Here is a 576,716-nt window from a genome sequence, read left to right as displayed (position 1 = left end):
AGTAGAACTGATTAAAAGTTTATGATGTGGAATTTCATCCCATGGCCATGTTGGTTAAGGGAGGTAATACGTTCAGAGTAAGCTGTATTTGTCCATACAGAGCAATACCATGACATAGACCTAGTCGGTCTATAGACCTAGTCGAAGGTCTATATTAAATCGAAGGTAGACACAAAATGCTGGAGAAACTCAGCAGGGTAGGCAGCATCTCTGAAGAACATGGATAGACAACGTTTTGGTTCGGGACCCTTCCTCAGACTGATTGTGGGGGAGTGGACCCTCTTCTCTTCCAGCTTTCTTCCCGCCCTCCCCTACAATCAGTCCGACGAAGGGTCCCGACCCGAAGCAACACCCATCTGTGTTCTCCAGAGATGCTGCCTGACCCGCTGAGTTACTCCAAAGGATTTTATTTAGGTAATAATAAAATAGCACATAATAATAAATAAACAGTCTGGGGAACAGTCCTGACCTGAGGTGTCACCTGTCCATGTTCTCCAGAGGTGCTGCCTGGTTGCTGGACTATACCAGCACTTTGTGTCCTCAACAGTCATCTATCTCCAGTCTGGGATGACGTAAGACTTGCCGCAAAATCCTGAGGTGATGATTTTCGTCTACATCTCCTGCCTTGTTCTTTCAGACGTAAATGGTGTTAGCTTGTATTAGGTTTAGAAAATGCGAATGAAGTAACCTTGGTGCCGTGTACTTTGTAAGAAGTTCAGAGTGGAGTTTTTGCTTTTGTGTGCTTGGCTGAAGTATTTTGGTATCTACTTTCTGTCACCCTCTGTGCCAATAAACCTGACGTCTTGCACGTTAACGAAGAATTAAAGAAGAATGATTAATTGGCTTTCTGATTATGCGGACAAACAATCACTTTTTCTGCGTTCAATGGGAAAAGCAATTTGTGATGAAGAGTTAAGCATCATTAATTGAAGTACCTGCTCTTAAACTTCCACAAAGTCAGAATGTTTTAAAAGCAACAGAGTTGCACAGTGTAGAAGCAGGCCCTTTGGCCCAAATTGCCCACACCGACCAATATGCCCCATCTACACTAGTCCCAGCTGCCTGCATTTAGCCCATATCCCTATTAACCTATCCTATCCATATACCTTAGAAATTTAAAAAACATTGTGATAGTACCTCGACTACCTCCTCCGGCAGCTCGTTCCATATACCTATCACCCTTTGTGTAAAAAAATAATTGCCCCTCAGGTTTTTATTAAATCTTTCTCCCCCCCCCCCCCCCATCCTCATTGTAAACCTATGTCCTCTGGTTCCTCCACTCTGGGTCAAAAACTCTGTGCATTTACCCTATCTATTCCTCTCATGATCTTATACACGTCTATAAGATCACCCCTTATCTCATTGGGCTCCAAGGAATAAAACTCTAGCCTGCTCAACCTCTACCTCTCACTCAGGCCCTTGAGTCTTGGCAACATCCTCATAAAAAAAAAATAGAATGAAAATGAACATTTTTTACTTCCATGAAAACTGGTTTTAAAAACATGTGAACTGGGGAATTGGGGCATTTCATTTAGCAATTTTGCCTTCTACTCCACCAAATCCTACAGAATTTTATAGGTGCTAGTTTATCTTCCTCTTCTGTACGTATGTCTCAAAGGCAACCTAGTGAAGAACTCTCGTGCTCCAGTGAATAGCCATGGTCCCCAAGCAGCCACCTAGATGCTTCATCAATTCCTTACAGTGTCACAATTGTAAAGAAGCCTTGAGGACAATGGGCAAATAAATGTCAGTCTAATTGGAGATACAATCCCTTTGTGTTCAAAGGTCGGGTTGCATTGGTCATGGATGCCAATTAGACCACATCATTCCATTGGTAATCCTCCACTGGATTCCTGTCTATGGAATAGCTGGCTTGAACTTATAAAGGGTCTTCGCACAGTGTCTCAGGCAGGTGAATGCATGTTGCAATATATTGGAAAAGACCAGAGGTGCAAAAAAGCAGAAGTATTGCTCACCTGGACAATGGCGCATCTGAAAGAGCCACTGCCTCACAGCGCCAGAGACGCAGGTTCGATCCTCACCTCGGGTTCTGTCTGTACGGAGAAACAAAGAACTGCAGGTGCTGGTTCATACACCAAAGGACACAAATAACTCAGCAGATCAGGCAGCATCTCTGGAGAACATGTTGTTGTTGTTGTTGGTCCTTCGGGTTCGAAGATGACCATGACTTCACTTTCAGTTGGAGGATTGGTGACTGTGGGTCCAGAAGTGACTGGGGAGGCCAATCCGGGCCCGGAAGGCATGCCCACAAGTGGATGGCTGCTGCAGTGGAAGTGGAGGTAGCCTAGGCCTTGCGCGCGTTGCGTTTCCTCTGGGCCTCCGCAGTGGAGAACATAGATAGGTAACGTCTCAGGTCGAGACCCTTCTGCAGTCTGTATGGAATTTGTACATTCTCTCTGTGACTGCCTGTGTTTCCTCTGGGTTTCCAGTTTCCTCCCACATCCCAAAGATGTGTGGGTTTGTTGGTTAATTGGCTACTGTAAATTGGCCCTGGTGTGCAGGGAGTGGATGAAATGTGGGATAACATAGAAATAGTGTGAATGGGTAATGGTTAGTCAGCATTGACGCAGTGGATTGGAGAGTCTATTTCCATGCCTTTTCTCTGAACTAAACTAGGATAACGGCCAGTCTTATGATAATATTGGACACTGCAAAATCCTTGCAGACATGACCAGGCATGATTGCATTTGGTGCATTCACAATTACAGGCATAGTTTTGACCCAAAAAATCTAAAGACTGGCTTTACATGGATGCATGCCTGCTCATATCCTTCTGTTCCTTCTGCAGAGTCTTTATGTAGAGGGGCATCACTAGACAGATCTATCACTCTTGGGTCTGCAGCACCACATATCAGACTGACTCTTCCATGTTGAACTAGCAGAGCTGAAGGTGCCATGCTTTGTATGCTGTGTGCTCTCGGGTGAACTTAAAGTCTATATTGGAGAAGGGAAGGGGAGTTTCTCCAACATTCTGGCCTATAGTTATCTTTCACTCAACTTTACTAAAAATGACCAACCTGGTTATTATTATGGTGCTGTTTGTGAGAGCTGGTTGTGTACAATTATACCTGTTACACCGCATCTCTGGCTACACTTAGTTTTATTGATACAGCAGGCCTTTTTGGCCCACCCAGTCCACACCAGCCATTGATCACCCTATATTATCCCGCGTTCACATCCCTACACACTAGGGACAATTTGCAGCAGCCGATTAGCTAACAAAGCTGCACGTCTTTGAAACCAGAGCACCCGGAGAAAAAAAAACACGTGGTCACAGGAACGTACAAACTCCACACAGACAGCACTTGTAGTGAGGATTGAACTTGGGTCTCTGGTGCTGTGAGGAAGCAGCTCTACTACTGCGCCATTGCGCCACTCAGCCGCCCAGGACATTAAAAGGACTTGAATGGCCATAGAGCATTTTGAGGCTTCCTGAACCACAGAAGCACAGAGTGTTCACTGCATTGGAAGGAGTTTCATTTGTTATGTAACATTTGCCATATGTTTGCTAGTAGAGTTTAAATTTGAGTTTAGTTCATTGCCACATGTACCGAGGTACTGTGCAAAGCTTTTGTTGCATGCTAAGCAGCCAGCGGAAAGACAATGCATGATTACAATTGAGCCACCCACAGTGAAGAGAGACATGATTAAGGGAATAGTGTGAATAACGTTTATTGCATGATTCTCCAATCTCCCTATATTTTCACCACTGTTTCCTATTCTTCCAGGTATTGCGTTACATGACAATTAGGAACTTGTGCCTTGGATGCTCAAGTTCAAATCATCAACGTGAATGTTTTGTTTAGAAAAGCAAGAGTCATACTGACCCCTGGGAATATCAGTCCATGTTTTCTGTTTCCTGTCCTTAACCAATTTTCTGTATATTTTATTCTGTGGACCAATTTTGCTGGCGAGTTTATTAAGGTCATAAGGTCATAAGGGAAAGGAGTAGAATTAGGCCATTCGGCCCATCAAGTCTACTCCGCCATTCAGTCATGGCTGATCTATCTCTCCCTCCTAACCCCATTCTCCTGCCTTCTTCCCAAAACCTCTGACACCTGTACTAATCACGAATCTATCTATCTCTGCCTTAAAAATATCCACTGACGGCCTCCACAGCCTTCTGTGACAAAGACTTCCACAGATTCTCCACCCTCTGACTAATACCATTTCTTCTCATCTCCTTCCTAAAAGAACCTCCTTTAATTCTGAGGCTATGACCACTAGTCCTCGACCCACTAGTGGAAACATCCTCTCCACATCCACTCTATCCAAGTCTTTCACTGATCTGTACAATGAGGTCCCCCCTCATTCTTCTAAACTCCAGCGAGTACAGGCCCAGTGCCGAGAAATGTATTTGGCACTTCATGTAAAACCTTTTGGAAGTCATTGTATACTACATCAAATGAATTTCTCTCATCTATATTATCTCATGAAAGGTTCCATTGTTTATTAAATATGATTTACTTTAAGAAACTGATATGGCTTTTTCCACAAATGTCGAAACCATTGCTAATTCTATCCCTGATTTTTTGAAATATCTGGAAATGTTCCAACCACTGAGATTAAGCTGACTGCCCTTTGATTGTTCAGTGTATTATTGCATCAGTTGGAACCAAGGTTTAACATTTGTAATTCTCCAGGTTTGCAAGCAACACTCATTACTCAGATAATTGGAGGAAAATGGCCAACATCTCCACTGTTTTTACCCTCCACTGTCAAGGCCTGATTAATTATCTACTTTAATACCTTTCTAGAACTTTATAGTTTTTAAACCGGCTGGTATTTTCAGCTGCTTTTTCTTTTGCTGAGATTCCAACAGCAACTTCTTCCTTGGCGATGCCTTGCTTCATATCTTTGCCAAATCCCTCAGCCTCCATCAATAGATTGCTGTCCTAATCAACACCATATTTTTTCTTTCATCCTGCTTACACGCTTATGGAATCCGCTCTATGTTTACCGCCCCTCTTTGCTCGCAGAACGTAGAACAGCACAGCTAGTTCCATCTGCATCAGGTTGGTTTTGTTTTGTGCATTTGCAAGCATGGACAGTACACCGATTCGAAACATTTTATTTTTAATCTGCTTGAAACAAAACGTATTAACTCTACCTCTGGTGCTAGCTATCTTTCCCAATTACTTGTGATTTTTATCACCTTTTTGATGCTACATTCTGGCGCCTAAACCCCTGACCAACCTGTCTCAACCTCCCCAACTCTATCTCAAATATCATGGAGCTGTACAGAAGAGCACTGGACCCGTACAGTCCACCGAATTCATGTTGACCATGATGCCTATCCTTGTTAATCCTATTTGCCTGCATTAGACCCAAACCCCTCTAGTCCTTTCCTATCCAAGTACTAGTCCAATGCCTTTCAAATGGTCCCTTCACCACACCTTCTGACAGCAAATTTCATCATCCTCTACGTGCAAAATTCACCCCTCAGATCTCCTTTAAATTTCTTCCCGCTCAGCTTAAACCTGTGTCTTCCAGTTTAAGACTCCCCTGTCCTGGAAAATGATTCTAGCTCTCTATCCTATCTATGCTGCTCGTGATTTTGTAAATTTTCTGTATGATCATCCTTCAGCTTCCTACATTCTAGTGGAATTAAAACTCAGCATATCCCATCTATCGTTATAACTACTGCCTCCATTTCAGGCAAAATCCTGGTGAATCTCTTCTGCCGCCCTTTCTCTATCGCTACCACACCCTTCCTGTAGTGTTGTGATCAGAACCATATGATACGATACGATACGATAGAACTTTATTTATCCCAGGAGCGAAATTGGTCTGCCAACAATCATAAAACACAAGATACATGAAACATGAAATTAAAGTGACGAAGGGTGGGGGGGGGGGGGGGGAGGGGGGTGGGGGAGGGGTTGTGTGGGGAGAAGGGGGTGGGGAGGGGGGGGGTGGGAGAGGAGTCAGTCTATCCCATGACAGAAGGGGGAGGAGTTGTACAGTTTGATAGCCACGGGGAAAAAGGATCTCCTGTGGCGTTCTGTGCTGCATCTTGGTGGAACCAGTCTGTCTCTGAAGGTACTCCTCAGGTTGACTGGTGTGTCATGGAGGGGATGAGCTGTATTGTCCAAGGTGGTCCGCAGTTTGAGAAGCATCCTCCCCTCCAAGATCACCTCCCGTGAATCCAACTCCACCCCCAGGACAGAGCCAGCCTTGTTGATGAGTTTGTTAATCCTGTTGGCGTCCGCGGCCTTCGCCCTGCTGCCCCAGCACACGGCAGCAAAGAAGCTGGCACTGGCTACCACGGATTGGTCGAAGATCTGCAGAATCATACTGTGTCATGCGCAATACTCTGTCTGCACTCTAGCCACTGTTTCGTACAACTGCAACATGACACCCTCTTATCGGTGGTTGTGCTTTATCAAGTGTTTCCTTAACACAAATTGGACATAAGGTGATTGATGAATCGGGGAACACTATCTGTATTACGCGGGCTAAATTGTTTATAGTGCAATTTCCATCGGGAACTAGAAAACCACTTTGAAAAGTTACTTTGGAAATTGACACTCAGAGAAAAAGCTGTCTTGGGGGAAAAAAAATTGTTTCCATGTAACTTACCCACAGCAATCAGTCACCATTGTCTCTTAAGAATACAGCTGCCACTTTAACTACGGGTGGGCATTGCAAAATGGCGGCACTGCCCTAGCAGCTGCCGCTCACCTGCGGTCCATTTGTCTTTGTGTTTTTGTTGTTTTTTTTTGTCTTAATTGTAGTTGTGATGTGGTGTTTTTGTGTTTGTGTACTGTGTGTGTATGTGGGGGGGGAGGGGGAAACTAACATTGTAAATATGTGTCCCTTCCGAACGGAGACCCGACCTTTGTTTTCTGGGCCGTGTCTCCGTTCCTGCTGCGGCCTACCATCGGCCCAACTCCTGGAGCTGTCAGCCTCCATCGGACTTACCATCCAAGTCCGTGGATCGGACTTACCATCACCGGAGCCGGCCGTCTTCGGAGGCTGCGGGAGCGGCTGCGACTCGCCTTAGGTTCGGGCCGCGTGGATTCCGACATCGGGAGCTCCGGCAGCGGCAGCGTGTTCGCCCACCCCGGATCGCGGGGCTTGGGGCGCGGACATTTCACCGTCCGGCGCGGCCTAAGATGGCCGCGGGATATTTCTCTGCTGGGCGGGGGTTTCAATGTCGGGAGCCACGACCGCCCCGACGTGCAGCAACAGCGGCAGCGACAGCGTGTTCGCCCGCCCCGGATCGGACTTATCATCGGCGGAGCCGGCCGTCTTCGGAGGCTGCGGGAGCGGCTGCGACGCGACGCGCCTTGGGCTCGGCCCGCTGTGGACCGTCCGGTGCGGCCTGCAACCACAACAACCTGGCTGCGGGCGAGGACAGCGGGTGAAGGGAAAGACATTGTGGCCTTCCATCACAGTGAGGAGAGGACTGGAGGAGACTCACTGTGATGGATGTTTCTTTGATGGATGTTTCTTTTTTTTTGTTGTGTGTTTTTGGGGTTGGGTGGTTTGAGTGCCTGTTTGATGCTTTTATTGTTGGACTGTGTTCTTGGGGGTTTTGGGGAGTGTGATTTGAATGCCTATTTAATGCTTCTATTGTTGGACTGTGTTTTGGGGGGTTTTTTGGGGTTGGGTAATTTGGGTGCCTGTTTAGTGCTTTTATTGTTGGACTGTGGGTGATTGAATTAACATTTTGTTCAAGATGGCCGCGCCGTTGTGTTTGGCTGCCTGCCACTGTATGTTTCTTTTTTTCCTAGTCAGATGTGCAGCACTTTGGTCAACGTGGGTTGTTTTTAAATGTGCTATACAAATAAATTGACTTGACTTGACTTGACATTGAAATTGACAAGCAATTGCTTCTATTGCCACTTGTGCAATGATACGCTGTTATATAAACAAGTTAACCCACAGCCTTTCATATTTTTAGCTTGCAGCAACAAAAATAAACTTATAGGTATTGAGAAGAACATTATTTTTGAAAATCCTGTGGGGAAAGATAACTTTGTTATTGTGAGTGTGAAACTCTCTAGTCCCAAGCCCTCTTTTCCCTATTTTTCTGACGTAATTTTCCATAAGGTGAAGTTTCTTGAGGACGCAACAATCGTATCTGAGCTACCTGTACGCAATGCCTCAGCTTGTGAAAGCGAGCATCTTTTCCACTACCCTATCCACCTGTGTCACCACTTTCAGGGAGTTATGAACTTCACCATCGTACCAGCAAATCTTGTCAGTAGGTCGAAAAACAGCATACTGCTGGAGAAACTCAGCGGGTCAGGCAGCATCTGTTGAGGGAAATGGCCAGACGATGTGTCGAGTCGGGACCCTCCTTCAAGCTCATCAGTCCGTAGGTCTTTTGTTCAAGCTCCATAAAGGGATAACCTATCTCACCTCCCCCAAAGTTTGCCCAATGCCCCAAGAATCCAAAGTCTTCCCTCCTGCACCATTTCTTCAGCCACGCATTCACATCTCGCACCAGAAGTATCCAATTCCTACCTTTTCAAGACTTGTTCAACTCTTTTCGAGCCCCTTAAAAAATATTCCCTGTTCAGCTGGTATGGTGTCAAATTTGTGTTTGCGATACCGCCCCAGAGTTCCAGCGAGTTTGGTTTACTGACCGTGTGGAGCTTACACGTTCTCCCTGTGACGACCTGTGCCTCACTTGGTAGAGTGAATCTGGAGAGGAGGTTTACATTAGTGGGAGAGTCGAGGACCGGAGGCCATAGAATAAAAGGACATATCTTTAGAAAGGGGATGAGGAGGAATATCTTTGTTGAGAGGGTGGTGAATCTGTGGAATTCATTGTCACAGAGGGCTGTGGAGGCCAAGTCAATGAATATTTTTAAGGTGGACATTGGCAGATTCTTGATTGGTAAGGGCGTCAGGGTTTATAGGGAGAAGGCAGGAGAATGGGGTTGAGAGGGAAAGGCAAATCTGCCATGATTGAATGGTGGAGTAGACTCGATGGGCCGAATGGCCTAATTCTACTCCTAGAACATATGAACTCCTGTTTCCACCCACGACCCGTAATGCAGGTTCATGGCAAGAAATAATCAAAGGTGGAGAAGGGAAAATAAGTTGTAGGCGTGCACACAAATAAGGAGAGGACATGGGGTTAATGAAATGGCTACCCTGGGAGCTGGTAGGAACCCAATGAGCTGAATGATCTCCTTTTGTGTTGTAACAGGCATATCCATTTCTTTATGAAGATAACTGCAGATGCTGGTACAAATCGAAGGTTTTTATTCACAAAATGCTGGAGTAACTCAGCAGGTCAGGCAGCATCTCGGGAGAGAAGGAATGGGTGACATTTCGGGTCGAGACCCTTCTTCAGACTGAAGATGTATCCATTTCTTTACCTGTCTGAAGAAGTGTCTCAACCAGAAACATCACCCATTGCTTCTCTCCAGAGATGCTGCCTGCCCCGCTGAGTTACTCCGGCATTTTGTGTCTCTACCTACCTTATCGGTGTCAATAGGGGCCACAGCCTCTAGCTGCTCATCCAATTCCTCCGGAAGACACCACAAATACTCGATGATTTCATTATCTTGGTAGCAAAGGACAGCGCACCTTTCTGGACTGATACCTGCACGTATAAAGCAGCCGGTAGTTCTCCTGATTATAAAATTCCCCACAACTATTTCCCCATAATTATAACTATTTCCCTTTTAAAATTTTCCCCTCCACAATGATGTAGCTAGGCTATCCATTGGCTCCGGTTGCTTTTCCCAATGTCTTCAGGTGTCTTCTGAAATACTTGCTTGCTGCTTGTTTGTCTGACCAGCAGTCATCCAACTCTCCTTTCTCTGCACTATTGTGATCTGGAGAATGACCAATAGACAATAGACAATAGACAATAGGTGCAGGAGTAGGCCATTCAGCCCTTCGAGCCAGCACCGCCATTCAATGCGATCATGGCTGATCACTCTCAATCAGTACCCCGTTCCTGCCTTCTCCCCATACCCCCTCACTCCGCTATCCTTAAGAGCTCTATCCAGCTCTCTCTTGAAAGCATCCAACGAACTGGCCTCCACTGCCTTCTGAGGCAGAGAATTCCACACCTTCACCACTCTCTGACTGAAAAAGTTCTTCCTCATCTCCGTTCTAAATGGCCTACCCCTTATTCTTAAACTGTGGCCCCTTGTTCTGGACTCCCCCAACATTGGGAACATGTTTCCTGCCTCTAATGTGTCCAATCCCCTAATTATCTTCCAGCACTCCAGGACCACTTCCAGCACTCTCCACCAAACCCTGTGCCTGGTGTTAAACGAGTTATGCTCAAGCTCCAAAAGATGGTGCTCACCCAGCTGTCTACACATAGAGTCATGCAGCGTGGAATTCAGGCCCTTCGGCCCAACCTCCGGCACCTAGGGTTACCTCAGATATAGGAAGCATCCGAATGTTCCTGCAGAGAAAGGGGTATGTGCTCCACAGGTCTAATATAACCTTCCATTGTCCTTAACCTAAAGTAAAGGAATGAGTCTTTGAAGAAAAAGGCATCATTGTCGGCGTGAGAGGTGAACGTGAGCCAATGTACGAACGCGAGTCGTATGTTGAAAGACTGGAGCGACTAGGCTGTATACACTGGAATTTAGAAGGATGAGAGGGGATCTTATCGAAACATATAAGATTATTTAAGGGGTTGGACACGTTAGAGGCAGGAAACATGTTCCCAATGTTGGGGGAGTCCAGAACCAGGGGCCACAGTTTAAGAATAAGGGGTAGGCCATTTAGAACGGAGATGAGGAAAAACTTTTTCAGTCAGAGAGTTGTAAATCTGTGGAATTCTCTGCCTCAGAAGGCAGTGGAGGCCAATTCTCTGAGTGCATTCAAGAGAGAGCTAGATAGAGCTCTTAAGGATAGCGGAGTCAGGGGGTATGGGGAGAAGGCAGGAATGGGGTACTGATTGAGAATGATCAACCATGATCACATTGAATGGTGGTGCTGGCTCGAAGGGCCGAATGGCCTACTCCTGCACCTACTGTCTATTGTCTATTGTCTAACCTACCAACTAGCTTCCTAACTGCATCTGCAGATGCTTCCTGCACAACCAGCTCCCTTTACTGGCGTAGATATCATCCAGTCCATCAGCTAGCTACCTCTTTGCAGTGTCGGGCAGCACTTTTGCATGTCCACCGAAAACTGCCACTGGAGGGCCCCGGCCACTTCCCAGCAGTGTCAATTCTTGGCGGGTTTCCAAGTGCCCCCCCCCCCCCCCTCCCCATCCAACCTGCAAGTTGAAAGCTGAAAGAGGTGGAAAAGGGGCAGCCTATCTAGGTGTGGTGCCCATCCTGGGCATCTGTAGTGCTGCTGCTCAGCCATCTGGTGGTCTGATTAATTACACAGACGTTAATGAGCCTCACTGTCGCAGAATGCCCTGGGTCTCACAGGCTGTGGGCCTCTCCATCTTGTGATCTGGGTCACCTCTGTCACATTTGCAGCAGCACTGTTAACGTGGTACATTTAGTCCCTTTAGGTTAGGACACAATGATTATATTATCAAACCTCAGTAATCAATGAGGTTTTGGACCAGGGACCATCTCTCTGCAACATGCCTAATGGGGGTTGCCTTCTGTGAGGTGCTATTATCTGCCACGCGCGTGGATACATTGGGCTGTTTTGCACTGGGCGTAGCTCACACCTCACCTTCACCTCTCACAAGATGTCTACAATTGCACTTAACCTTTACGGCTGCCCAATCTCCTGATCCCGCCACTGTTTAAAAAAAAATTATTATCAAAAAATGTATTCAATGTATTTAAAAACAATATTTACAATACGATAAAACAAACAGAACCCATCACCAGAATACAATACAAACAAATATACCAAATGAAACTATTATACAACTATAACGTGCGGCACGGTGGCGCAGCGGTAGAGTTGCTGCCTTACAGCGAATGCAGTGCCGGAGATTCAGGTTCGATCTTGACTACGGGCGCAGTCTGTATGGAGTTTGTACGTTCTCCCCGTGACCTGCGTGGGTTTTCTCCGAGATCTTCGGTTTCCTCCCACACTCCAAAGACGTGCAGGTTTGTAGGTTAATTGACTGGGTAAAATGTAAAAATTGTCCCTGGTGTGTGTAGGATAGTGTTAATGTGCGGGGATCGCTGGGCGGCGCGGACTTGGTGGGCCGAAAGGGCCTTTTTCCGCGCTGTAGAATCTAAATCTAAAAAATCTAAATATTGCAGGAACTATCCAGGATGCACCCAATCCCCTGTGGTGCCCAGCGGTCTCAGAAATACCCCCCAGGGTGCCCGTGGACAGCGTCAAGTCCCTCTCCAATACCACCCGGGCGCGGGCGATCCCGCCACTGGAGGGGGTTACACGAGATATTACCAATTACTGGGCTGTACGCAGTGGAAACTAAGCACTGCCCATTGACTGCCCTGGTGGCCTTTTGACTGCACATGCAGTCCAGGGGATTTTCCAACAGTTGAAAAAAATATTAGTTCATTCAAAATCACATTTGACTTGTGTAAATCAATGAAAATGTTATTTATAAATAAAACATTAAATGGCTGAATGAAGAAACAAGGAACTGCAAGTGGTGATATCTTGAGCAAAATACAAAGTGCTGAAGTAACTCAGTGGGTCAGGCAGCATCTCCGGAGAACATGGATGGGCAATGTTTTGGATAGGGACAGTGATGTACTTTTTTGGTGGAGTTTTTGGACAAATTTGTCTCATTTGTACAAATGGTGCCTTGCAAAGGAACATGTAAATGAAACCTCTTGTATGAAATTGGATCTTGAAAATGCGATTAATTTTTTTGTAAGCCGCACTAGGAAAGTAATCCTCCCACAATTAGAGAGCAGTCCGTAACCAATAACTAACTCATTGGAGACCCTCAGACTATCTTTGATCAGACTTTATAGACAATAGACCTTATAGACAATAGGTGCAGGAGGAGGCCATTCGGCCCTTCGAGCCAGCACCGCCATTCAATGTGATCATGGCTGATCATTCTCAATCAGTACCCCGTTCCTGCCTTCTCCCCATACCCCCTGACTCCTCTATCCTTAAGAGCTCTCTCCAGCTCTCTCTTGAATGCATTCAGAGAATTGGCCTCCACTGCCTTCTGAGGCAGAGAATTCCACAGATTCACAACTTTCTGACTGCAAAAGTCTTTCCTCATCTCAGTTCTAAATGGCCTACCCCTTATTCTTAAACTGTGGCCCCTTGTTCTGGACTCCCCCAACATTGGGAACATGTTTCCTGCCTCTAACGTGTCCAACCCCTTTACTGGCTTTATCTTGCACAAAACATTATTCACATTACACCCTTTATAATGTATCTGTACACTGTGAATGGCTCGATTGCAATCATGTATTGTCTTTCGGCAGGCTGGTTAGCACGCATCAAAAAGCTTTTTCACTGTACCTCGGTACACGTGACAATAAACTAAATTAAGTTTGAAGAGTAGGGGCAAGCCCTATGTTTGGACTATTTACAGGAATCACCATTTTGCTTGAAGATTAGATGGGAAGGGAATGGTAGCAGAGCAAGAAGGCTCGATTCCATTTCTGGGCATAGAGGGAGATGCTGTCCAAATGTTAGAAAACCTTGTGACTGTTTGGACTTGAAATGATAAATATCAATATGGCGTAGACATTCTGGAAATCGCAGCATTTGGACTTCACATTCAATGCCACCTGACACAGCTCACCCACTCCACACAGCTCACCCGCTCCAGGGCACACTGGTCAACCTGAGGAGCACCTTCAGCAACAGACTGGCTCCACCAAGATACAGCACAGAACGCCACAGGAGATCCTTCTTCCCTGTGGCTATCAAACTTTACAACTTCTCCCCCTTTGGTCGTGCGGTAGACTGAGACTGAGACTGCCTCCCCTTCCCCCCACCCCTCCCCAAACTTTGCCCATCCCCCAAGCCTTTCCACTCACCACTTTAATTTCATGTTCCATGTATTTTGTGTTTTTTATGACTGTTGGCAGACCAATTTTCCTCCTGAGATAAATAAAGTTCTATCGTTATCATATCACATCGTATCGTATCATTATCAATATTGCCCATTCACCCACCATCATTTCTGAGAAATACATTGATTGGCAAATGGCACTTAATTACTGTTGGTGCAGGAGAAAGTGCAGGAAGGACTCTACAAACGACTTTGACTTTACAAAAACATTCCTTCAAAACTCTAAAGACACTGACGACTACTCCCTGCTGATCCCCACAAGTGCAGATGAACAGAGAATGCCCCATCTCACTCAGACAAAGCAGCATTGCTGCCTCTACTAACAGGCCTGAATTTTCACCGCAGTCATTTAAATGCTTGCAGCATGAGCAACGTGGCAGCTGGGTGGCAGCTAAGTTACCTCCTCTAGAAGGACAAGGGCAGACTTTTATTTGCTGCCTCTAATGCCTGAAAGGTGGACTCCAAATCACATTACATCCTTGCCTGGAATATAATTCTCCTTTTGTGTGTGCTGACTGCAGACGCCAGATTACAAAAAAAAGACACAAAGTGCTGAAGTAACTCAGCGGGTCAGACGGCACCTCTGGAGAACACGGAGAGGTGTCGTTTTGGGTCGGGACCCTTTCTCGGACTGATGTTTTGGGTCAGAACCCTTCTGTAGGTCGGGACCAGTCAGAAAAAGGGTCCTGATCTGAAGCGTCACCTATTCATGATCTCCAGAAGTGCCGCCTGACCCGCTGAGATACTCCAGCATTTTGTGTCTTTTCTTGGCAACATTGGAGTCCCTTAACTGCGAGAATATTGTGAACAGCTCCTCACTGCTGTTAATGGCAGTAAGGGATACCAACAAAGGCAATGCCCTCGAGCGGTAGAGAGAAATGAAGCATCTCTCCGCCTGTCATTTGCCAGCTCTTGCCCCCCTCCTTCCCCATAACGCTTTCTTCCAGCTATCACCTCTCTACTCCAACAGCCTGAAGTAAAGTCCCAACCGAAATGGTGTCCGTCCATTCCCTCCACAGACACTGTCTGACCCGCTGAGCTCCTCCAGCAGTTTACATTTCACCCACAGTCATGCAGTGTCCATGTTCCCATCCTTCAGTTATTGATCTGCATAAGTCCTCATCTGCACAAAAGCATGAAAGCAACCACCTCTACTGGGCAAGTGGTTTATTGAACCAATGGAGACTGTAATCATGCACTAATCATCCTTTTGCTTTTATTTAGTTCCTGTATTATGTGTGCAGCCTGCGATCCGCCCACTGCTATTCCCCCTCAACCCCACCCTCAAGCAGCTCACCGAAGTAGCTATGGTCTATCGAGTTGATAATCTCAGCATCTAGTCTTCCGTTAGGCTTTAGACTTTAGGGATGCAGCGTGGAAACAGGCCATTCAGCCCACGGGTCCGCGCCGACCAGTGATCCCGTACACTAACACTATCCTCCAAACACTAGGGACAATTTACAATCCACAGAATCCAATTAACCTACAAACCTGCACGCCTTTGGAGTGTGGAAGGAAGCCGGAGCACCCGGAGAAAACCCACGCGGTCACAGGGAGAACGTACAAACTCCGTTACAGACAGCACCCGTAGTCAGGATCGAACCCAGGTGTCTGGCACTGTAAAACAGCAACTCTACCACTGTGCCACTGTGCCACCCAACTGTCCTCTTCAACTTGAAAATGGCTCTTAGATCATTACACCCAAAAATACATAACACCCCAATCCATTCACCTCCACCCCCACTCCCACAAAAAACAGGGGAACTAACTTCCCAGCAATTAAACTGTTCAAGCCAATATTTTTGTTCATTCCTTTAAACTTCGGAGAATGTAGTCCTATTATTTTCAATTTTAAAGGACTTTCTTCTTGTCCCAGGAGGAGATTGATAATCCTTTAATAATACGCCTATTTTTTCACTGAACCGAATCTATCCAGGTGAGCAATGGAATCTGTGAAGTTTTTTTTGCTATAAAAATTAGATATTTTTGATCAACTTCTTATAGCCACATCTCCTAAAATCTGATTTCTTGGACCAAGCCTTTGGTTTTTGTCTACAGATCAATCCCTTGATGTGATTGTACGTGAAATGTTGTTAGACGATGCTCCTGTAAATTACTGTGTGTAGGAATGAACAGCAGATGCTGGTTTACACCAAAGATAGACACAAAATGCTGGAGAAACCCAACGGGTCAAGCAACATCTCTGGAGAAAAGGAATAGGTGATGTTTCAGGTTGAGACCCTTCTTCAGACTCTGAAGTACGGTTTCGACCCGAAACATCAAATATTATGTCTCTCCATTTTGTGTCTATTCCCCTGTAAATTAACTTGGGAACATTTTGCTTTGTTAATATGTGCTTTATATTTACCAACTGTTACACTCTGATATTACAGTTAGGGATTTACTGTAAAGACAGGTGGATTTAAACAGAGCTGAGTTTTGTGATCATTAATTCATGTACATTCATGTAAAAGTGAGACACAAACCCACACATCACTGAAAAAAATAATTCTATATTTTAGGTGCTTTGTAGCATCTGTAGCTAAATTAATGTGTAATATTGACCATTCACAGGCAAGAGTCAAACAAAATTTGCATGTAAATTTAGATTTGTTTTAATTGAAGAGAAGTCCTTATTAATTTTGTTATCTTTTAATTAATCTGCAAAGATATTTGACTATGTTTAATTTAAGGATAACTACAATTTTACAAGGATATTAATAATTAAAACGTGTCATACATTTCTGTTTTTTTTAATGGGATGATCCCCCAGGATTTTCTTTCTTTTGTTTCAGTATCAAGCACATTTGCACTAACAGTCTATCAAGCAAGCATCTGCGTATATATCTTTGATTACCATCAATCTCTATAACTGGCAGTCAGCATCTCTTCACGAATATCTAATTAGAATAGAAACCTTACGGGTAATAACTTTCTCAAAACTTCTGATGCGTTTGCCTTTATTATGAGTAATATCATTCTGGTTTTCATCCTCTTAGGAAGCAAATCCTGAGAAAACATTCAAAAGGTTTTCGCAAGTTCTCAAGTTATAGGAGTAGAATTAGGCCATTCGGCCCATCGGGTCTACTCCACCGTTCAATCATGGTTGATCTCTGCCTCCTAGTCCCATTTTCCCCATCTAGTCTGCACCGACCAGCAATCCCCACACATTAACATGACCCTACACACACTAGGGACAATTTTACATTTAATTTTACCAAGCCAATTAACCTACAACCCTTAGTATAAGAAAATAACTGCAGATGCTGGTAAAAATCGAAGGTATTTATTCACAAAATGCTGGAGTAACTCAGCAGGTCAGGCAACATCTCGGGAGAGAAGGAATGGGTGACGTTTCGGGTCGAGACCCTTCTTCAGACCTACAACCTACAACCCTGTAAGTCTTTGGAATGTGGGAGAAAACCGAAGAGCTCAGAGAAAACCCACGCAGGTCACGGGGAGAACGTACAAACTCCATATAGACAAGCACCCCTAGTCAGGATTGAACCCGGGTCTCTGGTTCTGTAAAGCAGTAGCTCTACCTCTATGCCACTGTGCCGCTGTGTTTTCTAATTGTATTTTGCGCTAAAGTCTTGTGTTAGGTATTTGTCTTTTTCTTCACTGTCTTGTATAATTTGTGTGATTCATGTTGTGGTGTGCAGCCGCAGTCTATATGCGTGTGAAGCTGCTGCAACAAGATTTTCATTGTATCTGGACCTGTCACATAAACTTGACTTAACCTGACTCTTCTTTTCACATTTCTGTTCAGCCCATCGAGCCTCTGCCAGCTCTCAGAATTTCCTACAGTCACATTCCCCCATTTATTTCCACGGTAACCTAATCTCCCATCAATTCCCCTCTGTATCCTGTCCACCGCCATGCTGGGTGCACTTTATAGCAGACAGTTAATCTGCCAGCTAGTCTTTAGTTTAGTTTAGTTTAGTTTAGAGATAGAGTGCAGAAGCAGGCCCTTTGGCCCACCGGGTCCATGCCGACCAGCGATCCCCGCACACGAATACTATCCTATACACTACGGACAATTTACAATTTTTACCAAAGCCAGTTAACCTACAAACATGTACGCCTTTGGAGTGTGGGAGGAAACCGGAGCACCCAGAGAAAACCCACGTGGTCACAGGGAGAACGTACAAATTCCATACAGACAGCGCCCATAGTCAGGATCGAACCCGGGTCTTTGGCGCTGTGAAGCAGCAACTCTGCCGCTGCGACACCGTGCAGCTCCTTGAAATTCCAAGTCCTTTGTATACATTCGGAAGTAGGAGCACATGGGCAAATGCATGCAGTCTCAGGTAGAACATGGACTCCACATGGACAACATCCAAGATCAGGAATCAACCCAGCTCCCAGTACTAACTGCTGTGACACCGTGCCAGCCATTGCCAATTATTGCCTTTGTCTTGACAAGGCGCCAGTCATAACAGCCAGAATTAGGGTAGCCATAAGCAGTAGAGAGGGACTATAGGGAACACAACAAGGCGGTTCATAGACTGAGATCACGAAGGTATGAATGAACCATGGTGGGAATGTCCCAGGTGGAGATTGGTGATTCAGCTTACTGGAGATCCTGCAAACCACTCAAAGAAAAGTTACAGACAGTGCCATCATGCCAGAATGGTCAGGCTAACAATGCTGTCAAAGCAAGGGTAGGCACAATCAGAGGAGGTAATTGGAACGGCAAACATAATGGAGTTCCCATCTGTGTCATCCTTGTATTTCACAGGCCGAGGAAATCTGTTTTCCTACTCTGAGTTGGCAATACCTGGCAACTGATCCCAGTTAACAGCACCTTTATCTACTCATATTGTGCTTAGTAATTTTAGTTATTTCCAGATTGAAGGACAGTTTATGTTGACAATTTATCAGATGACCACCTGTTGCAGGTAAATGCGCACAGAAAGAACTCAAAGAACCTGCCGTCACCAAAACGGTCGCAATGCAAACACATTTCGCTTGCATTTTTGCACCATCTTTTAACATCTTCCCGATCTGCTCCTAATATTGTTCCTGTCGTGAAGTGGAGTGGACAATTACCGAGTTGCCCTGACACTGACGCAAGGGCAGGTGTCTGGAGAAAACTCGAATAAATGACTGAATGCAACTTACTGACGGTAAAATGAGCGCTGGTGAAATATGAGCCTCGGCAAGAATAATTGTCCATTTCTTTGTGTGTCGTAGGTGATGGACAAGTGGATTTTGACGAATTTATGACAATACTCGGCCCCAAGCTTTTGTCATCTGAAGCGCGAGAAGGTTATCATGGCAGCACAATAGACTCGATATTTTGGCAGGTAAGAAATGTATTTGGTTTGATGCCTTGTGGTAAAAGGCCAGACTTTGTGGCATATTAAAAATCTTGTGCATTGTTACATATCAATGAGTTCTGGCTGACAGTCTAATCAAATGCAGAAGGAGTAAGTCCGCAGTGATTTACAACATAGTGTTATGGAGTAATGGAGTAATTGATCGACGCTTAATGAAGTAAAATTAGATGTGTATTTGCATTAAAAACTACGCTGTCTTGTGTAGCTGGTCATATATTTGTGAAGACAAGGCAATATGAAAAGTTTCTCTGTGGCAAATTAATCCATTTGCTGTAAACTATTAACTTTAATTTTGCCCAGTTAATCATTCTACACATTCATATCAGTAAGTTATATTTTAAGCTGAAACTCTGGGCAGGATTTGATGTGTATACTGTTTATAACATTTCAAATAGATTTATGAAAATATTATTTATTGTTCCAGTAATAACCCCAAATAACATGCAGGTTACAAGTTACTGGGGCAGTATATTGAAAGAATACAAAGTGGAAGATTAGTGGTATGAGAACTGTGCTATTATTTCCTGTTTGGTCGATGACATTTTATAATTTTTGATTTTAGAATAATGGCCATCATTTTTTTAAAAAATCTCACCGAGACTAGTGAAAATTTACCTGCATTCTTTGAAGCGCTGTATTGATTTTTTGTTGTTTGAAATTAAGCTTTGACACTTGGTGCTGTTAGTAAAAACCACATCGTTGCTCCTTTTGTATGTTCTGCCACGCACCTCAGTGGAAACTATACCTTCTGTGGTATGCCGGAAGGTATAGTTCCTGTATAAATTCCGGAAGCTGCCGGAATTTGCTGCGGCTTGAGAAAAAGTGGTGATGAATTTTGCGCACATAGAAGCAAAGTAGATTGTAAAGAGAAGTTACTCACTCCCTGCTGGTCTCCAGGGATGACACGCACAAATTATGCAGTAGGTCTCTGGCAACCTTAGTAAGGACGATTGGTATTAGTTGTGAGAGGAGTGGTGAACTTCAGGGTCACTGTGTTGCAGAACCATTCGCGAATGTTCAAACATAACATCGGAGAACCTTACAACACCAAATGAGGCCAGTCAATACGTCTTGTACATGTTAGGTTTTTAAAAGAGATGTCCAGTTTAATTGCATATCTCTTCTCTTCTCCCCGTATACATGGACAATTGCACTTTTGAAGTCCCTGTGAAGTCTACTTAAGCCACTCGGACAGTTAAGGAGGCCCAGTGCAAAGAAGTATCGTTAGTTTAGTTTAGAAAAACAGCGTGGAAACAGGCCCTTTGGCCCACCGAGTCTGGGCTGACCAACAATCATCCGTACACTAGTCCTATGTTATTCCAGTTGCCATCCCTAAACGCTAGAGGCAATTTACAGAAGTCAATTAACCTGCAAACCTGCACATCCTTGGAATGTGGGAGGGAACCAGAGCACCCAGAGCAAACTTACGCCTTCACAGGGAGAATGTACAAACCCCATACTGACAGCACCTATAGTCAGGATTAAACCTCAGTTTGTGGCGCTATGAGGCACCAACTCTACCTCTGCTCCACTGTGCTGCCCTTCTTCAAATATCTTTTCTAGTTCTTTTCGCTAATTAAAATAAAAATGTAACTTACTGGAGAAAAGATCTTTTCCTCGGCGCTTTTTCACACTATCACATTACTTAGAATATTTTTCTTGGATTTCACAATGTTGGCTGCTCTAAGAAAGCTTGTTCTGCCAAGCTGCTGAATTTTAAAGATGTCTCTTCTTTGCTGGAGGCCCTGTTAAAGATGGTGCCGCGAGTCCTTGCCATTGTGGTGGAGATCGTGTCTTGTGTATTATGCATGTTGAATTTACTCTGATGAGAAAATGGGGATACTGTTCCAGACCGGAAACCTGCTATTGTGATTTGCTTGAAGCCTGCTATTGTCCAAGAGTTTGTCAGGCCCTGCTGACGAGTGTTAAATTGTCTTTGACTTTCCTGGATGGAACAACAAGCAAAGATTCAAGGCATGAAAATCAGGAGGTTATCCTCTAACAGGCATGTCTGATTCTTACTCCATTTCAACAAGTGGCATGGTGGTGCAACGGTAGAGTTGCTGCCTTACAGCGTCAGAGACCTGGGTTCGACCCTGACTCTGGGTGCTTGTCTGTATGGAGTTTGTACTTTCTCCCCGTGACCTGTGTGGGTTTTCTCTGGGATCTCTGGCTTCCTCCCGCACTCCAAAGACGTACAGGTTTGTAGGTTAATTGGCTTGGTATAATTGTACATTGTTCCTAGTGTGTGTAGGATAGTGTGAATGTGCAGGGATCACTGGTCGGCGCGGACCCAGTGGGCCAAAGGGCCTGTTTCCGCGCTGCGTCTATAAACCAAACTAAAGTAAACTAAGCCCACTTTCAAACTGGAATGCTGCTCTTCCTCCTGTCTTCCTATCACCATGGCAACACTTCCACCCTTCCCATTGCCACGAGCCCATGGACAGCATCTCAGCATTTGCTGCCTTGGCTGCAGACGTCCCATCTAATATCTCTGTTATGTTATCAAGGAAGCACACTGATGCTTCCATACAATTGAGCCGTTCTGTAAGACTCATGACCCCCCCTCCCGTGAAGATTCTACACAAGGCTGTACTTCTACAATAAAGTTGCACTTGCCCTCAGGATGTTGCTACCCACATGCTCCATTAGCTACCCACAATACTCTACCAGCTGTGCTAATGCACCACCAGTTATTTCCAATATTCATTGATTTTAAATAAAACAGGCTTCTTCTCCACTAATTTCTTTTGACGCTATTACACAAAGTCAAAATCTACCCCATGGTACGAACGATATAGTTCCTGTCAAGGTGTGAGACTTACTTTCTATCTTGGAGTTTTATTGGAGAGGTTGATACTCAAATCTCTGACTGTGGTAATACGCCACAAATAACCTGAAAGAAAGTATTAGGCACTCCTGCATGTATTATGAATAAGAGCTCCTTAATGCACAGACACTCGTGGAAGTGTGCTGTTTCCATGTGCATAATAGCACTCATGTATTTACAATCATCAGTTCAGTCAGGGAGGGCAGGTAGAGTATTGTTAACAAGTCAACCATTAGTCACCATGTCTTGCATCGAACAAGACAAGATAATATCAGGGAAAATTGATTTCCTTTGGTAGAGATGCTCAGGATGTCATTGAAAGCCTATGACTGTCTCTTGCAACTTAAGAATAAATTATTCAACTTCAGCAATTCTGAAAACAGGCCAATTTTTATTTTCCAAATGTCATCGTGTCCCTTAACAAATGAGCTATGAAGACTTTTTTGAGCAGTGTTGTTTTAACACTGGCAGTAATTCACTGAAAATAACACCAATTAGCAGAAGAGTTGGTAACCAGAGGACACACAGATTTAATATAATTGGCAAAAGATCCAGAGAGACGATTTTTAAAAACCCAGCGAGTTATGATCTGGTATGCACTGCCTAAAACAACAGTCTAAACAGATTCAACAGTAACCTCCAGAAGGAAATTGAAATCTTTCAAACAGAAACATTGCAAAAGGCCATGGGAAATTGTAGGAGACTTTGAGACTAATTAGGTGGCTCTTTCAAGGAATGACAATGGGCAGTTTATTGTGCTGTATGATGTTGAGAATTGGAAAATATATTTCCAAGGCCATCAAATTGACCTTATCGTAGTTTTATTTTCAACAGCGACTGACAGAACCACATACTTTTGAATAGTTTATCTTGTCAACATACTGTGTTCTAATGAGAGTTTCAAAGAAATATTAACCTGCAAAAGTGTTTGGGTCAAGCTTGTGTGGGAGTTTTAAAAAATTAATAATTTTAAACTTGCCACAAACTGAGTCTCATCCACTTTCAGGGGCAGTGCGAGGCGGGGCTATTCAGGTCCAACTAATCTTGTTATTTAAATATTTTGGTGAGGCTATGTGTCGCTATTTTTGTCGTAATGCTATTTTTAACCAGTGGTAGCTGGATCTTCCACGCTTGGGGAAAGTTGACAGGTAAGAGAAGAGAAGGGTTGAAGTCGCAGGTAAATAACTTTAAGCTGGCCGATGCCCAGGAGGAGTCAGCAACATTTCTCTGAAGCTCATCTGATCCTGATCCTTTGCAAGTGGACAGCCCAGGGATCTTGTGTTCTTGTGTAGGAAGGAACTGCAGATGCCGGTTTAAATCGAAGATAGACACAAAATGCTGGAATAACTCGGCGGGACAGGCAGCATCTCTGGAGAGAAGGAATGGGTGAAGTTTCGGGTCGAGACTGAAGAAGGGTCTTGACCCGAAACGTCACCCATTCCTTTTCTCCAGAGAGGCTGCCCGTCCCGCTGAGTTACTCCAGCATTTTGTGTCGATCTTGAGTTCTTGTTCTCTCAGAGTTGGGTCTCCAAACATCAATCAGGTTGGGTTGTGGGCAAGGAATCTGCAGAAGACTAAAGCTTGTGGCTCAGGACTTGCATGTTTCCAAACTTCCTTGGCCAGCTATCCAGTTTGTAATAGAGTCACAGATATACAGCATGGAAACAGGCCCTTTGGCCCTACTTGCCCATGCCAACCAAGATACCCCATCAACACTAGTCCCACCTGCCTGTGTTTGGCCCATATCACTAAATCTTTTCTACCTGTGTACCTGTCCAAATGCCTTTTAAATGCTGTTATAGTACCTGCCTCAACTACCTCCTCCGGCAGCTCATTCCATGTACTCACCACCCTTTGTGTGAAAAAGTTGCCCCTCAGATTCCTATTACGATTAAGGACAGCTTGATTGTAATCATGTATTGTCTTTCCACTGACCGATTAGCACGCAACAAAAGCTTTAGTACCTTGGTACACGTGACAATAAACTAAATTAAATTATTAAATCTTTCTCCTATCCCCTTAAACCAATGTCCTCTGGTCCTTGATTCCCCTATCCTGAGTGAAAGATTCCGTGCTTTCAATTTTTATGCCATCAATGTTACAATCTTTGTGTCAGTGTGAAAGTGTTATCCTAATTGGTATTGGAGGCTATCACTAATATCTAATCAAATCAATTCAAATGTAGTATTGGCAATGGACAGGTGGATCTGGGTGAGAAGTTTGGAAATTGAGAGTTAAAGTCAGTATGATGTCAATTCCTCCCAATAATGAATTGTGTAAATCTGCAGATGAATATAAGTTGACGGCTTTGGGGAGTCAGGTTTAGGGAAATGTTCATCTCATGTTTGAGTTTGAGAAATAATATTGGCACAAATTAGTTGTTAAAATAAGTAGCTCATAAAAAACATATTTTAGCAGCCAGCTGTTGACTTATCTAAAGGTCTATTTTCTTCGGGATAAACAGTGCTCACATTTTTGAAGCATGATGATAGGAGCATGTTAACTGATTTCATTTCAGAATTTCTCTGCCATCACTTGCAGATTCGCCATAGATTGGCAATAAATCAGATGGTGGGGTTGTAATATGCGTATCTGAAATCAGTCAGTGGTGAAATATCATTGTGTAGGAAGGAACTGCAGATGCTGGTTTAAAATCGAAGAGAGACACAAAAAGCTGGAGTAACTCAGCGGGACCGGCAGCATCTCTGGAGAGAAGGAATGGGCGACGTTTCGGGTCGAGACCCTCCTTCAGACTAATATCGAGAGTGGGCGGTACTGAGATTAAATGTAGTCGGAGACAGTAAGACTGGTAGGAGAACTGGGAAGGGGGAGGGGACGGAGAGAGGGAAAGCAAGGGCTATTGAAAGTTAGAGAAGTCAATGTTCAAACCGCTGGGGTGTAAGCTACCAAAGCGAAATATGAGGTGCTGTTCCTCCAATTTGCGCTGGGCCTCACTCTGACAATGGAGGAGGCCCAGGTCAAGAAAGGTCAGTGTGGGAATGGGAGGGGGAGTTGAAGTGCTGAGCCACCAGGGAGATCAGGTAGGTTTAGGCGACCTGAACGGAGGTGTTCAGTGAAACGATCGTCGAGCCTGCACTTGGTCTCGCCGATATACAGGAGTCCACACTGGAACAGCGGATACAGTAATTGTTTTTCTTGTGTTGTGGAAGTCTGGTTGTAAGTGTGAGAGTGAGGCGCTCAATGTATGCTGTGATTTTGACCGATCGGTTTCAATTTCTTTACTTACCTGGTGGAATTTCCTACGTCACTGCGTAACTTCAGGGATCTTCATTTTTGCAATCAACGGCCACAGTACAATATGAGGAATGGCGATTATTATTAATAAATGTAAAATGGATTCCAGTGCCAGGAAATAAAAGCAGTGGAGGTTTGTCTGGCAGCACAACAGTCCTCAACTATTGTAAATGTAACTTCTTGTAAATCTCATTATTTTGCAGTTCATTGTGATCAGCCTCCCGTCTCCAACTCATGTACCAATTGCAAAAAAAATATCACTGCAAACCACCAGGGAGAATGCAATAGACTACAGAGATTATAAAGAGCTGCTGAGCATCAGTCCACAGCCAACAATGGGCCATTGGCCATCAGTGCCAGCTCAGAATTGTTCTGTACCTTTTCAAAGCTCTAGCTTCCCTCTCCCCTGACTCAGGGCCGTTTTTACAGCATTATGGCCCCCCGGGCAAAGCAGTGTACTGGGGCCCCTACCGTTACTCTCCCCCACCCCCCTTTCCCTACCAGCCCCCCCCTGTCATGCCGGCGAAAAGCACTTACCGAAAAGCACTTAGCGATGGACTTAGGGTGCTACATTGTTGCGAAAAGCACTTAGATTGCTGTGAGAAGCACTTAGTGACCGAAAATGTTGCGAAAAAAGCACTTATTGAACCTACATTTTTAAAGTAGTATTTATTTATTGCAAGTCACTTAACATACACAGATGCTCGTGGGGCCCCGGGCAAGTGCCCATCAGGCCCATGCGTTAAGACGGCCCTGCCCTGACTCTCAGTCTGAAGAAGGGTCTCGACCCGAAACGCCACCCATTCTCTCTCTCCAGAGATGTTGCCTGGCCCGCTGAGTTACTCCAGCGTTTTGTATCTATCTTCAGTAGTGCAATGTGTAGAGCTCCTACCTCACAGTGCCAGAGATCCGGGTTCGATCCTGATCCTGACCTCAGCTGCCTGTGCGGAGCGTTTGGGTTTCCCCCAGTGACCAAGTGCATAGAGTCTGAAGAAGGATCCCACCCCGAAACGTCATCTATCCATGCCCTCCAGAGATGATGCCTAGCCCGCTGAGTTACTCTAACAGTTTGTGTTGTACTCAGGATTCCAGCATCAACTGTCCTTGTGTCTCTATCCATGGATACTGCCTGACTGCTGAGTATTTCCAGCTTTTTGTTTTTACTTCTTAACAGTGGTTGGGCAAGCATAATATAAAGGAATTAGGAAAGCAGTTGAGATTTTTACATTTATGTCACGAGAGCTGAGCTACAAAAGCCGAAGGCTTATCACAAAACCGATATTCTGTTTTTATCTAGAACATAGTGTGTCATTTTGGGCTTTTAACAGCAGAAACAATGCAACAGCCCAGGAGAAAGTGTAGGATTATCAGGGTGGTACTTAAAGGAAAGACCAAAGGCTAGAACAACCCATTGTGAAAGAAAGGGTGGAGATTTGATCGATGTGTTCAGAATAATTAAGAGGGATAAGCAAAGTAAATATGGATAGATTGCTTCGTTGGAATGCAAGCAAATCGAAGTAAAAAGAAAAGTGGAAACAAGGAATTGCAGATGCTGGTTTACCAAAAAAAGTCACAAAGTGCAGGAGTAACTCAGCAGGTCAGGCCACATCCCTGGAAAACATGGATAGGTGACGTTTGGGATCGGGACACTTCTCCAAGGAAAAAAAGTCTTCAAAGTAGGCATACATTGAGGCGATTTTGCAGTGGAGCAGTCAAAATGTAGAAACAAGGAACTGGTGCTTTACTACGGAAAAACACAAAGGGTGGCACAGTGTCGTAGTGGCAGAGTTGCTGCCTTACAGTGCCGGAGACACGGGTTCCATCCTGTCTATGGGTGCTGTCCATATGGAGTTTGTATGTTCTCCCCGTGACCGTGTGGGTTTCCTCCGGCAGCTCAGGTTTCCTCCCACATCCCAAAGATGTACAGGTTTGTAGGTTAATTAGCTTTGGTAAGATTGTAAATTGTCCCTGGCGTGTAGGATAGTGCTAATGTACGGTGTACTGGTTGGCGTGGACTCAGTGGGCTGAAGGGCTTGTTTCCAAACTAAACTCGAAAATGCCGGAGTACCCCAGGGGGGGGTCAGGCAGCATCCTTGAAGAAGGGCCCAGACCTAAAACGTCACCTATTCGTGTTCTCCAGGAATGCTACCTGACCCGCTGAGTTACTCCAGTACTTTGTGCCTTTTTGCAAAAGTAACAAAAAAACAATGATTTTAATGAGTTGGCATTAATTACGCAGAAGTCATTGTTCAAATAACACAATACAATACAATACAATACAATATATCTTTATTGTCATTGTACCTAGGGGTACAACGAGATTGGGAATGCGCCTCCCATACGATGCAATAATTTAATTAATTTAGACAACAACAACCCAACGAAACAATTGTAACAGTTTTGGACAGAATAAAGTGCAAGTAGATCTGTGCCGGATCACTGTGCGATGTGACCATCCGGCTCAGCAGGACCGGTTCATAAAAGTTATTTGATATTAAGCCTGGATAATTAGTTAAGAAAGAAGACATTGTGTAAGGATATCAAGTAAGGGAATGAAGTAAGAACAAAAATTTGAAATATTAGTGATGTTCACATGTGGCTGAGCAGTCCTGTCACATTCACTCTGCAGAGACCGAATACTAATTTCCTCTTACCCATTTTGACAGTGGCCAGTTTAACAGCTGATCACTACAGTCAGTCTCTCTCCTTTCAGGCATTATATTTGCCGCGAGTACGACATATTAAAGTGCCAAAGAGAGACAGAACATATCATTATGGTTCCATAAGGCACTTATTAAACAATCAGCGGGTCCTGAGGATCGCACAATATTTTCTTTTGTATTCAGTTTTTACCCGAGGTACTTTCCTTGTGTCCTCGAGGCACCTCGAGAGTCAAGAAATTTGATGAGATTAATCCAAACATATTCGCCCACTCTTACCTCCTGTTTGTTTTTGGCAACTCAAAGAAGTCCTTTAAATAACTGGGTCGGAAGGAACTGCAGATGCTGGTTTAAACCAAAGATTGACACGAAAAGCTGGAGTAACTCAGCGGGACAGGCAGCATCTCTGCAGAGAAGGAATGGGTGACGTTTCGGGTCGAGACCCTTCTTCAGACTGGGCTAACTGGATTATACTCCTCCTTTCCTCCAAAAGCTTTTCCTCAGTTTTAATTTCAGATTTCCAACACCTGCACATTTAAAAAAAAAGTTTAAGTATGCGCAATATGCAGACAATATATCTATATAATCTATAAGCACATATATAATTGATATATTTTTAAAAATCCAATAAATTGATGACCGCAATACAAGTGCTAAAATCGAACTCATTGCATCCAAAGACATGCCATAGCCATAGTTTATTGTTGCTGAGGGTAGTGTTGTGCAATGTTCAAGAGCCTGATAATTGCTGGGAAGAAGCTGTTCTTGAACCCGGTGGTCCTGGTTTGTCAGACTCCAGGGCTTTCTTCCTGATGGGAGGAATGAAATTAATTCAGTTATCTTTGCAATTCGAATGAATTTTCTAAAAAAACCTCTGTACACGTTAGTTGGTATGGATCGTTAGATTTCAATGGGTAACTACTCTTCAATTAATCCAAATAATGTGAAGTGAGTATTGTAGGAATGTGATCAATTTTAATGTCGCCCTCTAATATTTTTTCTGGCCACAGTGGGTATTATTCTCACCTAGACGCTTCAGCGAAAAATGTCCACAGAGTAGATTTATCGGATTGGGTTGAGAGATGATAGATTTAAATTACATGTAAGGAATGGCAAATCTGGGATGATTCCAAGCGGAAGAGTAGATTTAAATAGAGATGTTCAAAATCATGAAGGTTACTGATAGAATAGGCAAGGGTTCCACTCGATAAAGGGTCAAAGATAAACAGAGAGATATTTAAGGTACCTAGCAAAAAATCCTATTAAGGGAGTGCAAATTTTATATCAGTGGACTATTATTACGTGTATTTCATTGCTTGAAATGTTGGTGGAAACAGATGGAATGGTAACTTTCACAAAGGAAATGGACGTGTTATTGGAGGAGAGAACAGAAGAGATGGACTAGAAAAGTGAGAGGGACTTGATTGAAACACTCAGGTATCTGGACCAGTGAATGTGGAGATTATGTTTCCAATTGACATAGAATCTAGAATCGGGGTCACTGTTTCAAAATTAGTGGTCCCTCATTTAAGTCATAAGTGTCATACGGTCATAAGAGATAGGAGTAGAATTGGGCCATTCGGCCCATCAAGTCTACTCCGCCATTCAATCATGGCTGTTCTATCCCTCCCTCCTAACCCCATTCTCCTGCCTTCTCCCCATAACCTCTGACACCTGTACTAATCAAGAATCTATCTTTCTCTGCCTTAAAAATATCCACTGACTTGGCCTCCACAGCCTTCGTGGCAGAATTCCACAGAATCGTCACCCTCTGACTAAATATGGGATATGGGATTTTTTTTCCTCTGAGGTTAATGAGTTTATGAAACCCTCTTAAAAATCAGTGGAAGTAGGATCTTTGACCATTTTGCAAGCAGAGGTTGATACATGTTTGATGAAGAAGACGTGAAAGGTTACCAGTGGTAGGTAAGGATGCAGACCTGAGGGAGAGATTAGATCAGCCAAGATCTTATAGCTTAGCAGGCTTGGTGGGGCCAGGTGGCCTAATTCTACTCACAATTCATGCACTCGCGTGTTTGTGTGTAAAATGACAGCTCTGTAGAAGAGAGAGCGGAAGAGAAACATAGAAACATAGAAAATAGGTGCAGGAGGAGGCCATTTGGTCCTTCGAGCCAGCACCGCCATTCATTGTGATCATGGCTGATCATCCACAATAGAGCCCTTAAGGATAGCGGAGTCAGGAGGTATGGGGAGAAGGCAGGAACGGGGTACTGATTGAGAATGATTAGCCATGATCATATTGAATGGCGGTGCTGGCTCGAAGGGCCGAATGGCCTACTCCTGCACCTATTGTCTATTGTCTAATCAGTAACCCGTGCCTGCCTTCTCCCCATATCCCTTGAACCGCTAGCCCCTAGAGCTCCATCTAACTCTCTTTTAAATTCATCCAATGAATTGGCCTCCACTGTTTTCCGTGGCAGAGAATTCCACAAATTCACAACTCTCTGGGTGAAAACGGTTTTTTCTCGCCTCAGTTTTAAATGGCCTCCCCTTTATTCTTAGACTGTGGCCCTCTAATTGTGGAGCAAGGTTCATTAATCTTGGAATGGATAGAGTAAGAAGGCTAATTCACCACACACTAATCCTAATTTATATACTGTATGTGGTCCAAGGAACTGTCGAACCTTGTTGAACATACTGTGAATTATGAATCCTTTCATGAGATTACCACTTGCAATGTTTTTAACCCTGTTAGTGTTTTGTCTGTTTCCACTTTATGTTACCAGTGGAATTCCCTATGCCTAGAAATTGGACCATGCAGGAAAAAACATTTTTGTTCAGCATTTGGTTCCAGTTTCAAAGAAATGGCATAGGGTTTCATCTGAGAGGCACGGTCTCCATCATTCATCCCTGATCCTCTCTACATCTGACACGGATGCAAGGAGGTCCTTGGACACATGCAGTGATGTCTATGTAGGAAACACCTCAAAGTCCCAGAGCCCACTCGTGAAGAATGAAATGCAATGGAATACTTTATTATTACACGTAACAAGGCACAGTGTAATTATTTGCTTGCAAACCCAATGTATACAAATAGCAGCCACCTAAAGTGCAGACAAAGTTACAAAGCACGCTGGCTCCTCCTTTTGTTCTCACCCCCACACCCCCATTGTCCCTTGTTCTCTCCCTCCCTCCCCATTGTCCATTGTTCACCCCCCCCCCACCTCATGACAGTCCCCCCACAGTGGGTCCTCCATTGTTCTTCCCCCTCCCTCACGGCAGTCCCCCACGCTCTCATCGACCATGGATCGACCCCGCGAGGCTTCGCCGCTGCCGTGAGGCTTGACCACCGCCGAGGCCCCGTTTGTTGCGAGGCTTAAAGCAGTCCTTCATGGTGGCTGCTTCAAGAAGGTGTCCTCGCTGAGCATGTGAGCTGGAACCACATTGGCAATGAACCCTCGACTCAGGGGGGCCTTCCTTAAGGCGCCAAATGACCTGGCTTTTTCAAGCCAACCACACTCTCAACCATCCTTTGAGAACCCCACCCAACATTCACCAGGTTTGCAACCTTCACCAGCCCACTCTCCGGGGATCCAACATATCTTTCAGGTGAGGGGGGCAAACTTATGTGTAATTCATTGCATGAAATGTTGGTGGAAGCAGATGCGATAGTAACTTTCACAAAGGAATTGGATGTTTTACTGGAGTAGAGAACAGTAGAGATGGACTAGAAGAGTGAGAGGCACATGATTAAAACATTGAGGTATCTGGACAGTTGACAAAGAATCTAGAATTTGGGGTCGCTGTTTAAAACTTAGTGGCCACCCATTTAAGTCAGATATGGGATTTTGTTTTCTTTGAGTATAATGAGTTTGTGTGGGCCATGGTTTTTACACAGAGGGTGATGGGTGCCAGTGCCACTCTGCCAGGGGTGGTGATGGAGGCAGATACAGTGGTAGCATTTAAGATGCTTTTAGATAGGCACCTGGATATGCAGAGAATTGAGGGATACGACTCACTTGCAGGCAGACGAGATTAGTTTACCTTCGCATGATGTTCGGACACAGACATTGTGGGCTGAAGGGCCTGTTCCAGTGGTGTTCTATGTTCCACAATACGCCCACCAACCACCTGCTTGTGTGGATCCGTGTTCTCCCCATCCCATCTCGTGAACATCCATGCGCCTTTCATCATTTCCATCAAAGCCTCCATCACCAATCACGCACTACATCCATCAACAATCTTGCATCAAGACCACTAGTCACATCCCCAATCATCTTTCGCATCATTGATTGTACCCCACAAACTGTCCCCAATACTAATCTTACTATACCATCAGTCAAGCTTCTCCCCACTAACCACACACATCCTCCCAACTACCAAACCCATTCCCTGATGATCAAACTCAACCCTTGACAACCATGCTCAAACCCTGTCTTCCAATGGTTACCCGTGACTACCATGTTTAGGTCTCTTTACCAACCCTCCTCCTCATCCACATCACCCCCTCTCCTCCACCCATTCTTTGGCCCTGCTCGTTCTTATCATCCCTGACCTCTCTAAGCCCCCCCCCCCACCCCCCCCACTCAACTTCTCTTCCAAGTGAAGACCATATTGACTCTCCCATCAGATCCAGCCCTGGATGTAATTGGATTCATTTGAGTGCTCTGCAATAGTAGAGTGAGCGACAGAAATGCCTTGTATGCACAAGGCCTGTTCAGTAGTAATCAAAGCCCTCGACCGACTGCACTTCCCAGGGGAAAGCACTAAGTTAAAGCAGCTGGTGACTGTTTAACTAATATGCCTTTTGGAGGCACCAAACAGTCTTTCGGTATTTGTACCTTTCTCCAGTAGCCCTGTCTGTGCCTGGCATTAAGGATTGGCAGACTGACTGACTGCTGGGAGGGCACTATAGATGAGGTCCAACCACATGGGCGCAGCGGTAGAGCTGCTGCCTTACAGCGCCGGAGACCCAGGTTCGATCCTGACCACGGGTGCTGTCTGTACGGAGTTTGTACGTTCTCCCCGTGACCTGGGTGGGGTTTTCTCCGACATCTTCGGTTTCCTCCCACACTCCAAAGACGTACAGGTTTGTAGGTTAATTGGCTTAATCGGTAAAAATTGTCAATTGTCCCTAGTGTGTGTAGGAAAGGGTTAGTGTATACGGGGGGTGATCGATGGTCGGTGTGGACTCAGTGGGCCGAAGGGCCTGTTTCCGTGCTGTAAATTAAACTAAAACTAGGTATTTCTCCTCTCAGCCTGCAACACCATTACTGGAAAGGTTTTCCTCACACGATTGTGTTTGCTTAACAAAGATCAGCACATCATTCGCTAAGAATGAGATTTTAATCTAAAAAGCTGAGGCAGACAGCAAACAGATAAATAAAGATGTGTGCTCTGTTAGAAATGACGTGCATCAAAATAGGAAAAAACCTGCAGATGTCAGTTTAAATCGAATGTAGACACAAAGTCGAGACCCGAAACGTCACCCATTCCTTCTCTCCCGAGATGCTGCCTGACCCGCTGAGTTACTCCAGCATTTTGTGTCTACATTGCATCAAAATAGGTTGTGTATTCAAATAAATTATTAGCGAGTGTCAAAGCAACGCTTAACAGATTTGTTCCCATTTCTCTCCAGATATTTTCAGTTCGCTTTTTAAAATAACTAGACCAAGTGGACCCGTTGGGCCCAAACCTCTCCTGCATTGGTGCAGCACCCTGTCCTCCCCCCCCTCCCCTCTCTCTTCAACCCCCCCTTCCCTCTCCCTTCTCCCCCACTCCCCTCCTCCCCTCTCTCCTCAACCCCCCCTCCCCTCTCCCTTTTCCCCCACTCCCCTCCTTCCCCACTCCCCCCCCTCTCTCCTCAACCCCCCCTCCCCTCTCCCTTCTCTCCACTCCCTCCCTCCCTCCTCCCCTCTCTCCTCAACCCCCCCTCCCCTCTCCCTTCTCCCCCACTCCCTCCCTCCCCCTCCCCCTCCCCCTCCCCCTCCCTCTCCCCTCCCCTCCCACTCCCTCCCTCCCCCTCCCCCTCCCCTCCCCTCCCCTCCCCCTCAACTTAAAAATGTGAATAATTAAAAAAATATAACACCGATTTCAATAAAACTTGCATTATCACTAAAGTGACAATGGTGAGTAAGGTGGGCCTAAAATTGTTGCGCTATCGTGTACCGTTTTGGCTGAAGTTCAGTCACAAACAAGATAACAAACGAGAGTTTTAGATGTCATGATACATGGATAGGAAAGATCTAGTGGGATAGGTGCCAAATGCGGGCAGGTGGGCCGAGTGTAGATGGGGCATCTTAATCGGCATGGGAAAGTTGGGCCAAAGGGCCGATTGCCATGCTGTGTGACTGACTCTATGATACCTTTTCACTGAAATGTCCACCCAGTTTCGGGGATCCTGAACTCGGGGGGCTCAGCTTTAGACAGTTGTCGTCTATGATCGCTGTTCAGTGGGTGTTGCTGGGTAAAAAGGGCCAGATGCCGTACTTCAGTGACTTCCACGGCCAATGTTCCACCTACACCCATAGTCGAGGGGGTTGCGCGAGGATAATACAACTGGAGCGAAGAACATAACACAGTACAGCGCAGGAGCAGACCTCTGTGCTGAACACGATGCCAGATTGAAGTAATCTCCTCTGCCTGCACGTGATCCATATTCCTCCATTCCCTGCATATCCACGTGCCTATCTAAAAGCCTCTTAAATGCTGCTATCATATCTGCCTCCACCATCACCCCTGGCAGCACATTCCAGGTTCTCACCACCCAAACACTTGCCCTGCACATCTCATTGAAATTTTACCCCTCTCATTATAACGCTGCACCCACTATCCTTTGACATTTCCACATTAGGAAATAGGTTCTGACTGTCTGCTCTCTCTATGCCTCTCATATTTTGTATTCTTCTCTCAGGTCTCTCCTCAGTCTCCAGCACTCCAAAGAAAATAATCCTAGTTTGTCCAATCTCTCTTTGTAGCTAATACCTTTAATCCCTGCAGGCACCAAGCTAGGTTTAGGTGGGCTGATGTTGCTTGCTTCTTGAGGCAAATTTGTCATGTGGCATTCAGGGGAAGAGCGAATTGGAGACCTAAAGAATAAAGTCTGGCAGCTGTGGCCCTTGTCTTTGGGGATAGGCTTTTATTGGCTTTGGTGTGATTAAGAATGATCTAATTAAGGCAATATTCAGTGCAAGTAATGAGTCCCCACAAATGCTGCTTCGTGCAGTAATAGGTGACAGATTGGTTATGAGGTTCTGGAAGTGGTATTGTTCAGTCAGCATAACAAATATCTAAAGTAAATATTGACATAGATTTCAAACAGAATGATGTGATGGTCAGAGATACAAAATGCTAACCGTCTGCTTAATGAGTTAGCAGGTGTCAGATATAATAGGCTGGCTTGTCTCGGTCAGTAGAATTCTCACTCTTGAGTCAGAAGGATTTAAGTTGGACTGGTGATCTCCTCTGATAGTTTATTGTTAAATGGAAGAAGTGTTGAATTGTCAGAGCCACTCTCCTTTAAATGATGGTGACAGGTGGGAGTTAAAGATCCTATGTATCATTAACTAAAATCTAATGGAATTGAGCAATATTTTTCACTCATTAAAAACAGATTAAATCCTCGTTTATTTTATTACTGTGTGCAAAATTTCTGCCAGTTGTCTGCAAAGTGATAGTTATTGCTTTTGAAAATTATTAATTGTACAATCTACTTTGAAATGATCACAATTAAGGTGATAAATGGCCTTTTCTGATTTTTACTTTAGTTCACTTTGCTGGTTAACAATTATTTACAAGTTAAAGAGAAATTGCCATTTATTGATTTTGTTAAACTCTGTGGAAAGTTAAATTGGTTTATGCATTTCATTCCTGTGATTGCATCAGTAAGCCATGCTTTCAAAATTCTAGAGTTAAAGCCATAAATAGATGAAGCTGGAACAAATTGCTATCTATTTACCACTCTATTCGGTAGGTTTTGCCGCTGGGCTCTTTGTCAGGTTTGCTTTATTTTGGTCCGATTTGGATTGTTCATAAGTTCATCATTGATAGGAGCAGAATTAGTCCATTCGGCCCATCACGTCTACTCCGCCATTCAATCATGGCTGATCTATCTCTTCCACCCCCCCTAACCCTATTCTCCTGCCTTCTCCCCATAACCCCATACACCCTTTGTTTGTCAATCTCTTTCACTGTAGTTCATTTTCCTCTCATTTTAGGTGTATTTTGCTTTACGTCTCTCTGCCCAATGTAGGAGATGCAGTATGCAGCCAATCCCTCTTGCAATCAGCTGTGATGACCACTTTCAGTTCCACGGGGCAAGTTAAAAGATAGTTGGAGAGGTGCGCACCAGAGATGGACTCCAGGAGTAGCCACAAGGCAACCGAACTAACGGAGAGTCACGGATTGTTCTTGCATTGAAAATATCCCTGCATTAATCTTCAGAGGTGGTGATTTTTTTTAGGTGCAATAATTTGATTTGTTTGCCCGAATACAAGGCGTGCAACTCGGTTAAAATAGTGGGAATGATGTGGGGGGGGAGACACGCAATGGAGTAGATGCAACATCAGACAGCTCCACATATAACCGATTTAAAACATCGGTTTTTTTCACTTTCCGACCTAAATTCTTTACACAATGGCTCTTAAATCTACAACCAAAAAGACTGAGAAAACTGCACCGAAAGGGACAACAGCAGACTCCTGTTCGAATGAAGAAAAGTTTGGCGAGCTAGTTACAACCCACGAGGCTAATCCAGCAACTGTGGAGACGGGCTCTACAGCACCATCAAACAAACCCTCGCCAGCAGACCTGCATTCACACATTTGAATAACAACCTGGAGGTCAAATTTGTCAATTTATCAACTCAAATTCAAAGGCTCCAGTCAGATGTCATGGAGACCAGAGAACGACTGCAGTCACTTGAAACTGGCGTAAACAATCACCAACTGGAGTCACTTTGCAGCTCCCTCAAGACGGACAACAAATGTATGAAGGCAAAGCTGGAGGAGCTGGAATCCAGGTCCAGACGTCAAAACATCAGAATGGTCGGGATTCCCGAGGGTGCCGAGAGAGGACGACCTACCGAGTTGATCGTGGAGCTGATACCCACTGTTCTGGGAAAGGAATACTTCAGAGCGGATTTCAAAGTCGACCACGCTCACCGTTCCCTCTCTACCAGGCCCAGTGATGGTGCCATTCATCACCAGGCTACACGACCCACCAGGTTTCTTTTTCTTTTTCTTTGGCAACCTGTTTTTTTCTACACAACATGCTTTGTGATGCCACATAAGATGCCAGTAAGTCAAACACATTGGGAGGGGTATAGAATGGTGAGCTGGAACATGAGAGGTCTCGGCCATATAATGAAACATGCCAACGTTTTTTCACATTTAAAAACATTGTCAGCAGACATACTGTTTCTACAAGAAACACACGTGAAACATAAATGTAAGGATAAATTAAAGGTCAACTGGACAGGGCAGTTATATCAGTCTACCTTTAGTGCCAAACCAAGGTGAGTGGCAATATTGTTTAGGAAAAATGTCCCTTTTATTCATTCGTCCATGATTTCTGACACTGGCTCTTTAAACTCTGTACCAATTACACTTGTGGATGTATATGGCCCTAACTTTGACAACCCAATCTTTTTTCAAAAGGTTTTCAATGCCATACCAAACTTTTCTGATAATATTGTGATTGGTGGAGATTTTAATTGTACAATGGGTCCTCTCTTGGATAAACAAGTTTCAAAAACGCTTCAACAATCAAACTCTAGAATTCGCCTAAATACACTGATAGAAAGTTTAAACTTAGTAGACAGATGGAGGCTCTTACATCCGCCTGACAGAGATTATTCATTTTTCTCTCCAGTCCACAAAACATATTCCCCTATAGATTACTTTCTGCTAGATTCCAAACCGATTTCAATAGCTGATAAAGTAGTGTACCACCCCATTCTAATATCAGACCATGCCCCACCATCCATGATGCTAACGTTAGGTGAACAGAGGCGTAAGAATAGTCAAAGGCGGTTTGATGCAATGCTGTTAAAAGACATGGAGTTTAAAACTTATCGAGCCAAACACATTTCCCACTTCTTTTCTGAGAATGACACGGGAGATATTAATGATTCAATCCTATAGGAATCACTGGAGGTCGTTACTAGGGGTCATATAATATCATACACAGCTAATAAAAAGAAAGAAGAGAACAATCGCCTTAAAGAAATAAACCTGGATCTAACAAATCTCGAAAATTCATATGAAGCAAACCCTGCTGATGCCATTTTCGAGGCAATTACCAAATTGAAATTTGAACACAATACCATCTCGACAAAACATGTTGGCTCTGTGCTCCACAAGACACAACAATAGTATTTTGAGTTTGGAAATAAGCCACATAACCTATTAGCAAGACAACTAAGACATACACAAGCCTCCCACGCCACCCACACAATTAGAGATAAGAACGGCAAGTCTACAACGTCCCCAGGTGAGATTAATGAATGCTTTGCTAAATTCTACCAAGAATTATATCAATTGAAATGTAGTGTCGACTCAGAAACTATCATTGAATTTCTAGCGAAAGGTAAGCTTCCTACGCTGGATGCTGAGGCAGTACAGGCTCTAGACGCTGAGATAACCCCAGAAGAGATCAAGACTGCTATTATGCAATTCCCAAATAATAAAGCCCCAGGCCCAGACGGGTTTAGCATTGAATTTTATAAATCATATCTGTCTAATATTGCCCCACTATTCCTATGGATACTAAAACATTCGAAAGAAACCTTGGTATTGCCATACTTGCTCTGCCAAGCAAATATAGCCATTGTGCTGAAAAAAGACAGGGACTCTTTAAAGATGCCTTCTTACCGCCCCATATCCTTGCTCCAGATGAAGATCCTGAGCAAAGTGCTGTCCAACATGTTGTGTGATCACATTCATAAATGAATACACCCTGACCAATCAGGGTTTGTACCTGGCCGCCATATTTACTCTAATCGACGCCGTCTTTTCAATATAATGTAGCACGATCACAAAGAGGAATGTGTGGTCATCGCCTTGGATGCTGAGAAGGTGTTTGACCATATAGAATGGAAGTTCATGCCAGCCACCTTAAACCACTTCGGGTTTGGTAATACGTTTATAAATTGGATTATATATATATCATTTACACTTAGCCCCAAGCCTCCATTATTACCAATGGGGAGATATCACAGCCATTCTATCTCCATAGAGGCATTCGACAAGGCTGCTCTTGTTCGCTACATTTATTTAATTTATGTATCGAAGTGCCTGCCAGTCAAATTAGAGTAAACCCAGACTATAAGCCTATTCAAATACATGAAACACCACCTGTCACTTTTTGCGGATGATATAACATTGTATTTATCGCACCCTAAAATGTCTCTTCCCCCTTTTTTGCGTTTAATTGAATATTTTAGTAGCCTTTCGGGATACACTATTAATTGGGAAAAGAGCGAATTGCTTCCAATATCGGATTAGGTAGAGTTTCTACGCACTGCGGCACGGTGGCGCAGCGGTAGAGTTGCTGCCTTACAGCGAATGCAGCGCCGGAGACTCAGGTTCGATTCTGACTACGGGCGCCGTCTGTACGGAGTTTGTACGTTCTCCCCGTGACCTGCGTGGGTTTTCTCCGAGATCTTCGGTTTCCTCCCACACTCCAAAGACATACAGGTATGTAGGTTAATTGGCTGGGTAAATGTAAAAATTGTCCCTAGGGTGTAGGATAGTGTTAATGTGCAGGGATCGCTGGGCGGCACGGACCCGGTGGGCCGAAGGGCCTGTTTCCGCGCTGTATCTCTAAAAAAACCCCATGCCCTTTAAGATTGTAGATAAGCAAATTAAGAGTTTAGGTATTATTGCTACACGTAAATATGGTGATCTCTTAAAGTCTAACTGGGAAAGCAAGACCCAACAGTTGCGCCATAATATTGAATTTTGGAATACGTTACCAATCTCTCTAGTCGGCCGCATTAATGCCATAAAAATGGTTACACTCCCTAGATTCCTGTACATGTTTCAGTGCCTACTGGTCTATATACCATTATACTACTTCAGTCTGAAGAAGGGTCTCGACCCGAAATGTCACCCATTCCCTCTCTCCAGAGATGCTGCCTGACCTGCTGGGTTACTCCAGCATTTTGTGATACCTTCGATTTGTACCAGCATCTGCAGTTATTTTCCTACATACCTTACTACCCAGACCATCTCATTCTGCACTCTACTCGCGAAATGTCTCATTTTACAACAATGGAAATCTGAGTTTAGCCCCACATTGCACCAATGGCTGAGGGAGCTGGGAAATGTGATTCACATGGAAGGCCTCCGATATAAACTTGCCAACAAGGAAAATGTCCTCCTGAAAATCTGGAAACCGCTCCTCGACAAATGGTCAATAACTCAGCAGAAATGAACTGACTCATACACCTTGTGTGCTTGACAGGATGAGATAAGGTCCTATTCGTGGTGTATTGCATCCACATATCTTTGGGCCCACACTTGTTGCCAATGTTAGTTTTTGTTTTGTTTCATCTTCTGTTTTTTGTTTCTTTCCTTCATTTCCTGAATAATATTCAGTATTTTTTTTAAAAAGGTAACTTTTATTTTTTTTCTTGGTTGTTTGCTGTGTGTTCTACTATACTTTGTTTCAATCCTTATGCTTTGTTTTAACTGGACATTACTTTATCTTGCCTCTATGTTTAACACTGAGTGCTACCATTGCAATACACGCACTACCTGTCCTTAAAAAAATAAATTAACAAAAGAATAGTGGGAATAATGGAAAAAGATGGAAAGTGGGAACGTGAATGCAAGCTGGGTTAACACGGTGAATACAGTGAAGGTCTTTGTCAGATTGATAGAGCTATCTAAAAGGCTATAGATTCAAGATCTGCTCTCAATATTTGGGCATCTTGTCACATTGCTGTTGATATCCAGAAACCACCCAAAAATGATTAGCTAAAGACCCATTCAAAGATGAGTCTGATGAAAGAATGGTGAAACGGTAGGCTGGCTTAAATTGGCACCAGACAATTACTTTAAATTATTTACAGGAGTGATATGATGTTGCAGGTCCCAAACAAACGAAACAATGATACAGCAAAACACAAAGTGCTGGAGGAACTCGGCGAATCAGGCGCCATCTGGGGAGAGAATGGACAGGTGACATTTTTAGTTGGGACCCTTCTTCAGACCGAAGAAGGGTCCCAGATCTAAATGTTGCCGATGGGGTCCGAAGAAGAGCCCCTACCCAAAACGTCGCCTGTCCACTCCCTCTCCAGATGCTGCCTGACCCGCTGGGTTACTCCAGCACTTTGTGTTTTGCTCAAGATTCCAGCATCTGCATGTCTCCATTGGATAACCACAGAGTTTTGTGGAGCACAAAAACAGGTCACTTAGTCCTTTGTGACCATGCCTGTTTTTTCCAAAAGAGCTGTTCAAATGATCTCACACTCTGGGTCTTTTCTCATAGCCTTCAAAATTATATATCAAATCATGTCAACACCCTTCTAAAAATCTTTCCCTCTCTCTCCCTTCCAGTTATTTTGCCGATTATCTAAAAAACAAAATAGTAGAATCCTTTGCAATTTTGTATTTGTTGTGACTGATCTGGGCAGCACATAGACACACAGTGGTCTAATCACTGGAGAATTCAATCACTATGTAAAGTTAGACAGATAGATTCCCTTAGGAAGTTACTGCCCTGGATACCTTTAACAGGCAATGTAGCTATTAATTTTCTTATGTACCTGCGTGTAGTCTTTTGGTTAACACCATGGGTCAACATGAGGTACTTATGTTATTAGCCAGTAAACCTCAGTCTTTGACATAATCTGGCGATAAGTTCACATCCTACCACTGGGAAATTCGCACCCAGTTAACCAAATAAAGAAATCATACAAAATAAAATTATGAGAGTCATACATAGGGTTGACAGTCAGAACCTTGGAGTGTGGGAAAAACCGGAGATCCTGGAGAAAATCCGCACAGAGCACGGGGAGAACGCATAGACTCTAAGGCTAACGGAATCGAGGGACATGGGGAGGCTAATGGAATTAAGGGATATGGGGAGAAAGCAGGAACAGAGCGCTGATTTTGGATGATCAGCCATGATCATACTGAAGGGCCAAATGCACCAATTTTCCATGTTTCTATGTAACTCCATACAGACAAGCACCTGCAACCAGGATTGAACCCGGGTCTCTGGCGCTGCAAGGCAGCAATTCTACCATTGCACCTGGTTTTGCCAGTCATGTTCACATCCAGTGGATGAATTAAACAAAACTGAAGCAACCATTGCCTCAAAATCCAGGTCAATTGTCACCCTCACAGCATTTACTTTCTCAAGGCGTGTACAACGTGTTAACGCAGATGAGTTCACATGGGAGCAAGTAACCTTGCTGTACATGCAGTATGACACAGAATGTAGAGTTATGTATTAGAAGAGATCACCTCTTCACATATTAATGTGAGTGGGTACTTTTAATCCCAATTAATGGAGGTCATCAGAATTCTACACACTCAGGCAATGTATTTACATGCGCTGAGAAGCACTGGGAGGAATCCTGCAAAGAAAGTCCATATTGTATACAACCAATATCATGGGCAGTTCTAAATGTACACATATTTTCTAATGCAGCGCAAATTACCACCGATAATATTGTTACATGAATGTATCATTGGAGGTGTACTTAAAAATCTTGCTGGCCTTTAAAATGTAATTACAATGTAAATGTACAAATGTAGAGTTGCTGCCTTACAGCGCTTACAGACCCAGGTTTGATCCCGGCTACAGGCGCCGTCTGTACGGAGTTTGCACGTTCTCCCCGTGACCGTGTGGGCTTTCTCCGAGATCTTCGGTTTCCTCCCACACTCCAAAGGCGTACAGGTTTGTAGGTTAATTGACTTGGTGTAGGTGTAAATTGCCCCTGGTGTGTGTAGGATAGTGTTAATGTGCGGGGATCGCTGGTCGGTGTGGACTCTGTGGGCCGAAGGGCCTGTTTCCGCGCTGCATCTCTAAACTAAACTAAAAGAAGGTCAACAAAGGAGCAGGGTGACTGGAGTGGCGGGAGAAATCGGTGTGCTGCAAGCTGGGGGGACAAGGGAACGAGAGGGGGGAATTTTCTTCATTTAGAGAATTCAAAGTTCATACCTCTAATCCCCAAGGCCATATTTCTTTTTAGCCCCCATTTCCCTCTCCCTTGTTCCCTTCACACATATAATCCTCTCTCCGGTTTTACATTTCATCCCTTCTCTCCTTTACTTATCTGACACTCTTTTGTCAACTTTTCACCTCTATCCTTTATCACAATGTCCACCCCCCCTCCCCCTCACCTGTATCCACCTATCACTCGGCAGGCTTAGCCCCATCCCACTTCACTTTTCCAGATTTTTCCCCGCTACTCCATCAGTCAGAAGAAGGGTTCCAGCCCTCAAACATCGTCTGTCCACTCCCTCCACAGATGCTGCCTGACCAGCACTGTTCCTCCAGCACTTTGGGTCTTGTTCAAGATTCCAGCATCTGCGGTTTCTTGCTTGTAAAAGCAGGCACTTTGGTGACAGTTTGTCTTATGGGTAAAATGAAAATATAAAAACATTTCTTAATACTCACTGTAAAGACACAAATTTCCGTTGACTCGCAAACTTGCTGTCTGTTTTGCATTTTTCGGGCTGAGTTGGGTACAAAGACGCCTGAGCAAAACCTTTCATTGAGGGGGGACCTCATTGAAACTTACCGTCTTGTGAAAGGCCTGGATAGAGTGGATGTGGAGAGGATGTTTCCACTAGTGGAAGAGTCTAGGACCAGAGGCCATAGCCTCAGAAGAAAAGGATGTACCTTCGGAAATGAATTGCTTTAGTCATAGACGGAGATTGGCAGGTTCTTGATTTGTACAGGTGTCAGGGGTTATGGGGCGAAGGCAGGAGAGTGGGGTTGAGAGGGAAAGACAGATCAGCCATGATTGTATGGTAGTAACTCAGCAGGTCAGGCAGCATCTCAGGAGAGAAGGAATGGGTGACGTTTCGGGTCGAGACCCTTCTTCAGACTGATGTCAGGGGGGCGGGACAAAGGAAGGATATAGGTGGAGACAGGAAGACAGTGGGAGAACTTGGAAGGGGAGGGGAAGAGAGGGACAGAGAACTATCTATTGGAGAAGTCAATGTTCACACCGCTGGGCTGCAAGCTGCCCAAGCGAAATATCAGGTGCTGTTCCTCCAATTTGCGGTGGGCCTCACTATGGCACTGGAGGAGGCCCATGACAGAAAGGTCAGACTGGGAGTGGGAGGGGGAGTTTAAGTGCTCAGCCACCGGGAGATCAGATTGGTTAAGGCGGACTGAGCGAAGGTGTTGAGCGAAACGATCGCCGAGCCTGCGTTTGGTCACGTCGATATAGAGAAGTTGACATCTAGAGCAGCGGATACAATAGATGAGGTTGGAGGAGGTGCAGGTGAACCTCTGTCTCACCTGGAAAGACTGTTTGGATCCTTGGATGGAGTTGAGGGGGGAGGTAACGTAGAGTAGGAGGGCAGGAGAAATCACAGAGGGGGAGCAGCGAGAGAGCATGTTGCTAAACTCTCGTCGAAGAGAGTCGTCGAACTCTCGTCGATTTGAACCAGCATCTGCAGTTATTTTCCTACGTGATTGTATGGTACAGTAGGCTTGATGGGCTGAATGGCCTAATTCTGCTCCGAGCACTTATAAACCTTCATTTGTGTGGGGTGCAGTGAGGGATGTCTTGTCCTTTCAACTTCCTCATGGCTGATCCCTGGGAAAACACTGACCCACATTACCCCACTTTAAATTTACATGTCCGGGATGTGGCTGGATTTATCATAAGGTCGTGAGACATAGGAGCAGAATTAGGCCATTCGGCCTATCCAGTCTGCCCTGCCTTTCGATCATGGCTGATCTATGTTTCCCTCTGAACTCTATTCTCTTGCCTTCTCCCCTTAATTCCTGTTTGCCTCACAGACGACTCCCCTGTCTGACAACTCTATGCAGCCTTTGAACTACTGGATGAAACTGGTAAATTAAAAATAAAATTCACTGCGGTGAGGCCTCTGCGGCGGTCAAGCCTCGCGACGTTGGGGCCTCGGCGGTGGTGAAGCCCTGCGGTGGCGCGATGTCTCGTGGTTCGACCCACGGTCGATGATAGCGTGGTGGACCACCGTGAAGGGGGAGGGGAAGAACTATGGAGGACGTGGTGTGCGGGGACCACCGTGAGGGGGGGAGGGGAAGAACAATGGACAATAGGTGGGGGGCACAAAGGACAATGGGGACCCGGCGTGGACGAACTGTTGGGGGGGGGGGGGGGAGAACAAAAGGAGGAGCCAGCGTGCTTTGTAACTTTGTCAACGCCATAGGCGGCTGCTATTTGTCTAGATTGTGTATGCAAGCAAAGAATCTCACTGTGCCTAGTCACATGTGACAATAAAGTATTCCTATTCCTATTCCTATATCATTTGAGGAAAGACATTCTTGCCATAGAGGGAGTACAGAGAAGGTTCACCAGATTGATTCCTGGGATTGCAGGACTTTCATATGAAGAAAGACTGGATAGACTCGGCTTGTACTCACTGGAATTTAGAAGATTGAGGGGGGATCTTATGGAAACTTACAAAATTCTTAAGGGGTTGGACAGGCTAGATGCAGGAAGATTGTTCCCGATGTTGGGGAAGTCCAGAACAAGGGGTCACAGTTTAAGGCTAAGGGGGAAGTCTTTTAGGACCGAGATGAGAAAGTTTTTTTTCACACAGAGAGTGGTGAATCTGTGGAATTCTCTCCCACAGAAGGTAGTTGAGGCCAGTTCATTGGCTATATTTAAGAAGGAGTTAGATGTGGCCCTTGTGGCTAAAGGGATCAGGGGGTATGGAGAGAAGGCAGGTACGGGATACTGAGTTGGATGATCAGCCATGATCATATTGAATGGCGGTGCAGGCTCGAATGGCTGAATGGCCTACTCCTGCACCTATTTTCTATGTTTCTATGTTTCTATTCCCTCCACCATGTTGCAAAACCTGACTCCAGTGTAGTGTGGCCAGTAGCGGTTATGGAAAATCCGATGGATGAAACATTTGCATAATATTTCAATATCTAGTTCTCAAGAGAGTGTGCTTATTGAATGTCATTAGGAAATCAGATTGGCCTGGTAATGGGCAGGAATGTAGCACAGCTTCTGTCCCAGTTTTTGCCTCGTTTGGACCACCCAAGGGGTAAGATTTTCATTTCAACGGATTTAGAAAAATAAGGAGAATATAAAACCAATTGTCGGTTCTCTATGTATGGCTCATTTTACACTGTCATGCAAAGCCAAAATGACCTTCAGTGTGTGTGCTTTTAGTACACCTGGCATTACATTTGTTCATAGATCGAGGACATTTGGTTAATTTATCAGCTCGTGTCATTGCATGACTCTCCTTTTAAAATCAGGAATGATTCAAAGCACTATTAAGTCAGTTCCCTCTTATTTATTTGCTCTGTAAATGCATCATTTTCCAACTTTTTTAAACGCATTCTGAGGACTGCTTTTCAGAAGTAAGAATTTATAGCAGTACGAAGTAGCTCAAACAGCAAGTAATTCTCATTTACCTTGATCTCAAATAAACTTGGGGGCACTTTCAGAATTGTGGGGAGTTTGGATTGACCCATTAGACTCATCCCAAATGTCAGGTGAAATAAATGACAGTCGGAAGATGTGAAAGTGTATTTCAACGTAGAGAAGATTGCCTTCTTGTGGGCAGAGAGGTATCGTCAATCCCTGTTAGCCATTTACATTTTCGCACTGATAGTACCTCGTTCTACATCACCACCATGTCTCTCGATTCCTCTTCTGCCTTGTGTTTGTCATGCAGCTTGTTCAATGCTGCATAAACATTCCTTTATGCAGCCCAACGGGTATGAACATTGAATTCTCCAAGTTAGTTAAACTTCTACAAACACCATTCCTCCCCCCACCCCCTCTTCCCCGCCTCCCCCCCCTCCCCCCCTCCCCCCTCCCCCCCCTCCCCCCCCCCCCCCCCCCTCCACTAAAGCTTCATTAACCAGCTCTACAGTTTGCAGCTGTGTATCCCTTTTGGGCTCCATCCGACATTTGGACCTCCTTGCCTGAGGTCATCTGTTGCCGGCCCTGATTTGTCATGTATTTCTTTCTCGCTTGAAGTTCTTTCCTCAATCTCCTTACCAAAGATACTAGAGGAACAAGATAGAGACCACTCGACCCTAAAAACCGTAGTACGTCATGGCGCCATTATTAATAGGCAGAAACTTCCAGAAACATTTAAAAAGAAAAATAACAAAAATCTGTGAATTGATAGATGATATATATTCTGCATTTTTATGGTATCATCACGCATACTGTTCCCCCAAAACACTGATTACACTGCGAGAGGCATAGCGAACGGCGGGTTTTGCCTACTAAAATGGCGGACGTTGCGTTCCTTTGCGTACTACACTTCAGTATGGGCGAGTGGTTCATCTTGTTCCTCTGGTATCTTTGCTCCTTACTACAATCAGGGTTTGCCCTGGGTGCTCTGCTTTCTTCCCACACTTGAAACACCTACTGTTTGTTACGTTAATTGGTTCCTGTAAATTACTGTCTGTGTTGATGTATGGTAAGAGAATTGGGGTGGAATTGATTTTCACGTCAGAGAGTAGGTTGTAGCATATAAGTGATGGAATGGGATCGACTCCACTGCTATGAGAGCTGGCATGGACTGGATGGGCCAAATGGTGGACCTCTATGTTGTGAGACATTAATGACTTGGATGAAGGGATTAAAAGTACCATTAGCAAATTTGCAGATGATACAAAGCTGGGTGGTAGTGTGAACTGTGAGGAAGATGCTATGAGGTTGCAGGGTGACTTGGACAGGTTGTGTGAGTGGGCGGATGCATGGCAGATGCAGTTTAATGTGGATAAGTGTGAGGTTATCCACTTTGGTGGAAAGAATAGGAAGGCAGAATATTATCTGAATGGTGTCAAGTTAGGAACAGGGGACGTACAACGAGATCTGGGTGTCCTAGTGCATCAGTCACTGAAAGGAAGCATGCAGGTACAGCAGGCAGTGAAGAAAGCCAATGGAATGTTGCATAACAAGAGGAGTTGAGTATAGGAGCAAAGAGGTCCTTCTGCAGTTGTACAGGGCCCTAGTGAGACTGCACCTGGAGTACTGTGTGCAGTTTTGGTCTCCAAATTTGAGGAAGGATATTCTTGCTATTGAGGGCCTGCAGCGTAGGTTTACTAGGTTAATTCCCGGAATGGCAGGAGTATCATATGTTGAAAGACTGGAGCGACTAGGCTTGTATACACTGGAATTTAGAAGGATGAGAGGAGATCTTATCGAAACGTATAAGATTATTAAGGGGTTGGACACGTTAGAGGCAGGAAACATGTTCCCAATGTTGGGGGAGTCCAGAACAAGGGGCCACAGTTTAAGAATAAGGGGTAGGCCATTTAGAACTGAGATGAGGAAAAACTTTTTCAGTCAGAGAGTTGTGAATCTGTGGAATTCTCTGCCTCAGAAGGCAGTGGAGGCCAATTCTCTGAATGCATTCAAGAGAGAGCTGGATAGAGCTCTTAAGGATAGCGGAGTCAGGGGGTATGGGGAAAAGGCAGGAACGAGGTACTGATTGAGAATGATCAGCCATGATCACATTGAATGGCGGTGCTGGCTCGAAGGGCCGAATGGCCTCTTCCTGCACCTATTGTCTATTGTCTATTGAGACACACAAGAGGCTGCCACAATATGTGAGGTGTAGGTACACAGAACTGCGGATGCTGGTTTATATAAAAGACTCAATGTGATGGAATAACTCAGTGAATCATGCAGTATTTCTTGAAGACATGGATAGGTGATGTTTCGGGTTGGGAGCCTTCTTCAGACAGTCAAGGATAAGTGATGTTCGGGTTGGCACCATTCCTCAGACAGAAGAAGAATTCTGACCCGAAATGTCACTTATTCATGCGTTCCAGAAATGTTGCCTGACCTGCTGAGTTACTCCAGTACTTGTGTCTTTTTTCTACAATGTGTGAGGTGCTGCCTTTGAGCTGTGCTCTATCTGCATTATTGCTGAGTATGCTATTGTATTATTAGGGGGAAAGTAGAGGTGTTCTCCTGGTGTCAATTATTCTCAGGCAAATTAAACTCAGCTAACTGATCATCTGGGCACAATTCTCTTTATGTGAAGTTCATGACCAGTGTGCATTAGCTAAATCCCACAAACAGTACAGAGATAAATGACCAGTTAAATTGTTACGTCGAAAACATCGGCCCTGATACAATGGGAATCTGTATCATGGCACTGTGGCACAGCGGTAGAGTTGCTGCCTTATAGCGCCAGAGACCCAGGGTTCGATGCTGACTACGGGTGCTTGTCGGTACGGAGTTTGTACGTTCTCCCCGTGACCTGCGTCGGTTTTCTTCAGGATCTCTGGTTTCCTCCCACACTCCAAAGGTGTACAGGTTTGTAGGCGAATTGTCTTGGCTTAATTGTGAATCGTCCCTAGCGTGTCAAGTGTGTGGGGATCACTGGTCGGCAGGGACTCGGTGGGCCGAAGGGCCAGCTTCCGCGCTGTATCTCTACACTGAGCTAAACTAAACTTATCTGATTTTCTTCAAACAGTACAGTGTAAATTCCCTGAGAAGCTGCCAAGCATCAAGATTCAAGGTTCAATCCAGTAAAGTTGAGATAAGGATCTTCAATGTTATGGATGAAATATATGGGTGATAGATTTTTTTCCCCAATGTCAGCGAGACATTGGAAACGAACACAAATTAAAGATACTATCAAAGATTTAAAGATTGGAAATAAAGTCTTCATTCGGTGTGTGGAATTAATTCTGAGGTATAAAATCTCAAAATGGTTCGCAACAAAATATCTGTTAGCTGAAATGAAGAGAGATTAAAGAGATTGGTGATTCCTGATTCAGGAAGTATTCCTGGATCTAAATCCTCCCAGAATTTCTACCCTCGGCATCTCCCAGTAAATGGATTTGGAAAAAGAAAATCTGCGAACATGAAGGACTGAACGATGAGTGATTGAATGAACAAATCAAGGGTGCAGCATAGAAAGAAGCCCTTCGGCCTACCGTCCACGCTTACTATCGATCACCGTTCACACTAGTTTTATGCTATCTCAGTTTCGCCTTCCATCACAGTGAGGAGAGAGAGGACTGGAGGAGACTCACTGTGATGGATGTTTCTTTGATGGATGTTTCTTTTTTTGTGTGTTTTTGGGGTTGGGTAATTTGAATGCCTATTTAATGCTTTTATTGTTGGACTGTGTTTTTGGGGGTTTTTGGGGTTGTGTAATTTGAATGCCTATTTAATGCTTTTATTGTTGGGCTGTGTTTTGGGGGTTTTTGGGGTTGTGTAATTTGAATGCCTATTTAATGCTTTTATTGTTGGACTGTGTTTTGGGAGTTTTTTGGGGTTGTGTAATTTTAATGCTTATTTAATGCTTTTATTGTTGGACTGTGGGTGACTGAATTTCGTCCAATATTGGATGACAAATAAAGCTATCTTGAATCTTGAATCTTGAATCTCTCTTTCGCATCCACTCCCTACAAACTAGGAGCAATTTTCCGGAGGGCAGTTAACTTACAAACCCGCACATCCTTTGGGATGTGGGCAGCATGGTGGTGCAGTGGTAGAGATGTTGCCTCACAGCGCCATAGATCCCGATTCGATCCTGACTACGGTGCTGTCCTTACAGAGTCTTTACGTTCTCCCCGTGACCACGTGGGGTTTCCCCGGGTGCTCTGGTTTCCTCCCACATTCCGAAGACGTAGAGGTTTGTAGGTTAATTGGCTTTGGTTGTAAATTGTCCCAAGTGTGCAGGATAGTGCTAGTGTACGGGGATCCCTGGTCAGCGCGGACCCGGTGGGCCGAAGGGCCTGTTTTTGTGCTGTATCTCTAAACTAAAAACTAAACTAAACGGAAGTGGAGTACCCGAAGGAACCCACGCGGTTACAGGGAGATCATGCAAACTCCACACAGACAGCACCAGAGCTCAGGATTGAATTGGGGCCTCTGGTGCTGTGAGGCAGCAGCAATACCAGCTGCACCACTATGATGCAGAAACAAGTGCTCATTTTGGGCTTTCAACAAATGTTGATGCTTTCCCTTCCCCTCATTGTTGTTTGCATGACCTTAACATACTTCAGCTGTCAATACCCTTGTTTAACATCACATTCCAACCTGATTTAATTGTTTTTATGTATTGCCAGTATATTGTCTCACCTAAATTGATAAATGTTTGAAAATTGCCGATCACTGATATATCATTAAATCGAGTTATCCTCGCAAATGATTATATTGATGCTGTGCAGCAGTTTCGGAGTTTTCGACTGTAGTGCTGATCACATCTTGATACTAGAAATGTATTTTAAATCTCAGAAGCCTGACAAAGCATTTAATCTTCTAAGGTTCGGAAGAGTATTCGTGTGCTCTGCTTCATAAATTCATGACAGTGCGAATGTGTGTGGTTTCTTTCAGTTCGTTTGCAAAACATTGTTACAATCAAACTTTTGAGATCATTATATTTTCTAGCCGGGGATGGTGGCATTTCCATTTGTTGACAAGATCTTCTGCTATCTTACCTGAGGGCACATCTGTCTGTGGGTGTAGAGTGCAGTGCACACAATGCCTTGAGGTATTGTAGTTAAGTAGAATTTCGTATTAGCGTCTGAAGGAATAATGATAAATTTAATTTTGGTGCTTTTTTTCATTTGGCGGAGGTTGCATACTAGAGTTGGCATTTGTTGAAGAGCTAGTCGACGGATTTTGATCTATCATTAACACATCCTCCAATAAGCCTTTAAATTGCGAATGATTGCTGCCTGGGTGTGTTCTGTGTAGGAAAATTGGTTTTCCTAGTAACCGTTTCTCTGTCAGTCTAGCTGTTTCCACCGCTATCAACTTGAAAGATCTTTGGTTTTCAAAATGGCTGGAGTTACCTCTGAAGCCAGCAGCATGCCAGAACTATTTTAGTTTAGTTTATTTACTTGTCTACCGAGGTACAATGAAATGCTTTTTTTGTTGCGTGCTATCCAGTCTGCCGAGAGACTACGCATGATTATAATCAAGCCGTCCATGGTGTACAGATCCCATCAGCATTATGTTGGAGATATCAATGTAAATCATTTTCTGCATTATATTATATGTGCAGGGAATTGAGGGATATAAATCACATGTAGGCAGAGGAGATTAGTTTAACTTGGTATCTTGTTCGGATTTGGGCATTGTGGGCGGAAGGGCCTGTTCTTGTACTGTACTGTTCTATTTTCCAACTTGAATACTTGTCAGGTCAGGTAGCGTCAATGGAAGGTGAAAAACTGAGTTTTGAGTTAACATTACGTTTAGAAGCTTTCCTCGGAATTGGCCTGGTTTGTTACAGTGTGAAAACACCGGTTATCCGAGAATTTCCAATTCACCATTTGATTCATAAGAGTAGTAATGTTCCCAGTTGGAAGATGAATTTATCTTAGTCTTTATTGCAACAGTGTAAGAATCCAAATATAGAGAGGTTGGAATGAGTGCATGATGGAGAATGAAATTCAGAAGGAACTGGAAGTTTGCTGATTGAATTAAGATGTCCTGAGAAACAGTTGCCCAGACTTCATTAGACAATAGACAATAGACAATAGGTGCAGGAGTAGGCCATTCAGCCCTTCGAGCCAGCACCGCCATTCAATGCGATCATGGCTGATCACTCTCAATCAGTACCCCGTTCCTGCCTTCTCCCCATACCCCCTCACTCCGCTATCCTTAAGAGCTCTATCCAGCTCTCTCTTGAAAGCATCCAACGAACTGGCCTCCACTGCCTTCTGAGGCAGAGAATGCCACACCTTCACCACCCTCTGACTGAAAAAGTTCTTCCTCATCTCGGTTCTAAATGGCCTACCCCTTATTCTTAAACTGTGGCCCCTTGTTCTGGACTCCCCCAACATTGGGAACATGTTATCTGCCTCTAATGTGTCCAATCCCCTAATTATCTTATATGTTTCAATAAGATCCCCCCTCATCCTTCTAAATTCCAGTGTATACAAGCCCAATCGCTCCAGCCTTTCAACATACGACAGTCCCGCCATTCCGGGAATTAACCTAGTGAACCTACGCTGCACGCCCTCCATAGCAAGAATATCCTTCCTCAAATTTGGAGACCAAAACTGCACACAGTACTCCAGGTGCGGTCTCACCAGGGCCCGGTACAACTGTAGAAGGACCTCTTTACTCCTATACTCAACTCCTCTTGTTACGAAGGCCAACATTCCATTGGCTTTCTTCACTGCCTGCTGTACCTGCATGCTTCCTTTCATTGACTGATGCACTAGGACACCCAGATCTCATTGAACTCCCCCTCCTCCTAACTTGACACCATTCAGATAATAATCTGCCTTTCTATTCTTACTTCCAAAGTGAATAACCTCACACTTATCTACATTAAACTGCATCTGCCATGTATCCGCCCACTCACACAACCTGTCCAAGTCACCCTGCAGCCTTATTGCATCTTCCTCACAATTCACACTACCCCCCAACTTAGTATCATCTGCAAATTTGCTAATGGTACTTTTAATCCCTTCGTCTAAGTCATTAATGTATATCGTAAATAGCTGGGGTCCCAGCACCGAACCTTGCGGTACCCCACTGGTCACTGCCTGCCATTCCGAAAGGGACCCATTTATCCCCACTCTTTGCTTTCTGTCTGTCAACCAATTTTCTATCCATGTCAGTACCCTACCCCCAATACCATGTGCCCTAATTTTGCCCACTAATCTCCTATGTGGGACCTTGTCGAAGGCTTTCTGAAAGTCGAGGTACACCACATCCACTGACTCTCCCTTGTCAATTTTCCTAGTTACATCCTCAAAAAATTCCAGTAGATTTGTCAAGCATGATTTCCCCTTCGTAAATCCATGCTGACTCGGAATGATCCCGTTACTGCTATCCAAATGCTCAGCAATTTCGTCTTTTATAATTGACTCCAGCATCTTCCCCACCACTGATGTCAGACTAACTGGTCTATAATTACCCGTTTTCTCTCTCCCTCCTTTCTTAAAAAGTGGGATAACATTTGCTATCCTCCAATCCACAGGAACTGATCCTGAATCTATAGAACATTGAAAAATGATCTCCAATGCTTCCACTATTTCTAGAGCCACCTCCTTAAGTACCCTGGGATGCAGACCATCAGGCCCTGGGGATTTATCAGCCTTCAGTCCCATCAGTCTACCCAAAACCATTTCCTGCCTAATGTCGATTTCCTTCAGTTCCTCCATCACCCTAGGTTCTCCGGCCCCTAGAACATTTGGGAGATTGTGTGTATCTTCCTCAGTGAAGACAGATCCAAAGTAACGGTTTAACTTGTCTGCCATTTCTTTGTTCCCCATAATAAATTCCCCTGCTTCTGTCTTCAAGGGACCCACATTTGCCTTGACTATTTTTTTCCTCTTCACGTACCTAAAAAAACTTTTGCTATCCTCCTTTATATTATTGGCTAGTTTACCCTCGTACCTCATCTTTTCTCCCCGTATTGCCTTTTTAGTTAACTTTTGTTGCTCTTTAAAAGAGTCCCAATCCTCTGTCTTCCCACTCTTCTTTGCTATGTTATACTTCCTCTCCTTAATTTTTATGCTGTCCCTGACTTCCCTTGTCAGCCACAGGTGTCTCTTACTCCCCTTAGAGTCTTTCCACCTCTTTGGAATAAATTGATCCTGCAACCTCTGCATTATTCCCAGGAATACCTGCCATTGCTGTTCTACCGTCTTCCCTGCTAGGGCCTCCTTCCAGTCAATTTTGGCCAGCTCCTGCCTCATGCCTCTGTAATCCCCTTTGCTATACTGTAATACCGACACTTCCGATTTTCCCTTCTGCCTTTCCATTTGCAGAGTAAAACTTATCATGTAGCTTTCTCCAAAATTGCGCAGACCGCTTCACGAGCAGAAGATTACGTTGCAAGGAGTGAAAATTAATTTCTGCTTCACCTGGAAGGAGTGTGTGTGTCCTTGGATGGGGGGGGGTGGGGGGGGGGGGAGTGAAAAGAATAGATGCAGATATCTCCAGCAGTTACATGGAAAGGTACCTGGAGAAGATGTAGGTGGAGATGGAACAGCGGACCAAGGCATGGCAGAAGAAATGTTCCTTTGGAATTTGGGAAGGGAAGTGGATGGAGAGAGGCACTTTAGGGTGCTGACTCACATTGAAGTGTATGGACATTATGGAAAATTAAATATTAAATGTGGAGGTGGAAGATGAGGACAAGGGGAATCTTATCCTTGCTCTGGCTGGGAGGTCAGAGGATGAGAGCAGAAGTGTGGGAAATGGAAGAGATTTGTCTCAGAGCCCTGCCAACTATGGCAGAGGGAAAAGAAAATATCTCAAAGGCACTGATATGGAACAGTGTATCCTCAGAATAGATGCAACAGAACTGGACGATCCAGCAGGTTTGAGTGGTCCTTACAGAAAACAAGACGTGAGTTGGTGTACATTTACAGTTTAGTTTATTGTCACATGTGCTGAGGTACGGAGAAAAGCTTTTTGTAGCGTGCTATCCAGTCAGCTGAAAGACAATATATGATTACAATTGAGCCATTTTCAGTGAAAGTAAGAAATATTGCTGTAGGAATAGAGATTTAAGAGTGTGCAGCGATTGTAATATGTGATTGTAGATCTGCCTCTGTGGTTAGCACACAAATAGTCATCTGGGTTGGGCGCCATCTTGGAAGCAATGTTGAATAGTGGACAGGCTTGAAGGCCAAAGAGCCGATTCCCTGCTCCAATTTCCTTGTGTTCTTGTGTATGAGAGTCTGTTGGATATTGGTTGCTCAATGATCTCTTGAAACGCAGATAGAGAGATTGTGAAAGTGAGTGCAGGATGATAAATGGTGGCAAAACGTGACAAAATGAGTGTGGAAACTTGTCAACACAATCAACAATGTACCAGAAAAAGATGTGAAAGGGGAGTCCTGAGTAGCACTGAGGCAAGAATCATTTTATCTATCCCACAGCAAAGACAGACAATGCAAATGATCGCATTGAATGGCGGTGCTGGCTCGAAGGGCTGAATGGCCTACTCCTGCACCTATTGTCTATTGTCTATTGTCAAACACTGGTGGTGTTCACACAGCAAAGCTTTCACAAAAGGCTACGTGATAATAACTCATAGTGGCATAGCTGGTGGAGCTGCTGCCTCACAACACCAGAGACCCCGGTTCGATCCTGCCTCCGGGAGCTGTCTGTGTGGAGTTTGCATGTTCTCCCTGTGACCATGTGGGTTTCCTCCAGGTGCTCCAGTTTCCTCCCACATCTCAAGGACATTTGGGTTTGTAGGTTAATTGGCCTCTTTAAATTGCCCGTGATGTGGAGGGAGTGGATGAGAGAGTTGGGTAACATAGAACTAGTGTGAATGGGCTCAGCGTGTACTCGGGTGGGTGAAAGGGCTTGTGTTCATGCTTTTTCTCTAAACTACACTAAGCAATCATCTGTTAATTGAGAATGGCTGCACTCAGCAAAGGATGTTCAGTTTGAAGCTCTACCTCTGCTTATTTTAGGCTGGAACTAGCACAAAGGAACCCGCAGACATTAAAACTCTTTAACACTAAAACAGATTATCTGATTATTATCACTTGGCTTTTTGTGGAAACTTGCCGTGTGAAAAGATAAAGTTACATTTCCTGCATTTGAAATGTTTTCATAGGCTTGGATCATCTTGAGTTGGAGAAGGTGCTATATAAATGTAAATTCTCTTTGTAAGGCAAGATATTATCTAGACATTGAAGAAAATTCTCAGTTTAACATCAACATAGAAACATAGAAAATAGGTGCAGGAGGAGGCCATTCGGCCCTTCTTGCCATTCATTGTGATCATGGCTGATCGTCCCCAATCAATAACCCGTGCCTGCCTTCTCCCCATATCCCTTGATTCCACTAGCCCCTAGAGCTCTATCTAACTCTCTCTTAAATCCATCCAGTGATTTGGTTCCCACTGCCCTCTGTGGCAGAGAATTCCACAAATTCCCAACTCTCTGGGTGAAAAAGTTTTTTCTCACCTCAGTTTTAAATGGCCTCCCCTTTATTCTAAGACTGTGGCCCCTGGTTCTGGACTCGTCCAACATTGGGAATATTTTTCCTGCATCTAGCTTGTCCAGTCCTTTTATAATTTTATATGTTTCTATAAGATCCCCTCTCATCCTTCTAAACTCCAGTGAATACAAGCCTAGTCTTTTCAACCTTTCCTCATATGTTAGTCCCGCCATCCGAGGGATTAATCTCGTGAACCTATGCTGCACTGCCTCAATTACAAGGATGTCCTTCCTCAAATTAGGAGACCAAAACTGCACACAATACTCCAGATGTGGTCTTACAAGAGATATGAAAAGAGGTAATTTTCTTCCTTGCCACATGGATTTGAATCTAATTGCTTGCCACTATTAGTCTACTTTTCCAAGGTTTGTAGCTCTACAGTAGTGTAAATACAGTACATTAGTTCTTACTGTTTGCTAACTTGAAGTGATGGATGGCTGGAAGTGAGATATTTATTGAAAACTAGACCGTGGACCCGTTGGGCCCAAACCTTTCCTGCATTGTTGCAGCACCTTCTCCTCCCCTCCTCCCCCTCCCCCTCCCCTCTCCCCCTCCCCCCTCCCCCTGTCCCCTGTCCCTCAACACCTCTTATCCTCCCTCCTCCCCCGCTCCCTCCATCCCCCCTCCCTTCCTAGGCTATAGATTTTAACTTTAAAATGTGAATAACTTTTAAAATATAACACCGATTTGAATGAAACTTCCTCCATTAGCACCAAAGGGACGACGGTGAGTAAAGTGGGCCTAAAATTGTCACGCTATCGTGTACAGGAACAAACAAACAAACAAGAGTTTTAGTATATAGATGCTCAAATTTCCACCTGGAAGAAACAACGCCCACTTCAGGGACATGTTCTGAAACATACAACAGGAAAATAATGGCTGAAGAAGGGTCTCGACCCGAAACATCACCCATTCCTCTCGCGTTACTCCAGCATTTTGTGTCTATTTTCGGTGTGAACCAGCATCTCCAGTTCCTTCCTACACAACAGGAAAGTAATGTCAGATTTACCTGAAACTATAATAACTATCACTCTAGTGCAGGGGTGGCCAAACCACGGCTCGCGAGCTACATGCGGCTCTTTGACCTTTAATATGCGGCTCGTGGAAATATGTTGGCTGAGCTCCTTTTTTCATCACAGTTAATATAAAAGGTAAATAAGAAAAAAATTCAAGCTTTATAATTATTTCTTAGAAGTTCCCGTAGTTCATTACCGTATTAAATATCCTCAATATAGTTAAAACAATCATCAGTCAAGATTTTGAAAACATTTGGTATATATGTGTACTTTGTGATTACTGGAACTAATACAAATTAACAGTTTAAAAAACTGCATACATGAATAAATATTATTGCATACATGCATTTCTTAATATTTATATACATTTTTTGTAACAAAATGTGTATGTAACAATAAAAACGTATGTGTAAATTTTGTTCATGTCTTGCGGCTCTCAGACATCTGAACTTTATCGTATGTGGCTCTTACATTAAGCAAGTTTGGCCACCCCTGCTCTAGTGGATACTTTCTATCATGTAAATGTTTTGTTAGTTGCGAGATTTTGTTGAAGCTTTTGCAAGGCTTTTCAGAAGATTGTATCGCAGAACAGAGTTATGGCATCTCTAAAGCTTTATGGGCTAATTTATTTTCTCATTTATGTTCAATCTCAATGCTTCCAAGTTTTCCCAAGGGGAATTGATGGTAGTATCATTCTGAGTGAATTAAGATCAATCTATGACTGTACAGACACCAGTGACTCATGGGATAATGCAAGAAGATTCATAAACTCTTCATAAAGCAGGATCCTAACAACAACATGTGTTTATATTGCATCTTTAACACAAAAACATTCCCCAAAGTACCTCAAGGGAACAGCAGCTAATAAAAAAAAAGATTGATACAAAGCCTCAAATGGAAACAGAAGGATAGCTGACACAAGTTCAGAGAAGTTTTAAGGAATGCCACGAAGTAGGACAGAAAGGTAGAGAGGACATTTGAGATGAAATCCCAAAGGTGATAATGTGAGGAAGTGGAGACACAGCTGAAGTGATGAGGTGAGTTCATTCAGAGACGCTCAAAGGAACCACCATTGTAACAAGGTAGATACAAAATGCTGGAGTAACTCAACGGGTCAGGCAGCATCTCTGGAGAGAAGGAGCGGGTTGAGTTATTCCAGCATTTTGTGTCTGCCTTCGATTTAAACCAGCATCTGCAGTTTTCTTTCCCACACCATTGTAACAATATAGGTTATAATCATGGAAATGGTTGTAGAGAAATGGAGAAGTGTGGCAATAAATGGGCTCGATACTTCATTTCAGTGAAGGACATGCATCATTCATGCATCAGCCAACAGCACGCTCAACTTAAATGAATCACTTCAAAAGGAACATATTAAATACTGTGTCCAGATCCATTACTTTAGGAAGATTACACAGGTCGTAGAGAGGTCTCAGAAGAGACACACAGATATGGACTAATATGGAGGAATGATATGAGAAAATGAATTCTTCTCACCAGAAAAAGGCAAAAAGGAGTCAGTGTGTAATTGTGAAGAAATTTGATAGTTTTTTTTTGCAAGAACCTATTCCCACTGGGATTCGTGAAATAAAAGCTCCAAGTGGCACTAATTTATGGTCATCATCAAAAAAAAACCCAGAAGGGAACCTTAGGAGGATTTGTTTCTTACATTGGCTGTTCTTGAACCATGGAATACTACATTTGGAAAGTTGGTGACAATTTTTTTAAAGGGAAAATGGGTAAAATCCAGCTGCTTCAGGGATGGCTGGGCGAGGAGAGGGACATTGTTTGCAGAGATATCTGGTCGAAGGCGATGGAGAAAGGCCCTGAAGGAAAGTGTTTCATTAATTTTGTAGGCCCCAAAGGAGCAAGAATACACTCTGGGTCACTTTTCTTCGGAGTTGCATACTCCACCAACACATCCTCCCTGCAAACTATCAGTAGGCAACACTGACCTGTCATCTTTGTCTGCCTCATGCCCCCTGCCCATTGAGTCCTGCGTGGAACTGGAGCCTTGTAATTCCTGCAGCTTCTTTGACGGACAAACAGGATGTTTCCACTGGTGGAGAGTCTAGTACCAGAGGCCATGTTGTTGTTGTTCGTCCTTCGGGTTCGAAGATGACCATGACTTCGCTTTCAGTTGGAGGATTGGTGACTGTGGGTCCGGAAGTGACTGGTGAGGCCAATCCGGGCCCGGAAGGCACGCCCACACGTAGGACACAAATGGATGGGTGCTGCAGTGGATGTGGAGGTAGCCCGGGCCTTGCGCGCGGTGCGTTTCCTCTGGGCCTCTGCAGTGCGTCTGTTCTCCGCTGAACGGGCTCGTGTGGTGAGCTTGCTACGCCAGGTTGGACGGTCCAGAGCAAGAGACACTGAATAGCCATAGCCTCAGAATAAAAGGATGTTCCTTTAGGAAGGAGACGAGGAGGAATTTCTTCAGTCAGAGGGTAATGAATCTGTGGAATTCATTGCCACAGAAGGCTGTGGAGGCCAAGTCAAGGGATATCTTTAAGATAGAGATTGTTAGATTCTTGAGTAGTACGGTTGTCAGGGGTTAAGGAGAGAGGGCAGGAGAATGGGGTTGAGAGGGAAAGATAGATCAGCCACGATTGAATGATGGAGTAGACTTGATGGGCCGAATGGCCTAATTCTTCTCCTATCACTTATGAGCTTAAACACTTATGAACGAATGAGATGGCTGTCCAGCTTCTAGCCACAGGGGCAGTCGACCCAAAGGCTAAAATTAACTCTGATGCCTGTGTAGATTCGTAGAGAAGAAATTGACAAAACCCAGGTGGAAATGTAAAAGAAAATCAATAGTCGAAACCACTTCTGCAATTACTTGACAAAAGAGTAAATCTTCCACCGTTTCTTGACCGTTGTTGAGTGCGGCCTTTTGATGTGATGGGTTGCTCTCGGAGAGCCCGGATTGTGCACTCACAGCAAGCTGAAGTTTCATCTCCATGGCAACTTTCAAAGTTGAATCGCAGATTGTTGGTGTGTGAGGGAGGAGAGGCTTGTCATAAAATGTGGCCTCACACAACCAGCTGATGTTGAGTGCAGCCATGGTTAACTCTCGGCTAAAATTGCTTGGCCTACTGCTCCACCAGTCCAGTCCAGTTCGGTTCAGGTTAGTTTATTGTCAGGTGTACCGAGGTACAGTGAAAAGCTTGTGTTGCGTGCTAACCAGTCAGCGGAAAGACAATACAGAGTAGGGGAATCGAGGACCAGAGGACATAGGTTCAAGGTGAAGGGGAAAAGATTTAACAGGAATCTGAGGGGTAACATTTTCACACAAAGGGTGGTGGGTGTATGGAACGAGCTGCCAGAGGAGGTAGTTGAGGCTGGGACTATCCCAACATTTAAGAAACAGTTAGACAGGTACATGGATAGGACAAGTTTGGGGGGATATGGACCAAATGCAGGCAGGTGGGACTAGTGTAGCTGGGATATGTTGGCAAGTTGGACCGAAGGGCCTGTTTCCACACTGTATCACTCTATGACTCTATAATACATGATTACAATCGAGCCATTCACAGTGTACAGATACATGATAGAGGGATAACTTTTAATGCAAGGTAAAGCCAGCAGAGTCTGGACAGTTGTCGGATGGGTACTGAAGATAGTGGCAAGGGCCTTGTGCTTATTGTTACTGCAGTTCTTTCAGTACCTAAAGATACTGTAAATAAAGCCAGTGCTTTTAAATAAAAATGATAATTTAAAGCAAATTATCTGCTCAGTGCTAAAAACACTTAAGGCACCTGCCTGCCAACTGATAAGTCAGATACCTCACCACATGAAGGTGGAACCTTGCTGTTTTCAGAGTTACTTATAGACAGGTTCTTCGGTGTAAGTAATCCCAAGTGGAACAAAAACACATCACTTGAAGTTAGTGACTGTCATGTGCTTTATTAACCCAGTACAGATAATTTACAGCTGGTTTAGTCTTTAGGTATAATATATAGGCAAATGTACCACACTTCCTTCTCACGGACAAAAACTCACAGTTGCAAAGTGAAATTATTTTGCAAGTGGTCTCTCTGGCCTCCGTTGTTTCTCTCCATCATTATAGACACTGCTCAACAATTGTTCAGTTCTGTTAGAATAATGATTACAGTTAGAATCAGAGATAGACTTGAGAAATCTACACCTAAGAAAGAGGCATTATGGTCCATTGTGCACCTGCCGGTCACAAATGGAATTCATGTTAATTATTCCTGCCAGCTCTTGCCCGGAGAAGGCACAACGTGCTGGAGTAGCTCAGCGGGTAAGGCAACATCACTGGAGAAAATCGATAGGTGATGTTTTGTGCCGGGACGCATTCAGTCTGAAGAAGGGTCCCAACCTGAAACATGACCTATCCATGTTCTTCAGCGATGCTGCCTGACCCGCTGAACTGCTCCAGCACTTTGTGTGTCTTGTCTTTTGTCAACCAGCATCAGCAGTTCCTTGGTTCCGCAGCTCTTGCCAGTATCCTTGTAGATTATGGATCTTTAAGCGCTCCTCCACATACCAGCGTTTCTGCCCCAGCCAACCTTCCAGGCAATGAGATCCAGATATTCACAATTTGTTGAATGAAGTCTTTTTTTTCTCATTGCACCTCATATCCTCCCACAAATTAACTTATATGTGTGCACCCCATCTCCTAATTATTGATGTCTGCTGAGGAAAATAGGACTGCTCTGTTCACTCCGTCCACATCGTGCAACTTTCTTCACAATAGACAATAGACAATAGACAATAGGTGCAGGAGGAGGCCATTCGGCCCTTCGAGCCAGCACCGCCATTCAATGTGATCATGGCTGATCATTCTCAATCAGTACCCCATTCCTGCCTTCTCCCCATACCACCTGACTCCGCTATCCTTAAGAGCTCTATCTAGCTCTCTCTTGAATGCATTCAGAGAATTGGCCTCCACTGCCTTCTGAGGCAGAGAATTCCACAGATTCACAACTCTCTGACTGAAAAGGTTTTTCCTCATCTCAGTTCTAAATGGCCCACCCCTTATTCTTAAACTCTGGCCCCTTGTTCTGGACTCCCCCAACATTGGGAACATGTTTCCTGCATCTAATGTGTCCAACCCCTTAATAATCGTATATGTTTCGATAAGATCTCCTCTCATCCTTCTAAATTCCAGTGTATACAAGCTTAGTCGCTCCAGTCTTTCAACATATGACAGTCCCGCCATTCCGGGAATTAACCTAGTAAACCTACGCTGCACGCCCTCAATAGCAAGAATATCCTTCCTCAAATTTGGAGACCAAAACTGCACACAGTACTCCAGAACCTCAGTAAAATTGCTGTCGGTCTCCTTTATTTCAAAGGAAAGATCCCTACGCAAGGCATTCTTTATTCGTGATGTTATCCTGTCATTTAAAAAAGGTGAAAGGAAGCAACCAATTAATCACAACCCAGTTATTGCAACATGGGTGGTGTATAATTGTGGACGCAGCCCAGACCATCACACAAAACTAACTTCCCTTCCACTGACTCCATTCATACCTCATGCTGCCTCGGCAAGGCCACCAGCATCATCGAGGATGAGTCGCACCTTGGCCATTCCCTCTTCTCCCCTCTTCTCCCGTCCCATCGGGCAAAAGGTATAGACGTGTGAAAACGCACACCTCCAGATTCAGGGACAGTATCTTTGCAGCTGTTATCAGGCAACTGAACCATCCTACTCCAACTAGAGAGCAGTTCTGAATTACTATATACCTTATTGGAGACCCTCGGACTATCTTTGATTGGACTTTACTGGCTCAATCTTGCACTAAACGTTCTTCACATTATTCTCCTCATCACGTAGCTGTATACTGTGGATGGCTGGATAATAATCATTCATTGCCTTTCCGTTGAATGGTCAGCACGCAACAAAAGCTTTTCACTTCACCTCGGTGGACGTGACAATAAACCAAACTAAACTAAATAATTCAACTCTATGCTTCTTCCTTCCAGGATGTATCCAGTTGTTTGAATATCCTTAAGTCGCATTTTGTGGTCAGCATGACAATGCATCCCATCGTTCATCAAAGTCTCAGTGCCTTGTGGAATGCACTGTGCAATTATCACCGCACTTGCCAGTAATTTGCCGTGCTCTGAATTGTACAAAGGAAGCAGAGCTCGCTGCAAGAACAAATTCTAGGCTATCTTTTACTTTTAAACTTCACTCGAGAGAGACATCAATCTGAATCTGTCACAAGTGATAATAACGTTGAAGGATAAATGCCATTTCTTTAAGTTTCACGGTGAGACCGTGACCCGCCGTTTATCGGGAATGCTCCGCCATCTTCATTTCAGTGTCCTTTCAAACTATTTTACCGTAGGCTTGGCGAACAAGAGAGCAAGCAGCTCTATTTGAGTAAAGATTATTGCATTTGCAAGCTTCCCCTTTACCAAGAAAGAAAGCTTTTTATTATTGCTGGTGCGGTAGACCGAGATGAGTAAAGGTTTTCAGTAGCAGCTGACTCATTGTAAACAGAATCAATCAAAATTGACTTTGAAGTGTTATTATATTGTAGTGGAGTATATCATGTAAACCAAGGCTGCCTGTGCCTGAGCCTCCAGGCCTGCACTCTATTTTAATGGTCATTCTGATAGCCTGAGATATCTTTTCAATTTATTCTCTTTCCTTCACTATCTCTCATTCACAGGGTGGTTAGAGCAGTGAAATAAGTTCTTTACTTCACTGATAAACAATTCCTCCAGGTTTATAAATCTTAGGATAATAGAAAACGGATTGTTTGGAGAGCCGGTTTGTTATTTCCCCCCCCCCCCCCCCCCGACACCTTGATTTTGGAGATTTGTACAAAGGAAGTCCTAACTGCGGGAAAACAAATTCACATCTTGTTTTTCTAATTGGATCACCTCTCCCCAAGGCACCTTGTGATCAGCACATGACAAGTGTTGTCATCTCTGGTGAGACAGGCAGAGTGTATAATCAATCAGTGGGCAGCGTGCTTCGTGGTACTTTGGATGGTTTGGCCCCTGAAATCTATGACGTTTTATTAACCACCAGCGAATTGGTTTTCTTATTGGGTTTGGGATGGGGAGGGGGGGGGGTGTGGTTGGAGAATTTCGGCCTCCTTGCCCAATCACCCTACATTCCCACTGCCTGCTGCCCTTCATTTTCTCTCACCTCAACTCCTGCAACCTTTGAGTTAATCTGAACTCTGTATTCGAAATTTGGTTCAGCTCAGCCTAGTGTAGTTTATTGTCATGTGTACCGAGGCACAGTGAAAAGCTTTTGTTGTGTGCTAACCAGTCAGCAGAAAGACAAAACGTGATTACAATCGATCCACTTACAATGATTAGATACATGATAAGTGAATAACATTTAGTGCAAGGTAAAGCCAGCAAAAGTCCGATCAAGGATAGTCCGAGGGTCAGTGGTTCAGTGCTGTTCTCTGGTTGTGGTAGGATGATTCAGTTGGCTGATAACAGCTGGGAAGAAAGAGCTATTGATGTTTTCATTGCCTGCCTAATGTTCATCATAATGCCTTGGAGAAGGCGATGTCAAAGACAGATGCTTTTGCAAAGGTGAACTGCACTGTTGTTATTTCAAATCACAAGGCTCCCACAAAGCAAGACTTAACACCGAGTGCATCGGTTCTCTTTCCAATGTTCTAATCGGTCATGCCTGCATGGTGCTCCAATGTTACCGGGCGCTGAGCATATTCTTGATACCATTCATGCAGAAACAATCAACTGCAGATGCTGGTTTAGAACAACGATAGCTACAAAGTGCCAGATGAACTCAGCGGGTCAGGCAGCATCCCTGGAGAAAAGAGATGGGCGCCGTTTTGGGGCCGGGACCCTTCTTCAGACATGAGACTATGGTGAGAACATAGCTAGAGATTAATTATGTCCTTACCCGAAATCCATGCACAGCACGGATCACTGAGAGTCAATAGGTAATGATCAGGGTCAGGACCTTGTTTTTGGCTTCTTTAATGTCGTAGTTTTGATGTAATAACAGTTCCCAATGCCCCCATGCCTGAGACATGCAAACTCAACAAAGGGAGGGGGGGGGGTCCCTTGCTTTGTAGCTCAGTACTAAATGGATGGCAATTCCATCGTGAAGAGCTGGAACTCCAGCATCAATCCTTGCTGCACCCTAATGGTCAGCATTTGAATGATGCTCTGTTTTCTGTCTGTATTTCAATCCTCAATATGTGCCAGCATATTACCCCCAATCCAAGGTGCTCTAATTTTGTTTGGTAACCTGTTCTATCGTACCTTATCTGATGTCTTTCTAAAGTACAAATGCACCACATGTATCCATTTCCTCCTTTTCTATTTGGCAAGTTAAAACTCAAAACATTTCAACAGTGTTGTCAATATGATTTCCCTGTCATAAATCCACACGCCACTCCTCAATTATTATTTTCTGTGTCCATCGTACCATTTAATAATAGACTCCAGAATTTTCCATATTGTTGATGTTGGGCTAACTGATACGTTGTTCCTGTCTTTTTTCCTCTCTCCTGTTTTAAATGGTGGGGGGTCACATTTGCCACCTTCCAACTCATGGGATTCATTGGAGAATCTATTGAATTTTGAAGATGACTGCTACCTCCACAGCCACCTCTTTCAGACCCTCAAGTCCTGGGGAATTATCAACTTGCAGCCCCATTAATTTCCCTAATATATTTTTGCCAACCCAATTCTTTCACATCCTCATTTGTTCTAGATTTCCTCTCCAACGTTATTTCCCATGACCTCCGTGCATACAAGAAGCAAAATATTTATTTAATTTCTTTCTCATTCCCTTATTTCCCCAGAATAGTTTTGCCTCCCTCTTTCTGCAAGTGTCACATTAACTTCATTAACTTCGTTAATCTTTTCCGTTCCTTTCTGCAAATCTACGGAAGCTTTTTTAAAGCCTGTTTTTATTTATTTTTTGTTGGATTTTTGTAAATCTCTGCATCCTCTCCAGAGCAATCACCTCTTTGCTGTAATGTAGTGAGCAGGATTGCAATATTCAAGCTGTGAAATGCAGACTTTTATACCATTTCAGCGTAACCTCGCCTTTCCTAATTGACATCATGAGTCTCCTTTGCGGCAGTCTGAAAATTGCCCAATCCTCAAGCCCTTTTAGGCAACATTATAAGCCATGTTTTGATTTAATACTAATTGTAGTACGATTTTTAGCTATTCTTATTTGCTATGGTTTCTTGTTTCAATGGTTTAAAAAAGGGTGTATATTACTTGTAAACTATGCACTAATTCTTTAAATGTTAGGTTTTGCTTGGTTGCTGTCAATCCTTTTAATGCCACTTCCCAATCTACACATTGTCAATTCAAAGCTCATATTTTAATAAGTATCTTTTTTTTGGTCCTTCGTTCTTAGCATTTCGCGCATGCAAACATTTATTCTGTCTCAGTCACTCACAAATTCGTGCACCTCAATGCTACTCAGGGCCTCTACTTGACCAAAACACACGTCGTTTACCCAGTCTTTCCTCAGAGCTACAATGTTCTTCTCCAGGCAGCGTTCGGATAAATCTCTTCTGCGCCTGCATCCTGTGCAATCACATCCCTCCTGTAAACTGGTGACCATAACAGTGTGGGAAGGAACTGCAGAGGCTGGTTTCCACTGAAGATAGGCACAAAAAGCTGGAGTAACTCAGCGGGGCGGGCAGCATCTCTGGAGGGTAGAAATGGGCGACGTTTCAGGTCGAGACCCTTCTTCAGATTAGTCACGGGAAAGGGAAACGAGAGATATAGATGATGATGTAGAGAGATAATGAATATTGAATGAAATATATGCAAAAAAGTAATGATGATAAAGGACACAGGCCATTGTTAGCTGTTTGTTGAGTGGAAACAAGAAGCTGGTGCGACTTGGGTGGGGGAGGGATAGGGAGAGGGAGTGCCAGGGTTACTTGAAGTTAGAGAAGTCAATATTCATACCACTGGGCTGTGAGATGCTGTTCCTCCAATTTGCGTTTAGCCTCACTCTGACATTGGAGGAGACCTAGGACAGAAAGGTCAGTGTGGGAATGGGAAGGAGAATTAAAGTGTTTAGCAACCAGGAGATCAGGTAGGTCCAGAACTGTGTGCAGTACTTAAGCTGTGGTGTGCAGTTTTGTACATAGTCCTCTCTGCCCTTTTATTCCATTCTTTGGCTATTAGAGAAAAGCATCCCTTATGCCATTTTAACTACCTTGTTGATCTGTCCCATTGACTTAGAAGATATGTGAAGGTACCGATGTTCCTCTCTTTCATTTAACCCTTCTTTGTCCAACTGTCTGGAGCCTCACTATTTTCCTACAGTTCCTCTTCATCTACAACTACATAGCCAGTTTTACTATTATTTGCAAACTTCTATATCATGCCCCTTACATTTAAGTCTAAGTCATTAATACATGTGATAAAAACCAAGGAATTGTGTTAAGCTCCTTGGAACTGGTTCATAACTTCGGAACGGCACAGTGGTGCAATGCTAGATCTGCTGCCTCACAGCGCCAGAGAACGGGGTTCGACTCTGACCAAGGGGGCTGTTAGTATGGAGGTTGTACGTTCTCCCTGTGACTGCGTGGGTTTTCTCCGGGTGCTCCGGTTTCCTCCCACATTCCAAAGTCTGTAATTTGGCTTCTGTAAATTAGATGCAAAAGAGGGATAACGTAGAACTAGCGTAAAGGTGATCAATGGTCGGTGTGGACTCGGTAGGTCAAAAGGCCACACTGTATCTCTAAACTCTAAAAGTCGCAAAAACATGAAACACAGACCTTTGCTTCTTGTAACAAAGCCAGTTCTGGATTCAACTGACCCCTCGCCTTGGATCTCACAGGATTTAAAAGTCTGGCATGTGAGACCTTGTTGCATGTCTGGCTAAAATCCATGTTGACTACTTCAAACCACACAGTGCTATTATCGACCTTTCCCATGTTTGCCTCAAAAACATCTCTTTGTAGTCAGGAAGTACCCTCCATGAACAAATCCATTCTGATCATCCTTGATTAATCTGTGGCTTTCTAAATGAACGCTTACACTGTCCCTGAGATTAGATTCCAATAGTTCTCCCTGAAACAACGTGCCAACAACTTTGCCTGTAATTATGTGGTTTATCCCTTCCGTCCTGTTTAAACAATAGCACAGTGTTCGGTACCATCCAATCTCCTGGTGCCTGTCCTGGAGCTAGGGAAGATTAAAAAGTTGAAGTCAATTTCCTTCCTTGCTTCTTTGTATGGTCTGGGATATATTTCATCACCACTTGATGGCCCATTCACTTTATAAGATGCCAAACCCATTAATTTGCGATATTTATCCTATCTGATATTTCACACTCCACCCTCTTAAAAACATTGACCTTTGCAATGACAACTGAAGAATATTGATTAAGGACCTTAGCCATGTCCTGTGTCTGTATTTCTATTTAACACACCTCTACGTTTTCTCACAAAATTCAACATGTGTTGTTTTTAGTGATCTTTTCCAAAACCGTAGATGAGTATTCTTTACAATATTACACCTTTACGATATGAATACTAATCCTTCGAGGGTGCCCCCTAAAATATTTGGGGCTGTTCCTCGCTTGCTGGATGATAGTTTCTTAATGGATCAGTCTAGTTCTTCACAATTTAAATCAAAGAACCCAGAAGCAGGCCTTTGTCGCTGTTTGTTCCTGATTTTGTAAGATCTTGGCTGCATCTATTGAATCTCACGTTATGTTTATCTACGAAGTTAACCAGACTGCATTCAAACTATTTCAAGGACATTTAAAACCAGGAAAGGAAGGAGCTTCAGCAGAGACCCTGGGGCACTCCATCACATATTTCATTACAGTCCAGATCCATCTTGACCAACCTCACTTTTGTTTATCTCGAGGCATTCATTATATTGTTATCTATGTTACTGATGATTCTAATTTCTTGTGCTGTAGTCAGCCACCAGGCTCCAAGTCAGATAACTTGCCAAATCATTGGGGATGTTAGCTCCTCTGGTAAGTTAATTAGGTTCTCCGGGCAAACGTACCCTATTTTGACACCAAACCAGCATTTATTTTCGGAGTTATTTTCACAAAGATATTTGCTCGCTTCGATTCCAAGTAGTTTCCTGAAACATTATAGCAAAGGCAGATGAAGCTACAGGGAGGAAAATTAAAACAGGAGTAAATTAAATCAACTTAAGCCAATTCCATCAGTCTTACGGGTGATTTGTTTCAACGTCATCGACCATCTTGATTCTGGAAACTTGCCTAAAATTTATATTTTGGTGACTCTAAGTGATGGAGTAGCTCAGCGGTTCAGGCAGCATCTCTGGTGAACATGGATAGGTGACGTTTCGGGTCGGGACCATTCTTCAGACTGAAAAATGGACCCGACATGGAAACGTCACCCATCCATGTTCACCAGAGATGCTGCCTAACCCGCTGAGTCACTCCAGCACTTTGTGTCTTTTCTTTTGCAAACCAGCATCGGCAGTTCCCTGTTTCTACCTATATATTGGCGTTTTTTAAAAGTTGATCTGGATTCAAAATTTTGGGGCGAGAGTTCCAGATTTTTTACTTGGCGGGAAAATGCCCCTGAATGACGATGTGGAAAAATGAAAACTACTCCAATCAAACCAAAATACTGCAGAAACTGGAAATGCAGATTAAAATTTGAAAATGCTTGAAATATTCTGCAGATAAGATGCATCTGTCCGCTTTTGGCCCATATCCCTCTAAACCTTCCCTGTCCATGCACCTGTCCAAATATCTTTTAAATGTTATTATTGTACCTGCCTCAACTACCTCCTCTGGCAGTGAGACTTTAGTATCATCCACAGACACACAAACACATCTTTCCCATTAATCTTTATTTTCTGAGACAATGTTTTGCCTCAGTTCTGACGAAGGGTCTGTATGACCTGAAACGTTAGCTCTGTTTATTTTCCCTCAGATATGTGCTGACGTGCTGAATAAAGCATTTCCCGCTTTTATCTTAGATATCCAGCATCTGCAGGTTTTAATAAAAAAGTTTATCAACTAGAATTATGCAGAAGCCTATTCCCACATCCGTGGAAAGAGAGAATTTGACAGCGATAATTTTTCACTGCCATTTCCATTGTGGGTGTAATTTTTCAAGCCAGGTCGAAGCATGAGTGTGCATGCTTAACAATTTGAACGGAGTCCAATCAGAAGCAAAGTCACACATAAATCTACTCCGCAGCATACTGTTGATGAATTCGGCAAAGTTGTAATGTCTAGATCAATCCTTTATTCCTTCGACAGAACAACATTGCACCCGACTGTTTACCCTGCAGTTTGATTCTTCACGCCAAACTTGCGACATCTTGCTGTCTCAAGCAGCCGAGGATTGTAGTAATCCTTCAATTTCCGCTCCACCAAAATGAAGACAACACCCTTGGCTTTCTCCAGCTATCAGGCCAATAAGGATCTCCATCATAGGGTCATAGAGTGATACAGTGTGGATCCAGGCCTTTCGGCCCAACTCGCCCACACCAGCCAACAATGTAGTATAAGAAGTTATCTGCAGATGCTGGTACAAATCGAAGGTATTTATTCACAAAATGCTGGAGTAACTCAGCAGGTCAGGCAGTATCTTCACAAAATGCTGCAAAATGTCCCAGCTACACTAGTCCTATTTGCCTGCGCTTGGTCCATATCCCTCCAAACCTGTCCTATCCATGTATCTGTCTAACTGTTTCTTAAATGATGGGATAGTCCGAGCCTCAACTACCTCTTCTGGCAGCTTGTTCATTACACCCACCACCCTTTGTGTGAAAAAGTTACCCCTCGGATTCCTATTAAATCTTTTCCCCTTCACCTTGAACCCATGTCCTCTGGTCTTTGATTCTCTTACTCTGGGCAAGGGACTCTGTGCATCTACCCGATCTATTCCTCTCATGATTTTGTACACCTCTATAAGATCACCCCTCATCCTCCTGTGCTCCATGCAATGGAGACCCAGCCTTCTCAACCTCTCCCTATAGTTCACACCCTCTAGTCCTGGCAATATCCTCGTGAATCTTTTCTGAACCCTTTCAAGCTTGGCAATATCTTTCCTATAACTTACTACCAGAGCCTTCTACTCCCTTATGGCAGCTCTCAGTGCTGATGTATTTTTAAAGCGAGTCTCTACTTTGAAAATGTTATTAGCCGTAAAGAACATTTCTATCCTCTCTGCGCGTCTTGTGAATGTCGAGGCTGCCTTGATATCCAACCAGTGCTAGTGTTGCAATGGTATGCTGTTTCCTACTGGCACAATGATGTTGGCTCACTCACTTCTCTGCCCTCTGCTTGGTTCTCCTATGTGTTTAATTCTCTGTTGTTGAAAATTCTCTCAGTTCCTCTGTGTCTTTGTCATTGCGTTGCTTGCACGGGGCTTTCCAGCTCCGTATGCGCAGAAACACTCCGATTTCCAAAACTTTTGCCTGCCCCGACTGCAGGAGTTTGAGTCCTAGTCAGTGGTATTGATCAGCTGTGCTTTGTGGGGCGATTAGAACTTCGTCAGAATGATTCTTTTCAGACTCATTACGTATCTATTCTCGATCGCCCGTAAAGTGGGGAAGGTCTCATGGATAATTAAATTGAATTGAATACATTTTAGTAGCCAAGTATGTGTAGATTAGTGTAATGGTATCACTCATGCCTGCACGCCTGCACGTTCCACTTACAGTATGTATACATACAAGGAATTTGCCTTGGTGCTTTGTTCTCAAATAACAACACGACATACACAACACACGACAGAATGCTTCTAACTAGCACTTACTCAAATCACCTGCTCTCTGATGTCCTGTTTGGATATTGAAAGACCACTTGGCTAATGACCTTATCCCAATTTTGGTTGGAAAACCAAAGGAATCCCTGAGGCGAGATGAGGTGAGTGTGACCACCTTTTACATCCAAAGGCAGAAAGTCAATGGAGTTGTACAGGGCCCTAGTGAGACCGCACCTGGAGTACTGTGTGCAGTTTTGGTATCCAAAATAACTGCAGATGCTGGTTCAAATTGAAGGTAGACACAAAATGCTGGAGTAACTCAGCGGGTCAGGCAGCATCTCAGGAGAGAAGGAATGGGCGGCGTTTCGGGTCGAGACCCTTCTTCAGACTGACCCGAAACGTCACCCATTCCTTCTCTCCTGAGATGCTGCCTGACCCGCTGAGTTACTCCAGCATTTTGTGTCTACCTTCAATTTGAACCAGCATCTGCAGTTATTTTCCTACATACCCGGATATGTCAATGGACATCAAAGGAAAAATCTTCCAGAGGCTGGAGTCACTTGAAAGTTGTGTTCATCGGTTGTTAATCATCACATCCCCATGCGACACTGCACGATGGCATCCCAGGCTCAACCATTCATCAATTACCTCCCTTCCATTATAACGTGAGAAGTGGGAATACTCGCTGATGATTGCACAATGTTCAGTTCCATTTACAACTCTTCAGCAGCCGAAGCCCACTCACTGCATGTTCCAGCGGGCATTCAGATGTAGGTTAATATGTGGAAAATGATATTTGCAAAAGTGTCAGGCAATGACTATCACCAAAAGAGAGGGCTTAAACCCCAACCCTTTACAATCAATGGTATGATCATTGCCCGGCCTCCTACCATCAATAATTTGGAGGCCATCACCATAGACTAGAAACTCCGCTGCAACCATCCATGTAAATACAGATCAGCAAGTGCAGGTTAGATGTTGAGTATCCTGCAATGAGTGGCTCGCTTTCCAACACCTCAAAGCTACATCTACCAGGCACAAGTCAGGATTCGACGGAGCATTCTCCACAATGATTCTTAAGAAGCTCAATACCATCTGGATCAAATGAGCCTAGTTTATTAAGTCAAGTCAAGTCAAGTCAATTTTATTTGTATAGCACATTTAAAAACAACCCATGTTGACCAAAGTGCTGTACATCTGATTAGGTACTAAGGAAAAAATGAAACATACAGTAGTACGCAAACATAACAGCACATACAAAACAGTTCACAGCGCCTCCTCAATGAGCCTCAAACGCTAGGGAGTAGAAATAGGTTTTGAGCCTGGACTTAAAGGAGTCGATGGAGGGGGCAGTTCTGATGGGGAGAGGGATGCTGTTCCACAGTCTAGGAGCTGCAACCGCAAAAGCGCGGTCACCCCTGAGCTTAAGCCTAGACCGCGGGATAGTGAGTAGCCCCAAGTCGGCCGACCTGAGGGACCTGGAGTTAGAGAGGTGGGTTAGAAGATTTTTGATGTAGGGGGGGGATGTCCATTTAGGGCTTTATATGTGAATAGGAGGAGCTTGAAGTTGATTCTGTACCGTACAGGGAGCCAGTGGAGAGAGCACACCATCAGCCACATTTACTCTCTCCTGTGCCAGTGCACAGAATGCACCAGTGTGTGTGCCATCTGTAAAATGCACTGTAGTTATTTACCCGGGCTTCTCCCAAAGCATTCTCTCAGCCCGCAACCTCTCCCGGAACAATGGACCAAGGCAGCAATTCCATTTAATACTTGCAGGCTCCCCTCTAACTTGCTCAACTATGTAATTTAAAAAAAACTCTTTCACTGTTGCTGGATCGATTTCTTAGAATTCACTGCAGACAGCAGCAGAATAACCGCAGTGATTCAAAAAGACACTTTCCACCTGTTTCCCAAGGCCAGTTCGGACGGGCTTTAACGACTTGCCTCCTCGTGATTTATTCATTTATTAAAAAAATAATAAATAATTGATTTGGAGTGTTCCTTCTATCACCGATAATGCATTTTGAATTAGCTATCACTCAATTTCCACTTTTATTTCTTACGACATGGTGGCGCATTGATATAGTTGCTGCCTTACAGCGCACGAGGCAGCGGGTTCGATCCTGACTACGGGTGCTTGTCTGTATGGAGTTTCTATGTTCTCCCCGTGAGTTTTCTCCGGGATCTCCCACGTTCTGCCACACTTGCAAAAACGTACAAGTTTGTAAGCTAATTGGCTTGGTATAATTGTAAATGATCCCTAGTGTGTGTAGGATAGTGTTAGTGTGTGGGGAGCGCTGGTTGGCACAGACTCGTTGGGCCAAAGGGTCTGTTTCTGCGCTGTATCTCCAAACTAAACTAAACTAAGACACAAAGAAGGCCATTCCACCCAGAGTCTATGCCAGCTCACAGAGCAATCCCACCCCCCTGTGATTTAATTGTAATCTATTATCTCTCACATGCTCTTTAACAGCGATCCCCCTCCCCCCACCCTTTACAACTCTCCCACAAGTTACCAACACACTCGGGGTACTTTTCAGTAAGCTTTTAACCTATCAAGCTGTGTAAGAAGGAACGGCAGATGCTGGTTTAAACCGAAGATAGACAGACAATGCTCAGCGGGACATGCAACATCTACCAAGCAATTAACCTACCAAGCTGCACATCTTGTTAATGTGGGAGGAAACTGGAACTCCAGGAGGAAATCTTGATTAGTACGGGTGACAGGGGTTATGGAGAGGAGGCAGGAGAATGGGGTTAGGAGGGAGAGATAGATCAGCCATGATTGAATGGCGGAGTGGACGTGATGGGTCAAATAACCTAATTCTACTCCTATTCTTTATGACCTGATGAAAGCCCACGTCACAGGGAGAGTGAACAAACTTCACACAGACGGATGCTCAAATGCAGTGATAAGATGCAGCCCATGTTGGCCTTCATTGCGAGAGGATTGGAGTTTAGGGGCAAGGAGGTCCTACTGCAGGTGTACAGGGTCCCGGTGAGACCGCACCTGGAGTTTTGTGTGTAGGTTTGGTCTCCTGATTTGAGGAAGGACATTCTTGCTATTGAGGGAGCAGCATAGGTTCACCAGGTTAATTCCCAGGATGGTGGGACTGACATATGAGGAAAGAATGGGTCGACTGGGCTTGTATTCACTGGAATTTAGAAGGAGAGTAGGGATCTTATAGAAGCATATAAAATTCTTAATGGATTGGACAGGCTAGATGCAGGAAAAAAGTACAGAACCAGGGGTCACAGTTTAAGAATAAGGGGTAGGCCATTTGGGACTGAGATGAGGAAAAACGTTTTGACCCAGAGAGTTGTGAATCTGTGGAATTCTCTGCCACAGAAGGCAGTGGAGATCAATTCACTGGATGTTTTCAAGAGAAAGTTAGATTTAGCTCTTAGGGCCAACGGAATCAAGGGATATGGGGAAAAAGCAGGAACGGGGTACTGATTTTGGATGATCAGCCCTGATCATATTGATGGTGGTGCTGGCTCAAAGGGCTGAATGGCCTGTGCCTGCACCTATTTCCTATGTTTCTATGTGTCTATGAGTTACTCACTGCAGGGTTTCTAGCCTCTGACCTGCTCTTGGCGCCACATTATGTATATAATTACTTTGTTTCATAGATTCATAACCAGGCCATTCATAAACAGGCCATTCGGTCCTACTTGCTCATGCCAACCAACATGTCCCATCTACACCCACCTGCCGGCATTAGGCCCATATCCCTTTAAACCTATCCTATCCATGTACCTGTCTAAATGTTTCTTAAACGTTGCAATGGTATCTGCACCAACTACCTCCTCCAGCAGCAGCTCGTTCTTTCTATAAAAACCCACTGACCCTTTCTATAATAAATTGGTTGCCCCTCATGTTCCTATTAAATCTTCTCCCCACCCTCATCTTAAACCTATGTCCTCCGGTTCTCGATTCCCCGACTTTGGTGAAGAGACTCTGTGCGTTTACTCAATCTATTGCTCTCATGATTTTGTACACCTCCATAAGATCATCCTTATATTCCTGTGCTCCAAGGAATAGAGTCCCAGCCTACTCAACCTCCCCCTACAGCTCAGACTCTTGAGTCCTGGCAACATCCTCGTAAATCTTCTCTGCACTCTTTCTAGCTGGACAACATCGTTCCTATAACATGGTTTCAGCTTCTGGTCATTGATGTAGATGGTGTGGAATTCAATGGTGGCAAGGCTATTGAATGTCTGGGAGTGATAGATGGATTTTCTCTTGTTGGATATCACCATTACTTGACAGTGCAGCACAAATGTTTCTTGCCACAAATCATCCCAGGCCTGGATATTGTCCAGGTCCTGCCACATTTGGTTTTGGCATGCTCCATTGACTGAGCAGATGTGGGTGGTGTTGCACTTGTGCGACGGTCAGCAAACATCCCTACTTCTGACCTCATGGTTGAACGAAGGACATTGATGATGCAGCTGAAAAATGGTTGGGTCTAGGACACCAACCTGAGGAACTCCTGCAGAGGTGTCCTACGGCTGAGATGATTGACCTCCAGCCCATCATATCTGTCTTTCTTTGAGATAAGTCTGATTGCAACCAGCGGCGGTTTCCCCCCTGATCCCCATTGACTCCAGTTTATCCAGGGCTTCTTCAGGCCATACTCCACCAAATATCGCCTCAACATCAAGGGAAGTTACCCTCACTTCACCTCTGAATTTTTCAACTCTTGTGTCTACATTTCGACTAAGACAGCGATGGGTTCAGGAGTTCAGTGTATTTGGCACAACCCGAACTGAGCTTCTGCAAGAAGTTTGTTGCTAAGCTGGTGTCACTTGACAGCGATGTCGATTATACCATCCATCACTTTACTGATGATCGAGTGTGGGTGCTTTTATACCATCTATAATAATCTCTCTGCAATCTTGGTTGATAGCAACAACAAACACGTGCTTGTGTGGCGCACACAGTGGCTTCATCACTTCACATGCACATGATTCCTTTACGTATTCATCGACATGTATAAGCACCATCCTATCACCAACTTTCCCTTTTATTTCTCCTCTTCTTTCTCCCTTCACATCTTAAAACTCCTTATCACTAATACCTCCCATACGTCCAGAGCATGGAGCAGTATTGCAGGGGAACAGGTCCTTCGGCCTACAATATCTGACCGAACGTGATGCCAAGACCATCTCTTAACTGCCCGCACATAATCCATATCTCTCCCTTTCCTGCATAACCATGTGACTATCCAAAAGCCTCTTAAATGCCACTATTGCACTTGCCTTCAGCCCCCACCCCAGCAGCATGTTCCAGCACCCACCACCCACTGTGTAAAGAACTTGCCCCACACATTTGCTTTAAACTTTGCCCATCTCACCTTAAAGCTCTGGCCTCTAGTGTTTGATATTTCCATCATGGGATAAAGAACTTCTTTTATCTTTTGTAACATGTAAGCCAACAATATCTAATATTGTATATTGATAGCTGAAGAAGGGCCTCGATCTGAAACACCCCCCATTCCTTCTCTCCAGAGATGCTGCCTGTCCCACTGAGTTACTGCAGTATTTTGTCTCTATCTTCGGTGTAAACCAGCATCTGCAGTTCCTTCCTACATAGAAACATAGAAACATAGAAAATAGGTGCAGGAGTAGGCCATTCGGCCCTTCGAGCCTGCACCGCCATTCAATATGATTATGGCTGATCATCCAGCTCAGTAACCTGTACCTGCCTTCTCTCCATACCCCCTGATCCCTTTAGCAAAAAGGGCCACATCTAACTCCCTCTTAAATATAGCCAATGAACTGGCCTCAACTACCTTCTGTGGCAGAGAATTCCACAGACTCACCACTCTCTGTGTGAAGAAATGATTTCTCATCTCGGTCCTAAAAGACTTCCCCCTTATCCTTAAGCTGTGACCCCTGGTTCTGGACTCCCCCAACATCGGGAACAATCTTCCCGCATCTAGCCTCTCCAACCCCTTAAGAATTTTATATGTTTCTATTAGATCCCCCCTCAGTCTTCTAAATTCCAGCGAGTACAAGCCTAGTCTATCCAGTCTCTCTTCATATGAAAGTCCCGCCATCCCAGGGATCAATCTAGTGAACAATATCTAATATCCCTTCTCAGGTGTAATCATTGGTGGCACCTAGTTGTTTATTAATTAATTTCAGCAATTATTTTCTCCACTCCAACCATTTTCTTCACACTTTGCTGGTGGGAGAATAGTACTAAGGACAACCTTTTTTTTTTAACAGATTTTGAAGCAATATCGAATTCTTCTCGGTTTTGGTTTTCTTTCCTAGTTAGTTTCAGCAAAGATATTATTGGCTTGTCTGCTTCAGTTTTCCTGAGCTCAGTTCCTTATGCCACAAGGAGTGATTCATTTGCTCTGTAGATTTCATATTGAATTTAAGGGAGAATAAACAAAGAATGTCCAGATAATATTCAGCTTCTCTGGTTGACTTGTCACCAAAGAGACCTTATCTGTGGAAGAGAGTAAAATAAAATTAAGCTCAAACAATTTTAGTAAAAATGCTGCAAGTAATAGACTCACCACTCTCTGTGTGATTTACTAGAATGTTGCCTGGGTTTCAGCACTTAGGCTACAGAGAGAGGTTGAACAGGTTGGGTCTTTATTCTTTGGAGCGTAGAAGGTTGAGGGGGGACTTGATAGAGGTTTTTTAAATTTTGAGAGGGACGGACAGAGTTGACGTGGGTAGGCTTTTCCCTTTGAGAGTGGGGAAGATTCCAACAAGGGGACATAGCTTCAGAATTGAGGGACAAAGGTTTAGGGGTAACATGAGGGGGAACTTCTTTACTCAGAGGGTTGTGGCTGTATGGAATGGGCTTCCGGTGGAAGTGGTGGAGGCAGGCTCGATTTTATTATTTAAGAGTAAATTGGATAGGTATATGGATAGGAGGGGATTGGAGGGTTATGGTCTGAGTGCAGGTAGATGAGACTAGGTCAGGGAGAATGGTCGGCGTCGACTGGTAGGGCCGGATAGGCCTGTTTCCATGCTGTAGTTGTTATATGTTATATGTTAATAGCTCAATGTATATTTAATGATTCTTATCTGGGTTAACTTGCTTTTCCAAAAACAATAGAATAATACATACTTGACAACTTTAATCACTCACTTTAGAGGCTTGAGCATAAATACACAATACATTATTGATTGAATGTCCCATTTTTTTGAGAGAAAGTATTAAGATGAAGCAGAGGAATAGGCGCAGGCAGATAGTGCAGGAAACATAGAAAAATAGAAAATAGCTGCAAGAATAGGCCATTCAGCCCTTCGAGCCAACACCGCCACTCAATATGATCATGACTGATCATCCAAAATCAGTTCCCCATTCCTGCTTTCTCCCCATATCCCTTGCTTTCGTTAGCCCTAAGAGCTCTATCTAACTCTCTCTTGGAATTTTACCTGTGAAACAAATTGAGGGGTTTAGATCTGCTTCAGATATTTAAGCACATAATCTTGGGTGAATCTTAAGGCCTGCATTAAGGGCACTTTCACTGTTGTAGATCTTGTCTTTGCCATGAGTTGTTATTGCAAGGCCCAGTCTGCTCTCCGATGATGTTCAAGATTCTGTAGCATGAATTGCAAAAGACCAATAAGTTCTTTTTTCACAAAATGCTGGAGTAACTCGGCAGGTCAGGCAGCATCTCTGGAGAGAAGGAATGGGTGACGTTTCGGGTCGAGACCCTTCTTCAGACTGAAGAAGGGTCTCGACCCGAAACGTCACCCATTCCTTCTCTCCTGAGATGCTGCCTGACCTGCCGAGTTACCCCAGCATTTTGTGAATAAATACCTTCGATTTGTACCAGCATCTGCAGTTATTTTCTTATACAATAAGTTCTTTTTGATGGCTTGGCAGATTCATCCCTCACTCAACAGAGCCAATGCTGTTGGTTGAAGCATGCATGCAAGTTTACTTCTGAACTGTATTTACTTATGTCTATACCTCAAAAGTAACTTATGAGGTGTTCTGACGAAAAATCAAACTGCTGGAGGAAGTCAACAGGTCATGTAGCAACAATGGAGGGAAATGAACAGTCAATGTTTTGGGTTTGGAATCTTCTTCAGACTAATCTATCGCATCTGCAATCTCATGTCTCCATTTTTTTGGGCTGTTCTATCTTATTCATTTACTTCAAAAGTGGACATATGGTCCCTGATAATCTGCAGTCATAAAGCTTGAATTGAACTGAGCCACATCTCTGAAATCCTTTAAGAAAACAGTCGAATGCTTCAATGTAGACACTCCGAGCTTTCTTTCTGAATGGGTGGGTTCAGATGGACCACTATCTTTTGTTCCCTCTCTATCTGTCTTGTACCAAAAACAGTTTTTAAGAGTCAATGTTACCCTCTGGCATAAATAGGAAGTATAGAAATACTCTTGTACAATATATTAATGAGAACCATCTGAACTGGAAGAGATCAAATGAAACCTGCTGCTTTTGGCTGTGATTTAATTGATAATTTATTTGCAATTCCACTGCAGGGCCCTGGATTAGTGTTCACACGTTGACACACAGCTGAATCTATGCTCATGGTTACTACTTCTGTTTGAACTACAGGATATATGTGGGAGAAGAGAGTCTTTTTGAGGAATAGATTAAACTACTTAGTATTTTTTCCAGGGTGGTAATTAGAATTTACAGTCTCAGTTGTTCACTGTGTGTGGCAAACGAAAAATAGAAAGTGAGGGTTTGATTGCTGTTCAGTGTTTGTTTCCAAGAAGGGCATGAGGTGTGGGGAGAAAAGGTATGTTTGGGGGATGGGTCAACATTAAGTAAAGACCCAACAGGTTTTCACTTCTCAAGCTTCACAGAAGCAAAATGGCCACTGACACAATCTGATCTGCTGCTCGCCATGGAAATCAATCTTACAAGAGTTAGACCTGAAGAAAAGATAGGAAGAACGAAGAAGAACATAAAAGAGGGATGGGAACCTGAAATTCATTTTGATCTTTCAATTGAATTAGATGTTAGGAGCGAATGATAAGACTTCCACCAGCACTGGAGGAATAGATCGAGTAGATACACAGACTCTCTTGCCCAGTGTAGGGGAATCAAGAAACAGAGGACATAGGTTTGAGGTGAGGGGGGAAAGATTTGATAGGAACCTGAAGGGTGACTTTTTCATGCAAAAGGTGATAGGTGTATGAAATGAGCAGCCAGAGGAGGTAGTTGAGACAGGTATTATAGCAAAGTTTCAGAAACATTTAGACAGGTAATGGATCATAGGACAGGTTTAGAGGGATATGTGCCAAATGCAGGCAAAAGGGACGAGTGTAGATGGGACATGTTGGCCGGCGTGGGCAAGTTGGGCCGAAGAACCTGTTTCCACGCCGTAAGACTCTATGACTTTGATTTTTGCTCAGAACAGCCAATAGTTATTTTTGAAGCAAAAATTGAAGTGAATTTTCCACAATGACTGTGCAAGGAGCTCACATGATAAAAATGCACATTCCCAGTTTGAGCCTTTCCATCAATAGAACCTGAAATCCATGGCTGGAGTTTGCTACATCCCAATCTATGCTGCCATAGAGTCATAGTCATAGAGTGATACAGTGTGGAAACAGGCTCTTCGGCCCAATTTGCCCACACCGGCCAACATGTCCCAGCTACACTAGTCCCACCTGCCTGTGCTTGGTCCATATCCCTCCAAACCTGTCCTATCCATGTACCTGTCTAACTGTTTCTTAAACGTTGGGTTAGTCCCAACCTCAACTACCTCCTCTGGCAGCTTGTTCCATACACCCACCACCCTTTGTGTGAAAAAGTTACCCCTCAGATTCCTATGAAATCTTTTCCCCTTCAACTTGAACCTATTTCCTGTGGTCCTCGATTCCCCTACTCTGGGCAAGAGATTCTGTGCATCTACCTGATCTATTCCTCTCATGATTTTAAATGTGGTCTCACCAACGTCTTATACAACTGCAACATGACCTCCCAACCTCTATACTCAATACTCTGACTGATGAAGGCCAATGTGCCAAAGGCTTTTTTGACCAACTTATCTGCCTGCGACTCGACCTTCAAGGAACCATGCACCTGCACTCCTAGATCCCTCTGCTCTACCACACTCCCCAGAAGCCTACCATTCACTGTGTAGAACCTTCACAGGCTGAGATCCACGAAGAGCTTTCTCGTACAATACTCAAATCACTAGGGATGTTGCAATACATTTCTCTTCCTTGATCAATATTCTCAACCATAACATGTTTTGTCATATATCAAAAATGATTTATCCAAAGGCACTTTGATCAGGAAACCTGACATTGGCAGTGACTTCCCTGATGTTTGTCAAAGTGAATTCCTCTGATATAGTTTGGTATAGAACACTGTTAACCCTCTTGAGTACTTCTCAAGAATATTTCCAAATATTTCATGTTGTAAGCTTGTTTTATCCACATTAAAATCTTCCCATGCGAGCCTTATTTTTCCAAATCTTTTAAATGCAAAAGCATTCATCGTCACATATTGCATGCACTTTGATTGTCTGTTGTACACGGAACAGATAGGGAACTAGCATATCAATGCCCGAGAGTCCAGGAAGGAACTGCAGATGCTGGTTTAAATCGAAGATCGACACATAATGCTGGAGTAACGCAACGGGATGCTGCCTGTCCCGCTGCGTTGCTCCAGCCTTTTGTGTCGATGTCAACGCTAGATTTTTGTTTTGTTGGCTAAGTCATTAAATTGATACTCTTTCTTCCACTCTGTGTAGTCATACAGGATTCCATAGCACTCCTTTGAAGATGAACGGTTGTTGTCCCACTGAGGAAGTATTCAAACGTACGACCAAAGGCTTAAATTCCAGAGCTGAGGTGAGAGTGGCAAAGGCTGTGGAAAGTCACCTATCTGTGTTCTCCAGGGATGCAGCCTTACTTGCTGAGTAACTCCAGCATCTTAGACAATAGACAATAAGTGCAGGAGTAGGCCATTCGGCCCTTCGAGCCAGCACCACCATTCAATGTGATCATGGCTGATCATTCTCAATCAGTACCCCGTTCCTGCCTTCTCCCCATACCCCCTGACTCCGCTATCCTTAAGAGCTCTATCTAGCTCTCTCTTGAATGCATTCAGAGAATTGGCCTCCACTGCCTTCTGAGGCAGTGAATTTCACAGATTTACAACTCTCTGACTGAAAAGGTTTTTCCCCAAATCTCCGTTCTAAATGGCCTACCCCTTATTCTTAAACTGTAGCCCCTGGTTCTGGACTCCCCCAACATTGGGAACATGTTTCCTGCCTCTAACGTGTCCAACCCCTTAATAATCTTATATGTTTCGATAAGATCACCTCTTTCCTTAATTGGTTTCCTTCTACCTTTCTCCCTTTACCTTTCCCTTTGTTTAATTTTGCAAAGTGGTGGCACCAACGAATGTTACCAGCACCCTCCCAAATGAATGTTTATTGGAACATTGCAGACAATGGCCTCACAATCTGTCACTAAGCACTGCCACTGGATAAGGCTCCTTGACACTAGTCTGTAAATGACCCCAGCACATAGAACTTGAACAGCCTCATCAATCTCTTTCAGCCCGTTTCTCTGCTCAGGGAATAGGTTTTAAAGGCAATTACAGAAAGGCCCGTTGAGTGAACTTTAACACCGAGAGATAACAGAGCCTCTGCTCTGCATCCTAATGGTACTATATTTTCTCTTTCTCTCGGTGTGCCTCAGACGTATGGCACAAGTCAGGATTCTATCTGCAATGAATTAATTTTCCAGCTGCTCAAGCACCATGAAAAGTCGTGGGAGGAAAGATTTTACCTGTAAAGAGAAAAGATCAAGGCCCAAAATGCCAGACGCAACAGTGAGCTGGTCCATGAGTTAACCTGTTTGACAATGCCAGCTGAAGGACAACAGTTGGCCACTCCAGCAGGTGAACTCCCAGCTTTTCTATCTCTCTCAATAGTGCTGTTGGAAACAGTGGACAAGGTGGATGGTTGCAATCTCTTTAATAGGATTTGAACCACTTTTTCAGTCATAAATCCCTGCAAAACATTGCTACCAAGAGAAGGACTCCCAACTTCATAGTAAATGAACATTCAGTTTCTTAAATCTCAGTGGTACTTACATGGGGTAATGTCACTCAGTGCGGGATGCATTACATTCTGCATGTAAAGAGGATTATTACATTTAGTCCCGTTACAAAAATATACAAGAGTTTTATCGATGAACTTTATTTTTGTTTTTTAACTATAATTTTCAGTAACATTATTTAAATTGATTTCAGTGGTTTTTAAATGTCTCTGATTGCCAGAGATACACTGTTAGTGTTTTGAACACTGTTAGTGTTTTGCCGCCTTAGTGAGAGGCAAAATTGCACCCTACCTGTGCTTTGCCTTCTGTCAAAGCCTTTCAGGGCGTACCTAAGATGGAACCTGGGGTCTTCTCCACTTGGGGCAAACCCATTGTCTGCCCCTTGCTGCCCAACCCTGGTTGTGGAAGCAGCCAGTGATTTCAGGCAATAGGGTAAGTCAAGGACGATCTGATCAGTTTAATTTAGTTTAGGGATACAGCACAGAAACAAGGCCCTTTGGCTCACAGAGTCCGTGCCGCCCAGCGTTCCTCGCACACTAACGCTATCCTGCACACACTAGGGACAATTTTACATTTATACCAAGCCAATTAACCTACAAACTTGTACGTCTTTGGAGTGTGGGAGAAAACCGGAGCAAACCCACACAGGTAACGGGAGAACGTACAAGCTCCGTACAGTAGCCACCCGTAGTCAGGATCGAACCCGGGTGTCTGGGATTGTAAGGCAGCAACTCTACCACTGCGCCACCGTGCCGCCCTGATCTGCTAAAGTCCACAGTCTTGGATTTGCTATTTGGTTCCTAATGGAGACAATCCACCTTGTCCATTTTATAAACTGCTTCAAACACATTGCATTATATTTTGCAATCCAAGTGAAGAACAGGCCTGGTTAATATCTTTACCCAGGTATTATTCAGCAAGTCCATATTGCACTCTTCTGTCCTGGGACTAAGAGTTCATAAATGGAAAGGTTGATATAAGACCCGACTGAAATTTTCTGACCTCTTGGATTTTGCGTTCAAACCCTCTTGGGGAAGATACAACACCTTGAAGCACAGTCCCCCCACCCCCCAAAAAAAGTCATAGCATTAAAAAGAAAAGTCAAAGAAACAAGCAAGTTTCCGGACGACATCAGCTCTCCAACAAACTTCATTAAATACATTGATGAGTCATTTACCTCATTGATGAGCCAGTTGGCCGCACTTAAATTGACTGTATTTGCTTACAGGCCAAATGTCACTACTTCAAAATCTATCCCCCACTTAAATAGTTCTTCCTAACATGTTTGCTCTCTTACTACTCCCCTGTGAATTTTAGTTTGTTCACAAGTAATGAAAAGTACTTCAAATGTTTGAGGTGCTGAACAAAAACAGAGAACCTTAAAGCAGATCATAAGATCATAAGTGATAGGAGCAGAATTAGGCAATTCAGCACATCTAGTCTACTCTGCCATTCATCATGGCTGATCTATCTCTCCCTCCTAACCCCATTCTCCTGCCTTCTCCCCATAACCTCAGACGCCGTACTAATCAAGAATCTATCTATCTCTGCCCTTAAAAATATCCACTGACTTGGCCTCCACAGTCTTCTGTGGCAAAGAATTCCACAGATTCACCACCCTCTGACTAAAGAAATTCCTCCTCATCTTCTTAAAAGAACGTCTGTTAATTCTGAGGCTATGACCTCTTAGACTCTCCCACCAATGGAACCATCCTCTCCACATCCACTCTATCCAAGCCTTTCACTATTCTGTACACTTCAATGAGGTCCCCCCTCATTCTTCTAAACTCCAGCGAGTACAGGCCAAGTGCTGTCAAACGCTCATCATATGTTAACCTACTCACTCCTGGGATCATTCTTGTAAGCCTCCTCTGGACCCTCTCCAGAGCCAGCACATCCTTCCTCAGATATGGGGCCCAAAAATGCTCACAATATTCAAAATTCACAATATTAGGCCAGTCAGCATCCTTGGGAGAGTGAATGACTAATCAGCTGTCTCTGCCTTGGCTAACTGGCCTTTGCATTTCTGGCAGAAACTGTTCATGTTTCATAATCATTATTAGCTCCACAGTAATGGGAAATTGACATTAGCTGTAGTTCCAATCTTTATGCGAACAGTGAAATGCCTGGATAGTGGATGTGGAGAAGATGTTTCCATTCGTGGGAGAGTCTAGGACCAGAGGTCATAGCCTCAGAATTAAAGGACGTTCCTTTAGGCAAGAGACGAGGAGGAATTTCTTTGGCCAGAGAGTGGTGAATCTGTGGAATGAATTTGTTGCCACAGAAGGTTGTGGAGGCCAAGCCAATGGATATTTTTAAGGCAGAGATTGATAGATTCTTGATTAGTCAGGGTGTCAGAGGTTGTGGGGAGAAGATAGGAGAATGGGGTTTGGAGGGAGAGACAGAGCAGCCCTGATTGAATGGCGGAGTATTGATGGGCCGAATGGACTAATTCTGCTCCTATCACTTATGAACTTATTATTCTCAAAATGTATGATGTTAATTTTTCTGTTTGAGACAACATCTGCCATATATCTGCCTATTGTTTGGCCTGTTCCTGTACTAGCCTCATCCTTAGTGGCTTATTACTCCTTACTGTGTGCTAGATCAGTAAATGTTGATATGCATCTCCTCACACAGTGGGAAGGAGAACACTCATGGTGCCAACATCAAGCCCCAAATCTACCCACAGATACAATCCAAAGCATTGAGAAGTGTGTATTTACAGCAAACTTTAGATATCTGTCTTTATCCTCACAGTTGCATTTAACTTTATGCCATGGGCTCTAAGATTCTCAGTTAATTTGTCCTATAATACCTTTGTCATGTTTTTTCCAAAAATCTGTCTAAATTGACTCTAGTGCATTGCTTCTGTGTATAATTTCCATTAGATCATTTGTTCCTGTCTATCACTGCATTGTAGTGTCTTTAAACGTGGCCTGTAATGACCACCATGACATATATAAGCCTACTCAATTAGTCATTACCTTGTTTGTCCCTCACCTCTTATTGAACAGAGATGCATCACCTACAGGCACTGCTTCTCATTCTAATACAGTTTGAAAAATGTCACAGCATTGTTCAGCGACTAAACGAATCAAAGAGTTCAAATGGAATCCAAGGCAATGTCTGTCCTTCGGCTAACAATAATAAACGGGTTGAGTAAGAAGTAACTGCAGATGCTGGTTTAAACCGAAGATAGACTCGACAAGCTGGAGTAACTCAGCGGGACAGGCAGCATCTCCGGAGAGAAGGAATGGGTGACATTTCGGGTCGAGACTCTTCTTAACTAGTTGTCAATCTCACTGAAGCCTGCCGCACCTTGCTGTGCTCAGATTGACTGCCCCACCGATCCGCAGACTAATGGTGACTATACTCTAAACACAATCTATCTCGGGGACTCTCTGATAGTGTGGAAGATTTTGTATCACTGCAAGTTTTCCTTTGATGCACTAGTTGTCCTACTTCAGAATGCTGAGCAATCAAAATTGATCGTGATGGCAAAAAAACTTTATCATGTTTGAAAGAATGTTTGGTATCTATGTGGGTAATTAGGCACACACCCTGCAGAATAACAGATAGGTTTTTCATTTTTCCTAATAGGCCGAAATCTAGCCTTCACTTGGAGAAGTTGATGTACCATGTAATAACTTAAAATGCCTGGGGAGGAATGACTCAGTTGTGCTCTGGGTGAGGCAATTGTTTTTTTATTATACCTATCCTATCAACATTGGGGGTAAAATTTCTATCACAGAGTAGATTCAGTTCCAGCTACGTGCTTAGGTAAAACAGAAGGGGATGGGAGTACTCTGTAGTTGCGTTGGTATCTGGAGAGAGAGCAACAAGGGTAGGCCTAGACATTTATCCACACTGCCTTTTTGGCTTCAGAACAAACCTGTAGGTCTTTGGAGTGTGGGAGGAAACACTCGGAGAAAACCCAAGCAGGTCATTAATGCCAGTCCCAAACATGTGCTGGTGAGCTGCTTCCAGGTCACATCAATTCGTTTGGAAACAGCAGGTAATAGGGGCTGCATTTCCAGCATTTTTCCCCACAGCTCTGACCTCTGGAAGTAGCCCTGAAAGCTTCAGGTCATTGGACAAACAACACTCTTCTAAGTACTTGGACATGTTAGAGGCAGGAAACATGTTCCCAATGTTGGGGGAGTCCAGAACAAGGGGCCACAGTTTAAGAATAAGGGGTAGGCCATTTAGAACTGAGATGAGGAAAAACTTTTTCAGTCAGAGAGTTGTAAATCTGTGGAATTCTCTGCCTCAGAAGGCAGTGGAGGCCAATTCTCTGAATGCATTCAAGAGAGAGCTAAATAGAGCTCTTAAGGATAGCGGAGTCAGGGGGTATGGGGAGAAGGCAGGAACGGGGTACTGATTGAGAATGATCAGCCATGATCACTTTGAATGGCGGTGCTGGCTCAAAGGGCCGAATGGCCTCCTCCTGCACCTATTGTCTATTGTCTATTGTCTATTGTCTACTATCGATAGATGGCGGAGAATGAGTGCATGCTATCGTGGTCGGTGGGAGCAACAGAGGATAGAGGAACCTACACAGGGTTCTAAAACACCAGCGTACATGAGCACAGGATGCAAAGTTCTCAAGGAAGTGGTTGGAAGAGCTGGATTGCCCTTGGTCAGCACCCTCTCTAATCACCTGCGCTTCTGGTAAGCTAACGATGCGCGAATGGCCGTTCCAGATGAGAATGTAAGCATCACAATGGTCAAAAATCGTTGACGGCACGGTGGCGCAGCAGTAGAGTTGCTGCCTTACAGCGAATGCAGCGAGACTCAGGTTTGATCCTGACTACGGGCGCCGTCTGTATGGAGTTTGTACGTTCTCCCCGTGACCTGGGTGGGTTTTCTCCGAGATAAGACAATAGACAATAGAAAATAGGTGCAGGAGAAGGCCATTCGGCCCTCCGAGCCAGCACCGCCATTCAATGTGATCATGGCTGATCATTCTCAATCAGTACCCCGATCTTCGGTTTCCTCCCATACTCCAAAGACATACAGGTATGTAGGTTAATTGGCTTGGCAAATGTAAAAAAACAATTGTCCCTAGTATGTGTAGGATAGTGTTAATGTGCGGGGAACGCTGGGCGGCGCGGACCCGGTGGGCCGAAGGGCCTGTTTCCGCGATGTATCCCTAAATCTCTAAATCTAAATCTAAAATCATAGGTTCTCTGTTTTGCATGCAAGATCCACTCCTGACGTCTGCGCTGATCAGCAGCAAAACTGCACATTTCGACGGAGAGAGCTTGCAAGGGTCCTGAGACGTAGTTTCTGAGAATGGGGTTGACCTTGACTTTGACTTTGAGAGCAACGGAGTCACTCGTGTTTGATTGCCGGAGGTTTGTCCAGCAAAACTAACACAAGTGTCTGTATTGCTCTCAAAGTCAGCCAGGGTGACCCTCGCTGTCAGAAACCTTGCCTCGGGAACCTTACAGGCTGTCACTGTTGACGTATTTCACATACGACACTACACTCACGTCAGCCTTGCAAATGTCAAGAATAGCTCTACTGGCGTCGTGGGGAACTGCCCATATTGACGTGGTCTGCAGTTGAGTATTATTGTCTCCCACACATGAACAGTGAGTGACCTTTTAGATGAGACTTCAGGAAGCCTGTGGTGTTCAACTCCAGAGAAGGAATTGATACCCTAGAGTCATAGAACCATGAAGACATAGAGCATAGAAATTGGCCACTCGGCCCACACTCGCATGCCAGCCAGTGGGCACCCATTCACATTAGTACCGTCTTTCAACACTTGGCCCTTAGCCTTCCATGCAGAGGCAATTTGAGTGCTTGTTTTAAACATAGAAACATAGAAAATAGGTGCAGAAGTAGGCAATTTGGCTCTTCGAGCCAGCACCGCCGTTCAATATGATCATGGTTGATCATCCAAAATCAGTACCCCGTTCCTGCTTTCTCCCCATATCCCTTGATTCCATTGGCCCTAAGAGCTATATCTAACTCTCTCTTGAATACATCAATTGAATTTGAACACATTCCTTAATGCAGTCATTCCTTAAATGCAGTCGACGTCTTTGCCTTCCCCACTCATTCAGACAGTTATTCCAGGTACTCACCACTCTGGCTGAAAAATGTCCTTGTTGCCTTAAGAAGCAAGTTGGATGGAGATGAGGGTGGGGGTGGGGGGGGGGGGGGAGTGGGGGTGGGGGAGGTGGGAAGCAGTAGGGAGAATGCTTCTGATTTCTTAAATAAAAACAGAACATGGGAAAGGCTAAACACTTGAACTCCCCCTCCCATTCCCACACTGACTTTCCTGTCCTGGGCCTCCTCCATTGTCAGAGTGAGGCTTAACACAAATTGGAGGAACAGCACCTCATATTTCGTTTGGGCAGCTTACACCCCACCTGTATGATCATTGACTTCTCTAACTTCAAGTAACCCTTGCTTTCCCTCTCTCTCCATCCCTCCCCCTTCCCAGTTCTCCAACCAGTCTGACTGTCCCCCTGGTTACATTGTAGATCGGTTTGCGTTGCTGTCACCTTCTCCTAGCTAACAATGGCCCATTCTACATTTTCCTCGAACTTCACCTCGTTTGATCTCTTACACTTCTTTATCTCTGTAACTCCCTCCTCCCTGACGCTTAGTCTGAAGCGCCACCCCTTCCTTCTATCCAGAGATGCTGCCTGTCCCACTGAGTTACTCCAGCATGTTGTGCCTTTCTATGGGAAAGGCTGAGTATGGTTGACTGTTTCAATGGAGAGAGAAAAAAGAGCAAATGTTTCAGGTCCACATTTTTTGACCTAAGTGTTGGCATTCAGATGCATTCCCAGAAAAACTGAAAGGTCACAAGGCTAACCATAGATTTTTGTTTTATGAGGGAATAAATACAAAGAGAAAGTCTAATGGGAAACTAACATCAGAGTACTTACATCTATATGACACAATAGTGTGTCACATCAATGGAACTGAACACAAATGCACCTTCTTGAACTGTGCAAAAACTGTTGCTTTGACTAAAAAACATATTTAGGCCTGGTCAAGTTTCTGAACCTGGATTTGAACCAGCATCTAAATGGCAAAATATTTTGTTGTAATGATTCCAAAGTACCTCTGTATTTTTCCCCTTTACTCTCTGCTCAATTCTGGAAATGCATAGTTTTTGTTCGTGCTAGTAGGTTAACTGAGCTGGACTAAGATTGTTCTCACATTGTGGTGGTTGAAGCATTTTCTGGTAATTACAGATGTAGTGTTAATATTAAGGAATGTAACTCGCTTATCGTCGAAGAGCTCTTTTAAGAACTAAAACAAGCATTCACAGCTCTGTGAATATCTGACTTTGTTTGGAGTATTATCTTCAATTAAATTTAGATTTCACAATGTGTTTACGAACTTGCCGTTTATATCAGTCTGATATAATTTCGTGAATATTTTTTGATTAAACAGACTTGGAATGGAAATTGAGACAATCCTTTTATGCACCACCTCTTGGTATAACAAAGTATTTTGCTGAATGAATTAAGACACAAATATACTTTCAGGGCGGCACGATGGAGCTGCTGCCTTACAGCGCTTACAGCGCCAGAGACCCGGGTTCGATCCCGACTATGGGTGCTGTCTGTAGGGAGTTTGTACGTTCTCCCCATGGCCGCTTGGGTTTTCTCCAAGATCTTCGGTTTCCTCCCACACTCAAAAGACGTACAGGTTTGTAGGTTAATTGGCTTGGTATAAATGTAACTCATTCCGGGGGTGATTAGGATAGTGTTAATATGTGGGGATCGCAGGTCGGTGCGGACTCGGTGGGCTGAAGGGCCTGTTTCCGCGCTGCATCTCTAAACTGAATTAAACTAAATTAGCAGAGGGCCGGCCGGGGTTGGATTGTTCAGCTGTACATGCAGTATTCTGCTGATGTTCAGGATGTGTGTACATGGTAGGCCAGCACTAATCCTCCTGAAGAGAGCAGCATGCTGTTTTCTTGTGCCCCTCGGCTGTGCAAGATGATACATTTTTTCTTTGCATTGGTGGCCATGAGAACAAGTGACACAATAACCTGGCCTGCTTCCCGATGATGCAATTGCTTCCCGATGACGGCAGCAATTTTACTTCACAAAATTAAAGTTGCATTCTAAAAACAGAACCTGTGACATTGACCTGTCATGGTATTGGAGTGACTGTGGCACAGTTTGGATGCAAGCCCATTGGCCTTCAAGGCCAGGTGTCAAAAGTGTATCACCCTTTCTGAAGAGCTGATACGATATTGCTGGAAACAGTGTTTTGCCAAGAGAAATTTATATGCACTTAGAATCAGCAAGTTAGTGTTACTGTTCCAGACTCAGGAACAGCTTCATCCCCAGGGCCATAGCTGCTATGAACCGGTCCTGCTGAGCCGGATGGCCACAACGCATAGATCAACTTGCACTTTACCCTGTCAAAAACTGTTACAATTGTTTCATTTCGTTGGGTTGCTGTTGTCTAAATTACTTAAATTATTGCATCGTATGGGAGGCGCATTCCCAATCTCGTTGTACCCCTGGGTACAATGACAATAAAGATATATTGTATTGTATTGTATTGTATTGTAAATTGTGTTCCCTTGTTATTTTAATGGATGAATACTTCAAGATCAGCACTGAGTCTACAGACCTTAAAGAGACTAAAACAAAAAGAGGAGAAAAGACAATTAGACACATTTGTATTAGGGGAGTTAAATTCGAAAGCAACATGTTTTGTGAAAACAAGGCACCTAAACAGGTACCTGGACTAACAGTGGAGAGGAGTCCTGTTGCAACTATACGACGTTCAGTATGTTTAAGAAACATTTCAACAGGTACATGGATAGGATAGGTTTAGAGAGATATGGGCCAAACGCAGGCAGGTGGGACTAGGGTAGATGGGGAATGTTTGTCGGTGTGAGCAAAGTTGGGCCAAAGGGCCTGTTTCCATGATCTTTGACTCTATACGTGCCTTTGATTGGATCCCATCTGGAGTACAGGGAAATGACGAGCTTGTCTTGGAAGCAGGGGAGTATAGATCACTCAGTCCTCTTCTGGGGTGGAGAGGTTGCCTTGTGAGGTCAGTTCAAGTAAGACTCGACCTTACTCAGTTACGTTTATGAGAATGCCAAGTTATCCCATTGAAGCACACGGACCTAGAAATTCTTCCAAGTGATGCATTTTTTAATACACTCTGCAGAAGAATCGTTTAAAAAATCTCAACGCTCTCAGGACTCCTCTTTCTGGTCTTCATGGCATATACATGTATGACATGGAGGGCATCAGAATCAAAAAAGAGGCAGGCAACTCAGATCTTGACATCACTTATCTAAAATTATTCTATATATCCAATATAGATATATATATTTCCAATCTGGATTCCGCTCCAACCACTGTACTGAAACTGCGCTCCTCAAAATCACAAACGACCTTTTCCTCTCCTCCGACGCTGGCAACCTCAACATCCTCATCCTACTTGACCTCAGCGCTGCCTTTGACACCATAAATCACTCCATTCTCCTCACCCGACTTGAAACCTCCTTTAACATCACCGGCACAGCCCTATCCTGGTTCAAATCTTACCTCTCTGACAAGCACCAGTTCATCTCCATTAACAACTGTAAATCCCCCACCGCTCCCCTCCCCCAAGGTGTCCCCCAAGGCTCAGTCCTTGGCCCCCTCCTCTTCATCCTCTACCTGTTCCCCCTTGGTCAATTAATCCGCCGTCATGGTCTCAACTTCCACTGCTTCGCCGATGATATCCAGCTCCTCATCTCCACCAAGTCAATCTCCACCACCACACACTCTACACTGACAAACTGCATCACTGAAATAAAATCTTGGCTTCAATCAAATTTCCTCAAACTCAACTGCAACAAATCTGAAATCATCATCATTGGTCCAAAAACGCTCACCAAATCCACCCAAAACCATCCTCAATATTGATGGTCTCCCAGTATCCACCTCCCCTCACATCCGGAATCTTGGAATCATCTTTGATCAAACCCTCTCCTTCGACAAACACATCAAACACATCACAAAGACAGCTTTCTTCCACCTCAAAAACATTGCCCGTCTCCGTCCATCCCTCTCCTCCACAGCTGCAGAAACCCTCATCCACGCCTTCATCACCTCCCGTCTGGACTACTGCAACAGCTTCCTCTATGGCGCACCCTCAAAAATCATCAGTAAACTTCAATACATTCAAAACTCCGCTGCCCGTCTACTCACCCACACCCCGATCCGTGACCATATCACCCCCGTCCTTTACAAACTCCACTGGCTCCCCATCCCCCAGAGAATCCAGTACAAAATCCTCCTCATGACCTACAAAGCCCTCCATAACCTGGCCCCATCCTACCTGACTGACCTCCTCCACAGGCACACTCCCACCTGCACCCTCCGCTCTGCTGCTGACAATCTCCTATCCCCCCCCATCCGGACCAAACTCAGATGCTGGGGGGGACAGGGCTTTCTCCATCGCTGCTCCCACCCCATGGAACTCACTACCCCAAACCGTCAGAGACTCCTCCTCACTCACCACATTCAAAACATCACTGAAGTCTCACCTGTTCAGTACTGCCTTCAACCACTGAAGGTCACCTCACCTTCTGTCTCCTTTCTCTGTTCGTTTACTTATTTATCTATTTATTCACTTCCCTATGTTCTTTAAATCCCTGTAAAGCGTCTTTGAGTGTATGAAAAGCGCTATATAAATGTAATACATTATTATTATTATTATTATTATTATTATATTATGCCTGCAAACAACTCCGGCTGCTCATGTTGAGATATTGCATTCAAAAAGATCAGGGCATGGTTGAAAGATAAAGTTGTGAGGGCCATGAACTTGGGACTGGGTGGAGGGTGGTGGGAATGGGTGGTCAAGAATTCAAGACATGGAGCCAGGAGATTGAGGCTTGGGATGGGGTTTGGGTGTGTTGGGTAGGAGATCAGGGCAGGAGTAGACTATTTTGCCCTTCAACCTTGCTCTGCCATCTAGTCAGATCATGGCTGACACAAATATAACTTAAACTCTGTTGTCCTATCTCCCATGCTGACTTTCACTGCCTAGCTCATCGTGAGCGTTTGACGGCACTGGGCCTGTACTCGTTGGAGTATAGAAGAATGAGGGAGGACCTCATTGAAAAGTACAGAATCGTGAAAGGCTTGGATATAGTGGAAGTGGAGAGGATGTTTCCACTAGTGGGAGAGTCTAGGACTAGAGGTCATAGCCTCAGAATTAAAGGACGTTCTTTTAGGAAGGAGATGAGGAGGAATTTCTTTAGTCAGAGGGTGGTGAAGCTGTGGAATTCATTGCCACAAAAGGCTGTGGAGGCCAAGTCAATGGACATTTTTAAGGCATAGGCAGATAGATTTTTGATTAGTACGGGTGTCAGATGTTATGGGGAGAAGGCAGGAGAATGGGATTAGTTGGGAGAGATGGATCAGCCATGATTGAATGGTGGAGTAGACTTGATGGGCCAAATGGCCTAATTCAGCACCTATCACTTATGACCTGAGATCCTATCTCTCTCTATATATTCAAAGACTCTTTCCAATATACTCTGAGGAAGGGAGTTCCAAAGACTCATGATTCTCTGAGAGAATAAATGTAATTACACCTCTGTCTTAAATGGGCAATCACTATGTTTGGATTCTCTCATGTGGAAACGTCCTCTCCAAACCCACACCGGCGTGGAACTGTGCTGTTTCCTCCCCGTGCCAGTGACCCAGTCCCAGTTCTATCCTGACCTCCAGTGGTATCTGCGTGCATATTCTCCCCAGGAAGACATATATTTGCCATGTGTGCTTCGGTTTCCTCCCATATCCCAAAGATGTGATGGTTAGCAGATCGCCTGGCTATTGTAGATTAGCCCTACTGTACATGGACTCTAGTGAAAGTAGGGTGGAGTTGATGGACACGTGAGTGAGAACACAAGTTTCTACATTACCCTATTCACTTGTCGTACTAGCAATTTTGCATATCACACCAAAAGACATCCAGCTCTCTCTGTGTTCCAAAGCTCTGCAATAGATCAACAATTCGGTGGCGCAGTGGTAGAGCTGCTGCCTTACAGCGAATGCAGCTCCGGAGACTCAGGTTCGATCCTGACTACGGGCGCCGTCTGTACGGAGTTTGTACGTTCTCCCCGTGACCTGCGTGGGTTTTCTCCGAGATCTTCGGTTTCCTCCCACTCTCCAAAGACGTACAGGTATGTAGGTTAATTGGCTGGGCAAATGTAAAAATTGTGTCCCTAGTGTGTATAGGATAGTGTTAATGAGTGGGGATCGCTGGGCGGCGCGGACCCGGTGGGCCGAAGGGCCTGTTTCCGCGCTGTATCTCTAAATCGATAATTTGCTTATCTCTTTTTTTTTCATGCCCAAGGGAACAATTTCTTGTTATCAAACTTCATATTCAATTTGCCAGAACTTTCTCAGTCATGTAACCTACCTATATCTACTTTTAACCTCTTTATTTTCCTGTCTATCTTCATGTCATCGACAAATTTAGCAATCTTTCAGTATCTTCTTCCAAGTCATTTATATAAATCCTAAAAGGTTTGCTTCCAGCATAGATCCCTGTGGCAATACATGTGATACATCTTGTCCACCAGAAAAAGACATTCATATCAACTCTCACTTTCCTGTTAACTGACTAAAATGCTATCGATGTTACTTCCTACATCATATCTGCAATAACCTTTGATGCTACTGTATATCTTATTAAATGCCTTCTGGAAATCTAAACATAGAGCCCCAACTTGTTCCCCTTTCTCCTCAGCACATTTTGCCTTTAATTACAGCTTGTCACATTTTCTCTGTCTCCTGTCTCTAAATCTCCTGTCCTTTCCTGATTTCTATTTCTCCTCCCTATTTGAACAATGGAACTATATTAACTACTTTCCAATCCTATGAAACTTCCCCCTGACTCTCAGCAATTTTGGCAAAGGAAAGCCAATGCATCCACTATATCACGAGCCACTTGCTTTAAGAGCCTGGGTGAAGAGTTGGAGACATGACAGTCTAGAGCTCCAATAATTTGCTCAATCTACTCTTGTGCCATCCACACAAGCATGACTTGCGACTGAAATCACATGTTTAAATTTCCAGGGTGACGTGGAAATAAAGTCATTGAGTCATGCAACACGGAAACAGGCTCTTCGGCCCAACTTGCCCATGCAGACCAAGATGCCCCATCGACACTAGTCCTACTTACCCGCATTTGGCCCAAATCCCTCTCAACCTTTCCTATCCATGTACCTGTCCAAATGTCTTTATAATCATGAACCATTCAAGGGAAAACATTAAACATTAGTGATTTTAAAAGAAGCAGTTTTCGATGATTGAATTTCTAGTCTATTGACTCCAAACTACTGTATAATTATACCTCTTTATAAATAATTCACCATACTGCCACAACCGTGTGCTCCATCCTCTCTAACTCTTAATAGCTCTCAAAATGATGATTCCTACAAATGGAGGACAAAATGTCCCAAACGATTCAATCAGCAGCCTTTAAAATGGGCAATAACATTTCCATTTCCTAATTAGCTCTGTGCGCATGTTAACCAACCTCTTAGTGATTTCTAAGTTACATCTTACAATGCATGCACGATTGTTCCAGAATCTAACCATCGTAGAACAGATTCATTTGCTGACTCACTGGGTGTTTGGCATGTTACTGTGATCAGTTTAGTTTAGAGATACAGTGCGGAAACAGGCCCTGCGGCCCACCGAGTCTGCACCGACCAGCGATCCCCGCATTTTAACACTATCCTACACACACTAGGGACAATTTACACTTATACCAAGCCATTTAACCTACAAACCTGTACGTATTTGGAGTGTGGGGAGGAAACTGAAGATCTCGGATAAAACCCACGCGGGTCACGGGCAGAACGTACAAACTCCATACAGACAGCACCCGTGGGAGGGATCGAATCCGTGTCTCTGGCGCTGCAAGCGCTGTAAGGCAGCAACTGTACCGCAGTGCCACCGTGCCCCGTGTGATCATGCTAATAATTATTATGAGTATTCACCAATTCTTTTCCAACTAATTCCACTTGCTCTCTTTCTGGACATTGTCTTCCGACATCCTACTTAATATTCCATTTGGCCCTTTGTAGATTTAAATACTTCAATAAATCCTTCCCCAAGTTGCTTTCTGCTTAATGCAACCACTTCGAGCAAGTGCAGTGCCAATTCCATATGGTACAGTTTGAGTTATAGCTCATCGCTGAAGCAGCTGTAATGAATAGAGGCAGGGAAATGGGGCTCGCTGCATTTAATGTTGACTTCACGTTTCCTAAGGAGAAAAAGATGATAAATTATGTAAATTATCTGTGTTCTCACAAGAAGATTGAAAGATGATCGGAGAGCTGTCCTCAGGATAAGAGAGACGAAAACTAATTAATTGGCTGAAAAGGGCTTTGGGACATTGAAGGTGAACTAGCATGCACAATCTACATCCTTCCTCTCAAGGAAAGAATAGATAATAAAATAAAGATACAGTAGTCGCCGTGGCTCTTATAATATATATCACCGCTCATGTGCGACTAACATAAGTACAGGTAAACTGATATTGACAAAGGCAGTCCAAACGTAGCCCGTTGAATGTCACTCAAAGTTCAAGTGTTAGGCCTGGTACTTCACGGTGGACCTGCACGTGTACGGTACAGTCCCGCTGGAGACGAGACCGATGGAACCGGCCCCAGAGAGTGCGGTGACATTGCTGGCGATGGGATGGGAGACAATGGCGGGAGGTGAGGTGGCGAGGCCACAGGCGAGGCCGGAAGGGCTGACAGACCGGGCAGCGGAGGCATAGACAGGCCGGTGTCCCCAGAGGGGTGCGGGTGCGGGTGGGTTAAACTTGAGTGGTCGGGGAGGAACAGGTGTGGTGTTATGGAAGTCTTTTTGCATGCAGTGCAGTGATGGTTCCCATCAACGTTGAAGACAATTTGGGGCTGTTAATACTTTTGATCACCCTGGCATTCTGGACGTTTGTAACTGGCATTCAGTCTAGGAACTACTTTTTGCTATAAGGAGGAGAAATCTTCTGCCAACTACGCAACTACGGAAGGAAATGGACAGGCGAGTAAAAGGCCAGAGAGAGTGGAGGTCAACTGAATCTTCAGGAAAGCTCCATTTTGAGGCCATTAGTGGAGGGGGAGCTGCAGTTGTGGGTTGGTACAACTGCATCCCAACGTTTCCCTGACTCATTTGATTGCAACCTCTCTTGGCCAGTCTCGTAGTTAATGAGGAAATTGTTAACACTTAGAAATGTAGAAAAAAGGGAGTGCAGGTGCTGGTTTACAAATAAAGACACACAATACTGGAGTAACTCAGCCATGATTACATTTCAAAGGAACCTCATTGGCTGTAAATCACTTTGGGATATCTTGAGAGGGATATGCAGTATAAATTCACCTCGTTATCCTTCAACTATGTCCCCTGCACTTTTCCCTGCTCTTGCCCAATAGTCTGCAATGCTTTCAAGTATTTAGATTTAGATTTAGAGATACAGTGCGGAAACAGGCCCTTCGGCCCAACGAGTCCGCGCTGCCCAGCGATCCCTGCACATTAACACTACCCTACACACTAGGGACATTTTTTTACATTTTACCCAGTCAATTAACCTACAGACCTAACATCTTTGGTGTGTGGAAGGAAACCGAAGAGCTCAGAGAAAACCCACGCAGGTCACGGGGAGAACGTACAAACTCTGTACAGACGGCGCCCGTAGTCAGGATCGAACCTGAGTCTCCGGCACTTCATTCGCTATACGGCAGCAACTCTACCGCTGCGCCACCGTGCCAATTCCCTTTCGAAAATTACCATTGGCCTTGCTTTTTACCTTACCCTTTAAAGTAATTCATTCCATTATAACTTGTACAAAAAAAAAGCACCCCTTTACCTGGATTTTTTAAGCAAATTATTTTATGTAATCAACTTTCATTGGAATGGTCAGTAGAAAGGTAAATGGTATCCGGTGGATGTAGCATGTATCAGGTGTTTAGTGGCATAGAAAATACCCATCATTGGGGAAAGTTTGCAACAGCCCTCAGATTATTAGTCTTTTAATTACCAGATCTCACATTTGTGAAAAAGTTGAAGAAGATTTTAAGCCCAAATAGAAAGAGCAGATACAGAACATTGTCTTTTGAAGAGTCTTATGGCCGTCCTCGTTATAAGCCTGAAAGTTTTCTCCATTGCTGAATGCTGATCTTTAGGGATGAGTCCCTGGGCGAGTCCTTATTATTAATGACCAATTCAGCAGGTCAGGAATCACCAACTTACCAAGGAACTTGATCACCTCAATAAATAACTTGATTAGAGCAAAAAATAACCTACTGAATGAACTCAGCAGGTCAGGCAGCATCAGTGGCAGGAAATGGACAGACAAAGGTTTCTTGGTTTTGTACACAAAAATTGCATGAGTGACTCAGGTCAAGTGAGGAAAGGCAGATTTCATTGCTATAACGTCATCATAGACATTTCAGGATATTCCTAAAAGCTTTTTAATCAAACACTTTACAAGTGTAGTCACTGCTATATGAAGTATAACGTGATCTAGACGAGCACCTAAGGCAGAGAAGTCTATAGACCTAGTGCCCCATTTAATTTATTTAAGTGATCAAAGAATCAAAAAAAAAGTTGATAGCCATGAGAAAGAAACTTGATTTCATTCCTTAGATTCTTTGGCCCCTAGTCCTTTTTCCATATTGATACAATTGTTCTTATAAAGCGATATTCAATAACTTACGGTCTCTTAGGAACGCACCTATTGAATTATAGCGGTCCTGCCTGTATTTAAATCCCTCAGGTGACCCTATCCTGGTATTTACAACAATGGCTGAGAGAGATGGGTATCTAACTTCCCAATGGATTCCTGAAACTAGGGTCAGAAGATTTCTTTTGGATGCTAACTCGTCTTATGCAGATACATCTCCTCCAATGTCTAACACTGGGTAGCTTAGGAAAAAGTTTCAAGAAGATGCCTCTGCCATGAATGCAACTTTACTTAATTATATAAGCAATGTGCTGCAGGGACAAAATTGTATTGCGCCTTCTTCCCCACTGTCTACCTGTGTTGCCACTTGCAGGGAACTATGTAATTGTACTTCAAGGTTTTGGTGTTCAGTACCACACCCCAGGGACCTCCCCTTCACTGTGTATGGCCTGGCTTGGTTGAACTATGTATCTCTTCGCATTTGCCTGAGTTCAATTCCATCAGCCGTCCCTATATTTATCGGTCCCTGAAATATTAATATTCAGCTCATGTTCACTCTTGAGCCCAACTGGTGCTCTTGGTGCCAAACATGGATAAGAAAGCTGAATATTAAGGTAAGGTGAGACTGCAAGACTTAGACATTAATTAGTTTAGTTTACTTTATTGTTACATGTACTGAGGTTCAGTGAAAAGCTGACCAGTCAGTGGAAGGCCTATACGTGATTACGATCAAGCCATCCACACTGCACAGATACATGATAAAGGGAATAATGTTTAGTGCAAGATAAAGTTCAGCAAAGTCCAATTATGCATAGTCCGAAGGTCTCTAGTGAGGTAGGTAGTAGCTCAGGACCGTTCTCTCGTTGTTGATAGGATGATCAGGCCACATTTGACAGAACATGACATCAAGATGCCTAGACAAAATAAAGCAGATGGGACAGAATGGGTAATCTCCACTGACTGGAGTTGTAAGATGTACAGAGGAAGATGGTTGTTAATATCCGATTGTCATATTTCCAGTTAATTTTGGATCGTCTTATTTCCTCAGGGAATGTCCTGACCCCAATAGTCTTTCATCAGTGATGTAACATGAAGACATGAGACATGAACGTTTTAAGAACGCTGTGATGATGGCAACAAATGCCGATTTGCAACGTTTAAGAAACATTTGGACAGGTACATGGATAGGACAGGTGTAGAGGGATATGGGCCCAATGCAGGCAGGTGAGACTAGTTTAGATGGGACATGTTGGTCAGCTGGGGCAAGTTGCCAAAGACTTTTTTTCCCCACTGTATGACTCTATGACTCGCTATGACTCCCTATGACTCTCTATGACTTTGTGACTCACTCTACCAGTGATGTATATATCACATAAAATGAATTTAAAAAGTGTCTCCTCTGTGCTTTTCCTATCAAACCAATTAATTTCTTTAGATGTCTCTGGAGCATTGCCCTTCTATCCTTGTGAGACAAGACATTGCCGTATCCCTCCCTGAATCTTTTTTCTCCTGGTGAATGTCGGGACCTTGAGAATATCTAATGCAAAGCCCTCTAACGATTCTCATTATTAATTAGCAACCCCAAAACCCCTTTTTCTAAAAGCTGACAAAATAAAGTTGACGCAGTCTAAATAAGCTGAGGGCTTAAACACTGCCTGTTGTGTGGGCCTCACCTAACAAATAAGCAGAGCGTGAGATTGCAAATTGAGCAGGGCAGGAGCTCATAGTTCAATGTGCTTGTAAGAACTGATCATTCTTGTTGTTGGTTGAGGGAACATTAAGTACATAACAAGTACAGTAGTGCGGCAGTCTACAAAAGTATTGAATTTAGAACAAATTAACATGAGAATTACATTCACTGAGGTGGGTAGGTTACTGTCCTGAACAAAATCTGCTTTTTTACCCTTGGTTTCATTGTCCAGCATCATAGACCAGGAAGTCTGTTTTTAAAGTCAAAAGTAATCATGCAGGAAAGGTTTATGGTATTTCTAATTTGCTTCAGTGCCACATTATATAAAGTCTTTCAGCTCGAAAGTAATCCGAGCTGCCTCGCGTAGTGAACCAAAACTTATCCAAGAGAGCTACAATGATCTCAAGCTGAGAATGAAGAATGAAGATAATAAGCTGCACAAGGCTCTCTAGGTTGACTGCCTGAGTATCTTCAGAGGGAAGAGAAAGGGACAAGTGGGGGTCCAGTTTATCTGGCACCGAGATCCCTTTCTCTAGCTTCACAATTTGCAACTCGTCAATCCTTCTGTCTTACTAGGTTAATTCCCGGAATGGCGGGACTGTCATATGTTGAAAGACTGGAGCGACTAGGTTTGTATACACTGGAATTTAGAAGGATGAGAGGGGATCTTATCGAAACGTATAAGATTATTAAGGGGTTGGACATGTTAGAGGCAGGAAACATGTTCCCAATGTTGGGGGAGTCCAGAACCAGGGGCCACAGTTTAAGAATAAGGAGTAGGCCATTTAGAACAGAGATGAGGAAAAACTTTTTTAGTCAGAGAGTTGTGAATCTGTGGAATTCTCTGCCTCAGAGGGCAGTGGAGGCCAATTCTCTGAATACATTCAAGAGAGAGCTAGATAGAGCTCTTAAGGATAGCGGAGTCAGGGGGTATGGGGAGAAGGCAGGAACGGGGTACTGATTGAGAATGATCAGCCATGATCACATTGAATGGCGGTGCTGGCTCGAAGGGCCGAATGGCCTACTCCTGCACCTATTGTCTATTGTCTATTGTCTATTGCACCTTCTGCTTTAATATCTGGCTTTTTCTTACAAAGATCTGCCTATCAAAGACCCTCCTTGCCTATGACCACCTATTACCTGCTATATTTTACCCAGCCTCCTCTCTCACAACTTTCTTCCACCCCCCCCCCCCACCCTACAATCCGAAGAAGGGTCCCAACCCGAAACGTCACCTATCCATATTCTCCAGCGATGCTGCTTGACTGAGTTACTCCAGCACGTTATCCTTTTATCTGAGCTAGGCTATATCTTTGTTTATCAACACAAAGCAAGATGAAATGTGCATGCAATGACGAAAAGTATATATTTTTCACTGGGAGGTATTGATTTCTAATATTTAGGTTTCTTGCTTGTAAGTGATTTGGACATACGAGCAAAGAATAATTGGTTTTGTTTAATCAAAATATGAAACACAGTAAACTGAAAAGACCAAAACAGCACAACTGTGGATTATAGGGCTAGAAAATAAATGGCAGGTGCAATAAATGTGTTAATTTAGGGGAAAAGAATAGGGATTAAAGCCACACCATAATTTTTTGTTTTCATAACAGGGAGTTGCAGTAAAATTAAAGTGGGAGGAAAGATTTGAAAAATCAGTTCATTAAAAGTGGATGTTGTGCCTGTAAAAGACCTATAATGAGGTGTATGATGGAATAACTGTGGCAACAATTCCATGGCTGTTTCTAATGGAACCGAAGCTAATATACTTTGCACTATTTAACATAAACAACCGTGATCTTCAAGATAGCACAGGCTGGGTAATAGCTTGTAGCACCATCCTTCTCACAAGGCACAATTGTAATTAAATGCATTAAATCTTCTTTAAAGTGTAGTGTTTTTAAACAAAAGCTGGATTGTACTTTGTCTTTAGTTTAGTTTACAGATACAGTGTCGAAACAGGCCCTTCGACCCACGAGCCCGCGCTGACCGATGATCACCTAAACACTACTTCTATGTTGTCCCAGTTACGCATCGTACACACTTGGAGCAATTACGCATATTACGCATGTCCCAGTTACGCATATTACACACTTGGAGCAATTTACAGAAGGCTTTTAACCTATAAACCTGCATGTCTTTAGGATGTGGGTGGAAACCGGAGAAAACCTACGCGGTCACATGGAGAATGTGCAAGGCAGCAACTCTACCGATGTGCCACTGTGCCACCCCATGGCATCTATGGAAAGTCAATAGCGCGTTTGGCGTCATACAGAATCTCCTCAGTCTCCCAAGGAAGTAGAAGCAATGATGGGCTTTCTTATTGATTGCATCAACGACCTTGGGCCCAGGACAGACCTTCAGAGCTATGCAAGCCTAGGAACTTGAAGCTGTTGACTCTCTCCACCACCAACCCATCGACGAAGACTTGGCTTTACCCTTCTGTAGCCAACAATCTGCCGTTTCAATTGTAACCGACAAAGTGAACCCTGACAAACGAATGCACCTTTTCTTTAGTGGATACGATCGACTCGTTCCCAGCATTAGTGACTGGGAACATTGCGGATGAGGAATGGGAGTTCCATGCATCTTAATCTCATGCTGGTGACATTTGGAATGAATTCCTGCAAAACCGATGTCTAATTTGAAGGGCATAAGTATTTGAAAACAGAGAATAGAAAAGGTTACAGGGAAGTGAAATTATAGTAGTTCGTCACAGTTGAAGACATAGTTTTCGCAGAGACAAGATGAATTGAATGCCTTTAGTGCTGTGAGGTTTCTGATAAGCACAGTGGCGCAGCGGTAGAGTTGCTGCCTTACAGCGCCAGAGACCCAGGTTCAATCCTGACTACGGGCGCTGTCTGTACGTTCTCCCCTTGACAGTGTGGGTTCCCTCCGGGTGCTCCGGTTTCATTCCACACTCCAAACTCGTACAGGTTTATCGGTTAATTGGCCTTGGTAAAAAATTATAAATTGTCCCTAGTGTGTAGGGTAGTGTTCGGGTGCGGGGATCGCTGGTTAGCACGGACCCGGTGGGCCGAAGGGACTGTACCTCTAAACTAAGCTAAACAACAAATCTCAATGAAATAATGTTGTTGTGGCGGCGCCCCGGGGGCTAGGCCACTCCCTTGGTCATTCCACTCGGCACTCAGTGGACGGGAGGGATTAGGTCACTTCCTGGGTCAGTACCCTTGGGTCAGGTGGTCTGGGACTATAAAAGGTTTTGGGTGTGTCGACTCACGAGTTCTTGAGTGCGGTGTTTGTGTGCCAAACTGCAAAAGTACAGCGGCATGTGCGTGCGCCGCTCCGGGAGTTCCCCGTCCCTCGCCACCATTTTGACCACATCCATGTGGACATCGTGGGGCCGCTGCCGCCTTCTCGGGGTTTCACCTACCTCCTGACAATGGTGGACCGTTTCACGCGGTGGCCGGAGGCAGTTCCACAGCCGGACACGTGTGCCTCTACTTGTGCCCGTGCCTTGGCGGCAAATTGGATTGCCAGGTTTGGGGTTCTGCTCGACATTACGTCCGACAGGGGGCCGCAATTCACCTCCGAGCTGTGGTCATCCATGGCCCAACTGCTGGGGGTTAACCTGCACCGCACCACAGCGTACCATCCGCAGGCGAACGGCCTGGTGGAGCGTTTCCACCGCCAGCTCAAGGCCGCTCTGAAGGCCCGGCTCGTTGGCCCAGACTGGGTGACGCGTTGCCGTGGGTTTTACTGGGTGTCCGCACCGCCCCCAAGGAGGACTTGGCCACCTCCTCGGCGGAACTGGTGTACGGGGCTCCGCTGACGGTGCCCGGGGAGTTCGTACCCTCCGCCCAGGGTCAGGCAGAACAGCCCTCGGCCGCCCTGCAACGCTTTCGGGAGACGGTGGGCTCGCTGGCGCCAGTGTCGACGTCTCGCCATGGTTCGGTGCGGTCACATGTCCCTTCTGCCCTGTCCTTTTGTTTTCCTGCGTCGGGATGCCCACCGGACACCTCTTCAGCGGCCTTATGAGGGACCGTTCAAAGTGCTTGAGCGGGGCTCTGCCACCTTCGTGTTGGACATGGGGGGTCGTCCTGAGACGGTCTCTCTTTCGCGGCTGAAGCCGGCGCACGTGGACGTTAGCCAGCCGGTTCTACTGGCGCAGCCTCGCCCTCAGGGTCGTCCCGCGTCCCGGCCCTTACCCCTGGAGTTCCCGCGGGTGCCTTCCCCTGGCGGGGTGTTTCCGGTTCCTGCGCCTGCCGTGGCGCGCACGCGGGCTGGCCGTTTCGTCCGTCCCCCTGTCCGTTTCGTGCCTTCGGTTCTTGGGGGGGTCCTGAGGCGGCGCCCGGGGGCTAGGCCACTCCCTTGGTCATTCCACTCGGCACTAGGTCACTAGGTCACTTCCTGGGTCAGTTCCCTTGGGTCAGGTGGTCTGGGACTATAAAAGGTTTTGGGTGTGTCGACTCACGAGTTCTTGAGTGCGGTGTTTGTGTGCCTTGCGAAATAAAGTATAGCTACTACTCACCTGGCATCTGGCCTGATTTCCGCGGTGACCGCACCCACTACATTGTGGTTTATTTGGCGAGATTGCTTACATGACTTCTTGAAGAGCCGATTAACTTGTTAACCAACTTGATTTGCTGGTTAGTTCTTAGGTTTTACACGTCATTGTTAACTTTTCTTCTGTGTGTTCAGTACTTTCCATACCACTGACCGCACATCATGTTCTCAGCAATGCTTGCTTCAAATAAAATTATACAAAGCTGTTGAAAGGCAGTGGTTTAAAAAAATGACATTTGCTTTAAACTGATTTTTCCCCAGAGGTAGCCATGGTAATGATAATCCACAGTTCAGACACCCGTGATGTTCTTACTTATGTTGCAAAATAATGCCACTAATTGCCATAAATGCTAATCACTCATTGGGCACTGATCACATCAGTTTGCTGCCTTATTATTCACTAAGTGTCAGATTCCAGTCAGCGTAAAGGTTATATTTAAACAGCAGAGCAATATAATTCTGAAAGATTTAAGCACACTTCTCCCCAGCACCTTATTTATAAAGCTCCGAGTGCGTTTAAAACAAAATGATTTTTCTCGGTGAAATGATGTGGACTCCGGCTGGAGAGTTGACTCGTTTTGGACCAGGCATTGGGACTGATGTTGTAGCGTCCTCTCGCCCTTCCTGTTATGTGGGGGATGAGGCGTGTGACTGAACTACAGGATGCCAGGAGGCTGCCGCTGAAGTGTTCTCTCACTGATTTTCTAAACAGTAAGGGGTTGCTTGTGCTGCTAGTTATGTGCTGTGCATAATATTGCTGGGTCCAGAGGGAGATTTAGGTCTGTCATGGGTTGTAATCGTTCTCTACATTTTAATTTCAAGAGGTTGGGGCTGGGCAGGACAAGAATATATATATGGAGTTTGCATTTGCTGCTGGCTCTACTGTTTTGTCAAGTTGAATTTTTAAGTTTGCATGGCGTGAGGAATGAGCAACAAAGGAATATGAGCCGATTCTTTCTCCTAATATTATCAGTGGCATCATGGAGACTGTTCCCATTAACTTCCAGTGCTGCATGAAAGCAGATGGCTTTGAAGGAAGTCACAGTTAGTCTCCGGCATTGCTCTTTCTTTGCAGCCCTGCAAAAAAAAAAAACATAGCAGCGAAGACAGAGAGAGGACCTGACAATGGTATAAAAAAATCATGTAGGACAGAGATAGGGCAGATAATCCACAGGCTTCGCCACATTGCAGCAGTGTCTAAACTCAGAGAGCAAGGATTTAATGTAAGGGGGCTGGAGGATGAATGAAGACTAGTGGAAGAATCATTTCACCCAGGGGGTGGCTGGGATCAGGTATGCATTGCCTGAGGGAATGGTGGAGGCAAAGACTTGCACAATACTTAGCGGTAGAGCTACTGCCTTACAGCGCCAGGGACTGGGCTTCGATCCTGACTATGGGTGCTTGTCTGTACAGAGTTTGTACATTCTCCCCGTGACCTGTGTGGGTTTTCTCCGAGATCTCGGTTTCCTCCCATGCTCCAAAGACGTACGGGTTTGTAGGTTAATTGGCTTAGTATAAATGTACATTGTCCCTTGTGCGTAGGATTAGTGTTGGTGTGCGGGGATGGCTGGTCAGTGCAGATTCGATGGGCCGAAGGGCCTGTTTCCATGCTCTATCTCTAAACTAAACTAAATGTCTAGCAGAGCACTTGAATTGTCCAGGCAGAGCTAATAAGATCAGATTTAGACATTGAAGGATTTAAAGTTAATCAGGAAAATCACAAAATTACTTTATTTGCAGATGATGTTTTAATTTGTCTTACTAGACCATTGGAATCCTTAAGAAAATTATATTTCAGACTGGAAGAATATGGGAAAGTATCAGGATACAAAATTAATAAAGATAAAACTGAAATAATGCATCTTTTTGAAGGTAATTATGATCAATGTAAAAGAGAAAGTCAGTTTAAATGGCAAAAAGAAGGCATGAAGTATCTAGGGGTTAAAGTAGATAATAAGTTAAATAATCTGTATAAACTAAATTATAAACCACTAATTAAAAAAATAGATGAGGACTTGAAGAAATGGATGAATCTTCCAATTACATTGCTAGGGAGAGTGAACTGTATTAAGATGAATATTTTTCCGAGGATACAGTATTTATTCCAAACACTGCCTATACCTTTACCAAATATTTTTTTTCAAGAATTGAATAAAATTGTGAGAAATTTTCTTTGGAAAGGTAAAATGCCAAGAGTGTCTATGGAAAAATTAACATGGAAATTTGAATTAGGTGGACTGCAATTACCCAATTTTAAAAATTACTATGTGGCAGCACAAATGAGTTTTATTTCATCCTTTTATCAAGAGGGTGGAAAAACAGCATGGGTTAAAATTGAAATGGATAAAATAAAAGAACTATGCCCAGAAGAATTTATCTATAAATGGGAAGCGAAGCTATTAGTTAAGGATCAAGAGTCATCTTTGCTAAAACATTTAATTAATATATTGTTGAAAACAGTTAAAGCTAATGATAAAAGATTTTTTTCTAACAGCTAAAACTCCATTAGTAAAAAATAGATTACTGCCGTTTGCTTGGAATAATCAAATATTACAAGTCTGGGAACAGAAGGGTATTAAACATATAGGAGATTGCTATGAAGGAAATAATTTTTTGACATTTTCTCAATTGAGAAATAAATATCAAATTCCAGGGAATAGTATTTTTTTCTATTATCAACTACAATCTTTTTTAAGGGAAAAGTTAGGTAATTCAATGTTTTTATTTCAAATTAAAGGAATTGAATCCCTGATTCAGGGCAAGGGAACTAAAAAAATTATATCTTCAATGTATAAATTATTACAAAAATCTAGTCCAAAGACAGGAATTCAAAAATCAAGACAAAGATGGGAAACAGATCTGAATATTAGCATTGATGAACCAAGTTGGGAAAGATTGTGTTTAGAAAGTATGAAAAATACTATTAATGTGAGATATAGTTTAGTACAATATAATTTTTTACATCAATTATATTTAACTCCGAAAAAAATAAACAATTTAAATCCAAATTTACCTGAAATTTGTTTTAGATGCAACCAGGATGTGGGTACTTTTTTACACTCCACATGGGCATGTCCGAAGGTAACTCCTTTTTGGAAAGACCTAAAAAACTTTTTGGAACAATTGATGAATAAGACCATACCATTGGATTCAAGGTTGTTTTTATTGGGAGATACTAAAGGAATATAACCAAGATTAATTTTAGATAAATATCAGGAAAGATTTCTCAAAATAGCAATAGCAATAGCAAAAAAATGTGTAGCGGTCACTTGGAAAGATCACAATGAAATAAGAATTGCAAGATAGTATGCAGAAATGCGTAGTTGTATCCCATTAGAAAAAGCTACTTATAATCTGAGAAATAGATATGATTTCTTTTTGAAACTTTGGAACCCATTCACTTTAAAACTAGGATTAAGAATTGGAAATATTTAATTTCAGGATTGTTTTGATACCCTTAAAAAGAATTTAATAAGAAATTAGCCGGAAGTGTTTCCTTCTTGTCTCCAGGTTTCCTTCATTCTTTCCTTCTTTCTTTCTTTCTTTTTTTTTTCTTTCTTTCTTCTCCTTTTTCCTCTTTTTTCTAACTGGGGGGTGGGGGAGAGGGGGGTTGTGGGTGGGGAGATAATACAGAACAATACATGTATAATCGAATTTAGAATGTATAATCGAATTTAGAATGTAGGTATCATTGGATACTATGAGTGGTAATATGTATGTGTTTTGTTAAAATTTAAATAAAATTAATTAAAAAAAAGAATTGTCCAGGCAGGGGAGAGTGCAGGCTGGTGCTAGAAATGGGAGCAGGGCAAATAGATCGATGCTTGATTGATTGGCATGGATGTGATGGGCAAAGGGCCTGTTTCTGTGTTGCATGACCCTAGGAATCAGTTTCTCTGATCAAGTTTGTTTAACTGGTTTTTGTTGCTGGTTGATTGACCAAGGTGGTGGACAATTCCATTTGCACACAATTTCCCCACACATGTGGCACTTATTTTCAATCACTTGGTTTGCTTTAGTTTATTGGTTTGGTTTTGCGTTGCCGTCTGCAAACTGATCTTAGGTGCAATCCCTCTGTCACAACTGTAACCTTTCTTAGATATGATGACCAGACTAGGAAACAATATTGTTCAACCTATATTCCGCTTGGGTAACTTACAACCCAAAGGTTTGAACTTTGAATTCTCCAATTTTAGATAAATCTTCACACACACCTCCTTCCTTTTCTTCCCGCCCCCCCCCCCCCCCCTTTCTTCAACCTCCCCTGTGCACCACCTGGACTCACACTTATTTCACCCCCAACCCTTTCCCTCCACCTACATTCCTTGGCCTGGCTTCACAACTCCTCAATTATGTTCTCTCACATCTACTGGATATCGGAAGCTTGCAGGCCCCTGGGTGGGGGCCGACATCGGGAGCTCTGGCAGCGGCAGCGTCTTCGCCCGCCCCGAATCGCGGGGCTTGGGTCGGCCCGCCTTTCAACGTCCGGCGCGGCCTGAAATAGGCTGCGGGATTTTCTCTGCCCGGCGGGGGCTTCATTGTCGGAAGCCCCGACGTGGCAACTTCAACAGCCTGACCGCGGGAGAAGACGGCAGGGGAAGAGAAAAGACATTCTGGCCTTCCATCACAGTGAGGAGGTGACTGGAGGAGACTCACTGTGATGGATGTTTCTTTTTTTTTTGTTTTATGTTGGTTGTGATTGTGTGTGAAATTGCTTATTTTTATTGCTCTATTGCTGGACTGTGGGTGAACTTTCATTTCACTGCACATCTTGTATGTGTATGTGACAAGTAAACTAGACTTGACTTGACTTGAACGATCAGCCTCTCCTCCCTCACCTGTGTTCACCTATTATCTGTCATGCTTTGTCCTGCCTCTCCTCTTCCTGCATCCTTTCACCCCCTATCAGACTGAACAATGGTCTCAATCCAAAACATCACCTATCTACGTCCTCCAGAGATGCTGCCTGACCTGCTGAGTTACTCCAGCATTTTTTATCTTTCTCCCCCCAGAACCTTTAGTTGGGCATCCATCCATGCAATGTGAATACTTTTCTTTCTACACTATTTTGCTCAATTTGGTTTTGATAACAGTTTTAACCTACTGTCATATTCCCTTCAAAGTTTTATGACAATCACCATGCTTTTATTCATGTACTGCCTTTAACATGGTACCTATTAATTATGTAGCTTCCAGAATGCATCACTTCCCACATTTTTTGTGTTAGTTCTGTGTCACTCTGTGATAGAGTGGATGAGGAGAGGATGTTTCCACTAGTGGGAGAGTCTAGGACCAGAGGCCATAACCTCAGAATTAAAGGACATTCCTTTAGGAAAGAGATGAGGGGGAGTTTCTTTAGTCAGAGGGTGGTGAATCTGTGGAATTATTTCCCACAGAAAGCTGTGGAGGCCAAGTCAATGGATTTAATTTTTATTTTTATTTTTTAAACAAAGTTTATTTCTGATTTTTATTAATGCAGCTTTGATAATTCAATGCATGAACACATTAATGCTGATAAGTATCCCCCCACCCACCACCCCCCACCCGCAATACCATTCAATATACTAAACATTTAAAAAAATCACAAAAAAAAACAACAACAAAAAAAACCCAGAGGAGGGAAGCAGAAAAATCGGAATGTTAAGACATATCGGGGACCATTCTAATATTTCAATTCCACTCTTAATTACATACACACATATCAAAGACGCTACCCAACCATAAAATTATCAGAGCCTAAAGCATCAATACAACTAAGAAAAGGTTGCCATATCAATGTAAACTTGTCAGCTGATTCCCTAACAGTATACTTAACCTTCTCCAATTTAATAAAATACAACATATCCCTAATCCACTGTGCAAATGTTCCATCTGATCAAGATTTGTCGTCTGGCCACCATCGTGGCAAAAGACAAAAGATTTTGTTTATTATTATTTAATGCAAGATTTTGTGTTACCACACCGAATAAAGCAAGGGGGGCTGATGGTTCAAAGATTCATTGGTAGTTTGGGAGAGCATATCAAATATTAATTGCCAAAAATTAGATAACTTAGGACAATCCCAAAACATGTGAATTAAAGTGGCTTGGTTCTGCCTGCAACGGTCACACGTGGAGTCTATATTGGGTGTAAATTGGGCTAGCTTAGCTTTGGTCCAGTGCAATCGGTGGAAAATCGTAAACTGCATAACAGTATGCTTCATGCATATCGAAGATGTGTATATACCCCCAATCATCTTTGACCAGATAAAGTCTGAAATTGTCATGCCCAGATCCCTTTCCCACTGCTCTTTTAGGGAGTTAAGACTTGTCATGTTTTCTTTTATTAGTAAAGAATAGATGTCACCTATCTTTCCCTTTCTGATTGATGTAATGTTATTAATTGAGTCTAGGAGTGTGTCTGAGGGCTGTGAAGGGAATTGAGTGATATTAGAAGATATGAAGCTGCGAATTTGCATATACCTAAAGAAGTGTGACCGAGAGATATTGCATTTCTGAACAATCTGCGCAAAAGATGCAAACAAACCATTTATAAACATGTCTTTAAATGAACAGACCCCATGATTGAGCCAAGCACTGAATGAAGCATCTGTCGAAGGTGGCAGAAATGCATGGTTCGTTACAATAGGAGCGAGTATTGAGAATTTTCAGATATCAAAGGATTGTCTGAATTGCTTCCATATTTTTAAAGAATTAATAACAACTGGATTAGAAGTGTATTTGGTAATAGGCTCTGGATATGGCAGACCTGAACATAATAAGGCGGCTAATGAAGTGTTCTTACAAGAGTCTCTCTCTCTAGAATTAGCCAGTCAGGTACAGTGGTTAGTACATTTCTTTCCATCCAATAAGAAATACTTTTAATATTTGCTGCCCAATAGTAGAACTGAAAGTTTGGCAGTCCAAGCCCTCCCTGCCGATGAGGTCTCTGTAGTATAGCTTTGCGTATACGTGGATTCTTTTTATTCCAAATAAAGGAAGAGAGCTTTCTATCCAGAGAAATGAAGAACGTTTTAGTTAAAAAAACTGGTATACACTGAAACATATAAAGAAGCTTGGGCAATATGTTCATTTTTATAGTGTTAATCCTACCTGCAAAGATAGAAGTAACAGATCCCAACGGTCAATATCCTCTTTAATAGAGGACAGGAGAGGGGGAAAGTTTGCTGAAAAAAGGTCTTTAAATTTATGTGTGACCCAGATACCGAGATATTTTATTTTGTCCATGCACACTTTAAACGGGACCGTACGTATAAACAGGGATTCTCTTGCTGCCAGATTTAAGGGCATCAACTCACTTTTTTGTGTGTTAATTTTGTAGCCAGAGATTTTGCCAAATTTACTTAAGAGATTAAGAACTGCAGGAAAAGATAAGGATGGATATTTTTAAGGCAGAGATAGATAGATTCTTGATTAGTACAAGTGTCAAGGGTTATGGGTAGAAGGCAGGAGAATGGGGTTAGGAGGGAGAAATAGATCAGCCATGACTGAATGGCGGAGTAGACTTGATGTGCCGAATGGCCTCATTCTACTCCTCGATTTATTCACAAAATGCTGGAGTAACTCAGCAGGTCAGGCAGCATCTCGGGAGAGAAGGAATGGGTGATGTTTCGGGTCGAGACTGAAGAAGGGTCTCGACCCGAAACATCACCCATTCCTTCTCTCCCGAGATGCTGCCTGACCTGCTGAGTTACTCCGGCATTTTGTGAATAAATCGATTTGTACCAGCATCTGCAGTTATTTTCTTATACTACTCATTCTACTCCTGTCAGTTATGACCTTATAGTTTCCTGCCTATTCCCTTCCATATGTGTGTCTGCACCCCTGAAGTCTATTGCTATTCATGTTATTGCTTACTTACTGTATTTCCAAGGTTTGTACAGAATATAAAGTTATGTGCTGCATTATGTCTCAAAAAGAGCAGAGGGTATTTTATCTATCGCCAGATCAACAGGGATTACTGAATTCCTTTCCACAGTTTAATAAAATAACTTTTCAACCCCACACTTTGATTTACTAGCGGTGTCAAATTTGATGCTTCCTTCATCCTTTTTGGGAGAAGGCTGCAGTTCTATTCTTTTCAAAATACTTACATTGTTACATTTGAGGTCCCTGCCGAATTTTCAGTAGTTATTGATCATTTATTTGGATGTCTTCATGAAATGCCTTACAAATACACATTCAAAGTAAGAAGACCAGTTCAGTTCCTGGGTGTGTGCTCAATATTCCCGGACTGTGCTCGCATCGGTAACTACTTCATGCTGGGACTGTTAGATCAGTAAATCACCGTTTTGATTTCACATATTTTGAAATGTAAAACTCACAAGACACTGTGGAAAGTAAAAACTGACGGTGTAGAATTTAGCCTGTTGGTATTTCTAGAACATTGGCTGGCTGACAGGAAACAGAAAGACGGGCAGGTTTGTAGGTTAATTGGCCTCTGTAAATTGACCCGAGAATGGAAGGAGTAAATGCGAAAGTGGGATAACATAGAACTAGTGGGATCTCGTGGGTAATCGATGGTCAGCGTGGACTCGGTGGGCCGAAGGGCCTGTTTCCATGCTGTTTCTTTCAATCAATCAATCAGAAAGTAACTATAAATGAGTGGCAGCACGGTGGCGCATAGGTAGAGTTGCTGTCTTACAGCGCGAGAGACCCGGTTCGATTCTGACTACAGGTGCTGTTTGTAAGAAACCTGTACTTTCTCCCTGTGACTCCTTGGGTTTTCTCCAGGCACTCTGGTTTCCACCCACACTCCAAAAATCTATGGGTTTGTAGGTTAATTGGCTTCTGCAAATTGAGAGTTGTCCCTAGTGTATCGGACAGCGCTAGTGTTGGGGGTGATCGCTGGTCGACGTGGACTTTGCGGTCCAAAAGGCCTGTTTCCACGCTGTATCTCTAAAGTCTTATGAGTCATATTCTGGTCGGGATGATGTAACAATGTGGTGCTGGGCTCAACTTTTTACAATTTATATAACTGATTTGGATGAAGACGCCACGCATGATTGTTGAAAACACAAAGAGCGATAGGAAAGTAAGGAGGTTATAAAAGAGTACAAGATAGGTCATCAGAGTGGGCAAATATCCTGCAAATGTTGAGATTTCAGAGCTTTGGGACTAAGTGGGAATGTGGAGCTGAGGTTATGAGATCAACCATGATTTATATTAAAGTATAGGGTGGGCACAATAAGCTTTGGCTTCTGCCTACACCTTTTTGTTTGGTCAGAAAATATCATGTGTATATATCATATTGTTTTATTTTTGATACAATGATTTCGCACTATTTAACTTTCACAACTGTATGGCCAATCTGTTTTATTGTATTGACCGGAAAAATAAATAAATTAAAATAGAAAGTTTAAAAAAAATGATGAGTTGACCTTGTTGGACCAGTTAGCCTGAAACTGCTCAGAATTTGTGAAGAGGTGCAACCAAACATGGATAACTTTTATTCGATGTTCATAATTAGAGTGCAGAATGGGGATGTATTAGGATTTTTAGATTTAGATTTAGATTTAGATTTAGAGATACAGCGCGGAAACAGGCCCTTCGGCCCACCGAGTCCGCGCCGCCCACCGATCCCCACACACTAACACTATCCTACACACACTAGGGACAATTTTTACATATTACCCAGTCAATTAACCTACATACCTGTACGTCTTTGGAGTGTGGGAGGAAACCGAAGATCTCGGAGAAAACCCACGCAGGTCACGGGGAGAACGTACAAACTCCGTACAGACGGCGCCCGTAGTCAGGATCGAACCTGAGTCTCCGGCGCTGCATTCGCTGTAAGGCAGCAACTCTACCGCTGCGCCACCGTGCCGCCCTAGGGTGTGGGACAGGAAAATAAAACATAAAATCATCCCCTTCTGTAATAGAGAAATAGAAGGAGGAGAAATTTGAGAGATCTATAGACGGACTGCTGATAACATATATAACATATAACAACTACAGCATGGAAACAGGCCTGTCCGGCCCTACCAGTCCACGCCGACCATTCTCCCTGACCTAGTCTCATCTACCTGCACTCAGACCATAACCCTCCAATCCCCTCCTATCCATATACCTATCCAATTTACTCTTAAATAATAAAATCGAGCCAGCCTCCACCACTTCCACCGGAAGTCCATTCCATACAGCCACAACCCTCTGAGTAAAGAAGTTCCCCCTCATGTTACCCCTAAACCTTTGTCCCTCAATTCTGAAGCTATGTCCCCTTGTTGGAATCTTCCCCACTCTCAAAGGGAAAAGCCTACCCACGTCAACTCTGTCCGTCCCTCTCAAAATTTTAAAAACCTCTATCAAGTCCCCCCTCAACCTTCTACGCTCCAAAGAATAAAGACCCAACCTGTTCAACCTCTCTCTATAGCCTAAGTGCTGAAACCCAGGCAACATTCTAGTAAATCTCCTCTGTACCCTCAAAAAACACATTTTTACTTCAGGAATAGTTTGGGCTACATGGGTTTAGGGTATAATATTTGGTTGGTCTCAGCAGGCATACCTCATCCAGATGTGTAGGAAAGAACTACAGATGCTGGTTTAAATCGAAAATGGACACATAATACTGGGGTAACTCAACGGGACAGGCAGCATCTCTGGAGAGAAGGAATGGGTGACGTTCAGACTGAAGAAGGGTCTCGACGCGAAACGTCACCCATTCCTTCTCTCCAGAGATGCTGCCTGTCTCGTTGAGTTATTCCAGCATTTTGTGTCTATCTTCATCCAGACGTATTGCATTTACCTATTTTTACATCCAATTGTTATTTACTTATTATTAATATCAAACTTTCTCACCCTATCGGAAGTGTCAATCAGCTGGAGAATATAGCCCTCCCAGTCCATCTTAGTACTAAGGAGAGAGGCCTTGCAGCTACGAACCTACAAAGATGTCTTATGTTTCATACTCTGAGATCCATTGGGAGCTTTGAGTGAGATAGTCAAGTGAAGCCAATTAGTATCCAAATTGTGCTGTTTTGGGATGTAAAATCACACTTAGTAGGAACTGAAGGAAAGACAGCCAAAGGCGACTGTATATAAATACCATGCTTATGTTAATGCTAAAAATCTAACAGTGAAACAGAAAATACTGGAAATACTGAGCAGATCTAGCAGCATCCATGCAGAGGGGGAGCAGATTGGGTCAATAACCTTTCATCTGATGTAGACACATGGAACTGCAAATGCTGAATTACAAAAGAAGACACAAAGTGCTGGACCTTTCATCAGAGATGGCCAAAGTGAGGGATGTCTTCTGTCTATTTATCATTAAACAACTGATCTCATTTAGGTTAGCAAAGCACCCAAGGAGTGATATTCATGGCACCTTTGCGAATCGACTGTGCTAACTGTTCTAGTTTATTCTCACACACACACTGTGTGAACAGGTATATATATATACCTGTATATAAATACATATATAATATATATATATATATTAAAAAATTTAAAAATAATATATATATATGCATATGTGTGTGTATGTATATATATATATATATATACATATGTATATATATATATATACATATGCATATGAATATATTCGGCTATAAATATAAATATATACATACACACTCACATGTATATGTATATGTATATATGTGCATGTATATGTGCATGTATATGTGTATGTATATATATATTTTTTTATATTTATAGCTGAATATATTAAAAGGTATAAATATATACCTGTTTATATATATATATATACCTGTTTTCATATATATATATATATATATATACCTGATATATATATACCTGTTGCATATAAACAGGTAAATTTATTCCATTCTTCATTCTATAAAGCTACATTTTCAAGAAGATTTTGACCTCAAAGTTGATGAGAGCAGAGCTCTGTGTTTATGCGCCACACTGTTCAATTATAATATTAAACGAATCACAAAGTACAACTGTGGACTGATTACGAGTTCACAAAGTCCGCAATTTTTCTCCCAGCTCAGAGGAGCACTGACATGTGAAGTGGTGCCCAACGGCCTGCAGTGTATGTCTGCGCCTCACTTCTAGGATTTTGGATCACTTGAGTGTTCTTATAGATGGGTGCTTTTGTAGTGCTAATGGAATCTGCTCTTTAAAATTCATTTTTCAGATGCTGGCATTTTTTCACGTCTTCGATTGATTTAGTTTAGTTTAGAGATACCACGTGGAAACAGGCCCTTTGGCCCACCGAGTTTGCACCAACCAATGATCCCTGCACACTAGCACTATCCTACACACTAGGGACAATTTACAATTCTTTTTTAACAAAGCCAATCAACATGTATGTCTTTGGAATGTGTGAGGACACCCAAACTCCCGGAGAAAACCCACGCGGGTCACGGGGAGAACGTACAAACTCCGTACAGACAGCACCCATAGTTAGGTTCGAACCCGAGAATCTGGCACTGTAAGGCAGCAACTCTACCGCTGCGCCAATGTGTCACACCCAAATCTTGAGACAGTGGAGGCGAACTGCTGCATTCATTCGTTTGAGGTTATTTCCAGCGTATTGTTGGAGATCCAGGATCTAGACCCAGCGATGATGATGACGTAATTATAGTTCCAAGTCAGCGACATGTGCAACCTGGAAGACAGTCTGTTTCTCTGTCCTTCGTGGTGGTGGAGGTCATGGGCTTGGATAATGCTGTTGGAATAACTTTGTCGTAACTTACAGAGTGCAAGTCCCAGGCCATGGAGCCCAGCATTGGAATCCTGCCTCTGATATTGCAGTATGACAAAGGTTAGGATAGCTGGACAGCACAACAACCTTTAGGCATTCACTGACGACGCACATCATTGTTCCTGATAGGTATTCATTGACGAACCCCAATGTTTTGGGATGGGTATTCCTTGACGCACACTACAAGGTTATTGATATTGAAAATTAAATAAAGGAATAAATAGCATGTAGGTTTACTTGTCTGGGTGTTATTGCATTTGTATATATATATATATATATATATATGTTTTGCGAACGTATTATTATTGATGATAAGAAATTAGAAAGTGCTCACAATTTCAAGGGTCGAAATCTGTATGAAAAGTTGACCGTTCCGATAGGAATTTCAAAGTCGTGCAGTAACTGGGACTGTGTTGCTCTCATTGTGCACAAGTAAATAAAGTGTGTCTGGAAAATGAATGGAAGTTGTCAGAGTCCAGTTGATCGGCGACGACAATGTGCTGCTTTAAGTTAAATATCAACGTGCTGAGGATGAGCCGTCCTCCACCTGAATGACCATTCACCTCTCTAATTTGCAACCCTTGTCTAACCCTCCCTCCATGCTTCCAGTACTGTATCTGAACACCCCCTTCCAAACCAATGGATTACCTTGCTTAATCGAGGGAACCAAGCTTGATAGCAAAATCGCCAACACCCTCCAGAGAGCTGGACCCCATTGTGACATCAGTTTTCCCCATACCTTGACCTCTGATGCCACCATGGTGGATCACATGAAGGAAGGAACTACGAGTGTGTGTGGACAGCTCAAAACCACATGACGATCACTGCATCATACCTCATTGAACGCTACAGCCATGGGCCTTGAAGCAAAGTAGTTGTCACCCTGCCATACTCCTGGTTTCAGTTTTATAACATAAAACCTTTTACAGCATTGACATATCTTTAAAAAGTGGCAGCATGGTGGCGCAGTGTTGGAGTTGCTGCCTTACAGCACTAGAGACTCGGGTTCGATCGTGACTACGGTCTGAAGAAGGGACTCGACCAGGAACGTCATCCATTCCTTCTCTCCTGAGATGCTGCCTGACCCGCTGAGTTACTCCAGCATTTTGGGTCTACCTATGACTACAGGTGCTGTCGGTACGGAGTTTTAACATTCTCCCTGTGCCTGCATGGGTTTTCCCCGGGTGCTCCCGTTTCCTCCCACGCTCCAAAGTTGTACAGGCTTCTAGGTTAATTGGCTTTGGTTAAATTGTCCCTGCTGTGTAGGATAGTGTTGGTATATGGGGTTATAGGTGGTCGGTGCGAACCCGGTTGGCCAAAGGGCCGTGTATCCACACTGTATCTCTAAAGTCTAAAGTCTCTGTCGCCAATTTTATAGTTTAATAGTGTAGTTTGATGTCATGTATGAAATGAGGCTTTCACAAGCAACAATGTGATAATAACCAGATATTTTTATTAGTCAGGTTGCTTGATTTATGGATCTTTAAAGGTGGGGAAAAGGAGAAACTAAATACTGACCATTCTGCCTAGTGTCAAACCAGAACCTTTGTTACAAAAGCAGTTATATACACAGCACGGCAAAATACAAAGTCTGGAGTCTTATGATTAATGGTCTTCAGTGTAAAGAGTAAATGCAACGAGATACTGGTCTTTGAAACTGGAAGTAATGAAAGGCCAAGTATACGAATTAACTCAATATTTATCTAATTTGAGCATTTCATGCTAACTTCTAGAAGGTAGATCTTGTATTGTATAACTATCTATCCATATTTTAGCAATGAGCCAATCGATCTGTAAGGTATCAGAAATAAAATATGCTGCTTTAAATAAAGAATAGTGTTGCCTTTTAAAAAGAATGTATTAAGATTTTATACTGAATTTTGTAGTGTTTAGAGGGTATGAATTTATCATTCAATCAAGGAAAACAGAGCCCCAGTAAAATTCTATTTACATTACATTACATTACATTATTTTTACAGCTTCTTGAATATAAATTATTTTAGTTTCCAAATTGTGAACAATCTGATGCTTGTGTAATGTGGAAAATGATGGACATTTTGGGTATTGTAGACAATAGTCAAAATGTAGGGAGGGAGTAGATGGGAGAGGTAATGTGACTGCAGCCAAGCTAAGCTTTGGTCAAACTATGAAACACAGGGAACTACAGATGGGGGATTCTTGCATAAAAGTGCTGGAGTAACTCAGCAGGACAGGTAGCATCTCCGGTGGACATGGATAGGTGACATTTCAGGTGACCTGGCCTGAAGAAGGGTCTCGACCCAAAACGTCACCCATTCCTTCTCTCCAGAGATGCTGCTTGTCCCGCTGAGTTACTCCAACTTTTTGTGTCTGTCCCCTGGTGTATTTACAGTTTTCTTCTCCTTACTTGAGGAAGGATATTCTTGCCTTGGTGCAGGGAAGGTTGGCTAGATTGATTAGGTAGATGGGGGAACCTTATGGTGAAAGATTGAATGGATTAGGTTGATGTTCCCTGGTGTTTGGACGAATAAGTGATGGTTGCATTGAAAAGCATCAGATTTTCAAGGGGGCTTGGCAGGCTTTATACTGTAGAGATGTTTTACCTAATGGAGGAGTCTCGGTGTTCATACTGCATCCTAATAGTACAATCACACTGGTTTGAATCCCCCTCTCCACGTGCCCCTGTAACTCTGCAACTTCTTAGTTTAACAAGGCATTATGTTTGGCATGGACATTGAGATCAGGACTGTTCCTGCAATGTACTGTGTTCTGTGTTCCTCTTTATCACATCGTCATCAGCTCTCCTTTGATACTTTTGTTGTCTACCTACACCAAGGGGTTATTTTCAGTCGCAAAAATAGTCACCAGCATATTTAGTTTAGTTTAGAGATACAGCGCAGATACAGGCCCTTCGGCCCACCGAGTCCGCGCCGACCAGCGATCCCCACGCATTAGCACTATCCTACACACACTGAGGACAATTTACACATTCACCAAGCCAATTAACCTACAAACCTGTACGTCTTTGGAGTGTGGGAGGAAACCCGAAGATCTCGCAGAAAACACATGTGGTCACGGGGAGAACATACAAACTCCGTCTAGACAGAACCCATAGTCGGGATCGAACCCGGGTCTCCGGCGCTGTAAGCGCTGTAAGGCAGCAACTCTACCGCGGCACCACCCTGCCGCATATTTTTATTTTTTGTCTGGAACATTGGAGGAAACACATGACAGAAACCCACATAGTCTTGGGGAGAAAGTGCAAACTCCACACGGACAGCACTTGAGGTCAAGATTTAACCTTTGAGGCAGTAATGCAGACTGCCTTGCTTCTATGCAGTCCCTACACCTCCTCCCTTTATGTCCTTCAGGGACAGAAACAACCTTATGAGGCAGTGGTTTATATGCACCACCTCCAGCCTTGTCTACTGCATCCGGTGTTCTCAATGTGGCCTCCTTTACATTGGTGAGACCAAGCATAGACTTCGTTGGTGAGACCAAGCATAGACTTTGCCGACACTTGCGCTCTGGGCCGTCAGGGCCTGCTGGAGCTCCCGGTTACAAGCCACTTCAATTTCCCTTCCCATTCCCATTCTGACCTGCCTGTCCTCGGCCTCCTCCAATGCCTGGAAGAACAGCAATTCATATTCCACTTGGTAGCCTACAACCCAAGGGCTGGAAATTGAATTTTAGGTAAATACGCCCCTCACTCCCCCTCCTAATTTACCCTGGTTCACTCATGCAGTTTACTTTCCACCCCACTGCCCCATGTCACCCAGTTCCTTTCCTCTCCTCCTTCTGCTCAACTCCCATCCCTACTTCTCCAGGTCCCCCCATTACCCTCCCCCCCATTTCCATCTACTCACCATCCCACCCATAGGTTCAACATCTCATTCCTCATCTTGTGATCAGACCGCACCATGTGCAGCCTTTCTCCTCTTATCACCTCAAGCCCCTGCGGCATCTACCTGTCCATCTGCCCTTACCTGGATCCACCTGGTGTTTGCAAGCTCTTGCCCCCCACCCCTTCCCCTCAGGGCAGTCACGGTGTTGCAGCGGTAGAGTTGCTGCCTTACAGCGAATGCAGCGCCGGAGACCTGGGTTCAATCCCGACTACAGGTGCTGTTTGTACGTTCTCCCCGTGACCTGCTTGGGTTTTCTCCGAGATCTTCGGTTTCCTCCCACACTCCAAAGACGCACAGGTTTGTAGGTTAATTGGCTTTAAAAATTGTCCGTAGTGGGTGTAGCATCCTGTTAATGTGCGGAGATTGTTGGCCGGCGTGAACCCGTTGGGCCGAAGGGCTTGTTTCCGCGCTGTATCTCAAAACTAAACTAAACTCACCTATTTCTACCAGCTACCTCCCCTCTACTCCAATCTTGAAAAAAAAGGGGCCTGACCATTTCCCTCCACAGACGCTGCCTGAGTTCCTCCAGCAGTTAGTTATTGCCTCAAGATTCTGGCATCCAAAGTGCCTTGGGTTTCTAATTTTGAAATTCCTGAGCTTCACGAAACCCCATGGCTACATTGGAACAGGGACAGCTGGAATCAATTTTCTTCGCCCATTAGCTACTTTAACCTCCTCTTCTTTCTGAGCTCCTTCCCAGCTGGTCCAGTTTCCCCACTTGCTGAGTCCCTGTGCAAGGCATCCGACCTCCCCCCTCTGGCTCTTAGCCCTCCCCATCGTCCAGCTTCCAGTCCGCCAGCTTGCCTCTAATCTTTCCTCTTCTGAGACCACCATCGTCTCTTCAGCATCATCTTGCTATTGAGGGCGTGCAGCGTAGGTTCACTAGGTTGATTCCCGGAATGGCGGGACTGTCGTATGTTGAAAGGCTGGAGCAATTAGGCTTGTATACACTGGAATTTAGAAGGATGAGGGGGGATCTTATTGAAACATATAAGATAATTAGGGGATTGGACACATTAGAGGCAGGAAACATGTTCCCAATGTTGGGGGAGTTCAGAACAAGGGGCCACAGTTTAAGAATAAGGGGTAGGCCATTTAGAATGGAGATGAGGAAGAACTTTTTCAGTCAGAGAGTGGTGAAGGTGTGGAATTCTCTGCCTCAGAAGGCATTGGAGGCCAGTTCGTTGGATGCTTTCAAGAGAGAGCTGGATAGAGCTCTTAAGGATATCGGAGTGAGGGGGTATGGGGAGAAGGCAGGAACGGGGTACTGATTGAGAGTGATCAGCCATGATCGCATTGAATGGCGGTGCTGGCACGAAGGGCTGAATGGCCTACTCCTGCACCTATTGTCTATTGTCTATTGTCTATCTTTCCAAACTGTGATCTGACACCAATGGCCTCCCCACTCAATTGGTTTGGCTGCGTGCAGGAAAAAGATGAACAAATCTAATTGGATCGTGGTTGCGATGTCGAAGGTAGACACAAAATGCTGTAGCAACTCAGCGGGACGGGCAGCATCTCTGGAGAGAAGGAATGGGCGACGTTTCGGGCCGAGACCCTCCTACAAACCCTTTTGATTTCAGCGGGACCTGTGGGAGATGCATTGCGATTCAGAGCAGCTCCATATTTCTGAGTTAATATCCAGCTCACTGTCTTCTCAGTTCTTCCCTTGCCGCCCTATTTTTCAGAAATGGTTTTCAATCATCTTTTGCTGCAGGTGTGAATCCTTCAAGGAGGCAGTGCGATACGGCCTGTAATCCTTTTAATACTTCACTCACCAGAAATTCAGACAGACAGTGTCAAGGGAACATTCTGAGAAAGAAAAAAAAAACCCTGGCATGATTTAGATCGAGTCCGACTGCCCTCAGGGCAGTTGTGATGTCCAGTGGATAAATCCATGTTTTAAGAACCTTTTGCAAACTCGTGTTATGTCTGACCTGGAACAGGGTTTCCACATCACTGGCGGCTGGCTACTGCAATTTCCACTGGCAGGTGCCACATTATGACATCATTCAGTTCAGTTTCATTTGGAGGTACAGCATGGAAACAGGCCTTTCAGCCCTGCCAACCATCCTTCACCGATTCACACTCGTTCTATGTTATCTCACATTCGCATCCATTCCCTGCACACTCGGGGCAATTTGCAGTGGTGGCAAATGGGCAGCACGGTGGCGCAGCGGCAGAATTGCTGCCTTTCAGTGCCAGAGACCCAGAGAAAACACATGCGCTCACGGGTTGAACGTACAGACTCCATACATTTTTGTCCTAAAGGAAGAGAGCAATGAAGAGGTAGAGGGATGTACAGTGAAAATTCTGGAATGGGACAAGGTCATTGAAAGCACATTTATAGAGTCTGTAATCCAATCTATGTACCTGCCCTAATATCTTTTAATTGCTGTTTTAATAAGACCTCTGGCAACTCGTTCTATACACCGACCACCCTCTGAGTGAAAAGGTTGCCCCTCAGGTTCCCATTAAATCTTTCCCCTCTCACCTGTGTCCTCTGTTTCTTGATTCCCCAACGTTTGGTAAAACACTCTGCATTCACCCTGTCTATCCTCGTGTTGCCAATGACACATCACAGGAAGGGAAGGTCAAGAAGGAAATGAATTTGTTGGAATGGACTTAGAGGATAAATTGGCGTGGATAAATTATGGGGATAAAGAGATGGGAAAATTATGATTATGGAAGGAATTAAAGAAAAAGGGTGAACATTTTTGACTTGAGACAAAAGTGCACACATAACTGAATAGGTAGACACAAAATGCTGGAGTAACTCAGTGGGTCAGGCAGCATCTCAGGAGAGAAGGAATGGGTGACGTTTCGGGTCTCAACCAGAAACGTCACCCATTCCTTCAATCCCGAGATGCTGCCTGACCCGCTGAGTTACTCCAGCATTTTGTGTCTACATTGCATCAAAATAGATTGTGTATTTAAACAAATTATTAGCGCAACGTTTAACAGATTTGTTCCTATTTCTCTCCAAATATTTTCAGATCTCTTTTTAAAATAATGTCGTGATACATGGATAGGAAAGATTTAAAAGGATAGGTGCCAAAAGCAGGCAGGTGGGATGAGTGTTTAGGGGGCATCTTAATCGGCATGGGAAAGTTACTCCAGCATTTTGTGTCTACCTTCGATTTGAACCAGCATCTGCAGTTATTTTCCTACATAACTGAATAGAGTCAGTTTATGTAGGATAGGGCATAACACAAGAAATATAAGCAGGAGAAGTCCCTTCAGCCCTGTAAGCCTCTTCTGTAATTCAACAGGATCGTAGCCAACCCTGCGATCCAGTCATTGTTTAGGCTAAGCCCCACGCCACTTTTGATTCCATTCCTAACTAGACTCAATAACTGGATGTACACGGGCCTTTCGAGAGCAAATTCCGAGAATTTATAACCCTCTAAGTTCATAAATATCAACTCTTCCCTGGGCTAAATGGCTAAACAGTTACGCTGAGACTAGCTGCGGCCTCTTCAGTCTGCCTCGGATCAAGGAGTTATTTCTTGTTGAAAACAATGAAGTGGTTCTGTAAACGTTTCTGATGTTTAACTACTGGCAAGCCTTTCAATCCAATTTCCTGATCCACTTTAATCAATTCACTCCAACGCCTCTGTAATTGACCACTTCTTCACTGAACGCCTTTCTCCCGAACGCGACACAAAATTGGATCATATTGTGCTTATTTTTCCCAAGAGGATCCCTGAAGAAGAAATGTACAATCTTGTTTTGTTATACAGGGTAAGATCCAAGGTAGCAAGTTCCCTATTTGTTTCCAAAATGTATCACATAAAACAGTCCAGCACAGGAACAGGCCCTTCAGCCCACAATGTCCAAGCTGAATTTGATGCTAAATTAAACTAATCTCCTCTGCCTGCATGTGATCCATATACCACCATTCCTTGCGAATCCATGTGCATATCGAAAGGCCTCTTAAATGCTACTATCGTATCTGTTTCCTGTTTGATGGCTCATTCCAGTCACCCACCTCTCTCAGTGTAAAACCAAAACTTGCTTCCCCGGTGGCGCAGCGGTAGAGTTACTGCCTTCAGCGCCAGAGACCCGCGTTCGATCCTGACTACAGGTGCGTGTCTGTATGGAGTTTGTACGTTCTCCCCGTGACCTGCGTGCATTTTCTCCCAGATCTTCGGTTTCCTAGAAACATGGAAACATAGAAACATAGAAAATAGGTGCAGGAGGAAGCCATTCGGCCCTTCGAGCCAGCACCGCCATTCATTGTGATCATGGCTGATCGTCCCCAATTAATAACCCGTGCCTGCCTTCTCCCCATATCCCTTGATTCCACTAGCCCGCACTCCAAGAACATACAGGTTTGTAGGTTAACTGGCTTGGTATAAAATGTAAAAATGTCCTTAGTGTGTGTAGGGTGGTGTTAATGTGTGGGGATCGCTGGTGGTTGCAGACTCGGTGGGCCTGTTTCCACGCTGCATCTCTAAACTAAACTAAACTAAACATCTCCTTTAAACGTTGCCCCTCTCACCTTAAAGCTCTGGACTCTTGTCTTGGACGTTTGCACACTGGGAAAAAGATTCCGACTGCCTACTCCATGTGTACCTCTCATGTGGTCACGTAGACGCATTCACAATTCACATCAGCCAAATCTCACTTGTCCATCTAAAGAACGATGAAATTGCCTCAAGATTATTGTATTCCTTTGCTATAAGATCATTTTTTAAATCTCTTGATTAGTTCCTCTCCACGCGTTAGACAGAAATGAAGGGCAGGCAACATCAGTCTGGAGAGCAATGGAGCAGTCCGGTTGATAACTGAGCGAGTGTAAGCATTTCATTATCTACCTGACTATGTGTGTCATTATTCCAGTGCTGACATTAATGCTGTTAGCAAAGAAAAAACGGAGAATTTAATGGAAGCTATAACATCAATTATTTGCAAAAAGAAGATTGAACTCCAGGCATTTTGCACAAATTGCAACCAAAATACCATATAGTAATTATTTCCTGCATATCATTTATCTTGAAATCAGCGTCATGCTGTTTTTAAGTTTACAGGCTGGGAATAAAAATAAACAAATTATTTATTGGTCTCATTTATTCAAATGCGATAAAGCAGACAAATTTCCTACTCTTAAAGTTATCTAATTTCATACTTTGAAGTTGTATGTGTCCCTGAATAATAATCTGCTGGGGAGATTGAGAACGGGGAGACAGTTTTAGAATAAGGCGCATAGCTTAAGTCCGAGATAGTTAATGCCTCAGTTGGTTGTGAATCTTTGGAATTTTTTGCTCCCAAGAATCATGGAACAGATAATTCCAGTGTATTCAGTAAGTGCATTCAAGGTTAAGATACACTCTTGGACTTTGGGAGAATCAAAGGTTACAGGTGATTCGATCAGCCCCGATTTTATTGAATTTAGAAGTGCGATCAGGAGCATTATCTTCACACGATGGTGATTCTCCATCATAAAAGAAGGAGGCCATTATGAAAATTGATCAGAAGAGAGATAGATGTATTCTTAATACCAAAGATATCATGGGATTTTGTGTTTAGAAGGATGAAGGGGGATCTCATTGAAACTTATCAAATAATGAAAGACCTAGATAGAAATGTTTCCAGTAATGCGAGAGTCTAAAACCAGAGGGCACTGCCCCACAATAAAAGGAAGTACCTTTAGAATGGAGATGAGGAGGAATTTCTTTAGCCAGAGAGTGATGAATCTGTGGAATTTATTGTCACAGACTGCAGTGGAGGTCAACACATTGGGTATTTTGAAAGCGGAGATCGATAGGTTCGTGATTAGTAAGGGCATCAAAGATTACAGGGAGAAGGCAGGAGAATGGGGTTGGGCGGGAAAAATAGTTCAGCCATGATCGAATGGCAGAGTAGACTTGATTGGTTGAATGGCCTAATTCTGCTCCTATGTCCTATGATCTAATGGGATTTGACAGAGATGATAGCAACATACTACTGTAAGGGATGACCTTAATGTCTAGCCAAAAAGCCTATTCCTGACCCTTTGCTTCTGCTCAGGAACAGAGAAGTTTTTTTTCATTCCATTAACCTGTGGATCGCCAAGGTCTCTTTTAATATTTGGTACTCGTCATTTAAACTGATACTTTTTTCCGTTCGTTCATGGGCTGTGGTTGACACTGACAATGCAAGCCCATTCCTAACTGCTCCTGAATTGAGGAGGCAGTTGAAAGTCAACCACATTGGAGAGCCTGGTGTCACACGTTAGTCAGACTGACTAACAATGGTAAATTTCCTTCTCTTTACTTCAGTGAACCAGATGTGTTTTGTAATGACAATTTAGTAAGTTCATGGTCAAGTGTCGGAAACTTACTTTATTAAAAATATATATTTTAGAGTCATAGAGTCTTACAGCTTGGAAACAGGCCCTTAGGCCCAACTTGCCCATGCCAACCAACCTGTCCCATCTACACTAGTTCTACCTGCCTGCATTTGGCCCATATCCCTCTAAACCTGTCCTATCCATGTACCTGTCTAAATGTTTCTTAAACGTTGCGATAGTAGCTGCATCAACTATCTCCTCCGGCAGCTCGTTCCACACACCTACCATCCTTTGCATGAAAAAGTTAGCCCTCAGGTTCCTATGAAAATTTCCCCCCCCTTACCTTAAACCTAGATCCTCTAGTTCTCGATTCACCTACTCTGGGCAAGAGACTGCGCGTCTACCCAGTTTATTCCTCTCATTATTTTGTTACTTGAATTTAAATTCTCAGCTATTTTGTTGGGATTTGAACATGTCTTTGGATGGCACTTTGGTATATGTGGTGGAATAATCCCTATGACTGGCAATGAAGTGGTTAAATTACTCGACTAGTAGCTAAAGTTTAGGGCCATTGATTCAGAGATGCATAACTGGGAAGTTAAAATGCTAAAAAAAACTTCAGGTTCATCAGTTATTCTTCAGAAAAGCAAATCTATCACCTTTACTAGTCTGCTGACACCAGTTGCCCATTGTGTTTAGAGATACTTTAGTTTAGTTTAGAGATACAGCGCGGAAACAGGCCCTTCGGCCCACTAATCCTCATACACTAGCACCAGTCTACACAATAGGGACAATTTACAATTTTACCGAAGCCAATTAACTGGCAAACCCGTACATCTTTAGAGTCTTTCTGGTTGCCTTTTACCTGCCTTTGTTGTACAAAGGTAATGGATAAAATGCATGGTCAATGTTTTCCCCACCTGTTGAATGGCTTACAATTGGAGGTCATTTCACTGTCCACAATAACATGAACTTACTGCGGCAGCTCTAACTCTAGGTTTCTATTCTTCACTGTTAATCACCTGCTTAAACCCCTCTCGATTACCTTCTCCAAATCCTCTACGCCGAGAAGGAGGAAAAAAATAGTTTGTACAAAGATCTGTTGAACATGGAATGATTTGTCAATAGTGGTTGAATCAGTAGCATTACTTTTTAAGGAACGATGGTTGAGCAATTTGGAGTGCGCTTCAGATCCAGTGTTATAGCTGCATTACTTGTGGACAATTTTTTTGTGAGATTCTGGCCACAACACAGAGTAGCTCAAATGCCTTCATTCTGTGCTGTAAATTCCTATCATTCCATGAGTACATGAGTCCTATCATTCCATGTACGAGGATCGGTGGGCCGAAGGGCCTGTTTCCGTGCTGTATCTCTAAACTAAACTAAAGTATCTCTAATCCTTCATATCATTCCATTCACCTGGGAATTAGAAAAAAAGTAATGGAGTTGAATTCAGGAGCCTGAATGGGGAGTGTAGATTAACAGCGGGAAATGGGTTGAACCGGAAGAGCAATGTCATCAGGGAAATGTTTCTTTATCCCTTCATTCGGCAGTGAGCTCAGTGTTAACAAAAAGTCTTGTCAACATTTTTGCTCAGCAATTTGTTCAAAGATGTTTTCGTTACCAGTTACATGGAGGACAAATGGCATTCTGCTTGTGATAAAGGGCTGGAGCTCATCAATGGTCTTCAGAAGATAAAGCTTCTTCAGTTTTTGTATCACGGCAATTGTGTGTCAATTATGCAGCTACCACCATTTGGGTGTGAATACAGGAAGGAAAATTGATAGACACAAAGTGCTGGATTAAGACAGCAGGTCAGGCAGCAACTGTATAAACTGGCATCTGCCATTCCTTTTTATTAAAGAAAATTGATGTGTTGATTGTAAAATCTCCCCATCAAATGGTGTTTCTCAAATGGTCTCAAAAAGTCAAACGGTTGAGATTCAACCCTTTTCTACACTGCTGCTTTGGGTGGTGGTCCCTCCAATTAGAAACATGGAAACATAGAAAATAGGTGCAGTAGTAGGCCATTCGGCCCTTCGAGCCAGCACCACCATTCAATATGATCATGGCTTATTATCCAAAATCAGTGCACCGTTCCTGCTTTCTAACCCATATCCCTTGATTCCATTAGCCCTAAGAGCCATATCTAACTCTCTCTTGAATACGTCCAGTCAATTGGCCTCCACTGCCTTCTGCGGCAGATAATTCCACAGATTCACAACTCTCTGGGTGAAAAGGTTTTTCCTCATCTCAGTCCTAAATGGCCCACTTCCCATTCTCTGCTCCATTTAGTGCTTGTCCCATGAGCTCATGCAACCCATGACGATATTCCAATGGATTTACAATAGAACTAGTCTCAGTGAAGGCCAATGAAGGTCAAACAAGGCTGTGGCATTGCCCCAACACTTTTCTTTACTGCTGAATACCTGTTTAAACCCCTTATTCCATCTTCTGCCATCCCCTCTCGTGAAGGGGGCCTCACCCCAGGGCCGTCTTAACGCATGGGCCTGATGGGCACTTGCCCGGGGGCCCACGAGCATAGGGGCCCCATGCTGATCTGTGTATGTTAAGTGACTTGCAATAAATAAATACTACTTTAAAAATGTAGGTTCAATAAGTGCTTTTTTCGCAACATTTTCGGTCACTAAGTGCTTCTCACAGCGATCTGTAAGTGCTTTTCGAAACAATGTAGCACCCTAAGCCCATCGCTAAGTGCTTTTCGGTAAGTGCTTTTCGCTGGCACGACAGGGGGGGGGGCTGGTAGGGAAAGGGGGGTGGGGGAGAGTAACGGTAGGGGCCCCAGTACACTGCTTTGCCCGGGGGCCCATAATGTTGTAAAAACGGCCCTGCCTCACCCTCTGAATCTTCATTACTATTCATTGTATAACTTATCAGCACCATTAATAACGTGGTGATTTAAAATTATAATTACATTTTCACAAAAAACAAATGGGGTAGGTTTAATAGAGAAACCTCCTTTCTCTGCGTTGGCCATGTGCCTTATTGATGTTTTCGCTGACAACCCAGTATCGCCCAAATGGATTTGTTAGAACAGATAATGGAAGTGTTTAGTCCTCTGCTACCTGCAAGGTGAATGCATCACCAGGCAAGTTGACACATGAAAAGTTATACTTGTACCAGCAGACTGTCCAAATCTGCAGGATGCCATGGTCAAGTTGACTTTGCTCTGACGGTGGTCCAAGCAGCGGCAATTTTTTAGCGACATCTGATAACAATCAGGTGAACTGCAGCCATGATTTTCCTTTGGCTGATATTTATGGCTTTTATATAATGTATGCTCTTGAGATAATATCCACATAGAAAGATGCTGAACTGTGGTAACAGTGAACTGCATTGGGTGATGAAATCTTCCTCAGCTCCAAGCTAATTCTGACCCAAGGCTTTCTGTAATTCTGCAATTTCCTGTTCTTCCCAATGTTCCTTTGATCCTAAAACCTTTTTCAAAGAAAGAGCTTGCATTTAGATGATGCCTTTGATAGCCGAATGATATCCTCAATTGCTTGCAAAAAACACAATACGTTTTAAAGACGGCCAGCTTTAATCACTTGCAAGGCTTCCTCATGTGCTGTTTTCTAATCTGTCACTGGATAGTCCAATATCGGACCATGTTCTCTGACATTGAGAGTCTCAGTCAGGGAGTTAAAGGCTGGTGGTTATTAACCCTGCAATATCTGTGGCGTGTGACCTGCAGGTGGCTGAACAAATCCATCCATCTTGAGGTTTTGTCAGCCTGCTAAATATATGTTCATTTTAAATAACTGCTGGGCCTGACTTGGTCTGATTTCCTCTGCACTGAGCCAACTGTTGATCAAAAGTGCTCATTTTGAACACTCCCTCCAGTTAAGCATTTGATTGACGCAGGCTTTCTTGTTGGAGGGTATATGTGATGTTTGATGGACTGTGTGGGGTGGGAGGACTCGTTGCTCCTCCCGTGCAGCAGGTGGCGCTGCACAGGACAAAGGGAGATGTTTTGTACATAGTGTGTGTGTGATGTCAGATCGTGGGGTTGCAGCCATTTTAGTTGTCTTGCTACCAGCATTGAGTTAATGTAATAAAGACTTCTGTTGTACCTTGAAGACTCTCAAGTTTTATACAGACATAGAACAAGAACACGAAAGTATACAGCTTGATATCCGTCTCCCACTTCTGCTTCTCCTGTTCACTGATTATGCCATTAAGAAGGAATCAGCCTAGTCCACTGTCTATTATCAGTGTTTCAAAAATTCCAGCTTTTCCTTGGATAAAGAACTCAGTTCAGTTCAGTTTAGTTTATTGTCACGTGTACCGAGGTACAGTGAAAAGCTTTTTGTTGCGTGCTAACCAGTCAGCAGAAAGACAATCAAACTAATCGCGCTCCCAATTTTGGGCAACCATCCATCCATCCATTCAAGTTGCAACATGTCGTTATATTGTATCTCTGGCCTAGTAAATTGTCTTAAAGTTCCTCACCAGAGAATTATTGAACAAAAAAATTGTCTCTGGTTCTCAAAAGGTAATATTTTGATAGCTGATCAAGTACTTGGTTGGAAGTTTTAATCTAGTTTAGTTTAGTTTATTGTCGCAGGTATCGAGGTACAGTGAAAAGTTTCTGTTTCGAGCCAACCCGTCAGCGGAAAGACAATACATGATTACAATCGGGCCATTCACAGTGTACAGATACATGATAAAGGGAATATCGTGGATAACGTTTAGTGCAGGATAAAGTTCAGTGAAGTCTGATCAAAGATAGTCCCAGGGTCTCCAATGAGGTAGATAGTAGCTCAGGGCTGCTGGTGAGTTGTTGGTAGGATGGTTCAGCTAGAAGAGGTAGATTTTAAAAGATGAAAGAGCTTTAGGGTTGGAAAGAATCTTTAGAGGAAGCTTTAGAGAAAAGAGGAAAGAGAGCTTTAGGATTGGAAAGAAACCTGATCAAGAACTCGAGCATCTTACCAACTATAGACCTCACAGATGTATCTACAGTAAGTTGCTGATAGTGGAGTGCTTAAAATTGGAGATATACACCGATCAGCCATAACATTATGACCACTAACAGGTGAAGTGAATAACATTGATTATTTTGTCACAATGGCACCTGTCAAGGGGTGGGATATATTAGGCAGCAAATGAACAGTCAGTTCTTGAAGTTGATGTGTTGGATGCAGGAGAAATGGGCAGGAGTAAAGACCTGAGCGACTTTGACAAGGGCCAAATTGTTATGGCCAGACGACTGGGTCAGAGGATCTCTGAAATGGCAAGGCTTGTAGGGTGCTCCCGGTCAGCAGTGGCGAGGACCTACCGACAGTGGTCCGAGGAGAGACAAACCACAAACCGGCGACAGGGTGTTGGGCGCCCAAGGCTCATCAATGCGCGAGGACAACAAAGGCTATCCCGTCTGGTCCGAAACGACAGAAGGTCGACTGTGGCACAAGTCAGAAATTTTTAATGGTGGCCACAGGAAGAATGTGTCACAATACACAGTGCATCGCACCCTGCTGCATATGGAGCTGCACACGGAAGACCAACAGCATATTAGGCAGGTGGTCATAATATTTTGGTTCATCAGGTCATAATGTTTGGTACAAGAGGCCAGAACTGTGAGGAGCAGCGATCTCAATGAGCGGTGGGACTTGAAGAGTTTATTGGGATAAAAATAAATTCTTATCATTTTAGATTGCATCTAATGAGTATTAAAAATGTCTCCAGGGATTTTTTTCAGATTCGATATAACACAACATGAGCTACAGTGTACAGCTGTTACACAGAAACCAGCTCAACTCAGCAGAGCTCCATTCTTTAGGAATAGCGTTTAAAAATGTGATTGATAAGATGTTATCAATAAAATATTACTTTTGCATTCAAATGTGCAAATGTAATGATCTTGAGAGGACAAACATGCAGAGGGGTAGTCAGAAAATCTATAGTAATTTTATCCTGAATGCATTATAAATGATGAAAAGGGATTTAGATTTGGAAAATTGTTTAGTTAGTTAATGGGAAGAATAAATTTCTCGTTCTCATTCTTGAACTTTTAACCACAGATTGGAATTAATTTTACTTGAGTTTTATGGGACAACTGAAGAAGCTCAATATGTTATTGGTCGTCTCCCAGCTAATTGGTATTAATTTAGTTTAGTTTAGTTTAGAGTTACAGTGTGGAAAAAAACTCTTCGGCCCACTGAGTCCACACTGACCAGTGGTCACTCGTACACTGGTTCTATATCCTACACACTAACGACAATTTACAAAAGCAAATCAACCTAGAAACCTGTGCACCTTTGGAATGAGGGAGGAAACTGGATCACTCAGGAATCCAAATGTGAATGAATTCCCTCCATGTCAGTTCTGGTATTTATTTAAGAAGGGCTGCAAGGACAAGCCAGGGATTCATCGGATGCTGAGCGTAACATCAGTGGTGGGAAAGTTACAGGAAGGGATTCTGAGAAACAGGATCTATCTGTGTCAGGAAAGGTAAGTGTTAGGAATAGTCTACATGCCTTTGTGTATGTGAAATTACTAAGTATTAGAGCTTTTTGAAGAGGTGGCCAAGAGGATAGCATAGAATTAGTGTAGAGTTGTTGGTCAGTGTGGACTCGGTGGGCCAAAGGGCGTGCGCTGCCACGCTGTATCTCTAAACTAAACATGCGGGTTTGCAGGTTACTTGGCCTCTGCAAATTGTCCTAGTGTGTAGGGAGTGGATGCGAGAGTGAGATAACATGGAACTAGTGTGAAAGAGTGATAGATAGTTGGCGTGGAATCAGTGGGCCAAAGTCAAGTCAAGTCAAGTCAATTTTATTTTGTATAGCACATTTAAAAACAACCCACGTTGACCAAAGTGCTGCACATCTGATTAGGAAAAAAAAAAAAAAAAGAAACAACATACGGGCTTGTTTCCATGTTGTCTGTAAACTAAACTAAAACTACTGGAGGGCTTTAGCTGCAAGGAGAGACTGGATAGGCTGGAACTGTTTTCCCTGGTGTGTAGGAGATTGAGCAGTGACCTTGAAGAAATTGAGGAGCATAGATACGATGAATGGTCACAGTATTTTTCCCAGGGTAGGTAAGTTGAAACTAGAGAGCATAGATTTGTGATGAGGGGAATAATTTAAAGGGGACCTAAGGGGCATGTTTTTCCACACTGGATGGTACATATGTGGAATGAGCTGCCAGAGAACGAGGTAGAAGCAGATAGTTATGTAATTTAAACAGGTACATGGATAGGAATATAGAGGGATATGCGCCAGCAGCAGGAATATGGGTCGAGTTCAGGAAAGCATGACGATTTGGGTGGAAGAATGTCTTTCTGTGATGTATTATTCTGGTTCTAATGCATACTTCATGTAGCCAAACTTTGAAATAAATTGAGTTTATTAAGGTCAATCACATTGTTTAAAGCCAGCTTCCACTGTTGTACAGATCACAGTGCCTCAGATGTCCTCACCATTTTAAATCCCCTCGTTATTTCTGTTTTTACTGCCACTGTAATCTTTTTGTCATATACCAGCTTTCTTTTTACTAACGTCCATTTGGTTTGCTGTTGCTGATGCTTCTTCTGTTATACAGTCCCAGTGATCCAAATGCCCCTTCTGAATTTCTTCCAACTTCCATCATTCTAAGTTCAATTTTTAAAAACCAGCATGTGGTCTGGCTTTTGGATACTATTTGGCATTCCTTTGATGCGTGCCAAATTTTCCCTATAGGAATAGAATATCGTCAATGTATATATGTTTGTTGTCAATTTGGCAATAAACTGAAATATTTCACATTTATGCGTATTACAAATTATTAGGCTGGTTTTTGGCATAAGAGTTTTTAAATTCCCTTGTAACTGAATGCATTTGCTGTTACTTTGTTGCAAATGTATTTGAAGTAGTTTCATAGTTTCTGCCTCGTGACACTGTCACAGATTCAGTTAATTAAACAATGCAAATTCCAGTGTTTTTTTTTTAAATTGGAGAACCATATGTCCTTGTGGCTGAATTGCATCCATAATTGTTGCTACTTTGCCTAAGGTTTTGGAATCTATACTAAAATTCTCGTTTGTTATCTTGTTTGTGACTGAACTTCAGCCAAAACGGTACCCGATAGCGTGACAATTTTAGGCCCACCTTACTCACCATTGTCACTTTAGTGATAATGCAAGTAGTTTTATTGAAATCGGTCTTATATTTTTAAAGTTATTCACATTTTTAAGTTTAAGAGGAGGGAAGGGTGGAGAAGGGAGCGGGGAGGAGGGGTTGAGGAGAGGGGGGAGGACAGGGTGCGGCACCAATGCAGGAGAGGTTTGGGCCCAACGGGTCCACTTGGTCTAGTAAATGTTAAAAGTGCAATTTCACTAATAGAAAGATGGTTCTATTCCCACCTGAAGTAAAAGATATCATTTGCACAAGCAAGATTGAATGTATAATTGGATTCCTTGCTTTCATTTCTTAGCTCATTTGTAAACAGAAGGCATTTTTGAGATGCAGCGCCGGAGTCTCAGGTTCGATCCTGACTACGGGTGCTGCACTGTAAGGAGTTTGTACGTTCTCCCCGTGACCTGCGTGGGTTTTCTCCGAGATCTTTGGTTTCCTCCCACACTCCAAAGACGTACAGGTATGTAGGTTAATTGGCTGGGTAAATGTTAAAAAAAATTAAAATTGTCCCTAGTGGGTGTAGGATTGTGTTAATGTACGGGGATCGCTGGGCGGCACGGAGGGCCGAAAAGGCCTGTTTCCGGCTGTATATATATATGATATGATAAAAAAAAACACGCGGTCACAGGGAGAACGTACGGACTCCACAGAGACAGCAGCCGTAGTCAGGATTGAACCCGGGTGAGGATTGAACCCCAGGCGCTGTGAGATATCAGCACCACAGAGTCACCTAAAACCACCAACTATTACTACTAACTGGATCTTCCATCATAAGAAAAGCAAATTCAGCTTACTCTTACTCCCCTTACTGTTCTGTCTATAGTAAATGAAATCTCATGGACTGAGTGGTATGAAGCTTGATTGATACATGCCAGGCAGTGGATCTTCCATCATAAGGAAAGCAAATTCAGCCACAAGCAACAACATTACCACAGTGGGTCTTATTTGGTCAACTTCCCAAGCTTCTGTTGGTATACATGTTTAGAGCTATTGCAATTGATAGATTGTTTCCTACTGCCCCAGTACCAGCCTCAAATGACATACTCATAGTAAGCTCTTAAGGTCATAAGTGATAGGAGTAGCATTAGGCCATTTGGCTCATCAATTCTACTCTGCCATTCAATTATAGCTCCCTTGTAACCCCATTCTCCTGCCTTCTCCCTATAACCCCTCACACCCGTACTAATGAAGAAACTATCTATCTCTGCCTTAACAATATCCATTGACTTGCCTTCCACAGCTTTCCGTGGCAAGCGAGCTGCCGCATAAAAAACAATCTTGATTCATGCCTCCTGTATTTTCCAGAGTCATTGTTACAGAAATCATTTTGGAATGTAATTGGTTCTGAACTCAACCCTCTTAATCATTTACATGGGACCGTAATTTCAGCTCTATCAAATCAATTCTCTTCTCCAAGTGCTGGAGTAACTCAGGGGGCCAGGCAGAATCTCTGGAGGACATGGACAGGTGATGTTTTAGGTCGGGACCCTTCTTTACACCATCCTTTTATTTTGTGTGCCAGAATCTGTAGTTCCTTGTTTCTCTCTTCCTAATTATCCACTCCTTTCTCTCTCCTATGCTTATCTCGCTCCCCATTAACTCTCTGCGCCTCTCTCTCCCTTCACAAGTTCACATCGCTTCATTGCAGCTATGGAATTTAAATTTAATTAATAATCTAGAATTTTTAAAACAGTCATCTCATGACGACCACAAATCTGCAGCTTTGTTGTAAAAACATGCCTGGTTCTCTAATGTCCTTTGGGAGATGAAATCCACCAACATGGTTTGCTCTTAAAATGCCCCCTCAAGTGGCCTAACAAGCCACGCAGTATTCAATTCTTTTCCCAAAAGCATTTGCAAACTACAATGCAGAGTACAATGGGCAGCACAGTGGCGCAGTGGTAGAGTTGCTGCCTTACAGTGCCAGAGACCCTGGTTTGCTCCTGACTGCAGGTGCGGTCTGTATGGAGTTTGTACGTTCTCCCCAGTGACCTGCGTGGGTTTTCCTCGGGTGCTCCGGTTTTCTCCCACATTCCAAAGATGTACAGGCTTGTAGGCTAATTGGCGTGATTGGCCTGTTTCCGTGCTGTATATCTAAACTAAACTAAACTAAAATGTCCTTTCTCCCCCCTCTGTTTAAACACACTATAAATCAAAGCAATTAATTATGGCAGTGACAAAACTAAATTGTCAGTTTTCTTTACTGTGGACACTTTGAGCCTTTTCTCAATATTTCAGTGTATATATTCTAGGTAATAGGTGAATTATGGACTATTCTTTGGCATCTTCTGATTCAAATGCTATCCATTCTAATCATAGCAATTTCAATTTTCAATTTTGCTTTGCAGTGCAAAATTGTTGAAAATCATGTTTTCCAGAACTCTGAGAAATTTGACAAAAATTTGACTGGATGAATGTTAAAATAAATTGATTTATTAAGATCATAACAGAACCAATTTATTTATAATGTAATTCTTTTGACATGAGAATGGAATATACTGGAACAATCAAGTTTTGATGCTTCATAAATTGATTTCATTTAGTGTTTACCTAACAACAAGTAGATTCTGTGCCCTCATGAGGCACATCCCAATCTTAACCAGCACACAAAAACAGAAACAAAATGTAGGTTTAAGTACTGTGCATCAGGGTACTCTCAACATTCTGCATGGTGTTGTGGGCAGTGATATTAAGCAGCACGTATCCATCAATAACCTACTAATTGATGCCTAATTTTAATGCCTCTTGGCCCCCAACCTTGGCAAAGCCTTGAACCAAATGTGGACCAGTTTAGTTTAGTTTAGTTCATTTCATTGTCGCGCGTACTAAGGTACAGTGAAAAGCTTTTGTCGCGAGCTAACCAGTCAGAAGAAAGACGAAACATGATTACAATCGAGCCATTTACAGTGCATAGATACATGATAAGGGAATAACGTTTAGTGCAAGGTAAAGCCGGCAAAACCCGATCAAGGATAGTCCAAGGGTCAGCAATGAGGTAGATGGTAGTTCTGCACTGCGCTCTGGCTGCGGTAGGATGATTCAGTTGCCCGATAACAGCTGGGAGGAAACTGTCCCTGAATCTGGAGGTGTGCGTTTTCACACTTCTATACCTTTTGCCTGATAGGAGAGGAGAGAAGAGGGAGTGACCAGGTGCAACTCATCCCTGATTATGCTGCTGGCCTTGCCGAGGCAGCGTGAGGTATAAATGGAGTCAATAGAAGGTAGGTTGATTTGTGTGATGGTCTGGGCTGCGTTCACAATTCACTGCAATTTCTTGGGGTCGTTGCCTAACCAAGCTGTGAAGCATCCTGATCAAATAGCTGCATTCCAGACACAAAGTGCTGGAGTAACTCAGCAGGTTAGGCAGCATCTCTGGAGATCATAGATAGGTGATGCTTTGGGTTTGCGACCCATCGTCTGAAGAAGGGGCCCGATCTGAAACACCATCTGTCCGTATTCTCTAGAGATGCACCCAACCCGCTGAGTTACTCTCGCACATGGTGCCTTTTTGTTGTAAAATCAGCACCTTGTTTCTTGTTCCTTGTTTCTCCAACTGATTTCCAGGGATCAGCTGAGAGTGAAAATCAAGCAGCATTTAGATTTAGATGTAGATTTAGAGATACAGCGCGGAAACAGGCCCTTCGGCCCACCGGGTCCGTGCCGCCCAGCGGTCCCCGCACATTAACACACACTACACACACTAGGGACAATTTTTTTTTTTTAACATTTGCCCAGCCAATTAACTTACATACCTGTACGTCTTTGGAGTGTGGGAGGAAACCGTAGATCTCGGAGAAAACCCACGCAGGTCACGGGGAGAACGTACAAACTCCGTACAGACGGCGCCCGTAGTCAGGATCGAACCTGAGTCTCCGGCGCTGCATTCGCTGTAAGGCAGCAACTCTACCGCTGTGCCACCGGCAGCACTGTGGTGCAGCGGCAGACACTCTGGCTCAGTCCTGACTACGGGTGCTGTCTGTGCGGAGTTTGTACGTTTTCTCCAGTTTTCCCCCATGTTCCAAAGATGTGCGGATTTGTCAGTTAATTGGCTTCTGTAAATTGCCCCTCGTGTCTCGGATGCGAAAGTGGGATAACATAGAACTGGTGTGATTGATGGCTGGCTTGAACTCGGTGGGTCGAGTGATGCATTTTGGAAGTGCTAATGAAGCTAGGGGGTACATCATGAACGGGAGGGTCTTAGGCAGTATTAAGGGACAGAAGGACCTTGGGATTCAAGTCTATAGATCCTTGAAGGTGGCAGTGCAGGTAGGTAGACAAAAGAAGAATTTAGTAAGATGCTGGCCTTCATTGGTTGGGGTATTAGATACTCAAGTGGGGATAGGCACAAAAAGCTGGAGTAACTCGGGGGGACAGGCAGCATCTCTGGAGAGAAGGAATGGGTGACGTTTCGGGTCGAGGCCCTTCTTCAGACTGAAGGTTTGTAGGGAGGCTAAGGAGGGCTAGGGAGGTCAGACCACTGCTGCAGTGCTGTGTAGTCAGTACTGCACTGGTCACTCAGGTACAGGAAGCGTGATCGTACTGGAGAGGGTGCAGAGGAGATTCACCGGGATGTTGTCTTGGATTATTGGATGGTTCAATTGTGAGGAGAGGCAGGATAAGCTGGGTCTGCTCCCCCTTAAGTGGAGGAGGTTCAGAGGAAACACAATGAAGGAACATAAAATTACAAGGTGTACAGAGTACAAAGGACACTAGTGTAGGAGGGAACTGAAGGTGCAGGTTTACACCGAAGATAGACACAAAATGCTGGAGTTACTCAACGGGACAGGCAGCATGTCTGGAGAGAAGGAATTGGTGATGTTTTGGGTCTAGATCCTTCTTCTGACTGGCCCTGAACTCTCAGTCTGAAAAAGGGCCTCAACCTGAAACGTCTCCCATTCCTTCTCTCCAGAGATGCTGCCTGTCCCGCTGTTACTCCAGCATTTTGTGTCTATAAGGGACACTTTATTGAATCTGTTGTAATCTCAAATGCTCTCATTGAGTAAGAACTAAAGTAGTTTCAATACAGCTTTCAGAAGAGTAATGGTTTTCTGCGAACAAATTGGAGAGCTGAGATTAGAAGTAGCGGAGGGCTGGTATTAGGTTAGAGGCATAGGAGCGTACAACATAGAAACAGATCAGTGGGCAACCTTCCATATTTATCCCATTGCCCAGCACTTGGTCCATAGCCCTCGGTGCCTAAACACTTCAAGTACTTGTCTAAACAATTCTAAATGGTGTCAGTGACTTAGCTTTACCCACTCTCTCGGGTTGTGCATTCCTAGTACTAACCACTCTCTGGCTGAAAATGGTCCCCCTCATTTCCCTTCAGAATATATTCCCCCCGTACACTAAATCTGTGTTCTCTGGTTATATTTACCTTTTATATTAGGAAAGGTTTCATTAAAAGTTCAGTCAAATAGAAACTTAGAAACATAGGTGCACGAGTAGACCATTCGGCCCCTCGAGCCAGCTGCGCCATTCAATATGATCATGGCTGATCACCCAAAATCTGTACCCCTATCTTGCATTTTCCCCCAGATCCCTTGATTCCCTCATCCCTAAGAGCTCTATTTAACTCTCTCTTGAAAACATCCAATGAATTGGCCTCCACTGCCTTCTGTGGTAGAGAACTCCACAGATTCACAACTCTCTGGGTGAAAAAGTTTTTCCTCATCTCAGTCCTAAATGGACTACACCTTATTCTTAAACTGTGAAATATCCAGATTAGCATGTTTTGTCATGGAAATGGATACACTCACGCTCCATTCTGGTAGTACGAGATTTTCCGATGCCCATTTCTTGGCTGAATTTCTTGGTCTCTGTGGACTCTGTATCTAAAGGCAGAGGTTCAGCTAAAGATATATACATTTTGGTGACAGAAGAATTCTTGGGATAATTTTCCTCTCTATCAAACAGCGCATTGTCTGATTACCATAAGCAATATCACCAGTTATGTGGACTACATGCTGGCTGCTTTCTGCGGTCGTCAGGTGATGAATGCGAACATAAATGATGTGACGGGCCTGCTATTAATAAAATAAAATGAAATGCATTAGTAATGCTACGGCCTGCTTTACAAAGAATATCAGCAACATGTCCGCATGAAGATAATAACAGGACTGTAGACGTCACAAGCCACTAGATTGTTTTTTTTAAGGGAATAACTTTGGACAGTACAATCTCGACATTGTGTGATACAATACAGCACCACAGCTGTTTCCATTTATACAACACCTGCAAGGAAACAGATAATCCCAAGGCACTTCACAGGACATTTACCAAACAAAATTTAATGGCAAAATATGTTAGAATAGATGACAAAAACTTTGCCAAAGTGGTAGAGGTTTGGTGCAATTTAAAGGTGGTGAGTTAGCCAGGGTGGCAGAGAAGGATTTCTAGAACTTAGAGTTCTGGCAGACAAATACTCTGCTACCAATGTGATTTAATTTGGGAATGATCAGGAAACCAGAATTAGTGGTGTGTGGGGATCTTTGAATTGTTGAGCTGGAAGTGATTACAGGGAGATGGAGAGGGAAGGGCATGGAGGGATTTTGGAAACAGGAAACAAGAGTTTGTATGTTCTCCCCGTGACCTGTGTGAGTTTTCTCCGGGTGTTCCGGTTTCCTCCCACACTCCAAAGACGAAGGGGTTTGTAGGTTATTTGGCTTCGGAAAAATAGTAAATTGTCCCTAGTGTGCGTAGGATAGTGCTAGTGTACAGGGATCGCCGGTCGGTGCGGACCTGTTTCCATGCTGTATTTCTCAACTCAACTCAACTCAACTCAACTAAACTAAACTAAACTAAACTAAACTAAACTAAACTAAACTAAACTAAACTAAACTAAACTAAATTAAACTAAACTAAACTAAACTAAACTAAACTAAACTAAATTAAACTAAACTAAACTAAACTAAACTAAACTAAACTAAACTAAACTAAACTAATCTAATCTAATCTAATCTAAACTAACCAAAACTAAACTAAACTAACCAAACCTAAACTAAACTAAACTAAACTAAACTAAACTAAACTAACCAAAACTAAATAAACTAAACTAACCTAAACTAAACTAAACTAAACTAAACTAAACTAAACTAAACTAAACTAAACTAAACTAAACTAAACTAAACTAAACTAAACTAAACTAAACTAAACTAAACTAAACTAAACTAACCAAAACTAAATAAACTAAACTAAACTAACCAAAACAAACTAAACTAAACTAAACTAAACTAAACTAACCAAACCTAAACTAAACTAAACTAAACTAAACTAAACTAAACTAAACTAAACTAAACTAAACTAAACTAAACTAAACTAAACTAAACTAAACTAAACTAACCAAAACTAAATAAACTAAACTAAACTAACCAAAACTAAACTAAACTAAACTAACCAAAACTAAATAAACTAAACTAAACTAAACTAAACTAACCAAAACTAAATAAACTAAACTAAACTGAACTAAACTAAACTAAACTAAACTAACCAAAACTAAATAAACTAAACTAAACTAACCAAAACAAAACTAAACTAAACTAACCAAAACTAAATAAACTAAACTAAACTAAACTAAACTAAACTAACCAAAACTAAATAAACTAAACTAAACTAAACTAAACTAAACTAAACTAAACTAAACTAAACTAAACTAAACTAAACTAAACTAAACTAACCAAAACTAAATAAACTAAACTAAACTAAACTAAACTAAACTAAACTAAACTAAACTAAACTAAACTAAACTAACCAAAACTAAACGAAACTAAACTAAAAGGATAACAAAATCTAGCACTACACCAATCAGGGCAGAACTGGAAGGACCAAGCAGACTCACTCAGTGTGTCGGTAAGGCTGGTTGGCCCCTGTTCTTCCCATGCCTTCCCATGCCTGCTCGGTCTCCTGTCACGGCTGTTCCTGTGATCCTCTCCCACACACTGTTTTTTTGTTCATTTCCCATGTAAGAATGGTTGGGGGTTTACGAACAGAGAACCATGTCACCACTTGAGGACTGCCTTTATTGGACTTGAAAGGAGTGCAGCAGCTCTTGTTCACTGGAATATTACCAGGTCCTAAATGTTGGATTATAAACACAAAAAATAACATGAAGCCAGTTGTCTTCCCTTGAATGTAAAAGGACAAGGACATTTTGATTGATTTTAAGATTTTGAAAGATGTTATTTGAATAAACAGTAAAGCTATTTCCCTGGATAGGGAAATTTGTTTCACACTGTCGTGATCGTAGGGAGGCGCAACGGGTAGAGCTGCTGCCTCACAACATCAGAGAGCCCGATTTAATCCTGACCTCGGGTGCTGTCTGTGTGGTGTTTCCATGTTCTCCCTGTGATTGCGTGGGTTTCCACCCACTGCTTTTTGTGGACATTTTGTGGGCTAATTTGCCTCCGTGAATTGCCCCAAGAATGAAAAAGTGGGATGACATATAATTAGTGTGAATGGGCGATGGACACTCAGCGTGGAGTTGGTGGCCGAAGGGCCTGTTTCCATGCTGTATTTCTAAAACCAAAACTAAAACTAAAAATTCAGGAAACAGATCATTCAAGAAAGTTTCTCGGTGCAAAGAGGGGCAGTCTTCCTCTCACAACAAGACAGAGATATCAACTCAATTAATAATTCTAAACACAGTATCAACAGGGTTGTTTGACTAAGGTATAAAGATATTGATGTGGCTGGATAGAATGACCCAAAATGCTGGTTTAAATCAGTGGGTCAGGCAGCATCTCTGGAGGCAATGGAAAGCTAACGTTTCTGGTCGGGACCCTTCTTCAGACTGATTGTAGGGAGGGGGAACTGGAAGCAAGAAAAGACCAGGACACAGAGTTAAGACAAGTCTTTCCCACTCTTGGTTCTTGATAGTTAGCATGGACAGCATACGCCAAAGGATCTGTTTCTGTGCTCTATGGCTCCGTGACTCTAAATTCACCTCCTCCAGGTTCTCTCTAATGTATTAAACAAAGTAAGTTATCAATAGAGTCACAGAAGGTTATGAAGGGATATACTGTAGATAGATTAACTGAATCACCCAAGTTATGGCAAATGGAGTATAATATTGGAAAACATTCAATTGGTCAATTTGAAGGGGGAAAAATAAGAATGAGAATATTATTTGAAAGGCTGAGGGGCTTTTGATAAACACGAGCCTGGAAGAGTACTGAGATGCAAAGGGATCTTGGTGTCCCAGTGGATGTCTCATGAAACGTTAGCACGCAAGTAAAAGAAGTAATTAGGAAAGGTTGCACAATGTTAACATTCATTGTTAGGGGAATTGAAAATAAAAATAAGGAGGTTATGTCTCAGTTATGGAGAACATTGTAAAGAGATAATCTGGAGTTTTGAGTGCACGAACATTTAAAGAGTGTTATTTAAAGAGTAGTGTTAATGCACCAGAAGTATTTTAGACTGTAAGATGATTACCTTATGAATAAAGATGGAACAGGCTTGAGTTATATTCACTGGAGTTTAGAATGGTGAGGACAAACTTGTTTGAAGCATGTGAGGTCCTGCGGAGAATTTGTGGAGACAATGTTTCCTCTTGTGGGAGAGTCTAAAATAAGGGACAATTTAAAAAATATTTAAGACTGGGATGCGATGACCTTTTGTTTCTCAGAGAGTTATGAGTAGTTGGAACACTCTTCCCCAATAGCACTTGGAACCAGTCTTTGAATCATTTTAATGCCGAGATAGACTTTTGATAAACAAGGAGACTGAAAGATTACCAGGAGTAAAAAGGAATATGGAGCTGAGGTTATGACTAGATCAACCAATATCTGATGATACCACATTTAGAGATACAGCGCAGAGACAGGGCCATTCGGCCCACCGTGTCCGCGCCGACCAGCGATCCCCGCACGCTAACACTATCCCACACACACACTAGGGACAATATACAATTTTACCGAAGCCAATTACCCTACAAACCTGTACATCTTTGGAGTGTGAGAGGTAACTGGAGCACCCGGAAAAACCCATACAGGTCATGGGGAGAACGTACAAACTCCGTACAGATGGCACCCGTGATCAGGATGGAAGCTGGGTTGCTGGTGCTGTTAGTGAGCAGCCTTACCGCTGTACCAACATGCCGCCCCAAATAATTGAACGTAGTTCAGGGTTCAACTTTTTAGATTTAGATTTAGATTTAGAGATACAGCGCAGAAACAGGCCCTTCGGCCCACCGGGTCCGCGCCGCCCAGCGATCCCCGCACATTAACACTATCCTACACCCACTAGGGATAATTTTTACATTTGCCCAGCCAATTAACCTACATACCTGTACGTCTTTGGATTCTTTTATGCAATTCTATCAGGGCACCTCTAAGGCTATTTTGCAACTTCTTGTACCCATTTGTAATGTTCTGTACTGCTGTTAAATTTGACACTGAATTAAATTATAAACCTTGGGTGGACAATTCACGTGGAGAGCAGTATCATGTGCGTTTGGGTACAAGTTACAATTGTGAGCAGGAAAGACGTGCCAGGCTTCTGCATGTACACTTGGGGCATTCTCTTGGGAAAGAGTGGTCGGGAACATTTTGGAGTTTGAGGAAGGAAAGAGGGAAACAGAGATGTATACAATCCATAGATAGACACAAAATACTGGCGTAACTCAGCGGGCCAGGCAGTATCCCTGGAGAAAAGTAATAGGTGCGGTCTCGGGCCGAGACCCTTCTTCAGGCTGAGAGTCAGGGGAAAGAGAAACGAGAGATAGAGATGATGATATAGAGAGATGTAGAACAAATGAATGAAAGATGTGCACAAATTAATGATGATGAAGGAAAGTTGGCTCCCACAATGGTCCATTGTTGGCTGTGGACTCGCTGATAACGAGTTATCCATTCCTTAGAGCTCCAAGTCTCGGTACAACACATTGTTGTGATGATGCCGACTCATTCAACACATCTGGTGGGGAATGGCTGTAGATTGGATTTTGGAGTCAAGCAAGTGTTTCTGCTCCAGTGACTCTGGTGCTGTCATATTGAAATAGACTGGAAACTGTCCCCCCGCTCCGCTCCTCCCCGGATTGATGCTGTCAGAAGCTGCTGACTAAATTCATCGTTATTCTGGATGACAGCCATAATGAAAGATAGTCTGCAGATGGATACAGCTCTCAATGTCGGTCAAAGAAAAACTGTTTTTGGCAATCCTTTCTGCCTCTTTCTCAATAAGGTGAGGCAGAGGTGCAACAGAACTGTTTGTGTTGAAATTGAAAAACTGTGTGTGTGTGTGCTGGAAATATGAAATAAAAACAGAAAATACTGGGAAAAACAGGTCAGTCGGCTGTATCTGTGCAAGAATTTAATTTTTCAAGGTGGAAGATCCTTTGTCTGTCATTCTCTTTCCTACCCTGCTGAGCATTTGCAGCTTTTTTTCTGTTTACATCCCTGTTGAATTTGCTGTGACCAACTGGTTTATCTTGCTTAAGTGTGTCAACGCCTTGTTTAAAATGGCAATTTAAAAGGATAAGGGTCATAAACAGATTGGAAAACCAGCTGTTTTTGAAGAGCATGAAATACAAGAGCAGACACTAAGACCTTACATTAAGAATGTAACTGAAGAGCAATTGTCCCCGTATTTTATCCCCCAATATTCAGTTCCCTCTCCCCTGACTCTCAGTCTGAAGAAGAGTCTTGATCTGAAACGTCACTATTCCTTTTCTCCAGAGATGCTGCCAGACCCGTTGAGTTTACCCCAACCTTTTGTGTCTATTCCAGTTTACTCGTCTGGAGATCAGCAGGGTCTTGAATTTATTTCAACATCCTCGATCTTTTCTGAGATATCAGCGAAGTCTTTTATGATCCTTTTTGTTGATATCAAGGCAATGTTTCTGCACCTATGGGTGTCTGCAATTAAAATGTGCTTTAGATGCAAGCAACCAGATTAGCAGATTACCAGAGACGCTGTAGACAATAGACAATAGACAATAGACAATAGGTGCAGGAGTAGGCCATTCAGCCCTTCGAGCCAGCACCGCCATTCAATGCGATCATGGCTGATCACTCTCAATCAGTACCCCGTTCCTGCCTTCTCCCCATACCCCCTCACTCCGCTATCCTTAAGAGCTCTATCCAGCTCTCTCTTGAAAGCATCCAACGAACTGGCCTCCACTGCCTTCTGAGGCAGAGAATTCCACACCTTCACCACTCTCTGACTGAAAAAGTTCTTCCTCATCTCCGTTCTAAATGGCCTACCCCTTATTCTTAAACTGTGGCCCCTTGTTCTGGACTCCCCCAACATTGGGAACATGTTTCCTGCCTCTAATGTGTCCAATCCCCTAATTTTCTTATATGTTTCAATAAGATCCCCCCTCATCCTTCTAAATTCCAGTGTATACAAGCCTAATCGCTCCAGCCTTTCAACATACGACAGTCCTGCCATTCCGGGAATTAACCTAGTGAACCTACGCTGCATGAAGACCAAAGAAAGTGGTCTGAAGAAGTCCCCCTGTTCCTTCTCTCCAGAGATGCTACCTGTCCCTTGAATGCTCAGTTACTCCAGCATTTTGTGTCTATCTTCAGTTTAAACCAGCATCTGCAGTTCCTTCCTACACCCAAGATGTGCTTCAGTCTCAGGATTGGTATAAAATGGTTTCAACTGGTAGGCCTATTCATCTATAAATCGTTCATTCACAAGATTAAGGTGTTGCCTTCTTGTCGCCGACATTAACTGGGTGTCTGTGGGTTCGAAGTAGGGTTGGTAACCTGAAATCAACTGATGAGATTGCTGCTGATAGCCTCAATAGATATTGTCACAGTGGGCGTGCGATCCCTCCTTCAGTTTGACAGGGTCCACCATTAATTCTGATTTGAGGGTGTGTTCTGGAAGCTTCCCAGCTGCGACAAAGTCAGAGACATATTCCTGGAGAAACACCAGATGCAAGCTGAAAACTTAATCTCCCTTATTTCGATTCCCCCTCCTGTTCACTTGGCTTTGGTTATCTACCTTTGTTTTTTTTAATGGCTTATCACAAACAATTATTGCCGTCTTAAAACATCAATGCAGAAAAAAAAAAACAATGGAGGTAGCAGCCCCCGAAAATATATGTAGGAATGGGAAGGAGAATTAAAGTGCCCAGCAACCGGGAGATCAGGTTGGTTCAGGCGGGCTGAGCGAAGGTGTTCCGCGAAACGATCAGCCCGCCTGAACCAGCCTGCAAACGCAAACTGGGCGATCGTTTTGTAGAACACCTTCGCTTCCATGAAACGCTTTAAAAATTGTGCCTGGAGATTCTTTAGTGCAATACATTATTTACATGCATGATGCAATTCCTTTTAGAGATACAGCGCTGAAGCAGGCCCTTCGGCCCGTCGAGCCATGCTGACCCGCGCCGACCAACGATCCCCGTACACTAACAATATCCCTCGCACACTAGGTACGATTTACAATTCTACTGAGCCAATTCACCTACAAACCTGTACGTCTTTGGGGCGTGGGAGGAAACTGGAGCTTCTCGGAGAAAACCCACGCAGGTCACGAGGAGAATGTACAAACTACATACAGACAGCACCCGTAGTCAGGGTCGAACCCGGGTCTCTGGCGCTGTAAGGCCGCAGCTCTACCGTGCCGCCCTTTTTATACATTGATCTACACCGCTCGCCTGAATTATTCATTGTTCAGTTTAGTTTGGTTCTTCAGTATTATTTCTATTTCCATGGGAAGTGTCTGATTTGATTCATCGCCTCCTCTGTGCTTTACCTGAATGGCTTCTCAGTCTAAGGTGACGTCTGTGACTGCTGGCTATTGGACCATATGTGCCAGACGGGAAAGCTGGAAAGCATGTTCCAACAGTCTCACCGCAACTGATGCTGCCTGAAGAATCTGACAGCTCAAGTCATCCCTGAATATGGGCCTTGCCATGCATGAAGGCAAATAATTAGTCTGAAGTACAACTGGATGGAGCATGGCTTGTAATAATCCTTTATTGTTGCACACCTGAATTATAAACTAAACAAGTGCAGTTTGCACCTGCGTTTCTTAGGGATGGGGTTTATCCTAAGGAAGATATTAAGGCTGCAGTCTATGAAATCCCAAATTTCGACGCTTTCAGTGAACATTTTGCTACCCCTGTGTTCACGCTCAAAGTAGAGGCCAATGGCAGAGCCAAGATCGAGCAACTGCTGGAGTGATTCACTTCACACTGCTGGTTTTTCAGCTGCTGTGGGCCTGCGAGACCAAAGATATCTGTTCAAACCAGATTGAAGCCTCCTGGATGTGTGTAAGTGGTTCACGGGCTGGAAACCTAGCTGGTTACTGTATCTGCTCAGTAGCCTTTGATTGCACATTTTAGCAGACTATCAACAGGAGCTTGGTTGCATGGAACTCTCAACTCTTTTCAGATTAATGGTGGGCCCTTCAGCCCATCCCTATCGTTTTGCCCATCTACACTAACACCATTTGACCACACATAGCTGTCAATGCCTTGACTATTTAAATGCCTGTCTAATTGTATCTTAAACATAGTGATTGTATTTGATCTCCCCACCTTCTCTTGCAGTGAATTCCAAACATCAATCAATCTTTGTGTAAATAAAAACCTTCCCCTCAAATCCCTGTTAAACATTCTTTCCCTCACCTCAAACCTATGTCCTCTTGATTTTGATATTCCTCCCATCAGCAAAAGGTACCGACTATCTATTTGGTCCATGCCTCATAATTTCTGACACTTCTTTCACCCCCTCTGCCTCCTTCACGACAGGGAAAACAAGCATAGCTGTCCCAATATCTCCCAGATATCCTGGTGAATCTCCTCCATATCCTGGTGAATCTCCACTGCACTCTCCACAGCTCAACAAGGTCCATCCGGTAGTACGGTGACCAGAAATGCACACAATGCTTCAAGTGCAGCCTAACCAGTGTTTTGTAACGTTGCAATGTAACATCCCAACTTTGATGCTTCATGCCTTGACCTCTGAAGGCAAGCATGCCATATGCTCTTTGCCGCTCTATTTATCTCTGTTTCTATTTTCAGAGTAGAATAGACATCAACCCCAAGCTCTTTCTGCTCATTAACATTCTTTGGTGTCTGACCTTTTATACTCCAAAGACGTACAGGTATGTAGGTTAATTGGCTGGGTAAATGTAAAAATTGTCCCTAGTGGGTGTAGGATAGTGTTAATGTACGGGGATCGCTGGGCGGTACGGACTTGGAGGGCCGAAAAGGCCTGTTTCCGGCTGTATATATATGATATGATATGATATATATGTCTTACCCCCATTTAACTTCTCAAAGTCCATTACATCACACTTCTTGGCATTATGTTCCACCTCACATTCCGTCTGATTTATATTCTTCTGTAGCATTAGACAATCTTCCTCGCTATCCACAATACTATCAATCTGCATGTCATTGCAAACTTACTAATCACACCTCTGATATTTACCTCCAAGCGCTTAATATAGTAGATCACAGATAAGTAGAGTCCTAGCAACAGTCCATATGGTTCTCCACTGGTCCCAGACTTCCAATCAGAAAAAGATCCTTCCACCATGATCCTCAGCCTCCTATCACTGAGCCAGTTTGCATTGTGCCTTAATCTTCTGGACCATCCACCATACAGAACCTTGTCAAATGCCTTACTAAAGTCCATGTAGACTACATTGTTATCTTGCCCTCATCAAGCTTCATTGTTACCTCCTCAAAAAAACTCAGTCAAGATGTTGAAGCAGGATTTCCCCCTCACAAAGCCGTGCTGACTATTCCTGTTCAGCCCCTTCCTTTATAAATATATATAAAAATCTTATTCTTTAAGGATTTTCTCCTATAAATCCTCCCCCTTACTGGTTCATTTTGTTTAGTTTAGAGGTACAACGTGGAAGCAGGCCCATCGAGTTAGCGATCGCCCCTACACTAGTTCTATCCTACAACCACTAGGGACAATTTAGAAAAGCCACTTACACTTGGGGGTAAACCAGAGCACCAAGAGAAAACTTACGTGGTTACAGGGAGAACGTACAAACTCCGTACAGGTAGCACCTGTAGTCAGCATCGAACCTGGGTCTCTGGAGCAGCGGCTCTACTGCTGAGCCTCTGTGCTGCCCTGATGTAAAGTTACCTGGCTTACCCCTGCTGCCCTTCCTAAATAACAATACACCACTACCTGTCCTTCAGGCTTCTGGTATCTCACCTGTGGCTAACAAAGAAGCCACAGCAATTGTTGTTTTCTGGCTGTTTCTGGTGCGTTGTTGCTCTGCGCCATTAACTCCTGGTGCCTTTGAGTCCTTCAAAACTGTTTCCCTTGTTCACACAGAAAAATCCACACTCCCTTAACCTTAACTGCAATCCAGGTGTGAAGCTAGTTGGTCAGCTGCCATATGTCCTACCCTCAAGTACAGGGGCAGCCAAGGGAACATTTGGCACTGCTTTAGTACTATAATTCTAGGAGGCTGCAAAGGTATCAGAAGGTGTGCATGCATAGTAAAAAGAAAGGGGGGCTGCTGAGGAGAAATAGCTGGGCAATGATGGTGAGAGAGAGGGGCAGTGGGGGGATGGAGAGAGGGTGGAAGCAGAGAAGAGAGGTTAAACGGGAAGGTGACACAGGAAGAGAGAGAAAGATAGGGTAAGTAAGAGGATGGGAGTGAGTGTCTGATAGGAGGAATGAGAGAGTGGGTGTGAGGTGGGACTGACGACAGGAATTGGCAGTGGCTTGGGACTGGTGTGTGACTTTTGAGGCAACCTACTGTCCCTTGTTGGACCGGTGAAAAATCCTGTGAACCAGTTTGTTTAGAACCCCAGTACACAATTCTTTTTTTCCCATTAGTGCGAGAAATTAATGTGTTAAATTTTGCATTATGTTAGTGGCAATTAATTGACAGTCCCTCTGATCTATGGTGTTGAATTGAGTAGACACTGAGCTTGAGATGTGTGCTAATCCTGGACAAATATACTGATCTTGATCTTGAAATCTTGAATGGTAGTTATTTAAAGACACTTGAGAGAGGTACCCAGAATAATATTAGTATTGGCCCTGCCTTGAACTGACATCATAATGCACTTAAAATGAACAAGTTACTTCCTCAGTTAATGGCAAATAATTCCAAAGAGGTTGTTCACTACTAGGTTCAACACTAGGGGTGATCTTATGGACGTGTCTAAAATCGTGAGAGGAATAGATCGGGTAGACGCACAGAATCTCTCGCCCAGAGTAGAGGAATCGAGAACCAGAGGATATTGGTTTAAAGTGAAGGGGGAAAGATTTAATAGGAACCTGAGGGGTAACTTTTTCACACGAAGGGTGGTGGGTGTATGGAACAAGCTGCCAGAGGAGGCAGTTGAGGCATGGACCATTGTAATGTTTAAGAAACAATTAGACAGGTACATGGATAGGACATGTTCAGAGGGATATGGACCAAACACAGGCAGGTGGGACTAGTGTAGCTGGGACATGTTGGTCGATGTGGGCACGTTGGGCCGAAGGGCCTGTTTCCACGCTGAATGACTCTATGACACTATTCAGTTCTTACATCAATGATCCCTTTTCTTGTTAGGAAGCTTTATTTTCTTTATCCTTTATTCACCAAAATAAATACAGATAAATGCAAACATTTGATTGGTGGGTGTTGGTATTTTTGTCTTCACCGAATTTAACTTCCTCTAATCTAGGACGAGGAATCTATTATTCCTTTATTGACTTTCAATTCTTATATTTCTCTGGGGATTTTATCAACTCTAATGGAGATGGTGCGGACTAAGTCTGCTCACAAATACACTTCCACCACTCGTGTCTAAACTGGAAACAGCTTTCAAGGTCACAGAAAGTAATTACCTGTAACATACCATCAAACCAGTTAATGTTCTCCATCACTCATCAAAATAATGTATTGTAAAAAAATCCCCCAACAATGGAGAATGTTGTTTTGAAACTGAATGCAACACCTCATTACTCAAACTGAAAAATTCAGCCTGAAGAAGGGTCTCGACCCGAAACGTCACCCATTCCTTCTCTCCAGAGATGCTGCCTGTCCTGCTGAGTTACTCCAGCATTTTTTGACCACCTTCGATTTAAACCAGAGTCTGCAGTTCTTTCATACACATTACTCAAACTCCTTCCTTCATTTCATATCTGTGGTGATTCTGCAGTCGTTGTAACTGGAATGTTGTCTTGGTCTCCTAATTTGAGGAAGGACATTATTGCTATTGAGGGAGTGCAGCGTAGGTTCACCAGGTTAATTCCCGGGATGGTGGGACTGACATATGATGAAAGAATGGGTCGACTGGGCTTTAGTATTCACTGGAATTTAGAAGGATCAGAGGGGATCTTATTGAAAAATATTAAATTCTTAAAGGATTGGACAGGCTAGATGCAGGAAAAATGGTCCCGATGTTGGGGGAGTCCAGAACCAGGGGTCACAGTTTAAGAATAAGGGGTAGGTCATTTAGGACTGAGATGAGTAAAAAAAAATTCACCCAGAGTGTTGTGAATCTGTGGAATTCTCTGCCAGAAAAGGCAGTGGAGGGCAGTTCACTGGATGTATTCAAAAGAGAGTTAGATATAGGTCTTAGGGCTAATGGAATCAAGGGATATGGGGAGAAAGCAGGAATGGTGTACTGATTATGGATGATCAGCCATGATCATATTGAATGGTGGTGCTGGCTCGAAGGGCCGAATGGCCTACTCCTGCACCTATTTTCTATGTTTCCATGTTGCTAATTGGAGGGACCACCATCCGAAGCAGCGGTGTAGAAAAGGGTTGGATCTCAACCACTTGACTTTTTGAGACAATAGACAATAGGTGCAGGAGTAGGCCATTCGACCCTTCGAGCCAGCACCGCCATTCAATGCGATCATGGCTGATCATTCTCAATCAGTACCCCGTTCCTGCTTTCTCCCCATACCCCCTGACTCCGCTATCCTTAAGAGCTCTATCTAGCTCTCTCTTGAATGTATTCAGAGACCATTTGAGAAACCACGTTTGATTTTGATACTGATTTTGATGGTCTGCCATGATCACATTGAATGGCGGTGCTGGCTCATAGGATGGCCTACTCCTGCACCTGTTTTCTATGTCTATGTTTTCGATGATAATGCTGCATTTTCATATCTTCCTATATTCCAGAAACAACACAGTCTAAACCAGTGGCCTTTCACATAAAGCAACAGCTGGCCATTACAATCCAGACTCTTGCCCAATGCTCCATCTGTGTTTCCGACAGAGCGCCTTCTCCATTGATCCGTAATGTACACACTGATGCTGTCTACAGTCCCACAAAATAGGAAAAACTCCACGCTCATAGATAGACACAGAGTGCTGGTGTTTTCTCTGGAGAAAAAAGATGGGTGGCGTTTTGGGTCGGAACCCTTCTTCAGACTCTCATCTCATAGAGATATATAGCAGGGAAAAAGGCCCTGTGACCCATTGAGTCCATACCTGACAATCAAGAACCTATTTGCACTAACCCAACACTAATCTTGTATTCATTCTCTCCACATTCATGTTAATTCCTCCCAGTTTCTACCATTCCCTTGAGATGTATAAGACTATGAGGAGAATAGATCGGGTAGATGCACAGAGTCTCTTGCCCAGAGTAGGTGAATCGAGGACCAGAGGACATAGGTTTAAGGTGAAGGGGAAAAGATTTAATAGGAATCTGAGGGGTGACTTTTTAACACAACGGGTGGTGGGTGTATGGAACAAGCTGCCAGAGGAGATAGTTGAGGCTGGGTCTATCCCAACATTTAACAAGCAGTTAGACAGGGACATGGATAGGACAGGTTTGAAGGGATATAGACCAAATGCTGGCATTTGGTGGTGGGACTAGTGCAGCTGGGACATGTTGGCCAGTGTGGGCTGAAGGGCCTGTTTTCACACTGTTTCACTCTATGACTGTATGACACACAATGAGCAATGCAGAGTGAACAGTTAATTTACCAATCTGCACAACCTTGGGATATTGGAGAGAACCGGAGCACTAGAGGAGACCCAAGCAGTCACAAGGAGAAGGTGCAAATTCCACACAGACAGCACCGGAGGTCACGGTCAAATGTGGGTGGCTGGAGTTGTGAGTAATCATCATGACCCCTTGTATAGCACTGACAGTCTTCACCTCTGCTCGAGGGATCAGCTCGGCTGCGATCTCCTCCAAGTCTTTAGAAGTCCCCCAATCTCAGGCATTACCACTCTTGATTTGGTCCAAAGCCTTGTGTAGACTTGGCAACGTCAGTGATTCATTCCACCTCTTGCGACGCTGTACTGGGAATGTCACCCTTTGATGATAGAAATCTAACCAGAAGACTATTTTTAAGGGGCCGAAGGAGAGGGGGTCAAGAATGTGGGACTGGGGTCAGGACTGTGAGACTGGGGCTGGGGCTAATCAACGACAACGAGAGGGCCTCTTTGACACTCCGAGACAGCTTCAGGACATTCCAGGCGATGACATCAAAGTTTGGTGCCTTTTTGTAGGGTTTTTTAAAAACGCAAAGACTGTGAAGAATCCAACGGGCGCAATTGCTCGGTCTGCGGGTTTGTAAACAAAGAGTTAAAGTGGTGATCTGGAGAATAAAGAGCTGCAGGGACTATACTGTTACACACAGGCTTTCATCAACCTCCCCTTGGAGCTGTCCTCCTGCACTTGGCAGATAAAACACTTGATTAATCAATTTTACCTTTCAGGCAGAGGGAATGTGACCTTGCAGATTTTCTATAGTTGATGGGATTCGATTGCTTTTGACACCTGACTTACATGTCACATCGCATGGCCGTCCTCAGGCAGAGAGCCTGGTATTGATATGATGTTTTCATCTCTTAAGACATGGTGATCAGACCGAACAGAAGTAAGCAGGATGCCAATGACCTTGTGCGTGGAGATTCAACCCTCAAGGAGAGACCCGGAGAGGGTGCGACATGTAGACTATAAAACACAAACTCCACCCGAAATCCCACCAAACCATCATTTTGTTTAGGTTTAGAGATACAGTGTGGAAACAGGCCCCTTGCCCATCAAGTCCGCGCTGACCAACGTACACTAATTCTATGTTATCCCAGTTTTGCATCCCACAAACTGGGGGCAATTTACAGAAGTCAATTGACCCACAAACCTGCACTTCTTCGGAAATTGGGAGGAAACCAGAGCACCTGGTGACAGGGTCACAGGGAGACAGACAGCAGTGGTCAGGATCAAACTTGGCTCCTTGGCACTGTAAGGCAGCAACTCTACCGCTGCACCACTGCTTTTAATGCTTTAAAAAAACTGCACACAATACTCCAGGTGTGGTCTCACTAGGGCCCTGTACAACCGCAGAAGGACCCCTTTGCTCCCATATTCAAGTCCTCTTGTTATGAAGTCCAACATGCCATTAGCTTTCTTCACTGCCTGCTGTACCTGCATGTTTACTTACGGGATCAAACCTGTAGTCAGGATTGAACCCGGCTCTCTGGCACTGCAATGAATGCATGCATGAATGAATGAATTAATGAATGACAGCAACTTTACTGCTGCGCCACTGTGCAACCCTTTCTGAGCGGAATCACACCAATCCGGGAATTAGGTCAGGCATTCCTGCTGAGATCCATGTTAGTGTGTCTAAAGTTTTCCACGTGTCTGGGGGCATTCTCCCTCACTGCCACTGCCTCTGTCTGTTCCAGGGCAGCAATAACATGTCGTGCTGCTGCTCGATGCCATTCTCTGATTGTTGTTCAACCAAGTGTTAGGAGCTGGGCTAAACTGAATGAGGTCTCACCAGGAGTTACGAGAGCCATTTTAGGGCTTACCTTTGGTCGTAATCAAGCCTAAAGCAGATTTGCACTGGATTTTGGGCAATTTGACGTTTATTTTTAATAAGGTCCTGATTTAGCACTGCCACCTATAACCACAATGTTTTTAGAGTCTCAGAGTCACAGAGTCTTACAGCGTGGAAATAGGCACTTTGGTCCAACTTACCCACACCGGTCCCATCTACACTCGTCCCACCTGCCTATATTTGGTCCATATCCCTCTAAACCTATCCTATCCACGTACCTGTCTAAACGTTTCTTAAACGTTGCGATAGTTCCTGCCTCAACTACCTCCTCCAGCAGCTCGTTCCATACACCCGCAACCCTTTGCGTGAAAACGTTACCCCTCAGGTTCCTGTTAAATCTTTCCCTCTCACCTTAAGCCTATGTCCTCTGGTTCTTGGTTCCCCTACTCTGGGCAAGCACATTTGTGGGTCTAACTCACCATCTCTGGGCACGAGGCGGTGAGCATCTAAGTTTAATGCAATATAAGTGAAATAAGATTTCTAGGCAACAGAAAGTGACAAATGCATTCACACAACTCTTGTCAAAAATCAAGTTAACCTGGAATCGACACAGTTGCGGACATTGCTGGCGGTTCTTTTGCGCCTGTCAAGAAAATTGCCTCAGCATTTTTATGGAAGTAACATCATTATCTCTGGCACAGTTTTACTGCCGTAAAGTTCCCTCAAATGACGTCAATAAAGGTGCAATGTAATATTCATCTGCAATGAGATCGTTAACCTTGCAAGTCTGCGAGAAAAATTCTCTTCTTTAGTGACAGAATAATCAGCTTTTGCCAACCCTGTTCTCCTTGAAACCACACTGCTTACAGAACCAACATCCAATCTGCATTCAGTCTGCAGAAGGGTCTCGACCCAAAACGTCACCCATTTCCTTCTCTCCAGAGATGCTGCCTGACTCGCTGAGTTACTCCAGCATTCTGTGTCTACCTTCGATTTAAACCAGCATCTGTCGTTCTTTCCTGCACATTCAAACTGCATTGTAATGCACAAGAGACTCAAGGAATCTGAAGCAACTAATAATCTGCTGGAAGAAGTCTATGGGTTGAGCAGCATCTGTTGGGGGGAAAGGATTAGTTTATTTTAGTTTATTTTATTGTCACGTGTACCGAGGTGCAGTGAAAAGCTTTTGTTTCGTGTTAACCGGTCAGTGGAAAGACAATACATGATTGCAATCGAGCCAACCACAGTGTACAGATTCAGGATAAAGGGAATAACGTGAATAACCTTTATCATATCATATATATACAGCCGGAAACAGGCCTTTTCGGCCCTCCAAGTCCGTGCCGCCCAGTGATCCCCGCACATTAACACTATCCTACACCCACTAGGGACAATTTTTACATTTACCCAGCCAATTAACCTACATACCTACATTAGTAATAATAATAATAATAATAATAATGCATTACATTTGTATAGCGCTTTTCTAAACACTCAAAGACGCTTTACAGGGTTTACTAAAACATAGAAAAGAAAAGAAATAGATAAATAAGTAAACGAACAGAAAAAGGAAAAAGAAGGTGAGGTGACGGTCAGTGGTTGAAGGCAGTGCTGAACAGGTGAGACTTCAGTGATGTTTTGAATGAGGTGAGTGAGGAGGAGTCTCTGACGGTTTGGGGTAGTGAGTTCCAAAGTGTGGGAGCAGCGATGGAGAAAGCCCTGTCCCCCCAGGATCTGAGTTTGGTCCGGATGGGGGGGGACAGGAGGTTAGCAGTAGCAGAGTGGAGGGTACGGGTTGGAGTGTGTCTGTGGAGGAGGTCAGTCAGGTAGGATGGGGCCAGGTTATGGAGGGCAAGATAACGTCCAGTAAAGTCCGATCAAAGATAGTCGGAGGGTCTCCAATGAGGTAGATAGTAGCTCAGGACTTCTCTCTTGTTGTTGGTAGGACGGTTCAGTTGCCTGGTAACAGCAGGGAAGAATTGTTGACATTTTGGGTCCTGCATCAGGACAGAGATGGGAGAGGGAGGATAGGCCACAAAATTAAGAGAGGGGGTGGGATGGACAGGGGCTAGTAGGCGATTGGTAGACCGATAAGTGGTGGAGGATAATATGCAGAGGGAGACAAGGAGAGGATGGGAAGTGGTGGAGTTGCAGGCAGGGACAGGTGGGTGATAGGTAGAAGCAGACAAGAAAAAAATAAGGCAGTTATAGTAAGATGGAGCGAGCGGAGGGTGAAGAGGGAGACAGCGGTCTTCATAAGTTTGTACCTTCTTGGAGCAGTATTAGGCCATTCGGCCCATCAAGCCCTCTCCACCATTCAATCATGGCTGATCTAGCTTTCCCTCTCAACCCCATTCTCTTGCCTACTCACCATAACCTTTTCCTTAGTAATTTCTGTGACCTCCTTTGGCATGTGTTCCTATGTCACACTTGTTCATGGACTGTTCTGACCATGAAGATCAGGGTCACCATCATTGGCAGATTCCCAGCCTCGGGACCATTTCACCCATATCTCACAGTTTATTTCTCACTCCTGCATTAGAGAGTTCACCCAAACTCCACGCACGGAGAAGGACAACAGGGTCGGGCAGCGCAGGCATGCCAAATGCCCATATTGCACGCTTCCTCTCAGTGCATTGAAGAACAGCGGTCCGTGTCACTATTCGTGACTCTTGCAACTCTCTATCAGCAGTGCCTGTTGATAACCATGAACGATTTCCATGGCTGCCTCAGCTCAAAGAACGTAGTTGAGAATTTGTCAGTGCAGCACCCAAAATTCAGGCATTGAGCAGGCAAAAACCGCACTAACCAATTCTGTGCACGTTCCTGAATTTTGAGACTTTTTCTGGGGTTTGAAACAGCATCGGTAAAACAAGGCCTGGGGAGAGTGGATGTGGAGAGGATTTTTCCACTAGCGGGGATAAGAGGCCATAGCCTCTGAATATAACAACGTACCTTTCAAAGGAGATGAGGAGGAATTTCTTTAGTCAGAGGGTGGTGAATGTGTGCAATTCATTGCTACAGATGGCTGTGGGTGCCAGGTCAATGGATATTTTAAGGTGGGAAATGATAGATTCTTGATTAGTACGGGTGTCAGGGGTTATGGGGAGAATGCAGGAGAATGGGGTTGAGAGGGAAAGATAGATCAGCCATGATTGAATGGCGTAGGCTTGATGGTTCGAATGGCCAGGTTCTACTCCAACAACTTATGAACTTATGAACAATGTAGGCAAATGTCTAATGCCTTGCCTCCCATGGCACTATATCAGCCTGCCCATGCCCCATGTAACTGCTGGAGACACTCTTCCACTGCCTTTCATACATTCAGTAGCGTCATTCTCCAGTAGTTGCAAGAGTGCTGCTTGTATCACGGGATGCCCCAAACAGAGTTGGCCTCACAAATCAAGATCGTTGTGCTAAATACAGACAGTTGTCAGAACTTGAAATATATTAATGAACAACATCACACTAAATCCAAAAATGATTTCGGGACTTTAGGACTGAATGCTCTACGCCTGCTGCTACATTTTATGTTTGCAAATAGTTGAGAGGGATTAAAAATAGTGACGAGGAAAGATGGTAACGTCTATAACAGTGTGCAACAGTCGACAAATGGAGTGTATGGGGCTGGGGTGGTACCAGCAGTGATTGGGATGGGGCAGTTCATAGTAAATCATTATTAACTTCAGTTTTTTAATCTCACTCGGCTGGCACTTCTGACAGATTCAAAGCTTGTACTCCAACTATCCTGATGGGGTTGAGAATGATTGCCTTCGGTAAAGGGTAAAGAAGTAGTCACAGTAATAATGCTGTTGGCATAAATCGGTGGTGATTGAAGTACATGTGTGTGATCACATTAGGTTAATTCCCGGAATGGCGGGACTGTCATATGTTGAAAGATTGGAGCGACTAGGCTTGTATACACTGGAATTTAGAAGGATGAGAGGGGATCTTATCGAAACGTATAACATTATTAAGGGGATGGACACATTAGAGTCAGGAAACATGTTCCCAATGTTGGGGGAGTCCAGAACCAGGGGCCAGAGTTTAAGAATAAGGGGTAGGCCATTTAGAACAGAGATGAGGAAAAACTTTTTCAGTCAGAGAGTTGTGAATCTGTGGAATTCTCTGCCTCAGAGGGCAGTGGAGGCCAATTCTCTGAATACATTCAAGAGAGAGCTAGATAAAGCTCTTAAGGATAGCGGAGTCAGGGGGTATGGGGAGAAAGCAGGAACGGGGTACTGATTGAGAATGATCAGCCATGATCACATTGAATGGCGGTGCTGGCTCGAAGGGCCGAATGGCCTACTCCTGCACCTATTGTCTATTATCTATTGTCTATCATTCCAGCACAGCTTAATCTTACATCTCTGAAGATATGTGAGATTGAGATATTCGGCTAAAATTTTTGTTCCTTTACCAACAGCCGAACCAAATCTTTTCTTTCACAAGTATCATCGGGGAATTAGTAGTTGGCCCTTAGTACTTTGTAGGAAGGAACTGCAGATGCTGGTTTAAACCGAAGATAGACACAAAAAGCTGCAGTAACTCAACGGGTCAGGCAGCACCTCTGGAGAGTCTCGACCCGAAACGTCACCTATTCCTTTTCTCCAGAGATGCTGCCTGACCCGCTGAGTTACTCCAGCTTTTGTGTCTTTCGTACTATGGCTGATGCCTACGAATATGACACAAATTGTTTAGCAACAAGGAACTTAGTGGTCAAGCTGAGCTTTGAGCAATCAGTTTCTGGGTGACTTCCAGGGGCATTGGGTGTAGTTCATGGTCCATTCTACGTTTCCTAGCTCAGAGAGACGGTGCATGCTCGTGACCCTGCAGATGAAAGTACCTCTCACGCAATGGACATTTTCCTACACCACTGTCTCCTGCCAGCTAACTGCCCTGGACCACTTACTTGAGTTTGTCTCATTTACAAAACCTAGAGCAGAACATGGAATTTAAAACTCTTTAAATCATGCCAAAATGAGAAAGCTAGTTATATCCACTGAAAGTTTATAAGGGGATCATTAGAAATCGCTCATACACTTTTTTTTTATGAGTCCTTTGTTTAGATTTAGCCGGGGGCTTGTGCAGGGATATTAAATTCTGACTGCTTTTGGAGCGCATATTAAAGATAAATATATTGTAAAATAAAAACGGAATAAGCTGATACACACTAACGAAGGGTCTTTGACCTGAAACATTAAATTGTTTTCTCTTCTCACAGATACGGTCTGCCCTGCTGAGTTTTTACAGCAACTTTTGTTTTTATTGTAGATTATTTTTGAGTTTACATAAACGAATCAAACACATAACCACGAACATGGACATCATTAATGATTATAGAGAGGTTGCGGAGGAATTGCGGAGTGCCGGTATACTTACCTACACTTACCCTTGGCTCCAACATGTAAAATATCTGTGGACTCCTTGCCTCACCTCTCCATGAGAGGTGTGTAGTCTCTCAACTTTCCCTCCTGACATTCAACAAGACTCCATTTGACTCATTTATACCTCGGCAAGGTCAGCAGCATAATCAAGGATGAGTCGCACCCTGGCCACTCCCTCTTCACCCCTCTCCCATCAGGCAAAAGGTATAGAAGTGTGAAAACGCACACCTCCAGATTCAGGGAGAGTTTCCTTCCAGCTATTTTCAGGCAACAGAATCATCCTACCACAACCAGGGAGCAGTCCTGAACTTCTACCTACCTCTTTGATAGGCCTCGGACTATCCTTGATTGGACTTTGCTGGCTTTACCTTGCACTAAACGTTATTCCCTTATCACGTATCTATACACTCTAAAGGGATGGATTGTAAGCATGTGTTGTCATTCTGCTGACTGGTCAGCATGCAACAAAAAGCTTTTCACTGTACCTCGTTACATGTGACAATAAACTACACTGAACTGAACTGAGATGGGTCTATTTGGATCCTCCTAAAAAATGGTAAATATCCCTAAAGTTGTCATTGGTTTTTGAAAGTTTACAGTACGATGGACATTCAAACCAAAGGATTCTCTGAGTGACTCCCTTTAAATTGATGCATAGTTCTTCCCAATGCTCCTTGACAAAGCCATCACCAAGTATCTTTGCTAACTCTCAAGAACAGCAATGACATTTCAGAAGTAATTGAGATGTACAACATCTCAAGTCATCCCAAGGGTACATTAAGATTCTCTTTCAATTTTTTAAAATCCGTTCTTGGATGTACTCTTTGTTGTCAAGGCCAGAATTTACTTTCCATGCTAATTATTTTTGAATAAAATGGCTGGCTTGGCTATTTTAGAATGGTCAATTGCAATGCCGTTTAACTCAAAACAAATCTAGACGAGAGCTTGTTGATGTGGGAGTGTTCCTTCCCTAATGGGTTTTGCAATAATCTGATCGATTGCTGATGCGATTTTATTTCCATCTAGACAAAGATGACCCGTTGGGCCCAAACCTCTCCTGCATTGGTCAAGTACCCTCTCCTCCTCTCCTCCCCCCCTCCCCCTCTCCCTCCCCCCCAGACCCCTTCCCCCTCCTTCCCTCCACCCTCCCTTCCCCCTTCCCTCCTCCTCTCCCTCCACCTCCTCCTCTCCCCTCCCCCTCCCCTTCCCTTCCCCTCCCCTCAACTCCATCCCCCTCAACCCCCCTTATCCTCCCTTCTCCCCCCTTCTTCCCTCCCCCCTCCCCTCTCTCTCTCGCTCCCCCCCTCCCTCCTTAGGAGATAGATTTAAACTTTAAAATTTGAATAACTTAAAAAATATAACACCAATTTCAATGAAAACCTCTTCCATTAGCACCAAAGGGACGACGGTGAGTAAGGTGGGCCTAAAATTGTCGCACTATTGTGTACCGTTTTGGCTGTAGTTCAGGAACAAACAAACGAGAGTTTTAGTATATAGATTCTAGATTTATTTTCTTACACAGCTGAGGTTAAATTCCCTACCTGTCATCATTTGTGTAAATCGTTAGATTAGTTTAGTTTTAGTCTTGGAGATACAGCATGGAAACAGGCCCCTTGGCCCTACCAGTCCACGCCAGCCAGCATTCACCCATACACTAGTTCTATTCTGCTTACTAGGGACAGTTTACAGAAGCCAATTAACCTACAAACCTGCACATCTTTATAAGATGTGGGAGAAAATGGGAACATCTGGGGAAAACCCAAATGGTCACAGTATGGCGAGTCCGAAACTTGTTGGTTGTAGACGAAGTTTATTGCAGCCGCAATACACGAATACAGAGTTAAACAACAAGGTACAGGACAACCAATACAAACTTACTGTCTTCCTTGAAGACTTCGCCGAACTGACTAAATCGGGCTCCAAACGCGCACATGACATCGCTGGCCAATCAGCGATGTCGTTCCCTGGACCAATCCCCATGGTCGCGTTCCCACGTGACCTCGCTGGCCAATCCGAGGGTTCGACGACCTGGACCATTCTCTATGGTCGCTACATGACCCCCCCCAGAACCCGAGGTGCGGAACCTAGCTGGGAGCCGGATTTCGCGACCATAACGAGTACGGAGAGGGACAGCCTGAACCACAGGAGCCGGAGGTTCCGGACTTGGTGGAACAACCGGAACGAGAGGTTCTGGAGGAACTACCGGCACGGGGGGTCCTGGAGGAACTGCCGAAACGGGGGGTCCTGGAGGAACTGTCGGAACGGGGGTTTCTGGACTGGGCGGAACTAACGGAGGTCGGCCTCTCCTAGGGGTTTGACCGACCAGGACTGGTTGATCCGGGTCCAAATGGGCAGGTTTGAGCCGGGACACCGAGACGAGTTCACTCTTGCCGCCCATGTCTAAGGTGAAAGTAGCCGTTCCCTTACGTAAAACCCGGAACGGCCCTTGATAGACCCTCTGCAACGGGGCGCGATGGGCATCTTTACGCAGAAAAACAAACTCACAGTCCTTCAGGGAAGACGGTTCATGTACCATGGGACACCCATGACGTGAAGTCGGCACTGGAGCCAGGGAGCCCACCCGTTCCCGGAGAGATGCTAACGCTGATGGGACTGTAGGGAGCAGGGCTGAAGGGTCCGGAAACAGATCTCCGGGTACTCGAAGTGTCGAGCCATATACTAGCTCTGCGGACGACGCACCGAGATCTGGCTTAGGAGCAGTCCGGATGCCCAAAAGAACCCAAGGGAGTTGGTCTACCCAGTCCGGGCCTTCAAGCCTTGCACTGAGGGACGCCTTAAGTTGGCGGTGGAACCTTTCTACGAGTCCATTTGCCTGGGGGTGATATGCAGTTGTGGGTTGTAACTTGGACCCGTACAGTTCCGCCAGCGCGGCCCAGAGGGACGAAGTGAACTGTGGCCCTCTGTCAGTTGTAATAACTGCCGGGACCCCGAAACGAGCTACCCAATGAAGGGCCAAAGTCCTAGCACAAGACGCTGACGAGATATCAAACAATGGGAAAGCCTCTGGCCACCGGGTGAACCGATCCACCACCGTGAGGAGGTGGGTGTAGCCCCGGGAGGAAGGCAAAGGCCCGACCAAATCCACGTGGATGTGGAAAAAACGACAAGCCGGGACCTCGAAATCCTGTACGGGGGGCTGGACGTGGCGCTGGACTTTAGCGGTCTGACAGGGCACGCAGGAACGTGCCCACCCCGCTACCTGTTTCCGCAGGCCATGCCAGCCAAACCTCGCTGCTACCAAGGCAGAGGTGGAGCGGATGGACGGGTGCGCCAGCCCATGAATGGCATCGAAAACCCGGCGCTGAAGGGAGGGCGGTACTACCGGCCTGGGACGAGGAAGAGAAACATCGCACCAGACTTTCGTGCCCTCCGACCCACAAGCTACCTGGGCCAACTTCAATCCCGAAGTGGTGGACTGGTAAGCCGAAACGGTATCCGCTAGGAGCTGTGCCTCCGCGAGCTCCTGGGGATCCACTTCGCAGTCCACCGCCGAAATAGGGGGAAAAGCAGGTCTAGACAGGGCGTCAGCAACGGCATTAAGCTTACCCGCGATATGACGGACATCTGTGGTAAATTCGGAGATAGCAGTCAGGTGCCGCTGCTGGCGGGCCGACCATGGGTCAGACAATTTCAAAAAAGCAAATGTTAATGGCTTGTGGTCCGTAAATGCCACAAATGGGCGGCCCTCGAGGAAATACCTGAAACGACGGACAGCTAAATAGAGAGCTAGAAGCTCTCGGTCAAATGCGCTATATTTCAGCTCGGCCGAATTTAGTTGCCGGCTGAAAAACGCTAAAGGCTGCCAACGGCCACCGACCTGCTGCTCCAGAACCCCACCCACCGCCACGTCAGAGGCGTCAACCGTCAGGGCCATGGGGGCGGAGGGGCTCGGATGGACCAACATGGTGGCGTCTGCCAAGGCTGCCTTAGCTGCCGTAAAAGCCGACTCTGCGGTTGGGGACCACAATAACTCTACCGGGTTCCCTGCAAGGCATTGGAAAAGCGGGCGCAGGACTCGCGCCGCTGCCGGAACGAATCTATGGTAGAAATTAACCATGCCTACGAACTCCTGCAGCCCTTTTACTGTGGTGGGCCTGGGAAAAGCCCGGATAGCCTCCACCTTCTCGGGCAAAGGGGCGGCGCCGGCAGGAGTAATTCTGTGCCCTAGAAAATCGAGGGCAGGCAGGCCGAATTGACATTTGGAGGGTTGGATAATGAGCCCGTGGTCTTGGAGCCGCTGGAACACGGTCCGCAAATGGGCCTGGTGTTCCTGCACTGAGGGGCTGGCTACGAGGATGTCGTCTAAATAAATAAACAAAAAGGGTAAACCCCGGCCCACGCGGTCCATCAGTCGCTGGAAAGCCTGTGCCGCGTTCTTTAAACCGAAAGGCATACGCAACCATTCAAACAACCCGAACGGAGTAATAGTTGCAGTTTTTTGTATGTCCTCCGGTCGCACCGGAATCTGATGGTATCCTCGCACCAAATCGATTTTGGAAAACACCACCGCTCCTTCCAGCCCAGATGAAAAGTCCTGTAGGTGCGGTATGGGGTAGCGATCAGCCGTGGTGACAGCATTGAGACGCCGATAATCGCCACATGGCCTCCACCCCCCAGATGCCTTGGAGACCATGTGTAACGGCGAGGCCCACGGGCTGTCAGACTGACGGACAATTCCCATTTCCTCCATCTTCCTGAACTCCGCCCTTGCCACCACCAGTTTGTCTGGCGGTAGTCTCCTGGCCCGAGCGAAAACGGGAGGGCCTTCGGTGCGGATGTGATGGACCACACCGTGCTTAGCCGAAGGTGCGTCAAAACGTTGGACGAGCAGCTCTGGGAACTCTGCCAGAATCGCAGCATACGAGTCGGGGGCCGCGACGACGGCCTGGACAGTAGGGCTGGGCGAGGAGGCGATTGCCGGAGCGACGTGCTCCTCTTCGGCAGAGGGTCGGAGGTCGTTACCGCGGACATCAGGAACCAGTGAAAAAGCCCAGAGAAAATCTGCGCCCAGGATCGCTTGTTTGACGTCGGCTATGATGAATGGCCATTCGTACGTGCGGAGGCCTAACACAAGGGACATCTTCCGTGTACCGAAAGTGCGAATTGGGCTGCCATTAACCGCGATGAGGGTGGGACCTGTCTTACCCGATCTGGTTTCGAGGTCGGTCGGCGGCACTATGCTGACGATGGCTCCCGTGTCTACCAAAAATTCTGTGTCCGTGAATCGATCATGGACATAGAGGCGCCGGTTCTGGCCAATCGTAACTGCCCCTATGTACGATCGGCCGAGGCATTTCCCGCGAAGGTACAAGGCAAACGACAGTTGCGGGATTCGTTACCCCATCGTAGGTGATAATAGCACCAGCCGCGCTTGTGCGGATCTTTTTGGCGGGCTTTCGGAGAATTGGCGGGAGACGTGGCGCCATCTTGCCATCGCTGTGGCGTGGTCACCGATGTCGAGACTTTGTTGATTGAACCACTTGCCTTGTTTTTTGCCGCTATGAGCGCGTCCGCTTTCGCTGCATATGCTTCGGGGTCCTTAAAAGAACAATCCGTAAGCAGCAGTCGGACATCCTCGGGAAGTTTCTCGCGGAATGCCTGTTCAAACATCGGGCAATCCGTATGCTCACCGGCTAGCATCATCATTTCGGCCATGAGGACGGAAGGCAGTTGGTCTCCAAGATCCGGTAGGTGCAGAAGTTTTGCCGCACCACCATGCTTATTAAACCCGAAGGTTCGCAGTAATACCTTCTTCATGGCCTCGTACTTGTCTTCCGCAGGTGAATTTACGATGAACCGCATCACGCACTTGGTTGTGTCCGGCGATAGAGCGCTGACGAGGTAGAAGTACTTCGTGGATTCGTCCGACACCTTCTTTATATGGAATTGAGCCTCGGCGTGGATAAACCAAGCTTGCGGTGCGTACGTCCAAAATAACGGAAGATGAACGCCTGCCGCGCTTGACTCCGGTGTGCCCTGCTCGGTCATCGTCAACGAGGCGTCGGGTTCCTGCTCAGTCGGTGATCGTCCAGATCACGTCGGGGTCACCAATATGGCGAGTCCGAAACTTGTTGGTTGTAGACGAAGTTTATTGCAGCCGCAATACACGAATACAGAGTTAAACAACAAGGTACAGGACAACCAATACAAACTTACTGTCTTCCTTGAAGACTTCGCCGAACTGACTAAATCGGGCGCCAAACGCGCACATGACATCGCTGGCCAATCAGCGATGTCGTTCCCTGGACCAATCCCCATGGTCGCGTTCCCACGTGACCTCGCTGGCCAATCCGAGGGTTCGACGACCTGGACCATTCTCTATGGTCGCTACAACAGGGAGAATGTGTGAACTCCATGCAGACAGCACACGTAGTCAGGATTGAACCCAGGTCTCTGGCGCTGTAAAACAGCAACTCTACCGCTCCGCCACCATGCCACTCCCATGTTATGAACCATTCCTATAGGGCTCAGCACTCAATCCTTTGTTTTTTATCACACGTATTAATGACTTGACTACTAATGAATTAATCCCCGATGCAGTGATGTGCATTGTGCTGCTGAACCCCTAATACTAACTACAATCTAATTGGGGGCAACCTCACTGAGGTGACACAGTGGTGCTGTTTTCCAGCTCCAGAGACCATGGCTTGATCCAGATCTAAGGTGCTCCCTCTACATACTTGCCACGTGTTCCCTTGTTAATGCCTGGGTTTGCACTGCGTACTCCAGTTTCTGCCTACACCATAAGCATGCGCTGGTTAGTAGGTTAATTGGCCACAATAAATTTACCCTGATATAGGTAGTGACTGGAGAACTGGGTGGGGAGGGAGTTGATGGGGATGCGAGGGGAAAGATAGGATTAGTGTAGAGGGGTGATTAATGGTCGGCATGGACATGGTGGGCTGTGCTGAATGACTCCAAGACTCTCATCTGTATCTATTGGGTAGCATTGAAATTCAACTTGAAAGTGTTGTGAGCACTATCTGAAAATGGTGCACAAAAAATAACAGTGTGTCGGACTCTGGTGATCAATAAAACAGAGTGATGATCTCCTTAACCATTGAAAACTGATGAAAACGTAGAAGCGATAATTGTGAGAATGAATTCTGTGTAAACCAGGTATCAAAACAGAACTACTGAGAGGCCAGGAAAAGGTGTCATTAAGAGGGAAAGAAGGGAACATTCAACATTTTTTAAATCTCTTAAATTAATTTGCGATTTGAAGGAATGAAACTCATAATTGTTTAATTTCTGTGGAAGAGGCTGATTGGCAGTATTTAACAATTATTCTGTCGTTAAAAGGGTGCTTGTGCTGATAATTACTAAATAAATTTCTGCAGGGAGTTTAGTGTACAATTAATGGCTGGATGGTAGTGCAGTTTGTGACTAATCGTTGAGTGGGGCATTTCCACCACCTGCCCTTCAAAATTGTTATTATTTAAAGGATACGATGATAGTATGCTTGCCTTTTCAGCCAGGCCTTTGTGTGTAAGAGTCAGGATGCCGTGATGCAGCTTCATAAAGCTTTGGTGTATGAAGGAACTGCAGATGTTGGTCTAAAACCTCGGCTAGGCCACATTTGGAATATTGTGTGCAGTTCTGGTCACCCCATTCCAATACAATACAATATCTTTATTGCCATTGTACAAGTACAACGAGATTAAGAATGCCACTTCCATATCGATGCTATAAACTAAATAAATCACGGCGAAAACAAAAACAACAAAGGGAGGGGGAAAAAAAGGAAACAAGGTAAAGTGCAAAAAAGGTTCGAGCAGGGTCATTTGTGCCAGGTGACCCTGGGGGCAGGGACAGATCATCATAGGGGGGCTCTCAGCAAGTAAGATGTGGAGGATTTGGAAAGGGTGCAGAGGAGGTTCACCAGGATGTTGCCTGCATTAGGAGGTATTAGCTACAGGAAGAGTTTGGATCGTTTGCTCTGGAAGGCCAGAGTTGGCGGGGAGATCTGATAAAGGATATAAAGTTATGAGATGGGAAAAATTAAATAATAGAGGGACAAAGTTTAACGGAGATATATGGGGCAACATTTTTGGAATTGTGGGTGGTGAATGCCTGGAACGTGCTGCCAGGTTTGGCAGATACGATAGAGGCATTTAAGAGGCTTTTACATAGGCACATGGATATGCAGGGTTCATAAGTTATAGGAGCAGAATTGGTCAATTCGGCCCATCAAATCCCTACTCCGCCATTCGATCATGGCTGATTTATCTTTCCCCCTCAACCCCATTCTCCTGCCTTCTCCCCATAACCCCTGACACTCGTACTAATCAAGAATCTGTCAATCTCCGCCTTTAAAATATCCATTGTCTTGGAGATTCGTAGACACAAACAGCTGGAGTAACTCAGCGGGACAGGCAGCGTCTCTGGAGAGAAGAAATGGGTGACGTTTCCGGTCGAGACCCTTCTTCAGACTGGTTAGGGATAAGGGAAACGAGAGATATAGACGGTGAAGTGGAGAGATAAAGAACAATGAATGAAAGATAAGCAAAAAAGTAACGATGATAAAGGAGGGCTAGTGCGACTTGGGTGGGGGAGGGATAGAGAGAGAGAGAGAGGGAATGCCGGGGCTACCCGAAGTGATAGAAACCAATATTCATACCACTGGGCTGTAAGCTGCCCAAGCGAAATATGAGATGCTGTTCCTCCAATTTGCATTTAGCCTCTCTCTGACAATGGAGGAGACCGAGGACAGAAAGGTCAGTGAAGGAATGGTGAGGAGAATTAAAATGTCCGGCAACTGGGAGATCAGGTAAGTTCAGGTGGGCTGAGTGAAGGTGTTCCGCTAGGTCCTTCAGTCTCTGGAGTAAGTGGGCAAGCAGGTAGCATTTAAATGAGGCTCTCAGCTGAATTTAGCCGAGATGTGACACATGGGGTAGTCAACGTGCCCATCTTAGCTTCGCAGTGAGATTCTTCTCCATTGGCTGTTATTCCCTCACTGTACATGTGCAAGAATGTTCGATGGTTTACCCGGAGGGCAGCAGAGAGCAGATTGCTAACGAACGAAACGACACAAAGCGCTGGAGTAACTCAGCAGGTCAGGCAGCATCCCTGGAGATCATGGATTGGTGACTTTTAGGGTTGAGACGTGTTCTTTAGAGATGCTGCCTGGCCTGCTGAAATACTCCAGCACTTTGTGTCTTTTTATGTATTAAACCAGCATCTGCAGTTCTTTGTTTCTACGTGATTACTGCGAAGTGAGGGGGCTGTGGTTTTAAGGCCTAATATACAGCAAATAATTGTGAACGGATTTCTGAGCACATGAACTACAGTGTGTCAAGTACGGTGAATTTTCAGCTTCTGAGAAGTCAATGAGTTGCATTTCAGCAAATGTGAAAACATGAAAAGAAACATAAAGCACTCTTCACAGTGTAGTCACTTAATGTGGGAAATTGAAAACCAAATTTGCACACAAGTTCCTGAACACCAATGGAGTAACAATCAAATTTTTTGTACTTTGATGGATACGTATTGGACGGGAAACCAGGAATAACCTTACTCTTTGAAATCATGTCATGAGATCATTCACGTGTGTCTGAATGAAAAAGCAGTGCTTCTGACAACGTAGAGCTTCTTCAGTGTGCAGTGGGTTGTCAATCAAGAATTTTGTGCTCAAATCTCTGAACAGGACTGCGAAACCTTCCAGGTAGCTTCCAGGTTCCAGAGTAGCTGCCTTACAGCACTTGCAGCGCCGGAGACCCGGGTTCAATCCCGACTACAGATGCTGTCTGTACGGAGTTTGTACGTTCTCCCCGTGACCGCGTGGGTTTTCTCCGAGAACTTTGGTTTCCCCCCTTAGTCCAAATAACTTACAAGTTTGTAGGCAAATTGGCTTGGTATAGGTGTAAATTGTCCCTAGTGGGTGTAGGACGGTGTTAATGTGCGGGGGATTGCTGGTCGGTGCGAACTCGTTGGGCCGAAGGGTCTGTTTCTGCGCTGTATCTCTAAACTAAACTAAAAACTATATAAGTGGGTGTGTTTTTTTGATTGATTGAAACATACAGAATGGAAATAGGGCCTTTGGCCCACTGAGTCCACACTGACCATTGACTACACTAAATCTATGTTATCGCCTTTCGCATCCACTGGAGGCAATTATCCTACAACCCGCACGTCTTTGGGATGTGGGGGGGGAACCGGATCACCTGGAGGAAACCCGCGCAGTCACAGGGAGAATGTGCAAACTCCATATTGACAGCACTCGAGGTTGGGGTTGAACACAAGTAACTGCACGGGTTTTCTCCCGGATCTCCGGTTTCTTCCCACACTCCAAAGACATACAGGTTTGTAGGTTTATTGGTTTGGTATAATTATAAATGATCCCTAGTGTGTTGGATAGTGTTAGTGTGCGGGGATTGCTGGTCGACATGGACTTGGTGGGCCGAAGGGCCTGTTGCCGCGCCGTATCTCTAAACTAAACTAATCTAAACTACAAGGTAATCTTTTTCTTTGGTGAACTTTGTTAAGAGATTATGGAGGGATCTGTGGCTGAGCTCTCTTGTTGATTATGTGTTACTAGGGGGCCTCTTGCATCGTCCTGAGAAGGGCAGAGTGGGTTTTGGTTTATTGTTGTACCTTAACCACAGCTCCTCCAACATTGCAGCACTTTCCCCGAAACTATACTGAAGTGGCATCTCAGCTTCGAAGCAAGACTTGAACTGATTACGCCCTAACCCAAAGATGAGGGAACTGAACTAAGAAGGCCACCTCCCAGCTCAAAGAAAGGAAAAAAGATCAGCCAATATGTACACTGTCAATGTATGTTCAGTGGTCCATGGTGGAAAATCATTGAGGCATTTAGCATGAGATCAGAGTGGTATTGGTATGTGATGCATTCCACAATCAAATAATTTGTTGTTATGTACACTTATTTTGTTAATATTGAGGAAATAGACACGTAACATGCCTTAAAATTGAAAATGGAAATATTAATTGCCATTCACAATATTTCGCTTATTAGCCAAGAATTTCACCAAATGAGGTAAGAAATGGAGGCTGACAAAAGATTGAGAATGTGCTTCACTGCTGCATATTTCTCCATTCTTGGTGCAAGAGCTGACAATAGACACAAAATGGTGGAGTAACTCAGCGGGACAGGCAGCATCTCTGGAGAGAAGGGACGGGTGACGTTTTGGGTCGAGACCCTTCTTCAGACTGAGATAAGGAAGTGTAAGAGATCAAAAGAGATGAGGCTCAAGGAAAATGTAGAATGGGCCATTGTTAGCTAGGAGGTGACAACAAAGTAAACAGAGATAAAATGTAACCAGGGGGACAGCCAGACTGGTCGGAGAACTGAGAAGGGGGAGGGATGGAGAGAGACGGAAAACAAAGGTTACTTGAAGTTAGAGAAGTCAATATTCATACCGCTGGGCTGTAAACTGCCCAAGCGAAATATGAGGTGCTGTTCCTCCAATTTGCGCTGGGCCTCACTCTGACAATGGAGGAGGCCCAGGACAGAAAGGTCAGTGTGGGGAATGGGAGGGGCAGTTAAAGTGTTTAACAAGTGTGCTTGTTTTATGTCTCAAAGTCAGATTATAATTTCATGTAATCTTCAATTTGAATTCTCACCTCCTGGGTTTCACAAAAAACGTTATTTTGTTGATAGCGTAAAGCATTTCTGAAGGTCAATTCTTTTGAAATATCAGGCCGGATCAAGCTCTGATCTAGCTAATGGTTCTGCAGGGAATTACTACCCATCTGTCTTCTGCGGTTCAGTGCATCTTAGTCTTCCAGGTCCGTGCACTGTAGCTCTGAAGTCAGGAACGTGTTGGAGGTTTGTGGACAGCATATCTGATCTCCTCCTCTTCCACTGCGATCAATATTGAATTCCAGACTGGTTGTAAATCACACTTGAGCAAGAGACAGGATGCACTTCACCTATTACTCCAGCTTTATCACGGCCATTTATTTGAATAAGATCAGTGAACTTCATTTGAGGTTCATGTTTAGTATTTGGTTTATTTTTCTTTATATATATATATATTTATTTTTTTTAATTTATATTTTTATTAAGAAATATGACACATGAAAATGAAAAACAATGTCAGTTCAAGATGAGAATCACAGTCAAAGGATAGAAACAAAAATGGCAATACTATAATCAAAGTACTACGTATCTCAATAGATTGAAATAAAAACTAGTCATACCAGGGTTGGTGGTGGAGGCCGATAAGATAGTGGCGTTTAAGAAGCTTTTAGATAGTCACATGGATATGCAGGGAATGGATGAATATGGATCATGGATCATGTGCAGGAAGATGAGATTAGTTTCTCTTGGCATGGTGTTTGGCATTGACATCATGGGCTGAAATGCCTGCTCGTGTGCTGCAACTTTCTCCACTCTGTTCTAATTGCAGCTCCCTCTGCCTTTAGTATAATTGATCCCACAAGGATGAATTCCATGGGTGAATTGGGTTGAGCACCTTCGAACGCAAAATATGCAATCAAGTGTTGAATCTTCTCGCACTGCTAAGGAAAATTATATTGCTAATTATTATATTCCCTGTGCTAAAGTGCCTTCCATAGGCGATTTTCGGTTAGTAAATTGTAGTATTATTTTCTGGGTAATTGAACGAGATATGCAAATATAATCATTTTTTTTTTAACATTCATTAAAATTGAACATCATTAAAACATCTTTTAAAAAAAACAATTTGTTCAGAGCCATTTCGACCAAGGTGATTTGAGGAGCAATTAATTAATTGATCTGGATTGAGTTGTTTAGTTGGGGTGGGTCAGGGCACGCCACAACAATTAGCCCCAGTGTTTTGTAGATAAGGGGGAGGGACGTTGGGCACTGTTAACTCTGGTAGAAAATGCACTGGTTGCATTGTACCCCTGTACAATGACAATAAAGATATATTGTATTGTAAGATGCATGAAACTTCAAATGGTGCCCCCAAAGCATTGCAGCCACATCTATCACTGCTTATTTAATCTTGCTGTAAATAAAACTAGGGCGGCTTGGTGGAGCAACGGTAGAGTAGCTGCCTTCCATTGCCAGAGACACATGTCCGATCCTGACTACGGGTGCCGTCTGATCAAAGTTTGTACGTTCTCCCTGTGACCAGTTGGGTTTTCTCCTGGTGCTCCGGTTTTCTCCCACACTCCAAAGACGTACAGGTTTGTAGGCTAATTGGCTTCAGTAAAGATTGTAAATTGTCCCTCCTGTGTTGGATAGTGTTGGTATACAGGGATCACTGTCAGCACCGATTCGGCCCAACTTGCTTACCCCGGCCAACATGTCCCGTCTACACTAGTCCCACCTGCCTGGGTCAGAGGTCTTGTTTCCACGCTGCATTGCTAAACTAAACTAAACTAAACTAAACTATCAAGACTATTGAATTGGTTAGACAGATGGCAATTATACGACTTATGGAAAGTAATATGAATAAATACAAAATCACAATGCAGCCAATGCTTACGTCTGTGGAGTGAGGAACGACCTGAAGTTCTAATTCCACTTCACCTTCCACTCGGTTGCTGAGCATTTCCAAAAGTAGAAGGACCAGAGAAACCACCATTATCACACGGGAGAAATAAATGCTGCGTTCAAAATCATGAATAGTTTTGGCAATAATTAAGGAAAAAAATGAATCCAATGGCAGAGATGTAAATATTCATAGAATACAGACAAGCAAATTAGCAAAGAACCAAGGTGTCCTGCATAGATTAAGTTGGCTTGATTTGGAAAGCATTGTCTGAAAGAATGATAGAAATAGATAGAATAATTTTCAAGAAGAAAATGAATGCATTTTGACCCAGATGCTGAGAATACTCCCAGAATCCTCAAATAGCAGAATGGTATGTTATGTCCATCGGGTAAGTTGGATGGGGCTTTGATTTAACATATCATTCAAAATAAACCAACTCTGAGTTTTTAGCAGGCCCTCACTAATGGATGGGAGTGTCAACCTGGGTCAGGTATCTGATGACATCCTGTCCACAAGGCAAGAGAGCTTGGATTGAGTTAAGACTTTCAGAAATGAGAGGCAGATCCAAATTAGAGTCATAGAGTGATAAGGTGTGGAAACAGGCCCTTCGGCCCAACTTGCCTACTCCGGCCAACATGTCCCGTCTACACTAGTCCCACCTGCCTGCGTTTGGCCCATATCCCTCTCAACCTGTCCTATCCATGTACCTGTTTAAATGTTTCTTAAACATGGTAGTTTCTTAACCGTTGTGATAGTAAATTATTTCACCTCACCACCTATTCATGGGCCCAGTCAATAGGATTCTGCTGTACTTCTTTCCCACAAGAGTAAAGACATCTTTAAAAACAATGTTTAATTCACCCAGAGTCTGTATCATAGCACTTCTGTGCTGGTGGAGGTCACCTTCAGAATGTAATATAACAAATTATTCATTATATTGCTCTCAGAAGTCAGAACTGCACGCAGAACTCTATATTTTTTATATCTCAGCATCGATCTTAGATATTTTCTTTTTAGCGTTCGAAAGGTCAATGGAAGCATAATCTGTATCATCAACCTCAAATGGGATAAATCAGTACTGGCGTAATAGAGTAAATGCCTGAGGCTAGAAGGGGTGGATTTTCACTAACAATGTAAGATACTTCTAAATCAAAAACAACCCTTAAATTCAGTTCATTTGTGGATTCATTGAGATTTATCTAAGTTAATATTTCTGCCTTGCTCAGTCGAACGGAACGAAGCAGATTAATTTTTCCTATTAGATCAAAGTCATACAGCACGGTAGCGCAGCGGTAGAGTTGCTGCTTTACAGCGAATGCAGCGCCGGAGACTCAGGTTCGATCCTGACTACGGGTGCTGCACTGTAAGGAGTTTGTACGTTCTCCCCGTGACCTGCGTGGGTTTACTCCGAGATCTTCGGTTTCCTCCCACACTCCAAAGACGTACAGGTATGTAGGTTAATTGGCTGGGTAAATGTAAAAATTGTCCCTAGTGGGTGTAGGATAGTGTTAATGTACGGGGATCACTGGGCGGCACGGACTTGGAGGGCCGAAAAGGCCTGTTTCCGGCTGTATGTATATGATATATGATATGATATGAAACAGACCACAACATCTACGCCAATCCATGGGTACCCATCTATATTAATTAGAACAGCTTGTACTGGAGCCTACCAGGGAGAAGGCAATTCTGGATTTAGTGTTGTGTAATGATCCTGATCTGATAAGGGGACTAGAGGTAAAAGAGCCATTAGGAGGCAGTGATCACAACATGATAAGTTTTACTCTGCAAATGGAAAGGCAGAAGGGAAAATCGGAAGTGTCGGTATTACAGTATAGCAAAGGGGATTACAGAGGCACGAGGCAGGAGCTGGCCAAAATTGATTGGAAGGAGGCCCTAGCAGGGAAGACGGTAGAACAGCAATGGCAGGTATTCCTGGGAATAATGCAGAGGTTGCAGGATCAATTTATTCCAAAGAGGTGGAAAGACTCTAAGGGGAGTAAGAGACACCTGTGGCTGACAAGGGAAGTCAGGGACAGCATAAAAATTAAGGAGAGGAAGTATAACATAGCAAAGAAGAGTGGGAAGACAGAGGATTGGGACTCTTTTAAAGAGCAACAAAAGTTAACTAAAAAGGCAATACGGGGAGAAAAGATGAGGTACGAGGGTAAACTAGCCAATAATATAAAGGAGGATAGCAAAAGTTTTTTTAGGTACGTGAAGAGGAAAAAAATAGTCAAGGCAAATGTGGGTCCCTTGAAGACAGAAGCAGGGGAATTTATTATGGGGAACATGGAAATGGCAGACGAGTTAAACCGTTACTTTGGATCTGTCTTCACTGAGGAAGATACACACAATCTCCCAAATGTTCTAGGGGCCGGAGAACCTAGGGTGATGGAGGAACTGAAGGAAATCCACATTAGGCAGGAAATGGTTTTGGGTAGACTGATGGGACTGAAGGCTGATAAATCCCCAGGGCCTGATGGTCTGCATCCCAGAGTACTTAAGGAGGTGGCTCTAGAAATAGTGGAAGCATTGGAGATCATTTTTCAATGTTCTATAGATTCAGGATCAGTTCCTGTGGATTGGAGGATAGCAAATGTTATCCCACTTTTTAAGAAAGGAGGGAGAGAGAAAACGGGTAATTATAGACCAGTTAGTCTGACATCAGTGGTGGGGAAGATGCTGGAGTCAATTATAAAAGACGAAATTGCTGAGCATTTGGATAGCAGTAACAAGATCGTTCCGAGTCAGCATGGATTTACGAAGGGGAAATCATGCTTGACAAATCTACTGGAATTTTTTGAGGATGTAACTAGGAAAATTGACAAGGGAGAGTCAGTGGATGTGGTGTACCTCGACTTTCAGAAAGCCTTCGACAAGGTCCCACATAGGAGATTAGTGGGCAAAATTAGGGCACATGGTATTGGGGGTAGGGTACTGACATGGATAGAAAATTGGTTGACAGACAGAAAGCAAAGAGTGGGGATAAATGGGTCCCTTTCGGAATGGCAGGCAGTGACCAGTGGGGTACCGCAAGGTTCGGTGCTGGGACCCCAGCTATTTACCATATACATTAATGACTTAGACGAAGGGGTTAAAAGTACCATTAGCAAATTTGCAGATGATACTAAGTTGGGGGGTAGTGTGAATTGTGAGGAAGATGCAATAAGGCTGCAGGGTGACTTGGACAGGTTGTGTGAGTGGGCGGATACATGGCAGATGCAGTTTAATGTAGATAAGTGTGAGGTTATTCACTTTGGAAGTAAGAATAGAAAGGCAGATTATTATCTGAATGGTGTCAAGTTAGGAGGAGGGGGAGTTCAACGAGATCTGGGTGTCCTAGTGCATCAGTCAATGAAAGGAAGCATGCAGGTTCAGCAGGCAGTGAAGAAAGCCAATGGAATGTTGGCCTTCGTAACAAGAGGAGTTGAGTATAGGAGCAAAGAGGTCCTTCTACAGTTGTACCGGGCCCTGGTGAGACCGCACCTGGAGTACTGTGTGCAGTTTTGGTCTCCAAATTTGAGGAAGGATATTCTTGCTATGGAGGGCGTGCAGCGTAGGTTCACTAGGTTAATTCCCAGAATGGCGGGACTGTCGTATGTTGAAAGGCTGGAGCGATTGGGCTTGTATACACTGGAATTTAGAAGGATGAGGGGGGATCTTATTGAAACATATAAGATAATTAGGGGATTGGACACATTAGAGGCAGATAACATGTTCCCAATGTTGGGGGAGTCCAGAACAAGGGGCCACAGTTTAAGAATAAGGAGTAGGCCATTTAGAACAGAGATGAGGAAGAACTTTTTCAGTCAGAGGGTGGTGAAGGTGTGGAATTCTCTGCCTCAGAAGGCAGTGGAGGCCAGTTCGTTGGATGCTTTCAAGAGAGAGCTGGATAGAGCTCTTAAGGATAGCGGAGTGAGGGGGTATGGGGAGAAGGCAGGAACGGGGTACTGATTGAGAGTGATCAGCCATGATCGCATTGAATGGCGGTGCTGGCTCGAAGGGCTGAATGGCCTACTCCTGCACCTATTGTCTATTGTCTATTGTCTATCCCATTTTCCAGCACGGCTCATAGCCTTCAATGTCTGCACAAATCAAATATTCATCTAGAAACTTCTTAAATGCTGTTGACAACTCTTCTTCCACCACTCTCCCTGGCAGCATATTCCAGGTACTCACCACTCTCTGGGTGAAGAGGGGTCCTTTTAACTTCCCTTATGATTCTCTTACTCATTACTCTAAATCCATGTCCTCTGGTTTCTGATAAGGTAAAAAGATTCCTGCAGCCCATCCAATCTTAATGACAGCGGAATCAGGGGGTATGGAGAGAGGGCAGGAACGGGGTATTGATTGTGGATGATCAGCCATGATCACATTGAATGGCGGTGCTGGCTCAAAGGGCCGAATGGCCATCTCCTGCACCTATTGCCTATTGTCTATTGTCTATTGTCTATACTCCTCATGATTTTATAGACATCAATCATGTCGTCTCTTGACCTGCTCTGCTCCGGAGAACATTGATCTCGCCTCTCCAGTCTCTCCTCACCACTGAAACAGTCCATCCCTGGCCTGCTTGGATGGACTGAAACAGTCAATCCAAACATGCCAGGGATGGCCAGACGACTGGGTCAGAGCATCTCTGAAATGGCAAGGATTGTGGGGTGCTCCCGGTCAGCAGTGGTGAGTACCAACCGACAGTGGTCCGAGGAGGACCAACACTTATTCCTGGTGAACCACCACTGCAATTTCTCCGGTGCCATAACATCTTTTCCACAGTGTGCTAACCAGAATTGCCCTCAGTATTCCAACTGAGATCTGACTAATGTTTAGTTTAGAGATACAGTGCGGAAACGGACCCTTCAGCTCACCGAGTCTGCACTGACCAGAGATGCCCCTACACTAGTTCTATCTTACACATCAGGGACAATTTACATTCGCCACTTAACCTAAACCTGTACTTCTTTTCAACGTGGGAAGAAACCGGAGCACCCGGACAATACCCATGGGGCCACAGGGGGAACGTACAAACTCGGTAGAGACAGCACCCGTAGTCAGGATCCAACCTGGGTCTCTGGCGCAGTAAGGCAGCAACTCTACCGCTGCGCCACTGTGCTGCCCCAGTAAAGTCAGGGCACAGGCTCCTTGCTCTGTATTTCAGAATACAGAGATTCTGAATCCACTCCCTCTGAGGCTTTTACACAAAGGCAATTCCAGATAATATTTGGTAAATTGAAATCCCCTGGTATAAAAACACTATTTTTACCACATCTCTCTACTATTTACCAATTGATGGTTGGTATTGAAATACTCATTGATACCTTAAGACATAGGAGCAGAAGTAGGCCATTCGGCCTGTCGAGTCTGCTCTACCATTCTATCATGGCTGAGCTATTTTTTCTCTCTCAACCCCATTCTCCTGCCTTCTCCCCGTAACCTTTGCCACCCTAACTAACCAAGAACCTTTCAATCTCTGCTTTAAAAATACCCAATGACTTGGTTTCCACAGCTGTCCGTGGCAATAAGTTCCACAGGTTCACCACCCTCTGGTTTAAGATAGTCAGTTCAACATTGAGATTAGCAACAGTTCAACTGTCGAGACCATAGTCGAATTGTTGTAATCCTTATCCACTACTTAATCCCTTAACTACTTAAGCCGAGCGTCCATGTCACATTCCTTATCTGCTGTTCAAACTCCATCAGAAAACAATAGAAAATGGAGATCAACCATTAGTCCTTCATTTTAGTATGTCTATCTTGTTTTATCCTTAACCTCACCGAAACTTTTACCAAATAGTGAAAGGCCTGTATAGAGTGGATGTGGAGAGGATGCTTCCACTAGTGGGAGAGTCAAAGATCAGAGGGCATAGTCACAGATGGCTGTGGAGGCTAAGTCATTAGGTATTTTCGTGATTAGTGAGGGTGTCAAGGGTTATTGGGAGAAGGCAAGAGAATGGGTTTGAGAGGGAAGGATGGATCAACCATGATTGAATGGCAGAGTAGTCTCAACGGGCTACCTCTGCTCCTATGACTTAAGAATTTATGAACTTAACGCAGTGTAGGTTTACCAACCGGTGGGACAAAATCAGAACTTGTTGCAAAACACTCTTGGTGAAAAAAGCTTCAGTACAAGTGAAAATAATAAACTCAACTAAATAAACTAAACTAAAACTAAACATTGGCTCACTTTATCTGCATTGACAGTACCAAGTAATTTGGCAGCTAATGCAGAGCAGATGCAGTTCCCATCAGGAGAAAGCAGGGTGGATGGTTTGAAGGAAGGAGAATCAATCCAATTCTGGGTCAGTTTCAGCCTCAGTTCAGGAGTCTTTCACTTCACAATGTTACAGTGGGTGGAAAGCCATTTCTACTTTAGAGAAACATTATATTTGTACCATGAACCCATCGATCAATGTTTAAGAAACAGTTAGACAGGTACATGGATAGGACAGGTTAGGAGGGATTTAGATTTTTAGATTTTTAGATTTAGAGATACAGCGCGGAAACAGGCCCTACCGCGCACCGAGTCCGTGCCGCCCAGTGATCCCCGCACATTAACACTATCCTACACCCACTAGGGACAATTTTTACATTTATCCAGTCAATTAACCTACATACCTGTACGTCTTTGGAGTGTGGGAGGAAACCGAAGATCTTGGAGAAAACCCACGCAGGTCATGGGGAGAATGTACCAACTCCATACAGACGGCGCCCGTAGTCGGGGTCGAACCTGAGTCTCCGGCGCTGCATTCGCTGTAAGGCAGCAACTCTACCGCTGCGCCACCATGCCGATCTGGGCCAAACACAGGCAGGTGGGACTAGTGTAGCTGGGACATGTTGGTCGGTGTGGGTAAGTTGGGCTGAAGGGCCTGCTTCCACGTTGTATGACTCCATGACTCTATGACTCTAAAATCTATTCCACCACAAGAAGCTCTCTGTTTACATGGCTCTGAAAATGATGTTTGTGGAAGAGTTGACAGCCGACTCCATTATCCATGTTGGTTTCACAGTTCTTGCAAGTCTACTGTCTCCTCTAAGTGAAACATTCAACAGTGAGTATTTTCATCATAAATATTATGTTTCAAATATTATTTCATTTCCTGTTATTTTTCTCAAGATGTAATATCCTTTTATCAAACTGCAAAAGAAGTTCATTCTTGGTAAACAGAAATAGAAGTGTCGGTATGGCACAGTGGTGCAGCGGTAGAGTTGCTGCCTTACAGCGCTTACAACGCCAGAGACCTGGGTTCGAACCTGGCTACGGGTGCTTGTCTGTACGGAGTTTGTACGTTCTCCCCGTGACCGCGTGTGCGGGGTTGGCTGGTCGGTGCGGACACGGTGGGCCGAAGGGCCTGTTTCTGCACTGTATCTCTAAACTAGTGGAAACACTCAGTGAGTCAGGCTGTCAAAAAGCTTTTCACTGTACCTCGGTACACGTGACAAAAATAATAAATTAAACTAAACTAAACTAAACTAAACTAAACTAAACTAAACTAAATATTCTGTGGTGAAAACCAGACTTAATGATAAGGAAGGTCATTTTTCGGAAACATTAATCTGATTCTCTGTCTACAGAAGCTGCCTCGCCTGCTAAATATCTAAATTTTTTGCTATTTAATGTATCAGATTTCCAGTATCTGAAGATTTTAGTTTTTCAATGTAAGAAATGTGATTAGTCTGCGAAAATGAACTGAGGTTCAAATGGATGCAAATCCAGCACATTGTCCTGAGTCTTATTTCTCAGCCTTGTTAGGGCATTGAGAGGAAAGGTGGGTTTCAGGGGATTCTGCTGTTAATGCTGAGTTACATGTAAATGAATGAATGAATGAATGAATGAATGAATGAATAAGTTTATTGGCCAAGTATGTGCATATACAAGGAATGTGCCTTGGTGCTCCGCTCACAAATGACAACCAAACATACAGTTAACAATTAAGAATAAAGCATAAACACATCAAAACAATTAAGAATAAGGGGTAGGCCATTTAGAACGGAGATGAGGAAGAACTTTTTCAGTCAGAGAGTGGTGAAGGTGTGGAATTCTCTGCCTCAGAAGGCAGTGGAGGCCAGTTCGTTGGATGCTTTCAAGAGAGAGCTGGATAGAGCTCTTAAGGATAGCGGAGTGAGGGGGTATGGGGAGAAGGCAGGAAGGGGGTACTGATTGAGAGTGATCAGCCATGATCGCATTGAATGGCGGTGCTGGCTCGAAGGGCTGAATGGCCTACTCCTGCACCTATTGTCTATTGTCTATTGTCTATAATAAGGATACAACATTACAGTCTAAACATGTGGGTGAAAATAAACCAGAGCAAAAAAGAGACTACAGACTTTGGTTATTGAGTAGAACTACTTCTCGTGGGGAAAATGCTGTTTTTTATGTCTGGCTGTCTGCCATTATCTATATGCCATTACAATCTAGATATATTCAAGAAAAATGTGCTCTCGATACTGGCGGGAGGTTCACAAGTGTAATCTGACAGATAACCCTACATGTGGAATAGCTAATCAATCTTGTTTAAGGCCATTTGAGAAGAACTCATTGTTCCTCCTTTTTATTTGTCTGTTCTGGTAAACTGGTCAGGGCAATGTCAAAGACTTCACTTCTCAGCAGCTGCTGTGTGCAAATACTCCCTGGAATCAAGGGCAGAAAATTAACAAAGAAGGACTGAGCTCTACCCACTTCATTACATGCCGCATCTTGGAATCCTGAAGAGAATCATACCAACAAAAGCAACGTAATGTAGACACAAGGAACTGCAGGTGCTGGTTTACAAAATAATTCCTAAAGTGTGATGATAACTCAGTGGGTCAGGCGACATCTCTGGAGAACACGAATAGGCGACGAACATGAACAGACTGAAGAAGGGTCCCAATCCATAATGTTCCCTATCCATGTCCTCCAGAAATGCCACCTGCCTCGCTAAGTTACTCCAGCACTTTGTGCCTTTTGTTTTAAAAGAACATAATGTTCATTTGGTCAAGATGGCATTTTATTAACTCATTGGAGGAGATGTTTCCCATTGTTCAGGGGAAAACAATGAACATACAATGCATCATGCCACCATGTTTATGCCAATTATGATGCCAATCTAACTACCTGTCTGCAAGTGGTCTGTATCCATCCCAAGACCCAGTCAAAAGACTTCATCAGTTGTTGGAGCTGTTATGTCACAATATGTCCTGGAGTCAATCTACAAACCATCAACTGATCTAAAACTCCAATCTCTAGTCTTTCACGTGAGCCTGGGGTGTGAAAATTCGATGTGCTTCTTTGTAATCTCTTTGTTTTGCGCCAAGTTCCAAATCGAAAGGAGAAGCTGCCTACCTGTCAATTTTGATTTATTGTGGGTTGAAAACGCACAAACAACTTTACACATTCATACAAAATGAAAGGTAATTGTTGGCCTTGATTAGTGAATACTTAGAGGTGAATGGTACCATTTCCTGTGGCCATTGTTTACAACTGCATTGTGGGTTGGCTTGCTGCACTGCTTTCTCCTATCATTATTCATAGCACTTGACTACGATTCGATACGATAGAATTTTATTTATCCCAGGAAGGAAAGTGGTCTGCCAACTGTCATAAAACACAAGACACATGAAACATGAAACCAAAGTGACGTGTGGAAAGGATTGGGGATGTGCTGGATGCAATTTTAATCAAGCAATGATCAGCGATTCAGAATTCCTCTGCACAGTTCTCCTGATTAAGTGCGATATAAACACAGAATACGCTGGAAGCTGATTCTGACAAAGGGACTCGGTTTCTCTCTCTTCACGTGCTGCCCGACCTGCTGGGCTTTTCCCAGGTTTTCCCAGGCTTTCCAATTTTTACTTCTGAATTCCTGTACCTACAGGCTTAATGGCCCTGACCTTGTATTCAGGCTTGAAGATCTAAGCAGTAATCCCTGTGGTCAGAAGAGGTGCATTTTGATAGAGGAGCCATTAACAAGCTGACTGTCTCTTCATGGTAGGATCTTCAGCAAATATTATTTATAAGAAATGCCTTTGGCCGCATCGGCTGATCCTTCAAATCAGCACCAGTGCTTTCTGCCAAGTCTATGATGCACTGAGGCATGAGCAGGCTGAGAGAACTATTCTGCACCAAGCTCTCTCACTTCATTACCCGGAGAAAGCCAGCGGCATGTTGTAGATGGGAGACACACGACCGTCCGAGCCGCTGTTCATGAACACAAAATTTGTGCACGGGGTTAACATGCAGGCAGGATGGAAGGGCCTTCAGGTAGTTTAGTCTAGAGATAGAGCAGTCAGTGGACTGAGGAGAGATGAACGGTAATGGGCAGAAGGAGGTGAGGAATGTGGGGGGTGGTGTTTGACTGATAGATTGAAAGATACAGCATGGAAAAGGGCCCTTTGGCCCATCGAGTCCACGTCGACCATTGGTCACCCCTTCACACTTGTTCTATGATATTTTCCACCTTCTCATCCACTCCCGACACACTGGAGAGAATTCTACACTGGGCCAATTAACCTACAAATCCGCATGTATTTGTGATGCGAGAGGAAACCGGGGCACCTGGAGGAAGAATCTGTGGAATTCTTTGCCACAGAAGGCTGTGGAGGCCAAGTCAATAGATATTTTAAAGGCAGAGATAGATAGATTCTTGATTAGTACGGGTGTCAAGGGTTATGGGGAGAAGGCAGGAGAAAGGGGTTAGGATGGAGAGATGGATCAGTCATGATTCAATAGCGGAGTAGACTTGATAGGTCGAATGGCCTAATTCTGCTCCTATCATATATGACCTTATGACCTTATGACAAAATGGGGGCTTCATGGCCATAGAGAAATGAATGCAAGGTGCCTATATTCTCATCTCTACATCTTATATTTTGCTTAGGCATTGTACAGCCCAGTGGTGTGAATATTAAGTATAGGAAGGAAGGAAGGAAGTCAGATGCTGGATTCCACCGAAGATAGACACAAAATGCTGGAGTAACTCAATGGGACAGACAGTATCTCTGGACAGAAGGAAAGGGTGAATGGGTCTCGGGTCACTGAGGTCACTGTGGTGGTGGGCCTGATCTCCGATAACGATGAGAAGGCCTACCGGGAGGAGGTGGCTGATCTGGCACTCTGGTGTCAGGACACCAGCCTCCTCTTGAATGTCACAAAAACTAAGGAGCTGATTGTGGACTTTAGAAGGGCTCAACATCCGAGGATGTACACGCCACTGGAGTTAAATGGGACCACTGTGGATAGGGTGAGCAGCTGTAAATACCTGGGAGTCCACATCACAGAGGATCTGGCATGGACAACACACATTGCCGCACTGGTGAGTAAGGCAAGGCAGCGCCTTTACCACTTCAGACAGATGAGGAAATTTAGAGTCTCTCTGAGGATCCTTCAGTGCTTCTACTCTGGGGCTGTAAAAGCATCTTGTCTGGGAACATCACAATCTGGTTTGGGAACAGCTCTGCCCAGGACAGGAAGGCTCTGCGGAGTGTAGTGTGTTCAGCTGAACGCACCATGGGAACTATACTCGCCCCCTGCAGGACCTATACATCAGGAGGTGCAGATCCAGAGCCAGCAACATTATGGGGGACCCCTACCACCCCAGCAACGGACTGTTCCAGCTGCTATGGTCAGGCAAACGCCTCCGCTGTCACGCTGTGAAAACGGAGAGGATGAGACGGAGTTTCTTCCCACAGGTCATCAGGACTGTTAACTCTCATATTACCAGGGACTAATTTAATTTACTGTATTAATTTATTTTTTGTGTAACATTTTTTTTTTTCTATTCTGTTTTGTAGTTTTTGCACAATCCGCAGGCGTTGCCACTTTCATTTCACTGCACATCTTATGTGACAAATAAACTTGACTTGACTCCCAAAGTGTTCTATAAGTATATCAAGGGTAAGAGGATAACGAGGGAAAGAGTGGGGCCCATCAGGGACCATAGTGGAAAGCTGTGTGTGGAGCCAGAGGATGTAGGAGATGTTTTAAATGAATTTTTTGCATCTGTTTTTACGAGGGAGGAGGGCGATGCGGACCTAGAAATGGAGCAGGAGGGTTGTGATGTTCTTGAGCATATTGCTATTGACAGGGAGGCGGTGCTGGAGGCTCTGGCAGGCTTAAAAGTGGATAAGTCTCCGGGCCCTGACGAGATGTATCCCAGGATGCTGAGAGAGGCAAGGGAGGAGATTGCGGGGGCTCTGGAACAAATTTTCAGAGCCTCTCTTGCAACAGGGGATGTACCGGAGGACTGGAGGATAGCTAATGTGGTGCCATTATTTAAAAAGGGCAGTAGGGATAAACCTGGGAACTACAGGCCGGTGAGTCTGACATCGGTGGTGGGGAAGCTGCTAGAAAAGATTCTGAGGGACAGAATCAGTCTTCACTTGGAGGATCGAGGGTTAATTAAGGATAGTCAACATGGCTTTGTTAATGGAAGGTCGTGTCTGACTAACTTGATTGAATTTTTTGAAGGGGTGACCAAGGAGGTAGATGGGGTTAGTGCAGTGGATGTGGTATACATGGATTTCAGTAAGGCTTTTGACAAGGTCCCACACAGGAGACTAGTCAAGAAGGTAAGAGCCCATGGGATCCAGGGCACCTTGGCAAAATGGATAAAAAACTGGCTTAGTGATAGAAGGCAGAGGGTGATGGTAGAAGGTTGCTTCTGTAACTGGAGGCCGGTGTCCAGTGGGGTGCCGCAGGGATCGGTGTTGGGTCCCTTACTGTTTATAATCTACATTAATGATCTGGATGTCAACGTACAGGGCATGATCAGCAAGTTTGCAGATGACACAAAGGTAGGGGGGGTGGTGAATAGCGAGGAAGGGATCTGCAAGCTGCAGGAAGATATAGATGAGATGGTCTGATGGGCGGAGCAGTGGCAGATGGAATTTAATCCTGAAAAGTGCGAGGTGATGCATTTTGGCAGGAATAACTTGGAGAGGGAGTACACCATGAATCGAAGGACCCTAGGGAAGACAGGGGTACAGAGGGACCTTGGAGTGCAGGTACACAAGTCCTTGAAGGCTGCAGGACAGGTGGACAGGGTGGTCAAAAAGGCATATGGGGTACTGGCCTTCATTAGCTGGGGCATCGAATATAAAAGTAGGGGGGTAATGATGGAATTGTACAGGGGGTGGCACGGTGGCGCAGCGGTAGAGTTGCTGCCCTACAGCGCCGGATATCCAGGTTCGATCCTGACTCACCATGACCATCTTCTCTATGTGACCGCGTGGGTTTTCTCCGGGTGCTCCGGTTTCCTCCCACACTCCATAGGACGTACAGGTTCGTAGGTTAATTGGCTTCAGTAAAGATTGTAAATTGTGTGTAGGATAGTGTTAGTGTATGGTGATCACTGGTCGGCACGGGCTCAGTGGGCCGGAGGGCCTGTTTACGCGCTGTATCTCTAACCTAAACTAAAAAAAAAGAGACCCTGATCTCCCCGAGTGTGCTGTGCTGCAGCAGTTCAGGCACTTGAACAGGCAAAGCATGGAAGGATTCGGCCCTCGAGTGGGCATGTGGGGTTGAGCGGGCAAGTGAGATTGTTGTAGGTGGGCAAATAAGTTGGCATGGACATAGGGGTCTGAAGGGTTCTGTGCTGTCCAACTCTACGACTCTCTGACTGGCATCCTGAGAGCACTTGTCTCAGAGCCGGGAGAATAGCCAGCCTTCAGCAACCGCAGGGAAAGAACCACAAAGTGGTGAACATTGCCACAGGTCTAGAGCTCAAGGCACTAGTGCCAAGGGGATTTTAATTCATTCTTTCACTGAATTTCCGTCACAACTAAATATCATACTCTATTATCATCGTTGTTGTTGTTGATCCATTTGTGCAGCTCAGACTGAATGAATACATTAAATGTTGCTAACTTGATTTTTTTTCTTCATGTTTTCCATCCCTTAGTTCCTTACCCTCGGAGTGTTTTGCGTGGCTGTCAATTCGGAGCACAAGATGAATTCGTGTGCAGATGGATGTGTGTGCTGCGAGCATTTAAACTCCCACTGTGCTGTGATGTTTGTCCACTCCCTGGACAAGCGATCATTCAAAGGAGAGGACAGTTCAGACAGGTTGCTTGAGCTCAATCTGTGGTACCATGACATTGAGACCACGTGGAGTTTCTCCGGCCAATTGTTACCCACGTCTAGCCTCGGGAAGCAATCAATGCCGTCAGCTCCAGTGTGCTACTGCTAGGTTCAATAACAGGATAATGCCTCTTGCAATAACAGTGGACACTTGCCGATAGCTTGAAGGCTTGCAAAGTTGACATTCTGCAGAGGCAGGATTTTCTCAGATGTTGTGCAGCAGTACAATAACATCATGAAGAGCTGTGTTAGGCCAAGACAAAGGCCCAGTTTTGCCTGCAACAAAGAGTTAGAAGATGCAAGGAAGGCTCGATCTTCAGTGTAGACCGTGTTCAGAGTCACCTGTAAGCTTACAGTAAGTAGACAGGCTATGAATGCAAGTTCCTTGGGATTGGCCCTTTAAATGGCATTGTTCCTGAGCGTTTAATTTAGTGTAGTTTTCAGCACGGAAACAGACCCTTCGGCCCGCCGAGACCTCACTGACCAGCGATCCCCGCACACTAATACTATCCTCCATACACCTAGGGACAATTTACACTTATACCAAGCCAATTAACCTACAAGCCTGCACGTCTTTGGAGTGTGGGAGGAAACCGGAGCTCCCGGAGAAAACCCACGCAGGTCACGGGGAGAACGTACAAACTCCGTACTAGACAAGCACCCGTAGTCAGGATCGAACCCGTGTCTCTGGCACTGTAAGGCAGCAATCCTACCGCTGCGCTACCGGGCACCGATATTAGTAAACACTGATTCTTCTGCAAGTGAACACTTTCTGCTGTTTTCTACAGACCAGTGGGGTTGAAAGTGTCATTAACGATGCAATATGGACATTGAACCATTGCTGATGTCATTTGGATGTTTATGCTGCTGGAAAAACAGTGCCAGGGGACATGACATTCTTGCCCAAAAAGGAGCACATCGTGTTAGTAAGTAATATCAAGGCAGCCCGAAACCCACACTCTTTTAAAGTTTAGAGAGTTTTAAAGTTTAAAAATTACCTTATTCAACTGATTGCTTGCCATGTTCAGCGTGTGACGTCACAATGGGACCCGCTGGAGTGCCCGTCCCAGCATGCCCCGCACCTGACCTTCCTCCCATGGTGCAGTGCGGCGCTAGAGGCGGCGGCAGAGGGTCCAACAAGATGGCCTTCACCACCGTTTCCCGCCGCTCGCCGCCGATCAGCAATGGACGCGTGGGGCCCAGGAAAATGGCTTTTCCCTGCCCCAGCCCCCCCTTACCCGCCCACGGCCCCGGGGGACGCTCCCTACCCGCCACCGGGTGCACAGGTTGCCGGGCCCACAGGACCATCAGTTGCAGGAGTTTTCCCGGCACGCAGGAGAAACGGAGCTGAGGTAGGACCGCTCGCGGCAGAGATTTGCCACGGGCCTACGGGAGACGCTCCCCGCCCGCTAACGGGTGCGTAGATCGGTAGTCTTGCTGGGCCCGGCACGGCCCTGGGGGACACTCCCCGCCCGCTAATGGGTGCGCGGATCGGTAGTCTTGCTGGGCCCAGCACGGCCCCGGGGGACGCTCCACGCCCGTCACTGGCACCCGCCCACCGCCCTGGGGGACACTCCCCGCCCGCCAACGGGTCCACAGATTGGTAGGGTTGCTAGGCCCAGCATGGCCCTGGGGGACGCTCCGTGCCCGCCACCAGCTCCCGCCCACCGCCCTGGGGGACACTGCCCGCCTGCCAACGGGTCCACGGATCGGTAGGGTTGCTAGGCCTGGCACGGCCCCGGGGGAGGCTCCGTGCCCGGCAGTGGGGCCATGAGTTGCCAGACCCACAGGATTGTCAGTTGGGGGAGGGTGGCCGGGCCCGCAGGAGATGTTTCCACCCAACGGGGTTTGTCGCGCCCGCAGCAGAGATTTGGACCCAGCCCTGAGTGTGGTCATCACTAAAGCAGCATGGCGTCGGCAATAGACATGGTACTAAACATTGGATATGGTACTAAACAACCTTCAAGGCCGATATTAGGATTTTCCCTGTCGAAGTGCCCATTTCCCAGCTCCAACTCAGCTATATTCTCCTCCATAGCAACTCTGCCGCTCCGCTACAATGTCGACAATGCCTATTGAATCTGCTGACAAAAGACAAATGACGTTTATCAAAATGTTGCCAGATATCGTCATCTGGGTCTATGGATGAGGATTGCTGTGGTCACTTACGTCCGGCAGAAACAGACCTGCTGCCCCTCGTACCAACATCTCCCACCCTCAAGAAACTTGAACACAGGACCGTGCTCACCCCAGCTTTCATTGTTTCAAGTTGGGGTTGAAGTATCCAAAATATAACTGTTTACATTTAAGCAAGCAGGTCTTCAAAGGTGATAACAGGAGTGGTCTTTGAAGATTTATAAATGTGGACAGACTTTACAATCCCTGCATAGAAATGGATTATTAGAAGGCAATTTGCATAAAATTGTGTATCTAATTGCAGTGCTCACACATCCTGCGTCAGTGAGATTAATATTAATGGTCAGTCAGGTGTTGAACGTAGCATGCTGTGTTCTCATCAGGGAGCTGCTGAATTTCATTAATGCACCATTTCCCAGGCTCAGATCTGATTATTTCGGAGGTTCTGTTTATATATGAAAACATGGGAATATGAACCTGTGCTTCAGTTTCTGTTATTAGTTCTCTTTCATCCTGATATGCCTTTCAACTTTGTTTCTTCATGTGTCCTTTTCTTCTTTTTTCCATTCCAAGGACTTTATTCAACAAATGCATATTACAGTGTACCAATTGAACATAAACGCTCAATGGTCACAATACATCAAGCAATCATTATAGTACAATGGTGTCATCTTTATTTACAATGTCCTCGATCCCCCCCCCCCGCGGCAACCAGCGTTCACGGAAGGCCTCCAGAGTCCCCGTGTTCCCGCTCCAGGGACACGTGAGCGCGGACGTAGGCCCGGAAGAGGGGTGGGCAACCGACTCTGGTGTGACCATCGGCCGCCCGCTGCCTGGACCCGCGAACGGCCATCTTGGCCAGGCCCAGGTGCAGACCGACAGGGTGATCCCGCCCTCCCGATCGCCCCCCCCCCCCCCCCACCGCCCCACTCCCTGCCCCATGCCCACACACCAGGATCGTGGGACTAAAATGCAACCAAAACTTGAGGAGCTGCCCCTCCAGATATTCGTACGGGGGCAGCAACCTCACACACTCCGTATACACGTGGAACACGGTCTCTTCCTCGCCGCGGAAATTACAGGCGGCCGGCGAGCACGAGAACCGACTCAAAAGTTTATTACACGCCACGACTCTCCACCCCAGGTCCCCGATGTAAAGAGGGAGGACTCCCTTATAGAGAGACCTTAACTGGGGACCACCCCCGCCATCAGATGGTAACATGGATCGCCAAGGCGTATCCGGACGAAAGACAAAGGCGAGGAGGCATGGGGTGTGCAGGAGCATCCTGTACAGTACGCGTCTCTCCGCGTCACGGAATGGCACGCTGGGCATCTCGGAAAGGCGGCTCATGTTGTGTGGGGCCGGCTCCCGGGAAATAATCCTGAGCCTGGACCTGATGAGCAGTTCCGGCGGAGCGCGGGTAAGCTCGGTCGGAATCGTTCCAAGCGCACGCCTCTCCTCCGTGACAGGGTGAGGACCGCCCCCCCCATCGCAGCCACAACACCCCCCTCCCCCTGAGGAGCAACGCGCTGACTGAAGTTTACCAGATTCCTCACTCTTAACGCATCGCGGTAAAAGCTTGGCAGGTCCCGTGTGGCGGGTCGATTGACGCCCGCCACCGGGAGCCCCGAAACCCCACTTAGGCAACGACCCTGGCGGAAAAAGTACGTGGCCATAGCGTGCCACCTGGGAGGGTGCACCGCGTACACGTACCTCCGCAGAGTCCTGAGACGGAGAGCCGCCACCTGGGTACGCACGCATACCACGGACTGGCCACCCTCCTCTATCGGGAGACTCGGGACTGCTGCAGAGACCCAGTGCTTCCTATCTCCCCAAAAGAAATCCACTAGCCTCTCCTGTATTGTGGTTACAAAGGTTGATGGCGGGACAAGAGTTGCCAGCCGGTACCAAAACATGGAGGCCACCAGCTGCTTTATGACCAACACCCTACCTTGGAAAGAAATAACCCTAAGCAAGCCTGAACAGCGTCCCAGCTGGGCGACGACTTTCGTCTCCAGCTCCTGCCAGTTCGCCGGCCAAGCATCCTCAGTGGGACTCAGGTAGACCCCCAGGTAGAGGAGGTGCGTGGTGCTCCACGCATAATCTTTCATCTCCTCCGGCAGGGAGTCCACCTGCCACTGGCCCACCAGGAGTCCGGAACACTTACTCCAGTTGATCCTGGCAGACGATGCAGCCGAGAAAACCTACTGGCATTCGCGCATCTTCCGCAGGTCAACAGGGTCAGTGAACGTAAGAAGAATGTCGTCGGCATAGGCTGAGAGAAGGACCTCCACCCCCAGTCCTGGTAGAACCAGGCCCACCAACCGCCTCTGAAGAAGACACAGGAACAGCTCCACACAGACCGAGTACAACTGACCAGACATGGGGCACCCCTGGCGAACCCCCCTCCCAAAGTGAATGGGAGCCAACAATGCACCGTTAATCTTCACGAGACACTCTGCTGCAGCGTACAAAAGCCAGACCCGGGCCACAAAGTGCGGTCCAAATCCAAACGCTTGCAGCATCCCGAAGAGGTAATCATGATCCACCCTGTCAAAAGCCTTCTCCTGATGGAGGGACAGAAAAGCAGCTGACTGACCAGTGCCCTGGGGCAGATGGATCAGGTCCCTAACCAAGTGGATGTTATCTTGGATGGACCGGCCAGGGACTGTATTGGACAGCACAGAGCCCAGGCGATTTGCCATTGCCCGTGCAAAGACTTTGTACTCTGTACAGAGGAGAGAGACCGGGCGCCAGTTCAACAGGCAGAGTTCGCCCTTCTTGGGCAGCAGGACAACGACTGCCCTGCACCACGAGAGGGGCATTTCCCCGGTCGCCAGGCTCTCCCTCAGGACCTTCATGTAATCACCCCCCAGGACATCCCAGAATGCTCTAACAAACTCAACTGTCAGCCCATCCAGCCCAGGGGACTTGCCCTTTTTGAGCTGGTGCAGGGCAGGTGTCAACTCCACCAATGATAAGGGGTCATCAAGCTGTTCAAACGCCTCTCTATCTATAGTCGGTAGACCCTCCCACAGAACCCGCTGAGCCTCCCCGCTGAAACCATCTGCGGAGAACAGGGTCCAATAAAAGGACCGAACTAAAGCACTGATCTTCTCTGGACCTGTGACAGATGAACCATCGTCCGCGAGCAGCTCGACGAGCTGTTTGCGGGCTTCCCGCCCTTTCTCCAGAGAGAGAAAGAAAGGTGAAGCTCGGTCCAGATCGTGCAGCATCTGGACTCGCGACCTCACGTAAGCACCTCGGGACCGCTCAAGCTGCAGGTCCCTCGGTGCTTCCTTGCTCTCCTGAAACTCTCCCCACTCACAGGAATCCTCACCGACCCGACCCAAGCGAGACTCTGCGTCGAGTGACTCCCTCTCGAGTCGTTCCACCGCCACGTCCCGCCTTCTGGTCGACCCCCCACGTGCACTCCTGACAAAAAAGATGGATGTAAGCCTTCCCCACATCCCACCACTGCCTGAGGGAAGGGAAGCCCCTCTGCCTCTCTCTCCACTTCACACAAAACCGACTGAAAGTCTCCTGGAATCGGCGATCCTCCAGCAGCTGGTTATTAAAGTGCCAGTACGCGGACCCAGCCCGTGTGCGCGCTGGGATAAAGTCCACTCGCACCAGGCAGTGGTCCGAACACGGCACCGGCAGCATAGAGGCTGCCGAGACCCGGGAGACATACGCTCTGGAGATGTACACACGATCGATACGGGAACCACCCCCCTCAGACCTCCGCGAAAACGCGTTGGAGTCAGGGTGGAGATTCCGCCACGCATCAACCAGCTCGAAAGATTCCATCACACCTCTCAACTTCTTCGCCACTGCAGGGGCACACTGAGTACCGGAGCGATCTCGCGCCTCAAGGGTGCAATTGAAATCCCCCCCAAGGAAGACGCACTCCCCGCAATCAATAGTGCTCAGCAGAGCAGTCACCTCCTGAAGTAAACGCACCTGCATCGTGCCGCTGCTGGGGGCATACACGTTAATGAAATGTAACAGCACGCCATCCAGGATCACGGCCAGATAGAGCAAACGGCCTGGCACAACTTCCTGCACCTTCACAATCTCTGGCTCGAAAGTCGGGGCCAACAGGAAGGCCACCCCACTCGAATTTGTGCTGAAGTGGCTCATGTAGACCCCCCCCTCCCCCCCCCCCCCCCACTCCAGGACCCAGGTGGGCTCGTCACTAACAACAGTATGCGTCTCTTGCAGAAATCTCACTGCATACTTCCCCTCTCTGAGGACCAATAGATGGTGAAATCTACGAAGGTCCCCCCCTTCCGCCATTTATGTTTACTACTGTGAACTTCATGTTGAAGGCACGCTAGGGTTTTTACTCACACTCCTTGTGGGAGTGGAGCCCCTCTCACTTAGGAGCTTCACAAAGTCCCCAAACTGATGCCTCTCAGGCTCGGGAAGACCACTATCCTTACTGTGAAGGATAGCACTAAGTCCGGCCAACGTACGGCAGCTTTCCGGACTTTGCTCCTACTGCACTGGTGTTGTTTCAGAAACTCCCGTATCCCCAAGATACTGGCCGCTCGAGACACAGCACTGGAATCAGGAGGGCATTCTGCCAACCCACTGACACCTGAAGCAACATCTTCCTCCCCACTGCATTCAAGGTCATGGTCTGAGTTGGGAGGACTGCCGCTGGCTGCCAGCTCGCCCGCCTCACTGCGTAAGCTGGCTACATCACGTTCCCCCTCCTCCGGCATGATCCCACCCCCGGGATCAGTGTCGAGGGAGGGTCCCGACGCCTCTGTCAGCAACAATGAGCCGGCCAGTGAATGGCCAGGCTCCTGCACTCTCTCACCGCCCCCTACAACTGGGTCTGGGGAAGAACAAACACGAGGCACCCCAAGGGCCCGCGACGCACAGGCACCCCCGGAATCCGATTGAGGGACACGAGCCGAGACAGCCCCGTCCCCCTCTGCACCCAGGGAACCCACTCCCCCAGCATCACCCAGAGAGTCTCCAGCCTCCACCACCAGGGGAGTAACCTCACTGTGGCCCACTGAAGGAACAGATGATTCTGGAGTCTCCCCTAGAATCAGAATTGCCTTTATTGTCAACCAAAAAAACAAGTCTTTTGGACGAAATTCCATTACCCACAGTGCAACAATAAGAGCAATAAAAAAAAGCAATAACACACACACAATCACAAACCAACACAAAACAAAAAAAAGAAACATCCATCACAGTGAGTCTCCTCCAGTCACCTCCTCACTGTGATGGAAGGCTGGAATGTCTTTTCTCTTCCCTGCCATCTTCTCCCGCGGTCAGGCTGTTGAAGTTGCCACGTCAGGACTGGTCGTGGCCCCGACATTGAAGCCCCCGCCGGGCAGAGAAAATCCCGCAGCCTGTTCCAGGCCGCGCCGGACGGTGAAAGGTTCGCAGCGGGCCGACCCAAGCCCCGTGATTTGGGGCAGGCGAAGATGCTGCCGCTGCCGGAGCTCCCGATTGCGGCCCCCACCCAGGGGCCTGCGAGCTTCCGATATCCACGCGGCCCGCGGCCAGAGCCTCCGAAGGCGAGTCGCAGCCGCACTCAAGTCAAGTTTATTTGTCACATACACATACACGATGTGCAGTGAAATGAAAGTGGCAATGCCTGCGGATTGTGCACAAAAAAAGAATTACAGTTACAGCATATAAATAAAGTTAATAAAGTTAATATAGAGCAGACAAAATTTAGTCCCTGGAGTTATAAAAGTTAACAGTCCTGATGGCCTGTGGGAAGAAACTCCGTCTCATCCTCTCCGTTTTCACAGCCTGACAGCAGAGGCGTTTGCCTGACCGTAGCATCTGGAACAGTCCATTGCTGGGGTGGCAGGGGTCCCTCATAATCTTGCTTGCTCTGGATCTGCACCTCCTGATGTAGAGGTCCTGCAGGGGGACGAGTGTAGTTCCCAAGGTGCGTTCTGCCAAACGCACTACTTTCTGCAGGGCCATCCTGACCTGGGCAGAGCTGTTCCCAAACCACAGTCGCAGCGCCACCACAGCCTCCGAAGGCAGCCAGCTCCGCAGATGGTAAGTCCGGTCCGCGGGCTCTGTGAATCAGAGCCCAGGTGCTCCCAGCAGGAGGCCGCCCGCTCCAGGTGTTTGGCCGATGGTAGGCCGCAGCAGGAACGGGGAGACACGACCCAGAAACAAAGGTCAGGTCTCCGTTCGGAAGAGACAATTTTACAGTCCCCCCCCCACACACACACATAGTACACAATCACAAAAAACACTACATCACATCTAAACACTACAATTAAGACAAAAAAACAACAAAAAACACAAAAGACAAACGGACCCCACTTCCTCAGCCGGAGGGGCAGCACACCCCTCAGCCACTCTCGTAGCTCTAATGAGGAGCACAGACTGGGAAACCACCCCTACAACCGAGATTCCCCCTTCGGGTTGCCTCTGCTCGTCCTCCATCCCAGGGGACACATTTCCAGGGGGGCCGACCCCAACAACTGGTGAGATAACACCCTCGGAAGGCCCCCGAAACGAAGGGACAACCTCCGGCCCAGTGGACTCTCGTCCTGGGCCGCCAGCCTTGTCTCGAGGTAGGCTGCCCCCTGACTTTGGGCCTAGGGCCATGCTCTCCCTCGAGAGGCCCACGTCCTCTTTTCGTCCCACTGATGTGCGGAGGTACGGTGACCTCCATAAAGGAGGAGTCCTCCGCCTCCACACTACCAGCTTCGTCTCTTCCATCCCCTTGTTCAGTCACCGCGGCTCCCATCTGAACCTCCCCTGCCCCCTTCAGAACCTCCTCAGCTCCTTGCTGAGCCCCGCCAGGTGCCTCTTGGATCTCTCCGGGGCCAACAGGCACCCTTTGGGTGGGTTCAGGTGTGGGTGTGGGCCCATCCGCTTGGGTGACTCGCTTTGTGGGGTTTGTTCTTCCCCTTGGACTTCTTCCCCCCTGCTTCAGCCATCCCTCGCCCTTCCCCTGCGCTTCGCCATCAACCGCTGCCACAGGTACAGGATGTAGGGGGGGGTGGGGGGCAGTGCTGCCCTGGGCCGCCAATGTGGAGCTTGCAGCCCCGGATGGGCCAGCAGTGCTTTCCTGGGCTGCTGCCTTGGAATTTCTCACCGCAGCCCGGCCATTGGGACAATCCCTGCGGAAGTGCCTGACCTCTTTGCAGGCGTGACACCGTGCGTACCCCCAACTCCAAAACACGCGGTAGGGGATCCCCTCATGCTCGACGAAGAAGCTCCCCTCCGTGCCCGTCCCCGTTCCCACATTCATGAACCCCCGCCTCTTAAAGCTATAGATCCCTCTAAGACAAGGGTCGTGCCAGGGCTGCATAAGTCATCCTAGTCATCCTGGACCGCACCTGCCCAATCTTTGCCAGGTGTGGAAGATGGAGCGCATCCTGGATGAAAGTGGGAACGCAGCGCAGGAGACCCGGTCTCACGATGGACACCCACGGTTCCACCGGTACAAAGGTCCCCCCCCCACCACTGTGAGCCACTTCTCCAAGGGCCACATCCTGCTGTGGCTTTAGTATAAACTGACATTTCCCCCCTCCAACCTCAGAAGAGGCAATCTCGTTCTTCTGGAAAAGATCACGCAGACCCGGTTTGGACCATCGGTACCCGGTTTGGACCGTGATCCCGTACTTGAGCCCCCCCAAGTCATCATAAGGCTCCTCCTCGAGTGACCCCGAAGCCGCTGCCGAAACCACAGCGGCGTGGCTCCGAGCCACCGCCATCCTGACAGGGGTACAGACCAACACCAGAGACAACACCAGTCGCAGCAGAAGCAGTTCTCTCCAGCTGAGCAAGGAAATACGCCCACGCTTAACTTCACTGCCTAGAGCAGCTTTTGGGGGGCTTTTCTCAGGCCTTACGAGCCCCCGGAAACTGCCGGATTTGAAAAGTACCTTCTCTTCGCTAAAGCTCAGGGCAAAACGGTTTGGGAGCAGGGTTACGGTGCTAGAAACGACATAAACACCGCCTCTTTCCAAATCCCGATCTCCAGGTACGAATGGCAATCCGCCAGCTACTGCCGCTCCCACAGCACCCCAGAAAAGCGCTGGAATCCCTCACTAAGTGGAGAAATCCTTTAACAAAGGAAAGTTTCCACAGTCTGACGTTAAGTCAAACCGAACTCTTACTGCCTCTGCCCCTCTTCCTTCGACAAAAACCTTTAAAAGGTTGCTTCAGATTAACTTGATTTTTCAAGATCACAATGCTGCCTTTTCGGAGTTATTGAATGAATTTCCAACCCTTGATTAAAAAAGGGCAGCACAGCGATGGAGCTGGTAGAGCAGCTGCCTCATAGCACCAATGACTTTGGGTACTGTGAATGTCGAGATTGCAGGTTAACCTTGTGACTGCATGGGTTTCCTCCAGGTGCTCCGGTTTCCTCCCATGCCCCAAAGATGTGTGGGTTTGGGCTAAGGATGGGGAAATAAGGATGGGGAAATAGTTGTTTAATAGTATATTTGGTATTTAAGAATATTTGTTCGACTTGCACCATGGTGGTGGGTTTTGTTTTGAATTATTTAGTATTGTAAATAGTATTGCAAATACTTGAATAAATCTAATTTTGTAAAGGAAAACAAAAAAACAAGATGGCCACCTGCGAGTGGCGGCGCCAGGCAGAAGAGGGCTCTGCTCGAGCCGGCTGCCTGCCCCCTTTTCCGTGGTTAAGTCCGCGCCCGGTTAGTTTTAGGGCGGGGCTACGTGCTGTCCACGGGCACCCTGAGGGATTTACCGGGATCGCTGGGCGGCGGAGGGGTGGAATGCATCCTTAATAAGGATGAAGAAATAGTTATTTAAGAATATTTATTTTGCTTGTACTTTGGTGGTGGGTTTGTTTGAATTGTTTAGCATTGTAAATAGTATTGTAAATACTTGAATAAATCTATTTTTGGTAAAAAAATATATAAAAATGGTGTGGGCTTTTAAGTAAAGAATTGGCCTTCGGAGAAATTGCCCCGAATGTGTAGGGAGTTGGTGCGAAAGTGGGGTAATATAGAACTAGGAGGAAGGATTGATCAATGGTCTACGTGTTCTTGCTGGGCCGAAGGGCCTGTTTCCATGCTGTATCTCTAAACTAAAACCCAACCAAAGCTGCAGTTTTCCTGCAACAATGGGAAGGAAGCAGGGGGATTTTGTTTTAATCATCTGAAGGTCCTTCAACATGCTGCGTTTCACAAGATCGTTAGTTTTTGTCAGTCCATCATAATATTGCTGCTACCTTTTCGCCTGCTTGTTGATTCATTGACCTTACCCCTTTCACTGAGTTTTCTGGAATGTTGTTGACATTTTCCTTCAGCTCCTTCCATGTCTTTGAGAAATTAAGGCAGAGCTTTAGCCAAGTCAAGTCAAGTCAATTTTATTTGTCACATACACATATACGATGTGCAGTGAAATGAAAGTGGCAATGCCTGCGGATTGTGCACACATACCAGTTTAAAACGCAATGTGAAAAACCTTCCACAATGTTCCACAATGTTTACAGAGTTGTTAAAGGGAATCATGTCAGTTCTTATGAATTGGGTCAATGCACACGGACCAAGTGTTAATATTCCTGTAATTTATACCCAAAAGGCATTTATTTCAGGAGCAAAGGAAATGGTACATTTGGTGGGAGAGGCGGGTGTTGGGGGGAGAGGATATGGTACCAGAATTACTGGGGTTCTTTGGTAAAATGTTCAGGGCAAATTATTGCATCTGCACTCAGCACAAACTGAGGACAATCCTGGGATTGATAGTAACAAACTTTTCCCCATAGCAGAAATGTCCAAAACTTGAGGGAATATATTGCAGGCAAGGAGTTAATGGTTTAGCAGTGATCTATAGAAGACTTTTTTTTCACCCGAAGGGTGGTTTGAATCTGGAACATGCGACCAACATGGGTGATAGAGAGGCAGGTACACAGTGTACGCTGTGGAAGGTTTGATTGTAATCATGTTTAGTCATGTATTTCGCTGACTGGATGGCATGCAACAAAAGGTTTTCCACCGCCCCTCAGTACACGTGACAATAATCAGCTAAACTAAACTAAATTAAAATAAACTAAACTAATACTCTCATAACTATTAAGAACTTTCCAGATGAGCACCCGAATAGCCAAGATGTGGAAGTCTGTGGATCATGATGCTGGTCAATAGGATTAGTATCGATGGGCACTTGTTGGTCAACATGGGCATGTTGAGCCAAAAGGCTCTATAAGAATCATTCAACTAATAGAAGATGGCACTCGCCAGGCCCGTTGGTTTGACCATCAATGTTGGCACCAATTCTGAGGGACACCCCAAAGACATGACTTTTGTAATGTTAGATAGTTCAGAAGTTCTAGGAGCAGAATTAGGCCATTCGACCCATCAAGTCATGGCTGATCTATCTTTCCCCATTCTCCAGCCTTCCCCCCATAACCCGTGCCACCCTTGCATGCAGTGCCAAGAAGAGTCCATTTATAATTCTGAGTTTGAATCTGATGCAGAGGCAGATCACAGGGGGTGAGACCAGCAACCTATAAACCTTGAATCCTCTGTGAGCAGGAAAATATGGTTCCATGGAAATTAGAGATGGGGGTTGGGGGTGTGGTGGGGGGGGGGGGGGGGGGGGGGGGGAATCAGGTATGGCATTGGTGTTTTTTTTCATCCATTGGCACTGGAGGGCATTATCTTCCTTCTGAGTGCTTCAGTTCCGCTGCATCTGCAGAAATGGATCAAGGGGACTGAGTTCCAACATGCATGTTAATGCTTCTTATTCTCACACCGCACCAATAAGCAGAGGATGAGGAAGGAAAGCAGCGAGCTTGAAATATGTCCATGAGGAAGTAAGAGAAGCCGTCAATCGTGCAAACAAGGGTGGAGTGAGTCACTGACCTTCAGATGGCTATTGTAGGCTCTTTCTCCATTGGTTTGGTATATTATCAGTATCTCAAGTGCCACACTTTCAGCGATCCCCTTCGTTCTCACCTTCCACCCCACCAGCCAGCGTGTCCAACAAATCATCCACCAACATTTCCGTCACCTACAACGGGACCCCTCCACTGGCCACATCTTCCCATCCCCTCCCCTTTCTGCGTTCCGCAGAGACTGCTCCCTCCGTAACTCCCTGGTCCACTCGTCCCTTCCCACCCAAACCACCCCATCCCCGGGCACTTTCCCCAGCAACCGCAGGAGATGCAACACCTGTCCATTTACCTCCCCCCTCAACTCCATCCAAGGACCCAAACAGTCTATCCAGGTGAGACAGAGGTTCACCTGCACCTCCTCCAACCTCATCTATTGCATCCGCTGCTCTAGATGTCAACTTATTTGCATCGGCTAAACCAAACACAGGCTCGGCGATCGTTTCGCTCAACACCTTCGCTCAGTCCGTCTTAACCATCCTGATCTCCCGGTGGCTGAGCACTTCAACTCCCCCTCCCACTCCCTTTCTGTCATGAGCCTCCTCCAGTGCCATAGTGAGACCCACCGGAAATTGGAGGAACAGCACCTCATATTTCGCTTGGGCAGCTTGCAGCCCAGCGGTATGAACATTGACTTCTCCAACTTTAGATAGTTCCTCTGTCCCTCTTCCCCTCCCCCTTCCCAGTTCTCCCTCTATCTTCCTGTCTCCACCTATATCCTCCCTTTGTCCCGCCCCCCCTGACATCAGTCTGAAGAAGGGTCTCGACCCGAAACGTCACCCATTCCTTCTCTCCTAAGATGCTGCCTGACCTGCTGAGTTACTCCAGCATTTTGTGAATAAATACCTTTGATTTGTACCAGCATCTGCAGTTATTTTCTTACACTTTCAGCGATTGTCTGTCCCATCAGTCTGCCCTGCCACAGATAGTAATTAGAATGTGGAGTGTTTACTGGGTGTGTGTCTATATGTGTGCGTGGATATGATTGTGTGTGGGTGAGAGTCGGGGTTAGATGAAGGGTATTGTGTATAAATGGTGTATAGTTGAAGATTTAGTTTAGTTTCATGTCAGGTGTGCCATAGACAATAGACAATAGACAATAGGTGCAGGAGTAAGCCATTCAGCCCTTCGAGCCAGCACCGCCATTCAATGCGATCATGGCTGATCACTCTCAATCAGTACCCCGTTCCTGCCTTCTCCCCATACCCCCTCACTCCGCTATCCTTAAGAGCTCTATCCAGCTCTCTCTTGAAAGCATCCAAACGAATTGGCCTCCACTGCCTTCTGAGGCAGAGAATTCCACACCTTCACCACTCTCTGACTGAAAAAGTTCTTCCTCATCTCCGTTCTAAATGGCCTACCCCTTATTCTTAAACTGTGGCCCCTTGTTCTGGACTCCCCCAACATTGGGAACATGTTTCCTGCCTCTAATGTGTCCAATCCCCTAATTGTCTTATATGTTTCAATAAGATCCCCCTCATCCTACCGAGGTACAGTGAAAAGCTTTTGTTGCGTGCTAACCAGTCAGCGGAAAGACAATACATGATTCCAATCGAGCCATTCACAGTGTACAGATAGATACATGATAGAGGGAAAAAACCCTGAATATCGTTTAGTGTAAGATAAAGCCAGTAAACTCTGATCCCAGAGATCTAAGGACATTGGGATTTCTGCTCTTTAATCAGTCATTCAAACACATGGTCACTCAAATGAGCGTCTACCAAGGGCAACTTGGTCCAAATCTTGTTGCTGGATACCAACCCCTCCCTCCCAGCACCCACTCCCCCTGACCCCAAACTTGCACATACAGTACATTGTGTGGAAGGGAAGGGCTTATCCTGCTGACATGGGACTTAATTGCACTGTGCCGATGCTGTTGATTCAGTTCTGATTGTAACCACTGGAAGAAGTCAACAAGATCCCATCACTTATGTTTATCTTTAATTAAATGAGAAATTACCTAAAAAAAAAAATCATAAATAGACTGCATTGCAAAAAAAATGTTTTGCTAAGTGCTTTTTTTCCCCCCAAAAAAATAATGGAAAGAATTGGATGGTCTGCCATTTACACTAACGGCCATTGTCGTCAGTGATTAATGACCTATGAGCAATAAGAGATCACGATTTGCAGATGTGAAAACTGGGATCATTAACTATCTCTTCAATATTCATCAGTACGTTATAAAAACATGAAGGTAGAGAAAAATCACTATTAATATTGCATGCAAAATGGAACAGACTGCCTCTGTCTTTCCTGAAGCGAGGAATACGCTCGGAAATTCTCCATCTTAATTAAAGGAACAACAACTGATAGACTTGATCAGAATCAACTTGAGTGCATTTTCCAAAAATATTTATTATTCTAATGAAATATTGAAAAATAAATAGCAAATTCTTTTGACAATTTTCTGGCAGATTTGGGCTTATACCTGAAAGGGAAACAAATTGCAAACTTATGAGGGAAAGTCAGGTCATAGAGTCATAAACATACAGTAGGGAAACAGGCCCTTCGGCCCAGCTTGTCCATGCTGACCGGGTGCGAGAATCAAATTGACAACGGGATGTAATGTAGATGTGCAGAAGATTACACAGAGGATAGACCCAAAATGCTGGAGTAACTCAGCAGTCAAGCAACATCTCTGGAGATGACATTTTGGGTCGAGACCCATCATCAGACTGAGAGTCAGGGAGGGGGAAATCTCTACCCGAAACATCACCTACTCCTTTTCTCGAGAGATGCTGCCTGACCCACTGAATCACTCCAGCATTTTGTGTCTTATCAACGTGGTGAAGATATGGTTAGTAGCTGTTTGGAATTGCAGCATGTGATGGGGCTGGACAAGAAGTAAAGGCTCAGCCTCCTGCTTTGACTGGGTGACTGTTTCCCAACATAACTTCATCCTGACGGCTTCCTTTGTGAGTGGCTGCATCAAGCTGTATGTAGAGCCTTAGTACACAAACCCCAGCGTCACTCTGTGCTGAGGTTCTATCTGTGACTGATATTATGAAGAACGGGCCGAACCTCGTTACTATACAATGTTCCGCTCAGTTGGACTTTATATCACACTAACTGCCCTTTGCAGAAATAGGTCTGCGGTAGACCGCAGGTCCATCTACCGTGGTCAGCTTGGAATGTCCTGAAGGCTCTGCTAGAAAAGGACACAATGGATCCTGCAGGATGGTTTTCTAAACAGAATATCAGTCATGTGGCAGAATGCGAATCTGCACTTAAACCTCACTTGGCCCTGCAGTGAGGGAAGCCCTAGATAGACACAAAATGCTGTCGGGTTGAGACACTTCTTTAGACTCAAAGAGGCTGCAGTGGGATGGACTCCAGGGTGCTTGCATCAAGGTCAGTTTCACGGGCTAAGGACCGCATGGCGTAGAAAACAGATAGTGGGTGGAGAAAGCGCAGGGGGTTCTCTGTCAACTATGACACCTGTGGCTTACATAGTGATTATCTCTACAGTAAAAACACCTAGGACCATGATTAAAGGGCAGCTTCACTGTCCTTGTTAACTTGACCCCTGTTGCTGGCTCTCAGTAGTTTGAGGCCCTGGATGTGAGAACCTGCATAACAAAAAAATGTTTGGAATGCACCAAGGCTAATTCCAGCAGATCAAGTTCATTCCATGAGGATTGAGTTTCAAGTCAAGATTTTGGTCTTTTCAGGCAATGGTCCTAGCTCTGATAATAATCCTGAGGCAAAGGGCCTCTATTGATCACTTGGTTCTGGCCACGTTTTATGAAGTAAAAACTGCTGGCCTCATCGCTTTCTGTTGAACTGCTAATTTAACAAGGAAATTTGCCTAATGGAAGCAGTAATCAATAGGAGTACTAGTCAGATAGATACTGCAGAGTCAATTGCCTGTATAATGCTTATGTTGAGAGCTGTGTATGTCATGGGTCTCGATAATTGGCAGGAGATTTGGTGATGACGTGTTTTCAGCAGATTTAATAATTTTTGTTTAATTTCATTGTCATTGTCATACTTGAAAAATGGCAGGAAATTGTGGATAATTTATTTCCTGCATATACAAAAATGAAGGTAAGTAATTCTACCCGTAACAGACTAAAAGAAAAGCTGTGTTTAGTTTAGTTTAGTTTAGAGATGCAGCACAGAAACAAGCCCTTCGGCCCACCGAGTCCGTGCCGACCAGCCATCCCTGCACACTAACACTATCTTGCACACATCAGGGACAATTTACAATTATACCGAACCGATTAACCTACAAACCTGTAGAAAGATTAACCGATTAACCTACAAACCTGGGAAGAAACCGGAGATCTCCGAGAAAACCCACTCAGGTCAAGGGAAGAATGTATAAACTCTGTCCCGACAGCACCCGTGATCAGGATCGAACCCGGGTCTCTGGTGCTGTAAGGCAGCAACTCTACCGCTGTGCCCGAGCGGCGTTTAAACACTGAAATAAAACAAAAAGAGATCATCGTACATAATATTTCATCCGCCATCAGTCGCACTTACTAAGGTTTTGCAGCATAGCCTGCTTCGATACGGTGAAGGATTCCGGTCACATACCTCTACCTGTGTTCACTGGTAGATGTTGCTTAGAGCTGTTAATCTATGTCAGCCAAACACAGGACACAAACCCCTTGGCTGAAAATTTAACAAACCAAGAAAAATGAAATAAAAGCTTTTGAAGAAAGTTAGTAGCAAAGGTACTTCATCTTCCTGAATTAATCATGGGTGGTATTGTAAAGACATTTGGTGTTATTTTGGTCTGAGGATGAATGCATGAACTAAATGAGTGCCATAGACTTATCTGCCTGAAAACTCACCTCCTGCCAATGGCACTAACATTTTAGTTTAGAGATACAGCGCGGAAACAGGCCCTGTGGCCCACCGGGTCAGGGCCGACCAGCGATTCCTGCACATTAACACTATCCTACACACACTAGGGACAAGTTACATTTATAGAAAACCAATTAACCTACAAACCTGTACGTCTTTCGAGTGTGGGAGGAAACCGAAGATCTGGGAGAAAACCCGCGCGGTCAGGGGGAGAACGTACAAACTCCGTACAGACAGCACCCGTAGTCGGGATCGACCCCGGGTCTCTGGCGCTGAAAGCACTGTAAGGCAGCCACTCTACCATTGCGCCACCGTGCCGCACGGAGTGCAATGCAATGGCAAACATATTCTATTGTGCCTCTGAAATTCATTCTATTGAAGTCATTGATTTCACTGGAATGAATCGGACGGTGGGGCCTAACGCATGGGCTCCATAATGTAGTCCATCAGGAGCTATCTTCTGTTGAAGCACATGGATGCCAACTGAAAAGGATACTGTGTTCGCTTCCGTTGGAGGGCATTTCTTTTTTCTGTACTGTGGTACATAAAGTGCAGCGGAAAGTGTAGATGCCTGGCCTGTTTTAAGAATAAGGGGTAGGCCATTTAGAATGGAGATGAGGAAAAACTTTTTCAGTCGGAGAGTTGTAAATCTGGAATTCACTGCCTCAGAAGGCAGTGGAGGCCAATTCTCTGAATGCATTCAAGAGAGAGCTAGATAGAGCTCTTAAGGATAGCGGAGTCAGGGGGTATGGGGAGAAGGCAGGAATGGGGTACTGATTGAGAATGATCAGCCATGATCACATTGAATGGTGGTGGTGGCTCGAAGGGCCGAATGGCCTCCTCCTGCACCTATTGTCTATAATCATGTTCTTGGGCATGGCACTGGAGGTGCTGGTGGAGGATACAAGGTGAATGCATCACACCCGTAGGAGGTGGCAGGATGTCAGGCTAATCTCCTCACCCGTCCCTCTCCCCAGTACCAACCAATGGATCTCCACCCAACCTCACATCAAGCCCAAGGGGGACCCCTACAAGGTTTTCCATGCTTGGGCATTAGTTCTTCGAGTGACTCTTCTGAAGGCTCCCGCTGGGTGAAATAACACTCTTTTTAGATGGAGTTCCGAGAAAGGGTTTTCCGAATAACCTGCTGAATAATCCTTTGGTCAAATTTTCATGGGTCTCGATCAGGTGCTCCAGAAGGTTTCTCAATATCTTGTAAACAAACCTCTTCAAGCATCCTGCAGTCTGAGCCAAACATAGAGCTGATAGCTTTCTTGTGCCTAGATTGCTTGAAAACATCTTCAGCTGCCTATCCATTTATGTTCTGATGCCGTCTTGATGCAGGGTCTCGACCTGAGATGTCGACAATTCCTTTCCCTCCACAGATGCTGCTTGACCCACTGAGCTCTTCAATAAACAATAGACAATAGGTGCAGGAGTAGGCCATTCAGCCCTTCGAGCCAGCACCGCCATTCAATGCGATCATGGCTGATCACTCTCAATCAGTACCCCGTTCCTGCCTTCTCCCCATACCCCCTCACTCCGCTATCCTTAAGAGCTCTATCCAGCTCTCTCTTGAAAGCATCCAAACGAATTGGCCTCCACTGCCTTCTGAGGCAGAGAATTCCATACCTTCACCACTCTCTGACTGAAAAAGTTCTTCCTCATCTCCGTTCTAAATGGCCTACCCCTTATTCTTAAACTGTGGCCCCTTGTTCCAGGGGTTTATTTTCTGTTGCAGATGCCAGCATTTGCAGACTCTTGTGCCTCCACTTATTTATGTTGAGTCAGTTAGTTGCTGTTTTTCGTGTCACCTCATCTACTACCTGAGCTTTACCAAATATATACGCCCGTACGTCAGTGCAATAGAATTGCGTCTCCGAGGGTGGCCATCTTGTCGTGATGGAAATGCTTGTGTGTACCCAAGATCCCGAGAGATAAACCATCTGGCAAGGTCAACCATGGTGGGCAGGTCAGGGGGAAGGTTCCTGACAACGCAAGGCCCAAGGAGAAGAGCTCGTTGGTGAAACAGGTGAAGGATGGTGGCTGGCTAATGGGTGGAGGACCACAATGGCTGAGAAGGAGGAAGAAGGCTGCAGCAGGTAGAGACTCCCAACCGTGGTGGAGCCCCCGCCATTGGATCAGGTCTGTCTTTGTCAAGGACAATGTGCTCAGTTTAGTTTAGATTAGTTTTGTTTAGTTTAGTTTAGTTTTAGAGATCCAGCATGGCCCTTCGGCCCACTGAGTCCGCCATCCCCGTCTTTGGAGTGTGGGAAGAAACTGGAGCACCCGGAAAAAACCCACGCAGTCACGGGGAGAACCTCCAAAGTCCGTAGAGACAACACCTGTAGTCAGGATCGAAACTGGGTCTCTGGCGCAGTAAGGCAGCAACTCTACCGCTGCGCCACCGTGGAATGGCCATCCATGCACCTGTGTCCCCCCCATTAAAAGATGTCATCTGCAGATGTCCACCTGAAGGATAAGGTCTGTGGCTAGAGGATCAGCCTTCTCAAGACCCACGGAAATTACCGATGATGAAGGCAATCGTACTCGACTTTGTGTGATTGCCGACGACGGTGAATTGTATCGCAGTGAATTCCAGTCAATCTGCACATTGTACCTGGGTTTGTTAAGCATTTTGACCCTTGGATTTATCATGTAAAAATTAAAATCCTGTGCAGGCTAATTAACAAGTAGTGTAGTGGCAGGCAATTTAAATGGGCTTCATGAGCTTCTTGGTAGCTGATCTTATTGCAAGTATCAAGTTATTTATCAAAATGGTGTCTTGTTTTAAATGAATTTATGAAAGGAAAATTATGTTTATCTAATCAACTGGAGTTCTTTGAGGATGTTACAAGAGGTAGATAAGAAGCAATCAGTGGATGTGGTGTATTTAGATTTTCAGAGGATTTTCTAAAAGGTGTCTCTCAGGATGTGGTCAACATGTGTAAAAGCACATGGATTTTGAGGTAATGGGCACTGGCCTGGAATGAGAACTTGATTATGTACAGTGAAGAAAAGAGTGAACCCACCAACCCACATGCCTCTGTTGAGTTTAGTTTAGTTTAGAGTTACAGTGCGGGAACAGGCCCTTCGGCCCACTGAGTCTGGCAGTGATCCTCGCACATTAACACTACCCTACATACACTAGGGGGAATTTTACATTTGCACAAAGCCAATTAACCTACAAACCTGTACGTCTTCGGAGTGTGGGGCAAAACGGAAGATCGCGGAGAATGCAGGTCACGGGGAGAACGTATAAACTCTGGATAGACAAGCACCCATAGTCAGGATTGACCCCGGGTCTCTGGCTCTGTAAGGCAGCAGCTCTACCGCTATACCACTGTGTCGTCCAACTCTTTGTGAGGAAACCAGAGAACCCTAGAGAAACCTAGGGTTTCCACAGGAAGAAAAAGGTCAGGAACGCACCTAGGAGCTCCACTGGCCATGCCACTACTGATTGAATGGCAAAATCGACTTAATGGGGGCCGAATGGCCTAATTCCGCTTGTATGACTTAAGAACATGAACTATTTGTGTTGCCTTTTTGAACTATTGTGCTGTGTTAGGGTCCAGAGAAACAAGCTTCTTTATTTCACTCAATATCATAACTGCGTAAATTTGTCCGATCAATTTTTGAAGGAGTACATGTTACTGTCGTAGCAAATTGAAACTTGCAGTTGAAACTCTGTGCCGTCAAACTCCATGTAAAAATGACAAGGATTATTTTCTTCTCTTGCTGTTAAATGCATGGATTTGGATTCAACAGCAACAATAGTCATAACAACAGAATATTATAGTAGCTGATGAATTATTGAGTGTGGAATAAAGAGCCCGGTGACTGGGTTGTGTTGCATGAAACATTCTATTTTTGGGTTTCATTCTCGGCCAGCACCCCTAATGATGGGACTGTTAGTAGGTGGGAAATATTTGGAGTGAATAGTGAGTGTCAAATATTTAGGGGAATTGTAAGCACTTCATGAAAAAGTTTATGTGACGGTCCTTGGATCTCAACTCCAAAGGATTTGGCCGACTTCCAAACTTGGAAAGTGAGCGTAACAAATAGAAATTATAGGAAGAAACCTGCCCTGTATTTGGAACGGTTTGTCACAAAGCTTGTTTAAGTTTCTCATTTTACAACTTCTTTGGCGTTGTAAATATTATAGATGTGCAGCAGGTTGTAAGCTTCATCCACGGTGTTTCATCTTCTCCATAACGTATTCAATGGAAACTGACAGGGAAGTACTTCATGTTACCAATGAGACTTTTACTTCAGAAAAAAAAATCTTGCATTTCTAAAATTCTGGCTTCCTACTCTTTCTTCCTATTTCTCTCTTGGCTGGAGCACAGTTCCATAGCCGCTGGGGTGGGGTGGACTGTTAACTGTGGGCATGTTCACGGACAGTTTCTTCCCTGCTGTTATCAGGCCATTGAACCATCCTACCAGCAACTAGAGATCAGTCCTGAACTACTAGGTACCTCATTGGTAGGGTTGCCAACTTCCTCATACCCAAATACGGGACAAGGTGATGTCAGCGCCCCGCGCCCCACGTGACCTCACCCAGCCAGCGGCCACGTGCTCCCGCTTCACCAATGGCGGCCGCCATTGGTGGAGCGGGAGCACGTGGCCGCTGGCTGGGTGAGGTCACGTGGGGCGCGGGGCGGTGACGTCATCCTTTGTCCCTTCTTTGGGAGTGAGGAAGTTGACAACCCTACTAATACGGGGCAAGGGCAGTCCCGTACGGGACAAACTAATTTAACCCAAAATACAGGATGTTCCGGCTAATCCGGGACAGTCGGTAACCCTACTCGTTGGAGACCCTTGGGCTAGCTTTGATCGGACTTTACTGGACTTTATCATGCACTAAACGTTATTCATGTTACTCCCTTTATCATGTATCTGTACACAGTGGACGGCTCGATTGTCATCATGTATTATCTTTCCGCTAATAGGCAACAAAATGCTGGAGTAACAGTGGGGCAGGCAGCATCTCTGGAGAGACTGGTTGGAGACTGACTGGTTAGCAAGCAACAAAAGCTTTTCACTGCACCTCGGTACACGTGACACTAAACTAAAGAGTTTCATAATTTCTGTGATTGATGCTTGACTGGAGTTTTGATTCACATTACGCCTCTCGTGTGGGAGTTTACATTTACTTTTTTGAGTGTAGAAGGGCATCGGACATATCTGGAAATTGAAACAGCAACTGCTGGAAACACTAGGCAAGTTATGCAGCTTGGACAAGTAAACTTTGTCTTGGGCTAGACTCCATGCAGTCTTCCAATACAGAGTTCAGCAATTCAGGACTTGAATGCTTTTCTTTATACCCTAACAACCTATCCTCACCTCCATTCAGAGACCCAAAAAGCACTTCCAGGTGAGACATGCACCTCCTCCAACCTCATCTGTTGCTTTTGGTGGTCCTGATGTGGCTTCCTCCAAGTGTAGACTAGACATGACACGTGAAAATAATTAATCTTTGAAGAGCAGGCAAGAGAATCAACCAGCAGGGGCTAGTGGAATCAAGGGATATGGGGAGAAGGCAGGCACAGGTTACTGATTGTGGGTGATCAGGCATGATCACAATGAATGGCCACCTCCTGCACCTATTTTCTATGTTTCTATGTTTCTCTGCAAATAATGAAATCTGTCCAACTGAAACTATGTTTTAAAAACGTGTTAATTTGTAATTGTTTCGGCACCATAAAACATCATAATATGTTTGAACAGAATGCTTGAAAAATGAATGCAAAAATGAATGATATGATAATATGATCAATCCATCCAAACTCACCAACCAATCCATCTACATTGATGAAATAGAACCAGAAAATGCTCAAAACACTCATCGGGTAAGAAAGCATCTTTGGCAGGAGAAACTGAATTAATGTTTCAGGGCAAAGTCACTTGGTCAGAACTCAGCCTTTCATCTATTTTTGAATCTCTCCATTATACCCCAGCTTCTGCATCTTTTCTGTAGTCAAGAGTCGAGAGTGCTTTTTTTTTTGTCATAAGTCCTGAAACGGATCAATGAAATTCTTATATGTGGCAGCAGCACAACAGGCTTTGTAAACACAGTACTCGATGGAGACTGGAACAAAATGGAACGAAATGGAACAAAAAAAGAAGTTCAATAAATAAAAAAACAATATAGTGCAAACACAACACAAAGGCCAAAGTTCCTAGCTCAACCCAAGCAGCTCTTAGTTCGGAGTTTAGTTGGCGTTTGTAGTGTTTAATAGCCTGAAGCTCATAGAAAGAAGGTGCTCCTGAACCTGGACATTACAGTTTTCAGATTTCATGATAAAGTAGTCATGATAAAGGCCCAGTTTTTTTAAATTCCTTGTGACTGAGAGCTTCTTTTCCTCAAAGCATTCTACTTCCCCATATGCAGCATTTGTTTTGTTTATGATAGCTTTCCTGACATGAGTATTTAATATAATATAATAGAATCAATTCACTTGCATGGTCATCGCTCCTTTGCTTTTATATTAATTTTCCTCAGTGCAATGTCTCGGTTCCCTGTTATGTATTCTTCAAATTGCACCAGATGCATCCAGAGAACAAATAATGTAGGTTGAGGCACCTGTGACATTCTGTCAGAGTGCTGCATTGTCGATAATACCATCTTCCGGATGCAACCTCAAAGGAGGACTGTCAGCTTTTACAGGTGGGTGTAAAACGACCCCACAACACTTTGAGTTAGTGCAAATATGTTCTGTAAGTGTCATAGAGTCAGAGAGTCACACAGCGTGGAAACAGGCCCATCGGCCCAACTTGCCCACACCGACCAACATGTCTCATCTACACTAGTCCCACTTGCCTGCATTTGACCCAGATCCCTCTAAACCTACGAACCTGTCTAAATGTTTCTGTGAGGTTATTCACTTTGGAAGTAAGAATAGAAAGGCAGATTATTATCTGAATGGTGTCAAGTTAGGAGGAGGGGGAGTTCAACGAGATCTGGGTGTCCTAGTGCATCAGTCAATGAAAGGAAGCATGCAGGTACAGCAGTCAGTGAAGAAAGCCAATGGAATGTTGGCCTTCGTAACAAGAGGAGTTGAGTATAGGAGCAAAGAGGTCCTTCTACAGTTGTACCGGGCCCTGGTGAGACCGCATCTGGAGTACTGTGTGCAGTTTTGGTCTCCAAATTTGAGGAAGGATATTCTTGCTATGGAGGGCGTGCAGCGTAGGTTCACTAGGTTAATTCCCGGAATGGCGGGACTGTCTTATGTTGAAAGGCTGGAGCGATTGGGCTTGTATACACTGGAATTTAGAAGGATGAGGGGGGATCTTATTGAAACATATAAGATAATTAGGGGATTGGACACATTAGAGGCAGGAAACATGTTCCCAATGTTGGGGGAGTCCAGAACAAGGGGCCACAGTTTAAGAATAAGGGGTAGGCCATTTAGAACGGAGATGAGGAAGAACTTTTTCAGTCAGAGAGTGGTGAAGGTGTGGAATTCTCTGCCTCAGAAGGCAGTGGAGGCCAGTTCGTTGGATGCTTTCAAGAGAGAGCTGGATAGAGCTCTTAAGGATAGCGGAGTGAGGGGGTATGGGGAGAAGGCAGGAACGGGGTACTGATTGAGAGTGATCAGCCATGATCGCATTGAATGGCGGTGCTGGCTCGAAGGGCTGAATGGCCTACTCCTGCACCTATTGTCTATTGTCTATTGTCTATAAACGTTGTGATAGTACCTGCCTCAACTACCTCCTCCGGCAGCTCGTTCCATACACCCATCACCCTTTGTGTAAAAAAGTTATCCCTCGGGTTCCTATTAAATCTTTCCCCCGTCACCTTAAACCGATGTCATCTGGTTCTTGATTCACCAACACTGGGAAAGAGACTGTGCGTTCACTTGATCTATTCCTCTCACTCCTTTATCATGCAGTTTGCATCACTAAAGCAGTCCACTTGCTGGATCTTGCTGTGTTTTTATTTTTGTGATGCCACACATTGGCTACTGAGTGATGGGCAGCATCCAAAATTTCAGAAAGGTGGGCTTTTCACAGTTGGTTTTCTATCCAATGTAGCCTTGGTTGGCTTTGAAATTAAGCAATCTGATCTCCCAGGTAATAATCCACAAATTTATATTTTCAAAATTTATAAAGAGATTTGTAGCTTCGGTTGCACAGGTGCTAATTAATTGAGATCGGAAATTTCACCCTTGGTCCCCTTCTTCTAAACCAGTCATGAAACATCCTTCAATCTAAATGTACCGTACTATTTAAGATGTGTATGTGATCAGTAAGTTTCCATCAGTATTGAAACCAGCATTTATTTCAAGAGGACTAGAATGCAAAAACAGGGGTATAATGCTGAGGCTCTATAAGTCACTGGTCAGGCCGTATTATGAGCAATGTTCGGCCCCATATGTGAGGAAGGATGTGTTGGCTCTAGGGAGGGTCCAGGGGAGGTTTGCCAGAAAAATCCCAGGAATAAGTGGGTTAACATATGATGAGCGTCTGCCGGCACTGGGCTGGAGTTCAGAACGATGAAGGGGGGGAGGACCTCATTGAAACAAATAGCAAAAGGTCTGGAGAGCGTAGATGTGGAGAGGATGGGGGGGGGGGGGGGAGACATAGGACCAGAGGTCATCGCCTCAGAATTAAAGGACGTTCCTTTAGGAAGGAGATGAGGAGGAATGTTTTAGTCAGAGGGTGGTGAATCTGTGGAATTCATTGCCACAGAAGACTGTGGAAGCCAAGTCAATAGTTATTTTTAAGGCAGAGGTACTGTAGATAGATTGATTCTTGATTAGTATGGGTGTCAGGGGTTATGGGGAGAGAGATAGATCAGCCATAATTGAATGGCTGAGTAGACTTGTTGGGCCAAAAGGCCTAATTCTGCTCCTATCACTCATGAATTCTGCTCCTGTCATAAGCATGAGTCATAAGCAATTTCACGTGCATTGTTCATAACTTTCACTGGAAAACCTAAGGTTCATATTTTTGAATTTGCTAGATCTCAGTGGATTAAGCTTCCAGACAAAACTGACCTCAGGTCTTTTTTATTATTAGAGTTCGGCTTCTGTGACCTGTATTTAAGTCTCATCATTTTCAGCTTCATCCTTGGTGTAAGGTTATTAAATTGGAGATTTAGCCCCAGAGAAATCCTTGCTTGGAAGGTTTTGCTGTGAATATTCGGGTAAGTTATTAAAAACTGGAAAGAGTTTGCAAAGGTCAAGTTGAGTAGTGTATGTTGCAAAGTAAAACCTGTTGGTCAGATGGACCTGTTCCGTTGCGATGGCCAGTGGTGCTGCGGGCAGTGCAGCTGACTCACAGCTCCAGCAACCTGGACTTGATTCAGACCTCTGGTGCTGTCTGTGTGGAGTTTGCATGTTTTCCCTATGAGTAGGTGGGCTTCCTCCAGGTGCTCCAGTTTTGACCCAAAATTTGGTGGTTGTTGGATTAATGGGCTACTATGTGCAACGTGTAGGTGGCTGGTGGGAGAATCAGGGGTGTTGATCGGCACGTGTGAGAAAATAGGGAAATGAGTGGGAGAATGGGTTGCTCAGAGAGCCAGCATAGATTTGATGACATGCTGGCTTGGTGCACTGGGTTGCATCACGTCAAACATTCCTTCTCTCCTGAGATGCTGCCTGACCCGCTGAGTTACTATGTCAAGCATGAACATGGAGCCTGTTATTTAGAAAGATATTTTAGACATTAGACCTTTGGCTCTAGAGGATCAGTGTGGAAACAGGCCCTTCGGCCCACCGAGTCCGTGCCAACCAGCGATCACCCCATACACCAGCACTATCCTACACACACGAGGGACAATTTTACAGAAGCCAATTAGCCTACAAACCTGTACATCTTTGGAGTGTGGGAGGAAACCAGAGCACATGAAGAAATCCACGCAGTCACAGGGAGAAACTTCATATGGACAGTACCTATAGTCAGGATCGAACCCGGGTCTCTGACGCTGCAAGGCAGCAACTCTACTGCTGCGCCACTGTGCCACCCAATCTTCTCTCCGCCACCTTCCTGATGTATCATCTCTCAGGATTGGGAATGTCCCATCGTCTGCTTTGATCTGTCGTTGTTACACCTTACCCTTCCGTATCTCTCGTCTCCCTCTCTCCTGACTCTCAGTCCAAAGAGGGGTCTCGACCCGAAACATCACCCATTCCTTCTCTCCAGAGATGCTGCCTGACCCACTGAATTACTCCAACATTTTGTGGTCTATCGTTTTGAGAATGTCTTGCTTCCACACCAGGTTTTTTAGGGTTTTGAAGTCCATGCAGAAACTGGAGTTAAACTAGTAAGTGACCCACAGAGCAGGTACGTTGGTAGCATGGACCAACTATGCTTCATGCTGCTTTGGGAAAGCAGCAACGTAGTCAAGGGCCTTCATTACCCCTTTCATTTCCTCATCCTCCCTCTTCCATTGGGCAGAAGATGCAACTGTTTGAAAGCACGTTCCATCATAGTCAAGAACGGCTTTTTTCCCCACTGCTAACAGGCTACTGAATGGTCCCACCATAAGCTAGGGTGTAGAGGTGATCTTCCAACCTACCTCATTGTGGTGCCTGGATTTTTTCTGTGTAACTGTAACACCACAATGCTGTAACACTATATTTTTCCCACTGGTATTTTTCTCTTTGCACTACCTATTGTATTTGTGTATGTCTTGATTGTACTCATGTACAGTATTAATTGACTAGGTAGCATGCAAGCAATGGTCTTCGTTGTATCTCAGTGCACATGGCAATAATAAACCAACACCAATACATCAACAATGACATGCACATTCAACATCCTGTTATTTTCTCCACATATGAATTTGGTTTGACAGCTGTTGCTATCAGTGTAATATTTTTGCTTTTGAATAGTCTTGTTATCATTCAATAACACATAGATATGCTTATCCTGAAGCTCTCTACTCAATGTTGTTTCTCCTGTGCGTTCCTGCTGTGCTTTACATTACTGTGCATTAGGAGAGAATATTGATGTTACATTTGGAAAAAGCAAACACTGCTCCCTGAATAAATCGTTACCTTGGGATATTCTGCTTTCTCCACAAGCATCATCTATAAGGTTAAATATCGTCTTTTTAAAACATGCTGAAAGGTCATCAAAAAGGTCATGGGCCTATTACTAAGGGTTTAGATTGTTCACATCTTGTAATTAGAACTACGATCAAAGTCTGCCTTCTGTTCCCCATTATCTAGCCAACTAATTATCCAATTTACAATCTTGGATCCTAAGAGCTTTCACAGTAGTCATAACTCTCCTGTGAAAGACTGAGTCAAGGGCTTCTTGAAAGTCAGAATGTATAATATTTACAATTTTGCTCATTTGTAATCTGTTGAATCACCAAAGAATTCCAGTCGATTTATTCAGTGCAACCTGTGGCACAGAGGCTCTGTGGTCTGGGAGTTTTCAGACTTCCCTGTCGTGGGTACTGTTGATTTTCTTCATTTTAATGGGCTCTTCTATCTTGCACCCAACGGTTGTCACAACAATTTGTTTTTAGAATACCTTGCCCTCGGTCTCCTTTTCGCCCTTGTTCTTTAACATCATTCTTGTCAAAGGCTGTGGACAGTGCTTTCCCAATGCGGCTGTAAAAGTCACACCTGGGCAACGGCCTGAGTTTAGTTTAGTTTAGTTTAGAGATACAGCGCAGAAACAGGCCCTTCAGCCCACCGAGTCCCCGCCGGCCAGCGACTCTCGCACACTAACACTATCCGACACACACACACTCGGGACAGTTTACAATTTTACCGAAGCCAGTTACCCTACAAACCTGTACGTCTTTGGAGTGAGGGAGGAAACCGGAGCACCCGGAGAAAACCCATGCAGGTCACGAGGAGAACGTACAGACAAGCACCTGTAGTCAGGATCAAACCTGAGTTACCTTTAGCTGCTGAGGAGCAGGCAGCCAAGTTGGCACATTTCATAGATACATGCCTGAGATTGATAACTTCACGTGTGGAAGCTCACAGGAGAGATGCCATCTCCTGCCCGCCTATGGCGTGACATCTTGGCTGCACTGCTCAAAGCTAATGCATTTGAAAAATATATATTTTCCAGTTCAGTGCTTCCATTGTCACTGAAGAATAATGCCGCACATACGCTCTGTTTTTCACTACTAATGCTGAAAGAAAAGGGCAAATTTGCTTTTATCACGTAGGAATTATCGTTGAAGTGGAAGTGCTATGTGCAAGTGTAGCAGTCAATTAATGCTCTGCGAGGTGCCGTTAGCAGATGAGGTGCACGAAAAGACAAGAGAGATTTACATTTGTATAATGCCTTCCGTGCCCAAAGAGTGACAAAGTATTTTGAAGTGCAGTCACGGGTATAACATGAGGAATGCTGGAGACAATTTGAGCACAGCAGGTTAGATCAAACAGCAGGGCACAATTGCCATATAATCTGACTTTGTTCCTGGAGGAAGAAAATGCAGATGCTGGTTTACACCGAAGACAGACACAAAATGCCGCAGTAACTCAGCGGGACAGGCAGCATCTCTGGAGAAAAGGAATAGTTGATATTTTTGTGGAATAGGTGATGTTTCTTCAGAAATGCGGCCTGACCCCCTGAATTACTACAGCATTTAGTGTCTATCTGTGATTTTGTTGCTGTTGTTTAAGGAATAATTTTCTGTTCGAACTAAAAGAGAAGTCTCTACTCTTTAAAAGTTGTGCCAGGTAATCTGTTCCACGAACTGGTGGGACTCACATTTTAGTGTCACAGTGAAAAATAAGGATCTCCCACAATGTAGCACTCCCTCAGCATGACACACCAAGTGATGGGTCAGGCAGCATCTCTGGAGAAAAGGAATAGGTGACGTTTCGGGTTGGAACCGTTCTTCAGACTGAACCTTTCTGAAGAAGGCTTCCGACCTAAAACATCACCTATTCCTTTTCTCCAGAGATGGGGCCCGATCCACTGAGTTACTCCAGAATTTTGTGTCCATCTTTGGTGTGAAGCAGCATATTGTAAAGCGTTGTACCCCTGCACAATGACAATAAAGATATATTGTATTGTATTGTATTGTATTGTATCTGCAATTCCTTCCTACACACTCCAAGTGATAGGCTGTGTTATGTGCTCAAGGCCTGGGCTTGGATTTGAACACTGACCTTCTGGTAAGGGCAAGAGTGTTACCATTTGAATCAAACTGAAAGAAAAAGAAGGAAAAGGTTTTAAGACAAACAAACCCAGCAATGATGCCATTGCTGAGCTGGAAGAATTCGATTTAAACAAAGGGATAAGAGAAAATGAAACTAGTTGATAAAAATAATAACTTGTTGGATAATCAATTTTGTTCCTCAGAATTTGACTGTTTCAATTTCATCTATATTTATATTCAGTTAAATGTATATACCTGTACTATTTATGGTGTGGTGTTTTAAGAGCTACATGTTTACAAAGTACTATGAACAAGTGTTTTTTTTGGTGATAGTACTGGGTCCTCTAAAAATAAAAAAACAGATTTTCAAATTTGAAGAATTTTTAATATTACAAAAAAATCACTGAAGGTTAAAAATGTGATAATTAAATACGGCTTAGGAGTGGGGAGGCAGAGAAGGAGAGAGTTGGAAGTTGCTCTGGATGTCAACTTCTTTACATCGGCGAAACCAAACGCAGGCTCGGCGATCGTTTCGCTCAACACCTTCGCTCAGTCCGCCTCAACCAACCTGATCTCTCGGTGGCTGAGCACTTCAACTCCCCCTCCCACTCCCAGTCTGACCTTTCTGTCATGAGCCCCCTCCAGTGCCATAGTGAGGCCCATCGGAAATTGGAGGAACAGCGCCTCATATTTCGCTTGGGCAGCTTGCAGCCCAGCAGTATGAACATTGACCTCCAACTTTAGATAGTTCCTCTGTCCCTCTCTTCCCCTCCCCCTTCCCAGTTCTCCCTCTATCTTCCTGTCTCCACCTATGTCCTTCCTTTGTCCCGCCCCCCTGACATCAGTCTGAAGAAGGGTCTCGACCCGAAACGTCACCCATTCCTTCTCTCCTGAGATGCTGCCTGACCCGCTGAGTTACTCCAGCATTTTGTGAAATAAATGCCTTCGATTTGTACCAGCATCTGCAGTTATTTTCTTACACAAAGATTTGGAATAGTTGAATCCAAACAAAATGAATGAGAATTTCAGCGAAACAGGTGGAATTAGTGATGTTATTGAGGCAGAAATGGACAATTCTGTTCATGATCAATGCACAAGTTTGGCCCTTAATACAGGGCTAAACCGATTATCAACATTGTGAACAATCTAGTTGCAAGTCAAGAGATATGTAGACTGATTGTAAATGTTTCTGACAGAAATGAAGGTTAAATGCACCTGCTTTTTAAATATTAATGTACATTTCAATATGCATGAATGAATAACCTAGTTTATTGTAAATCTAACGGAGATGTGCAGGGTAATTGTTTTACTCAGAGAGTGTTGTGTGCCTGGAATGTGGTGCTGTGGGTGCTGGTTGTGGCAGATAGAAGGATAGTGGCATTTAAGAGACTTTAGTATAGGCAAATTGATATGCAGGGAATGGAGTGATATGGGTTATGTGCAGGCAGGTAGGAGTTGGCTTGACATCATGTTCAGCAGAGACATTGTGGGCTGAAGGACCAGTTCTTCTGCTGTACTATTCTATGTTTCATGTTATCTGTTTGATTTTCTAAGCCAAAGTTTAATGCTCAAGTCAGGAACCTGCATGATATCCTGTTGGGAAATTCCCAAATTCTGCAAAGGCAGAGTTGTACAGAAACATGGCTGGGATCTCTCTGCTCAGGGAAGCAACACATATGATTGAAAACAACATTGAGAAAGAATAAAAGGATCTACCTTTATACAGGAGATGAGGAGGATTTTCTTTAGTCAGAGATCGGTGAATCTGTGGAATTCATTGCCACAGAAGTCTACGGAGGCCAAGTCAGTAGATATTTTTAAGGCGGAGATTGATAGTTTCTTGATTAGTGCGGATGTCAGGGGTTATGGGGAGAAGGCAGGAGAATGGGGGTTGAGAGGGAAAGATAGATCAGCCATGGTTGAATGGCAGAGTAGACTTGATGGGCCGAATGGCCTAATTCTGCTCCGATCACTTATGAAGTTATGAATACAGTTACATCCTCCGTGAGATATTGAACATTCTTTCAAGAGTTAGAGATTTTTTTCCTTCTGGACATGGACTGATTCTTATTTCTCCACCAGTTTGATATGCAGAGGATTACACTGGAAGAACTGAAGCACATATTATTTCATGCATTTCGGGACCATTTGACAATGAAAGACATCGAGAACATCATCATCACTGAGGAGGAGAGCCTGAATGAAAGTTCAAGTAACTGTCACGCTGAATTTGAAGGTAAGCTACAATGTGTGCAAAGAACAGAGAAACTGGGTTCATTATTTTTGAAGTTATTCATTTTCAGCTGAAGAAGAATAAAATTAAATGAAGGACACTGTAAATTTTACTTGATTCAGGTTTCCATGACATTTTGTTATTGGACAAAGTCTCATACCTTGCTTGTTTTCTTTGGTGCAGACGGTTGATTTCTGCACAACGGCTTGTAAAGCTGGTCTTTTTATTTCAATGAGAACAATAATAGTTTATTTTACGTCCTTCAGTTATCTTCAGAATAGATGTGAAGTTGAGAATGTCACTTTACAGATGTCATTAGAAAGTTCACGACCAAAAATGTCACCTATTCGTGCTCTTCTCTGTTGCCTGACCCACTGAGTTACTCTAGCACTTTGTGTCTTTTGTTAATCATTAGCTCGCCTATCTGTTACCATAACCATATTTACCATTCCTGTCTTCATCATTCTCAACTTACCTTTAGACTTTGATGAGCACGTTACCTATCTCAGCAAGTATCTGATTTTGTGCATTGGCTTATTCTGTTTCGGGAACATTTGACAGCACTGGGCCTGTACTTGCTGGAGTTTAGAAGGATGAGGGGGGACCTCATTGAAACTTACCAAATAGTGAAAGGCTTGGATAGAGTGGTTGTGGAGAGGATGTTTCCACTTGTGGGAGAGACTCGGACCATAGGTCATAGCCTCAGAATTAACAAATGTTCCTTTAGGGAGGAGATGAGGAGGAATTTCTTTAGTCAGAGGGTGGTGAGGCCAAGTCAACGGTTATTTTTTAAGGCAGAGATAGATTGATTCTTGATTAATATGGATGTCAGGGTTTACGGGGAGAAGGCAGGGGAATGGGATTCAGAGGGAGAGATAGATCAGCCATGATTGAATGGCAGAGTAGACATGATGGGCCGAATGGCCTAATTCTGCTCCTATCACTTATGAAAGGTGCTTCCCATACACATCCGGAATCCGAAGCACTGCTTCTCCTGATAGCACATGACGTTAGTTACAAGCTAGATCTCTGTGAAAACAACGCAGTTAAGAAAATTGGTAGAACTTTGTATATTATTTAAAATTTCCGTTTAGTCAAACTCCCCTTTAAGAAATCAACTCTTGTTCAAACTCTGATTTCTTCACTATTTAGCAATGATTGGATTCAGGACTCTCCATGGCTGTACAGTCTGTTGAAAGGATTGATTCAAACTCAAATCTGCAAACTGAATTGCAGGCGACATGGACAAAACATATGTAACTAATGTGTCATTTGAGAATGGAAGTTCCTTATGCAGCTCACACCTTTTATGAATAAATCGTTGGCAATAACAATGAGTCACAAAATTAATTACAAGCTCCTCAGTTACTTGGACCTGCCCGGCTCAAACTGCCTGAAGCTGCAGATTATGTACTTCCATGGTGTTAGTACACTCTGATATTGACAGTTATATAATACTGATTTTCAGCCAATTATTTCCATAGCTAAATCAAGTGTTGCCTTTAAGTTTTAGTGACTTTGAAATCTTCTGTTACTTTAGTTCAGCGATACAGTGTGGAAACAGGCCCTTCGGCCCATCAGGTCCGTGCCGACCACAATCACCCGTACACTAGTTCTCTCCAACACACTATGGGGTCCATTTACAGAAGCCAACGAACCCACAAACCTGCCCGTCTTTGGAATGAGAGAACACCCAGAGAATAGCCACACGGTCACCGGCAGAATGTGTAAACTCCGTACGGACAGCACCTACAATCATGATCGAACCTGGGTCTCTGGTGACGCAAGGCAGTAACTCTACCGCTGCGCCACTGTGCCGCCCTATTCTGTTGTCGAGGTTTCAAGAAACCTCGGACCAAATTGGCGTAAAGCAGTCCAATTGTTCACACCTGGTGAATTTATAAATAACTACAGCAACTACACCACTAGGAAGTTCAGTCTTGTTGGGACCCTGAGGTATTATGATCTGGGTGGGATTGGAATGCTGGTAGGCTTTTGTGGAATTTTGTTTCACATTGGCATTCAGGAGGCTTAGCTCTCCTCTCATCACCCTGAGGAAATTAATTCTCAATATCCCTCTTTCTAGTTATACGTGCAGAAAACCTAAAAATATATGAAGATGAGTCTTGGGTTCAGTGGGGCAGAGAAAAATAGAAGAAAATAAAATCCGAGAAGGAACTGGTCGGAGAAATTTATGACCTGGTCACGTTATTCAATCAATGGATCAGACTGGGATCTGTGTCAGCCTCAGGAACTGCAGACAGGGAACATGAAGAGAAAACAAATAGGGAGGTAATAAAAGGTAGAATTTGCCTCCAAAAAAATCATGACCTGCTTTGGAAGTTGCAAGTCTTCTTATTCATTATGCACCATTTTGTATTCAGGCATGTTGACTCTTGCCAGGGTGAAATTTTAATGTGACATCTACCTGCTGGGAGCTCGCAAAGTCAGCTACTCATCATGTGCACAGTTAGACAGGGACTGTCAGAATGCTCCTCTGTCATGTGCTGCATTACCAACCAGGCCCGCTTTTGTCTTCGATCGGTTTGCATAATCTAGCTGAGACTCACTGCTTGAGTTCGCGCTCAGAGGGCCGTTTTCTCAGAAGCGAGTTCTCATCCTCTCTGACCTGAAACGGGAGACGTTTACCTTCCTCCAAAACTCAGGTTGTTTTCTCGTGAGCGTTACCTTAAAATGTGCAATAATGGCAAGCTTAACATTTGCTGTGCCAGTGCCAATATTACCTGCACCAATAAAGCACACCCTCTTCCAGCCACCCTCTATGTGTACTGAGGTGTATCTTATCACTAGGTAACAATTTTCAATTAATGACCCACGTCACCAGTTGCTCCACCAGAGGAAGATGTCTTCTGCAATTTTCATACTAGTTGATTTATAAATCCTTGCAATAAAGGAGCACTAAAATTGCATACTGATTAAGGCCTATTAATTTCCTTGTACAAAGATAATGCCCCATTTTTATCACAATGCTTGGCACCTGAGAGCCCCACACATTGCCCACGACATGTTCTTATCCATTGTGGAACATGACATTTTCATGGTGTCATAATTTAAATGAAAGGTTTCAAATTTATTTGCATGTACCATAATGCAAAAGTAGTGTAATGCGACAGGTAATTTAGTTTAATTTAGAGATACAGTGTGGAAACAGGTCCTTCGGGCCACAGTTTAAGAATAAGGGGTAGGCCATTTGGAATGGAGATGAGGAAAAACTTTTTCACTCAGAGAGTTGTGAATCTGTGGAATTCTCTGCCTCAGAAGGCAGTGGAGACCAATTCTCTGGACGCTTTCAAGAGAGAGTTAGATAGAGCTCTTAAAGATAGCGGAGTCAGGGGGTATGGGGGAAAGCAGGAACGGGGTACTGATTGTGGATGATCAGCCATGATCACATTAAATGGCAGTGCTGGCTCGAAGGGCCAAATGGCCTCCTCCTGCACCTATTGTCTATTGTCTATTGTTGAAGTCAGCACCGCCCAACGATCCCCGCATATTAACACTACCCTACACACACTAGGGACAATTTTACATTTATATCAAGCCAATTAACCTACACATCTGTACGTCTTTGGAGCGTGGGAGGAAAAAAACGAAGATCTCAAAGAAAATCCATGCAGGTCACGGGGAGAAGGTACAACCGTACAATTCATGCATTGCAATTCTGGTGCATTTTAGATTATCGCACAATTGCTTTTTCTGAAGATAGACACAAAATGCTGGAGTAACTCAGCCGGAGAGGCGGCATCTCTGGAGAGAAAGAATGGGTGACGTTTTGAGTCGAGACCTTCAGACTGAGAGTCAGGGGAGAGGGAGAATAGAGATATGGAGGGTAAGGTGTGAAAAGGACAGATCAAAGCAGACGATGCTTAAGGAAATATAGAATGGTTCATTGTTGGCTGAGCAGAATGTGACAATGAGGCATAAAATCAGTAAAATTAATCGGGAGGACAGTGAAACTAGTTGGAGAACTAGGGTTACAGAGAGAGGGGGAAAGTAAGGGTTACTTGAAGTTAGAGAAATCAATATTTATATCACTGGGTTGTAAGCTGCCCAAACAACTTTCTAAAGATGTGCAGGTTTGTAGGTTAATTGGTTTCTGTAAATTATCCCTAGTGTGTAGAATAGAACTAATGAATGGGTGAACATTGGTCGGCATGGACTAGGCGGGCCGAAGGGCCTGTTTCCAAGCTGTATCTCTAAACTAAATAAACTAAACACTTTTACCCAGGGTTGGGAAATCAAAAACCAGAGGACAGGTTTGGGGTAAGAGGGGTAAGATTTAATAGGAACCTGAGAGGCAACTTTTTCACTCAGAGGGTGGTGGGTATATGGAACGAGCTGCCAGTGAGGGTTGTTGAGGCAGGTGTTATAACAGCTTTTAAAAGAGACATGAGCGGTAGATGGATAGGAAAGGTTTATAGGGATATGAGGTAAACCTGGACAAGCTTAGATGATGGGCTCAAGCTTAGCTCAGCCGTGGGTGAGTTGGGCCGAAGGGCCTGTTTCTGTTCTCAATGACTCCATGTCTCTAAGTATTGTAATTGTCTCTCCTTGGTCATTGTAGTAGGTTTACTTGAAAAGGTTGTTGCTGGCAACAGCCCAAAGTTAGCAGATTTTCATGAAATGGAATGAGATCTCAAAGCGTTCTGTTTCAATTTGAAAAGTTGAGAGGTTGCTCAGAATCTTTGAGAAAAGTATCAAGTATTACAGGGATATTCAACTCCTGGTAACAAATGTTGGTTGATCTGCCTCCGCTGCAGTGCAGAGCATCATTGCACATGCCAAAGGTGTAAAACAACAGAATTTCCTGATATAGAGAAGATTGAGAACGCACTTGAATCTTGTTCAATCAAAATTACATTCTGAAATTGAACCTACGAAGTTGATTCAAAATGTCACATTGACACTAATCCGAAAGAAAATACTTTCAAGCAAAACAAGCATATTGCATCCAATCCACTGAACAAGTTAAGTTCAATCAATTGGGAGGTAAGAACCACAGTAGAGATTTGCAGAACCAAAAGATATATGTTTGAAATTGGTGACAGATTCTACAGTGTTCGTGTAGATAAAATGCTAAAGGTAAAGTAAATTTGGATGAACTACTCAAGCATAAAGTTTTGAGCAAATTAAATTCAGTGCCAACTTCAGTGAAGTACAGATCCAAAGAAATGTGGCAAAGAAACAAATCCTTCTTTTAGTTCACTCCAAAAGTAAAGTTCAAAACGTCACAAAAAATGATGAAAAACTCCAAATAATGGTTACTAAAAGGGTATATTAAACATGGTCACACTGTTAACAATGTTATCTACATACTAAAACTCTCGTTTGTTATCTTGTTTGTCACTGAACTTCAGCCAAAACGGTGCACGATAGCGCCACAATTTTAGGCCCACCTTACTCACCATTGTCACTTTAGTGATAATGCAAGTAGTTTTATTGAAATCGGTGTTATATTTTTAACGTTATTCACATTTTTAAGTTTAAAAGGAGGGGAGGGGGAGGGGAGGGAGGGGGGAAGGAGGGAGTGGGGAGAAGGGAGAGGGGAGGGGGGGTTGAGGAGAGAGGGGAGAGGGGGAGGACAGGGTGCTGCACCAATGCAGGAGAGGTTTGGGCCTAACGGGGTCCACTTGGTCTTGTGTTAACAATTAACAGGGGAATTAAGCTGTTAAATGAGTACATTGATATTTCCAGTAATCCCCGTACATTAACACTATCCTACACACACTAGGGACAATTTACATTTATACCAAGCCAATTAACCTACACACGTGTACGCATTTGGAGTGTGGGAGGAAACCGAAGACCTTGGAGAAAACCGACACGGTCACGGGGAGAACGTACAAACTCCGTACAGACAGCAGCCGTAGAACCGGGGTCTCTGGCGTTTTTAAGCACGGTGAGGCAGCAACTCTACCGCTGCGCCACCATGCTGAGAAATGCTATTTCGCCCCGCTGCTTTGAAAAGAGAAGGCATCCTTAAGCATGGGGCTGCTATTCTCAGAATATCAATGTATATATTCAAGCTGAGATTTGATTTTGACAGAAGAATCAAGTGATCTGTCTGCTTTTCAAGAACAGAAGCTTGTCACAGGCATTCAGCTGCTAGCTGAAAGACTCAACATGTGTGAATAATTTAAGGATGCTATCTTGTAAATAAACCTCTCCTCTTTTGTTGTATTGTCTCAGTGCATTCTTGAAGACAATTCACCGAAAAACTAAGATACAGAAATATCACAACGGAGTTCTGGATTCCTCATACAATTGCCTTTTGCACCATCTATGGGTTATTTAACATCTGCAACCCACAGTCTAGTGGGAATGATGTGAGTTTGAGCAGATGGACTGCTCAACTACTTATTTAGCTCCATGACCCCTGCAATCTAGCAACTCAACTGGTGGTGCACTAATAATGCTATTTGTAAATCTATGAACCCATTTCCAAACTGTACAAGGTTATTCGGTGCTGTGCATTTATTTTTAATCAACTGAAAGAGTGCAGAGTTTCCCAGCCACTTCCCAGCCCATCTTTGTACATTCGCTGCTGTGGATATTGGCTGGATGGTTAAAAGTTGTGAAGTACCAGCCTGTGTACACTCCGCTGGGCTGATGTCTGATTTGGGCTCATAACTATCGCACACCCTCCCTGCGAGTGATGTGACCAAATTACACTGTAAGGCAGCAACTCGACCACTATGAAACATAGAAAATAGGTGCAGGAGTAGGCCATTCGGCCCTTCGAGCCTGCACCGCCATTCAATATGATCATGGCTGATCATCCAACTCAGTATCCCGTACCTGCCTTCTCTCCACACCCCCTGATCCCTTTAGCCACAAGGGCCACATCTATCTCCCTCTTAAATATAGCCAATGAACTGGCCTCAACTACCTTCTGTGGCAGAGAATTCTACAGATTCACCACTCTCTGTGTGAAAAAAAACTTTCTCATCTCGGTCCTAAAAGACTTCCCCCTTATCCTTAAACTGTGACCCCTTGTTCTGAACTTCCCCAACATCGGGAACAATCTTCCTGCATCTAGCCTGTCCAACCCCTTAAGAATTTTGTACGTTTCTATAAGATCCCCCCTCAATCTTCTAAATTCCAGCGAGTACAAGCCGAGTCTATCCAGTCTTTCTTCATATGAAAGTCCTGCCAACCCAGGAATCAATCTGGTGAACCTTCTCTGTACTCCCTCTATGGCAAGAATGTCTTTCCTCAGATTAGGAGAACAAAACTGTACGCAATACTCCAGGTGTGGTCTCACCAATGCCCTGTACAACTGCAGCAGAACCTCCCTGCTCCTATACTCAAATCCCCTCGCTATGAATGCTAACATACCATTTGGTTTCTTCACTGCCTGCTGCACCTGCATGCCTACTTTCAATGACTGGTGTACCTCGACACCCAGGTCTCGTTGCATCTCCCCTTCTCCTAATCGGTCACCATTCAGGTAATAGTCTGCTTTCCTGTTCTTGCCACCAAAGTGGATAACCTCACATTTATCCACATTATACTGCATCTGCCATGCATTTGCCCACTCACCTAACCTATCCAAGTCACGTTGCAGCCTCCTAGCATCCTCCTCACAGCTAACACTGCCCCCCAGCTTCGTGTCATCCACAAACTGGGAGATGTTGCATTCAATTCCCTCGTCCAAATCATTAATATATATTGTAAATAGCTGGGGTCCCAGCACTGAGCCTTGCAGTACCCCACTAGTCACTGCCTGCCATTCTGAAAAGGACCCGTTTATTCCTACTCTTTGCTTCCTGTCTGCCAGCCAGTTCTCTATCCACATCAATACTGAACCCACAATACCGTGTGCTTTAAGTTTGCATACTAATCTCTTATGTGGGACCTTGTCGAAAGCCTTCTGGAAGTCCAGATATAACACATCCACTGGTTCTCCCTTATCCACTCTACTAGTTACATCCTCGAAAAATTCTATAAGATTCGTCAGACATGATTTACCTTTCATAAATCCATTCTGACTTTGTCCAATGATTTCACCACTTTCCAAATGTGCTGCTATCCCATCTTTAATAACTGACTCTAGCATTTTCCCCACGACCAATGTTAGACTAACTGGTCTGTAATTCCCCGTTTTCTCTCTCCCTCCCTTTTTGAAAAGTGGGGTTACCACAGCTTCACCAGTGCTGCCCAAGTCTTTGGGACAATTTGATAGGCAATGAACTAACACTGAGAGACTGGCCATCTAATTTGGTCACATCACTCGCATGGAGTATTAATTAGAATTAATACATCTGGAAAATGCCAATCAGACAAAAGTTCCCAGAAAGTATGAGATGTTGTACTTGGAATATGTGTGGATTTATCCCCTCCTCTGTCTCTCCACTCCTCTGTTCTCATTCATTCATTTACATCCCCATGAGACGGATTACCTGTGATAAGCAAGCCTTTTTCATTCTATCCCAGCCTGCACCTTTACGCCATTTGTGCCATTCCATCTCTCTTGGTTTCCACTCTATCACAGGCATCTCTTTGTTCCCCCCATCTTTCCCTCTTTGCAAGTGAAAATGTTTGACAAAAGGTCGTCCAATCAACGATAACCCAGTTTCTTGCTCCACATGCACTGTCAGACATGTTGAGTATTTACAGCGTTTTCTTGGGTTTACACACAAGTGGGCTTACACAAGGGTGGCACAGTGGTGCAGTGGTAGAGTTGCTGCCTTACAGCACCAGGGACCCGGGTTTGATCATGACTCCGGGTGTTGTCTCTACGGGGTTTGTACGTTCTCCCTGTGGTCGCGTGGGTTTCCTCCAGGTGCTCCAGTTTCCTCCCACACTCCAAAGACGTACTGGTTTGTAAGTTAAATGGCTTCGGTAAAATTGTAAATTATCCCTAGTGTGTAGGATAGTGCTAGTGCATGGTGTGATCATTGGCTGGCACGGACTCGGTGGGCCGAAGGGCCTGTTTATGCACTGTATCTCTAAAGTCTAAACTTAGAACAGTAGAGCGCAGGAACAGGCCCTTTGGCCTACAATACCTGTGCTGAACATGAAGCCGAGGCCAATTCTTACCTGCCTGCACTTAATCCATATCCCTCCATATCCATGTGCCCATCCAAAAGTCTCTCGAATACCCCTATCATATCCGCCCGCCTCCATCACTGCTCTTAGCCGTGCATTCCAGGCACTCACCATCCTCTGTGTAAAAAAAAATTGGACCCTCACATCTGTTACCCCTCTCACCTTAAAGCTATGCCCTCTAGCATTTGATGGCCTCCTCCTGCACCGAATGGCCTCCTCCTGCACCTATTGTCTATTGTCTATAATTCCAACCTGGGAGAAAGGTTCTGACCAAGATACTAGAGGAGCAAGATGGACCACTCTGTTGAAATCGCCTGTACTGAAGTGTAATACGCAAAGGAGCGGAAAGCCCGCCATTTTAGTAGGCAAACCCCGCCGTTCGCTATGCCTCTCGCAGTGTAATCAGTGTTTTGGGGGAACGGTATATGTGATGATATCATTAAAATGCAGAATATATCTCATCTACCAATTCACAGATTTTTATTATTTTTCTTTTTAAATGTTTCTGCAAGTTTCTGCCTATTAAAATGGCACCATGACGTACTGGGGTTTTTAGGGTGGAGTGGTCCCTATCTTAGAAACATAGAAACATAGACAATAGGTGCAGGAGGAGGCCATTCGGCCCTTCGAGCCAGCACCACCATTCATTGCGATCATGGCTGATCATCCACAATCGTGCCTGCCTTCTCCCCATATCCCTCGATTCCACTAGCCCCTAGAGCTCTATCTAACTCTCTCTTAAATTCATCTTGCTCTGCTCTGTTATCTTTGGTCCTGACTGCCTTTGAATTTCGAGGCCTCGTGTTTCTTCGTTTTTGCTTCTTGATACAATTGTCCGACCCTCACAGCTTTTCCTTTCTTTCCTCCGAACAGTGCACTCGCAAAAGAAGAATAGACAGACGTGCGTGAGGAAGAGCCTCATTTGTGCGTTTGGAGTGGCTTTCATCATCAGTGTCATGTTGATTGCAGCAAACCAGATACTCAGGAACGGCATGGAGTAGCTTCCTAACGGGGCCACCCGCTGGCGTGAGCGGACAGCACACGATCCCATCAGTGGAAAAACTCCAGTGGACTCCTGAATTAGGAACACAGCAACATGTATATAGGAACAGAACATATTTATACCGAGGACACGGAGCCCAAACGGAAGCGATTCCTTTTAACTCCACAAATATAGGATCCTGCAAACAGGGGTCATTCTTTTATAAAAAGGGCTGAATTATTAAAGACTGGTTTTGATAATGCAATAAGATGCAGAAGTTCTGAATTATAGCAATGGTTGGGGGTCGCGACGCAAGTGAGGTGGGATTCAATACGGCCCAGGGAATTTGTTTCCCAAGGTAGGAAAACGATCAGTGCAACAATGAAGTGCTGTTTGTGGACTTTGTCTCCAACATTCTTGAAGCCGATGAAAATTAATCCTCACGCTGTCTTCCGTTGAGTCATGGATTGAGTCATGGGTCTGGTGCCCGTTTTACAGAATTAGATACAACTCAAGTTTCCAATGCTGTGGAATCTATTCCTGTTTGCATTGCAGAAGCTGTAAACTAATATTTGGATGGACACGAGGCTTGAAGTAATGATTTGCGTCATGACTTAGACTGCTGCCAGTGGATAGGGCCAGGCAAACACTGTCCTCTGTTGGTGCAAACGCTAAACTCAATGAGGCTAAAAATGGAGCAAATAATAGTAGCTGATTTTGTTTCACAAAGGATAGTTTTTACTGTCTGTAAACGTGCCAATGCCTAGCAATAGCTCCTGTTGCCTCCAGCAAAATCAGCGTTACCTAATTTACTTTTTGGTGCCGTTAATATCAGTGTTGTCGTCAGTTGCCCAGATGTAACGAAAAAGGGCGGCACTGTGGCAGAGTTGCTGAGACCCGGGTTCGATCCTGACTATCTGTCCGTAGTTTGTACGTTCTCCCCGTGACCTGCGTGGGTTTTTCCGAGATCTTCGGTTTCCTCCCACGCTCCAAAGACGTACACGTTTGTAGGTTAATTGGTTTGATCTTAATGTAAATTGTCCCTAGTCTGCATAGGATAGTGTTAATGTGCGGGGATTGCTGGTCAGTACGGACTCGGTGGGCCAAAGGGCCTGTTTCCGTGCTGTATGTCTTGTCTCTAAACTAAACTAAAATAAAAAGGTGCCCCTAATTTAAGCTAACTAAATAAACAAGCAAGGGAATACATAATTATTTATTTATGATTATACAGCCAGTCATTAGAAAACTCATTAATTGCTATATTCAATCACTGATTTACAGTACACTTTCCCTGCTGCTGTTATCTATTGGTAACATAATTGATGGTTTGTCTATTAATTAGTAAACACAGTTACAAGTCTTTTCAATGTTACACTCGTAACCTATTATGCTTGCACACATATTTATTAGTAGTTTTCACCGGTGTGTTTAGACTTCAAGTCTAAACTGTTGAAAAGTCTCGTTTTTCACTTAGTTTAGAATTAGGTCTGTCAAATTCCTGTTAGAGACCCTCAATTTCTTAAACTAAACTTCGTAAAACTTGAAGCAGTGAAGTTGCTGATGGCAACATTTCACAGGATTCATGGCAGATCCGACAAACTCCCAGGTTATTTTTTTTAATAACCAAAAATAAAATGCTTGGATGATTTTGTCACTATTGAGCTCTCAACATTTCATTTACAGAAAGGATATGTTCTCCCTCCTGTGCTCTGATTGTGTGTATCAATAGATTATACCCGAAAAACGTCACCCATTCCTTCTCTCCAGAGATGCTGCCTGTCCCGCTGAGTTACTCCAGCTTTTTGCGCCCACAATAGATTATTAAAGGCCAGGTGCCGAAAGTAGACGAGATGGTAAATATGATGCGGTTTTGGACAGGGGTTCAATTTTATGCTGCATGAACTGAGGTCAATGTAATCCCAGAAAGGTCAGGAGTAGTTCTGAGACACAGGTCCAGCCCCTCAGTGACTGCCCCAAATACTCCCTGAGGAAGCAAATGGGCTGAGGAACTGATGCCTTAGTGAAGTGCTCCATCTAGTGGCGAGTCACCAATTGACTTCAGTCTTTACATTCCATTGATATATCTCAGCGGGTCAGACAGCATCTCTGGAGAAAAAGAACAGGTGACAATCCACAATGTCACCCATTCCTTCTCTCCAGAGATGCTGCCTGACAGTTCCTTCCTATCTCTGGGACAAGTTTTTCACTGTATCTCGGTACATGTGACAATAATAAACCAATGCCAAAATGACCAACAATAATTCTTCTCCAAATTGTCAACACTCCAGATGAAATTTTCCCACAGGAAATTAGGAATAAAATGACAGATATTCAAGTCATGGTCACTTAACAGATTTACTGCTCATTTATAAAATAAGGGGCCTGACCTTCATGTTTGACACAACTAGGATGAGGAAATACTTATCTGAGGATCACTCATTTGAAGTTAGTGCCTCCATTAGTTCTCACTAAGGTGCCCTCTTTAGTGCCACCACCATCTGCATATGTTCATGGTTGCCCAACTTTAGCCCCAGTACAGAAAAAAACATTGGATCCTTGAATAACTTTCCCCTACAAATTCTAACATGTAATGTCTTGGTCGGGCTGGTATTGCTCCACATTTTAAAATGCTGCACAACTTTAGCTCTGAGTTCTTTGTAATTAAATATTGGGAAGTAACACGAAAGGCATCCTCAAGTAGCAACGCCTCTCCTGAAGTAGCCTGTTCAGCAGGTCCATAGACATTGGCAATATCCAACATCTTCTTTGTCAATGAGAGTCAGCAGGTCTCGACGGTTGGTCCACAGTGCACATTTTCTTGAAGTGATTGGAAATCAGGATTAAGAATATCACTTGATATTTCTCTTCTGCAAAAAGACAGTGTGACTGGCTAACTCAGCATCTTAGAGGCTGAGGATGGGGTTCCCTTGACCTCTATAGTTCAGCAACAAGCCTATCAGAATGAATGGGAGCTCCAAAGAGGTCACCTTGAGCAGATTGCAAGTAGGTGCCAGAGGAGGCAAAGTGAACAGTATCTTCGAGCTTATAAGGGGCAAGCGTAAACCACGAGTGTATATCTAATACTCACAGAGCAGAATACAGTGCGTGTTGTTACCTTGACCTTTGTACATAAATTGTGCATGCTGCGGCCACTCATTCTCCTCTGCACCCAGCAGAAAGCGATGTTTCATTTTAAATGGAATAATTTTACTTCTGTGCTATTGATCTGCTGCAGTTTCCATTAATTTGCTCTGCAGAAGCTGGGAGTATGAACATACTGGACAAAATACAGTGAAATTACTTTTGCTGTAGCATCAAATGATGTCATGATAGTTAAGAGTTAGCAACAAAAAAAACCAACTCTACCATCACTGTGAACTGAAGATGGAAGTTATGTGTGGACCAACAAAGTAGGCTGTACAACTCTCCAAAATGACTATAATTCAGAACTTCTGTTTTAGAATAGTCACAAAGTACTTCTATGTTTCAGTGAAAGACAAATAAAGGACAAAACAGTGTTTAATTGTTGTAAATATTAGGTATATAGTAAATTTTAGCATGCTTTAACAAATAGACAATGTGCGATAATACTATTTATCCATTCTGACTTGTATAGCTGTCCACATTCTCATAGTTAACAAATTCTCTTCCCTCCACCAACCCTAACCAGCTGATGTGCAATCCTTTCACTTTCAGCAATGAAACCATTCATCCCCTACATATTCCAGAAAGAAAGCACTTAAAGCAACAGCATTTATATTCTAATTTTAAAGTGAGATTTAAATTATTTTTATATTATTTTGGATATGCTGCAGTCTAATGATTGTAAGAGTGACGTGTTCTTTACCAATGAATGAAGATGCTCATAAATGTCTGTGTTATAATTCACCATTTTTGTGTTTCCACTGACCCTCCCTCTTGTGATGTACAATGCCACAGCGAAGCTCCGCGAGTTTTCATTGCCGTGTGTCCTCCCGCTGTATTTACCGTGGAAATTCCTGTACATCTCCTTCCCACTTCCCTGCCCCATACATCTTCTTTACTTTCTCAGCTCTGAGTTAGGTAAAACTTGTGCAGAGCAGTTTCTGTAACGAGGTGAAAGTGGCCCTTAAAGGGCCAAACTAGTTTATTAAAAGGTATATGACAGATATTGAATCTTTGATACAACTGAACTGGCTCAGTGTTATACTGAGAGGGCTTTACTTACCCATTTCCCTGCCCCTCCCAACTGCAACAGAATAGTTCAGACCTAAACACCAGCAGTCCTTGACACACAAAAGTTTGCGCAAGGATATTTGTCTTAACGTGGTGGGTTCTGATTTCGAAGAAACTCATGAGAGTTGCTGATTTCACTCCTCCAGATCAAAGGAAGGAGCTTTAACAAAAGATTGCTTTCACTTGCTGTGCTAAATTCAGTCCCAGTACTGGTGTCTAGATGGGGGCAATGTCAGGAATGATGGTTCCACAGACCTGTTGCACCAAACAATGACGATTTTGAAAGGGTGGCATGAAATGCTTTCCATTTGTCCACCCTCCAAGGTCATCCTGGACTCAACCTAGATTTAGAAAGCAATCTTTTGGACCTTGCCGTGATCAACCCTGGAGAAGCATTATGAATAAAATTATATTTTTAAAATTCAACTTTAAGCAAGTAGAGATTAAAAAAAAAAAAATCAGATGAATCCTCCAGGAATCCCTCCGTGGAGTGAAGGTGTTCTTTATCCCCAAACAGAAAACTTTACAAGGCAAAGATATTGTTGAAGAATCTGCTCAGCGGATCGATGGACAATTGAGTGAACAATGGCGACATTAGTGTCAAGTTTAAGAGGAAGCAACACGCAACGTATAGGAAATGTTTTAATTATGTTGTTGGGGCACAGAATAGATCTTTGATACGTTACGATTACAAGCCTAGAATATCTAATTGAACTGTCAAAACTGTTAAGAATTGTGTGATTAAATCATTGGTGGAAGCAGGGGATGACAGGAGAATTATACTCCTGTTATCCAACAACCCGAAGAGGCCTGAGGTTGCTGGAAGCGATGGAATAATAACATTAGCTTAGGCTGCAGACACTGACTTCAATTTCTTTCATTGGGGCTGATCTGACGTTGTGAAATAAAACGAAGCAGGTTATAATGATGACACGAGAGGTGTAAAATGAGCTGTTGACTGACAAGTACCCATTTCAAATGTATTGATAGAAGTCAGAATCTACCTCTATTATAAATCACTGTAGCATCGGTTTATAATGGAACTTCTAATATTCAAAAGCAACTACGAACTTGCAACTGATGTGAACCAGTGATAAATGGTTCGGGTATTAATGCTGTGAGCCGGTTTAGAAATGTGATCAAAAATCAGAGTTAGAAGCAATCACTATTAAACTTGAAGTTGACTCACGTTGTGTAATGGAGATTTGAAACAGATTGGTGGGAACAGCCGAAACAAATCTGGGCATTTGTGTAGAACCTGAATTGAGGTCATTCTAATTTTTTTAAAAACCCTTTGATTCCGGTCAAACCGTGCTGATTCTAACCGTGTGAGATCTCATTGGGGCTGCAGTATAAATAGAGAAAAAAAATAATGAAGGAAGTCTTTTGTCCTGCTTCTTAATCTTAACGTATTCACACCCACCAAAAAATAGAAAACTGGAAAACATATATCGTGTGCATCTGGATTCATAAGAAAATATAACGTTTCACAGTATACTGTGCATGCCTCACTGTGTTGATTTCCCATTTGCTCCAGGGGATTGGAAAGCACTTGTGAATTGAATAAATTAAGGCTTAGAACACAAAATGTCTTTCCCTGTACTGTTGTTCCTAGATCATACTAATTGTCCTAATTGTTGTTTGGATTAACCCGCTGAGCATGCCAACAACTATACTCTGCAAATCTGTAATACAAAGCTGTTTATGCATTTGTTCAGTTTTTTGGTTTGTTTTTAATAATATTTCTCAGGGTTTTGTCAAATTATTTATGTTAATAAAATAATCAGAAGCTTCATTTGATTTTAAGATTGTCTGACGTTATTAAAAACTTTGCTCAGAGAATTCTTTACTTCAGCGTGAGGAGAATTTTCCAAAGTTTACTTCAGTCCTGAATTAAATATGAACATTCTTCTCTCCCTTCTGGTCGAGAAGGTGCCAGTGTTCTTAAAAAATGTCTTGGGTGTGACTGCCAACAGGTTGATTGATTTTGTTTTGATTGGTTTAAACACGTTTATTGGTTATCCAAATGCAGTCCAGCCAAAGTACTGTAAAGCTGACTTCCTGACTCTTGTACAATGCCTCAACCAATGAAGGCAACCATACCACTTCTTTACAACACTATCTGCTCCTGTTGCCACATTCAGGGAGTGCAGAAGAGATAGAGAAAGAGAGTGCAGAATATAGTATAGCTACAGAGAAAGTGCAGCTAAAAAAAATGAAAGGCCCCCAATGAGGTAGGTAGGAAGATTGGAAATGCATCCTTCGAGGAATAGCATTTAATGAATGCATGGTGTTCCTCTTATTTCTAAGAGTCACAGTATCTATTTGTCCATAATGTCAAAATAAAGGACAACAGAAAATAAACATTTCAAATTTCTCTAAGTTCAAGTAACCCATGCATTCCCTCTCTCTCCATCTCTTCTCAACCCAAGTCACACCAGCTTTTCGTTCTCACCTATTTACAGCTAACAATGACCTGTTTCCTTTGTCATTGTTACTTTTTTGCATATCTTTCATTTATTTGTTCCACATCACCGTCTAGATCTCGTTTCCCTTTCCCGTGACTTTCAGTCTGAAGAAGGGTCTCAGCCCGAATCGTCGCCCATTCCTTCTCTCCAGAGTTGCTGCCTGTCCCACTGAATTACTCCAGCGTTTTGTGTCTATCTTCGGTTTAAACCAGCATCTGCAGTTCCTTCCTACACATTTCAAATTTACTTATGAACCAAAACTACCAGACAATTAGAAAATCAATTGCATACGAATCTCAATGGAATGTCCTTAAACATTCTTTTGGGGCCTGTCGTCCGTGTGGTTTTGCCTGCCTAGGAGAGAGGTCTGTCTGCTCTGATGGTCCAATAACCTGCAGGAGGTTTAATAATAATAATAATAATAATAATAATAATAATAATAATAATTACTTTATTCGTCCCACAACGGGGAAATTTGCAGGGCAGCAAAGTGAATAGCAAAAATAAATAAGCAGTCATTAAAAAAAAAAAACGGTAATTATCTTTATTTATTGGTCTGCTGGTTTGGAGCATTTCCTGAGGTACATCCTGTACCATTTCCTGTGCCGAAGTAAAGCATTTCACTGTACCTTTTTTCACGTGACAATAAACTAAACTGAACATTTGATGTGTCTCAGAACGCGGCCTCCAAGCCCAGAGATTATGATCAAAGGAGTCCAGCCAGGAATGCAAGGACATAGTCAATCCTGGAGATAGTAAAGGTAGCAGATGGTGTGAGGTAAGATTTATAGAAGCAGGAATAGAAATAGAAATAAAAGAAATAACATGGAAAGAAAGATTATTGGAACTAGCAATGCTTCTGGATTGGAAAAGATGTCCACCTATCTGGCTTCATCTTACAAACTATCACCACACTACTACCACTATCAACCATTTTGCAATTTTATGGCAATATCAAACAGTTACTTCAAGTTCAATTCATCTGTTCCTTTAACAACAATTCTTAAACAACAATACACACCTACCTAATTCTTCCTACCTACCTCATTGGGGCCCTTTCATTTTTTTTAGCTGCACTTTGTAGCTATAATATATATATTCTGCACTCTTGTGAATTTTTCTTGCATTTACACACTGCTTTAACACAAGAAATTGCTCTGGGTTAATTATACTTCATGCCTGCTTCTTCCAATGCCAAGGTTGATAGAAAGTAAGAACAATGAGACATGAATCTGAAAGGAATAATAAAAACAGAATACCAGCATGGTAACAGAATCAGAGTGACAATCAATGTCCACTTTATGTTGGGATTTCGAGGCATGTTTGATGGAACCATTGCTCCAGTTTTCAAACTTGACCTCTGAATATCACATCATCCTGAATAGAATATTCAAAGAAGTCATTTCTAAATGGCAGGCTATCAAACTAAGGTCAGAAGAAGTGAGAAAGAAGCTAATCCACTTTTATTGCCAGTTTTCTGCCAATTATGGGCACTTACAATTGACCCCTTATGGTCTTCTGAAGAGATGCCACATTAGTTTAGTTTAGTTTAGAAATACAGTGCAGAAACAGGCCCTTCAGCCTACCGAGTCCACGCCGACCAATTTTACAGTTATACCAAGCCAATTAACCTACAAACCTGATCGTCTTTGGAGTGTGGGAGGGAACCGAAGATCTCGGAGAAAACCCATGCAGGTCACAGGGAGAACGTACAGACCATACAGACAAGCACCCGTGGTCAGATCGAACCTGGGTCTCCGGCGCTGCAAACACTGTAAGGCAGCAACTCTACCGCTGTGCTATTGTTCAGGTGCTGTACAGCTGGAGGTTGCGACCAAGGTTTTTGCCTTATAATAGCTCATGGGTCGGTATGTTTATTCAGACCATGATGTCAAATCTTTACAGTTACCTTTCTTTCTTGTGCCTCCCGCAGAGCATCAGGTCAACACTAATGACCCCAGACAGATCCATGCAGGTTTATGTCTTCAAATCCTCAAACCCAAAATTCAGAGGCCGTGAATGCACCAGTTGTACAGTATCAATGGACTAATCTCAACTTTCATCAGGCATAAAAGCACGGCCTATTTTAGTTTAGCTTAGTTTATTATTGTCATGTGTAGGGAGGTACAGTGAAAAGCTTTTTTGTTGCATGCTATTGGTCAGCAAAAAGATTATACATGATAACAATCAAGCCGTCCACAGTGTACAGATGCAATATGAAGGGAATAACGTGCAGTGCAAAATAAATTTCAGCAAAGTCTGCAAACAAATATCCCGAGGGTCTCCAATGGGATAGATGGTAGGTCAGGACCACTCTCTAGTTGGTGATAGGATCCCACAACTCCTGCCATCTGATATCTCGACTCTCATTTTTGCCTCTAATATGAGATGATTGGGGTTTATAACCCTCTATAAACGTAGCTAGGATTTTGGAACAGTAGTGAGGCAATCAAGGATACCTAATTTCTGATGAAATCTTAGACATAAACCATGCTGGCCACATTCTCATTTCACTTCTGCCATCAGGAAGGAGTCTAAAAACTATGATCTCCAGGTTCAGGATCAGCTTTATCACAACAACTGTTCGGCTACTGAATCATGAACAGTCTTCATTGCACTAGGGATTTTGGGGGCTTTTAATTTGTTTTGCATTAATATTTGTCTTCTATTTTTTGAACTTTTTTTATTTGTTTAATTATGTTATCTATTGAGTACCATGTTTGCAGACCTGTTATGCTGCTGCAAGTAAGAGCTTCATTGTTTCATGACAGTATTAATGACAATTAAGCTCTCTTGACTCTTGACTTTTGCGGCAAAGGCTCGCTTTTCGTCCTAAACTGAGATAACAGATTCCATGGTTTCCCACTAGTTGAAATAACTTTTCCTGTTATCCTGGCAAACATTCATCCCTCTTTCAACCATCAAAAATAAGTGAGATCATTGGTCTTTGCGGCAACACATTGTGCAAAATAGATTGTTGAGTTTCCTGCACACTCAGTGCTAATTCCTCTAAAGTAACTCATTGACTGCATAATGTTTGATGTAGGATAGCATGTGTAACATGCTGCAAATATATCTGAAGAAGTGTCACGACCCGAAATGTCACCCATTCCTCTCCAGAGATGCTGCCTGTCCCGCTGATTTACTCCAGCTTTTTGTATCTATCTTCTATTAATACTTGTTTCTTCTATTACTCAAGTGCATGCCGCAATAAAGATCTGACACGTGAAACATCATACATTATCCTTGTAGACACAGAAAATTCCTTCTGAGCAGAAGAATAAAATCACTAAGTTAATGTTACCTATTTTTAATACAGAGTGCTCTCATTGTTATTTTAATACTGTTTTAATAGTGCCAGTGATATCAAAATAATATGATTTCTGATTTATTTTCAGGTAATATTGGAAGATATTTCTCTGTAGTATTACAAATATTTTACTGGGAAATAATTCAGCTTGACGCATATATTTCAGGGTTTTTCAAAACATAGTTGAGCTCTCACATTAACATTATTCAGTTCAGTTTAGATTATGGTCACGTGCACCAAAGTACAGCGAAAAGCTTTTGTTGCGTGCTAACCAGTCAGCAGAAAGACAATACATGGTTACAATCGAACCATTTACAGTGTATAGATACACGATAAGGGAATAACGTTTAATGCAAGGTAAAGCCAGCAAAATCTGATCAACGATAATCCAATGCTGGCTAATAAGTTGAAAGGGAAGTATTCCTTAATTTGTGATATTGCTGTAATATGTATGGAGATATGGAGATATGGAGATATGGAGATATGGAGATATGGAGAGATACAGCACATTGCAACAATATTAGACATTCGCATAATGTTGCAGTTCAATTTGTTTGACTGGAGTAGTGACCACTTTGTTGATTAATGGCCAACCTATTTGAATGTTTAAAAAAATCTCAATTAGGTTTTAGAGCAATTCCTTGGGTGAATAGATTGTCTGATTCATTATATATGAACTCCAATAAAATGTCAAGATTTATTGGTAGTTGGTCTAAATTTCTAAGTATGATTGATTATTGATTGATCATTGAACGTGGGAAAGAGCTACCAGATGTTTTTCCTAAATGTCCATTCTTCACTAGGGCATACCAAAAGTAACCCTTGCTTTCCCTCTCTGTCCATCCCCCATCCTAATTCTCTGACTAGTTCTACTGTCCTCCTGATTAAATATTACTGATTGTATGCCACATGGTCACCTTCTTCTCAGCTAGCAATGAACCAGTCTACATTTCCTTATCACCATCCGCTTTGATCTGTTGTTTTCACACCTTACCCTTCTATATCTCTAGACTCCCTCTCCCCTGATTCTCAGTCTGATGAAGGGTCGCATCCCGAAAGGTCACGTATTCCTTCTCTCCAGAGATGCTGCCTGTCCTGCTGAGTTACTCCAGCATTTTGTGTCTCTCTTCAGTACCAATGTGCAATAATGGCATCAAGGATAACACTCACATCATTCACAAATGCCAATTTTTCAACTGGATTTCCATAATGGAGTCTTGAAAAGGAAACACTGGATACCATCTCAGTGTCACAATAAATACAACACTCTACTCCCAGTCAGAGATTTGTTAACTGCACAGAAACCAGATTAGACCTGGTTCCCCATGTCGTGCCAAATGGGTCTGAACTTGTGAAGCACAAAGGTCCTGGACACATCAAGGGTCTTGGACTCATTCTTTGCATGAATGAATCTGATAAGCATTAGCATTGGCCGCTGCCTTAAAGATGCCCATAAGCAAAATAAAGTCTCTCTCATGGGATTCCAAACTAATTTGTAATTATTTTACTCTCCCTATTTGTCAGAAGAAGGCATTAACGATGAGGTGATTCTGATTGCAGTTTCTGCCTGGCTGCTTTATGTATAATTTGGGTTGCCAACATGTTAATTAAGTGTTTCATCATCCATAAAAGAGATTTCAGAAATATCCCGGGGCATCTGCCAAAATCCATATCCTAGGTTTTCTGTCATTCCAAGGTGTGAATTGAGGATGGGTTAATGACAATAATTAGCAGTTCGATTCATGTCATTGTAAAGAACCGATTGACACCAAGTTAATCAATGGCCTCAGTGATTATTTCCAAATTCATTTTAACATCTTAACTCTTCAGAACCCAAATTTCTGCTTATAAGGCCATAAGGTCATATGGAATCGGAGTAGAATTTGGCCATTCGGCCCATCAAGTCTACTCTGCCATTCAATCATGGCTGATCTATCTCTCTCTCCTGACCCCATTCTCCTGCCTTCTCCCCATAATCTCTGACCACCTGTACTGATCAAGAATCTATCTATCTCCGCCTTAAAATATATCCACTGACTTGGCCTCCACAGCCTTCTGTGGCAAAGAATTCCACAGGTTCACCAAGCTTGGGGCGTGCCACTTATGGGGCTCAAAACTGCTGGCAATATTCCAAATGCGGTTGGAACAAATACCTTTTGTGCTTTGATTCAATATTTAAACATGAATTGCCATGGCAGCGAACGTTATTCTTGCCGGTAAACAAATTGGGTTAAAATTAACCATTTTTTAAACCTGGACAGTTTGGTATCCAGGGAGTGGGTCAAACACGCCACCTGCTTTCTCCACAACGTGGCCAGTGAATGTATAGCCATGATCTTTCCAGGTCTCCTAGTTCTTCTGATCTCTTAGGTCTGTGCAATCCCTCCCTCTCACCTTCCTTCGCAAAGCTATGAAGGCAGGATTCTTGCACGGAAACTGGTTGATAGTTGGGAAAAAGTAAATCCATCTTTAAATGATGTCTGAGCTTCCCAGCAGGTACAAACCTACCTTTCTACTGCTCGATTTATTCACAAAATGCTGGAATAACTCAGCAGGTCAGGCAGCATCTCGGGAGAGAAGGAATGGGTGACGTTTCGGGTCGAGACCCTTCTTCAGACTGATGTCAGGGGGGGCGGGACAAAGGAAGGATATAGGTGGAGACAGAAAGATAGAGGGAGATCTGGGAAGGAGGAGGGGAAGGGAGGGACAGAGGAGCTATCTGAAGTTGGAGAAGTCGACGTTCATACCACCGGGCTGCAAACTGCCCAGGCGAAATATGAGGTGCTGCTCCTCCAATTTCCGGCGGGCCTCACTATGGCACTGGAGGAGGCCCATGACAGAAAGGTCAGACTGGGAATGGGAGGGGGAGTTAAAGTGCTCGGCCACCGGGAGATCAGTTTTGTTAATGCGGACCGAGCGCAGGTGTTCAGCGAAGCGATCGCCGAGCTTGCGCTTGGTTTCGCCGATGTCTTACCTTTCTACTGCCCTCTCCACTCCATGCATATGTCAGGGCCAACTTATCACAAAAGTGTATGAAGAAGGGTCTCGACCCGAAACATCACCCATTCCTTCTCTCCACAGATGCTGCCTGTCCCGCTGTGTTACTCCAGCTTTTTGTGTCTATCTTCAATTTGAACCAGCACCTGCAGTTCTTTCCTACGCAATTTATACCAGCATCTGCAGTTCTTTCCTACACAAAAGTGTTCGTGGACTGCAATTAAGATAGGAAAATTTGGGGGGTGGACACAAAATGCTGGAGTAATTCAGCGGGACAGGTGGCATTTCTGGAGAGAAGGAATGGGTGACGTTTTGTGTTGTGACCCAAAACATCACCCCTTTCTCCTCTCCACAGATGCTGCCTGTCCCGCCGAGTTACTCCAGCATTTTGTGTCTATCTTCGGTGTAAACTCGCATCTGTAGTTCCTTCCTACAAGATTTTGGGAGTGAAGTCTTATGTTTTGGCTGCATCTATTAAGATTTAAGTCTGCTCCTTCTCCTATCAGGGTTACATTCTGGCATTTCAGATTGTGCCTATAGATAGATTCTTGATCAGTACAGGTGGTCAGAGATTATGGGGAGAAGGCAGGAGAATGGGGTCAGGAGGGAAAGATAGATCAGCCATGATTGAATGGCAGAGTAGACTTGATGGGCCGAATGGCCAAATTCTACTCCGATTCCATATGACCTTATGGCCTTATAAGCAAAAATTTGGGTTCTGAAGAGTTAAGATGTTAAAAATCACACAAATCATAGTTGCTGCCTCACTGCACCGGAGACCTGGGTTTGATTCTGCCTACGGGTGCTGTCTGTGCAGAGTTTGTGCGTCCACCCTCTCACTGCATGGGTTTTCTCTGGGTGCTCCAGTTTCTCCCCACATTCCAAAGACATGCAGGTTTGTAGGTTAATTGGCTTCTGTAACTGGACCCCAGTGTGTAAGACATGGAACTATTGTGTATACACGTAATCAATGATCGGCATGGACTCGGTGGGCCGAAGAGCCTGTTTCCACGGTGCATATCTGAACGAAATGAAATCGCTCTTCTTCATTGCCAAGCTATGTCTAGAGCTCCCTCTGCTGACATGTTCAAGAACAGTCTGTGGATATCTGCTACCTGCTATTGAACTGACGGTCTCCCCATCTAAACCTCATTGTAACCCTTTGCTGTTGAATTGAGGGTCCCTCATCTAAACTTCCCATTATAACTCTTTGCTGGTTCAAAGTTATCCACTGAGATGGTGTAGCTTAGTTTAGATTGGTTCATTACATGTCAAGTGTACTGAGGTACAATGAAAAGCTTATGTTTGTGTGCTATCCTGTCAAAGTAACGACTATACATATCATATCATATCATATCATATATATACAGCCGGAAACAGGCCTTTTCGGCCCTCCAGGTCCGTGCCGCCCAGTGATCCCCGTACATTAACACTATCCTACACCCACTAGGGACAATTTTTACATTTACCCAGCCAATTAACCTACATACCTGTACGTCTTTGGAGTGTGGGAGGAAACCGAAGATCTCGGAGAGACAAAGGCTGCCACATTTAATGCAAGATTTGCCTCTGACAGAAAGGTCTAAAAGAGTGGAGCGATTGTAATGGGGTGATATCTGATCCTATTCTGAGACCAGCACACACAGTCACCTAGCTCCGCGCCATATTTGAAAAAAGTAAACTTAGAAATGTCTAAATGTGCGGGTGGGAGTGGAACTCTGTGCTTGTACAGGCAGGTAGAGAAATTACATCACCTTTCCAACCATACTTCATCAAAAAAGACAAAGTGACCCTACAACAAATAACTGCAAAACTACTAAATTGATCCTTCCCGATTTATTCACAAAATGCTGGAGTAACTCAGCAGGTCAGGCAGCATCTCGGGAGAGAAGGAATGGGTGACGTTTCGGGTCGAGACCCTTCTTCAGTCTGACTGAAGAAGGGTCTCGACCCGAAACGTCACCCATTCCTTCTCTCCCGAGATGCTGCCTGACCTGCTGAGTTACTCCAGCATTTTGTGAATAAATTGATTTGTACCAGCATCTGCAGTTATTTTCTTATACAAATTGATCCTTCCCAACTGTTTTGTATATTTTAGTGTCTCTGCCACATCTTTATTTCACTTTTACGACAACATACAGACAATATTGATACAAGCAAATTCCTGACAATGCAAGTTGGAAATCGATACCTGTGTCACATTTCGAGCGACGGTTAGTGCTGCTGGAAGGCAGTGGTCCTCACCCTTTTAGTTAATGTTGGTCGGGGGTCCGTTTTATTCAACCCTAGTCGGCTATCTTTCTTTACTTTGCCAAGCAGCTCAAATACTAAGAGGCCCAATGCATCCAGGAATGCTGAGTGATCTTTCGAAATAACGTGAATTCGACAAGGTAACTGGTGAGAGCACTGGGGAGCAGGTTTAGCAAAGTTAGTTCAAATCCCCGCGTGACAAAATATCATCGCGCCAATTCCAAATCAACCTGTGCTCCATCAGTGTAGGATTTCAATTTTCACTATGCCTCGTGGCATTTGTAGTCAATGTACGTTAGTACCAGTACTTGGAAAGGTAATGTCAAATGTGAAAGCAGTTTAACACATAATGGATTCATGCAGATTGGAATCTCAATGACCACACTCAGACCACCCTTCAAAAGGCTGAGAGTCGGCACAAAATCCCAAATGATAATGGTTGTCAAGAGGTAACAGCAGAACACATCTCATTGGGTTCCACTTATCGATGGTTAGCTTTGACCGAAGCATTTTTACAGTGTGCACCAATCAATTTTAATCACACAGAATTATTAATTTATTGAATAGATATTTCTCAACATTTTCCCCATTTGATTATATATAACATTTACTGAAAATAAGATCTTATTTTAAAATCTCAAAATAAAAATAAAAGCCCAGAAGCTTGAAGAACAAACCCACTTTGAGTTTGTGTTTTCACTCAAATATGTTGGAGGCCTTCAGGGTGTTCTCATCCCCATGCCTGTCAGAATATCACTCAGATGTTTTTTTTTTTAGTCATTCAGTTACTGAGGGATCCAGTTTTCTTTGGATTGTGCCAGTTCAGCATTAGGTCGTTTGTTTCAAGACATTTCTAATTGTCCATTTCTGTCCTGTGCATTGCTGTAAAACCAGCTCCAGCCCAAAGTCAGCCTTCTTGTTGGTCTCCACCTCTAGGCAGCGGCCAGTTTCCAGGTTAAGGATCGATCCACTCTGAGGAGACACAAGAAGACCCCCATCACACCCATTCACAATCACAGTAACAGCCGGATACTTTTAACGAAAGCCAACGGCCTCATAACGAATCACGACCACATTTGAGGTCATTGAAAATGTTTATGAAATTCTCAACCACAACCTTTCATAGTTTAAGGCACAAAGTGCTGGAGTAACTCAGCGGGTCAGGCAGCGTCGCTGGAGAACATGGAGAGGTGACGTTTCGGATCGGACATCCAGACACAGAAGGGTCCAGACCCTAATTGTCACCTATCCGTGTTCTCCAGAGATGTTGCCTGACCCGCTGAGTTACACCAGCACTTTTTTTTATCTTCTTTGGCGAACCAGCATCTGCTGTTCCTTGTTTCTACATTCTTCTGTCTTTTATAGTTGCTGAGGCTGTAAATTAAGCTAAACTATGAGTATTTTATTTTATGGGGGTCTCATTTGCAATAACATAGGCTGAGGCAGGCAGAAGTCATTAGGCATTAGCCCTCTGCAGCTGTGTTTATACTTTAGAAATGCGATCCCTGCACACTAACACTATCCTATAAGCGCTAGGGACAATTTACATTTACACCAAGCCAATTAGCCTACAAACCTGTACGTCTTTGGAGTGTGGGAGGAAACTGAAGATCTCGGAGAAAACCCACGCAGGTCACGGGGAGAACGTACAAACTTCGTACAGACAAGCACCCATAGTCAGGATAGAACCCGGATCTCTGGTGCTGTAAGGTATCAACTCTACCGTTGCGCCACCGTGCTGCCCTTTTTTTCTCTCTCTCTCTCTCTCTGATGCCTAGTGCTCTCATGAAGGAATATAGATGCTAAGGTGCTGGTTTTGAGTCGTACAGCCGGGAAATAGGCTCTTGTCCATGCCGACCAAGATCCTCCATCTACGCTAGTCCCACATGCCTGCATTTCGCCCATTATCCTTCTAAACCTTTCCTATCCATGTACCTGTCCAAATGTCCTGAAGTTCCGTGTCGTGAAAGGCTTTTGTAAATGATGGAGAAGATTTGTAAATGGGGCATCATTCCCTATCACCCACCTGGACAAAACGCCAAGACTTCAGGTAAGCGTTTTTCACTCTCTCACAATCAAAAAGCTGAGGATGTCGACTCTTCCTGTTGTCCACCAGGCATTGTGTGTCCGGCAGCTGAATAACAGACCCCAAGGATCCAAGGTGTATGTATCTTTCTTTTGTATATCTGACCAGCTGCAAGAGAGAAGCACGCAAAAATCAGCTTATTGCAGTTGTAAAATCACGCTTTAATTTTACTGCTGGTTACTACCACACATACCAAAAATCCAAAATAGCTTTATTTGTCATTCATACAGAACGAGATTACTTAGCCAGCAGTACAACAACAAAAAAAAACACAAGACACAACCCCAACACAAACATCCATCACAGTGACTCCAAACACCCCCTCACTGTGATGGAGGCCAAAAACTTCCCCTCTCTCTTCCCCCGTGCCCCTCCCACGTACAGACAACTCGACCCCTACTGAGGCGACCGACCTGCACAGCCCCCGCAAGGAGATGGAAAGTCCACGCGGCCGAGCCGCACCGAGCGCTGGACAGTCCCGCGGCCGAGCCGCACCGGGCGATGGAAGGCCCTGCGGCCGAGCCGCACGATGGAAGGCCCCGCGGCCGAGCCGCACCAGGCGCTGGAAAGTCCCGCGGCCGAGCCGCACCGGGCGATGGAAGGCCCCGCGGCCGAGCCGCACGATGGAAGGCCCCGCGGCCGAGCCGCACCGGGCGATGGAAGGCCTCGCGGCCGAGCCGCACGATGGAAGGCCCCGCGGCCGAGCTGCACCGGGCGATGGAAGGCCCCGCGGCCGCACCGGGCGCTGTTCAGTCCCGTGGCCGAGCCGCACCGGGTGATGGAAGGCCCCGCGGCCGCACCGGGCGCTGTTCAGTCCCCGTGGCCGCACCGGGCGATGGAAGGCCCGCACGAGTTAATCATAGAACAATGGCTATTTCCACATGGCAGGAGGCTAACAATATGCCAGTTACTGGAAGAACAATCACCTCACTTCCTTTCCCCTTCTCTTCCATCATGGACTGAGAAAAAAACTGCTTACAACCCAATGGAATGAATACTAAATTCTCCAATATTAGGTAACCCCTCCAACACCTCCCCTGCCCTCTCCTTTCTTCACCGTTCTTTCTCCCATCCCCCTCTCACTTGTGCCCCGCCTGGATTCAGACTTATTTCCGTAATCCCCCTCTCCCTCCACCCACCTTCCTTTCCTCTGGCTTCACAATTCGCAACTCTTGCATCCTTTTGTCTCATCGCCTTCGGTTTTAAAACTCTAGCCTTTGTTCCAATATGTTGTTATCAAAAACCCTTTAGTCTGTGTCTACCTATCTCCAAAGTTTGCAGTAACAATTAAATAGAAAATCATTTGAATCCCCACAGGTCACTTCCAGAGCTCATAACAGTAGCGTAACAGGTGTGGGATTGTAAAATACTGTGACACAAATTATAAATGAACAGTAAACAATGATAAACGTCCGCTTGCGTAGGAAGGAACTGCAGTTGAGGGTTTACACCGAAGATAGACACAAAATACTGGAGTAACTCAGCGGGACAGGCAGCATCTCTGGAGAGAAGGAATGGGTGACGTTTCGGGACGAGACCCTTCTTCAGACTGATCTTTTAAGCGAGCTGCTGCCGACACGAATTTTTCTTCCAAGTCTTTTGCACTGGACTCATAACGTGATTTTCTCATTATCACAGCAGAGAAATCCCAAATTAAAAATCCCAAATACTTCACAATAGGAACGGTGTCAATCGTGCTCAGTTTTAAAACCACACACCATCATTCGGGATGGCGGGACTTTCATATGTAGAAAGACTGGATAGACTAGGCTTGCATTCACTGGAATTTAGAAGACTGAGGGGGGATCTTATAGAAACATATAAAATTCTTAAGGGGTTGGAGAGACTAGATGCGGGAAGATTGTTCCCGATGTTGGGGGAGTTCAGAACCAGGGGTCACAGCTTAAGGATAAGGGGGAAGTCTTTTAGGACCGAGATGAGAAAACATTTCTTCACACAGAGAGTGGTGAGTCTGTGGAATTCTTTGCCACAGAAGGTAGTTGAGGCCAGTTCATTGGCTATATTTAAGAGGGAGTTAGACGTGGCCCTTGTGGCTAAAGGGATCAGGGGGTATGGAGAGAAGGCAGGTACAGGTTACTGAGCTGGATGATCAGCCATGATCATATTGAATGGCGGTGCAGGCTCGAAGGGCCGAATGGCCTACTCCTGCACCTATTTTCTATGTTTCTATGTTTCTATTCCCAAAGCCTGTCTGCTGAGCCCTGCAGTGTACCTAGTTTGACATTAGAGGGCACCAACGTTGCGGGAACTGGAAACAATTTCTCTCTTAAAAAGAGTAGACACTAGGAGCTGCAGAAAGTAGCTGGAATCTTACACAAAACACAAAGTGCTGGAGTAACTCAACGGGTCGGGCAGCAGGGTCTGGAGGACATGGATAGGCAGACGTTTCAGGTTGGGACCTTTCTTTAGACTGTAGATAGACACAAAAAGCTGGAGTAACTCAGTGGGACAGGCAACATCTCTGGCGAGAAAGAATGGCTGACGTTTCGGGTCGAGACCTTACTTCAGACTGTGTTGAGTCTGAAGAAGAATCCTGACCCGAAATGTCACCTATCCATGTCAGTCTGAAGAAAGGTCCCCAACCTGAAACATCACCTGTTCATGTTCTCCAGTGATGCTACCTGACCTGCTGAATTGCTCCAGCACTTGATATTTTCTCTTTTAAATCTCTATGCTAATACTCTCATTGCCTTGAGGATTGATATCAAATAAATATTTTTTTTTTTTGGTGCCGTGAAGTACATCACTTTGAGTCACAAAATCTACAATTATTGTTCTCCTTGGAGATCTTTTTAATATCTAAAAAATGTGTATAAGGGGTTCCATTTTCTTTTGAGTATTTTGACAGTCATAGAGGGAGGGACGTGTTACTGGCGTTCTTCAATTTACGGACATACGGTTCAATGATTTTCACTGTAATGCAGTGAGGGGTGGCATGGTTGGCACAGCGCTCGTTACTGAAGGCTCCCAGAGACTGGGAATTTGGCCCTTATCATATGTGCCGTCTATGTGGAGTTTGCACATTCTCCCCTTCACTGTGAGGGTTTCTGTCAGTGTCTCTGTCTCCTCTTGCATCCTAAAGATATTCTGGTAGCCCAGTTGGCCACCGTACATTATCCCCATTGTTGTTGGCATCCATCAATCTGCGAGAGGTGATGGTGCTGCTTTGACATTGGCCTGCTTGGAGAGGGGATTGCTTTATAGAAACATAGAAAATAGGTGCAGGAGGAGGCCATTCGGCCCTTCATTCATTGTGATCATGGATGATCGTCCACAATCAATAACCCATGCCTGCCTTCTCCCCATATCCCTTGATTCCACTAGCCCCTTGAGCTCTATCTAACTCTCTCTTAAATCCATCCAGTGATTTGGCTTCCACTGCCCTCTGTGGCAGAGAATTCCACAAATTCACAACTCTCTGCAATCCCCTCTCCAAGTTCCTTCTCACCTCAGTTTTAAATGGCTTCCCCTTTATTCTCAGATTTTATCTGTGGTTGCATTTCCTGCTAAGACTAAGGAAGACTAAGCCTATCCTTGACAGGCAGAGCTTCCCACATCTTCCATGGGTGAAGTTGTCTCTCGCCATTGGGATAGGGGAGTGTGTCGCTGTGGCCCCTTGACCATTTTGTGGCGTTCATAAATCATCGGAGTAGAGGTAGGCCATCCGGCTCCTCGAGTCTACTCCGCCATTCAATCGTGGCTGCTCTATCTATCCCTCTCAACCCCATTCTCCTGCCTTCTCCCTATAACCCCTGACAACTTGGTGCCTCCCCTCGATGGTCTTGAACCATCTGCTGTCGTGGTGCTTTATACCCGCCTGGAGGTCCTTTCTCCACCTTCCCCGGTCCTCAGTAGCCCCTTCCCAGTTGTCAGTGCCAACGTTAAAATATGCCATATCTCTTTTCATCGTTTCCTCGTAGCGAAGCTTTAGTCTTCCTCTTGGCTTCTACCCATTGGCAACCTCCCTGTACAGCACATCTTTGGAGATGCGTCCATTTTCCATCCTGTGTACAGCTCCAAGCTGCCTCAAAGTGCCCCTCAAAGACTTGGACATCAACCTCAGCACTTGGGAGTCTCTAGGTCTGGACCGTCCAACCTGGCGTAGCATGCTCACCACAGGAGCCCGTGCAGCAGAGAACAGACGCACTGCAGAGGCCCAGAGGAAACGCACCGCGCGCAAGGCCCGGGCTACCTCCACTTCCACTGCAGCACCCATCCACTTGTGTCCTACGTGTGGGCGTGCCTTCCGGGCCCGGATTGGCCTCACCAGTCACTTCCAGACCCACAGTCACCAATCCTCCAACTGAAAGTGAAGTCATGGTCATCTTCGAAACCGAAGGACGAACAACAACAACAATAACAGGTCCAAGCCTATGGTGGTGCTTCTGCTTGAGGATCGCAGGGATACGAGGCATGGTGGTCAGATTCATTGATGATTTTGAGATGACAGATTCATTGATGATTTTGACCTGCCGAGGAGTTCCCAGGATGCAACGAAGACAGCAGAAATGAAAATTACTCAATTTGCGTTCTTGATGTAGATTGGTCGTCCAAGCTTTGCTGCTGTGTCATGCTGTGCTGTACAGTAGCATGCTCAAGGCGTGTGCTTTTTCAAACAGTTATCTTCGTCTTTACTTTACTTTAAACTTTAAAGATGCAACTTGGAAAGAGGCTCTTCAGCCCACCGACTCTGCGCCGACAATAGACAATAAACAATAGACAATAGGTGCAGGAGGAGGCCATTCGGCCCTTCGAGCCAGTACCGCCATTCAATGTGATCATGGCAGATCATTCTCAATCAGTACCCCGTTCCTGCCTTCTCCCCATACCCCCTGACTCCGCTATCCTTAAGAGCTCTATCTAGCTCTCTCTTGAATGCATTCAGAGAATTGGCCTCCACTGCCTTCTGAGGCAGAGAATTCCACAGATTCACAACTCTCTGACTGAAATTTATTTTCCTCATCTCAGTTCTAAATGGCCTACCCCTTATTCTTAAACTGTGGCCCCTTGTTCTGGACTCCCCCAACATTGGGAACATGTTTCCTGCCTCTAACATGTCGAACCCCTTAATAATCTTATACGTTTCGATAAGATCTCCTCTCATCCTTCTAAATTCCAGTGTATACAAGCCTAGTCACTCCAGTCTTTCAACATATGACAGTCCCGCCATTCTGGGAATTAACCTAGTAAACCTACGCTGCACGCCCTCAATAGCAAGAATATCCTTCCTCAAATTTGGAGACCAAAACTGCACACAGTACTCCAGGTGCAGTCTCACTCGGGCCCTGTACAACTGCAGAAGGACCTCTTTGCTCCTATACTCAACTCCTCTTGTTATGAAGACCAACATTCCATTGGCTTTCTTCACTGCCTGCTGTACCTGCATGCTTCTTTTCAGTGACTGATGCACTAGGACACCCAGATCTCATTGTACATCCCCTGTTCCTAACTTGACACCATTCAGATAATACTCTGCTTTCCTATTCTTACCACCAAAGTGGATAACCTCACACTTATCCACATTAAACTGCATCTGCCATGCATCCGCCCACTCACACAACCTGTCCAAGTCACCCTGCAACCTCATAGCATCTTCCTCACAGTTCACACTGCCACCCAGCTTTGTATCATCTGCAAATTTGCTAATGGTACTTTTAATCCCTTCATCCAAGTCATTAATGTATATTGTAAATAGCTGCGGTCCCAGCACCGAGCCTTGCGGTACCCCACTAGTTACTGCCTGCCATTCTGAAAGGGACCCATTTATCCCCACTCTTTGCTTTCTGTCTGTCAACCAATTTTCTATCCATGTCAGTACCCTACCTCCATGTGTGGTCACGTGTGGCTGCGCCTAACTCCTGCGGCTCTCTGGCAGTCTGTTTGTCTTTTTTTCCTTTTTTTTTTGTTTGTGTCGGTGTTGGGATGGTTTTTGTTTCTGTTTTTGGCTGTGTATGTGTGGGGGGGGTGGGTGGGGTGGGGTGGGGCGGGGGAAACCTTTCCTTTATTAGGTCTCTTCCCCGGGGCGCAGCTCGGCCGCGGGGCCTTCCATCGCCCGCGGGGCCTTCAATCGCCTGGCGCGGCTTGGCCGCTGGACTTAACATCGCCGGCGTGGCTCGGCCGCGGGACGTTTCAGTGCCCGGTGCGGCTCGGCCACGGGGCCTTCCATCGCCCGGTACGGCCGCGGGACGGTTCAGCGCTCGGTGCGGCTCAGCCGCGGGGCCTTCCATCGCCCGGTGCGGCTCGACCGCGGAACGGTTCAGCGCCCGGCGCGGCCGCGGGGCCTTCCATCGCCCGGCGCGGCTCGGCTGCGGGACTTAACATTGCCGGCGCGGCTCGGCCGCGGGATGTTTCAATGCCCGGTGCGGCTCGGCCGCGGGACTTAGCAGCGGCCGCGGGGCCTTCCATCGCCCGGCGCGGCTCGGCCGCTGGACTTAACATCGCCGGCGCGGCTCGGCCGCGGGACGTTTCAGTGCCCGGTGTGGCTCGGCCGCGGGGCCTTCCATCCCCTTGCGGGGGCTGTGCAGGTCGGTCGCCTCGGTAGGGGTCGAGCTGTCTGTCCGTGGGCGCGGGGGGAAGAGTGTGGAAGTTTTGTTGCCTCCATCACAGTGAGGGGGTGTTTGGAGTCACTGTGATGGATGTTGGTGTTGGGGTCGTGTGTCCTGTGTTCTTTTCTTTTTTGCTGTGTCTTGTGACTGGTGAAATTTTGTTCGGTATTTATACCGAATGACAATAAAGTTCTGTTATGTTATGTTATGTTATGTTATACCATGTGCTCTAATTTTGCCCACTAATCTCCTATGTGGAACCTTGTCAAAGGCTTTCTGAAAGTCAAGGTACACCACATCCACTGGCTCTCCCCTGTCAATTTTCCTAGTTACATCCTCAAAGAATTCCAGAAGATTAGTCAAGCATGATTTCCCCTTCGTAAATCCATGCTGACTCGGAACAATCCTGTTACTACTATCCAAATGCTCCGCAATTTCGTCTTTTATAATTGACTCCAGCATCTTCCCCACCACTGATGTCAGACTAACTGGTCTATAATTTCCCGTTTTCTCTCACCCTCCTTTCTTAAAAAGTGGGACAACATTAGCTACCCTCCAATCCGCAGGAACTGATCCTGAATCTATAGAACATTGGAAAATGATCACCAATGCGTCCACAATTTCTAACGCCACCTCCTTACGGCCCTGGGGATTTATCAGCCTTCAGTCCCATCAGTCTACCCACCACTATTTCCTGCCTAATGTGGATTTCCTTCAGCTCCTCCGTCACCCTAGGATCTCTGGCCACTAGAAGATCTGGGAGATTGCTTGTATCTTCCTTAGTGAAGACAGATCCAAAGTTCCGGTTCAACTCGTCTGCCATTTCCTTGTTCCCCATAATAAATTCCCCCGCTTCTGTCTTCAAGGGACCCACCAGCGGTCATCCCGTACACTAGCACTATCCTACGCACTAGGGACAATTTACAATTGACATAAACCAATCAACCTACAAACTTTGGAGTGTGGGAGGAGAGTGGAGGACCTGGAGAACGTACAAACTCCGTACAGACAGCATCCATAGCCAGGATCAAACCTTGGTCTCTGGCGCTAACTTTACTGCTGTGCCACAGTGCCACTGTGATTGTGAGCGTACCTAGTGTATCATATCATATCATATCATATCATATATATACAGCCGGAAACAGGCCTTTTCGGCCTTCCAAGTCCGTGCCGCCCAGCGATCCCCGCACATAACAGAGCTTTATTTGTCGTTCGGTACCGAAATACCGAACGAAACTACATAGCAGTCATAGAAAAAAAAAAGAACACAAGACACATAACCCCAACATAAACGTCCATCACAGTGACTCCAAACACCCCCTCACTGTGATGGAGGCAACAAAACTTCCCCTCTCTTCCCCACGCCCATGGACAGACAGCTCGTCCCCGACCGACCCGCACAGTCCCCGCACCGGGCGCTGAAACGTCTCGCGGCCGAACCGGGCGATGAAAGGCCCGCGACCAAGCCTTGCGCAGCTAAGTCCCGCAGCCGAGCCGCACCAGCGGTGAAAAGTCCCGCAGCCGAGCCGCACCGGGCGGTGTTAAGTCCCGCAGCCGAGCTGCACCGGGCGGTGTTAAGTCCCGCAGCCGAGTTGCACTGGGCGGTGTTAAGCCCCGCAGCCGAGCTGCACCGGGCGGTGTTAAGTCCCGCAGCCGAGTTGCACCGGGCGGTGTTAAGCCCCGCAGCCGAGCTGCACCGGGCGGTGTTAAGCCCCGCAGCCGAGCTGCACCGGGCGGTGTTAAGCCCCGCAGCCGAGCTGCACCGGGCAATGTAAGTCCAGCGGCCGAGCCGCACCGGGATGTAAAGTCCAGCGGCCGAGCCGCACCGGGATGTAAAGTCCAGCGGCCAAGCCGCACCGGGATGTAAAGTCCAGCGGCCGAGCCGCACCGGGGGATGTTAGGCCCCGCAGCCGAGCCGCACCCCGCGCCGTGAGGAAGAGAAAAGTTCCCCACACCCACCCCCCCACACCCACCCCCCACACACCACCACCCCCTCCCACACATACACAACCAAAAAAATATATATAAAAATCATCCCAACACCGACACTCAACAAAAAAAAGACGGACAGACTGCTAGTCAGCCGCTGCCGTTAGGCGCCGCCACATGCTGCCGCCACTATCCTACACCCACTAGGGACAATTTTTACATTTACCCAGCCAATTAACCTACATACCTGTACGTCTTTGGAGTGTGGGAGGAAACCGAAGATCTCGGAGAAAACCCACGCAGGTCACGGGGAGAACGTACAAACTCCTTACAGTGCAGCACCCGTAGTTAGGATCGAACCTGAGTCTCCGGCGCTGCATTCTACCGCAGTAACTCTACCGCTGCGCCACCGTGCCGTTAGTGACAAAAGAATCAAAGGAGACAAGGGTTTGATGGGCATGGATCCTTTTTCCCCTGAAGTGTAGGAGGCCGAGTGGTGACCTTACGGAGGCATATCAAATCATAAGGGGAAGAGATAAGGTGAACAGCTACCCGTTTCTTCTCCAGGGCAGGAAAGTCTAAAACTAGAGGGCATGGCTTCATGTTGAGAGGTCAAAGTTTTAGTTTTCATATTTTAATTTTTTTTATATTTCAACACGGTGAAAAAGGTTCTGACTGCCTAACCTATCAATACCTCCCACAATTTTTACATACTTCCATCAGGTCTCACCTCAACCTCCATCATTCTAATTGACTATAGATCTGAACAATGTGCTACATTTTAGTCCTGAACTAGACCAAGTGGACCCGTTGGGCCCAAACCTCTCCTTCATTGATGCAGCACCCTCTCCTCCCCCCTCCCCCTCCCCTCTCCCCCCTCCCCGTTCCCCCTCCATCCCCCTCCCTCCCCCCTGCCTCCTCCTCCCTCTCCCTCCCCTCCCCCTCACCTTCCCCTCCCCCCACTCCACCCCCCTCAACCCCCCTTATCCTCCCTCCTCCCTCCCTCCCCCTCCCTCGCTCAGAGATAGATTAAAAATGTGAATAACTTTTAAAATATAACACCGATCTCAATGAAACTTCTTCCACTAGCACCAAAGGGACGACGGTGAGTAAGGTGGGCCTAAAGTTGTCGCGCTACCGTGTACCGCTTTGGCTGTAGTTCAGGAACAAACAAACGAGAGTTTTAGTATATAGATAATATCAGCCCACAAACTGACAGTGAGACTGCCTTTGCTGCCTTCTCCTAACTACACTCTCCTCTTAGAAACACAGAGAAAAATAGGTGCAGGAGTAGGCCATTCGGCCCTTCGAGCCAGCACCGCCATTCAATATGATCATGGCTGATCATCTAAAATCAGTACCCCGTTCCTGCTTTTTCCCCATATCCCTTGATTTCTTTAGCCCTAAGAGCTAAATCTAACTCTCTCTTGAAAACATCCAGTGAATTGGCCTCCGCTACCTTCTGTGGCAGAGAATTCCACAGATTCACAACTCTCTGGGTGAAAAAGTTTTACCTCATCTCAGTCCTAAATGCCCTATCCCTTATTCTTAAACTGTGACCCCTGGTTCTGGACTCCCCTGGATTTAGACAATAGACAATAGACAATAGGTGCAGGAGTAGGCCATTCGGCCCTTCGAGCCAGCACCGCCATTCATTGTGATCAAGGCTGATCATTCTCAATCAGTACCCCGTTCCTGCTTTCTCCCCATACCCCCTGACTCCGCTATCCTTAAGAGCTCTATCTAGCTCTCTCTTGAATGTATTCAGAGAATTGGCCTCCACTGCCCTCTGAGGCAGAGAATTCCACAGATTCACAACTCTCTGACTAAAAAAGTTTTTCCTCATCTCTGTTCTAAATGGCCTACCCCTTATTCTTAAACTGTGGCCCCTGGTTCTGGACTCCCCCAACATTGGGAACATGTTTCCTGCCTCTAACATGTCCAACCCCTTAATAATCTTATACGTTTCGATAAGATCCCCTCTCATCCTTCTAAATTCCAGTGTATACAAACCTAGTCGCTCCAGTCTTTCAACATATGACAGTCCCGCCATTCCGGGAATTAACCTAGTAAACCTACGCTGCACGCCCTCAATAGCAATAATGTACTTCTGGCAGTGCAGCTGATGAGCCAACTATAGCTACTCTCTCTCTCTCCATTACATCTCTGCACTCTATACAGAGTTAATTAAACTGATCCCAACCATTGTCAAAGACAGAGGATTTGATTTCAAGGACCAGCTTGCTCTCGAATGATTTGAAAATCTATAAGACAATGTCATCGTAGCAATGCCTTCAGTAACTTATAAAATCCCATATAGAAGATTAATTATTAATGACAATGAAATGCTGATATTGATCACTTCCATTTTGCAAATGTCATTGATCTCAATTAACATTTTATTTTGTCTCGATAGACAATAGACAATAGGTGCAGGAGGAGGCCATTCGGCCCTTCGAGCCAGCACCGCCATTCAATGTGATCATGGCTGATCATTCTCAATCAGTACCCCGTTCCTGCCTTCTCCCCATACCCCCTGACTCCGCTATCCTTAAGAGCTCTATCTAGCTCTCTCTTGAATGCATTCAGAGAATTGGCCTCCACTGCCTTCGGAGGCAGAGAATTCCACAGATTTACAACTCTCTGACTGGATGGTAGCGGAGTGGCAGGAAAGGATGGTGCCAGCTATTCTGGAGTCAAGAAACCCGGAAAAGTGTTTCCTTGGAACATAGTTGGGATCGTTGCGGTGGATTGTAATGATTGTGGTGAGAGGGTAAGGAAACTTGGATGATGAGAGTAGTTGAGGCAATGAAAGAGCACAGCTTGTATGTGTGTGGTCATTGTTCCTTGTGGGTCTCTCATTGCTCAGCTTTACAAAAACGTACTGTGAGCAAATTTGGGCCCCATATCTGAGGAAGGGTGTGCTGGCTCTGGAGGGGGTCCAGAGGAGGTTTACGAGAATGATTCCAGGAATGAGTGGGTTAGCATATGATGACCTTTAACGGCACTGGGCCTGTACTTGCTGGAGTTTAGAAGGTTGAGGGGGGACCTCATTGAAACTTGCAGAACAATGAAATGCATAGATAGAGTGGATGTGGAGAGGATGTTTCCACTGGTGGGGGAGTCTAGGACCAGAGGTCATAGCCTCCGAATTAAAGGGCACTCTTTTTAGAAAGGTGGTGAGAAGGAACTTCTTTAGTCAGAGGGTAGTTAATCTGTGGAACTCATTGCTACAGACGGCTATGGAGGCCAAGTCAGTGGATATTTTTAAGGCAGAGTTAGACAAATTCTTGATTAGAACGGGTGTCAAGGGTTATGGGGAGAAGGCAGGATAATGGGATTAGGAGGCAGAGATCAGCCATGATTGAATGGCGGAGTAGACTCGATGGGCCGAATGGCTTAATTCTACTTTAACTTGTGAACTTGCAAAGGAATCAGGAATTCGGATGAATAAGATTCCTGGTTTGTCCAGCAGAAGAATTCCTGGATCCTCCCTTCAAGCCCAATGCACTTGCAATGCCACTGCAACAAGTTTGAAAATGATTTGATGGCATGCTAATGCCTTTCAGAACATTGTCCATGCTGCTTCACGGCCAATTAACTACATATGCAGAAAATGCTGTGGCTGATTTGTGCCCAGCAAGTTGCCCACACAGCACCAAACAAATAATCTGCTTCAGTAATATTGGTAGATTAATGTTGATAAGGAAATATTTTACTGTTTTATTTAATAGTACCACAAGGCCCATCTGAGAGCCTCAGTTTAATTTTATTTTTATTTTTTAGTTTTAGAGATACAGCGTGGAAACAGACACTTCGGCCTACCGAGTTCACACCGACCAGTGTTCCCTGCACATTAATGCTACCCTACACACACTAGGGACAATTTACACATACACCAAGTCAATTAAGCTACAAACCCGTACGTCTTTGGAGTGTGGGAGGAAACCGAAGATCTCGGAGAAAACCCACGCGGTCACGGGGAGAACGTACAAACTCCGTACAGACAGCACCTGTAGTCAGGATTGAACCCAGGTCTCCGGTGCTGTAAGACAGCTGCACCATTCTGCAACCCAAATGCCTTAACCAAAACGTTACTAGAACAATGTTTAAGAAACAATTAGACATGTACATGGATAGGACAGGTTTAGAGGGATATGAGTAGGCAGGTGGGACTAGTGTAGATGGGGCATGTTGGTTGGTGTGGGCAAGTTGGGCCGAAGGGCCCGTTTCCACGCTGGCTAATTCTAAGACTCTAAAAGAAACCAGATTAAATATTTGCAAGATTCCCGTAGTGCTGCGTTGTAACCAGCTTGGATCATCCGTTTAGATCTCTGAACCCAGTACATTTGGACTCTGAAGTACGCACTGCTCGCAAATGAGCCAAGTCTGGAGTCTTGGAAGTTGAAGTGCATAATTGCAGACTGTTCAATGTTCAGCAAGGAGCAGAGAACGTGTTCAGAATATGTGCAGCCCTTCCTTCACTAATCAAGCTGTTAAGAAGCTCATGGGAGTCTTCGCTAAGTTGTAATCACTTTGCTTTTCTCATTTGTCAGAGCCTGGCAGAAGTGATGAGGTGATTCTGATTGTGGTTTTCGCCTGGTTGTCTTATCTGTAATTGAGACACAAGTTAATTAAGCGTTCCTTCACCCATGGAAAGAAATTCCTGAAATGTCCCAATGCATCTGCCAAAGAGCAAAATGTAAGGTCTGCACATCCAGAAAGAGACGTGTGCATTTAATATTGACGTTATCATTGAGTTCCAGTCGTCCAAGGGTACATGGAAAAACTCAGTTGAAATGTCTTGTGAAGCAAGCACCAAATCTTGATTAGTATGCGTGTCAGGGGGTATGGGGACAAGACATTTCAGTTGAAATGTCTTGTGAAGCAAGCACTAATGGTGTTGACTAAAGCTGGGTTCATGCCAGGGAAGCCACAAGTAGGGATCACATCATTCCACAAAACTAACATCACTTGTGATAGTTCCACGATAGAGTAATACTTAAATTATGAGGGGAAAAGCAAATCTTCACATTTGGCCTTTCCAGGGTGGGACATAAAGGAATAGCATCAGTATTAAATGCACATGTTGTATTTGGAGAACCTCTTCTGGAAAACTTGATCCAAGAGATAAACTGGTGCATAAAATGTAAAAGCGTAATAAAATGCTGAACCGTTTAAGTTCACAAGTGAGAGGAGCACAATTAGGCCATTTTGGCCCATCAAGTCTACTCCGCCATTCAATCATGGCTGATCTATCGAAGATACTCAAAAAATGCTGGGATAACTCAGCGGGGCAGGCAGCATCTCTGGAGAGAAGGAATGGGTGACGTTTTGGGTCGAGACCCTTCTTCAGGCTGATTTATTTTCCCTCTCAACCACATTCTACTGCCTTGTCCCCATAACCCCTGACACGCATACTAATTAAGATTCTATCAATCTGCACCTTAAAAATACCCAATGGCTTGGCCACCACAGCCTTCTGTGGAAATGAATTCCACAGATTCACTCCCATCTGACTAAAGAAATTCCTCCTGATCTCTTTTCTAAAGGTACGTCTTTTTATTCTGAGGCTGCGGCCTCTGCTCCTAGACTCTCCCACTAGTGGAAACATCCTCTCCACATCCACTCTATCTAGGCCTTTATTCTATGATCCCTATGATGTTGTGTTCAGTGGCAATTTACCAATGCCGATTTCTGACAACTGCATCTTGGGATCCAATTTTGGGATCAGAAATATATCACAAAATAGACAATTTTCTTTTTAAATATGACGACTCCCATTTGATGCAGGGGAGTTGGCAACCCTAATGCAGAGACAGCGAGAATGGACAAGAGAATTTGGTGCATCTATTGACTGAATGTGTATGGGTATCTGAGTCGGCTGTCTTAAATAAGTTGGCTGAGGTGTGCAATTTCACAAATCTGACAGCGTTCATCAACACTGCTGCTGTATTTGTAAGCTGTAGGATTAGCAAAGATGCTGGCCCTGTTACAACTCAACCTTACGATAAAACCTAGATGCCTCATGGGGCTGCTGACGCATCCTTGCAGACCCTTTGATCTGTACTCCTGTAGCCTCTCAAATGCAATGTGGTGCTGGTTCTTCAGAGCAGCTTTGCCCTGCTTACTGGAATTGACAGATGCTGAGATATCGTTTCCTTTGAGAGCGTTGAACCGCTCTTTTACAGGGTAAAGGTTGAACAATCATGGCAGGAATAAGGCAGCATTTCTTTAGTCTGAAGATTTCAAGTCTTTGGAACTATCTACGGCAGAAGGCTGTGAATGCTCTGGTGTTAAGCTTATGTATGAGGCTAATAAATCTAATGTCCTGAAGGAAATCAAGTGGACCCAAGGGGCTGATAATCCAATTCTTGCTTCCCTTTTGTTGTGTTCTTTTCTCATCTGTTTCTCCAAAGGGCAAGGGCAACTCAGTCCAAAAGTCAAGTCAAGTCAAGTCAAGTCAATTTTATTTGTATAGCACATTTAAAAACAACCCACGTTGACCAAAGTGCTGCACATCTGATGAGGAAAAAAAAGAAACATACAGTGGCAGGCAGCCAAACACAACGGCGCGGCCCCATTAATTACATTTCCCCCCATCTACTTCCACGCATCCCACTCTCTCGCCTGCCACCATCTCCACTGGGGTCATTTACAGTAGGCAATGAGAAAAAGCAACCTGCATGTTTCTGGGATGCGGGAGGAAACCAGTGCACCAGGAGATAGCACCAGGGGTGCTCGTGAGAACACACAAACTCCACACAACACTTGAGATCAGTGTCAAGCCAGGACTACCTGGGAACCAGTGACTGCCTGCAACATTTTGCTGATGGTATTATAATGTCGCTTCAATGTCACTTGCATTTGATTTAAATGTCCCACCCCATTTTTAGATAGGTACTCATCAATGGTGGAAAATGCAATCCAACCATCAACTCTGTAACCTGCATTCAGCTCATGCTGAATGGTCTAAGTCTTGGCTGAAACAATTCCAAACGGATCCCATTGACCACGCTAGTTTCTCTCTGCTGTGGCATTACCTGTCTTTCAGTAATAAACTGCTTTGGACAATCTAGGCTGAAACCTTAATGTCATACTGAACAAGTGCTGCACATTCTGAGATGTTACCTTTCTGATGCAATGTTAAATGGAGACCAGTGTGAGCTTCACTCCTGCCCCACTTGAGAGACATAAAATAACACATAGGACTACTTTGAAGAAGAGCATGGAAGAAGAAGAGAAAGGAAGTTCTTCCCAACATTTAGGGCGGCACAGTGGTGCAGCGGTAAAGTTGCTGCCTTACAGCGCCAGAGACCCAGGTTCGATCCTGGCTATGGGGGCTGTCTGTATGGAGTTTGCACGTTCTCCATGTGACCACGTGGGTTTTCTCTGGGTGCTCCGGTTTCTTCCCACACTACAAAGACGTACAGGTTTGAAGGTTAATTGGCTCTGGTAAAATTGTAAATTGCCCCTAGTCTGTAGGATAGTGTTAGTGTACAAAGCGATCATTGGTCGGTGTGGACTCGGTGGGCCGAAGGGCTTGTTTAAGCCCTGTATCTCTAAAGTCAATCGCGACCAACAGTTATTCAAAAGCTATTGTCACTAAAACCGATCTGGCCACTGTAACATTATATTTGTGAGGGCGCATGAGACACAGGGAACTGTGGTTGCTGGAATCTATTGGAGCAACACAACGGGCAGCATCTGTGGAGGCAAATGGTCAGACATCATTCCGGCTCTGGATTCTTCTTCATTCCGAAGAATGATCCCGACCTGAAAAGTCATCAGTCATTTGTGAGCCTGTTGACGAAAATCACTGATTTCATTTTGAACATAGAAACATAGAAAAATAGGTGCAGGAGTAGGCCATTCGGCCCTTCGAGCCAGCACCGTCATTCAATATGATCATGGCTGATCAACTAAAATTAGTACCCCGTTCCTGCTTTTTCCCCATATCCCTAGATTCCTTTAGCCCTAAGAGACAAATCTAACTCTCTCTTGAAAACATCCAGTGAATTGGTCTCCACTGCCTTCTGCGGCAGAGATTCACAATTCCCTGGGTGAAAACGTTTTTCCTCATCTCAGTCCTATATGGCTTACCTCTTATTCTTAAAATGTGAACCCTGGTTCTGGACCCCCAACATCGGGAACATTTTTCCTGCATCTAGCCTGTCCAATCCTTTAAGATATTTATATGTTTCTATAAGATCCCTCTCGTCCTTCTAAATTCCAGTGAATACAAGCCCAGTCGACCCATTCTTTCATCATATGTTAGTCTCGCCATCCCAGGAATTAACCTGGTGAACCTACACTGCATTCCCTCAATAGCAAGAATGTCCTTCCTCAAATTAGGAGACCAAAATTACACACAATGCTCCAGTGCGGTCTCACCAGGGCCCTGTACAACTGCAGTAGGACCTCCTTGCTCCTAAACTAAAATCCCCTCGCAATGAAGGCCAACATGCCATTAGCTTTCTTCACTGCCTGCTGTACCTGCATGCTTACTTTCAGTAACTCAGCAGATCAGGCAGCATCTCGGGAGAGAAGGAATGGGTGACGTTTCGGGTCGAGACCCTTCTTCAGACTGATGTCAGGGGGGCGGGACAAAGGGAGGATATAGGTGGAGAGTTCCCCACACCCACCCCCCACACACCACCACCCCCTCCCACACATACACAACCAAAAAAATATATATAAAAATCATCCCAACACCGACACTCAACAAAAAAAAGACGGACAGACTGCTAGTCAGCCGCTGCCGTTAGGCGCCGCCACATGCTGCCGCCACTATCCTACACCCACTAGGGACAATTTTTACATTTACCCAGCCAATTAACCTACATACCTGTACGTCTTTGGAGTGTGGGAGGAAACCGAAGACCTCGGAGAAAACCCACGCAGGTCACGGGGAGAACGTACAAACTCCTTACAGTGCAGCACCCGTAGTCAGGATCGAACCTGAGTCTCCGGCGCTGCATTCTACCGCAGTAACTCTACCGCTGCGCCACCGTGCCGTAAGTGACAAAAGAATCAAAGGAGACAAGGGTTTGATGGGCATGGATCCTTTTCCCCCTGAAGTGTAGGAGGCCGAGTGGTGACCTTACGGAGGCATATCAAATCATAAGGGGAAGAGATAAGGTGAACAGCTACCCGTTTCTTCTCCAGGGCAGGAAAGTCTAAAACTAGAGGGCATGGCTTCATGTTGAGAGGTCAAAGTTTTAGTTTTCATATTTTTTTTATATTTCAACACGGTGAAAAAGGTTCTGACTGCCTAACCTATCAATACCTCCCACAATTTTTACATACTTCCATCAGGTCTCCCCTCAACCTCCATCATTCTAATTGACTATAGATCTGAACAATGTGCTACATTTTAGTCCTGAACTAGACCAAGTGGACCCGTTGGGCCCAAACCTCTCCTTCATTGATGCAGCACCCTCTCCTCCCCCCTCTCCCTCCCCTCTCCCCCCTCCCCGTTCCCCCTCCATCCCCCTCCCTCCCCCTGCCTCCTCCTCCCTCTCCCTCCCCTCCCCCTCACCTTCCCCTCCCCCCACTCCACCCCCCTCAACCCCCCCTTATCCTCCCTCCTCCCTCCCTCCCCCTCCCTCGCTCAGAGATAGATTTAAAATGTGAATAACTTTTAAAATATAACACCGATCTCAATGAAACTTCTTCCACTAGCACCAAAGGGACGAAGGTGAGTAAGGTGGGCCTAAAGTTGTCGCGCTACCGTGTACCGCTTTGGCTGTAGTTCAGGAACAAACAAACGAGAGTTTTAGTATATAGATAATATCAGCCCACAAACTGACAGTGAGACTGCCTTTGCTGCCTTCTCCTAACTACACTCTCCTCTTAGAAACACAGAGAAAAATAGGTGCAGGAGTAGGCCATTCGGCCCTTCGAGCCAGCACCGCCATTCAATATGATCATGGCTGATCATCTAAAATCAGGACCCCGTTCCTGCTTTTTCCCCATATCCCTTGATTTCTTTAGCCCTAAGAGCTAAATCTAACTCTCTCTTCAAAACATCCAGTGAATTGGCCTCCGCTACCTTCTGTGGCAGAGAATTCCACAGATTCACAACTCTCTGGGTGAAAAAGTTTTACCTCATCTCAGTCCTAAATGCCCTACCCCTTATTCTTAAACTGTGACCCCTGGTTCTGGACTCCCCTGGATTTAGACAATAGACAATAGACAATAGGTGCAGGAGTAGGCCATTCGGCCCTTCGAGCCAGCACCGCCATTCAATGTGATCATGGCTGATCATTCTCAATCAGTACCCCGTTCCTGCTTTCTCCCCATACCCCCTGACTCCGCTATCCTTAAGAGCTCTATCTAGCTCTCTCTTGAATGTATTCAGAGAATTGGCCTCCACTGCCCTCTGAGGCAGAGAATTCCACAGATTCACAACTCTCTGACTAAAAAAGTTTTTCCTCATCTCTGTTCTAAATGGCCTACCCCTTATTCTTAAACTGTGGCCCCTGGTTCTGGACTCCCCCAACATTGGGAACATGTTTCCTGCCTCTAACATGTCCAACCCCTTAATAATCTTATACGTTTCGATAAGATCCCCTCTCATCCTTCTAAATTCCAGTGTATACAAACCCAGTCGCTCCAGTCTTTCAACATATGACAGTCCCGCCATTCCGGGAATTAACCTAGTAAACCTACGCTGCACGCCCTCAATAGCAATAATGTACTTCTGGCAGTGCAGCTGATGAGCCAACTATAGCTACTCTCTCTCTCCATTACATCTCTGCACTCTATACAGAGTTAATTAAACTGATCCCAACCATTGTCAAAGACAGCGGATTTGATTTCAAGGACCAGCTTGCTCTCGAATGATTTGAAAATCTATAAGACAATGTCATCGTAGCAATGCCTTCAGTAACTTATAAAATCCCATATAGAAGATTAATTATTAATGACAATGAAATGCTGATATTGATCACTTCCATTTTGCAAATGTCATTGATCTCAATTTACATTTTATTTTGTCTCGATAGACAATAGACAATAGACAATAGGTGCAGGAGGAGGCCATTCGGCCCTTCGAGCCAGCACCGCCATTCAATGTGATCATGGCTGATCATTCTCAATCAGTACCCCGTTCCTGCCTTCTCCCCATACCCCCTGACTCCGCTATCCTTAAGAGCTCTATCTAGCTCTCTCTTGAATGCATTCAGAGAATTGGCCTCCACTGCCTTCGGAGGCAGAGAATTCCACAGATTTACAACTCTCTGACTGGATGGTAGCGGAGTGGCAGGAAAGGATGGTGCCAGCTATTCCGGAGTCAAGAAACCCGGAAAAGTGTTTCCTTGGAACATAGTTGGGATCGTTGCGGTGGATTGTAATGATTGTGGTGAGAGGGTAAGGAAACTTGGATGATGAGAGTAGTTGAGGCAATGAAAGAGCACAGCTTGTATGTGTGTGGTCATTGTTCAGCTTTACAAAAACGTACTGTGAGCAAATTTGGGCCCCATACCTGAGGAAGGGTGTGCTGGCCCTGGAGGGGGTCCAGAGGAGGTTTACGAGAATGATTCCAGGAATGAGTGGGTTAGCATATGATGACCTTTAACGGCACTGGGTCTGTACTTGCTGGAGTTTAGAAGGTTGAGGGGGGACCTCATTGAAACTTGCAGAACAATGAAATGCATAGATAGAGTGGATGTGGAGAGGATGTTTCCACTGGTGGGGGAGTCTAGGACCAGAGGTCATAGCCTCCGAATTAAAGGGCACTCTTTTTAGAAAGGTGGTGAGAAGGAACTTCTTTAGTCAGAGGGTAGTTAATCTGTGGAACTCATTGCTACAGACGGCTATGGAGGCCAAGTCAGTGGATATTTTTAAGGCAGAGTTAGACAAATTCTTGATTAGAACGGGTGTCAAGGGTTATGGGGAGAAGGCAGGAAAATGGGATTAGGAGGCAGAGATCAGCCATGATTGAATGGCGGAGTAGACTCGATGGGCCGAATGGCTTAATTCTACTTTAACTTGTGAACTTGCAAAGGAATCAGGAATTCGGATGAATAAGATTCCTGGTTTGTCCAGCAGAAGAATTCCTGGATCCTCCCTTCAAGCCCAATGCACTTGCAATGCCACTGCAACAAGTTTGAAAATGATTTGATGGCATGCTAATGCCTTTCAGAACATTGTCCATGCTGCTTCACGGCCAATTAACTACATATGCAGAAAATGCTGTGGCTGATTTGTGCCCAGCAAGTTGCCCACACAGCACCAAACAAATAATCTGCTTCAGTAATATTGGTAGATTAATGTTGATAAGGAAATATTTTACTGTTTTATTTAATAGTACCACAAGGCCCATCTGAGAGCCTCAGTTTAATTTTATTTTTATTTTTTAGTTTTAGAGATACAGCGTGGAAACAGACACTTCGGCCTACCGAGTTCACACCGACCAGTGTTCCCTGCACATTAATGCTACCCTACACACACTAGGGACAATTTACACATACACCAAGTCAATTAAGCTACAAACCCGTACGTCTTTGGAGTGTGGGAGGAAACCGAAGATCTCGGAGAAAACCCACGCGGTCACGGGGAGAACGTACAAACTCCGTACAGACAGCACCTGTAGTCAGGATTGAACCCAGGTCTCCGGTGCTGTAAGACAGCTGCACCATTCTGCAACCCATATGCCTTAACCAAAACGTTACTAGAACAATGTTTAAGAAACAATTAGACATGTACATGGATAGGACAGGTTTAGAGGGATGTAGGTAGGCAGGTGGGACTAGTGTAGATGGGGCATGTTGGTTGGTGTGGGCAAGTTGGGCCGAAGGGCCCGTTTCCACGCTGGCTAATTCTAAGACTCTAAAAGAAACCAGATTAAATATTTGCAAGATTCCCGTAGTGCTGCGTTGTAACCAGCTTGGATCATCCGTTTAGATCTCTGAACCCAGTGCATTTGGACTCTGAAGTACGCACTGCTCGCAAATGAGCCAAGTCTGGAGTCTTGGAAGTTGAAGTGCATAATTGCAGACTGTTCAATGTTCAGCAAGGAGCAGAGAACGTGTTCAGAATATGTGCAGCCCTTCCTTCACTAATCAAGCTGTTAAGAAGCTCATGGGAGTCTTCGCTAAGTTGTAATCACTTTGCTTTTCTCATTTGTCAGAGCCTGGCAGAAGTGATGAGGTGATTCTGATTGTGGTTTTCGCCTGGTTGTCTTATCTGTAATTGAGACACAAGTTAATTAAGCGTTCCTTCACCCATGGAAAGAAATTCCTGAAATGTCCCAATGCATCTGCCAAAGAGCAAAATGTAAGGTCTGCACATCCAGAAAGAGACGTGTGCATTTAATATTGACGTTATCATTGAGTTCCAGTCGTCCAAGGGTACATGGAAAAACTCAGTTGAAATGTCTTGTGAAGCAAGCACCAAATCTTGATTAGTATGCGTGTCAGGGGGTATGGGGACAAGACATTTCAGTTGAAATGTCTTGTGAAGCAAGCACTAATGGTGTTGACTAAAGCTGGGTTCATGCCAGGGAAGCCACAAGTAGGGATCACATCATTCCACAAAACTAACATCACTTGTGATAGTTCCACGATAGAGTAATACTTAAATTATGAGGGGAAAAGCAAATCTTCACATTTGGCCTTTCCAGGGTGGGACATAAAGGAATAGCATCAGTATTAAATGCACATGTTGTATTTGGAGAACCTCTTCTGGAAAACTTGATCCAAGAGATAAACTGGTGCATAAAATGTAAAAGCGTAATAAAATGCTGAACCGTTTAAGTTCACAAGTGAGAGGAGCACAATTAGGCCATTTTGGCCCATCAAGTCTACTCCGCCATTCAATCATGGCTGATCTATCGAAGATACTCAAAAAATGCTGGGATAACTCAGCGGGGCAGGCAGCATCTCTGGAGAGAAGGAATGGGTGACGTTTTGGGTCGAGACCCTTCTTCAGGCTGATTTATTTTCCCTCTCAACCACATTCTACTGCCTTGTCCCCATAACCCCTGACACGCATACTAATTAAGATTCTATCAATCTGCACCTTAAAAATACCCAATGGCTTGGCCACCACAGCCTTCTGTGGAAATGAATTCCACAGATTCACTCCCATCTGACTAAAGAAATTCCTCCTGATCTCTTTTCTAAAGGTACGTCTTTTTATTCTGAGGCTGCGGCCTCTGCTCCTAGACTCTCCCACTAGTGGAAACATCCTCTCCACATCCACTCTATCTAGGCCTTTATTCTATGATCCCTATGATGTTGTGTTCAGTGGCAATTTACCAATGCCGATTTCTGACAACTGCATCTTGGGATCCAATTTTGGGATCAGAAATATATCACAAAATAGACAATTTTCTTTTTAAATATGACGACTCCCATTTGATGCAGGGGAGTTGGCAACCCTAATGCAGAGACAGCGAGAATGGACAAGAGAATTTGGTGCATCTATTGACTGAATGTGTATGGGTATCTGAGTCGGCTGTCTTAAATAAGTTGGCTGAGGTGTGCAATTTCACAAATCTGACAGCGTTCATCAACACTGCTGCTGTATTTGTAAGCTGTAGGATTAGCAAAGATGCTGGCCCTGTTACAACTCAACCTTACGATAAAACCTAGATGCCTCATGGGGCTGCTGACGCATCCTTGCAGACCCTTTGATCTGTACTCCTGTAGCCTCTCAAATGCAATGTGGTGCTGGTTCTTCAGAGCAGCTTTGCCCTGCTTACTGGAATTGACAGATGCTGAGATATCGTTTCCTTTGAGAGCGTTGAACCGCTCTTTTACAGGGTAAAGGTTGAACAATCATGGCAGGAATAAGGCAGCATTTCTTTAGTCTGAAGATTTCAAGTCTTTGGAACTATCTACGGCAGAAGGCTGTGAATGCTCTGGTGTTAAGCTTATGTATGAGGCTAATAAATCTAATGTCCTGAAGGAAATCAAGTGGACCCAAGGGGCTGATAATCCAATTCTTGCTTCCCTTTTGTTGTGTTCTTTTCTCATCTGTTTCTCCAAAGGGCAAGGGCAACTCAGTCCAAAAGTCAAGTCAAGTCAAGTCAAGTCAATTTTATTTGTATAGCACATTTAAAAACAACCCACGTTGACCAAAGTGCTGCACATCTGATTAGGAAAAAAAAGAAACATACAGTGGCAGGCAGCCAAACACAACGGCGCGGCCCCATTAATTACATTTCCCCCCATCTACTTCCACGCATCCCACTCTCTCGCCTGCCACCATCTCCACTGGGGTCATTTACAGTAGGCAATGAGAAAAAGCAACCTGCATGTTTCTGGGATGCGGGAGGAAACCAGTGCACCAGGAGATAGCACCAGGGGTGCTCGTGAGAACACACAAACTCCACACAACACTTGAGATCAGTGTCAAGCCAGGACTACCTGGGAACCAGTGACTGCCTGCAACATTTTGCTGATGGTATTATAATGTCGCTTCAATGTCACTTGCATTTGATTTAAATGTCCCACCCCATTTTTAGATAGGTACTCATCAATGGTGGAAAATGCAATCCAACCATCAACTCTGTAACCTGCATTCAGCTCATGCTGAATGGTCTAAGTCTTGGCTGAAACAATTCCAAACGGATCCCATTGACCACGCTAGTTTCTCTCTGCTGTGGCATTACCTGTCTTTCAGTAATAAACTGCTTTGGACAATCTAGGCTGAAACCTTAATGTCATACTGAACAAGTGCTGCACATTCTGAGATGTTACCTTTCTGATGCAATGTTAAATGGAGACCAGTGTGAGCTTCACTCCTGCCCCACTTGAGAGACATAAAATAACACATAGGACTACTTTGAAGAAGAGCATGGAAGAAGAAGAGAAAGGAAGTTCTTCCCAACATTTAGGGCGGCACAGTGGTGCAGCGGTAAAGTTGCTGCCTTACAGCGCCAGAGACCGAGGTTCGATCCTGGCTATGGGGGCTGTCTGTATGGAGTTTGCACGTTCTCCATGTGACCACGTGGGTTTTCTCTGGGTGCTCCGGTTTCTTCCCACACTCCAAAGACGTACAGGTTTGAAGGTTAATTGGCTCTGGTAAAATTGTAAATTGCCCCTAGTCTGTAGGATAGTGTTAGTGTACAAAGCGATCATTGGTCGGTGTGGACTCGGTGGGCCGAAGGGCTTGTTTAAGCCCTGTATCTCTAAAGTCAATCGCGACCAACAGTTATTCAAAAGCTATTGTCACTAAAACCGATCTGGCCACTGTAACATTATATTTGTGAGGGCGCATGAGACACAGGGAACTGTGGTTGCTGGAATCTATTGGAGCAACACAACGGGCAGCATCTGTGGAGGCAAATGGTCAGACATCATTCCGGCTCTGGATTCTTCTTCATTCCGAAGAATGATCCCGACCTGAAAAGTCATCAGTCATTTGTGAGCCTGTTGACGAAAATCACTGATTTCATTTTGAACATAGAAACATAGAAAAATAGGTGCAGGAGTAGGCCATTCGGCCCTTCGAGCCAGCACCGTCATTCAATATGATCATGGCTGATCAACTAAAATTAGTACCCCGTTCCTGCTTTTTCCCCATATCCCTAGATTCCTTTAGCCCTAAGAGACAAATCTAACTCTCTCTTGAAAACATCCAGTGAATTGGTCTCCACTGCCTTTTGCGGCAGAGATTCACAATTCCCTGGGTGAAAACGTTTTTCCTCATCTCAGTCCTATATGGCTTACCTCTTATTCTTAAAATGTGAACCCTGGTTCTGGACCCCCAACATCGGGAACATTTTTCCTGCATCTAGCCTGTCCAATCCTTTAAGATATTTATATGTTTCTATAAGATCCCTCTCGTCCTTCTAAATTCCAGTGAATACAAGCCCAGTCGACCCATTCTTTCATCATATGTTAGTCTCGCCATCCCAGGAATTAACCTGGTGAACCTACACTGCATTCCCTCAATAGCAAGAATGTCCTTCCTCAAATTAGGAGACCAAAATTACACACAATGCTCCAGTGCGGTCTCACCAGGGCCCTGTACAACTGCAGTAGGACCTCCTTGCTCCTAAACTAAAATCCCCTCGCAATGAAGGCCAACATGCCATTAGCTTTCTTCACTGCCTGCTGTACCTGCATGCTTACTTTCAGTAACTCAGCAGGTCAGGCAGCATCTCGGGAGAGAAGGAATGGGTGACGTTTCGGGTCGAGACCCTTCTTCAGACTGATGTCAGGGGGGCGGGACAAAGGAAGGATATAGGTGGAGACAGGAAGATAGAGGGAGATCTGGGAAGGAGGAGGGGAAGGGAGGGACAGAGGAGCTATCTGAAGTTGGAGAAGTCGACGTTCATACCACCGGGCTGCAAACTGCCCAGGCGAAATATGAGGTGCTGCTCCTCCAATTTCCGGCGGGCCTCACTATGGCACTGGAGGAGGCCCATGACAGAGAGGTCAGACTGGGAATGGGAGGGGGAGTTAAAGTGCTGGGCCACCGGGAGATCAGTTTTGTTAATGCGGACCGAGCGCAGGTGTTCAGCGAAGCGATCGCCGAGCCTGCGCTTGGTTTCGCCGATATAAATAAGTTGACATCTAGAGCAGCGGATGCAATAGATGAGGTTGGAGGAGGTGCAGGTGAACCTCTGTCTCACCTGGAAAGACTGTTTGGGTCCTTTGATGGAGTTGAGGGGGGAGGTAAAGGGACAGGTGTTGCATCTCGTGCGGTTGCAGGGGAAAGTGCCCGTGGTTGGGGTGGTTTGGGTAGGAAGGGACGAGTGGACCAGGGAGTTACGGAGGGAATGGTCTCTGCGGAACGCAGAGAGGTGAGGGGATGGGAAGATATGGCCAGTGGTGGGGTCCCGTTGTAGGTGATGGAAATGTTGGTGGATGATATGTTGGATCCACTGGCTGGTGGGGTGGAAGGTGAGAACGAGGGGGATCCTGTCCTTGTTGCGAGTGGGGGGAGGGGGAGCAAGAGCGGAGCTGCGGGATGTAGAAGAGACCCTAGTGAGAGCCTCATCTATAATGGAGGAGGGGAAGCCCCGTTTTCTGAAGAACGAGGACATCTCGGAAGCCCTAGTGTGAAACACCTCATCCCGGGCGCAGATGCGGCGTAGACGGAGGAATTGGGAGTAGGGGATAGACTTTTGCAGGGGACCGGGTGAGAAGAAGTGTAGTCCAGATAGCTGTGCGAGTCGGTGGGTTTGTAGTAAATGTCCGTCACTAGTCTGTCTCCTGTGATGGAGATGGTGATTGATGGATATTTGTCCCGCCCCCCTGACATCAGTCTGAAGAAGGGTCTCGACCCGAAACGTCACCCATTCCTTCTCTCCCGAGATGCTGCCTGACCTGCTGAGTTACTCCAGCATTTTGTGAATAAATCGAATTGTACCAGCATCTGCAGTTATTTTCTTATTCTGCTTACTTTCAGTGACTGATGTACAAGCACACCCAGGTCTCGTTGCACCTCCCCTTTTCCTAATCTGACACCATTCAGATAATAATCTGCCTTCCTGTTCTTGCCACTAAAGTGGATAACCTCACATTTATCCACATTATACTGCATCTGCCATGTATCTGCCCACTCACCCAACCTGTCCAAATCACCCTGCATCCCCATAGCATCCTCCTCTCAGCTCACACTGCCGCCCAGCTTTGTGTCAACATAATAGCATAGAGATTATATAAATATAAATTCTTCTTTTTCTTGAGGACTAGCATCTTCCTCTTAACCTAGGTTTACTGCTCTCTGAATTTATTTCCAATCCCTAAAGCCCAAGGAGGTTCAGAGCGAAGTCGAGAGAGAAAACAATTTTAAATGATGTGCTGATAAAGACAGAAACCAGAAACATAATAACAAAAATAGGTAAGAGAAGCCGCCTGACTCTAATTGTCTAATTGTCTCGCCAAGAATATCTTTGACACCAATTTTCCATTATTTTATGTTCATTTGAAATTGTTCCTGCAAAATGCCCAAATTCTTCCTTCTACCTGGATCTGATTAAGACGATGACACCCTTGAGAAAGAGAAACAAGATTACAACAAATAATGACTGCTGTATCCCTGGCCAATTACAACACTCCCTCAGGTGAATCCATTTGATAAGGACAGGAGTTATTAAATTTCAACACGAATAGAAACACTCAGAAAGTAATATATATTTTTAATATCAATGTAACCGAATAGAGGTGTAATTTGCTTCTACTTAATTCTCTGAGGTCAATTAAAAACAATTATTTTACGTAGAACTGTGCAGACTGCACAAGGAAGAGGCCTATGACAGCATTTGTGGCCCACATTCACCTCACCCCACCTTATCTTAGCTCAGCTGATCACCTAGTTCCTTTCCTCTCTTAAGATTAGCACCCTTCCCATTAAATGTATCGATGCTATTAGCCCCAGCAATAGAAGCAGTGTTCTCAGTAAAAAAACTCATACTGTATCATAAGATCATGTGATCGGAGCAGAATTAGGCCATTCGGCCCATCAAGTCTACTCCGCCATTCAATCATGGCTGATCTATGTCTCCCTCCTAACCCCATTCTCCTGCCTTCTCCTCATAACCTTTGACACCCATACTAATCAAGAATCTATCTATCTCTGATTTAAATATATTCCACAGTCTTCTGTGGCAAAGAACTCCACAGATTCACCACCTTCTGACTAAAGAAATTCCTTCTCATCCCCTTCCTAAAAGAACATCCTTTAATTCTGAGGCTACGATCTCTGATCCTAGACTCTCCCACTAGTGGAAACATCCTCTCCACATTGGCCACTCTATCCAAGTCTTTCACTATTCTGTTCATTTCAAGGAGGCCCCCCTCTCATTCTTCTAAACTCCAGCGAGTACAGGCCCAGTGCCATCAAACGCCCATCATATGTTAATCTACTCATTCCTGGAATCAATCTTGTAAACCTCCTCTGGACCCTCTCCAGGGCCAGCACATCCTCCTTAGTATTAAATGTATTAAGGCTTACCATAGAATTTTGGCCCCTAATTTTGGTTTCCTCTGCAAGTGTCACCCTTTGCTTATTATGTTGCAGCTCACTACCCAGACTGAACCTGCTGGGTGTGCTGTCTCAGTTTAACAGTAGGTGCTGGTGGCACAGTGGTGCAGCAGTAGAGCTGCTGCCTTACAGCAGCCAGAGACCCGGGTTCAATTCTGGCCTTGGCTGCCCTCTGAATGGAGCTTGTACTTTTTCCCTGTGGCTGCATGGGTTTTAGACAATAGACAATAGGCAATAGGTGCAGGAGTAGGCCGTTCGGCCCTTCGAGCCAGCACCACCATTCAATGTGATCATGACTGATCATTCTCAATCAGTACCCCGGTCCTGCCTTCTCCCCATACCCCCTGACTCCGCTATCCTTAAGATATCTAGCTATCTAGATATCTCCGCTATCTAGCTCTCTCTTGAATGCATTCAGAGAATTGGCCTCCACTGCCCTCTGAGGCAGAGAATTCCACAGATTCACAACTCTCTGACTGAAAAAGTTTTTCCTCATCTCCGTTCTAAATGGCCTACCCCTTATTCTTAAACTGTGGCCCGTGGTTCTGGACTCCCCCGACATTGGGAACATGTTTCCTGCCTCTAACGTGTCCAACCCCTTAATAATCTTATATGTTTTCTCCGGATGCTCCGTTTCCCCCCCACATTCCAAACACACGCAGGTCGGTAGGGTAATTGGCTTCTGTAAGTTGCCTCTGGTGTGTAGGGTGGAACAAGTGACCGGGTGTTCGCTGGCTGGCGTTGGCTTGGTCTGCTGGAAGGGTCAGTTTCCGTGCTGTATCTCTAAACTAAACTAAACAAAGTAACATATTGGACAGCATTCCCATCGATAATAATCAAAGACACTGAACGGAATATTTAATATTTCCAGTGTTGCCTCACTACGTGGCCAGAGATGGAGAAACACAACGATGGCGGGAAACTTGAGACTTTGGGCTACCGTCCACGAGTCTCTGCAATTTCTAGCGCTCGTGGATGGAGCTGCTTGCAATCCGTGCTGTGACGCATCCCGATAACATGCTTTTTTACGGCGCGTCTGTGGAAGTCTATGGGGGTTGTTGGGGACATGCTGAACGTCCCGAGCCTTCTAAGAAAATGGAGGTGGAGGTGTGCTTTCTCCAGGTCACGAAGTAATGATCAGTGAAGCAACTGAGCCTCAAAACACCTGGTTAGGGTGCAGATTTTGATGCCATTGTAAACTTCTTCAGAAAATTGTTGGAAACGTTAGGTCAGGCAGCATTCATGGAGACAGAAACAGAGTTAGTGTTTCAGGTCAGCACATCGGTTCTGAAAGGTCATCAACCTGAAATATTAACTCAATGTCTCTCTTCGCAGATGCTGCCTGACTCGGTGACTGGTCCAACATTGTATTTCCAGCATCCACCATTTTCACCTTTTTGATAACCCCTTTCATTCCTTGATCCCCTGTACTATACATACTGTTCACTCTATAATTCAGCAAGAGTCCAACATGAACATATTCTAGTTGAAATGATGCAATAAATAGATATCCATCAGCAATAAATTAACAAGTAATTGATGATACTTTATACCGCACTGTGATAGAGTCATAGAGTCGTAGAGTGATACAGTGTGGAAATGGACCCTTCAGCCCAACTTACTCACATCGGCCAACATGTCCCAGCTACACTAGTCCCACCTGCCTGTCCATACTCCTCCAAACCTGTCCTATCCATGTACCTCTCTAACTGGTTCTTAAACGTTGGGATAGTCCCAGCCTCAACTGCCTCCTCTGGCTGCTTGTTTCATACACCCACCACCCTTTGTGTGAAAAAGTCACCCCTCAGATTCCTATCAAATCGTTTACTCCTCACTGTAAACCTGATCCTCGATTCACCCTACATTGGGCAAGAGACTCTGTGTATCTACCCGATCTATTCCTCTCATTGGAAGTGATGGACTCCTTTTTGCTGTACATCTGCAGGATGTGGGCTATCGTAATAGGAGATGTGCTTCTAGAACGACATGGCCTCTTACTGAAAGCCTTGATCTCATCATTCCTTCCCCCCCCTCCCTTCCTGCTCTCTGCATCCTCTGTTCATTCTGCCTAGCAGATTGCACTACAAAGGTATTAGCCAGTGAAACATCTGGAAACACTTGGTTAGGGTGGAGATTTTAAAGCCAACTTAAGCCATGTTGACTGTATCACTGAGGTCCAACTTGGTGGTGTTGGTGCAAACTCAGCATGTAGATTATGACCCACCACGGTGTTGCATATTCCCTGGTGTGCACTTTGTACATGGAAACACGCGTTGAAGTTAGCCATTGGTATGATACAGGCTACATACATGCCCACAGAGGCATTGATGGTGCCCAGCATATAGAGTGACTACTGCAGTGTATCAAGATTGTTGCCTCAGGCCTTAAACATGGTGCTTAGGTCCAATAGAAGAGTCAAAACATTCTGAAACATTCATTAAAAAGTGAATGTTGAGAGAGGTTTGAGATTTTTTTTGATGTATTCCTAGAAGAATAGGAATACATTAAATTACTAAATAAATCAAACGGGATGGAAGATATGGTTAAAGGTCGTCTTTTGGTAAAGTTTATATTCACCAGTTTACGTGAGAAATTGTTTAATGCAAAAGAGGAGCAAATAATTAGTAAGTCACAAAACAGATTACAATTGCAAACAACTCTGTTGCCAATTGCTTTACATGTTAATTGATCTTCATTTACTTTTTAAATTAACCCGTGGGATGTTTACTGGATGGTTTAAATTGGTATTGGTAGTCTTCTCAAGTCCTATTCCAGCAATGGAATTTTAGTTATTCTTGGTTGCACGCATCTAAGAAAACAGCCCGGAGCTGTGGTGCAGGAAGCTGAGAACACCATTAGGCTATTCTAAACACACACAAGAACAGTGCCTGTACCTGATTTTCAACTGATAAACATCCCATGAAAAAATGGATACGCACCCAAGTTGCTGGAAAGTCAAAATGCTCGAACAAACTAGATTTTCTATTGATGGGACTTACGTCCAGACTAATCTTCAGAGTACCTGTCTTGGTGGACCAGTCCCAAAGCATTTTATTAATGTCAATGGTCACCAGGGGCCACTGTCTCAGAATAAAGGGGAGGCCATTTAAAACGGAGGTGAGAAGGAACTTTTTCACCCAGAGAGTTGTGAATTTGTAGAATTCTCTGCCACAGAGGGCAGTGGACCCCAATTCACTGGATGAATTTAAGAGAGAGTTAGATAGAGCTCTGGGGGCTAGTGGAACCAAGGGATATGGGGAGAAGTTGGGCACAGGTTACTGCTTGTGGATGATCAGCCATGATCACAATGAATGGCGGTGCTGGCTCGAAGGGCCGAATGGCCTCCCTCTGCACCTATTTTCTGTTTCTATGTAATTCAACCCATATCAAGAATTCACCTCTTGTTGACTGGAAGGGAATCAGAGAATCAGCAGTTTTCATCTGGGTGTTAGACTTTCGGTGAAAGGATAATAATATCATAAATTCAGAAGGGAAGACTCTGCAGCAGGTTCTGTGCCCGGTTTAAAAAGCCCTTCCACAGTGATTTTAAAGGTCCTAATATAAGGAAGAACAAGTAACATCTAACTGAGGAGCAAACGTAGATGCAGGAGCCTCAATCGTCTGTGGTAGTTCCATCAGACACACATAGCTACTGAGTACATGGGACTTGAGTTGACTATATGCTGCAGTTAAAGAAGACACTAACACCTCCCAAGGCAGTGTGGATGCATACAAAGCCTTAAGGAGATAATCCCGAAATGCAAGAGAAAAGGCTCATCTATGACGGGTGGAATAGAAAATCCACTCTTTTCAGCCAGGCGTACCATCTGGACTACTCAGCTCACTATTGTATTCTTTAATTCTACAAAGTTGAATTTGTTAAGATTTCTTCGAAATAGAGGGGGTCTCCAAGTGATTGCTATAGAATCCATAGATGATATATCTTGCAATCAAATCATAGCCCTGTCACAAATCACACCCCTCAAGAGTGAAGAAGGGTCTCAACACGAAACGCCGCTCCTTTTCTCCAGAGATGCTGCCTGTCCCGCTGAGTTACTCCAGCATTTGTGTCTATCTTCGGTGTAAACCAGCATCTGCAGTTCCTTCCTACACACTTCAAGAGTGTCCACCTGTGCTTAAATAAATTGTCTGACTTAACCTCATATTTTGTTTTAATTGCCACGAGACTTTGATTGATTGATTTCAATTCTTGCATTTCTGAACTATTTGCACTTTGCTAGTATTATGTTCTCTCAATCAGATTGTAAATGAATCAATTTGTAATTATTGTCTTGATAGAATTAAGACTACATGGAGTGACAATACCATTAACCAGGTGAATGGAGATGACTGCTGGCAATCCCATTGCCATTGGTGACAGCAGTGTTGCATATGACTGAGATTAATTTTGTTTTATATACGATTCATCTTCCACTCTGTAAATGTTCTGGCAAAATGATCCTGACTTTTATTAAAAGTTGTGGAAGTCTCTGTCATCCACTCTTTCAAGTGACTCAGTTTTGTGAAGAAATTAGCTTTGCTGCTTACAACATACCTACATGATTACCCCACCCTGATCCTCTGTCCCTCTCTTCCCCTCCCCCTTCCCAGTTCTCCCTCTATTTTCCTGTCTCCACCTATAACCTTCCTTTGTCCCGCCCCCCCCTGACATCAGTCCGAAGAAGGGTCTCGACCCGAAACGTCACCCATTCCTTCTCTCCTGAGATGCTGCCTGACCTGCTGAGTTACTCCAGTATTTTGTGAATAAATACCTTCGATTAGTACCAGCAGTTATTTTCCTACACCACCCTGCCTCCACCTCATTGTCTGGCACAATGATGTTAACACTGCACTTTGTACAGGTAATGCCTACCTGAGGAGACATCCCATGACATGGATACAGAATGGCTGTGTGGTTTTCAGGTGGACCCTGATCCAGGCAAAAATCTTTTGCTTTGCTGTTACGAACCTAAGAGATTAACAACATAACAGAATGAGATGGAAAGCTGAGACTCTGTCGGGAGGTACATTCACAGAATGAATTGCCACAAAGATGATTACACATTTAAAGCTCTGGTATTTTGCAATTAAAACAATCTATGGATGATATCTGCTCAGTAATAGACAATAGACAATAGACAATAGACAATAGGTGCAGGAGTAGGCCATTCGGCCCTTCGAGCCAGCACCACCATTCACGGTAGCGCAGCGGTAGAGTTGCTGCTTTACAGCGAATGCAGGTGCTGCACTGTAAGGAGTTTGTACGTTCTCCCCGTGACCTGCGTGGGTTTTCTCCGAGATCTTCGGTTTCCTCCCACACTCCAAAGACGTACAGGTATGTAGGTTAATTGGCTGGGTAAATGTTTAAAAAAATTGTCCCTAGTGGGTGTAGGATAGTGTTAATGTACGGGGATCGCTGGGCGGCACGGACTTGGAGGGCCGAAAAGGCCTGTTTCCGGCTGTATATATATGATATGATATGATATGATAATACAAAACAGATAAAATTCATTCAATGCAGATGGAGCTCTATGGGCTAGTGGAATCAAGGGATATGGGGAGAAGGCAGGCACAGGTTGCTGATTGTAGATGATCAGCCATGATCACAGTGAATGGCGGTGCTGGCTCGAAGGGCCAAATGGCCTCCTTCTGCACTTATTTTTATGTCTCTATGGTTCTATGTTTCACACTGAACAAACTGCATACTGGACTTTAGAGACACAGCATGGAAACAGGCCCTTCGGCCCACCGGGACCAGCGTCGCCACTTTTTGATACTTCTATCTATGATCACCTGCCCTTGATGGGAGAATGACACAGTAGTGTAAACGCTCATGCAAAATCTGTTTTTAAAGCAAAAAAATATTTATTAACGGTTATTACCTCTCCATATGCCACAGTATTATTGTATCTCCTCATCTCTGGGTACACGTTGTCCAGATACCACTGGAAATTCTTACATTTGAGTTGTTTCCTCAAAGCTACCCTTTCGGAAATGTCGCCAATGTCGATCCCTGGATTCTGGAAGACAAGGAAGCGTTTACAAATTACACTTGTTTTATTCCCTGCAATTCATATTTGCAAGCAAGAAAGAATACAACAGAAAACCGACATTTGGTGTTTATAAACCAGTGGGTTCATGGATGTATAATAATCGGGTTTCACAGGAGCTGTCAGGGTTATTTCCGTCCCATTTAGGATCCCATCTTTTGCCATTTAATGGAAGTCCATTGAAGAAATATCAGAGAATGAAATATCTATTCACAATATGTAGGAATTAACTGCAGATGCTGGTTTAAAACAAAGATAGACACAAAAAGATCCTATGTAACTCAGCGGGTCAGACATCATCTCTGGAGAAAAGGAATAGGTGACGTTTCAAGTCTTGTGACTCGAAACACCACCTATTCCTTTTCCCCAGAGATGCTGTCTGACCCGCTGAGTTACTCCAGCTTTTTGTGTCTATCTTCTATCTATTCACGATGCTTTGGCAGGATTTCGTTGTTCGGTGATAACTTCTGCATGAATATCATGGTGGGAAGGTAATACAATTGTTTTCAATCGGTATTTTATGTTCTATTTACAACAACTAAGCTATTATAGACTGGATTCACCTTTGGTGTGGTCGAGTGTGTAGGATTGGAGATCCTACAGTTTTTCACCCTTGCTTGTAGACACAAGGAATAGCAGATGCTGGTTTACAAAATAAGACACAAAGTGCTGGAGTAACTCAATGGGTCAATCAGTGTCTCTGGAGAACATGGATAAGCCACATTTCTGTAGTCCTGCCCCACCTAGCTTTCTCTAATCAGATAGTTGGCAGCTAATGTTTCTTTTACTTTCCCCTTTCACTCCTGTCATATTTTAGGTGTGGAATGGGATGGAGGAGGTGTCGTGACGGATGGTGAGGCTAAAGACTAATCAGCTGGATCATCGGTGCCGACTCTGATTTGTTCATACCTCTAGTTTCCCTCTCCCCTGACTCAGACTGAAGAAGGGCCTCGACACAAAACATCACCTATCCACGTTCTCCAGAGATGCTGCCTGACGTGCTGAGTTATTCCAGCACTTTGTGTCCAACTGCCATTGGTTCTGGTCCTGTGCATCTCAACCTAGCCTCGATATTAATTTCTTTGGGAACATGCATATCATTTACTTCAGCATTTTGTGTCTATCAAAAGTCTAACTAGTTTTGATCATGTCCGTCTTATATGCAATCAAATGATTATTGCCTTCAGCAAATACTAGACATAAAATTTACTGTTCATGTTTGTAGTTGAGTAGTTTATTACATTATCACTAAAATGTCATATCAATATTTTCTGCATTAAATGAGACATGCTTGTGGTCATGTCCTTCTGTGGGCTTCCTGAATCCTTCTGACTGTTTGGTGCTCATTATCAACTAAACTGGTCTTACCCACCCACAGTTTGGGCAGTAGAGAGCTGTCTCTGGAGATGTGTCAGGCATTTACCCTTAAATATTCGAACAAAGTCCAAGACTAATAGAGTCTAATAGTTTTGAACTATTTTAGAAAAAAACGAATAGTTTTTTCTTCATAGTATCAGTTCATCAAACGTGATGGTCGATTAAATTGAGCCGACAAGAAAATCAGCGCACAACAGCCAAGTCCTCAGCAATGATGAGCTAACTTAAAGATACCCACAAGAGTGGGCGTGGCAGCAGCTGCGCCACCAGGTGGCTCTTGCTGGCACAGCTTTTGGCAAAACATCAATAGGATAGAGGTTCCTCCAGACTCTGTGCTTGTACTGAGCTGATTTATGTGGTGTTTGTAGACTCCAGATGTTACGCTAGCACATTAATCGACTGTCATAGCTCTATTTTTGTTGGGCAGCAATAGAGGCGATTCAGTTGGTGACACTGTGTATTCACCAACTCCGTCCCAAGTTATGTCGCTTGAAGAATACATTAAAGTGCAAAGAAAACTTCATCGTGTTCTTTTTGGAACATTTGGATTCCCAGGAGGGTGTCAAAGGTGATTGGAAAGGGTATTAGGAAACTCAAGGGCCATGAGAGTCAACAGTTAAGAGTGCTTAATGGTCATATGTGCAGACAACAGAACAATGACATTTTTACTTGCAGGCCTATGAAAAATCTGAGCTGCCATTTTGTCACTTACCGATCCATAATGGATCCCAGTGAACTGAAAACAAAATGGTATGACTGGATCAAATAGCTTGACGTCTAATTATTAATGCATTCTGTGTGACAGTCCACAGAGGCGTGGTGGTATGGTGTAGACCCAAAACAGCACCTCATTGAGTAGCAAAATGGGAGGCATTATGGAAGCCAATTTTTGCAAGGTTTTTGCAAGCCACTATGGGAATATATCAGGCTACAGCAAAGCATCTCTCTCACAGAAGGAGGTCAATGAATTGGACCACTGCACTGACCGCAATGCTAACTGACAAGCCCAATGGGAAATCAAAGGAAGTGAATGGAAGAGAACATTTAATAAACAAAAAAAAGAACGCGATTTCACAGCAAGGCAAACCCTCAGGTGACTGTTTGCAATACTTCCGGACAAGCAATTATAACACAGTGGATTCCTTGAAGCTTCCTGTTCTCCCACTTACTGACAGAATTCTGGCAGTAAAACAGAAAAAATGAGTAATATGTGATTGTTCAGACTAATAATTAATCCTTGCAATCTTGTCCGTGGTACCTCACAGTGCACTAATTGGCTGACACATTTCCTACCTTTTCTGCTGTTTCTAAATTGTAGAACACTTCAGAACACACTGAGGTAATGAAAAGTGTTATGGAATTGCAAGTTAAAAAAAAAAATGTCATCACTTTAAAATTAATCTTTCTGTGAGGCACATTGAACTTTTTTTTCTCCTTTCCTCGTTTATTATCTTGTTTACAGAGTACTATGTTTACATATTCTGTTATGTTGCTGCAAGATCTTTAATTGTTCTGCGTGGGTCGCATGGGACAATAGAAACCCTCTTGACTTGAGGGCTATCACCTTCAACAACCAAACACTCTAAATATGCATTGGATATTGCAGGTACCGTCTTCACTCAACTGTCTGAGTCTCACTGAGCTTGTCTCCTCACTTGTAGAAACTCCAAGTTACAGATATTTTTTATTAATGTCGTGATTTGTAATTCATTGGGAAATGACTCAAGCAATCACAACATTATGGTCCTCGCGGCAATTCACTGTCTTTGAGCTTCAGCTTTATTACTCCTCCCTCCTGCTTCCTTTCCTCTTACACAGTGTACAGCCTAAAGGAAATGATGAAGAGCTCAGTGCATTTTCCGATGAGGATATTCTTGCTGTTGAGGGTTTTTATTGTCCCATACGACCCACGCAGAACAATTAAAGATCTTGCAGCAACATAACAGAATATGTAAACATAGTACTCTGTAAACAAGATAATAAATGAGGAAAGGAGAAAAAAAGTTCAATGTGCCTCACAGAAAGGTTAATTCCCGGAATGGCGGGACTATCATATGTTGAAAGACTGGAACGACTAGGCTTGTATACACTGGAATTTAGAAGGATGAGAGGAGATCTTATCGAAACATATAAGATTATTAAGGGGTTGGACACGTTAGAGGCAGGAAACATGTTCCCAATGTTGGGGGAGTCCAGAACAAGGGGCCACAGTTTAAGAATAAGGGGTAGACCATTTAGAACTGAGATGAGGAAAAACTTTTTCAGTCAGAGAGTTGTGAATCTATGGAATTCTCTGCCTCAGAAGGCAGTGGAGGCCAATTCTCTGAATGCATTCAAGAGAGAGCTAGATAGAGCTCTTAAGGATAGCGGAATCAGGGGGTATGGGGAGAAGGCAGGAACGGGGTACTGATTGAGAATGATCAGCCATGATCACATTGAATGGCGGTGCTGGCTTGAAGGGCTGAATGGCCTCCTCCTGCACCTATTGTCTATTGTCTATTAAAAGGATGGCCTCCAGTCATCTGTGGCTCCCTCTCTGTGCCTCTTCTCTCATCCCTCATGTGCTCCAGTCGCCCTTTGGTTTCCTGCCAAAATCTTTCTCGTTTCCATTGCTACTGTTATTCAGTTACAATCAACAATCTCTCAAACCCTTCTCCTTTGAACTGTTGCAAGCCTTTAAACACTTCCCTCTGCTTTACTGACACCTTTATCACACAATCAATCCTTCATACAATAATACTCTTACAAATGACCTGATCTCATAAAGTCATAGAGTCAAATAGCACAAAATAGGCCCTTAGCCCACCATGTCCATTCTGACCATCAATACCCATATGGACTAATCCAATTTAGCAACACTTGGTCCATAGCCATCCATGCCTTGGTGGTTCAAGCATTCATCACAATACTACTTAAATGTTGTGAGAGTACGTCCCTCCACCACCCAAACAGTACATTCTCAGTTGTAACCATTCTTTGGGTGAAAAATTCGACAATAAAATTCTCTTTAAAACTCCTGTTCCTTATCCTAAACTTAAGCTCCCTAGTTTCGGGCACCTCTGCCCTGGGTTAAAGTTCCCTAACCCTCATCATTCTGTAGGCCTCAGCCTCTCCACTCCGAGAAGGATAGATCTTGCATCTCCCGACCCTTCTCAAAACTGAAATGCTCCATCCCAGGCAACATCCAGCTGAACCTCCTCTCACCCCCTCTGGGGCAGTCACGTCTTTCCTACGGTGTTGGCGGCCAGAACTGCACACAGCCCTCCAGCTGTGTTGGAGTCAATGTTTTTATAATCTCAAACAGATTTTTATCACTCTCCAATAGATTGCATTTTGCTGGGGTGGCTTGGAATTTATCTGTCTTTGGTCTGGCAACGAAAGGCTCTCTGATGGAAGTTACCATATGAATACTAACATGTGTTCAGATAATGGATGAGTTTAATATTGGCCGACCAGGGATTGATTCCATTACGCGAAAAGCTGGAGGCAGAAGCTGAGTATCGCCAGCAGCGGCAATAACGAAAATTAAACTATTTGCCAGCTGCTGCAAAGTATGTTTGATACCAACTTAGAAACATAGGGACAACAATGGGCCATTCTCACATTTTGACTTTACAACAACAGATTTCTGGGGATCATGGTTTGGGATTGCCCAGGAGGTGCCCCCCGTGACAAGACAGATGGCCGGGCGAGGAGTGGAGAAGGATGTTGGTTCACGGGAACTACGCACATGGAGCGCGCGGGCTGACCGGACTTTGGACCTCGAATAAAGGCGCCAAAATTGTGGTGCCCGCCATGTGTAATATATGCAAAAAGAATTTCACTGTGCAGTTGCTTATGTGGCAAATAAAGTCCTATTGAACTACTGAGATTGCTATTATTTACTTTGCGAAACTGTCTGCTCATTTCACTCCTATTTATTCCTTGAAATGATTCCTCAAACCATAGGGTATGATTTATCTGCATCCGCCCAGTAGAATTTCTTGATTAGATCAACACACGGCCTTCTAAAATCAAAGAAACACAAGCCATGCTTCTTCTCAATGTAATCATTTTATCTGTTGTCATTCTGCAGAATTTGTGCTGCACTTTCTTCAAAGTAAATATAGTCAGTATCAGGACTGGTACTCAAAGCTAAACAATAGTCCAGCGGCATCTGACCTGGGCTATTTACAACATTAATTACTTCCCACCATTTCACAAGTTCACAAATTAATGTGATAGGAGGAGAATTAGGCCGTTCAGCCCATCAAGTCTACTCTGCCATTCAATCATGGCTGATCTATCTCTCCCTCCGAACCCCATTCTCCTGCCTTCTCCCCATAACCTCTGACCCGTACTAATCAAGAATCTATTTATCTCTGCCTTAAAAATATCCAGTGACGGCCTCCACAGCCTTCTGCAGCAATGAATTATACAGATTCCCTCTCTTTTCAATCCCGTCAAGATAAAGGTCAATATTTTATTAGCCTCTGTTTCCTTCGTGTGGCAGTAAAGGAGTTTTTCGTAATTTGTACCCGGATATCAGAATGACTTTATTTCCTCTTCGATTCCTGGCCTGAGGTTGTTTAAACAAACACTTCAATTTGTCTTTATTGGATCCTAAGTAACACTTTGCAAGACTAAATTTCATCTGCCATAGTTTTGTCCATTTACACAGTTTGTATTTGTTCCAATGAAACTTCCATCTCTCATCTTCCCAACATACTGAGCTTCCTGACACTCACATCATTCATACTACTTCATCTGAGTTGCTAATACTTGTGGTGAAAAGTGGTGAACACTGCCCAGTCCCTCACGGGTTCTGACCTCCCCACCACTGAAGGGATTTACAGGGCATCGCTGCCTCAAAAAGGCAGTCGGCATCATCAGGGACCCATACCACCCCAACGTTCATTTCACTCCTGCCATTGGAAAGAGGATATCGGAGCCTGAAAACAGTAACGTGCAGGTTCAGGATCAACTTCTTCCCCACAGCCATCAAGCTGTTAAACACGACAACCTCCAAATAAGCTCTGAACTACATAGACTTGGGGGCATTAGTTTTGTCTTTTTGCATTATTATTGTTGTTTGTTTTTATGGGTATGAGTGTGCATGTGTGTGTGCGTGTAAATATATATATATACATAGGAAAGAACTGCAGATGCTGGTTCAAATTGAAGGTAGACACAAAATGCTGGAGTAACTCAGCGGGACAGGCAGCATCTCTGGAGAGAAGGAATGGGTGACGTTTTGGGTCAAGACCCAGGATCACCCATTCCTCTCCAGAGATGCTGCCTGTCCTGCTGAGTGTCTACCTTATATACACCGATTATGACCACCTGCCCAATATGCTGTTAGTCCTCTGTGTACTGCCAAAACAGCGCCGACCTGCCAAGACCCCTGAAGGTGTCCTGTGGTATCTGGCACCAAAACATTAGCAGCAGATCCTTCAAGGTGGAGCCGCCGTGGATCGGACTTGTCGATCCAGCGCATCCCACGTATGCTCAATTGGATTGAGATCTGGAGAATTTGGAGGCCAGGGCCAGGGCAACTACGTGAACACTTCATCATGTTCCTCAAACCATTCCCGAACAATGTGTGCAGTGTGGCAGGGCGCATTATCCTGCTGAAAGAGGCCACTGCCATCAGGGAATACGATTGCCATGAAGGGGTGCACCTGGTCTTTCTCCTGCATCCAACACATCAACTTCAAGAACTGACTGTTCACTTGCTGCCTAATATATCCCACCTCTTGACAGGTGCCATTATAACAAGATAACCAATGCTATTCACTTCACCTGTCAGTGGTCATAATGTTTTGGCTGATCGGTGTGTGTGTGCATATATAAATATATATATATTTTTAAATTATATATATATATATATATATATATATATACACACACACACACACACACACATATATATATATATATATAAGTCCCTTTGCAGATCACTGGGGATACCAATTACTGCATCTCTTACCTATGTTCAATAGTGCCATGGAACCTTTATGTCCATCTGAGAGACTTGAATGAAAATTCACTTACCATAAAAGTGACTTTGTTTAATATTTTAACTTACACAACCAATTTCTGATTGCATTCCAACTTCATATAAAACTGCTTACAAATTTACTGCCAGTAAAAACCTCCAATACAAATCAAATCCACCTCCGGTGAAACTAAACCTTTTCTTAAATTGAACAAAATATTCATTGCCAGGGATTTTATAATTTGCAATTGTTTGCGATCTTAATTCTTTTCTAAGCACCGGCCTTTCAAAGACTGGTCTTACTCAAGGTAATGTTGTGAATGTTGGTCTTATACTGCATGTAATCAGGCTGTTTACTCACATCCATGGGGATATTCCACGCCATATACACATGGGATTTGTAGTCATCCATCCACACTTCAGCTACGCGGAGTGAATTTCTCTTGGTGTAAAATCCTATGTTGTTATTGTACGGTTTTTTAATGCGTTCTATGTGAGCCACTCTGGAGCAAGGCAGCACCTCCATACTTCCACCACATAGCCAGACCTAAAGTGTTAAATAAGAGAGAACGAGGTCAGGCAAAAACAAATACAGCTTCACCACTGATTTTCCAGCAACTGGTGGTCGGGCAACTCCTTTAATCCAGTCAGAATTACGACAGCACTCTTGAAATTCCCCCTGGAAATCCCCCCCCCCCCCCCCCCCCCCAAAATGTGGCGCATAGGCTGGGTGAGACGGCCGATCTCATAGAAAACATAGAAAATAGGTGCAGGAGGAGGCCATTTGGCCCTTCGAGCCAGCACCGCCATTCCTTGTCATCATGGCTGATCGTCCACAATCAGTAACCCGTGCCTGCCTTTTCCCCATATCCCTTGATTCCACTTGCCCCTAGAGCTCTATCCAACTCTCTTTTAAATTCATCCAGTGAATTGGCCTCTACTGCCTTCTGTGGCAGAGAATTCCACGAATTCATAACACGCTGGGTGAAATGTTTTTTTTCTCATCTCAGTTTTAAATGGCCTCTCCTTTATTCTTAGACTGTGGCCCCTGGTTCTGGACTCCCCCAACATTCGGAATTTTTTTTCTGCATCTAGCTTGTCCAGTCCTTTTATAGTTTTATACGTTTCTATAAAATCCCCTCTCATCCTTCTAAATTCCAGTGAATACAAGCACAGTCTTTCCAATCTTTCCTCATATGACAGTCCCGCCATCCCGGGGATTAACCTCGTGAACCTACGCTGCACGCTCTCAATAGCAAGAATATCCTTCCTCAAATTAGGAGACCAAAACTGCACACAATACTCCAGATGTGGTCTCACCAGGGCCCTGTACAACTGCAGAAGGACCTCTTTACTCCTATACTCAAATCCTCTCGTTATGAAGGCCAACATGTCATTAGCTTTCTTCACTGCCTAATGTACCTGCATGTTTATTTTCAGTGACTGGTGTACAAGGACACCCAGGTCTCGGTGCACTTCTCTTTTTCCTCATCTGACACCATTGAGATAATAATCTGCCTCCTTGTTCTTGCCGCCAAAGTGGATAATCTCACATTCATCTACATTATGCTGCATCTGCCATGCATCTGCCCACTCACTCAGCCTGTCCAAGTCACCCTGCAACCTCCTAGCATCCTCTTTGTAGTTCACACTACCATGTGCTCTAATTTTGCCCACTAATCTCAATCTTGGGACCTTTTCAAAGGCTTTCTTTCATCCATTTTACTTGTCACATTCTCGGTATGGGCGTTCGGAAGTCCCCCTGAAAATGTGGCACTAAGGCCAGGTGAGTCCGCCCATCTCGACCTGGGCTCGCGTGTCTGCGACTTGCATTTCTGCCCTCCGGGGACCGCGAAGGACAATTGTTTCAGCTGAGCAGATCAATACCAACCTTTGCACTTCAGTGAAAACAGCAGTCACTGTTGAAAAAAACACCCGTAAAAAATGCTTACCGTGACCCACACTTCATTCACATGTTAAAAGATAGACACAGAATGCTGGAGTAACTCAGCGGCTCAGGCAGCATCTCTGGAGAATAGGAATAGGTGACATTTTGGGTCGAGGCCCTTCTTCAGAATATTCACCGATTTTCCATTATTTAACTCTATTTCTAAAGGTTTGAAATGTTAAACAGTCCAACTAGCTTTGACAGCTTGGAACCATCGAAGACTGTCAGAGTGTTCTGAGCCTTGGTCATCTCTTAAAACTCATTCCATTTTAGATGCAGTTAGTTAACGCGTCAACCCTCCCTAACTGGAAAAGTAAATAAAACACACAGTGCTGGAGGAACTCAACAGGTCAGGGAGCATCTGTGGAGGAAATGGACAGCTGGCATTTCAGGTCAGGACCCATCCTCAATTAGTGTCAATTAGTCTGAAGAAGGGTCCCGACCCGAAACGTTGCCAGTTCATTATCTCTCCACATGCTGCCCGACCCGATGAGTTGCTCCAGCACTTTGTGTTTTTGCTCAAGATTCCAGCCTCTGTGGTTCCTGGTGTCTCCGTGGAAGAGGTATGCATGCCCCAGTTGCTGTACACCGGACGGAACAAGTCAGTGCAGTGGCCCAACATACACTCACAATCACACAGGATTTGGACAAGAAATAAATCTGAGTGGCTATCTAGGATTAGCACCAGTTTTCTCCAAGTTAGCACCAGTATATTTTACACTTGTAATCTGGGGTGGGATGCAGGTGGGTAATATCAGCCCCTAAACCCGCAATACCAAAAATGACTTAATATGGAAATCACTTGAATAGCAACAGTTAAATACAATTTTAAGATACCAAGGATAAGATAACATAGGCGTAATAAACGTAGCATGTGTGATAAAGAGGAATTAATTGAATTTGCTGCAGTTCCTTGCTAATTGTTCTACAGGGTAATGAATTCACTTATCACAGCAGTAGGTGCTGGTTCTGCTTTATGAAAATAGACTACAGAGTCAATGTTGCCTTCACTTGTTCTTGCAATTTATATGAAACCTTGTTTGATCCAGGATAACATTTTGATCCCATGGCGGAGAATTACATGCACGACTCTTGTTGGAATGGATAGAGTGGATGTGGAGAGGATGTTTCCACCAGTGCGAGAGTCTAGGACCAGAGGCCATAGCCTCAGAATAAAAGGACACACCTTTAGCAAGGAGATGAGGAGGAATTTCTTTCGTCAGAGAGTGGTGAATCTCTGGAATTCAATGCCACATAAGGCTGTGGAGGATATTTTTAAGATGGAGATTGACAGATTCTTGATTAATACCGGTGTGTCCGCAGTTATGGGGAGAAGGCAGGAGAATGGGGTTGTGAGGGAAAGATACATCAGCCATGATTGAATGGCTGAGTAGACTTGATGGGTCGAATGACCTAATTCTGTTCCTGTAACTTATGAATTCCATGATGTTACTGATAAGAGCTCTACCTCCCTCTGCTTGTCCTTACCACTGAGCCTAAATGGCACTTTACTCCATTAACTAGTGAAATATTTGTGACTGGCCTCCTTCCTGTCCGGAACTGAGCTTTGTGGAGAAAAGTAAGATCAAAAACAATCTTAATCATCCTTCCACGTCAGATTTTGGAATAAACTGGGTGACAGATAGGATTTTTTTTAATGAAACTGTTGCTTAAATTGTGATATAATCTATTAATTGATTAGTAAATGGCCAGTGTTCCTGTGTGAAACAGGCATGTGTTTGATGCCTATATCAGTTGTTGTATGAAACTGTGTCAAATCACATCTGGAAATCCACACAGACAACACTCAATGGGCTCAAATAGACAATAGACAATAGGTGCAAGAGTAGACCATTCGGCCATTGAGAACAGCATTGCTTTGCAACATTATGACACTTGTATTCAAGATCTCCTCAACCTTTTCAATGGTTTGGTTTGGGGACCATCAAAATCTGGAGCACGGCGACAATATTTTCTCTATCCCCTTTTTTACAGGAATATTTGTTATTATCCATTGAGCTCTGTGGCGTGTAAAAATAGATACCAAGTACTGATTTAACAAGACTCCTGTTTCCATACCACACATTACAATTTCCCTTGCATCAGACTTTGATGAGGTCTCAGAATGGTTTAAAGGTTATTTTGCCACAATCCCATTATCCCGTCAATACAGGACCTAATTAGTTCTGTCCAAACAGAAGTTAGTTTACTCTATTCTTAGCAGTTCAATAATAGAGTTAGTGCAAACAGCTTTGTCACACCAAATAGAAGACACTGTGTTTGCTTTGTGTGCTGTGTTGCTGTCTGCAAAATAATTGAACACTGAAATAAATGAAATGATGTCTGCATTTGTGTCCAACTATGCTGTCTGGCAACGATTATATAATGTAATAGTTCTGGGGATATGTTCTTTGTTGCATTAAATTTCACAGTTGAACAATAACGTATTCAACATTTGATTGCAAAGATCGGTTCAACTTTGTTGGATGGTCTTATGCGCTTCCATATCTTGGCCAGGATTTGTTCTCCACGATTGAGTTCTCATATTTCTACACTTTTTGATTGATCGTTTGATTGAAAGAAACAGCATGGAAACTGGCTCTTCGGCATACCGAGCCCACACAGCCCATCGATGATCCGTTCACACTCTTTCCACGTCATCTCCCTTTCGCACTCACTCCCTACACACTAGTAGGACAATTTTACGGAGGTCAATTAACCTACAGACCGCTCTTCTGGGATGTGAGAGGAAACACACACGCACCTGGAGGAAACACACATGGGCCACGGGGAGAATGTGCAAACCCCACGCAGATAGCAGCTGATGTGAGGATCTAACCCGCCGGGTCTCTGACGCTGTGAGGCAGCAGCTCTACCAGCTGTGCCACTGTCCTGACATTCCCCATTTAGTTGTTTTGACAAGCATAAACAAAAATTCTTTAAAAATGCAGAAATCTTTTATTTCTCCTCTTTGTTGATGCGCTGCCATCTCTTCCCACACTGCGGGGAAAAGCAAATTGGATGCACTTGTGCTTTAGTACAAAGACACAGAAATTTCCTCATTCTGCTTCCATGCTGTTCGAATGCTAATTGTGAAAGTCAATAGACAATAGACAATAGGTGCAGGAGTGGGCCCATTGGCCCTTCGAGCCAGCACCGCCATTTAATGTGATCATGGCCGATCATTCACAATCAGTACCCCGTTCCTGCCTTCTCCCCATACCCTCTGACTCTGCTATCTTTAAGAGCTCTATCTAGCTCTCTCTTGAATGCATTCAGAGAATTGGCCTCCACTGCCTTCAGAGGCAGAGAATTCCACAGATTCACAACTTTCTGAGTGAAAAAGTTTTTCCCTTATCTCCGTTCTAAACGGCCTACCCCCTTATTCTTAAACTGTGGCCCCTTGTTCTGGACTCCCCCAACATTGGGAACATGTTTCCTGCCTCTAACGTGTCCAATCCATTAATAATCTTAGATGTTTCAATAAGATCCGCTCTGGGTTGGGAAATTCAATTGTGAGTCCAACTGAACAGTTTTGTCAGGTTTCCCTCGGTAATGCTATTCTGAAACTGACCAAGCACCATTCCCCATTCATGATTTAAAAAAACGTCACTATTCTGCAATGTTTTTTTAACATTGATGAGGTGCCAGTTCCTTCGCACATATCAACAACCTACAGAGCGCTCGGACTGCTTCCAGAAAGATGCATGGACGTGTTTGGGACTATTCCTGGAACCAGCTTGCAATAGGAATCCATTATTGCTCCCACATAAAACTATAGCTTGCGATAAAGCCATCATAGTTTGCCTTCCCTCAGATGGCTGGTGATATTCAGTGGATTGATGGAGTGTGATGGATTATAGTCCAGCTATAAATTGAGGGTGTGCTGGGTTACAGATGTGGGTACATATGACACTCCGCTCTGCTCCATGTGGATGGGTGCTACCATTCTTTAGGATTACACTGGAAAATGTCACCATTCCTTTTCTCCAGAGATGCTCTCTGACCTGCTGAGTTACTCCAGCTTTTTGTGTCTATCTTCGGTTTAAACCAGCATCTGCAGTCCCTTCCTTTTAGTTTAGTTTAGTTTAGAGATACAGCGCGGAAACAGGCCCTTCGGCCCACCGGGTCTGCGCCGATCAGCGATCCCCGCATATTAACACTATCCTACACACACTAGGGACAATTTTTACATTTACCAAGCCGATTAACCTATAAACTTGTACGTCTTTGGAGTGTGGGAGGAAACCGAAGATATCGGAGAAATCCCACGCAGGTCACGGGGAGAACGTACAAACTCCGTACAGATGGCACCCGCAGTCAGGATCGAATCCGGGTCTCCGGTGTTGCAAGCACTGTAAGGCATCAACTCTACCATTGCTCCACCATGCCGCCCGTTCCTCCACACTCAAAGACATGTAAAACGGTTTCAAAGCCTGTAAAACTTTGGCAGAATGCTGTGCCCTGGTGTTCGCCTTCTGTCGAAGGCTACCAATGCAAAGCATCGGCACTCTGCTGTTCTTGGCTTAATTCCTGCTGAGGCAACGGTACTGCATCAAATCACTTCCAGGTGTCGGGGTCAGCTCCATCTAATCTTCACATCTGGCCAGGTAAAGGTAGCCAAAAAACAACAGGGGGACAGTGAATCTCATCGGCTCCCCAAATCCACCTCAATTTGGCCCAAGGGAGTTGATGATAATGAAACAGCAAGCTTGGCAACTGCTGCACCGAGAAATATTTGTGGACGGTTCTGTCTTTCCCAAGATGAAAGGGGAAATGCTAAGTTACCCTGGGCTGCATGTGCACTCAGTTAGACTGAGAGTGATCAGAGGTGGGAATGGTAGAGGGAAAGATTAAAGAGAAAAATAAATAACAATCAAAACCTGAAAACCAGGCAACCACTTCACAATTCTCCAAATCAGTTTCTAATCATGGCAGGCACTAACTTTCAGATGCTTTGTTGTGAGTGGAATGATGTTGTGGCTGGAGATGCCACAGGAATAATTTTGAAAATGGGATGAACTCGTTCTCAGATGAAAACAAATTTATTCTATACGCATTATTCAAATGTGCAGAGTTGGTCACTCTTCGTTGTATGCATGAGGTGTTTAACAGCCCCGGGTGTGATTTTCAGAGCAGTAATTGCTGCTGGGCTCTGCTTCAATGAGCTGGGACTGTGGTGGCATCGACGGTTGCACTCAGCCCCGTCGCTACACACTGCAGGAGTGAAACAAAAGCTGGCACGTAACATCCACAGGAGCTATCGTTTAGATTTGAAAATAAAAGCCACTACTGCACAACCACTGGAAACCAACCCAATGGGTTGATTTGTGTGGGCATGAGGAATATTTCTGCAAACTATGAAGAAAAATAAAGTCAAGTGATGGTCAGTGGTTAAAAGCTATCTTCAACCCAATTAGAAATGGACGTGCGGCTGAACAGTAGAGCTGCCGCACTTGGACAACTACACGTGTTTGCAGTAATTGAAAGGACAAGGTCAAGTAAAAATGACATGGCGATATTAGTGACTAATGATTAACACCTCTGGGTAATTTGCTCCAATTTCAATGTGAGTAACATCGTCACCAAAAAAGCAAATTAGTGTTTTTAAGCAATCATTGGCTATTATTGCCAAAAGCAATTACAAAGTGGAAGCACACTGTGTGATGGACAGTTATTTGATACCTATTTATACACCCATCTGGGTTTCTACTTAACCATTTATCCATCTTCAAAAGCTGATCACAGGGCAGACACAAATAACAATAGACAATTTGTTTTCCCCATTTAAAATCATAGATCTTATGGTAAAGAAGGGAGTCTTTCCACACATTATATCAGTATTTATTCTACAATTCATGCCCTCTCTCCAACTTGCAACCAATCCCATCCTATCTCATTTCAACTAGACTGGATCACATATCATGATTAAAGTATAATTTAAATTTCTTTCACTGACCAGTTGAATTTACTGTTTTCAAATCAAATTTGTGTCACAAGGTGAGGTGATGTCATAGAGAGTCATAGATTCTTACAGTGTGGAAACAAGCCCTTCAGCCCAACTTGCCCACGCCGACCAACATGTCCCATCTACACTAGACCTACCTGTCTGTGTTGGGCCCATATTCCACTAAACCTATCCTATCCATGCACCTGTCCAAATGTTTTTTTAAACACTGTGATAGTACCTGCCTCAACCAAATCCTCTGGCAGCTCGTCCCATATACCCGCCTTCCTTTGTGTAAAAATGTTGCCGCTCAGGTTCCTATTAAATCTTTCCTCCCCTCACCTTAAATTTAAGTCCTCTGGTTCTTGATTCCCCTACTCTGGATAAAAGACTCTGTGCATTTGTCATAGAATTGGATTTGACGTCGTGCAACAAGGGCGATTGGAATTGATGTCCTACAAATTGGGGGAGTGGGTGTCATGAAACCTGAGTGATGTTATAGACCAGGAATGACATCAGGGATCATGGCTTGCGATATGAGGAGGGGATTATGTCACACGCTATGGGAGTTATGTCCGTAAGTGGAGCAGGGATACCGCAGAATGGGGCAGGGATATACTGGACAAGCCGAAGGTATTTAATCACAAAATGCTGGAGTAACTCAGCGGGATCTCAGCGGGATAACTCAGGCAGCATCTCAGGAGAGAAGGAATGGGTGACGTTTCAGGTCGAGACCCTTCTTCAGACTGATGTCAGGGAGGCGAGACAAAGGAAGGATATAGGTGGAGACAGGAAGACAGTGGGAGATCTGGGAAGGGGGAGGGGAAGAGAGGGACAGAGGAACTATCTAAAGTTGGAGAAGTCAATGTTCATACCACTGGGCTGCAAACTGCAAGCCAGTGAGAATTTGTTCTGCTGTCACACCAAATTCAAAAGCCCTTTTAGTCTTGGTTCCCGGGAGAAACAGCTCTCTGAGAGATCGGTATCCCATAGCAACACTGAGCACAGAACACCACAGGAAATAATAAACTGAAGGTTTAATGTCACAGTTCTAACTCCATGTCTTTGAAAGACTGTTCCTGGTTTTGACTTTTGTATGGAGTACCAGGGAAGATCAACTCATAGACAGAAAAACATGTTGCATTTGTCACCTCAGTCCAAATGGGCAGACAGCGAGGATGAACGCAATGCTCCAAACATATGTGACCTGCAGAGAAAGCCAAATGCAGCGATCCAATGCAGACATTGCCCAGTACACTGTACAGCAAGCACTGAGATGCTTCCAAGTGGACTGCCAAATGCCAAGACAATTAAACAGCAGCCCAAAACGTACAGAGCACAGCAGGTAGCAGCAGTTCATTTGAAGTCCTTCATAAAACAAGCTGGAATGGTGCAGCAGTCTGAGCTGTACTGAGGACTGGCACACTGTGGTGGTGGGCCTGAACTCCGATAACGATGAGAAGGCCTACCGGGAGGAGGTGGCTGATCTGGCACTCTGGTGTCAGGACAACAGCCTCCTCTTGAATGTCACAAAAACTAAGGAGCTGATTGTAGACTTTAGAAGGGCTCAACATCCGAGGATGTACACGCCACTGGAGTTAAATGGGATTACTGTGGATAGGGTGAGCAGCTTTAAATACCTGGGAGTCCACATCACAGAGGATCTGACATGGCCAACACACATTGCCGTACTGGTGAGTAAGGCAAGGCAGCGCCTTTACCACCTCAGACAGTTGAGGAAATTTAGAGTCTCTCTGAGGATCCTTCAGTGCTTCTACTCTGGGGCTGTAGAAAGCATCTTGTCCGGGAACATCACAATCTGGTTTGGGAACAGCTCTGCCCAGGACAGGAAGGCTCTGCGGAGAGTAGTGCGTTCGGCTGAACGCACCATGGGAACTACACTCGCCCCCCTGCAGGACCTATACATCAGGAGGTGCAGATCCAGAGCCAGCAACATTATGGGGGACCCCTACCACCCCAGCAACGGACTGTTCCAGCTGCTACGGTCAGGCAAACGCCTCCGCTGTCAAAACAGAGAGGATGAGACGGAGTTTCTTCCCACAGGCCATCAGGACTGTTAACTCTCATATCACCAGGGACTCATTTAATTTACTGTATTAATTTATTTTTTGTGTTAAAATTTTTTTTTTTTCATTCTGTTTTGTGGTTTAGCACAATCCGCAGGCATTGCCACTTTCATTTCACTGCACATCTTATGTGACAAATAAACTTGACTTGACTTGACTGGGTAACAGTAGAGGGCGCCATTTGTCAGACTCGAGCAAACTGCAGGTACAAAATACAACAGATAGAAAATTGTCTCTGTGCTTTACGTATCCACTGGTCTGATTTCAGAGCCTTTCCTGTTTGAATGCGTGCATTTCCCAAATGAGAGGTTGCTATTCATATGGGCAAGACAGAAACATATTGGCAAAGCAAAGAATACTTTAAACAAAATTGCTCATCTCTGGAATGGGAAATATAGACTGAAAAGTTAGAAAGTATTCACATAGGTAGGAAAGTTTTTAAGATTACTGAACTGCAAGAAATGTATTCTTTATTCTTCAATCTGCTACATGGTAATAAATGCACACAGGATTAAAATTCTTACATTTCGGAGCTACCTTCTTTACTTACTTATTCTAATGATTTAGAAAAACATTAAAACGTCAAGAATAAAACATTGCAGTTTAAACGTGTTGTCTTTCAACCTCCTTCATCAAATGAGCCTCCTGTTGTCTGTACCGACACCCTCCACCAACACCACATACTATTCATCTGTGAGCTTGACTCTTTGTGTAACCCTGTCTGAAATTAATATCCCTGCTTTTATTAATCATGCCTTATACTATAGTAATCAACCCCTTCTTGCAAAAAGCAACCAACTTGATTTTCATTCCATCCACCAGCTTAAATGTTTGCTCCTTTCACCAACAGCACATTGTGGTTGCAATGTGCATCCTCTACTAACATACTGTAGTTTGTCACCATGGGTGGTGCAGCAGTAGAGTTGCTGCCTTATAGCGCAAGAGACCCGGATTCGATCCTGACTACAGGTGCTGGCTGTACAGAGTTTGTACATTCTCCTCATAACCACATGGGTTTTCTCCAGGAGCTCCGGTTTCCTCCCATTCTCCAAATACGTACAGGTTTGTAGGTTAATTTGCTTCGGTAAAAATTGTAAATTGTCCCTAGTGTGTGTAGGATATTGCTAGTGTACGGGGATCGCTGGTCGGTGCGGATTTGGTGGGCTGAATGTTTAGACCATGCATTACTCTGGTATTTTTATTTTCACATGTTTAAATTATAACCTTTTATTTTTAATTGTCTGCTGTATATCATGTTTTTACCATGTGCGAGCACCAAGTCAAATTCCGTACATGTGCACATACTTGGCCAATAAAATGTTATTCTGATTCTGATACTGATGGGGCCGTTTCCAAGCTGTATCTCTGAAATAAAAACTAAGCTAAACTATTGACACAGACACCTGGTACTCTCAGGCATGGCTCAGCTTAGAGAAGTGGCCTCTGTGAGATGGAAACATGTTGGAGTCTCCGGGACGTCAAAGAAGTGGAGAGCAGTGCTGAAATACTTTCTACCTCTTTGATATCCCTCGGGATATCATTGACCAGACTTTGCTGGCTTTATCTTGCACCAAACGATATCCCCTTATCATGTATCTGTACACTGTAAATGGATTGATTATAATCATGTATTGTCTTTCTGCTGACTGGTCAGCACGCGACAAAAAGCTTTTCACTGTACCTCGGCACACGTGACAATGAACCAAACCGAAACTGAAACTGGTGCAATGGCGCCGTGATGTACGCATCAGCGTGGCATCCTGCTTGGTATGGTGATGGATGGCTACCACTAGCGATGGGTAGTAGTTGCCCTATGCTTTTCTCCAATTCTATGACTAAACATTTGAATTGGTGTTCATATTTTTGATTGCTCCTCTCTGACGCCTGGGAGAATGGTACGCAACCTTTGAAAGCAAAACCATTTTATTTGAGAGCTGTAAAGGAATGAAGACGAAATGAATTAAAATGGGGCCAGTCAGCTAGTAAATGGCCAGTTCATTCCGGTAAAAGTAACACAGCTTCAATCTGAGCACCATTGTACTCAGAGGGATTTGGGGGTTCAAGTTCACAAGAGGCCATGCTCCTTTTTCATAAGGTCATGAAATAGTGAGGCTTCCAAGAGCATTATTACAAAGGTCTCTGTCATAAAACCACCAGCACATGCTGGGTAATCAATACCCATCAATGAGAAGACAGATCACATTCCCAAATTGTGCATTTCCCTGAATCTTGTCCTGCTACTGATTAATCTCCTGCAACATCGGCCTCAACAAAGGCTGTGGATAGCTTGTGATGTCTTTCAATGCTGCCCAGATGCGTTCCGTTCTGCTCCATTCCTTTAGATATGATTAGTACACAATTTCCAACAAGTAGCATTGTCCCTAGTGTCATCGGGAGCTTTGAATAAATGAGGTTCGACCTAGAATTGATGTGTTCTTCACAGCTGGGAATCAAGCAGTTCTGAAAGTAGTGCATGCTAAATTAAAACGATTTGCATGTGAAGATAATGTTTGGCTCCCACAGTGTAGCACTCCCTCACTACTGAACTGATGTGTCAGCCCAAGTTATCGGCTCCTTTCTCCTGTTCAGGAACAGGACCCAGACCCAATGACACCTCTGAGCCAAAATAAGTTATGTGAAAAAGTTCCCTTCAGGTTCCTATTAAATCTTTTCCATCTCGCCTCTAATCTGTGCCCTTTAGTTCTTGGTTCAGCTACCCTGGGGGGAAAAGACTGTGCATTCATCCAGTCTATTCCCTTCATGATTGTACACGCCTGTATATGATCACCCCTTAGTGTTCTGCGATCCAAGGAATAAGGTCCTAGCATGCAACCTCTCCACACAGCTTAGGTCAGACAGTCCTTGCAACATCCTCGCAAATCTTCTCTGCACTCTTTTGTGTTTGGTAACCTGCAGTTCCTCTGAAAGGCTCTTGAGCAGTTTTGGAGTAAATCAGTTGCCCTGAGGTGCTACTGATTGTGAGGTGCGATTGTCAAGATGGGCCACACAATACAATATATCTTTATTGTCATTGTACAGGGGGTACAACGAGATTGGGAATGCGCCTCCCATACGATGCAATAATTGAATTAGCTAGTCAGTATTAATTTAAACAACCCAATGAAACACATTAGAACAGTTTTAAAACAGAATAAAGTGCAAGTAGGTCTGTGCCGGTTCACTGTGCGATGTGACCATCCGGCTCAGCAGGACCGGTTCATAGCAGCTATGGCCCTGGGGATGAAGCTGTTCCTGAGTCTGGAGGTGCGGGCGTAGAAGGCCTTGTATCGTCTGCCCGATGGTAGAAGTTCGAACAGACTGTTGCAGGGGTGTGAAGAGTCTTTGTGGATGCTGGTGGCTTTTCTGAGGCATCGTGTGTTGTAGATGCCCTCCAAGGCTGGTAGCTGTGTTCCGATGGTCCTCTGAGCTCTATGGACTACCTGCTGAAGAGCTTTCCTCTCTGCCTCCGTGCAGCTGAGATACCACACAGGGATGCCATGCGTTAGGATGCTCTCTATGGTGCAGCGGTAGAAGGACGTCAGCAGCTGTTGGGGTAGACCAGATTTCTTCTGTGTTCTTAGGTAGAACAGTCGTTGCTGTGCCTTCTTGACCAGCGCAACAGTGTTATTGGACCATGTTAGGTCCTCCGAAATGTGAGTGCCCAGAAACTTGAAGCTGGACACTCTCTCCACACTGTCCCCATTGATAAAGATCAGGGTGTATTCCCCATTGTGTGACCTACGGAAGCACTTTGCACCAAATGGATGCGCTGGTGATCTTCACCATTTTGTGGCACAACATTCGCCCTTTGATTTTCCCTGCATCTTGGTCTCGCAACAATTAACCTTGTCCTTTTCAAAACAAAGCAGCCAATTCAGAGCATGATGAAGTAACCTTAAGTCACCTTAATGGCTGCTGAAGTTATTCAGCCAAGATGCCCAGAGCAACTGGGTGACAAATGATATGGTAGTTATCACATTGCTGCAGATGGAAGCTTGCTGTGCACAAACTAGCTGTCCACATTACACGATGATTAGGTTCTGGAAAATATTTAATTGGCTGTCAGTGGGGGATTCAAGAAGCAGAGGTATTAGGTTTAAGGTGAGAGGGGAAAGATTTAAAGGAACCCGAGGGGCGATATTTTCACACATATGTGGAATCAGCTGCCATAGGAGGTCGTTGAGGCAGGTATTACAAACCACATTTAAAAGACTTTTGGACAGGTAATAGATAGAAAAGGTTTAGAGGGATGTGGGCCAAACGCGGGCAGGTGGAACTAGCGTAGATGGGGCATCTTGGTCGGCATGGACAAGGTGGGTTGTTTCTGTACTGTGTGACTTTATGACTCTATAACATTCCAAATTCATACCTGTGTTTATGATAACTCAATGTTTGTATCCATTCATGGATTGGACGCCCAGACCACTGTGAATGCCCATGACATCCTATATGACCTTGGACAAAAATAATCTATCTTTCTGTCTTTCTACACCATTGTCCTCCAATGTCTTGCTACCTGTTGTCCAGCTGGATGGCATTGTCTATGCCTGGTTTCATCCTGATCTGCCCACTCATATGAAGCGAATTAGCTCCAATGACTACTCTTCCAGTTCATGTTCCACTGCAAGTGACATTTCTCAAGGATCCTATCTCGGTCCCCTTCCTGTCCACATTGGGCGCTGCCCTTGGTAACATCATCCAAAACCGTAGTCAGTCAGTTGTCACATGTGTGGTGACATCACCAGACTCCACCTCACCGGCATCACTGTTCAGCTACACAATATTCAATGCCTCAGTCTGAAGAAGGGTCTCGACCCGAAACGCCACCCATTCCTTCTCTCCAGAGATGCTGCCTGTCCCGCTGAGTTACTCCAGCATTTTGTGTCTAAATTCAATGCATTCCTGGCCAACTTCTTCCAAGCTGCTTCACCAGCTCTCTTGCCCGCACTTTAACTTGCACCAAATGTGCTCCCCCATCACAATATTCACTGAACCACATTCAGAATGGGACAAGCCTTCCCTATACATTAAATGTCTCTTGCTTGTTTTTAGATCCCTTGTTGGTTTAACTGCTCCCCATCACAAGGGTCCCTCTAACCCCCCATTATACCTGAGTTCCTCCCAATTCTCGATCAGACCCAAATATCACTTCCCTGCTGGTGTTTGTGCCTTCAATTGCTAAGACACTAAGCTCTGAAACCCCTCCACCTCACTCCCTCCTTCAAGAAATTATTTAAAACAATCTCTTCCATTAATCTTTTTGGTGTAGCTGAATTTTGCTTTGTCAAGTTCTTAGAATATATTGTTATCTGTAAATCTCCATATAGAAACATAGAATGTAGGTGCAGGAGTAGGCCATTCGGCCCTTTGAGCCAGCACTGCCATTCAATATGATCATGGCTGATCATCCAAAATCAGCACCCTGTTCCTGCTTTTTCCCCATATCCCTTGACTCCGTTAGCCCTAAGGGCTATATCTAACTCTCTCTTGAAAACATCCAGTGAACTGGCCTCCACTGACTTCTGTGGTAGCGAATTCCACAGATTCACATCTCTCTGGGTGAAAAGGGTTTTTCGTTATCTCAGTCCTAAATGGCCCACTCCTTATTCTTAAACTGTGACCCCCTGGTTCTGGACTTCCCTGAACATTTTTCCTACATCCAGCCTGTCCAATCCCTTAAGAATTTTATATGTTTCTATAAGATCCCCTCTCATCCTTCTAAATTCCAGTGAATATACTGTAAGCCCAATCGATCCATTAAATGATTATCCATCCAATATGATGATGCCACTATGGAGGTTATGAGAAACAAGACATTTCCACCAATCCTATCTTTTTTTCAACAATTTACACTCCTTTAAAGCGCGTGAGTCAATTGATCATTTTGTTTTGAGACAGTTATTGACATACTGGATCAAGAAATGGTCCAAACAGTTTTAGAAGGCTCATAGAGAAAGAGAATCATTAAGAAAGAGAATAGTTATTTTGCTTCTTTTAGTTCCACATTTGCTATATTACCTATCATCTTTGCTGAAATCAGTGTTTTTTATTTGTAACTTTTATTTTTATCTTTTTGGAAATTGTTTCCCACTATTCCAAAATGATGAGAAGTTGATGGAGAGCAGGGAACTAGAAAGGAGCAGAATGTTCCTATTACAACCTAACAAGATTTTAGTAAACATTAAAACTTACCTGGTGTTTTTGCTTCCAAATTAGCTCAGATAATTGAAGCGTATATAATACAAACTAACAACATGCTGGCTTTGATTTATTTATATGTATTTAGTACACACACAGCAGTTTGGGCTGAAATTTTAATAATTAAAATGTCAAGTAAATTATTTAGAATCCGCAGAGGGGGTATTATTTCAGTGTGATATTTTTAGATATGTTTGGCAATTTATTCATACTTATTTCTTCCTATCTTGAGTCTGTATCCCCTTGTCAAAGTTCTTCCTTTTCTACATTCATCCCACCTCTGCCATCCTCCGCCAGTTTCCTAGTCCCAAATGACTCAATTTAAGGAGAGAGTGTAAAGGAGATGGGTGGAGGAAACTTTTTTTTACACAGAGAGTGGTGGGTGCCTGAACTTGCCTCCACACCGTGCTGCTTTTACTCTATGATTCGATCAGGTGGGCCATCTTGTCCGCAAGAGCAACTTGGGCTGAATGGCCTGCTTCCATGCTGTATGACTCTATGACTCTATGAGTCTATCACCTCTATCTCACGCCAAGGTGGCCTGAAGATCCTTTGTTTGAACAGAGGCCCGGTCACCCTCTATCACCACCTTCCTTTGACTCGTTCAATATATGTTACTGCTTCTCCTTTAACTCTGCTCACTTTCTTATAATAAAATGTGTAGCGTGGAACCCAAATGGGACTAAGCTTTACCTGTCTCAAAGTGGGACTCCAAAGACTCCTCCCTCACCTCTTTCCCATGACGTTGATGAGGGTAATGATATTGTTACCTGCTTTTGCATGGAACTCACAAGGTTCATTACCCTTAAGGCTAACAACCACTCTGCTCTCACTTTTACTTTCACTTGGTGTTCTGCGACTCTGCCTTAGCCTTTTCTAACTCCTTCTCAGGTGATGTGTTAGTATTGATATTCATTATAATCCCACAAACTCCTAAACTATCTCACCTCCACCTCCAGATTCCAGTAAGGACTCCATTCTATTCACCCAGTACTCTATTGGTCCTGTCTTATCTGTTCAGATGATGACCTTCCACATTGGAGCTTCTCAGCTGTCTTCCTTGTTCCTTCACCATGGAATCTCCTCTGACATGTTTGATAGGACCATCAACTGGGTCTTTTTCATTTCCTGCACTCAATGTTCTCATTCTCATCCAGAACAAGTATCAGCTTTCTCTTACCTTGATCCTCCATCTCACCCCCACCCCAACCACCCCCCCCTTCCCTCCCATTCATCAGATTATAATGTTATAATTTCTACTATTTTCACCATGATGCCACCACCAAACACATCTTCAACTGCCAGCACCCAGCAGATTAAAGAGATCCCTGGTTGACTATTCCATGTTCATCAGCTTCCAGTCCCCTTCTCAGGACACTTTCCACTTTAACCACTGGATGTGCAACACCTCTTCCCTTGCCACTATGCAGAGATCCAAACACTTCCACCAGGTAAAGCAGTGATTCACTTGTACCTCTTCCAATTTAGCATCCTGCATTCTGTGCTTACCATTTGGTCTCCCTGAGGTTAAGGATATCAAATACAGATTAATTGACCCCTTCTCCCTCTCCCAGGGTAATCTTCACCTTCCATATGACTGTCACTTTTCTTTTTCCATTTGCATATATTTTCTTGCCGAGAGGTGCATTTCGAAGTACTGGTGAATGAAAAACTGACAAAAGGATTCGGATCTCAAACAACAGCTTTGTTTCTCCTGCCACAGAGGCTGCCCGACCCGCTGAGTTCCCAGCACTTGCTATTTAAATTTCAGTTTGCCCAGTGTCCTTGGAATCCTGCACCTCTTTCCCAAGGTCCACTCGAGGAATCTCCTGCATTTACTTGTTTACCTCCTGTCTAACATGGCATAGACATAGACATTGAAAATAGGTGCAGGAGGAGGCCATTCGGCCCTTCGAGCCAGCACCGCCATTCATTGTGATCATGGCTGATCATCCACAATCAGTAACCTGTGCCCAACTTCTCCCCATATCCCTTGATTCCATTAGCCCCCAGAGCTCTATCTAACTCTCTCTTAAATTCATCCAGTGATTTGGCCTCCACTGCCCTCTGTGGCAGAGAATTCCACAAATTCACAACTCTCTGGGTGAAAAAATTCCTTCTCACCTCAGTTTTAAATGGCCTCCCCTTTATTCTAAGACTGTGGCCCCTGGTTCTGGACTCCCCCAACATTGGGAACATTTTTCCTGCATCTAGCTTGTCCAGTCCTCTTATAATTTTATATGTCTCTATAAGATCCCCTCTCATCCTCTCCAATGAATACAAGCCTAGTCTTTTGAATGTTTCCTCATATGACAGTCCCGCCATCCCAGGGATCAATCTCGTGAACCTACACTGCACTGCCTCAATTACAAGGATGTCCTTCCTCAAATTAGGAGACCAAAACTGTACAGAATACTCCAGATGTGGTCTTACCAGGGCCCTATACAACTGCAGAAGAACCTCATTACTCCTATACTGAAATCCTCTCGTTATGAAGGCCAACATGCCATCAGCTTTCTTCACTGCCTGCTGTACCTGCACGCCAACTTTCAGTGACTGGTGCTGGTGTACAAGGACACCCAGGTCTCACGGCACTCCCCCCTTACCTAACCTGACATAATTGAGAAAAGAATCTGCCTCCTTGTTTTTGCCGCCAATTACAACTGGTTACAACTCTGAAAATGCACACCAGGCATTTTCACCTGGTCGATGTACAGAGGCTCCTGGAGTGTGTTCCACACTCTATGTTGAAAATATAGTCCCGCCAAACAGGGATCAGCAGCTGTTTATACACCAGGGACATCTCCCAAAGCGTTTCTTGAGATGCAAATCTGAGGTAGTTTGCTTAAAACAGAAACACAGAAGTTTATAAAGTTCAGAAGAACTCCTTAGGGCACTGTCTCAAGGAAAGATTAACTAACCATAAGATGAACAGATGGTTCAAAAGAACTGTTTTTTTAAATGAAGTTACAGGATTCTACAAAGATAAGTTATGAGCACACAGAAAATGGAGCAGTACAGCCAGGAACAAACCCTTTGGCCCACGATGTCCATGAGACCATGATGCAAATTGAAACTGACAACCGGTTGTACATGGGCCATATCTTTCAATCCCCTGCTGTTCATGTGTCTGTTCAAATGCCTCTTAAACATTGCTATCATATCTGCTTCCACTACTTTTCCTGGCACACCATTCCAGGCACTGTGTAAAAAAACCTACCACATAAATCTCCTTTAAACTTTACCTACCTCACCGTAAAACTATGCCCTCTGGTATTTTGACGTGTCCATCTTGGGATAAAAGACTCCATCTATACTAACTTTGCCTCTCCTAATTTTATATACTTCTATCAGGTCACCCTCAGCTGCTGACGCTCCAGAGAAAATATCACAACTTTGCCCAGCCTCTCCTTACAGCTAATATTCTCTATTACTGGCAATAACCTGGTGAACTTCTTCTTCACCTTGTCCAAAGTCCCACATCCTTCCTGTAAAGTGGTGACCAGAACAGTGCAAATTACTTAAATGTGGGCTAATCAAAGCTTCATACAGCTGCTACATGACTTCCTCAACATTCTCAACACCCTGACCAATGAAGGCGTCCCTGCCGTTTGCTTTCTTTTGTCTGAATGTCTTGACCTGAAACGTCACCTATTCCTTCTCTCCAGAGATGCTGCCTGTCCCGCTGAGTTACTCCAGCATTTTGTGTCTGCTTTCTTTACCACCCCGTCTACTGTATACTTTCTTCTTACATTTGACTCAAAGTGCAGCACCTCACACTTGTCTGAATTAAACTCCATCTGCCATTTCTCTGCCCACATTTCCAACTGGTTTCACAAGTTATAGAAGTAGAATTAGGCCATTCGGCCCATCGAGACTACTTTGCCATTCAATCATGGCTGATCTCTGCCTCCTAATCCCATTTTCCTGCCTTCTCCCCATGTTCCTTTACACCTGTTCTAATCAAGAATTTGTCCATCCCTGCCTTAAAAATATCCACTGACTTGGCTTCCACAGCCCTCTGTGGCAATGAGGTCCACAGATGAACTACTCTCTGACTAAAGAAGTTTCTCCTCACCTCTTTTCTAAAAGAGCGCCCTTTAATTCTGAGGCAATGACCTCTGGTCCTAGACTCTCCCTCCAGTGGAAACATCCTTTCCACATCCACTCCATCTATGCCTTTCATTATTCTGTAATTTTCAATGAGGTTCCCCCTCAACCTTCTAAACTCCAGCGAGTACAGGCCCAGTGCCGTCAAATGCTCATCACGTGCCGACCCACACATTCCTGGAATCATTCTTGTAAACTTGGTTTATATCCTGTTAAATCTTTTGACAACCTTCCTCACTAATCATAAATCCGTCAATTGTTATGTCTGTCATCTGCAAACTTTGCTAATCAGCCCACCTACTATTTTGTCCAAATCATTTACGTCTGTCACAAACAATCGAGGTCCCAGCATTGAATCTGAGTACATGCTGATTCATGCTCTTTTGTGCTTTTTTTGTGTTCTGCGGATGGATGATGGAGCAAGTATTTGATTCCCTGATCAACGTTCCACCCTCCTCAATGACTGTGAACATGAACTATCAGCACAAGTAGAGGGGATGTGAACTGATTCCCAAGCGATGTATTGCACCCTTGAGATGCACACTTCCTGATCTCACCAGTTTTCCGCAATGATCCAACTCAATACATGGACATTGCCATGGGCTAACTAATAACCCTTCAACATCCAAAACATTTGGTCTTTGGTAAAGATATATTACTACATGCAAGCTATTTTTTATAGCCACAAATCACAGACAAATAGGATATTGGCCTTGATTTTGCAAACACAGCTCAGCTTGGGCAGGGTGTGTATGACTCTCTGCCAGGGCAAAGTTGCCCACATTGTACTAAGCAGCAACATCATAATTTTTGTTGAATCAACTTACTTAATCATTTTCAACATATTTGATTTTGTGCCAACTAATACGATTGGCAGCAAATCAGACCGCTGGGAACATTTTAAACATATATTCCCATGTAAAGGCTGTAGCTGGTTAGGATTGGAGAGCAAATACCCTTTCAGCCTTTGAAAAGATTTTAGTTTAGTTTAGTTTAGAGATACAGCGCGGAAACAGGCCCTTCGGCCCATCGAGTCTGCACCGACCAGCGATCCCTGCACACTAGCGCTATCCTACACACTGGGGACAATTTACAATTTTTATAGAAGCCAATTAACCTACAAACCTGTATGTCTTTGGAGTGTGGGAGGAAACCGGAACATTCGTGGAAAATCCACACAGTCATAGGAAGAACGTACAAACTCAATACAGACAGCACCCATAGTCAGGATCGAACCCGGGTCTCTGGCGCGGTAAGGCAGCAACTTTACCGCTGCACCGCCGTGCCACATAGTCGATTAACTACTAGTCCTCTGTGCCTGTGAGGGGAATGGTAAGGGCAGTAAAAGTTGTAACTTGCTCTGTGCCTGGTTGCAAGTGTTCCTATGGTACAAATGGTCTGCATTAAGTAAATTGCCTTTTATATACCAGCGCTCATAATCATAAGCAATTTATCAATGGGAAACTTGGTTCTAAGAAACACAGCTACCAAAGTACACAAATAGTGGCAATATGAAAACAGTTAGATTACTTGCTTTTAGTGATATTGATTGAGGCAGGACTATTGTCTGGGACTTTGGGGAGAACTCTCTGTTCTCTATTGAAATGGTGATTTAAAATATAACTATCTTCGAAAACATAGAAGCCCTCTATTTATAAAATCCCTGACACAGCATGATATCCTACAGTTACAGTTTAGTTTATTATCACGTGTACTGAGGTAAGGTGAAAACATAGAAACATAGAAAATAGGTGCAGGAGCTATGAATGCCAACATACCATTCGCTTTCTTCACTGAAAAGCTTCTGTTGCGTGCTAACCAGTCAGCGGAAAGACAATACATGATTACAATCGAGCCATTTACAGTGTATTGATACATGATAAGGGAATAATGTTTAGTGCAAGGTAAAGCTAGCAAAGTCCAGCCAAGAATAGTCCGAGGATAACCAATGAAGTACATCGTAGTTCAGGACTGCCCTCTGGTTGTGGTAGGATGATTCAAGTTGCCTAATAACAGCAGGGAAGAAACTGTCCCTGAATCTGGAGGTGTGCGCTTTCACACTTCCACACCTTTTGCCTGATGATGATGGTGATGGTGCTCCACATTACAGCACTGGTGTCTTCTAAATGCTACATAAACACACGCCATTCCGGCCGGCCAGCCCTCACTGAAGTGCAATTGTACCTGTAGAGCGGTCAGGATCCCTTGTAACTGAGATGAGCCAACATTTGCTCTCTGTAATGCATTTTAGGAAGCAGCATCAGAAAAGAGTCACACATATCCGTCCTAACTCAAGGACACACGTTTATTTCCCACTCTATTGCACTTTAGTTGCTGGATACCAAGTAAGTTTAAAAAAAAGGAGTAAAATTCCCATTTTGTGCACTGTCAACCGGAGTGTGTGGGAGTAAACATTGCAGATGCAGTCCATGATTTATTGTTGCCTGGGTGAGCTTGAAGCTTATCTGTGTCGACCAAGGCCGCAATCAATTACTTACTGGCTTTATTTTGCAGCAGGTAAACATTCAAAACCACTATTTACTTTTGGACTTGCAGTAGATCATTTTAAAGAGTGTACAACAGGTGATATTGGATTTGCTGCCCTCGATGTTCTGTATCTTTGCCCATTTAGTTTTACATCGAAATCAATGGATTATATAATGAGGCAAAGCCTAAATAGGTACTTAACCAAATCCATCGGGAGGCTGGGTTGAGAAATTAAGTTAGGTTTATAGATTCTGTTTTTGTTTTGATCAATAGTTTATTTTGAGTTCAAGAGTCAAGAATCAAGAGAGTTTAATTGCGGTATGTGTTGACAATGGAACAATGAAATTCTTACTTGCTGCAGCTTAACTGGCCTGTAAACATAAAAACGCACAGATAATATATAATAATCAAAAATACAGTAAATTAAAGACTGCAATGCTAGGCAACCTTAATAGTGCAAAAATCAACATAAAATTGCAGATGTTGGACATATAAACAGAAAATGCAGGAAAAGCTCAGTAGGTCAGGCAGCGTCTATGGAGGGAGGGGCAGCGTTAACGTTTAGGGTCAATGACCTTGACAAAAAGAAAGGAAAATGGGGATGTGAAGAGAGGATGAGATGGAAGAATCAGCGATAGGGTGGTAACCAGGAGAAATTGAAAGCCAATTGTAAAAGCAAATGGATAACAAGAGGTGTGCCTGGAGCTGGTGTAAGCAGAAGAATGTTCAGAAAGGAACTGCAGATGCTGGTTCACAGCGAAGATAGGTACAAAGTGCTGGAGTAACTCAGCTGGTCAGCAAGCATCTCTGGTGAAAAAGGATGGGTGATTTTTTTGGGTCGGAACCCTTCTGCAGAATCTGTGTCTGAAGAAGGGTTCCGACCTGAAACGTCACCCCTCCTTTTTCCCCAAAGGTGTTGCCTGATCCGCTGAGTTACTCCAGCACTTTGTGTCTAGAGAAGATGAATGCTATCTGAAATCCCAGAAGAATAGACAAAGAGGACTGTAAAAGCTGGAAATGCTACATGCAAGATATCATTTGGTAATTGAAACTACCTTTCATCTTCCTGCATTTATTTCCTTTACGATTCTATCATTCCTGCTCACCACATTCCTGACCATCCCATTGTTCTCTCCACTCTGCCATTCTCACTGCGACTCTAAACCTTTTTCATCTTAAGCTTTCCAAGTTCTGATTTTACAGCTTTTGTTGCATGCTAACAAGTTAGTGGAAAGGCAATGCATGGTTTTAAATGCAACATATATATATTTTCTGAACTTATTCTTTTTCATCCTGAATATCATGGACAATCAGAAGTATTCCAAAAATTGCAGCTTGAGTTTAAACATACAGCATGGAAACAGGTCCTTCAGCCCACCAGGTCCATGCCACCCATCAATCACCTGTTCACAATAGTTGTATATTATCCTACTTTCTCATCTGGCCCCTACACATTAGGGGGAATTTTACTGAGGCCAATTAACTTACAGACCTCAAACATGCAAACTCCACACAGAGAGCAGCCAAGGTTAGCATCAAACCTGGGTCTCTGGCACTGAGTCAGTATCTCTACCAGCAAAACTTTTTAGTTTTTTTAGTTTTAGAGATACAGTGCAGAAACAGGTCCTTCGTCCAACTGAGTCCGCACCGACCAGCGATCCCCGCACATTAACACTATCCTACACTAGGGCCAATTTTACATTTATACCAAGCCAATTAACCAACAAACCAGTACGTCTTTGGAGGAAATTGAAGATCTCAGGGAAAACCCACGCAGGTCACTTTGAGAACGTACAAACCCTGTAAAGACAAGCACCCGTAGCCAGCATCGAACCCGGGTCCCTGGCGCTGTAAGGCAGCAACTCTACCGCCGTGCCACCCTGTACAATGTTTTTTTAAGTGGAGGCATGTTTCATTGCTTCTTCCCCACCGTCTGATCACATTGCATCATACAGTTCCAGACTTAGACAATAGACAATAGACAATAGGTGCAGGAGTAGGCCATTCGACTTACCTTTGACCAACTTTTAATCAGATCTGCAAAAAGTTAGTTTGAATTTGTTGTTTCCGCGAACAGAGAACGCGGGCAGAATGCTGCTCTCAGCAAGTTCCAAGCACATGTCTTATGCATACGTTGGCTGAAGATTCATGCGTCCATAAAACTAGTGAATAATGGACAGGCATGCTTCTTTGTACGCAGCTGGAATACACACAACAGTAATCTGAACAAATATTTAAATGTAACGTATAAAGGGGAATTCAAGTATTGACTTAGAAGTGCTGACCAAAAAGTAATTGGCTATGGGTATACATGGCTCACATGAAGTATTTATAGTTTGTTCCCTGCCGGTGAAAGAGAATTTAATGAATGTGCTGCCAAGGTTCCTTGCCTGAGACATGATTTGATGACTGAACTTTAATAAAATAAAGTATGTTTGGTAAGTTAAAGGACTGACGTTGATGGATGTCCTTGCCAAAGCTTTGATTGGGCTGATGTTTATGCTCAGGTTAGGTCAGGTTAATCAACAAGGATGGAATTTTCTTGCATAGGAAGGAACTGCAGAGGCTGGTTTAAGACTGCAGAGGCCGAAGATAGACACTAAATGCTGGAGTAACTCAGCGGGACAGGAAGCATCTCTGGAGAGAAGAATGGGTGACATTTCGGGTCTAGACCGTTCTTCAACAGATGAAGGTCACCCATTCCTTCTCTCCAGAGATGGTGCCTGTCCCATTGAGTTACACCAGCATTGAGTGTCTATCTCCTGGGATTTTCTTCCCTTTCCTTTCTCCACTACTCACACTGGTTGTCACACCAATTACCCAATCCACAGTGGGTTATGGATTAGAAGTGTTATTTTCAATCGGACCTTCTCACGGATGACCCACATCACCATCATTCCTGTATTTGAAATATTGTCTTTGTGTCTTTATATTGCTCAGTATATCAAGTGCTGTGCAATCCACAGAGACTTTCAGGTTAATTGGCATTCTAACTGCAATTGAATTTGGACTCATTTCCAGAGACCTGGGTTCAATACTGACCTCAGGTGCTGTCTGTGTGGAGTTTGCATATCCTTCCTGAGGCTGCATGGGTTTCCTCTTTCCTCTGGTTCCCTTCTTACATGCCAAGGATGTATGGGTTTGTAGGTTAATTGGCCTCTGTAAATTGCCCCTCATGTGCAGGGAGTGGGTGAGAAAGTGGAATATCAGAGCTTGAGTGAATGGGTAATCAATGGTCGGCATGGACTCAGTGGGCCGAAGGGCCATTTTCCATGCTGGGGTATCTTTAAACTAGTTTGTAAAATCACAAGGGTAAATTCATAAATGAATTAGCAATTTTGGACAGCATCGCCAATGCTAATTATATCGATTTACATTAAAAATTGATGTCAATGCTATAGTTTTATTAATATAGAAAAAGGTGCCATGAAAGTAAAATGAGCATTTTAATAGAGAAACTTGCCTTCCACCCATGAAAAAGATGATTCTACATTGACTTCCAGAAAAACTGAATTCATTATTTATTGGTCTAAAGCATCAGATTCTTGATAATTGTTTTATTAGTTATAAATTTTTTAAAAGCCTGTTGGAGCCTTTGCATCTACAGACTACACAACCAATTCAAAAAGAGCTAGCAAGTGGGCGATTTTATCAGAAAATTGTTACATGCATTGTTTTAACTTGGGTTATGACTACATTTATGGGTGGGCACATCTCACACAATAATATAAAGAAGGGTCTCAACCCGAAACGTTCCCCATTCCTTCTCTCCAGAGATGCTGCCTATCCCGCTGAGTTACAATAGACAATTGACAATAGGTGCAGGAGGAGGCCATTCAGCCCTTCGAGCTAGCACCGCCATTCAATGTGATCATGGCTGATCATTCACAATCAGTACCCCATTCCTGCCTTCTCCCCATACCCCCTGACTCCGCTATCATTAAGAGCTCTATCTAGCTCTCTCTGGATAGCATCCAGAGAATTGGCCTCCACTGCCTTCTGAGGCAGAGAATTCCACAGATTTACAACTCTCTGACTGAAAAGGTTTTTCCTCATCTCCGTTCTAAATGGATTTTGTGCCTATCTTCGGTTTAAACCAGAATCCGCAGTTCCTTCCTACATATTGCTTAATGCATTTTTAGGGTCATAAAAGTTTGATTTAGTTTAGTTTAGTTTAGCTTAGAGATACATCATGGAAACAGGCCCTTCAGCCCACCTGTGCCGATCAGTGATCACCGCACATTAACACTATCCTACACATATTGGGGACAATTGTATTTTACATTTATACCAACCTAATTGACCTACAAACCTGTACGTCTTTGGAATGTGGGAGGAAACCAAAGATCTTGGAGAAAACCTACGCAGGTCACGGGGAGAACGTACAAACTCCGTACAGACAAGCACTCGTAGTCAGGATCGAACCCGGGTCCCTGGCATTGTAAGGCATGACATGTTGCCCTAATGCTAAAGACCACTCTGCTCTCACTTTCACCCGTTGTTCTGCTATTCTGCCTTAGCCTTTTTTGACCTTTCCAACTCCATCTCAGAAGAAGTGTTAGTATCTTACAGGCAGAAGGTGAGATGGGGCCCAATGCATTCATGTAAATGGAAACACCATAAACGTTAAGAAGATTACATTTTGCACAGGGCTTACTCTTGATGTTAGATGAGATGCTGTAAAGTTTTTTAAAAAAATACCCTGTGCGTTTTAGACCATGCAGATCTAATTTTTCCGATTGTTCTTCAAGCCAGGAGCTGTTATGAAATTTATATGGAGATTAAGCAATTAATAGCTTCCGTGCCTCAACCACTCAGCAAGTCTAATCTCCACAGTTCGTAGCCTGCCTCTGTAAGGCCACCCATTTTGTGAAGAATTTGTTCTTTGAACTGAAGCAGCTCCATACATTCAGGCAAAGTTAATTGATGGATACCAGAGGAACAGCGGCCAATTATGACGGGCACTGAATAAATTCTGCACTAATTATGATTACAGGGTATTAATTTTGTTAAACAGAGCATGAACAGCATTTTAAAATGAGCAAGAGAATTGATGGTTTTGACAAACAAAATTAACTAATATCCTCCAAGTATATGAAGTTCCCTGACTGCAACTCTGACTTCATAATCAATTAAAAGCAAAACTCTAATATCCTCTTGTATTCAGCAGATCTGATCTTTCCTGCATCTTACACCCTGTAGTGTTTCTCTGCTGCCTGGATTTAATTATTCAAACTGCACGTCTGAGGCATAACGAGAGGAGTACCTTTTGAGATGATCTCCATACCATATCTCGCATGCTCTTATGCTTACTTCCCCAGCCTGTCAAAGAGTTGACTGATATTGCTTCAGTGAAATATGATCAAGTAAAACCGAAGAGCATTATTCGCAAACTACTTTATTCACAGTCCCCCTCATGGGGGAACCTAGTAGGAACATAGTTCCAGAAAAAAAAAGGACTGTCCATTTAACACAGAGATATGGATGAATGTCCAGAGATGCTGCCTGACCCACTGAGTTACTCCAGCACTCTGCGAAACTTCACCTATCGATGTTCTCCAGAGATGCTGCCTGACCCGCTGAGTTACTCCAGCACTCTCTGAAACGTCACCTATCCATGTTCTCCAGAGATGCTACCTGACCCGCTGATTTACTCCAGTATTTTGTGTCTGCCTAAGGAGGAATATCTTCTCTCTAAGGATTGGAATTCCCAAAAGAGCTTCAGTGGCTGAGTTGTTGAATATATTCAAAGGTGAGACCAGTAGACTGTAGCATTTAAGAGTTAACAGGATCAGGCAGAGAGTTGAGGCCAAGATCAGATCAGCCATGATCGAATTGAAACCAAAACAAAAAATGCCGGAAACACTCAGCAGGTCAGACAGCATCTGTGGAAAAGAAATCAAACTAATATTTCAGGTTGAAAATCCTTCATTCAAATCAGCATTACTGATGATAGGCCTTCAACTTGAAAGACTAATTCTGTTACTCTTTCCACAGATGCTGCCTGACCTGTTGAGAGTTTCCAGCATATTCTGACTTACTTCAGATTTCCAGCACGTACAATTTTTTTTGGATTCTCATGATCGATTAAACATTGGAGCTAGTTTGAGTGGGGCTTTCGGCTTGCTCCTGGTATCGTTTCTTATTTTATGCCAGTTAAACTTCAAACACTAGTCAATCAACTCAAAACTAACAGTATTGGAAATACATTGGACTTATCCCCACCCTAATAGCGCCCAAGCCAGGCTACTCTCTGCACGCTGGCCACAGAAGTGGATCTGCAATCATCATAACCATCGCTCCACTCTCTTAAACCAGTTCTCCAACAGCAGCATTTATTCCCTTTATCCTGCATGTGTACACAGTGGGCGGCTTCATTATAATCACGTATAGTCTTTCTGCTAACTGGATTGCATGCAACGAAAAATCTTCTCACTGTACATGTGACAATAAACTAAGCCAAACTAAATCTGACAGAGGAGTCAAATCCTTAATTTCCTCCCAAGGTCTCTGACATTCAAAAGCAGTTTAAAAACTCTTAAAACTGACGTTTAAAGAATTATTAAAAAAGATTACTAAATCGAATCACCTAAAAGTTGTTTTAATTCAGCCTAATCAGGCCCAGGAACCATGAGCAGGTTCTCTAGTTGAACTGCAGGGCAATTGCAACAAGCTCAATGTGGATTTTGGAGGTGGGATGTGGTGATGAATCTCTCTGCACTTCTCCATTCCACCGGGTGGCGCCGTCAGCGATGGCAGCCTCGCCAACGGTCTGTCTGTCTTTTCGTCTTTTTAATTATTTTTTGTGTGTTTTAAAAGTTTGTGTTAATGTTCTCTGATTTGTTTTATGGGGGGGGGTGGGGAGGGGGAGGGGGGAGGGGAAAACTTTTTTCAATCTCTTACCTTGCCGGAGATGCGATTTTTTCTGGATCGTATCTCCGGTCGGTCTGCGGCCTAACATCATGGAGCTGGCGGCCTTGCTCGAGACTGACTTTGAGCTCCACCGCGGGGCCGTGGACTTACCATCGGAGCCTGCGATCTCTTGCCTGGGATCGACGCTCCAACTGGCTGCGGATTCCAACATCGAGGAGCTCGCAGTCTCGGGTAGAGACTGATATCGGGAAGCTCCAAAGTCGCAGGAGGTTCGACTAGCCCCGACCCGGGGTCTGATCTCCCGGCGCGGGGGAGCTGAGATCCCCCCGATGCAGGAGCTTGATCGCCCCGATGCGGAGTGCCCGACCGGGGCTACGGGAGACAAGATCGTCCCATCAACGGAAGGCTCGAGGCCCCCGACCACGGGAGAACAAAGAAGGGAAGAGATTGAACTTTTTTTTTCGCCTTCCATCACAGTGAAGAAAGTGGAGGAGTCGCTGTGGTGGATGTGCATGTTAAAATGTATTTTGTGTGTCCTGTTGGTTTTTATTGGTATGACTGTATGGCAAATCAAATTCCTTGTATGTAGCAAAACATACTTGGCTAATAAAGTATGATTATGATTCTACACACTTGCTGAAGTTGTCAACTTGCTGACAATATGGATGGAAATTTGTCTTCAAGCTAAAAGCAAAAAATCGTGGGTGCTACTTAAATCGATCTCCTTTCCAAGCAGAAGTAGCGAAAGGTTCCTGGAATATGACAACCCTTAACATTAGCCTTGTTTGCAAGTGATGGATAATTATCTCCGGCATTTGGGGAAATTAGGTTAATTGCTTCTACATTTGTAAATCAGCTTAAAAGCCAAGTGTTTGATCTGAACAAAATTAGAAAGTAATCTTATAGTTATTATGACAACAAGGAGATTATAAAATGTCATATTTTTCTCTCGTCAGTTGTGATATTTTTACGGAGGTAATTTCAGTAACAAGCACATCTATATTTATATCTATGTCGGTTCACGCTGTGAATTCAATTGAACTTATGATGATGTTAACATTAAAACACTTCCTCAGACCTGCATTCTTTCTTGCTTGATTTATTTGTTGGTGGAGAGCAAAAGTACAGTGATTTGGTTGCATGCAATCTCTTGGTCTGAAGAAGGGTTCCAACCCCAAGTGTTACCTGTTCCTTTTCTCCAGAGATGCCACTTGACCCGCTGATTTACTCCAGCCTTTTGTGTCTATCTTTAGTATAAACCAGCATCTGCAGTCCCTTCCTGCACATCTCTTGGTCCAAGAGGTTTAAGAGCAGGATTGGATCATTTCGCCCTTTGAGCCTGCATTGGCATTGATTTAGAACATGGCTCATTTTCGGACTCTTTTTCTTTATATGCCCTCATTCTCCACATAATCAGAAAATGTATCAATCTCTATTTTGAATTACCCCAATGACTGAGCTTCACAGCCCTTCGGATTAGAGAATTCCATAGATGGACTGCCCACTGCCTGAAGAAATGATGCCTCCTTTATGGCCTACTCTTTATTTTCAGTTTGTCACAGACCTCACAGCCAGCAGAAGCTTCCATTGGGCTTCTAGCTTGTAAGGATTTTGTAAGCTTCTATAAGATCTCCTTTCTTTTGTCCAAACTCCGGAGAGAACAAACCCAATCTACTCCAGTTTCCACCTTAAGCCAAACCTGCCCCCCCTGAAAGGAGTCCTGTTAATTATGAATGAGTGTCATACACTTAATATCAGGATGTCTTAGGGCACTTCATAAACAATGGTGAGATATATTAATGATGATCCAGAATAAGAGTCAGAAAATGAGCGAAATTTGGCGAAAGAGAATTTAGCTTTTTATGTTTCTGCAAATATGTTACGTTTATCACCATTGCTGTAATAAATTTGAAAGTCAGATTTTTCACTGTACGGAAACGATCGCAAATGTTTGCATTCAAACAGTACTTAAGTTCTAAACCAAAATCAGGTTGCAGCTAGAAATTTTATATGAAGCAAATCACACGCAATATGGCCTGAGGCAAGAAAGTAATTCTTCTGTACATGAAACGGCCTTTGACTTAAAGGATTACGCATTGAAGTTCTCCAAGTGCTTGGGATCTATTAACCAAGTGAATGTACACTCTTGGGTTTCCTTGGAATCTGTGCTCCATAAGCCAAAATGTAATTAAAGCAAATTGCAATTAAATCATTTCTTTAACGTCACATTTTTCCCCCTCTTTTAAGTTTCTGTTATCAAGGATTATTTTTCGGCTGAGATGAAAAGCGGTCGATTTAATTGAACTGTTGTACACTCCTCCTGCGTTTGCAGCTTACGATCTGTCTGTGCTTGGGGAAAATCCCCTCATCTTCACTTGACATGGCTGATCCCCTGTTGAAATTGAAACTCAGCTATTGGGAGGAATTATGTGCTTGAGGATGTGCCCCGAATCCCGGCGTGATTGCATTTAAGCATCAGTCTTTGCAAATGGAATTATTTTGCAGTGGTTAAACAACATCGGCTAACTCTCATCTTTGTGTTCCGATGGGAACTGTGTGGCAGGCAGGAAGCTGAAAACTCTGACATTGAACACATTGGCTTGGTATCACCGACATCCACCCCAGACAGAACAGGTGAGCGGCAGTTCCCATCAACTTGAACCACAGGAAAAACTAGGCTCCCTTGTTACAATTTTAAGTAATACCTCCACCCCTTCTTTCCCCCCTCCCCACCCCGGAGCACACCCATTTCTCCCACTACCTCATCCCATCTTCCCCACCCCAATCTGGAGAAGGTTCACCAGATTGATTCCTGGGATGGCAGGACTTTCATATGAAGAAAGACTGGATAGACTCGGCTTGTACTCGCTGGAATTTAGAAGATTGAGGGGGGATCTTATAGAAGCTTACAAAATTCTTAAGGGGTTGGACAGGCTAGATGCAGGAAGATTGTTCCCGATGTTGGGGAAGTCCAGAACAAGGGGTCACAGCTTAAGGATAAGGGGGAAGTCTTTTAGGACCGAGATGAGAAAACATTTCTTCACACAGAGAGTGGTGATTCTGTGGAATTCTCTGCCACAGAAGGTAGTTGAGGCCAGTTCATTGGCTATATTTAAGAGGGGGTTAGATGTGGCCCTTGTGGCTAAAGGGATCAGGGGGTATGGAGAGAAGGCAGGTACGGGATACTGAGTTGGATGATTGGCCATGATCATATTGAATGGCGGTGCAGGCTCGAACGGCCGAATGGCCTACTCCTGCACCTATTTTCTATGTTTCTATGTTTCTCTCCCCCCATCCCCTTGCACCTATATTCTATTCCTCTTTCTGGCTTTACATCTCACTCCTCTGCACTCCTTATCCCACTCCATAGAATGCCCTTTTCATCTCCAGCCTTTGTCATTTACTCCAGCCGCCTGCCAAACAAATCCCTCTCACCTGTAACCACCTATCACTCTCCAGGCATTGTCCCACCCTCACCGCTTTTCCGGCTTTCTCCCCTCCGCTACAGTCTGAAGAAGAGTCCTGACCCAAAACCTTGCCTCTCCATCTGCTCCGCAGATGCTGCTTGTCTCGCTGAATTACTCCAGCACTTTGTGTTCTGCTCAAGCACCTGCAGTTCCTTGTAACTGCCTCGTTACAATACTGATCTTTCGCCTGGTGACGAACATGCACTCTATCCACTCGAAAACTAGGAAAGAAGAATCAAACCACAGCGTTTCGGCCTTTAATCCTCTTCTCCGCTTTCAATATTCCTCTCTGCACTTCATGCTCCTCTTTGGCTCGGCCATCGAGAGGGGTCGTTGGATTTGTGGTCATCTTGATCGGGAAGACATGTAGGAAGGAACTCTAGATGCTGGTTTAAACCGGAGATAGACACAAAAAGCTGGAATAACTCAGCGGGACAGGCAGCATCTCTGGAGAGAAGGAATGGGTGACGTTTTTCGGGTCGAGACCCTTCCTCAGTCTGAGAAAAGGTCTCGACCCGAAACATCACCCATTCCTTCTCTCCAGAGATGCTGCCTGTTCCGTTGAGTTACACTAGCTTTTTGTGTTTATCTTCGGTAGAAGGAATGGGTGATGTTTTTTGGGTCGAGACCATTCCTCAGTCTGAGGAAGGGTCTCGACCCAAAACGTCACCCATTCCTTCTCTCCAGAGATGCTGCCTGACCCGCTGAGTTACTATAGCTTTTCATGTCTATCTTTGATCAGGAAGATGTCTGACCAGGCAAATGGTTAGAGTCTCTCCAAGATCACAAAATTAGCGTTGGTCCTTCGAGTCCACAACCCGAGCAGTCAGATGAATGGGAGGATGATCAATCTATGAATTGCATGACTTTATTTATTTATAATAACCTGTCAATTTACAACATGCTGACGCTAATCCACCCAAATAATTTACAGGTGCCATTTGCTCCTCTCCCTTTATTAAAACACTTTAAGTAGTTGTGGCTTCTATTATTAATCTTTGCACTTATTAAGCATCTTCAAACCGTAGCAAGAATAGAAGATGTCAAAAGGGATAAGAACTGGAGAGCTATAAATTCCTGGACAATTGCATGATACGTTAATTGAAAGATGGTGCAAACCAGTTCTCCAACACATTACCCAAAAGCAATCAAGTCATAAATGTTTACTTCCTTTTATTATCTGAGTTTAATTTATCTAATCCGTGTTCTATGCCCGCAAAGTAAAAGTGTATTGAGAGTGTTTAGTCATGTGTTGCATTCTCTTCAACTATTACAGTTGAGCTCTTACAATTGTTCTGAAATTGGGAGCAATGGTTAATTGGACCAAGATAGTGCTTTCCTAGCGCGCTCATATATTCCACTTCAGATTCCCGTCTCTCTTGAAATGCCATAAATTAATTTCTTCATTCAGACGTGATTTTAGTTTCCTGAAACACTTCCTTATATATCCTGGAGGACGGGAGGGGAGCTAATGTTGTTCCTTTATTTAAGAAAGGAAGCTGGGAGAATCCAGTGAATTGCAGGCTGGTGCAAGTCATGTCAGTGGTAAGGAAATTATCAGAGTGGATTCTTCGGGGTAGGATTTACTCCCATTTGAAAGAGAATGGGTCAATTAGGGACAGTCAGCTCGTATTTGTACCCGACAAGTCGTGTCCTACTAACTTGATTGGGTTTTATGAGGAGGTGATGCAGGTAATCGATGAAGATAGGGAGGTGAATGTTATCTGTATGGCGTATAGTAGAGCATTTGATAAAGCCCCCAATGTCAGGCTGGTCCAGAAAGTAAGATGCACGGGATTAGTAGCGATGTGGTCATATGGATTTGGAACTGGCTTACCGATAGAAGATAGAGGGTCGTGGTGGATTGACAATATTCATGCTGGAGGTCTGTGACCAGTGGACTTATGCAGGGGTCAGGGCTGGGACCTCTGCGGTTTATGATATATATATAAATGACTTGGACATAAATGTATATGAGTTGGTCAGTAAGTTTGCAGATGGCACCAAGATTGCTGAGGTCGCAAACTGTGAGGAAGGCTGTCAAAATCTACAGGGGGCATAGATCAGCTACAGAAATGGGTGGAGAAATGGCAGGTGGAGTTTAAGTGAAGCAAATGTGAGATGCTCCACTTATGAAAGTCAAATGTAAGAGGAGAATATACAATTAATGTCATGACCCTTAACAACATTGATGTAGAGCGGGATCTTGGGGTCCAAGTCCATAACTCCCTAAAAGTGGCAACACTAGTAGGTAGACTGGTGAGGAAGGCACATGGTATAAATGCTTTCATATGTCAGGACATTGTGTTCAGTTTGGTCTATTGTGTGCAGTTTTGGTCTATGGGTGTGCAGTTTTGGTCTCCTAATTTGAGGAAGGACATCCTTGCTATTGAGGCAGTGTAGCGTAGGTTCACGAGGTTAGTCCCCGGGATGGCGGGACTGTCATATGAGGAAAGATTGGAAAGACTGGGCTTGTATTCACTGGAATTTAGAAGGATGAGAGGGGGATCTTATAGAAACGTATAAAATTATAAAAGGACTGGACAAGCCAGATGCAGGAGAAATGTTCCCAATGTTGGGGGGGGGTTCAGAACCAGGGGTCACAGTCTAAAAATAAAGGGGAGGCCATTTAAAACTGAGATGAGAAAAAACTTTTCACCCAGAGAGTTGTGAATCTGTGGAATTCTCTGCCACAGAAGGCAGTGGAGGCCAATTCACTGGATGAATTTAAAAGAGAGTTAGAGCTCTAGGGGCTAGCGGAATCAAGGGATATGGGGAGAAGGCAGGCACAGGTTACTGATTGTGGATGATCAGCCATGATCACAATGAATGGCGGTGCTGGCTCGAAGGGCCAAATGGCCTCCTCCTGCACCTATTTTCTATGTTCCTATGTTTTATGACATTGAGTATAAGAGTCAGGAAGTCATGATGCAGCTTTGTAGGACTTTCGTTTGGCCGTATTTGGAGTATTGTGTGCAGTTCTGGTCGTCCCATCATAGGAAGGATGTAGAGGCTTTGGAAAGAGTGCAGAGGAGGTTTACCAGAATGCTGCATGAATTAGGGGGTATGAGCTACAGGGAGAGGTTGGACAGACTTAGATTGTTTTCTCTGGAACGCCGGAGGTTGCAGAGAGACCAGACAGAAGTATTTAAAATTATGAGAGGCACAAATATGGTAGACAGTCAGAATCCTTTTCACGGACTTCCGGTGGCGCTATGGAGGCTTGAGTCCAGCGCCAACTAGCTCCGTGCCGAGGGAAAAAAAAACGGGAGAAATCTGGGTTTTACCTGCAGCGATCGCAATCTGAACGGCTGCCTGCGTGACGTCATCAGGCGCGCGACTTTAAGATATGTCGTTACAACGCAGCCCCCCCCCCCGTGGGGGACAAAAAAAAACCGGTAAAAAACCGCAGATGGAAGAGGAAGGCCCTTTAGAGGCCTCGGCCTCAATTACAACGAGGGCCCAGGAAGACCCTTCGAAGAGAATGAAAAAGTCCGAAATGGAGGATTTTAAAACTTTTCTTGCTGCCGAATTAAAAACCTTTGGTGAGAAACTTGACTCTTTTAGGTCGGAATTTAAAACAGAAATGCTTTCTACCGTTCAGCTCATGCTGGAAAGTTGGAAGAGGACGAGGGAGGAAGAGGTCAAAGCGCAAATGGAAGTACTGGAAGCCAGGCTGGTTTTGGTGGAAACGAAGGTTAAAACGGAGATGGACCCCGTTCATTATGAACTTGGTCAACATCAAATAGCGTTAACCGAACTGGAGAAATGGGCGACGTCAAATGAGGGAATGGCAAGTCGACTCCTTACTGAAAACCAACGCCTCTCAGATATGGTGATCAAATTAAATGAGAAATGTACCGATTTGGAGGGGCGGCAAAGACGTAAGAATCTAAGGATTGTAGGGGTGAAAGAAGGAGGTGAGAAAGAAATGGGTACTCGGGATTTTGTGGCAGACCTTTTACATAAAGCCTTAAAATTGGATCATAAACCTTTACTCGGTCGAGCCCATAGAGTGCAGCAAAAACGTATACAGGATGATGCCCACCCAAGACAAATTATTGTAAAGGTGCAATTGGATCATGAATTGGATGATATAATGAGGAAAATGGTTCGAGGCGGACAGCTCCTTTTTGAAGGTGCGAGATTCAGTATTTACCGCGATTATCCGGTAGAAGTTCACAAGAAAAGAGTGCAGTTCATTGAGACAAAGAGAATTTTGAAGAAGGTACCTGATCTGAGATACAGCTTGCTTTATCCCGCAAGACTAAGAGTCTCCTACAAGTCCAAGGTACACTTTTTTACAGACCATGAAAAAGCAATGGAATACGCTAAAGAAGTCGGAAACATGACAGACTGAAGAATTTACATTACCCTTTAGGAGTCCCGCCAGATCTAAAAAGACCTTTAAAGTTTTTTCAAGAGCTTTGAGGAGATCCGGAAACCGAAATGGATGGAGGACATTGGAGAAAACCGTGTCTTTTCTGTTTTTTCTGTTTACTAATCATTATTATTATCTGTATACTCATATATAACTATATATGTAATAACCAATATTTATTAAATATTTATATTACCACTAAAAATTATTAATAAAATTATTAACATTAACATAAATCATATAAATTTAATACTGTATATGATTGATAACAATGATGAATAATCAATAGTCTTCGATTAACATAGAAATGAATTACACAATTATATTATTTAGGAAGATATGCAAGAGGTAAATTAGCCTAAGTCATAATAAAGTTTGACCGTTTTTCTCTTTACTTTTCAATTTAAAATTAAATTTATGATAGATTTAGTGGAAAAATTAATATGATAGGTAGAGATATGTAGAGGTTATGTGCTTATGTATGCATACATATGGGTATGTATATATATATATAGGGGTATATCGTGTGTGTGTATGTATGGGTATGTAAATAAGTTTGTTACTCCCAAAGAAGATATATGAATGTTAGAAATAACCCTTTATTTTCTTTGCGCACGGAGCTAGAATTTTTTTTTTTTACAAAGGCTACGGAAGTCTTTAGAATTCTAGCCACGTTAGTGTGGCTATCACTAACTACACTAATTGTAGAGGTAGTTTCTTTTCTTTCACCCTATATTAACCAACTCTATCACTTTTCTCTTTTTAAATATTTTTGTAACTTAATGTTAGAATGGGAAAATAAGACAAATACAAGGAGATGTGTTCGGAAGAGCGTTGTATATGATTTTAAATTCATCTATTTGAGGTTCGGGAGCAGGGTCAGGTTCTGTGTGTTGTACCTTCTGATCGGTTATAGACCACCTTAGAAACAATATGCAAGACATTAATATGACAAGTGGGGGTCAGGGAATAACATTTTGTAGTTGGAATGTCAAGGGAATCAATGAACCAATTAAGAGAGGTAAAGTTTTGGCACATCTAAATTTAATCAAAACTGATATAATATTTCTTCAAGAAACACATCTCAAGAAGGAATCTCAACATAGACTTAAAGCTAAGTGGATTGCTGAATCATATCACTCCTCCTTTTCCCACAAGTCTAGAGGAGTTGCAATACTAATTCGTAAAGGAATACCTTTTAAGAACTCCTCAACAATAGTGGATATTGATGGCAGATATATTATATTAGTTGGAGAATTAAATGGAGAAAAAGTGATTCTTCTTAATGTTTACGGGCCTAATTTTGATAACCCTATGTTCTTTAATAAAACATTTAATAATATTCCTGAATTCACACAATATAAATTAATAATTGGAGGAGACTTCAATTGTACATTAGATCCATACTTAGATAGATCATCAATGCAAAAAAAAATAAAATCTCAATCAAGTGTATTTTTAAATTCATTTATTAATACCACTAATATTAAGGATGTCTGGAGAATAGAAAACCCAACTGGACGGGAATATTCATTTTACTCACCAGTACACAAAACATACTCAAGAATAGATTATTTTTTAGTTGACTCTACGTTTATTCCATTTATTTATAATTCAAAATACCATAACATTATAATTTCGGATCATGCACCTGTAACATTCATGATTAAATTAAATGGAATGTCCGAGAAACAAGCATATTGGAGATTTAACCCACAAATTTTGAACGAAAAGTCATCCCAGGAATATATTATTAAACAGATTCAAATATTTTTGGAGGTAAATGACAACCCTGACACACCTATTTCTCTTATGTGGGAAACGTTTAAAGCGTATGTTCGAGGTACATTAATTTCTGCTCAAGCATTTTATAATAAAGAGAACAGGATTAAGCAACATACATTGGAAAGTGAAATTAAACAACTAGATATAGAAAATGCGAGAATGCCATCTACTTTAAAACATAATAAAATTGCTGTATTGAAATATAAATTAAATAAAATGTATTCAGAACAAGTAATAAAACTTTATCAAAAAACAAAACAATTACATTTTGAATTTGGAGACAAACCACAAAAACTATTAGCACGTCAATTACGAAAAATGGAAGGGGAAAAAATAATTCATAAAATTAGAACAGAGACAGGAGAATTATTAAAAATGCCCAAGGACATAAATGATAGATTTCTTCAATATTATCAGAACCTTTATTCAACTAAAACCGTAGCACAATCAGAAGGAATAGCAGACTTTTTAAAAAAATGTAATTTAAAAGGTTTAGATTCAAACGATAGAGAATTATTAGAAAGGGAGATTACGATAAAGGATATTGAGGAGTCTATTGGTTCTTTAAAAAACGGTAAAGCAGTAGGACCAGATGGTTTAGGCTCCGAATTTTATAAAAAATTCTATGATTTGCTTAGCCCACGTTTACATAGACTGTATGAGTATATATATACTCAACAGAAACTTCCAGATACTTTAAATGAATCTATAATAATACTGATTCCTAAAGCTGATAAAGATCCGGAAGACCCGGGATCATACAGAGCAATTGCACTTTTAAATACAGATCAAAAAATTTTAACTAAAATACTAGCGAATAGATTAAGTACGGTGATGAATAAATTAATACACCCTGACCAAACAGGCTTCATTCAGAAACGATACTCATACTATAATCTAAGAAGATTATTTAATATTATATATTCCAAGAGAATTATTAATGAAGATCTAGCAATAATCTCACTAGATGCGGAAAAAGCATTTGATCAGGTTGAATGGTCTTATTTATTTTTGGTGATGGAAAATATGCAGCTAGGGGAGAAATTCTGTACATGGATAAAACTGTTATATACAAATCCCACGGCTAGAATATTTACAAACCAAAGGTTGTCATCGAAATTTAGCCTAGCTAGAGGTTGTAGACAAGGATGCCCGTTATCCCCATTATTATTTGCGCTTGCTATTGAGCCACTGGCAGAAAGAGTTAGGGGGCATCCGGAAATACATGGATATAACACAAAGGACACAGAGAACAAAATTTCTCTATATGCTGATGACGTATTAATTTACATCACAAAACCAGAAATTAGTATTCCAAACTTATTAAAGCTAATAACCCAATTTGGATCACTTTCAGGATACAGAATAAATTGGAATAAAAGCGAAATTATGCCAATAAGGGAACATAACAAACAGATAATACAACAATTTCCATTTAAAATAGTAAATGAAAAATTTAAATATCTAGGTATCTATGTAACTAAGATATATACATCATTATTTAAAGCAAACTTCCCCCCGTTACTGAACAAACTACATAAGAATATTCAATACTGGAAAACACTCCCCATCTCAATGGTAGGCAAAATTAATGCCATAAAAATGATTTTTTTACCGCAAATATTATACCTTTTTCAGACAATTCCGATATATTTGACAAAAAACTTTTTTAAAAAATTGGACTCTATTGTTAATGATTTCATCTGGGATTATAAGAATCATAGGATAAATAAAAGACACTTGTGTAAATCAAAAATAAATGGAGGCCTGGCTTTACCCAATTTTTTGTTTTATTTCTGGGCAGTTAATATTAAAAATATGAATTTCTGGTTGGAAGAAATAGATCTTCAACCAGACTGGTTAAAAATGGAAAAGGAAGATTGTTTGCCTTTTGATATTGGTTCGATATTATTTGCCACGTCTAAATTAAACAAAAAAATTTATAGGGAAAACCCTATAATATTTAGTGCTATACGAATTTGGAAACAATTAAAAAAGACATTAAAACTAGATAATTTATCGCTTTTTCTTCCAATTGTGAATAATCCTTTGTTTAAGCCTTCATGGTTAGACCGGGGTTTTACACAGTGGAAGAATTATGGAATTAAAAATATGGGACAACTTTATAAGGAAGGCACCTTTCTGACATTTCAGGAGTTGCAACAGATTTATGGTCTTCGTGGAAATGATTATTTCAGATATCTTCAACTTAGAGATTACGTAAAGTCGAACTCCCAAAATTTTCAAATTAGAAATTCAGAAATTCTTGACGAATGTTGGAACAAACATCCTAATACAGAAAAATTAATATCTTATATATATAATATTTTATTAGACAGTGACATGCCTTCTACGGATTTATATAGACAAAAATGGGAAAAAGAATTAAATCAAGTAATAACGAAAGATACTTGGGAAGAAAGTTTGCAACATATAGATCAGTGTTCACTAAACGCCAGACATTCTCTAATACAATTTAAAGTATTACATAGGTTACATTATTCCAAAACAAAACTACATAAAATTTTCCAACATATTTCACCTAAATGTGATAAATGTCAACATTTAGAAGCTACATTATCTCATATGTTTGCAAACTGTATAAAAATTAAAAAATTTTGGGTAAATATTTTTAGTATAATATCTAAAATAACCAGCACACAATTGGACCCAGATCCAAAATTAATTATACTCGGAATATTAGAATTAGAATTAAATAAAACATTCAGAACAACACAAAAAAACTTTATTGATTATAGTTTAATAACAGGAAAAAAATTAATTCTAAAATTTTGGAAAGGCCCTACGGCCCCCACAATTAAAATGTGGATTATAGAAATGACGGAGACCTTAAACGTGGAAAGAATCAGATTTTCCCTGTTGGACAAACAGGAAGTATTCATTGAAACATGGTCTCCTTTTATTGATTACTTAAAGGGTCAGAATAGTTCAGCACAGGAACCTGACTAGCACTCGGACTAAAGAATGAATGAAATGCTATAATTTGGAATGTACGAATATATCTCGAATGAAGTTTTTGTTATTTTAATAAATTTTTCCATTCTTCTTTAACTAATTTTTTCCTTATTTTTATTTTTTTATTTTTTTTTTTTTTTGTTTTTAGTTATTTTTTCTTTTAAATTGGTTTTTGTTTTTAGTTTTCTTCTCTCTCTTTTCTTTCTTCACTTCATCTACTTCGTTAGCTTTATTTAGTTTATATAAAATAAATTTAAAAAAAGGGGTAAAAGGTATATAATAATAATTGACAATGTTATCAATTCAAAAATGTATGACTGTAAAGATGTAAACAGGTTATGTACCTATCCCCAATAAAATTTTATTAAAAAAAAAAAAAAAAAAAGAATCCTTTTCACAGGAAGGGAACATCAAATACTAGAGGGCATAGCTTTAAGGTGAGAGGGGCAAAGATTAAAGGACATGTGCGGAACAGGTTTTTTTTCCAGAAAAGGGCCTGTTTCACACTGTATCTAAAGTCTAAAGTTGTCAGGAGCTGGTTGTCTTGTGTGTATTGCCTCAACTCTTGACTCCCCAGTGCTGTTTCACTATCTACAAGGTGCAAGTCAGGACTATGATGGAATAACCTGATACTTGTCCAGGTGAGGGCGAACCCAACTGTACTCAAGATGCTCCACACCACTCAAGATAAAGTGGTCCACTTGATTCCGAAGACCTGAGTCTGAAAAAGGGTCTTGACCCAAAACGTCGTCTGTCCATTCCTGTACAGATGCTCGACACAAAACGCTGGAGTAACTCAGCGGGACAGGCAGGATCTCGGGAGAGAAGGAATGGGTGACGTTTCAGGTCGAGACCCTTCTTCAGACCTCTACAGATAGATAAGTCTACAGGTGCTGCTAGACCCACTCAGATCCACCAGCACTTGGTGCTCTGGGTCATGGAATCAACACCGCATCCACCACCCTCAATTTCTTCTCCGTCAGTGCACCATGAATACCTTGCATTTCATTGAAAGAATGCATTGCATTTGCTTGTCAATACCTTGAGAGCACCTCCCAAACCTACAACATCTATCATCTGTAAGGACAAGGGCAGCAGACACAAAGAAAAACATAGAAAATAGGTGCAGGAGTAGGCCATTTGGCCCTTCGAGCCAGCATCGCCTTTCAATATGATCATCCAAAATCAGTAACCCATGTCCCTTGATTCCTTTACCCCTAAGAGCTATATCTAACTCTCTCTTGAATATATCATACACGGTGCCTTCAAAATTCAACCCACGATTATTATTGAGCATGTTTCATGCCACTAAATGGAGATAATTTTCTGGGCAGGTGAGTATCAGATTCAAAAAAAACTCAAGCCATACCAGATATGTGACATTTGATGCATGATATGTGATACTTCACTCTCGCCAGATGCCGTCCTGTCTGATGAGTACTCCGACATTTCCCCGGCAGAATGGCCCCAGCAAAGAAAGGAGGAGAGAAAAAGTAAGGTCGTTCTGCCATCAACGAGGTGTTGACCAGGTAATACACGATAAATGTGCACAAGCCCATCCACGGTATCGGCGTTAAGCGACGTGCTCCACGCGCCATTAAGGAGATCCGAAAAGTTGCTGTGAAGGAAATGGGGACCCCTGATGTCCGCATTGATACTCGTCCAAACAAGGTATCACAAAATGCTGGAGTAACTCAGCGGGTGTAGGCAGCACCTCAGGAGACAAGGAATGGGTGACGTTTCGGATCGAGACCCTTCTTCAGACTGATGTCAGGGGAGGGGGCGGAACAAAGAAAGGATGTAGTTGGAGACAGGAAGACTAGTGGGAGAAATGGGAAGGGGGAGGGGAAAGAGAGGGACAGAGGAGCTAACTAAAGTTAGAGAAATCCATGTTCATACCGCTGGGGTGTAAGCTGCCCAAGCGAAATATGAGGTGCTGTTCCTCCAATTTGCGGTGGGCCTCACTATGGCAATGGAGGAGGCCCATGACAGAAAGGTCAGACTGGGAATGGGAGGGGTGAGTTGAAGTGCTGAGCCACCGGGAGATCGGGTTGGTTAAGGCGGACTGAGCAAAGGTGTTGAGCGAAACGATCGCCGAGCCTGCGTTTGATACTCGTCTAAACAAGGCTGTTTGGGCTAAAGGAGTAAGGAATGTTCCATATCGCATTAGAGTGCGTTTGTCTAGAAAACATAATGAGGATGAGGGCTCACCGAACAAACTCTACACATTGGTAACCTATGTTCCTGTTACATCACGCAAAGGTTTACAGACAGTCAATGTTGATGAAAACTGAACCCCTGATTGCTTAAAAAAATTAAACAGTAACTTGATAAAATAAAACGTAGTCACTGATTTTTTTTCCCCACATGTTCAGTATGTTTCATAACAAGGATTTTTTTTCAGCTCAACATTAGCACTACTAATTTATGTGTTGTATCCATTATAGTAATTTACTTGCCAAAGTATCCATGAAGTTACTGTAGTGACATTTAAATAGCTATAATTACATGGGAAAATTAAAAATATGTAAAAGCAATTAGACACATTTAGCTAATTACTTTAATCTAACTACGCATACATCACTACGCCAAAGTGAAATGGGTATGTTTAGATATGTATGAAAGGAAAAATCTTTGTATTCAATAAACATCGATCGTTTGGTGAAAAACCATTGACCTGAATTGTTGACCACTAAATTCAGCTGTGTAGCACCGAGTTTGTGTACAGTAGCACCAAGTTGGTTCCAATGAGGCATTCAATCTGTTACACACATAAATAACCCGAATCACTCTCTTCACGCTGTGAAGCATGCTAGTATGTAAGAGGTTTATTCGCTGTCAACAGTAGATGATAAACCTCCTACGAGCAGATTTGTATCTCAAACACCTGTGTTTAGTTTAGCTTAGAGATACAGTGCACTTCAACTCCCCCCTCCCACTCCCAGTCCGACCTTTCTGTCATGGATCTCCTCCATTGTCATAATGAGGCTCACCGCAAATTGGAGGAACAGCACCTCATATTTCGCTTGGGCAGCTTACACCCCAGCGGTATGAACATTGATTTCTCTAACTTTAGATAGCTCCTCTGTCCCTCTCTTTCCCCTCCCCCTTCCCAGTTCTCCCACACTAGTCTTCCTGTCTCCAAGTACATCGGCCCACCGGGTCCGCGCCGACCAGCGATCCCCGCACACCAACACTATCCTACACGCACTACGGACAATTTGCAATTTTACCGAAGAAAATTAGCCTACAAACCTGTACGTCTTTGGAGTGTGGGAGAAAACCGGAACTCCCGGAGAAAACCCACGTAGGTCACGGGGAGAACGTACAAATTCCATACAGTCAGCGTCCGTAGTCAGGGTCGAACCTGCGTCTCTGCCGCTGTAAGGCAGCAACTCTACCGCTGCGCCACTGTTCCATGTATTGCTATGTGGTAATCATGAACAGTGATCAGGCATACCACCACCACTGTTGTGTCAGTGGTGTGAGGTGTCGGGATGAGGGTGTAACAAACACTTCCACTCTAAGTGGCTCATTCTCCCTTGCAAGACTGCAACAGGAGGTACAAACACATAGGGTCACTAAAAATGCACGTTTCCATGTAACAAATTGAGCGATTGGAATCTTGTGACTTTGCAGGGATCAAATTTCAACACCGAGGTGGACCACAACTGAGGTTCAGGGCTGGCACGGTGGCTCAGTGGTAGAGTTGCTGCCTTACAGTGCCAGAGACCTGGGTTCGATCCTGACCACGGATGCTGTCTGTACGGAGTTTGTATGTTTTCCCTATGACCTGCGTGGGTTTTCTCCGGGTGCTCCGGTTTCCTCCCACACTCCAAAGAAGTACAGGTTGGTATGTTAATTGGCTTCGGTAAAATTGTAAATTGTCACTTGTGTGTGTAGGATGGCGTTAGTGTGCGGGGATCGCAGGTCGGCGCGGACTCGGTGGGCCGAGGGGCCAGTATCTCTAAACTAAACTAAAAGCTAAACTAATACTGGAAGGTATCTACTCAGTTAGTGTTCATCGAGACGTGGGCGGTGCACTATGGTGGGCAGGGGACGGGACTCGTCCCCTCAACGTGCAGCTTATTGTCCACCATGAGAAGAAGTTCCTCACAGAGAATGTCATGTTTCAGGAAGCACTCGTGAGGCCTTCACCCTCCCACGGCCGCTGGCGGTCGAGGACGGGCCGCGCGGGTGCCGGAGGTTGGACGCGCTGCCGAGAACAACGGAGGACCCGGCGTGGGGGGGTGGGGGGGGGTGGGGGGGGCGCTGAGAACGAATGTGTACCACAAATGAAATGTGTTAAAAATGGTTTGTGTTAAAATAGAATGCTTGTAACGCCCTTTGTCAACTTCCTTTATGTGACAACTCTTTGCATACCTTGCTTGGGTGTGCAAAACAAAGAATATCACTGTGAATTGTCACATGTGGCAATAAAGTATCATTCATTCATTCATTTATTCAGGATGGATGCCTGCACGGCTGGGCACATACACACCCTTCACACAAAGGGCGCTGGGTGTATGGAACAAGCTGCCAGAGGAGGTAGTTGAGGCTGGGACTATCCCAACGTTTAAGAAACTGTTAGACAGGTGCATGGATAGGACAGGTTTGGAAGGATATGAACCAAGCGCGGGCAGGTGGGACTAGTGTAGCTGGGACATGTTGGCCGGCGTGGGCAAGTTGGGTCGAAGGGCCTGTTTCCGCACTGTATCACTCTATGACTCTATACCATTGCCTGGAGAGATATACAAAACCTAGGGAACAGGACTATCCTCTGGTTCTCTGGCTACTCACAGCAGAGTGCTCTCCAAACCGTGCATCTGCTTGGAGATTTGAGAGTCGTGCGAGTGGCAGACCCACAGTGAAAAATAGCTGCAGGTCTCATGAAGTTGAGATTTCATCATCTGCAGCAGTCTGTTTTGTCAATACGTGCCAAACAGATGCTGCTTGATGCACAGCCTTGCCCGTAAAAGACAACACCTACTGGAGTAATAAAATAAAGCAAAACAGAGGCAGCGGTAAATGACCCAGAGCCTGCGTAGCAGCATGAGCAAGACTTGTACCTCAGGGTGATGCGATGTCCATGCTCACATACACAGTCTCATCTCCCAGTTGTGCAGGGGAGGCACGGTATCGCAGCCCCATAGCAGAAGCGTCCACGTCACTCGCGGGGCTGGAAACTGGAAGTGTCCTGAGCTAATTCTGCTACCACCATCATCTACTGTACAAGTGATGGCTCCCACTGACTGTCGCCGGAAGCTTGCGCCCTTTTCAGGACGGACGACGACAGTGATGTTACTTTGAATGATGGACTCGAAAGAAGAAGAACAAGCGCCAGGGACCCGGGTTCGATCCTGACTACGGGCGCTGTCTGTACGGAGTTTGTACGTTCTCCCCGTGACCCGTGTGGGTTTTCCCCGGGAGCTCCGGTTTCCTCCCACACTCCAAAGACGTACAGGTTTGTAGGTTAATTAGCTTGGTATAATTGTAAATTCTCCCTAGTGTGTGTAGGATAGTGTTAATGTGCAGGGATCACTGGTCGGCGTGGACTTGGTGAGCTGAAGAGTCTGTTTCTGTGCTGTGTCTCTTAAAAAAAGCTAAAAAGGAGGCAGGCAATGAATAACATGGGTTATAAGGCACTTCTCTGCAGAGAACCGATTTTCATAAGAAGTCTGTAACATAAAACACCTCAATGTAAATCATGCAACTCTTTCTATTTTGCATCCCTAATGGCAGTACGAAGCACCATGTCCAGCTGGAGAATCCAGATGATGCATTGAATACCCTCATATCCCGCAGTGCAAATTCACCTGCACTGAACATAGCACAGGAATGGATGAATGAATCCTGGTTCAAATTACTTTAATGGCGTCTGTGTTTCCTCAGGAGTGAAGAAAGCTAATGGCATGCTGACCTTCATAACGAGAGGAGTTGAGAATAGGAGCAAAGAGCTCCTAATTTGAGGAAGGACATTCTTGCTATTGAGGGAGTGCAGCTTAGGTTCACGAGGTTAATTCCCGGGATGGCGTGATTGTCACATGATGAAAGAATGGAGCGACTGGGCTTGTATTCACTGGAATTTAGAAGGAGGAGAGGGGATCTAATAGAAACATATAACATTATTAAGGGGTTGGACACACTAGATGCAGGAAACATGTTCCCGATGTTGGAGCAGTCCAGAACCAGGGGCCATAGTTTAAGAATAAGTGGGTAGGCCATTTAGAGCTGAGATGAAGAAAAACTTTTTCACACAGACTTGTGAATTTGTGGAATTTTCTGCCTCGGAAGGCAGTGGAGGTCGATTCACTGGATGCATTCAAAAGAGAGTTAGATAGAGCTCTTAGAGCTAGCAGAATCAAGGGGTATGGGGAGAAGGCAGGAATGGAGTACTGATTGTGGATGATCAGCCATGATCACATTGAATGGTGGAGCTGGCTCGAAGGGCCGAATGGCCTACTCCTGCAACTATTGTCTATGTATCTATGTAATTCAAACTCAAGTTAGACTAAATGCAGATTTTCACAAATCCACAACAATGTCAGAAGTGTTCTCAAGATTTCTCCAGTTCTGCCATGTACATCTGCGAAAATCCACAGGGATGGTTTTGAAATCCATTGCATGTGAACAAAACTGTTGGAATCAGATTAATCTGTCGCACACAATCTTTTTCCATTGGTTTCAGTGCAAGAGTCAAGCCAAGTGTATTTATTGTCATATCACCATATGGCGCCGTACGATGACAGTCTCGCCAACAGTCTGAATCGTCTTTTTCTTCTTTCGTTGTTTTTTGTCTGTTGCTAAATGTATGTTTTTGTGCATCTTTAGTTTTGTATTATTTGGGGGGTGGGGGCTTGGGTGGGGGGAACTTTCTTTAACCTCTTTCCTCGATAGAGATGCGACTTTTTCCGTATCGTATCTCCGTCCGCACTGCGGCCTAACATCGTGGAGCTGGCGGTCCCTTTGCTGGGGATCGACTTTGGGAGCTCCAACCGCGGGAGCCTGCGGACTTAACATCGTGGAGCTTGCGATTCCTTGCCAGGGATCGACTTTGGGAGCTCCAACCGCGGGAGCCTGCGGACTTAACATCGTGGAGCTCGCGGTCCCTTGTCAGGGATCGACTTTGGGAGCTCCAACCGCGGGAGCCTGCGGACTTAACATCGTGGAGCTTGCGATTCCTTGCCAGGGATCGACTTTGGGAGCTCCAACCGCGGGAGCCTGCGGACTTAACATCGTGGAACTCACGGTCCCCTGGTTAGGGATCGACTTCAGGAGCTCCAAGCCGCAGGAGCTTCGACTGCCCCGAGCGCGGGAGCTTTGATCGCCCCGACACGGGAGCTTCGATTGCCGGCTGCGCGAGCTTCGATCGTCCCAACTGCAGATGGTTCGACTGCCCCGACCACGGGAGAAAAGGAGGTAAGACGATAATATGTTATTGCCTTCCATCACAGCGCGCTGTGGTGGATGTTACGTTAATTCTTATGTAGTTGTGTGTCTTGTTGCTCTTTTGGTATGACTGTGTGGCAAATCAAATTCCTTGTATGTTTTTACATACTTGGCTAATAAATTAATTACAATACAATATGTCCCAAAACGGAACAATGAAATTCTTACTTGCAGCAGCACAACTGGCTTATATATAAACACAGTACTTAATGGGTAATACTAACAAACAAACATGCAAGGAAGATAGACACAAAAAGCTGGAGCAACTCAGCGGGTCAGACACCATCTCTGAAGGAAAGGAATAGAGATGCTGTTTGACCCACTGAGTTACTCCAGCTTTTTGTGTCTACCTTTGGTTTAAACCAGCATCTGCAGATCCTTCCTAAACATAAAAGGAAGATCAATAAATAAATAAAAATATATAGTGCAATAACACCACAAAGCTCAAAGTCGCTGGTGCAACTGAGTTGCAAAGAGGCCAGCAGGAACGTGGCTGTTTGGCGCTTAATGTAAATTCTATGGAAATAGGTATCAGCTGAAGGACATATGCGCCTACAAAGAAGGATTTATAAACCATTCTGAGGAGCAGTCTTTTCACATACGAATGCCGCAATTTATGTTTGCTTCTAACAGTTGTCAACGACAAAGAGGTTTAATGCAAAATCTTTTCAACCAAGAATATCATCATATCATATCATATATCTACAGCCGGAAACAGGCCTTTTCGGCCCTCCAAGTCCGTGCCGCCCAGTGATCCCCGTACATTAACACTATCCTACACCCACTAGGGACAATTTTTACATTTACCCAGCCAATTAACCTACATACCTGTACGTCTTTGGAGTGTGGGAGGAAACCGAAGATCTCGGAGAAAACCCACGCAGGTCACGGGGAGAACGTACAAACTCCTTACAGTGCAGCACCCGTAGTCAGGATCGAACCTGCGTCTCCGGCGCTGCATTCGCTGTAAAGCAGCAACTCTACCGCTGCGCTACCGTGCCGCCCGGTATATATGGGTCCTGAAGCAGCTGATTAACATTCATGATCATAAGCCATTGCACACGTTATCGATGGGCGCATAAACCTGCCATCGTGTTATCTGCTAAATGTGTAATAGATAGGCCTCCTTTCTAAAGTGCTCATTATACAGCAAGTCCAAGCTCCATTGACCCATAATTGATGCAGAAGAAAAGTAATTGAATGCATATAAAAACACAAAATTGTGTGCTGTGATCTATGCGAAGCTCTGGATTTATGGTGAGGAAGAACGTCTGCCTGCTGTCGACACTATTCCAAAGGCCAGGGTCATTCAATTAACCTCTGGCGACGCAGCCAAACCATTCCCTCCATGGCTGCTGCAGATTTTGATGAAGTGAGGAAAGGTCAGCTTCCCCAAAGCCAAAAGGAAGTGTGGTATCGTTGGGCTGAAACTCTTTTGTTGTGATATGAAGAGAAGTGCCAGCAGTCACCCATTCCAATTGTAGTACATCCCAGACTTGGACGTGCTCTCTGTGATTCCAGGAACTGACAGACTAGTACACAATGATATGTGTAGGAAGGAACTGCAGATGCTGGTTTAAACCGAAGATAGACACAGAATGCTGGAGTAACTCAGCGGGTCAGGCAGCATCTATGGAGAAAAGGAATGGGTGTCGTTTCGGGTCGATACCCTTTGGGTCTGAAAAAGGGTCTTGACCCGAAACGTCACCTGGGCCCTCCACATCGGGGCGATCAAGCTCCTGCATCGGGGGGGAATCTCAGCTCCCCCGCGTCGAGCGATCTACCCCGGGTCGGGGCTGGTCGAGACCTTCAGCGTCGTTTGGAGCTTCCCAACATCGGTCTCTATTCGAGACTGCGAGCTCCTTCTTGGTGAAGTCCGCAAGGGATCGCAGGCTCCGATGGTAAGTCCACGGCCCTGTGGTGGGGCTCAAAATCAGTCCACAGCAAGGTCTCCAGCTCCATGATGTTAGGCCGCAGAGCGATCGGAGATATGATCCGGAAAACTATCGCATCTCCGGCAAGGTAAAAGATTGAAAAAAAGTTTCCCCCAACTCCCCCGCCCACCCCCCCACATAAAGCAAACCAGAGAACATTAACACAAACTTTTAAAACGCAAAAAAAAGTCAAAAAAGACAGACAGACTGTAGGCGAGGCTGCCTATGCGGCGCCACCTGGTAGTAATCCATGAATGAATTTTGGATGACAAAATCTCCTGTTATTATTTGGCGATTATTCATTTTGCTTCATTTTTTTCCCCCCGTAGAAAAATCCTGGGAATAGTGTTTTTAAACAAAGGCATGTGACTCTGTTGAACATGGGTTAAGAGTGCTGAGAAAAGGCTAATTGGAATAGCACTAATTGTACATCATTTACTGGCAAAAGGACACAGTGTTAATAGGAAAGCAATTTCAAAGGTCAATTCAATTTAGAAATCTATCACTGAATAAAGTCATCAAACCAGAATTCAATTTAGATAAAATGTGTAATATTGTAACCTTGTGTTCAAAGTTCAGGGAATCTGAAATAACTATTTGTTCTTCTTCCATCAAACGATATCACAAAAAAAATCAGCATAATGTCATATTAAAATAATTATTGAATGTATGCGCGTTCTTTGTCCCCAAGATTGCTTAATGAAAACTAAATAGGCTGCCCACATAGATTAATTGGTGAAGCAGATAATTCTGTTGCCAAAGTAACAGAGCATTGGTGTCCCAGATATTGAGTTGGGACATAATACAACACTCATTAAATTTTAAAGAATTGAAATATAAAAGCACTCCATTATCAATGAAATATATTTCCTTATTTTTGTTATGTGCTCACCAAACATTTTTCGAGCAAGGTAATGCTCTCTGAATTATTTTTTAAAAATATCATAAATTGCTCCATTTTTGTCAATAAAATTGTCATAATACTACCACCTAAAATCTATTTGTCGGCGAAAACTTAAGGAAATACAATGAGCCCTTTCGCTGAATCTTTTTATAGACTCGCACCGATTTTGTGAATTAGAAAATGTCACCTATCCATGTTCTCCAGTGATGCTGCCTGACTCCTTTGGGTTACTCCAGCAGTTTATGTCTTATCTATACTCCATGGAGGAACAAAGCTCAAATGGACGAGGTTTCGAGTGATCTCAGAGAACCTCAAGCACACCTTCACATAACTGCTCCACCAATGTGGTCCAGGTTTCCATCACTTTCAGCTTTTTCAAGATCAATCCAGCTTGCAACGACAGATCAGTCTACTCCTCCCAGTAGCTATGGAGAGGTCACAACTAAACCTTTCCTATTCATTTAGCGCTCCAACAGTCTTTTAAATGCTACTAGACCAAGTGGATCCGCTGGGCCCAAACCTCTCCTGCATTGGTGCAGCACCTTCTCCTCCCCCCCTGCCCCCCTCCCTCCCCCCCTGCCCCCTCCCTCCTCTTCCCCTCCCCCCCCCCTCCCTAGGAGATAGATTTAAACTTTAAAATGTGAATAACTTAAAAAATATAACACCGATTTCAAAGAAACTTCTTCCATTAGCACCAAAGGGACGACGGTGAGTAAGGTGGGCCTAAAATTGTCGCGCTATCGTGTACCGTTTTGGCTGTAGTTCAGGAACAAACAAACAAACAAATAAGAGTTTTAGTATGATTATAGTACAACTCAGCCCCTCAAATCTGGGCAACATTCTCGTAAATCTTCTCTTCACTCTTTCTCGGCCAAACAGTAGTAGTGGTGTTTCACCTGTTCCCTTTAAAGGCCTCAGCTTTGTGGTTGAATGTGAGAAACTCAGCTAGGGTTTTTTTTTGGAAGAATGTGGTGTTACACAAGCAAATCCATCATGCTGGCTTTTGAAAATCCGCTCTTTTGTATCACCATCTTTTACAGTATCTGGAAACCACATTCAAAGGACATGCAGCACTACTTTAACACAAAATAAAATGGCACATGTTAATTTTCAGCCCTTGCTTTGGCTACTTCTGTTCAACTGCAGTTGAGACGAGAGGCCCTAGATAGGGTTGCCAGTCAGAACCTCCTTACCAGGGCGGAAATGTCCAACACTAGAGGTCACAGCAATAAGGGGAGACAATAGACAATAGGTGCAGGAGTAGGCCATTCGGCCCTTTGAGCTAGCACCGCCATTCAATGTGATCATGGCTGATCATTCTCAATCAGTACCCCAATCCTGCCTTCTCCCCATACCCCCTGACTCAGCTATCCTTAAGATCTCTATCTAGCTCTCTCTTGAATGCATTCAGAGAATTGGCCTCCACTGCCTTCTGAGGCAGAGAATTCCACAGATTCACAGAGAGGAGGAAAGTTTAATGAAGATGTGCAGGGCAAGTTTTTTTTACACAGAGGGCAGTAGGGACCTAGGGACCTAGAACGCATCGCCAGGGATGGTGGTGGAGGTAGATATGACAGTGGCACTCAAGAGGCTTTTAGTTAGGTACATGGAAGTGCAAGGATTAGAAGGATAAGGATCTTGTAGAAGCAGATGAGATCATTTTAACTTGGCATCATGTGTTCAGAGCAAACACTGTGGGCTGAAGGGCCCATTCCTGTGCTGTACTGTTCTATGTTCCATGAGACATTCGTTTTTGTTGTGAATCTGAATGCACGTTTCTCCATCATTTTGGAATAAATTATAAGAATGCATTTTGATCTAATTTAGGTGTAGAATATACTAAACATTATGGCAATACAGAACAGCTATTAAAATAGTTTTAATTGGTATCCAGAATCTGAAAGTACATTAGAAGATAGGATAAGCTTTCAGTGTCAGGCATTCAATTTGTGATGATCTGTGTTCAATCTGCCACTGGGATAGAGGCATTGTGCTATGACGATAATATTACAGATGTTGACAGTCTCTCTGCGTTTCAGAGGTTGCCCAGTGGGCGGACCTGTGTTTGTACAAAAATCCTTCATTAATTAAGAGTCGGTTGAAACATGGTTGCAAACAAAGGCAAGACAATTGCTTACATCCACCAGAGTTATCTGAGCATTGACAGAGGTTTGAGAGCACAGAGTAAAAAACTGAGGCCCCCACCTGCCATTTTCACTGTGCAGTGATGCTGTTCAAAGCAATAATTCATGAAATTACGATGATTTAATTAAGCAGCTTAATGATCAATGCATTTTCAATCCCGTGTACTGTATCTGAGTAAATAGGAGCTAAATGTCACCTCATTGCATTGGTTTAAAAGACTATTTGAAATTATTGCAGAATCCTGTTTGAATAATTCACTGCTCAAGACTTGTTCATGATCGTTGCCGATGCCACTCCAGGTTTATGGTTTAGTTTTAGAGATACAGCGCGGAAACAGGCCCTTCGGCCCACGGAGTCCGCACCGACCAGCGATCCCCGCACGCTAACACTATCCTACACACACTTGGGACAATTTACACATACACCAAGCCAAATTAACCTAGATACCTGTACGTTTTTGGAGTGCGGGAGGAAACCGAAGATCTTGGAGAAAACCCCACGCGGTCACGGGGAGAACGTACAAACCCCGTACAGACAGCACCCGCAGTCGGGATCGAACCCGGGTCTCCGGCACTGCCAGTGCTGTAAGGCAGAAACTCTACCGCTGCGCTTATGTGTTACACGATGGCCCTGAAGCTGATGAAATCTAACCCATATGCCCTTCTCTTCTTCCCAAACAAGGTGCAACTGCAACAAACTGCATTTCTGTTGCACCTTGGTTGCACCTACACGTCTGAAGACATTCCGCAGCAAGCAATGCTGGCAGACAAAAATTGATACTGAGAGGTGGCAATGGTTGGACAGAGGGGGTTTGTGAACCAGGAGCCATGTGTGCCAGTGAGCATAAGGTGTTGGTTGAATTGGACTAGATGTGGACAGTAAAATAAATTTTGAGCAACATGGGTGGTGGTGGATTGGCCAGTTTCCTTACTGCAATGCTAATTTTGTAACCTCAAATATGAATTATATTCCAAAGTCTTTATCTTTTCAGTCTGCATATTACTATACCACAAAAAAACCAACCTACTTCAACGTAGTGCGGCACGGTGGCGCAGCGGTAGAGTTGCTGCCTTACAGCGAATGCAGCGCCGGAGCCTCAGGTTCGATCCTGACTACGGGTGCTGTCTGTACGGAGTTTGTACGTTCTCCCCGTGACCTGCGTGGGTTTTCTCCGAGATCTTCGGTTTCCTCCCACACTCCAAAGATGTACAGGTATGTGGGTTAATTGACTGGGTAAATGTAAAAATTGTCCCTAGTGTGTGTAGGATAGTGTTAATGTGCGGGGATCGCTGGGCGGCGCGGACTTGGTGGGCCGAAGGGGCCTGTTTCCGAGCTGTATCTCTAAAATCTAAATCTAAAAAACGTTTAAGAAACATTTAGACAGGAACATGGCTACGACAGGTCAGAGGGATATGTGCCAAATCCAGGCAGGTGAGACTAGTGCAGATGGGACATGTTGGCCGGTGTGGGCAAGTTGGGCTGAAAGGCCTGTTTCCACACTGTATGACTCTATGACTTACTGGAGAAATAGAAAAAATATATACTAAAGACCATAAGATAGTCAGTCCTCAGTCTGAATCAATGATGCGCAGAATATTTGGTTCTGTAAAGTAACACTTAATATAGATATAATTGAAAGAATTTATTCACAAAATGCTGGAGTAACTCAGCAGGTCAGGCAGCATCTCGGGAGGGAAGGAATGGGTGACGTTTCGGGTCGAGACCCTTCGTCAGACCTGAAGAAAGGTCTCGACCCAAAACGTCACCCATTCCTTCGTCACCCATTCCTTCTCTCCCGAGATGCTGCCTGACCTGCTGAGTTACTCCAGCATTTTGTGAATAAATACCTTCGATTTGTACCAGCATCTGTAGTTATCTTTTTATACTAATTGAAAGAATTATTCACCTCACTATCCATAACCAGGGAAAGCATTTTCAAATCCAGGGGCATGCAGATTTGGGAGCAGGCACAACGTTAAGTTAAAATATATTATCTGAGCAGCAATGTCCATCAGCATACATGGAGGCAGTGGGTGATCGGGACGATGTGAGGGAGGAATCAGGCAACAGAATTTAATGACTGAGATATCTGGAGAATAGAACGTGGACAATTGGGCAAGCGTGTGTTAGTCAATGTAGAGTTAACGACAGTACGGATAAAGTCTAAGAAGTCAATCTAGTCCTGTGATGGCCTACAACATATATCTCTGACTTGGAGACACTGGTAGGACCGTTGTGGCAAGCAGATTCATCGGAAACCAACAGAGAAATAAATATCCATTGCTTTATCAACCATTGCGATAACTTGTTTCGGAATTGTGTATCTATCCAAGAACATCAATCAAAGGGTGGCATGTTGGCGCAGCAGTAGAGTTGCTGCCTTAGAGCGCCAGAGACCCGTGTCCAATCCTGACTACGGGTGCTGTCTGTACGGAGTTTGTACCTTCTCCCTGTAACCTGCGTGGGTTTTCACCGAGATCTTTGGTTTCCTCCCACACTCTAAAGACGTGCAGGTTTGTAGGTTAATTGGTTTGGTATCAATGTAAATTGTACATCGTGCGTGTAGGATAGTGTTAATATGCGGGGATCGCTGGTCGGTGCGGACTCAGTGGGGTGAAGGGCCCGTTTCCACACTGTATCTCTAAACTAAACTCAACTAAACTTGTGTATGGGGATTGTTGGTCGGCACGGACTCAGTGGGCCGAAGGACCTGTTTACTAAAGCTGGTATTCTAGCCAAGTGAGTGTTGAATTTTTACTCATTATGTTACCAGAATCAATAAAAGGCTGCCATCTTGGTCAAGCATCATTAAGGAGTCTGTGATACATATCAATGGTGCTTTCTGCCCACCATCAATGTGCTTTGATGCTTTTATCAGTAAATTACAGAGCATATCATGAGCTGTGTTCTTTCTGGAAATACTGCTGCCTCTTATTAATGGATTCTGATTGCACAAAATGATCCCTTAATCTGAGATAGTTTGTATTGATTTCTTTTATCCCAACATCAGGGCGATGAGAATGATACTGAGGCTAGACGTTTGAATGCACTGACAGCTCGCCACCAGTAAACATCCAAAGGCTTTGGTTTATCATGTAATTCTGTCATCTCAGCTCTTTCGCCGCTTCATGTCAGCTCTTACTACACGGTGATTGCAGCTGGGTGTGAAACGGAAAAACATCCTGGGAGAAGTGATGACAGGTTAAAAATCCAATCATATATAAACGCTTCTGCATCCTTTCCTCAGCTGCTCTATCGCTGAGACTCCAGGGCTTGAGTTACAAGAGGAGGTGGGATAGACTGCGGTTTTTTTCCCCCCCTGGACTGCAGGAGGCGGAGGAGAGACCTAATGGAGGTACGCAATACCACGAGAGGCACCGTCAAGGTGAATGGTCACAGTCTCGTTCCCAGGTAGAACTAGAGGGTAAAGTTTTAAGGTGAGAATTCTCTGCCTCAGAAGGCAGTGGAGGCCAATTCTCTGAATGCATTCAAGTGAGAGCTAGATAGAGCTCTTAAGGATAGCGGAGTCAGGGGGTATGGGGAGAAGGCAGGAATGGGGTACTGATTGAGAATGATCAGCCATGATCACGTTGAATGGCGGTGCTGGCTGGAAGGGCTGAATGGCCTCCTCCTGCACCTATTGTCTATTGTCTATTGAGAAGTGAAAGATTTAATAGAGACCCGAAAGGCTATTTTTTCATGCAGAGTATGGTGCGTGTGTGGAATGAGCTGGAGAGATGGGCGCAACGGCAACATTTAAAGGACATTTGGAGGGGTATGTGGATTGGAAAGGTTGAGGGTGATATGGACCAAACACAGGCAATTCTAAAATCTCGTCAGCCTGGATGAGTTGGATGAGTGTCCCTGTCCATGACTCCATGTCTACATGTACAGATTTTCAAGTATTCACAAAATTTCGTTTCATCACAAGGAAATTAAATGCTGACACTCTTCATTTTTGGTTTGTTCACCTCCAGATTACACATGCTAACACGAGCTCCCAAAATAACTGAAGGTCCCTTTAATGATCAGAAAACCCTGCCTCAATGAAGATCCAATTGTTGGTGGATCAATAGGTAACATTCATCTTCGAAGCCCTTGATGGGTTGTCAAGGCAACCATGGGCCAATGATTGTTCAATAGTGCTTTTATTGTCACGCATATGAAGTGCTAATACAGCAAAACTTTTATGCCATACAAACAGTCCAGTAGGGTATTGCCATTCACCTGATCCTCCATTAGCAAGTGTACTGAAATAGCCTACTGAGCCAAAGATAGATACACGATGCTGGAGTAACTCAGTGGGACAGGCAGCTTCTCTGGAGAGAAGGAATGGGTGATGTTTCGGGTCGAGACCCTTCTTCAGACAAGGCAGTCAACTGAGCCCGCATGCAAGAGGTGCCATTTTTGAAGTACATGCTCTAGTTCTTATGAGCGACGCAAAGTTCCAGGTAAGTCCCAGGCTGTTGCGGGCTTCCAGCCATCTCCTACCTTGAATGCCCCATCCCTCTCCCCATTCAACTGACCAAGTTAATGGGCTCACAGCCATGAATTTCAAAGCCTCGTGTGTTAGGTGCTTGTTGTCAAAAACGTGCTAGCTCGGATATTAAGGCAAGGTCAAGGAGAAGAGTTGGTGGGAAGAGAGTGCCAGTGAGCATAACACAATACTCAGTATCTGCTAGGCGATCAATGTGGCAAATGGGAGAAGAGTGGGCAGTGGGAACGATTGTAGTTGTAGTTTGGAGTTGGGAGAGGGTGTAGACAGATGGTGCTGGTGTGAAAATCAGATTCTCCATCATGAGCAGGGATTGAGTTGTAGATCGAGGCTAATTAATGGGTCAGGAACAAGACTGCGGTGGTTGGAAGCACTCAGGGTTCCAGTTGGGTAAGGTGGGGGGGAGGGGGGGGTTGGGTGGTTGGCGAGGGGGGGGTGGGCGTTGTGATTTATGTGCCCAAAGAATCAAACCTCAGTGCGGTCCTGCCAGGATGGCATCCCATCTCACTCCTGCCTGATCAAAAACTTGTTGCTGGAACAGCACAGTGGTGCAGCACCAGAGACACAGGTTCAATCCTAACTACAGGTACTATCTGTATGGAGTTTGTACGTTCTCCTTGAGACTGCATGGAATACCACCGGGTGGCGCCACGATGGCAGCCTCGCCAATAGCCTGCCTGTACTTTTTGTCCTTTTTTGTTATTTTTGGTGAGTTTTAAAAGTCTGAGTTAATGTTCTCTGGTTTGTTTTATGTAGGGGGTGGGAGAGGGGGTCGGGAGAAACTTTTTTCAAACTCTTACGTAGCCGGAGATGCAATGTTTTGCGAGTTGTATCTCTGGTCTCTCTGCGGCCCAACATCGTGGAGCTGGCGGCCTTGCCCGGGACTGGCGTTGAGCCCCCCGCGGGGTGTGGACTTACCATCTGAGCGTGCGATTCCTTGCCTGGATCGACGCTCCAACAGTGGTCTGCGTACTTTAACATCAAGGAGCTCACAGTCTCGGGCTGAGACCAAAGTCGGGAACTCCAAGCCGCACGAAGTTCGACAAGCCCCGACCCGGGGTAGATCGCCCGGCATGGGGGAGCTGAGATTCCTCAACCCCCCCCGATGCAGGTGCTTGATCGCCCCGATGAGGAAGACCCACCACCGGCTACGGGAGTCAAGATCATCCCGTCAACGGAAGGTTAGAGGCCCCCGACTGCTGGAGGACAAAGAAGGGAGAGATTGAACTTCACAGTGAGGAATGCGGAGGAGTCACTGTAGTGGATGTTGATGTTAAAATGTATTTGGTGTGTCCTGTTGCTTTTAATTGTTATGACGTGTATGGCAAATGATATTCCTTGTATGTTGCAAAACATACTTGGCTAATAAAGTATGATTGTGAATTGTGGATTGAATCGTGAATTTTCTCTGTGTGCTTCCTCCCCTGCGCCAAAGACGTACAGGTTTGTAGATTAATTGGCTTCAGGAAAATTGTAACTTGTCCCTAGTGTGTGTAGGATAGTGTTAGCGTGCGGGTGGTCACTGACCAGCGCGGACTCAATGGGCCGAAGGGCCTGTTTACGCACTCTACCCCTAAAGCCTAAAGTCTGATTTCAGTCAGAGCATGGGCTTATTTCTCTACACAGTTCTCAACCCTCAGCTCTGCGGGTGGTATTATTTCAAATGCTCATCCAACGACCATTTAAGTGTGAGGAGGGCCTCTACTTTCTTCAGGCAGTGAGATCCACATCAGCCCTGCTCTTTGGGTGAAAAGCTTTTCCACAATGCGACTCCAATCCTTTTAGCTATTGTCTTTGATATATGTTCTCTTATTAATAGAATTTATTTTTCATCTTTACCCTGCACTAGAAGTCCCGGAGTTTTATACACTTTGATTAAAACGGCCCTCGGGTTCTTTGCTCCAAAGGTACAAGGAAAGTACTTCAATTAGCCGACCGCTTAAAACAGCATTGTGGTGCAGTCGAAGATAGAAGGACTCATCTGTTGCTGTATCTGAAGGAAACTTCTCAATGCTATCAGCTTAAGCATGCACAAGGCCAACTTCCTATTGTTGTAACTATATTTCAGATTGATTATGCAATCCATTTAGGAATAAAGTTGGTTAGTATTCTGTTCAGTTTCAACCAAAGTATTGCACCATGAAAATCAATGGTGCTATCATTCTGCTAGGTGATTCATTACAAGAATTTTTTTCCATTCCAATTTAAACATCCCCTCGAAGTAGCTCTACAAATGCATGGCAGAAGGCGAACAAATTATTTTTATATGAAGCCTACTGTACAACTGAAAGTGTGGTAACTATATAACACGGAATGATAACAGAAACCCACATACATATTCAGGTCATCTATATTTTGTGATCTACTGTCTTACTCTTTGTTTGTGCATCATCAAAGACCTACATTTTACAGAGAAGAACAAGGATGGAAATTCATATTGAAAGGTAAAATTTAAAAACTGAGTTGAACAAAGAGGCTTTGGTGTGCAGCTGAGCAGGCCATTAGAGAATGGTATTTATTATTTCAGAGTATGTAGACATAAGAGTCACATTTGTTAAATAGATCCACTGTGGCCTGCATGCAAAGTGTCATCAGGCTCTGGTGTCACCTTGTTTCCTTTGAGGTTCGCTGTTTTCTCTTTTGCACTACCTGATGTACTCATGTACGGTATGATTTGGCTGGACGGCACGCAAACCAATGTTTTCCATTGTATCTCAGTACGCGTGGTAACAACAAACCACTACCAGAAACAATACCATGGTGTGGAGGGGGAACATGGTTCGCAGGATGACCCAAATGGGGCAATGGGCCTTTGTGGCCAGCGGCAGCTGGGACTGTAAAATGGCGCCAAAATGGTGACTCTTGCATATAGACTCTGCGGGCTGTTCTGTATATTCTTTACTGACATGGGGCGTTTGTGCTCATGTGCGGTAATGATCTTGCTGAGCTGCATGCAAAAAAATGTATTTCACTGTACCTGGTACACGTGACATTGACAAAGAAACCATTGAACCAAGTATTACTGCCTCATAATAGGCATGGGAAACTTGGCATTGAATTGCCGTCTCTCATGGCTGCAGCCCGTCCAATGAACATGTTCCCATAGTATTGTCAAAAAAAGGTGACAGAGGAATGAAAAAACACCCAAATGAAATTATTGATTGTGGACTTTGGGAGGGGGGGGGGGGGGGGGGGGAGTCTGAGAATGCCTGAGCAGAAAGATTTTGCTGAACTCGTACACACACATGGAAGCACAAGTGGAAGGCTATTTACAAGTTGGCCATTTGATTATGAGAATGACATGAAAACAATAGAAATTTTGCACTGTAGACTTACAGAGGATGTTATGTCATTAAGAAGCAACTGACCAAGGTTTTGGTGGATTAATATAATGGTCTGATAACTTAAGGATTGAGATGAAGTAAATATTGTTAACGTTTCCATTGGTTGGCTGGACAGTAATGAAAAGACACAACTTTTACTCCTAATTATTTTATACACACTAGTTATAAAAAAAACATTCTTCAAGGCACAGCATGGCTGAAATGGTGAAATTTGAGTGTTAAATAATCAGTTTGTAAATTATTCCAAATGTAGTTCAAAACTTGATAGAAAATAATCTAGGAAATGAGCACGGGAGATTAGGTGACTCCAGTGAGGAAATGTGCTAGCATAGATCTGATGGACCAAATGGCCTGCTTCTGTGGTGCAGCATTCTGTTCTCAGAGCATGAATTCAATGGGCTGTAGGAACTTAATGAATTTCAACAGCAAGATACCGCATCAAAAGTATCGAAGAGAGATATGGGGGCATGCCACACTCACCATTGGATAGCAAGCCTTTTAGCAAAACAAACTCAGTCAAATTACAGGCGGCAAAGGTAAAAAAATGAACAGCCTTCTTCACGGAGCGCCTCAGCGGAGTTTAAAGAAGAGAGTGACTGACCTTGATCCCCAGTTCGATGTTCTCCCCGCCATAAACATCCATTCCATGGTCCAGCAGGCCGATCTCGCCAAAAAACAGCCTGTTCACCACAAACGAGCATCCAATCATGGCAGGAGTCCTGGAAAAGAGTATGAGACTCATCATTCGTCATTGGAGACAAGGCAGAAGTGAAAGACTGGAAATGACAGCCTGACTTTTACAAAGGGTCAGAGGCTCGGGAGAGTGTCTGTCTCCCCCCATTATCCTCCAGAGAGACTCCCTTCCACTTTCCCCCTACCATCTGCTGGGTCCCCCCCCATCCATTCCAGAGTCAATCCCGTCTAAGAAGGGTCTCGATCCGAAACGTCACCCATTCCTATTTGTCCAGAGATGCTGCCTGTCCCGCTGAGTTACTCCAGCATTTGGTGTCTATCTTCGGTGTAAACCGGCATCTGCAGTTCCTTCCCACACAATTGAAAGTCACATTTTCTCTGAAACACTGGAGTTTGCAAGGAGACAAGGTAGAGATGTACAAAATTATGAGACATAGATAGGGTAAACAGTCAGAACCTTTTAGCCCAGGATGGGATATCAGATACTAGCTTTGAGGTGAGAGGGGCAAATTTTAAAGGAGATGAAAGAGGCAAGTGTATTTTACACAGAGAGTGATGAATGGCTGGAATGCGCTGCCAGGGGTGGTGGTGAATGGCTGGGATGCGCTGCCAGGGGTGGTGGTGAATGGCTGGAATGCGCTGCCAGGGGTGGTGGTGGATGGCTGGGATGCGCTGCCAGGGGTGGTGGTGGAGGCAGATATAATCGTGGCATTTAAAAATCTTGTGGATGGCCACATGGATGTGCAGGAAGTGGAGGGATATGGATTATTGTCAGGCAGATAAAAGTTGGTCTTGACATCATGCTATCAGCTTTGCCCCCTCACCTCCCCGCAAAGTGGCGCAGTGGTAGAGTTGCTGCCTTACAGCGCCAGAGACCCGGGTTCGATCCTGACGACAGGTGCTGGCTGTACAGAGTTTGTACGTTCTCCCCGTGACCTATGTGGGTTTTCTCCGGGATCTCCGGTTTCCTCCCACACTCCAAAGACGTACAGGTTTGCAGTTAATTGGCTTGGTAGAATTGTAAATTGTCCCTGGTGGATGTAGATTACCTAAATGTGTGGGGACCGTTGGTCGGCATGGACCCAGTGGGCCGAAGGGCCTGTTTCTGCACTGTACCTCTAAACTAAACTAAACTAAACTAAACTAAACTAAACTAAACAAAACATTCAAGCTGTGCCCTCTAGTATTTGATATTCCATCCTGGGGGAAAAGGTTCTGACATTGTGATCTGAAGGGCCTGTTCCTTGTACTGTTGTACTGTTCTATGTTCTGATCAGAAGTTTGTGACCATGCTGACTACCAACAGGGAAATCTAACAGAGAGCAGCACGTGGAGAAACCTAGTTTTCGGAGATTCCAATGTGGAACAGCACCCTCCCACGTCTCATCCAGTAAGTGCACAGGACTGGATCCAAGGGTTCGGTTGCAATCAATTGTGCTTCAATGACAGATTTGTAACGTGCTTTGATAAACATATGCAAGACTGTAAATAAAACTGACAGTATAGTGAACAGTGGGATAACACATATTCTGAACAAAGATAGACGCAAAGTGTTGGAGCATCTCAGCGGGTCAGGCAGCATCTCTGGAGAAAAAGATGAAGATGCTGCCTGACTCACTGATCTGGAGATGCTGCCTGACCCGCTGAATTACTCCAACACTTTGTGTCTATCTTTGGTACAAACCAGCATCTGCAGTTTTTTTTTCTGCATATTCTCAGCAGTCCACCTGCTTTGCCCTCTCTGGCACCCTGGCAAAAAATGAAGCACTTTGGACAATTTGTTTCAACTGGATTTGTAATCTCTGATCACTGTCCCCAAAGGTTTCAAGTTAATTACAGCTGGTTATTAGTCCAAGATGTAGAGTTCATACTTTAGGATTGTATATTAACTGCACTAATTGGATGAAAATCAAGAATTCAACTGCCTAGTAATTCCATATTACGTTTAATTGCCATTGAAAAAGCAGTAAATGTCACCCTGATGGAGGCTGTAGAAAACCCATAAACTTTGCAATCTTCATTTGTCGAGAGTCAAGAGTGTCTTATTGTCATAGGCACTGAAACGGAACAACTACATTCTTACTTTCAGCAGCACAACAGGTTTGTAGACACAGCAGTCGATAGCATCATAAACAAACAAACAAAGTTCAATAATTTTTTTTTTTAAATGGTGCAAAACAAAGCAAATCACAAAGTCTCTACGGCAACCCAAGCAGTTCATAGTTCAGAGTTTAGCTGCGGTTTGTAATGTTCAATATCATGATGGTTGTTGGGAAGAAGCTGTTCCTGAACCTGGATGTTACAGTTTTCACATTCCTGTACCTGCTTCCTGATGGCAGGAGTGAAATGAGAGGCTGGTGTGGCTCCTTGTGTAACGGACCGCAGGTAGACCCAAATGCAGCACACGGAACCAAGGAAGTAGTTTTAGAATGAGCTTTATTTCTACCTGCTCGTGGTCGGGGACAGAAGACTGAGGCGTTCGCCAGGGCTACGACGAGGCATGAAGGTCGGGAGCAGGCAGAGTCGGCAACGGGAAATCAGTCCAGGAGAGCATGCTGGAGAGTCGTGCATGAGGGCTAAGAACAATCTGGCAAAGAGTGTGTGTGTGTGTGTGCAGGAAGGGTTTATATGCTGGCTTGATTGGTGATCTGGAGCAGGTGGTGAACAGATGAGGGGAGTTGGCTTAACGTGGTGGGCGTGGCTGGCAGGTGAGTGAACAGGACAGACTGTGACACCTTGATGATGCTGACTACCTTTTTGAGGTAGCGTCTCCAATAGATCCCTTCAAGGGTGGGAGGTCAGTGTCCATGTCGACTGGGCAATGTTCACCACTGTTTGTAATCTTGGTCATCTGATTTGCCAAACCAGGCTCAGGTGCAACCTGACAATATGCTCTCAACCCTACACCTGTAAACGTTCAAGAGACATGGCAAATCTCCTCGATCTTCTAAGGAAGTAGAAACGTTGATGGGCTTTCTTTACGATTGCGTCAATGCGCTGGGTCCGGGACAGATCTGCAGAGATACGCCAACCCAGGAATTTGAAGTTGTTGGCTCTCTCCTCCGCTGACCATCGATGAGGACAGGTTCATGGATCCTTGGCCTTCCTCTTGTAAAGTCAACCATCCACATTTGGCCTTTATCTTGGTTCTACTGACGTTGAGAGCAAGGTTGTTGTTCTCCAACCATTCACTCAGACGATCGATCTCCCTCTTATACTCTGACTCATTGTTATCGGTAACCTATTCAACAACGGTGGTGCTGTCTTCGAATTTGGAGCTGTGCCCAGCTACACAGTCAGGGGTCAAGAGTGCGTAGAGCAGGGTGCTGAGCACACAGCCTAGAGATGCCCCTTTGTTGATGGATAGATGATCTTTCAGGTTGGGACCCCTTCTTCGGTTGGGAGAAGTCTGATAAAGAAGTAAAGAAATCCGAAGATGAGTCTGAAAAAGGGTCCCGACTTGAAACCTCACCTCTCCAAACTTCTTAGAGCGCAGAGAGGGCATTAAGGGATAGGGGAAAAAGTAGACAAGGATGCAAGTTCAGAACAACTAGAATAACTATAAGTTTCTCCCAATGGTCTAGGGAAGGGAAGAGAACCACAAAGAAGTGTTTGGCTAATGCTTTCTCTCTTGGTGAAAAAGAAGTATATAAATTAATTGCGCCTGATGAAAATGAATGTGCAGGAGAAAAACAAGAGAGCTGTACTGGCAACAATAAGTTTTTTCTCTGTCGCTGTAACACCATACTTTCCACTCTGTTTATTTTCTCTTGTGCACTGCCTGATGGTTAATGGGCCAAATGTGGATAAATGGGATTGGCTTAGATGGGACATCTTAGTTGTCATGCACAAATTGGGCTGCAGGGCCTGCTATTGTGCAGTATGACTCTATGAGACTATGTATTCAATGTGGTATGATTTGGGATCTATGATTTGGGACAAAGGCCAAATGTGAATGGAAGGGATCACCTTAGATGGGACATCTTGATCGGCATGAACAAGTTGGTCTGTTGGGCCTGTTTCTGTGCAGTATGACTATGAGACTATATAAGGTATGTATGCTTTGATTGTGCATGGAGTATGGTATAATTTGCCTGGATAGCACCCCAAATAATTTGTCACTGTATCATGGTAGATGTGACAATAACAAATTAAACCAAACCAAATGTTCTTAAAACCCGTTCAGGAAGTAATGGATACTTCGAACCAGTCTTTTTACAACGCTCTAATTCCAACAGAGAACATGGGCTTTCATAACAGGTCCATCAGATCATCAGCAGGTATGGCAATTAAATTATTCATTGTTAATATAAAAGATTTGTGGAAAAAGCTCCATACTGGGGTTAGAGGATTTATTAGTAAAAGCTTAAGCTGTCGAAAGCCAGGGAAAGTACATACATTTCTGTGCCACACGCTGACACAAATATCCGCCACTTTTCCCTTTCAAGTGGAAGAAAACGAGTTGTTGAAAATCCCAAAGGTTACATTTTTAAAAGGTGATGCTCAGCAAATTACTTGGAGAGTACCTGTGCACAGGTAATTACTTCTCCTTAGGATGTTACACTAAATAGAGAGAGAGAGAGAGAGAGAGAGAGAGAGAGAGGGGGGGAGGGGGAGGGGGAGAGGGAGGGGGAGGGGGAGAGGGAGGGGGAGAGGGAGGGGGAGGGGGAGAGGGAGGGGGAGAGGGAGAGAGAGCAGCTATTTTCTCCCCCTCTGTGTGGAAATGGTGAAGATTTATTGCCACATGTCATTAATGTGCTAAAAAACAATGGGATCTCACACTGCCTCGTGCTGAAATCAGTGACGACAGAGGAAACTATAAAAGACTGGCAAAGATGAAATATGGACATGGGTGATTATGCTTTTGGGTATTGTACCTTGGTTTTACGCGTCCCCTCTCAGTGCTTCATACTCCTTATAATGCTGAATACACTTACTGCAAAGACCACAGTTAAAGATCCAGTCTGACCTTTCTGTCAGGGGCCTCCTCCAGTGCAATAGTGAGGCCCACCGGAAATTGGAGGAACAGCACCTCATATTTCGCTTGGGCAGCTTGCAGCCCAGTGGTATGAACATTGACTTCTCCAACTTTAGATAGTTCCTCTGCCCCTCTCTTCCCCTCCCCTTCCCAGTTCTCCCTCTATCTTCCTGTCTCCAACTATATCCTTCCTTTGTCCCGCCCCCTGACATCAGTCTGAAGAAGGGTCTCGATCCGAAACGTCACCCATTCCTTCTCTCCTGAGATGCTGCCTGACCTGCTGAGTTACTCCAACATTTTGTGAATAAATACCTTCGATTTGTACCAGCATCTGCAGTTATTTTCCTACACGTCAAAGACCGGCCTCACGCCACTTTAACGCACTGCAGAGGAACAGGGAAAGCGAGGGGTCACGGGACACTTACTGAGGTTCCTCATGCAGTGAGTTCTCTACCTCAGGTACATGACAATTAGGAGTTGCCTAATGTGCCTTCGTCTGGTGCTGTGAGTAATGGGAAAGCTTCTGCCTCCAGGATCATTCTGCCTCCAGAAACATTGATTCAACCCAAAGATTAATTGAGTGAAAGACCGAGTTGGGAAACAGGAAACAAGGGGAATAGATTGAGTGAAGATAGACACATAAAACTGGAGTAACTCAGCGGGACAGGCAGCATCTCTGGAGAGAAGGAGTGGGTGATGTTTCGGGTCGAGACCCTTCTTCAGATAGGGTGAATGCACAGACACTTTTACCCAGGGTAGGAGAATCAAAAAAGCACAGGACATAGGTTTCAGGTGAGAGGGACGAGATTTAATAGGAACCTGAGGGGCAATGTTTTCACTCAGAAGGTGGTGTGTATATGGAACCAGAGGAGGGGGTTGGGGCATAACATTTAAAAAATACCTGGACAGGCACATGGATGGGAAAAGTTTAGAGGGATATGGGCCAAATGCAGGCAAATGGAAATAGCTTAGAAGGGGGCAACTTGGTCGGCATGGACTGGATGGGCCGAAGGGCCTGTATCCATACTGTATGGCTTCATGGAATTCTAATGTATAATTCCTCCTTGTATTTGTTTTTCTTACGTGTGCAGAAAACCTCATTAGGAAAGGGAACAATTTGATTTCATAATCTTCCATTTACCAAAATCTTAAGAAATCTCAGCGCTGCTTTGAACTCTCATTATCTGACCAAAACGCAATCAATGAGGGCAAATTTTCTCAAGCAACAACAAGACAGTTTACTGGCTTAAAATTGGACATTGGATGAACATTTCACTTTGTTTAACATCCATGCCAACCACCACAAGAGGAAATGTGTAGGAAGGAACTGCAGATGATGGTTTAAAAGACGCAAAAATAGACGCAAAAAGCTGGAGTAACTCAGCAGGACAGGCAGCGTCTCTGGAGGGAAGGAATGGGCGACGTTTCGGGTCAAGACCGTTCTTCAGTCTGAGGAAAGGAATGGCTGACGTTTCAGGTCAAGACCCTTCTTCAGTCTGGAGAGAAGGAATGGGTGCCGGTCTCGCTGAGTGACTCCAGCTTTTTGTGTCTACCACTAGAGGTTGACAGGCCCTTCGCTTCAAAGAACAGACCTCCCTCAGTCCTAAGCTGTGTGTCGATCTGACCTTTAAATCCAACAGTTGTATGGGCCTTAAAAAGAGAAGCCCTGGAGATTAAGCTGATAAGAGTCTGGGGCTGTCTGGGGCAAAACTGAAGGAGTTTGTTAAAAAAGGTGAATATTTCTGAGGAGAGTTGATCCCATCAAATATACGGAATAAGCTGCGGCAGGTATTTTGTGAGGTTTTCTCACAGGTAAAACTTAAGATGACTGGCGCTGACTGCTCGTGTGATGAAAGTGGCCCTGGTGGAACTCAGTATCCAGACAAAATAAACAGATGAAAAGAACTTATTTTAATTCTGCTTGGAACCATTTGATCCACATGATGAGACTTTAACCTTCAGGCAATCTAACAAAGCTTATGTAAAGACGTTTTAATACTGAATAGCTAAGCCCCAAATCCGGGATCGTCCTTTCTAATAACTTGCATTGCTTAACCAACTACCATTAATAACTCACGCAATAACCTGCTGCTTTTCTTGAATAGATTAAGCTATGCCCTCGTTAAAAGGTAAATGACTAGTATTTTTTTCTGTTTAATTTTAAAGATGAACACTTTGGAGTATATTTGGAGGAAGCCAAAGAATTTGCTCCCCCCCCCCCCCCCTGATTTTGATGAAATCCACATGCACATAGACCCTATGGATTGTTAGATGTGACCTTAGCCTGACCTTCCCGAGAACTGCAATATTGAAATTCTTGCACCGCAAGTAATCTCAAACCAACTCATGAATTACAAAATATTCTCAGTGATAAGTCACGAGGGACTGCTCTCGTTCAAAGAATAAAAACCAAGGCATCTATAAGATAACAAAGCTAAGGCTAGAAATAATGTTAAATAAAACATCTCATAGAACAAGCTGGAATTGTAAGCCAATGTTTTTTTTTTAACACGTTTTAACATTTCTCAGCCAGACACACACAGAGGGTGGAATATGGGTTAATTGGAAGCTTGTGTTCAAAGAGCTTGAACCTCAGATATTAATGAACACCAACAATATAAAATTCTTAAGGGGTTGGAGAGGCTAGATGCGGGAAGATTGTTCCCGATGTTGGGGAAGTCCAGAACCAGGGGTCACAGCTTAAGGATAAGGGGGAAGTCTTTTAGGACCGAGAAGAGAAAACATTTCTTCACACAGAGAGTGGTGAGTCTGTGGTATTCTCTGCCACAGAAGGTAGTTGAGGCCAGTTCATTGGCTATATTTAAGAGGGAGTTAGATGTGGCACCTTATGGCTAAAGGGATCAGGGGGTATGGAGAGAAGGCAGGTACAGGTTACTGAGCTGGATGATCAGCCATGATCATATTGAATGGCGGTGCAGGCTCAAAGGGCCGAATGGCCTACTCCTGCACCTATTTTCTATGTTTCTATGTTTCTAATAACTCAGTTGAAATGAATAGATTAGGAGTGACGTTAGTATTGGAGAAATAAAGGCATTAGTTCATGGATCTCCCCGTGAATTGTCAGTTTTCATTTCAATCTGGTGCATTTCTTTATCTTGTATAAGCATGCTGAGCGTCAGCTGAATCTCTGCCACAAACACAGATGAGTCCAGAACTTGAAGGGGCTGGGGGCTCAGGCTTCTTATATGGACATGCTTGTTCAGATAGTGGGCCTGCATATGCAACACCGGAACAGTGATTAGATATAACCTTTGCAGGCAGAGTTATAGGGGAAAACATAATGTTTCAGAAGAAAATCAATTATGCAGAAGAATGATTAGTGATTGATAAAAATATGTGCTTAAAAGATGCATGGTGTGAATTATGTTGTGAGGGTGGATGCAGACTCCATCCAAAGGTAGATAGTGTAAAGTGGATGCAATCAAACGCTGTATTCCGGAAAAGATATTTAGGTTTTAGAATATGAGATTTAGTGATATAGGTACATAGTTCCTTGAAAGTGGCGACACAGGTTGACAGGATTGTGAAGAAGGCATTTGGCACACTTGCCTTCATCGGTAAGGGTATTGAACGCAGAGATTGGGATGTCATGTTAAGTCTGAAGAAGGGTCTCAACCCGAAACGTCACCCATTCCTTCTCTCCCGAGATGCTGCCCGACCTGCTGAGTTACTCCAGCATTTTGTGAATAAACACCTTCGATTTGTACCAGCATCTGCAGGTTATTTTCTTATACTATATATGTAGAAGATGTCGGTGAGACCACAATTGGAGTATTGTGTGCAGATGGCGTTAAGCTGAAACGGGTGTAGAAAAGACGCACCAGGATGTCACCAGGACCTGAATGACCTTCCTAATAGGAGGTATTTATTCACAGAATGCTGGAGTAACTCAGCAGGTCGGGCAGCATCTCAGGAGAGAAGGAATGGGCGACGTTTCGGGTCGAGACCCTTCTTCAGACTGATGTCAGGGGGGCGGGACAAAGGAAGGATATAGGTGGAGACAGGAAGATAGAGGGAGATCTGGGAAGGGGGAGGGGAGGAGAGGGACAGAGGAACTATCTAAAGTTGGAGAAGTCAATGAGAGGGACAGAGGAACTATCTAAAGTTGGAGAAGTCAATATAATAGGAGAGGTTGGATACACCAGCATTATTTTCCTATGGATGTAGGAGGTTGAGAGGTAACCTAATAGAGATATACAAAATCATGAGAAGCATAGGTAAGGCTTTTTTCCCAGGCTCGAGGTGCCCAGAACGAGATGGCAGCGTTTTAATATGAGAGGGGAAGTTTTATAAGGGAACTGAGGGGCAATTTCTTCAAACAGAATGTGGTGCAAGTATGGAACAAGCTGCCAGAGAAAGCTCTTGAAACGGACCAACTGCAACATTTAAAAGACATTCAGAAAAGTACATGGATAGGGAAAGTTTGGAGGGATAATGGGCCAAACTTGGCTCGATCCTCCGTTATAAAACTTGGTCAGGATGGATGGAAGGACCTATTTCTGTGCTCTATGACTCTGTAACTATCTAACCCTCTATGACCCTCTGAATACAAGCCTTTGTGTATTAATAGTCACATATTGCTGATTATCATTATTCACACTCGGGAAAAGCTTCTTCCCAACAACCATCGGGTTGCTGAACACTCCGAACTCCAACTAAACGGCAAACTACCAACTGCCTGGGTTGCACTCGAAGCTCTGGGCTTCGTTTCGTTCTTGCACTATATTGGGTGGTATTTTATTCATTGAACTTCTTTTCTTGTTGTGGCTCATTTATTATATTATCTATATGCTTATAAGCCTGTTGTGCTGCTTCAAGTAAGAATTTAATTCTTCTGTTTCGGGACACATGACAATAAAACTCTCTTGACTTTTGACGCATTCAATGGGCACATGCATGCACACATCTAGTTTGGAGATAACAGAGAGATCCTGTGAAGTAGATGCTAGATACTGTTTGTCCTCAGTTGCCTGATTCAATATCATCAACCGTGTCATCACATAATTGAACAGTTTTGTCCACTTTACGCACAATTGTGGATTCCCAGTCACTCTGATTGGTCTTTGAGCAACCTGCATTTAGCTCTAATTCATCTAATCTTCGATGTGGTTCTCAAATGCAAACGGGACAGGTCCAGATTCAAGTCGATTCCTTCAACTCGAGTTGAAATGAAAACAAGCACTAAAACCTGTAGAGGTAGCTCGGAACATTGCTCTTTAGCTTCCCAATGGTCTGCCTAAGTGGGGTGGTTGAATCAACTCTTCTGTAAACCTAAGATAGACACAAAATGCTGGAGTAACTCAGCAGGTCAGGCAGTATCTCTGGCGATAAAGGATGGGTGAAGTTTCGAGTCGGGACCCTTCTTCAGAATTAGTTACTCCACCACTCTGTGTCTATCTTTGGTATAAACCAGCATCTGCAGTTCTTTGTTCCTACATTTCCTCTGAAAACCTTTTGCCCATCCGGTTTCAATTCTCTGAGGCAGCATTTTGTCCATTGACATCCACCAATACCTGTACTCAGCCACTACCACTGTAACCATTTGTTGATGCCCAAACATGCATCAACCCTTGCCCATGATTGAGCAACTTCCCCACCAGGAAGGCCTTAAAGCCCTCCGTTTCTTCCTCGACCGCAGAACCATCTAATTTCCGTCTACTAACACTCTACTCCGCCTAGCGGAGCTGGCCCTCACCCTCAACAACATCTCCTTTGACTTCTCCCACTTCCTCCAAGTCCAAGGCGTAGCTATGGACACACGCATGGGCCCCAGCTATGCCTGCCTCTTTGTATGGTACGTTGAACAATCCCTGTTCCAGGCGTACACTGGCCCTGTCCCTGACCTCTATCTCCGTTACATTGACGACTGCATTGGTGCTACCTCCCGCACCCATGCAGAACTCATGGACCTCATCAACTTCACCACCAATTTTCATCCTGCCACTCAAATTTACTTGGACCGTCTCCGACACCTCCTTCCCCTTTCTTGATCTCAGTCTCCGTCACAAAAAATAGAGGAAGAAGGGTCTCGACCCAAAATGTCGCCCATTCCTTCTTCTCCAGAGATGCTGCCTGTCCCGCTGAGTTACTCCAGCTTTTTGTGTCGATCATCAGGACTTGCTCCGTGTGCCTTTTCAGTATGAAACCTTCCCTTCTGTGAAGTAATTAGATTGATGTGGTTGCTTTTGTTAACCATTTTGGGTCACTAGAAAGCTGAGAATATGCATCCATTTTTCATTCAGCTCCCGATGTGGAATTTCCAGATTTAAAGTGATCCTGTAATATCCGCACCACTTTAGTCAACTACACATCTTAGAGTTTCTGCAGCGTTAGATGTTTTGCTAGCGTAAAATAGCTTTTCCCAGCTCTTATAACCATATAACCATATAACAATTACAGCACGGAAACAGGCCCGTTCGGCCCTACCAGTCCACGCCGACCACTTTCTCTGACCTAGTCTCATCTACCTGCTCTCAGACCATAACCCTCCAATCCCCTCCCATCCATATACATATGCAATTTACTCTTAAATAATTAAATCGAGCCTGCCTCCACCACTTCCACCGGAAGCTCATTCCACACAGCCACCACCCTCTGAGTAAAGAAGTCACCCCTCATGTTACCCCTAAACTTTTGTCCCTTAATTCTGAAGTTATGTCCCCTTGTTGGAATCTTCCCCACTCTCAAAGGGAAAAGCCTACCCACGTCAACTCTGTCCGTCCCTCTTAAAATTTTAAAAACCTCTATCAAGTCCCCCCTCAACTTTCTACGCTCCAAAGAATAAAGACCCAACCTGTTCAACCTCTCTCTGTAGCTTAAGTGCTGAAACCCAGGCAACATTCTAGTAAATCTCCTCTGTACCCTCTCCATTTTGTCGACATCCTTCCTATAATTTGGCGACCAGAACTGCACACCATACTCCAGATTCGGCCTCACCAATGCCCTGTACAATTTCAACATTACATCCCAACTTCTATACTCGATGCTCTGATTTATAAAGGCAAGCATACCAAACGCCTTCTTCACCACCCTATCCACATGAGATTCCACCTTCAGGGAACAATGCACAGTTATTCCCAGATCCCTCTGTTCCACTGCATTCCTCAATTCCCTACCTTATCCTGTACGTCCTATTTTGATTTGTCCTACCAAAATGCAGCACCTCACACTTATCAGCATTAAACTCCATCTGCCATCTTTCAGCCCACCCTTCCAAAAGGCCCAAGTCTCTCTGTAGACTTTGAAAATCTACTTCATTATTAACAACACCACCTATCTTAGTATCATCTGCATACTTACTAATCCAATTTGCCACACCATCATCCAGATCATTAATGTGAATGACAAACAACAGTGGACCCAACACAGATCCTTGGGGTACTCCACTAGACACTGGCCTCCAACCTGACATACAGTTGTCAACCATTACCCTCTGGTATCTCCCATTCAGCCATTGTTGAATCCATCTTGCAACCTCACTATTAATACCCAACAATTTAACCTTCTTAATCAACCTTCCATGTGGAACCTTGTCAAATGCGTTACTGAAGTCCATATAGACAACATCCACAGCCTTGCCCATCAATTTCCCTGGTAACCTCTTCAAAAAATTCAAGAAGATTAGTCAAACATGACCTTCCAGGCACAAATCCATGTTGACTGTTTCTAATCAGGCCTTGTTTATCCATGTGATTATATATATTGTCCCTAAGTATCTTTTCCATTAATTTTCCCACCACAGACGTCAAACTAACAGGTCTATAATTGCTAGGTTTACTTTTAGAACCTTTTTTAAACAAAGGCACAACATGCGCAATGCGCCAATCTTCCGGCACCATCCCCGTTTCTAATGACGTTTGAAATATTTCCGTCATAGCCCCTGCTATTTCTGCACTAACTTCCCTCAATGTCCTAGGGAATATCCTATCAGGACCTGGAGACTTATCCACTTTTATATTTTTCAAACGTGTCCGTGCCTCCTCTTCTTTGATCCTCATAATTTCCATCACTACTCTACTTGTTTCGCTTACCTCACATAATTCAATATCCTTCTCCTCGGTGAATACCGAAGAAAATAAATTGTTTTAATATCTCCCCCCCTTCAGTAGTGCGTTGTTTTATGCGGGCGCCATCGTCATCACGACAATCAATTCCCCTGCAGTATAAGCTCTGAGGAATATTTCCACGCGTTCTACGGATAGACTGAAAGGCTCGAGCACCTGATCATATACCCCAGGATGCCACTGTAACTAATTTAAGTCTGAAGAACTATTTTATCTTCCTGATGCCGAAACCACTGATTTTAGACGTCACATCAGATCAGAATGTGGAAAATGTACGGTCGCTGCAGCGCCTACTTAGTTTTATGGCTTCAGTCTCTGATTCAATGAGTTAGCCCCAAACCATTTCATAATACAATTCCTGCACTTTTAAACATATCAGAAGCTCTGTTATCTCACAGCACACATATGAGTGGCTGTATAGATGGCTGACAGCTTCAGGTTCCTAGGCTTACACATCATCAGTGGCCTAACCTGATTGTCGTGATGATTAGCAACCTACATAACCAACCTGATCTCCCGGTGGCTGAGCACTTCAACTCCCCTCCCACTCCCAGTCTGACCTTTCTGTCATGGGCCTCCTCCAGTGCCATAGTGAGGCCCACCGGAAATTGGAGGAACAGCACTTTAGATAGTTCCTCTGTCCCTCTCATTGACTTCTCCAACTTTAGATAGTTCCTCTGTCCCTCTCTTCCCCCCCCCCTCCCTCTTCCCAGTTCTGCCTCTAACTTCCTGTCTCCACCTATATCCTTCCTTTGTCCCGCCCCCCTGACATCAGTCTGAAGAAGGGTCTCGACCCAAAACGTCACCCATTCCTTCTCTCCTGAGATGCTGCCTGACTTGCTGAGTTACTCCAGCATTTTGTGAATAAATACCTTCGATTTGTACCAGCATCTGCAGTTATTGTCTTACCCTACATACCTTTGTTAGTGCTCAAGACCGATGCAGAATGTTAAAGTAACTCAGCGGGTCAGGCACCATCTCTGGAGAAAAAGGATGGGTGACGTTTCGGGTCAAGACACTTTTTCAGCCAGAAGAACATCTGCAATTCTATGTTTCTACATCCTGTCAGTACTCACTCAAGCTTATCCATACCAATTCTCAGCAATTCTCAGACTATCTCTGTGCTCACTAATGTCCTTGGCACACTGTTACAGCTACTGGTTTGACTCAAAATCTTTCTTTTTCTTTTCATCTATTCTTAACTGGAAAGGCTTCTGATTGACTCAAAATCTTTATTTTTCTTTTCATCTATTCTTAACTGGAAAAGCTTCTGATTGACTCAAAATCTTTATTTTTTCCCTTCACACAATCTGTTCTTATTTTCTTCACATAAGAATCAATCTTCACATCCTCATTGCCAATTTGTAGTATATGTCTGGGTTTATTCGAACTGCATGCAGTGCCAGGAATGTAATAAATCACAGAGCCAATACTTTGTCGTATGCTGGACACAAAAAATGCTAGAGTAACTCAGTGGGACAGGCAGCGTCTCTGGAGAGAAGAAATGGCTGACGTTACGGGTCGAGACCCTGCTTCAGAATCCTTCGTCTGAAGAAGGGTCTTGTCCCGAAATGACACCCACTCCTTCCCTCCCGAGATGCTGCCTGTCCCGCTGAGTTACTCCAGCATTTTGTGTCTATCTACGGTGGAAACCAGCATCTGCGGTTCCTTCCTACACTTTTCCTTATGCATCCCCTTGGAATGGGCTTAGGGCTCCCATTCTTTCACTCCTGATTTGTATGTTTCCGAAGTGAACGATGAGGTGAACGTAGGAGCTGCAGACTCTTCCAAAGATGGGGCATGAGTGTCCATTGGCACGGTCAATTGGGGAGTTTATGAGGTGGTGTCATTCAGGCAGGGACACTGTTTGTTCTCATTGCTTGGGGTGATGTTATCGGCACCATCCTGAACCGAAGAAAGACACAAAATCCTGGAGTAACTCAACGGGACAGGCAGCATCTTTATAGAGAAGGAATGGGCGAAATTTCGGTTCGAGAATGCCTGAAGAAGGGTCTTGCCCCGAAACGTCATCCATTCCTATCTAAAGATGCTGCCTGTCCTGCTGAGTTACTCCAGGATTTTGTGTCTTTCTTCGGTTTAAACCAGCATCTGACTATGGGTGCTGCACTGTAAGGAGTTTGTACGTTCTCCCCGTGACCTGCGTGGGTTTTCTCCGAGATCTTCGGTTTCCTCCCACACTCCAAAGACATACAGGTATGTAGGTAAATTGGCTGGGTAAATGTAAAAAAAAAAAAAAATTGTCCCTAGTGGGTGTAGGATAGTGTTAATGTGCGGGGATCGCTGGGCGGCACGGACTTGGTGGGCCGAAAAGGCCTGTTTCCGGCTGTATATATATGATATGATATGATATCATATCATATGAATGTTCTTTCTCCACTTTGAGCAGATGCCGACCAGAGAACCCTGGGAGTTAACGAGGATGTTACATGTCTACAGCGAGGCTATTCAAACATTCAAACATCCTTGAATCGTTTGGCTCTGTTTCTCAGACAATCCCTTTCCATGCAAACGCTCAGAACAGAGCATTGGGCATCTGGTCTTCTCGACGATTGTGCTTGAGTGTAACTGGCAACACAGTGTATTTTATCTAGGAGTTGGTGCATGGTGAAGATCACATTAAGGTGAAGGGGGAAAGATAGTATAGGATTCTGAGGGGCACCTTTTTTACACAAAGTGTGATAGGTATATGGAACGGGCTGCCAGAGGTGGTAGTTGTGGTCGGTATTGCCATAAAACTTATGCAAAATTTAGACAGGTACATGGATAGAATAGGTTTAGAAGGACATGGGCCAAATGCAGACATGTTTAGATTTTTTTTTTTAGATTTAGAGATACAGCGCGGAAACAGGCCCTTCGGCCCACTGGGTCCGCGCCGCCCAGCGATCCCCGCACATTAACGCTATCCTACACACCCTAGGGACGATTTTACATTTTGCCCAGCCAATTAACCTACATACCTGTACGTCTTTGGAGTGTGGGAGGAAACCGAAGATCTCGGAGAAAACCCACGCAGGTCACGGGGAGAGCGTACAAACTCCGTACAGACGGCGCCCATAGTCAGGATCGAACCTGAATCTCCGGCGCTGCATTCGCTGTAAGGCAGCAACTCTACCGCTGCGCCACCGTGCCGCCTCGTTCGACTAGTGTAGATGGGGCATGTTGCTCTGCATTGACATGTTGAACTAAAGGGCCTGTTTCTACGCTGTATGTCTCTATGACTCCATCTCCAATCTGCCTCTGGATGGATGGAGGTCACATAGAAAACTACTAAACCTTTTTGTTTTGTTTCACCTGCTTGAACGACACTGCGCCTGTGTGCATAAAGCCTACACACATCGAACAGTGACAGGCCTTACTATCTACCTCTATCACACTGTCTTGGATGGCCTTTCTTGGTGTCCTAGAGTGGAAAAGCTCATCTCGGGAGTAGACGCAGTGGAGGCAGAGAAAGTGGGTGAAGGGGAAAGGAGCAAAGTTTAAAGACGTATGGGCAAGTTTTTTTTTAACAAAGAGTGGTGGTGCCTGGAACGCACTGCCAGTGGTGGTTATGGAAGTGGATACAATAGTGAATTGCAGAGGTTTTTTTATTTGCCACGTGGATATGCAGGGAATGGATGGGTATGGATCACCTGCAAGGAGAGGAGATTGGTTTAATTTGACATCATGTTCCACAGCAGTAGGGCATATAACAGCCCTTGCTGATTGTGCATCAGTTAATTGAAAGAGTCTTTTCAGAAAGTGGAGGAAATGGAGCTTTCCTTTAACCAAGAATTACATCAGACCAATGGCAACAGGACTGAGAACCCAAAAGTTGTTAGAAACATCTGGAAAATAAAACGTTGCCCAATGATTTTGGATTTTTTGTAGTTAAGATGCGTGGATAATGTGGATACATGTGGGGCAGCACAGTGTTACAGTGGTAGAGTTGCTGCCAGAGTCACGGGTTCGATCCTAACGATAGGTGCTGTCTGTATGGAGTTTGCACGTTCTCCATGTGACCTTATGGGTTTTCTCCGGATGCTCCGGTCTCCTCCCACATTCCAATGGCGTGCAGGTTTGTAGGTTAATTAGCTTCTGTAAATTGTCCCTAGAGCGTAAGACTGATGTTGGCCGGCGCAGATTCGGCGGGTCGAGTGGCCTGTTTCCACGCTGCATCTCCAAATTAAACTAATCTAAACATTGCTGCACATGATTAATTGCTGCGGCGTATACTTTTTGAAGTCAGGAATGAAAGTCTTCACACAGAAATAATTCATTACATTACAGTCTGCCTTCACTGTACATTCCATCCGGTTTCATGTGACCACATCACTGGGGAATGATATTCCAGGCACTTATGTTAATTGAAAATAATTAAATAGTGGTTAGAAAATAAGATAATAACACTGTGATTATATGGGAAATAGAGGCAGAGCTTTATGATAAGAAATAAGAATGTTCCCTCTTAAAAATAAAGTGCAATGGCGGTACAGCAGCTGGTATCTAGATAAATGCCTATAATATGAGAAAATCTCCCAACAATGCCTCAGAGAACAATCAGGGAACAATTCGGATGCAACAATCCTGTTAAAGACTATCATAATTAGATTCCAACATGAAGAAGAAAATGCTAGTGAGAAATAATGAGAAAGGTCAGCAAAGACACACATTAACAAAAGTTTTCAGCACAGCCATGTAAAGATGTGTGAAGATCCACAACTCCGAGCTAGCACAAAACCATGGTCTACCGAGTAATAAAGTTCCCCCTCTTTCTGTATGCCCCTGGGATCTGGGCCACCAACAGTAGCCACCTTAAGGCACTGGAGATAGACCACCAATGCTGCCTCCGCACAATCTTCCATGTTTAATGGAAGGATCTACCTCTGTGCCCTCTCCTAGTCTAACATCACCAGCACCGAGCCCTTAGTTAGACTCAATCATGGACATTGGGCAGGTCAGACACCAGACTTCTCAAACAGTCTACTCTGAGCATTATCATGCAAAGGAATTTCAGACAACCGAGCGACGTCCAGAGGGGTCTGGGTATTGCATGAATCGAAAACGTTTGCACGCAGGTCCAGCAATGACCAGCAGCATGCTGGTTTTTATTGTGAAGAAGTTGGAGTTTAAGAAGAGGAAGGTTTCACTCTAGTTGTACAAGGTGTTAGTGAACCCACAGTTGGAGGGGATATGGTGGCAGTGAAGGTAGTCCAAAGGTTTTATTGTGCAGGAAGGAATTGCAGACTGAAGAAGGGTCTCGACCCAAAACGTCACCTATTCCTTTTCTCCAGAGATGCGGCCCGACCCGCTGAGTTGCTCCAGCATTTTGTGTTAATCCAAACAAACAATTCGTGGGATGAGAGGGTTGTGCTATCAAAAGAGATTAAGCAGCTTGGGCCTACATTCCTTTGGAGTTTGGCGGAACGAGTGGTGGCCTTATTCCAACATGGAAGGTCCAAAGGGGGAATGACAGAGTATGTGTTGAGATGCTTCCACTCATGGGATGGTCATTAACAAAGGGACAACGCTACATGATAAGGGGACGCTCATTTCAAACGGAGCTCTCACAGAGGATAGTGAACCCCTGGAGCTCTCTGCTGCCGAGATGATGGAAGCTAGAGCTTCAGATGTATGTAATATGGAGATAGATAAATATTTGATATATCAAGGAGTCTGAAGAAGTATCCCAACCCGAAACGTCACCCACCCTTTTTCTCCAGGGATGCTGTCTATGAGAGGATCTAACCTGCTGGTATTAGGGTTTAGGATGCCCACAACATTCGCCCTTGATGTTAATATAATACAAATATTTTTTTAAATGCTGAAAAATCAGACTTCTTACATCAGGGACAACATTTTCCTTTCTTCGGAGTAGAGCTATTAGATTGAGGCCACCTTCAATGGTGTGGAGCTTTCACCATTGAGCTTCTGTTTGCATCTGTCCATAATTCTGAGTGCCTATTCAGGTCAGCTTACTGCATGGGACACGTGCATCAGGGCATAAAGCATCTAAAAAAAAACTCCCGAGCAAACACAACCTCGCTGAGCTGCACGGTGGCGCAGCGGTAGAGTTGATGCCTTACAACGCCAGGGACCCGGGTTCGATCCTGACTACGGGTGCTGTCCGTACGGAGTTTATACGTTCTCCCCGAGACCTGCGAGGGTTTTCTCCGGGTGCTCCAGTTTGCTCCAACATTCCAAAGACGTTCAGGTCTGTAAGTTAATTGGCTTGGCATAATTGTAAATTATCCCGAGTGGGATAGTGTTAGTGTACGGGGATCGCTGGGCGACCTGGACTAGGTGGGCCGAAGGGCCTCTTTCCACACAGTATCTCTAAACTAAACTAAAATCATTGACATAAAGACCTTTGTTTTTACTGTTTCAAAGGTCAACAGGCGAGTTATCCTCAGTCTCCAGGCAAATACTTATCCCTCAATGAACATTATTAAAAAATGCACTCTATTGTATTGTAACAACTGGCTGTGCACAAATTGGCCCCAGTGTTTCCTAATTACAACAGATGTTACACTGCAGAAGAACTTCACAAGTTGTGATGCAGTTTCGGACACAGTGGGCATTATATTTCTCTCTTCCTTTTAGGGGCATGAGATGAGTTTTTTAATTTATGAAAATAGTGCAATTATTGAAAGCCAGCTGAGACCTTCATTGTAGAGATTCAGCTGAAAAGGTTAAAAATGCTGTGTTAGAAGCTGGTTACCCTGTGTCCAGTTCTCCAATCAGTAATGACATACACGCCAGTCATTTTCAAAAACAAAACTCGGCTGCGGGGCTTAACACCGCCCGGTGCAGCTCGGCTGCGGGGCTTAACACCGCCCGGTGCAACTCGGCTGCGGGACTTAACACCGCCCGGTGCGGCTCGGCTGCGGGACTTAGCTGCGCAAGGCTTGGTCGCGGGCCTTTCATCGCCCGGTTCGGCCGCGAGACGTTTCAGCGCCCGGTGCGGGGACTGTGCGGGTCGGTCGGGGACGAGCTGTCTGTCCGTGGGCGTGGGGAAGAGAGGGGAAGTTTCGTTGCCTCCATCACAGTGAGGGGGTGTTTGGAGTCACTGTGATGGACGTTTGTGTTGGGGTCATGTGTCTTGTGTTCTTTTTTTTTCTATGACTGCTATGTAGTTTCGTCCGGTACTTCGGTACCGAACGACAAATAAAGCTCTGTTATACCTGTTATAGTAATCACCAGTTATTCTGATTATGTCGAAAACATCTATATACTAAAACTCTCGTTTGTTATCTTGTTTGTGACTGAACTTCAGCCAAAACGGTACACGATAGCGTGACAATTTTAGGCCCAGCTTACTCACCATTGTCACATTAGTGATAATGCAAGTAGTTTTATTGAAATCAGTGTTAAGTTATTCACATTTTAAAGTTTAAAAGGAGGGGAGGGGGAGGGGAGGAGGGACGAGTGGGGGAGAAGGGAGAGGGAGGGGGGGGGGTTGAGGAGAGAGGGGAGGGGGGGAGGATAGGGTGCTGCACCAATGCAGGAGAGGTTTGGGCCCAACGGGTCTACTTGGTCTAGTGTTTCATAAAGGTCTCCGACCAAGAATATTAACTCAATTTATCTCACCAGTTGATGTTTCGTTTTCAGTTTTGTTTAGAGACACAGTGCGGAAACAGGCCCTTCGTCCCACCGAGTCCATGCCGACCAGCGATCCCCGCACTCTAACACCAGCCTACACTCTAAGGACAATTTATAATTTTACCAGAGTCAATTAACCTACAACCCTGAACGTCTTTGGAGTGTGGGAGGAAACCGGAGCACCTGCAGAAAACCCACGCGGTCACGGGGAGAATGTACAAACTCGGTACAGACAGTGCCCATAGTCAGGATCAAACCCAGGTCTCTGGTGCTGTAAGGCAGCAAGGCGACCTCTGCACCACTGTGCAGTCCCTCTGTCCTGACCTGCTGACTGTTTACAGCAGTTCCAAAAATAAACAAGCATCGTCCTATGGGGTTCATTTCAGATGGCTTAGATGGTACAGGCTGGGTCATGTAAGCCTCACCCAATTAAATTTCAAAATGTCAAGGCCAAGATTTAAATACTGGAATTGGTGTTGCATTCATCCGAGATCATCACTAGTTTAAAAAAAAAACACCAGCAAAAGTCCAGAATAATCCTGCAATATTCTCGTAACCTTTATTCAACTCCTTCTGCGTCCAACATAGCTGATCTAATTCACCAAAGAGAAGCTTTTCAAGTGTCAGAGGCTGACTGTAATTCTTGAAACAAAAGTTGAAATTGACCTTTGATGGCAGTAAGTCCGAGAAATATGTCATGGATTGATGAGGCTGGTTCATTCTTGTCTTTTTATTCATAATAGGAAAACTACTGAATATGGATTTCTCACGATTCACAGTTGTTTTACCAATAACCTTAAAATCAAATTATTATCCATATAAGGTAACATATTATCGTATCTCGACGGTTGCAATGATGAATGGCTGTTCATAACTTGTTGTGTTGTTCCCTCTGCCAGATAACAACGTTAGGCAGAAGTAAAATAATCTGTTTAGACAGACAATTGTTATTTTGGGTGCCTTATTCATCCCGCCCACACCTTTCTCAATAGATGAAAACACAGTTACAATGATACATCGGCCCTATGTTTCATTTACAGTGTCCTACAACACTGGAGATTCAGTACAATGGATCAATGCAGAACTCCAGCTTTTACAAGGCTTTGAAATCTGATCTCCAGAAAGGGCCACTGAATTATAAAAGCTTTGCTTTGAACATCCTTGGAAGCAAGGTCATCTTTAATTTAGGGATTGCAGAGAGTTGCTGCATGAGTATTTCCAATGACTGGTTGTATATTTTAAATGCTGATTAAATAGAGCATTAGCCTTGGCATCAAACCAATGCCCCTTTCTGTGATTCGCCAAATTACAGAGTCACATAATAATAATAATAATATAATAATAATATTCATTTATTGTCATTGCAACGAGTACAACGAAATTAAAAAATAGCCAATCCTGACGGTGCATAAAAACATATATGCAATAAATGCGAAAACAAATAAATACAATTATATTAAGTACAAAAGTTTTAACAGTGTTGCCTAGTGCAGAAGGTAGTGTTCAGTTCTCGTATGGCCCTGGGGTAAAAACTGTTCTTAAGTCTGTTTGTTCAGGATTTGATCGACCTGAAACGTCGACCAGAGGGCAGATGAACAAACAGACGGTGGCCGGGGTGGGATGGATCTTTTTTTATTTTGCCTGCTCTACTGAGGCAGCTGAACAGGTGCTCCAGGGAGGGCAGTGAGCAGCCGATGATCTTCTGGGCCGTCGTGATGACCCTCTGAAGGGCCTTCCTGTCCTTTTCTGAGCAGCTGGCATACCATGTGGTTATACAGTATACCAGCACACTCTCGATGGAGCAGCGATAGAAGGACATCATGAGCTTCTCCTGCAGGTTGGTTTTCCTGAGGATCCTCAGGAAGTGGAGTCTCTGCTGTGCCTTCTTCACTGTGGTGATGGTGTTGGTAGACCAGGTAAGATCCTCTGCGATGTGCGTACCCAGGAACCTGAAAGCGGGTACCCTTTCCACACAGACCCCATTGATGTAGAGTGGGTCGTATTCTGCACTGGTTTTCCTGAAGTCAATTATAAGTTCCTTTGTTTTGGAGGAGTTCAGGACAAGATTGTTCACTGAATACCATGCTGCCAGCCTTTGGATTTCATCCCTGTAGGCTGTCGTGTCATCCGCGAACTTGATGATGGTGTTGGTGGGATGGGTGGGGGCGCAGTCGTGAGTGTAGAGGGAGTAAAGGATGGGGCTCAACACACAGCCCTGTGGTGAGCCGGTGCTCAGTGTAATGGTGGAGGAGAGGTGAGGGCCTATTTTGACGGTCTGGGGGCGGTTGGTCAGGAAGTCCTTGATCCATTGGCAGATGGTTTGGGAAAATCCAAGGTCAGAAAGTTTGGTGACCAGTCTGCTCGGGATGACCGTGTTAAAGGCAGAGCTGAAGTCGAGGAAGAGCATCCTCACATAGCTCCCCTGGTGTTCAAGGTGGGTCAGTGCAGTGCAGTGTGAAGAGCAATGTCGATGGCATCCCCTGTAGACCTATTTGCTCTGTAGGCAAACTGGTATGGGTCGAAGGTGGGTGGGAGGCTGGCTTTGATGTGCTGCAGGACCAGTCTCTCGAAGCACTTTGTGATGACCGGTGTGAGTGCTACCGGACGGTAGTCGTTAAGGCCGCTGATGACAGACTTTTTCGGCAGTGGGATGATTGTGGCGGACTTCAGGCAGGGAGGGAGGGTGGATTTTAAAAGGGACAGGTTGAAGATTTTTGTGAAGACCTCAGATAATTGGTCTGCACATTCCCTCAGCACTCTGCCCGTCACACCATCGGGGCCTGCAGCTTTCCTGGGATTCACTGCTCTGAGCAAGCGCTTAACATCATTCTCCTGCACAGTGAAGGTGTTGCTGTCAGGTGCTGGAGAGGGTGTTATGTCTGCCCCTGCAGCTTTCACCTCGAAACGAGCAAAGAAACAGTTAAGTTCCTCTGCCAGCGAGGCGTCGCTGTCGGCAGTCGTGCGGTTGCTGGTCTTGTAGTTGGTGTGGATGGATAATTTCAATATTACCCCCCCCCCCCCCCCTCATCTCCCGCAGCCTCTCCTCAAAGATTGTTTATGTTTTGCAGATGCTTAAATTAATCTTCAGTAATTGGCCACAGAGAAGCTAAATAAGCCATTCGTCAGACCATCACGCTGACAATGCATGTTCCTCGTCTGCTGTCCAATGTCTGCAAGTCACTGCCAGCCTTGCCATCTTCAATACCAGATATTCCCAAACACTTTGGTGGTGGCGCAGCATTCCTGTAAGTTGCTGCCTTGCATCTCTTGCAGCGCCGGAGGCCCAGGTTCGATCCCGACTACGGGTGCTGGCTGTACAGAGTTTGTACTTTCTCCCTGTGACCGCGTGGGTTTTTTCCCGAAATCTTCGGTTCCTCCCACACTCCAAAGACATACAGGTTTGTAGGTTAATTGGTTTGGGTTTTATATACTTGGTATAAGTGTAAATTGTCCCTAGTGTGTGTAGGCTTGTGTTAAGAGTGTGGGGATCGCTGACTCGGTAGGCCGAAGGACTTGTTTCCGCGCTGTATCTCTAAACTAAACTTATCTTTCCTTCACAGGGGGTGACCAAAACTGTGCACAATACTCCAAATGCCACTGAACCAATGTTTTATAAAGCTGCAACATGACTTCCTCGCTGTTAGACTCAATGCCCTGGCTGATGTAAGCAAGCATACATAGTCAAGTGAAGTTTGTTGTCATATGCACAAGCACAGTGAGGTACAGGTACTGTGAAAATCTTGCTTGCTGCAGCAACGCAGGCACATAGACAGCACATAAAAACATACATTATACATAATGTACACATAAATTACCCATATGAATAACTATTTGCTTTGTTTACCACTCTATCTCCATATGTTGCCACTCTCAGGGAGCTATGTACATGGATCCCAAGATCCCCCAGTAAATCAATGCTGTTAAGAGTCCTGCCATTAACTGTGTACGTTCCCCTTACATTTGCCCTCTCAAAGTGCAACCTATCACACTTGCCCAGACTGCACCTAACCGATATCTGTGACTGCTCTGTATCCTGCTATGTACTTTGACAGCCTCCTTCACTGTCCGCAACTCCACCAATTTATGTGTCTTCTGCAAACTTGCTAACCAGCCCATCTACATTTTTGTCCAGGTCGTTTACATATGTCACGAACAAGATGCAGACATTTTGAACATTTTTCAGGGGCTTTAATAGTCTTTAAAGTAGCATAAAAGTAAATTAATATCCGACCAGCTGTTAGCTGTCAGTTTAATAAATTCTAACAGCTTGTATTCTGTCTGATGCTCTGTGCTCAACCAAAGACCATTCTTTGAATAAATCAAATTTCTTCCAAAATACATGCTGGGCCCAGTGAAGGGCAGGGTGCTTATAAATTATTAGTTCCAGCAGGGAAATCCACTTTAAACTATTTTTTTATAAGATTTACAATGCCCGGCTCGTCTGCTGGTATGCCACTAAACATCGAACATCAGCGCAGGGCAATTCTGCATTTTTAAGCCAATTTTGTGAATCCTGGCTGGCAAAAAAGGCTGATCATAAATGAATGCAGCCACCGCATTGAGTTATCACTGCAGTTGCTTTCAGCTCCAAAGGCGCTGGTGTGTCAAAGAACTGGTTACAGATTTACTGTCAACTCAACATCACATCGTCTGGTTATTGTTTAGAATGGGCAATCAGAGGAAATATAGCACTTCAGGGGGCAATTTAGCCTCTGACATGTGTGCCAGTGTTTATTCTTCAATAGAGGCTATCTACGCAAATCCCTTTTTCCATTTAAGGGCGCATTTCTTTCACCTCCTGTAACCAGGTGTTCGGATGCACTCACCCTGTATTGTTAAGGGCAATCATAACACTGAGGCCATTCATTTTACTGAGGCTAATCCTTTATTGCAGTAAATTCAGCCTTCTCAACGTTCACCTGATTGTCACCCTGTACGTTAGATTTATTCACAATCTTAAATGTACTCATGCTAAACTTTCAATCATTACTTCTGCATTCAGCAAAATACTTTAGATTTAAATACTGAAATTTAAATACTGAATTATTAAATATTGAATTATTCAGTATTTAATTATTAAAAACTGAATTAGAATTAATTACATGAATCTAATTAATTCCCATCCAACAGAAGGTATCGAAGCCTGAAAGCACCCAACATCAGAGTCTGGAACAGCTTCTGTTATCAGGCTTATGAATGGTTCTTCCATCAGATAGGGTACTCTACGATTCACCTCCACCCCATTGAGGGCATTGGACTTTGCCTATGGTATTTATAATAATAATAATATTCCTTTATTTGTCCCACACCGGGGAAATTTGCAACAATTTCTAGCAACAAATTTGTAGCAACAGATTTATGTGCTACAATGCAAGAATTATATTCTGTACTCTGTATCTTCCCCTTTGCTTTATCTATTGTACTTGAGTTTGAACTGATTGCATTTTTGTATAATATATCTAATCTGTTTGGATCGCATGCAGAGCTAAGTTTTCACTGCACGTCGATGCAAATGGCAATAATAAACCCTAATCTGAACCGAATTCTTGCAATAAAATTGGATCCACTGAAGGGCAGGCGAGTGGAAGCACCTGAGCCTGTGAACAAAATGAGCAGAATGATTTGCCAGTTCCTATTCATGCATCTGTGAAGCCATGTGTCGAAGCATTCTGCTCATTAGTTTAGATTCAAAACCACATGGACAGTTCCAGTTTATATTAAACACAAAAAAAGCTGGAGTAACTCATCGGGACAGGCAGCATCTCTGGAGAGAAGGAATGGGTGACGTTTCAGGTCGAGACCCTTCTTCAGACCCGACCCGAAAAGTCACCCATTCCTTCTCTCCAGAGATGCTGCCTGCCCCGCTGAGTTACTCCAGCTTTTTGTGTCTATCTTCAGTTTAAACCAGCATCTGCAGTTCCTTCATACACATCCAGTTTATATTAGTTTAGCTAGAACTCCTTTCTCAATAGGATATTATTGCGATATTTCCATCTGCACAAATGTTACCTCTGTTGGTGGAATACTGTTTCCCACATTATTTTTGATCTTCTGATCTACTGTAAACCTAGAGTCATAGAGTGATACAGTGTGGAAACAGGCCCTTCAGCCCAACTTGCCCACACCGGCCAACATGTCCCAGCTACACTAGTCCCACCTGCCTGCGTTTGGTCCATAACCCTCCAAACCTGTCCTGTCCATGTACCTGTCTAACTGTTTCTTAAATGTTGGGGTAGCCCCTGCCTCAACTACGTCCTCTGGTTCCATACACCCACCACCCTTTGTGTGAAAAAGTAACCCCTCAAATTCCTATTAAATCTTTTCCCCTTCACCTTAAACTTATGTCCTCTGGCCCTCGATTCCCCTTCTCTGGGCAAGAGACTGTGCATCTAGAGTTATTCTCGAGAGTAACTTCTGGAATTATCTATCCATTCATTAGCACCACAAACTGATGCTGTGAAAGTCTGGATAACAACTGCAACTCTGGCTGGTTAAAGTCAGTCTATGCCAGCCTAGCTCACTGGAAAACTTCCCCTGTGCCTTCCCCACCCTGGGGATGTATGCCATCTCCTTTCCTGGGCTTTACCTCTCTCACTGTGGATCAACTTTTTAAGATCCACATTGCATTCTTATTTTCAAATGCCACAATTAACAACCTACATCTGCAACCTGAACAGGTTAGGCCAGGGATTGGGAAAGATTTACGAGGAGCCTGAGTGGCAACCTTGTCGTACAGGAGAAAGTACGAGCTGTCAAAAGAGTGGATGAGACAAGGGCAATAACAACACTTAACAGATATTTGAAGAGGTATGTGGATAGAGAAGATTCAGAGGAACATGTGCCAAACACAAGCAAATGGGACTAGCTTTAGATGGACATCTTGGTCAGCATGGGCAAGTTGGGCAAAAGGGCCTGATCGCGTGCTGTTTTTTTCTCCAATCTCATAAATTAACATTTAGGTTGGCACGGTGGCGCAGCGGTAGAGTTGCTGCCTTGCAGCGAATGCAGCGCCGGAGACCTGGGATCGATCCCGACTACAGGTGCCGTCTGTACGGAGTTTGTACGTTCTTCCCGTGGCCTACATGGGTTTTCTCAGAGATCTTCGGTTTCCTCCCACACTCGAAAGATGTACAGGTTTGTAGGTTAATTGGCATGGTAAATGTAAAAATTGTCCCTAGTGGATATAGGATAGTGTTAATGTGCGGGGATCGCTAGTCGGCTTGGACCCGGTGGGCCGAAAGGGCCTGTTTCCACGCTGTATCTCTAAACTAAACATGTTTCATCTTCTTATTTCAATTTAATGTGGAGGAATTTTCATTTCTGACCAAAAGCACCGTAGGTTTGCCAGTGTTTCCACTGTCTACTCCTGGCCACTTAATCCCTATCATAGTGGGACCTCATTTACATGGATGTGATCTGCTTGCAATAACTGCACTGCTTTCATCAGCTTACTGTGTGCTGGGGGTAGCATGTCAGACAGCGCCCAGACTGACAAGGATATACAGCAGCTTTCTCAAGGCAGATCCATGCAAAGTCACAGTGGACATTCATTTAACACAGGCCTGAGTTAAAGGTGAAGTGCTGACCTCACCAATCAATAGACAATAGACAATAGGTGCAGGAGGAGGCCATTCGGCCCTTCGAGCCAACACCGCCATTCAATGTGATCATGGCTGATCATTCTAAATCAGTACCCCGTTCCTGCCTTCTCCCCAGACCCCCTGACTCCGCTATCCTTAAGAGCTCTATCTAGCTCTCTCTAGAATGCATTCAGAGAATTGGCCTCCATTGCCTTCTGAGGCAGAGAATTCCACAGATTCACAACTCTCTGACTGAAAACGTTTTTCCTCATCTCAGTTCTAAATGGCCTACCCCTTATTCTTAAACTGTGGCCCCTTGTTCTGGACTCCCCCAACATTGGGAACATGTTTCCTACCTCTAACGTGTCCAACCCCTCAATAATCATATACGTTTCGATAAGATCTCCTCTCATCCTTTTTCGATAAGATCTTCTCTCATCCATTTTCGATAAGATCTCCTCTCATCCTGGCTGATTGTCAAGAGTACAACATTCCTCAATGCTTTGACCTCAACATCTGTTTCTTTCTCTGACAAGTTATCTCCATGGTCACTTCTCCTCCTCCTCTCTCTCTCTGTGTAGTTATTGGTTTATCTGACCCTGCAAATAGTGCCAAAACGTTCAGCCATCTTATTCCTCCAGTCTGAAACATTTTCAAATCCAATTGCATAACCTGTCTCTTCAATTGCAATATGGCATTGAATCACAGAGAGTTGTAGAGTCATGCAGTGTGGAAACAAGCCCTTCAGCCCAACTAGCCCACACTGGCCAACATGTCCCAGCTACACTGGTCCCACCTGCCTGATTTTGGCCCATATCCCTCCAAACCCATCCTATCCATGTACCTGTCTAACTTTTTCTTAAACATTGGTATAGTCCCTGGCCTCAATTATCTCCTGCGGACCACCTTTTGTGTGAAAAAGATAACCCTTGGATTCCTATTCAATCTTTTCCCCTTCACCTTAAACTTACGTCCTCTGGTCTTCGATTCACCTACTCTGGGCAAGAGACTCTGTGCATCTACCCGATCTATTCCTCTCATGATTTTATACACCTCTAGAAGATCACCCCTCATCCTCCTGCTCTCCAAGGAATAGAGTCCCAGCCTACTCAACCTCTCCCTGTAGCTCAGACCCTCGAATCCTGGCAACATCCTCTTAAACGTCCCGGCAACTCCACCGATTTAATTAACATGGCTGACTTTTTGTTTTACAGCACGGGACAAATATTAATTTAAAGACATTGCAAACAAGTAAATTGTTGTTCCATCTGAACAGATCAGAGATGAGAACCTGCTTCTGCTTTAGCTGGTTCCAGACTCATCGGATTCTCTTCGTGATTTAGACAAAAAGCAACGTGGATCCGCTCCAAGTGTTGTGTGTAGGAAGGAACTGCAGATGCTGGTTTAAACTGATGATAGACACAAAATGCTGGAGTAATTCAGCAGGATTGGCAGCATCTCTGGGGAGAAGGAATGGGTCTCAACCCTTCTTCAGACCGATGTCTGATCAGTCTGAAGAAGGGTCTCGACCTAAAACGTCACCCATTCCGTCTATCCAGAAATGCTGCCTGTCCCATTGAGTTATTCCAGCATTTTGTATCTGTCCAAGAATTGGGTGGGTTGATACTGGGCTTGATTCAGATTTAGGTCACACATCACAGGAACACCTCAGGTGTTTGACTCCCAGTCTCTTCTGAGTCAGACTGAGCAATATTAACCTGCCATCACTGTCTACAGTGCCCACCTCGTAGGAAGAGTGTGCTGGGGGAGCACAGGGCCGTGGGGAATGGCAGTGCGATGTCGGATAACCCATTCCCGATTGCTACCCGTTGCCGGTGAAGAGCAGGACAAAAATCAGTTGGAATTTATCATGCACAAGCACATATTAGAAAGGCCAAGTAAATTATATGCGTCTACATTAAGCAGCAGCTCACGGAACAGTCTATTCTGAAATAACTGAACTGTAAATTATTTTAATGTAAGCAAAGAGTTGATGGGTGCATTTACTCTTCATTGCTTTCGCCTTCAAGTGTAGTTGATGGATATTGTGATGTGACAGAGCAGATGACGGGATATGCCATGGACCTGCACTGCTGAAAATATTCAGATATTTACCGCTGCCAAAATGTAGCTGGGATCAGCAGGGAAAGGGGGAAGTTTATTTCCTTAGCACGTAATAAGATCCGAAAGCAGAATGTGTTAGGACAAATTGGAAGAATGGGTCTTGGCAGGAAATGTTCACATTAATATGTAGATTCAGTTTCAGCTCATTTGATATACCTCTTAGTGCAGGGCATCCAGTGGCAGGCATTATTTCATGATAGTATCACATCCATTGACCGGAAAGGTTTGGAACACCTTACTTTATTTTTGAAAATGGGTCCTTCCACTCAATTATTTTTCTACCTTGAAAATCCCCAATGAGACAGCATAATAGTTGCCATTTCTATCACCCTTCTTTAAGATAAAATAAGCCTAGGAACTGAAGATAGACACAAAATGCTGGAGTAACTCCACGGGACGGGCAGCATCTCTGGAGGGAAGGAATGGGTGAAACCCGAAACGTTGCCTATTCCTTCCCTCCACAGATGCTGCCTGTCCAGCTGAGTTACTCCAGCGTTTTGTGTCTATCTTCAGTTTAAACCAGCATCTGCAGTTCCTTTCCTACACAAGTTTAGAAACTGGATTGATTCAGAAAAAGCCTGCTTTTTTTAAATACAAAAATTACAGGTAGATTTTTTTAGATTTTTAGATTTAGAGATACAGCGCAGAAACAGGCCCTTCGGCCCACCGGGTCCGCGCCGCCCAGCGATCCCCGCACAATAACACTATCCTACTAGGGATAATTTTTATATTTGCCCGGCCAATTAACCTACAAACCTGTACGTCTTTGGAGTGTGGGAGGAAACCGAAGATCTCGGAGAAAACCCACGCAGGTCACGGGGAGAACGTACAAACTCCGTATAGTACAGCACCCGTAGTCAGGATCGAACCTGAGTCGACGGCGCTGCATTCGCTGTAAGGCAGCAACTCTACCGCTGCGCCACCGTTCCGCCATTTCCTGTGCTAATTTCCAGTGTAATTCCAAGTCGATCAATTGTGTTTAGTTTGGTTTAAAGATACAGGCCCTTCAGCCCACCGAGTCTGCGCCGACCAGCGATCCCCGCACATTAACACAATCCAACACACACCAGGGACAATTTACACTTAGACCAAAGCAATTTACCTACATACCTGTACATCTTGATACGTGTTCTGTTCTGATTCACCCTAATGCTGGTGTAATTTCCCCACTATTTTGTGCAAATGTTATGAAATCTTCAATGTGCAGAAAATGCATCTCGGACTTGCTGACAGAAGCTGGGTGGAAAGATCCTGTTCTGAGGAATTATCGCTTTGAATTGGAAAGATGAGGAACATTGCAAATGTAGAGGAATGTGTGAGATTAGAGCACCGATGGGCCCCCCAAGCCTGGTCTATCATTTTAATAAGACCGAGGCTGATCCGAGCGTAAACTCAACGCTGCATTGCAACTTTTTGCTTCAGAGGCTTGTGAATTTTTGCAATTGCAAATCTCAGGGAGGTGTGAAGGAAGAATCACTGAATACATTCAGGACTGTGACAAGTGGGTTTTTGAAACAATTTTGGAGAACAGACAGGAAAACAGTGCAGAAAACAGTCAAAATATCATATCATATCATATCATATCATATATATACAGCCGGAAACAGGCCTTTTCGGCCCACCAAGTCCGTGCCGCCCAGCGATCCCCGTACATTAACACTATCCTACACCCACTAGGGACAATTTTTACATTTTACCCAGCCAATTAACCTACATACCTGTACGTCTTTGGAGTGTGGGAGGAAACCGAAGATCTCGGAGAAAACCCACGCAGGTCACGGGGAGAACGTACAAACTCCTTACAGTGCAGCACCCGTAGTCAGGATCGAACCTGAGTCTCCGGTGCTGCATTCGCTGTAAAGCAGCAACTCTACCGCTGCGCTACCGTGCCGCTGTTCCCAATGTTGGGGGAGTCCAGAACCAGGGGCCGCAGTCTTAGAATAAAGGGGAGGCCATTTAAAACTGAGGTGAGAAGGACCTATTTCACCCAGAGACTTGTGAATTTGTGGAATTCTCTGCCACAGAGGGCAGTGGAGGCCAAATCACTGGATGAATTTAAGAGAGAGTTAGATAGAGCTCTGGGGGCTAGTGGAATCAAGGGATATGGGGAGAAGTTGGGCACAGGTTACTGATTGTGGATGATCAGCCATTATCACAATGAATGGCGGTGCTGGCTCGAAGGGCCGAATGGCCTCCTCCTGCACCTATTTTCTATGTTTCTATGTTTTCTATGATCATATTGAATGGCGGTGCTGTTGGTCTCGGAGTGTGAGAAGAATTATTTCAGTTTTCCAGTAGGTGGGGCTGCTGAACACGTTGTCCATTCATAGAAACATAGAAAATAGGTGCAGGAGTAGACCATACGGCCTTTCGAGCCAGCAACCGCCATTCAATATGATCATGGCTGATCATCTAAAATCAGTACCCCACTCCTACTTTTTCCCCCCTATCCCTTGATTCCGTTGTCTCTAAGAGCTAAATCTAACTCTCTCTTGAAAACATCCAGTGAATTGGCCTCCACTGCCTTCTGTGGCAGAGAATTCCACAGATTCACAACTCTCTGGGTGAAGAAGTTTTTCCTCATCTCAGTCCTAAATGGCCTACCCCATATTCTTAAACTGCGACCACTGGTTTTGGACTCCCCCAACATCGGGAACATTTTTCCTGCATCCAGCCTGTCCAATCCTTTAGGAATTTTGTATGTATCTATAAGAACCCCTCTCATACATCTAAATTCCAGTGAAGACAAGCAAGCCCAGTCGACCCATTCTTTCATCATCTGTCAGTCCCGCCATCCCGGGAATTAACCTGGTGAATCTATGCTGCAATTATTTAATCTGCAGACAGCAACAGCAGGAAGGTCCACACTACACCAATTCAAGCATTCTCGTCAAACCCCAAGAAGCTTTAAAATGTGTTTCCAGGTACTTTCAAAACCTAGAAAAAAAGCGGTGATGATCATTGACCAGGAACATTTACTCTGTATCTCTCTCTGCAGATACCATCTGACCTGCTGATATCTCCAGCATCTTGTGTGTTACTTTCTATGACCTCTAGCTGGGATTGGACTTCGAACGGAATCAAACCCAAGAGCATGAGAGCCCCCTTCAAGGTATAACTACACTCCCTGCTGTCAGTACAAGAGTGATCTTACAAAACATAATGGAGCAACACAAACTGCACAGAGTGCTTTGGATACGCAGAGATCTTCTCATGACTCTACCCATTCAGGTCACTTTAGTTAATGATTTCAATCCATTTGTAGAATCTACTTGGTCTCCAATCTGGACATTAATGCCAACAATACTTCTTTACTCAGTCAACAGTTACCCATAGTAAGGCAGGCAGGCACCCACGGAGGCAGAAAGGAAAGTTCTTCAGCGGGTAGTCCATAGAGCTCAGAGGACCTTCGGAACACAGCTACCAGACTTGGAGGGCATCTACAACACACGATGCCTCAGAAAAGCCACCAGCATCCACAAAGACTCTTCACACCCCTGCAACAGTCTGTTCGAACTCCTTCCATCGGGCAGACGATACAAGGCCTTCTACGCCCGCACCTCCAGACTCAGGAACAGCTTCATCCCCCAGGGCCATAGCTGCTATGAACCGGTCCTGCTGAGCCGGATGGTCACATCGCACAGTGATCCGGCACAGATCTACTTGCACTTTATTCTGTATTAAAACTGTTACAATTTGTTTCGTTGGGTTGTTGTTGTTTAAATCAATTAAATTATTGCATCGTATGGGAGGCGCATTCCCAATCTCGTTGCACCCCTGTACAATGACAATAAAGATATATTGTATTGTATTGTATTGTATTGTATTGTAGAAGATATTGGTTTTAAGAGAGCTTAATTTCTTCTGTTTCTGTCCCTACACATCGAGCGTTAGTTTAGTTAGATTAGTTAGTTAGTTAGGCTGTGTTCATTTCTTCAATTAGTGACAATGTACATGCCAGTTATTTTAAAAAACAAAACCCTATTAATCCCCAGTTATTCTGATTATGTAGAAAACATGTTTCTGAAAGGTCTCCGAACAAGAATATTAACTCAGTTTCTCTCACCACAGGTGATGTTTCGTTTTTAGTTTAGTTTAAAGATGCAGCGCAGAAACAGGCCCTTCGGCCCACTGAGTTAGTTCAGTCCAGCGATCGCCCTGTACACTAAAACACTATCCTACACACTAGGGACAATTTATAATTTTACCGAAGCCAATTAACCTACAAACCTGTACGTCTTTGGAGCGTGGGAGGAAACCGGGGCACCTGGAGAAAACCCACACAGGTCACGGGGAGAAAGTACAAACTCCAAACAGACAGCAAACCTGGGTCTCTGGCGTTGTAAGGCAGCAACTGTAACACTAAGCCACTGTGCCACCCTGGTGCATGCCTTTGATATGATAGCAGTTGCCACAAAGACTCAACTGAGGTGTCGGTGGAGGAAACTGATAGATGCCCTGCAGCAGCCAGGGATCATGTGGATCAAACGCCGCTGGAGGCTCTGAAGAAGTCGGATTAGTGCGCAGATTGCCTGTACCAACATGGAGCATCTGATGGATGACACTGATGGCATCGCCAGGCCAGGCTAACCTCTACCTCACCGACCCAGTGCTGCCACAAGGATTACAGTCCATTAGGGATAAGAAAACACAAAATGCTGGAGTAATTTAGCAGGACAGGCAACATCTCTGGATAGAAGGAATGGGTGACAATTTCGGGTCGAGACCTCTCTTCAGACTGAGAGTCAAGGGAGAGGGAAACGAGAGACATGGAAGGGTATGGCGTGAAAACGAGAGATCAAAGGGGACGAAGAGGGTTAAGAAAAGACTTGATTATTTTCAGAACTTGATACTTGAAAGGTAGAAAAGGGCACTGGATATATGGCAGTATGCCTCAAAAGAAATATATTTTTTACACATCAATCGTTGCAATTTTTACTTATGTTTGATCATACTTATGTATAGAACAATAGAACATTGTATGCAAAACAAAGCATTTTATTGAACTATAACTATTGATTATTGAACATACTGTCGGATGTATGAAAAAGATAAAATTCTTAGAGGATTGGACAGGGTAGATGCAGGAAAAATGTTCCCGATGTTGGGGGAGTCCAGAACCAGAGGTCACAGTTTAAGAATAAGGGGTAGGCCATTTAGGACTGCAATGAGGTAAATCTTTTTCACCCAGTGATTTGCGGAATCTGTGGAATTCTCTGCCACAGAAGACAGTGGAGGCCAATTCACTGGATGTGTTTAAGAGAATTAGGTTTAGCTCTTAGGACTAAGGGAATCAAGGGATATGGGGGAAAAGCCGGAATGGAGTACTGATTTTGGATGATCAGCCATGATCATATTGAATGGTGGTGCTGACTCGAAGGGCAGAATGGCCTACTCCTGCACATATTTTCTATGTTTCTGTAGCGCGTCGATAAAGGCAAGGTGCCGGGTATTTCGAGAAGGTATATTTTATTGTATAACAGTTATCAGACGGGTCTAGTCTGCCGGACTGGCTTGGTGCCCAAACCTTGTCCTTATATACCTGGTCCCGGACCGCCTCCCGGGACTGGTCCATTCCCGTGCCGAGGGGTCGGTAGAAGTATGGCCCGACCCTTGGGAGCCGCCACAGTACCCCCCCCAGAACCGGAGGCACGAAACGCACTGGTGGTCGCACAACCCGACCGGACCGCGTACGGTAATCGATCGACAGAGGGGCCGGCGGAGGCACAGTTGGAGGGACAGGTGGTGGGACCCGCAAAGGGGGGCGACCTCGTGGCCGAGGCTGGGCAACCCGCACCGGTTGGTCGATGTCTAAGTGGGCCGGCTTCAGGCGGTCAATTGACACGGCCTCCGGCCGGCCCCCCATGTCCAAAACAAAGGTTGTCTGTCCGTGCTCCAGCACCCGGTACGGGCCTTCATACCGCCTCTGGAGTGGTGTCTGGTGGGCGTCACGGCGCAGGAACACAAAGGCGCAGTCCTGGAGGGCCGATGGCACGTAAGGGCGGAATGTCCCATGGCGGGACGTCGGCACGGGTCCCATCAAAGTTTTGAACATTTTATCTCAGAGTTCCAGCATTTGATCAATCTTATCTCATCTATTGAAATAAGGGGCAGAACGGTTGCACAATGGTAGAATTGCTGCCTTATTGCGCCTCAGACCGGGGATCGATCCTGACTAGTTTGTACGTTCTCCCTGTGAACATGTGAGATTTCTCCGGAATCTCTGATTTTCTCGCACACTCCAAAAATTAACAGATTTGTAAGTTAATTGACATCAGTAAAAATTGTCCCCAGTGTAGGATAGTGTTAATGTGCAGGGTTTGCTGGTCGGTGTGGACGGTGAGCCGAAAGGCCTGTTTCCGCACTGTATCTCTAAACTTTGAACCACGGAAGAAGAAAATGACGACTTGAAGTCTTTCTCTTACAACCTTGGCTGTACTCACACATCCTCCTGGCATATGGGCCTGTACACCCCACTCTGTGAATTATCTGGTGGGAAGACAGATTTCATGCTTGCTTGCTACGCAGTTGGTAAACCACTCACATAATCCTCCTTCCACTTCTGCTTGAAACATTATAATTACACGGATTAGAACATTTGAACTGAAATAAAATCGGAGCATATGGAATCACAATTACTTCCACTGATGTAACGACTTTTTTTAGTTCAGTCTAGTTTGGAGAAACAGCGCGGAAACAGGCCCTTCGGCCCACCGAGTCCGCTCCGACCAGCGAACCCAGCACATTAACACTATCCTACACTGGGAGCAATTTTTACATTGAAGGGATTAAAAGTAACATTAGCAAATTTGCAGATGATACAAAGCTGGGTGGTAGTGTGAACTGTGAGGACGATGCTATGAGGTTGCAGTGTGACTTGGACAGGTTGTGTGAGTGGGCAGATGCATGGCAGATGCAGTTTAATGTGGATAAGTGTGAGGTTATCCACTTTGGTGGTAAGAATAGGAAGGCAGAGTATTATCTGAATGGTGTCAAGTTAGGAAAAGGGGACGTACCACGAGATCTGGGTGTCCTAGTGCATCAGTCACTGAAAGGAAGCATGCAGGTACAGCAGGCAGTGAAGAAAGCCAATGGAATACAAGAGGAGTTGAGTATAAGAGCAAAGAGGTCCTCCTGCAGTTGTACAGGGCCCTAGTGAGACCACACCTGGAGTACTGTGTGCAGTTTTGGTCTCCAAATTTGAGGGAGGATATTCTTGCTATTGGGGGCATGTTTCCTGCCTCTAACGTGCCAAACCCCTTAATAATCATACATTTCAATAAGATCTCCTCTCAAGGAAGAATAGATTAAAAAAGATAGACACAAGATGCTGGAGTAACTCAGAGGGACAGGAGGCATCTCTGGAGAAAAGGAATGGGTGAAGTTTAGGATTGAGACCATTCTTAGAGTCATATCCTCTTCGGGAGTGTTAAAAAGGATGACTGCAGGTTTCATCAACATGGGTTGGGCTGATGGTTTGATAATTTAAGAATTAGGAATAGGAACAGGGCATTGTGACCCTTCGAGCTTGCTGTGATATTCATCGAGATCAGGGATGTTCTTTTACCTCAGCACCATTTCCCTGCAATGTCCTTTTCGCCTTTGATTTCCTTTTTAACCCAAAATCTCTTGAACCCTGTCATGAATGATCCCACAGTCCCAAGGGAGCGAAAAATCGAAACATTCATTACTTACTGGGTAAAGAAACGTCTCTTTATCTCTGTCCCAAATGGCCCAGCCCTCACTTTGAGACTGTGACCTCTGATTCTGGACTCCTTGTTCAAGAGAAGCATTCTCCCTGCTTCTACCCTGTCTTGTATGAATTTTCTAAGTTGCAAAAAACGATCAGCGCTCATTCTTTTAAACTTTAGAGTACTTGGAGGTCAAGCCTTATCAACCTCGTCTCATAACGCAAGCCTGCTGACGAGTCTGGTCACACCTCTTCAATGGCAAAAATAGCCTATTTTAGGTAAAAAGCAAAACCGCACACAGTCTCCGGGCATGGCATCAGCGAGGTCCCGAATAACCAAATGGTTTGAAAGACCAAATCTATCTTCAACGAAGCAGTGTCAGAAAGCGGGGACTTCACCACCCTTGGTGTTGTGATGGTCCAAACAGAGGACTGGGAATTGAGAGGTACTCAGAAGAACAGATTCAGAGATACAGCAGGCAAACAGGCCGTTCAGCCCACGGGGTCCACGCCGACCATCGATCACCCATTCACACACTCTGTCGATGTTCTCCTACTTTTGCATCTGCTCCCTCCACACGGGGGGCAATTTACAGAAGCCAATTAACTTACAAACCTGAGCGTCTTTCGATTTGGGGGGAAACCTGAGCCCCCGGAGGAAACCCAAGCGGTCCCAGGGAAGAACGTCAAAACTCTACACCGGCAGCACCCAAGGTCAGGTCAGTCTCTGGCGCTGTGAGATGGCAGCTCTACCAACTGCACCACGGGGCCGCCTTCCTCAGTGTAAAATGATTGAGGATGCATTTTCCAGAGAAGCAATGGAGATGTGTGCAGGTAACATTTCTGCGTCGCATTAGATTCATGAGGTATTTATTCACAAAATGCTGGAGTAACTCAGCAGGTCAGGCAGCATCTCAGGAGAGAAGGAATGGGTGACGTTTCGGGTCGAGACCCTTCTTCAGACTAATGTCGGGGGGCGGGACAAAGGAAGGATATAGGTGGAGACAGGAAGATAGAGGGAGAACTGGGAAGGGGGAGGGGAAGAGAGGGACAGAGGATTCGTGCACATGTGCTACCTGTGCTAATTGTTTTTAAGTTCTAGTCTGTTGATCTTTGATGTTAGCCTATTTTATAGCATCAAAGGTCTGGCAGCAATGTTAATAATGGGACTAAGATGGGCGACCAAATGGCCCCAAATACCTTTATTACTCATAATATATCCTTCGTTATAGCACCCCAGAGAGCAAAAGAATTAACTTGAACTCAGGAGGTCCATGATAATGTTCCCTGAAAATAACACATCTTCATCATAGCATACACTGGGTCTGAGAGGCCTGCCTTTTTAAGTCAAGTCAAGTCTAGTCAAATTTATTTGTCACATACACATACACGATGTGCAGTGAAATGAAAGTGGCAATGCCTGCGGGTTGTGCACAAAAAAGAATTACAGTTACAGCATATAAATAAAGTTAATAAGTTACTATTAGTGTCGACAAAAATTTAGTCTCTGGGGTTATAAAAGTTGATAGTCCTGATGGCCTGTGGGAAGAAGCTCCGTCTCATCCTCTCCGTTTTCGCAGCGTGACAGCGGAGGCGTTTGCCTGATCGTAGAAATGAGTTGCTTGCCGAACATTTGGTTTGGAAGCAGCAGGCTGGGTGAACAGTAAGTCAATGGATTGCCTACAGATGCTCCTGAACATTTGTTAAATGTTTCATTCTTCATGGGAAAATTAATGGAATGGGGCCTGAGGCCGTTCTCAGCTTTTCCTTCCAAATTTTGTTCAATCAAACAGGATTTGTTTATGCTCAAAGCATCCGTGGTGTCGTTTTGCATCAGTCATCGTTGACCAAGCACTGTGCATTTGATTTACTTGGATGTTTACTGCTTAACAGATCTTCAGACCACACTGCATGACACAACTTATCTCCTCTAAATCAAACCCCCCCCCCCCCCAAAAAAAAAAAGTTTTATTTTATCGGCATTCTATATCTGCAAACTATTTTCTGAACAAAAAAGATGTCTTGGATTTATAAAGCAAATTTCCTTCCTCACAATACCTCACAGAATTGTGCAGCCAATAAAGTGCCTTTGAAGGGCAGCCAGTGAAAATCTACGGAAGACCCTGCCACATAGTACAGAGCAAGGTTCCACAAAGGTGACATGAGAATGACTCAGATAACCGACACAGTGATACCTGTTGAAACTAACCGAGGGGTGAACGTAAGTGGCAGTGTTATTGATGCTTCGGTGGTTTTAGTTGCCCTCACCTATACCAATGCTACCTTACAGACTAAATCCAAAGACAGCACGGCGGCACGGTGGCGCAGCGGTAGGGTTGCTGCCTTACAGCGCTTGCAATGACGGAGACCCGGGTTCGATCCCGACTACGGCCACTGTCTGTACAGAGTTTGTACGTTCCCCCCATGACCTGATTGGGTTTTCTCCGAGATCTTTGGTTTCCTCCCACCCTCCAAAGACGTACAGGTATGTAGGTAAATTGGCTTGGTAAATGTAAAAATTGTCCCTAGTGTGTAGGATAGTGTTAATGTGCGGGGGATCGCTGGTCGGCGCGGACTCGGTGGGCGCTGTACCTCTAAACTAAACTAAACCTAAGGGCCTGTCCCACTTAGGCGATATTTTAGGCGACTGCCAAAGTCGTAGCAGATCGCCGAAATTTTCTTTTACCCGACAACAATGACCACAACAATGCCGAGTCAGGTCGAGATTACAGCGTCTTCGGAAACATCGCGAAATTCCCACGCTGTCAATGCTTCTCCGGTGTCCTAATTTTCGCTGAAATCACTGATAAGTTGGTAAGTACTTGAGAGTTTTGAAATATAACATCTTTCCCGGGTTACTTGAAAACCAAGCTTCACGGTAACAAGGCATAAACTTGATTGACTTCCAGTTTACTAATAGCAGCATTAAGAAATTTAATTTTAAAAGTGGTTAAATGGATTTTTGTGCGGAGTGTGGGCATTCTTTGAAAATGTACGGGAGATGCATATCTTGTTACTGGGTTGCATATCTGGGTTGGGAGCCTACGTTAAATGTAATGGCTGATGGCCATAAACATCGCAAAAATTCCCATGCTTACCTGACCGTCAAACTGTCGCCTCCAATCTACCTGTCAAATGTCCTGACGGTAAATAAATTGGTTAAACACAAGTATTTTATAGTTTCTTCAAATAACTTTACTTAATTTAATATTATGTGCTTCTAAACGCCTAGCAAACCTGGGGACAGCATGCGACTTCGCCCGCAATAAGCAACGATACCTGGCGACAAGCCAGCTGTCGCCGAGAAATTTCACTCCGGTTGATTTCTCAGCGACCCGCTGAGATCCACTATGATTCTTGGAAGACTCCTCATGATCATGCCCGCGACACCTCGGCGAACTGTTGGCCACAGCCTAGTCTTAAAATCGCCTAAGTGGGACAGGACTTTAAGTCTCTCATCTCGTTTTAAAAGGGCAAACTTCAATCACATGAGAAGCATTTTGGTAAACACCATACCACCTGATTTAATAACCGTAACATCACATTCCAAATTCTATACTCAACACCCTAACTGATAAGGCCAATGAACTGAAAACACTTTTTGACCACTCTATCTCCCTGTAAGTCCACATAGAACTATGTACCTACACGATGTACCTATGTAGGTTAATTGGCTGGGTAAAATGTAAAAAAAAATTAAAAAATTGTCCCTAGTGGGTGTAGGATAGTGTTAATGTACGGGGATCGCTGGGCGGCACGGACTTGGTGGGCCGAAAAGGCCTGTTTCCGGCTGTATATATATGATATGATATGATATGATGAGATCCCGCTGCTCTGTAACAGTCCCTTCCATTCACAGTGAAAGTCCAGCCGTGGCTTGACTTCCTGAAATGCAACATCTCATACTTAACTGCTTTAAACTCCATTAACCATTCCTCAGCTCAAGTGATCAAGATCCTGTGGTACTTTTGATAATCATCTTTGCTATCGAGGATACTGCCCACCTTAGTGTCATCTGTAAACTTACTAATCACGCCTTGTGCATTCTCATCCAAATCGTTGATATAAACCACAAAGCGCAATGGGCCCAGCACCGATCCCTGAGGCACACCACTAGTCACAGGCCTCCAGTCTGAAAAACAACCTTCCACCATCACCCTCTGCTTCCTTCCATGAGATTCTTACAGGTTCCTTCTCCACGTTGATGAACAAGAGCCAGGTTTTCCAGGAGTCAATGGAGATATTGTCCTTCTTCAGGGAGGCTCACATCCTTGAATCTTTTCCTCCGTTGGTATAAAAGATCTGCTTCTGGAATCTGTTCCATGAGAACTACCGCCGCGCAGAGTTCCTACTGTAACTATGACACTGGCATCGATTCAACAATCTGGAAAACCACCCGGATCTGTCCCATCCACAATAATGGTCAGCACTCTCGACCAACCATCACCAGATCAGCCTCCTCCAAGTCATGAGTACTCTGATGGAAACAATCACTTGCAACGCATTGAAATACCACCTCCGCGTTAATTAACTGTTTTCCAGTGCTAATTTTGGCTTCAGTTATAAACAAAGTTCCACACCATAATCAAAGTCCCGATTGTTTAGGAAGGAACCGCAGATGCCGGTTTGCACCGAAGATAGACACAAAATGCTAGAGTAGCATCTCCGGAGAAAAGGAATAGGTGAGGCTTTGGGTCGAAAAGTCTGAAGAAGGGTCTCGACCTGAAACGCCACCTATTTCTTTGCTGTAGAGATGCTGCTTGACCTGCTGAGTTGCTCTAATATTTTGTGTTTATTCACAGTCCTAATTGTCGGTTATATGTCCGTCATAATTTAGATCCACATAATCACTTGCCCAGAGTTGGGGAATCGAGGACCACAGGACATAGGTTCAAGGTGAAGGAGAAATAGATTTAATAGAAATCTGAGGGCTACATTTTTCACACAAAGGGTGGTGGGTGAATGGAACAAGCTGCCAGGGCACCTTAATACGAACATGTTGACTCACTTTCTGGTCTATCGCTCTTGCACATTGACACGGATGAAATCAAAACTTAATTCCACTCTAGCCCATTCTATCTAATACTCCGAAAATGATGAAGACATTAACATCCCAAATCTTCCATGCCTCCTACAATCAATAGTCTTTTAAAACTGGAAAGCTTTGTCACAAATAGTGATCATTTCCAGATTAATTACAACAGTTAATAAAGAATTTCAGTAATCACATGAAACAATTGAAGGAAACCAGAAAATTAGACTATCAAAAAATCAGCCCCAAGCAGTGCATGAAAGATAGTCAAATGGCTTCCCCTGCAGTACAATTACTGCTTCCTGATCCTTTATATATTCATTACATAGCTGATGTAATCTTGCTCTAGATAACATTACTATTATCATTAACCACCCAACATCAATTGCTTCATCTTAAAGTCGTTCATTGTACGTAAAGTTTTGAGATATTTAGGGCGGCACGGTGGCGCAGCGGTAGAGTTGCTGCTTTACAGCGAATGCAGCGCCGGAGACTCAGGTTCGACCCTGACTACGGGTGCTGCACTGTAAGGAGTTTGTACGTTCTCCCCGTGACCTGCGTGGGTTTTCTCCGAGATCTTCGGTTTCCTCCCACACTCCAAAGACGTACAGGTATGTAGGTTAATTGGCTGGGTAAATGTAAAAATTGTCCCTAGTGGGTGTAGGATAGTGTTAATGTGCGGGGATCGCTGGGCGGCACGGACTTGGAGGGCCGAAAAGGCCTGTTTCCGGCTGTATATATATGATATGATATGATATGATATTTAAGAGAGAGCTGTGAACATCTTAATAATCATTTTTACCACTTTTTTGAGCTGTGGTCTCTTTGATCTTCCCATTGTTTGACTTTAGCCCAGAGATACAGCGGGGAAACAGGCCTCTCGGCCCACCGAGTCCGCTCCGACCAGCGATCTCCCTGTACACTAGCACTATCCCACACACCACGAACAATTTCCAATTTTTTACCAAAGCCAATTAAGCTGCAAACATGTACATGTTTGGAATGTGGCAGGAAACCGGAGCACCTGGACAAAACCCACAAGGTCATGAGGAAAGCATACAAACTCTGTACAGAGAGCACCAGTAGTCAGGATCGAACCCAGGTCTCTGGCGCTGTAAGGCAGCAACTCTACCGCTGTAAGGCAGCAACTCTACCGCTGCACCACCCTAAACAGGCACTCAACAGAACCTGCACACAGATCTCTCATGTAGAACAGCCATTTCTCACTGCTACGACCAGCCCAGCAGTTAGCAACGTACGTGAAGCACCCAGGTGGAGTTTGAACATCTCAAAGGAGTACATTAGGATGAAACTTTCAATAAAGCAATTTTGTACAATTTTTTTAGGACAACAGCACTCGATTAAGTTCCCATTTAGCACAGCAGATTGATTAGTAGGACTAGATGTTACAATCCCTAAGGTTTGCACTACAATTGACTGGTGTTGTTCTTGGGGGTGACCACTAGGTGATGTTGCTACCATTCAGACACATCTTCAGTTGTGTACCTCAACGTCACTGGGTGTTTTGGCCTTTTATCACAAGACATCCTCAGTCGAGGCAGGCCCATCGCAGGGTGATCAGACCTGGGTGTGTGTCTTATGGTTAGCCTCTAGATGGTCACGTGGCAGCCCAGACAGTATCTTTTCTTTTCAGCCACAGCCAGTGACTGCTCCGTTCGGCGGCATTTGCAAGTTCTTTGATTGCCCTCCTTTGGGCCTGCCCTCTGACTCCTTGTGTAGTAGACCAATTTTTAGACACACATATCCCGTAAATATTCAAATTGAACTCAAGTTGACCAATCATAATAACTGCAGACTTGCAGGCTTTTCCTGACTCTGATTTCTGAGAGGAATGTTTAATTTTCCTCATCTGATATCAGGCATTTTTCATCCATCATTTGTAACATGTTGCAAATATTCAAATGTACCAAACCTTACACAGAACGTTGAACAGTAACAGGCCCTTCAGCCCACAATGTACGTGTCGATCCATCATGTAAATCTAATTAATCCCCTCTGCCTGCACACATAGTTGTACACCTCCATTGCTTGCCTGTTTGTGCGTCTAAATGTCTCTTAAACATTGCTATTACACCTGCTTCTACCACCTCCCTGGCAGCATGCTCCAGGTACCTACCATTCTCTGTGTAAAAAAACTTGTCTCGCACATCTCCTACTGTCGACTGTCCCCGATTAAATTTTATCTTTGTATGCTTCGTTGTCAACTTCTCCTCGCTAACAATGATTATTCTACATTTTACCCACCCTCTTTAATGTCTCGTTTTCACACCTGGCGCTTCCTTATCTCTGTGTCTCCCTCTCCCCTGACTCTCAGTCTGAAGAAGGGTCTCGACCCGAAACCTCGCCCATTCCTATCCAGAGATGCTGCCTGTCCCAACGAGTTACTCCAGCATTTTGTGTCTATCTTCGGAATATTAGCTTCTTGATATGGGAGAATAAGTATGCATGGGAACACTGAAACTGCAAATGGGTGAATATTAACGTTGGAGGGTTTCTGTGCCTGTCCTCACAATGTAGTTAGCTCAACTATAATAGAATCATAAATGTTTACAGTGCAGAAGGAGCATATTTGGCCGATCATGCATTCTGGTATCTTAGCTGGAGCATTCGGAACTATCCTACACTCTCCCCAATCCTAATCTCTGTCAAATATCGATTTTTTTTTTTCATTAAACACTCATTTTGGTGTTTTTTCTTTCATCTGCGCTTCAATCATTCAGAGTGGCATTGCAGTCCAAGTAGGTTCTCCATGAAAATACTCCCCCTAACCCCGTACATTCCTGGTGACAAGTTTTAAGTTAATGACCCTGGTCATTTCATGAATCCTGGAGTCATTGTGGAAGGAGATTACGACTGTGGTATTGCCCATTCACCCCGAGTAACCTTGAATAAGTTGCAAACCCATAATCATTCTCTGTACATTTTATTACAATATTGCGCAAAAGCACGTTTTAAATTTAGTCGGAATTCAATGGCAAGGCAAAGGCAATGCGGCAGAAATGAGCAAAATAAGAGCACGGGGGCAGAACATTAATATGTCCTGTGACCAACTAAAGGAACTGGAGTCCCTTTTTAACATACCAGGAAGTGATGATATGGTTTTGAATAAGGCCTTGTGTAATGTACCAGGAAAAATACCAAGTGCTTTGCTTGCTTATTCTTTACTTTTTTTCATCTATTGACCTGATGGGCTGCATATACAGTTTGTCTTTGAGATATTTGTGAACTTCATAGTGTTTTGGAAGCACTTTGACAGTGCTATCTGATCAAACTACAAGAATGACAATGTGAGTTGCAAGCCAGGAGCTTTGCTCCCTCAGCTGCTGTTTGAATGTTGATGGCCAGAGATGTTGAAAATGTAGACAACCTCAAGCAAACCATCCCAGCAGCTGTCTGATAATGCTTCTCTTCTGAAAATCCTTAACCCAATTAATCTTGAAGAGATCTAACGTAGAGAAATGAAATCTGAAGATATTAACTTTCAGCAGGAGTAACTGAAGACAGAAAGAAACGTGAATCGTGTGATTTTTGTTTGTGGAATGAGCCCTGTTGTGTAGTTGATGTTGATGCCTTTGGTGCTGTGTGTGAGTGCAGACCAGTGTGTGGATGTGTGGGACTGAATGTAAGGAGCCATCCACCAGCTGGGAATGGTTCTGATGCGGTAAGCTGGAGAAGCTGCTGATTCCTCTCTGTTTCTCAGGGCGAAGAACTGAATGCAGGGAGGATCGGGCTCACCATCGTGGTCTCTGGAATGGTTGGCTCCATTATCTGCGGAATCTGGTTGGACAAAACCCAGACGTACAAGTAAGAATTCACGCCAGATAGCTCCCATGTTGGACACTGAATCCCTTCTTCCAGAAAAACAAAACCATGGTCTACTCTCTGCAGGTGTGGGGTGCAGACAGAGTGTGTGATCAATAGATATGTGCTGGGGCATAAACCCCGCAATGTTTCATTTACATGTAATGGAGGGAGGAGGAGAAACGCTGGCAAAATCAAGTGTCTCTCTCAGCAGTCAGCTGAATCTTTAATCCTGAGGTCCTAGAGGCTGGAGGGTGAGCCTGTACTACCATGACCAGATGTTTGAAGAGCAGTTACATGGAACTAGGAACTGAGTTCTGGGCAGTGGCATTAACCTAAAGACCAGCTTTGGTTGGCATGGATAAGTTGGGCCAACTGGCCTCTTTCTGTGCTGTAAACCACTGATTATTGGGGCTTTACCAATGAAGTGGTAATATTGTATTGTTAACAGGAATTGTGTAAAAAGCAATAGTGAAGATTGTGTGCTGTACTTCCCTGAGGGTCAGGTTGTTTGTCCCTACTACGCTCATGATCTTGGCCTGTGTTATGTGTGTGGGAGGTGCACAAACCCCAAGGCCAGCAGTTGGTGAGGCTGTAGTTCTGATGTGGGCTTGATCTGCCCAGGTTGTGGGAGTGGCAGCGCCGGCTAACTCAACTGGCGTTAACTGACAGGTTTTGCAACACCAGTTCCACACACCTGTCTTTGGTATTTTTTATTACTGCAGGATTTGAGAGTTTGTTAGATTTGATAATTGATTTAAATCTGCTTGTGTGGGATTTTGACATTTTTATCAGATGATTAACTAACAGAACTTTTTAAATAGAAGGTGCTTTGAAACATTTGTGTTTGTAAGTATTGTTAAACAATGTGGGAATGGAATCTGTTCTGTGAGAAGGGCGTGTATCCCTACGTGGCAGCTGCTGCCAGAGTCAGTTATTGCTTCCTCCTGATACAGAGTGAAGTGGCTGAAACACTGGTGATTGATGTAATCTGCAGTTACTGTGGACACTAGATTAGAGCAAACCATGTGTAATCTCTGTGAAACGCAGTGGGCCAGTGTGCACCTAGTTTCATGATGGCACGGTGAATGTAAACAGCCAGAGGGTTGGGCATTTGACCAGGATAAGGTATAATAATCTCTAGTATGTGCATTTTGTTTCCTTTTGTTTCCTTTTGTTTTGACTCTTTACTGCCCTTGGGGAGAAATCTGTTCCAGACAAACATATGACTTTAACCGGAAGTAAAATCTAAGTATCGTAAACAGACTTCTACAAAATCGGGTGGAAATTGCAGACATAAGAGACTGCAGATGCTGGAATCTTGAATTAAAAGACAATTGCTGGAGGAACTCAGCAGGGTCAGGCAACATCTGTGGGGCGAATAGACTGTTTTTCACACAAAGAGTGGTGGGTGTATGGAACAAGCTGCCAGAGGAGGTAGTTGAGGCTGGGACTATCCCATCGTTTAAGAAACAGTTGGACAGGTACATGGATAGGACAGGTGTGGAGGGATGTGGACCAGGCGCAGGCAGGTGGAACTAGTGAAGCTGGGACATGTTGGCTGGTGTGGGCGAGTTGGGCCGAAAGGCCTGTTTCCGCACTGTATCACTCTATGACACAAACAGTTATAAATAGCAGCAGTACTATAAATAGACAAAAATATCCTGCGACCAGATTGGGAAGCATAGCGGAAGTGAGAAAAGGAGGTATTAAGTTGCATCCACGTCAGTGTTCACAGTGTAACTAATTGGCTTGATGAGCTGCAGGCACGAGCTGCCACATAGGATTATATCCTGGTTGTGTGAACAATAAACGTTGGCTCAAATCAGGCCAGGAATGGGTTCCTGAAAATGGTGGTTCCAAGTATCCACTCACAAGAGAGAGAAAGCCAGAGGTTGGGCTTGCATTGATTCGAGACGTTATATTAGATCTACATACATTGTTCCAGATCTGAATCAGTGTGATCTGAGCAAAAACAAAATGGATGAGGTGCCATTATTTTGCTGGGAGAATTTTTTACATCCTGAGTGGAACCGTGATGGTGTCATTTGCTGGAGATCGACAGTACTCTATAAAAATAGTTGACATTGGTTGAAAGTTGCAGCTTTGAAACAGGCCATTCTGCCCACTGAGCCACACCGACCATCGATCACCAGCTCACACTTAGTTCTACATTATTCCACTTTCGCATCCATTCCCTACACACTAGGGGCCAATTTTACAGAAGGCCAATTAACCCACAAACCCGCACGTCTTTGGGATGTGGGAACACCCGGAGGAATCCCGTGTGGTCACAGGGGGAGCATGTAAACTCCACACATCAGCATCTGGATCGAACCAGGGTCTCTGGCACTATGGACCAATAGCTCTACCAGCGGCGCCTTAGTCGGGATCGAACCCGGGCCTCCGGCGCTGCAATCGCTGTAAGGCAGCAACTCTACCGCTGCGCCACCGTGCCGTCCCTTACTATTTAATGATGCTGATTTTGTTATTTACTGATACAGGGCAGAGTTCTACCCCCTTGGTATGTTGGCATGTCTGTTGCTGACTCTTCCTCCTCTGCCAAAGGTATTCATGGCATTAAAAACCCAAAGTGTAAAGACAGCTGCTGTCATTCATAGTCCGGGTAATTAAAAAAGCTGCAAGCCATCAGGGAACCTAATCAAATTGTAAAACCTGTAACTCAAATGAAATTATTGCTGTTTCAAATCAAATTAGGGCTGTCATATTTCTGTTAAACACTGGCATAAATTAGAGAAGACCATTGCAGAGTAATAAATAACATTTATAAAGATACAAATAATAGCAGTGATAACAGATGTCAGCACTAACATCCTATTATCAAATCCTGAGGCGAGGAAACAAAACTGCATATATTTTGATATTATTTAAGTCTACCTTAACCCACAGAAAAATTGGCTGTTCCAATAAAACCGATGGAGCATTCCTGACAGACACAAAACGCTGGAGAAACTCAGCGGGTCAGACAGCATCTCTGGAGAAAAGGAATAGGTGACGTTTCAGGTCGAGACCCTTCTTCAGATCCGAAGGGTCTCGACCCGAAACGTCACCTATTCCTTTTCTCCAGAGATGCTATCTGACCCGTTGAGTTACTCCAGCGTTTTGTGTCTATCTTCGGTATAAAACCAGCATCTGAAGTTTCTTCTTATGCATTCCTGACTTCATGTTGCATTGATTCAGCATGACAACTATTTGGAAGCATCTCCAACAGCTCTGTATGTCTGCTCGGCTTTAACATGGTTTGTCATTCAATGGCCCAGAACATTCTTGTAGGTCTTTGCCCTGAACCACCGCAGACTTGTTTTTCTCTGGCAGTGGTCTCAGTGCATCACAGAGGAAATTCCAAGGTTATGTGTAAATTAGGCAGCCTTCGTGAGCCACGTACTGAAGGCAGAAGCAAAAATCAACTCATGATCAATTGTGCGAAGGCAGATAACCATCTCAGTCCCCGGAGGCTCTCACTATTGCCGAGCTGTCCAACACACCGCCACCTGGAAGGAACCCATGGCTGAGCTCTGCAGAGCACAAAGAACGTCCTGTCACCAAGAGTAATCGCTTGGCCAGAAATATCAGCGATGGACATTAATCATTTTTTAGAAAATGTAACTGAGCCGTATTTCATTTCAAATGTGTCTGGAGAATTGGAGAACAAAGGTGCTTGAAGATAAATTTGCAGCAAGATAGCAGTGTTGGTGAAGATACATTGCACTGTACACGTTCCAAGACAGCTATGATTACATTATGGGAATATAACTTTTAGCTGAAGGCCTTGTCTTTATGAGGCCAACCGTACAATCATTAAGACTTTGTTTTCCACTTGGTTTTTGACCAGGAGTGAATGTGAAAGGTAATCTGAAATAAAAGTAGGAAATGGTGGAAACACACAGCAGGATTTTGGGCAGTATCTGTGGTTAGAGAAACAGAGGATATTTTTCATCTGGAGCTCTCATAAAGAACTGGTGAAGGATCCCAGAATTCTTCATCAGAAAGGTTCCAGATATGAAATGCTTATTGCTGTTTCTCTTTAGTTTTAGTTCAGAGATACAGAGTGCCCATCGGACCACCGAGTCCGCGCCGACCAGTGATCTCTGCATGCAAGCACTATCCTGCACACTAGGGACAATTTACAATTTTTACCGAAGTCCCTTAACCTATAAACATGTACGTCTTTGGAATGTGGGAGGAAACAGGGAGAACATACAAACTCCATACAGACAGCAGGATCGAACCCGGGTCTTTAGCGCTGTAAGTAGCAACTCTACTGTTGCACCACCAGGCACCCCCTTTCTACAGATGCTGCCGAACCTGCTGAGTGTTTCCTGCATGTTTTGCTTTAATATCAGATTTCTAGCATCTGTCATTTATGTTTTGTTTCCATGAAAGGTAATCTTGGAGGATTCGACAAAACTGAAATGGAAAACGGATCCTTCTAAGGCTGTTGAAGCCAATCCGAGAATGCATTCAATGACCATGCAGGGACCTGCCGAATTTTTAAGCCCCTGTCCCACTTAGGCGATTATTTAGGCGACCACAGGGGACTAGGCTGTCGCCACACGGACGCCGGGGGGTCGCCTGTACGGTCGTGAGTCGTCTCCAAAGAGTCGTAGTGTTTTTCTGGTCGCCGCTAGATTTTGAATTGTTTAAAAAATTTTGGTGACTGTTGGTTTGACGCCAATGAGCGTAGCTTGATGTCTCCTGGCGTGGGCGCTGTCGTAGGTTGTCGCCAGGTGACGTAGGTTGTCGCCGGTGCTGACTTCGGTGACACAGGCCCTTTAGTTTGGTTTAGTTTAAAGATACAGCTTGGAAACAGGTCCTTGACCTACCAAGACCATGCCGACCATTGCTCACCAGTTCACGCTAGTTCTATGCGGCTCGTGGAAATATGTTGGCTGAGCTCCTTTTTTCATCACAGTTAATATAAAAGGTAAATAAGAAAAAATTTCAAGCTTTATAATTATTTACTGGGTATGAATTGAGACCCCATCGGAGACTCAAGATGGAGACCCACAAGACCACTACGTATTAGCAGTAATAGCAGTAAATAGCGGCTTTAATAGCCTGATATTTGTAGCATTGTCTGTTTGGAATTTCTTCAGTGAGAGGGTGGTGAATCTGTGGAATTCATTGCCACGGGAGATTGTGGAGGCCAAGTCAATGGATAAGTTTAAGGCAGAGATACATAGATTCTTGATTAATGCGGGTGTCAGGGGTTATGGGGAGAAGACAAGGGAATGGGGTTGAGAGAGACAGGTCGATCAGCCATGATTGAATGACGGAGTAGACTTGATGGGCCGATTGGCCTAATTCTGCTCCTATCACTTATGAACAAGCATATGATGTGACCATCCTATGAACTGGATGCATATTTACCAATTCAAAGTAACCATCCCAAGAGTTTGGCTGAATGATGAATAATGGCATTTAAATGGGACCGCCAACAATCACAAATGCATTTTTGCTCATCTGTGAAGTTATTACAAATTGCACAGATGCATCCGATTTTGCACCGTTTTCCGTTCCAATTTAACTCTTTTAAAATGCTTATTATTTTAGTCATATTTTCTCCTAACAATTGCAATGTAACTAAATTATTCTGTCTCCGACTACAGTACGTTCTATCTCTGTCCCACCCACTCCCCTGACATCAGTCTGAAGAAGGGTCTCGACCCGAAACGTCACCCATTCCTTCTCTCCAGAGATGCTGCCTGACCCGCTGAGTTACTCCAGCATTTTGTGTCTACCTTCGATTTAAAGCAGCATCTGCAGTTCTTTCCTAAACATAAATTATTCATGGACAGTCTTATCTTGCTCATGCAGTCAACACTGGAAGGTCTGTAGGTTTTTTTAATACGTCAATTCAAGAAGTACAGTTAATTCCTTCACTATTAAGTCTTAATGTTCAATAGATGTGTACCCAGCTGGAAGGAATAAGAGACAAGCAACCCTGTGAAATTATTAGATACAGATTGTTTCTCTCTCTGCAAACCACCAAACGAATTCTGCATTTCAATCTTGCATCCTTCCGCACAGCATGGGTTCAGGAAAAATGTCCCCCATGTTGGGGGAGTCCAGAACCAGGGGTCACACAGTTTTAAGAATAAGGGGTCGGCCATTTAGGACTGAGATGAGGAAAACATTTTTAATCCAGAGAGTTGTGAATCTGTGGAATTCTCTGCCACAGAAGGCAGTGGAGGCCAATTCACTGGATGCTTTCAAGAGAGAGTTAGATAGAGCTCTTCGGGCTAACGGAATCAAGGGTTATGGGGAGAAAGCAGGAACGGGGTGCTGATTTTGGATGATCAGCCACGATCATATTGAATGGCGGTGCTGGCTCGAAGGGCTAAATGGCCTACTCCTGCACCTATTTTCTATGCTTCCAATGCTAAAGCTTCAAGCAATGAAACTACCTTAACATGACCATACTCCATTCAACAGTAACAACGGCCGGTGAGGGTCTAATTGTACTTGAATAACGTTTGTGTTTGAAACTTTCTATCTGTCCACTGGAGCTGCGGTTTACTGACTGATGGTTCTTCTCACATTCCGTGTGTTTTGGATGATTCGCGCGTGTTATTGTTTGAGCTACTCAAGTCTCCAAAGATTCCAGCATCTGCAGTATCTTGTGTCTCCAAGTCTGCATTGTGGTCATCATCATCCAATTTGCAATACCCTCTGCCTGTCTGAAGCAGGGTCTCGACCCAAAACATCGCCCATTCCTTCTCTCCTGAGATGCTGCCTGACCTGCTGAGCAACTCCAGCATTTTGTGAATAAATGCCCAATATACCAGGTGGGTATTGGACTTCGGCCCAAAGTCCACACCGACCAACATGTCCCATCTACAGGGAGGCTGTGCTGAGAAGATCAATGCTCGATTCAGTCCTTGAGAAAGGTCAGAGAGGTGGGCAAGGTTAGATTCAAATTTGTGTTGGTGTTTGGAGGTGCCGGAAAAGATAACTTCAATTGATATTGAGTTCCACCCTCTGCATGGAAATGCTCGTTGCTTACATCTGCTTTATTTTCATAAGTTGGCATGAGATCCCTTACTTGCTCCCTGTTACATTTATTTAAAAGGACGCTGATTTCCAGGCCCCATGAAATGGACAATCCTTATTCATGGTGATTCACTAAATCTCAATAGATCCACATGCATTCATAGAGGGAGTCACACAGCCCCTTCAGACCAACTTGCCCATGCCGACCAACATGCCCCATCCATACTAGTCCCACCTGCCTGCGCTTGGCCCATCTCCCACTAAACCTATCCTATCCATGTGCCTGTCTAAATGTTTATTTCTCCGGCAGCTTGTCTTTATGAAAGCATCCTGTGAAATAGAAGATGAAATGCTAATACATAACTGTGGAAACTCTGCTTCTGGCATCAGCAACCAAACAGTGCTTGCCGATATCTGACCTGTCATGTCATCAATGGACCATTCTTAGCCATTTTCAGACTGAGCAAGGTCTCTGAGCAATGAACCAGCACTGCTGAGACATCCACCTACTTGTGCAAAGAGTTAATAAATAAATGTGCACATCCACCATTTGACATTAATATGAACTTACAGGTAATTTAACAATGTGTATTGTCGTCATCTGCTAAAAAAAGGGGTTGGAGTAAAGTTACCATGGCAGCAACGAGAAGTGGAAGCAGGTATGTAGTGATCGGCCTTTCATTCTGTAGCAGAACTAGGAAGAAATAGGATATAATGGGCTGAAGTATAAACTGGATAAGATTATTCAGAGGGTGAACAAGCATTAGAAAATGAGGGAAGTTAGAGAAACAATTATTCTGGAAACTAGATAAACTTGCCAGGGAAAGAATGATGAAATGTAGGACATCTTTGGAAGACAAGGTCTCGTTTTGCCAATGGGTTTCCAATGGATATCCCATCTATTCCCAAATTCTGAATTCGTTGGGGATTCTGAAACTTAAAGTGAGAGCTTGGCAAAAAGAACATACAATTATTAGCTAGACACACAATTCTGGAGTAACTCAGCGGGGCAGGCAGCATCCTGCTGAGTTACTCCAGCATTGTGTGTCTATCTTTGGTTTAAACCAGCATCTGCAGTTCCTTCATACACATAAAATGATTAGGATTATCTGAGGGACAAATGAGTAGCAGGGGCTGGGGCTAAAGTCTGGAAGGGAAGAGTGTAGCCTGCCCAATATACCAGGTGGGTATTGGACTTCGGCTCAAAGTCCACACCGACCAACATGTCCCATCTACAGGGAGGCTGTGTGAGAAGATCAATGCTCGATTCAGCCCTTGAGAAAGGTCAGAGAGGTGGGCAAGGTTAGATTCAAATCTGTGTTGGTGTTTGGAGGTGCCGGAAAAGATAACTTTAATTGATATTGAGTTGGAGGAAACATCAACTCTTCCCAATGGTCTTGGACAGACTGGGAAAGAAATATATAAACGTTAACCTTCAAGTCAACAATGAATGCAACGGATTGTAATGAACAGTGAAAAGAAGAGCCTGCGTTGAATAATTAAACTCACTCCCACCCACCCCCCCCCCCCCCCTCCCCCTCCCCGCACTGCTCCATATGTCAGATTATGCAGGTTATAAACATGATCAATTCAGATTGTACAAATGTGCATTGTTGAAATATTATTGATAATAGGAATAGGAATACTTTATTGTCACATGTGACTAGGCACAGTGAGAGTCTTTGCTTGCAGACACAATGTATGCACAAATAGCAGCCACTTACGGCGCTGACAAAGTTACAAAGGACGCCGGCTCCTCCTTTTTGTCCCCTACCCTCCCCCCAACAATTATATGCACCTGAATTGTTTACAGGTAAATCCCGGAATGGCGGGACTGTCATATGTTGAAAGACTGGAGCGACTAGGCTTGTATACACTGGAATTTAGAAGGATGAGAGGGGATCTTATCGAAACGTATAAGATTGTTAAGGTGTTGGACACGTTAGAGGCAGGAAACATGTTCCCAATGTTGGGGGAGTCCAGAACAAGGGGCCACAGTTTAAGAATAAGGGGTAGGCCATTTAGAACGGAGATGAGGAAAAACTTTTCAGTCAGAGAGTTGTGAATCTGTGGAATTCTCTGCCTCCGAAGGCAGTGGAGGCCAATTCTCTAAATGCATTCAAGAGAGAGCTAGATAGAGCTCTTAAGGATAGCGGAGTCATGGGGTATGGGGAGAAGGCAGGAACGGGGTACTGATTGAGAATGATCAGCCATGATCACATTGAATGGCGGTGCAGGCTCGAAGGGCCGAATGGCCTACTCCTGCACCTATTGTCTATTGTCTATTGACATGAGAAGAGTACGTCTATAAATTTGCCCACTGAATGTTAATTTAGTAAAGAAAGGGTTAATAGATTTTGCAGAGTGCAGCCTGGACTAAAATCAAAGTAAATAGAACTTGCAAATGAAACTGTAAAATTCAGCCTGTCATCTGACTGGCATCTGGCAATGCTGTGAACATTTATCATTCTTTCTTCAACTTCAGTGGCACCACATTAACGTGATTGGCAACGCATTACTGATGATGATGAATCCCTCGGATTCATAAAAGACTTTCCAGTCTTCTCAAGGCTGCGGCTGAGATAATTTTGAGAAAATGTGCTTCAGTATAAAATGATTACAAGACAAAGACTTTTAATGTGTTGAAGAATGTCCCTTGCAAGGATATTCAGAGACGGCCTACATTTACAAAATAATAGTCTGAACTTGTGACAGTTGCAGCTGGGAGTCCTGGAACAATTTGGATGAGTAAATATATTATGCACTTAATTCTCCTCTAGTTTTCACCAGGCCGGTGGTAATGGGCACAACTTAAGATTCCTGAGCCTTGTATCATAGAAAGGGAAATGGGTAGCTGGCATGGACTGGGCCAAAATGGTGGCCGTCTTGGCTTGGTTTATTTAACCTGCAGGACCATTCCCACTCCTGGTCAGATATCGCTGTGTGAGCGCAACTCAGCCCTGCCGCTCGCTGACTGAATTGCATACAGAACAAACGTACCCTGTGCTATGTGACAGTCAGAAAACCGTTCCCCAGGGCGGGAATGTCAAAGACTAGAGGGCATAGATTGAAGGTGAGAGGGGCAAAGTTTAAAGGAGATGTGCGGGGCGTTTTTTTTGACAGAGAGCGGTGGGGGACCTGGAACGCGCTGCCAGGGGGTGGTGGTGGAGGCAGGTACGATAGTGGCATTTAAGAGACTTTTAGATAGGCAACATGGAATGTATGCAGGGAATGGAGGGATATGGAACATGTGCAGGCAGAGGAGATGAGTTTAACCTGGCGTGGGTATGGTGGGCCTATGCTGTACAGTTCCATGTTCTATGTTCTACCTGTGCAACAGGTCACTGATTAACATTGCAAGTGAATGTTAATTGTGGGACTCTGTAAGCTCTACCCTTCCATCCCAGGCTCGCAATGATTGGGCTGGAGAGACATTCCCTTATCATGCATCTATACACTGGAGATGGCTCGATTGTAATCATGTATTGTCTTTCCGCTGACTGCTTAGCACGCAACAAAAGCTTTTCACTGTACCTCGGTACACGTGACAATAAACTGAACTGAAACTGAAACACAGGTCATTTTAGTAACAGCACCAATGGAAAACCATTGCACTGTTTCCATGACTCAGACGTAAGGAAATTTGCTTCTAATTTCTATGACACCAATTCAAAGAGGGCATACATAAGCCAGGGAGAAGGACAATTCCAATTAATAGCATGAATGCTTAAAATCAACAGAGCATTACATTGTAGGTGTAATTAGTGGCCCATATTCTGTGGCAACGAACATTCATACTGATCTGACAGTATAACTTGTCGAAAGCAGCAGCTATAAAGCATGACATCATTAAGTACAGCACACAATCTCTGGCCCCTTGACAGCGAGTAAGATTGGATCACAGGAACAGTACTAATTGCATCTCTCACCACTGTTTGTTACTTTTGTAGTTGGCAGCGAGTAGCCGAGAGAAAGTTTCACCCTTCGTCATCGTGTAGGAAGGCAATGGCTGCATAAAAACAGGTGGCTTATCATGCAGCATTCCTACTGCCATGTTGGAGATTCGGGAGACTCAAAGAAACTCAGGAAATGCCTCACACTTTCCAACCACACAGGGGTCATTCATGGGCCAGCTGACAGCAAATTGTTACATATATTCCTAAGTTGCTCCCTCTTCCTTGTAGTTATACAATAGTAATAGTGACAGAAACATCCAAGTAATGCCAAACCAGTCAAAGGGCAGGGTAGAACATTTCCAATCGCTGTCCTGCTGTAACAGATGTTTGAATCGTTTTTTTCCAAGAGAGATTTTTTTTAGAAATCACGATGCTTGAAAGAAAATTCTTTCTGTGCTGGTTAAATATGAAGGTTTGATTTGAATGGATTAGAGTTCAATTTCTCCGTAATAAAGGAAATGGCGTGTTAATGGAATAGCAGCCTCGGTTACTTCTTTCCCGATTCTTATGTCCAATGGACAACTGTTTCAAAACAGGTCAAATTCTTGCTTTTTGAGGCAGTGCAGCGTAGGTTCACCTGGTTAATTCCCGAGATGGTGGGGACTGACATATTATTTCATATTATTTCATATTTCAGATACAGCGCGGAAACCTATTGTCTATTGTCTATTGTCTATTGTATTGAAACAGGCCTTTTCGGCCCACCAAGTCCGCGCCGCCCAGCAATCCCCGCACACTAACACTATTAACACTATCCTACACACACTAGGGACAATTTTTACATTTACCCAGTCAATTAACCTACATACCTGTACGTCTTTATGATGAAAGAATTGAAAAAAGCCGTTGTTCCTAGGCACGAGGAAATCGGCACGCAATCATTTGGAATGTTGCAATGACGTCAGGAAAGATTAAAGGAATTTCAGGGCAGGATTAGCTCCCGGGTGAAGAACGAGAGAAAAGTGCTCAAACTGAAGGAATAATTCTCCCTCTGAATTTTACTGAAGAACTGTGGGGAAGACACTTTCACTTTAGCAAGTGTGCCTTCACGAAAACCTTCCTTCTGTAGTGACACAACGACAACATTAGAGAGGGCAAAGGCTGCATCACCACTGGATGGCCTAGATATGGTTCCCCATAGTGTTATGCAATCACTTGCATGGCAGCGACAAAGAACTGCAGATGCTGATTAATACACAAAGTGCCAGAGTAACTCAGCAGGCCAGGAAGCATCTCTGGAAAACATGGATAGCTGCCGTTTTGGGTCGAGGCTGGTAAAACATCTGAGGGGAAGTGGTAGCTGGAGCATGACCTCGAGTATGTGTGTAAGAAAATAACTGCAGATGCTGGTACAAATCGAAGGTATTTATTCACAAAATGCTGGAGTAACTCAGCAGATCAGGCAGCATCTCGGGAGAGAAGGAATGGGTGACATTTCGGGTCGAGACCCTTCTTCAGACTGACATGTGTGTTCCATCATTAAGGTTTTTGCATCCAGATGCTTGAGGGATGGGATATCTCAAATGACACAAGGACCTGGTCCTACTGCCTTAAGGGAGATTTGAGGAGGCTCAAAGTTGGAGGACCCAACATCTCTCCACTCCCTCCACCGGAGCCCCCCAGTGCAACCTCCAGTACCACACACTGCAGACATGGTGCACAGTATTGGATGGTTTCATGGATTGTGGGCTGCCTTCAAGTCAACCGAGCCATTCACAATATTGATTCCCTGCTAAGACATGCAAGCTTTGATCGACTGGCATAACTATTCCTGCTGAAAGCTCCATGGCCATTAGCTTAAGGACAAAGTTCACTGCCTGCCTCATATTTCGCTTGGGCGGCTTACAAACCAATGGTATGATTGATGATTTCTCTAACTTCAAGCTTGCATTCATCTCCTCTCTCTCCGTCCCTCCCCCACCCTAGTCGTACTAGTTTCACTGTCGTCCTGTTTTGAGTTGCACTGCCTGTATAACTCACTATCACCTAGCCCACAGCCAACAATGGATCATTGTGGACTCCACCTTTCCTTGATCATCATTACTTTTTGCATATCTTTCATTCAGTTGTTCTATATCTCTCTACGTCACTATCTCTATCTCTCGTTTCCCTTTCCCCTGACATACAGTCTGAACGAGGGTATCGACCCGAAACGTCACCCATTCCTTCTCTCCAGAGATGTTGCCTGTCCTGCTGAGTTACTCCAGCATTTTGTCTCTGACTTCAGTAGCGTTCGGTATAGGTTTGTCCCACATACACTGGGGGAGGGAGGGGAGTAGTATGGGCCTATACAACAGAGCCACCAAACTCCACCACCAAATCCAAAGATGGGCTTTCAGTGCCATGTGTACACAATTTCTTAAAATTTATGTCATAAATAATTTAGATTACAGCAAGTCGTATTCATACAGCGCAAACCTCCATTATGCACACGATAAAACAATAAAGACGGTATTGTGACTCACAAACCAAAGAGATCCCACCAACATATAAAGTCCTTGGCAAGATGTGTAGCAGAATAACTGCAGATGCTGGTTTAAATCGAAGGTAGACACAAAATGCTGGAGTAACTCAGCGGGTCAGGCAGCATCTCAGAAGAGAAGGTATGGGTGACGTTTGTCCCGCCCCCCTCTCCTGACATCAGGGTCTCAACACGAAACGTCACCCATTCCTTCCCTCCTGAGATGATGCCTGACCCGCTGGGTTACTCCAGCATTTTGTGTCTACCTTCGAAGTCCTTGACAAAGTACAAATAATATCTGCTTTAAACAAGTAAAGTCTTGCGCTTTAAAATTTATTTAACTGGACTTCTTGTCATCCACCTACGCATCAATTGCAGGCTGTAAATCAAACTGCTAAGCTCACATGCTTCAGATGCATTAATATCTTCTCACGCTTTACATCTTAATTGCAATAAACACGTTTTAATTACACAGAGAGGTGATTTGTGAGTCTTTCCATTGTTGGAGACTACCTGGGCCCACTTGCTGACATTAAGAATGGATGATCTGAGTAAATGTTCTCACACCATGTTGTGAGTTTTGCTGTCCCCTTTATTTCTGCTTCAAGGAAACTGAGAGGTAAAGTGGCACATGCCCGAGTATGTGATTTTAGTAAAGTAAAAAAACATTCGTGAAGCAATGCTAGTTTCCTTTTTTTAAAAAGGCGGTTGATCAATGGAAAATAAATGATCCAGTATTTCCATTAAAACTCATAAAAAATATAATCAGTCAAAATCATTACGCTCGTCTACCATTAAAAATCTATCTGCGCTTCATTGTGCCACAGCCGTACAGTGTAGCAGAGCATCTTAAGCATAAGACATGGCAGTCTCAATTTTTAAAAAAAAATACTGTAAAATGGTCTCCACAATAAGTCGTGATTCAAACATTTTCATGAAATTTTTCACGAAACTTTGAACAAAATTTTTCACTGTATCTAGTACACATGACAATACTAAATCAATAATAATACCAATCACTACCAATAAGTATCTGGATACAGATCCAACAGACTGCCCATCAGGCTTCAATCTGACATCCTGTGACTGTCCTGCACATACTCAATCTCCAACATTGCACTTCTCCAACAAAGCAGAATGCAGCAGAACTACAAAGTGCTGAAGTAACTCAGATTCAGGCAGCATCTCTGGAGGGAATATTCAGGCGATTTTTAGGTGATACTAGACCAAGTGGACCCGTTGGGCCCATTCCTCGTAGTCTGAAACGTTGCCTATCCAGCAACGTTGAGATACTCCAGCCCTTTGTGTTTTACTCAATGTTCGCACATCTGTAGTTCCTCGAAGGTATTTATTCACAAAGTGCTGGAGTAACTCAGCAGGTCAGGCAGCATCTCAGAAGAGAAGGAATGGGTGACGTTTCGGGTCGAGACCCTTCTTCAGACTGAATAAGAAGGGTCTCGAACCGAAACGTCACCCATTCCTTCTCTCCTGAGATGCTGCCTGACCTGCTGAGTTACTCCAGCTCTTTGTGAATAAATACCTTCGATTTGTACCAGCATCTGCAGTTATTTTCTTACACTACCTGTAGTTCCTCGTGTCTCCACGTAATTAAACTACGTTGCACATTGCCAATGACTACCCAGCCCGTTCAGTGATGGACCACAGCAGTTGCCATCTAGAATGCCATCACACGATTCAATGATCAAAAATATTGCTGATTAACTGGTCTCATTAAGCATCTAGGTATTGATCTGATGAGCAATAGGCACAGCAAGACTTGAGCTTAGATATGAATGACTGCATTACTCTACAGCATCTACCGCACTGAAAATCTGACTCAATTGCAGAAAACAATATTGCATTGCACATCCAAAGGGCTGGTAATGTGTGGATACAATATATGTCATGAAGCAGATCGGACCAACATTAATTTCACATTTTAAATACATGATGGTGAGAGTAGTTAAAAATAAATACTTCAGCAATGAAAAGCTGTATTGAGTAATCTACCAACATTTGCCCAGTTTACTGTGGATTTCACAGGTCTCATATTCTTCCTTAAACTCAATCATTGCAATTAAACATCTTATGTATTGGATTCAAAGGTCAAAGTCAATTCTCTGCGCCAACCGAAAATCTTTTGCGCACAGAGTGTAATGACAGTTTTATTTCACAGCTTAACAACACAATGTGCTACATCCTTGATTAGATTATCTACTCAGAGCATGGCTGATGCACTTGTAACTAGCACTTCCTTCGAGATGAAGCCTTCTCTTTCACAGACCCCACTTAACCTGCGCTATTAAAATGTTCTCAGGAGACCGGCGTCTGAATATTTTTACAATAAGGATAAGCTCCATGAGATATTACAAGACCTAAACTGAAAAGAAAATCAGATATATTGCCATAGACACGAGGCTTACAATGAAGGTTGGCAAGCATCACTCCCATCATTGAACATCGATGGCTGCATGCATCTCTGGTACAATGCCTTCATGGCTTGGTTTTTGCTCTGACATGCACTGTCAACTGTGGGACCTGATATAGACAGGTGTGTGCCTTTCCAAATCATGTCCAGTCCATTTAATTGACCACTGGTGGACTCTAAACAAGTTGTAGAAACATCTCAAGGATAATCAATGGAAACAGGATGAACATAAGTTTAATTTTGAGTGTCATAGCAAAGGGTCTGAATACTTATTTAAATGTGATATTTCGGTTACTTCCTTTTAATTACTTTGCAAAAATTGATAAACACCTGTTTTTGCTTTTTTATTATGGGGTATTGTGTGGAGATCGATGATTAAAAAAAAAGAATTTAATCCATTTTAAAATAAGGCTGTAACGTAGCAAAACGTGGAAAAAGTGAATGGGTCTGAATACTTTCTGAATGCACTGTACATAAATTTGACTTGTTACTTCTGTTCATATATCCATTTATGATTTGGTCATCTGTCTCACTATTCGTAGTCTAATCTGTGGGTGAATGAAGTATTTAATTTACTACCATCCATGGGAAGATTATATAAGGGCTCATTCACAAAATGCTGGAGTAACTCAGCAGGTCAGGCAGCATCTCAGGAGAGAAGGAATGGGTGACGTTTCGGGTCGAGACCCTTCTTCAGTCTGAAGAAGGGTCTCGACACGAAACGTCACCCATTCCTTCTCTCCTGAGATGCTGCCTGACCTGCTGAGTTACTCCAGCATTTTGTGAATAAATACCTTCGATTTGTACCAGCATCTGCAGTTATTTTCTTATATAAGGGCTCATGGTAAATATTTAGATAATATTATGCAATGGAGGATTTCTATTTGACGTCTGGGCCTACAATTAATGGGAAATATTAGACGGCTGGTTGCGCACTGCAAATGTAAGGCATCGCTTCTTCTGCAAGCTGTGGAGAAACCCTAGACTGATGAGTCTTTCCTTGATCTGCTATACCCAAGACCACAAGGAAAGGGAGCAGGAGTTGGCCACCTAGCCCTCAAAATATTCATGGCTGATCTATGCTGATGTCAACTCCTCTTCAATGCCAGTTTGCTCTAAACCCCTGTCCCACTTAGGCGATTTTTTAGGCGACTACAGGCGACTAGGTTGTCGCCACACGGTTGCCGGGGTGTCGCCTGTATGGTCGTGAGTCGTCTCCAAAGAGTCGTAGCGTTTTCCTGTTCGCCGCTGGATTTTGAAATGTTTAAAAAATTTCGGCGACCGTTGGTTTAACGCCAATGATCGTAGCTTGACATCTTCTGACGTGGGCGCTGTCGTAGGTTGTCGCCAGGTGACGTAGGTTGTCGCCGGTGCTGACTTCGTTGAATTCCATTGGCGACTATCTACGTCAACCGGTGTCAAAACGGTGGCCAAAATGACGTGAATTGTCTTCAGTTGTCGCCGACACGGTCAAAGCTTGTCGTAGCTTGTCGCGGGTAGATGTAGGTTGGCTTCGGTTGTCGTAGGTTGCCGCCTGTGTGGACGTAGGTTGTCGTAGGTGCGGTCGTAGGTGGACGTCCTAAGTCGCGATGATTGGGTCGCCGGTTGTCGGTAGCTTGCCGTAGCTTGACGTCAACTAGGTGGTAGGTTGTTGTAGTTTGTCGTAGACATTGTCGAAGGGGGGGTCCAGTCGCCAGTTTTACGGCGAACTGCTATGACTGTTGCAATCGTCGGCAGTCGCCTAAAAAAAACGCCTAAGTGGGACAGGCCCCTTAGCCTTCAATTCCATGATCTTTCAAAAATGTATCTACCTCCATCTTAAATGCCTAAGGCCTGTCATTGTCCAAGTTTAGTTTAGTTTAGTTTTTAAACTAGTGTGTATCCTGCCTGGAATGCTCTGCCTGTACCAAAAGACCAAATAAAACAATGAAGTGAAGCAAATCATCGAACCCCCATCCAAGTGCAAGTTTTTTCTTCTTTTATAACCTGCCCAAAGTAATAATGAAAATTTCCAAGCTGCACGGTTTAAATTTTGCAATCGTGACACTGCTGTCAAAGTACGACTTCAGACGGTTTAATCAGTATCTTATCAGCCCAGCTCAGCCCAGAGTGTAGAAACTGCCACCGTATTAACTTATACACTTGCAAGCGGACACCCTGGCAACATTCAACAATACGTTGGAAAAACAAGATCAAAAATAAATAAGCCTGGCTTCTTTTCAAGGCTACGAGAGAGGTGAGGCTCGGAAAATATGTTAATAAAACTGAAATCTCAGGAGTTTAATTAAGTTTACCTGTCATGGATTATCATAACTAATATCCATCAACAAAAAGGCTTGTGGTCCTTCAATTCTCCAGCTTTGAAAGCCCATGTGCTCGTCAGACTGAACGACTCTGACCTTCCAATTCATCAGGCTGGTCGATTATTCTTATATTCTGTCTGGACCATTCCTTCGGATCATTTGTCTCCTTTATGTCAGAGACCCCATAGTTCATTCGCAGCACCCTTTCTAACACTGGAAGCGTCTGGCTGTCCAAGCACTTTTATGAACTCGGATATTGATGTATCTGCATATATTTGACCATCTTTCTGAACAATAACAGAGTTATCCATGTTCTGCAGCTCTTGAAGAGTTTGGAATCACTTTGTTTGGAGAGTTGCTCCTTAAGATTCTTCGGTATATTGGAAGGAAGCTGTTTAAAAAAATTCTCCGTCCAGCCCTTCTGTTCCTTGTGCTCCGCCCCCCCCCCCCCCTCCTAACCGACCCCCCCACCCGCCCCCCCCCCACCCACCCAGCTCCTTGAACTCTGGACGATGATGTTCTAGGGAGGCAAAAACAAAGCGGGAATCTCTCCCAAAATCCTGCAAAGGAATAACAGTGGACAGTAGCACTTGGAGTCACAAGGGACTGCAGATGTTGGAAACTTGAGCAAAACACAAAGTGCTGGAGAGACTCCACGGGTTAGGCAGCATCTGTGGAGGGAATGGACAGGCGACGTTTCTGGTCGTGACTCTTCCTCAGACTGATTCAGATCGGAATCGCACCCTTGACAGCTGGTCCCAAAACACTGTTAAAGAGATGCAACAGCACAGACAGCCACAAGGACATCTACTGTTGATTAAAGCAAAGCCAATGGGTTAATCACAAGGAAAGTGGGAATACCTGGCAAATTTCATACAGCCTTTCTCCCAAGGTGGTTTTGATCCCAATGGCCCATCAGTCTGTAGCGTAGAAGATAGTCTCCTTCAGCCAGCTGAGCTTGTTATAACAACTACTTCAGTAAGGTTCAGTACTCTCTTCTTCCTCATTGTTCATCCTAAATGAGGTCTTTAGGGATTCCAGCATTTACTCAGAGACGATCTTGGCCTAAGACTGTACTGGATAGGTAAATGCCCAGTAAAATACTCCACTGGGCATCGTGAAGTTTCATCCAAGACCACTGGGGAATAGGTTTTCTGCCGACATTATGTGCAAATGAAGTGCCAATCTCAGGGGCAATGTCTGGCGTTAACTTACCTGTGCAATACCACACTACTGTTAGAGTGAGTCTTCTACTGATTGGAGCGCCAGAATGATTGCGGGATGATCGGTCAAGTGTCTCTGATGCATGACTGATCTCACAGGTTGTGATGTTGGACACCTGACACTGGGAATCAGCAGGCCGCCCTCCCTCAAGAAAAGAATAAATCACTTGTAAGACACTGAGATGTCTCGTACAATAGAGAACAATTTATCATTGTCTTCTGTGCCAGACTGCTCAAAGGTTCAGATAAGGACATCCACTTCCAGCAGAAATCAGGCAAGCCTTCCTTCTCAACTTCGCCTTCTTTTTAGTTTAATGTGCACAGTCTGAAGAAGGGTCTCGACCCGAAACTTCACCCATTCCTTCTCTCCAGAGATGCTGTCTGTCGCGCTGAGCTACTCCAACTTTTTGTGTCTATCTTCTTTTTAGTTTAGTTTAGTTTAGTTTAGTTTAGAGATACAGCGCGGAAGCAGGCCCTTTGGCCCACTGAGTCTGCACCGACCAGCGATCCCTGTACATTAACACTATCCTACGCACACCAGGGACAATTTCCACATACACCAAGCCAATTAACCTACATACCTGTACGTCTCTAGAGTGTGGAAGGAAGCCGTAGATCTCGGAGAAAACCCACGAAGGTCACGGGGAGAACGTACAAACTCCATACAGACGGCACCCGTAGTCGGGATTGAACCCGGGTCTCCGGGGTTGCAAGCTCTGTAAGACAGCAACTCTACAGCTGCACCGGCTTTTTTGGATGAGAGCACTTGCTGTTTTACGCTCTAAGGCTCTTCAGACCACGGTACTGGGAGGGAGCCGCTTGATACATCAGACATGAGGAGCACGTGGGTAATGCCTCCAGAGCCTTCGAGGTTGGCTGCAGGTGGTGCACCCAGGGCAGCAAGATGGCCGGGGAAGGAGAGGAGCCATCGGATCGTGGGTCGGTCTGGGCGAAGAGGACAGAGATAGGCCCCGCAGGAGCCTGAGGCCTACCTGGATCGGCAGCTCCTCCAGTAGAACGAGCGGGCGGGCAGACCGGACATCTGGACTTGAAAATGGCGCCAAAACATGGCGGCGCCCACATGTGTAAATGTGCAAACTGAATTTCTCTGTGCAGCTGCATATATGACCAAGGAAGCACCATTGAACCATGTTGTTAATTCAGAAGCAACGTGGCTGAATTCGTTGCACAATGAAGAGGGTCATAACTCCATGCCTGGAGGTCTCCTTGCAGAGGTCTAAATTAGTTAAGTTCTAGAAGGTGAAAATTCTCCTCAGTGATTGATCTAAGCCTGTATTGTAATTGTATGCTGCAAACAACACATGTATGCACCATGCCACTTAATGCCTCGGTTCCTGATTCCTGATCCCACGCATCAATGAATCATTGGATGGGCTCCATAAAAAACCTGCCTCTCAAGTACCACTGATAATAATCCACGTCTTACATTGCTTTATCAATCTTCCGATAGGACAGTAACGAAAATACAACTGAAAGGACAACTGACCTGATCGGCAATGTCGGGTCCGCTCGGTCCCACCACTCCTTCAGAGGACTAATGTACATGCACCAGAGCTCCCAGCTGTAGCCATGGGCGCTATTCTCATAACGTTGCACCTCAAATGTCTTGTGCTTGATGTTGTCAATGGAAGGAAGAATTATTCGCTTTCTGTCTTCTTTGATTCTGGCCAGGATCGGTTCAACCCTAAAACAAAGAACACAGAGCGTGATCAAAACTGTTGGCTTTCACACGATGACTGTATGCCGAGGAGACTCGTGTGATACCAAATACCTCCATAATCTACTGGGATGCCATATGGAAATATCGTTATTTCAGTCAGTACAAATACATGGAATCACACAAAAAGATACAATGCAGCCCCCTTGTGCCTGCACTGAGTAAAGCCTGAGTAAATCAACCTTTTCATGCACATTCTTCACAGTCAAGAAGATTATTCTCTCTCAAGAGCCTATCCAATTCCCTTTTGAAGAGTTTGAATGACTTTCTATTCTTAAGTCTGAAGAAGTGTCTCAACCCGAAACGTCACCCATTCCTTCTCTCCAGTGATGCTGCCTGTCCCACTGAGTTACTCCAGCTTTTTGTGTCTACCTTCACATTCTATTCTTCACTCACCATTCTATTCTTCACCCTTCCATGAATAATCTGACTATACTTCATATTCAGGTGAGCCAAATTGGATTGTTATTACTTAAGTTTTCTGATCAACATAACACAAGGGGAAGAAGACCACTGGTTATGTTTGTTTTGGTTTCAACTTCAACTTTTGTGATTTTCAGTATCAGACATATTTTTCCAGAGACTCGTGAGAAAGTGTCTTTCTCCCTTTCAGCTGTCTTTCCATGGATGTTTTCAAATACACAGCACGTGATGTTAAAATCCAAAGTGCCACCTCTTAACTTGCTCTCGGTGGCGATGGAAGGCTTAAGGGCCTGTCCCACTTAGGTGATTTTAAGGCGACTGCCGGCGACTAGGATGTCGCCGAATGTTCACCGGGGTGTATGATCCCGCAGGCATGATCGTGAGGAGTCTTCAATGAATCGTAGCGGATCTCGGCGCGTCGCGGAAAAAGTTTCCAGATAGAAATTTCTCGGCGACAGCTGGCTTGTCGCCAGGTATCGTAGCTTATTGCGGGCGCTGTTGCATGCTGTCCCCAGGTTTGCTAGGTTGTCACAGTTGCATTTAGAAGCATGTAAAATTAAATTAAGAAAAGGCATTTGAAGATACCAGAAGATAGTTTTGTTTAACCAATTTATTTATGTCCTGACGGGTAGATTGGAGGCGACAGTTTGACGGTCAGGTAAGCGTGGGAATTTCGCGATGTTTCCGAGAGCGGAAGTGGCGGCGCCTAACGGCTGCAGCTCGCTAGCAGTCTGTTCGACTTTTTCCTTTTTTTTTTTTGTTGTGTGTCGGTGTTTGGATGGTTTTTGGTTTTTTTTGGTTGTGTATGTGTGGGGGGGTGGTGGTGGTGTGGGGGTGGGTGGGGGGGGGGGTGGGGGAAACCTTTCTCCTATAGGTCTCTTCCTCACGGCGCGGGGTGCGGCTCGGCCGCGGGGCCTAACATCGCTGGTGCGGCTCGGCCGTGGGGCCTAACATCGCTGGTGCGGCTCGGCCGCGGGACTTAACAGTGCCCGGGCCGTGGGGCCTAACATCGCCCGGCGCGGCTCGGCCGCGGGACTTTTTATCGCTGGTGCAACTCGGCCGCTGGACTTAACATCGCCCGGTGCGGCTTGGCCGCGGGGCCTTCCATCGCCCGGTGCGGCTCGGCTGCTGGACTTAACATTGCCTGGTGCGGCTCGGCCGCGGGACTTAGCTGTGCACGGCTCGGTCGCGGGGCCTTCCACCGCCCGGTTCGGCCGCGAGACATCTCAGCGCCCGGTGCGACTCGGCCGCGGGGACTTCCATCCCCTTGCGGGGACTGTGCGGGTCGGTCGGGGACGAGCTGTCTGTCCGTGAGCGTGGGGAAGAGAGTGGAAGTTTTGTTGCCTCCATCACAGTGAGGGGGTGTTTGGAGTCACTGTGATGGACGTTATGTGTTGGGGTCATATGTCTTGTGTTCTTTTTTGTGTGTGACTGCTATGTAGTTTCGGTCGGTACCTTGTACCGAATGACAAATAAAGCTCTGTTGAACTGTTGAACTGTTGAAGACATTAGCCAGGTGCTAGTTTCACAAAAAAAGTCACTTGTATCGACCTGACTCGGCATTGTCGTGGTCATTGTCGTAGGGTAAATGAAAATTTTGGCGATCTGCTACGACTTTGACAGTCACCTTAAAAATCGTGCAACTGGGACGGGCCCTTTAAGCACACACTTATGCTCCTCCGATGTTGAGAAAGACAGGGCAGACACATCATTGGGGTTATCAAGTGGGCTCCTACTTTCATTGACGTTTCGCTGACTGGGCCCACGACGTGATTTCTGAACTTGGGTGATTTTCAGTATCAGACATTTCTCCCAGTGACGTGGGAGAAAGTGTCTTTCTCCCTTTCAGCTCCCTCCCTTTCAGCTCCCTCCCTTTCAGCTGTCTTTCCACTCAGTGGATTAGCACGCATCAAAAGATTTTTACTTGGGTTTGGCACAGGACTAAAATAAAAAATTTAAATTAAAAGTTGAAACTTGAGTTTAGGGTTGGATGTACAACTGTGGTCATTGTCTCCCGGATCTACCCCCTTTCATTTTTATAGTTATACCTTTTTTTAAAATTTTCTTATTCTCTCTTTCCAATAGTTTATAGTTTTTTTTTTCTTTCTGCTTTATTTTTTATTTTCTCTCTTTAAAAATTTTAAAATTGAAGCTATGTAAGAACTTTGTAACAAATTTGTCTTTTATTTCTATTTGTACATATGCTTTTCAAAAATAAAAATATTTTTTTTAAAATTTTAAAAGATTTTTACTGTACCCTCGGTACACGTGACAATAAACTGAACTCTTTAACTCGTAAACTAAACCCAGGTAGATGGCCGTAAGGGAGGAGGGAAGAACAATGGACAATGGAGGACTCGGCGTGGGGGGAACAACAATGAGGAGGGGTAGGGGGGGGAAGAACAAAGGGGCATGTGGCACGGAGGCACTTTGTACTTTGTAACTTTGTAAGCGCCCTTTATGGGCGACTATTTGCATACCTTGGGTATGCAAGCAAAGAATGTCACTGTGACTTGTTACATGTGACAATCAAGTGTTCATTCATTCATTGTCAGACCAAAGAGGCCCCTAGGAAGTGCTGCAGCCAGATGAGCTTTCAGCTGGTCTTTGCTCAGGTTCCCCTGGCAAGCTTGTGGAATTCCATTGCAGGAAGATGGCAACCCCATGCCACAGCCAACGGACAAGACAGGTACGAACGGGAATGTTTTGTTGGGGGAAGGGAAAATTCTCAACAGGTCTTAACTGAAGTAGAATTTTTCTGAGGGCATGGAGGGGCAAGCTTCAAAATTAAAACTAAAACTCTGTCTGCCTTTCCCTGTGAAATCTCATATTATCAGTGCCTACACGATAGATGACTCTCCCACTTGCAGGTTAATTGGCCATTGTAACTTGTCCCTAGTGTCTCGGTGAATGGGGGCTGATGGAAATTTGGGGAGAAGAATTGGATTAGTGTAGGATTACTGTAAATGGTTGCATTTTAAGTGTCTTAGTGTTTTCTTTCAGTATTTTAATGGTAGCCGGATCTCATTTAGCTGTCAATGAATGCAGCCAACTATTACTCTGGGCGAGGAATTGTGTTATGCTATCACTGGGCTACACCAGTGAGTTGGGAGCCAGAATCATTTTGGACGCCAATATTCTGGGTCATGGCTGGTCATAACTACATGGTCCAAGTGCAAGCAGCTTGTAATCCTGGGGTTATGGAGAATCCACCACTATGTCAACACTAACCTAGATTTTGTGAATGAGTATGACTTTAGTTCAGTGGGCTAATAGGGCTTTATTTAAAATACCTTTTGTGACACCAATATGTTTTGCCCAGTTGTATCTCTGTGGTGAGAAATATCGATGGTGGGCACACAAACAGCGTTTGTGTTTCCCTGCTGCATGACTCAAGGCAACTTATAACGTGTAAACTGAGACACAAGAGACTGCAGATGCTGAAACTTGGAGCAAAAAGCAGACCGCTGGAGGAACTCAACAGTCCAGGCAGCATCTGTGGAGGCAGAGGGATGGTCCATGTTTCCGATTGAAACTCTGCATCGGGTCATTGATATCCCACATCCATCATAGGACTTGAATTTGTAATCTCCATTGAGCCTTTTTTCACCTCTCTCCCTTGCACAGGCCTGATACTAACATCAAGTCAGCTTAACATCGAAGCATAGAAAATAGGTGCAGGAGTAGGCCATTCGGCCCTTCGAGCCAGCAGCACCATTCAATATGATCATGGCTGATCATCCAAAATCAGAACCCCATTCCTGCTTTCTCTCCATATCCCTTGATTCCATTAGGCCTAAGAGCTATATCTAACTCTCTCTTGAAAACATCCAGCGAATTGGCCTCCACTACCTTCTGTGGCGGAGAATTCCAGATTCACAGCCCTCAGGGTGAAAAAGTTTTTCCTCATCTCAGTCCTAAATGGCCTACGCCTTGCGCCTTGCATCAGTGGGATGTTTGAGGTGTTTTTTTAGGACTACATTTAATTTTTAGATGAGGAAGAGACTGCTGGCAGGAGACTAATGAACAGTTCTGCCAGGTACCAGAGCTTTGCCCAGGGTGATCCTGTGATTGTCCATCTATGCCCAGCATTGTCTGCATGTCTAAACTGGATTATTGTGGACATTGCAGGCTTCCAGCTGGTTAAAGTACCCATTAGCCTGCAACAGGGGGTTAATCTTAGCTGATGCGCAGCAATCTAATTGAAATCAAAGGGGACAGAGATAGCCGCCAGAGGAATGCCAAGTGAACCTTTCTTAATTGACTTCATTAGTTAGTTTAAATATATTTAATTGCCTTTAAGTGTGTTTCAGCGTTATTTTGAGTATTTTAATAGGAACACAATCTCATTAGCTGTCAAAGTCTTTGATGCAGACAAGTATTACTCTGGGAGAAATCTTGCACCACACTATCCTTGGGCCACATCAATGAGTTGGAAACCAGACTCTCAGTAGAAGGCGACTCTGGAGAAAACTCCATGGTCCAAGTGTAGGTAGCTGGCAATCTAGGGGCAGTGAAGGACAATAGACAATAGGTGCAGGAGTAGGCCATTCAGCCCTTCGAGCCAGGACCTACCACTGTATCCCCACTGACCAAGGGTTTTCTGCATGAGTAAGACTTTAGTTCAGTATTCTAATAAGGATTTATCTAAAATATGGATAGACTCAAAATGCTGAAGTAACTCAGCATTTCGATCTGTCTGGTCAGTCCAAGGAAAGTCCCGACCCAAAACATCACCTATCCATGTTCTCCAGGGATGCTGCCTGATCTGTTGAGTTGCTCTGGCATTTTGTGTCTTTCCTTGGCAAACCAGTATCTGCAGTTCTACCTTGTTTCTACTTCTTTATTTAAAATATGTTTTGTTGCACTTGTATATGTCTGGCCCAGTTGTTTCTCTGTGGTAAGAAATCTCAAAAGACTAATGCTCGGCAGCACATGGTACATCTGATGTAGCAGGGATCCTGGTGGGTTCAAATCTACCGCTGAACTACATAGATTAAAGTGCACCGAACAGGGCCATTCCAACTGTGGAGTTCCTCTCACGTTATCTTTTTCATTTCAGGTTTTGCAGCATTTTGTTCTATTTCTACTTTTCTGTCATGTGTTCACCTAGTTCCCTTATTATATTATCATTTTTATTTGCTTCAGATTTCCTGTGGGTATAAGTGTTCTACCCACGAGGGTGAGATCTCTTTAATTTTGATTTATTACTATCTATTTTCAACTCAAGGCCCCATGTCATGAATTTTCTCCAGCAGAAGTATTCTCTCCAGAGTTCCACCTCCAACCCAATCATAATTTTGAACATTATCTTTAGCATTTGAGGGTCACCCATAAGTTCTTCCCTCTCCTAAGGTAAAATACTCGTTCAATTTTCCCAACACTTGCAATTGCTCAGTCCCAAGTCCCATCCAGTAAGTCTTTTATTGCATTTTCTTGCTCCTGCACCTTCATGTCTTTTCTATAGTAATGCCCACAAATATGGACAATATTCTTCATTGCAGCCTTACTGTTAAATGCTGTACATAGAACAGATCTCTTGGCCCACAATGTCAGTGCTGAGCACAACATCAAGACCAACTCTTATCTGCCTGCACATTATCTATATTCCTGCACCTATCCAAAAGTCTCTTAAATACCACAAATGTATCTGCCTCCACATCCACACCAGGCACCCACCAAACTCCATGAAAAAAAACTTGCCCCACACATCTCCTCCAAGCTTTGCCCTTCTCACCTTAAAGATATGTCCCCTAGTATTTAATATTTCCATCCTGTGAAAAAAAGGTTCCGATTGCCTGTCATTATTTGATATACTTAATATATAATTTTATATTCTGGCACTTCAGTTGGTCACACTCACACAAACAGTACGCCGCATCACACAGGTAACTACAAGAGTAACACGGGTTCATTAGTTCTCTATTGCCGTGAGTGCAGGGGTCTCGGTGTTTGCGGGGAACATGGCTCCATGTGGACATCCCGGAGTCTGGTGCGAGTGCGGACGGCTTTCCGACAGTTCGGGCGGACGGGGACTGCAGAGAGAGTGACAGCGGTCGGTACAACTCTGGTCACATCACGGTGAAGGAGCGTGTGTGTGGCCCGGACATTGAACTGAAGGCCGCGGGTCTCTGCTTATGCTGTGTGCCTTGGGGATTCTCACATGCCACTGTGGTGGCTGTTTAAGTTAATGTTTAATCTTTATGTAGTTATGTATCTTGTTGCTTTTTTTTTTGTATGGCTGTATGGCAAATCAAATTTCACTGTACCTCGGTACACGTGACAATGAAGAACCATTGAACCATTGAACCATACTTCTAGAAATAAATTCCGGAGATTTGTTGCCCATTTTGCTGACCAGCGATATTGCTTCTCATAGTCATTTGTATCCCGTGACTCCAGTGCACACCTACCCTATTTGTTTCTTATATTCCAAAGTGCAGAATGGCAGTTTTTCTTTTTCCCATTGAAGTGGATCAGCACACATTTATCATCATTAAACTTCCTTTACCACTGAGGTGCCCAGTCTGCAAACTTTCAAACGTTTCGAGGAGATCTCCTGAGGACAATTGTCGGAAAAAGAATCCCAGATCTCCAAATTCAATCCGCACAGGTAACTCCTCCGATCAGCTGATTGGATTAATTGTGGAGACTCTTCATGACATCTTCTCAAGGTTGGGTTAAACATTAAAAGTGCAAAGTTGCAATCTTGAAGATTCTGAATATTGCCGCGCAAGCAAAATCTTTCTAAATCTAAAAATAAATTTATTCTGGAAGCTTAATTTGAGTTATATTGCAGATTTTTTCCGCTGTTTGCATTTCCTAATTGCACTAAATGGACCATGAAATATCCCAGGAAAGCAGCCAGACTACTCCTCTTACCTATTAAAAAAATGTCTACACTATTAAGATAATCTATATACTAAAACTCTCGTTTGTTATCTTGTTTGTGACTGAACTTCAGCCAAAACGGTACACGATAGCGTGACAATTTTAGACCCACCTTACTCACCATTGTCACTAGTGATAATGCAAGTAGTTTTATTGAAATCGGTGTTATATTTTTAAAGTTATTCACTTTTTAAAGTTTAAAAAGAGGGGAGGGGGAGAGGAGGAGGGAGGGAGGGGGGAGTGGGGGAGAAGGGAGGGGGGGTTGAGGAGAGAGGGGAGAGGATAGGGTGCTGCACCAATGCAGGAGAGGTTTGGGCCCAACGGGTCCACTTAGTCTTATATAATGAAAAGGAACTGCAGATGCTGGTTTATACTAAGATAGACACAAAATGCTGGAGTAACTCAGCGGGTTAGGCAGCATCTTTGAAGAAATATAGAAAGGTGACGTTTCGGGTCGGAACCTTTCTTCCGACTCTGAAGATTCTGAAGCAGGGTCCCGACCTGAAACATCACCTATTCACTATTTTCCAGAGATGCTGCCTGACCCGCTGAGTTACTCCAGCATTTTGTATATACACTATTAATATCGAAACAAATATCTGTTTCGTATAGCTTAAGGTTTAGCTCAAAAGAACAGACAAGAATCTAGTGCATTGCAAATGAATTTAGTTTTTATTTAGATCAGTAGGATGTGGGCTGTGGAACACCAAGGACATCCTTTCTGAGACTTGTTTGTTTGCAGTATATGAATGATGTGAACTGACATTCAAGAAAAGTGGCCGTCCAATGTACCAAATTGATTAAGTCTCTAGCGTTGCAGAGGGCACAAGAGAGTGGGCAGATGGATAGCAGATGAAATTCAATGAGAGAAACAGCGCACACAAGGCACCAAGAATTATTAGCAGCTAAGAATGAAGAGATAAGGATGGTTCTGCTTGCATGGGAAGATTTCTTTTAATATTCAGCCAAATAATATGAGCGTTATTGGGAAGACAAACATCTACTGGGCTCTCTTAACTGACCTTGAGAATATGGTAGTGGTGATGATGGTCTAATTTCTTGAACTTCTGCAGTCTATGGGATGAAGGTACGATCATAGTATTGTTTGGTGGATGTTTCCAAGATGTTGATTCAGCATAGTGCAGTTGAAAAAGACAAATGCTCTGGCTTTATATACGAGGCATTAAATATAAAGGTTTTATACGCAGGACATTAAACTTAAAGACAAAGAAGTAATGTTTAATTTAAGTAAGGCACTGTTTCAGTCATTGTGTAGGGAGGAACGGCAGATGCTGGTTTAAACTGAAGACAGACACAAAAAGCTGGAGTAACTCAGCAGGTCAGGTGGCATCTCTAGTTTCAGGTCAAGACCCTTCTTCAGACTGAAGAAGGGTCTCGACCCAAAATGTCACCCATTCCTTTTCTCCAGAGATGCTGCCTGTCCCGCTGAGTTGCTCCAGCTTTTTGTGTCTGTCTACTGTTTCAGTCATTGCTGGAGGGATATGTGGCAAACTGGCACTGTTTTGAAGGATTTGTAGAAAGGCCAAGACAAGCAAATGAATGCACTGGAGGGCCTCCAGGAAGTAGAACTGAAAAATACTTCCAGGAAGACATGGAACAAAAATCCACATGTGAACTGATTACTGGGCTGTTCGGACCTTAGCTAAGTGCCTTTTACATTCACTTCTCCAACGCAGTGAATACAATGATGATCTATGGCCTTGGATGGGAGTGCAATTTCCCTGCTTCTTGACAGTGGAGAATCAGATACATCACCCATTCCTCCTATCCAGAGGTGCTCTCTGTTCCGCTGAGTTACTCCAGCATTATGCGTCAAACTTCAAAGGAAAGCAGGTACTAACAAGAGTGCTGGAATAACTCAACGGATCAGGTAGCTTCTCTGCAGAACATGGATAGGTGGCGTTTCGGGTCGGGACCCTTCTTCAGACTTCTCCTTAGGTAAACATAAGTTTCTGTAACTGAGATCACGACCACGCTCCACCAATACATTGAAGTGTAGGAAAGAAAACTGCAGATGCTGCTTTAAATCGAAGATAGACACAAAATGCTGGAGTACCTCAGCGGGTCAGGCAGCATCTCTGGAGAGAAGGAATGGGCGACGTTTCGGGTCAAGACCCTTCTGAAGAAGATGGAGTTTTCATCCACTGTTAGTCACCATCTGAAGAAGGGTCTCGACCCGAAACGTCACCCATTCCTTCTCTCCAGAGATGCTGCCTGACCCGCTGAGGCACTCCAGCATTTTGTGTCTACCAATACATTGAATACAAAAATGGAAGATGGTTATAGACCATCTATGTCTTCCCTACTGAACAGATTCAGGAGCAATTAAAGTGCTCAGGGAATGTTAGACCAGTTGTTATCTTACCAATCAAACATCCCATCTGCCCGCATTTGATCCATATCCCTCCAAATCTGTCCTATCCATGTACCTGTCTGAATGTTTCTTAAAAGTTGCCTCAACTACCTCTTCAGCAGCTCGTTCCATACACCTACCACCCTTTGCATGAAAAAGTTACCCCTCAGGTTCCTATTAAATCTTTCCCCCCTCACATGAACCTATGTCCTCTAGTTCTCAATTCCCCAACTCTGGGTAAGAGACTCTGTGCTTCTACCCGACCTATTCCTCTCATGATTTTGTACGCCTCTATAAGATCACCCCTCATCCTCCTGCACTCCAAGGAATAGAGTCCTAGCCTGCTCAACCTCTCGAGTCCTGGCAACATCCTTATGAATCTTCTTCGCACCCTTTTCCAGCTTCATCCTTCAATAATAGGAAACACCACTTGCTTGGTTTCAACTTTATGAGGCTTCAGTCCATTACTGATGCTGGGACAAGCAAGCCCTCTGCTCAGTGTACCTGAGTACAGCCTTGCTGCTATGGCAGATGCAGACCATAGCTGCTGCCTGGTCTTAGTGTAAGGTTACTTAAGGAGAACAAAAACTAGTCAGAAGCATGAAGTCGAACGAACGTGAACAAAATCTAAGTCGAAGAGCTCTACCAATGAGTCTGCTGCTTAATTCGTTGCCTGAAGCAGAAAAGCTACAAGGGCCTCAGCTTTGGTTTTGAGTTAACTGATTGTCATTTCAGTGGATGTTTTCATCCGCTGTTAGTCTCTATCTGCAGCAGTGGAATCAAAACATCTCCACCCATCTCTGCTATCATAATCCAATAAAACAATCCTTCTGCCAAAATCTTCAGACCTAATTAAACTGGGAATTGTACTTTTGCCCCGGAGCGAGAGTATTCTAAATGTCACCGATTTTTCACAAACCCTCTCTTACAATTAAGAAGAAGAGGAAAAACAAACTCTGCAGTTTCCAAATAATAACAATGCTGAGACACAAAATGCTGGAGTAAATCGGCGGGACAGGCAGCATCTCCGGAGATACTGCCTGTCCTGCTGAGTTACTCCAGCATTTTGTGTCCTATCTTTGGTTTAAACCAGCATCTGCAGTTCCTTCTTCCTGATAACAACGCTTGCCTATCAGGACTGAGAAGATAATTGATGATCTGCATTGGAACAAGTCAAACGTTACGAGAAAAGGGTGGGAATGTGGAGTTAAAGCCAAGGCTGAATCAGACATGAAATAATACCAGCAAATGCTGGAAATACTTAGCAGATCGTGCAGCATCGGTGGAAAGGGAAATGGTTAACATTTCAGGTTAAAGGGTCCTCCAGCCTTTTTTACTTTTATTTCTGATTGCAAGCATCTGTATAAACCCAAGGTTGTGAATATTGATTTCTCTAACTTCGAGTAACTCCTGCATATCCTCTCCATCCCTCCCCACCCAAGTCACACCAGTTTTTCGTTCTCACCTAGCAAACAGCTAACAATGGCCTGTTTCCTTCATCATTGTAACTTTTGTTTGCATATCTTTCATTCATCTGTTCTATATCTCTCTCAACATCATCGTCTGTATCTCTCGTTTCCCGTTCCCGTGACATTCAGCCTGAAGAAGGGTCTCGACCCAAAACGTCACGCATTCCTTTTCTCCAGAGGTGTTGCCTGTCCTGCTGAGTTACTCCAGCATTTTGTGTCTATCTTCTGCATTTTTGTTTTGCTGGTTGGCCAAGACCGCATTGGTTGGTGACGCAGGCTCAAGTGGCCATTTTGGCCTAATCCTGAGAGTGCTAGGAATATTTATTGAGCTGGAAGTCCCAAGGAGAGCTGGCAGATGTGACATGTACAAAGGAGTAACAAGTCCAAATCAGCTCATTTTACAGTAACCCACAGTGTCAAAATTGCCCGATCAACTCACGATACTGACTCAGTAATATTTAGGTTGGGAGAGATTGTTGCAGTAAATGCATAATTAACTCTAGGGGTTTGCATTTAGCTATTTTTGGAACAGTAAATGTACCCAGACATACATTTGTTTTTTATCATTACTCAGGTGCCTGCCTGTTAGCTGTTTCAACTGATGGGATAACATTCTATTCAACTGTGGGGTGACTTTAATTTCAGATTTGCATGACAGCACCAGAAAGAGCGGGCAACTGCAAATAACAGATGATTTTTAGCAGCTGCGGTTCATTTGCAGGATTGAATTCAGCACAAAGTGTTAGCCTGCAGGGAGACATGTGAGGTTTTGTCCAGATGGCTTTGTTTTGAAGACAAAGCAATTCTATACTTGAAATATTAACCCACGTTACAATTTTTAATATTAAACATTTCCAATGAAAGCAAGCAAACTTTGTGCCATGTTATAACAGACTGTAAACAGAGCTTCAGAGTGAATTCTGCTGTGAATCGGCAAGTTCAGGTTCTTCCTGAATTAACAGCTGGCTCAAAGCAGAAATGATCATAAACTGCAGAGTGATGAATTGGTTGTTTCAAAACTGGATGGATCATCAGAGGGAATATAACATCTCTGTTATTGACTTGCTGATATTACAATCTGCCTGTCCATTGGAATTAGTTTCGTGAATTTACATCTAGATTGTTTTTCGCCTTCATGAATTTTACATGACAAGTGAGGGACGAGTTTTGTTTTTCACAGAGTATGGTTGGTTTCTGGAATGCCGTGCCAGGGGTGGTGGTGGAGCCGGACACAATGGGGTCATTAAAGAGACTTTTAGATGGGCACATAGACAATAGACAATAGACAATAGGTGCAGGAGGAGGCCATTCGGCCCTTCGAGCCAGCACCGCCATTCAATGTGATCATGGCTGATCATTCTCAATCAGTACTCCATTCCTGCCTTTTCCCCATACCCCCTGACTCCGCTATCCTTAAAAGCTCTATCTAGCTCTCTCTTGAATGTATTCAGAGAATTGGCCTCCACTGCCTTCTGAGGCAGAGAATTCCACAGATTCACAACTCTCTGACTGAAAAAGTTTTTCCTCATCTCAGTTCTAAATGGCCTACCCCTTATTCTTAAACTGTGGCCCCTGGTTCTGGACTCCTCCAACATTGGAAACATGTTTCCTGCCTCTAACGTGTCCAACCCCTTAATAATCTTATACGTTTCGATAAGATCTCCTCTCATCCTTCTAAATTCCAGTGTATATGGCACATGGATATGCATGGAATGGAAGGACAAGGATCAAGTGCAGACTGAGGAGATCAGATTAATTTGGCATCGTGGTCGGCGCGAGCATTGTGGGCTGAAATGCCTGTTCCTGCACTGTACTTTTCTCTATTTTATGAGAATGTTTGTATCCACTTCTCCTGTGATGTGTAAGTCTGTGGATGGAAGGGGAAGTCCTGTGGAAGAGCCTTAACTGAATTTCCGGAGATGAAATATTTTTTGAAGAAGTCTAATACATGGAAAACCTAAAGAAATGGAGAGAGCAAGAAAGGGCATTGAGATTATCTGATTACTAAAACATTTGTTTCTTTGTTTGTTTGTTTGTTCCTCAACTACGGCCAAAACGGTACATGATAGCGCAACAATTTTAGGCCCACCTTACTCACCGTCGTCCCTTTGGTGCTAATGGAAGAAGTTTCATTGAAATCGGTGTTATGTTTTTAAAGTTATTCACATTTTAAAGTTTAAATCTATCTCCTAGGGAGGGAGGGAGGGAGGGGGTAGGGAGGGGGAGGAGGGAGGATAAGGGGGGTTGAGGGGGAAGGAGTGGGGGAGGGGAAGGGGAGGGGAGAGAGGGGGTGGGGGGTTGGAGGGGGGAAGGAGAGGAGGGAGGGGGGAGGGAGGGGGAGGAGGGAGGGGGAGGGGTGTGGGAGGGGATGGAGTGGGGAGGGGGAGGGGGAGGGGGAGGGGGAGGAGGGAGGGGGAGGGGAGGGGTGGATGGGGGGGAGGGGGGAGGGGGAGGGGTGGGAGGGATGGAGGGGGGAGGGGGAGGAGGAGGAGAGGGTGCTGCACCAAGGCAGCAGAGGTTTGGGCCCAATGGCTCCATTTGGTCTAGTATTTTATAAAACTTGGATTCAGATTTTTCAGTTTAATTCTGAATCTTCTTTTTTCTGGTTTATGGCCACAGGTTTTATTGCCAATCTATTGAAAGTCGATTGTGGAACAATTGTGATATTTAATAGGCCAAAGTCTCTCAAAAATACCAAAGAAGAAGTTAAACACCAGGAATGTAGACCGTTAAAGAACCTTGCCAAACCATCAACATATGAAACCCATTATGGCGTGTGACCAACAGCAAAACCAATGGACACAGAACTCAGAAACGCGACTCTAAGTGCCTCGGGTTCTTTGGAGACTGTTTACGTCCAATATGTATGGAAATAAGTAGAGATTTCCAAGTTTAGTTCAGATTAGTTTAGAGATACAGTGCAGAACCAGGCCCTTCAGCTCCGAGTCCATGATATCAGCGATCCCCGCACACTAACACTATCCCACACACACTAAGGACAATTTTACCAAGCCAATTAATCTACAAATGTGCACGTCTTTAGGGTGTGGGAGAAAACTGGAGCTCCCGGAGAAATTCCACACAGGTCACAGGGAGAACGTACAAACTCTGTACAGACACCACCCATAGTCAGGATCGAACCTGGGTCTCTGGTGCTGTAAAGTAGCAACTCTACCGCTGCACCATCAAATTCGGTACGAACCAAATTTTGCTCTGCTCGTTGGGTGCCCACAAGATGAGTTTGCTTCAAGGGACAACTGTTCCGTTAAGCTTGGATTCTTTAGGTTAAGGTAGACCTGTGGTTTTCAGCAGTTCAGTTTTCCTCAAAATCAATCAGTCATGTGGTGCTCTTTTCTCAGGCTTGAAATAGATGTTTAAGTTTACAATACGATGGAATATAAACTTGAACTTTTAACAAATCAAAATCCAACGATATCCAATGTTGATAAAAAATATGTGTTCAGGTCCAATGTATGGCAGATTTGTTCGACCCTTAATTTAATTTATATCTCTGAGTAGTTGTGTAGGTAGGTAGGTAGGTTTATTATTTTCACGTGTACTGTTAGCTTTAGTTTAATTTAGTTTATTTATGATTGACAGATGTACCAATGTACTGTGAAAAGCTTTTTTTGCATATTGTGCAGTCAAGAAAAGACAATATACGAATACAATCAAGCTGCCCACAGTACACAGGTAAAGGACAAAAGGTGCATCATTTAGTGCAAGATTTAACATTGAAGTCCGATAAAGTTCGATTAAAGATAATTCAAAGTTCTCCAATGAGGTAAATAGAACTATCCAATCAAATCAGATAATATTATACATAAATATAATAAATCCAAACTCAAGTACAACAGTAGAGCAAAGGGGAAGATACAGAATGCGGAATATAGTTCTCAGTACTGTAGTGCTCCAGTTCCATGGACAAAGTTCAATGTCTGCAATGGGGTATCATTGGAACAATTAGAAACTTTGCTAGATTAACAGATTTAAAAGAGTTGAGAATTGTATCAGATGATGGTAGACCCTCCTTTGGGGAAAGCCATGCACAAAATCGCCACACATTAGTGCCATATCACATCATCATATATATACAGCCGGAAACAGGCCTTTTCGGCCCTCCAAGTCCGTGCCGCCCAGCGATCCCCGTACATTAACACTATCCTACACCCACTAGGGACAATTTTTACATTTACCCAGCCAATTAACCTACATACCTGTACGTCTTCTATATCCTGTAATCAGATCTGTTGAGGATACTGGTTCAGGCCACAATATAACTGTGGACAGACAGAATGGGATGAACATACAAAACAGTGAATGTGACTGGACCAGCAGACAGAGTTCTTGACTACTGATCCAAAGTTGTGAGTTCGAATCACACCACAGCAAAAAGGTAACCTCAAATTCAACATGGTGGCACAGCGGTAGAGTTGATGCCTTACAGCGCCAGAGACCCGGGTTTGATCCTGACTACGGGTGCTTGTCTGTATGTACGTTCTCCCCGTGACGTGCGTGGGCTTTCCTCGGGACCTCTGATTTCCTCCCACACTCCGAAGATGTCCAGGTTTGTAGATTAATTGGTTTGGTATAATTGTAAATAGTTTCTAGTGTGTGTAGGATAGCGTTAATGTGTGGGTATCGCTGGTCATAGAAAACATAGAAAACATAGAAAAATAGGTGCATGAGTAGGCCATTCAGCCCTTTGAGCCAGCACCGCCATTCAATATGATCATAGAAAACATAGAAACATAGAAAATAGGTGCAGGAGTAGGCCATTCGGCCCTTCGAGCCAGCACCGCCATTCATTGTGATCATGGCTGATCATTCACAATCAGTAACCTGTGCCTGCGTTCTCCCCATATCCCTTGATTCTGCTCGCCCGTAGAGCTCTGTCAGGGCTGATCACTTTAGATCATTTAAAATCAGCACCCCGTTCCTGCTTTTTCCCCATATCCCTTGATTCCTTTAGCCATAAGAGCTAAATCTAACTCTCGCTCACAGACTCGGTGGCCCGAAGGGCCTGTTTCCGCGCTGTATCTCTAAACTAAACTAAATTAAATCAATCTTGAAGTTAAGTGATTCTCAGTAAACAGTGACCATGAAAACATCTGTTAACTAATGCCAGTCTTACCTGGTCACTAGCTCTCACTCAGTCTGACTTCACATCCACAAATGAAGTTCACTGGAGTTTGCTGGGAATTGGACCTTAAAAACAGACTTCACAAGCCTCTGGGAGAGGATTATATTGCTTGGCCTTGATCCTGTATTATGAGAAATGTTATTAAAATCTCATTGCTGCATAAGAAATAAAAAATAGGAACAGGGGATGGGGGTTCATATGGCCTCTGCAGCATTGCTCCACCATTCATCCAGATGATGACTGATGAGAGCATGAAATTTGTCCTTATTTGCCTTGCATCAGAGCCACTGCTAAACCTTGCGTAAAAGTCCCAAAGTCTTGGAGTAACTCGACAGGGTCAGGCAGCAACTCGAGAGGAAATCGGCCTGGCCTGCTGAATTACTCCACCACTTTGTGTCTTTTTTTTGTTGTAAACTAGCATCTCCAGTTCCTCCTGCCTCCAGCTAAGGCTTTTACTCCGCTTCCAACAAAATTTGATGCCACTCGAGTCGTTGGGACTGAAGATGGACGCAAAGTGCTAGAGTAACTCAGCGGGTCAGGCAGCACCTCAGGAGAGAAAGGGTGGGTGACGTTTCGGGTCGGGACCCTTCTTCAGACCCAATTCGGAGGAGGAGCAAAACGTAAAACCGCCAGTATCTAAATGTGCCTATTTAATGCAAAGACTGAATGGAGAAATAATGAAAAACACAATTGAGGGGGTTGATAAAGATGCACTTGCAGTTACAAATGGGTATCAGCTCATGCATGCAACAGGCCTGCCTTTGGACAAAATAAGCCAATATGACAAACATTATTAGCTTTCACTGGAACAGATTCTAAATTAATAAACATTGTACACAAACATCACTCTGTTTGAACTATTGATGTGGCTGAGACAGATATTCAAATCTGCTCTGGGCTTCTGTTCTTTATATCACAAGGCCTGACAGGCTGACCTTTATCTTCAGTACTGACATCTTTAACCCACTGAAGTAAAAACAATCTGGCTTGCAAACAGCAGGATGATCATGGAGATAAATGCAAATATAATGAGCATTTGCCTCATGTAAAACACCCACCTTCGTCAGCTAATTTCTAAATGGGAAAGATGTACAAGGAAAAAAAAGTACTGGGATCGATACTGGGAAAAACAAATATGCAAAGCAATTTGGGGGAAATCTTCATTGTGACACTCATATGATGTGCAGGAGCAAGATGGATTCCTTGAAAATAATCAAGAAAATGTTCAATTGCACCAAAGCTGCACACGTCTGAAATGTGTGCACGAAATATACTTACCGAAGGCAACACTTCTCCAGAGGTGAACTTCACTGGATTAAAAAGGCATGTGCACTCAAAGTCCTTCTGCACGTAAGTAGCAATGCTAAACCTCCACTGCACAGACTGTCTACACTCAGAAGTAGGCACGGTGACGCAGCGGTAGAGTTGCTGCCTTACAGCGAATGCAGCGCCGGAGACTCAGGTTCGATCCTGACTACGGGCGCCGTCTGTACGGAGTTTGTACGTTCTCCCCCCTGACCTGTGTGGGTTTTCTCCGAGATCTTCGGTTTCCTCCCACACTCCAAAGACGTACAGGTTTGTAGGTTAATTGACTGGGTAATATGTAAAAAATTGTCCCTAGTGTGTGTAGGATAGTGTTAATGTGCGGGGGATCGCTGGGTGGCACGGACTCGGTGGGCCGAAGGGCCTGTTTCCGCGCTGTATCTCTAAATCTAAATCAAAGTCCTACTACAGCAGGGACATAGTTTACAGATACAGGGCGGAAACCAGCCCTTCGGTTCGCCGAGTCCACGCCGACCAGCAATCCTCGTACACTAGCACTATCCTGCACACTAGGGACAATTTGCAATTTTTACTGAAGAAAATTAACCTACAAATCTGTGCATCTTTGGAATGTGGGAGGAAACCGGAGCTCCTGGAGAAAACCCACACGGTCACGGGAAGAACGTACAAACTCCGTAAATAGCACCCGCAGTCAGGATCGAACCTGGGTCTCTGGCGCTGTGACGCAGCAACTCCACCGCTGTGCCACCGTGCTGCCTCTAAACATAGACGTACGATTCGAATGGTCAAGCCTTTGCATAATTTGATTTTACAGAGTCAGAACTTAGCAGTAGTTGAATTTCTTTCATCTCCTGGCCCAGATATTTATTAACAGATGCCAGATCTCGATCCTGTCTTGAGCACTTTAACATAATTTTTGTGATGCCTCTGTGGAACTCCACTGGTATGTGGCTGAGGAGGATATTTAACTTCTTCCTCCAACAGCAACCAACCCCTGCCCCTCAACATTCACAGCCAGGACCTCAATGGCCTGGTGCCATCGATGGGGACGATCTTTGCCAAGAGGGCATATAGAAGATTAAAGGGAATGGATGGATATGAGTCACTTCAGGTAGAAGAGATTAATACAACTGGACATCATATGTGGCACAGACATTGTAGGTTAAAGGGCCTGCTATCATGCTGAATTGTTCTACGTCTATGTTTAGTTTCCCATCATCTGTGGCTCATTAATTTTTATTCACAGTCAAGGGATGTTGCCATAAATTAACAAGTCAAAAACTAAGTGGTCTCAATTCAATATCACCACTTGAAGACAATGAAACATTTTCAAAGTAAGAACACTAAGAAATGACCCCCTCAGTAAAAATCATAATGCATTTTCTGAGAAATTAATATTTTTTAAAAGGAAGAATATAGATGCATATACGTAGTTAGAGTACAGAACGAGGGATTAGAAGTTATAAGCAAAGATAAGGCCATTTGTTAGACTCCATCCTCACTTGTCCACAGATTCACCCCAAGTCCCATGGGTTTCTCTTCATCCTGGCCAATTAATTTTAATTCTCAACCATGTTTCATCTGCTAAAATTACTATTGACTTTTATACTTCCTCTAAGATTAATAACAAAGGTTTTCTTCCCAACAATGAAGGAACTGCAGATGCTGATTTGCACCCAAGATAGGTACAAAATGCTGGAGTAACTCAACAGGACAGGCAGCATCTCTGGAGGGAAGGAATGGGTGCTGTTTTGGGTCGAGACCCTTCTTCAGAACACTTTCTAATTGCTCACTTCCCTTTCATATCAACACGTGCAGACATCCCCTTCTCTCAGTCATCTTTGCTACACTTAGAACTGTGAATAATTGGGCTAGTAAGATTAAATTGGAAAATTCAGTGCGACAAGAAATCGGGATTTCCATCGTTCTGATAGCAACGCAAATCAATTCACAACTCTTTCACACCTGAGGTTGAAATTATCTCACGAAACACACTTCCTCAGAAGGAAAAATATATGCTCCACTGGTATCTTCCCAGTCCAGGCAGGGTGATGTGCTTTGGGAATCAGTAACAAGAGTAGCTTTTCAAGGTTGCGACCAGGAATCAGCCTTTGAGAGATTCCAGCATTTCTGCACTCTGAGCAAGTTCGAACAAAATTGGAATCAAATTTATCAATGCACGGATGGTTCATTGTTCATTCCTGTAAAAGTGGCTTTTGGTCGGGCTCAGCTGGAGATAATCAGTGAAGCATAAAAAAGAGGCACAAAGTGCTGGAGTAACTCAGCGGGTCAGGCAGCCTCTCTGAAGAACGTGAGGGCGGCACGGTGGCGCAGCGGTAAAGTTGCTGCCTTACAGCGAATGCAGCGCCGGAGATTCAGGTTCGATCCTGACTACGGGCGCCGTCTGTACGGAGTTTGTACGTTCTCCCCGTGACCTGCGTGGGTTTTCTCCCAGATCTTCGGTTTTCTCCCACACTCCAAAGACATGCAGGTATGTAGATTAATTGACTGGGTAAATGTTAAAATTGTGTGTAGGATAGTGTTAGTGTGCAGGGATTGCTGAGCGGCGCGGACCCGGTGGGCCGAAGGGCCTGTTTCCGCGCTGTATCTCTAAATCTAAAAATCTAAACGTGAACAGGTGACGTTTCAGGTCGGGACCCTTCTTCAGGAGAAAGGTGTTGATCCGAAAAGTTACTTGTCCATGTACGGAAATGCTGCCTGACCCGCTGAGTTAGTCCACCATTTTGTGCCTTTCAACTTGAAAACTCAATCAGATACAAGTGTACACGTCCTAAATGTGGCAGATAGTCACAATGGAAACTGATAAAAATTGATCCTATCAAAACACAGCATCACTTTTCAGGGGTTCACTGATGGACATTAACCCACCAAACCTGTCCAACCCCTCCACCATCTCCAGTGGATGAAGTGAAATTTCCTCCAACTAAATATTGAGACGAATTAGTGCCCTTCACACATTCCTGTCTCAGTTACACACATCATCCTTCTCACTGATACGGTTTGCTATTGAACTCGACTGGTAGCATCCCCAATGCCAAGCATGAATATAAACCCATGATGAACTTCAGATAACATCACTTCACCATCTCTAATACCACCAAATTTATTTTGCTACGGTCATCTGACCCTGTGCCCACTTGCTGCTGAAATTCTCCTACGTGCCTTCTGGAATTGCCACGCTTCTGCCCAGCCTCCCCAATTTTGCCCTCTATCAACCTGATGCCAACCAAATCTCTGCCACCTACCCAAGCATTAAGTACCTTCGCCATCACCACCGTTCTCTGTGCTAAGCAAAGGCACAGCTTTAAAATACTCACCCTTGTCTTCAATCTGCCCTGTCCCCCTTTCAACAATCCGCACCAGCCCTGCAACTATGTAAAGTGCCTGCGCCCCTCTAAGTCCCATCTCTTTTAGTTGAGAATTTAATCGCTGCACTACTGACAATTGTCACGGAGCTTGGAAAGATAGACACAGAAAGCTGGAGTAACTCAGCGGGTCAGGCAGCATCTCGGGAGAAAAGGGACAGGTGAGGTTTCGGGCTGAGACCCTTCTTCAGACTGAGCGTCGGGGAGAGGGAAAGGAGAGATATTAAAAGGTACATAGAAAAGGTTGGAAACATGCACTGACCATCCAAAACCCATCTACACCAATTCCATTTTATTCTCCACACATTCCCACCAATTTCTCCCTCCCACCCATCTACACACTAGGGGCAACTCACCATGGCCAATTGACCTACCAATATGCACATCTTTGGGTGTGTGGGATGAAATTGGAAGACCTAGAGGAACTACAGGGAGAACTTGCTAATTCCACACAGACAGCACCAGAGATCAGAACTGAACTGGGATAACTGAAGCCGTGAAACAGCAGCTTATGCATTATTGCTCGCATAGTTATACATATTGGAATTACTTCCTTAAACGTCTCTCTCCCTCTTTTCCTACCTTAAGACATTCATTTGCACCTGCCTTTCAGCCAGTTGGCTTCAGATCTCTATATTTGTCTCCACGTCAATCTTTTCTTTGATAATGCTCCAGTGAAATGCCTGGGGACACGTTTTCTACATGAAAAGGCGTAGAAGTTGCAGTTGTTCTCCTATTTTTATTTCACTTCACTTCATACCCCGCCTAATATCTGAAACCGCCTCATCGCCTATTTTTTTAATACAAAATTTTTAAAAACCCACTTCACAAAGTCCGTTGAATAACGTCTTAAGCAAAGTGAATGAATATTTAATAGGAATCCCATTCCCAGATCCATTCCGTGTGTGGAATCTTGTCAGGGTGTGCCCGGTGATAAAAGTGACCGACGTGTGACACTACAAGAATCTAAATCGTTGCGTCAGTAGAGTGGTTCTGAGGTGAAAGATCATCGGAAGGTTATTAAATGGCAGGGCGAACCAAATGCTTATCTTTCTTATCTTCTTACAATGTCCTGAGCCAATTGATAAACATTTCACCAGTCTGCACCTTAAGAAAATATTTTGAGTTACAAGCCATCAAAACAATTCAATATGAGGAAGGGTGGCAACCCGAAACATTGCCTATCCTCATTCTGCAGAGATGCTGCCTGACCCGCTGAGTTACTCCAGCATTTTGTGCCATTCTTTAAAACAATCCAATAACTGACTTGGCCACCATTATGTACCATCATCTCAGCCCTGCCTAAAAATCAGTCATCCATTACTCTGACAACTGATTGCTTATTGTTTCATCAGCTCAACCAGCATGACAGGCAAACTAAAATGAAAATTTGCAATCTGGGATAAACAATGATTAATCTTGTTTTAAACATTCTTTTGGATTATTATTGCACAGAGTACATACAATGTAAAGTTAGCTTAAATCAGAATGACTCAAATATAACTGGAAAAGATTTCTTTGTGAAACCATTACCACCCAAAATTGGAAAAATGATTGATTGTAAAGAACCTTCAGGAGTTTTATCTGCTGTCTTTTCTGTGGTATTAACACATACAAAGCTGATTGTAATGTATTTAAGTAACTAGTCAATCTCCTGCCACGTTATTTACACTGGGCATTGGCAGAGTGCAATATTTAGGCTAAGCAAATTCAGGGAGTGGGGATAACTGGAGCTGGGTGTGGTAAGAGAGAAAAATAAAAGAGGCGAGGAAGGGGGGCTAGGAATAGAAGAGAAGGATTTGGGGAGTAGAGAAGGGGTGCAAAAGAGGGGTAAGATAACGGTGAACAGTGGAACGATGAGATGAATGTGGAGGGGAGATGAGTAAGAGATTAAGAATGAAGGAAGCAACAAGAGGAATGGATGGAGAAATAAGATTGAGAAGCAAAAACTGATTGGGAGAAGGTTGGACAAAGGAATTTGAGAACGGGGAATGGAAGGCCATGAGGTAGAAGCATGCTGAACTGGGAGACAAGGAGAAAAAGTGATGGCAATTGAACAATTGTCCCATTCAATATCGAATGTATCTGGATATGGAAAGTATTGATCCCTCTTCTTCCTCCTCCATTCCATTTTACCATATGTCTCTTTCCACTAGTCCCAAAGATCCCAAGAAGCACTCAGACCATCAAAGAACAGTGCATGCACCATCCTTCAATGGTGCACATGCAGTCCCTGTCTGAAGGCTATTTTTGGACTGTGCGTGGGTACTCCTTGGATCGTGCTTGGGGCACCCTTGGAATGTGCATGGCCAGGATTGAAGATTGTGCATGGCTTGCTTCTCAACACTCACATCTCAGTGATCACTATGATGGAAGGATTGGGCGGCATGATGGTGCAGCAGTAGAGCTGCTGCCTTACAGTGCTTGCAGCGCCAGTGACCCGGGTTCGATCCCGACTATGGGTGCTGTCTGCACGGAGTATGCACGTTCTCCCCGTGACCTGCGTGGGTTTTCTCCAAGATCTACGGTTTCCTCCCACACTCCAAAGACGTACAGATTTGTAGGTTAATTGGCTTGGTGTGTGTGGAAATTGTCCCTAGTGTGTGTAGGATAGTGTTATTGTGCAGGGATCGCTGGTCAGTGTGGACTCGGTGGGCCGAAGGGCTCTGGAACAGCTTCTTATCCTCTGTTATCAGACTTCTGCATGGTCCTCCAATTAACCAGGATGTAGTACCAATCTTCCAACCTACCACATTGTGGACATTGCACTTTTTCACTAAGATGTTAATGCTGCAAGACTGAAAAAAATTATTCTGTATACTGGAATGTTTCTCTTCGCTGTACCTGTTGTACTTGAGTCTGTTTGATTGTATTATAACATGGTATTAATTTAATCTGATTTAATCCGACAGCACGCAAACAAAGCTTTTCACCATATCTCTGTGCATGTGACAATAATAAACCGATACCAGTACACTGTGATTGATCAAGAACAGAGGAAAATGTGGTAAACGTAAGCAAATCCTGCTATATAAAAGTACTGAGCCAGGCTGGCATGGCTGAGTTCAACCTGAACATATGCATCCAACCCATGTGGATGATCAGCCATGATCACAATGAATGGCGGTGCTGGCTCGAAGGGCCAAGTGGCCTCCTCCTGCACCTATTTTCTATGTTTCTATGTTAACCCGACCCAAACCTGGCAGAAGTGGTTAGGAATCATTCAGCCTGAATTGATATCCAGGCTCTGATTAGATTTATGACTTGTGTGCAAGGTTGGCCTTGGTTCCGATTATAGAACCTGACCATCTCCATTTATTTCTATCAAAATAAAAATCAGGCAGTTGCTCTGACAATCTGTGAAAGCAAACCATAAATTCCAACTCTTGCTTGTAAATCTCTCCATGGTCCTTATCACTTGCTGCCTTTCCAATCTCCTCCAAACCACAGGGACGTCTGCATTTCTTTAGTTTACTTTACTTCAGATTAGCTTAGTTTAGTGAAGTTTATAGATACAGCGCAGAAACAGGCCCTTCGGCCCACCGTGTCTGCACCGACCAGCGATCCCCGCACATTAACACCGTCCTACACACACCAGGTTCAATTTACAATTATACCAAGCCATTGTACCCATGCAGAACTCACTGACTTCATACACTTCACTTCCAATTTCCATCCTGCTCTTAAATATACTTGGACTATCTCCGACATCTCCCTCCCATTTCTGGACCTCACCATCTCCATCACAGGAGACAGACTAGTGACTGACATCTACCGGGCGGCACGGTGGCGCAGCGGAAGAGTTGCTGCTTTACAGCGAATGCAGCGCCGGAGACTCAGGTTCGATCCTGACTACAGGTGCTGCACTGTAAGGAGTTTGTACGTTCTCCCCGTGACCTGCGTGGGTTTTCTCCGAGATCTTCGGTTTCCTCCCACACTCCAAAGACGTACAGGTATGTAGGTTAATTGGCTGGGTAAAATGTAAAAATTAAAAAAAATTGTCCCTAGTGGGTGTAGGATAGTGTTAATGTGCGGGGATCACTGGGCGGCGCGGACTTGGAGGGCCGAAAAGGCCTGTTTCCGGCTGTATATATATGATATGATATGATACTATAAACCCACTGACTCGCACAGCTATCTGGACTACACTTCTTCCCATCCTGTCTCCTGCAAAAAGTCTATCCCCTACTCGAATTCTTCCGTCTATGCCGCATCTGCGCCCGGGATGAGGTGTTTCACACTAGGGCATCAGAGATGTCCTCATTCTTCAGGAAACGGGGCTTCCCCTCTTCCATTATAGATGAGGCTCTCACTAGGGCCTCTTCTACATCCCGCAGCTCCGCTCTTGCTCCCCCTCCCCCCATTCGTAACAAGGACAGAATCCCCCTCGTTCTCACCTTCCACCCCATCAGCCAGCGTATCCAACAAATCATCCGCCAACATTTCCGTCACCTACAACGGAACCCCACCACTGGCCATATCTTCCCATCCCCTTCCCTTTCTGCGTTCCGCAGAGACCGTTCCCTCTATAACTCTCTGGTCCACTCGTCCCTTCCTACCCAAACCACCCCATGCCTGGGCACTTTCCCCTGCAACCACAGGAGATGCAACACCTGTCCCTTTACCTCCTCCTTTAACTCCATCCAAGGACCCAAACAGTCTTTCCAGGTAAGACAGAGGTTCACCTGCACCTCCTCCAACCTCATCTATTGTATCCGCTGCTCTAGATGTCAACTTCTTTACATCGGTGAAACCAAACGCAGGCTCGGCGATCGTTTCGCTCAACACCTTCGCTCAGTCCGCCTTAACCAACCTGATCTCCCGGTGGCTGAGCACTTCAACTCCCCCTCCCACTCCCAGTCTGACCTTTCTGTCATGGGCCTCCTCCAGTGCCATAGTGAGGCCCACCAGAAATTGGAGGAACAGCACCTCATCTTTCGCTTGGGCAGCTTGCAGCCCAGCGGTATGAACATTGACTTCTCCAACTTTAGATAGTTCCTCTGTCCCTCTCTTCCCCTCCCCCCTTCCCAGTTCTCCCTCTATCTTCCTGTCTCCACCTATATCCTTCCTTTGTCCCGCCCCCCTGACATCAGTCTGAAGAAGGGTCTCGACCCGAAACGTCACCCATTCCTTCTCTCCTGAGATGCTGCCTGACCTGCTGAGTTAGTCCAGCATTTTGGGAAATAAATACCTTCGATTTGTACCTGCATCTGCAGTTATTTTCTTACACTTCTTATTATACCAGGCCAATCAACCTACAAACCGAAGATCTCGGAGAAAACCCACACGGTCATGAGGAAAACGTACAAACTCTGTGCAGATAACCCCCTTAGTTGGGACCAAACCCCGGTCTCTGGTGCTGCAAGCGCTGTAAGGCAGCAACTCTACCGCTGCGCCACTGTGCTGCCAATAGACAATAGGTGCAGGAGGAGGCCATTCGGCCCTTCGAGCCAGCACCGCCATTCAATGTGATCATGGCTGATCATTCTCAATCAGTACCCCGTTCCTGCCTTCTCCCCATACCCCCTGACTCCGCTATCCTTAAGAGCTCTATCTAGCTCTCTCTTGAATGCATTCAGAGAATTGGCCTCCACCGCCTTCTGAGGCAGAGAATTCCACAGATTCACAACTCTCTGACTGAAAAAGTTTTTCCTCATCTCAGTTCTAAATGGCCTACCCCTTATTCTTAAACTGTGGCCCCTTGTTCTGGACTTCCCCAACATTGGGAACATGTTTCCTGCCTCTAACGTGTCCAACCCCTTAATAATCTCATACGTTTCGATAAGATCTCCTCTCATCCTTCTAAATGCCCTGTTCTTTCATTCTAGTCTTGATCACCTCCAAGTTGAAAACAAATAGCAACACACTGTGCTGATGCATTTACGAAGTCTTGTTTTCTATAGTGCATTTCATGACCTCGGGACGATCCACATCAAAATAACCCCCCCCCAAAAAAAAAATGCTTTAAAGATTAATCACTTTTATTCCAGGAGCAGATGTAGACAAAACCCAATCCCTTAACGCTGTAACATTCACTGCCCAGATGAATGTTTACTGCTGCACGCACCTGCCAAGTAATTATGAGCCCTGAAAAGTAATCTTTGTGCTCACAGCAAGAAAAATAATCCAGCCCGTAAAATAAGAGATAAGAATTGTGAATTGTGCAGTCAAGGCACACTCTGAACAACATGTCTAAAAGAAACAAAGATTTGACATTCTCTGCAACATCCAGTTTTAAATTATTTCTTGCTGACTTAAATTTACAATTCTGACCCCCTTAATAATATTGCAGTGCACTTTATCCATGTCATTAACTGTCAAGGATACTTCTATAAGATCCAATTGCTTAACTGACTTCTATGAAGATGGTAGCATTCAAATTTGCCCCCATTCCATTAAGGAACACTATTTTCCCCCAACCCGTAAAGGGAAACTAATTCTCAAGACTATGGAAGGATTATATCGTTGGGAATCAAGAAGAAAAACCCTATTGAGTTGTGTTTATTGTCACGTGTAACGAGGTACAGTGAAAAGCTTTTGTTGCATGCTAACCAGTCAGCGGAAAGACAATACATGATTACAATAACAATGATTACATGATAGAGGGAATAACGTGAATAACGTTTAGTGCAAGATAAAGCCAGCAAAGTCGATCAAAGATAGTCCGAGGGTCTCCAAAGAGGTTGATAGTATTTCAAGACTGCTTCCTAGCCAATTCTTTCAGTAGATAGCCAATTCTTGCAGAAACTGTAGGAAAGAAACTCACCAAAGCTCCATGGCACATAGGCCACTCAAGTTAAGGGGGTGAAGGCCAATTCTCTGAATGCATTCAAGAGAGAGCTAGATAGAGCTCTTAAGGATAGCGGAGTCAGGGGGTATAGGGAGCAGGCAGGAATGGGGTACTGATTGAAAATGATCAGCCATGATCACATTGAATGGCAGTGCTGGCTCGAAGGGCCGAATGGCCTCCTCCTGCACCTATTGTCTATTGTCTATGAAACAGGAGGACTGGAATAAATATAGTTGGGAGGATAGATACTATTCTCGGTAGCTGCTACTACGAGATCCCAATGGCTGGGTCCTCTGGGATAAAGGCAGGAAAGGGAAAAGATCATACCTCAGATAATCAAAAGGCAGAACATAAAATGAGACCATAACAGTTTCTTCAGAAAAGTGAAAAGGTGACTATAAATTAATATGGGTCCCTTATAGACTGAGGCAAGGGACTGTATATTGGGGAACAAAGAAATAGCAGAAAAAAATAAACAATTATATTTTGTATCATGGAAGAGGAGGTAGAAAGCCTCCTGGAAATAATGTCAACAGCATTTCTAGTGTGAGTGAGGATCTGAAAAACAGGCGTATGAGTTAACGTATGGGATTGAATGGAACTGGGAGCTGATATCAGTCTGAAGATTTGCATCACAAGAATTAGAAAGAGGAAGCAGCGAATGTAGTGGATGCAATGCATGTCTTAGTTTAGAGATACAGTGCGGAAACAGGCCCTTCGGCCCACCGGGTCTGCGCCCACCAGCGATCCCCGCACATTAACACCATCCTACACCCACTAGGGACAATTTTTACGTTTACTAAGCCAATTAACCTACAAACCTGTACGTCTTTGGAGTGCGGGAGGAAACTAAAGATCTCGGAGAAAACCTACGCAGATCACGGGGAGAACGTACAAAAACTCCGTACGGACAGTACCCGCAGTCGGGATCGAACCCGGGTCTCCGGCGCTGCAATCGCTGTAAGACAGCAACGCTACCGGTGCACCACCGTGACCGCCCTTACACAGGTTGTATAATAGTTCCTGGTTGAAAGGAAGCAAGGTAAACCCTAGTATTTAATGAAGCAGGGAGAGAGAACATGGAAAAATATGGACCGTCGACAGGTGTAAAATCCTCATCCAATATTAAAAAGGCAGTGACAACTCACATTTGAATGTAACATGATAAAGATAGAAAAGTCATGTTTGACAAACCTGTTGGAGATGTTTTTGAAATTATAAATAGCAAACTCGGTAGGTGAAACCATTGGATGTGGCATATTTGGACTGCCAGAAGGTTTTTAATAAGGTGCCACACGAGAGATAATGAAAGAAAGTTAAAGCCTATGGGATTGACGGTAATAAACTGCTGTTAATCAAATATAAGTGAGAGGAGCAGAATTAGGCCATTTGGCCCATCAAGTCTGCTCTGCCATGCAATTATAGCTAATCTATCTCTCCCTCCTAACACCATTCTCCTGCCTTCTCCCCATAACCTTTGGCACGATACGATACAATAGAACTTTATTTATCCCAGGAGGGAAATTGGTCTGCCAACAGTCATAAAAAAACAACATACATGAAACATGAAATTGGAGTGGCGAGTGGAAGCCTTTAACTCCCCCTCCCATTCCCAATCTGACCTTTCTGTCCTGGGTCTTGTCCATTGTCAGAGTGAGGCCCAGCGCAAATTGGAGGAACAGCACCTCATATTTTGCTTGGGTAGCTTACACCCCAGCGGTATGAACATTGACTTCTCTAACTTCAAATAGCCCTTGCTTTCCCTGTCTCTCCATCCCCTCCCCTTTCCCAGTTCTCCCACCAGTCTTACCGTCTGCGACTACATTCTATATCTGTCTCGCCCACTCCCCTGACATCAGCCTGAAGAAGAGTCTCAACCCGAAACATCACCCATTCCTTCTCTCCAGAGATGCTGCCTGTGTCGCTGAGTTACTCCAGCGTTTTGTGTCTACCTGTTGCTGAAGGTGCTCCTCAGGTTGACCAGTGTGTCATGGAGGGGGTGAGCTGCATTGTCCAGGATGCTCCACAGTTTGAGGAGCATCCTGCCCTCCAAGACCACCTCCCATGAATCCAACTCCGCCCCCAGGACGGAGCCAGCCTTCCTGACGAGTTTGTTGATCGTATTGGCGTCCGCAGCCACACCTGTACTTATCAATAATCTATCTATCTCTCTGTCCTAAAATTATCAATTTTTTATATTTTCCTTTACAAGAGAAGTGCTTGACCTTCACAGGCAGCAAAGTGCATCTGAAGAGTTGCATTAAGAAAATGTGGCAAGTTACAGATTCAGGTACAGCCCGGCAACTGTTCCGAGAAAGAGTTTTCTTGATGCTGTTTAACCAGGTAGGATCATTCCACTCCTTTATGAAGAGTGGAAAGAGGATCTTGTCTGACAATTGGAACTACATTTTAAGATGTCTTCCAAAATTACTGCTCTTTCAGTGGAACATAAATCTAACTTGTACCACTAAGCCACACACACTGGACACTATACTTAACTATTGTTTATTTAAGCCCTGTGGTCTGGTCATCCACGTTTGCTGCATATGGCAAGAACAGTTCCAGGAATAAAAAGATGCAATGGGGAAATATCAATTTACTCTGCCAAGACCAGCTGATATTTGGCGCGGGAAAAAAAAGGACTTTGGCTTGCAGACAGATTAAATTTTGAGTATTGATTAGACACAGCTGGGAATTTGTATTTTTCAGGAACTTGCTCTGAGTCTGAACGATACTGCCAATGCAGCGTTCAAAACAGCACGGAGTCCTGCTCCCTTCCCTCTGCCTATCTCGAGAGTTTCTAAGGAACAAGTGTGAGACTGTAAGAGTGAGCACACTTTTGTGGCTTTGCCAGGGAGGAAGAACAGGATGGAGGATAGAAGACAGACACAAAATGCTGGGGTAACTCAGCGGGTCAGGCAGAAATCTCTGGAGAAAAGGAATAGGTGACATTTCGGGTCGAACCCCCTTCTTCAGTATAGAGGTGCATTTGTGGACGAGCTCTCTTTCAGGATGTTTGCTCCTACCCAAACACGAAACCAGGTCTCGCCTCTCCCATCTCACGGCACGGTGGCACGGTGGCGCAGTGGTAGAGTTGTTGCCTTACAGCGAATGCAGCACCGGAGACCCGGGTTCGATCCCGACTACGGGTGCTGTCTGTACGTAGTTTGTACATTCTACCCGTGACCTGCGTGGGTTTTCACCGAGATCTTCGGTTTCCTCCCACACTCCAAAGATGTATAGGTTTGTAGGTTAATTGGCTTGGTAAATGTAAAAATTGTCCCTAGTATGTGTAGGATAGTGTTAATGTGTGGGGATCGCTTGTCGGCGCGGACCCAGTGGGCCGAAGGGCCTGTTTCAGTGCTGTATCTCTAAACTAAATTAAACTAAAGCACTTTCCCTTCTTACAGCATTGCCATCTTTATTCCAACTGAGTTGGAAACATAAAGACTCTGGTTTACTCCCACCATATAACCATATAACCATATAACAACTACAGCACGGAAACAGGCCCATTCGGCCCTACCAGTCCACGCCGACCACTCTCCCTGACCTAGTCTCATCTACCTGCACTCAGACCATAACCCTCCAATCCCCTCTTATCCATATACCTATCCAATTTACTCTTAAATAATAAAATCGAGCCTGCCTCCACCACTTCCACCGGAAGCCCATTCCATACAGCCACCACCCTCTGAGTAAAGAAGTTACCCCTCATGTTACCCCTAAACTTTTGTCCCTCAATTCTGAAGCTATGTCCCCTTGTTGGAATCTTCCCCACTCTCAAAGGGAAAAGCCTACCCACGTCAACTCTGTCCGTCCCTCTCAAAATTTTTAAAACCTCTATCAAGTCCCCCTTCAACCTTCTACGCTCCAAAGAATAAAGACCCAACCTGCTCAACCTCTCTCTGTAGCTTAAGTGCTGAAACCCAGGCAACATTCTAGTAAATCTCCTCTGTACCCTCTCCATTTTGTCGACATCCTTCCTAACAGCCTAACAATGTACTGCATTGCCACTGTAAATTTCCTCTTGGCTTTGATCGTGGCAAAAAGAATCAAAGGGGAGGAGAGGGGGTTGGGGGGGGAAAGGAGGGGGGGGCAATAAAGAAATGGGGAGATAGAAAGCGTGCCACACTTGATGAGGTTTCTCTGCTGGAATCTGGTGTGGGCTTGATGGGTTGACTCTGTAACGAAGTATCATTCTGCCTAATGAATGTTTACTTTCACAGTCCCACGATTTGCATCCATTTTTGGCAGCTTATTCCATTATGTTTTACTTCTTTTGGTTGCTTTCTGGACAATATTAAATTTGCATCAACTGTGTATTCAAGAGAGAGTTATTAGATTTAGCTCTTCGGGCTAACGGAATCAAGGGATACGGGGGGAAAGCAGGAACGGGGTACTGATTTGGGATGATCAGCCATGATCATATTGAATGGCGGTGCTTGTTCGAAGGGCCGAATGGCCTGCTCCTGCATCTTTTTTCAATGTTACTATGTTTGGTGCTTTTTTGATTTAACTACTTGCCCTACCTTTTACTTCTGAGCCCCTTCTGTTTGTTTAAGGACGCGTCTCTGCCTCAATGTACCTCGTCAAACCTCTCTTTCCCGCCCGACCCACCCTGGCCTTTTTCTTGCTGAACGACCAAGGACAATGTTCCAATCACTCAGCATCATGCCTACCTCCTCCTCCCTGATTCACCATGATTTTTTCTTCCTTTATAACCTCTTCCCATTCATTTTGCCACCTTGAATGGGAAGGCTTGGAGATCCCAGTGCCAATGGTGGACAACAGAGGCTCACCGTCCTTAAAAATGAATTAATAATAAAGCTTAAAAGTACAGGGGGGTGAATTCTTCTCAGAGAAGCATTGATCACTACAGCTCTGCTTTTCAAAATCAAAAATACTGTTCTGTTTCTGTAGCAGCAACTTTGAAAGGGGCTATAAACTAAATTAATCACTGTAATCGTGATTGCATTAAACACAGTAGTTGCTGCAATTGTTTTGCACACCCTATTCATTTCAGAAAAATTGAAGACTGCTTTTGTGTTTTCCCAGCAAGTGATTTCAGGCGCATTACATGCAGCTTCTAAAGAGAACCACACCTTTCACAACAATTAAAAAAAACATCTTGCAGGAAATTTACTTCTCAAGGGTTCATTTCGGGCAAGGAAAGACATTAATAAGTTATAAATCTTGATGAAAGATAATTCAGCTGAAATGTCAGCTCTGTTTCCCTTGCCGAACATGCTGCCTGACCTGCTGATTGTTTACTGGGTTTTCCGTTTTTATTATATAGCATCTCTGGAGAAAAGGAAGGGGACCCATCTTAACTTTTTATCATTCTCAAATACTTGATCCATATAAAACCTAGGTTCAGGTATTCAAGAAGGGTCTCGACCCGAAACGTCACCCGTTCCTTCTCTCCAGAGATGCTGTCTGTCCCGCTGAGTTACTCCAGCATTTTGTATCTATCTTCTATTTAAACCAGCATCTGCAGTTCTTTTCTACACATTCCTTTGGTACAGGTGGCTTTGTTGCAAAAATCAGTGACAGATTACAAAGAACGTTTCCGTTTTAGTCAGCAGCTTCTCTCAGTCTGATTCATGTTCAATTAAAAAAATCCTCCTGAGCTATTTATTTTGTTCAAGGACATTTTTTTTTTGCAAACTGCATTAATAATGGAATCCTGTCCATTTCATGTGGTTAGATTTATTTGTTAACAGAAATTTGTTTTTGCTAAAAAAAAAATGACTGGGTGCCTTCTTAAAGTTACATAATCATGGGGTTGTACAGCATGGAAACAGGCCCTTCAATCTCCCAGCTCCACACTGACCATTAAAGCACCCATCTACATACTAAAACTCTTGTTCGTTTGTTTGTTTGTTCCTGAACTACAAGATAAAACAGTACACGATAATGCGACAATTTTAGGCCCACTTTACTCACCGTCATCCCTTTGGTGCTAATGGAAGAAGTTTCATTGAAATCGGTGTTATATTTTTAAAGTTGTTCACATTTTAAAGTTTAAATCTATCTCCTAGAGAGGGAGGGGGAAGGAGGGAGGGAGGGGGTGGAGGAAGGGAGGGGGAGGAGGGAGGATAAGGGGTGTTGAGGGGGATGGAGTGGAGGGGAAGGGGGAAGGGGAGGGAGGGGTGGGAGAGGTGAGGGGCAGAGAGGCAGGAGAGGTTTGGGCCCAACGGGTCCACTTGGTCTAGTTTACACTAATCCCGCACTAATGCTATTTCTTTCCCTCCAACATCCCTGTCAAATGCCCCCACCTTCTACCACTTACCTACACCAGGGGTAATTGCAGTGGCCACTTAACCAAGCAACCCCCCCCCCCACATTTTAAATGTGATAGTGGCATTAAATACAATAGTGCCATTTAAGGGGCTATTGGATAAGCATATGGATTCGCAGGGAATGGAGAGATATGGATTGTGTACAGGTAGATAAGAGATGGTCTTGGCATCATGTTCGGTACGGTCATTGTGGGCTGAATGGCCTATTCTTGTGCTGTACTGCTCTATATTCTATGCTCTATCTTTGGGATGCAGGAGGAAACTGACGGACCTGGAGGAAATCCCCGCGGTCACAGGTACAACGTGTGGTCGCCGGGCAAACTCCGCGAATACAACACCACAGCTCAGGGATGAATCTGGGTGGCACGCGGCGTGGGGCAGCAGCTCTATGGGTTGCCATGGGTAACAACAGGGAACGAATGCTGGCACTACCGGTGGTATCCAGTCCCCACTAGCAAATAAATCACAAAATACCACAGCATCTGCATTCGTGGCATGTTTTGGAAGTGCACCCTAGAAAATGAGGGCCAAGGACAAGAATGCTGGTGCCCAACTTTTAGATGCTAAAAATCTGAGCCCGAGACTGGTGTACATTTGCACCAGATAAAACATTGGCGAGGCCTTTATTGCAAGCACAATGATCACCCAATCAAAGCACCCAGAGCCGGCAGATCACCATCCAACAGAAGGAATGCCTAACTCTATCCATAATGCTCCTTAAAAGGGATCAATCCTTACTTTCCATTACCGTAAGCCTAATTTGTTCTTGTTTCTGTATTTTCAGTGCTTGTTCCATGTCTACGGGAAGTTGATAGTGGCTGCTAAAGGACTTTAGCTGCCTTCACTGCATTTCCAGATAGCCATGAATAATCATTACCTTAAGCAAACAGTATAATTCAGAATGGGAATAGAGAAAGCCGAAACAAACAAAAAACCCCAATAAGTGCCAGAAAAAAAACCCCAGTAGGTTAATTTGCATCGATGGAGAGAGAGAGTCAGTTAATATTTCAAACCATTAAACTTTGATCAGAACTGGAAAAGTGAGAAAATAAGCTTACTGGAGGTTGCAGTGAAGTAGAGGGGAGGGTGAGAATGGAGTGGTGACTTGTTCAGGGGAAAGAAACAAACAAAACTGTTGGAATTGTGAGGTGCAAAACACAGCAGCTGCTTGACACTCAAAGAGAATGCAGGAATTATGGAGCAAATCAGGCAGCATCAATGGAGAGAAAAATATCTGAATTGATATTAGTCATAGAGTCATACAGCATGGAAACAGGCCCTTCACCCAATTTGCCCACACCGACCAACATGCCCCTTCTACACTAGTCCCACCTGCCTGCATTTGGCCCATAACCCTCTGAACCTGTCCCCTCCGTGTACCTTAAGAATGATTCTGAAAAGTCGCACTAGTCCCCGCCTCAACTACCTCCTCCGGCAGCTTGTTCCATACATCACCACCCTTTCTGTGAAAAAGTTGCCCCTCAGATTCCTATTAAATCTTTCCCCCCCTCATTTTAAACCTATGTTCTCGGGTTCTTGATTCCCCTACTCTTGGCAAAAGACTGTGTTTACCTGCTCAGTTCCTCTCATGATTTTGTGCACCTCTATAAGATCATTCTTCATCCTCCTGTGCTCCAAGGAATAGAGTCCCAGCCTGCTCAACCTCTCCCCTACAAACTCAGGCCCTCGAAACCTACCAACATCCTCGTAAATCTTCTCTGCACCCTTTCCAGCTTGACAACATTATGTAAGTGGATTTACAAAACACATTGTAAATGAATGTCCTTACATGAGAACAGGCCTGTTCTGACACAAATAGGAAGTGCTGAATATTTGAAATTCAAGATTGAATCCCAAGAGTCCCAGAACATGGGGTAATCTTCATTGAGATTCCTCAGTTGGAATGAGATGGATAATTAATGTGACAGGCCATTAGAAGCTGAAGGTCGTTCTAATAAAGTGAACAGAGATGTTTGTAAAGTGAACATCTAATTGCCAATTGGTTTCTCCAACGTAGAGGGCCTCATATTGTGAACCGTGAATTCAATCCGCTAGGTTGTACGAGGGAGAAAGAGAGGTTTACATGAGAACGTAGGTGGCATGATTAGTAAGTTTGCAAATGATGCTTAAATTTGTGGTACAGTGGACAGTGAAGATTGGCCTAGAATACAACAGGATCTAGATCAACTGGCAATGTGGGCAAAAGAATGGAAGGCACAATTTAACTCCGATACGTGGGAAGTAATGCATTTTAGGAAGTTAAATCGGGCCAGGACATCCACAATATATGGTGGGGCTCTAGGGAGTGTGGTAGAACAGAGAGACCCAGGGGTATAAGTACATCGTTTCCCTGAAGATGGCAACACAGCTAGGCTTTCAGAGTGCTGAAGGTATATTGAGAGAATGCCAAAACGATTCACAAGGATGGTGCCAGGACTGGGGGTCTTGAGTTACAGAAGAGACAGGATAGGCTGTGATTGATTTCCTTGGAGCAAAGGAAGATGAAGGGCAAACCGATGGAAATTTATAAGATCATGAGGGCCACAGATAAGGTCCTTCTTCCTAGAGCGGAAATGTGTAAAACTGGAGGGATAGGTTTAAGGCGGGAAGGAAAAGATTTAAAGAGGACCAGAGGAGACAGATGTTTCACACAGAAGGGAGTGGAACAAGCAGCAAAGAGCAGGTAAACTATTTTTTTTTTAAGTGGACAGTCACATGAATAGGAAAGGGTTAGAGGGATATGGGCCAAATGTAGGCGAATGGGGCAAACTCAGGACGGCATCTTGTTCAGCATTGACAAGTTGGGGCACAGAGCCCATTTCAATGCTGTATAACTCCATGGCTCCACATGATGTGAATCTCTGCTCCCCCCGAAATAGCGCTCGGTCCGCAAAGCAGGCTCGGCGATCGCTTCGCTGAACACCTGCGCTCGGTCCGCAATCGGCGAAACCAAGCGCAGGCTCGGCGATCGCTTCGCTGAACACCTGCGCTCGGTCCGCATTGACCAAACTGATCTCCCAGTGGCCGAGCACTTCAACTTCCCCCTCCCATTCCCAGTCTGACCTTTCTGTCATGGGCCTCCTCCAGTGCCATAGTGAGGCCCACCGGAAATTGGAGGAACTGCACCTTATATTTCGCCTGGGCAGTTTGCAGCCCAGTGGTATGAACATCGACTCCTCCAACTTTAGATAGTTCCTCTGTCCCTCTCTTCCCCTCCACTTCCCAGTTCTCCCACTGTCTTCCTGTCTCCACCTATATCTTTCCTTTGTCCCGCCATCCTGACATCAGTCTGAAGAAGGGTCTCGACCCGAAACGTCACCCATTCCTTCTCTCCCGAGATGCTGCCTGACCTGCTGAGTTACACCAGCATTTTGTGAATAAATCCCCCCGAAATAGCTCTTTTGGGGGGTCAGAGAACAATGGGACGCGAAGGGGCATAAAGACGGGTTTTGCATCTCCACAGTTTGATGGGAAAAGTGCCAGGAGATGGGGAGTGTTTAGCAGTGATTAAAAAGTGAACTAATAAATCACAGATGAACCAATAAATCACAGAACTAATAAATACTAGCATGGAAGGGAAGGGAAAGATGTATCTGATGGTAATTGGCTTCAACAAATTTCAATCAGGTACCTATACCTTCTATAAGATCACATACAAGAGTAGAATTAGGCCATTCGGCCCATCAAGTCCACTCCACCATTCAATCATGGCTGATCTATCTCTCCTTCCTAAACCCCATTCTTCTGCCTTCTCCCAATAACCTCAGACACTAATCTTGTACTAGTCAAGAATCTCTCTATCTCTGCCTTAATTATATCCACTGACTTTGCCTCCTCAACCTTCTGTGGGAAAGAACTCAACTACTGGCTTTTCCCGCCCCCTCCCCTCCCCTCCCCTGACATCAGCCTGAAGAAGGGTCTCGACCCGAAACGTCACCCATTCCTTCTCTCCCGAGATGCTGCCTGACCCGCTGAATTACTCCAGCATTTTGCGTCTACCCACAGCTAATAACATGTCATCTTGTCTCAGAAATGCGTTGGCAAAGGGAGGATGTGGCAGACGGCACCATGTAACTTAGTGCCATTGCTTTGAGGTAACGGCACTTTTGCCGATTCACGGAGTTCCTCCAGCAGTTTGCTTTCTGCACCAGATTCCAGCATCTGCTGTTCCACGTGTCATCTTGTCAGCTCTGGTCCTTTTGCGAGAATGATAATGGATTACAGCCTCCCAACATTCGGCTGGTCGACAGCCATAAGTCACAGCCTGGAAGCTGTCAAGATGCCACCCTTCTGCATTAGCCCAGTGTGCCAACTGCAATTGAGCTGTCACACAAACCAGTGGCTGAGGATATGCGTATGTATGCACACCGATGCAAGCAACCAAAGTCATGTTGCAACACAAATTCCAATAACACAGACTGCTGGCACACTAAAATAACACACTGACTGCTGGGACTGCTCTGGTGTACATAAACGGAGACATTTTAAAAGTGCTGCCATCTGCTATAACATTAGGAGGGCACAGTCTTGGCCAGCAATTGAACAGCGGGTAGTTGAGGTGAAGGACATAGAGGATTAACTCTCAGAACCCCTTTCCGCCTAAGGTGCCTGTTAAAAACACACTCAGTGCAATAATTTCATCCCTAATTCCCAGTTCACCAACAGCCCCACACATTGCTACCAGTTTATCAGTTTAGTTTATTGCCACGTGTACCGAGGTACAGTGAAAGGCTTTGCCTCATATTCTCACTGACCATCACGGTTTCCTCAAGGACATGTTGAAAATAGAAATGGCACCACAAAATAAAAGGTTGCAAATTAATTTGCCGCTAACATCTTAAGGGTCTCGACCTGAAACATCACTGATCCGTGTTCTCCAGAGATGCTGCCCGACCTGCTGTGTTACTCCAGCACTTTGTGGCCTTTTTAACGTCATGGCATGTTGTATACAAAAGTCAACCAAACATTCATTTTCCAAATCCCATTGACTGCCCAAGTGTTTCTATCTAGTGGCACCCAGTGACTGTGGCAAGACAGTGGAAGACTGTTGACTTTTTGAGGAGAGTTTATTTGAACAGGCCTTTTGGTCTGCCGAGTCTGCGCCGACTAGCGATCCCCGTTTACTAACACCATCCTACACACACTAGGGACAATTTACAATTATATCAAGCTAATTAGCCTTCAAACAATACAATACAATACAATATATCTTTATTGTCATTGTACAGGGGTACAACGAGATTGGGAATGCGCCTCCCATACGATGCAATAAATTAATTAGCTAGTCAGTATTAATTTAAACAACCCAATGAAACAAATTACAACAGTTTTAAAACAGAATAAAGTGCAAGTAGATCTGTGCCGGTTCACTGTGCGATGTGACCATCCGGCTCAGCAGGACCTGTATGTCTTTGGGGGATGGGAGGAAACCGGAGATCCCAGAGAAAACCTGCGCAGGTCACGGGGAAAATGTACAATCTCCATACAGACAAGCACCTGTAGCCAGGATCGAACCCGGGTCTCTGGAGTTGTGAGGCAGCAACGCTAGTGCTGCACCACCGTGCCGAGAGTGTTTCACAGGACCTTGGGAAATGGAAAGCAATTCAGGCGTTGGCCTCCAATCTAGAGTGGAAGGGGCGGGTTCTAACCTCTGTGCAAAGCCTTCTGCCAACTTAGTGCCAGGGTCCACGGTGCTCCTTGACATTTTTGGCAGATGCCCCAAACATTGCGTATACAAAGAGATCTGGGCAATCTGGCTGTAATATTTTATCGCTGGCAGTATGTGGAAACTGTGAGATGTGCTGCAAGGTTTGCAGTGGTGTTTAGCGTATGATGGCGGGACAATGCTCATTAATATTACGTTTGAGTTCTGATTGATCAATACTTGGAGATGAATGATTCAGGTGGTGACTCAAGCAGGAGCTGATGATACTGATTCAGTTAGTTGGCAATAGTACTTGAGGATGCATTCACTAACCTTGACCATGCCTGTGAGATCATTGAACTATCTATGGCACTGTGCCCAGTACTTTGCTCTTGGCTCCTGTCATTAACTTCCTTGACTCTCTGCTACAATTTATAATTCTCACTGGAAATCCTTAGCGGGTAAAGCATTCTTCTCCTCCTTCGTCCCTTCTCCACAAAGGCTCGAGTGTAACGTCCAAGGACCTAGAACTTACTCTGACCCATGAAGTGCCATTCTTCAATCTTATCACAATCAGATTCACTTAAGCGTCATAGAGGCATAGAGTGATACAGTGTGGAAACAGGCCCTTCGGCCCAAATTGCCCACACCGGCCAACATGTCCCAGTTACACTAGTCCCACCTATCTGTGTTTGGTCCATATCCCTCCAAACCTGTCCTATCCATGTACCTGTCTAACTGCTTCTAAAACGTTGAGATAGTCCCAGCCTCAACTACCTCCTCTGGCAGCTTGTTCCATACACCCACCACCCTTTGTGTGAAAAAATTACCCCTCCGATTTCTATTAAATCTTTTCCCCTTCACTTTAAACCTACAGTATGTCCTCTGGTCCTCGATCCCCCTGCTCTGGGCACGAGACTCTGTGCATCTACCCGGTCTATTCCTCTCATGATTTTACACACCTCTACAAGATCACCCCTCATCCTCCTGCGCTCTAGCGAATAGAGTCCCAGCCTACTCAACCTATCCCTAGAGCTCAGCACCTCTAGTCCTGGCAACATCCTCGTAAATCTTCTCCTCGGAAGGCAGTGGAGGCCAGTTCTCTGAATGCATTCAAGAGAGAGCTAGATAGAGCTCTTAAGGATAGCAGAGTCAGGGGGTATGGGGAGAAGGCAGGAACGGGGTACTGATTGAGAATGATCAGCCATGATCACATTGAATGGTGGTGCTGGCTCGAAGGGCCGAATGGCCTAGTCCTGCACCTATTGCCTATTGTCTATTGTTGTGGCGAGTCCAGAAGCGGGTGAGTATTGAAGACGAAGTTTATTTGCATGGGCAAAAACCCCGTAACAAACTCACAACTCACAACTATCGACAACCAACGAATACGTCCTTACCGGACGGAGTACTACACTAGACTGACTTGTCTCTCCCGCGCTGGCCCACCTCGTGGCATCGTTAGCCAATCCGAGGGTTCGATCTCTCAGCCAATCCCTATGTCCCTACATTGTACCCTTTCCAGCTTGACATATTTTCTATAACATGGTGCCCAGAAATGAGCACAATCTTCTAAATGCGGTCTCACCAACGTTTTATACAACTGCAACATGATCTCCCAACTTCTATACACTTGTTCAATAACAGTCAGCATATACTACAGGCACAATGCAACTCCACTGCAAGAAATGTGGGCTATCATTAGGCAATGCAGTATAGGTATAACTGGCTCTACCCTCTCATGATACTGAACCCCTGGTGATGCATCCAGTCAATCAAGCATATCATTACAATCTACATAGATGTTTTCAGGAATATCAAATTAGGTCATCCCTATGGGCCTAAAACATAGATCTTCCTCTCTTTTAAGAAAAAGGAAAAGATGTTATTGAATGATTTAATGCAATACAGTGGAGTCAGTAACTAGCAAGTGTGTGGATGACTGAAGTCTGACCTTTTATCCCAGGGTGGAGATGTCAAGGACTAGAGGACAATGCTTTAAGCTGAGAAGGGCAAAGTTTGTAGTATACTGCGTATAATTGACAAGCACAAGTTGTGCAGAACAAGCTTTTTACAGGGAAAATGGTGGGTGCCTGGAACACACTGCCAGTAGGCAGGCATGAAGGTGACATGGAGTGATTATGGATCACATGCAGGCAGAGGAGAATAGTTTAAATTGGCATCACATTCAGCATGGGCGCTGTGGGCCGAAGGGCCTGTTCCTGCACTGTACTGTTCTATGCTCTAACTGTTTGAAAGTGGTCTGAGCCTGTCACGGCTCTCCCACCACTGCCCGATTCCCTTTCCCGCACTGTTACGTTGAAAATCTATCTTTAGTTCTGCTGAAGCTCAGAACACCCCTCCCGACTGGTGAATGTCACAACCATCTGTGTTGTTCACAAGTGCACACACTTGCATTTCTTGGTGTTCCCAGGGCCTTGGTCTTGGCTCAGCCTTGCTCAACCCTCCTTCCCCAGCACTAATCCTTACTCTAGTCTAGCTGGTAATACCACACTTGTTATCGCTACTGGCCTTGGAAAATCAGCGGCTCAATCTCAGCCAGGCCACCGGAGGTCTGCTCGCACTGAAGTGAAATATTTTAAAGTCAAACGATGATGGGGACACCAACAAGTTAATTTCAATGCTGAGCATACAAAGTGGAAATTATTTTGCCTCTGTTTTTTCCTACATTATATTACACCAGCAAACCACAGTTAAATGGTGAACTAAATCTAGAAGCAAACATAAAAGCACCGAATGCTTGTCAGTTATACGCAGTATACTACAAACTGACAGGTTTCATTTGCGGATAACCCATGAAATAATTTGTGAGGTAAATGTAACAAAAAATAACATCACACAGATAATGTGTGCATTCATGTAATAAATTTTCACCTACGGAATTGCATTAGTCATTTGTGAATCTCCAGCCTGTTTCAATCACGTTTTTCATCAGTTGTCATTCTAATCTTCCCGACTTGCTCTGATCTCAAATGTCACTATTGCATCTAAACCTGTCTCATTTCCTTTTTTAATGCCAAATTATTCTTTCCCGTTCAGCAACTCTCTCTATCTGTTTAATTTATCCAGGTATTGAATTCTATTTCCATAGCTGTAAAGATTTCTTAGCCAACGATCCAAGAGAAATAAAGCAAAAAACTGCTTATCTTAATCAGCTTTGGTTTAATACCCTTTAATACGCTTTGCTCTTCCTAATTCTAACATCCAACTTCACCACCCCACCATCTTGTCAGAATAATGAAAGGCATAGACAGAGTGGATGTGGAAAGGATGTTTCCACTGGTGGGAGAGTCTTGGACCAGAGGTCATAGCCTCAGAATTAAAGGGCGCTCTTTTAGAAAGGAGGTGAGGAGGAACATCTTTAGTCAGAGAATGGTGAATCTGTGGAATTCATTGCCACAGAAGGCTGTGGAAGCCAAGTCAATAGATATTTTTAAGATGGAGATTAACAGATTCTTGATTAATACGGGTGCCGGGGTTATGGGGTGAAGGCAAGAGAATGGGGTTGAGAAGGAAAAATACATCAGCCATGACTGAATGGCGGAGTATATTTGATGGGCCGAATGGCCTCATTCTGCTCCTGTAACTTATGAATTCTGTAATGTTACTGAAACGAGCTCTTCCTCCCTCTGCTTGTCCTTACCACTGGCCCTAAACGGCACTTTACTCCATTAACTAGTGAAATATTTGTGACTTGCCTCATTGGGCTGAATGGCCTAATTCTACTCCGATAACTTGTGAACTTGTGAACCATTGACCTATATATCCTATATGTCCGATATATATCCTACCCCTAAAAGCCCTTCCATTGGTACCCACCGACTACTATCGTCATGGCCAATTTTGAATTCAATTAGCCAGTTTGTTTTGGATCCCCTGTGCCTTAACCTTCTGATCAAACCTTTATCTTCCAGAGTTTCCCAACCTTGCCTTTCAACTTGACTGGGGAGTGCTGGGCTGAACATTTTTATTCTCTTCGAAAAGCTTCTCATTTGTTAGATTTCATTTTACCTGCAAGCACCTGTTCCCAGTCACCAGGACTATAGACAATAGACAATAGACAATAGGTGCAGGAGTAGGCCATTCGGCCCTTCGAGCCAGCACCGCTATTCAATGTGATCATGGCTGATCATTCTCAATCAGTACCCCGTTCCTGCTTTCTCCCCATACCCCCTGACTCCGCTATCCTTAAGAGCTCTATCTAGCTCTCTCTTGAATGTATTCAGAGAATTGGCCTCCACTGCCCTTGCTCTGTCAAAATCACCTTTCCCCCAATTTCACATCTTAACTTAAAGGACCAAACTTACTCCTTTTCATTACTCCCTTGAAACGTTAAGAATGACTGTCTCTGTTTCCCACGTGTTCCCGCACCAACAAATGTCCTATTTCATTTTATAACATAATATTACATAACATAACACAGAAACATAGAAAATCGGTGCAGGAATAGGCCATTCAGCCCTTCGAACCAACACCGCCATTCAATATGATCATGGCTAATCATCCAAAATCAGTACCCCATTTCTACTTTTTCCCCAAATCCCTTGATTCCGTTAGAATCTGAAGAAGGGTCTCGACCCGAAACGTCACCCATTCCTTCTCTCCCGAGATGCTGCCTGACCTGCTGAGTTACTCCAGCATTTTGTGAATAAATACCTTCGATTTGTACCAGCATCTGCAGTTATCTTCTTATAGCCCTAAGAGTTAAATCTAACTCTCTCTTGAAAACATCCAGTGAATTAGCCTTCACTGCCTTCTGTGGCAGAGAATTCCAATAACATAAATAGCCCCTTCTCTGGTAACCCTATCTAAACATTGTGTCAATAAACAATTTTCAACACGCATTACAAATTCTGCCCCGCCTAAGTGCCTTGCACAAAGACAATCCCAGTCACCATTGGTAATGTTAAAATCGCTCACTCCTCGAACCATATTACTTTAAAGCCTTCCTGCAATGGCTTACATCTTTCTTCCTTCAATTTCTGCTGACAAGCAAGAGGCCTGCAACATAACCCTAGCAAAGTGATCACCACTCTTTGGTTTCTAACTCCTGCCGACTACACCATCTCATTAGGATATTCTCTCCACATACCGCTGTGATACAGTATTTTTTCACTGCTGCTGTGCTTCCAGTATTTGCTGCTTTTGTTTCTTATTCCATCATTCCGGGACGTCTTTCTATAATTTACACATTTTTTTAAAACAAAACCTCTGGCTAACTTGACACCTAAACAATTTATCTCAATCTCCATCCTAGTGATATAATTACACATCCTATCCTTGGGTTTACCATTTTAAATAAGGCTTTCATCAAGGCAATTTGAACAACAAAGCAAAAGCTACAAGGGATAAATTTGACTGAAAAGTTTTTTTTCCTCTCATCATTTAGAATATAATCTTTCAACTGAGAGTGTACATGTGTGTGTTCATGTGTGTGCATGCGTGCGCACGTGTGTGTGTAGAACAAAGCTACAGGGATAAATTTGACAGAATACAAAAAGCTTGTTTTTGTTTTCCCCTTATTGTATAGAATATAATCTTCCAACTGTGTGTGTGTGTGTGTGTGTGTGTGTGTGTGTGTGTGTGTGTGTGTGTGTGTGTGTGTGTGTGTGTGTGTGTGTGTGGCTGTGTGTGTGTGTGTGTGTGTGTGTGTGGCTGTGTGTGTGTGTGTGTGTGTGTGTGTGTGTGTGTGTGTGTGTGTGTGTGTGGCTGTGTGTGTGTGTCTGTCTCTGTGTGTGTGTGTGTGTGTCTGTCTGTCTGCATGTGTGTGTGTGTGTGTGCGCGTGTGTGTGTGTCTGTATGTGTGTGTGTGTGTGTGTGTGTGTGTGTGTGGCTGTGTGTGTGTGTGTGTGTGTGTCTGTCTGTATGTGTGTGTGTGTGTGTGTGTGTGTGTCTGTATGTGTGTGTGTGTGTGTGTGTGTGTGTGTGTGTGTGTGTGTGTGTGTGTGTGTGTCTGTCTGTATGTGTGTGTGTGTGCGCAGAGCAAAAGGCACAGGGTTAAATTTTACTGATTCTTTTTCTGTTTTTCCCTCATTATACAGAATATTTCAACTGAGAGAGTGTGTGTGTGTGTGTGTGTGTACGTTTGTGTGTGTGTGTGTGTGTGTGTGTGTGTGTATGTGGTGTGTGCGAGTTTTGCACTGAAAGTCTGTATGATATGCACGTGTCTCAACAGATTAACAGTTGTGTTTGCTTAGACTTGGTCATGTTAAAATGCTTGCACTTGCCTCACAAGATTCTGGTGAACATTTCTCTCACTCCCTGCCATAAAGCTTCAGTCTTGTATAAAGACTCATTAGTTGCAATAGAACCACAAGTTTAATTCTAAATCTGGAGTTTATGTTCTGCACATGGGCTTTTCTGAAGAACACACTTCGCTTGACTTGGCCAAATAATAACCAAAAAAAATGAAGAAGTACTCAAAAAGTTGCTGGTAGATTAATTGGCTGCTGTACGTTGTTCTCTAGTGTAGGTAAGTGTCACAAGAACCAAAGGGAAGTTGGTGGACGTGTTAGATCGAATATATTGTAGGGTTATAGAAGAATGAGATAATGAGACTGCTCTGTGGCAAAGAATTCCACAGAATTCACCACCCTCTGTTTAGAGTCATTATTTATTCAACATTTATTTCTAGTTTGCATATGCCTTTGGATAAATACCATTTGCAAACTGCCTTTTATCATCATCATATCATCATATATATACAGCCGGAAACAGGCCTTTTCGGCCCTCCAAGTCCGTGCCGCCCAGCGATCCCCGTACATTAACACTATCCTACACCCACTAGGGACAATTTTCACATTTACCCAGCCAATTAACCTACATACCTGTACGTCTTTGGAGTGTGGGAGGAAACCGAAGATCTCGGAGAAAACCCACGCAGGTCACGGGGAGAACGTACAAACTCCTTACAGTGCAGCACCCGTAATCAGGATCGAACCTGAGTCTCCAGCGTTGCATTCGCTGTAAAGCAGCAACTCTACCGCTGCACTACCGTGCCGCCATTTTTTTATTTGAGCAAACTAATTGTTGTGAAACTAAGTTGTGAAGATTTCCAAACATTTTTTTCAGATGACGTTACTGAATTGCAGGGAAAATGTTCCCGATGCTGGAGGAGTCCAGAACCAGAGGTCCCGGTTTAACAATAAGGTTAGACCATTTAGGACTGAGATGAGGAAAAACTTTCCACAGAGAGTTGTGAATCTGTGGAATTCTCTGCCACAGAAGGCAGTGGAGGCCAATTCACTGGATGTTTTCAAGAATGAGTTAGATTTAGCTCTTAGGCCTAATGGAATCAAGGGATGTGGGGAAAAAGCAGGAACGGGGTACTGATTTTGGATGATCAGCCATGATCATATTGAATGCCGGTACTGCCTCAAAGGGCCGAATGGCCTGCTCCTGCACCTATTTTCTATGTTTATATGTTTCTATGTTACATGCTTACGTTTTATGTCTATGCTTCAGGAAAAGGAGAAAAGTTTGCTGCTGTGGCATTTGTGGAAAGGTGAAAGTGTTCACTGCAATGTTCCAGACAGCACAATGTGCCAGATAATTCATATCGCCTTTTGCTCAGGTTGGAATTAATTTAATGCCAGGAAGTGTCACAGCCAACAGATCTTAACAAATAGCTCTCAGCACACCACATCTGCACTGATCCTGTTAAATGGCTTTGAGGAAATAAAGGGAATTTCAATTTGCAAACAGGAAGCAACTGAGGTTCTGTGAAAATGGAATCTCAAAGCATCCACCAACTGGATACTTTGAAAAGCACCAATTATCACTTCATGGTTGCCAGATTTTCTTGTCGACTGAAAAGCAAAATTGACCAATTTAGACGAGGGTTCTGAAAAGCATCCCTCCCTAATTGCTCTTAAGCTGCAGAGTGTATCAATCATAGTAAAATGCTTTCCCTCACAATCAAGTTGCAAAAGACGTAATATATTTTAAAAATTTTGTTTGACCAATATGTACTTTCCCCCTTTACGTAAATAATAGTGTTGACTCAAGTCGATGCATTTCTTTAGGAATGACTAACAAACTGAAAGTCCTGCAAAGAAGTTCAGCTATTTCCAGTCCGCTGAGAAACTCAAATCTGAACCGATTCAGAAATTGGCACGTTCACGAGAAAAGGACACACACAATTATGGTCACATGCAGTCTGAAGAAGGGTCCAAACCCATGACGTCACCTATCCATGATCTCCAGAAATGCTGCCTGACCCTCTGAGTTACTCCAGCATTTTATGTTTTAAAATAAAAACTCGTATCTGCACTTCCTTGTGACCGCCATGGTTTATTCTTAGTTCTCTGTGGTTGCTGATTTCCACTCCTCTCCTTCAACGACGTCAAGCAAAAATAAGATCTCAACTTCCACATGTATGCTTTCATCACTGACTCAACACCACCTTTCCTGGTGAGAGACACAAAGTGCTGGAGTCATTCAGCGGGTCAGGCAGCACCTCGGCAGAAAAAAGAATGGGTGGATTTGACCCACCCATTTTCCCCAGAGATGCTGCCTGACCCGCTGAATTACTCCAGCACTTCACTGTAAACCAGCATCTGCGGTTCCTTTTTACACCACCTTTCCCAACCTCCCCGGACTCTTTCTTGTCCCACTGTTCTTCTGATATCCTGTATTTGATGAACAGATATTTTTTCCTTTTGTCCGATGCCAATCTCTTCCCCTCACCTCTGTCCAAGGTTGTGATGTTGGCAACCTTTGCATTAAAAGTGGAATTTTTAACTCCATATCCTCTCCATCACCATGACAACGACCCACCGCCCCTTTAATATCACCTTACTCTGCCTTCACTTCACCTTTGCTCTTCTGGACCCCTTACCCATGTTTTGGCTGCCGTTGGGCCTAACTTGATTACCTTCATAGGACCTAACTTTCTTGATGAGTAAGGGTGTCAAACGTTATGGGGAGAAGGCAGGAGAACGGGATTGAGAGAGAGAAATAGATCAGCCATGATTGAATAGCGGCGTAGACTCGATGAGCCGAATGGCCTGATTTTTGCGTCTTGTGGTCTAACTATTTTATTCCTGACTGCCTTACTTTCCACCCTGTAAAAGTGGAGTCCTCCAAAACTTTATAGGCCACGTATTTCCCTTCACAGAAACCTTCTCATTTCTCGCCTTTGAACTCACGGACCGGATGCAAATTAAAAATGTCAGCATTGTGTTCCAGTCCCTCCCCTGGCCTCACCTTTTCCTTTCTCTACTGGAACACATCTGAGCCGCTTTCATCCACATTTTGGACTCAAGTGTACTTCCCTATCCCGTTCATCCTTCTCCTCCCACTCCTGCCTTTTCTTTTTTTGAAAAAGCAGATTATTTCTGATAGTGGGCAGCACAGCACAGCGGTACAGCGGCAGAGTTGCTGCCAGAGACCCGGGTTCGATCCTGACCGCGGGCGCTGTCTGTACGGAGTTTGTACGTTCTCCCTGTGACCTGCGTGGGTTTTCTCCGGGTGCTCCGGTTTCCTTCCACACTCCAAAAACATACAGGTTTGTAGGGTTAATTGGCTTTGGTAAAGATTGTAAGTTGACCCTAGTGTGTAGGAGAGGGCTGTTTCCATGCCGTATCTTTAAAGTTTAAAGTCTACACCTTAGGACTAGTCACCGTGCTTTCAGCATTGAAATTCAACTTCTGAGGCTTCCTATCTCTTCCAATTCTCTTGCAGTCTCGGATGCTACTCTAAACCCTTCTCTTTGCAAATACTCTAGTTGCAAATACTCTAGTTGCCAATGCTCTGGTGAAGTGCCTTGCATTCTTTATTAAGTGAACGCAGATATATCGTTTGTGGAATCGCAGGGCTGGGACCTGCTGGGAAATGTTGGTAATTGCATGGTGAGCCACCAGAATTTACACCAAACTAAAGTGCACCCCTGCCAGTTCCGCAGTCCAACACAAATACATGCTAAATAAACTCTGCCAATGATTTCCCTGACCAATGATTCAAAATTAGTTATTTCGATCTCCACATATTGCAAAATGTGATTCCAATTATGAACATCATGAAGTGTAGATCTCTTGACATCTGTCGCACATAATAATTTCTTGGTTATAACGGTGCTAACAGAACAAACTATGAAGAGCCCTTGGCACATTTTATTAATCAGAAATCGGTTAAGAGTTGAGAAAGATAGACACAAAAAGCTGGAGTAACTCAGTGGGACAGGCAGCAATCTCTAGAGAGAGGGAATGGGTGACGTTTCGGGTCGAGACCCTTTGGGAAAACCCCTTAACTTAGGTTGGCAATTTTTAAAGGAGCGTATGGTTCCCACGATAACAAGAGTGGTGGCGTTTCATTGACAATACAGTGCTGTTTGCTGCCCACCTACCAGCCTACATTAAACTCCACATGGGCATCGAAGAACCCTGTGATAGGTGCTGTCGCGGCCCTCCATCCCTGCACCCGAGCTCGGATCAAGCCTTCACGTTTCTGGTTGCGCACCACCTTCACCAGGCCGGGGTATCGCTTGTGCACGTACTCCTCCAGCGGTGCCTTCAGGTCTTCTGTTCGGTGCAATGGGAAACAAGAAACGATAGCTTGAAACAATGGCCACCAATTAGAAAAGGATCGTTTTAAATATCCACATTTTCACTATGGTTTTGCTTTTACTGCATCAGAAAATTGCTCTCCCTGACCAGAAAATTTCCTTCGCAAGTGAGCATTATCTGAATGTCGTAAATGCAGCTGCAATTCACATGTAAAATCAATAGAAACGGGAGATCAACAAGAAACACAAGAGCAATTACTGTGCGTGTAGAAGCATTGTGCAGACTTCAGATTTCAGTGCAACCCTGTAAAATTTTAATTCGTGGTTTGTAGTCCACACTCTCCCAGCATTTATAATCCACACCGTTGTTCAATTGACGCACGATGCTGTTGAAATGGTGCCCGATTCCTTTGGGCTAACAGTGAGGAGTGGTGGGAGAAGAAGGACAATTAACTACTTGGAGGTAGACCTACTTGCCTTTCCAGTTGGTGCAATAGGTAATGTGTGTCGCAAAGGTGCTGACTCGGGAATCAGTAGGTTCCCAGAATCCGTGTCTGGTGTGAAGGTCGTAGACAATATACAGTATGTAGGTAGCAGACTGACATCAGACCTCAAACTCGAATCTCATCGTGGCAGATGGGCACTCATAATCGGTTAATTAAATGCACGTGGACTTTTAAAGAATCTACTGGATCGCTGCAAAAACTCATCGTTTCACTAATTCCCTTCAAGGAAGGAGGTCTTCCATGCTGATTTATCTGTATGTGACTCTGGACCCACCAAGTCTTGTTGACTTTAATTCAGACGTGGCCCTGCAAACCAGTACACTTCAATAAGCAATAGAGGACGGGCAAGAGATGTGGACCTTGCCAACAACATTCACACGAAAGAATAAGAAGGACGTTAGGGTCAAAAGTGGGATAGGTGAGGCAGAGCTCACGGGCAGCAACCTTTGAAGCCTGGCAGCGCAGTCAGCCATGGGTTTTGAAGGGAGGCGCTTGCACTCTTGATTAACTCCAATGAACAGTACAGACAATATCACTGGAGGTGATTCTCTGCCTCAGAAGGCAGTGGAGGCCAAGTCTCTGAATGCATTCAAGAGAGAGCTAGATAGAGCTCTTAAGGATAGCGGAGTCAGGGGGTATGGGGAGAAGGCAGGAATGGGGTACTGATTGAGAATAATCAGCCATGATCACATTGAATGGTGCTGCTGGCTCGAAGGGCCGAATGGCCTATTCCTGCACCTATTGTCTATTGTCTATAAAATGTCGAAACAAGGAATTGCATGTGCAAGTTTACAAAAAAGGACACAAAGTGCTGGAGTAACTCAGCGGGTCCGGCAGCATCTCTGGAGAACATGGAGAGTAACGTTCCAGGTTGGGACCCTCCTTCAGATTCCTCAGTCTCAAAAAGTGTTCCAACCTGCAACGTTACCATGATCTCCAGAGAAGTATTCAAAGGAGAGTTGGATATGGCTCTTGGGGCAAACGGAATCAAGGGATATGGGGAAAAAAAAAGAAACGGGGTACTGATTTTGGATGATCAGCCATGATCATGTTGAATGGCGGTGCTGGCTGGACGGGCCGAATGGCCTATCCCTCTGCACCTATTTTCCATGTTTCTGTGCTGCCTGACCCATTGAGTTACTCCAGCACTTTATATCCTTTATATCACTAGAGATGACATTCACAGGGGTTTTCCTTTCTACCTTTCCTACCTAGAACTGGCACACTTAGTCTTCCTTCCAAATTCTAGTTAAGTGCATATCTAATTCCCTATGTGAACCATTCCAGGCTGTGAGACATTATATTGCACAATATAACAAACATATACCATCATTCCCCCATCTCTCACTTTATCTCTATCGTTAACTTCATGCATTATCCCCCACTGCCACCTTACTTTTATTGAGCCATGCTGTTGAAGGAGAAATTAGCTGAAATTTCATGCAAACCAAGACGCCAGAATCCCAAGAGATACAGCGTGGAAACAGGCCCTTCGATCCACCAAGTCCATGCCAACCAACGATCACCGGTACATTAGCTCTGTCCGACAAACTAGGGACAATTTACAAAATCCAATTAACCTACAAACCTGCACGTCTTTGGAGCATTGGAGAAAACTAGAGCCTCCAGAGGAAACCCACGTGGTCACGGGGAGAACGTGCAAACTCCGTACAGACAGCACCCCTAGCCAGAATCGAACCTGGGTCTCTGGCACGGTAAGGCAGCAGCTCTAACGCTGTGCCACTGTGCCGCCCACTTGGAGCCTTCTTACCTCATAACCAGCTTACACAAAAGCGCGTTTGTCGCCACTGGGCCTGTACTCTCTGGAGGTTAGAAGGATGAGGGGAGACCTCATTGAAACTTACCGAACAGTGAAAGGCCTGGATAGAGTGGATGTGGAGAGGATGTTTCCACTAGTGGGAGAGGCTAGGACCAGAGGCCATACACTCAGAATTCAGGCCGTTCCTTGAGGAAGGAGATGAGGAGGAATTTCTTTAGTCAGAGGGTGGTAAATCTGTGGAATTCACTGCCACAGAAGGCTGTGGATAGTTTTAAGGCAGAGGTAGTTACTGCAGATTCTTGATTAGATTTTAGATTTTTTAGATTTAGAGATACAGCGCGGAAACAGGCCCTTCGGCCCACCGAGTCCGCGCCGCCCAGCGATCCCCGCACATTAACACTATCCTACACACACTAGGGACAATTGTTATATTTACCCAGTCAATTAACCTACAAACCTTTACGCCTTTGGAGTGTGGGAGGAAACCGAAGTTCTCGGAGAAAACCCACGCAGGTCGTGGGGAGAACGTACAAACTCCGTACAGACGGCGCACGTAGTCAGGATCGAACCTGAGTCTCCGGCGCTGCATTCGCTGTAAGGCAGCAACTCTACCGCTGCGCCACCAGTGCGGGTGTCAGGGGTTATGGGGAGAAGGCAGGAGAATGGATGGGGTGAGGAGGGAGGGGTATATAGATCAGCCATGATTGAATGGCGGAGTAGACCTGATGGGCCGAATGGCATAATTCTGCTCCTATCACTTGTGAACTTCAAAAGCACAAACAATGTCAGGCTTGCAGTGAATGCAGTTGGTCACTGCATGTTTTGCCGATTACCGTACCGTCATCACTGTTGTCATCTACGAGGATAATTTCTTTCAATAGATGGGCTGGTGTGTGGTTTACTGCACTGTGCACAGAGCGTAGAATGACCGACATGGCTTCATTCACGAAGATGAAAATAAGGGAGATCTGCTGCAGGTTCTTGGGGTAGCTTAATTCTTTGCACCTGAGGAGAAGAAAAAGTATAAATTAGGCACCTCGATACTCTGATGGCATAACACATCGGCAAGCATACCGAGTCTCTGTAGGGTGTCGCACACACAAGCAGGGAAATTTGCATTTCATAAATTGCAATCTTCCTCATAATCTTTACTGCAGAACCTTGTTATCTAAAATGTAATATTCCAATTTGCAAGCTCTGAAGGACATCGTTACTCAATTGAGCTGATTCACATTCTTCGCTTTTCTTGTGGTTAATCCAACACCAGGGTTTGCTGACGTTTAACCTGAATGCAAATCCATTATCAATCAATGCAAGGGATGAGTCATAATTGTTAAATTACTGGATTGAAATAGAACTGCAAGACGAACATTGTTGAGAGAAAGGTCACAATTTTGCCTTTGTTATATAACTTGCCCAGGGGATATGAAGGGTGGCACAGGGGAATAGCAGTGGTGAGGTTGAAGGCGGGAGAGAGAGTCACTCCAAAGACGTACAGGTTTGTAGGCTAATTGGCTGGGTGGAAACGTAAATTGTCCCGAGTGTGTGTAGGATAGTGTTAGTGTGTGGGGATCGCTGGCCGGCGCAGACTCGGTGGGTCAAAGGGCCTGTTTCCGCTCAGTATCTCTAAACAGAACTCAACTGCAACTGGTGAGATGTTTCAAAGCTTAAAGGTACTTCTGGACAGAATAAGGGGTAGGAAATTTAGGACTGAGATGAGGAAAAACATTTTCACCCAGAGAGTTGTGAATCTGTGGAATTCTCTGCCACAGAAGGCAGTGGAGGCCAATTCAATGGATGTTTTCAAGAGAGAGTTAGATTTAGCTCTTAGGGCTATCGGAATCAAGGGATATGGGGAGAAAGCAGGAACTGGGCACTGAGTTAGGATGGTCAGCCATGATCATATTGAATGGCGGTGCTGGATCGAAGGGTCGAACGGCCTACTCCTACACCTGTTTTCTATGTTTCTATGACCCACATTTTTCCCTCTGCTTAATGTTCAAGAAATCTGTTCGGGAAGGACTGGTGGTTTCCATGGTGTGGACTTCCCCGTTCCGATCAGTCCTTCGACCGCTGCATCAAGCTGGAGGTTCATGGTGGAGATGAAGCAAAAGGTGATGGAATGGAGGGTGGACTGCTGGCATTGTCCCATGTGGCACATTAGGGCAGTGATGTTCACGACATGTAATAATAATAATAATAATGCATTACATTTATTTTGCGCTTTTCATACACCCAAAGACGCTTTACAGGGATTTAGAGAACATAGGGAAGTGAATAAATAGATAAATAAGTAAACGAACAGAGAAAGGAGACAGAAGGTGAGGTGACCTTCAGTGGTTGAAGGCAGTACTGAACAGGTGAGACTTCAGTGATGTTTTGAATGTGGTGAGTGTGGAGGAGTCTCAAATGAAGTCCTTGCACTGTACCTTGGCACACTACCAATACCCTAAACTGGTATCAGTGATGGCTTATTATTGTCACGTGTACAGATACAGTGAAAAACATGTTGTCATGTCTTTGTCTGCATGTTGTCCAATCACATCAAATCATACCATACATGAGTACCATCAAATCTTACAAAGTACAAGAGGTAGTGCAAAGAGAAGAATACCAGTGCATAGAACATAGTGTGAGAGCATTATAGAGTTACAGTTGCAGAGAAAAGTTCCAAGGGGAGTAGTGAGATGGGTGGAAAGATCGGGACCACAGCCCAGTTCAAGGAAATACCATTCAGTTGTCTGATAACAGCAGGGAAGGTGCTTTATATCTTCTGCCTGATGAGAGAGGGGAGATGGTGGAATGGTCGGGGTGAAAATGGTCATTGATTATGCTGGCCGCATTCCTAATGCAACATGAATCATAGATGGACGGGGGGAGGCTGAAATGTGTGACATGTGTAATAGGCCGGGCTACATCCACAACTCTTTGTAATCTCTTACGGTCTTAGGCAGAACATTTCAGAGGAAATAGAGGCATTGGTGTTCTTCCCTGGCTGGAGCTTGTGGTTGGTCCAGGAATAGTTATTGGTGATATTTATGGCCAAGAACTCGAAGCTCTTGGCCATCTCTACTTCAGCACCATTGATGCGGATCGGGGCCTGCACACCACCATGTTTCCTGAGGTCAATAACTAGCTCCTTCATCTTGCTGACATTGAGGGAGAGGTGGTTGCCTTGGCAACGTGTTACTTAGCTCTCTGTCTCCTTCCAGGACCCCATCCTGTCATTGGTTGACGTCCGGCCCACAGCAGTGGGGTCATCGACACATTTACAAGTGCAGAATTTGACTGCACAGTTGCGAGTATACAGGAAGTATAGTGAAGGGGCTGTGAATGCATCCTCGCGGGGCACCTGTGTTGAGAATTATAGTGGAGGATGATTCGTCAGCAATCCTCACTGATTGTGCCTATGGGTCAGGGAGTTAAGGATGCAGAGGCTGAAGAGGGTGGTGACTCCTACATCCAGATGAGTTTGAAGATGAGTTTGGTTTGAATTCTGTGTTGAAGGTGGGGCTATATTCGATAAAAGTCTGTTGCAGATGTTCTTGTTAACTAGATGTTCCAGCGATGAGTGTAGGTCCAAGGAGATGGCATCTGCTGTGGACCTATTGTGATGGTAGGCAAATGGCAGTGGATCAAGGCTGTCTGGGAGGCTGGAGTTGACGTGCACTGTGACCAGCGTCTCAAAGCACTTCATGTCAGAGCCACAACAGCCACAGAGACATGCTACCTTGCTTGTCTTTGGTAAGGGTTCGATGGTAGTCTTTTCAAAGATTTGGGGAAACTCAGAATGGACAAGGGAGAGCTTAAAGATATCTGTAAATATTCCTGCCAGCTGGGCTGTGCAGGTCAGGAGGACCAGAGCCTGGTGTGAAGATTAACTAGGGCAAACGTAAGTGGGGAAAGAAGAATGGAAAAGCACCCTGAACGTCGCACTGAATAATTCTCATGATAGCAAAGCAGGAAGTACAAAGCTCTCATTTTAAACCTTTTCCCCAAAAAATGTTTACAGAGATCGGAGAATAAATTAGAATATAGAGATGAAATTATGTGAAAGTACTATATCAGAAAACAAACTTTTAAAAAAATATGTCCCATTAGATAATTACCCAACATGCCATTCAGTCGCTCTTAGTCTCTCTTTATTACAGATGTTCTTACCAGCATTCAACTTCTAACCTTTCCCAATCTGACGAAAGGTTGCCGACAGTCTATCAATCCTTATCATTTTTTCTGCTGAAGATAGACATAAAAAGCTGGAGTAACTCAGCGGGTCAGGCAGCATCTCTGGAGAAAAGGAATAAGTGACATTTTGGGTCGAGACCGATGAAGGGTTGAAGAAGGGTCTCGACCCGGAGAGTCACCTATTCCTTTTCTCCCGAGATACTGCCTGACCCACTGAGTTACTCCAGCATTTTATGTTAGCATTCATAGCAAGAGGATTTGAGTATAGGAGCAGGGGGGTTCTGCTGCAGTTGTACAGGGCCTTGGTGAGACCGCACCTGGAGTATTGTGTACAGTTTTGGTCTCCTAATCTGAGGAAAGACATTCTCGCCTTAGAGGGAGTACAGAGAAGGTTCACCAGATTGATCCCTGGGATGGCAGGACTTTCATATGAAGAAAGACTGGATAGACTAGGTTTATACTAACTGGAATTTAGAAGACTGAGGGGGGATCTTATAGAAACATATAAAATTCTTAAGGGGTTGGAGAGGCTAGATGCGGGAAGATTATTCCCGATGTTGGGGAAGTCCAGAACCAGGGGTCACAGCTTAAGGATAAGGGGGAAGTCTTTTAGGACCGAGATGAGAAAACATTTCTTCACACAGAGAGTGGTGAGTCTGTGGAATTCTCTGCCACAGAAGGTAGTTGAGGCCAGTTCATTTGCTATATTTAAGAGGGAGTTAGATGTGGCCCTTGTGGCTAAAGGGATCAGGGGGTATGGAGAGAAGGCAGGTACAGGTTACTGAGCTGGATGATCAGCCATGATCATATTGAATGGCAGTGCAGGCTCGAAGGGCCGAATGGCCTACTCCTGCACCTATTTTCTATGTTTCTATGTTTCTATGTCGATTGGTCCAGTTTTGTTTTTTGCCACGTGTAACGAGGTAAAGTGAAAAGCTTTTGTTGCGTGCCGGCGGAAAGACAATACATGATTAATGTAATGTCTTCGGTGTAAACCATCATCTGCAGTTCCTGCGTGCATATTTTTTTCTGCTAAATGCTATTTGCTCTCTTGAGCACATGTTGCTGCAAGGAAGCTTTTCACAATGAGCACAGCCAGCCATTTGTTGCACTCAGACTCCCTCAGGCACAAGATGGAGCACTGGAGCAAATTCCACAAAGCCCCCAGGTCAAAGCTACAATACAATTCAGCAGAACCTAGAAGATCTGTCAGAAAGATGAGGCAATTGCATGACCTACACTGGAACCTGCATCCCCCGGGAACAAGATAAAACAGTTGGAAACTGCCTCTATGGCACTATTCTGGGGCACCATTCCTCAATATCCTGTCTCTGAAGGCAGTAGAATCAGCACAGGAGCAACAATGTGATTGATGTCACTGTAAAAATACTCTCCTCTCAAAGCTCGGCACAACCCATTATATAAAAAGAAAAAAAGAAATGTTCTCAAGAGATTTCTCGAGCTCTTTTCACAGTTTCGTTAGATTGGCACGTGATGGCAACACAAAAACATGTCGAAATGCATAAATAGCACCATTGAAATAGGGTCAGAGTCATGCAGCGCGGAAACAGGTCCTTCAGCCCAACTCATCCATGCCAACCAAGATGCTTCATCTAAGCTAAAGATAGACACAAAATGCTGGAGTAACTCAGCGGGTCAAGCAGCATCTCTGGAATGGGTGACATTTCGGGCCGAGATCCTTCTTTAGACCCTCAACTAAGCTAGTTCCATTTGCCCACATTTGGCCCATCTAACTCTTCGCTATCCATGTACCTGTCCACAGAACTTTCTGTGGACAGAGATACAGGTTATTTTAAAATGTTTCACCTCTCACCTTAAACCTTTGTCCTCTGGTTCTTAATTCCCCTACCCTGGGTAAAAGACTGTATCCTGTGCATTCACCCTATTAACCTCCCTTGTGATTTTAGACACATTTATAAGATCACCACTTACCCTCCTGTGCACCAAAGAATAAAGTCCTAGCCTGCCCAATCTCTTCTTGCAGCTCACGCCATCAAGTCCTGGTGACAATATCGAACATAGAACAGTACAGCACAAGAACAGGGTCTTTGCCCAAAATGACTGTGCGGAATATGATGCCAAGACCATCTCATATCAACCTGCACATAATCCATATCCCTCCATATCCACATCTATCCAAAAGTCTCTTTAACCTTCTCTGCACTCATTCCAGTCTTTTAAAAATCTTTTTTAAAAATATTTTTAAAAGGGAGATTTACACTGAGGAAATTGGGTAAATGACATGCAGTGCATAGACTATTTAAATATATATTGTGGTCGTATGAATGCTTAGAGGCATACTGAGGCCCATGCTCATGGCTATTTGAATGATCTCTGCACTTTTAGTGTCATACAGGGTTGAAACAGGCCCTCCGGCCCAACTTGCCCACACCGTCCAACATGTCCCAGCTACACTAGTCCCACCTGCCTGCATTTGGCACATATCCCTCCAAATATGCCCTGTCCATATACCTGTCCAATTGTTTCTTAAACGTTGGGATAGTCCTTGCCTCAACTATCTCCTCTGGCAGCTCGTTCCATACACCCACCACCCTTTGTGTGAAAAAGTTACCCCTCGGATTCCCATTAAAGTTTTTCCCCTTCACCTTAAACCTATGTCCTCTGGTCCTCGATTCCCCCACTCTGGGCAAGAGACTCTGTGCATCTACCCGATGCCTTGCCTTAGTTTGCCATAGTGCGACTACAATATAAAATGTGTACTTAAGACAAAAGGCCTACATCTCATTGGTTTTATTCAGTTCTTGGTGGGAAAATTGAGTAGGTAATTTGACATCACCTGTTGTACATTATTTATTGGAGGAATGTATTAAAATATAATGCTCTATATATCAATGCTCATTCAATATATTCATGTTTTAGTGGGCCCTCTCCAATTCTCCTTTTGGCCAGTACATCCATAAATCTTATTTTGTCTCTGAATTTCCAATTTGTTAGATGGCTCTGAGTGTTTGAGTTGTACTGGAATAGCTTGACTAATGACACGGCTGGCCGGGGATGTAAATTCCAAGCAAGAATACCACGGTGCCAAAGGCTTTGCTCCACATGTTTGACCTTTGCAAAGCCAACAGGGGGTGCCAAGGGACAATTCCAGACCAAGCCCAGCGTGTCACACTCTCCGCACAGACATCTGTTGATTGTGGCAAAGCATGCATGCTGCGATGCACTGCAAAGGAAAGACAGGCAGAATCGCTGGGAACAACGCATCCTCACCTCAATGAGCTCAGCGCCTTTAGTTTAGAGATATTGCGCGGAAACAGGCCCTTCGGCCCACCGGGTCCGCCCTGACCAGCGATCCCCGCACATTAACATTATCCTACACCCACTAGGGACAATTTTTTACATTTACCAAGCCAATTAACCTACAAACCTGTAGGTCTTTGGAGTGTGGGGGGAAACCAAAGATCTCGGAGAAAACCCACGCGGGTCAAGGGGAGAACGTACAGACAGCACCCGTAGTCGGGATCGAACCCGGGTCTCCGGTGCTGCATTCGCTGTAAGGCAGCAACTCTACCGCTGCGCCACCGTGACTGCCCTTCTCTGCTCATTTTGAACAGAGGGTCAGTGGAATTACATCAACCATCCTGACAGCCGCGGGTGGAACCATGTACATGTCCAAGTTTTAGGCAGGCACGTGGATAGGACAAGTTTGGAGGGATATGGACCAAGTGCAGGCAGGTAGGGGTAGTGGAGTTGGGACATGTTGACCGATGTGGGCAAGTTGGACCGAAGGGCCTGTTTCCACACTGCATCACTCTGTGACTCTATGGTCAACATTGCTGACATCACACCGGCCTTCCTCAGTGTGAACCCGTGGAAGGTGACTGGCCTAGATGGAGGCCCCAGCAGTATCCTCAAAACGAGAACGGTTCAGCTAGCATGAGTATTGCTGGACACCTTTAGCCTCTCCCTCTCCCTCACTATAGGTCCTCAACACCTGGCAACATCCTTGTGTCTTTTCTACACTCCCTGCACTCTTTTCAGCTTCACAACATCCTTCCTCTGGGATGTCAGGAGTTATGGGGAGAAGGCAGGAGAATGGGGATTGAGAGGGAAATATTGAACAGCCATGATTGAATGACAGAATAGATTTGATGGGCTGAATGGACTAATTCTGCTCCTATCTGAACCTATGAACTTACAGCAGAGTGAGTTCAAAACTGAACACAACACTCCACATTGGTGAGGCCGCATTTGGAGTGTGGTTTTCAGTTTTGGTCAGGTAGAGGGTACAAAAGCTTGAAACCGCCAAATTCAAGAATAGCTTCTTCTTCGCGGTTATCAGACACTTAAACGGAACTGTAATTGAATTTCTGGTCTTCCTATCTACTTCATTGCTACCTTTGCATTTTTTTTAAATCGCACTTCCTCTACAGCTGTAACACCATATTGTGCACTATTTATTTTCTCTTTTGCACTACCCAATGCACTCATGTATGTCATGATTTGCCTGGATAGCACGCAAAATAAAGTTTTCCACTGTATCTCGTGCTCATAAGTTATAGGAATAGAATTAGGCCGAAGATAGACACAAAAAGCTGGAGTAACTCAGCAGGACAGGTAGTATCTCTGGAGAGAAGGAATGGGTGACCTTTCGGGTCGAGACCCTTCTTCAGACCATCGGCCCATCAGGTCTACTCCACCATTCAATCATGGCTGATCTATCTTTCCCTCTCAACCCCTTTCTCCTGCCTTCTCTCCATGACCCCTGCCATGACCCCTGACACCCGTACAAATCAAGTACACTTGAGTAATCTCAGTACACTTGGCATTAATAAAACAATATCGATATGTTTGATTTAGCTCTTCGGGCTAACGGAATCAAGGGATATGGGGAGAAAGCAAACACGAGGAACTGATTTTGGATGTTCAGCCATGATCATATTGAATGGCGGTGCTGGCTCGAAGGGCCGAATGGCCTTCTCCTGCACCTATTTTCTATGTTTCTATGATATCATCCAGTGCCCTCAACAATTTCCTATCCACGCATTGAAATAAATTGGCTGAAAACTAGCTTCAGTGAAGGCAACAAACTGCAAGAGAAAGACTGAGGTGGATCATCTCCTGGTTGCTAAAGATTCAGCCTTGTCACTGGCACCCCAAGATTGTTGAAGATGGGTCTGTCTATTCATGGAGACATCCCTACTTGTACGCTGCTTAATTATTTACATCCATTCATAATGGATGTTGCTGGACTGCAGAACATTGATCTAATCTGTTGCAGAATCAGTTTTCAGGAGAATGAAATTAATTTAAAATTCCGTCCCATCTCCTTCAACAAGGATTAGCTAATTCAATGGAATTCACTGTGAGAATAGATCATAAATAGCTGTAATTGATTACTTTCATTTGCAGAGACTTCACCAGCAAATTAAGTTTCTTTTACTGTTAGTGACTTTCGGATATCTGTGTTTTGTCACTTTGTGGGATACTGTCCAAGAGAAAGAGGAGACTAATGTCATTGAAGATAGACACCAAATGCAGGAGTAACTCGGCAGGACAGGCAGCATCTCTGGAGAGAAGGAATGGGTGACGTTTTGGCTCGAGACCCTTCTTCAGTCTGAGTTACTCCAGCATTTTGTGTCTGTCTTTGGTGTAAGCCAGCACCTGCCGTTCCTTCCTACACAGACTAATGTCGTTGTTTACCGGTTTGTTGTCACAACCACTGTAAAATCTAGATCAATCGGCTGAATCGTGCTGGTTGTAACCAGTAGTTCCGGAAGGATTTCTTGGCATTCAGCTGTTCCCATGTCAGTAAGTGCCAGATTTTAATTATCCCCACATTTTTAAATCCTGTCACAAGTGGCTGGGGTATTCTGGCGACAGAGCCTCAGACAGATAACACTGTCGGCCTAGTCATCATGGAGGCCTCACCAAGCCTTACCAGAGGCCTGAGCACTCCGGAAGGAGAGGGATTCAGGATCCAGAGGGTCATCTTATTCAGCCCTCACCTCCACCAGAATGCAGCCTGACTCAGTCAATTGTGAGGAAGATGCAATAAGGCTGCAGGGTGACTTGGACAGGTTGTGTGAGTGGGCGGATACATGGCAGATGCAGTTTAATGTAGATAAGTGTGAGGTTATTCACTTTGGAAGTAAGAATAGAAGGGCAGATTATTATCTGAATGGTGTCAAGTTAGGAGGAGGGGGAGTCCAACGAGATCTGGGTGTCCTAGTGCATCAGTCAATGAAAGGAAGCATGCAGGTACAGCAGGCAGTGAAGAAAGCCAATGGAATGTTGGCCTTCATAACAAGAGGAGTTGAGTATAGGAGCAAAGAGGTCCTTCTACAGTTGTACCGGGCCCTGGTGAGACCGCACCTGGAGTACTGTGTGCAGTTTTGGTCTCCAAATTTGAGGAAGGATATTCTTGCTATGGAGGGCGTGCAGCGTAGGTTCACTAGGTTAATTCCCGGAATGGCGGGACTGTCGTATGTTGAAAGGCTGGAGCGATTGGGCTTGTATACACTGGCATTTAGAAGGATGAGGGGGGATCTTATTGAAACATATAAGATAATTAGGGGATTGGACACATTAGAGGCAGGAAACATGTTCCCAATGTTGGGGGAGTCCAGAACAAGGGGCCACAGTTTAAGAATAAGGGGTAGGCCATTTAGAACGGAGATGAGGAAGAACTTTTTCAGTCAGAGAGTGGTGAAGGTGTGGAATTCTCTGCCTCAGAAGGCAGTGGAGGCCAGTTCGTTGGATGCTTTCAAGAGAGAGCTGGATAGAGCTCTTAAGGATAGCGGAGTGAGGGGGTATGGGGAGAAGGCAGGAACGGGGTACTGATTGAGAGTGATCAGCCATGATCGCATTGAATGGCGGTGCTGGCTCGAAGGGCTGAATGGCTTACTCCTGCACCTATTGTAATAATAATAAATAATAAATAATAGACAATAGACAATAGACAATAGGTGCAGGAGTAGGCCATTCAGCCCTTCGAGCCAGCACCGCCATTCAATGCGATCATGGCTGATCACTCTCAATCAGTACCCAGTTCCTGCCTTCTCCCCATACCCCCTCACTCCGCTATCCTTAAGAGCTCTATCCAGCTCTCTCTTGAAAGCATCCAACGAACTGGCCTCCACTGCCTTCTGAGGCAGAGAATTCCACACCTTCACCACTCTCTGACTAAAAAAGTTCTTCCTCGTGTCCGTTCTAAATTGCCTACCCCTTATTCTTAAACTGTGGCCCCTTGTTCTGGACTCCCCCAACATTGGGAACATGTTTTCTGCCTCTAATGTGTCCAATCCCCTAATTATCTTATATGTTTCAATAAGATCCCCCCTCATTCTTCTAAATTCCAGTGTATACAAGCCTAATTGCTCCAGCCTTTCAACATACGACAGTCCCGCCAGTCCATTAAAGCTCCTTGAGCAGTGTGTTATTTTAATTTGTCAGGACGATTCATTTAATTTGGAATAAATTTCCAAGTGTTGAACGGCTTGCTGCCAGGTTCCCAGCTGCTTTCATGGTGTTTCCTTCTGGATTCACAGGTGAAAGGCAGCAAGTTGGGCAGGCACATTCACACCTTGCACATTGCTTGGCTTCTCTGAAGGTCCAAGTTAGAATTTTAACAAGTATTTATGAAATATTATAAACACCAAATGGACAAAAGATTGACAATTAAATTAAAATATTCTCTTCTAGATAAAGAGGATCGCATTTTAAATTTGCAACCAACTGTGTGTAGGTTAGGTTGACACAGTACCGCAGCGGTAGAGTTGCTGCCTGCCACAGACTCAGGTTCGATCCTGACTACGGGTGCTGTCTGTACACAGTTTGTATGTTCTCCCCGTGATCATGTGGGTTTTCTCCGGGCACTCCAATTTCCTCCCACACTCTGAAGACGGGCAGGTTTGTAGGTTAATTAGCTTCTGTAAATTGTCCCTAGTGTGTAGGATAGTGTTAATGTACGGGGTGATTGCTGGTCGCCACGTACTCGGTGGGCCGAGGGGCCTGTTTCCACGCTGTATTGCTAAAGTCTAAAGGTAAATGGATGTGTCCCTATATATAAACTCTGCGTAAATGCTGCATCATCTAACCTATCTGAACAAAACATTGAGGTGTAAAGGATTCCAGTTTTAGATGCTCAGTCTTTTCCCATTCCAGTTCATCTCACCAGAGCAACGGTCTGCAGACTGCATTGAGGAAAATAAAATATTTCATTTTACATGGCTTGTTTCGCAACTTCTTGCAGTCAACGAAGTATATCTGAAATGTGGTCACTGTTGCAGAATAGGAAATTCAAGTGTCAATTTGTACACAACGGATTCCCACTCTTTGATAATGATCTGCTCCAGTGACGTTGTCTGATGAATAAATATTGGCCAGTAGGCACAGGATAGGTCCCTTACCATTCCATAAAATAACATCCACACAGGAGGGGACTTGAGTCAATTTAACATTGCATCTAAATTACATCACCTCTGACTGTTCAGCAGGCCCTCAGCAGGAGACTGAATTGTGTGACTAGAATGTTGTGCTAACCTCTGGAGTGGTTTTTGAACCCTCAACCATCTGACTCATAGATAAAAGGCTTACGTACTGAGACCAAGGCTGACACTTTTAACATTCAAACACTTTACTTCCAAGCACGGTTTAATCCTGGACCCAATTTCAAATTACATGACCTAAGACAGTCAAGCATCTCTTTTTGCCCATCTTTGCAAACACTTCACTTTTTCATTCAGGAAGAAAAATGAAAACCCTTTTCATGGATTTTTTTTTTTCTATCCTTGAAGCACTGCTCTGATGCGTTGTTCCATAAAGGTGACAACTGGAAACCTGTTGCCATGGAACAGTTTCTTTCACCCTCAGTTTTAAAATGTGCAATGTCATAACAACATTGTAAAGGCTACGAGATAATCAGTCGTTGCAAATCGGGTTTACGCAAACCTCAATAGCAAACCTTTAACAGCAAGGACGTCCTTGCTATTGAGGCAGTGCAGCGTAGGTTCATGAGGTTAATCCCTGGGATGGAGGGACTGTCATATGATGAAAGATTGGAAAGACTAGGCTTGTCTTCACTGGAGTTTAGAAGGAGGAGAGGGGATCTTATAGAGGCGTATAAAATCATAAAAGGACTAGTCAAGCTAGATGCAGGAAAAATGTTTCCAATGTTGGGGGAGTCCCGAACCAGGGGTCACACAGTCTCGGAATAAAATGGAGGCCATTTAAAACTGAGGTGAGAAGACACTTTTTCACCCAGAGAGTTGTGAATTTGTGGAATTCTCCGCCACAGAAGGCAGTGGAGGCCAATTCACTGGATTGTAGCGACCATAGGGATTGTTCCTGAGAGTCGAACCCTCGGATTGGCCAGCAAGGTCACGTGGTGGTTTTGGCGCCCAAAACCAGTCAGTGGGAAGAGAACTTCGATGTGAACAGTTTGAGTTAATGGTTGTCTGTAATCTCGTTTGTTATCCTTTGTAATTGAATATTGCTGCCGCAATAAACTTCTTTAACAAAGTACAAGCCTCCAGACTCGCCATAGGATGAATTTAAAAGAGAGTTAGATGGAGCTCTAGGGGCTGGTGCAATCAAGGGATATGGGGAAAAGGCAGGCACAGGTTACTGATTGTGGATGATCAACCATGATCACAATGAATGGCGGTCATGGCTCGAAGGGCCAAATGGCCTCCTCCTGCACCTATTTTCTATGTTTCTATGTTTCTAAATTAATGTTGATCCATGTTAGAAATTAATCTGCAACTTTATTGGAATTCAGCATCATGAATGTTAGGCTGGGTTTGAATAAAGTTGCAATTAAATGAATCGGAATGGGTTAGTTCTGGCCATTCCAGAATTGAATGGGGTTAATTTTAGTTACAAGACGGTACAAAATACATTATATTAATATAATGAAATACAATACAATTGACTTTCGATCCTGCTTCTCATGTGATTATCTCCATTAAAAAAGCCAGCAGATGCTGAACATCTGGTATAACTGCACAAAAATCAGGAAACACTCAGTAAGTCAGACGGTGTGGAAAGGAAAACTGAGTTAATGATTCAAGTGAATAGTCCTTAAATAATTTCTGAGTTGTTCTTTTATTCACATCAATGAAAAAATTGGAGTTGCCGTGTATTTTCAAATGCATCCAATTTTAAAGAAGGTTAAAACTAACTAAACCACTAATGCTTCAGATCATCACAATTGCTTTTTGGCTAGAACTTTGACTTGGTTCCCATCGATGTTGCCTGGTCTGTTGAGCAATTTTCTGTTTCCATGCAATAATAACATTGGATTAACATTGCAAATTGCCTGTTTCCACACTGTATCACTGAACTAAACTAAACAAAGAGATCACATCTTTGGATAGACACAAAATGCTGGAGTAACTCAGCAGGACAGGCAGCATCTCTGGAGAGAAGGAACGGGCGACCCTTCTGAGAGAAGGAAGGGTTTCGGGTCGAGATGCTTCTTCAGACTGATGTCAGGGGAGTGGGCGGTACATTGATAAGGAAGTGTAAGGTGTGAAAACACCAGGACAAAGGGAATGGAGATCAAGGAAAATGTAGAATAGATCATTGTTTGTTGGGACAACATTGTTTGTTTGTAGCAACAAAACAAGCAGAGAAAGAGAGAAAGAAGAAGGGTCTCGACCCGAAACGTCGCCCATTCCTTCTCTCCTGAGATGCTGCCTGACCTGCTGAGTTACTCCAGCATTTTGTGAATAAATACCTTCGAAGCAGAAATAAAATGTCGTCAGAGACAGTAAGACTGGTTAGAGAACTGGGAAAGGGAAGGGGATGGAGAGAGAGAGAGGGAAAGCAAGGGTTACTTGGTGTAAGAGAAGTCAATGTTCATATAGCTGGGGTGTAAGCTGCCCAAGCGAAATATGAGGTGCAGTTCCTCCAATTTGCACTCGGCAAATTTTGGACATGTTTGGACATGGGTACAGAGAAGATTTACGAGGATGTTGCCAGGACTTGAGGTTTCGAGCTATAGAGAGAGGTTTAGCAGGCTGGGTCTCTATTCCTTGGATCACAGGAGGGTGGGGAATGATCGTATAAAGATGTGTAAAATCATGAGAGGAATAGATCAGGAAGACACACAAAGTCTCTTGTTCAGGGTAGTGGAATCGAGAACCAGAGGACGTAGGTTTAAGGTGAAGGGAAAAAGATTTAATAGGAATCTGAGGAGTAACTTTTTCACACAAAGGATGGTGGGCGAATGGAACGAGCTGCCAGAGGAGGTGGCTGAGGCAGGGACTATCGCAATGTTTAAGAAACAATTGGACAGGACAGGTTTGGAGGTATATGGTCCAAACGCAGGCAGGGGGACTAGTGTAAATGAGTCATGTTGGTTGATGTGGGCAAGTTGGGCCAAAGGGCCTGTTTCCACACTGTACGACTCTATGACTCTATAACATACTTTAGCAACAAGCAAAAACAGAGCTGTGGAAGAGTGGATTGAGCAGCTTTGGTCTGACATTTTACATTTTTATCACTTGCTATATCCTCTTTTCTTCCTCCTCACCGTTCCTCCAGTCTTAGCTCACTCTTGGAGATGAGTGGCACATCCTATATCCCTAAGACTACTGTTCCTAGCCTTGGAGCCTCACGTTTTCAGATCATGTTTTTCCTGATGACCCCAATGAAGTCTTTACCCCTACCCCCACTCAAGAGATTAAGAAGGTGCCGATTACAGTAGGGATTGTAATAGCAAGTCCTATAAGCTCAACTGTATTTAAGCCATTACATAAACCTAATGGAAGACAAACGAACAGGTAGTAAAATCATGAAATATTTTAAAGTATTTATGTCAGTGATTCATTCATCTGCCAAATTCAGAGAGAATAAAAGTAATAAAAAAATGTGTGCCTTCAAACCAAGCTATTTGTGAGAAAAATCTTTGAAATTTCATTCTTAAATTTCGTGCCACTATGGGAACCTACATTAAAATAAATGATTCTTACAAATGTCGTTCCCATTTTTCTTTCCTTCATGAACTTCAATGTGTTTCAATTTGTTCCCCTCAGTTATTTTCCAACTGGCTATTCCATTCAACTCAATCACTCTTCCTATAACCTGGAAATAATGCTAGCGGGATGCAGTGGTTTACATAAATGCGACCACTCAAATTTCATTGTATACGAATTGAATTAGCCCCTGCGTTTAGCCTCCACATTATGTAGAAGCCAGCATGAATCAGCTTGCAGGTTACCAGGCCAAATAGGTTTCCTTTTTTCCCTCCCTGTTGATGGCATTTACAGTCAACCCTCGCTCTAGTTCGATGTCACGTGTGCCGAGGTACAGTGAAAAGCTTTTGTTGCGTGCTATGCAGTCAACTCTAACGGACCACACGTGTGGGGTGGGGGGGGGGGGTGGGGGGAGATGTGTCAGCATTTACCGATCATTCACTGCAACTGAATAATGGGGTTAATATGTACAGTACTAATGGAAAAAGAGCCGATATGCATACCACACACAATAAAGGACGCAACACACACAAAATAGCCTGGTTACGGCACAGTGGTGCCAAGGTAGAGTTGCTACCTTACAGCGCCAGAGACCCAAGTTCCATCCTGACCTCGGGTGCCCCCTGTGGCAGCGTGGGCTTCCTCTGGGTGTTCAGGTGCACTGGTTCCATCCGACACGCTGTGAGTCGTCCCGAGTGTGTGGGGTCCAGCTGATGGTCTTGGGGGGAGGCCCAGGGTGGGGGTCGGGCCTGGGACTCTGGCCCTGTGGGGCTGCGGGCGGCCCTGCTGGCGGTTCATGGCGTAGGCGAATGCCAGTCGGGCCGCAGGCCTGCGCGTCCTTGCAGTGGGGGATACCAGGGGAACCCCCACACTGTCACAATGTCTTTACAATGTGGCAGGAAAGATAGAAGCGCTGTGGTGCTCCTAACCCACACACTGTGAATTGTCCCTAGTGTGTCGGGTAGAACTAGTGTGCGGGTGATTGCTGGCCGGCTCACACTCGGTGTTTCCACACTGCATCTCTAAACTAAGCTGAAATGGTTCAAAAACACCATTCGCCTCGTGGTCATTCTGTGAAATAGCGATCCCGGTTTACAACAGATTGTAACCAAAATTTGTTACAAAGAGTGTGTAAGGAGGAACTGCAGATGCTGGTTTCAACCGAAGATAGGCACAAAAAGCTGGAGTAACTCAGCGGGACAGGCAGAAGAAGGGTCTCAACCCGAAACATCACCCATTCACTCTCTCCAGAGATGCTGCCTGTCGGGCTGAGTTACTCCAGCTTTTTGTGTCTGTCTTTTGTTATGAAGTGGTCCGTTAAAACGAGGGTTTACTGTATATGCTCTCCATTTGAATGCAGATCGCTGGGAACATTACTGTGGGAATGGGATTGTTGTTAAACCCAGCACAGACTCAACAGGCTACAATAACCTCCTATATATAAGAAAAAAATACATTTGAGTTAGTCTGTTTGCTGTAATAAAACGTTTTAAGTAGAGGGAAGCAATTCCCTAAATGGAGAATTCATGTAGAGTCCTTATGCTGACTGGTTCACATGCAACAAAAGCTTTTCACAGTATTTTGGTACACGTGGCAATAAACTAAACTAAACTAAACAACATTCAAAGTACAGGGAAACTTGCCACTATGCATCACAAGCAGTCAAGAATGCTATCTTAGAAACATAGAAAATAGGTGCAGGAGTTGGCCATTCAGCCCCTCGAGCAGGGCACCATTTAATATGATCCTGGCTGATCATCCAGAATCAGAACCCTGTTCCTGCTTTCTCCCCATATCCCTTGATTCTGTTATTGATTGGGGTACATTCGTATCCTTGTTAAGGCTTATCCTGCTGGCATTCAGGGTTTGGATCAACCTCTGTTTTGTTTGAGAAGTGGAGAATCCCAGTGTTGGGAATCTTTGGCTCATATTTTGCACTATTAGTAATCAAGCAAGGGGCAGAAAAGCAAGGGGCAGATGGAGACTCTCTTTTCGTGGATGATTGGAGCTTAGGTCAGAACCAGTTGAAAGCATGGTATCATTTAGAGCAGAAGTCCAAGAAAACATCATCTGCATTTCTATTATAATTGCATAATTGTTACTATTCTGAACCACGATGATGTTATTTTTAGTTTGCGATCCTCTGCAGAAAAGTGATATTCCAAACAGATTGACCGAAAGGTCATTGACTTGAAACATTGACTCTGCTTTTCTCTCCCTGGCCTGCTAACCACTGACAGTATTTTCAATTTTTATGCTATCAGTTTCTTAAACTACTGTTGATATTAATTTCAACAGAGATAAAACAGGCCACACTCATTCGTAATGACAATAAACATAGAAACATAGAAAATAGGTGCAGGAGTAAGCCATTCGGCCCTTCAAGCCAGCACTGGCATTCAATATGATTATGGCTGATCATCCCAAATCAGTACCCCGTTCCTGCTTTCACCCCCATATACCCTGATTCCATTAGGCCTAAGATATCCACTATATACAACTCTCTCTTGAAAACATCCAGTGAATTGGCCTCCATTGGCTTCCGTGGCAGAGAATTCCACAGATTCACAACTCTCTGGGTGAAAAGGTTTTTCCTCATCTCAGTCCTAAATGGCCTACCCCTTATTCTGAAACTGTGACCCCTGGTTCTGGGCAACCCCAACATCGGGAACATTTTTCCTGCATCGAGCCTGTCCAAACCTTTAAGAATTTTATATGTTTCTATAAGATCCTATAAACAATGGTATACACCAATAAGATTCTATAAACAACGAGGGATTTCTATAACATGCATGGTTGGATAACATATGGAATGGGGTGGAGGGGATGGGACAAGGGGAGTGCAGTAAGGGTGTTAGGGTTTAGGAAAATTACAGAGACTAAAAACGCTGAAGGGATAAGTCTTTGGAGGATCTTTTGGGAGGAAGGGGAGAGCATTTTAACACTGAGACTCACAGGGTCAGGATGCAACATAGTTGATGGTTGAGCCAGGAGATGAGACGATACAGGAAGAAGAGCTATAACAAGCTGAAATGTAAAGAATGATTTTATTTTGGTTGGTGTTAAAGAAAATCAGGTAAAGCTATTGATGGGTGAAAGCTGTCAGTTGAAGGATGATGTAGTTTAGTTGAGTTTAGAGATAGAGTGCGTAAACAGGACCTTCGGCCCACCGAGCCTGCACTGACCCGTGATCCCTGTGCACCAACACTATCCTACACTCACTATGGACATTTTTTTACATTTATACCAAGCCAATTAACCTACAAACCTGTACGTCTTTGGAGTGTGGGAGGAAACCGAAGGTCTCAGAAAAATCCCACGCAGGTCACGGGGAGAACGTACAAACTCGTACAGACGAGCCTCATACATTTTTCGAAGACAATGGAAGCATTGTCAATGTTGGAAGCATTCAACATCTGTGCTGAGATCAATGGTTCACTCCGTTGTTCCTGGGCAACTAATAATATTGTGGTGTGTGGTACATAATTAAAGGCTTCATAAACTGAAATATCCTCTGAACTAAAGTGGACTATTCTCTGCATCTTTTCCCCTCTCCTTTTCAGCCTCCTCCACTCAGACTCCACTGAACTATCCTTTCCGACCAAGCATTCTGTTTGGGGGTGAAAGGGTTTTTGGTGTCAGTTTGTATTTGATTTTGCTGCTGTGAAGCATCATGATATTTTCCACTCCATTAGCGATGGTACATAAATGCAAACGATGGTTGATGGTTGAACAGGTATGAAATTCCGGCTCTTAAAAGAAAAGGGGCTGCACGGTGGCGCAGCGGTAGAGTTGCTGCCTTACAGCGCCAGAGACCCAGGTTGGATCCTGATGACGGATGCTGTCTGTACAGCGGTTGTACGTTCTCCCCAATGACATGCGTGGGTTTTCCCCGGGGTCCTCTCACATTCGAAAGACGTGCAGGTTTGTAGGTTAATTGGCAAGGTAAAATTGTAAATTGTCCCTGGCGTGTAGGATAGTGATGGAGTACCGGGATCGCTGGTCGGCGTGGACAGGGTGGGGCCAAGGACCTGTTTCCGCGCTGTATCCCTCAACTAAACTAAACTAAAAAGAAAATGTTAATCTAGAGAGGATGGCTGTTGAGTAATGAAATGCAAGCCTCTATCATGTTGTGTAGTCCTGTGGGGAATATTAGAAACAAACAAGGTAAGGAGTCAGATGCACAATCTGGGCCAGCATGGTCTTGCATTCAGACAGAAGATAATTAAGGCCATGCGTGATATAATTGACATACAGCAGCACGAGGCTCCTCTGGTGGCAAGTGGCCTCGCTAAATCTACCCATCAATCATATTAATTTACCTCTGCCAACGAGTCTCAAGGTTGGCTTAAATAATAATAAGGCTCTTTCAACAAAGAAACAAAGCCATTTGAGCAAGAGTAATTCCCAAATAATTTAAACTACAGAAAAGGACTTTCAATGTGTCAGGAATACCAAAGGCAGTGAGGTATAAGGCAGGTTAACTATTGCATGGGCTTTAAGTCTTTAAGATCTAAATGCAAATCCATTCGCAACATAGTTCTTATTCTGTAGCAAGGAACTACAGGTACTGCAGCATCTCGGGAGAGAAGGAATGGGTGACGTTTCGGGTCGAGACCCTTCTTCAGACTGAAGAAGGGTCTCAACCCGAAACGTCACTCATTCCTTCTCTCCCGAGATGCTGCCTGACCTGCTGAGTTACTCCAGCATTTTGTGAATAAATCGATTTGTACCAGCATCTGCAGTTATTTTCTTATACTACAGGTACTGGTTCAACTGAAGATTGTCCCAAAAAGCTGGAGTAACTGAGAGGGTCAGGCAGCATCTCTGGAGAAAAGGAATAGGTGACGCTTCGTGTCGAGACCCTTCTTCAAAAGGTGGGTCTCGGCCTGAAACGTCACCTGTTTCTTTTCTCCAGGGACGCTGCCTGACCCGCTCAGTTACTCCAGCTTTTTGTGACTACCTTATAGTTCCTATTCTGTTATTTGCAACAAGTGCACCGAGAAGGTTGGCAGGGATCTGTAGGATAATTGATGAGACCCTTAAATGCACATATACAACGTTTGTCCAAAGAGTGCATTTTTTTGTGCTTTCCCCATCTGTCCCACTTCTGGCATTACAAGTTACTGAGAGTTTTATTTTAAAAACAAGCCGGAAAGGAAATAATCAGGGTAGCCATTGAAAACGAAATCCTGATTAAAAAAACAGAAGACAGAAAAGAAAGAAGAAAAAAACAGAAAAAAACAGGGAAAGGGAACTATATGCGGATTAGCATAAGTTTCATCAGTCAAAGTCAGTCATAAGTTTTCAGCTGCTATTTTTTTCCTTCAATTAGACAACTACCCATCCACACATTCTCAGCTAATAACCATCTGATCCACAGAAAATCTCCCAGCTTTGGCATGATTCTCATGTGAAATCTGTACTGCAGCCTAAAGCTGGTCTTTGTTTAAACCATTTCTATTCTTCCAGATTTTAAATAGGAAATAATTCTGAATCCCAATAGCTTGTGGTCAGGGAAGCTAAACAAGAAACATATGAGTTCAGTTTGGTTTGGTTTCGTCTAGTGTGTATTGTCAAGCGTACTGCAGTACAGTGAAAAGTTTTTTTGTTGTGTGCTGCCCAGTCAGTGAAAAACCATCAGCAGTGTACAGATGCAGGAGAACGAGTATAATGTTTAGTGCAAGAGAGCCATCTGGGAAATATGGTGGGGTAAGGTAGATGGAGGTGGAAGCATGAATGGAGGGCAAGGATGGTGGGGAGGTCACAGTGTCTTAGGACAAGGAAAAATAGTGCAAAACACAAGATTCAACAGGAGGATTCCCCCTCTGGCTGAAGGCTGCCCCTGAATCACCTCCCTCCCACCCTTCCATCCCCCCTAAACCCACATCCCCCAGATCAACAAGTAACTGCAGAAGCAGGTTTACAAAAGTAGACACAAACTGCTGGTGTGACTCAGTGGGTCAGGCAGCATTTCTGGTGAACATGGATGGATGGGTGACGTTTCGGGTAGGAACCCTTCTTCGTACTGATTGTGGTGGCGGGGGGAAGGGGAAAGAAAGCTGGAAGAGAGAAGGAACAGGACAAAGCCTGGCAGATAATCGGCGGATACAGGCGAGGGGACTCTTTGATCGGGAGATGGTTGGACAAGGGCCAGCGATGAAAAGAGAAAAGGATTAAAGAATTGCAAATTGTGAAGCGAGAGGAAGAAATGAAGGTTGCAGCTCCGTGGCGAGAGTGGGCCATTAGTGAAGAAAGCCAATGGAATGTTGGCATTCATAACAAGAGGAGTTGAGTATAGGAGCAAAGAGGTCCTTCTGCAGTTGTACAGGGCCCTAGTGAGACCGCACCTGGAGTACTGTGTGCAGTTTTGGTCTCCAAATTTGAGGAAGGATATTCTTGCTATTGGGGGCGTGCAGCGTAGGTTTACTAGGTTAATTCCCGGAATGGCGGGACTGTCATATGTTGAAAGACTGGAGCGACTAGGTTTGTATACACTGGAATTTAGAAGGATGAGGGGGGATCTTATCGAAACGTATAAGATTATTAAGGGGTTGGACATGTTAGAGGCAGGAAACATGTTCCCAATGCTGGGGGAGTCCAGAACCAGGGGCCACAGTATAAGAATAAGGGGTAGGCCACTTAGAACAGAGATGAGGAAAAACTTTTTTAGTCAGACAGTTGTGAATCTGTGGAATTCTCTGCCTCAGAGGGCAGTGGAGGCCAATTCTCTGAATACATTCAAGAGAGAGCGAGATAGAGCTCTTAAGGATAGTGGAGTCAGGGGGTATGGGGAGAAAGCAGGAACGGGGTACTGATTGAGAATGATCAGCCATGATCACATTGAATGGCGGTGCTGGCTCGAAGGGCCGAATGGCCTACTCCTGCACCTATTGTCTATTGTCTATTGTCTATTGTTTACGAGGTGCCTGCAATGGTGCAAATCCCCATTGGCCCTGCGTCAATTGATGGCATCTCAAACACCACAAACAATCAGCTGTGAAAAAGTCAAACACCAACAGAATTATTTAGTCTGCGATCTCTCCGGCTATCGCGTGAGAACAACATAATGCCGACAACCCGAACCATGCTCTGCCATTGTATTAACACAGCACTCTACAAAATAAATATTAGTCGCAGGTAGATAGGGTGGTCAAAAAGGCTTTTGGCACATTGGCCTTCATCAGTCAGAGTATTGAGTATCGAAGAAGGGTCATGACCCGAAACGTCACCCATTCCTTCTCTCTGGAGGTGCTCCTGTCCCGCTGAGTTACTCCAGCATTTTGTATCTATCTCGAGTGAAGAAGGGTCTCAACCCAAAATGTCGCCCATTCCTTCTCTCCGGAGATGCTGCCTGCCCCGCTGAGTTACTCCAGCATTTTGTGTCTATCTATTGAGTATAGAAGTTGGGAGATCATGTTGCAGTTGTATAAGACGTTGGTGAGGTCGCATTTCGAGTACTGTGTTCACTTCTGGGCACCATGTTATGGGAAAGATGTTGTCAAGCTGGAGTGGGGACAGAGATTTACGAGGATGTTGCCAGGACTGGAGGGTCTGAGTTATAGGGAGAGGTTGAGTAGGCTGGGACTCTATTCCATGGAGCGCAGGAGGATGAGGAGTGATCTTATAAAATCTTGAGAGGAACAGATTGGGTCTCTTGCCCAGAGTAGGTGAATCGAAGACCAGAGGACATAGGTATAAGATGAAGAAGAAAAGATTTAATAGGAATCTGAGGGGTAACTTTTTCACACAAAGGGTGGTGGGTGTATGGAACTAGCTGCGAAAGGAGATAGTTGAGGCTTGGACTATCCTAAGATTTAAGAAACATTTAGACAGGTACATGGATAGGACAGGTTTGGAGGGATATGGACAAAATGCAGGCAGGTGGGACTAGTGTAGCTGGGACATGTTGGCCGGTGTGGGCAAATTGGGCAATAACACATACCTTCACCGTGTACAAAGCAGTGAAAAAAATACAATCAACAAATCAATGATGGTTCTTTAAAACGGTTTAAATAGCTTAGTGTACAACGGCTAATCTGCCCAAAATTATCAAAGCTCAATGGACATAACCCAGCTCTTTATTGACCCCCACATCAAAGAGAGTGATGTTCAGGGAGACACCTTCAAAGGCTGCTGATGGCTGCAGTGATAACTCACAGTACAATGTTGAAAACAGACCAACATCACCCCTTTTAAACAGAGCAACAAAATCCAGAGGAAATAATTGCTGGCGCAAATTCTCTGTTCTAAAATCATTTTGCACATGTGCTTTGTGCACCTCGAAGGGAAGTAAAAAATCGATTGCCAAATGCAAAGCGCTTCTTATCATGCCAAGTGGAAATCTGAATCACAAAGCGTGATGTATAAGACACAGTTCCAAGTGAAGGCGAATGAACATACAGCACAGTCGTCAACAGTAGTAGATGCTGCTCCGTAGCACTGGAGCCTGAGCACATCAACGGCCAACAGCGTGGTCGATTTTTTAATCAGGAAAACTGGTCTTACGGGAAGGAAGACCACCTTCCTTGGGCACCATACCTGAGGAAGGATGTGCTGGCTCTGGAGAGGGACCAGAGGAAGTTTATAGACAATAGACAATAGGTGCAGGAGTAGGCCATTCGGCCCTTCGAGCAAGCACCGCCGTTCAATGTGAACATGGCGGATCATTCTCAATCAGTACCCCGTTCCTGCCTTCTCCCCATACCCCCTGACTCCACTATCCTGAAGAGCTCTATCTAGCTCTCTCTTGAATGCATTCAGAGAATTGGCCCCCACTGCCTTCTGAGGCAGAGAATTCCACAGATTTTCAACTCTCTGACTGAAAAAGTTTTTCCTCATCTCCGTTCTAAATGGCCTACCCCTTATTCTTAAACTGTGGCCCCTGGTTCTGGACTCCCCCTACATTGGGAACATGTTTCCTGCCTCTAACGTGTCCAACCCCTTAATAATCTTATATGTTCCGATAAGATCCCCTCTCATCCTTCCAAATTCCAGTGTATACAAGCTTAGCCGCTCCAGTCTATCAACATTCGACAGTCCCGCCATTCCGGGAATTAACCTAGTAAACCTACGCTGCACGCCCTCAATAGCAAGAATATCCTTCCTCAAATTTGGAGACCAAAACTGCACGCAGTACTCCAGGTGCGGTCTCACTAGGGCCCTGTACAACTGCAGAAGGACCTCTTTGCTCCAATACTCAACTCCTCTTGTTACAAGAATGATCCCAGGAATGAGCAGGTTAACCTATGACGAGCGTTTGTTGGCACTGGCCCTGTACTCGCTGGAGTTTGGAAGAATGAGGGGGGACCTCATTGAAACTTACAGAATGGTGGGTGAAGGGTCTCGACCCGAAACGTCACCCATTTCTTCTCTCCAGAGATGCTGCCTGTCCCGCTGAGTTATTCCAGCTTTTTGTGTCTATCTTCAGAATAGTGAAAGGCTTGGATAGTGTGGATGTGGAGAGGATGTTTCCATGAGTGGGAGAGTCGAGAGTTCTGAGGTAATTGCCACAGAATTAAAAGACGTTCTTTTAGGAAAGCGATGAGGAGAAATTTCTTTAGTCAGAGGGAGGTGAATCCGTGGAATTCTTTGTCACAGAAGTCTGGAGAGGCCAAGTCACTGGATATTTTTAATATAGATAGATTCTTGATTAGCACAGGTGTCAGAGGCTATGCGGAGAAGGCAGGAGAATGGGGTTGAGAGGGAAAGATAGATCAGCCATGATTGAATGGCGGAGTAAACTTGATGGGGCGAATGGCCTAATTCTACCCCTATCACTTGAACTTATGACCTTAAGATGGTCCAAGCACAACCTTACTTGAATCATTGCTTGTGATTTTGCCACGGACATCCAATGGTTTCCTCTACGGTGCAGTAATAGACAATAGACAATAGACAATGCATCAGATCAGACAGCATTTTACAGAAGAAGTCCCTCTGCAGGTCCACCACCAATTTTTCGGCATCTTTGGTTCCAGAGCCTTTCTGGATTATCCGAGTTGCCGGCCCAACAGAGGTCACAACCTCCAAGTAGAGTCGAACGGTAACGAAACGGTCGGCCTGTGCCACTGCAGGGCTGAGGTACCAGCCCACAAAGTTGGCCTTGGACGTCGCCTATGGGGCTGGATCTGCCAGCTCCGGTCAGGCTGGAGTTCCAGAGCCCTGGCCACAGGGGGCAAATTCGATCCGCTGATCGGCGTAGAAACATAGAAACATAGAAAACAGATGCACGAGGAGGCCATTTGGCCCTTCATCACCGCCATTCATAGAAACATAGAAACATAGAAAATAAGTGCAAGAGGAGGCCATTCAGCCCTTCGAGCCAGCACCGCCATTCATTGTGATCATGGCTGATCATCCACAATCAATAACCTCCAGCACGGTGGCGCAGCGGTAGAGGTGCTGCCTTACAGCACTTACAGCGCCGGAGACTCAGGTTCGATCCTGACTGCGGGTGCTGTCCGTACGGAGTTTGTACGTTCTCCCCGTGACAGCGTGGGTTTCTTCCGAGATCTTCGGTTTCCTCCCACACTCCAAAGACGTACAGGTATGTTGGTTACTTGGCTTGGTATATGTGTATATTGTCCCGAGTGTGTATGTAGGATAGTGTTAGTGTGCGGGGTGATCGCTGGTCGGCGTGGACTCGGTGGGCCGAAGGGCCTGTTTCCATGCTGTATCTCAAAAAAACCCCAAAAAAAACCTGTGCCCAACTTCTCCCCATACCCCTTGATTCCACTAGCCCCCATTCAATATGATCATGGCTGATCATCCGAAATCAGTACCCCGTTCTTGCTTTCTCCCCATATCCCTTGATTCCATCTGCCCTGAGACCTATATCTAACTCTCTCTTGAATACATCCAGTGAATTGGACTCCACTGACTTCTGTGGCAGAGAATTCCACAGATACACAACTCTCTGGGTGAAAAAGTGTTTCCTTATCTCAGTCCTAAATGGCCTACCACTTATTCTTAAACTGTAACCCCTAGTTCTGAACTCCCCCAACATTGGGAACATTTTTCCTGCATCCAGCCTGTCCAATCCCTTAAGAATTTTATTTGTTTCTATAAGATCCCCTCTCATCCTTCTAAATTCCAGTGAAAATAAGCCCAGTCAATCCATCATTTCATCGTATGTCAGTCCCGCCATCCCGGGAATTAACCTGGCCAACCTACGCTGCACTCCCTCAATAGCATGAATGTCCTTCCTCAAATTAGAAGACCAAAACTGCACACAACACCCCAGGTGCGGGAAGTAAAGATGAGTTCGAGATTGGCTGCCTCACTTGGCCTAGGGGTCACACTTTCGGGGGAACTTCTGGGGAGGGGGGGATTTCAAGTGGTCACTTGTAATTTTGTCTGGATTAAAGGAGGTGCCAGACCACAAGTTGCTGGAAAATCAGTGATGGACCTGCACTATCTTTGTGATGACCCAATAATTTTCCCAGCCATCCAAATTGGTCCCCATGATCTGATCGGGCCTAGAGAAGCGAGCTACCTGCTCTGATGTCTGACCCGCCATATTTATCAGTAGGCCATGCTTGCATCCTCTTATTATTCCCAACAGTGGTTGCCTTTGAGAATCACGCAGAAGAACCATGCTATAAAGCTGGAAATCAACTCTTAAACATGGTGTCCCACATCTCCAAATGAAATGGAAAATTTCTATGTGCAATAACATTTCTCATCCGCATCTCCTGCCAGTTCTTGAAAATTGCTTGTTAGTCTCAGAGGACAAGGTCACATATTTATTCCTGGGTCTGTCCGCATACAAACCAATCCAAGCAGGTCGCTGAGATAATTGACCTACAAATGCACAGCCCTGCATGAAGATCATCTAAATTTAGTGCTAAGTCTAACGTGATAAATATGCTTCATAGTTTGGTCTTCTGTATTTGGGGAACGGTTAAATTTTGTGTGACCTCCTCAACAAATGAACAGGACAGTTAGATCCCATTCATAATGGTGCTGAAACTGATTCTCAATAAACAAACTCGCAGGTGTGTCTCGGGTGTGTGTGTGTGTGTGTGTGTGTGTGTGTGTGTGTGTGTGTGTGTGTGTGTGTGTGTGTGTGTGTGTCTCTGTGTCTGTGTCTGTGTCTGTGTGTCTCTCTCTCTCTCTCTCTCTCTCTCTCTCTCTCTCTCTCTCTCTCTCTCTCTCTCTCTCTCTCTCTCTCTCTCTCTCTCTCTCTCTCTCTCTCTCTCTCTCTCTCTCTCCAAACATAACTTAAATGATGATTAATATTCTACTTCTTGGTAACTGAATTCATCACTTAACGAGAAACACATTTGTCCTTTCGAGCCTGCCTTTAAAGTGGTTTGTTACTGAGAGCACAAGCGTACTCTGCTTCATGGGTTAAATTTATTTTGGCTGCTGAAAGACCAAGGATGTACTTCATTAGGCCAAGTATGTCCCTGATCATTCCTTATTTTCCATTCTTGCCTCCTTCACCTTCTGACACAGAAACTGATGATCGGACAGATTCTAATGAACCAGATGATTTTGACATAAGTATCTAACGAGCCACCATCAGCAATGGTTGAAATGGAAGGATTTTCTTTTGGTAGCTATTGTCAGTAGTATTTTGGGTTGCAGCACAGCATCTGGTGATTTAATAGCACCTGTGCTTAATAGGGCTATTCACCTAACTAGCTAGAGGCTAAAGTTGTCAAACTCAGAAAATGGACATATGGATCTCAATGTACAAATTAACTCACACTCGTTAACCCCCGGTGAAGGCAGCATGCCAAATATGTGCTTATTACAATGATATGTGCGACCAGCCAGAGCTAAGTACACTGATGATTAGCTGTACCTGTTTGTGAGGGGCCTATTTGTAAGGCTGCACTTCCGATTGGGATGTGTAATGGCTGGAGCCAGTACTGGCATTTGTCCTGCAAGTGGATCTAGCTCAGAAATGTGAAGGATGCCAAAATGCATCACAGAGGGCATCTTATGACTTTCAGATGCTGTTCTGGAGACTCTTGGTTGGGGCAGTGAAGAGGAGGATGGATGGCCTGTATTCATGAAAGGCCAGCAGTCCACCCAGACACAGAGAAGGTAGTGAGAGGTCAATACCAAGGTTTCAGTGCATTGGACATAGAAACATAGACATAGAAAATAGGTGCAGGAGTAGGCCATTCGGCCCTTCGAGCCTGCACCGCCATTCAATATGATCATGGCTGATCATCCAGCTCAGTAACCTGTACCTGCCTTCTCTCCATACCCCCTGATCCCTTTAGCCACAAGGGCCACATCTAACTCCCTCTTAAACATAGCCAATGAACTGGCCTCAACTACCTTCTGTGGCAGAGAATTCCACAAACTCACCACTCTCTGTGTAAAGAAATGTTTTCTCATCTCGGTCCTAAAAGACTTCCCCCTTATCCTTAAGCTGTGACCCCTGGTTCTGGACTTCCCCAACATCGGGAACAATCTTCCTGCATCTAGCCTCTCCAACCCCTTAAGAATTTTATATGTTTCAATTAGATCCCCCCTCATTCTTCTAAATTCCAGCGAGTACATAAGCATAGGGCAAGAAGAAGTTCAATGGCCTCATGGAGGTCGTCAAGGTTATTACAAGCATCGTCAGCAATCCCAACATTTGCTTGCAGCTGCATTTCTGGCCATGGATGCTGCTCAATTCAGTACAGTCCGTTGCTTACCAACTAATAATCTCCATCAATCAGTGTCCCCAACTGCACATAGTTTGGCAGCTCACCTACTCACAGCTTACTGCTCTGCTTACTCTCAATGTCAACTGTCCACGACAGCAACATCATTCACAAACACATTTCCCTTCCTAATTCAGATCACGATGGCGCACAATAAGGTCATGAGGGCATAGGTGAGCGGAGTAGAATTAGGCCATTCGACCCGTGAAGGCTACTGCGTCATTCAATCATGGCTGATCTATCTCTCCCTCCTAACTCCATTCTCCTGCCTACTCCCCATAACCCCTGACACCCGTACTAATCAATGGGGTGTACCGTCGGCACCAGAAACATGGCTCGAAAAAAATCTAATTATTTTAAGCAAACTCATCAACTGAAACAAGCTTTTTCCTTTTATTTATCATCAGAAAGAACGACTTATTGAGCTGAATCTGTTTCTTATGCAGTCTGTCTGAAACACAATCACATTAAATGAGGTACGGTCTTGATATTTAGCAAGTACAAAGCTTAATTTATTCTTTATTAAGAGCCCTTCAACAGATCATTAATAATTATATGAACTTTAATATTCCTGAATATATTTACAAAAACAAATGCAATCAATGAACGTTGAAATCCAAACTTGCCTTAATTTTTCCATCAATTGTGCTCAATATTTGTTAGTCAAGCCACATGTAAGTGTCATCCATTCTACTTATGAGTAATTGAAAGAGCTAATTTCTGAGTTTCAGTGCTGCAGTGACCCTTGGCTGTGCTCTCTGATGTGGTATTGGACCAACATTACAAGACTACCCATAGTTAGAATTTTATCCACGGCGGTAAGCATTGGCTAAATTGGGTCATTCCATTGAGATTCGTAAAACAGATTCTACAATGGCTTCAATGGCTGTGTCATTTTAATAGGATGGCTTGTTTGTTGTGATGTGATAAATGGAAAATGTCTGGCTAATAATTCAGATGGCTGCTGCAAGGATCACATGGAATCTTCCCGATATGACAACGTCACCCATTCCTTCTCTCCCGAGATGCTGCCTGACCTGCTGAGTTACTCCAGCATTTTGTGAATAAATACCTTCGATTTGTACCAGCATCTGCAGTTATTTTCTTATACTCCAAACTTTGTGGTGACTAACAGTGGAAATGTTTGCCAAGTGATGAAAGATGTGGGTATATGCAACTGAAAGGGCTCCATCCAGGCAGCATTGGTATACTCCATGTCCCTGTACCAAATCTTCTATCCATCTACGCCTAGACACTGAGCCCTCAGAAAGCAAGCATGGCACATGTTTAGCCACACGACAATTAGAACAGTTCATTGCCACCACATTAAAATGGAGCTATTGTAGGGCATCACTTACTGATGGCACCTCTATTTCTTGGACAATGGTAAATAATATTGATGTTACCAGACACATCAGGTTGAGCGTTTGACGGCACTGGGCCTATACTCGCTAGAGTTTAGAAGAATGAGGGGGGAACCTCATTGAAACGTACAGAATAGTGAAAGGCTTGAATAGAGTGGATGTGGAGAGGATGTTTCCACTAGTTGCAGAGTCTAGGACTAGACTCAGAATGAAAGGAAGGAGATGAGGAGGACTTTCTTTAGTCAGAGGGTGATGAATCTGTAGAATTACTTGCCACAGATGGCTGTGGAGGCCGTCAATTGATATTTTTAAGGCAGAGATAGATAGATTCTTGATTAGTACGAGTATCAGAGGTTATGGGGAGAAGGCAGGAGAATGGGGTTAGGAGAGAGAGAGATAGATCAGCCATGATTGAATGGCGGAGTAGACTTGATGGGCCGAATGGCCTAATTCTACTCCATCTCGTGATCTTATGATGTTATCACCATGTTTCACATGGGCTCCAGAATAAAGCTTTCAAGAGAGAGCTAGATAGAGCTCTTAAAGATAGCGGAGTCAGGGGGTATGGGGAGAAGGCAGGAACGGGGTACTGATTGAAAATGATCACCCATGATCACATTGAATGGTGGTGCTGGCTCAAAGGGCCGAATGGCCTACTCCCGCACCTATTGTCTATTGTTTATTATATGCCTCCGCCTAAAAGTCTGCGTTCCCACCCGCAGATGCATCCTCTCAGATAAAGGAAAATGTTGAAGGTGTAGCAGATGAGAAACGCAAGTCTTTTCTGAAGCAAGTGTACATGAAAGCAGCCTGAAAGCTCTTGTACCAGATCTTAATTTTCTTTGAAACAGAGACTGATCTGTGATGCAGAGCAATACAAGATACACATAGCAGGGTCCATCAGTGATGAACATAGGCAAAGAAAACTTTGGGTATCTTGCATTATTATTGATACCAGATTGGAAGTGTATGAGCGATAGAATGAGAAAGATCTTTCTGGCAAAGCCGTTAGCCAATTCCTTTGACGACACAATGGCGCAGCGGTAGAGTTGCTGCCTTGCAACGCCGGAGACCCGGGTTTGATTCTGACTACGGGTGCTCTGGTTTCCTCCCACATTCCAAAGACGTGTAGGTTTGTAGGTTAATTCGCTTCTGTAAATTGTCCTCAGGGTGCAGCATAAAACTAGTGTGAACAGGTGACCGCTGGTCGGTGTGGACTTGGGTGGCCAAATGGCCTGTTTCCACACTGTATCGCTAAACTAAAAACCACGATTACACCCCGATCTCGGTATCAATCTAGTGAATCTTCCCAGACCTGCTTCCAATATATCACAGACAAGGTCTCTTTAAGAGTCTTTATAACTAAAGCATGTTGACGATCCTTTTGTGTTTAGTTACCCCTGCAATAAACAAAAAAATATTCCATTCTATTTCCAAATTAACTTTTCACTCAGATCTTAGCCAATTGCTGTTGGGGGACACTGAGATCTCAGGCCTTTGCAACCTCCCTCCATTTAGTTGAGAGGCTTCCAAGAGTAGACATGCAAGTCTTTTGTATAAATTGTAACAAGTTGAGGTTCCAGCACGGATTCCACATAGCGTCTTGCCAAGCAGATCAATGAAACATTTATTACTACACTCCACTTCCATACCAAAATGTTACCTCTTGTGAACGTGAGCTTTTATTTTCTGCAGTGACCTTCGATGCGACACCTTATCTAATGCCACAGTGCAGTACGTTCGTCACTTTCCCTTCATCCACAATGCGTTCCTTCTTCAAAGGTCTCAGACTGGTCAAATATGTTCAGTTTCACAAATCAGTACTGGGTGTGGCACGAGATGCAACACCTGTCCCTTTACCTCCCCCCCTCAACTCCATCAAAGGACCCAAACATTCTTTCCAGGTGAGACAGAGGTTCACCTGCACCTCCTCCAACCTCATCTATTGCATCCGCTGCTCTAGATGTCAACTTATCTATATCGGCGAAACCAAGCGCAGGCTCGGCGATCGCTTCGCTGAACACCTGCGCTCGGTCCGCATTAACGCAACTGATCTCCCGGTGGCCCAGCACTTTAACTCCCCCTCCCATTCCCAGTCTGACCTCTCTGTCATGGGCCTCCTCCAGTGCCATAGTGAGGCCCGCCGGAAATTGGAGGAGCAGCACCTCATATTTCGCCTGGGCAGTTTGCGGCCCGGTGGTATGAACGTCGACTTCTCCAACTTCAGATAGCTCCTCTGTCCCTCCCTTCCCCTCCTCCTTCCCAGATCTCCCTCTATCTTCCTGTCTCCACCTATATCCTTCCTTTGTCCCACCCCCGACATCAGTCTGAAGAAGGGTCTCGACCCGAAACGTCACCCATTCCTTCTCTCCCGAGATGCTGCCTGACCTGCTGAGTTACTCCAGCATTTTGTGAATAAATCGATTTGTACCAGCATCTGCAGTTATTTTCTTATACTACTGGGTGTGGCTGAATACCTTCTACTTTTCTCGAGCATCCGTTAAGCTAATTGGGCTGTAGTTTCCCTGATTTTTTTTTCTCTCTCTCCCTCTCTCTCCCTCCCTCCCTCCCCGAAAGAGCAAAGCTCTTTTCTAATTTAATAATACCTTCTCTGCATCTAAGGAGTTTAAGAAAATTCAAACCAATGCACAGGCTATATCTCGAGCCTCTTACAGTATTTTTGGTTCAGAGATTCAACAATTTGCTCACAACCACTTACATGGTTACCACAACTTTCCCACATCACCTTCCTTCCTTCTTCGGGATGTTGGCCTTCATAACAAGAGGAGTTGAGTATAGGAGCAAAGAGGTCCTTCTGCAGTTGTACAGGGCCCTAGTGAGACTGCACCTGGAGTACTGTGTGCAGTTTTGGTCTCCAAATTTGAGGAAGGATATTCTTGTTATTGAGGGCGTGCAGCGTAGGTTTACTAGGTTAATTCCCGGAATGGCGGGACTGTCATATGTTGAAAGACTGGAGCGACTAGGCTTGTATACACTGGAATTTAGAAGGATGAGAGGAGATCTTATCGAAACGTATAAGATTATTAAGGGGTTGGACACGTTAGAGGCAGGAAACATGTTCCCAATGTTGGGGGAGTCCAGAACAAGGGGCCACAGTTTAAGAATAAGGGGTAGGCCATTTAGAACGGAGGTGAGGAAAAACTTTTTCAGTCAGAGAGTTGTGAATCTGTGGAATTCTCTGCCTCAGAAGGCAGTGGAGGCCAATTCTCTGAATGCATTCAGGAGAGAGCTAGATAGAGCTCTTAAGGATAGCGGAGTCAGGGGGTATGGGGAGAAGGCAGGAACGGGGTACTGATTGAGAATGATCAGCCATGATCACATTGAATGGCGGTGCTGGCTCGAAGGGCCGAATGGCCTCCTCCTGCACCTATTGTCTATTGTTACTTGTACCCACTATAATGGAGCCAAGTTATGCAAAACACGGCACGGTGGTGCAGTGGTAGAGCTGCCGCCTTACAGCGCTTGCAGCGCCGGAGATCCGGGTTCGATCCTGACTACGGGCGCTGTCTGTACGCAGTTTGTGCGCTGTCCCCATGACCTGCGTTGGTTTTCTCCGAGATGTTCGGTTTCCTCCCACACTCCAAATACGTGCAGGGTTGTAGGTTAATTGGCTTGCTATAAATGTAAATTGTCCCTACTGTATGTTGGATAGTGTTAGTGTGCGGGGATCGCTGGTCGGCGTGGACTCGGTAGGCCGAAGAGCCTGTTTCCATGCTGTATCTCCAAAACTAAAAACTAAAGGAACTAAAACACCTTTTTAATTCATCTGGCATCACCTTCCTTTTCATTATGAATTCCTCAGATTTATCTTCCATAAAACTAATGTTCTACTTGTATTCAATGTTCAACAAAATAATCTCTTGCTGGCTGTTTTCATTTTTTCTGATTGGCCTTATCTTTCACTATCTTTTTCTCCCTTCCTTATTTATCTTTAAGGCAGTCATTGTTTTTTTTCATTATTTGTCTATTTTTTGACCTGCCACTAGTGTTTGCTTATTAAACGCTTAATCTTTGAACAGATACTTTCTCTAGCCGATATTATCTTGAATTATTCTTGGAATTTTTCTTTCTCTTTGGAATGTAATTATTCATTGTATTCTGAAAGATCGCCTTAAATGCTCGCTGCCGCATCTCAAATATCTAACCCCACAATCTAATTTGCCGGATGACTTTAGCCAACTGTGCGTTCATAGCCTTACAATTGCCTTACTTAAGTTTCAAATCCTAGTTTTGGACAGACTCTTCTCTTGCTCAAACTGAATGTAAAATTTAATCATATTTTGTTTGCTGCTGCTCGTTGATTCTTTCACAACAAATTCATTAATTAATTCCATCTCATCTCAAGAGTTGAGTTCTTGACAGTCAAGGGATTGGGGCTGAGGGGTCAGGTTGTGAAGCCCTTGGGTTCAGGGAGATCGAGGCCTGAGTGTTGAGAGTTCAGGGCCTGAGGATCAAGAGATCATTGTTTCTGTAACCTCCAGTCCTATCGACAGACTTAAACTTAGATTTTGACTCCCGATTGCTTCCTGGCATAATCTGTTTAATAATACCTTTCTTTCTTGCCTTATTTCTACAAACTGAATGACCAGATCTTTGCACGTTAGATCTCCTATCCCCATTAGTTAGTACAAAATCCTCCCTACCTCCCCCATTATGTAGCTCACTAATACATGCTTCTCTTCCTACAACTCTTCCTTCTGTTATGAAATTGGAAATATGATCTGTAGAAATACTCTGAGCCAAATACAGAAAGAACTGGCCTGGAAACTGCAAGTTTGCCTGGAAGTCCAAATAAATCAAAGATCCTTTGGTTCGGACATTAGCAGTTAAATACCACTTTTCATGCTGCTTTAGGGAGCTGAGAGACCAATAGACAATAGACAATTAGGTGCAGGAATAGGCCATTCGGCCCTTTGAGCCAGCACCGCCATTCACCGTGATCATGGCTGATCATTCACAATCAGTTCCTGCTGCCTTCTCCCTGTATCCCTTGCCTCCGCTATCATTGAGAGCTCTATCTAACTCTCTCGAAAGCATCCAGGGAATTGGCCTCCACTGCCTTCTGGGGCAGAGACCAGTCACATTCGGGAACATAGAACAATAGAACAATGCAGCCACTCACAGGCCCTCCGGCCCACAATGTTTGTGCTGACCATGATGCCTAGCTGAAGTGATCTCATCTGCCTGTACATGATCCAGATCCCTCTATTGCCTGCACTTCCATGCACCTATCTAAAAGCCTCTTAAACGTCACAATTGTATCTGTCCCTATCACCACCCCTGGCAGGTACATTTCAGGCCCCCAGCACTTTCTGTGCAAAAAAACTTGCCCCACTCATCTCCATTAAACATTCCTCCTCTCACCTTGTAGCTATGCCCTCTAGTGCTGGACATCTCAATCCTGGGGAAAAGGTTCTGACTGTCTATCCTATCTATGCCTCTCATAATTTTATATACTGTTTTGTAATCAATCCATTACAAAGTATTAGGTGAACCACAAAGCATTTACTAAAACCCATGCAGAGTGAACAATACTTAATGTTGCACTCCTCATATCAGCTTGCAGACTACCAAACTAATGGGACAAGCGGGCTGTTATCAGTGGCTGCAGTCCTACTCAAATCCCGGACTGGATTACATGGTGGAATGTGTATCATGCATAAGGTATGTGGTGAAGGTCATATTGACAGAGATAAACATGGTTGATCTACATATACTTCAATTAGGTCTCTCCTCAACCCCCGATGGTCCAGAGAAACGGGTGGGCATTTCATGAATTTAAGTTACAATTGACCTGGTACCTTAAATAGAACATTGAGCACAGAAAAGTTTAGCTCAGAGAAAGGCCCTTGGGACCACAATGTCTGTACTGAATACAAGGCGAAAATGAACCGGCTCGAAACGCCACCCATCCATGTTCTCCAGAGATGCTGCCTGACCCGCCGAGTTGCTCCAGCAATTTGTGTCTTTTTTTCTTCTTCTCTATTCTCATCTGCATGCTCATGATCCATATTAATTTAGCCTAGTTTAGTTTAGAGATGCAGCGCGGAAACAGGCCCAACCGGCCCACCGAGTCCGCACAGACCAACGACCCCGCACATTAACACAACCCTACACATACCAGGGACAATTTATAATTATAGCAAGCCAATTTACCTACAAACCTGTACATCTTTGGAGTGTGGGAGGAAACGGAAGATCTTGGAGAAAACCCACGCAGGTCACGGGGAGAACGTACAAAGTGCGTACAGACGGCACCCGTAGTCGGGATCAAACCTGGGTCTCTGGTGCTGCAATCGCTGTATGGCAGCAACTCTACCACAGCGCCACCTGGCCACCCTATTCCTCTATTCTATACATATCCATGCGCCCATCCAAAAGCCGCAGAAATGCTGCAGGCATGGCTGCCTCACCACCACCCCTAATAGCGCCTGAAGGCACCTACCACCCTCTGTGTAAAAAAAACTTGCCCCATGCATCTCCTTTAAACTCTGCCCCTCTCTCGTTAAAGCCATGACCTTACAGCAATGGTCAGAAGATCATGCTTTGCCTTTTCCCAGGTGCCCACTTTCCTCTCACAACCTTCTTAGTTGACTGGAAAAAATCAGTGAGGAGCAGGTTCTGAGCTATATACAGTGGTGTACATTCTGTTACATACCCATTTCATGTTAGACTTTAGATACAGCGTGGAAACAGGCCCTCTGGCTCACCGAGTCCATGCTGAACGGCTGTCACCCCTGTAAACTAGCAGTACCCTACACACGGGGGACAATTTACAATTTTAACCAAAGCCATTAACCAATAGACCTGTACGTCTTTGGAGTTTAGTTTAGAGATACAGCGTGGAAACAGGCCATTTGGTCCATTGAGCCGGGCAGACCAGTGATTATTGCACACTAACACTATCCTACACACACTGGGGACAATTTACATTTATACCAAGCCAACTAACCTACAAAGCTGTACGTCTTTGGAGTGTGGTAGGAAACCGTGGCACCTGGAAGAAACCCACATGGTCACGGGGAGAACGTACAAACTCCGTACAGGCAGCACCCGTAGTCTGGCTAGTACCCGGTTCTCTGGCGCAGTAAGACGTTAGGTTCTCTTGTGAGAAATAAGTAGGGTTAAAATAAAGAGGACAATTCAGAATAATTTAATTTGCATTTTGAACTGTGAACAGAAAGTTTGTGTAAGATTTTGAATGTGCATATGTGTGCTTTAAATTTATGCTGCACTTTAGAGAAAATATCGCAAGTGATTAGAAATCTGGTAGAGCTGCAGATGAAACATCTCTTGGTGTGATTGAAATTCAAACCAACTGTTTTCCTTTCCTTTCAAATTCTACAGCAGTTGAAAATATTTTTTGCAAATCTCAGCTCAGCAGTGAGTTTTCAATGTGCCCCATATTCCATGGGAATCTTTTGAATCTCGGTGATGTTCACACAAAATGGCTGCAGGCTTGTCGCTCGAGGTATCAATGACATCACCAATTCCACCTCTGCTCTGCTGCATCAATGCTTAACAAAAGTTTCATCTTCATACGTTCATAGGTTTTAGGAGCTGAATTAGGCCATTCGGCCCATCAAATGTTCTCCGCTATTCAACCATGGCTAATCTATCTATCCCTCTCATCCCCATTCCCCTGCCTTCTTCCCATATCCCCTGACATCTGTACTAATCAAGAATCTATCAATCTCTGCCTTAAAATTGTCCACTGACTTGGCCTCCACAGCCTTCTGTAGCAAAGAATGTCACAGATTCACTACCCTCTGACTAAAGAAATTCCTCCTCATCTCCTTTGTAAATGTGTGTCCTTTTATTCTGATGCTTTGGCCTCTGGTCCTGGACCCTCCCACTAGTGGAAACATCCTCTCCGCATCCACTCTATTCAAGCCCTTCACTATTCGGTAAGTTTCAATAGACAATAGACAATAGACAATAGGTGCAGGAGGAGGCCATTCGGCCCTTCGAGCCAGCACCGCCATTCAATGTGATCATGGCTGATCATTCTCAATCAGTACCCCGTTCCTGCCTTCTCTCCATACCCCCTGACTCCGCTATCCTTAAGAGCTCTATCTAGCTCTCTCTTGAATGCATTCAGAGAATTGGCCTCCACTGCCCTCTGAGGCAGAGAATTCCACAGATTCACAACTCTCTGACTGAAAAAGTTTTTCCTCATCTCAGTTCTAAATGGCCTACCCCTTATTCTAAACTCCAGCGAGTACAGGCCCAGTGCCGACAAACACTTATCATATGTTACTCCAAGACATCCTTTCGTCCGAACATTGGCTCCAAGAGTATCAGGTTTTTACCTGTATGCTTATTTTAGAATGTAATGTAATTATTATCCTGCCCTCAATATTTTGTTCAGTTCCTTCATTCTCTCATATTTCCTACTCAGTTCTTTGAAACACGAGGTTTGACTTATTTATGTCTCACCACTTCTGCCCTTTGTGCGACCAAGGAAAATGGTGTCCTCTCAGAAAGTCCACTACACTCTAGCGCAGCGGTAGCGCAGCGGTAGAGTTGCTGCTTTACAGCGAATGCAGCGCCGGAGACACAGGTTCGATCCTGACTACGGGTGCTGCACTGTAAGGAGTTTGTACGTTCTCCCCGTGACCTGCGTGGGTTTTCTCCGAGATCTTCGGTTTCCTCCCACACTCCAAAGACGTACAGGTATGTAGGTTAATTGGCTGGGTAAATGTAAAAATTGTCCCTAGTGGGTGTAGGATAGTGTTAATGTACGGGGATCACTGGGCGGCACGGACTTGGAGGGCCGAAAAGGCCTGTTTCCGGCTGTAGATATATGATATATGATATGATGATATTTCAAACATCTGACCTTGCTGGGGATGCAACAGTGATTATCACGAAAGATAGACACAAAACGCTGGAGTGACACAGCGGGTCAGGCAGCATCTATGGAGAAAAGGAATAGGTGACATTTCGGGACGAGACACTTCTTCAGACTGAGAGTCAGTGAAGAGGGGAATTAGAGCAGGGGTTCCCAACCTTTTACGTCCCGTTTACACCTGGCAACTTTTCGAAAGTAAATTTACCCCCCACCCTATTTTGTTCAGTAATTTGAGTTTACACTTCCGACAATGCATCCGACAATGGGGAAATTTTAAAATACTGTTTTTAACATTATTATTTTAAGTTCAAATAACAATAATAATAGCACATAACAATGTTATTTCACTTATTTATGAACAACTAATGATGAACAGATACTGTGTACCAGAACCAAACACTGTCAGTCAATGAGAACACATCGAACAACATTTCTACCTCTAAACTAAATACTTAAAAAAAAAATTGTAATTGAAAAAAAAATGTACAAATCCAGAATCAACAAATTTACCCCCTGGGTAGGTGAAATTTACCCCCTGGGCCTGGACTCGCTGGAGTTTAAAAGAATGAGGGGGGAACCTCATTGAAACGTACCGAATTTACCCCAGGTTTGGAACCCTTGAATTAGAGGTATGAAAAGGTTCGGAACAAATCAGAGCCGGCACCGATGACCAAGGAAAGGTGGTGCCTCCACTCTAATCATCCTGCTAGTTCCACTGTTTGCATCCATATACCCCTTCGTAATCAACTCTTCCACAGCCAACAATGGACCATTGTGGGCTCAACCATTCCTTGGGGATTGGTGCTGGCTCTGATTTCATTCTGCACCTTTTCATACCTCTAGTTTCCCTCTCCCCTGACTCTCAGTCTGAAGACAGGTATCGACCCGAAACATCGCCTAATCCTTTTCCCCAGAGATGCTGCCTGACCCGCTGAGTTACTCCAGCATTTTACATCTATATTCGGTATAAACCAGCATCTGCTGTTCCTTCCTACACAGTGATTATCATTATCTTACCAAACAAGGCTCTCTAACATTTACTTTCTGTCTTTCCAATTTTATTTTTGCTTAATTCATGTTTACATTCATGTTTAAATCCTTGCTAGCTTTCTATAATCTTTGTTGATAGCAATTTTAATCAAACACGAAGGAAAGTAAATCACACAGCATAAACTACCATTTACTCAGCTTAATTGGGCTGCAAATGTCTTTTAAATTATATTCATTTGAAGACATTTTTTAGGATAAATTCTTAATTCAATGAAAATTCTTTGTTTACTGTTGTTGACAAGAGTTCATACTGCATGCAAGAATGTTATGCATACTGGTCAAGGAGAAAGAGAAAAGCACAAGAAGAGAAAGAATAAGAATATCGGGGCACTGGAACGCTCAAAACTGAGACACATCGTTCATAAGTCCATAAGTGATAGGAGCAGAATTAGGTGATTCGGCCCATCGTCGTCAATCATGGCTGACCTAATTCTCCCCCTCATCCCAATTCTCTTGCCTTCTCCCAACAACCCCTGACACACACTCTAATAAGAATCTATCTATGCCTTAAAAATATCCATAAATAAAAATATTCTTACATAAAAACCAACAATATTATAGAGTTGCTTATGTTGTATCCTTTGACAAGAAGTCAAAACTGCTCACAAGAGAACACATTTGGTCTGGCAGAATAATGTTTTTATTTCAATGTTCATCTCAATAGAGAGTAAAACCTGGTGGAATGTAAAATGAACATCGCATCCAATCCTATCAGTTCCTCAGTACTGCCCTTGAGGTCATCCTAATGAATGTAATTAATTTTCTTTGAAACTAATGAACAGTCCACAGCAGCATGAAATCATTTCCCGTAACGGCTATCAAATTGGCATCTAGAATATAAAATACGTGATTTTTTTTTTGTTAACTGAATTAAAGTCAGGCAAGGATTTAAGAAAGACAAACCGACCATGTATCCGGGCAAGGTACAAATAAATAGGTTGATGTAGCACAAGTTTCAAAATGGTCATACATGTTCTGGGATATTAAGGACTAGTATTGAACATAGTAAGTTGATGAGGTTGGATATTAACACAAAGGCATGCACAGGTTTATCCATAAATGATATTCAACAAAATGCTGGAGTAACTCAGCAGGTCAGGCAGCATCTCGGGAGAGAAGGAATGGGTGACGTTTCGGGTCGAGACCCTTCTTCAGTCTGAAGAAGGGTCTCGACCCGAAACGTCACCCATTCCTTCTCTCCCGAGATGCTGCCTGACCTGCTGAGTTACTCCAGCATTTTGTGAATAAATCGATTTGTACCAGCATCTGCAGTTATTTTCTTATAATGGTATTCAACATTCAGGTTAAAATATTATTAGAAGCCATTATAAGAATTTGACAGAACTTGAGTTAAAATGCTGAACACGCGATTGTCTCCATGCTCCTATGGCGAGTCGTAGGCGAAGTACGTTGAGGTAGACGTTTATTATAACATTAACAACCGTGACAATCAACGCACCAAAAGAAAGACAACCATAAATCTTACTGTCTCCTTCGGAGGACCAAACGAGACTGCCCAGTACCTTTACCTGCGCACCACCTCACCTCTTCTACCAATCAGAGGGTTCGATGGTCTGGACCAATCCCTGTGTCCCTACACTCCAATCCTTTTAAAAACTATGGTGCAGTTGGTGCTTCCAATGTGGTCTCGTTTACATCAGCACGAGCAAGCATCGACTAGGCAACCATTTTGCCTAACATTTGTGCTCGGTCCGCCAAGGCCTGCTGGATCTCTCAGTCATTAATCATCACAGTTCCCCTTCCCAGTCCTACACTGGCCCTTCTGTCCTGAGCCTCCTCCATTGCCAGAATGAAGCCACACGTAAACTGGATGAGTATTCCACTTGGGTAGCTCACAACCCAACAATATGGACATTAAATTCTCCAATTTTAGCATATTACAACTTACAACCACCCCCTATCCCCCTCCCATCTCCCCCCCCCCCCACCTCTCTTCCCTATGCTCCACCTGGAAGTGAACCCATGTTTCCCTTTCCCCTCCCCTCCCTCCGCATGTTCTTCTACCTATGTTCCATCCTCTGGCTTCACATTTCACACTTCTTCCATCCTTATGTCCATATCATACACCTTTTATTTTTTTTCATCTCTGGCATTAATCCAACCATGTGCCTATCGAAATAATCCTCCTCACCTCTATCTGCCTATCACTACCCACCTCCCGTCCCACTACTGCAATTAGTTTAGTTTAGGTTGGTTTAGAGATAGAGCGGGGAAACAGGCCCTTCGGCTTACTGAGTCAGCGGTGACCACCTCACCTCATACGCTAGCACTATCCTACACACTCGGGACAATTTGCAATCTTTACCAAAGCCAATTAACCTACGAACCCGCAAGTCTTTGGAGTGCGGGAGGAAACCGGAGCACCTGGGGAAATTAGTCTGAAACCAAAATGGCACCTATCCAGATTCTCCAGTGATGCCCTGACTCACTGAGTTACTCCAGAACATTGGGTCTTTGACAATTCATGTCTGTTCTGCTGAATAACCCTTTGATTGAGGTGTGCGAATTGGAGAGTTGAAATTATTGACAGCCTTTCAAAGGTCATGTCTTTAAACACTGGAAGGTAAAGCTGGCTATGATTCCAAACAATGCATATTTATCTTCCCATCGGTACACCATTGATCCCAATGTTATTGCGCTCACTTAACAAAATAAAAAGGGATCTTGTGCTCTTATCTTATGTCAAAATAGCATTATTGCATTGATTGTGATTGATTGATTGTCTCTGCTTGAGAGAATTAAGAGTTTAAAGCTGAAGCATTTGTCTGTTTCCTTCAATTTTTATTCTGTTCTTGAAGGTTATTTCAGACAACATCTCAGAAAGCTTTTGGCTCATATAATATCTTAAATTGCACAAATGCAACAACAGCCTGCATCAGAGGGACATGTGGCAAAATCTGCCAGAAGAAACAAGCTTCTTTTTTACAGAGATAATTAGTTTGATTTTTATCAATGCTGGTTTTTGAATACACCGCGATCACACTCTCAAAATACCTCTAAGAAATTCACAATTGATTTCATTGATCGATTAAAAGATACAGCGCAGAAGCAAGCCCTTCGGCCCACCAAGTCCACGCCGACCATCGGTCACTCGTTCTCAGTAGTTAGAGTCACGGAGTCATACAACGTGGTAACAGGCCCTTCGGCCCAACTTGCCCGCTCTACCCAACATGCCTCAACTACAGTGGTCCCACCTGCCCGTGCTTGGCCCATATCCCTCCAAACCTGTCCTATGTTCTACCTTATCCCACACACTGGGGAGCAGTCCTGAACTACTATCTACCTCATTGCTGACCCTCGGACTATCGTTGATCGGACTTTACTGGCTCTCCCTTGCACTAAACGTTGTTCCCTTATCGTTTATCTATACACTGTAAATGGCTCCGTTGTTATCATGTATTGTCTTTTCGCTGTCTGGTTAGCACGCAACAAAAGCTTTTCACTGTACCTCGGTACATGTGACAGACAATAAACTAAACTGAAGTGAACTGAACAAAATTTACAAAGGCCAATCAACCTACTAACCTACATGTTTTTTGGGATGTGGGAGGAAATCGGAGCGCCCGGAGGAAACCCACATGAGCACAGGGTGCACGTGTAAGCTGCACACAGACAGGTCAGGATTGAACCTGGGTCTCTGGCTCTGTGAGGCAGCAGCTCTACCAGCTGTGTCACTGTGCTATTGGAGAATGAGGCAGCCCACCCACGGTACATCCTAAGTCATTCGGGGCCATAATCAGAACAGTTCCACAACCCAGGACCAGATTTCACTGGCTGCTGATTTTGCTTGCCAATAAGGACCTCGACATTTGGGAGCATCCGACGCACGCCAGGTCACTAATGTAGTGAAGAGAAGACAGTACTCGAACTGAGCAAATGCAAAGGCCTGGAGTGCAACTGCTCTGCATGATAGGCAAAGCATGAAATCCACACTCATCGAAAGGAAATGAAGCCGTAAATATTACGATCGGAAATCAGCATGGATAGACCTTGGAATTATTAAAGAACCATTCTGACAGATATGTTCAGGAGCAATGCGATCAGAAGGCGTGCACATAATTGCCTTCCTGGCGCGCGATAATGGACCAGGGAGTGATTATAGGCATTTAAAAGGAATTATTGATCTGGACTGTTGCAGAAAGAAGTATGTTAGCCGGGGCTAGGTCAAGGAAGATGTTCCAGCAGTTAAAGTCGCGTCACAAACAGACTGCATTGAAATCATCAATGGGGAAAATGAGGAGTGGCTGGCTACTGATTGCATGACCCAGGATGGGAGTTGCTTTCTGATATCAAAGACATGCAGTGTGTGTGTTTTACATGGATGTTGCCAGGACTCGAGGGTCCGAGCTATAGGGAGAGGTTGAGTAGGCTGGGACTCTATTCCTTGGAGCGCAGGAGGAATAGGTATGACCTTATAGAGGTGTATAAGATCATGAGAGGACTAGATCGGGTAGAAGCACAGAGTCTCTTGCCCAGCATAGGGGAAATCGAGGACCAAAGGACATGAGTTTAACGTGAAGGGGAAAAGATTTGATAGGAATCTGAGGGGTAACGTTTTCACACAAAGGGTGGTGGGTGTATGGAACCAGCTGCCAGAGGAGGTGGTTCAGGCAGGGACTATCCCAACATTTTAGAAATAGTTAGGCATACATAAGGATAGGACAGGTTTGGAGGGATATGGGCCAAACGCTGGCAGGTGGGACTAGCATAGCTGGGACATGTTGTCCGGCGTGGGCAGGTTGGGCTGAAGGATCTGTTTCCACACTGTCTGACTATGACTCTATGACACACTCAAGCATCCAGCAAAAACAGAGCTGAGGAAGAGTGGATTGAGCAGCATTGGTCTCTCATAGTACAACCCACACCAAAGATAGACACAAAGTGTTGGAGTAACTCAGCGGGCCAGGCAGCATCTCTGGAGGAAAAGGACAGGTGACGTTTCGGGTCAGACTGAAGAAGGGTCCCGACCCGAAAGGCCAACTACCCTTCTCCTCCAGGGAAGCTGCCTGACCCGCTGAGTTACTCCAGCACTTTGTGTCTGTCTTTGGTTATAAACCAGCCTCTGCAGCTCTTTGTTTCTCCAGCCCTCACCAACGTTGAGCTACTGTATAATTTGTGCACAGCAGCAGGATGCTGCATCCTTGAGAAAAACACTATTTCTGCACTTACTTAAACAAAGGCGATCCAGTCGATAAAACAAGTAAACATTATGGAATATTTTGATAAATAATCAACAAGAATGAAAATGCTGTGCAACTGTTATTACGCTGCCAAGAGTGTTTGTTTATTAAATGCAATGGTTATGAACCAGAGCAATGAAATTCTGGCTCATCCTTATAGGCTGCAGCTTTATCAGCACAGTGGACCTATTAGCAACAAAACACACTGGACCTATGACCCAGCACCCCTGCCTGGACCCTTGACCTCCTCACCCATAGACCACAATCTGTGAGCATAGGCAACAGAGGTTCAGTAGAATGACTTTAGAAGAATGAGGGGGGACCTCATTGAAACATACAGAATAGTGCAAGGCTTGGATAGAGTGGATGTGGAGAGGATGTCTAGGACTAGAGGTCATAGCCTCAGAATTAAAGGACGTTCTTTTAGGAAGGAGATGAGGAGAAATTTCTTTAGTCAGATGGTGGTGAATCTGCGGAACTCATTGCCACAGAAGGCCGTGGGGGCCAAATCAGTGGATATTTTTTAAGGCAGAGATAAATCGATTCTCGGTTAGTACGGGTGCCAGGGGTTATGGGGAGAAGGCAGGAGAATGGGGTTGGGAGAGAGAGATAGATCAGCCATGATTGAATGGCGGAGTAGACTTGATGGGCTGAATGGCCTAATTCTACTCCTATCACATAGGACCTTAAAACATCTCCACGATAGCGGCACGGTAGCGCAGCGGTAGAGTTGCTGCTTTACAGCGAATGCAGCGCCGGAGACACAGGTTCGATCCTGACTACGGGTGCTGCACTGTAAGGAGTTTGTACGTTCTCCCCGTGACCTGCGTGGGTTTTCTCCGAGATCTTCGGTTTCCTCCCACACTCCAAAGACGTACAGGTATGTAGGTTAATTGGCTGGGTAAATGTAAAAATTGTCCCTAGTGGGTGTAGGATAGTGTTAATGTACGGGGATCACTGGGCGGCACGGACTTGGAGGGCCGAAAAGGCCTGTTTCCGGCTGTAGATATATGATATGATATGATATGATACTTTTTTAACACAGCAAAGATCTGTCCTCCGCTCCTTACTGTGCTCCCTAAACATCCATGACTGCAGCCAAGTTCTGCTCTAACTCCATTTATAAGTTTGCTGGTGACATCAGTAGCAGTGGGGCCTGGTCTTGAGCAATGACAAAATGGAGTACGAGATGGAGATACAGAGCTCAGTAACATGGAGTCAAGATAGCAACCTCTCCCTTCAAGTCAGCGAGATTAACAGATTAATGTTTAAAAGGCATTTGGAAGGGTACATGGATAAGAAAGATTTCGTGGGATGTGGGCCACGCACTGGCAGGTGGGACTAGCATAGATGGAGCATCTTGGTCGGCATGGGCAGGTTGGCTAAAGGGCCTGTTTCCAAGCTGTAAGATTCTATGACTCTATTGAGCAGTTGGTTATTGACTTCAGGAAGCAAGGGTCCAGGCAGGGGTGCTGTCATAGGTCCAGTGTGTTTTGTTGCTAATAGGTCCACTGTGCCTATAAAGCTGCAGCCTATAAAGATGAGGCAGTGCTGGCTCGAAGGGCCGAATGGCCTCCTCCTGCACCTATTGTCTACATGCCCCAATTAGCAGCAACGGTGCTAAAGATGAGATGGTAAATATTACCAACGACATGTCCCAGACCAACCACATTGAAGCTACAGCAAGAAAGCGCATCAATGCCTCTACCTCCTCAGAAGACTGAGCAAGTTCAGCACGTCTCCACTCATTCTCACCAACCTCCACAGATATAAAGCATCCTTTCGAGGTGTATCACAGCTTGGTTTGGCAACAGCTCCACCCAAGACGTTGCAGAGTCTTGCAGAAATTGCAGAAAATTGTCAATGTGGACCAGTGCGATACACACACCAGCCTCCCGACCATCGACTCCATCCACACTTCACACTGCCTCAGGAAGGCAGCCAACATAATCAAGGACCATTTACATCCCTGACATCCCCTTCCCCCCCCCCCCCCATGTCCCGGCAGACAGAAGATACAAAAGCTTCGAACCACATCGCACCAAATTGAAACATCTTCTCACCCACTGTAAACAAACCACCAATCGGTCCTCCCACAAAGTAGGCTGTAATCCCAAACTTCCAACCTACCTCATTGCAGACCTTGGACTTTTTCTCCGTAACGATAATGCTATAACTCTGGAAGACTATTCTGCACTCTGGTAATTTTTTCACTTTGCACTACCTGTTGTACTTGTATATGGTTTGATTGCACTTATTTAAAGGATGATTTGGCTGGATAGGATACAAAAAAAACGTTTGACTGCACCTCAATATGTAGCACTTCGAGATACAGCGTGGAAGCAGGTCTTTGGCCCACCGAGTCCAGATCAACCACTGATCACCTGTTCACACTAGTTCTAAGTTATCCCACTTTCTCATCCATTCCCTGCACACTACGGGAAATTTACATCCATTTAACCGACAAACCCACGTGTCTTTGGGATGTGGGAGTAAACCGGAGCACCCGGAGGAAATCCACGCGGTCACTGAGAGAAAGGGAGAAAACTCCACACAGTGCAAACTCCACACAGACAGCATCCGAGGTCAGGATCAAACCCCGCTCTCTGGTTCTGTTCAGCTCTACCCGCTGCGCCACTGTCGGGTTTAGAAAGGTTATGGAAAATAGACAATAGACAATAGACAATAGACAATAGGTGCAGGAGGAGGCCATTTCGGCCCTTCGAGCCAGCACTGCCATTCAATGTGATCATGGCTGATCATTCTCAATCAGTATCCCATTATGGAAAAGGACAGAAAGCAATCCAACAATCAGATAATCTGGCATCTGAGAAAAATGAAAATCTAAGCACCGACAACATTGTTGGGGGGAGAAGGTGAGGGGATGGTCAAGCAAGTCCATGAAACCTTTCCCATCAGTTCAGCCCACACCATCCAATGGGTTCCATAAGAGATTGATGTTAAGCACTGATTTAAAAAGCTCCTGCTATAACAGCATGTACGACGGATTCAATTGTACGCCGTTTAATGTGCACAGTCACATTTTGGCTCCTGTTTTCATGTGAACATGAATTTCTACTCCAATGAGTCTGCTCCTGATTATGTTTCTGTGTCAGCCATTCACAAATTACCAGCTCGCCATGATTATAATGTAAGTGCTGAGAGAGTGCTCGCAGGTTACCCAACCGAGTGATCGTGCTTGTTGAGATCAATCAGCGTTTCCAACAAGGAAGGTTATCCAACCACCATCAATAAGCAAGATTATTCCTCACAAAACTGTTGTCAATTTGAGCACATGGTGGTATGATTATGGCCGTCACTGTTGCTCCACATTTGAATCCCATGCATCAGGCTTCCAGTCCTGCCACAGTATCAAAATGGCCCCCGATCGTGTCTCATATGATTGCACCAAAGATAACCTACCACCCTTTCATTCTGTTTGCAGCATCTGATACCGTTCACCGCACAGATCGCCATCTCTAGCCTGGGATTATAATAACCCAGTTCAACTCTTACTTGGCCAGCCATAGCTTGAGAATCTTGGAAGAAAACACTTCCTCATTGCCATTGTTCCCTCTAGCCTGTGAAGGGATCACTCCTGAGCTACTCAGAGTTTCCAAGGGTGGCACAGTGCCTCAGTGATAGAGCTGCTGCCTCACAGCGCCAGAGACCCGGGTCCAATCATGACTACGGGTGCTGTCTGCGCAGAGTTTGTACGTTCTCCCTGTGACCGCGTGGGTTTTCTCCGGGTGCTCCGGTTTTCTCCCACATCCCAAAGACGTGCAGGTTTGTTTTAATTGACTTCTGTAAATTGCCCCTAGTGTGTACGATGCAAAAAGTGGAATAACTTAGAACCACTTACGAGTGATCGATGGTCAACATGGACTCGGTGGGCAGAAAGGCCTGTTTCCACGATGTATCTCTGAACTAAACTAAACCTGTATGTAAATCTATATATAAATCTAGAAGGGTCTCGACCCGAAACGTCACCCATTCCTTCTCTCCCGAGATGCTGCCTGACCTGCTGAGTTACTCCAGCATTTTGTGAATAAATCGATTTGTACCAGCATCTGCAGTTATTTTCTTATATTACAAATCTATATGTTGCTCCTTGACATATGCGCTTGGTGTCATTTTCCACAGATATGCCGATAGCAACCTTGTTTCAATGTAGAGTTATAGCCATAGTCAGAGAAATACAGCGTGGAAAGTGGCCCTTCAGCCTCACTATTTCAACCGCCCCCTTACACTAATTGTTCACGTTTTATTCTCCCTATATTCTCATCGACTTCTCTGTTTAAACCTTGCCACACAAGGGGCAATTAACCAAACAACCTGCATATTTTTAGGACGTGGGAGGAATCGTAGTGCGGGGGTTAAACCCATGTAGTCACAGGGAGAACAGTGGGCTGAAAGGCCTGTTTCCAAGTTATGTTCATGCTAATAAGTGATAGGAGCAGAATTAGACCATTCAGGCCATCAAGTCTACTCCGCCATTCAATCATGGCTGATCTATCTCTCCTCCTCAACCCCATTCTCCTGTCTTCTCCCCATAACCCCTCACACCCGTACTAATCATGAATCTATCTATCACAGTCTTAAAAATATCATCATATCATATATCATATATATACAGCCGGAAACAGGCCTTTTCGGCCCTCCAAGTCCGTGCCGCCCAGCGATCCCCGTACATTAACACTATCCTACACCCACTAGGGACAATTTTTACATTTACCCAGCCAATTAACCTACATACCTGTACGTCTTTGGAGTGTGGGAGGAAACCGAAGATCTCGGAGAAAACCCACGCAGGTCACGGGGAGAACGTACAAACTCCTTACAGTGCAGCACCCGTAGTCAGGATCGAACCTGAGTCTCCGGCGCCGCATTCGCTGTAAAGCAGCAACTCTACCGCTGCGCTACCGTGCCGCCCTCTGTTGACTTGGCTTCAACAGCCCTCTGTGGCAATGAATTCCACGTCTTTATTTCTATCTTTCAATCAGTTCAGAAACAAACTATGATAAGGACCACATCACTCAGAAAATGCAATGAGGCATTTCCTGCAGAGACTCTTGCAACTCCAGAGCATCAAAGTCCATCAAAGCCATCAGGCATGACACCATTCTGTGTAATTAATATTCCTTCTGATGCTTTAAGCTTAACCCATTTTGCCCTGCTGGCACTCTTCATTGGGCACTCTAGGACAATATGGTCTCGCTTGTTTCAGTTGTGTTTCAGTTAAGGCAAACCATCCATCTCATTTTCACCCGAAAAAAGTCTACAGCAGTAATATTTTGATCTTAGCGGCTTTGAATTTTGACCATAATTGAAGGTGAAATGCAATGCACCAACAGGCAAATCATTATTGTTGTCCCTTATCTGTGTTGCATTAATACCTCCTCATGGATACATGAGGATTTCTATGCATGTGGTCCTCAATGCCAACTCCAAAATAAACAGGCATTACCTATGAGTGAAATTTCAACACAATGCCGCATTACATGGCAAATTCATGTGTGTAAGTACCAAATTAAAAATTGTCCACACTTATTTCCAATTAAGTCTCATAAAGCCCATAAAAAGCAGAGATGTGCAGGAAACTAACAGCATCTCATATTTCGCTTGGGCAGTTTACACCCCAGCAGTATGAACATTGACTTCACTTCAGATAGTTCCTCTGTCCCTCTCTTTCCCCTCCCCCTTCCCAGTTCTCCCACTGTCTTCCTGTCTCCAACTACATCCTATCTTTGTCCCGCCCCCTCCCCTGACATCAGTCTGAAGAAGGGTCTCGACCTGAAACGTCACCCATTCCTTCTCTCCAGAGATGCTGCCTGACCCGCTGAGTTACTCCAGCATTGTGTGTCTACCTAAAGAGCGGAGATATTCATTTGATTTTAATTTTGAGCATTCGTGTGAGATGGGTTCTGTCGAATCTAATTTAATTAACCGAATGTGGGTTGATAGCATAGAATTCTTCCTCTGGAGTCGAACAAAATTCAAAGTGACAATCATATTTGGAAAGGCCACGTGAATGTAAACCATTAGAACCTCTTCTGGACAATAAAGGCAATAGAAGCCCACTATGCACCCACATCGAAATAAGCTTGATAGAAAATCCACCAGTCCTTCACTGAACATTTCCACGGGACACACATTGACAGAATGCATTCTCATTCCATTTGTGTAGGAAGGAACTGCAGATGCTGGTTTAAATCGAAGGTAGACACAAAATGCTGGAGTAACTCAGCGGGACAGGCAGCATCTCTGGAAAGATGGAATGGGTGACGTTTCGGGTCGAGTCTCTTCTTCAGACTGACCCGAAATGTCACCCATTCCTTCTCTCCAGAGATGCTGCCTGCCCCGCTGAGTTACTCCAGCATTTTGTGTCTACCTTCTCATTCCATTTGTTCAACCCATAAATAAAGAATATTAAATATTGTAGCCACCCAAGTAAAAGGGGGTTAATAAATTGGCGTTGAAATAATGATTGGCAAATTGCTCAGGATTGAAGGGCTGTCACTTACTTGCTCGGTCGATAGTCTGAGATGGATCGATCGAGAGAAATCCTGTTGCTCAGGTAGGTGTTGTAGCCATATTTTTCATATGCTCCTGCAGCTTTTTGTTCCTCTTCGGTCGTGAGAGTAGCAGGCAATCCTCCCTGGCCACGTCCACCAAATCCCTCGATGAGCCCGAGAGACTTTGACAATCCTAAAGTGGGAGAATGACGAAGAATAGACTCTTATGAAAATAGACAATAGACAATAGACAATAGGTGCAGGAGTAGGCCATTCGGCCCTTCGAGCCAGCACCGCCATTCAATGTGATCATGGCTGATCATTCTCAATCAGTACCCCGTTCCTGCCTTCTCCCCATACCCCCTGACTCCGCTATCCTTAAGAGCTCTATCTAGCTCTCTCTTGAATGCATTCAGAGAATTGGTCCCCACTGCCCTCTGAGGCAGAGAATTCCACAAATTCACAACTCTCTGACTGAAAACGTTTTTCCTCATCTCTGTTCTAAATGGCCTACCCCTTATTCTTAAACTGTGGCCCCTTGTTCTGGACTCCCCCAACATTGGGAACATGTTTCCTGCCTCTAACGTGTCCAACCCCTTAATAATCTTATACGTTTCGATAAGATCCCCTCTCATCCTTCTAAATTCGAAAAATGGTGCATGACAAAGAAGTAATCTGTAAGTGCTATTTTGTGTGTTTCAGGCCTTCTAACGTTTCTTCGGGAAAGGTGAGAGAGTCATAAAAACGCATATACAATGTATGAACGTTTACTGCAGGTTCAAGTTGAACGCATTCCAATTATTTTGGCTCCAGCCACCACATTGGTATGGTTTGGTAAGAAAAGTACAAACACATCCTTAATCGAGATTTCACTTGATGTGTAATCTCCAGAAGAGAGAATTTAAATCTTTTTGCTCATTTTATAGTTTAGTTACGTTAGAGATACGATGTGGAAACAGGTTCTTTGGGCCACCGAGTACATGCCGACCAACGATCACCCATACACTAGTTCTATATAATGCCAGTTTCCCATCCCACACACAAGAGGTAATTTGCAGACAGCGATCAACCTACAGACCTGCACGTCCGTGGAATTGTGCAGGGAACCGGAGCACCCGCAGAAAACCCATGTGGTCCCAGGGAGAGCGTACAAACTCCATACAGACAGCACCCGCAGTCAGGATCGAATCCAGGCCTCCGGTGCTGTAAGGCAGCAACTCTACCGCTGTGCTACCACGCCGTCTTTGGGTGTAGAATGAGTCAGAATCCATGGATGAGGGATCTTCAGATGTCATTTGTGTGGACCTAAATCAATCGTCAGGCTTTTGCCCATGTTCAAAAGGAACCTTGTCTGGAAACATGTTAAAGCTGTTGATGGAATTGCTGAAGGAATCCAGCAGGACCAGCTTTAAAACCTTTCTCTGCACGTCGTGGAATCAGGACTGTTCTCCCAGCTTCACAAACCATCTGGCCTGCTGGCAGCCCGTGCCTGTTGCCCTCCCATTCACTCACCAAGCCTACCTGAGTGTTGTCACCGGGGAAGACACAAACCAACCTCCCTTCCATTGACTCCATGTATACGTCACGCTGCCACAGCAAAGCCAGCAGCATAATCAACTACAAGTCCCACGCTGGATGCTCCCTTGTCTCCCCTCTCTCCCATGGAGCAAGAGGTATAGAAGTGTGAAAAGGCACAACTCCTGATTCAGGGACAGTTTTTTCCCCAGCTGTTATCAGGCAACTGAACCGTCCTACCAACAACTCGAGCGCAGTACTGAGCTACTATTTACCTCATTGGAGACCCTTGGACTATCTTTGATCGGACTTTACCTTGCATTAAACGTTATTCACATCATTCCCTTTATTGGGTATCTGTACACTGTGGATGGCCCGATTGTAATCATGTTTTGTCTTTCCGCTGACAGGTTAGCACGCAAAAAAGCTTTTCATTGCACCTCGGTACACGTGACAATACATAAAACTCAAACTCAAATGGACCCACTGAAGGCGATCCACAAATCCACGGATGTACGCCAGTAATTTGCAAGGATCAAAGGTGTTTAAGGCGCTGCCAGAACACCCTCAACTCTGTGCAAGATACTGGCTGAAACTCAATTTCTAACAGCAAGACTTCAATCCTAATATTTTTGAGCTATGGTTGTTGAAAGCAAGTTAGTCACTTCCCTTGTAAAGTATTCCCTCATAATTCAATCCCTGGTCCATGTGTGTCCCGCTCGTGTAACAGCAGATCTGACAAGTGATCGTTTGTTTCTCCTTGCACAATTGTATTCCCTTTCATTTCTATTACACTGAGAGATTTCTCTTTCAAGCGGGAACTTAGTCCCCATTGGGACTGACCAGAAGTGCCCTTTTATCTAATATGACCTAAAAGTACTTCAAAATGCATTATTCGCCTGCTTATAAAACCCAACGTTAATAGCCACTGTCATTATTACTTTACTCAGATTTTTTTTTTTTTTTTGTTAACTGTTCTAACAGTTTTAGCGTGCGAAACATGATTAACAACACTAAATTGTTGAGGGCAGATTTTGTGACAGATGGCTTCCTGATACTGGATACTGGAATTGGTTGTTAGTGATTAAGCTGAGTCTTTAATATTTTAGTAATGCTTACCGGTGCGATTGTTAAATAGTGTTCAGTGGATCACCATTCTCCATCACCCCTTTGCTACACCACCTTTTACACAGAGTGAGTCACCCACAGAGTTGTGAATGTGGAATCACCCAGAGAGTTGTGAAACTATGTGGAATTCTCTGCCACAGAAGGCAGTGGAGGCCAATTCACTGGATGTTTTCAAGAGGGAGTTAGATATTGCTCTTAGGGCTAATGGAATCAAGGGATATGGGGAGATAGCAGGAACGGGTTACTGATTTTGGAATGATCAGCCATGATCGTATTGCATGGCGGTACGGGCTCGAAGGGCCGAATGGCCTACTCCTGCACCTATTTTATATGTTTCTAATTAGAAAATGGCAATACTGCGGAAAGACATTTTGCCCTTTAAGTCCTTTTGCCCATTCATCTGGCCATTAATTGTTGCCCTGCAGTTTTTCTTTCAAGTATAAACTGAATTCACTTGCTGAAACCAATTGTCACCACCACTGTCAAGTTATACATTACAGATTTTAAATATTCATTGTGATAAAAAAAGCTTCCTTCGTGAAAACGCAGATCCTTTCTCCGTCACGATTCTGCGTGTCCTTAAGTCTTTGATCCCTCTGCCTCTGGACTGTTTCCACCGACTCTGCTCACACGTCCCTCGTTGTTTTGAATACATCTTTCACATTTCAAATATCTCTCCATTCAAAAAGAGAAGGCAGTCATGGGCACAGTAGTCACCACCAATGCAGTGTTTTGTTCAAAAGGCCACAAGAGGAGCTTCAATATTGGCGGCTATTTGCTAATCTCTTATCACCTCCGAGAACCGTGAACGTGACCAAGAACTAGTGTTGGTTGCAAGGCCATTTCACCTGAAGCCCAAGTATTGCCAAACATTTTAACTCCCCTTCCATTACCATACTGACCTCTCAGTCTTGGCCTCCTCCACTGTCTGAGTGAGGCTATAGGCAAATTGGAGGAGCAGCTCCTCATATTTTGCTTGGGCAGTTTACAGCCCAGCGGTATGAATATTGATTTCTCTCATTTCAAGTAACCTTGCATCCCTTCTCTCTCCATCTCTCCCTTACCCTCGTTGTCCTGCTAGTTTCACAGTTCGTATCCCTTCGTTATCACCTCTTCCACAGCCAACAATGGACCATTGTGGGCTCCACCTTTCCATGGTAATCGGTGCCATCTCTGAATCTTTTCTGTATCTTCTCCTACCTCTAGTTTCCCTCACCCCCCGGCTCTCAGTCTGAAGAAGGCCCTCAATCCGAAATGTCACCTATTCCTTTTCTCCAGAGATGCTGCCTGACCTGCTGAATGCCTGATAGCATTTTGTATCTATCTTTATTGCAGATACAATGACATTTTTGGAGGTTTAAAACTGCACTACTGAGATGCAAGAGTCTTTAAATATGGGTGATGCTTGTAAATGTTTAATAGACATGAGTTCATAGAACCAAGGACAAAGCATTCAAATGATAATTCTTAGAAAAATGGATCATGTGATTTTGTTTTCATTGCCAATACCGACTTTACGCAGAGTAAATTAGACAATAGACAATAGACAATAGGTGCAGGAGTAGGCCATTTGGCCCTTCGAGCCAGCACTGCCATTCACCGTGATCATGGCTAATCAGGATCAAATTGGATCAGTGATAATCAGTAATTAGGGTTGCCAACTTTCTCACTCCCAAATAAGGGACAAAAGGTGGAGTCACCACCCTGCGCCCCACGTGACCTCACCCAGCCAGCGGCCACATGCTCCCGCTCCACCAATGGCGGCCGCCCGGGCCGGGAGGCGGTTTGCTATGCAACCTCCGTTAGTAGGCGCCCGGGCCTCTGGGCCTACACTGTCCGGACCTACTGCAGCCCCCGGGCCTACAGTATCCTGACCTACAGTGTCCGGGCCTACAGCGTGCCCCGGGCCTAATACGGGACAAGGGCAGCCCCGTATTAAGCCAATTTAGCCCAATATACGGGATGTTCCGGCAAATACGGGACAGTTGGCAACCCTATCAGTGATCATAATCATTTGGCATGGTGAGCCAAATGCTTCATTAAAGCAGTCGTTACCAGTTGGGATGCATGTTAGTGGTCTGGCATTTTGCCAGTTGCAGGACTCACACCTAATGAGCACATTAGATGGTGCTACACCAAGTATTTCAACCCTTTGCATAATATTGAAGCTCTTGGGTCCACAGAACACAATTAGTGAATCAACACAGAGAGAGAAAAAAACAAGGGGCATAATACCCAGTGAAGACTGTGTGTTCACAGGTGCACACTCTGTTCTCAACCCGTCAGCATTTTTAGGAGAATGGAACTGACAAGAGAATAACATTTGGCTCGATGATCATCCCGCATGCTCGGGCCAAGACGGAGCAGGAAACTCCAGGACAGAAGCTCACTCTGGAAGAGCAGGTATAAAAATGCACAATCGGCAAGACCCTTGCCTCCGTCTCCCCCATGGAAACCTCTCTGCTACTGGTCTCCGGCAGCCATGGGGACTGTGCCTTTAAGAGCAGATTTTCATTTCTTAGGGTTGTGCCCAAAGGTGGGCAAAACGTAGACTACAATGCCTCTGCTCCTGATGGAACCTAAGCCAGTCACTGTTTAACACAACTGTGGATGGCAATCACCGTAATGCTGGGTCACATCTGCTTTTAAACTCTCTGCCACAGAAGGCAGTGGAGGCCAATTCACTAGATGTTTTCAAGGGAGAGCTAGATATAGCTCTTTGGGTTAAAGGAATCAAGGGATATGGGGAGAAAGCAGGAACGGGGTACTGATTTAGGATGATCAGCCATGATCATATTGAATGGCGGTGCTGGCTCGAAGGGCCGAATGGCCTACTCCTGCACCTACTTTTTATGTTTCTATGTTAACAATCTTGTTTTATCAATCTTGTGGCAGCAATATTTTAGTGCACCAAAAAGAGTATGCCTAACCTTGACTCAACAGCCTCACTTAGGATGTGTAAAGCAGGCACATAAAGCCTTCAAATGCATGGAGTCTTCCTAGCATACATCTCCCTAATGTCGTAACGTAGTTCAAGAAACAAACGAAGTTAACCACAGTTTGTAACACATTCTAGAGCAAATGGGAAGACAATTTTTTAAAATTTAAATCAGCAACATTTCTTCTGGTAAAATGAGCTGCTCTTGAGAAAATTGTAACTTTCTCTTCACTCCCTGACTTCTATCTCAAAAACATGGTGCTGTTGAATAACACACACACCAAGAATCAGGAGCCACAAAGGGCAGACATTGGCAGTTTTAAAAAGTTGCTGTTCATTTTAAAAAGTTTCAAAACAAACGAAGTTAACCACAGTTTGTAACACATTCTAGAGCAAATGGGAAGACAATTTTTTTAAATTTAAATCAGCAACATTTCTTCTGGTAAAATGAGCTGCTCTTGAGAAAATTGTAACTTTCTCTTCACTCCCTGACTTCTATCTCAAAAACATGGTGCTGTTGAATAACATACACAGCAAGAATCAGGAGCCACAAAGGGCAGACATTGGCAGTTTTAAAAAGTTGCTGTTCATTTTAAAAAGTTTCAAAACAAACAAAGTTTCAAAATATTGACCTACATGAATAACAAGGAGAAACCTTGTAATTTAGAGTGCCCCATTTAATGACACAGTGTTTGCAGATAATGTTGCCAGCTTAACCTATTGGCAATGATTTCTGCTGGCCGCGTTCATACCAGCAGGCTGTACCAGCCTTTGCCAGCTCATCTTCACCCATGAATAAAACAAATCAAATCAAGTCGAGTCAAGTTCATTGTTGTATGCATAAGTAGAGTGAGATAAAGGTACAATACTCTGCAACGTCCAACAAAGGGGAAATACGTTTGAGGTGAAGGTGATTTTGAATTAATGAACAATGCACGGAGAGTATAAGTGAATTTACATCTCATCTGAGCCCTAAACCTGGAGCATGTCCAGAAGGCACTCACTGTGTAAAAATCTTAATATGTGTCCATAACTTTTAAAGTTTGTTCCTCAATGCATCTTTACTGCACATTGGACTGGGTCAGAAAGACATTACAATGTATACCCTATGTTACCAACGATATTTCCCAATGATGTCTCTAAATTTCTTGCTAATCACTCATTAACATCCCCCACACTGACCAACATGCCCCATCTACACTGCGTTTGGCCCATATCCTTCTGAACCCATGTTCCCAATGTTGGGGGAGTCCAGAACAAGGGGCCACAGTTTAAGAATAAGGGGTAGGCCATTTAGAACTGAGATGAGGAAAAACTTTTTCAGTCAGAGAGTTGTGAATCTGTGGAATTCTCTGCCTCAGAAGGCAGTGGAGGCCAATTCTCTGAATGCATTCAAGAGAGAGCTAGATAGAGCTCTTAAAGATAGCAGAGTCAGGGGAGAAGGCAGGAACGGGGTACTGATTGAGAATGATCAGCCATGATCACATTGAATGGCGGTGCTGGCTCGAAGGGCCGAATGGCCTCCTCCTGCACCTATTGTCTATTATCTATTGTCCATTGTCTATTGAACCTATCGCCTCAAAGTCAGTCTGAAGAAGGGTTCTAACCCAAAATGTCACCTATCCATAATCTCCAGGGACTCCAGTGTTGCCTGACTCCAACACTTGGGTCTTTCTTTGTAAACCAACATCTGCGGTTCCTTGTTTCTCAGTCATCTCTCCTGTTGTACTCAAATGATCTCATGATGAAGGCCAACATACCATTTATCTTTCAAATTGCTTGCTGAACCAGCAAAATAACTTTCAGTGATTGGCGAACAAGAACACGCAGGTCTTTCCAAACACTAACAAACATTTTAGTTTAGTTTAGTTTAGTTTGGAGATACAGCACGGAAATAAGCACTTCGGCCCACCGAGTCCATGCCGATCAATGATCCACGCACACTAATATTATCCTACACACACTAGGGACAATTTACAATTATACCAAGCCAATTAACCTACAAACCTACACATCTTTGGAGTGTGGGAGAAAACTGGAGATCCCAGAGAAAATCCACGCAGGTCACGGGGAGAGCGTGCAAACTCCGTACAGACATCAACCCCCATAGTCAGGATTGAACCCGGGTCTCTGGCGCTGTAAGGCAGCAACTCTACCGCTGTGCCACCGTGCCGCCCATCTCTCTCACCACTTTAAAATGATTTCCCTTTCTATTGCCATTTTCCATGAAATATTCCATTTGCCGTGCCATCCATTAATAGGTCTGTCGATACCTTAAAATCTCAAGCCTCTCTGCTTCCTTCTCATGCTCACTCTGCCGCCTGGCTTTGCATTATCAGCAACCAAGAGATGAATTTCCAGGGAAAGTCAGCATTCCTTTCGCCACACTAATGGTTTGCAGAGTCGAAATAAAATTGTTATAGAAAATGAAAGCTTTCCGTTCACAACTCTCAGCTTCTATCTTGAAGTCCCAAACTACCTAATTTTAAAACGTTAGTTAGTGTTTGGAAAGACCCGAGAGTCCTTGTACGCCAATCACTGAAAGTTATTTTGCTGGTTCAGCAAGCAATTTGAAAGATAAATGGTATGTTGGCCTTTATCATGAGATCATTTGAGTACAACAGCAGAGATGACTGAGAAACATCAACTTCCTGACAGAGAGGAAGCAGCATGCGAGGCTGGGAAAGCACATCTCGGACCCGAAGACCCTCAGCATAGGAGCTCCGCAAGGCTGCGTACTCTCCCCTCTCCTTTACTCTCTCTACACCAACCACTGCACCTCCACAGACTCCTCTGTCAAGCTCTTCAAGTTTGCGGATGGCACTACCCTGATTGGGCTGATCCAGGATGGGGAGGAATCTGCCTACAGAGGGGAAGTGATACAGCTGGCGTCCTGGTGCCATCGCAACAACCTGGAGCTCAATGCTCTCAAGACAGTAGAACTAATTGTAGACTTTCGAAGAGATCCCCCTCCCCTCCCCCCACTCATCATCAACAACACCATAGTCACATCTGTGGAGTCATTTAAGTTCCTTGGAACCATCATCTCCAGGGACCTTAAATGGGGGGGCCACCATCGACTCCACAGTCAAAAAGGCCCAACATACTTCCTGCTTCGTGATATGCGAATTACCTTACAGCCGTACGGAAAAAATACAAGACACAAAAATACATAAAAGTTAACATAAACATCCACCACAGTGGATTCCCCACATTCCTCACTGCGATGGAAGCATACAAGTCCAATCTTCTTCCTCTTTATTTCTCCCGCGGTAGTCAAACCATCTGTCGGAGCGATCAAAGCTCCCGCAGCCGGCGGTCGAAGCCCCCGCGTCGGGGCGGTCGAAACTCCCGCGGCTTGGAGTTCCCGATGTCGGTCTCAGACCAGAGACCGCGGGTTCCGTGATGTAAGTCCGCAAGCACACATGGTTGGAGCTCCGAGGTCGATCCCTGGCAAAGGGATCGCGGGCTCCGTGACGTTAAAGTCCCATGGGCACCCGCAGTGGAGCTCTCAAAGGTCGGTCTCCAGCAAAGGCCGCCAACTCCTCGATGTTAGGCCGCAGTGCGGACGGAGATACGATACGGAAAAAAATCGCATCTCCGTCGAGATAAGAGATTAAAAAAAGTTTGCCCCAACACCTCCTTCCCCCCGCCCCCCACATAAAACAAGCTAAAGAACACGAAAAACATACATTTAACACATACTATTAAAACACAAAGAAGAAAAGGACAGACAGACAGTTGGCGAGGCAATGCGTTTAATTGGTACGGTACTATGTTCATGGACTATATTAGGTAATTAATTTTAGTCACAGTTGGTATATATTGTTGCAAATATTGATCACTTCCTCCAATTTCACCCACGTTTCCATTCATCATCGAGGGGGCCATAGGTAGTGTGTGTTGGGCTTGGAAATAATGATTAAAAAGCAGTGGGAAATTATGTTGGTGTGATTGTTTTAGGGGAATCAGATAAGGGAGCAAAGGGAAAGTGGCCATACTAATAGAAGTAAATAATGTTTCCATTGAGTAGGAAGAAACTGCAGATGCTGGTTTACCCTGAAGATAGACACAAAATACTGGAGTAACTCAGCGGGACAGGCAGCAACTCTAGAGAGATCTTCAGATCTGAAGAAGAGTCTCAATCCGAAACTTCACCCATGCCTTCTATCCAGAGATGCTACCTGTCTCGCAGTTACTCCAGTGTTTCTATTGAGCCCTGTCTCTACATAATATTTTTATTGTGCATTTGATACCAGGCGGACTGGAACATTATGATAATATTTCATGCATTATACCTATTTAATTTTTCAACTTTGCTTTCACAAGATTTCAATTTTAAATCCGCACAATGGGGTTTTCAAATACTTCTTCGATCCACAATGGCAGATGATTTTAATTCAGATCGAGAGATCAATAGGCTTACAAGATACAAAGCACTGAATGGATTTAGAAAAATGGTAAGACAATTGAACTGTCATAACAATGTATTCTGCTAAGATGAGTTTTGTTTTAAAGGGAGCTAAAAGCAAAGTGGTGGTCAGGTGTACAAACTTTAAAATGCATTTGTTAGATCACACAGAGCAGACTTGTGACACATTTAAGCAGAACATCAATAGTATTTGGGTGAAATGCAATTGGGAAATGTTACAAAACTAAACAATTCTGTCTGGTGGATTCAAGAACAAAATTCTTCAGGTTACCTGTTGTTGAACTCAAAGAACAATTGCCCAATTGCCCTGGCCTCTGGCCAGTTCTTAACAGAATTCAGACAATCTTCCACAACAGTGAAGGCTGAAGAAGAATGTCTGAAGAGGGTCTAGATTCAAATACAGAGCAGAAATGGGTCCGTACAGCCCACCTCATTCATGCCAGCTGTGATGTCCATCTACACATCAGTCTGAAGAAGGGTCCCAGCCCGAAGCGTCATCCATCCTTTTTCTCCAGATATGCTAGTTGACCCACTGAGTTACTCCAGCACTCAATGTCCATCTTCCTATCTACACTAATCTTGTTTGTCCATGTTAGGCCACATCCCCAAATCTTGCCGATTCCTCCTAATCAGTCCCTACCCTTTCCAAGTGACCTTAAATCCTGTTCCGCTGAATTTTCCCAACCACTGCCCGTAGGTCCCGGAATTATCCCCATTGCCATTGTTTGAATAAGGGTACAACATTAGCTATCTTCCATTCTTATAGTATCTCACAGATGGAAAAAGTATCTCACTCATGGGTGAATGAAGATGCAAAAATCTCTGCCAGAAGTCCCAGCAGTCTTTGCATTTTGGATCAGATCACATCTGGCTCATAGGATTTATACTCTAAATGGAACATTATTTCTTGAAATTCCTCCACCCTGATACAGGTTTTTCAGTGCATTCCACCCTTAACTCTGCAGCTGAGAAGTAATTACCAGGGAGAAAGGAGTTCACCTGTCAATATTAAACAAGGGCCAAACCTGATATTCCTTCAAATCACTTCTCAATTATCTTAGGAAAATAACTGCAGATGATGGTACAAATCGAAGGTATCACAAAATGGTGGAGTAACTCAGCCAGTAAGGCAGGATCTAGGAGAGAAGGAATGGGTGACGTTTCGGGTCGAGACCCTTCTTCAGACTGATGTTGTAGGAAAATAACTGCAGATGCAGGTACAAATCGAAGGTACCACAAAATGCTGGAGTAACTCAGCAGGTCAGGCAGCATCTCAGGAGAGAAGGAATGGGTGACGTTTCGGGTCGAGACCCTTCTTCAGCCTGAAGAAGGATCTTGACCCGAAACGTCACCCATTCCTTCTCTCCAAGATGCTGCCTGACCTGCTGAGTTACTCCAGCATTATGTGATACTCTCTATTATCTTAAGTGGACTCACCTGAATTTGGGCCAACTCCAAAAATCAACTCTTATTTGTTCATGAACTGAAGAAATATTGGAAACTAGACTGGAGATTTAAGATTCTAGCCTATCATTGCTTAAGGAATGTACTGTATCTGGCTTATTGAGCATCCCCTTTGAAATTTGTTGATACACTGAAACTGTTAAACAACGACCAGAAAACATGCTACAGGAATAATTTGGACAGCAGTACGATTGTTTGCATCACTACTGGTGATTGGCTTTGTAAAGGGTCCAACTGCAACAAGAATTAAGCAATTTAACTGGTGATTATTTTTCTGATAGACATTCATCTTCCTTCCCTACCTTACATTTCCGTTTCCACTTCCGAAGATGTCCTTTCGTATCATGGGGAAAGTACTAAAGAATTCATAATTAATTACACTCCATCTCAAGACATGGAGCACTTATAATAAAATTGATGAATTATTTGGTGCTAATAAACACAGGTCTAACTCAAAAAGAGGTTTTAAAGCAATTGCCTCTGAAAAAGGCACATGGTTATTCATAATAAAATTTGTAATAAGCAAGAGATAGACTTAATAATCACAAGTTGCTTAATGACATGGAGTAACTCTGCCACTGGCTTCAAGAAAGGGGGATCTCTGTTAAAGCTCTCAAGTTTCTAAGCATTTGTGTACTTTTGGTTGTCCTTGGCATGGTTGGCATGGACGAGTTGGGTCAAAGGGCTTGTTTCCGTGCTGTATGACTATTTGCTTAATGTTAACATACATAAAATTATTAATTATTAACGGCTGACAATTAAACACTCAGTCCATAAAGTAAATAATTCAAGGTGCACTGCCTATTCCTATGGGTTATGAATGAATTCAGGATGTTGTTAAAATGTCAATATTTTAAACTTTGTTCTGTTTCCACACTTCAATTTACATCTTAATTCTTCGTCTCGTGAAATATTTCTTCTTCCCCGTTAAACCTCTACCTGTATATTTTCAATTAATTTGCATACTCCTCTTCAATCCTTCTTTTCGTTTCACAATGCCCTCATTTTATTGTTAGGTGTCTGCACTGTTTTTCCAAAATGGATGTCAGCATCCTAGCTCTACTCTACTGTTATTGCCTCCAGCAATATTGTAGACAAAAATATTAAACCCCAAGTGTATTCAACCAGGTTGTGCCCAGTGAAAGTGCTTCTGAAATAAAGATGACACAGGTTTGTCTTTTATAAAGATATCACAGAACATAGGACAGAACAGCACAGGAACGGGCTCTTCAGACATAATGTTTTGAGCCGAACATGTTGCCCGTTAAACAGACCTCATCTGCCTGTACATGATCTGTATTCCTTCATTCCCTGCACTTCCATCTGCCTATCCAAAAGCCTCTTGAGCGCCACTAGTGTATCTTTCTCCACCACCACCCCTGGCCCCCAACACTCTCTGTGTAAATAGAACTTGCTCCACACATCTACATTAAACTTTCTTCTTCTCACCTTGTGGCTATAGTTTAGTTTAGCTTAGTTTAGGGATACAGTGTGGAAACAGGCCCTTCGGCCCACCGAGTCCATGCCGACCAGCAATCACACTATCCTACACACACTAGAGACAATTTACAATTTTATCAAAGACAAAACTGTACATCTTTGGAGTGTGGGAGGAAACCGGTGGACCTGGAGAAAGCCCGGAGCAGGGAGTGCGTGAAATCTCCGTACAGACAACACCCGTAGTCAGGATCGAACCTGGTGCTTTAAGGCAGCAACTCTACCTCTGTGCCACCTTGTCACCTCTATATTATTAAATCATTAAAATATGATTCAGTACAGAATGTGTCCAAGGATGTCTGGTGCCATTTTGGTGTTCCATGGTGTCCAAAAAAACACCAATTCCAAATAATTAACAGTTTTGCATCCACCTAACACTGGGTAGATTTGAACCAACTTGGCTAACTTTTAACAGCTGTCATCAATTACAGGTTCTTCCCAGTTTGCAGGTAATTGCATTTAAACCAATGCATTCAGCTTTGCAAAATGTGCCAGGAAATGAGTGAATCTGCCGTCGCAAGCAATCAAGTAGTGGGGTCAACCTCAGTTCAATGAGTATTGCACTCAGATGTGCCGGGAACAGAACTAAAAGAAGAACCAACTTAGTCAAAGGCAACACAGGACAACGTGTGTGCTCAGTCACAAAGACACCATGCAATAGACAGCAAGCAATCCCACAACAAGGATACAGCGTGGAAGCAGGCTCTTCGGCCCGCCGAGTCCACGCCAACCAACGATCATGTATACGCTAGCTTTATCCTACACACTAGGGAGAATTTGCAGAAGCCAATTAACCTACAAATCTGCACGTCTTTGGAGTGTGGAAGGAAACTGGAGCACTTGGAGAAAATCCACGCGGTCACAGGGAGAACGTACAAACTCTTTTCAGACAGCACCCGTAGTCAGGATCGAACCCAGGTCTCGGGCGCTGTATGCTAGCAAGTCTACTGCTGCACCACTGCGGTGCCCTGTGTGAGCTATCATTAAAGTCAGCTTACAGCAGTGCTTCTCAATTTACTTGCCACGGAGGACCATCCCTGCAGCCTGGTGGGAACCACCCACACAAGTTACTCCCTGCATCCATTTAAATAATGTACTCTAGTTTAGTTTAGAGATACAGGGTGGGTCTCTGGCGCTGTCAGGCAACAACTCTACCACTGCGCCACCGTGCCGCTCACCTGTTTCTGATATCACTTGGGCTACAGCAATACGCTGAATTGGTTGCAAATAGTCTGGGTGTTGGGAACCACTTCTTTTGAGATTTGTCTCTGCAATGCGAGTGTAGTTTGAGAGTTCAGGTGAGTACCATGATAAGCACCTAACGATATAAATATCCCTTAAAAGATTTTCAAATAATGGAGAAGAGGGTGTAAAAGGTTGAGTGTTCCCTCTGGCATGCTTTAGAAAGCAAAGCATATCACAATATTTCATTAGACTATGCAATTTAATTTTGACTTATTTCTCAACATCAAATTTAATTTTTATTTGTTTAGTTTAGTTTCGAGATATAGCGCGGAAACAGGATCTTTCAGCCCAACGGGTCCGCGCCGACCAGCGATCCCACACATTAACACTATCCTATACCCATTAGGGACATTTTTTGACATTCACCAAGCCAATTAACCTACATACCTGTACGTCTTTGGAGTGTGGGAGGAAACTGAAGTTCTCGGAGAAAACCCACGCACGTCACGGGGAGAACGTACAAACTCCGTACAGACAGCGCCCGTAGTCGGGATCGAACCCCGGGTCTCCGGCGCTGCATTCGCTGTAAGGCAGCAACTACCGCTGCTCCACCGTGCCGCCCTATTCTATGGAAGTCAGCTATTGAGGCATTTTTTACCATTTTCGACCATTATTCTTTAATTTTATGTCATTTTATGTCATTTGTGCTATGGAATGACATCAGAAATTATCCTGATTTCCTTATAACCTAAGAAAACTATCCTCTGTGAGATTTGGCCAAAATCTTAGCCACCCAATACTATTTTTTTTTTAGAGCAGAAATGAGGGCCAAAGTCAGTGAAACAGCATCTGTGGAAAGATCAAGTCAATGATCTTTGATCAGAACAGGGAAAAGTTACAGATAGAACAAACTGGTGGCGCTGGCTGAAAGAGGCCATGATGCGTTTGTTTGGAGAAGACACAAGAAACTGCAGATGCTGACATTTCATGGGGAAAAAAAGACTACTGAGGGAACTCAGTGGGTCAGGCAGCACCTGTGAAGGGAAAAGGACAGACGATGTTTCGAGCCAGGATCCTTTTTCAAAGGTCTCAACAGGAAATGTTGTCCATCCAATTTCCTTGACAGGTGCTGCCTGATCTGCTCAGTCCATCCTGCTTTTTGTTTTTTTGGGGTTTTTTTAGAGATAAAGCGCGGAAACAGGCCCTTCGGCCCACCGGGTCCGCGACGCCCAGCGATCCCCGCACATTAACACCATCCTGCACACACTAGGGACATGTGCCCAGCCAATTAACCTACATACCTGTACGTCTTTGGAGTGTGGGAGGAAACCGGAGATCTCGGAGAAAACCCACGCAGGTCACGGGGAGAACGTACAAACTCCGTACAGACAGCGCCCGTAGTCAGGATCGAACCTGAGTCTCCGGCGCTGCATTCGCTGTAAGGCAGCAACTTTACCGCTGCACCACGTTTTTGTTTTGGTAAGTGTAGAGATGAATGGAGCAGCTCACAAACTGCTGGAGGGATTCAGAAAGCCAGGCAGCATTTGCGAAGGGAATGCATAACGTATGGTCATGAGTGGACACAGAAATACCCGCACTGGAGAGGGGCAAAACTAAACCATGTTGGAAATGTGAGAAGGTAGGCACAAAATGCTGGAGCAACTCGGCAGGTCAGGCAGCATCTCTGGAGAAAAGGAGCAGAAGACGTTTCAGGTTGACACCCCATCCTCAGACTGAGAGGCTGAGACAGTCTCTGTTTGAAGACGGGTCTCGACCCAAAATGTCACTCCCCTCCCCATCTCCGGAGATGCTGCCCGGCCCACAGAGCCACTGCACCACCCCAGGCCTATCCTCAGTGTAAACCAGTTCCTGCTTACACATTAGAGAGAGCTGAGGGTGCAACAATACATGGCTCCTCAAAGTCATCCTCACAAACCTGAACATGTCCAACTCCAGCTCTCTTATCCATGAGGCCACTCATTCAGCAGACGACCGGTGACTCTTCAGGGTGCGCTGGGATTTGTAGCTTGGTTCCTGACTGGGGGGATCTTGCTGTCTACAGGTTAGCTGCCAAATTCCGTGTTTAGTTTAGTCTAGAGATACAGCACAGAAACAGGCCCTTCGGCCCACCGAGTCCGCGCCGACCAGCGATCCCCACACACTATCCTACACACACTAAGGACAATTTACAATTTTATCAAAGCCAAATAACCTACAAACCTGTACGTCTTTAGAGTGTGGGAGGAAACCGGAGCACCCAGAGAAAACCCACGCAGAAACATAGAAACATAGAAAATAGGTGCAGGAGGAGGCCATTCGGCCCTTCGAGCCAGCACCACCATTCATTATGATGATGGCTGATACTCCCCAATCAATAACCCGTGCCTGCCTTCTCCCCATATCCCTTGATTCCACTAGCCCCAAGAGCTCTATCTAATTCTCTCTTAAATCCATCCAGTGATTTGGCTTCCACTGCCCTCTGTGGCAGAGGTTTCCACAAATTCACAACTCTCTGGGTGAAAAAGTTTCTTCTCACCTCAGTTTTAGATGGCCTCCCCTTTAGTCTAAGACTGTGGCCCCTGGTTCTGGACTCGCCCAACTTTGGGAACATTTTTCCTGCATCTAGCAGGTCACGGGGAGAACGTACAAACTCCGTACAGACAGCACCCGTAGTCGGGATCGAACACACGTCTCTGGCGCTGTGAGGCAGCATCTTTGCCGCTGCGCCACCGTGCTACGTCACTGATTGCCCGACAGATACAGGTGCTATGAGATACAGGGCTGGAATGGCCATCTGCTTATTACTTAAGTTACCATGGTTCTAGTGCACACTCAGCTTCTTTGCTTATTAAGGTCGAGAACACTAAGGTCTAGATGACAATTGAATCAGTGTTACACAGGTGAATCAAGATTTTATCAGAACCAAATTCATAAGATAGAATAAATCAGGTGAGCTGCGATGCGACACCAATGGTTTTACAAGTACAAGCATTGTTCCAGAAATTTGTTTAGACTCTATCTTGTACAAGTCCTGGTACACAGGGCGTCAGTCAGAAAACCTGTCAAATACAATGCAGGCGTATTCAGGCTTAGTCACGGGTGATCAGAACGAGCGCAGGACAGAGATTTGTCGCAAGATAATGGCGTTCAGTCAGCATTTACAAAATGAAAGAACTACATGGGCTTTTCATGTTGTGCACGATGCTAGGACCAGAGGGCACTGCCTCGGAACAAAAAAACAACATAAAGGAGACGAGGAGGAATTTATATAGCCAGAGGATGGTGAATCTGTAAGAATTTGTTCCCACAAACGGCTGTGGAGGCGAAGTCATTCGGTATTTTTAAAGCAGAGACCGACAGGTTCTTGATTAGTAAGGGTGTCAAAAGTTATGGGGAGAAGGCAGGAGAATGGGGTCGGGAGGGAAAAGTAGATCAGCCATGGTTGAATGGCGGACTCGACTCGATGGGCCCACAGACTTCATTCTGCTCTTATGACACGAATCTTTCAACAATAGACTTTGTCCAGTGCTTGTTGGTGTGAAATTTGGAAATTATCATGTCCAAAGAGCTATTGGTACCATTGCATACAAGGCTACCATGTATGTGCTTCGAGCAACAAGAATGGCAAGTTGTATATTAGCCTTTATTACAATAGGATTTGAGCAAAACGAGAAGGGAGAGTTAAGGGCTTGTCCCACTTTAGGCGATTTTAAGGCGACTGCCGGCAACTAGGCTGTTGCCGACAATTTGCCGGGTGTCGCGGGCATGATTGTGAGGAGTCTTCCAAGAATCGTAGTGGATCTCAGCGCGTCGCTGAGAAATCATCCGGAGTGAAATTTCTCGGCGACAGCTGGCTTGTCGCCAGGTATCGTTGCTTATTGCGGGCGCTGTCGCATGCTGTGTCCAGGTTTGCTAGGTTCTCTTAGATGCATTTAGAAGCACATTATATTAAAATAAGTAAAGTCATTTGAAGATACCATAAAATGCTTGTATTTAACCAATTTATTTACCGTCAGGACATTTGACAGGTAGATTGGAGGCGACAGTTTGACGGTCAGGTAAGCGTGGGAATTTCGCGATGTTTATGGCCATCAGCCATTACATTTAAAGTGGGCTCCCTACCCAGATGTGCATTCCAGAAACCAGATATGCATCTCCCGTACATTTTCAAAGAATGCCAACACACTTTTCACAAAAATCCATTTAACCACTTTTAAAATTAAATTTCTTAATACTGCCATAAGTAAACTGGAAGTCAATCCAGTTTATGCCTTGTTACAGTGAAGCTTGGTTTTTAAGTAACCCATGCAAGGTGTTATAGTTCAAAACTCTCAAGTACTTACCGACTTGTCCGTGATTTCAGCGAAAATTAGGATGCCGGAGAAGCATTGACAGCGTGGGAATTTCGCGATGTTTCCAAAGACGGTGTAATCTCGACCTGACTCGGCATTGTCGTGGTTATTGTCGTCGGGTAAAAGAAAAGTTCGGCGATCTGCTACGACTTTGACAGTCGCCGGCAGTTGCCTTAAAATCACCTAAAGTGGGACAGGCCCTTTATTCCATGTAGGCCGATATAACGAGTGTTAAATACAAATTTGTTTCCCTTACCTACAGAGGGACCCATTTCCATAAAGGGATTTCGGAGAAGGTTTATCAGGCGGGTCCCATGTATTTTTTTATTTTCTAAAATTTAGTAGAATTAGAGTTGGCCTCATTGAAACATACAAAATTCTTAGAGGATTCAATGGGGCAGAAGAGTAGAGAATGTATCCCCCTGTCGAAGAAACTTAGAACTGGGGTCACAGTATCTAAATAACATCATAAAATGATTAGACATAGGAGTAGATTTAGGCTCCTAGAAACATGGGAAATAGGTGCAGGGGTAGGCCATTCGGCCCTTCGAGACAGCACGTACATTCAATATGATTATGGCTGATCATCCAAAATCAGAACCCCGTTCCTGCTCTCTCCACATATCCCTTGATTCCGTTAGCCCCATGAGCTAAATCTCACTCTCTCTTGAAAGCATCCAGAGAATTGGCCTCCACTGCCTTCTGTGGCAGAGAATTCCACAGATTCACAACTTCACAACTCTGTGGGTGATTTAGACTCATAAATCTCAGCCAGGGCACCTGGAATTTTCTTTCTAGCTTCCCACTAATATATCTGATCAGGCTCGGATGATTTGTCGACCTTCATATGCGTCAGGATCTTCAGCCCCTCCTCCACTGTAATGCCGACTGTCCTCAACACACTTCCATAAATGGCCCCAGTGTAAAATGTCTTGTAAATAACCCATGTGATTTTTTTAAAAATCATAATTATTTGTGAGTTACTACTCCTTTACAGACTATTCTACAGGTGCACCATAGAAGGTATCTTATCGAGATGCACCATAGAAGGTATCTTATCGAGATGCACCATAGAAGGTATCTTATCGAGATGCACCATAGAAGGTATCTTATCGAGATGCACCATAGAAGGTATCTTATCAAGATGCTCCGCACAAAACAACAGGAAATTGCAAAGAGTTGTGGGCGCTGCAAACTAGCCTCCTCCTCTGCCCCCCCCCACCCCATCCCCCCACCCCCTCCCAACACCCCCCATCGACTCCATCTGCACTTCATGTTGCCTCAGGACAGCAGCCAACAGAATCTCGGACAGTTGCACCCCGGTCGGTCATTGTCTCTTCTTCCCTCTCTCGTCAGGCAGAAGATACAAATGCTTGAATGCGCATGCCGCTAAATTCAAGAACAGCTTCTTCCCCGCTAACATCAGTCCCTGAATGGACCTGCCAAATGCTGAGGATGTATTCCAGATCTTCCAATCTACCTCTTTGCTGAACTTGGCACAAGTTTTCACCTGCACTTGCTCTGCAGCTGTAAGAGCATGTTCTGCACTTTGCTTCCTCTTATTTTTTGCACTGTTGTACTCATGGACGATACGGTTATACTAAAGCATGGTACGATAAGCCAGGATAGCAAGCAAAACAACATCTTTCACCGTGGTGCACGTGCCAATAATAAAGCAAATACTAATCAATGTAATTCCAAGGTTTTACGACTCGGGGATTAAAAGGAGTAATTAATCTCAGACTCCTCTCAGGAAATTAACCTGTTTTGGACAATCGAATCGGCCTCTAATTGCAATCTGATTGATTCCACAAGGTAAGCATGCTGCATAATCTCCATCATCCCAAAATGTTTAACTTGCAATCTAGGAAACAAAATGGAACGCTATTAACCAAGATGAACAAACCTTTTCTGTGTAGCTTGGGCTATTGACATCCGCTGATTCAGAGTATTTAATTAAAAAATCTACCTTTTCCTCGTGTGTCCTTCAACATGTGTTCATCCTATCTGTACACAAATCTGCCATCCATGTTTCAAAATTATAAACATCCAAAATAATATGAAGAACATTTTGTGATACCTTCGATTTGAACCAGCATCTGCATTTATTTTTCTACACTACCTGAAGAAACTTGATGATAGTTTTGTATATAAATGCAGAAACACCAAATATTTGCCACGAAAGTTAAGAAATCAGCACCCAGTTTTACTGATAATAAGTTTGTGACCGTAAAATGCCTCTCATCGTATGAATAATAAAAACTATAAAATATCAAAGAAAATTAGATGCTCCAAAATACACAATAAGAATATAGGGGGTGTTTCATGACTTTGGGTGCAAGCAAATTGTGCAACTTCATGGTGTAACTTCAGACTGCAGGCACAGAGGAGGGGTTAGGTGAGAAAAGATGGAATACAGAGAGGAGGAAATGGTTGAGATGGGAGGCAGGAAGGGGCAAAGAGAAGCAAGGATGAACACAGCCCATCTAATTCTCTTGATCTGAGTTTAGTTTATTGTCACGTGTACCGAGGTACAGTGAAAAGCTTTGTTGCATGCTAACCTGTCAGCTAAAAGACAACACATCATAACAATTGGGCCATTCGCAGTGTACAGATACATGATAAAAAGGAATAATGCCTGGTGCAAGATCCTATCCATGTATCTGCCTTTTAAATGCAATTGTACCCACATCTACCACTCCCTCTGGCAGCTTCTTCCATATGCCCACCACCCTCTGTGTTAAAAACCTGACCCACAGACCCCTTAAATCTTTCCACTCTCACCTTAAACTTATCCCTATGGTTTTAGACCTCCCTGCCCTGGGAAAATAGACTATGACCATTCACCTTATTTCTGCCTCTTATGATTTTATAAAAATCTCCAATGAAGACAGTCCTGCCCCATCTCTTCCGTCCATGTAACTTGTCTTCCTGTCACAGCAATATGCTTATGTTTCCTTCCTGCACCCTCCCTGGCTTAATTACATCCTTCCTATGGTATGGTGACCAGAACTGCCCACAATACTCCATGTGATCTCACCAATATCTTCTATAACTACAGTATGACAATTCTTGCACTCAATGCCCTGACCTTATATCTTCATCACCCCTCGCGTAACTGTGTCGCCACTTTCGGGGAACTTTGTATTTGTACCCCTAGATCTCTCCGTTTCTACAAAATTCTATATCTTGCCCTGGTTTAACCTCCTAAAACGCATTATTTTGCACTTGTCCGATTTAAATTCTATCTGACATTCCATTGCCCATTTTTCCTGTAGACCTAGATCCTGTTGGAATTAAAATAGCTTTCATCACTGTCCCCGGCATCACCAATTTTATTCTCATTTACAGGCTTACTAATCATGCCACCGACATATTCATCCGACTTGTTAATATACATGACAAACAACAGACCAGCCTTGTATGCCAGCGATATGAATAATGATTTCTCTAACTAAAAGTAACCCTTGCATCTCCTCTCTCTCTATCCCTCCCCCATCCCTGTGGTTGTACTAGTTTCACTGTCGTCCTGGTGAGTTTCATTGTTGATAACTCGTTTTCACCAAGCAAACAGTTAACAATGAGTATAAGAAAATAACTGCAGATGCTGGTACAAATCAATTTATTCACAAAATGCTGGAGTAACTCAGCAGGTCAGGCAGCATCTCGGGAGAGAAGGAATGGGTGACGTTTCGACCCGAAACGTCACCCATTCCTTCTCTCCCGAGATGCTGCCTGACCTGCTGAGTTACTCCAGCATTTTGTGAATGAATACACAGATAACAATGGCCTGGTTTCTTTATCATCATCTCTATTGTTTCCATATCTTTCATTCATTTGTTCTATGCCTCTTCACATCACTGTCTATATCTCTCATTTCCTTTTCCACCGACTCTCACTGAAAAAAGATCTCAGCCCGAAATATCACCTATTCCTTTTCTCCGGAGATGCTGTCTGACCCGCTGAGTTACTCCAGCTTTTTGTGCCTATCTTCAATCTGCTATCCAACTGGTACCCGGGCCAGCTCAAGCTGGACCTCGTGTGATCTAGCCTTGCAGTGCAGGACGTTGTCAAAGGTTTTGACAAAACCATGCCAAAAACATCTTTCGAATTTTTCAAAAATATTAATGCCGCAACAGAGACCCACTACCTTTCATCAAAAAAAAAAGTTTAGCTCATTGTTTTTGATGATCGCACGCAATTTTGGCACCAAACTATTGAATTCTGCATAAATCATGAACATTATTTACTAGGATTTGTTACACTAGGATCTGATTTATATTAGCTTGAAAATAGATGCTGATTTTGCAAAGCAGAATGCCACTACCTATTTTCTGGCTCATTCGCTAATTGAAACTAAACAAAATCGATGTATCCATTTGGATAAGTGCTGAATTTTTTTTTTTGTTTACATCAGGTTTTAGATTTGAATATAATAATTGGTTGATTGTAAATATAAATTCAAGGTGAATTCACCGATAGATTGTTCGTTTGCAAATTTAGATGATCACAATGTTAATACAAAGCCTGAAAATTATTCCAGTTCAAGCAGTATTGGGGGAAAAAAGGGGGGGGAAAAGGCAATTGTTAATGTAAGCAGTAGTTCTTCAGGAGGTGCTCATCAATGTAGCTAGACCTTGAGGGTATATGCACAACAGTGTCACACATGGCAATACATCTGGCAGTGAAGAAGAATTATTAAAATCTGGCATTGACAATGGTCTGTCAGTACACCTAATATGCTCACCTGGTCCACATGTCCCACCATTTTCAGGGAACCATGCACCTGTACTCCCAGGTCTCTCTGTTCCGCAATACTCTCCAGGTCTCCCTGAACGTGGTGGGACAGGTGGACAAGGCGGTGAAGGCGGCCTTTTACCACGCTTGCCTTAATTGGGAAGGATACCGAGTACAAAAATGGTAACAGCGTGATGCGGCTGTGCACGTCGTTGGTGAGATCACGCCTGGCGTACTCGATGCAGTTCTGGACATCCGGCTATAAAAAGGGGTCATATTAAGTTGGAAATGGTGTGGAAGAGATTTACGAGGATGTCACCCAGACTTACGGCCTCGTGTTTTAGGGACAGGCTGCCTAACATCCTGCTGAATCTCATCCTCGGTCTCTCCAGTGCAATGATACCTTTCCCATGATGTGGCAAGCAGAGCTGCACTTAATAATCCAGGTCTAACTTGTATTTTGCACAATTGCAACATGACATCCCAATAATAAGAGACCGAAATAGTAAAATCCCTGACAACTTAATCTCCTTTTGTTCCCAGTTGCTGAAATTTGATGACTAACCCAAACCCAATCCAACTCTGACATTTCTGCATTCGGCAAGATCATCAAGCCGGAATTAATTACCGCAGCTTCTAGCTGTTTGGCTATCAAAGTAATTAAACTTCCACTCTGCCCGCTCTTCGCTGCTCTAAGCTTAAATAATCCTTTAAAAAATTTAAAAAATCACATTTCGTCTTTGTTTTAAATTATCATCCGCAAGGTAGTCGTAGAGGTTATTCCAACGGCACATTAAAAAAAAGCAAATTACTCTGAGCAACAGTGTTTACTGTAACGATTGGAAAGACCAATGCATACCCGGTGAGCCTTTGCAGCTCATTAATTAAGTAAGTTACACAATGTTAAATTATCAGTATGTTCAGCTCATTTATCTCCTTGTTGGTTATGGGGGTTACCTAGTGCAGGATGTTAGCCAGCACATTGACCTACATAAGACTACACTAATAATTTGAAAGTTATTCATCAATTTCATAGAACATAATAATATAATATATTCCTATAATTGTCCCACACCGGGGTAATTTGCAGTGTTGCAGCAGCAAAGTGGATAGCAAGAGACATTCATTATAAATAAAAATAAAGATAAGGATAATTGTCATCATTTACTGTGTTTTTCCTTTACTGTTACTGTTGACTGGTCTGCTGGGAGCAGTGCTGGTTGTGCAGTCTCACAGCAGCGGGAAGGAAGGACCTCCGATATCTCTCCTTCACACACTTGGGGTGAAGGAGTCTGTCACTGAAGGAGCTACTCAGTACAGTGACAGTGTCCTGCATGGGGTGGGAGTCGTGGGTTGAAAGTCACAGCATTCAAGCATTAGGTCCATATCCTTCTATGTATTACCTATTTTTTTCTAAATGTCTCTTAAATGTAGTGACTGTATCTTACTCCACCATTTTTCTGGCATCAATATCAAATAGTCTGTGCAAAAAGTACTTTCCCCTCAAATGCCGTGTAGTTTAGAGATACAGCACGGAAACAGGCCCTTTCGGCCCACCGGGTCCACGCCGACCAGCGATCCACGCATATTAACACCATCCTATACCCACTAGGGACGATTTTTACATTTACCGAGCCAATTAACCTACAAACCTGCACGTATTTGGAGTGTGGGAGAAAACCAAAGATTTCGGAGAAAACCCACGCAGGTCACGGGGAGAACGTACAAACTCCGTACAGACAGCGCCCGTAGTCGGGATCGAATCTGGGTCTCCGGCGCTGCATTCGCTGTAAGGCAGCAACTCTACCGCTGCGCCACCTTGCCGCTCTTTTCTCCCCTTAAACCTAGGCCATCTTGTATTTACTACGTTATGATGGGAAAAAGATTCTATATTCTGTGCCCCTTATAGTGTCAAAGAGCTATACACCGTGGAAACAAGCCCTTCACCCAACTTATCCATGCTGACCAAGGTGGCACAGTGGGCAAGTCCACTTTGCCTGCATTTGGCCAATATCCTTCTAAAACCTTCCTCACTTCAGTTTAATTCATTGTCACGTGTACCGAGGTACAGTGAAAAGCTTAAGTTGCGTGCGATCCAGTCAGCAGAAAGACAATGCATGATTACAATCGAGCCATTTACAGTGTATAGATACATGATATGGTTTGTAATGTAAAAACAGGAAAGTCCGATCAAGGACAGTCTGACAGTCAGCTAAGAGGTAGATAGTAATTTTGTCCTAACATCCTTTAAAATGTATAATTATATCCTCTTCTAGAGCTTCCTCTGGCAGCACTGTCCAGATACTGTACAGGCTACCCTTTGAGTGAAAACGTTACCCCTGAGTTCCCTCTTTAATCACGGCCCTCTAACATTAAGCCTATGCCCTTTAATTTTAGAATTCTTCACTCTGGATTAAAGACTGGGCGTTCACTAAGACATGGCTCTTAGGGCTAACGGAATCGAGGGATATGGGGAGAAAGCAGGAACAGGGTACTGACACTGGATGATCAGCCATGATCACATAGAATGGCGGTGCTGGCTCGAAGGGCCGAATGGCCTACTTTTGCACCTATTGTCTATGTATCTATGTATCTATGTAACCACCATGTTCAGGTAACCATGCGCCTGTACTCTCAGATCCCCCTGTTCTGCACCACTTTACCATTTACTGTGCTGGACTCATCGTTCACCTCATTGGGTTGGGACTCCCAAAGCAGATATTTTATTTTGTCATTTGAAGAGATTAGAGGAGACAGAGACAATGAATCGAGGATGTGGTCAAAGCCTTTCTGTGGGTCTTGTTTCTACCAACGTACAAGCTCCGTACAGACAGTGCCCGTAGTCGGGATTGAACCCGGGTCTCCGGCGCTGCAAGTGCTGTAAGGCAGCAACTCTACCGCTGCGCCACCGTGCTGCCCAGTTTTGTCAGGAAGGGTCAGAACAACCAAACGTCACACAGACAGAAGGCGACACCAGAACCTGCAGATGCAAACTGATGCGAGGAACTCAGTGGATGAGCCAGCATCTGCGGATGGGAATGGACAGTCGCCATTTCAGGTCAAGAGCCTTGATCGGGACCAAATGGAATGGAATTAGTATCAGAGTCCAAGTGGGTGAGTTGGGCTTGAGGGCACATTTCTGTGTTGTGCCACTTATGGACTCGATAAGAGTATCTGTACACTGTGGATGGCTCAATTGTAATCATGCATCGCCTTTCCGCTGACTGGTTAGCAAGAGAAAAAAGCTTTTCACTGTACCTCAGTACAAGTGATAAGAAACTAAACGAGACTCAACTTATATCCAATCACGGTCAGAACTGAGAAAAAAACGGTAAAAAGGCAACATTGAAGGCTTTTTATCTGAATGCATAAAGAACTCTTACCAAGACAGATTAATTAATTATACAAGTAACTGTACGGCTTTGATCAAACAGGCATTAAGGGGATGTACTTGCAAAATGGCCAAGGTCAGGATCTCGATGAAATAGGCTACTTCAATTTTAGAATAGATAGGCAGTAAGTACATAAAAGGAGGAAGGGTGGCCTTGATAATAAAGAATGAGATAAGCGTAGAGAGGAAGGAACAGAGATTGGAAAAACTGGAAAATCATAAAACAGAATGAGTTTGGGCGATGTGAAGAAACAGCGAGAGACAGAAATCACTGATGGGAATTGTCTATAGACTCCTAGAGCGTGCTGGTAATATACACATGTAAATCAAGGAATTAGAAGTGTATGCAAAGCTGATACAGTGAAACAGGACTTTAATCATATGGACTGAACAAATCAAATTTGCATGCACAGCATGGAGGTAGATTTATAGAGTGTACAAGGAATGGTTTTCCAAATCGGTGTGTTGAAAAAATAATTACGGAGCAGGTTATTTTAGATAGAAAAGAGTTAATTAATAAAATGGTAGTTTATCATCATCTGGTGTGATTATCATCTAATAGAATTTTATCTGAAGACTTAAAGTGATTCAGCTCAATCCAAAACATGGCCTTTAAATTTAAACAAAGCAGATTACGAAAGTCTAAGACGTGAATTGGCTAAGATATATTGAGATACATTATCAAAAAGATTTGGCAATACGTGAGCTAAGGCTAATATTAACATAAAAAGGTAAACAATAAATAATTTAAAATATCAAAACTTTAAGGCACAAAATTGGAACAGGGAAAGTAGTTTAGGCCTGGCTTTCAAAAGAAGTTCAAAACAAACACTTACAAAGTTGCCTAAAAGGCATTAATAAAGAGGAGGTAGAATACAAGAAATGTGAAAGTGAACTGATAATCGGATGTACAAAGGTAAACAGTAGTTCAGTTTAAATATGTAAGAAGGAACTGCAGATACTGGTTAGACTCCAAACACTGGAGTAACTCAATGGGTCAGGCAAATTTTTCTGGAGTAAAAGAATAGGTGACATTTCGAGACAGGGAGGGGAACACTAGGGGTATGGGAAGGTACAGAACAAAAAAAAAAGCAGAGCCTGCTTCGAAAACTCAGGAAAGGTGGAGCCCCCAATGGTCCTTTGTTGATAGAGACAATAGACAATAGGTGCAGGAGTAGGCCATTCAGCCCTTCGAGCCAGCACCGCCATTCAATGCGATCATGGCTGATCACTCTCAATCAGTACCCCGTTCCTGCCTTCTCCCCATACCCCCTCACTCCGCTATCCTTAAGAGCTCTATCCAGCTCTCTCTTGAAAGCATCCAATGAACTGGCCTCCACTGCCTTCTGAGGCAGAGAATTCCACACCTTCACCACTCTCTGACTAAAAAAGTTCTTCCTCGTCTCCGTTCTAAATGGCCTACCCCTTATTCTTAAACTGTGGCCCCTTGTTCTGGACTCCCCCAACATTGGGAACATGTTTCCTGCCTCTAATGTGTCCAATCCCCTAATTATCTTATATGTTTCAATAAGATCCCCCCTCATTCTTCTAAATTCCAGTGTATACAAGCCTAATTGCTCCAGCCTTTCAACATACGATAGTCCCGCCAGTCCATTAAAGCTCCTTGAGCAGTGTGTTATTTTAATTTGTCAGGGCGATTCATTTAATTTGGAATAGATTTCCAAGTGTTGAACGGCTTGCTGCCAGGTTCCCAGCTGCTTTCATGGTGTTTCCTTCTGGATTCACAGGTGAAAGGCAGCAAGTTGGGCAGGCACATTCACACCTTGCACATTGCTTGGCTTCTCTGAAGGTCCAAGTAAGAATTTTAACGTATTTATGAAATATTATAAACACCAAATGGACAAAAGATTGACAATTAAATTAAAATATTCTCTTCTAGATAAAGAGGGACAGGCAGCATCTCTGGAGAAAAGGAAAGGGTGTCGTTTCTCAAGAAGGGTCCGGACCCGAAACGTCACCCATTCCTTCTCTCCAGAGATGCTGCCTGTCCCGCTGAGTTACTCCAGCATTTTGCGTCTATCTTCGATTTAAACCCGCATCTGCAGTTCCTTCCTACACAAGGTCCTTTGTTGGCTGGGGACAAGGTGATAGCGAAGGAATCCAAATAGTGAAATTAGCGATAGGACTAGGGTGGGGGAAGGATGGAGAGAGAGGAGGTGCAATGTTACCACATAACAAGAAAAACTCTTTCCGGGTTTTATAAGGCAGATGCAAGGATAAAGTTTTCTTTGAATGGAACTTCTGGAACTATGAGTTAGATGCTGCCTGTCCCACTTAGTTCCTCCAGCATATGAGTTAGCATCTCAAATTATGGGCTTGCCATTCATTGCAGAGATGAGAATAAATTGCTTCTCCCAGAGGGCAGTGAAGCTCTGGGACGCTTTGGCCAAATGGATTGTCGTAGGTCAATTGCTCAATATATTCATGAGCGAAAGTGACAGATTTTTGGGTGTGAAGGAAGTAAAGGGATATGTGGATCATCCCAAAAAGAGTTCCTGAGGTCGAAGATCAGGCATGAATGTACAGAATGGTGGAGCAGGCATGAAGGGCAGAAGGGCCATCCCCTGTATCTTCCTCTTACCTTCTCATGTTCCACTGGTGGAAGTACCACCAAGTGGCAGCCTCCAGGTATGCTGTCCTATGGGTGCAGTCAGAGGATACTGCTGGCCCAGAATTATCAGAAGCCAAGTCCTAATCAAGCACAATTCAGCAGATTCAGATCAAGCTTGATTACCTTTCCAGGAAACTGGATAAACTAGTAAAGTCTGGTACATCCCTTGCCCTTTTGGGAAAATGCACCTTCAATTTGGGCGGCACGGTGGAATAGCGGTAGAGCTACTGCCTTACAGCGCCAGAGACCCGGGTTTGATGCTGACTACGAGTGCTTGTCAGTACGGAATTTGTACCTTCTCCCCGTGACCTGCATGGATTTTCTCTGATATTTTCAGTTTCCTCCCACACTCCAATGACTTACAGCTTTGTAGGTTAATTGGCTTGGTTATAAGTGTAAAATTGTCCCTAGTGTGTGTCGGGTAGTGTTAATGTGCGGATTCGTTGGGCCGAAGGGCCTGTTTCTGCACGGCATCTCTAAACTAAACTAAACTAAACAAATTAACTTCATTGGGTTAGGTTAGTTCAAATGAAACATAATGATCAGTTGAAGCCATTGAAATCCTATTTGCCTCCAGGCATCATTTTATTCAGGAAAACACAACCCACAATGAATACAGCAGGTTCCTACAAACTGCACTTTGGGCATGACCAAATAACCTTTTGAGTGAGTGCCAAATTTTGGTCAGAACATTAAGGACTTTTTGGGAGGGTGGCAATGTTTGGCATCTCGGTTGCCCTTGGACCTCCTTGCCAATGGTCTGATCAACTTCCTGTGGTGAAACAAAAACATACTGCTGGAGGGTATCAGTGGGTCAGGCAGCATCTGTAGAGGCAAAGGGATGGTCGGTGTTTCAGGACTGAGGTTTAAAAGAGATGGGGGGGGGGGGATGAAGCAGCAGCCGGCAAGTGTTGAGCAGATGGATTCAGGTGAGGTGGGAAGAGTGGACATAGTGGCAGGCACTGGGAGGTGATAAGTGGAGAAAACATGGCTGCAGGTTATGGAACCTGATCAGAAAGAAGGCGATGCATGGAACCAGACAAGGGAAGGACAATAGGCAGGTGGAAGGGGGTAGTGGCCACTGTGGTTAAGTGTGTGGGTGATATGCAAACAGAACTGGCTAGGGTCGGGAATGAAACTGAGGAAGAGGGAGTGGGGTGAGAGTTGGAAAGAAGGAGGTCAGTGAGAGGACCTGGCTGGATGAACAGAGGGGTTATCTGAAATATGGGAAGTCAATGTGCCATTAGGTTGTAGACTACCCAAATTGAAGAGGAGATGCTGTTCTTCTGGTTTACGTTTGGCTTCACCCTGGCAGTGGATGAGACTGACAAGGGACGTGTGGGTTTGGGAATGGGGAGGGAAGTTCAGATGGCTTGCAACTGGGAGCTCAAGATGAGGGCTGTGGACAGAACGCAGGTGCTCGACAAAGCGGAAATCTGGTCCGTTCGTAGTCTCACCGTGCAAAATCAAGCCAGGAATAGATCGGGTAGATGCACAAAGTCTCTTGCCCAGAGTAGGGTAATCGAGAACCCAAGGACATATCTTTAAGGTGAGGGGGAAAAGATTTAACTGGAACCTGAGGGGTGACTATTTCATGCAAAAGGTGGTGGGTGTATGGAATGAGCTGCCGGAGGAGGTAGTTGAAGCAGGGACTACCCCAACTTTTAAGAAACAGTTAGACAGGTACATGGATAGGACAGGTTTGGAGGGATATGGGCCAAATACGGGCAGGTGGGATTAGCTTAGCTGGGACATGTAGGCCGGTGTGGCCAGGCAGAAGAGCCTGCTTCCATACTGTATCACTCTATCACTTGTCGAATGGGCAAGTTGGGCTAAAGGGCCTGTTTCCACGCTGTATGACTATGGAGAGGAGGCTACATTGAGTGCACCAAATGCAAAAGACCATGTTGGTGGAGGTGCATAAGAATCGTTGGCTCATCTGAAAGATTGCCTAGGTCACTGGATGGTGGTGAGGATGGAGGTCCAGAATCAAGGTGTAGAAACGGGGAAATGCAGATGCTGGTATATATCAAAGAGAGACGCAAAGAGCTGCTGTACCTCAGTGTACCTCAGTGGTCAGGCAAACTCTCCGAAGAAAAAGGATGGGTGATGTTTTGGGTCGAGACCAGGAGGATATCATCTACCGCCAACTTAATGGTAGACCTAAACATCACCTATCGAGACCCAAAATATCACCTATCCATGTTCTCCGGAGATGCTGCCTGACCCGCTGAGTTCCTCCAGCAATTTGTGTCTCTGCAGGGACAAGGTGATGGGCTTCCTACAGTGGCAGTGGGAAAGTACCAGGGGATGGGGAAGGGGAAGGATAGAGAGGGGAAATTATAGTGTACATCAGCACACCACGTTAAAGGAACTTCCCCCCACACATACCTCTTCTCAGAACTGGAGCAGATGCAAATCTTTCTCCATCCCAAGGAACTACCGACCTAGAAATCAGCTATGGATTTGAAATAGGACTTTAAACCGATGGGTGTGCTACAACTGGCATCTTTACATCTGCGAGTTTTCAAAAGGACAAACAGTCCCCTCCATAATGATTATAATGTATAAATGACAAATACCCATCATTTATTTATTTGCCTCTGTACTCCAGAATTTGAGATTTGTAATAGAAAAAAATATCACATGTGGTTAAAGTGCACATTGTCAGATTTTAATAAAGGCCATTTTTATACAATTTGGTTTCACCATGTAGAAATGACAGCTGTGTTTATACATAGTCCCCCCATTTCAGGGCACCTCTTGGGACACAGCAATACCATGTAAATGAAAGTAGTCATGTTTCGCATTTAGTTGCATATCCTTTGCATGCAATGACTGCTTGAAGTCTGCGATTCATGGACATCACCAGTTGCTGGGTGTCTTCTCTGGTGATGCTCTGCCAGGTTTGTATTGCAGCCATCTTTAGCTTATGCTTGTTTTGGGGGCTAGTTCCCTTTAGTTTTCACTTCAGCATATGAAAGGCATGCTCAATTGGGTTCAGATCAGGTGATTGACTTGGCCACTCAAGAATTGACTATTTTTTAACTTTGAAAAACTCCTTTGGTGCTTTAGCAGCATGTTTGGGATCATTGTCTTGCTGTAGAATGAATCGGCCAATAAGTTTCGAGGCATTTGTTTGAACTTGAGCAGATAGGATGTGTCTATACACTTCAGAATTCATTATGCTACTACCATCAGCAGTTGTATCATCATTGAAGATAAGTGAGCCAGTACCTTCAGCAGCCATACATGCCCGGGCCATAACACCCCCACACCCGTGTTTCACAGATGAGATGGTATGTTTTGGATCTTGGGCAGTTCCTTCTCTCCTCCATACTTTGCTCTTGCCATCACTCTGATATGTTAATCTTTGTCTCATCTGTCCACAAGACCTTTTTTCCAGAACTGTGGTTGCTCTTTTAAATACTTCTTGGCAAACTGTAACCTGGCCATCCTATTTTTGCAGCTAACCAGCGGTTTGCATCTTGCAGTGTAACCTCTGCATTTTTGTTCATGAAGTCTTCTGCGGACATTGGTCATTGACAAATCCACACCTGACTCCTGAAGTGTGTTTCTGATCTGTCGGACGGGTGTTTGGGGATTTTTCTTTATAATAGAGAGAATTCTTCTGTGGAGGTCTTCCTTGGCCTGCCAGTCCCTTTGCGATTAGTAAGCTCACCAATGCTCTCTTTATTCTTAATGATGTTCCAAACAGTCGATTTTGGTAAGCCTAAGGTTTGGCTGATATCTCTAACAGTTTTATTCTAGTTTCTCATTTGGCTTCTTTGATTTTCATTGGCACAACTTTGGTCCTCATGTTGATAAACAGCAATAAAAGTTTCCAAATGTCATGGAAAGACTGGAGGAAAGACTGGGTGCTGAGAGCTCTCTTATACCTGCATTAATGATGCAATTAAACACACCTGAGCAATTACAAACGACAGTGAAGCCATGTGTTCCAAACATTATAGTGCCCTGAAATGGGGGGACTATGTATAAACACAGCTGTAATTTCTACATGGTGAAACCAAAATGTATAAAAATACCTTTATTCACAAAATGCTGGAGTAACTCAGCGGGTCAGGCAGCATCTCGGGAGAGAAGGAATGGGTGACGTTTCGGGTCGAGACCCTTCTTCAGATCTTCTTCAGACCCTTTAATGAAATTAGACAATGTGCACTTTAACCACATGTAATTTTTTTTCTATTACAAATCTCAAATTGTGGAGTACAGAGGCAAATAAATAAATGATGGGTCTATGTCCCAAACATTATGGGGGGGGGGGGGGGGGGGGGCACTGTAAGTGCGGGGTGTGGAAGATGTGATGGAGAAATCGCTCTGAGCTTCTTACCATTGAGTTGTCGGTAGACGATATCCTCCAGGAGCGACAGTCTCTTCAGCACCGCAAGCTGGACAGGAGGCGAGCCACGGGACGATAGGTTGGTGGACTCGGATCGGCTCTGCACCGCCTGCACCGCCTCCCAGCCCTTCAACGGAGCCCTGCACCGGGCCAGGAAGATCAAGAAGCCCGCCACGGCCACCAGGTTGAGTATCAGGAGCCCCTTCACCCTGCGAAGGGAAGCCATCAATCGATGGAAGCCGGTGGTCCTTCCCGGTGCCAAGTCAAGCGAGTGGACGGACTGCACTCACTGCACTGGGCAGGAGCACAACTCAGAGTTGAGTGTAGAGAGAGAGAGAGAGAGAATGGGTACAAGCCGGGGAACAGCGGCTCTTCCAACTGGGGCAACTCGTCCACCACCCCTTCCCCTGATCTCAGGGTCCGGTCACTGGGAAGGTCTTTTCCTCTCTCCAGGTGAGTCTGTGCACAGAATCGCAGGCGGGCGCCCAGTACAGCTGCAGAGGTCTCCTCACCTGTCCAACGCTGCCGCCCAAACCCTTCTTCAAATGCCAGCTGCGATGGTTGGAAGCGAAGGGTTGGGCTGAGCTGAGCTGGGGTGGGGTGGGGTGAGCTGGGGTGGGGTGGGGTGGGGTGAGCTGGGCTGGGGTGGGGTGGGGTGGGGTGGGGTGAGCTGGGCTGGGCTGGGCTGAGCTGGGCAGGGGTGGGCTGGGCTGGGGTGGGCTGGGCAGGGGTGGGCAGGGGTGGGGTGGGCTGGGCTGGGTTGGGGTGGGCTTGGTTGGGCTTGGGGTGGGTTGGGGTGGGGTGGGGCTGGGGTGGGCTGGGCTGGGGGTGGGCAGGGGTGGGCTGGTCTGGGGTGGGCTTGGGGTGGGCTGGGCTGGGGTGGGCAGGGGTGGGCTGGGCTGGGGTGGGCAGGGGTGGGCTGGGCAGGGGTGGGCAGGGGTGGGGTGGGCTGGGCTGGGTTGGGGTGGGGTGGGCTTGGTTGGGCTTGGGGTGGGTTGGGGTGGGGTGGGGCTGGGGTGGGCTGGGCTGGGGGTGGGCAGGGGTGGGCTGGTCTGGGGTGGGCAGGGGTGGGCTTGGGGTGGGCTGGGCTGGGGTGGGCAGGGGTGGGCTGGGTTGGGTGCCTTCGAGGAACCCCCCCTGGAGCGGCGAAGTGTGAGGTCAGTAAGTACACACACAGGTTTGCTTGGGTTGAGTTTAGTGCGTTGGCAGGTCCCAGCAGGGCAGGTACCAGCAGGGCAGGTCCCAGCAGGGCAGGTACCAGCAGGGCAGGTACCACTGTAACCACCAGGTCTGGAGGAAGAAGCAGACGTCTCGACCCGAATCCCCCTTCTTCTTTCTCCTTCTTCTTGTTCGTTTGTTTGTTTGTTTGTTTGTGCTCCTCCAGAGATGCTGCCTGAGTCACTCCAGCTCTCAGCGCCTTGTCTGTCTTCAGGACAGACGTTGTCGGCCGTTAGGTAAAGCCAAGTTGACCTGGTCGGATGGATGGATGGAGAGGAGGGATGGATGGAGAGGAGGGGGGGATGGATGGATGCTGCCTCCCCTCTTTACGCTGGCAGATGCGGGGAGACGTCCAGATGAAGGTTCCGCTGCGACACACCGCAGGCAGGCAGGCTGGCACTCGCGACTTTCAAATACCCTTTGGCTGGAGATAAAGCCTTGTCCTCTGCGTCCTCTCCATCAGACCACTTGGCCACAAGGTGACGGTCAGCGCCGGCCGGAGAGAGAGGGAGAGAGGGAGGGAGAGAGGGAGGGAGAGGTGAAGGGGGAGGTCATGGTCCACACTGGACTGATCTGTCACCTTCCCTCTCGCCAGGGAGTGGAGGTGGTGGAGGAGAAGGAGGAGGTGGAGGGGAGGAGAGGGGATGGATGCTCTAGCTAGCTGCCTTTGCTGTCTCCAGCCCCGGTCTCCACAGCACTAGCGGTCTCTGCTGCGAGCTGGGACTCTGCACAGAGTAAGAGACGGAACGGATTCTCAGATTAAAAATCCGGAGTGGACGCTTTGCAAAAGGCAAACCAAAAAAAAACCCCAAAAAGCTTGCAAGTAGGCAAAAACAAAGGACCTGGAAACGTGAAACGGTTTTATAACCCCCCCCCCACAAAAAATATAAATAAATCCTGGATTCACTCAGCAGAGGAGGTAGTTGGGACTATCCCAACGCTTACGAAACAGTTGGACAGGTACATGGATAAAAATTTAAAAAAATGTATTATTATGGATAGGACAGGATTGGAGGGATATATCCAAGAGAGAGTTGGATTTAGCTCTTGGGGCTCAGGGAATCAAGGGATATGGGGAGAAAGCAGGAACGGGGTACTGATTCTGGATGATCAGCCATGATCATATCAAAGGGCCGAATGGCCTACTCCTGCACCTATTTTCTATGTTTCTGTGATATGGGCCAAACGTGGGCAAGGTCAAGTCCAAGTCAAGTCAATTTTATTTGTATAGCACATTTAAAAACAACCCACGTTGACCAAAGTGCTGCACATCTGATTAGGAAAAAAAAAGAAAGAAACATACAGTGGCAGGCAGCCAAACACAACGGCGCGGCCATCTTGATGTAGCTGGGACATGTTGACATTGGACATTGGACCGAAGGTCCTGTTTCCACACTCTGACTCTATGACTCTAACTGGTCAACAACCAGCATCAGTGGAAAGCGAAACAGAGTCTGCCTCGCCAACAGTCTGACTGTCCCTTCCTTCTTTGTTGTTTTGTTAGTATGTGTTAAATGTATGTCTCAGTGTTCTTTAGCTTGTTTTATGTGGGGGTTGGGGGGGTTGGGGGAAACATTTTTTTAATCTCTTACCCTCGACAGAGATGGGATTTTTTTTGTCTCCGTCCGCACTGGGGCCTGACTTCGTGAGGTTGGCGGCCTTTGCTGGAGACGGACTTCGGGAGCTCCAACTGCAGGAGCCTGCAGGACTTAACATCGTGGAGCTGGCAGCCCCTGGTTAGAGACCGACCGAGAGCTCCAAGCCACAGGAGCTTCGATCATCCGACGGGGGGGGGGGGGGGGGCTTCGATCGCCCCGACACGGGAGCTTCGATCGCCGGCCACGGGAGCTTTGATTGCCCCGACTGCAGGTGGTTCGACTGCCCCGACCGAGGGAGAATAAAGAGGAAGAGAATTGGACTTTATTGCCTTCCATCACAGTGAGGAATGTGGGGAATCTGCTGTGGTGGGTGTTCATGTTAACCTTTATGTAGTTGTGTGTCTTGTTGCTTTTCTTTAGTATGGCTGTATGGTCATTCGAGTTTCACTGTACCTTAACATCTTCAGGACTGGAATGTTTGGCTCACCATGACTGCCCAAACATGGACAGGCCTGGATAACGCTTGGTTATTATAGTCCGAGAACGTGGGCATTTTTATATTAACACTGTCACCCTGAATGAGATGTTATGGGCAGGACACTTCCATCACGAATAAGCTTGTTTGGCATCTCACTCACTCTCCCGTGGGATAAATAAACAACTTATGTTCCCCAGACCAAGCTCAAAAGGAACCAGCACCAGAATGGAGGGAAGAACAGTGGCACAGCTGGTAGGGCTGTTCAATCCTGACCTCGGTTGCTGTCTGTGTGGAGTTTGCATGTTCTCCCTGTGGTCACGTCGGTTTCCTCTGGGTGCTCTGGTTTCCTTCCACATCCCAAAGACATACAGGTTTGTCGGTTCATTGGCCTTTGTAAATTGTCCCTAGTATATAGGGAGTGGATGGCAAAGTGGGATAACATAGAACTAGTGTGAACGCATGATCGTTGGTCGGCGTCGACTCATTGGGCCAAAGGGCCTGTTTCCATGCAGTGTCTCCAAACTAACAACCATCTTTTGTGTATCCACCCAACCTTGGAAACTATGGATGAGGCTCCATCCGTGAAAAATCCCTGGCCTACATCCCAGGCGACAAACAGATTCACTTGGGTGACTTTGATTCCTTGGCAGGTAAGGATAAATGAATTGGCAAGACATAATATACAAGGATGGAGTGTGAATGCCCATGACAATGGTGTGGACAGAGGGATATGGATCAAACTCAGGCAAATGGGACTAGCATGACCCTATTGCAACGGAATCTAACCAAGAGAGACTTCCACCTGATAAAATCTGGTCTGGTTGTAACCGAGACTTTGTTTTTTTTTTACCGATGGTACTCAGACTGACCGCTGCCTGTTCTGTCCTGCTATCTCCATTTTCATTTATCGTTGGTCAGCTATTTTGCACGAGTTATCACATGGACCTGACAGACATAGGCCTCGGTTTAATGCTAAAGGTTGGTTCAAGCTCAGGAATAGAAATTGCCAAATGCAAATCGTCATTGAAAGTCTCAGTAATTCCAACAGCGAGTGCCGCAGGAGACAGCCCCAATTCCTCATGGCAGTTGCCTTGTACACAAATTCTGGATGACCCTGGAGACATCTCAAAAGAGATTTTTGGCTTTGGCATCTGGCTGTTCAATGGGAATGATGAGATTCAGAAGCTAATTTACTGCAAACATAATTGGATTGGAAACTCCACCAACCGTATAGGAGAAACAAAGAGTTTCAAAGCCAAGATCCAACAGAAAAGGCAGTCCATCAGAGTTGAGTGTGACTTGTTTTCACTCCAGTTCTGTGAAAAAATAGTCAAGCATTTCAGGTCAGATGAAGGAGTATTATGTGCAATCCTGGTTGCCGCAGTACCAGAAGGATATAATTGTGCTGGAATCGCAAATGCGATTTATAGGGAAGTTATCAGGACAGGAGGACTTTAGTTATGGGGAGAAATTGCAACGGCCGAGGGGTGACCTGATAGAACTACATAGAGGGATACAGCATGGGAACAGGCCCTATGACCAAACTTGCCCGCACTGGCCAACATGTCCCAGCTACATTAGCCCCACCTGCCAGCATTTGGTCCATATCCTCCCAAACCTGTCCTATCCATGTAAGATTATAAGAGGCAAAGATAAGCTGGATTGTCAAAATTCGTTTTTACCATGGTAAGGGCATCAAAAAATGAGAGGCTATATGTGAAAGAAAGGAGTTTTATAGAGAATATATATGAGGGTTTTGTTTTTACACAGTAATTGATGTCTGGACTGCAATGGCAGAGGGGGTGATGGATTCAGATAACAATGCTATGTTTAAGAGGAATTTAGTCAAGAGCGTTTTATTGTCGTGTGTCCCAGACAGAACAATGACATCCTTACTTGCAGCAGCACAACAGAATACGTAAGCATAGTACTCTGGTAAACTATATAATAAACCAGAAAAAAAAGACAGACACTTAAATAGACAAGTGATGAAAGGATAAAGTCCAAATAGAGACTAATGAGATTAAAGGAGATAGATTTTTTTAAAGTAAATGGGCATGTGGTGGGCCAAGGAGCCCACTTCTGCACTGTTCGTGCACTGTTTGAAATGCACCACTTCTGCATTGGATGTGAAGAGGATGTTTCCACTAGCGGGACGATTGTGGATCAGAGGGCACAGCCTCAGAACAAAAGGACGCACCTTTAGAAAGGAGATGAGGAGGAATTTCTTTAGCCAGAGGGCGGTGAATCTGTGGAATTCATTGCCACAGATAGCTTTTGGAGGCCAAGTTTTTGGAGTATTTTTAAAGCAGGAATTGATAAGTTCTTGATTGGTATGGGTATCAAAGGTTATGGGAAGAAGGCAAGAAATTGGGTGGAGAAGGAAAGATAGATCAGGTATGATTAAATGATGGAGCAGATTCGATGGGTCGTATGTTCTAATTCTGTGCCAATGTCTTATGGACATGTATCAGTATATAGCTCTATGACCAAGATGCTGATTGGCCTGCTGAGTTTTTTTTTTAGCATTTTCTGTTTTTATTTCAGGGATGGCGGATTTAGGTTTATTATTATTGACACGTGTACCGTGGTACAGTGAAAGGTTTTGTTGTGCACTCTTTCCAAATGGATCAGATGTACCATACATAAATACAATCAAGTCAAACTCAAGTGCAATAGATAGAACAAAGGGGAAGAGCAACGTCGAGAACTATATTGGTGCAGAATATGCTCCAATTAGCATCAATGGTGCTGAAGTGGAAATGGTTGAGAGCTTCAAGCTCCTTGGTGTTAATATTATCAATGATCTCTCGTGGACCAACCACATTGAAGTGACAGCCAAGGAGGGGGTGGAGAGAGAAGAGTCTGGTTGGGGTGATGGACTAAGCTATGTCTACAATGCTCTGCGATTTCTTGCGGTTTTGGGCGGAGATTCTCCCAAACCAAGCTGTGATTCAACCCGGCAGTATGGTCATTGGTAATATTAACACCAAGGAACTTGGAGTTCCCAGCCATTTCCATTTCGGCACCAGTGATGCTGACTGGGGCATGGGACACTAACTACCGTGCTTCCTGAAGTCAATAAAGGCTATTCCCATTTTATCCCACCAGACTCCATCATTTACCTGTACACCTGGGGTAATTTTCAATGGCCCATGATCCCACACACCCTTGGGATGATAAAGGAAAGCGTCGCACCTGGAGGAGATTCACATTGACACAGAGAGAATGCATAAACTCCATTCAGAGACCTATTTCATTTGTGCTCAGAAAACTGTCGGCTGGTGATCGACTCTGATTTATTACCCTGACATCTGACGCAAATAATCAGTTTATCCCAGAATTAATATTTTTCAGGCTTCAAACTTAGCCAATCCTGTAAAGCCAGAAATGGTAGCTATAAGTTCCATTTCTGCTCATAAAAGGGAGTACTTTAACCTTTTGCGATGAATTGCTGATTAGTTATTTCATACCCAAATGAAATTTACTTGCCTTTATAACAAGTGATGCAAATCATTTGTATAGTAAAGGTACTATTTAAAATATAAATACTCTTTTTTTGTGTGTGTTGAGGGAAACTAGTTTTAAAACTGAGGTGAGAAAAAACTTTTTCACCCAGAGAGTTGTGATTTTGGGGAATTCTCTGCCACAGAGGGCAGTGGAGGCCAAATCACTGGATGGATTTAAGAGAGAGTTAGATAGAGCTCTAGGGGCTAGTGGAATCAAGGGATATGGGGAGAAGGCAGGCACGGGTTATTGATTGGGGACGATCAGCCATGATCACAATGAATGGTGGTGCTGGCTCGAAGGACCGAATGGCCTCCTCCTGCACCTATTTTCTATGTTTCTATGTAATACTGCTGTTGCAGTAAAAAGGACCCAAAGTAACCAGCTGAGTATTTTCTACAAGAGACTGGAGTTTTTGACAGTGTTTGGAAGATCCTGCTTGCAGGTGAAAAGTCATTTTGTCACTTGACTTGCAAAATAAACTGTGGGCAGATTTTGGAACAAATTTCCCGCTAGCAAAGAGTGGGGATAAATGGGTCCCTTTCGGAATGGCAGGCAGTGACCAGTGGGGTACCGCAAGGTTCGGTGCTGGGACCCCAGCTATTTACGATATACATTAATGACTTAGACGAAGGGATTAAAAGTACCATTAGCAAATTTGCAGATGATACTAAGTTGGGGGGTAGTGTGAATTGTGAGGAAGATGCAATAAGGCTGCAGGGTGACTTGGACAGGTTGTGTGAGTGGGCGGATACATGGCAGATGCAGTTTAATGTAGATAAGTGTGAGGTTATTCACTTTGGAAGTAAGAATAGAAAGGCAGATTATTATCTGAATGGTGTCAAGTTAGGAGGAGGGGGAGTTCAACGAGATCTGGGTGTCCTAGTGCATCAGTCAATGAAAGGAAGCATGCAGGTTCAGCAGGCAGTGAAGAAAGCCAATGGAATGTTGGCCTTCGTAACAAGAGGAGTTGAGTATAGGAGCAAAGAGGTCCTTCTACAGTTGTACCGGGCCCTGGTGAGACCGCACCTGGAGTACTGTGTGCAGTTTTGGTCTCCAAATTTGAGGAAGGATATTCTTGCTATGGAGGGCGTGCAGCGTAGGTTCACTAGGTTAATTCCCGGAATGGCGGGACTGTCGTATGTTGAAAGGCTGGAGCGATTGGGCTTGTATACACTGGAATTTAGAAGGATGAGGGGGGATCTTATTGAAACATATAAGATAATTAGGGGATTGGACACATTAGAGGCAGATAACATGTTCCCAATGTTGGGGGAGTCCAGAACAAGGGGCCACAGTTTGAGAATAAGGGGTAGGCCATTTAGAACGGAGATGAGGAAGAACTTTTTCAGTCAGAGGGTGGTGAAGGTGTGGAATTCTCTGCCTCAGAAGGCAGTGGAGGCCAGTTCGTTGGATGCTTTCAAGAGAGAGCTGGATAGAGCTCTTAAGGATAGCGGAGTGAGGGGGTATGGGGAGAAGGCAGGAACGGGGTACTGATTGAGAGTGATCAGCCATGATCGCATTGAATGGCGGTGCTGGCTCGAAGGGCTGAATGGCCTACTCCTGCACCTATTGTCTATTGTCTAATCATGCAAGAATACTGTTTACTGTTTGGCATCTTCATGGGGAAATGGAGCGGAACCACGCCAATTACATAACTCAAAACTTGGAAGCGACCACATTGACTTTGCTATCAAGGCTGATGTTTATTAACTTCACTCTTCCTAAATCACAAACATTGATTGCAGAATTCCAATGATGGTACGGCAGAAATGGCAGAAATAAAACAAGAATAACCGAAACATTGTGAACTCCGTGGAATGATTTAAGGAGAATCAAAAGACATTCCACGATACGATACGATATGATAGAATTTCATATATCCCAGAAGGGAAATTGGTCTGCCAACAGTCATAAAACACAACATACATGAAACATGAAATTAAAGTGGTAGAGGATTGGGGGGGGGGGGTGGAGAGGTGGAGAAGGGGAGGGGGGTGGAGAAGAGGAGTCAGTCTACACCGGGACAGAAGGGGGAGGAGTTGTACAGTTTGATAGCCACAGGGAATAAGGATCTCCTGTGGCATTCTGTACTGCATCTTGGTGGAACCAGTCTGTTGCTGAAGGTGCTCCTGAGGTTGACCAGTGTGTCATGGAGGGGGTGAGCTGCATTGTCCAGGATGCTTCGCAGTTTGTGGAGCATCCTCCCCTCCAAGACCACCTCCCATGAATCCAACTCCACCGCCAGGACGGAGCCAGCCTTCCTGATGAGCTTGTTAATCCTGTTGGCGTCTGTGGCCTTCGCCCTGCTGCCCCATTAACTATAGTAGAAACAAGACAGTAGCTAGAGCAATAGTGGGTCCCCTTTGTAACTAATCTATGAGCTGTGGGGGGGGGGGGGGGTGGGAGGGGATGTGAGCAAGAGCCGAGATGAATATTTCTCATCTATATTCACAATGGAGACACATCTGTATTCACCAGGGAGGGGTATATCATTAACCTGAACCACATCACTATTTAGGTCAGAAGAGGAAAGGTTAGATGTTTTACAATGCCTAAAGGTGGCGAAAGCCCAGGGACCAATGGGTTTAGAGACACAGCATGGACACAGGCCCTTTGGCCCATCGAGTCCACGCCGACCATCGATTGCCCATTCCCACTAGTTCTACAGTATGTTATCCCTTATTCCCACTCCCTACACATTAAGGGCAATTTACAGAGGGCAATTACCTACTGTAATGTCCTCTGTAAGACCCTTACGACAACTTGTAAGAAGATTTTATTACTGATCCTTCACCAGGAAACTTCTAGAAGGTCACCTGACCTCAGTCATAAGGCACAAGCCCATTGGCCCGCTTCTGCTCTTGGCCTCAAGGGGGCACTGGCATTTATATTACATATACATCACATCTCCCCCTTTACTTTACTTACATCACACCTACAAACCTGCATGCCTTTGGGATGTGAGAGGAAACCAGAGCACCCAGAGGATATACTGGAAGATTCATCCACACAGGCAGATGGGTAGAGTTCAAAAATAAGAAAGGAAAAATCACTCCAATGGAATAATACTACAGCGCCCTCCCTCCCCCCCCCCCCCCCCCACCCCACCCCCCAATCACCCTCCATAGCTAGAGGTTTCAGCGATATGCAGCACAAGAGGTAAAACAATTGCCTTGAGAAGAGATGGAATGCACTTGTGAAAAGAGGAATGGTAATGGATGATTTCATTTACTCAAATACAAATTGTAAAGTTCAGATGGCTGAGAGACAGAAGTGATATTTGCTTCAAGGCCCAGTGAAGCCATGAGAAGCTTATCTCGATATACTCTGCAGGAAAATAACTGCAGATGCTGGTACAAATCGAAAGTATCACAAAATGCTGGAGTAACTCAGCGGGTCAGGCAGCATCTCAGGAGAGAAGGAATGGGTGAGACCCATTCAGGTCGAGACCCTTCTTCAGACTGTTCCTTCTCTGCACCAATGCCGGAGAGGTTTGGGCCCAACGAGTCCACTTGGTCTAGTATACTTCTAAGAATCATGTGTTCAATGAACAAATAAGATCCAAGGAGGGCACAAACCAGAGCAAAGTGGCCTTGGGTGAAATGGGAAATTCCTCGGTCACAAGGACTTGAGAGGAATAGCAGACCAGTGGGGTAAAGCAGCCAGTCATAGAGTCATGCAGCATGAAAACAAGCCCTTCAGCCTAACTTGTCCACGTCGACCAAGGTGTCTGATCCAAGATGGTCCCACCTGTGGGGGGCCATTGCATAGATTAGGATATTGAAAGTACACAAGGCTATTTCAGAAATTAGACAAATTTATGCAACGATTGATACAGTGCTGCAGGACGGCAGAGATTAGACGTGGAAGGCTGGCAGCTAGCAGGCTGCAGATTGCACATGTATGGCTCACAACTTGTATAAGCAGTTGTGCAGTACAATTAGGGTTGCCAACTGTCCCGTATTAGCCGGGACATCCCATATTTTGGGCTAAATTG

At 44.4% G+C, this 576,716-nt stretch overlaps 2 protein-coding genes and 1 pseudogene across 4 annotated transcripts in view; 2 read left to right on the top strand and 1 right to left on the bottom strand.

The window, feature by feature from the left end:
* caln1 (calneuron 1) overlaps nt 1-242,511 on the top strand; it is a 286,740-nt gene extending 44,229 nt beyond the window's left edge. For both annotated transcript variants that reach the window (XM_078422471.1, XM_078422470.1), the window contains 3 exons: nt 19,139-19,251; nt 226,310-226,463; nt 236,403-242,511. In XM_078422471.1, coding sequence (XP_078278597.1) covers nt 19,139-19,251; nt 226,310-226,463; nt 236,403-236,530 — 395 coding nt within the window. In that variant the 3' untranslated portion in view covers nt 236,531-242,511. The remainder of the gene's footprint in view (nt 1-19,138; nt 19,252-226,309; nt 226,464-236,402) is intronic.
* A 9,286-nt stretch (nt 242,512-251,797) lies between these two features.
* On the bottom strand, nt 251,798-566,595 carry galnt17 (polypeptide N-acetylgalactosaminyltransferase 17). The gene is made up of 11 exons (XM_078422462.1): nt 565,907-566,595; nt 532,291-532,474; nt 480,294-480,460; nt 477,011-477,185; nt 426,708-426,905; nt 358,815-358,932; nt 296,045-296,230; nt 288,162-288,299; nt 287,153-287,248; nt 253,778-253,945; nt 251,798-252,723 (listed from the first exon to the last, which is right to left on the bottom strand). The coding sequence occupies exons 1-11, from the start codon at nt 566,139-566,141 to the stop codon at nt 252,580-252,582; spliced, it is 1,809 nt and encodes a 602-aa protein (XP_078278588.1). The 5' UTR covers nt 566,142-566,595; the 3' UTR covers nt 251,798-252,579.
* LOC144606284 (large ribosomal subunit protein eL31-like) lies at nt 339,404-340,236 on the top strand (annotated as a pseudogene). The gene is made up of 2 exons (XR_013548933.1): nt 339,404-339,613; nt 340,069-340,236. The product of XR_013548933.1 is annotated as a large ribosomal subunit protein eL31-like (transcript).
* Nucleotides 566,596-576,716: the final 10,121 nt, after the last annotated feature.

This window comes from Rhinoraja longicauda, chromosome 26 (genome assembly GCF_053455715.1).
Source record: "Rhinoraja longicauda isolate Sanriku21f chromosome 26, sRhiLon1.1, whole genome shotgun sequence".
Taxonomy (NCBI): Eukaryota; Metazoa; Chordata; class Chondrichthyes; order Rajiformes; family Arhynchobatidae; genus Rhinoraja; species Rhinoraja longicauda.
The sequence above is the reverse complement of the archived record's forward strand: the minus strand, read 5'-3'. Positions and strand labels throughout refer to the sequence as shown.

What these genes read in the sequence shown, in the direction of transcription:
- galnt17 (XM_078422462.1), bottom strand. Translation starts at nt 566,141, where the DNA reads ATGGCTTCCCTTCGCAGGGTGAAGGGGCTCCTGATACTCAACCTGGTG. An exon ending in TCAGACTATCGACCGAGCAA is followed by an intron (nt 480,461 to 532,290) that starts GTAAGTGACAGC and finishes TCTTCTCCTCAG; the next exon opens with GTGCAAAGAATTAAGCTACC. An exon ending in CGTGGAATATCCCCATGGAT is followed by an intron (nt 288,300 to 296,044) that starts GTGAGTAAACAG and finishes CTTGTCTTCCAG; the next exon opens with AATCCAGGGATCGACATTGG.